Raw genomic sequence first — 576,716 nt, 5'->3', positions numbered from 1 at the left:
TATTTAGATTTTACTTAAGCAGTGCTCCTGATTCCTTCAAAGGTTTACTTTTTGGTGTTATTATTACAGTGTGGCGAGTTGAGTGTTAGGAAACTCTGTGATTGGGTTACCTTCTCACCTGAAATGCGGAATGCAGTCCTGTAAGGTGTCTAGTATGCTTTGAACTGTATGAAATGTGCCATCCAAATAGCGGTCCCTTCCTTTGATAGTAAGATGCAAAGTACGAAATTTGATAGCCCAGTTTCACAAAGATGGACAAATTGGTTAGAATCCAAAGCAGAATCTCAGGATGCTTAACAGGTTAGTTGATTTTGGCTTTCTGAGAAGAAGAACAGAACAGAGCTAAGTATATAAGGTTTGCTAAGTCACGTATATATAGTTTGCTAAGTCATAAGTGAGTGTGGAAAGTGATAGCTGTGTACAAATATTTTGGGAGTGTGATACTAAGAGGAAATGCTGACTGTCATACAAGGGGGCTATAAGTAGAAGGAATCATGACAATATGATAGGAGGAATTTAGTGTGAGCATTTAGAAAAATCTGTAGATAATTCTGAAGAAACTGAGAAAATTGCAACGGGAAAGTTTTGAAAAACATCTGAAGTTTGAAAAACAGAATTGGAGAACTCAGTCAATATTTTGTAAGTAAGAAATGTACAAGTTTACTAGCCTGTTTTTGTTGTTGTTGTTTTTCTGTCTCTGGTTTAAAACAACGTGTGCTGCTAGCCAAGGTATGTGCATTTTGTTCTGTTCTTCCCAATGAGTCAGTCCCTTCAGAGCATCTCTTTGCACCTTGCTTTCTAAAGTTAAAGGGAGCCCATACCGTGGTTGCCCTTGCTCAATGGGAAGCCATTTTGAAGAGCTCTGTCATCAAATTTAGCTGTGCAGTGGGCTGTTGCTGCAGGAGACACGTACTTGACTTCTGATATCTGCCATTGTGGCTACTTAAATCTCGGGGTACTTTGGTTGTATAAACATACAGGAGGTTTCTGCAATAGAAGAATATGGAGAGGGATGGTTCTTACTTGGATGCTAAGTTTCAGAAGTTGCCATTATGCGACGTGCATTGCTATAACTCCCAGTGTTGAAACACTTCCATTGTCTCTTTCACGTTTATTTACAGGTAGCTCGAGTTTTAGCTCCAGATATTCTGCCAAAAGCAAGGCAAAAGAAGAGGAGTTCAGTATTCCTCCAGTACCTGTTGCTGTCTGTCTCATGCCACTTCTTTTGGGTCAGCAGCCAGAAAATAGCTCATCTTTCTTCCGTAGCCAGAATCATCAGCTTTCATTTTCTGATGGAGGCTGTTCATTTGTATTGTTGCATAGTTGATATATTGACCCTTTTTGAAATTAGGCGAGTGGGAGACCAGGAAGTGTTTCAGCTTTAGGGATTTCTTTTTTTGGCAGCCGAAGGTAGTAGTGCCAGCAGTAGTCTCCAGCCTGTTTGATGAGGGAGTTAAATCTGGATGTCTTGTTGGGAGGGCCTTACATCACCATGAGAGAACTCCTCTTCAGCTATTTCTGCAAAAGTTCATCTGTCCTCTTAAGCTTTTCGGGCTGTTATATTTTAGACTGCACTTGCTGGTCAGCAAATGACACTTAAATGAATTCCGGTCCTGCTCCTCTCCTGTACCTAAACCGTCTGTCTTCCCTCTCGTTCACACTCAGAATGTGGAATCCTTTAAAGCCTGGAAAAAAAACATCTGGGTTGTGATCCACAGGGCATAGCTAACAGGTTAGGGCCACGTAGGGAGTAAAAAGGCAAAGCGACATAAGAATGGGCTAGATGGACTTCAGCTCTAATATGCCCAATATCCTGTCTCCAGCAGGGAAAGAGAAGAAACAAAATAAGGGTACCGTGTGCTGCAATATTTTCCTGGGTTTCATAGACTTCTTCAGTTAAAGTTTGCTTGCCAGTTGACTTTTTTTTTGCTTCAAAGGGATTTCCTCTCCTTCTTTCACTCCTCATCTTTTCACCATTTGCTGTTAATGTACAGACTCGTGCCAAATATTTCAAACTAACATTACATGTAGGATAAGCTGTAGGACCATGAGTCTATATTATAGTAACAGTGAGATTTTTGCAGCAAATTGTAAGCAGGTGCACGTTTCACCAAAGTGATTGAGGCTCTTCAAGGTTCTTGAACGTCTTCCATTTTCTTAATCAGATTTAGTTTTATTGCTACATGTGTTGACGGCTTAAGGCATTAAGTCATCAGATTTTTCAGCCATACTTTTCAGCTGAACTGGTTTTGTTCTCTTCTGTGGGCAGGCCAAGGACTGAGCCTGAGCTTTGGACTTTCTGTTCTGTATCATATCTAGATGTAAAACACATAATTAATAGAGGTTCTTTCAAACCATGCTGAACAGTTGTTGCTACTGAGCTTCTTTAGACCTGAGTCTTGCTGTGAGTAATTTCCCGTGACTGAGGTTAACCGATCTCCCTTGCATGTCATGAAAAATTGGCTTTTCTCTTTGTTCATCTCCACAGCTGAAAGAGAGTAGAAACTGGAGGAAGGGATAAATAGGACGGAAAAAATAAAGATCATGTTTTTCAGCTGAACCTGTGGGGCTTGAAAGTTTTTTGAATTCTTAATTTGTGAATCAAATTCCTTTTCCTCAGAGCATGTTTGAGCAAACGAAACACAAACAGCGAATTGGAGCTCATTCAGACATTATCTTTGCCGGGAAAAAAGATCTGCAAAAAAAGAAAGCAACAAGCCCATGTTTCAAATTCTAAGCTGATCGGCTATCAGCACGCCTTTAAACCATTTTGGCTTGACTTTTAAAGGAAGCATCCTCTAGCAGAAAGCTAGATTAAGTCGTTGGTCACAGGTTTGTGCTGGTGACTGTGGAGGAGTTGGAAGTGTCTTTTTATTCTTCTGAAATTTCTTCTTGAGCTGGACCAGAAGTAAATTGTTCAAGCTCTAGAACGGAGAATCAGGTTGTTGGATTTATTTTCCTAGAGCCGTTCTTCCTTCCTCATTCTCTTAGCTGTGCCATCCAACACAAAACATAAAATCTAACCCAAAGCCAAAAGTAGTCTTTATCCTTTTTGGGGTCATCCCATGTCAGCTGTCAGATATGAAAAGGTGAAAATACACATTCTAAACCTTTCTTTTTTCCTGTTATGTTTTTGGTGGTATACTTACCTGTCATAGGAGACAGACAAACCCATCATTACGTGATCAAATTAATTTGTAAATTTAACTAATGGTACCAAGTGTCTGAGAAGATGAATGAATTTATATTCAGAGAAACCTGGATAAGAAATTTAAGTAAACTTTTCTTCAAAGCTCTGCTGCGAGTGATAATCAGAACAGATGCATTAAAACACAAGAGGAAAAAAAATAAAAATATTTATCCTTCAAATTTGGAAAACAGACACATGCCGCTGGTGGATGAGCTAAGTACTGCTGCCATCTGGAACTTTGGAATATTAAAAATGTAGAGGAAGAAGGAAAGTGAGATGAAATATATTTTGATCTAATAATTTTAGGAAAACAGAATGCATGAAACCAACTGCTCCTGACACTTTCTGGTGTAATAAATGCAACAAAACAAAAAGCCTCCCCTGTTGTAATGAAGGAATCTATCAGTTGGTGTTGCACGTACATCTTCTCCTGTATATATGTGTTTAATTTTTGTTTTCACAGGCATAGAATGTCAAGCAAACCAAGCATCAGCTACCTCTGAAGAGTGCACAGTTGCATGGGGCGTCTGCAATGTAAGGGAAACTCTTTGATTGCTGAGCTCGCGTGCAGTGATGTTACCCCCTTTTTTCATGACTTGGGACAAAGCTAGTTCTCTAAAATGTTTCAGATAACCCACTAGAAAAAAAAACACCACACACGCAACTTTTAGCACCATCTGTTTAGTAGTGTGTGTAAAGGAGAGATAAGGGAAAAAAACTAAGTGAGAGTTCGAGAGGTATATGAGGAAGACACAGAAGAGAAGGGAGGAAGGTACACCTTTATATATTCTGGAAGCATAACAGATGTTTAATTTTGTGAAGGATTTTCCTGATCAAGGTCCTGCATAGGGGCTATGCCTTTCAATTTTTTTCTTTCCAGATAATAGGATTACTTGAATGTCACCATGCTTGATTTGTCTTTATGCAGGCTGATTCAAGGAATCCATATGGGGTAATTAGGTGATTTGCTTTCCCTTTTGGAGGCAGACAAAATCGGTCCTAGTGTATAATCTCCAGTTCTTCATTTGTGGCCATATATGCTCCTTTGTACGCGGTCCCACTAGTACGTGAACTCAAACTTGCCTGCCTCTTAGCTAGCCTGGACCCGAGCTCGAAGACATATTTTCCAATAACGGAATAACTGCCTGTTCACCCATCCCATCCTCACTGTGCTGTGGGATCAAGTTACAGTGAGATAATGCTGAAATAGGATTATAAATGTACCAGTTCCATCCGTAAAGGACAAGAACAAATTTTTAATCATATGAGAATATTTTAGTGTCAAAAGGAAGATTTCTGCATGCAAAAGTTACCATGAATGGAACCTTGTTTTTCAGTAGCTACTTGGTGTATGGAAGAGGGTGTCCGTACTAGGCACAGAACAGAGATTTTATTTTTTTCTTTCTAATTTTGCAAGTTCGTTTTTATTCAAGTGTTAGTTTGTCCAGAAGATTGTTGGGAGAGCTTCAGCATGTACACATACATATCGTCCTTGCTACTCGCTGTGAAACCCTCTTTCTTGTCTTTCTGATTGTGCTGCTTATCAGCATCTGCTCTGCCAATTTTAGCAGCTGCTAAACTCTGCGCTCTCTCCTTCATCAGAAGTCAGTTGCTTGCTACTGCACGTACTGTGAAACGGGCTGCCTGCTGCCATTTCACTCATGTTTCATTTCTCTCTGAAAATGCAGACCAGTTCCTTGGTTTTCCCAGTGAGCTGGATGATCTGTCCTCCCCTCCTTTGTCTGCAAACACTTGCTGCTCTTTTCTTACCGCGATGCTTTCTGTGGTAATTTTTACATGGAGGTACGTTAGTGTGTTCTGAAATAATGTGATTTGAATTTTCTCTTCCAGCATGCTTTCCACTTCCACTGCATCTCTCGCTGGCTCAAAACTCGCCAAGTATGTCCGCTGGACAACAGGGAATGGGAGTTCCAAAAGTAGGTATCCTGCAGAGATTTCAAGATGAAAAATCTAATTGCCCTCCTGCTGATAGAAATGAATGATGTCAGATGTGAGGGTAATCTTGCATTTGTGGGTCTGAGGGCATAGTTGCTGTTGGGAAAGGGTTTTTCTCTTTTCCACCTTGATGTATAGTGACCTTCCCTTAGTCCCATGGTGGTGAGGAGCTCTGAAGGAAGCCCAAGTAGCTGTGGGGTACATGGGAGTTGTTAGAAAGTAGTGATTTCTATCGACATTCTTTGTAAAGAATAGAGAGCAGAAGAGAAATGGAATTCACTGACAGTGGAGCCTCGGGTGAATACGATACTGCTGCATGAGCTGTTTGGGTTTAGAAAATGACCTCAATTTAGCTTCTGTTTTGAACCATTTATACCAAAATGCCAGAAGTCTTCTTAAGTCCCTGTGTATTGCGACGATTTGGTTTGTAATTCTAATAGGACCTAAGATTAATACAGCTATTTCCTGGTATCTTGAATGTGGGTGTCCACATAGCCACTGCCACAGCTTTGACCCGTTTATTCATCATTTATACTTTCTTTTTTATTTTGTATTCTTCGTGGGTCTCTTGTTACAGTAAGAATGGGAAACACTGGGTGGTTTTTTGAGGGGTAATTGTGTGTTGGCAGGGGTTAGTAAGTTTGTCACCTGCTTCCTTCTGCGCCGTTTATCTCTTCATCTTTTCTTAACTGTGGATTCACGCTCCTTTTTCTTTCCCCCTTTTTAAAGCATATTAACTCTAACTAGAGTCCAGATTAAAACAAAGCAGAACGTAATATAACTCTTCAGGATTCTCTTTAGGATCTAGTTCACAATTAGCTGTGTCGTTGACAGGACAACTTGAGAACCTGAGTTTTGATATTAAGATGTTTTAACGAAGACTTAGTGAAAACTGAGCCCAAGTTGTCTGGTTAGTGAGTGATGTTGCAGTGCAGCGTTAAGAGGAATGGGGACATGAATAAATATCTTCTTATGGGTGCTCAGTGGTACGTCTGGGGACATTACAGGCTTTGGCCTTGTTTTCACTCGGTATATTTGAAGTGGGATTCAGGGCAAAAGATTAGGGTACAGAAGGTCACTTGCATGTGAAATCCTGGGGAGGCTTGAACAGTCTCTCACCTAACTAGTATCTAGATGGGCTTTTGGGGGAAGTGAAACGTGGAGAGCTTCCTAAGGCTTCTATAGCACAGCGTTTCACCTTCACCTGGTTTACGTGCAAATCATTTTGTGATACAATGAGAATAGTATGTTTAAATCAGTGCTCGTATTAACCTTTTTTTAAAAAACAAACAAACAAAACATTAACATATTGTATATTTGCAGGTACGGACACTAGAGATGGTCGTCACGCTTCTTATATCATCATCCTCAGTTGTTTGTGTCCCTGTGGGTTTGTCTTAGCAACTTGAAAAATCAGTAATGTATGCCATTTAACCTTAATTTCTCCCTGTTGTATACCATTGAATAAAATCTTGCTGGAGCCTCCCGTCTAAGTGTGTCCTCCTTTCATGGGTGGAAAGTCGGTGAATGAGGAAGGAGAATTATCTGTAGACTTCAGCCAGGGAACCCTTAAGCTGGGCAGCTCTTCCTGTCAGCATGCCCAGCTTTTGACTGTGGGTTTGGTCGTACTCCCACGTGATTCAGAACCACGCCTCTGGCCCTCTGAAGTCAGCATCGAGCTCCATCGTGTAGTGCGCTGGGCGCAGGACATGCCTGGCTGAGTAATTTATGCAAATGGCATTTCATGTGGACATGCTTCTTGCGGCTGAGCTGAAATGATGATCTGTGCAGTTAGGGGTTGTGTCGTTACTAGAAATTATTCTCTCTTGCTTCGGCTCTCTAGTTTGACTAAACCAGCTCCCCTACAGAGGAAAAATTCAGTGCCTGTTTGCAGTTCCATCTACTGAGCCTGGGAGATGTTAACTAAACGTTAGATTTTTATTTATTTTTTTATCACTGGTCATAAAGCACTTCTATGTGTCAGGTGCAAGTAAACTTGGGAAATTCACCTGATGGATTGACTGCAGAGCTGCAAATAAGCGGCGTATGAACAAACTCATGCTGGGTTGGCTTTCTACTGGTATTTTCCCAATTCAAGCCAACCCACAGTTCTTACTGGCCAGATGTTGTGACTCTGAAAACTGCATCATGCTTTGTTCGGTATCTGCTGTGCCAACTGGTGTCCTCTTCGCTGCATCAAAATTTGGCTCCTATCTTGACAGCCTCAGCAGATGCCAGGGACTTGAACAAGGTCAAAGGAATCCTTCCTGCTACAAAAGGCTGTGTCCCTTCACGTCCGCAGCGATAGATAATGGTAAATTTCTTGCGTTGGTTATTCACGATGTTACCTTTTCATCAACACATTTTTCTTATTTATTGAGGATGGGAAATCTGATAGCTGATGTTAAACGTTAACGTACTACAGCGATAGGGAATGAAGATCGTCATCGATGGAACCAAAACTTGCAGGTTTTTCAGTAATTGCTGGAGCTTTCTTTAATCTGCAGCAAGCAAATATCGGGATTATTTTACCAGCTGGTGTCAGTGCTCTGAGATGATACGGTTTACTCTTTTTCACCCTGAAGAAGAAAATGGAACAAGAAAAATCAGGAGAGTTTTATCGCTAGACAGCTTATTTACACGGTTCAGTTGGCAGAAAGCTCATTCTGAATTTACAAGGTAGTTTTGGGGGGGGGGGGACAGGAACGGAGCAGAAGAGAGGGGAAAGATGATCTCAATGGTGGTCAAAGCATTCATCCAGGCAGTGGGATAGACGGGTTAAATGCTGTTCCCTGGAATTTGAACTCCCATCTGAATGTCCTGCCCAGACAACTAAAATGTCAGATGTCCCTGTTTATGGCAGTCCGTTTTGTTTACAGCATTGGATTTCTCAGGACCTGGAACCCAGATGCTTGCTGATGGGGGAATTTAATTCCTCAAGAACTTTGTTTTGGGTCCAGCTACGTTGTTCTGGTTTTTTAGTCTCCATATGCCCTGAGCATATTTTTTCGGCTGGGGACAGACACATCAGTGCAGGCGTTTCCCTCTCCTTTCTGGCTTTTCAGCTGCTGAAGGTCAAAGCATCCCCGCCACTGGTTCACCTGTGGTGAAGCTCTGGTCTCTGCGGTGACCAGAGGCAGCTCCAGCACGTGGCCATGTAGTTTTTGGTAGCGTGCGTTAAAGGTTGTGTTTGGGGGGAGATGGAAAAGCTTCAGTGAGCGATCTAAGAGAGCAGCTCTGTGGTACGGGGAGCATAAAGTGAAGGGAAAAGGGATCTATTTTATCCCAAGGCGCAAAGAGCCCTGTTTCTCCAGGGCATGGCTCTTGCTCCGACTCGCATCGCTCTGCGCTGACTTTCCCAGCACAGCCCCATCTCCGCAGGTGGTGGGAGGGGGAAGACCCCCTAGTCCTCGCTGTCCTTTTTCTTTTTTCCCAAAGCAACACTTGCTGCCATTTGCACCTTCCCCTCCTTGAAAGATACAGACAGGCGTCCTGGGGGTGGGAGGAAGAGCCAAGACACGTTTCTGTCTATGCTTGGGGGGAGGAAGGTGTGCAGGGGAAAAGGGTGACCACGTCAGTGCCGTTTGCCCGCTCTGTAAATGGAGAATGTGTCCGAATTGTGAACCCAACATAAAATCAGGAGGGGATGGCGGTTCAAACTGCACAGAGCTGCAGCTGTCCAGCTGATGGAAAAACAAATCGCCCATAGACCTGCAGCAGAACAGACAGCGATTTTGACATTCGGCTGCTTGCCCCAACTTTGCCAGCTGCAGTGCTGAGCAGGCCCTGCGGGGAGGGCTTGGGGCATGCCGCTGTGGCCAGACAGCAGCTTCCTTTCCTGTCCTGTGGGGAGGAGGCAACGAACTTCAGATGCTGCCTGGCATCAGCAGTGCCTGCTGCACCGAATCCCTCGCTGATAATTCATAAAAACGTCAGAATCAGGTGCCGAGACGGTGTATTCCCTGCTAGATACCTGCAGAAGTAGGAGGGGACCAAACGTACGCGAGAGAAGTACATGAGAAGTACGTGAAGACGTGCAGAAGTCCCAGCGGCGTGTACCCCTTATGGAGGAGCTCTGGGAGCTGCTCTGACTGCAGCATGATGGTGGGACCCCAAACACACGTGCGATCGTACGCCATGGGGAGGAGAGGCAGGAGCAGCCCCCTGCATCCGTGTGTGCAGGCAAGCAGGCGCCAGAGTCTGTCTGTCCTCCCCTGTTGGCTCCTTGTGAAGAAGCTAATGGCGTCCTGAAGTATTCTGGGGCCACAAAGTGCTCAGCAAAGCTGGGGCGAAGGTGACCCAAGTAGCACCGGTGTCGTGCAGTGCCCATGTGGGCAGACGGAGCTTCCAGGAGGGGAGCGACCGTGGGGTCTGTGGGGAGATGCGCGCTGCTTTTGAAGAACTCCCACCTCTGGGCACATCAGGGCAGAAAATGGCAATGAAACCACTTCCCTGACTGAGAGCCACTGTGGTTCATTCCCATAGCTAAAAATGAGCAGTCAAGGAGAGTGGGCGAGAAGATAACGTGAAGAGGAGAGAGGCAGAGACCAAGACACTGCTCTCATCAGCGAGTAGATGTCCTGGTGAGCAAAGGCTCTTCCCTGGGAAGGCTGGCACGGCCCCTGCTGCTCTGCGTTGCTCTGGGCACTGGTGCCCCAGGTTTGCTTTCGCCTGGATGAAAGCTGTCTCACCTTGGAGCCCCTCAGGCCATGGCTGGAGAGAAGCAGAGGAGATGGCACTGCTGAGGGTGGTTTCCTACAGCAGGTTCCCAGGGGGGTGGAGGGGATGAGGAGGATGTCTGTGATGAAGCATCCTGTTTCTCCCTGCTTTGCTTACCCCATTATTTCCCTCTCCCCAAAAACAGTGTGGGAAGAGCAGGCTCTTTTCTGCTTTTCCTTTTGCCTTCCCACCACCACACTTTGTGTTACTTCATTTTCTTCCCCTATGCAACGGGTTTTGCAGCGAGCCTCTTTTGCTTTCCATGGCGCATCTTGGGTGCTTCCCCGTGCTGCTCACCACCACGCTGCCCCCATCTTCCACTTTCCCCCTCTCTGATCTGGTTCCCATGTAGGTCCTGAGGAATGCTCGGTGTCCTTCCACCCTCTGCAGCCTGAGGGAGGGTTGGTGGGAAGATTTTTGTCTCGCCTGGGCCAAACTTACAACTGATCCCAGAAGTCAAGCTACAAGTTGCAGGAAGGTCTCTTTGGTGTCTCCACCACTTACCTCCTTCACAAGGGTAGGCTCTCAGCCTGATGTCCCACCTTTTTTAGGCTGTCCTCCAGCTGCTCCATGTTGGATGGGAAAGGAGGTGCTGCCCAAAGCTCAGCCCTGTGACTGCAGACTGCCGGGCCTTCTCGTCCTGCCATTGCCAGCAACGGGCAGAGCTGCAAGAGGTTAAAAAAATGAATAAATATGCATTTGAGGCTTCAATTTAAAAATATGTTGAAAATTAACAACACCTGATCCTGGAAAGGCTCTATGCAGGCAGTGAGAAGCATCACGTCCTGCTTTCTAGCTGTATTTACCCACACCCAGACCCGCAGCAACCTGTGGTTTGCCCATTTGCTGCCTTTTCCACATGGCTTGGTCACCTGCTTTCTCATTCCTCATGTGAAAGGTGAGTCCTGGCCTCAGTACTCCATCATGTAAGCCAGGAGAAGGCACAGCAGTTGCCTTTGAAAAGCCACCAGGGGTACCCATGTTGTAGGTATGTATGTAGGTGCTGGGGAAGGGGATTAAAGGAGGCCTTCTCCAGAGGCACAGCCTGATTAGTCTCCTTTTCATCTTTCCTCCACGTCCTAAAAGACATCAGCTACTACACAAACCCAAACAGGCATTCGTCTCCCATCCGCTTGTTGAGAGGTGGCATTTCCTTGGAGCGTTTTCTTCCTCGCAGTTGTATCGGATGCATGGGAATGAATCATGTTGACATTTTAGACAAGAAACATTACGATTTTTTTAATGCAGAGCATCTCTTTTTTAATGTTTGGATACCTCCCTCTCCCCCCCACCCCCGAATTTCAGTATTGTGGCTTTTTTGATGGGTGTGTGTTTGCCACAATTCAGCTAGCAGCTGCAGCCCTTTCTATAAAAGTTCAGCTTTGTGCAGTTCCGGTGTGTAAGTCACTGCATTGCTCACAAAATCCTTCGCTCGCCTCGGGGTTTGGGGTGAGGGGAGAGAGGTGGTTTTGGGTGCCAGGCTCGGGCATCCCCCTGCTCCATGCCAGGCGAGTAGCAATCACCTCCCTGCCAGCCACCAGCTCAGTGCAAACTGAGGTGGCAGGAGTTAAGGATGCAGGAATGAGACACCACATCCTCCTTCAGGCACTTTAGGAACACAGAGGAGGAGGTTTATGACAGATTTCATTGTAACTACGCAAGATCTTTTCGAAAGGGCTGTGGTAAATGTGGATCCCCACTGGTGTGCTGGACATCACCATCAGGAGGGTGAAATACGGGAGGTCTGTGTTGGCCTTGCCTCAGGAAGTTTTTGAGTATTTCCCAGACCTTGTCCCCATTCCCTCCTGCTGTCTTCTATGAACATGGGCCTCTTCTCCAGTCACCGGCTGTTGATAAGCAGCAGATTCTTCATTTAGTTAGTTTTTGTGGTCCATACGCTACCTGCCTCTAAAACCTGAGACTGACACCCAGAGGTGCTCCTACTGCTGATAAAGAAACTGAACCCATCCCTATTCCGCTCCACTATTGCATACAGCATCTCTCTCAAAATCTGCTTTTACTGCTTCTGCAACCGCTGTGCAATATCTCTGTCCTGGGTTGCTGCCACCTCCAGCACCTCACCTACACGGCCGGTCCTGTTCAGAGCTGGAGGCCTCCGAGGGGGGAAGATGGCGTCCAGGAGAGGGGGACACGGCAAATCCTCAAACTCTCAAGCAGCAGCAGCAGCATTTGTGCTGAAAAACAGTGTTAGAGCTGCAACCATTGCTCGTTTTGTGGCTGTTTCCTCAGCCCAGTGCTGTAGGCTGCACTGGCAGAACAGAGCCACGGGTGATGACAGCGGCCTCTTTATATCCAGGGCTGCTGCCACTGCTGGTGAACCGTCTTCTGAAGCACCAAAAGCAGCTCCTGGAAAATCATGTGGCCTCATTTCTTTTCTCCTTTCCCACTTGCCTCTTCCAGGATCACCACAATTCGGCTTATTCCCTTGTGCTCGCTGGTGACTCAGTCTCTCTGAGTTGTCCACAAATGTTGTAACTTTGTCAACATCCAGTCACCCTGGCGAAGGGTCATCTGTGAGCAGCCAGCCGTCCATGAAGGTGCCACGCTGGGGCTGTGTACGAGCAGCCAGCGCTGGATGGGAGGCACCTGAAGTCGCGGATTGCTGATATTCCTGGGGCGAGGAGGGTGACCTCAGCCCAGCTCCTCTCTGCTGCCCATAAATCACATTAGAGTATATCAAAGCCCTGAGCTGTCAGCGCTACCTAGATGTAAATACTATAATTATCCTGGGTAAAATTAACAGTTTATCAGACTTCCTGTGTTGAATCTTTTTATTACAGGCTGCCTTTTCTTTTTTTTTTTTTTTCCTAACACAGATTTGATTTGCCATGGACTTTATGTGACACTGCATTATAAATCTCTGGGTTTCAAACACTACCTGACATCACGAGCTGTTGCAGCAGCTACTTGGCAACCTCTCAGAAGCTTATTTTGCTGAGGAGAAGGCCTTTTTTTCCTGGCTGCCCTAAAATTTGCAGGTCCCTTTCAGAAAAAGGTTCACCTCTGTGGTGATGCCAGATCCGTACTGAGGTCCTGAGGGACCCAGGTGGAGATGCAACCCCAGAAAGGTGGAGGAACAAGGCTGCGTTGAGGAGCACCTGGTGTGGTGCCCGTGCTGGGTGTGGGCTCCAGCCTTCCTCATCCCTGGCACAGCAGAAGGTGGCAGCTTCATGTGGTGAGCCCAAAGACCTCCCCAGCCCACCATCACCACCAGAAGCTGCCATCACGGTGGCCTCCACGCCAGGTGAGGCTGCTGACAACATTTGTCAAGGTGTGTGCTTAAAGCTGAGCCTGTATAAAGCCGTGCTCATATCAAAAGTTGTAAATAACACAGGCTAAAGCTTCCTGATGATCGTATCAAGCGGCATGGTTCAAGTCATGTGAAATAATCATTTTTTTTTTCTTTTCCTAGCAGAACAAACGCGGCTGAGCGAAATGCGTCTGGCAAGGAGGAAGCTCCCCGTGGCGGGAGTGTGCGGCAAAGGGCAGCGCCGTGTCCTCTGCCGCCCGTCCTCCTGCAGCAAGGGGTGGCAGGCAGCCTGCGCAGGCATCGCCCCGCGGGTTACAGGTGCCAGATAAAAAGAGGAGCCTTTCCACACACACACACACACACACACACACACGTCTTTGTGCCACGGTAGGAAACAAGCAGCGTTATTGCTTTTGTCCCAGCGGAGCCTGGAGCTGCGGGTTGGTCTCAGATGTTTTTCTTCCCTTTGACTCTCAGCCTGCTCGGTGTATTTACAGCAGCTCTTCTCCTGCTGAAGGTGATTCAGAAAATGAAACATGACAAAACAAAACTCATTTTAATAGCCTGTCTTGGCCAAGACAAACTAGGGATATAGCTGTGTTATTATCATGAGCTGGAACGCAAAGCTATTTACTTCATTAGCAGGAACGACAACAAAATAACAACCCATAATCTTGGCAAGGGCAGAGCCAGATCTAAAATATTGCATACAAAATAGAAAAAGATCTGGAATAAATTCCTTGATCCAGATCTATTTTTTTTTTTCTTGGACAAAATAGGCTCAGAAAGCTCCAACTGCTTGTGAAAGGCTCTGTGGAAAGTACATTTTTATTCAGTGTCTGACTGTGCGGAGAGTTGGACCTTCCACATCCCGAGGAGATGCCACCAGTCGAGAGCTGGGGACATTGAACGCTGACTCTTTATGACATGGGAATGCTTGAAAGCTGGAGGCTGAGCAAGGACAGAGTTGAAACTGCCAACCGAGGAGGGTTTACACCGTGAGCAGACTCTGGGCCTGGAACTAGGACTGGTCCTGAGCTCGTGTTTTCGTTCCCAACCACTGTAGAAGCAGAGCTGAGCAGCTGCGTGGGGCAGTAAGTAAGAGTAGGCTGAATTCCTTATCACAGGGCTAACATATTTGGGTTGTTTTTTTGTTTGGGTTTTCATTTCTGATTTTGGATGGGCTCTTGATACAATTTCCAGAAGTCTTTTCACTGATTATGGACAACTTCTTTCAACATTTCATTTCAGGGGTGGATCTGTAGCAGCTCCTCCAGCAATGTGGACATGCAGGGGTTGCCTTCTCTAGAGAGGACGTCTCACCAGGAAGTACAAAACATTAGGACAGAAAGGAGAAAGATCTGCAGTAAATTCTGTTTATCTCTGAAAGAGGAACAGTGTTTATCTGGTCTTAACAGCATAATGTCCTTCAGTTTTGTTCCAAATTTTCCGTCTATCTTGGGCTATCTTTTGCATTTTAAGTAGATCCAGCTGTCCCTAAATCCCCCACGAACATACTTGAAAACAACATTTACTGTACCTCCAACATGTCTTCTTGTTCTTCCTCAGTCCAGTACAGAAGCCTCCTAAAGCAGCCCATCAAACAGTCCTCCACAGGAGGAGCCCGTCCCTCTGTGGGATTTAGATTTTCTTTCCGTTTGCTGGATATTTGGTTCAAATGTCCTGTCCCACACCTCCCCATCTCACCAGCCCTGCCACTGCTTGCTTCCTGCATGCCTGCAGGCATTGACAGAGGAGCCCAATGTGCTCTGGTGAGCAGGCTGTGACTGTTGGAGGTGTCCAAGAACCTCATGGAGCTTCAGTTACCGGCATGGAGAGTATCCAAACGGGCATCACGGCGTGCCAGGCTGTGCATGCCTGGGAGAACGGCTCGCTCACGAAGTGATGGGTGCTCCCACCTCCCCAGCTGCAGAAATACTGCCCCGATCTCATGTAGCTATACGTGCTTCCTCTGAGCCAACCGTGTTCATGCCAAAGCTAGGAGGAGATAGAAAAGCTGGCAGAGCTGTGCTGGCTTCATTCTTTACTTGGATTATTTCCATCATTTATTTTTCCTCACACCTCTGCTTTGGGTCCAGCTGCAGGATGAGCCATTCAGAGGTCATCACTTGAAGAAAACAAGGTAACGGATGTGCACCAGAATGGAGGTGCCTTGAGATATTTAGTCCACACGTGTGTCTGCACATCAAATGGTGGTCAAAGGAGGAGTGGGAATGGAAATAGGTAACAACAAGTCCTTGCTCTGCCTTTTTGAAAACATCGTGTGAAGCAAGGTGAGCTAAAATCTCAGAAACACCCATGCTTTCTCGTTCTGACTCTGTGGTCTCTTCACTTGGTCGGCCTCACCCTCAGCCTCGGCTTTCTCACATGCAGACCTGGGAAGGTAACGTGAACAACCCCAGCAGCACGGGGTTAGGCACGATTACTCAGAGCCTACGGTGCCCAGGAGAGAAGTGCAATGCAAGCACTTCTATTATTTGTGGTAAACACGTATGGTAATTATTTAAGGTTCATGTGTTTGGGTCGCTTTCTAAGGTTGGTTTAAAAAAAAAAAAATCAGTTTTCGGTGACAATTTCTTAAAAACAAGAGCTAAGGCAGGGAAGTTTCTGCAGTGAGTCACGGCGAGATCAGAAGCAATTTATCGGTGACTTCCCGTCGGCAGCTGCCTGTCCCGAGCAGCCTCTTCCCGTCCCGCTGGATGCCTCCGGGCAGCTGCCCGCTGCTGGTGTCAGCATCCAGCATCCCCCATGCACGGCCTGAGCTGCTCACCTGCCACAGTCTCTTTGCACGTGTCTTTTTTCCTCCCCAAAATATACTTTTTTTTTTTTTTGTTTCTTTCATGGATTACCCGGAATGTAAGAGAGATTTATGCTGGGTCTCAAGTGTAAGCTCCTCTTTTAACAAATTGTGCTGTTTGGATGTAAGGAAAACCAAAAATCAATTTGCTTTATGCTCTATACCCATCCCCTCCTTCTCCTCATGCGCTGTCAGAAACACAGACTGAATTAATTGCAGGAACATCAGGCACCAGAGGGGTAGGGAAAAAAAATTCAAAGCCTTGTAGTACAACGGTAGCAGCGTTTTGTGTTCTCTGGGGTTTTCACTCGCAGCACTGCTGCATCCTGGTTTTAGTTGCACAGGATTTAATGCCCATTTTTCTTTTGCTAATTCCATAGCAGGGAAGCGTGTTTGACATTTGCAAAAAAAGCTCAGAGGCCTCAATGCTCCTTGAGTCGTGGGTAGGAGCAGAGGCATGGAACGATTTCTGTCTTTGGTTTGTGAAGAAACCAGGGGCTTTTCCTTGCTTTCTCCCCTCCGGTGCTGGTTGAACAGAGAGGCACTATCCATCCGTACCAAGGTCCCAGCTCCTGGAGTGAGGGGATGAAATCAAAATTTTTTCTCTGTATTTTTGATAAATTGAACTTCCAGTCTTTCATCATACTGAGAGGAAATGTGAAAGCGTCACCAAGAAGATGTCTGCTCGAGTCCGTGGAGTGTTGGAGCCCTAGCTCAAAGAAGATGTGCTGCATCGTGCATCTCAAGTGAGGCTTATCAGAAAGGTTTCTCCTCCTGGTTGGAGAAGACCATGGCTGGAAAGCAGGTCGCCAGCCCATGAATGTGATGGAGGCGTGGGAGCCCCATAGCCTGGTGCCCCTCTTGGTACTGTACCAAGGCCATTGTGAAGGGCATAGGAGCACTGAGATCACTGCACTTCCCAACTGCTCATCAGTTTTTTAGAGTGGGTGACCGAGGCGATGCCGTGGGACATATTTTAGAGCTGTAGAGGCAACCAAAATGCTCCGATAAAGTCTTCCAGGTACCTGTGTGCCAAACGCCTTGGAAAATTAGCGAATCTACCAACATTATAGGCAACCAAACATCTTAAAGCATATGGTGATGAATGTTCTCAGCAGAAGACGATTGGACTTGGTGATCTTGAAGGTCTTTTCCAACCTAGATGATTCTGTGATTCTGAGGTCATCTCCATAGGAATAACCTCAACTTACAGCAGGTCAGAGCCTGGACTTGTCAGTCCTTGGGGCCTCTGGAAAGATCACTAGGAAAAGTCAGCCCAGTGGCAGGCATTTTTCAGCTCTGAGCAAGGAGCCCTTTCTGATAAAAACACAGCAAGCAGTTAGCGAAGTCCAGATCACTCATTTTGCCATCGGTGTATGCTCCCTCTTGCATGGAAGGATTTCCCTGTTCTCCCCAGGGCATTTGCAACCCCCGTACCACGACGGGAGATGATTCAGGAATTTCTGTAATACAGGAACTCTCTCTGGATCCTGCTGCTTTAAATTATTCACTTCCTCTTATCTTTTTTTTTTTTTTTTTTTTTTTTTTCCTTCAGCAAGTGAAAGTACTTTGCCTGTTCTTGCAAGATGGGCTGTGCCTACTCTTTTCCCAGGACGGGTGCTGGGACCGGGAGAAGGCTCATGGTTTTACTACCAGTGCAAACACAAAGTGAGACACTTTGCAAAGGTGCGTGTCCCGGGAAACATTCAAGACAACAAAACAGTTCCAGGGCTCGGTGTCTCAGCAGCCTACACCGGTCTGGGCTGAGTCACTCTGGAGCTGTCACAACCCCAGGCGGCTGCCGCGGCAGTGACCGGGTGCCCTCCCAATACCTTCGCTGCTGCCTCTCCCATCGCCCTGCTGGCATCAGCAGGAAAGGTAATGCAGAGTCACCAGTGCTTTGCTCTTCCCGTGGCTCTGCCACGATGTTCTGAGCCTGGCTGGCACCATGGGATATAGCCAAGGACTTATTAGATGGCAACAGCCCCATAGGATGGACAAACTCTGAATAGGCTGGAAGGTCTCCTGGCTCTCTAGGGGAGCTCCAGGTCACGCAGCCTGTGCAATTTTGTGACAGCAGCATTTGCCACTGTTGAAAACTGCCATTCCTGAGAGACACAGAGGCATTCAAAGACCTTAAAGGAAATAAACGTGAGTAATATGGGATGTGGGGGTAGCCTTACTCAGCAAAGCACAAAAACAAAGACCATGGGGTTGCTGTGAGGGTAGGGTTGAGCTTGAGAGGCACCTCAAAATCCCAGAAAGTTTGGAAAGCTGTTCAAGTGCTGTCCACACTGGGTTTAAAATGTCCACAGAGTGTTTCAGAGGAGCTGAGCCAAGAGATTTACTCAAGGACCAGACTGTAACATCCCAGTTTATCCCTGCTATGTCCTGATCCCAAAAGTGACCCCAGAAACGGCACAGTAAGGGACCAAACATACTCATCACAGAGGTCTCCCACCAGCAGTTATATGCACATGAACTTATTTCCCTGCTTCACACGGGTGTTGCCAAACAGTGTGGATGGGAGAGGTGTCCTCCTCCTGCACAGCACCCACCTGTCCCCAGGACAGCTTCGTGCCACCACTGTGCTGTGACAGCTGGGATTAGTAACAGCCACAGGGTCAGCCCCATCCACAGCTATCACTGTCCTCTTCTGGGTGTCCTGCCAGCTGTGTCTCAGCCCGATGAAATGGTGTTTTGGTGTGGAATGGCAGATGGGATGGTAGCAGTTTAAAACTCGGTCCTTAAGCAAAGGTGGGTGAGCAGAAGCTTGTTGTTTTTATAGTTGGAGATGGGCTATTTGTAAGAAGAAAGGAAAAAAAAATCAGCAATGTGATAATTCATTGTTTTGTCCTGAATTCAACTGCTTTTCTTTCAATTCCTTCAGAAGAAAATAAAGTATAAACAGGGATTTTCAAACTGACTCTTTTTCTCTGTAGTGGAGGACAAGGGCAGTGCTGAGCCAACGTGCTGAGCTCTGCCCCAGGATCGTGGGTGGGTTGGTACTTCCAGTATGGCATCCTGGATTGCAACGCTGCCCAAAAAGCAGTGACTTCAACACTTCTCATATTTACTGCCCTTCAAATATCCCAAATCTCTGGGAACTCACAAAACTCTGTGTCCACTTACAACTTTTGTTTTTTCACAAAGACTTTGCTATAAAGAGGAAAAATGAAAACGATGCTCAGAGCTCTGCTGAACGGGAACAGGGGCTGGCTTCATGCTAAGAGGACATCTAACCCTGCATGGATGTATTTTTATGTGAAATGCTGCATTTTAACCTATGCTTTTTTTCCCAAAGAGCCCTACTGTTAGTCCCTAAACAGCCTTCAGCCCCTTGGCTGAGGAGTAGGATGGTGCTGAGCAGAAGCCAGTGGTGGAGCAATGGCCTGGGAGCTGGTTTTTGGTTGTTTTATTTTTTTGTTTCCTGGATGCTGAATGAAGCAGCCCTTCTGTGAACAGCCGTTGTTTACATTCTTCCAAACAAAAGTTGGGATTTCCTCTGATGCTAGCAGCCTTGTCACTGGTGTGTACAGTCAGCCAGACTCTTGGAAAGGATTTTTAATAATGTCTGAGCCAACGTGAGCATGCTCAGCGCTTGCAGGAACAGCCTCACAAAAGCCAAAGCCGTGCCACTGGGACAGGGAGGAGACTTCTCATCACTGTTGAGCTTTCTTGTTTAGAGAAGCCAAGTATCAGGCCCTGCTCCCTGCAAACCTCAGGCCAAGGGCTGGCCCACATTCACATTTTCAAAGCACCTACAGATATCCCTCGACTCAGAGGAGCCCCTGATGTGTGGGGCGAGATCGGCCCAAGCATTTTAGACCAGGCCTGTTTATCCCAGGCATCTGGCCAGGTTTTCCACACTTGTATTTGTGCTGTATAGTAACTTAAGGAGGTTTCTTTTCATCTGAGAGTTGCTGTGCCATTTCAGGATTTCATTTCTTTTTCACTGTGAGGGTTAGGTGAACACAGAAGTCCTTTACACATGGATTCTAGCAAATGGGTTCCCGATGTTTTGGTTTTGTCCAGAAAATCGAAAGGTTTCTTGAAACCTGCTGTTGCAGTGCCTAGGAAACCCTTTGCCTTTTAAGCACATTTATTTAAGAATTCCACCGTGTTCCAGAAGACCACATCCAAAAGCATTGTGCCCTCCTCTGCCAATGAAAATGTTAGGAAATCCAAAAAGAAAGTTGTTTATTTTGACTGTCCAGAGCAAATGAACTCTAAACACAGCTAAAAATACATATGGCTCCCCCATAAGCCTTATTTTCTATATTTGAAAGCATTCTGAACGGAGTTCAGTTTTCCTCCCAGATAATTTCTCTTGATTTCACATTTGTTCGTTTCCGTTTTTAGTTACCTGGTAGCTCTTATTAAACTACATGTTGATGGACAAGATTTGCTCATTGTAAATCTCAGGCTTACAGGGAAAACCCTGAGTCTTCAGCCCAACAGCTTTTCTCATGTCTGCACCTGGATGCGAAAGCTGGAAATGCAGCAAATGTACACAGAGGTATTTCACTGTCTTTGAAAACAAACACTGTTAAACATACTGTTTAACTGTTAAACGCAGTAAATATACAAGAATTACTAAGATTTGTCAGAGTTCAACAGCTCTTCACCTCCTAATGTGCTGGAAAGAAGGAATATTTGTGGGTGTGTGAAGGGTAGTGCCAGTGCCATGGCTGGGGTCAGTGAGCAGCTGGAGGAACATGCAGAAGGCAGGAGGAAAACCTCTCTGCAAGAGGCAGAAACCCTCGTCAGGGACAGGCGAAGAAGGATTCGAATGCAATTTATGATCCTTTGTTAAAATAGTCATCAGATCGTAAATGCCAAGAGCTGGCAGGTAAGAGCATGAACTTAGCTGTGAGGAGCTACTGTAGGGTTTGAAATGTCGCTTCGTGGTGAATAAGCACCTGCACGGGAACAAAGACGAGTGGAGTTACCATGCGCACGCTCTGAGGCTTCACCCTTTTTGTTTCTTCTCTCCTTTTACCCCCCAGCTCAGCTGGGGAACATCAGGGGAGGATCTCCCCCAGCCACCCCCAGGTCGGCTCCAAACACTGAGGCCAAAATGGCAGAAAGCTGCAGACCCTCGTGGTCTCCTGTCCTGGGGTGCACGGCAGGTGCTGTGTGTCCCTCAGGAATCAGGGAACAGGACTGGTCCTCGTGCTGCCACCTGCCACCAGGTGATGATGAGCAATTTGGTGTTATCTGCATCCATCCCAAGGGGCAAAGAGATTTGTCTGTCTCTCTCTCCCTGATGTTCTGTAAGGGGCACTGTGACAATGACACAAACTTGAGACAAAATTGATGAAAAGTCTCTTGTAATCGTTAAAAAATTAATGAATGCAACCGCAGACCACAAAGGTTTCTGAAAGTTTGTCTCTGCAGTGCATCGCTTCCTTCTTAAATTCAAAACCACCTACTAGCAATTTGAGTTAAAATCGGTAAAAAACATAAAAGCTGCAGGATCGCTTCTGATGGAAATAGATGGACAACAAACCGATGGTAAAGCTGCATACAGTCGCCATAGCGACGGGACTTCCAAAAGGATGCAGAGAGCAGCACCAGCGTCCGCAGCAAACCGAGGAGCACGAGTGGCCCAAAATGGGGGCTGGGGCTGCCCTTTGCAGGGAGCCGTGTAGGGACAGGCAGGAGGTTGTGCAGGCAGGGTCCCCCTGATGGCCCCCTCACCAAAAGAGAATTTGGGCAGATGTGTGGGGACTGCAGATCTCTGCAGGGGACCCTTCAAAGATGTGGCTGTAGCAGAGCCACAAGTCCCCCGGGCTGACCATGAGCGCCGGGGAGGCAACTTCGGTGCCATAACGTGTCTTTGCCATCTCAAATTTCTGTTTGAGTAAGCCCAGAAGAACTTTAGAAAATACATTTAAAAATGGGCAGAGGCCAGAAGGAACCATCTTGGCGCTACACAACCTCCCACGTCACGCAACAATTAAAAAAGGGGAGATGGCTACCCCTGTACCCAGTATAGGGCACAGCTCACAGAGGACTTCATCTCAGTTCATGATAAGAAAATGATTACAGAAAAGTATTGCTCTGCTACTCAATAAAGAGCAAATACTATTGATAAATAATGTCAATAAAGTCAAAGTGCTTAATACTTTTTTATTATCGATCTGCAGTGAAAATATTGCTGCCAAGCAGACAACTAACACAGGGACTGAGACATAAGCCCGGAATAAAGAATTGGCTAAAGAGCACCTGGATGAGCTAAATGTTTTTAGATTTACTCTGCAGGAGGAATTTCATCCAGCAATGATGGACATTATCTCACATTATCTCGTAGTGGTTAATTTGGGGAATTTGTGGGAGACATGTCAGAGCACCCAAAGATTAAAAATGGGCAAAGGAGTTCCTCTCAATGGAATAGGGAAGAAAAGAGGAGCCAAGGGAAATGCAGACCAGTCAGTTTAACTTCAACTCTCAGAAAAAAAAAAAAAAAATCTGGAGCAAATATTTGTTTGTAAACTTATAGGAGATAGCAACAAAAGGTGAGGTAGGCAGGTTGGGTTTGTCAACAGCAGGCCCTGCCAACCTTACTGGATTGTCATCTAAAAGAGAAGAGCAGGCTCTGTGGATAAAGAAGCTCCAGACGTGGCACAGCTCAACTGCAGCAGGACTTTGGCATGGTTTCAAGTGGTGCTCCCCTAAACCAGGCAGGGAAACTCATTGGATGAAACTAGCAGAGGATGGGTGGCAAAACCCTGCACTATTTCAGTCTCTAGCAGTGGTTCGCTGTCAACACGAAAGGCTGTACTGAGTGAGGGGCAGCCGGGATCTGGCCTAGGTACAGGACTGCTCACTGGTTTAATATAAATTAGCTGCCTGACGGAAGAAAGATGAGGTTTGTTAAATCCGCAGATGACCCGAAGCTGTATCAGGCTGCATGTAACACAGATAAGTGTCCGGAAAAATAATATAAAAGAGGCTTTATACAATAAAATAAGACATTCAAATTTGGGGTATGCTTACTAATAACATCTTGGAAAGACTGAATATACATATAGATGAGATCAGTCAAAATCCTTAGCTACATATCACCCTAAATCAAGAAATTGCTTTCTACCAGAGCACTGTGGAGAGCTCGCCTCCTGATTTGTGCTGTCTCTGCAAAAAGGGAACCAAGGCATCTTTTATTTTACATTTTTATTTTTTTTACTTTTTATTTTGAAGGCCCCTATTTTGCCTTAGGTGCACTATAACTCACATTAGTGACAAAGAAATGTGAAAAGCCTTCTCTGCATTACTCGCAAGCCTGGAGCCTCCATCAGCTGGGAATTCAAAGACATTTTGAACTTTGCCTGTACTGGCATTTGCAGCAAGAAAACAGGCCCAGTCTAGGGCTGATCCTGAGAAAACTTTATTGGTCAAACACCAGGGCTTACACCAGCCATATAGCTTGAACCTGAGGCTGACAGTAATAGAAATTACACCTATGCAAAAGATAGTGATGTGGAAAATACTGTTCTCAGTATCATCCATTCCCCAAAACAAAAACACCGGCATTGTGTCTCTGTCTTGCATGGGTAACCCATGCAGAGGAATACAAACTGGACTTGAGCGAAGGCTCTCCTCATGATACATGGGCTGATAAGGGACCACATCAGACTCCAAGCTGAGCACCCAGAGGAAGCCTCCAGTGCTTCACCCAACAAAACGAAGTTCAAAAATAAGCCTAAAGTTTAAGGAAGAGTCATTAAAGGAAAGGCACTGTGGAGATACCTGTCTCGTTACTTCACAAAACAGAGCTAAAGTAAGATTACTGCATGACGTGGGTTGTGCGTCTTGGCAAAGAATCCAAGCAGGAGTGGAGGCCACATCTCCCCAGTGCCTGTACCCTCCCCAGCCTACATTCTTCGATGGCAGGGTCACTGCATCCACTGGAAAGTGACTCAGCCTCCTTCTTGAAGTGTCCCTAGATGAGATTAAATCTGAGTGATGTCTCCAGTGACAACTTCGCAAATCACTTTGATAGGCTGATATATAATTTGGCGATCAGATCATTTGAAACTATTGATTTACTAATTCAATCTTGATCATACTAATTTCAATCATGATCTTGGTGTGATGATTTCATTGGTCCACATCCAACTAGCTTAGTAAAACTAATGAACTATTTTAGCGATATCTTTACTCAGGTGTGCCTTCATCTGCTCATCCTTGTTAATCAAATCTGCAAGGAATATGCAAGGCAGGTCTACCCTATCGAATAGAGGTCACAAACCTGAGAGCAGCAGTTAATTTGGGTGAGGCCCATGCAGGCAGCTCAGCTCTGCAGCTCTCGAGTCTCCACACACTGCGAATGAAGTAATCTCCCAGCAGGTTTGGTCTCCAGCATCCCCCAAAGATCCCCTGTTGCACTGCTGCATGAGGGCTGTGGAGGGCTTTGTCTTGAAAGCGGTCGAACTTTTCGAGGACATCTTTCTCCACAGCGCACTGAGGAGAGGACAGGGTATCCTGGGCCCCATGTTTGGTGATTTATTCTCCCTTAGCCTTCCCTTGCAACCATGCAGAGCTCTGTTTTGAAGTCCTTAGGGACCAATGGGGTAGGTACCGCATGCATGGCAAGTCTTGATGGACTTCATGCAAGACAGCTGGGTGCTGGAAGGAGTGCAGCAGCTGAAGTCCCACCAAAAGGCTCTCCACGGGCTATCTGTAGCCGAGCAGTTGGAAATTTTGAGCAGAAGGGCTGAGGCCCCATGCGTGGCGCAGAATGGGAGCAAACAGAGAGAGAAGGAATCAGGGCTGATGCCTTCAAAGCTGGGTCAGCTGCCCTGGACCCGTCACACCGTGATGGCAGAAGCCATCACGCCGTGACTGTGGGTCGCAGTTTTCCCAACCGTGCAGTTAGTTAATCGCATTTGTTATGGACATTGCTATCTGTCAGCTTTGTGAGGAGGCCAGACGATATAGCCCAAACTTTGTACTGGCTTAAAAAATTATAAACAAGCGACTTATTTATTTATTTATTTTAACTGGGAAAGCTGTTAGAGGCCTGGTTTGAAGCCAATTTAAGTCGTTGGCAGGATTTAACTGCGCTTTGTTTCCAGGCTCACGGAAGCCTCTTTTAAAATCGTCCTTCTGCTCATAACCAGGACTGGTCCCTGTCAGATTTTAATCACTCCTTCCCAGGCCAGGCGCTGGGACGGGGACATGACGGATTGCCGTCGGCGCAGACAGCCGCCGCCTCAGCCACGCACCGCCCGTGAGTTTTTGGCATATGAGCCGCAGCCGCTTCGCCGCTTCCAGCGCGGGCTGTTCACAGGCGCCGCATCAGGAGCCATGCAGCCCCGGGGAGGGAGGGGTTTGGTGGCTGGGCTGGGATCACTGCCGACATCCATTTCCAGATCGGGAGGAAGGACTCAAGCCATTTTAGGCATTTTCTTGGACTTCCTCCCCATCTTTTAATTAAAACACCCAGAAGGGAGCTGCGCGCCCTTCACCCTGAGGCCTCAGCCCTTGGCTCAGCCCCTCTGCACGGGAACGGGCCTGGCGTGGGCCTCATCCCGGCACACCTGCACCTCCCCTCCCGTCAGCTCCTCTGCAAAGAGGCAGGCACCCACCTCAGCCAAAACAATTTTAAAAGGATTTTCCTGCAAGGGACTAAATGTGCCGGGATGGCTCCTGGCACCCACCGCCCCAATGCACAGCGACTAAGACCCGGTTGATTTTATGGCGCCCACATGCTTGTCCAAAGCATTTATTCCCTGCTTACAATGTGTGAGGTGGTGGAAGGCTAAACTGAACTTCCCAGCATTTTGTGATGGTTGTGCATCACACTTCACACTTTATTTCCTTGGAGCTGGTTCTTAAACAGCAGCAAATTGGCAATCATATAAATATTGACAATTGAGTAGTAACATCAACCTTCAAATTACTTTTCTTGATCACCAGGAAAAGCTCTCTACATTCCCCCCAATGTCACCTGCATGTTTCTTCAGTTACAGTGAAAGACAAAATACTTCATCTTTGTATGCTGAAAACCACATCAAGAAGTTTGCTGAGATTTGCTGTGGGACATGATTTAGGGCAATTTTTCTTCTCTCAGAATCACTAAGACTTCCTATCTTCAATGCTTATATTTCTTCACGTCCACTAACATCCCACACACGGGCTGCTGGTGTCCACCACATGGCGCCTACCACATGGTGTCCACTATAGCATAACAACATCAGGGTCTGATCCCTTTTTCTGAGGCTCCCATGTCTCTTGTGTGAGAAGGTCAGAGGATGCTAACAGTTTGGCTTAGTGATAACAGAAAGCCCAAGGCCACCTGACGTCGGCATCGCTGCAAGAAGAGAACAAGAGAAAAAAAATTCAGATGTTGAAACGTGAGGATTCAAGACGGACCTTCTGGGAAGACAAGTGATAAAGCCAAATAAATTAGGAAAGTAAGGAACTGATGACTAACCCTATTGTTTTACACAGAGGTGTTGCATTAGAGTCACCTGGCTTTTGGTGTTTGTGGTTAATTATTGACTTTTAGCTGCGTCTGGAAAGAAAGCATGAAGGCATTGCCTTTTTTGGGAAGCCAAAAAGCCAAGAAAGTACAAGACCACTTTATAAAAAATGAGAAAAGAAAAAAAAGGAAAAAAAAAGAAAAAGAAAAAAGAGAAGGAAAAAAAAGAAAAAAGAAAAAAAGACCTATATTTCCTGTGGATTTTTTTTTTCCCATGGCAACTCTAAAAACAGCTCAGACTGTGTTGATTAGCTCCGTGTATTATCCCATACACGGGCTCAGTGTATTATCCCATGTATGGTCCCGTTAGCTCCGTCTGAAGGCCGATACCCTCTATACTGAAAAACCTTCTATTCAGTACATTTCTCTTTTGAAGAGTAAATGCCTTCCTGACCTCATTGAAAGAATCACTTTATATCTCAAAGCATAAAAACTAATAAATCAGAAAAATGTTCCTTTTCCTTCTTTACATTTTGATTGCAAACATCAAACAATACATCGCAGTTCAGCATATAGAAGAATATTGTCGCACATAAAAAAAAATGAATTAAGGAAAGGACCACTTAAAAAACAAAAAACAGCCAAGAAAGGAAAGGTGTAACAGAAATAATTGTATTTTGTCCTTTATAAGCACATGTGGACAGAGAATTTGTATCTGTGGGACAATTTGGGAGCAAACAAAAAAAAGTTTTGGTTTTAAGCTCAGCAGATTTCAAAACACACTGTTTATACCTTCTGCAGTACAATAAAGCTTATCAAGAACTTTCCCATTGGATACCAGAGTCAAAAGAAGTAAGAGGAATGTAACAGTGTGCTTCCTCTGGGTCATTACTATAACTGTAATTCTTTCAGCGCCGATTTCCCATATTAGCTTGAGCTTCACTGCACAATGATCATTTTCAGTACATCATTGTAAATATAGTCAGAAATTTGCCGCCACTTCACCCTCTACGAGCTCAAAGCACATGGAAAGTTCAAGGGCTCTTAATTAAAAATATTACGTTTTCACTCTAGAACCTCTTGCTTTTGTCCCTGTAATATTCTGGGATTAATCAACTGCTGATGTAAATGCATTAATTTCAGTGTGATTTCATTAGGAAGACAAGAAAGAGCAGTCTCACAGAAACAGTGGCACCTAGATTTTTATTTAATGATCCTGATGTGTTTTATGTAAGAGGGGAAGCATCACCCCCCTGTTGGAGAGAGCTGAGCCTCGGGAGTGAAAGAAGGTGATTTGCCAACGGTGGGACAGCATGCAGGTCTCCTGGTGCTATTTTACGTTTGTCCCTATGACATGGAACAGAATAGGAAAACAATGCATAAAGATAAATACATTTCAGAGTGTGAGATCATCTCTAAATCACCAGCTCTCAAGCTGCAGGGTTTCCTACACAGAGCCTACCTCCGCCCCTCCGCTAAACCCAGTGGTTAGCGCTGTCTGCTTTTTCTTTTCGCTCTTGCGAGGGGGGACGGTATGGCATGTTTGTTAGGACCATAATGTTGCTTTTCCTAATGAAATGAAGTGTTTTGGAGAACTTCTTTTAAGCAAAAACATGTGTTTCGGGGAGGAAACATTCTTCTGGTAAACAGCTGAGCCCTTAATATTTAGCAACATAACTCCGTGTTTGCAGCTATTGAAAGCTGTGTGACTAAGGAAGCCTGCGTTTCTGGGGCTGAGGACTGCAAGCATTTTGCTTGTTGTCAGCTAGCCAGCCCTTTCTTTTATGTATACACTAGCTGCAAGAACCAGCTATTGAATGGTTACTTCTTATGGTTTTAATAAAATTTGTCTCGTATCAAAATGCCGCTGGGTTTCAACGTTGACACTGCACTGAGCAACGCTCTCCACTCAGGCACAGCTGGCTCTTGCTTTCCAGAAATATTGCTGCGCCCTGGCATTATTTGCAAAAATTGCAGCCCTAAATCATTTCCTTGCCCCTCCAACCTGCACCAAGAGGGACCCTCCACATGCAGCTCCTCTCCTTCATTGGAAGCAAGGGTCATTCGCCCTGCCCCCCCCAAGGAGAGGTGTGGCATGAGCAAAGACCTGTAGTGGTAGGAGGCAGCTGAGGGACAGGACAAATTACCTGCCAGACACAGGCATCGGTCATGGGGAGCTCAGGAAAAAACTAAAACACCTCAAAAGTGCAGTAAGGAACAGGGATGAGAAGACAGGAGCACCCCAAGCCCCCACGGGTGGGAAAGATGCTGTGTGCTGGTGATGTTGGGACATGCAGTTCTGCGCACTACGCTGCCTCCCGCAGTGCGAGGGGATGTTATCTTGTTCCCGTAGCCCTCAAAACAGCTGGGCATGCTTACAATTTTCAGCAACTACCAACTAAGGCCAAACAAGATCCCATGATAAAAGTTCAAGGCCTCGCATTCCTCTCCTTATTGCTTTCCTGAGCGGGTTCTTATTTTAATCAGACTTATAGTACTTTCATCCAGTTATCTCGTAGCACATAACAACCACTATAATTACTGGCAATAATGAGCTAATTAATTCTTCTGGGTATTATTTTTCAAGGGATAAATACAACTATCCTTAGTGTAGGGATGGGGAAGCAGAGGTAAGAAGTAGTAGTTGTCCTTGGGTAAATAGCTTTGTTTTCTTTTTCATAGCTTATTTCTTTCCTGGTTTTATTCATGTAGATCTATGTTTGTTTGTTTTTTTAATTATTATTATTATTATTTTAGGAAAGTTTATGTTTTATTATTGTTTTCCAGTAATTTTAAATGTTATCATTTTGGCAGGTGACATTTAACAACAGTTGGTTGTGTGTGTATGTATTGAGGTTTGTTTAAGAAAACTGCCATGTTTTTAGAAAAATGAACAGATGAAGTTTTCCTAAATTTATTTTAATCCTTTTTTTATTGAGTTGTTTTCTTTTCTTTCCTTATCTTAGTGTTTTTATTTTCTTTCAGAAAAAAAAATACAAGTAGTATCTCATGCTGATTCTCTTCTATTTATTTTCCATATACTTTAGTCCCTAATGCAGAAAGCTAACTGAAAATGACTTTATAACAAGTAAAGAATTCTCCTGGTTGTGAAGCTTGTATACCAGAGGTATAGATTTGCTAGCGTATTGGTTAATATAATTCATGTTAAAAGTGTATGTGCTGGTTTGGTAGCATTCACCAAGGGTGTACACTTTTCTGAAGTTGTTCTAAGGTAGAGTAGAGGAGATGTCACACACAAAGGAAAGGACTTTATTTTGGTTTTCTCTCAGCTTCCTCTAGTGCTTAACTAAACTAACTAATCCATACGACACTCTCTGGAGTAGCAAATAACTACCCAGTTTGTTAACTTTTATCTCAGGCTGTGATCCAGCAAGCACACATGTGCTTAGTTTTACTACAGCAAGAAGTACGGTGAGATTTCAGTGGAACTATGTGCGATATAAAACTAAGCACACATGCAGCTATTGGTAGGAGCAAGCGTCTAGATAGGAACTAGTGTCACAAAACTCTTATTTGAAACATTGCTTTGCTCGGAACTTGTTGTCTAGTAATGGCTAGACTTTTAAAAGCATTTAGGTGTTTATGTGCACCTTGGTATCTTTATAAAGCTGGCACTAATTCCTTACTGAAGTATGGATTAAGGGCCTCTAGAGAGTCTGAAAACCTTATATAGACTTATTTCAGTCAACTTTTAATTCTAAGGAGACTTTAAAAAAGTTTAAAATTAGACTCAGCTGTAGTTTAAAAAAAAAAAGCGCTTCACAAGCAAAGGAAATAGTCAATCTGACAAAATAAATTGAGGTAATACAAGACCTCTGTAACTAGAATATTTCTGGGAATTTAGCAGCAATAAGAGGCAAGAAGATGTATGAAGGTGGTAACGTGGTCTCTAAGGCGATGCTGTTAGGTCGCTGTTAACCCCAGCTGCTTTAGTTCTGGGACCAACAAACTTTCTGGCCTCCAGACTCTTTTCCTATCACTTGCTCTTGCAAGGCTTCCTCCACCTCTCCCTTCAAGCGCGTACATTTGGGCGCTGCCCGTGGCTCCGGGACTCTTGGGGAAGGCCAAGACACGCCGAACCTCTACGTGCTGCCGGTGTGGTTTGAGCGTAGCCCTGTCTGCGTTCTCCCTTTTGTTTCGGGGTGGGGAAGCAACACCAGCGTTGCTCGAAATAAAGCCCAAACACGGGAAGCTCCAGTGCGGGAGCGAGTACGTGAGGGAGCTGCTGGGGAACACTTGAAGGGTTGTAAATCTGTACTAATTTTTTTCGCGTCGTGAGGTATTGGTGTGGTGCTTGTGAGGTACTTCATGTGCTGTTTGGGGACGGGTTCTCCCCAGATCCGCTTCCAGGGCTGCAGAGGACCTGGCTCTGAGCGTGGGCGCTGAAGGAAGGCGGGGGCCCTGCCCTAAGGGCTGCCATGGCTCCCAGCGGGCGCAGGTACAGGCACAGTGCAGCCCGTGCCCCCCGCCCACCTCACGGCAGGGCGCCCAGCCCCTCGCCCCCGGCCGCCCCGCGGCCCCCGCCGGCCCCGCGCGGGCGGGAGGAGGACGACGGAGGTGGGATTTTTTTGGGGGAGCGCTTCCCCTTTAAGAGGCGGGGCCCGCGCAGTTTGCGGAAGCGCTCCGCAAACGCCGGGCGCTGATTGGCCGGGGGCGGTCTCGTGACGCCGGCTGGGCGGCTCCCCCCCCTCCCCTCGCTCCCCGCGTTCCATTGTGTGCGCCAGCGCCCGCCGGGCCCCGCCCCCCGCGCCGGGCCCCGCCCCCTCTCCCCCCCCCTCTCTCTTGGCTCATTTCCGGCCGCCGCCGCCGCCGCTCGCTTCCCTCCGAGGGCTCGGGAGAGCGAAGAAACAACAGCCGCCATTTTGTTTGTGTGCGAGCGACGCGCGGAGGAGCCACAGCCGCGGGCCGCGCCGGACGGGGCGAGCCGGGGGGGGCAGCGCACAGAGACAGGGCCCGGCCGGGGGCGGGCGGCGGAGCGCGGAGCCCAGGCGCCCGCTACCCCTCTCTTTATTTTTATTTTTCTTCCTCTCTCTTTTTCTCCCCTTTTTCTGATTTTTTTTTTTGTTTTTTCTTAATTTTTATTTTTCTTTTCTCTTCCCCTCCCTCCTCCCCCGGCTTCTCGCCGTCCCCCCGCTCCGCCACACACGCCCCAGCAGCAGCAGCGGCCGCCGCCGAGCGCCAGGCAGGGGCAGTAGGGAGCCTGCGCTCGGCCCCCGCGCTGCCCGCCCCACCCCCCCCGCCGGCCATTTAACCCACCCCGCGGCCAGGCCCCCGCCCTCCTCCTCCTCCTCCCCCGGCGGAATTTTTTCCCCATTTTTTTTTTATTTTTTTTTTTAATTTTTCATTTTATTATTTTAAATTTTACCCCCCTCCCGGCTCTTCCTTTCCGAGGGGTCGCTGAGCCTTCCCCCCCCTACCCCCAGCCACCAACCTCTTGGCTTTCCTTCCCCGGCCCCGCCGAGGCGAGGTGCGGGTCCCCCGCCGCAGCCGGCAGGCGGCCGAGGCGGGGGAGGCTTCTCCCCGCTGCCCCCGTTGGGGAGCGGAGCCGAGCCGCCGGGGCTCGCCACCGTCCCGGGAGGGGGGAAGGTAGGCAGCGAGGGGGGGAGGGGCCGGCTCCTTCCTCCTCCTCCTCCTCCTCCTGCCGCCGCCGCCGTGGGATCGGCCCCTGTGCCTCCTGCGCCCGAGGGGGGGGCAGCCCGCTACTGAGAGCGAGAGAAAGAGGAAGGGGAAAGGAGAGGAGAAGGGAGGGGAGGGGGGGGCAGAGAGGGGTGTTGGAACCCGCCCCCCACCTTCCCATCCCGCGATCGGTGCTGCCTCCATCAGGACAACAACCCCTCCTCCTTCCCTGCACAACAAGATGTGAAGCGGAGACTCCTGGGACTTATCCTCACCCTCCTCATCCTTACGGCTCCCCTTTCTGCAGCCATTAGCGACTGGCGAGGAAGAAGCGAGTGGAGCTGGGGACCCCGCGCCCGCTCGGCCTCTCACCCCGCCGCCTCCCCCCCGGCCCCGTCGCTGGCGGTGGGTATTTTTTTGCAGGGTGGTGTCGGAGGGGGAAGGAGCTGCTGCTAGAGGACGGTGAGCTTTTTTTCTTTTTTCCTCCTCCTCTCCCCTCCTTCGCCCGCCTCCTTGTGGCGATGAGGAGGAGGAGGACGGCGCCGAGGAGGAAGAGGCTGATGGCGGCGGTGAGGAGGCAGCAGGAGGAGGAGACCCCCCGAAGGATGAAGATGATGATGGTGGCGGCGGCGAGGAAGCACCAGCAGCACAACAGCCGGGATTAATTTCACCGAGGGAAGAAGGGGGAAAAAAAAAATCAAACCACCAGCCTCTCTCTTCTTTTTTTTTAATTTTAATTTTTTTTTTTTGGCGGGGGCTCTTCCCATCTCCGCTCAGCCCTCTCGCCTGGGGGAAGAGGCCTCTGCCCCCGCCGCTCCCACCTTCGCCCCGCTTCTCCGCTGCCGCCCTCCCGGAGCCCGAGGGGCAGAAAAAGGGGAACTTGGCCCCCCCCTCCTCCGCCGGATCCTCCTCGCTCCCTCTCGTCGGTATTGTTGTTCTTCAGCTGACCCGGGGCCCGAGAAGAAGGTGAAGGTTTTGGGGCTCCCCCCCCCCCCGTCTCTCTGCTCGGAGTGATTGTCTAAAAAAGAATTAAAAATGGCCGAGAATGTGGTGGAGCCGGGCCCGCCTTCAGCCAAGCGGCCTAAACTCTCCTCACCGGCGCTCTCCGTGTCCGCCAGCGACGGCACAGGTCAGTCTCGGGGGCCCAGGCCCTCAGCCTCTGGATGCCACAATTGCTGCCCTTCTCTCCCCTCTCCTGCCCAAATCTTCCCCCTCCCTTTGGCAGAAGCCGAACTTGTGCCTGCCTTCGGCCTTTCTCGGGGGTTTTCTCCCCCTCCAGCCCCGTTTGAACCTATTCGCATGGCATGCGAGGGCGTTCGGATGTTTCTGCCTCCTATTTTTTTTTTTTGGAAGTGTTGGAAGGCAAAGCTGGTCAGTTTATTGTGCTTTTGATCAATTGTAGATAACAGTTTGTCATTTTCGTGTCTTTCACAATAGTTATTACAGAGCTCCTTGCGAAGCCTATGCCTTTAGCACTATTTCGTCTTTCTGCACTGGAATTAAAGATGACGGTTTCGTACACTTTATTGTTGAATTTGTGTGTACGCTTGTAAGTACACAGGTACATGTCTCGTTTCTTATTTTGCATATATACAAGTTTTTTTCACAACTTGTTCAGAAACGAGACTTTTCTCTGCTGTTTTTTCCCCCCCTCTCACATTCAGCCTGGTTATTTGATTTATTTTCACAATTCTTATTACTCTTCTTTGCAGAAAAATATCCAAAAATCGTGTTTTTTTTTTTTTTTGATGTTATGTTTCAAATAGATCATCCACTCAAGGAAAAGAGCCAAAAGCAAAATCCAGATTGCAAGTTTGGGGCGTGAGGCTCCTCAAGACTCTTCTTAGAAACAAAATGTTATTTCACGTATTTGCATTAAGAATCAATATGGAGTTAGTTCGTTTTGCATCTCCCATTTCTTTGCTGTGAGACTGAAATGTCTGAAATTCCCCTGTAGACTTATGGGCTGGGAGGATAAAGGGGCTTCTCTGCAGTCCTGCAAAGGTCTTTGGTGATGCTGTGAAGGCAGGCTGGAGGTTGGAAAACGTAGGTGTCCCAACCAGTGGCAAATCTGAGCTGGTTGTACTGGGAGGGGAGACAAGTACCACAGGGCTGTTGAGCTTTTTTGTGCTTCTGGTGAAGCAGAAGCCCATTTCTTATCATTTTGCTATGAGAGTACTTGGTTACCTGTCCCCCAGGAGTTTCTTTAGGCTCACTTTAGATCTTCTTAAGCCTACAGAGTGTGGATGGAGGCGGCCTCCTCCTGCCAGAGTCTGGTGAGTGGTGGTGTCCTGATGCCACCAGCCTTGTTTGCTGCAGCGAGAGCTGCCAAGAAGAAGGAAGAGTTTGAAAAATAAAGTAAAATGGCTGGTCGCTTGACAGTAGACAGCAGGTTTCAGTATCCAGTTTTTGTTTGAGCAGTGGATATGATTCTGCTTGGAATCATCTTCACAAACTTGATTTTTGCCTTCTGTTCTTGGTGAATGACGAATTAGTTTTGAAAAGTTGGTATGTAACTTTTTGAGCATTGTACGTAGAGGCAGTGGAATCAGTATAATGTTGCAAGTGGAGGACACAACTCTCCTTAATAGCAACAGGTCTCCACGAAGAGAGCAGAAAAAGGCTGAAGAGGCTGCTCTTTAGCTGGAGCTAGTTGTTTTTTTTTTTTATACTACACTTGGAAACCAGTACTTAATGGTAGTAACCATTTTTACTTTGCCGTGGCAGTGGTGATCTTGTTCTGTTTAAGGAGGTGAAATAAATGTTTTTGAGGGAAGTTTCGATACCTGAAGGCTTGTTTTAGTTGAGATAAATGGACATATCAAAGTTGAGGCATTTATGATCCGGTAAAGTTTGGATAATGTGAATCTATTTCAGTTGAACAGGTGCAGATTTTCACAGAATATTTAGTTTATTTTAATAGTTAGCTTGCTGAGCAGTTTAATAAATGAACTTTGTATATTTATGGCGAGACGCTAGGGGTTATTGGTCAGTTTCAGAGAGGTTCAGGTGTGACAGCACACAAAATGGAATAAACTTTTTGAAGTCGTTGAGATCGTCATCACCTGGTAGCTATGCAGAGGTGTGTAGTGCTGCAAATGCTTCATATATGCTACAGAAAACTGTTGAAGGATTTTTACTCTTAAGGACTCTTCGTTGACAATTCTTTACCTGCATTTGGGACACTTCCACGTACCTGGTTTTCTAATTAAATAAAATAAAACCTGCCGAACCAATAAACGTATTTTAAGGGTTGCGTTTTTCAGTTGCTGCTTGAATGACTGATTTTTCTCTCGCTTCTACTGTTGTGGGAAACAGCTTTGAAGTTTACATTTTTAACCTATCTGCTCTTTAAATTTGCTTTGAAATAGCGTGAGCAACTTTCACACTAGAGAACTGGTATTGTCCCCCCCTCCTGAGCTAATTATAGGAAATCAGAAATGTGGTGCTGATGTAGTTTCTGCGGTGATCTTTTTAAACTTAGTGTTAGATTCACACTATCAATGTGGAGGGGGAGAGAGGTAAGAAACTTGCAAAGTTAAGGAAACTTTTCCCAGCACATGTATGTAGCGGATTTCTGTGTGTTTCTCTTGCTGTTAACTTTTTGACTAAGTTCTTAGCGTGAAATACTGTTTTAGCTTGTTAGATACCTAAAAGTAATGACTGGCGTTAGTTAACTTATTCCCAAACTTGTAGGTGTTAGGAGTATTTACACTGGACACAAAGTTGAGTCTCTAATTCACCCACGTTTTCACTGTAGACCTGGATGATACGATACTGATGTTCTGGGTTTGGAATATACTAAACTCAATTAGTTGAAAAAAGAATGGTTATACATACATTTTGTTCAGCTATTAAGACCATTACAGCTTTACAGGAGGGTCACCTTTTATTGGTACAGTATCCTTAGTATAGGACGAGAATTTGTGACCCTGTGCTAGCAGCTTTCCTGTACTAGCGTGGTGATATGGATGTAAGTATTGATAGAAATGGAAACACTGTTTTGGTATGTTGCGTCCAGCCTCAGAAGCCTTTTTTTTTTTTTTTTAAACGTTGTATGAGCAAATTCATTGTATATGCTAGTTTGTTTTCTGTCACTATAACAGAATAATTTCAGCGCATCCTGGAAAATTATCTCCTTGAGTAAGTGAGTGGAAGCCTTTCCTAAAGATACGTTTTTAGCTGGATACTTTAAACCAGTGATTTTATTTTGGGCATTTTATTTCCGAGCCCCTCAATTTTTCCTGCAGTGATGCAGGTGGGCTGAAATTGCTGCATACAGATTCCTACGTGGTTCGCGTAGACCCACGTGTGCTGGTAGGGGCGAGTTTAGTCGTCTTTTACGACTTCTTTTATGAATCGTCTTCATCCCCCCCGGCCTTAGAAATAACCTGTATTCTGCAGACTAGGAAAACTTTTTGGGCTGTGGATTCTGAGCTGTTCTTTGATCAAGGAATAAAGCTGGGATATACTCTGTGCTCTAGCATGGCTGTGTGGTATCATGTCTTTTGGTTGCTAGATCCTAAAATAGGATTTTAAGTGCTTAGTGTTTCTGGTTTACCCTAATATTGGAAGTCACTTTTCTACAATTAGTTAGTTGATACGTGTGTTATGTCAGAGATCACTCTGTTTGCGGTATGTGCCTTAAGTTCCTTCAGTTTACCGTGTCCAAAAGTTGTGTTTTTCTGAGTAATAGCACATCTCCAGTCTCTGTTCCAGTACCCATCTTATATAAACCTTGCATGTTCTTTTTTTTTTTTTGGCACTAATTTTGACCTTTAAAACTTTACTCTTTTTTACATCAAAGTTCTAAATCTTGTTTTTTTTTTTTTTTTTAAATCTTATCTGAAGTGGTACAATTTTTGGCTGATTCTCATCTGTCGTTTGTTCCAAGTGTTGTCAGGCTGCTTCTTTGCTTGAAATGAATCTTAATCTTGTCTCACTGCTTTTTCCAGAGGCACTTACAAGGTTTTCAACTCTGTTTTCAGTCTGTTAGGAAGTTTTTTTCTTAAGAGTTTGTATATACGTCGTTCAAATACTTTTTACAAGTCTGTTTTCTGACTAATGTTTGAGACACGTTGTTGGCCACATTCAATTTGCAGCCGTCAGTTAAAGATTTCTATCCCTTCTTGTTGAGAGCTGGGGTTAAACTTTTTTCCAAGTATCGTTATCACGTAAGATGCATTAAAGTAGGGTTTGTAGGATGGCATACTGTAAATCAGGTGTTGCAGTACATTAACTTCTAAGCCAATAGCAGATACTGCATTTGCCAGTGATGGCAAATGGGTATCTCTGCGTTGGTGTTTCCTAGGTTGTCCAAGGAACATCTTATTTGGAATAAGATGTTTCAAATACCTTGCAAACTGATCATTCTCATGGTGCTGAGCAACTTCTAAAAGAAAAGCTTGCAGGCTTTTGAACCTTCTAGACCTCCAAATTGCTACACTTCTGTTTCTTTCACCACTTTGAGCGGGTTGTGCGTGTCGGACATAGGTATGTACTTCCTTTGCGCAGGGTTAGAAAGGTACGTCTACTTGTAAAGAAATACCACTGCAGCTCAGGGACCATGCATACTGTGATGCAAAACTGAATTTTGAGAGCTTACTTACATATAAAAACCTTTGAGACTAGAAAATGAGTTTAGAGTTGCGAGCTAAAAACACAAATTCGCAAGTTTGATATTGCAGGGAAGAGCTTTGTTGCTGAATTTGGGAATACGAATCCTAGATTTGGGAATAGAAATCCTAGATTCAACCAACAAAAAACACAAACAGCACAAAACAAAAAAATACTGATTTTTGCATCACTTCCCAACATTTCCAGAGCAGCATTAGGATTTAGTATAGGTCAGTTCTGTATTTGCAATATTTGTCTGGGGAGGGTGTAGTGGAGTCGAGGGCTTGATGTATGCTTTTTGAGAATGTGAATTTCTTGAGATCCTGGCAGAGCTTTTGCTGTGGAAATAGTTTTCTTGTACCTTTATAACTTCGACACGGTGACTTTGTTACTAAATTTTAATTTGGTGTGATTTACTGGGTATTTTTTCCATCTTCTTCATAGGCTGCTGGATTTTTATTTTTTCTCCAGTGTCACCTCAGTGTGTCACTTAGGCTGTTCCTGCTAAAGCAGCTTCCTATGCTTGTTCTAACACTGTAATGACATTACTTTAACCTTTCTCATCACCCTAACTAGTGCCCCCTCTGAGGGGGTTTGGCCAGGAGTCCCTTAGATTTGACAAATGGAGTAGTTTTGCTGCGCAGTTTTCACTGACAGATAAACAATGCACACCTGCCTCCAAGGGTTTGGATTTTCTTTCTCTACTTAAACTGTAGCAGCAGGCTGAAGTAAGATACATCTGTCCCTGCATGTGGTTGTACCCACTGACAAAACATCTGTAGTTACATTGAATTTGTAGCATTTCAAGTACAACTCGATCTAGGGCAATTCACAGAAATCCTCTCCCTGGCTGGTAAGTGATGTATCTGACAAACTGGTTTTGTTCTCCTCCTAAATATCAACAAGTTTCCTTAAAATGGATTGGCGTGTGAATGGGTTTAAAGTTCTGTGAAAACCTGACGTGTTATTTTCATCTTCATGCATGCTTACTTACAGAACCTTTTTGAAGAATATTAGAAAAAGAAATGTTAAATTCTGTGCTCCAGTCCTAAGTAACTCTTGGCTTAGTTGGCTGTCAGCTGTGCTTACAGGAAAGCGTGGGTATGAAATTGTGGCCTAAACCTGGATTTTCACAGAGAAAAGTAAAAGTTGGGTACAGGATCTTCAGAAGCTGTGCAGGTGATTTTCTGTTATTGGTGATTGTAATATGAGGTGGAGAAACTTGTTGCTCTCTTTCAATTGATGGTGCAAAACAGCTCCGCACTGCGCCTATTCCTGCATCTCCATAAGAAGCAAGTCGAATTTGGAATCGTGTCTGTCTGCTTGCGGAGGCATGAGGGCCAGGAGAGGCATGGTGATTCTTCTACAGAGACATTCCTGAGACAAATGACTTACTGGTTCTTGCTTTGTGGAACTCCCAGAAACAAGTGAATAGATAATCTCTCTTAAAATGTACTCTTACTGTGTTAATGAACAAAAAGAATCTAGTGTTAGAGTTCACATAAGTAAAATTCTGGCAAGATGCTGGCTACGGCTTGCTGAAGCTAAACTGCCTTTTATGTATTCCTGGATGTCATTTTAGGAGCTCTGGTGGGCTACCGGTTCAAGATGAAGTCTGGTCTACTGACTTCTATATAGATAATTTAATATTGCTTTTCTGGTTTTACTCAGGAGTGATGTTGAAGGAACTCAAGTCAGTAGTATTCAGAAAACTCACTTTGCTTTTTGGGATCGTATACGCAGTATGCGTTATTTCGAAGTTGGTGTTAACTTGACAGTGAAGTGAGCTTCATTCTTTTCTTGAAACTGATCTGTAATCGCTTCCGAAATTGATTCGGTCTGTGTGGGCACACAGATGTGTTCCCTTCCTATCTGTGTGCACCCATTTTTTTTGCCCGCTAGTGAAGCAAACCAGCAACTTCTAAAATCTGCAGATCAATAAGCTTTTAGCTTTCTGGACTTCTAGCTTTTAGCTTTTAGACTTTTAGCTTTCTGGACTTCTGTGGTCCATCATTTATCAGTCTCCCAACTGAAATCCCATTCTTACTACTTAGTACTCTCACAGACCAACAGAAGGTAACTTAATGTGGTCTTGGGGGAATTTCAGCGGCGTCCCAAGGCAGGATACTCCTGGGAATAAGAACCCCAATTGAGAGGCTTTAAAGTTAAGGGCAGCACAATGAAATTTATGCAAATAACATGTTCACAAGTAAATGATTAACTGTGTGACTTCAGCATCTTGGAATTACAATGTCAAAACTTCATCTTGTTGGTCATCAGTGGCAGCGAGACTAGGACCGTTGTGTTACATAAAAGTGTGAATAGGCTTTGCAGGAAGAACTTCCCCCTTAAGTAATGTCTCTTCCGTATGATTGTACTCCTTCCATTTTCCTAGAACGAAATCCATATTTTGGTATCATAAATCTTCTCACTTTTTTTCAGCGGTGAACTGCAGTCATCTGTATCTCTCTTTAGTACTTCTTAAAGAACTTTGAATGAAAAAGAAAAGTTTGTTATAAATGCAGTTTGCTTCTGAAGTGGCAAAACCCACTTTATCCAGAGTCAACGCAAATTGGTCTTTCTGTTGATACGAGCTTGGTATGAGTTAAACTTGCAGATTATGTTCCTGAGCAAAAATGGGACTTTCTCCTTAAGAAGGAGTTGATGCGTTTGACGCAGTGTTTGAGTAGAGATTAGGATAGCTTCAAAAAAATGAAGGACGAGTGCGGTCCTCCAATAGCCTTTGTTAGAAGTTGAGCAATAAGTGGCTGCTTCTTTAGAGTGACTTTTTTATGCTTGCAAAATTCTTATGTTTATACTCGGTTGTTAGAACTAATAATGAAATCACGTGCATTTGAGATGAGGAATTAGATCAACAGGCTGTTTTTAAAGATCTATGCCTGAAGTTGTGCGCTAGCATGACTTGCAAACATGTTTTGTGCCTTTGCATCTGCTGTCTTCCAGGGGTTCTGAGCTCCCTCTCAGAATGAGTAGCGTGCCTCCGTTTTCAGCTGTATTTTCTGCTAGTATTGTTTGTGGTCTGTCTTCAAGTTATCAAGTTTCTTGATGTGGTGAGCAAATTCAGGTCTTCTCTGGATTAGCAGGAAGGAAGGAGGAGGCAGTGCTTCCCCACTTTCTTGCAGAGAACAGGATTAAAAATAGTCTGATGCCGAAGACCTTGTTACCGGAGCGCCGTAATGCAGAATAAGAATTCACTCCTGCTTATGCAAGAGCAACTGAGAAGGCCTGCGTCACACCTCCACTTCGGCAGCGTGTGGTGATCAGGGTTATACGGGGGCTGATGTCCTAGGGTTGTGGAAGCAGTGAATCTAGACCTTAAATTTCTGTGGCTGGTGCCTGACTGTTTCCTCTTTTGTCTTGCATCGAGCTAATAGATTAATTAAAACTAACTGTACAGTTTCAGGTAGGGAAAATGGCTTGGCAGAGTTCTTGTTACCGTTGGGTAATTGTGGCTTCACAGAGCATCTATGTGAAAAGCCTACTCTTTAAAGGGCTTTAATCGTAAGAGTAAATCTGTTCTCCAAAATACAGCAAAACTCTCTCACGCCCACTTGGTAGGAATCTTGAGAGATTTTGCCTCTTTCTTAGCATGTTTTTCCCCACTGCAGTTGCCTGAACATGACTAGCTTAATTTTCTGCCATTGCTGATGCCGTGGGAATTGATGATTTTCTTTTAGTAGCACTTTGTTACGGATCTGCGCTTCACCTTTGCTCCCGTGTTTTCATGGATGTCTGAGAGTTGTCTTGTGTGGATGTGGCTCCTTGTCCTGCTCTGCCTTTTTTTTTTTTTAAAGGGTATTTTAGGGCCTGTAATGCCGGTGCTTGACTGCAGACCTGAGTAGCTGGTTACTCTGGGGTATTGGTGGTATCCTCTGGGTACTTTCTCTGTTAACATCTAAATCCTGTTCGATCCTGGATAGCTTTGATGTCACCATGTGGGGAAGATGCTGAGCTCAGCAGCTTGTTGTTGAGCTCTGTCTGAAAGCACAGCGAAGGTATCGCGTTTTCTGTGTAGTCCAGCATCACCTGCAGCTCCTGCTGACCCTGTCACATGCATCCGTTGTATTCAGCGTCCTGTATTAAGCCTCATCCCCTTATTTCATTGCGCACTTAGCGACTGTGGCTTAATTTGACCCACTGATACGTTTCTGGAGCCCAGAAACACTTGTGCAGAAAGGTGGCTGTTCAGCAGCTTTCTAACTTGCCGTGTCTGTGTTCAGAATAGAACGTAAGAGGTGCAGGGACAGGAACTGGAAGTCTCACACCTACCGATAAGCTCAGCACCGAGGTAAGCGCAGGAGTAAGCTCTCGTCTTTCTTACATGACCGACATGAAGGGTTTTCCAGGCACTGCTGTTCACACATGATGCTGTTTCTTCAGATACACCAACTCCTCCAATTCTTCAATTTCCTGGCTGATCACGCAGTGCACATGAGAGTGAAGTCTTCTGGGCTATATTGTAGCACATAAGCAAGCTCTTAGGCTGCAATGAATAATGTTAGCTTTCTGTTTGTTAGAACCAGGTAATCTTCATTTTAATAGCAATGCTTGTTTTGTTCCGAAAGGGAAATAAAAGTCTGTCTTAAGCCAGAAATGAGAAAACTATGAGGCTAGAAAGCATGCAAGAGAAACTAGCGTGTGCAATTTGAAACCCACGTGTGAATTTCTTTGCTAGTTAGTCAGTATTGGATAATATTCTCCCTGCATTGTAAGCATTTTTGTCGGAAATCTCTACCTTGCCTTGCGTGCTTTGACAACGGTTAGCACTGGGGCCACCAGAAGCTCTTGCAGTAAAACTAGCTTGAAATACGCATTTTGTGACTCATCTGAAATCTGATTGCTTGATAGGGCACTGATTTCTTAATCACTTAAGGGTTTTGATTGCCCTCTCTGAATCTGTACTGATTTCAAGGCTTTGCTGGTGTTTCTAACCCAGGCCAGCGGTCTCCTTGCATCTTGCAGATCAGGCACCATCAAAGGCAAGTTACTAAGAAGGCAGATGTTTGTAGGGTCCAAAACTGAGAAAAGAATTCACAGTAGACACAGAAAGCTAACGCACCAGTTTTTGAGGTGGCTTCCTTGCAGTTCAGGGTGAAGTTCCAGTTAGTTGATCCAGTCTGACTGGACTGCCATTGAAAGACCTGCTCCATCCGCTGTCTCCTGACCCACCTTCTTCTCATGACAGATTTGATGCAGTTGTGGCGAGCTGAGCCAGTTTCTGGGCTACAGAATAGACTTGTGTAAAGGTTCACTGGTGGTATGGTTCCTTAGGGGAAGTGTTGCATGCCTTTGCATACTGAGACCACCTCAGGTTAACACTTTCCTATTACCTACTTGCATGTTGTCTTATGGAGATACCTTCGGTCTCTTTCCTTGTGATCTTACCTGGCAGGAGCAGCCTGTTTCATCTTGTCACATGTGGAAAGAAATACACTAAAATACCATTAATAGCATAATGTGGAATCTGTGTCACTATTCTGAGATCAAAATCTAGTTTCAACGCTTACTACTGGATGTTTCTGATGAGCTCTTGGGTCAGTTAATGGCGTTCTGTTTTATCCCAGCTCTTGGTCTGTGGTTATACCCCGTGATCTCTAGGGACTGCGAATCAGGTAGACAAACCTTTGCAATGCTAATCTGTTTCCTTCCACTTCCCACTTAGAAGCTTTGCTTTCTTAGAAATCTTCCTGTGTGTCCTTAATGAAAAAGATGGCAAGTGTGTTTAGTGTACTGGGAAGTCGCTCAGTTCTCTGGATATTTATCACCTCTGTCTTAAGCTATTCCCTTGGCTTTCGTGTGACTGTATTTACCATTGTTTTCACGTACTCTGAGCTGTCTGGCCTAGCTTTGTCAATGTTTGGATTGGCCATAGGTAGGTCTCTCTACAGTGGGCTTTAGGGTGTGCAGAGTATGTAAAGGGCTCTGAAACGGATTGGAGCTCTTGCTGTACGCGCACAAAGTCCGATTGTTCCGCATGGTCTTATGAGACTGTTCGTGTTTCAGTCTCATACCTGAAATCTTCTGCCTCCTGGCAGCCGACTAGGAGTGGGATTTCGTAGTTGACCAGACAACAGAACCTTTTTCTGGTTTTGTTGTTTTTTAATCTGCTGGCTGGAGAAGACTTGGATGTTTGTGTTTTAGAAAAGATTTAAAAAAAAAAAAAAAGGCAGGGGAAGGCAAACTTGCACCAGAGTGATGTTTCACTGGTATTAATGGCTTTTGATTTTGCCTTGTAGGTGCTAGGAATCATTTATGGTGTCTTCTGCTGCGTCTTCTCTTGGATTGACGGTCTTAGCATGTTAGTTTCGTTGCACAGAATGAACTCGCCGAGGAGCTCTGTTTGCTTGTACCAGGATATTCGAGGTGGACTTGAGCAAGTGAGCTTTGCAGCTGGAAGCGTCCCCTTGTTTGACGAGAAGGAATGCTGAAAGAATGAGGTCTTCGTAGAAGCAGATTAATATTTCTTTGGGAAGAAAGATGAGCAAATCTTTCAGTCTTTCAAAACAAGAATTGCACCGCCCTTTTGTAGCGTTATATCTGAAACCATTTAAACAAATCTGAGTAAATGTTCAGTGGTAGTTTGAAAAAACAAGTAGCTCATATATTCAGATGATCGCTGACCATTTTCCAGGTGGTTTTGTGAATGGTTTTATATGCAAAGGTCTGGCCTCAGTGGAGGCAAAGTGGGGATTTTTGTTTTGGGACTGACTCTGTCCTGGAAGCAGGAGCTCTTGTCCATCTGCAGCCAGTCACAATACTGCCTTTTGAGCTCTTTGAGCAGCTTTGCTGGAACAAATGTTTCCCGGTTCAGAGATGGGAGGCTGCTGTGCGCTTCCAGTACGTTTTTTCTGCAGGTATGGGGTATATGTTGGACGCTGAAGTTTTCAGTGTTGTTCATCTAGGAGAAATTTTTCTGGACGGCAGACTAACTTGAGAACTGCTGGTCTTATTTTTCACTTCCTCAGTTGTGAGCTCTTTGTCAGGTTACTTTGCCAGACTGTTTTCCGAATTACATTACTTCAACGCTTGTCTGTTTAAAGGCATCTTAACAGGCACATTAAAATGCTCATTGAAGGCATCTTAGTTTGCCTGTTGAAGCCATTTTAAACTGTCATGTACTATTTTTTTGACGGCTTTCTTCATTATCTTGGTCTTGAGGGTCTCTCCTACTGTGGCTTTTCCCATGTGCATCAATATTTAATTCTTAAGCTAACACTTCGCGTTTTGGGGGGTGTATGTTTTGAGGTAGGTGTACCAGCCCCAAACTCTAAATTCATTATTCTAAATGTAGGAGAACTTGGACAAAACTTTATTCTTCTGCTTCTTCCCTCACTTCTGAATCTTCAACAAGTATCAATCATGTTGAAAAGTACTGGAGATGTAATTGAAAGATGAATCCTTAGTATCTACTGCAAAACTTAACTTTTAGCACAAGGTTTCCCTTAAAATCAGCTAGCCCATTCTATATTAATAGTCTAAAACATAGTTATTTGGAAACTCGTTCTTCTTCTGGTGCTTTACATTAGTGAATAGTATATAAATGATGTCATGAAATCACTTGGTATGCCTGCATTCTTGTCAACCTCGTATCGTATGTTTAGAATTTTTAACAGTCCCAATCCTAAAACAGTTAAGAAATTGTGTCTTATAAAAAAGGAATAACAACGACACTCCTCAATTAGTATTGGAGGTCAGCTGTTTGGTAACTCATGGTATTGCGTAAAACATTTTGAACAGATTTCTGATGCTGATCAGCTTTTCTGACTTGTGTGGTTTAACTGTAGTCTCTTCCATCAATATTTGGAACAAGTCATCTTGCCAACCTCTGTGAAATTCACTGTAATTGACACTTCCTTTTTTGCAATTGCTGAAATGAGTAGTATTTTAAGTCATCGTCTAGATCTGAAGGTTTTGAAAATGCATTGTAATAGATCCTGCAGAGCATCCATGAAATGACCTTTCTGGCAGAAGTGATGCTGCACTATTCTAAAAGTTAAGATAAAAGAAATCATTTACTGTGTATTCTCAAATTCTAAATACTGAGCTCTATACCCTAGCTGTTATGAGTGGCTACATCACACAGTAGCTTGGCTTTTAGCCACAAACTTTCTAGATTATTTTTGTTCTAGCTGCTATAGATGAAATACACAGATCAAGGTGCATGCTACTTCTACAGACATAAAACTTCTTGTTTGCTTGATCAAATTGATGGTACTGTGTAATAGCAATCTTTTGCCATTTAATTACCTTGGAGATTACTCTGAATGCGTTCTTGTTCAAGAGAAAAAATTCTTTTTTTTCCCCCATTGTAAAGTTTTTTCACAACTTCATGGCCAGGAGGGTTACTTAAATTGTTTTCTGACTATGCTTGTTGTGGGGAAAATACTGTCTGTTCCATGAAGTTCAATTTAATTTTGCAGTTCTGTGCTGGGAATGACTGGATGTGGAAAATTAAAACAAAAACAACCACTACCAAACAAGGAGAAAGCTGCTGATTTTATTTTTTTGTAAATAATAGGCATTTTCTGAAAACAGTATTTACTGTATTTGTTGTCTCTTCTGGAAGTGACACTTCAGTGAAAGTCAAAAATCAAAAAACGGTACTTTTAGCATCAACTTTTTAACTCTTCTTAATAGTTGTCTAATTCCACTGGTGAATTCTGAGATTTTAATACATTTTTTTCCTCCTTTCCCTTCAAATTTCACAAGTTGGGAGATGATGTTCTGAGATACCTAGCGATATTTAGCATATACTGTTGTAGAGAAGTGAAGTAGAATGGTTGCCTCCAATTCATACTTTGTAAGGTTTAGAAATTACGCTTATGATGACGAATTGGGATAGTTTTCAGTAATGACCGGTAGAGGAATTCTGCTGGAAAAATGAGATTTTGATAGTCAAATGAAATAAATGGAAATTAATAAGCAAGATTCTTCAAGATATTGCAGATTGCACTGACCTCATGTATCGTTTCTTTTATTTTTCAGATTTTGGATCACTCTTTGATCTGGAACACGACTTGCCAGATGAGCTGATCAGCTCCACCGAACTGGGACTCAGCAATGGCGGTGACATTAATCAGCTGCAGACCAGCCTCGGCCTGGCACAAGATGCTGCCTCTAAACACAAGCAGCTGTCCGAACTCTTACGGGCTGGTAGCTCCCCAAACCTCAACATGGGGGTTGGTGGCCCTGGCCAGGGCATGGCCGGTCAAACGCAACAGAACAGCCCTGGGATGGGGATGTTGAACAGCATGGTGAAAAGCCCCATGGCGCAGGCTGGGCTGACTTCTCCCAGCATGGCGATGGCTACAAGCGGACCAAACCAGGGTCCTTCAGCCCAGTCTGCAGCAGGAATGATGCCAACAGTAAACAGTCCAGTTAACCAGCCTGGCATGGGAATGAACACAGGGATGAATGCTGGCATGAATCCTGGGATGTTGGCAGCAGGCAACGGGCAGGGGATGATGCAGGGGCAAGTCATGAACGGTTCGATTGGAGCAGGCAGAGGGCGACCTAATATGCCCTACCCAAACCCAGGAATGGCAAGTGCTGGCAACTTGTTGGCTGAGACGCTGCAACAAGGCTCTCCGCAGATGGGAGGGCAGACTGCACTGAGGGGGCCGCAGCCTGGAGCCATGAACAAGGTAAGCAAGGCAAGCTGGGCTTGATTTATCTTTGTTCTTGGCCTTTATTTTGTGAGGCAGATCCCTCTGCAGTAGGGATCCTGTAGAACAAGGTTCCCCTGCAGTAGGGATACTATAGAATGGGGTTTTTTGTCCCTTTACCAAAGGATCCAAAACCCTTAATTGTTTATATAATGCTAAAGTTTAAGTGATGGGAGGCAAAAATTGGGTCTTGCTCAGCAAGCAAGAGTATTTCTAGAGTAGCCATCTTTTTTCTTTTAAGTCCTGTGAGAGTATAGGTTATCAACAACACGGAAAACTTAACTTGGTAGCATTTAGTCTTTTATGCCTTTGTCCACAAATGTTTTCCCATCTAACGTGGTGAGTGTGATGGGAATGTATCAGGATCTTTTAGAAGTTTGGCACTTCTCTGTGTGACACTTAATAAGAACATCTTTTGTCTGAGATGTGTTGCGCATTGGTTTGTGCTGGAGCAGATGAGAAGAGCCAAATGCGGGTCTGAATGGGCTGATGTGTAGTGTGTGTTAAAACGTACATTGGCCTTGAGAAATACTTGAGTTATTGGAGAAAGAATGCTTGTATAAATACCTAGAGACAAGCGTAGGGTTGTTTAAGGCTATTGGCACGCAGTTCTAGGTTTAAAATTCAGAAAGATTTTGTCTATTGGAGAGTAAATGGAAAGAAGAAAAAGGTTTTGTTGGTGAGGGAGTTAGATGTGCTTTTATTATTTAGGAGATTGGCATAAAGTTGTGATAAGTTGCTCTGAAAAGATGAGGGAAGTTAACAAGGAGGTATGCATGATAAGAAAAAAATCAGACAAGCAGGTTTCCTAGAGTAGGGAAACAAGTGAGTGTTTCGTCTCAAGTTTTTGGTATTTTGATAAAAAGCCTGGAAAGTATCTAGGTATTTCAGTTCACTTTAGATGGATTTTTTGTTTATTGGTTAATGAGTGGAAAGTTTTTTCTAAGGTGCTTTGTAACACCTGAATAGATTCATCTTGGAGTGACCAAAATCAACCTGCCTGGAGGGCTTGTAATTGTAACTAACACAGTCTATAAATGTATTTGAAACAGGTGAAAATTAGCGCTGTGTTAATGATTTTGCTGTACTTGAATGTATTAAGTAAAATGATGCTAGTGTCTTGTGAACATTATTAATTACAAGCTTTTCTGGTCTTAGCTGGTTGCTTGGGCTCAGGGTGCTGCTAACCACGGTTCTGATACGTATGCCTAGCGATGAGTTGATTTTGTAACCTGTTCATAACAAACATTAAGGTGTTGAAAAGTTTGATTGCTACAGTAGAAAAATCTGTATACAGTTCATATTGGAAAGAAGTAAGTAACTACTTGGAGGTATTTTTGTATTGGAATTAGATAATTCGTTGCTTATTGGCTCTGAAAAAAATTACTTTGGTCTTTAGAAAGAGGTCAAAAATTGATGTAATAAGAATTTGGTGAAATGCCACATCGTCATCCTTATTATCCTTGTCCTCAAAGCTAAAGTAAGGTTTTAAATTATTAAACAAACAAAAACCCTCCTCTTATCTAGGAGAAATAAAGGCCACAAATTGAGTTTTTGGCTTTTGATACAGTTCAAAACTAAATTGTCTTCCTGGCTTTCTCAAACTCCGGGGTGTGCTGTATATCTAAAATAAGCAGCCTATTTTGTGCTTTTTGGGAACCTCCCCACCAAATACAGAACTTCTGCTTTTTAGCTCATAATCCCAGACTGGTTAAAAAATGAAAACAAAAACTTCGAGTTCTTTACTCGTTGAGAAAAAAGCCTCGAGCCAGGTCGCGTAAGCGTAGCGGGCGCAGCCCGCGCGGAGCACTTCAAACTGCCGGATGCGAAGGAACGGTCTGAAATGGAGGCTGAAATTCCAGAACGTCTTCCATTGGTTTGGCTGCTGGCAGGCAGCCTGGCTTTCGCTTCGTGCAGCCGAGTTAGCAGGATCTGACAACAGTCATGTCTGACCGTTTTCTCTCCCTCCACCCATCTGCTTTTGTTTTTTTCCCCCCACCTACAAATCTTCAAAAAGTAGAGGAAAACAGAGGACCCTGAGCAGTTGTTTGCAAAAACCGGCTTTTTTTTTTTAATTGGTAATTTTAGCCCTGTGTTGCTGCTAACGTGGGAGTTTGTGTAATAACTTTCGTGCGCTTCCTTCATCGCTGCAGAAGCGTGCATTATTCAAGAGCTGTCCTTCGGCAGGAGGGGAGAAATAGCAAAGCAGGCGCTTCGGTTCTGTTCAACTGCATCGTGTTAGCTTGCCAAAGTCAGCCTCGTTAGGTGCAGCGAGGGTTGCCTCTGTGAATTGGCTTTCAGTAAAACAGATGTGTTGTCAGCCATGGTTTTTACAGGCGAATAGCTTATGTTTGCTGGGACGTTAACTAATTGGGAAGGAGGATGTTATGCTCTCCTAATGGTAGAGATGAGCTTGAAGTGGGTATTCGATTTGGACAGCAAAACTGGTAATGTTTCTGCTTTGTTCTGTGGTCTTGTGGAGTTGCTGAAGCATTTTCTTCCTCTCCTTCTGAAAGATTGGCTGGTAGCAGTGGAACGCTTGCTTTGCACATTAGACTTAGAGTTCCCCGATTGTCTAGCTGTGAAAGTTACCTTTTTAAGCCTGGAGATCCCAAATGTCTGTGTAACTGACTGGTGTGGGGTCACCAGGTATGTATAAATTCGAATCACGGTATTCTGCCACTTGTCTTGGGGTCTAATGCTGTATGTTATGTATAATGCAAGGTACACTGAGATGGGAAGAAGCAATTGTCTGCAGACCGTCTCTATACCAGATATGTGACATTGTATTGAGGAGCTAACGCAGGCTTGAAACTCACCTGGTCATTTAAAATAATAATTTGAATTAATTTCACGATCCACTTCATACTGGCTGATGGGAGAGCGAGCCCTGATATTAGGGAGGGGATGTGTTAAAGGAGAGGGTGTTGCTGCTCCGAGGAGGGTGTGGGCCCTGTTTAGGTACCAGAGTTAGCTTAAAAATACCTGTGGAGGTTTAGCCTAAAAGGAAATTCTGGAGAGGAAAGGAATTGTAACAAGTTTAGCTTTCTTGAATAGCTTTTTGTTTTGTGTGCTTGTTTGTGTGCATGTGAAGTGTGACAGGAATGTCTGTCCTCTTAAAATAGGTTTTTGGAAAGTGTTTGTAATGCTTTGATTCTTTCAGTGTTTAAGCATTTTTCAGGCTTCTTATTTCACTGGATAGCCTTACAGCTTTGACTAATTTAAGTGTAAACAGCAAATTCAAGCTCCACAGTAAGTTAAGAACAAATTCATGTTTCCTGTCTTGAACCATTCTTCATTTGGAAATACATGTATGTAGTTAAAACCTTCGTGTGGCTCTTCAGCGGTTCTGCTGGGTTCTGCCTGGAGTTCCCAGGCTTATTGTCCAGCCTCTTGTTAGAGGGAGAGAGGATTTTGCGTACGAGTTGGTGGGTGTATTTCTGTGATTTTAAAGCGAATAAATTCACCTGACCTTCAGGTCGTGTAGGTGGAGTATCCTGCTGATCTAAGAAGTGCTCTGTTACTCGATGAAATGGACATGAAGGCAATTCAGATTAGCAGGGAAATTACCACCTTTGCTATGTGATTATTTTACTCTCATGAAATGACTTGAAACATTTAGAGCTCCAGTGTTAATTTTGTCATTTGGCTTATTGTGTAATGTGAATATATATAGATTTCTCTGCTATTGTAATGGAGATACTATTGTGCTTTACCAATGCTTAGCAATTCTGTTAAGAAAAATAAGTTGTAATATTTTACAAATAGGAACATAATTATTGGGACTCTCCATACCTTCCTTTAAATAAAACAGCAAGAAATGTCAAAGTCTTGCTCAAAATTGCAGAACTGGAAAACGATGACATCCTCAAATAGTAAATTTAGGTAAAGAAAATGAAAAAAGCTTATTAGTGTTAGCATGTTCAGTGTAGTGTTCAGTTCATGTTATAAAGAACCAAGAACACTGACCTTCTACGTATCGCTTGCAAGAACCATTTGCTTCAACATCTAGGTATATGCACGGTGTTTAGATTCTGGGCCCCAGGTGTACCCTACGATCAAGTACTAATCCATTGAAAGTGTAGCTGCACGTTGTGGTCCGGAGGTGAGCCAAGGTGTGAAAAATAGATAATTGCTCACTTTATCCCAGCGCATGGGAGGAATGTGTTTGGGGGAGAAAGGGAGCAGTAAGGACTTGTTTCTGGGGTTGGTAGGGGAAGTTTCTTGCAGGGATGGCAGTGCAATAATGCTTGTCTTGCAGTAGGTATCTTAAAATGTAGTTCAGTCAAATGCAAAGAATCTTTAGCAGTCCTTGATAAGAATGCAGCAGGTATCACCGGCACAGTTTTGTTGTTCCTAAATTCCAGAAGAGAACTGCTAAAGGTGACTTCCTGCTTTAGGGAAGTTAATTTCTACCTGTGGACACGTATGTGGAAAGATTGCGTTCATGTAGGCTTAACCTAGTGCTTGTACTGCAGTTACCTCAACAGAGGGGCACAGCTGATGCTGCAAACGTTGGATTATTTGGATCAATCTTATCATATCTTCATTCTATTTCTTCCGTTCTCCATGCTTACAATTACCTTTGCAAATCTTTAAATTGGTCACTGCTCAATACAGTTGCTGATACCTAGCTGTCTTCCAAATACTAAGCTCTAAAAGCAATTGCCTCACTGACAGAGCAACAGTAGAAAATTTGTCATGTCTGCGTGCACAGCTCTAACAGGTATTCCTCCTCTGGCAGGGTTTGTGCTCCGTGGCACCGACAGTAAAATTAGAAGCAAAGTTGTTGGTTACTTGACCCTTGTCCAAGCTGAAGATGCGTCTGTTTTGAGGCATTAGAACAAAGCAGTGGGGAGTTTCCTCTACCTCTGGAGTTGCCCTGGTCTGATTGGTAATGGGGGAGCTGTGAACAGCCTTACCTGATAGAGCTCTTGCTTGGGAACTTGGATGTTTCTTCAACTCCTCTCATCCGTGCCCTTGACATGATGAGAGGTGTACGTCTTCCACCAGCCCCTGCTTCAGCTGGGGGCAGGAAAATGGAGCAGAGTTGTTTTCAACTCTGTGCGGCAGGAATAAGCATTTGAGATTGTCACCTATTAGCCATGTGTCGTCATCTTTTGCTTCATTGGCCTTTATTTCTCTTCTCCTTTACTGTGATGTACCTTTGTCTGCTCTTCTTTATGTGCGAGTCCTTGCGTACGTGATGAAAGCAACTCGAGGCTCTGAGGTGAGGAGGAAAACAACAGATGGGGTGAATGAAGAAGAAAATGGGAAGAGCAGTGGAAGGAGGCGGGCCAGGAAGGAGCGAGCAGAGGTTGCACTTGCTGCCTCTGAGCTGTGATTCAGCCACGGGGGGTTTTGCATGGTATTTCAGATGAAGCTTTGTACTTAAATGGCACTGATACCACCTTTCCTTGGCTGGTGCTTCTGCACTTGATGGTGTATTTACCCCTCAAGCCCAGCAGGTCGCTAATCGGGTGAACATCTGGCGTCAGTCTTACTGGTCATCTCCAGCTGATGAACTTAAGCACCCTTCCGAGGTGACGCTTGCACGTGGATTTTAGGGTCAGTTTGCTGTGCCTGCTCTCCGTCTTGGCCAGCACTTTGCTGGTATTTGCTGCCTCTGTGGGCTGGGACAGGATTCCAGGAGTCAGCTGGGCTGAGTGGGGCACCTGGTCTGCTGCCAGCTCCCAGACGATGGGGTGGGGGGAGCAAGTCCCCTTTGGGGGGCGGATGATGGTTCTCAGCCCTAGGGAGAGTGGGGCCCTGCATTTCTGCCATGGGGGCGGCCTTACTTCAGGGGGGCTGATTATGTACCCCAAACAATGTTAATGGCTCAGCTCATGCTTGAGAAAGCATCAGAGGTCTTCATGCTGTGTCAGCCTGAGCAGCACGTTTGAAAAAGCCAGGTGCTTCACCTAAAGCTTGTGTCCAGCCGTACTGCGGGTAGAAAGGTTGACTGGCATGGTCAAACCTCGTCCCTGTGTTTCATCAGAAAGCTTCACTTGCCAGTGACATAGCAAAGGTGCTCTCGTAAGTCCAGGTTTGTCTTACTCCTGTTGTCAGGACAGAGCTGGCTCCTCAGGCCACGCTTGTTCCGAGTCCTTGGGTATCAATGTAAGTCCAAACTTACTGAAGGTGAGCATACAGATTTTTTTTTTCTCCCCTGTGACATCAGGGTGTGAAAATGTGCCTTCACCCCAATCTGAATTGGCTGGTTAGTTTTCATTAAGGCTGGTGGCAGTGTGTACTCTGGTAACAGCTAACTGTGAAAGTAAATTCAATTAACTAAAAACTTTGCTTAGAAATGTCCATTCTTTGAGATGTTCCCAATTTCACTCGTTCTGGAACCAAAGGGATCAGGCTGTCTTTCCAGGAAACCCCCCCTTGTTTTCCTAAGGAAGTAATTCCCGCTGTCAGTCCTCCACTGACTCTTGAGCCTGTTGGTCAATTTGAGGCAGCAGTGACAGTAGGGAAAGTGTCCCCAAAGTTACCTGTGCGTTTGGCTCTCAACATTTTTCTTCTCCATCCAACTTGCACGGAAGAGAGCCCTTACTGGTCTTCTGGGGGGAGGCAGGAAGGGCTGAAGTCTTCTTACCTGCCTCATTTCTGGCAGCAGCTGCACGACGGATGTCCATGTGTGCATTCATCGTAGTGGAGACATGACAGTGACAGTGCCGAACAAGACAAAGGAAGTGTTTTTAGTTCTTCCTCCTCATTGCGCAATTTGTCTGCCACACGCAGGGGCTTTTTTCACTACTCTCCAGTGAATTACTGCTGTGTAATCGTGGTTATCGCTTGTGGGGCAAGAGGGGGGTTGTTCTCAAGGAAATTCACTTAGATATCTAAAGTGGCTGGGTTTTCAGTGAGGTTTCTGCCCTGTTTCCTGTAGCATAGGTTTGATCCTGCTTTATTCATAAATGCAAGTTGAAGGCCGTTGTAAAGGATTGGCAGAAGTTACAACCTGCGGAAGGAAAACTTCTGGCTAATCGCAAGTAATCTCTGGACTTGTGGATTACTTTTCTGTGTACATTGGAGAGGCTTGGTGAGGAGCAGAACCAGGGTGCTTCCGCTACAGGAGGAGCATTTGAGAGCAAATAGAGGAGTGATAGGAAAGAAACCTGCGTTAGGAGCTTGTATATACTTCTTTGGATCCAGGAAAATGCCCAAACTTGAACCAAAAAGTGTCAAATAGACTGAACATGGAGTCAAATGCTAATCTGAACTGAAATGTACAGCTCTTCCAAGTATTTTGGGGCTTTATTTTTCTGCGTTATGGCTCTTTGAGGATCCTGACTGAGTAATGGCGAGAGCGTGGTAATCTTAACTAAAATCTCAAATATTCCTGGTCCTCTATTGCTAGTTGTTTTGGTCTTAGAAGGCCAAATTTTCCATGAAAAATGGATGGGAATCGAATGGAGAAAGCTAAAGAAGAAATAACTTCATTGGCAAGGTTGATGGATCCTAACTGTTCTTCGGATTCTGGAGTGCTCCAAGGCACCAAACCGTAGATTCTGGTAGGCTAAAACTGTTGAATATGCAAAGAGGGGAGGCACAGTGCAGAAAGCAACATATAGCTCATATGAAACACGAGTCTACTTCCCCTATAGATGAATGGTTCAATAGCTTCATTTGGTTAGCAGCGTTCCTTCCTGACATCTCCTTTGACCTTGAGTACTGCTCACTGCAAACAAGATCCTGTGACTGGGTGATCGTGGGGTTACCTGTGCCTGTATTCTTGAATTGAAACTGTGGTGTGCTGCACATGCAGATGGGCATTATTACAGCCCGATGGAGGGGAGCTGTGGGAGTGCTGACAGTTGGGTAGGAGGTATCTGGGATAAGCCCTGCTGATATGTATGAAGGGGGCATTTGTCCCCATGTGGACTGTACACAGATGCAGGGAGCAGAAGAATTCTTCCAGACTTGAGTTACGTAGTCCGTGGTGCGGATTTGTGATTGAGAAAGCCGGAATGAGAAATCCGTTGAATAAAAAATTTCTAGTAAAGAAAGAATCAGGCCAGTTCTGACCAGACTTGACGTCAAAGTTGATAAATTGATCTTACTCTGTTTATGGGATCCCCGAGGTAGAGGAGTTAATGTGTGGTGGATGTGGATACGTGCACAAGAAGGGAACAAGGGAAGCATGTGGATCAGTATTGCATTGCAGTTGTTTCATGGCTTTGATCGTTCTTGCTTCTCTGAAGTGTTCATTTGCCTTTTGAGTTGTGAACTACATTATCTTACTTGAACATCTTGCCATTTTAATCCCTAGATGGGAATGATGAGCAATCCCAGTCCTTATGGTCAGCCATACAGTCAGAATACTGGGCAGCAGATTGGAGCCAGTAGTCTTGGACCTCAGATGCAGAATAAAGCCGGACTGCAAAATAGCCTACCGCAGTTTCCAATGGACAAGAAGCCAGTTCCTGGGGCAGGAATGCCGAACATGGTAAGTAGAACGAAGACTGTCTCCAGCAAATGTTGTAGCAGACCAAAGTGGAGCAGTGTGCAGTGCTCAGATGCTGCCCTGTTAAAGGTCTTGCAGCTGTCATACCCAGTGTGAATTCATGCTCTGAGTCAACATGCAATGCACTTCAACTCCTGAAAGGCCTGGTGTGGAGAAGAGGGCTGGGCTGTTGCTCCCTCTGTTGATAAGCTGCGCCTCTGCTCTTCACCCTTCAAACCCTGTTAGCAGAGGAAATGAAAAGGAGCTCCTTATCCGAAGTGACCTTTGCTCTCGGGTCCCATCCCTGCTCTTGCGGTTGGTTCCCTGGGTCTCTTCTCAGTGTGAATTCACCGTGAGGGTTGTTTTCCTGCTAGTACTCTCTGATGCTTTTGGGAGAGAGAAGCAGCTCTTAAAACGTATTACGTGTGATAGTGCTTAGAAGCCCCAGTTGTTTGGGTTCTTGTGCTCTTACATGGACATGTGCAATGCTCCTGATGTTGCCGTAGTAGCCCTGTCACTCCCCCTGTCCCTCCAGCACTGTTACAGCAGCAGGGCACAAAGAAGGGGGAGGTGAGTGGTGGGCAGAGTGGATGACCCAAGCTTTTGCAAATTTTACAAGTTTACAAGTTCATAAGTTTACAAGCACTAACATTAGACTCCCTGGCTTGAGTTTAGCACTAGTGCCTAATGTTCTGGGAGAGCAACAGCTGAACGTGTTTGCCTCATTATTCTGAAAGTTTAAATTGATTGGGGGAAGACATAAAACATTGTCTTACTGTTTTTTTCTTGCATATATATTCTTGTTTGTGAAACAAAATCGCTCTTGTGAGTATAGCTTGTGTTTCTCACTGCTTCAAATTTTACATTGTTTTTTCTAATTCCTTGGGGTTCAGTCTCTTGATCTTAGTAACTTGCTAAAAAAAACACTTTAAGGTAACTTTTGTGCCTTAGAACTCTTGAGGTTGAGCTCTCTAATTCAATTTAATGTTTGCTTTTTTTAAAGTTGAGTATGAAACGCTAGAATCCTAACGCAACCCATTGGTGTATGAACCAATAAAGAAGCAGCCAGAACTTGCTGATCAGTATCTCAGCTGTCAAACTGGTGTTCAGTGCAGAGTGTATAACTCTTGAAGTTGAGTTACTTCCCTGCTGGGCCTAGGAATGAAAAGTGCTTGCTATCTTAGTTGTTTGGGCAAAAAAGACTAAAATTTCAAAAAAGGCAGTTAGTTACACTGGAGCATATATACTGAACCATGAGGGGACTGAGTAACTGGTAAAGTCTCCTTGTAAAATGGAAGGTTAATGTAGATATTGAAGAGCTATGGAAGAACTGGAGTTTAGGAATCATCGAATCACAGAATGGTTTGGGTTGGAAGGGGCCTTAAACGCTACCTGGTTCCACCCCCTGCCATGGGCAAGGACACCTCCCACCAGACCAGGTTGCCCGAAGCCCCATCCAGCCTGGCCTTGAGCACCTTGATGGAGGGATGGCGCATCGACAGCTTCTCTGGGCAGTCTGTGCCAGTGCCTCACCACCCTCTGAGTAAATAACTTCTTCCTAATGTCTCAGTTACATGTACCCCTTTTTAATTTAAAACCATTATGCAGGTAGTCGAGCTCTAAAAAAAACAAACAAACAAAAAAGGAAATCTTCAGAAACATTCCCTAAAACCCTCTGTATGTGAAGAGTCCATTAGGAACAGAAGGCTGTTGAACTGAAGTGAGACAAGCAACACAGAGTCCCTGAGCCCCTCTTCTTTGTGAGTGCTTCTCACATTTCACCTGGAAGAAACACAAAAGTCTGAAGACATAAACAGAAGTATGGAAGAAGTACCGGGTGTTGCCATACTTGACATAACTTCTCTGGCCTGCATTATGCTGAAGTTGTGCTGCTTCTCCTGCAGAGACTAGCAGATGCTTTCTCTGAATGCGTATGTGCAAGTTTCCTAATGGCAAAAGGTTCCCAAACTTCCCCTTCGTTATCCTTTTCTAGGAGTCCCACAGGAGGGGAAAAACTATCCATTTTAAAAGGTGTTTTCTTCCACTAATGCAAGAATTGGGGATACAGTTTTCTAGTCTCTAAAATGAGATGATCATCTGAGGTCTAAGTGCTGTTAGTATTTTTCTGGTTAAACTAGCACCACAAATTAACTTGTGAGCCTGTGCAAAGTTAAATTCTTCTGGTCCTTGATAAGGCGAGAGCTAGAAATAGGAGGGCGTGGTGTGGGGAAGACTTTGTGGTTGGCAAGAGAAGTGCTGCCAGCACTGTTGTTGAGGGGTTGTTTAAAATGGGTCATCCAGAGCTGCAGATGGGGTATTCCCTTGGTTACACAGAGTAGTGATTCTTCATAGATTTTTTTTTTTGGGGTGCTCACATGTTAAATAGATGATTCTTAAATAGATTTATTTCTGGGCATTTCTTTTCTGCCTCCTCCAGGGCCAGCAACAAGCACCCCAAGTTCAGCAAGCTGGGATGGGGCCAGCAGCTTCACAAGGAATGGGGTCTGGAGCCCCAACAGCGGATCCGGAAAAACGCAAGCTCATCCAGCAGCAATTAGTTCTCCTTTTACATGCTCACAAGTGTCAGCGGCGAGAGCAGGCCAACGGTGAGGTGCGACAGTGCAACCTCCCTCATTGCCGAACCATGAAGAATGTCCTGAACCACATGACACATTGTCAGGCTGGCAAATCCTGCCAGGGTAAGTGAGGGAATGATTATGTAGACATCAACCTTTGCAAGATCAAAAAGGCTGTTAGTAAGAGAGAACAAGTGAGCAGCTTGGGAAATTGATTTTCTATTTTTTAAGCTGTCTGTCCCCTTAGGAATGCATATGATAAACTTCTGAGCCTTAAAGTTTAGGCAAGTTAAGGTAAGATAACGCAAAGAAATGAATTAAGATGTTTTGCTCAGCTTTGTAACTCACTGGTAGACCTTTTGGATGCCGCCTTCTGATAAGGGCGGACGCAAAGGAGGAATCTGCTAGCAGGAGTCTGTTTCCTCTAAATGGAAGGGAGAAATCTCAAGCAGTAGCTAGCCAGGAGTTAAGCTGCTTCTGGCACTGATGAACTCTTAAGTCTATCCTGGTAGCCAAAGAAAATGTGTGCTATCTTGTTGTTACCCTCCCTCATCTGGGTTGTGCCAGTGGCTGGCATCGTAATTACTTCATTCCATCTGTCCAGTCCCTGATGTGCATGGTGTTATCCTCTGAGCTAGGCTTGGATGCATAACGTGGAGCTTCGAAGCAAGCTTTAATTGAGCTAATAGTATTTGAAGGAGTCTAGCTACATTTTCAGGGCTAGTTAGTACTGAACTATTTAAAGTAATCCTTTACTGAACTGCGATATAGATGTGTGGCCCAAGAGAAGTAGTTGCTCCCTACCCAGATTGTATCGACCATGTGCAGGTGCTGGCAGTAGTTTGTAAAGGTTTTCCTTTCCCTTCCCTTCCTCAGTGGCACACTGCGCGTCTTCCCGACAAATCATCTCGCACTGGAAGAACTGTACGAGACATGACTGTCCTGTATGTTTGCCTCTCAAAAATGCTGGGGACAAAAGAAACCAACAATGTAAGTCTACTACAAATTTCTGCATATTGGATAAACCATAAAATTTATGTTAGGGGTTGAACTTGGTTGCACTCAGGTGGTAATGGTGATGCTCTTGAACCTGGGAATATGTAGTAGGATTTTCTTCTTGCTTTAGAGTGGCAAAATATTCTTCTGTCTCTGATAGCTAGTGTTTGTGGAAGACTTCTAATTTCCAAATCAAAATCTATTGGATTTTCTCCACCACCTCTTTGAGCTGATGAGCTTCAGGAGACAGACATGCATATGCAGAGACGATTGTACCATTTCAGCCCTGATGGTCTTTGTTCTGTCTTCATCCTCTGATTTCATCATGTTTCTTTCCCACCTCCCCTTTCTGTCCCTATGGGTCTTCCTTCCAAAATTTGCAAGATTTCTGTCGTCATGGTATCTGTATGCTTTTTCATGCTTCTTAATGTATACTTTGTGCTCTTCTCATGACCACTGTGAGCTGGGATGTTTCATGTTTTAAGAAAATAATGATAAAATGAAAAAGCATGACAGTGGCTATTGAAAATCTGTACCTTGCTGCCTTTAACCTCTGTGACCTAGGTGCCTCTGTTCTCAGTTTTGAGCAAACAGATGGCCTAAATACTCAGCGTGGGATTTCTCAGCAGCTCAAAGGGAGAACAGCATATTCCTGGAACGACTGGTTGGGTCAAAATTTGTCTCTGTTTCATGACGGCTTTTCCAAACCTGGCCTCTTATCTGCGTGGTCGTAGAAGGTGGTGTTGCTTTTGAATAGCCAGTCATCTTTTTTTCCCTGTTTTTAGGGATCTCTTTGGCTGCCTTCTGTTGTCTTTACTAACTTTTGGCATGTTTCTTCCAGCGCTGCTGGGCGGAGCTGCCGTAGGACTTGCAAATACTGGCTCGGTTGGTGTGGGGCAGCAGACAACGCCCAGCATAAGCACTACCAGTCAGATAGACCCCAGCTCCATCGAGAGAGCCTACGCAGCCCTTGGACTGACCTATCAAGGGAACCAGATGCAGACACAGTCTCAGGCTCAAGTGAAGAATCAGCAACAAGGACAGTCGCCCCAGGGCCTGCGCCCTATGAATCCCATAAGTAAGTAGATCTGTCAGTTAAAACGCAAGCTACAGGCAACTTTCCTGTACTATATCTGATGTATATTTTCTTACCTGATACCTGAATACAGATAATTAACTTGCAAAAGTTATACCTTTACATTATTTTAGACCTGAGATATCAAGTTGCTTGGTGGAACAGGAAACATTAGAGGACCCAAATGCCTTCCCTTGCAAAAGAAGTTTTCTGTGAAAATTGTTTTCTTTGGGGGAAAAAATATTTTGGGGGAGAGTGATTTTCAAAATAACTTCATTTAATAATGTTTTTTAGCTTTATAATTGTACTGTTTTGCCAGTTTCAGGAGGTTTGGGAGTTTTAGTTGGAAATGCACACATCAGAACGCTTCTGTTTAAACATGCTTTCCTTGTCACTCAGACTGTAGCATTTGAGAGTTGCATCTCAGATGTGTAATGCTTGTTTTAAAAATATGTGAAGTAGTACGTACAGACCAGCTCTCTGAATCTTGTCTTGTGGACTCATGTAACTGTAAGCTGTGTGGCTTATTGCAAAATCACAGAAGACAACATGAGAAGTTTAATTGTACCCTGGCTGTCATTGGTGTCCAATCAAGTAACCCTTAATCATCAAATCCGATGCTGATAGTTTGAGATTACATCACAGGAATTTTTTTCACCCTCAACTCTTAGCTTGAGTTGCTTAAGCAGCGCTGGCTTTTAATTGAAAAGTGGAAAGATGGGCTGGTAGGCATTTAACCCATGCTTGTATGGGATTGTAGTGCTCCAGCCTATATGCTCTGTGACAAACTCTTGAATGGAATGAGTGCTGTGTTAGCACAGGATTGCCAGTGGGAAGGACTGAGAGTTTGCCAAGGAAAGTAAGCAGCTGGTTGCAGGCTGCAGTTCTGATGTGCTGTTTCTGCACAAAAGAGCATTGTACTCCTGAGTTACTCAGGAAAAGACTCCTAGGCAAAGGTAATGAAATGACTGATCCTCATAGGTCACACGTAGCTTGTATACTGCTGCAACTTTGCCTTCAGTGTGAAAGGAGAGAGCCTGGTCTTAAAACAGGTAGATAAGATATGATTTTCTGCTGTACATTAGTGCTTTACAAATGAATGAATTTCTAGAAGGTCCAAAATGTTACAGTAAGGGGCTTAGGAGTTTGAAAGAAACGTTATCTCTTTTTTTGAAGTGGAATGGTTCTATGCTTTGTTTCTTTAAAAAAAAAAAAAAGAGACAATTTGGCCTGTGCCTTCTTAATTGGGCATTCCTTGTAGCACTGATTTTTAAAAAAAAAAAAAAAAAAAACTAAGGAGATGGGGTTGAAAAGTTTTTGGAGAGCGAAGAACTGGAGCTTAATGGAGAAAGGACAACCATGGAGAATGCGGACATTGGACTTGTTTCATTATTAGGAGTGGAAATTAGAACAGCTGAGGTAGGAATCATCAGCTTGTGGACTGACTGCATGCCAACTACTTTAGAAGAAAGATCAGGATTTAGTGAGGACTCTGATTTTGAAGAGATGCAGTCCTACAAAGATTAAATAAATTGGTTTGGGCAGTTGAAAAGGGAGAGGTGAGGCAGAGGTTTACAGTTGTCTTCTGTACCAACTTGTTCTCAGATGGCTAAATTTGTGAAGGATAGAAGTGATTAGGCTGGGGGTGGACTGCAGACAGCTGTATGAAAGGGCTGCTAAACAATTGACTGCGATATTAGAGGTGTATATTGGACTTGCTAAAGTTAGTTTCAGTGGATTTCTCTTGTACACGGTGTCTAATTCTGCTTGAAGTACAAATTCTGTAGGATTCAGATGTCTTAAATACATGTAAAGCCTGGTAAAGGGGTTTCGTGCTACTCAGCTTCACAAAGTGATCTATTCAGAAGTTCTGGGCAGATATATGCTGTATTTTTCGTCGTTATTTGAGTCTTAACTGTAGTGTGTAGGCACTTTTTAAGGTGCTTGAGATCTGCTGCGATGCAGAAAATGAGATGTTGGTACATAAATTACTAGCGCTTTTTCCTGCAGAGGTTTGTCAGATTTTCCTCCTTTTTAGCACAAACACTGGAGTTAGCTGTAGGTTCCCTGAGTGTGGAATGAGTGAGAGGGGATCTTGCCAGATGTAGTTGTAGCTGATGCTTTGTTTTCAAAGCCTTTGAATATCTATCCTAAGCCTCTGAATCACAGAAAAAACTTCTAAGCAAACAACAGAATTGGTTTGTAATGCTGGACCTTTAGAGGGTCAGAGGAAAGGACTCGGGTACATAACATTGGCAGCAAATGTAAATGGCTTGTTTGAGAGGTTCAGGAAGGCGTGCAGAAGAGTAATACTGCATGGTGCTTCACTTGGAGGTCACCAGTGTTGTGCCTCAGACTTAAATTTGGTAAAAGGAAGGGATAAGTGGTAAAGAGAGCAGAGAGTATTTAAACTCCTTCCACAAAAATCAAAGTACTTGAAAGTCTAGACCCTTGTTATTGCTGAGCAATTGCTGTTCTTGCTTAGTAACTAAGCTGGTTGTTTAATATTTACGTTTTCTAGGTGCAAATCCAATGGGAGTGAATGGAGGAGTAGGGGTTCAAACCCCCAGCCTGCTGCCTGACTCGATGTTGCATTCAACCATGAATTCCCAGAAGTAAGTTGAGTAATTCTTTGCAACCCAGTGTTTTGTTCAGCTGCAAGTGCTGATGACTGCCTGTAGTAAATGAGATGAAGGTGATGGGAATGTGTGTAAAGGTTTGCACGCCTATGCTGCGAGGGGCTGAGCTGATCCTTGCTGCTAAGGACAATTGGCAAGGAAGCCGTGTAGTTGGGATATCTGTTCTTATCCTTTCTAGAGGTCTTGGTGCCCACTTTAACTGCGGCACTCAATGCTTGTAAAGTGACTTTCTTAGGCCGTAGCGGTTACAGATGTTATCTGGATTAGTATCTGGGCAGATGTGAAGCACTGGTGTGTTTGCTGATTAGGATGGCATACCACGAACTTGCTGTTGCTCCACAGTGGGAGTAAGGGGTGAGTTGTTCGCTGAGGTATAAAAGCGATCCTTGTGCTTAAGTCTCATGGCACTTCTTGAACAAACAGTGGGATAAATTCTGTTGATTGTTATCTCTCCCTTTGGATTTTCTAGCTTTTGTTCCAGTTTTCAAAATCCTTGGGTAGCACAGCATGTACTCTTTCATGGTCCTCTTTAATCCTGAGAGGGATGCGTTGTTTTGGTGTCTGTGCAGCTATTTCTGCACAGTTTGTCCATTGATTAGGGAATGGCTGAACTAGCACTTTGTCCTAACATTATTCAAAAAGAGGCTATGACTGTAAGATGACTAAGCTTGGGCTGGACTTCCACCCTCAAATTCTTACTTTGTTTTGAAGCTCCATGATGAGTGAAAGCGCCAATGTTGCCAGTTTGGGGGCTATGCCAACAGCTCAACCATCCAATACTGGAATTCGAAAGCAGTGGCATGAAGACATTACTCAGGATCTCCGAAATCATCTTGTTCATAAACTGTGAGTAGCTAGCAACAAAACTAAGGGGCCAGAGTGTGAGTTTTGTGAGGGTTGGTGAGAAGGGCCGCTTATGCTGCTCTGGGGCTGTCGTACTGGAATTGTTCCACTCCATACTCGGGCCATCAGCATGGTGTGAATGTTTACCTGGGAGTGGTGGCAGTGCCTCAGTCTGTTGGAAGATTTGCTTGCTGCTTTGTGTTTCCATCGTTTCGGGTTGGTGCTGAGGCCCTGGTTTGGAGACAACCTAATAGCTTGTGTTTTTTCTTCAGAGTCCAAGCCATATTTCCTACTCCTGACCCTGCAGCACTGAAGGATCGGCGGATGGAGAATCTGGTGGCATACGCTCGGAAGGTGGAAGGTGACATGTATGAATCGGCAAATAGCAGGGTGAGATGCTGTCCTCTGTCATCATTTGCACATCTCTGATCCCCCTTGACAGTGACTGTGGAGGAGGAGGAGTGGAAGCACAGACGAGTATCCCAGGCTGAGGAAGAGCATGTGCCAGGGCTGCTGGCTTCTGCCTGGTGTGCTGGGACTTGGGGCAGTACCTGTGCTGTTATGCTGTGCTTGAGACTTGTTGGGGTCTTGCGAGGGCAGCACGAAGCTCCCTGGCAGTACCTGCAAAGGAAGAGCTTCTTTCCCACTTCTCCCCACCACTGCCCCCCCCCCCCCCCCCCCCCGAATTGATTTGATTATTTTGATTACTGTGACCTGCTGCCTTTACTTAATGCGTGTCTCCTCTCCTTTCCTGACTTGTGTTCCTCCCCTGCAGGCAGAGTACTATCACCTGCTAGCTGAGAAGATCTATAAGATTCAGAAGGAGTTGGAGGAAAAGCGAAGAACCAGGCTGCAGAAGCAAAACATGATACCAAATGCACCGGGCATGCCACAGGCTCCCATGAATCAAGGGCCCAACATGGGACAGCCTCAGCCAGGAATGTCTGCAAGTAAGAACAGTTGGGTTACTTCTGCTTGGTGCAGTGTGATTGTGTACTGTCTTTATGGTAGACTGAGCGTTTTGCCCTCATCGTTTCACAGATACCTGGCTTACTCAAAGTTAAACTCAGCTCCCTCATCTTCAGAAACACTTGTCGAGTCTTTGCCTTGCTTATCTATTAATTGATGACCATAGGTTATGTAAAATCTTTTAGTCTTGTGAGCAAATTGAAATACTCTAAACCTTTTTTACACTTGCTTTGAGGCTGGAGGGAATGGAGACCAAGTTGCACTCTTAACACTGGAGAACTTCAGTCTCATCACATTCACCTCTAAAAGTAATTGATTTGAAGATAACCCCATTTACTGCAGAATAAATGTATTTTCATAATACTTAGTTGTGTGGTGTTTAAAATGATCATCGCTATTACTGTTGTTGCTAAGCAGAGTCTGATAATTGAAGTGCTTCTCCTATTTATATTTTTGCCTTTGAAGGTTTAGATAGTGCTTGTTCTATGCCACATTTGTATTTTGGACAAATGACATTTCCAGCATGCAGTGAAAACCGGATTCCAATTTTTTTCCCATGTAGCTGTCTTCCATTACACAGTAGCTCTGTTACTTGAATTGACCCTCCTGATGCTGAACAGATTATTATTAGATTCCTTTCTACCCAGGCATTTGTATAATTAGAAGAAAAATGATTTTTGGAGAGGAGCTAATGATCAAAACTATAATGCTGCTAAACAGTGCAATGTCTCTTTACAGCATTATAAAGTGATGAGGCTTTGCCAGATATCTAGTATTTTTGCTTGGGTAACAGGTAAACACATAACTATTTCTTGCAGGTGATATTTCTCCTTAAAAATGGGTAGGGACATCTGCTGAGGCTATTTCTTCCAGTTAAGTCCTGTAGATCATTAACATACAGGATTTTAATCTGTATATTTCTCTAAATAAAATGGCATTGTATACTGTGATTTAACTATACAGGAGAACTAATATTATAAAATATTTCAATGAAAATCTACTTTAAGGTGACTTGTCTGTGATTCTGGACTGACAGCTCTAGAGACTGAAATAGTCCTTCTTAAAACTAAGTGCAACAGCTCTGCAAAGCTCCGCAAACGTACTTCATAGAGATCTGCCCTTGCCCCCTGCATGACTCTGAGAGTTTTCTTCTCAGAAGGATTTTCTCCTTGATTTTTTCAGTCCTGTTTGTTCTTAATTACTTCACAGTTAAGAAATGAGTTAAGGCATCTAATGGGAACAGATGTATAGCTGTCAATGACACTGATAAGTTATCTGAAGAAGACAGGTTCAAAATTGGAATTAGCAACTGAGGAGGCAAAAAACTTCCCTTTCTTTTTCCTAATGCTACATAATGATCCAGTAGTTTCAGCATTGTGCTACAAGAAGCTTAATCTACGTTCTTTCTTCCTTTTAAATATAAATGTGTCTTGGTAAATCCAGTCCTGGGTCTTTCCAGGCTTGAAGTCAGAACTGGATATGCTGAGATGCATTATCAAGATGCAAGAGAGGCCTTTAAGATTAGTACTGTGAATTTATTTGCTGTAACTTCTGTAGAAGGTTGGCTTTCAGCAGTGGATGTGACATTAGGGCAGTTTATCACGTATGTCAGTAGCTCTCAGAATTCAGAGCTTTGATAAATACTTTGAACCGTATAGTTCTCATAGTGTTTTCAATCTAGAAGTGTAGTAATGGCACAGAATGGTCTGTAGAAGTTCTTGTGGTCTGGAATGCTCATGAGCTGCTGAGTTTCTCATTGTACCTTGACAACATACTTCATATTTGTCCTCAATTTCCAAAAATCTGTCTCTAAGTCAGAACACTTTCCCCAATGGGATATGCTCATATTTTCAAGGAGGCTTCTGTTTTTTTGGTCCACAATTCAGGGACTCTTAAAATAAGAGTGCTTAGAATTACTGGACAGTGGCTGTGCGTTTTTTATATGTGGATTTTGGCGTGTAATTTTCATTAATATGTTTGGTGGATAAAACCTGGTGGTCTCTAAATGTCATAATCTTATTCCAATGTCTTTTTTTCCAGATGGTCCTCTTCCTGACCCAACGCTGATACGTGCCAATGTGCCAAACCAGATGATGAACCGCATGCAGGCACAGCCAGGTAAATACTGGAAGAAAACTTGCTCCTGTGATTGTAGAGGAATCTTGCAGCTGGGCGGCTCTTGCTGCAGCCTTTGTTTCACCTGCTCTTTTTCCATTTGACCAAGAAAAGAGATTTCTATACTTTATAATACATGCGTATACTTTATAATACATGCATAATGGTGTTTCATGATCTTGGGAATTTGAGCTGATTGTTAGCTGCTTGCTTTGTTAAATGAAGAACTTTATGCTTTTGAAAGTTCTGTTTGTGTGAACAGGGGATGGTGGGGTCAGTCAGACATGGTGGGCCTAGTCAGCTTAGATGAAGATGCGTCCGTAGCTGAGGTAGGATGGTGAGAATTACTGCTTAGAAGGAAGGGGTGGAACCTCTGTTACATGTACGAGAAGTAATGTAGCCAACATAAAAGGCACTTAAGGAAGTGAAGATTTTTACAGTCTGAAATTCAAGAAGTAAATTTCTAATAATTAAGGTAATGCAAGCTTTCTGAAGCTATATGTGGAAGCAAGTCTGTCAGGGGAAAAAAAGCCAGTCTGTTCTGAAGGAGTATGGTATCTATGTCACTATCACTTGATATTTAAAATTGTTCAATGTAATTGGTCGATAGGCAGAGATATTTCCATTACTGTATTGCATGCTTGAAAGCTAATTTAAAAAAAAAAATAACTGGGAAGAAACTAACAGCATTTCTTCTGTGAATCTTGAATGGTATCCGAATGAAAATTCAGGCCTTTGCTCATAAGTGTTTTTTTGGCACAAATGCGCAGGAATGAATCAATTTGGCCAGATGAACATGCAGCTGTCACCGATGGGACCCCGGCAAACCCCTCCTCTTCAGCACCCTGGACAGCTAAGCCAGGCTGGGGCCATGAACCAGGTCAGCGGGCGTTTCCTTTGGCCAGGGCACTGAGCTTGCAGGATTGCTGCCATTGGCTGTGCTGCCCTTAAATTAGGGAAAGAAAAATGAATAAAATTCAAACACTTCCTGTGTTCTGTAGACACTTCTTTTGCATTGTCACTAAAAGATTCACTTGCTCTGTGGTCAGCCTTAGATCTTGGTGATTAAAAAAGAAGTGATTCCATTCACTGAAAACTAAGTTTAAGTGGGTTTGGAGGCTGTCAAACTCTTGAAACAAGGAACAAACTTAAGGCATGGTCCCAGACTGAAATCAGTATCCTGTTCCTTAGCGGACAGGGGAAATGATCATAATTTGTTTTTTGAAAGGAGCTATAGCAGGTTTTCCATACTGTATTCTACATGTAAGTGGCAAGCATCCATTTCTGCAACAAGAAAAATGTTTTTTGTAAAATGTTAAAAGTATATGCATGTTGCGTGAAGTGGGTTTTTTCTCTTCCAACAGATGGGATTTCCTTCACGTATGCAACAGCCAGGAGTTGGCCAACCTTCTGGTCAGAATCAGTTTCTGCAACAGAACCCGTTCCCTGCTTCTTCTCCAGGAATGAATGCAGCGAGCATGCCTATGGCTCAGCCTGGCAATCAGACACCAGTTTCTCAAGTAAGCTTGTGATTTTTGGAAGTGGGTGTCAGTGGGCTCTATCATATACTGGTTTCATCATTCAAGTTTGTAGTAACGGAGAAGAACTTGTTCTCTTAAGATGCTGCTGGAGTTACAGTCAACTGAATTCATTTATTGAGACTCAGCATTTTCTTGGCTGTAGTGCTGGTAATGGCGGGGTGAAATGTTACTGGCTTGTTCTCAGGCTTAAGGTTTAAGTGGCAGGATTTTTAAGTTTGTTTTTCTGGAGCAAGGAAGAAATTGTTATTCAGCATATAGTAAAGAATTTCTTGCTTAACAGCAGAACCTGAGAAATTAAGAGATGCTGAAAGAATAAGTCACATAAAGGCGTGTCCATCCAGGACCACCAAATGTGTGTTGTTGGCTTTGGGGAACAGGAGGGTTGTCGCTACTAAAGATCTGAACTTACAGTCTAGCAGTTTCCTTTCTGTCCTTTCCCTCTCCATTTTCAGCAAGAACCTTTCAGGCCAGGAAGAAGTAGGGAACGTCATTTTGCTTCTCGTTGATGGTTCTTCCTAGTTTGCAGGCAAGATTATTGTGGAGTGACAGCTTTTTTTTCTTGACCAATACCATTTTTTCTTGACCAATTTATAATCTCAGTGCAGTTACAGCTGTACTTCTGATGATAAATTCAGTTTCTAGTCTTGGGGGTGGGGGGTGGGGGCACACTAAGTATATTTGAATCCTTTTTTTCCACTGTGGTGCATTGCCCCTTATTGAGGATGTACGTATCTGCATTTTTAGAAAGAAATGTTTTGTGAACTGGAAGTGTGGGTGTTCCGTTCTTAAGATATTTTGAGTATTAGTTGCTCAGTTGAAACTTCTCTTCTAGAGCCGAATAAACTATAAAACAGCTTTATGTTCTATGTTCATGTGGAGCAAAATAAATGGCCCATTTCTCCTCTTGAACTAGTCTAAAAAATGTTTATCACTTAAAAAGTGCGCCAGTAACGGTGGGAAAGCTGCCATTTAACAGTAACTTCTCTCCTTTTCTGTTCCAAGTTGTAACAAATGTGTACTTGTTTTCCCATAGGCACAAATGACCAGCTCTTCCTGTCCTGTGAATTCTCCTGCAATGGCTCCGGGTTCTCAAGGGAGCCATATTCACTGCCCACCTCTTCCACAGCCTCCCATGCACAGAAATTCTCCTTCTCCAGTACCTAGTCGAACCCCAACACCTCACCACACGCCCCCAGGCTTGGGATCACAGCAACAGCAGGCAGCAGCAGCACCAACCACTGCCCCCACCCCTACTCCTCAGGCAATGCCACCTGGGCCGCAGTCGCAAACTATGCACCCTGCTCAAAGGCAGACTCCGACACCTCCGCAGGCACAGCTGCCTCCACAGGTCCAGCCTCCAGTTCCCGTTACCCCCTCTGCAGAGCAACAGCAGCAGCCCTTGTCACAGCAGAGCACGACTGCGTCTGTTCCCACACCAACAGCACCGCTGCAGCCTCAGCACCCCACAACACCTGTAAGGAACTATTTTAATTGTGCATACGGTCAAGTGTAAGGTTTAGTTCTGTAGTGTTTATTTTTTTGTGCAACTCTGGAAGTAGCTCTTGGGAGGCTTAATATAAAAAAATTACTGCGTTTGGGAAGTAACATTTTTGCCTCAAGATGAGTCTATAGGTCACCTGGTGTTTCTGCAGAAGTATTTTTCATGCATATTAAGAAATTTGCTGTGAAGCATGCATGAGACCTTCAGTTATATCTACATACACACAGTGATGGTGTACAGTGAGGAACAATATGATATTATCTATATGCTAGTTCTTCCAGTGCACGTGTCTGTTTTTCTATAGCTGGAGTTGTGTGGCAATATGTACTTCAGGTTAATCAAGCAGAAGTACTAGAGTGCATTTAAACTTGGTGGAAATAAAGTATAGGCAAAAGGTAGATTAGAGCAAGGAAAAATAATAGGTTCACTAGAAGCCTATTTGTAATGTGTATTTTTTCCTCCTCAGCTTTCACAACCAGCCGTAAGCATTGATGGGCAGGTATCCAACCCCCCATCCACCAGCAGCACAGAAGTGAACTCTCAGCAGACTGCTCCAGAGCAGCAGCAGCCACCTTTGCAGGAAGTGAAAATGGATATTAAAACAGATGAGGGGGAACCAGAACAAACAGAGCTGCAAATGGAGGAGAAATCTGAAGTGAGTTTGTTGGTCTGTTGTTGGGTAGAACATCTTCATCTAGTGCTGTTAGATGCTCTGTCTCCATAAAAGCAATTCCTCCCAGAGTTCAGTGAGGGCTGTGGATGCTACCAGCTGCTGCTCTTTTGATTGTCATCTCCCCTCCCTCTTCCTAAAGAAGGGTCTCTGTTTTTGTGGTTGTATATGACAGGCTGCTTTACTAGTCCATGACAACCTGTCAGTGAGGACAGTGAGGAGTGTGGTTGCCAGCAACGTCCTTCTGGCAACTGCAGTGCAGGAGAGACCGTCAGACCTGTGTGAGGAGCAGGATGAATGCCCTGGGTCTGCTTGCAGCTCAGAATTGTTCAACAGTCTATCACTGCTACTACAGTAGTGTTTAAAGATATGTTCTAGCCTATCTGATCAAGTTTTAGGCGGGTTATGACTACAAAGTAGACAGCCTTAATCCTGGGGAAGGCTGGTGGGCAAGATAGAGAAATTTTAAGGACAGAAACATGGCTGGATTACTCTGCAGGCAGCTGTGACAGGCTATAATCTAATTTTCAGGTTAAAGTAGAACCAGTTGTGGAAGAATGTAAACCAGACCCAATGGAACAAGAAGAGAAGAAAACAGAAGTGAAGACTGAAATACCAGAGGGGGAAGAAAGACCTACTACTCCAGCTACTCAGTCTTCTCCAGCAGCAGGACAGTCTAAGAAAAAAAGTAAGCGGGAACGCTGACTGAAATTCACTCATCTGCCTAGAGAAATCTTGAGAAGGGGTTGGGGGAGATGGGGACTGAGTTTTCTTCAGTGGTAATCAGTAGGCTTATGTGAATTGGTTTTGTGGCTCTTGGACAAAAATGCCTAATATGTCAACTTGTAATTGGCTTTGGTCAAGTTCTTAAGGCTTTAGTATTAAACATTAAGTATTAGTAAAATGGTCCGTACAGCAGAGATTGGAGAGACTTTTCTGTTGCAGATTGTCTCGAGAAGTTATTCCTGTGAATTCCTGTAACATCAGAGAGGGGCCATATTTGAAATGAAAATTGGCTCTTAAATTTAAGTGTCTTCCTATTTTGAAACAAGATCCTCTTAAATGTTTTGATAGTTTCCTTATGTCCAGGTGATCGTTTTAATGTCTTACTCAGAACTTAGTGTTGAGAGGATAAACAACCCATGCTAACTATCTTATACACGTTGCTTTGCCTGTAGTCTTTTCACACACCACATTTTCCCAGCAGGTTTCCTCCTTAGACATTTTTATCTTTCTAATGTTGATTGTTTTTCAAAAGTTTTCAAGCCAGAAGAGTTGCGGCAGGCACTTATGCCAACACTGGAGGCACTTTACCGTCAGGATCCAGAGTCTCTTCCATTTCGACAGCCTGTGGATCCCCAACTACTAGGGATTCCTGTGAGTTTCTTAGCAAGATATTTTCCTGGCTTTAACCCAGAACTGCTACATTATGACACATCTACTTGAGAACAGCTTAGTCTGTCTTGTTACCACTTCTGTCTTGATGTGTTTGAAGAGGTTTAACTTAGTGGAACATATGATGTTTGAGTTAGGAGAGTTTTGTTTTTTCAAAGGTTCATTTGGGTCTCTGTTCCTTTTGATAAATAAGCAGGTGTACCATCCATTGAAGTGATTACCACCAGTTCCCACTGCTGTGGGGGGATTCTTTTATATATGTTCCTTCACATTGCGATGCTTCTGTCAATGAGAAGCACCTGTAGAATTCAGAGCTTTGAGTATGTAGGAAACTAAGCGGATTAAGACCACTTGAAAATAAAATTATCAATGATTAAGTTATTAGCAAAGAAGAGACTACTCAACTTGTTTTTCTTTAGGCTGAATTTTCTGCTTGTTTTAGAGTTGTCTCTGGAAGAAATTAGTATTCTTTAAGGGGTCTGTGTTTATACTCTCTGGATTGACCACACAAGTTTATTATTTGCCCATGTGTGTACAAAGAATTCCTATTCAAATCGTTTGGGCAACATTTGTCTGAAAGATTTTTGATTGGATGGCTTTATTCAGTTTTATTTTGCTGCAAAAATGCAAGACCTGTGTTATAGGCAGGCATAAGTGTTTCTAATGTTCTTGAGCAAGCTTTCAGCTGGCTGTCATATTTGGAGGACTTTCTTGAGACAAGCAGCCCTGAAACTGTTGCGGGGGGGATTAGAAAAAGGCATTCGTTAGATGAAAGATTTGTAGGAGGAGACATGACATCTTTTATCATCTTAATAAAACTATTGGGTTTTGTTAATCTATTAGCTGGTCTATTAAAAAAGAAAACAAACAGGTTCTTTATGCTAATGTTATGTATATCCTCAGAGTCACGGTGGCTGCAAAAAACACTGCCATTTCCTTCTTTCTGTAAGCCTTGTTTTGCTGACTAAAATTAGCGGCTTTATTTCATCGAGAGTAGATGAGTGATGGAACCTGAGAAATACAGGAATAATGAAAAGGAAGTGCTAGGGAATGATATGGTATTGCTTAGACTTCACTGTGTGTCACAAGCAGCTTGACAGTCAAGTCAGGGAGGAACCTGTTTTTCTTGCTGTGTTCCAGAAGAATTTATATGCTGAGAATGCCTCTGCTGTCATCTCACAACATAGTTCTGGAGTAGTATTTTGATACGCTACTTGTTCTTTCAGGATTACTTTGACATAGTGAAGAACCCAATGGACCTCTCTACTATAAAGAGGAAGCTAGATACAGGACAGTATCAGGAACCATGGCAATACGTAGATGACATCTGGCTCATGTTCAATAACGCCTGGCTCTATAACCGCAAAACTTCCCGGGTATATAAGTACTGCTCAAAACTGGCAGAGGTGTTTGAGCAAGAAATTGACCCGGTTATGCAGAGCCTTGGTTACTGCTGTGGAAGAAAGGTAAGGAAAAGTCTTTCTTGTTGTTCTTGTTTTTTCTGTTTGCTTTCTGACACCGAGGAGGAAAAATACAGCACTTGCAGCTGTTAGCAACTATGGTGTTTAAAAAATTCTGAAAGCTTACCAGGATTTAGTAATCTTAAGTGATCTGGTTTTAAGTTTTTAATGCATCTTCTAATTCTATCTGTTGCTTAAATCATATATTCATATATAAGCCCTTGGGGGGCAGGGGGGAAGAGTTGGTTACTGAAGGCTTACGTTGATTTCATTTAGTGCTAACCAGTTCATAATTACAAGTGAAACAGATGTTACTGCACAAATGCTCTCAATTTCAGTGTGTATTGAGACTGTTGCACTTCCACTGTCTTGTTTTGATATGCTCTCCATGTTTGGAGAAGAGCTAACTTGAGAATAACAGCCCACTGAATGTTTCTTATGACTCTTTGTAGTCTTGCTGTACTGTGAGATCTGTGCAGAGGATAACGTGGTAATGGTTGGTGTCTGGGTCGTGCTTGCTTGCTGTGGAGAGCAAGTGACATTGTATTAGTACTAAGATGACCCGTTCCTCTTTGCAGTTGGAGTTCTCGCCACAGACTCTGTGTTGCTATGGCAAACAGCTATGCACAATCCCTCGAGATGCCACTTACTACAGTTACCAGAACAGGTAAGGAAAACTCACTGGGTGCAGTTTTGTGCATGCTGCAATCAATCTGTCAAAGGCATGCATGTATATACATATACACCCTCTTTATATGTGTACACCTTTGTGTTACAAAAAAAAAGTTGCTGGAGGTGCCCTTGAATAGTTTACCTTGTGTGCTAGTGATTTCTTTTTGCAAAAGTTGACTGCAGTCTATGCTCTTTTGCTTGCAATAATGTGTGATGTCTTAATAAATTATCCTGCAGTTAACTAAATCTAAATATCGTATATACTAGTCTGTTGTCTTTGCTTGCTATCATGCAGCAGTATTTTTCATGGGGAAAAAGACACATACAGCAAGTATGTTATTCATACATATCACACTTGACAAGTCTTTGTTTTTCTTGCAATTTTAACTGAAGAACAAACATATTTTTGTGGTGCAAATCTTCAATGAAGATTTGTATATTCAGATACTAAGTAGATTGCTTGTTTTTTCTCCCCAAGTTGCTTTAAGGGAGCTGTCTTCAGTGGCTGTCAGCAGTTGTGTAAAGAGCTGTTAGTTCTACAGCTCTCTTAACTAATTTTTTTGACCTCCAGTTTATTGAAGTATTTAAGCCTTATTTCATTTCTTAGGGAGGTTTTCTTGCTAGGCTTCTCTTTGTCAACTGAGGGATTGAGGCAGGAAGAAATAGACTTTGACACTCTCCTATCCTCATGCCTATTGCCAGAATGCACCTGTTAGAAAAGGGATGGTTACCTCCAAATTATGTTTCCTCCATCCGTTTAGTTCCTGCTCTGTTCTAACACCATTCAAAAACAGCAACAAGGAAAACACAAAGATTTTTACCTGAAAGTCAAGATTTTGCAAGAATTATAATTTTCTTAAGCACTTGGTTAGGTAGAAGCAACCAAAGAGCTGTAGCATATATCTGAACCTTCTTAGGCTTCATAAAGTTTTATAGCAGTGAATGGAGGTTTTTAGGAATGAATTAGGAAATTGTTTGTAGAGTCCCATAACTTCTGTATTCTAAAAGTCCAAAATTACAATAAGTTCTGTATTACGTATCAGTATTTTCTACTTATACTTATCTATGATCAAACACTTGATGAACCAAAAGACTAGTATTCCAAAGTCTGGCATGCTTTACATGCTTTCAAACAATAGAATGGAACATTAGCATGTGCACATGGGACTTACTTGTATATAACAATATACACACATGCATGTATATCCGTAGACTGAAGTGCACAATTCCAGAAGCACTATTGTGTGCATCACCTCAAATGAAGACTGGGAGAGAGGGTTGAGACCTGTTCATCTTAGCTTAACAGCTGCTATAGTGTTGGTTTGTGTAGCTTTACAATAAAATGTTGTAACTGTTTTTAGATGCCTTGTGCTCTCAATTAACATGCTTTAGTAATAGAGAGGTCACAGTTTCAGAACACTTCTGAAGGCTGGGGTAGAATCTTGAATTAACCACTGTTTTTTTCCAAATGTAAATGAAACCTTTCTGTGATGCTTACTGTACTGATACTTGCACTGTTCTATGCTCAGGTTGGGCTGTGGAAGAGCTGTGTATGTGTGGATAATTTCAGGTGTTTAGTTAATGTATAGTTTGACAGTTCTATAATTGTCTGAAAGATTTTGAGGAGAGATTGTTTTATTCTTTAAGATTCTGGTGTTTAGCTTCCCCTTTCAACTGGGAGAGAATCCTGTGGCCTTTCAGCATTTATACATTGAAGATGGAAGGTTTATCCTTCTTCCATTGATGTCCTATAGATCCTCCTGCCAACAGAACTGCTATGCTGATTTGTACGTCAGCACAGCAGTTCTTCCTTCTTTCTGCTCTTCCCCTCTTTCATTTTAATTCTTTGCTATGTGTGGCATGGATTATTAAAATGAAGAGGGTATGGGTATGCTAAAATGGAATACTCATTGAATTTGCTTTAATCATTTGCTGCTTGAGAACCCGTTTGAGAGATTTAATGCTAATCTGTGCTTTGCCTTGGCTTTCTGCTTTGTGTTGTCTTGTCCTGCTTCTATGTTCTTGTTTTTGTCCTGCAAACCCCCATTTCTTTGTCTGTTTGTGTATCTTCTCCTTCGTGCTTGTCGTTGTCTGCGTTTGGCTTTGATTGCGCAAAAAAACCCACCCAAACAAACAAAAACAAACCAAAACCAAAACAAAAACAACCAAACACAATGTGGGGCCCATAAATCTGCATCATTGAATATCCTTGCCGCCGTTGATGACCTGCTCTCTGCTCCTGTCCCTTCCTTGGCCTGCTGTGATTGGTGGCTCCATTGCTTGGCTTGGGCTGTGTTGTGTGGACGGAGCAGTTCACCCAAATATGGCCTTCTTGCTGACAGGTATCATTTCTGTGAGAAGTGCTTCAACGAAATCCAAGGGGAGAGCGTTTCTTTGGGAGATGACCCTTCACAACCTCAAACGTAAGTTACTTGTGTTTGCTTGGGTTATGCAATCATGAACTTGTGTCATGGTCTAAAGTGCTTTCTCAAAAGGAAGGAGTTAAGTTTTAGGTGACCTGCTCTATATCTAGGCCAGTACAGGGAGGACCAAATATTCTTAGTAAAAGCCTGGACTTGTGCTGTAAATTTCTTTAAAATCTTGACTGACTCAACTGTTGGTGAGGAGAAGGAAATTGCAACTATACTGTTAGAGAGAAAAGAAGAGAATCACTATTTTTCTGACAAAAATATCAAAGTATTTGAATGCAGAAAAGAACCATGACTGCAGGCAGGTAGGTGACAGACATAGTTTGAAGTAGTTAAATGTAATATTCTGCTTATAGACTGGCTATTCATCCTTCAGCTTGTTTTTCATCTAAATCAGAAGCAGACAACCTCCTTTTGCCATTCAAATGTTTAAGTGTTGGAGTGCCATTTGCTTATGAGAAATGCTGTGCAGTTGTTGAGCAGATAATGGTCAAAGGCTGTGGATGGATTTACTTGCATCTTCCATGGTAGTAGGAAACTGTTTGGACAGTTTTCTATTCCACTGTGCCTTTCTCACGCCTCTCCCAGAAATCTTGAATCAGTTTTGGGAGACTAAGGAAGCCCTTGAGGGACAGCCAAGTGCCAAGCAGTTACTCTGAAGGTCTTGAGCAGTTAAGCTGGTAAAGAAAGCTCTTTTGGGGAAGGACCTTCCAAGAACTCTGCAGATAGAAACAAGTGGGGAACTTGAGGAAAGTCTAAAACTAAGGGGAGAGTTGTGCAAGTCAGTAATTGGGCAGGTTGAGGTGACTTTTGCTGGAAGTAGAAGCTGTCTTTAGCAGCACATTACCAAATTTTGGTCACGCATATGTATCTAGAGCAGTTGTGAAAGAATCTACTAGGGCTTGAGAAGATGTATATCTACTGTTCTGGAAGGAAAAAGAAACTGTTCGTATGCTGGTCGGTGTAATGGGCCAGGCCCATGCGAATAGTATGGATTGCTACTCTGCTAGAAGCAAAGACACAAGACTTAATCATTATTGTTCAATTTTATTAGTATGAGATCTGGGATATGAGGTAATTACACATGAGAAAAGCAAGTATCTATATACATTTAAACCTATGTAAGTAAACATCAAATTTGTGTACAAAGTTTTGTTTAGCTGCTGAGGGAATACAGTCTGTCTCATAGGCATAAGTTGGCACGGCTTGTCACAAACCTTTGAGTCAGGGTAGGAGGCAGCATAGTGTTTTTCAATTTTTATGCTATGTTTGGAAACACAGGTGTTGGCTACAAATTTCATTTTTAGTAATTAAACAAAAGCTCTTGCTTTCAAGCAAGTAACAGTGAGAAGGTACTTCCAGTTCGTAATGTACTTTGTTTTTGTAGCTGGTTTAAATATTTGGCTGTCATGTAATGAAAATGGACACTATAAGCTGCACATAAGGAGCAAGTATACTTTTAAACACTCATTCTCCTACTTACAGGCTTTCTCTCAGGACCTCATTCTGTTGGGGCAGAGAGATCTTGCTCCCTTCCTCTGTTACCGTAATGTGTAGTTAAAATGAAGGAAAGTGAAAAAGCTTAGAAACGTGTCAGGTCTTATTAGTAAAGTATGGTGACTAGAGCTACAGTTTGGAGTGATGGGGAATTCTGCAGAATAAACACTGAAATAAAAGGATAGGAAGGTCAATGCAAGTTGTTGTGACACAGACTCAGTCCTTCTCAGGGAGGCATGTATCAATTGCCTCATGTTATCCAGCACCTCCTTAAGGTAAATTCTCAGAGATCTGGGTATTCTTGTCATGAATATTCTGGACTGCTTTGAACTACACTGGTGTAAAAGATACCTGGGACCATACTGTCAAAAAGACGAAGTTTCTAGTCCTGCAAAGGACTAGTCCTTTTAAAGGAAGGTAAAGCTAAAGTGTACAGTGATGGCTGGGTTCAGGTTGGAGTGTTTGGAAGCTTGAATTTCTCCTTTGAAGTTAATCTAAGAGGAGGGCTAGAGGAATCTCAAAGAAGAGATTCTTCTTCAGTAATGAAAGATAATTGGAATTCTCTGCCTTTGGACGTTCGGAATATCAGAGAGGCATATCAAATGGTCCTTTCATCTATGAGAGACTGATCAAGCTTGTCCAAAACTTAAACTTGAACTATCTATCGTTTATCCTTTGGTAGAACTGAATAAGGGAGCAATGTGGGTCTCCACAAGCTATTGTCCTGCAGATAATTTTCTTTTTCCAATGGGCAGAGTCAAGGGTGGCATATATTTTGATTGTCAATCACTTTGAACAATAAAATACTCTTCTTTGTAGTGCTAGTGAGTGTTTAAAAAAAAAAAATTTGCTTGCAGGTTTTGTCTTGATGTGTGGAGGTGTGTGTGGTATGGCATGAATATATGTTGTCTTGTGTTAAAACTGAGTCTTATTGCCCGTTTCTCCATAGCACGATAAATAAAGAACAGTTTTCGAAAAGGAAGAATGATACACTGGACCCTGAACTGTAAGTAATGCTGTCACATTTCAAATGATCCTCATTTCATCATAGCTCTTTTGTTAAAGACATGTTACTCATTCACTACCAGCTTTGTTTTTCATCATCTTCCAAATTTCATGTAGCTCTGTTCATTAACCGGCAGGGGCTGCTAAAGAAGCAGCATATCTGTCATTCTGTCTTGAGAACCCAAACTACCACAGCTGTACTTAAGAAAAATGTAAAGCTGTATGTATGGCCTGAAATTAGTGCATTTTGTTGTCTTTAATGTAGATCCAGCAAAAGAATGAATGCAGATAACTAAACTTGAAACGCTGCTGCAGCAAGTCCATGTCTCGGAACTGATTTGGATCATTTTGGCAGTAGCTTTTTTGGTGCTGTTGGCTCCTCTAGTTGTCATATTTTATAGGCAGCTGTAGTAGAAGGAAAAGATCTGTTAAATTTGAATCATTTGGTTCTTCTGTACTGCTCTGTAAGAACTGTAAGCATTCAGTAAAGATGGTGGTGACTCAGCTGCTTTTCTTTGTATTCCTGATGATTTTTTGAAGCCACTTTGTGCTCCTTCATTATACACCCGTGCTGCTACTCTGAAAATGCTATCTTCATTCTCGAATGAGCAGAAGATTTATTCTTCCCACCCTATTCTTGTAAAGGGCATAAGGGCCAGCCAATTCTTTCTTCTATTTTACAAGGGCTGTGGGAAGGAGAGAATATGAACTTGATTCATAACTCGTCTTTCTGTTTGTTATATTGGAGATGCAGCCTAACACTAAAATTCAAGCCTAACTTAGCGTGATACCGTGTGCCCTACATAAATGATAGCTATTCATTTTAAGTCTGACTTTAAAGCAGTTGTATTCAAAAGGAGTCAGATTGTCCTGATAACGTGAAACAACCTTAGGTATTTAGGAAAACTATATTCACCAACATCTGTGACCTAAACAGTATAACTTAGCTCTGAGCTGTCCTTAAATCTCCTCTGGAATTCTGAAAAACGTCCTTGATATTGTTAGTGTTTTTCTCTTTCCCACCTTTCTGCAGTAGATTTGCGATGTTCCCCAGGCTTCAAGCATAGTGGGGCAACTAACAGCCAACAGTTTCTCCTGGTTCCTTGCTTCTGATGACTGTGAATCAATTTTCTTCTTTATTGTAGCAGCAACAAGCAGTTCACAGGTTTGAGTCTTCAAAAGGTTTCACTAAAAAAAAAAAGTGAAGTGGATGACAGTAAGGCAAGCAAATGGTGTAATGATGCGTCCCTGCAGATCCTTAATGCATCCTGGAGGCTGTTCTCAGCACGGGTATCCTCTATGATAAATAGAATCAAGAGCCTTAAATGCTAGAACTGTTTTGTTAAAATATTACAGAATACAAAAACAACTAATGGTGCTACTAACCTTGCTTCCCTGCCACCTTTTTTTCTTTCTACAGGTTTGTTGAATGTATAGAGTGTGGAAGAAAAATGCACCAGATCTGTGTTCTTCATAATGAGATAATCTGGCCTTCTGGGTGAGGAATCTCTCCTTAAGTAGAGTATAAGATATGCACTAACTCCAATAAAACTATCAAAAAATGTCTAATAAAACCCTATCCAATGGAAAAAGTTGCATACCCACCTGAAAAACTTACAGAATAAATACAGTAACATCAGATTTGGAAATCATATCTTACTATTGTGTGTGAAGTTTTCTAATATTCCTGTATGTAGAAGGCCTTTCAGCCTTTTATGTTTAAAGATACTTCTGCTTTGTGAAAATATGTTTTTAGTTTGAAACAATTTCGTACCAATTTATTTTCTGCACAGTTCAGATTGCTTTGTCATCTTCAAATTTTGTAACCACTGAAATATTTAAGATGAATTCCCCCTTTTTGACCTCTGATCAGATTAAATCTGAAAAGCAGCGTAGCTGTTTTTGAATACTGAGTAGCTGTTGATCAAAATGTTGTTTCTTACTGCTTTAATATCCTTTTAAAGAAACTTATAAATTCTATGTAGAGAAAGATCTATAAGGGGGAGTTCAGATGATTCCTTCTTGGTGAGAGCTCTTTGACTTTTTACTATTTTGTTATCATTCACCTTTCTGCAGAAAAGGTAGATACACTGTAACTGAGAAATAATTTGCAAATCTTTTTATCAGCTACAGTGTACTTAGGTGTTTTTTTAAAAGGGGTGGAAGAAAAAGAAAAAGATTGGCATCTAGCCAACTTGTATTTTTTCTTAATAGTTTGAGACTGTTTAACTTAAAGTATTCCTGGAAAAATTGGTGTCAGACCTGCCAGTAAAGAAGCTGTTTCCTGGGCTGAAGCTTGCAGGTTGTGGCAGGGCTGTACACAAGTGGTGTACGTCCTGGATCCTCTACTGCAGCTGTTTTTGCTGGCACTATTCTCTGTGCTGTCTGTCAGTTCAATTTCAGTTAAGGTATTTTCCAGACTTTACCTGGTGAAAGATTTTGCTTCCAATAAAATGCTAAGGAACTTGTGGTCAGATTTGGAGTGTTTTTCACTTTACCATATTTCTGCTTCAGCTTTGTCTGTGATGGCTGCCTAAAGAAAACAGGACGAACCAGGAAAGAGAACAAATTCTCTGCTAAAAGTAAGTTTCTGATGACATTTGCACAAACAAATCTTAAATACTTCAAGAGTGGGGAAGAGGTAGCTTTTACGCTCATTTTACATTTCAGTCTTTGAGTTAGGTGGAGGATACTTTGTTGAACATCTGTGGTCAAAACGTCTGCATTCTCAGGTGCTACCTTTGGTTAATAGTCTGTGGTACAGTATTTATGTACTGCTTTAAAGCACTGCTAGTGCAAGATACAGTCTTTTTATCTCTTATTTCAGGATTAATAGCAGCTGATTTGAAGGCACTATAGGAGGAAATTTGTGATTGCTCTCTCTCTGTTCCATAGACAAAACAAGTCTTCAGAAAGCTGCTTAGCTTAGTGTACATAAAATAGTAAATATTTACTATAGCTGCTCAAAAAAAAAAAACCTCCAGTCAACCAGTATGTTTGAATGGAGATTCAAATGTAATTTAACAGTAGTGTTGTACAGGTACTTAAGTTGTTGCTTTGGAAAATGAGGAAGGAGTCTGTACAAGACTGTAAATTGCCTTTAAATTTGGGGTGGGGTTAGGGGGTGGACTGATAGACTTAGCACTCAGTCAAAAATTTCTCTTCAGCATTTCTCATGAAATGGAAAGCAAACCAAAGGTTTCAATGTTTTTACAAAATCAAATCTTGCTAGATTCACAGGTGATACTGGAAGAATGTAAGGGTCCATTTACAGATGTTACTACCTAGGTTTTCTTTCTAGCAACCTTTATCTGTTGCTAGACATATACACTGCATATGTGGTGATGCTAGATGTATACAGTATATACTTTGCTAAGAAGGTCTTAAATTGGAAAATGGAAGAGCCGAGTGACGGATATGTAACCTCTATCAGAAGTAGTGGGCAGCAGTGAGACAGGCCTTGTTACGCCCCAAGTCTTTGAACTCCCTTTCAGCTTTAGGTTTTGTCAGCTAGCTCCATGCTTGTACTTCTGTCTGCATTTTGTTTGAAGAAACTTCTGAACAACCTGTTATTTGCAGACAGTCATTTAGTAGTTCTTTATCAAAATGGATTCTTCGGGAAGCAGAGAGATTAACTTGACTAGTGTGACTTAAAGACTGAAGTATACTTCTAAGTGCAACATCTTGTCTTGTCTCAGCTACATCTGAGAGCAGTGTTTGTAATCCAGTTTAAGTAATTAGAAGCTTCTATTCCAGAGGAGTCTTAATTGTGATTGACTTTAAAGACAGATAGGAACTGGGTTGAGATGCAGATTCTTTCTTCATTTGAATAATGTCTAAACCATAAGCGTGCCTGTAGGTGAAAGGCAGCTCATCTTCAACCAGAAGGGGTCGTGTTCAAAGATAATGCTTTTAATTTATAGTAACGTACTGCATGTGTTGAGTCACTTTTCATTTAACACCTGAAGAGAAATCACATTTGAACACTTCTGTTTTGTATATATTCAGAGCTGGAATATTTTTCCTGCAGGGTTACCAGCTACAAGACTCGGTACCTTCTTGGAGAACAGAGTCAATGATTTCCTAAGGCGACAGAATCACCCGGAGGCAGGAGAGGTTACAGTTAGGGTGGTACATGCATCTGACAAAACTGTCGAAGTGAAGCCAGGAATGAAAGCAAGGTATGTTCTGTCTGCTTCTAGTTTTGATCCCTTTTGAGGGGGGGGTGGGCGGGAAAGCTATTTGAATTTGCTTGTATGCTACTATAAAGAAAAAATACTGTTGGATTCAAAACCTCACTACCAACCAGTTCTTGACAAACAGGTACTACAGGAGCATAGTAGTTGTGATGAGTATTGTCTCTTTCATAACAAAAAGTGGGTATTTGAGTAGTCTGTAAGCATTTAACTGTAGAATTACAGCAACACTTGTACAGCAACACTCGTTGTCTTTACATGCTGATACATATTCTCTAATATGTGAATATATTTGGTATTCCCTTTTTACCTTCTAATGTGCAGATTTGTAGACAGCGGAGAGATGGCGGAGTCTTTCCCTTATCGAACAAAAGCGCTTTTTGCCTTCGAGGAGATTGATGGTGTAGACTTGTGCTTCTTTGGGATGCATGTGCAGGAATACGGCTCAGACTGTCCCCCACCCAATCAAAGGTGAGTAGCTGCATAAAATCTGGTTTTATTTTGGTAATGTTTCAATTAGGTAAAGCTCCTGAGGTTCTGTGTAGAGCTTCAGTCTTGCATATCTGACGAATGTTATTTCTGTTAGCTTCTAGAAACAAAATAGCTTCTGGAGGGGATATTCAGTTAGAATAAATTATTGCTGGGGTTGCTGGCTGGTAGACTGACTTCAGGATAAGCTGTCAGTATCCTAAGGAGAGGAATTGAGTGGCTCTACGGAGAAGAGGCTAGGATATCAAAACTGGTACATTAGGATTAGAGACTTTGAAGATAGTAATATTGGATGCTTCACATACATAAAATGTGAATAAATTTCTAGAACTAACTTAAAATCCTCGCTTCTCATCATGCCCTCTTTTTTTTCTAGGCGAGTGTATATATCTTACCTCGACAGTGTTCATTTCTTCCGCCCTAAATGCTTGAGGACTGCTGTCTATCACGAAATACTAATTGGATATCTAGAATATGTCAAGAAATTAGGGTAAGCCCTTCTAATGTTTTCTTCTATGCAGATTTGTGCTAGATAATTCTTAGTGCAAATTAAGTTACTACATCTTATTGTGCAGAATTTGGTGTCTAAACATCAACCAGTGATAGAATAAACTGGTAACACCTGTTTACAAGTGAGAAGACAAAAAAGGGATTTACAGGTATTTCAGGAGAGGCTTGTTTCACATATTCTAGGTATATAAATAATTTCCAAACTGTTGTTAAACTTAAGTCTAGGTAGAAAAAGTTAACCTAGTCTGGACAATAAAATTTTGCTGGCCTTGTTGATTGTACAGTCCTTGTGAAACACCACTGCTTTAATCAGGTCATTCCTTTGGACTGGCAAGTAAGTTGTTACCCATGTTTGTTTATGAGGAGAGAGGTAAGAGTCTTGTCTGCACTGATTAACGGCTGTGTAAGGCAAAAAAAAATCTCTTACAGAAGGAGTTCAAATTGTGAGTAACTGGAAAGTTAGAGGAGGAGGACAGTATATATGGGACAGCACAAAAGAACAGAATATACATGCAACAGCACAAAAACCACCACAGAACACATGAAGGAAGAAAGAGAAGGGTGGAAATAAAATGACTGAATACTGAAGTAGGAAGGGCAGTGAAGTAAACATCAATCTATTGTCAAGGGTGTCTGGTATAGTTTGGCAGAGTTATTCATGAAATTTTTAGGGACTGTTTAGAGTAATTGAGAAAAATTGAGGGAGTCAGAACGGAGAGGTGGGTGGTACTGTACTGTCCTCAGTACCTCAGAGATGATACATTCACCTATGATGAATAGATACACTTCGAAGGCATACATTAGACCTCTTCCCTGATGTTTTGTTATATATTTTCTGACCTGTGAGCCTGTCAAACTTATGTGTAGAGCTCAAGGCTCAGTTTTACTTAATGCTGTTCTCTGTGCTAATGGGTAACATCAGGTTCTCATTTTGGGAAAACAATATTGGTCACGCAATATCATCTCTCCATTCTCAGACAGAAGGAATGACAACTGGCTGCAGTTCCCAGGGTTTGGGTAGGGTTCTGCAGAATTGTTTCTCAACACACCAAGGATGGTTATTTTTCTCTAACTTGAGATCTGATTATTGCTCCTACTGGAGTTCTTTTTAAAAACTAATAAAGAAGAACTGAGGATGAAGAAATTATCTTCATGCCATTTATAGTCTCTGCAGCTGCTACTATTTGGATGTCATCTGTCTTCATAGTATTTATGATTGTATACCCAACAGCATAGGTTGAGAGCGACTGTGTTTTGTTTATTTCCAGATATAATTGTGAAAGCTTTTAAAACTGATTTTCAAAGTTTAAAAAAAAAAAAAATCTACGGTAGGAAAATGAAGTGTTTAAATTGTTTTTTTAAATGTTGCTAGGTAATGAATTATTAGTGTCTCATAGAAAAAGAATTCTGCATTTTCCTACTATAAAATACCTACCCTCCATCTTTCTTCTTAGTTAATTGGCAGGTGGCAATTGCAGGTTTGCATTAGGCTTTTTTTTACCTTGACTAGAAAATATGCACATCTTATGAGCTCCTCTGTATATAGTGCTGAATTTCTAAAAATAATTAGTGGAAAGGTGCTATTGTTATCTGTGTGAATGGATCTGGAATGAACGTTGGAATTGAAATCTTGGAGAGCTGTAATTATTGTGCTTCTGGTAATACCAGCCAAGTTTGTGGGAGCTCCATCTGGTGGCAGAGAGGAAAGCAAGCTCTATTAATTATCATCAGAGCCCACATGTACTTTGTCTAACAATGCTAGGTATACTACTGGACATATCTGGGCATGCCCACCAAGTGAAGGAGATGACTACATCTTCCATTGCCATCCTCCTGACCAAAAGATACCCAAACCCAAACGACTGCAAGAGTGGTACAAGAAGATGTTGGACAAGTCTGTGTCAGAGCGCATTGTCCATGATTACAAGGTTTGTTAAGTGCATGTTTGTGTTGTGGGAGGGTTTTGAACAGTCTCATCTTCATTTTTTTTCCTTGCCTTATGCATTGTCTGATTCTGAGAGTGTACTACATCAGTTTTAAGGGAATTGAGCACTAAAAGCTTAGAGTTAACCTGTCCTATTCAAAGCATGTAGCTTCCGAAATCAATTCTAACGAGAGATTTAAAATGACTACGTAGAATAAACTAAATTCTTGAGCAATGCTGTAAAAGGATCTCATTTTTTTAATGTAAAGAACTTATGGAATCTCTGCTTTTCCTGTGTTAAATAAGATTTCAGGGTTAGTTCAGGGTTAGGCTGCTGACAAAGTTGGAAATAAGTAAAATGTAAGTAAAATCTTTGGAATTACTAGCTAGTGTAGAGAGGATAGTGATTATAGATCTTAGTGCCTTTTTATCATTTATTGGAAATTGCCTCTACTCACTTGATTTGTAATAGTAGTAACCAGGTGTTTTTTTCTTTTTCAGGATATATTTAAGCAGGCAACAGAAGACCGTTTAACAAGTGCAAAAGAGCTGCCTTACTTTGAAGGGGATTTCTGGCCGAATGTTCTAGAGGAGAGTATTAAGGAACTCGAGCAAGAGGAGGAAGAACGGAAGAGAGAAGAGAACACTAGTAATGAAAGCACGGATGTAAGAATGCTTCCATTATTTCATGATGTAATGTAAAAGTTGTGATTACCTATAGCTATTTGAAGACTTAAAAAAAAAAAAAAAAACAAAAAAAAAACAAAACACAAACAAGCCTAGGCTATTTGCTTGGTTGACTTTTTCACCTTTTGCTGTAATGTAAAATTCAAATTTACATTTTATAAATTAACAGTTTGTTAAAATATCAGCTACATTTCTATTAGCAGTGGCTGTTCATATGGCTATAAACCTAACTAATTACCACAGTCAATTAAAGTGAAAAAACTGCTAGTTGAATATTTTGCTGCTGAAATCCAAGTATCAATGTTCATGCTGCAAGCTCACCCTGGCTTGGAAGCTTCTTTCTTAAGCTTTAGCTTCTGGACGGTGTCTCTCTTCTTTCCAACCTAGATGTTACAACACTGATCTCAGCAGTACACTTGGAGAAAGCAAGACAGCTCTGATTTAGTAGATTACTCAGCTGAGGGCTTTGGTTTTTTAAGTGGGAAGCTTTACAGTATTGAGGGTGTAAAGCACAAAATACTGCTGAATTGTTGTAGGGCTATCTAAACTAGAGATTTTTTTTTGCCAGTATCTTGTGCAGTTTTTTTAGGAGAACATGCAAAAAATATCCTTTCACATTCCACAAAGAACAAAAAAGTTATACCTCTTCAAAAATAAATTTGAAAATGAGCAGATGTGGAATTTATGCATTTGTCCTTGATTTTTTTTGAGCTCTTTGTGGAAGAGGTGGTGAATGTTGGATAAAGTTAGTAATTCTACTCACACAGTAGTACTTACTAGTTAACTCTTGTTTAAATGCTGCTGCTTCCTCATCTCATGAGATAATTGAATTTTGTTCTGGTTTAGAGTTAGCATTCTCCTAAAAAGATTTCTGCATCAAAAAGTTTAATGTTGCAGGAGAACCACATGTTCTAGTTGTGCTGCTCTTTGCAACACCTCCTTTCAAGCAAGGCTTTTGAATAAACTAAGTTTGAGACATCTGGGAATTAGGCAACTTGATATTGAATTTGCAATAACTAACAGTAAGTAGTTACTTGGGAAGGCATCGTTTCAAGTCCTTTTTTCCCCACTTGGCATAGTTGCAGGTTCACATCTCTCTCATATATCAGAAACCAGTCTTGAGGAATCTGACCTAGCTGTGTGTGTGATGCTTCTCAACGCCTATGTTGATCCTTCACAGTTTGACCCAAAAACTCATGATGGGGAAAGCTTGCAGCATTTTGCTGTTTAACCTTTGTTACTAAAAATAATTTGAACTCTTCATTTACCCCAGATTTCAATGAAATCTGAGGCAATAATAATCTGTAGTCTCAAATTAAGTGATAGTCATTCATGTTCACTGGAAATTTCCATCCTGACGAAGTTATTTTAAGCTTTAGCTACAAGCTTATTTGAATAAGAATTGCTTTGATTCTTGACTATCATATGCTCTAGTGCTCTGAGAGGCCCTCTCAGAAGTACAGAGAGTAAACTGTTCATTGCTAATTGATTATGACTGAAGTGAAGTTGACCTGTTTTAACTGTTGCACCTTCCTCCTATCATATCCTCATACTAGAAATCATATTGCTAAGGCCTTTTGGACTTGGAAGAAAACACTTCATATAAAAATCAGTTTAATATTATACAGTTAAAAACTGTTGGACAGAGGGGTGTAACAAGGTAAATCTAGGTGGATTAAGTCTCTTACCTATGGTTAGTGTAATATCAATTCTGCTTTTTTTAATTTTAAAATATATTGAGATCCATTTGCTGAACCCATTTGTGATTATTCAAGTTCTTCAGCATTCAACTATCGTAGACAAATGGTTTTCGATAAATATTGTTTAGTGTTCTTTATCCCTTATACCTCCTAAGCATTTATGCTTTTAGTATTTTTGGAGCTATGCATTGCTGATCTTGTTATCTTATGGAGTGATTCCAGTGGAATTAATGTAATCTTAACTTCATTTCAGGGGACCGTGGTAAGTGTCTTTGGAGTGAATTACTGTGAGTTTGTTTAGTCCTGCAATTATAAAAGGTGTGAAAGTAATAAAATGTTGATGTGGTGTAACTTAGATACATGACATAAAATGCCTTTAAAATTACCAGGTGAGCAAGGGAGACAGCAAAAATGCCAAAAAGAAGAACAATAAGAAGACAAGTAAGAACAAGAGCAGTTTGAGTCGTGGCAATAAGAAGAAGCCTGGCATGCCCAATGTGTCCAATGACCTTTCCCAAAAGCTGTATGCCACTATGGAGAAACACAAGGAGGTGAGAGCTGATAGAAAGAGAAATGTAGTTTGTACTTAAGTACCCAAGTGTACAAAACCTTAATACTTCCGACAGATCAGTGTGCTGTAAATCATACAGGTATGGCTGGGGAATTGGGTGGCCCACCAGACAAAAGTACCAGTACGTCAGGGTGTTCTCTCCTATGAGGACAGTGGGGTTAAATCCAACTGTGCACGTATGGAAGGAACTTCCTAGCAGTAAAACTGTTGTTTTAGTCCAGACTGTTAGTCTGTTCAGTCCAGCAAACGTTACCTAATGTTTCTGAAGGTGAGCCAGAAGGTGCAACCTGAAGGTGCACCCAGAGGTTTGAAGTTTCCCAATTTTTACAAATATACCACCTTAGCAGCACATCATCTGAGTGTTAGCTGGGCCTGGAGTTGTGCGCTCTGTGTAATGTCGTTTGCTGAACAAAACATCTTGATAAGTTCTGGCATTAACTATTTTTATTTTGATTCTCAGGTCTTTTTTGTCATCCGTCTCATTGCTGGCCCTGCAGCCAACTCCCTGCCTGCCATTGTTGAGCCTGACCCGCTCATTCCATGCGACCTGATGGACGGGCGCGATGCTTTCCTAACCCTTGCTAGAGACAAGCACCTGGAGTTCTCCTCACTACGAAGGGCTCAGTGGTCGACCATGTGCATGCTGGTGGAGCTGCATACGCAGAGCCAAGACCGCTTTGTTTACACCTGCAATGAGTGCAAGCATCATGTGGAGACCAGATGGCACTGCACTGTTTGTGAGGTATGCTTGGTGAAGTTTTCCCTACTTGTGTGCCTGCATCTCTGTGCCCAGAGTGCTCTTCAACTAATTCCGCAATATTAACTAATGAAAAAGGTCTGTACAGCTCATCTTCTGGCAGCTCAGAAAAGAGAGGAAATGTTTTCTGTATCAGATAATGCAGCCAGTTGACTACTTGATGTGACTTCTGTCTCCTACTTTAAAGCTGTGAAGAACCAAAATAGCAGAATGGTGTTTCCTGTAGTTCATTTAAGGTACTGCTGCTTAAGCAGCTGGAAACGGTAGCGACTGCTTGAGTTGTAATAGTGGGTTTACTTGATTCTTCTGAAGTGCAATTCATCCTTTCTTCCTCCAGAGTCAGAGTGGTGCTGCGGTATTCCTCTAAATAGGGTCCTTCATCAGCTGACCTTACCAATACAGAGATTTTGTTGTGCTATAAAAACAGATTCCTATACTTGTTTGACTATTCTGCTAAACTGTTGTCACTCTGTAGTAGCAAACAGCATACTTGTCCTCAGAAGTGTTTGCAATACCCAAGGTGTTTGAAGATGAAGCCCAGCGGCCTGTGTCAATGCTGTATCCTCCAGAAGCTGGAATAATTTTGAATCTGGCTTAACTTAATTTTGTAGCCTGCTGGAGTTAAATGACTGCCTTGGATTCAGTTCTGAAAAGCTCTAGTTAAAATCTGATAGTCTCATTTTGCAATGTGTACTGGAAAATAAATTCCAAATATCCTATGGATTAATGACTCCTGAGGACTTGGATCTTCTTAAAATCAGTTACCGAGCCCAGACTCTTTGGCTGTTGTTCTCACAGAATGTGAATGCTGTTCTATTCTTCTGTCAGTACGCTTTGCAGTTTAACTCACTTGGAAATGCAGCTTTCATTCTCTGTTCTTTGACAATTGGTCAAGAGCGACAGAAAAGGTACTCCTTTTGAAGAGGCAGTAGATGGGCAGCTGTTTGTTGCCTCTCTTCTCCTTTTTAAATCAGGAAAGAGAGGGATTTTTCCAGCCCAGCTGAATCACATGTGACTTACTAACTCAGAGCAAACTTGTTTTTCAAGCTATTTGTGTAAATTTCAGACACCCTTACACCCATGTGCTTTCCCTGGCTATAATTTGGGTTTATTCCTCTCTGCTACCTCAACGTAGCCTGAAAGACTGAATTTTTCCCTCAAGCAACAATTTCGCCTGGAACAGTCTGGGAGTAACTTGGGGTAGCACGACACTTATTTTATTGTATGGAGTTATGGGAACACTGATAACGTTGCCTTCATTGTCTTTCCAGGATTATGACCTGTGCATCACCTGCTATAACACTAAGAATCATGACCACAAGATGGAGAAGTTAGGCCTTGGTCTAGATGACGAGAGCAACAACCAGCAGACTGCAACCACCCAGAGCCCCGGTGATTCGCGTCGCCTGAGCATCCAGCGCTGTATCCAGTCTCTGGTCCACGCCTGCCAGTGCCGCAATGCCAACTGCTCGCTGCCGTCCTGTCAGAAGATGAAACGGGTTGTCCAGCACACCAAAGGCTGCAAACGCAAAACCAACGGAGGGTGCCCCATCTGCAAGCAACTCATTGCTCTCTGCTGCTACCACGCAAAGCACTGCCAGGAGAACAAGTGCCCAGTGCCCTTCTGCCTCAACATCAAACACAAGCTGCGTCAGCAGCAGCTTCAGCACCGCTTGCAACAGGCGCAGATGCTCCGAAGGAGGATGGCGAGCATGCAGCGGACCGGTGTGGTAGGTCAGCAGCAGGGATTGCCCTCGCCGACACCAGCCACCCCAACAACTCCGACAGGCCAGCAGCCCCCGACGCCGCAAACCCCGCAACCCCAGCCTCCGCCGCAGCCTGCCTCGCAGCCTCAGCCCGCGCCTCCCAACAGTATGCCGCCCTACACCATGCCAAGAACTCAGCCCCCCAGCGCCGTGTCCCAGGGCAAGGCAGGTGGCCAGGTGACTCCTCCAACTCCACCCCAGCCACCTCAACCGCCAGTTCAGGGGCCGCCTCCAGCGGCGGTGGAAATGGCCATGCAGATCCAGCGGGCGGCGGAGACCCAGCGGCAGATGGCCCAGGTTCAGATTTTCCAAAGGCCGATTCAGCACCAGATGCCCCAGATGCCACCTATGGGAATGAACCCTCCGCAGATAGCCAGAGGTCCCGGTGGTCACATAGATCAAAGCATGGGGCCGGCAGGAATCCAGCAGCAGCCACCGTGGGTGCAGGGGGGCTTACCCCAAGCTCAGCTGCAGCCGGGAATGCAGAGGCCGTCCATGATGTCAGTGGCCCAGCCGGGTCAGCCGATGAATATGGCACCTCAGCCAGGGATGGGTCAGGTACCTGGCGCCGCTCAGCCCAAACAACCACCTCTGCCCCAGGCGGCCTTACAAAACCTCCTGCGGACTCTCAGGTCTCCCAGCTCACCCATGCAGCAGCAGCAGGTGCTTAACATCCTTCACTCCAACCCTCAGCTGCTGGCTGCTTTCATCAAGCAGCGGGCCGCCAAGTACGCGGGCTCCCAGAACCCCCAGGGGATGCCGGGTCAGCCCGGCATGCCCCAGGGTCAGCCGGGGCTCCAGCCGCAGCAGGCCATGCAAGGGCAGCAGGCGGGGGTGCACCCCAACCCGGCCATGCAGAACATGAACCCCATGCAAGCGGGAGTGCAGAGGCCCAGCATGCCGCAGCAGCAGCCGCAGCAGCAGCCGCAGCAGGCCATGGCCGGGATGAATCCTCAGGCGCAGCAGATGAGCATGAATCACTCGGGGATGGCTCCCCAGTTCCGCGACCTCCTGATGAGGCGGCACCAGATGATCGAGCAGCAGCGCCAGCAGCAGCAGCAAGGAGCGGGACCCGCGCTGGGGCCGGGGATGGCCAACCACAACCAGTTCCAGCAGCCCCAGGGCGTCGGGTATCCCCAGCAGCAGCAACAGCAGCAACAACAGCAGCGAATGCAGCACCACATGCAGCAGATGCAGCAAGGAAACATGGGACAGATAAGCCAGCTCCCCCAGGCGATGAGTGCAGAGACAGGAGCCAGTTTGCAGCAGGCTTTCCAGCAGAGGCTGCTTCAGCAGCAGATGGGGTCCCCAGCTCAGCCCAATCCTATGAGCCCCCAACAGCACATGCTCCCCAACCAGGCCCAGTCCCCACACCTCCAGGGCCAGCAGCTCCCTTCATCGCTCACCAACCAAGTGCGTTCTCCGCAGCCTGTACCCTCGCCGCGGCCCCAGTCCCAGCCCCCCCATTCCAGCCCGTCCCCCCGGATGCAACCTCAGCCTTCTCCGCACCACGTCTCCCCGCAGACCAGCTCCCCACATCCAGGACTGGTAGCTGCCCAGGCTAACCCCATGGATCAAGGGCACTTTGCCAGCCCGGACCAGAGTGCAATGCTTTCCCAGCTTGCTAGCAATCCCGGCATGGCAGGCCTCCATGGTACAAGCGCCACGGAACTGGGGCTCAGCTCCGAGAACTCAGACTTGAATTCAAACCTTTCACAGAGTACACTAGACATACACTAGACACGTTGTAGCATTTTGGGAGCAAAAAAAGAAAAAAAAAGAAAAAAGAAAAAAACTTATTTTCTCAAGACTTTTTGTACTGAAGACAAATTTTTTTGAATCTTTCTTAGCTAAAACAACATTTTTCCCTGGACACATCTGAACTCTGCAGCAGTAGTTTGTGGTTTTAAAAACGAACCAACAACGAACCTGAGGGACAGTAGAGTACAAAGAATATATTTTTGTTATGGCTGGAATCATAACCAGTCCTTTTTCTTGTTTTTTTTTCCTCGTGTGCGTTGGGGAGGTCAGGGGGAGAGGGTGATCTTTTGGCTGTTCACCAAAGGACACCCTACTCATGCCTCCAATAGGTTTTATTTTTTTTTAAATTAATGAAAATATGTAATATTGATAGTTATTATTTACTGAGGCAGATGGTAAACATTTTCCCTATTCTGGTTTTTCTTCATGTCACTGCAAAAAAAAAACAACAAAAACATTTTAAAAAAAGACGACAACACAGGAGAAACTTTTCCTAAAACCGGAGGACAAAAGGGGTTAATGTTGCTTTAAAAATACATTACATATATAAATATATATATATTAAAGTAAATACCAATCTTTTCCTCTTTGGTTGGAAATATGTCAATTCTTTGAAAAATGTAAAAATATTAAATAACTCAGTCCCCTCCTGAAGTCTACTTTTGTCCTCCAAGAATTTTCTATACAAGAGTCTGAGCTTAAAAAAACTTCAAGTATTAAAATAATTTGTACATGTAGAGAGAAAACAACATTTTTGCAAATACACAGGGGCAGCTGCCAAATGGATGTAGTATATATATTGTGGTTTCTGTTTTCTTGAAAGAATTTTTTCGTTATTTTTACATCTAACAAAGGAAAAAAATAAAAAAGAGGGTAAGAAACAATTCCAATGGGATGATTTTAACCTGAGAAAGTCCCTGGGGTTTCTTCTTTATGCTTGCTTTCTCTCTCCCATGCCCTTTTCCCACCCTCTTCCACCTTCTGTAAAACTTGAAAATAGAAAGCAAAAAACCCTCAGCTGTTGTAAATCATGCAATTAAAGTTGATTACTTATAAATACAAACTTTCGATCACTGTATAGACTGTTAAAAATTGATTTCTTATTACCTATTGTTAAATAAACTGTGTGAGACAGAAAGCCTGTTTTTAATGTTTCCCTTCGCTCCAACATGTGTTGCTTGTTCATAAAATGGCGGGGTGGCCGACTGTGCTGCTTCCGATGTTTGCTGTTTAGAAGTTGGAGAGCTATTTAATGTATATGACTGTTTTAAAATGCAAATCTATAATAAGGGACGTGGAGTGACGATTAGTCTTATAAATGGACACTTTGGGTACAACTCTGCATTCGCGTTTGTTCGTGGCATGTATTTTACCAAAGAAATGAGGTCTGACCTCAACAGTTGTGCCAGTCAGCTGCGCCGCACCCTGCTCAGCCAGGCTGGGAGCAGCTGATGTTCAAAGGACCTATTTTCCATTTTGAGATGAGAACTATTGTTTGGATATGTGATATTAAAAGATCCTATTTCACTTGGAATACATTGTACAACTTTTGGCACCAAGGTGGGGGTGTGAGGTAAGCTTGTGTGGGTGTCCCCATGGGCACTGCACTGGCACTGCACTGAGATGGCTGGCGGTGATGTGTGCAGGTCAGGCACCTCCATCTATTTTGGGGTTTTCCTGCACAGAAATGCTTCAGCTGGGGCGTGCTTGTAGCAACCCCAGTTGTGTGAAACTGCCTGTGTGTGGTGTTAATCCTGTCACGTCAGAAAGTCATGTGTTGTGTGCTGGCTGGGCACCATAAGTGTGGTGGGTCCATTACGGGCTTTCCAAAATACTCTGCTGGGTGCAGAGGGAGTAACTTGTGCCAGGGTCTTGTGCACCTGGGAGACCTGGGTCCAGGTCTGGAAGTCGTGTGGCGTCAACATTGCTGTGTCTGCCAAGCCCCGGCAAATGGTGTGAGCAAGCTGCTGTCAGGGGAAAAAGGGCTGGCAGAAGATAAGGGAACCTGGATGGATGGGAGCTGCAACCAAGCGTTGTCCAAGAGCATTGGTGTCTTGCAAAGTGGACGGATGTTTGAGGCTGTTAGAAAATGGGAATAAAATGCATGGTATTTGGGTATAAACAGCAGTTAGATTCATTGTCCTGTGAATAGAAAGGTGTAGTTGATAGCAAAAAGCCTTCAGCAAGATCGTGGAAAGTCCCTGGAAGGCTTAGAGAATGAAAGCAGCCCTGTGATTTGGCATTCTCCCATGAGGGCATGGCCAGCTCTGCGTGTGAAGCCCACGAAGCCCATAATTCCTGCATCTGCAGTGGGAGGGACTGAGAGAAGCAAATACAAAGCCCTTTGTTGGCCCTGTGTTGAAGGCCAGGGCAGTGGAGTGGGATGGTTGAGCCTTGGGTTCTCCATTTCAGACAGAAAGCTTTCCTCTTTCCCCACACCTGTGCAAAGCGTTGTTTTACTTTCAGCCTTTCAGCCTTGGGGCTCCTTAAGCTGTAGTACAAATAAAAATTCTTTTGACTGCATACTGACTAGAGAAGTATAAAGCGTACCCAGTTTTCGGGCTTGTGTATGCTTTTTGTACATCCCAACTTACAGGCTTGAATGCAAGCTTTTCCTAGGTTAGCGCAAAAAAATCTTGTTTGAATTTGTCCTGGCCTGCATGGCAGCATCTGGCCATTGCTGAAGTGGGGAAGCCTCAAGACCTTGCAGAGCAGCTTTGATTCAAAGAGCCACAGATTTTCCAACCTTGAATGCCTACACAGTGACTTGCTGAAGCATCACCAAGACATTTTATGTGACAGCACAGCTGCTCTGTCCTTCTTTGTAGATGCCATCTGTGAGCCAAGTTTAAATGTTTTATTGAGGTGGTGTGGATGATCAGGGGCCTTGGATTTGCATGGGGTTCCTTTCCCTTTCACCCCTCTGCTTTCCCAGATACCAGCAGAGAACCAGAACTCACCAGCTGAGCTAACACTGCAGCTGACTGGGGAAAGGGTAGGGCTCATAGCCACTTGGTCCAGCAAAAAGAACTCATACAAAAAGTTAAGAATTAATCACCCATTAACATTGAGAAGTTTCAGCAATCCAAAGATTTATTGTCCAGCTACAATGTTACTAAGGCTTAAAGTAAAATTACATGCAGTTCGGGGATATCTGCGCCAACTTTCTAGTGTGTGCCGCTTTCAGTCCTAAAGCCGATGACTGAAGTTGCAGATGGGGCAAGCTTACACTGGGTTTGTCAAGCTTACACTGAGTTTTGTCAGGGAAGGAGTAGTGTTCATGGTTTCTCCTTCAGTTATGGGATCAACTGTAAAACAACAACAAATACTGTTCTCACCTCGTTCACTTTTCCACATTATATACACATTTGCTGTTTATGGAGTGTTTTCTGCATGTTGCACGCTGCTTGTTACGTCTAAAATTGGTTCAACCCAGCTCCCAGTTGCTTCAGTGATCTGGCTACTGGTGCCTTGCTGTAGCACTGGCCAGCAGCATCCTGCGACTGTATGTGCCTGCACTGCCCCCCTTGTTCTAGCATCGTAGATCATCCATTCAGGACAATGACTTGTTATTGCAGAATCACAGAATGGCTGAGGTGGGCAGGCACCTATGGAGATCGTCCAGTCCACCTTTGTGCTCAAAGCAGGGTCATCAAGACCAGGTTGTACTGAGCCATGTCCAAATGAGCATATCCAGGAGGTGCTACGGCCTTTCCAGGCAACCTGGTCCAGTACTTGACCACCCTCACAGGAACAAAAGTTTCTTATGTTTAAACAGAATTTCCTGTGTTTCAGTTTGTGCCCACTGCCTCTTGTCCTGTCCCTGGGCACCACCGAGAAGAGCCTGGCTCCATCATCTTTCCTTCCCCCATCAGGTAATTATCCACACTGATAAGATCCCCCTGAGCTTTCTCCAGGCTGAAGAGTCCCAACTTTTCCTCATAAGGGGCGTGCTCCAGTCTCATAATCATCTTCACAGCCCTTTCAATGGTTTTCTCCAGTAGCTCCATGTCTCTTTTGTATTGGGGAGCCCAGAAACGGACACGGGAGTGGCCTTACCAGTGCAGAGTTAGAGGGGAAGAATCACCTCCCTTGATCTGCTGGCAATGCTATTTGCCACAAGGGCACTTTGTTTGGCATGTTGTTCAACTTGGTGTCTACCAGGACCCCCAGGTCCTTTTTTGCAAAGCCACTTTGCGCCCAGTCAGTCTCCAGCATGTGCTGATGCCTGGGGTTGTTCCTCCCCAGGGGCAGGGCTTTGCATTTCCCCGTGTTGAACTTCATAGGGTTCTTGTCAGCCCATTTCTCCAGCCTGTCCAGGTCCCTCTGGATGGGAGCACAACCCTCTGGTGTCTCAGCTGCTCCTCCCAGTTTTGTGTCTGCAGGCTTGGTAAGGCTGCACTCTGCCCCATCACTGAGGTCACTAATGAAAATGTCTAACAGTATCGGCCCCAGTACCAACCCCTGGATATGCTGCTAGCGATTTGCTTCCGCTGGGCTTTGTGCTGGTGATCCCAAGCCTTCAATTCACCTCACTATCTATTTATCTAGTCCATACTTCCTCGGTTTGTCAGGATGTTGTCAAGGACAACGTTAACAGCCTTATAAGTCCAAAATAAATAACATTCGCTGCTCTCCTCTCACTCACCAAGTCAATCATCTCGTCACAGAAGGTTGCTTAAGCACGATTACCCTGTCATAAATCCATGCTGACTGGCCCCAGTCACCTTGTCCTTAGTGTGTCTGGAGATGGTTTCTGGGAGAATTTCTGTCACCTTACTAGGGACTGAGGTGAGGCTGACTGGCATGTAGTTCCCCAGATCCTCCTTTGAGGCAGGAGTCTCATTTGCTCTGTTCTACTCCTCAGGAACTTCCCCCATTTGCCATAACCTGTCAAAGACAACAAGGATTGGCCTTGCAATGTCATCAGCCAGCTCCCTCAGCACTCAGGGATGCAATCATCAAGTCTCATGGACTAATGCATGTCTAGTTTGTTTAAATGTTCCCTAGCTGGATCCTACTTCATTGACAGAAGTGAAGATGGTGCTCCAAACATTCCCAGCAGATTCAGGGAGCTGGGATTGCTGATGGCAAAGAATTTAGAGAGACACCCAGATGTGCTGACTTCCCAAAAAAGTTGAGAGCTTTCCCCACAATGCTGTCCTCCCAGAACTTCCTTATTTTCGCTTTTGCTTTCCTTAGTATGCTTGGGCTGGGCCCCCTTCTGCTGTATTTTGTTGTTAAGATCTCTCCTTTCAAAGCCATGCTGCAACATCCACTAGCCAAATTAGTCCATCATGTCCTCACTTGATTATCAGTTGTCCCATCCCTCACCTGTTGTTCCTAGTTTAAAGCTCTGCTCCCCAGGTTGGGCAGCTTAGCAAAGATGCTTTTGCTCCACCACCCCCCCCCCCAGTCATGTGGATCCAATCTCTTCATGGTAGCCTTTGATCCTTGAAGAGTTTCCCAGGGTCATAAAAGCTGAATCCCTGTTGTGCTGCTGTACTGTTGTTCCCCCTCAAGCAGAAGACCCCATAATTACGACTACTGCATCCAGAGCCATGAAGTCATACTTGATATACTGGAGGTCTACTCTGGAGATCTGAAGGTGGAGCAGAAGACATCTTCCCGATGCCAGAAGTCACGAGCTTCCAGCCTTCTTTACCATGGGAGTTTCTGTGTTCCCAACTTGATGGGCACAGACTTCAGCAAAGACAAACTCAGGCTCTCGAAAGTGACGGGTCTCCATGAAGATGCCATCATGAGCCAGGCTCAGTCAGAGTGTAGAAGCCATGAACACTGCTTGCGGCCTGAGCCTTGCAAAGCTGTATCCTCACCCAGGAGAGCTCAGTTTGGGTGGAGGCTTGGATTTACAAGACGAGCTATTCCAGGGGCTGCTGGAGGCTGTGCCCCATGGCCTGTTACCACCTTGATTCCCTCCTGTGCTCACTGCTGTGCAAAGTCCTGTGTTAGCCACGCTCTGGGTGCTGCGCTCTAGGCCCAGCAGTTAAACAGGCCTCTCGCTAGGACTTGCTGTCTGTCACAAAAATAAACAAACAGCAAGTGTCACACCACAGGATTGTCTAGAAGCTAAAACAATGTTGGTAGCAGCCACCTGCTCGTTAGACAATTGCTGTTACAGCCAAATGAGCTACAGCACAGCTCTGGGCAGGCCAAGACGAGTCCAGACAAAGCCTGGCAGGGCCTGAGTTACTCACACAGTGCAGAGCTTGTGGGCTCCTGAAGGCAGTGGCAGCACCATGATGAGGCCGACATGCACAAGGTGACAGTGACAGCCATTCCAGCTCCTGCTGCCTTTTCCCATGCTTATTCCAGTGTTTGATACACATCCAGTTCCTGTGCAAGAAACTCAACCTTCTCTTTCCAAGACGGTCTTTTTACATACACCGTGTCCTTGACTGTGTTGTTCCCAATTCCAGCCAAGCCCAAGGTCTCTGGCCCAGCCTCTCCAGAGAGTGGCCTGTCCTGACATGGGTTAGAAGCATCTGCTCCTAATGACTGGCTCTTCCTAAGTGTGCAAAGAGGCCTCCTACCCTTAAAATGAGCTTTTCTTTGAAGAACAGCCATACATTGTCCTGACCAGGAATATTTGGTTTTAGAAGCCCTCTTAGTGGCTGCCTTTGTACAACACAACCCTTCATAACTGTCAGGTTGCACTAGGATCTGTTTTCTCCCTGTGCTTGTCAAAATAGATCACGTGCTATAGATCCTGACCTGAGACAGAGCCTAGACCGGCCCCTGAAAGTGTGAGAGCACAACAGGCTGCACCTGCAGTGCTTTCAGCAGCATCTATTTCTGAGCCACTGTCGAAAAGCCATGGGGCTGCTCCATCAGCCTTACCAGGCATTTGCCTGCCACTGGCATTTGCCTGAGCTGACTTTGATCTGGCACTTCGCTTAGAAAAACAGGGGCTTGATGATTTCCTTAAGTTGCCTTAGTTGCACTTCCTTAGAATGGGGTCTTTTCTGTAACTCCCCAGGAGGGATCGTGCACACGGGGGATGTTTGAGAAGGAAACCTGTTTCTGTAACCGGTGCTGTGGGTACCTGATGGGCAACGAGCCATGGTTCCCGTCTCTGCTCCACGTTGTAGGGAGTGCGGTGGATTTGGAGGGGGTGGAGGTATTACCATTGGCACCGTAGCTATCTTTGAAGTCCTTCGTAGCTTCTGGTGAAGCTGGCGTGGCTCAGACTTGTTTACCCCAGGTGTTCTGGGTGGTGCCAGGCTCTGGCATACCTTGGGAGCACAGAGCTATGTGGGATGCAACAGCGAGCTCTGTCTGTAGGTGTTGTGCCTCTCCCCGTGGGGCTAGTGCAGACAGGGCCTCAGGTGTAGGGGCATCCCTGGGCTGATATTAGATAGGATCTCCAAGGGCTGGAAGGCAGGACTCTAGTGCCTTGGCTGGGAAATGACAGCTGGTAAGCCAGGGCCCAGCCCTCCACACTACTGCCCAGTGTAGCAGGTCCAGGAGAGGGAGACTGCAACACAGCAGTGCTAGCCCGGGCCCCATTTTCTGCTTGTAGCAATCCTAATTCCCGAAGCTGAAGGTCCTTCAGGCATTTCCTTTTCTTGTGCTTTCTTGCAATTGCAGTAAGAGTGAACAGCAGCAGACAGGGAATCCTGTGTTCTTCCTGTGTGAATGGGTCAGTAACTTCAAGTTTCTCTAAGGAAAGCTTTTGGGGCAGGTATCTTGGAGATACTTTTTTTTTTTTTTTTTTAGTTCACCTACTCTAACCCATGTTGCTCCTGGGCTGTGGACTATGTGCTGTGTCTTTTCTGAAAAGGTATTATAGGGGCATGTGAAGGAGACAAAAAAAGCTCATCCCTACATAACTCGTGCAGCCTGCTTGGTTTATGGAGCAGCACATTTTCTTTTCTGCTGTAGGAAGATCTGAAAGGTTCCTCTGAGGGACGGAAAGCTGGCAACAGGTTGTAGGTGAGGCATCAGCTACCAAGCGTGGTGCTGGATCAGTACTGTGCTGAGACAAGGAATTTCATTTGCTTTGAACACAGTCGCATTACATCTCTGTCCAGTCAAAGATCGGGACTTGCTTTTTAGGTTGGTATCCCAACCGGCTTCCAGCCTGTGGTGTACACTGACTCACACAAACCCACAGGTAAGACAAGTCTTTGTCCTTACTTGGCATTGCTGCTGAAACCTGCAGCACACGCTGCCCAGCCCAGCTGAATTTCTCTGCAGCCTGTGAGGAGAGATGAGCTAATCCACTTGTACTCCTCCTGAGTGTCAGCAGGAGCCACCCTGCAGCTTCAGCTGCCTCGTGCAAGCCCGGAGCCAGCAATTAAGCAGCAGGTGAGACTAGTATGAATGTCCTGCCGGGTCACACATGGACAGAAGGAGTTCAATACTGCCCTTCTTAATAATCTGCAGACGGTGATGTTGGTGCACGCGACAGAGGCACCAAAGCATCCAGCCTACAGATGTCACTTCTTAAAAAAAAGACTCAGATGTGGTGGTGGGGAAATGAGGCTGAATGTAAATGCCTCCCTGCCCCATGACTCTTGAGAGAGGATGTTCCTGTTCAGAAATAAGCATCTGTGCATAGACTTGGAACCTACAGTCACTGCACTGCTTGTTTCTCTGTTGATCAGACTAAAAACAGGTGTCTATGGCACTTTTGTTCTCTGTTTTGAAGAGGAATTCAGGAACTTATTCTCTACATCCAATCTGTGATGATCAACTGTGCAATAAAACAAGTGCCTTGTTTTAAAGTGGATTCTTCCTTGGAATATGCATTGCTGTGCGATGATGGAGGCTTCTTGGCCATTCTCTGGTACTCATGATGCTTACAAAAGCAGTGGCTTCTTTACTTCTTTTATCTCAATCCTCTTCTGGGACTGTCTGTGCATGTCCTGGGTCAATGGAAACATACGTGTTCCTTTAAAGAGAGCTGTATTTTTCTGTGAGACCCAACTTCTTACAAAGGGTTTGTTTATCTTGCCTTTCAATGTTTCATTTCTTCATGATGTTCCTTGTGCTGGAGGTTGCACTGAATTGCAGCTCAGTGTTCCCAAATGTATGTAAATATCTGAGACAAATTTAAAAGATCAAGTACATGCTGGGAAGATCCTGATTCTTTTGCTGCAATGACCATGCTGAGGATGTATGTCATCTGCCTAAGAAAATGGCTCCCTCCTCTTCATGCCATGGCCTCTGCGCAGCTTCGGCCTTCATTTCCAACCACACTGGAGTACACCACACCACACCCTGCACTGTTATACATAGTAAGGCAGGAACCTATATAGCTTAAGGGAGATGATTTTAGTGTGTTGTATGGCTGCAGTGTGTTGCAGGTGGCAAGGGAGTGAGACTAACACATTTCCCTTCCCCGTTAGACTCAGCTAGGTTCTTCTTACAGAAGCACAGAGCTGGTTCTCCTGCAATTCAGTAGGCTCTGACGAATTAAGGGGAGAACGAAATTTATTATTCAAAAGCATATTGTTGTTCAGCATCGGAATAGGGTGGGGAGTTAAAACCAGAAGGCTTATTTCCAGGTTGACTTTGTGGGTTTTTCCCCCTTTCTTCTGGAGCATGGTGCTGATATGAGCTCCCGACTAAGTGTCATTCTGGTGAGCAGAGGTTTGGGAGCCATTCAACAGACACCTCACCAAGCCTGGTGACTGAAAGCCAGGGTGGCATAAGGCCTGAGGCAAGACCTGTGTCTAACAACAAGCACTCATGCTGCCATGGCTTGTAACCACATTCACTGGCTGGATTAGTGCTACCAGAAGTTAGAAGCCCAAAATAATGCGTTAAAAAATAACAGATCTCAAGTGCTCTTCTGTTTGCTCACTGTCTGAGCTTGTACTGGAGGATTTCAAGCCTTTTTTCCATCACCTGGGCCCAATTCACTGAATCACAGAATCACAGAATCACAGAATGTTAAGGATTGGAAGGGACCTTGAAAGATCATCTAGTCCAATCCCCCTTCTGGAGGAGAAACACCTAGATCAGGTCACACAGGAACACGTCCAGGCAGGTTTTGAATGTCTCCAGAGAAGGGTACTCCACAACCTCTCTGGGTAGCCTGTTCCAGTGCTCTGTCACCCTCACGGTTAAGAAGTTTCTTCTCCCATTTAAGTGGAACCTCCAATGTTCCAGCTTGCACCCATTGTCCCTTGTCTTATCATTAGATGTCACTGAGAAGAGCCTCGTTCCATCTTCCTGACACTCACCCTTTACATATTTATAAACATTAATGAGGTCACCCCTCAGTCTCCTCTTCTCCAAGCTAAAGAGACCCAGCTCCCTCAGCCTTTCCTTGTAAGGGAGATGCTTCACTCCCTTAATCATCCTCGTGGCTCTGCGCTGAACTCTCTCAAACGGTTCCCTGCTGTCACCACAAGGAGTGAGAGAGGGCTCTTAACTGCAACTTAAGAAAGCACTTGTAAAAGGGTTTCCACCTTGGTAAACCATATGTAACGCACCAGGCCATATGGATGTTGTGGTGTCTCATCATCTGCTGTTGGCTGGACATACTGGTACTCCAGGCTGCCCCTTCTGCTGGGGAAGGTGACCTGGCAAGATGCGGTGGTGGCACTATCATAGAATGGTTGCAGTTGGAAAAGACCTCCAAGATCATCTTGAAGCCATGGATAGAAGAATGGGGGCTTGCTTAATCACATTAATGGTTTCTAAATAAAACAATCGTAACTATTAAAACCAGGAATGGAAGAATGGGGGCTCGCTTAATCGCATTAAAATAGATATTGCTGAGTGTCTTTGCTTACTACTGTGCAAATTAACCAAAACAAGGAGTCTCGGGGGCCCCTCACAGAGGATGTTTCCTGACAAAATGGGGAACGTGTCTCAAAAACCATCTGAGACCGACCATGTGGTTTGGACAAGAGCCAAGGAGCAGCTGAGTCTGTACAAAGGCAGGGGGTCAGCTAGTGGTGATGAAGAAGAGTTATCAACGTTTGTCCCCACGACCCCCCGACGACCACCACCACAAGGCACAGCACAAGCGCAGACAGGAGGAGTTTAGGGAAATGACTTCTTGGAACTAACTTTAATACAAAGCGGGGATAGGTTATGCGTATGTATAGGTGTATTGGGAAACTTCATGCATATGTAACTCTTTACTTCATATAACCAAAGCAAGTTGCCGTGTTAGGGTGCACATGCCTTTGGGAGCTATCCCGCATGCGCCTGGCACAGAAATAAACCACATACCTACTTTATAACTCATTTGCTTTGAGTTGTAGAGTTCTTCAATGAATCAATCTAGTCCAACCTTTAACCTCGTACTGACAAGTCCACTGCTAAACCATGCTACTAAGTTCTACGCTGTCCTCCCAGGCTTGTGGAGGAATCAAACAGGCAGCGCAGCTCAGCACTGAAAAGCTAAATTTAGTGGTGGAGGTGGGGGGTGTAAATACTTAAACTGAGGTATTTATCTCCCAGACAGTTAAATCTTTGGGGGTTTAAATCTCCTACGTCTGAGAAGGCTGTTACGTGTTCACACATATGGCGGGACGTGCTGTCAATTAAAAAAATGTGACGGCCAAGCAGGCGGCATTGCCCTTGCCAAGGAAGGTTCTGCCAGAGGATCCTGAATCAATAAGGGAGACACCGGCTGTTTCCACACAAGAAGTTTTAAAACAACTGCGTACATTCAGGGCCTGCTGCCAAACACACGAGGCTCCCAGGAACGTAATTGCTTGCAGGCACGCATGATGGCTGCAGGTATGATGACCGCCATTTCCCTCTACTGGCGGCCGAGGCGGGGGCCCCGCGGAGCAGACCCAGCAAGAGCCTGCCGGGCAGAGCCGGGCAGGCCATTCCCTGCCTCCGGGTCGGTAGCACGGAGGGGTCGGGGGGCACCGGGCTCGGCGGGGTGGGCACTGCTGCCCCTGCTTGCCTCAGAGCAGATCAGTGAGGGAGCGGTACTTCTTCCCATCAACCGCCCCGAGCTGGCCGGGCGCCCACGTCCCACCCTACTGGGAATGTCCCCGCCCTTACGATTTCTCTTTTTCACTCGGTTTTATCCCCCGGGAGGTTCAGTCAGTTCTTCCCTCAGTAAGCTGCGGCTGCCTGGGTTGCCATGGTCCTTACCGTCTCCAGCCAGGGGCCAGGAGGCTCTCTCCCATCTGGGGCCAGCTGCAAGCCCTGGCATGAGAAAGTCACTCAGGATTTCCGCCATCAATTTGTTCATAAATTGTGAGTAGCTAATAACAAAATAATCCTCAGTCTGTTGGACGATTTGCTTGCTGCTTTGTGTTCCCATCACTTTGGGTTGGTGCTGAGGCCCTGATGAAGCCATGGATAGAAGAATGGGGGCTTGCTTAATCGCATTAATGGTTTCTAAATAAAACAATCGTAACTATTAAAACTAGGAATGGAAGAATGGGGGCTCGCTTAATCGCATTAAAATAGATATTGCTGAGTGTCTTTGCTTACTACTGTGCAAATTAACCAAAACAAGGAGTCTCGGGGGCCCCTCACAGAGGATGTTTCCTGACAAAATGGGGAACGTGTCTCAAAAACCATCTGAGACCGACCATGTGGTTTGGACAAGAGCCAAGGAGCAGCTGAGTCTGTACAAAGGCAGGGGGTCAGCTAGTGGTGATGAAGAAGAGTTATCAACGTTTGTCCCCACGACCCCCCGACGACCACCACCACAAGGCACAGCACAAGCGCAGACAGGAGGAGTTTAGGGAAATGACTTCTTGGAACTAACTTTAATACAAAGCGGGGATAGGTTATGCGTATGTATAGGTGTATTGGGAAACTTCATGCATATGTAACTTTTTACTGCATATAACCAAAGCAAGTTGCCGCGTTAGGATGCGCATGCCTTTGGGAGCTATCCCGCATGCGCCTGGCACAGAAATAAACCACATACCTACTTTGTAACTCATTTGCTTTGAGTTGTAGAGTTCTTCCATGAATCACTGGTTTGGAGACAACCTAATAGCTTGTGTACTTTTTCTTCAGAATCTAGGCCATGTTTCCTATTCTTGACCCTGCAGCACTGCACGATGGACAGATGGAGAATCTGGTGGCATATGCTCGGAGGTTGGAAGGCGACATGTATGAATCGGCAAATAGCAGGGTGAGATGCTGTCCTCTGTCATCATTTGCACATCTCTGACCACCCTTGGCAGTGACTGTGGAGGAGGAGGAGTGGAAGCACAGATGAGTGTCCCAGGCTGAGGAAGAGCATGTGCCAGGGCTGCTGGCTTCTGCCTGGTGCCTGTGGTGTTGTGCTGTGCCTGAGACTTGTCAGGGTCTCATGAAGGCAGCATGAAGCTCTTTGTTGTGGATCTCTCCAAGAACTGTTAGACGAGAAGAAAAACTTCCCCTGGTGTCCTGATGGTTGCCAAAAGTGCCTTGAGTAGTGTCTTTCCCTCCAACCTCCCTGGCAGCCACTGTAAAGGAAGAGCTTCCCCCCATCCCATACTGGAATGTGCATGTGGGAAGGATGTTTTCTAAGCTTTGATTACTGTGACCTGCTGCCTTTACTTAATGCGTGTCTCCTCTCCTTTCCTGACTTGCGTTCCTCCCCTGCAGGCAGAGTACTATCACCTGCTAGCTGAGAAGATCTATAAGATTCAGAAGGAGTTGGAGGAAAAGCGAAGAACCAGGCTGCAGAAGCAAAACATGATACCAAATGCACCGGGCATGCCACAGGCTCCCATGAATCAAGGGCCCAACATGGGACAGCCTCAGCCAGGAATGTCTGCAAGTAAGAACAGCTGGGTTACTTACTGCTTGGTGCAGCGCGATTGCATACTGTTTTTCCCATATACTCTTGAGCATTTTGCCCACATCGTTTCATAGATACTTGGCTTAGAGAAGAATTTAGGAAAATTATTAGAGAAGGAGATAGGAAAAGTGAAGTCTAATCTAAGTTTTGGGGCTTGGTTTCTTGAGATTGTCTGTACTGTTACATCCCTAAAGACAGCAGCTGGCTTTACAAAGGTGCAGTGTTGTTGAGACAGTGAGAAGCAGTACCACACATGTAAGGGAGGCTTCTACCATCTGACTTCATGGTCATCTGTCCGTTATATGATAACAGATACAGGACCCTGGTTCAAGAAACATGAATGTAGATTTAAGGAGCTAAATTAGAAAGGGTGGTTCTTCAGTGCGTTCTGATTGAGAGATGCATATGAAGCTTCTTGGCCAGAAAGCTGGCCCCATACAAGGAGAGCTGGAGCAACACTATAGCTGTGCACTTAGCTCATCTGCCTCACTCTGGGATGGTGTTGAGGCCAGGAGAAGATGTGCGGAGGCCCGGGAGGAGTGCCTGGAAGGTACTGCTCTGCTGGGGAGGCTCAGAGTGCTGGAGAGTGGTCAGGCTGGAGCACACTCACTCCTCTCCCCAAGGACATGGACATGTGCACATTACTGCTGGACACGTGGCAACTGCGAGCGTGAGACGTTACAAGTAATGTTACATAAAAACCTGTTATTGTTAAAGAAAATAGAAATATTCCTTAATCAATTTGAATTTGATTCAAATTAAAATGAAACTATTTAAATACAATCATTTACCAAAAAGGTTTATTAAGAAGAGCAACAAGATACAAACAGCCATGGGATGGGGACTATCTTTAAGCCTGTCCTGTGTCCATACAGAACTCATTTTTACTTGAGCTTTCAGGAAGCCTTGAGTCAGCCTGTCCATGACCTGAGGGAGCAGTGCTGCTTGTTCAGCTCTGGGAAGCAGGGGCTACACACCAGCAATAGCTCCTAACATGTTGCATGAAAAAAAATACTGCAGTAGAAAGATTTAATGAAGATTTAATTTGGTATTTGTGTCTTATCTGGAACCATCTTTTTTGTCTGTCATGCAGTACACTGTCTTCTAGCAGTATTTGCAGGAGAATAGCAGGCTTTATGATTTGGTTTGTTATCAACTGCGTTGTTTAAATACTGTAAAAGCAATTTTCCATTTCTTAACAGCCCTAGAGGATTGTTTGGGAAACCTGAACCTGCAGGACCCCACACACTACTGAAATTTGCCAATCAAGTTGCATGCAGTAGGCTCTGCAAGCTCACCACCACTGTACCTTTCTAATTAGGATAGCCCTACCCATGATTCTCAACGTGATTCAGTCCAATAATGATTCTCCCTTGCGTTTAGAGTGATAGGCTGTAGCCCCCTGTTAGAGCCTTTGGATTGTCTGAAAGGAGGATTCACATGTAACTGTAATATACATAAGCCTTTGAACTAACCTTTTGCATGCTACTTTATTTCAGACTGCAACTAAGACAATATGACTGTATGCACAAGAGAGGAAGTGTGCATGTGTTTCACATGCTATTTGTTTAGATTCGCACTACAAAATCTGTGCAGTGTAGAAACATTCAGTACAGGGTTTTTCTTTCTTTTTTTTTTTTTTCTTTCTTTTTTTTTTTTTTTACAATGTCAGCAAAATGAAAGTGATAAAATAAAAGGAATAGAATGTGAAATAGAAGAAACTCCAGGGGGCGTAGCTTTTGCATAGAAGAGAATCAGTGCTACAGATACGGAGGGTCACTTGTTTCTTTCCTTTTCTTGACAGTGAGCTGGGATAAGGAATGTTGCTAGCAGTACGACTAAGACCACAGTGCTTTTCCACAGGGAAAAAAAAAAAGCCAAAAGGGGCAGACTTGTACTATGAAAAAGCTATGGTATAAATGCAGATAAATTTTAAAATAAATCACAGCTTTTTACCAACTATCTATTTATGGAAGAAATCTCTGATGTGATCTCTGATCACTTGAGGACATGGGGAGCAGCGTAATCACTTCATGTAGGTAATATACCGTGCAATACTTGAACACAGCAGCTTTGGCATTGTTTTGGATTTTCATTTCCTAGGGAGGAGGTGGACAAGTGCTAATGCCACCGCAGGGCCACTAAATGCTTAGAACCTTCCAAAGGGAAGGAAGGAATATCCACGTGGGCCCACAGAGGAAAAATGCAGAGAACAAGGCAGCGGAGGGACTTGCGGGTGCTTTTGATGCTTTTTATCCCTTTTTAAATGCTTTTTATCCCTTTTAATGCCCCAGGGATGCAGCCAGGCTGCAGTGGGGTGTGAGTGTGCATCAGGATGCAGTGTGTCAGCTGTTCGGGTGCTTGTGTTACCAGCTGTATGATGGGGTTTTCAGAAAGGGGATAACATGTCCCGCTCATCTTCGGGACCTGGTTGAGTGTTAACTGTAACAAAGGGCTGGGTTAAACGTAAACCCCGGCCGCTGTGCCTGAGGGACAGGGAGTGCCACAGAATTGGTCGCTGGAGATTGCTTCTTCACTTCCGACGCTTCAGTATAAAATCCGAGCGCTGCTGCAGACTCAAACTCAGGAAAACCCCTAAGGACGGACGAACCCAACCCCCCAGACGACTTCCCGCTTGTCGCCATTTTCACCACGCCGGCCGTCATGGCGGCGCCCCCCCCGGCGGAAGGCGAACTACAGTGCCCATGGCGCCCCGCGGCGGGAGCAACCCCGGCGCTCACGGGCTCCATTTTCTCCGCCCGCGGCCGGGGGAGGGAGGCGCTCCGCCGGCGTGAGGCGGGCTGGCGGCCATGGAGCAGGAGCGGGCCGGGGAGGTGAGCGGCGGGCCGGGGCCGCGGGGACACCGGGACGGAGCGAGGGGCTCCCGCTCCTACAGGAGAAGCCCTGAAGCGCCGGGGTGGCGGGGGCCGGGCCGCAGCGTTGGGCTCCTGCGGGCCGGAGGGAGGTGAGGCCGCAGGAAGGGCTGGGGAGGAGGCGGGTGAGCTGCTCTGAGGCTGCCGAGCGGTTTTAGGCATCGGGAACACTGGCTGAGGGTGCAGGCTCGGAGGAGAGCGGTTAACAAGCCGGGTGGCTTGGGTTTGTTTCGTGCGCAAGCCGGGGAGCGTGTAGGGGGAGAGCAGGGGGTGAAGGCTTATCTCTCTGTTCGTGTCTCTAATAACGCTCAGGAGCCAAGGAGCTGAGGGGATTCACCGCTGCAAGGTGACGGACCTGCTGCTGATCCTTTGGCGTTGGATGAACGGCTGTCCCCTGGCTCCTCACCTTGCAGTTCTAATCTGCCTTCCCGTGCCGTCTCCCCGTGCTGCTGCTGGCTTCTTGCTGCTCTTTTCAATGGCTAACGCCTTTTCCCGGCTTCTTTTGCTCTTATTTCCAGCCTGGTTCAAGATTTTCCTGGTCTGAGGACCAGTCGCTGGGCTCCTCTTCCTCCCCTTCCGTCCCTGCCTCTCTGCTCTCTTGCTGTAGCAGGGTGGGACCTGGCGCTGGCTGGCTGCAGTAGCGTGAAGAGCTCGTGAAGCTCTCTAGGTGTAGAAACACCTGGTTGTAGGGAAAGACTCTTTACAAAAGTTGTTCTGTGGCCCTGCCGATACAGCTTCTGAACCGAGGTCGGCTCTGGGATTTTGTGGTTTCCAAAGAACGTGAACTTTCTCCAGGGTCGAGTTTGTCCTGCTGACATCCAGGCTGCGCTGGTCTTGTGAGCTGTGGTGGCCAGGGTGTGCGGCTTGGTATGCTGTGCTGGAAGCTTGAGGTGACTTCAGCGCTGATGGCGTCTGTGCTGCTGTGCACTTGTTGGGAGAGACAGAGCCTGGAGGGACGCTGTCTCCTCTCTGTCAGCATGCCTCTGTAGTTCCCCGAGTTCTTTTTTTCCTCTGTAGCTGCAGCTCTGTGGCGGTTTTTTTGCTATTGGAAAGCAAAATGCAGCATGTGAAAGAAATACCTGTGAAGGAGCCCGTTGCAGGGGGAATAGCTTTCCTGCTAGGGATTCAGACTTCTGAATTTGGGGTTGTTATGTGGATTCCTTGCTCAGTCCAAGGCTTCTCCCTGGCCCAGAAGGCTCCCCAGCAGTGAAGGCACATCTGTTGTGGGGTTTGGTGTAAAACGTCTGGTTTTAAAGCAGACTGTTTCTTTTATCAGGTGGTGTCTTCCTTATGCCACAAGACCTCATCTTTGGAGCGGATGGAGGAGGAAGGTGAGGAGGAAGAGGAGGATGACGACTTGGACATCTTTGGGGGTTACGACAGCTTCCGGAGCTACAACAGCAGCGTGGGCAGCGACAGCAGCTCCTGCCTGGACGAGTCCAGCGATGATGAGGTTGTGGACCGGGAGGCTGGAGAGCTCCCGACCTCCCCTGTGCACCAGCCACCTGCGGGGCGGATCACAGAGGACAGCGGCTCTGAGCCAGGTACTGCGCTGCCTGCCTGTTCTCCTGTGCAAGAGGGAAAGAATGAGGGCTGAGGGAGGCTAAAATGCATGTGACTTCATCCTGAACGTGCTCTGGGAGCAGAACCAGACTGAGACAGCGTTTTTCGGGTTACGTGGGGGAGCTGCCATGCGTAACGTGGGTTACCTGGGCTTAGCTCTGTCCTTGTAGTGCGTCAGCCCTGCCAACTGCTCACACCTTTGTGCCTTCCCTCTCAGCTGTGTGCGAGATGTGTGGCATTGTGGGAACCAGGGAGGCTTTCTTCTCCAAGACCAAACGTTTCTGCAGTGTCTCCTGCTCCAGAAGCTACTCCTCAAACTCCAAGAAGGCCAGCATCCTGGCCAGGCTGCAGGTGAGTCAAAATCCTTCCTCCGTCCCTCATGACGGAGCAGGATGTCCCTGTGTGTAGGGGTGGGTGGCTGCTGTCCAGCGAGATCACAGCCTGCTATTACCAGTGGTTTTCTATTTCTGCTCGACGTCCGTAGAGAAAGCATACCAGCTGAGAGGTGCTGCCTCCTAGAAGCTGGGGAAGAAGATAGTTATATTTCACTTGCTGCCACTTCTTGTTCCTGCAAGCATTAATAAAAATGGTAGTCACCTGAAAATCCCTCCTGGGAAGAGGTGCATCCTCTGCTGGCCAGTTGCAGGACCTGGCTTCCTCTCCCCTCCTATACCACTAACGTTCCTTCTTTTGTAGGGGAAACCGCCAACAAAGAAAGCGAAAGTCCTGCACAAGGCAGCCTGGTCGGCCAAGATCGGGGCCTTCCTCCATTCGCAGGGCACGGGGCAGCTGGCAGATGGGACGCTGACGGGCCAGGATGGTGAGTGTAGGCAAGGTGTGAGGAGGTGCAGCTGCAAGAGCCACAGAAATGAGGACATCTGGAGGGCTCTAAGCTCTGTGGCCCTCTCCCACCCCTCTGGTGCCCAGCCATGCACTGAAACAAAGCGTGTGGATTGCTCGCGTGCTGCTGGAAGGACACAGGGACGTCTCTCTCCCCGTCTGCTATCAGAGCCCTAGCGAGTTATTGCCCTTCCACTGTTGCAGCCTCGTCTGTGCTCCTGGAGTGTAAGCCCTGTGGTCCCAGTCCCACAAGGTGCTGGCTTACAGGTGCCCCGCTGCTCCCAGCTGGTTGCTGCCCCGATGCCTGTGGGGGTTGTATTTAACTCGAGTCGTTCACTGGTCGGTTTTAGGGACGGCCAGTCCCTGCAGCGGACGGAGCAGCAAGCTCTGTTAGGCTGTTAGCCAGCTCCCTGCGTGCTGGGGCAGAGTGCTGTGTCCTAGAGGAGGCCCCAGCGCGGCTGTGTGTTGGAGTCCAGGGGTAGCTGAGTGCTCTGTCCTTTAGCTGACCTCCTCGCCTGACTTTCCTCTCTTGTGTCTGCTCGTAGCACTTGTCCTGGGCTTTGACTGGGGAAAGTACCTGCAGGAGCACGGCTTCAAGGCAGCTCCAGTCAGCTGCTTCAAACACGTGAGTCCTTCTTTGCTGTGCCACGCGGTGTGCGTGGGACACGTTGTATGCACGGGGCTCCCCCGTGCTCCTCTGACTGGTGGGGGAGAGACCGGGGAGAGGGGTTTTGAGCTGCGGGGAAGGAAGCTGGGGTTTCCTCACGGCTAAGAAAGGGAGTCCTATGGGGGGGACTGTGAGTTCTGGGGGAGGAAGTAGAGGCAGATTTGGTAAAAACACTGCCAGTGGTGATAGGTACGTGCTGGGGGCAGAACTAGGTCTGACTGCAGTGGACAGGAGACAGATCCCTGTTGCCTGCACAGTTTGTGTGGGTGAGCACAGCCCAGGGTGAGGTGCAGGGAGGAACTTGTCCAGGCCTGGCAGCAGCTGCCCCTCCAACAAGTCTGCTTCCTCTGGCACTGACTGGCGAGCCCTGTGGGCTCAGGAACCAAGGCAGAGAAATGGAAGGAGGGCAGGTTTTAGGTATCACAGTAGCCCTATCCTTTCTGCGTGTTAAACTCACTTGTTCTGTTCTTGTTTTTAGTTGTTTTCAGTTGATTTATTAAAGTGTGATTAATATTAACAAATCTGTGTTTTTCTTAAGCGTAGGTCAGGAAGATATGGCAGTTTTATTGGTAGTTAGGGATTTTGATACTACAGAGGAGTGGTAGCCACAAATTTGGGATTATAGGACAGCCGGAATGAAATAGAGCAACACTGAACTACAGTGTTGATCCTTTTGGGATCCTCTGTGAACACCCCGATGAGATGTTTGGCACCGTTTGGTTGCTGCTGGCAGATACAGGAGGGGCAAAGCATGCCAGCCTGTGTCTAAGGTGAAAGTTTTCTGACTGTCAGCATCTTTCTCCCGTTGTGGCTGCCTCACCCCCTCAGGTGCCGCTCTTCGATCAGTGGGATGACGTGGTGAAAGGTATGAAGGTGGAAGTGCTGAACAGCGACGCCGTGCTCCCCAGCCGAGTGTACTGGATCGCATCCGTCATCCAGACCGTAGGTACGCCTCCGGTGCGGCTCCTGACAGCCAGCCTCTGACGGAACCTTTAGAGAGCAGAGCAGAGCTGGTCAAGCAAAGCGTCAGAGAATCACAGAATAATTAAGGCTGGAAACAACCTCCAAGATCATCTGGTCCAACTGTCCCCCTACCCCCAACGTCACCCACTAAACCGTGTCCCCAAGCACCACGTCCTACCTGTCCTTGAATGTCCCCAGGGACGGTGACTCCGCCACCTCCCTGGGCAACCCGTCCCAGTGCCTGACTGCTCTTTCTGAGCAGAAATGTCTCCTCATTTCCAACCTGAACCTCCCCTGGCGCAACTTGGCCATTCCCTCTAGTCCTATCACTAGTTATCTGTGAGAAGAAGCCAATCCCAGCTCCCCACACCTTCCTTTCAGGTGGTTGTAGAGAACAATGAGGTCTCCCCTGAGCCTCCCCTTCTCCAGACTAAACACCCCCAGTTCCCTCAGCCGCTCCTCACAGGACTTGTGTTCCAGGCCCTTTACCAGCTGTGCAGCCCTTCTCTGGACATGGCAGTTCTGCTGCCAGAATGGTTGGAGAAGCTCTGATAACCTGTGAAGGCCATGCTGTAGGGAATAAGCCTGTGGTGCCCTATAGAAGAGAAATTCTTGGTCTCTAACGCCTTTCTCTGGTTGTCTGCTCTGTCCTGGCAGGGTACAGGGCCCTCCTGCGATACGAGGGCTTTGAGAATGATGCCGGCCATGACTTCTGGTGCAATTTAGGCACGGTGGATATTCATCCCATCGGCTGGTGTGCCATCAACAGCAAAATCCTGGTACCACCACAAAGTGAGTGGGGGGCAAGAGAGGTCAGCACGTTGGCTCAGCGCTGTGGCCATTCCTCCTGCTGACCCACACACAGGTTGGGCTTAGGCTTTGGGGGAACTTCTTGGTCCTACATCCCGGACGGTGCTTCTGAGCAACACGCTGGCTCCAGTCCTTGCTCAGCTAGCAGTTAGGAGGGGGACACTAAATTAGCAGAATTCTGGCAAGCAGATGTGCTTGGCGCGACTCACGTGCTTGCTGTAATACCGTGTCCACTTTGAGATGAGCGGAGCTAGATGTCCGCTTGGCACAGTCCCCTCTGTAGCAGCGATCCCTCCTAGCCTCTTGTGGGGGGCAAGCTTGCGCAATGGTGCCTGCCTGAGAGCAGGTGCGGGACTGGAGTGTGAAGAAGGCCTTTTAATGCAGATGGACTCAGAGAGGGGGCGGGGGAAGGTGTAGCGTGCAGTCCTTTGGTCGTAAAGATGCGCTCTCTCCCTCTGCGTGTCTAGCTATTCATGCCAAGTACACTGACTGGAGAAGCTACCTCATGAAAAAACTGGTGGGAGCCAGGACCATCCCAGTGGATTTCCACATCAAGGTAAATGTGAGAAGCTGTTACTCTGTGGAAATAAAGCCAAGAGGTATGCGGGGAACACTTCTCTTCTGGTTCCGACCTGTGCAATGCCTGTGTACCTCCCTCAGCCCCTGTGCCCCGTCAGCACAACTTCGCCTTTGGGGCTGTGGTGGTTTTACCTTGCTGGGCAGCCGAACTCTACCACCACTGCTCTCTCACTCCCCCTCCTCAGAAGAGGAGGGGAAGAAGAAAAGGAGGAAAAAAAAAAAACACCTCACGGGTTGAGATAAGGATAATTTAATTAAAGGGAAAGTAATTATTAGGGGGAAATTATTATTAAGGGAAAATTAAATAATTTACCTAAAGGGAAAAGAAAAGGGGGAGAGGGAAGGAAAAGGGGAGAGAAAACAAGCAAAGACCATGTGGAAGCACAGAGAGACAGGAAAGAAACTTCTCTGTACTTCCCACCGAGTGATGCTTGACCACGTCATTGAAGCAGGGCCTCAACACGTGTAGCTGTTGTTTGGGAGGACAGATGTTTTCACAATGAGAGCCCACCCCTCCCTTCTCCTTCCTTTTCCTACCTTTTATTGCTGAGTGTGACACCACATGCTACGGAATATCCCTTTGGCTGGGTTAGGCCAGCTGCCCTGGCAATGTTCCCTCCTCACCTCTTGCCCGCCCCCAGCCTGCTGGCTCTGGGGGGGGTTGGAGGGTGTCTGGGTGCTGTGCCCGCACTGCTCAGCTGCAGACACAACACCGGTGTGATACCGGGGCTGCTCTAGCTGCAAGTGCAGAGCACAGCACTGCGTGGGCTGCTGCAGGGGAAGGTAACTCCATCCCAGGCAGACCCAGTACAGGGGCATAGATGGGCTTTAAAAGCTGTTATCGTGTAGCCTGTTACAAAACGCTGGGGATAAAGTTTCGCTGAAGGGAGAGGCCAGTGCAGCTACATATTTTCTTTCCCTACCGTGTCTTTGACTCACAAGCCAAAAAAAACCTTTGCCTTTGGTGTCGATAGCACAGCAGCCTGCTGGGGTGTGAGAGGGGCACCGGTGCCCTCAAGGTGCATGGAAGTAGCTGTGCTGTGGCCTTGATAGCTCTCGTTGTTGTTGAGCGTAGTCTGCACTGAGGTTAGACCTCGTCAAGAGCCTCAGGGCTCTTCCCTGGCTGGTGGCCTTGAGACGTGCACGTAAGGAAGATCGTCCTGTGGCAGGCGGGGAGGTAGGTGATGGGTCTGCCTGTGCGTGAAGTAGCTGGTGACACTGAACTGGAGACCTTGATGTAGCTGGTGCTTCCTTTGTTACTTCTCTGGGAGCTGAAAGAGTGTTTGACTGCTGCTTGTTCCTGGGCCTTGTAGCCGAGAGTTCGTGCCATGGAAGGGAGGTGCTAGAGGGAGACAGGTGTTGTCGGTGTGTTTTTCCTCCCAGCACCCCACTCCCACTTAAAGAACAGAAGCAGTGGGGATGGGGACCTTCCCTTTGAACTTTGGGATTCGGGTGTTGGCTGGTTTGGGTGTCCGAGTCTCTTCTGAGCTGTGGCTTAGTAGTTCCATAGCATTCTGGGACCTCCAGTGCCAACGCGTCAGGTGTTCTTTAAGCACCTTTGACTGTGGATGAGTAGGGCTAGGCTGTTACCAACAAACTGCAGGTCTCTGAAAATCAGTCAGAAGGCAGCCAGTGGCTCGTTCAGTGTGCCTGCATCTTTGGGTCAGTCTGTACAGGAACTCTGGCACCGAAGCTGGCAGATAGATCATCACGTTGCTCAACCTTTGAACACGGTAAAAATGTGAAAGCTGTCATGTGTGGGGCTGGCGGCCCCCCGCCCCCCCGATGAACTCGCTCCCATGTGTCCCCTCCCGGAGGTGTCTCCCAGCCAGTTTTGGGCAGTGCAGGGCTGCGTGGGGGGGAAAAGCTGTTCTCTGAAGGCTCCGGGGAAGGAAGACGCGGGGTGGGATTGATCTCGCCTCCTCTGCTTGTTGTTGCCAGATGGCGGAGAGCATGAAGTACCCGTTCCGGCAGGGCATGCGGGTGGAGGTGGTGGATAAGAACCACGTGTCCCGGACGCGCATGGCGGTGGTGGACACGGTCATCGGGGGCCGGCTGCGACTCCTCTACGAGGACGGGGACAGCGACGATGACTTCTGGTGCCACATGTGGAGCCCCCTCATCCATCCTGTGGGCTGGTCACGGAGAGTGGGCCACAGCATGAAGAAGATAGGTAGGGGTCAGGCCACCACACGCATCTGCTGGCTTGCTGCGTGCTGCCTGGGTCCTGCCGTTAACGCCAGGCTCAACATGCTGGGAGGACCTGACGGATGAGGTCTGTGCAGCCACGTCTGCCACTTTTCCCTCTAGGTGGATAAAAGCTTAGCAATCTGTCGTCACAGGTTGGGACTAGGGCTTCTTACAGGTAGTCTGTCCCCAAGCTGTGAGAACGCAGAACCTGCAATGTTGTGTTTGTCTTTCTGAGAAAATTCATCCTGGTTTCCGTAAGACTAGATGCCACCACGTGGGTTTTTCCTGAGACCGTTTTTCATGTTTTTGTTTTTTTTCCTTCTGGACTTAGACTCGAGCCCCATTGATACTTTGATTTGTGCCTCCCTTGCTGCCTGTCCCTGGTGATAGCAGCTGCATTTTGAGGTGTTACCACTCGTGCTCAGGAAGATTGGGCGTTTGCTTTTGAGCAAGCCCTGTATCACAGCTTATGTTACAGGAAGATGTAGAGGGGCTGGCCTGTCCTTGTTACCCATCTCTGATTTGGCTCTTCTACAGCTGCTGGGTTCTCAACAGATAATTAATAGCCAGGGTGTTTTCTTACTCTGGTTGCTGCAGGTCTCTCAATTCTCTTTTCCCTCTTCCATTCCTCACAGAAGAAAAGCGCAGTGACATGGCAAACCATCCCACCTTCCGGAAGATTTACTGTGACGCCGTCCCTTACCTGTTTAAAAAGGTAAGACAAGTCTCACTTTCTGTGGTGGCCACAGTAAAGGAAGCAATGATACAGCTTCCTTGGGTATGTTCTGCTGCGTGGGTGGTTACGGGCATCATTTGTCCCCCTTCCAGCTACAGGGCAGTAAGGTATTTGGGGTGTCAAGGCTGCAGTTGGCTAGGGGAAAGGCAGAATAAAAAGATAAAAGATCTAGAAGGCAGCACTAGGCTGAAGGGCTCAATGTAAGGGCTCCAGTCCTTGGAGTTTTGAGCAGGAGAGGCAAGGTGATTGCTTGGGAGAGACCAGCTCAGACCTGGAGCTGGATCATACTGGTGGGGACTGAGATCAGGAGGCCTTGCTGCAGCTGTGACTGGCCAGAGCCTTGGCAGGAGCTTGCTGGCACAGAAACAGTGTTGCACTGGCTGCCTCTTTTGTCGTTTTCTTCTTCCCTCTCCCCTCCTGACTTGGGCTGAGCCAAGTAAAGAAGCTCTGATCCTGTCTGCAGCTGGGGCAGCTGATGTCAGGATGGGGCTGTCCCGTACCCCTGACAGCGCTGATGTGCCGGAGTCTCCCTTAGGTACGGGCTGTCTATGCCGAAGGCGGATGGTTTGAGGAAGGCATGAAACTGGAAGCCATCGACCCCCTGAATTTGGGCAACATTTGTGTGGCCACTGTTTGCAAGGTGAGTTTGGGGCAGGGGGAAGGAGGTGCTCTGGCTTTACCTGAGACGTCACAGCCTCTAGGTTTGTTCGCTAATGCGCTCCAGTTCTTGGAATGCATAAAGGGAGGCCTCCGTAGCATCCTCCTTGAGGAGAGAAAGGGCTGTGGGGAGGGTTGTGGGGTGTGTCTTTATGGACAGCACTCACGGGTTTGGGAAGCTGAGGAGGGTTGCCTCTCTGGCTTTCTCTCCTGATGAGGTGGTGGTGAGCTCTACTTCTGTGCCTGAGTTGGAGAGTAAATTGCTCTGCCAGGTTTCCTCAGTGAGGTGCTTTGCATCTCCTGGAGCATAGCATCGACCTGGACTTTTTTGCTCCCTTGAGAAGCTGTCATAGAACTCAAGCAGCGGACTCTGATGCATGGGATTTGGCAAGGGAATGCCAGGAAAGCCTTTTGTCTGGCAAATGTTGCCCTTTGCCATTGCTTGGAACTGCAGAGAGGTTGGGGCAGGCATGCCTGTCACGTTTGGTAGGTCCTAATTGCCAGCGAGTGACAGGAAGGGACAAGTCTTGCCGCCGTAGGAAGTGGCAGGTGTGAAGGCAGTGCCCTTCCCTTCAGCCCCGTAACAAACTCCCGACCTGACTGGTGTAGAGGCTCTGGGCTGCCAAGAGTCTGGCTTTGAGGGAGAAGAGCGCCCCTGCCTGCTTACAGCCCAGCCTTTTTCACAAAGTCATTCGTGGTAGTTGCAGCCCTGCAGTAATTGCTGCTTTGGGGATTAGCTTGTGCTGGCTAACGTACCAGGAGAAGCTACCACGCATCCTGGGGCATTTAACGTTGCGTTTTGCTATCTAGTGGCAACAGTGATGTAGCTGTGGGAGCTCCTGGGGGATCCTTTGAAAGGAGGGACTTTAGAGCAAGTGAAGCTCTTCATTTATGCCCTTCACCCCTCATCTTAGGTCCTCTTGGACGGATATCTCATGATCAGCATTGATGGAGCCACATCTGATGACGGCTCGGACTGGTTCTGCTATCATGCTTCCTCACACGCCATCTTCCCTGTCAACTTCTGTCAGAAGAACAGCATCGATCTGACCCCTCCGAAAGGTGAGATTTGGGCTGTGGTCTGGCATGCAAACCTGCACACGGAAGCCACTGGATGGGCTTCTCTGGGAAGTGTCAGGTTCAGGTGAATCAAAACCGCCAGGTCCCACCCTGCCTGCTTTGGGGGGAGGTAGGGCTGGCTGGGGAGAAAGCCAGTCCATTTGAGCTCTGATGGCATACCAAGTTGTGGCGCTTTGTGGATTGAGGTTGCATCTCCTGAGGGCATTAGCGTTGGTCAGTATCAGTGGAAGAGGTGTACAATCCCCAGACTGAATAAATCCCTTTGTGGAAGGGGAAGGAGGGTGGGAAGGGATGAGTAGAGCTATTGCTACATGACTCAGTCATTACAAGTAGCAGGAGTCACCACTTCTCTTCTTGCATGAATAAATCTGAGACAGAAGGATTGCGTCTCGAGATTTTTTGCAGAAAAATCAGAGTGGGTTTTACTGCGTCATCTGGCCATACCGAAAAAGGCCTGCTCTGAATTTCTTTGTTGCAGCACTTCGTGCAGTGCTGTTCTGTCGTCTTTGATGTTGCTTCTAGTGAGAGAGAGATTGGTTTTAGTGGTTTGCTTTCAACACGCTTCTTCCTGCTAGTTCCTTCTCCTTCCCTTTCTGTGGTCTGGATGTATGACTGACATGGGCATTCAGTGCTGCATCCTGCACAACTTCCCTGTTTGCCCACTGGAGGGGGGTGCTGGACTGCTGTGGAATCTGTGCCTTAGATTTATGTCCAAAACTAGGCTGAACGTGCCAGTTAATGAAACTGCTTTGGAAGCAGTTGCTATGGTTCCTTCTTGCCCATTCTGCCTCTTCCCTCCGCTGGTCTGCCCAGTGACTGCCTTTTTCCCTCTGACCAATTCTTCCTCCTGCAGGGCAAGATGCAAAGACCTTCAACTGGGAAACTTACCTGGAAAAGACTAAATCAAGACCTGTTCCGGCACGGCTCTTCAACACAGTGAGTGCTGCCTGGGAGGAGAGATGTGTAGGGATGTTTGCAGTCAGCTAGGTGGAGCACAAGAGCTCTGGCCCTCAGCGTGGCTGAGGTTGGAAGGGACCTCTGGAGGTCATCTTGTCCAAGCCCTCTGCTCAAGCAGGTTGCACAGGACTGTGTCCAGACAGCTTTCACAAATCCCCAAGAAGGGAAACTCCCCAGCCTTTCTCAACCTGTGCCAGTGCTCAGTTGCCTGCACAGTAAAGTGTTTCCTGCTCAGGTGGAACCTCCTGTGTGTTCCAGTTTGTGCCCGTTGCCTCTTGTCCTGTCACTGGGCACCACTGAAAAGAGCCTGGTCCCACTCTGTTCGCACCTGCCCTTCAGGTATTTAGAGACCTGGATAAGATCCCGCCCCGAGCCTTCTCTTCTCCAGGCTGAGCAGTCCTGACTCTTTCAGCCTTTCCTCACAGGGGAGATGCTCCAGTCCCTTCATCATCTTCGTGACTCTTTGTTGGACTCTCTCCAGTACACCCATGTCCTTCTTGTACTGGGGTGCCCAGAAGTGGACCCAGCGCTCCAGGTGCAGCCTCACCAGTGCTGAGTGGAGGGGAAGAATCACTTCCCTCTACCTGCTGGCAACGTGCTTCCTAACGCAGCTCGGAATACTGTTAGCATACTTTGCCCCAAGGGTGCATTGCTGGCTCTTGTTCAGCTTGGTGTCTACCAGGACCCCTGGGTCCTTTTTTGCAAAGGTTTTGTTGCTTTCCACCCGGTCAGCCTCTGGCGTGTGCTGGTGCCTGGGGTTGTTCCTCCCCAGGGGCAGGACTTTGCGCTTCCCCGTGTTGAACTTCACGGGGTTCTCGTCAGCCCATTTCTCCAGCCTGTCCAGGTCCCTCCGGATGGCAGCACAACCCCCTGGGGTGTCAGCTGCTCCTCCCAGTTTTGTGTCACCTGGGAACTTGCTGAGAGCACACTGCCATGTCATCCAAATCATTAATGAAGACGTCGGACAGGGCTGCTCTTTGCTGCCAGTCAGCACTTCTGAGGAGAACCCAAGGCTTCCTCTCCAAGTAACTCCCCTGTCTGGCTGCTCAGGGCAAGCACCGTCACGCCTTTGTGGATGTCGTGATGTCTTTGAACCTGCAATTCTGCAGCGTTTCCTAGTGCTCCAGGCTCCTGGTGGGTTCTGCACCACCTGTTACCTGTGGACATGCTGTTGGGTGGAAGTGGTCTGGTTGGCATCAGAAAAACTGCTGCAGCAGTGAGCCTGTGCTTGTCTTCATGATTTTTCCGGCGCTGCCTCAGGCTATGGGTTTGATCAGGTGTCTCTTAACCCCTGCGTGCTGCTCCTCCACTTCAGGATCTTTTTTCTAAAGGCTGGGCTGAGATTCTCGGGGGATGCAGCTGGCCTTGGATCCGTTCAGATGTCCCCTCCTGTTGTAAGACTGGCTGGAGGTGCATCAGAGTGTGGCTTGAGTTTGGGCTTTTTCTGTCTGCTTGCTGAACGTAAGCCTGTAGCTGTTGCAGGGTGCCGCTGTCCGGATGCGGGTTTGGACTGGATGCAATTGCCTTGGGTTTTCCTCTTTTATCTTTTATGCACCCAGGACTGCCCAAACCATGGCTTCAAGGCAGGCATGAAGGTGGAGGCAGTGGACCTGATGGAGCCCCGGCTCATCTGCGTGGCCACGGTGAAGCGCGTGGTGCACCGCCTGCTCAGCATCCATTTCGACGGCTGGGACAACGAGTACGACCAGTGGGTGGACTGCGAGTCTCCAGACATTTACCCCGTGGGGTGGTGCGAGCTGACAGGCTACCAGCTTCAACCACCTGTCGTTCCAGGTGAGCCAAGGCTTGGCTGTGGCCTCTAAAGCCAGAGGCAAAGGTGTCCTTCCTCCTTCTCTGTGAGCGGCTCCTCCTTTTGGGGCCTTGTGTGGAGGAGAAGCTTGCCAGCTTGGTCTGTGCTGGCTGCCACGAGTCCTCCTCTGCCGCCACACAACCTAGCAGCTGGTAGAGGGGGGAGTCTGTGGCAGGGAGAAAACAGGCTGAGGTTTGAGGTTGGCTCAGGTTTCCCTCCACTCCCTCACCTGCGCACCAACAGCTCCTGCTGAAGTTGGGTAGAGTTCCAGGCGGTCCTGTCCCCGCACAGCTCCCTCTTCCTAAGCATACCGCAGCCTTGGCCGGGTAGCAGGGGCAGCTTGGCCCCTGCTCCCTTTTCTCATCAGTTCTCTGACTCGGTCTGTAAAAGGTAAGAGCATCCCTCTCTCAAGGGTTTGTTCCTTTCCTTGTCTCTGGGAGGCCATTGCCTCACCTTTGTAGATGTTCTCCTCATCCCGAGCAACGAATCTTGTTTCTCCACTGTCCCTGCCAAATCTGTACCGGGCCTCTCTCCCCTATGCTGGGCCCTCGCGTGGAAGCACAGGACAGCGACCGCGCTCCAGCCTCGTTTTCCCCTCAGCTGGTTGTCTCGGGAAGAGGGCAATGACTCGGGGGGACGGGTGTATCTTGTTTCTCGCTTATGTCACTTCATCCCAGTTACCTACTGGTTATGGGACTTGGCTTTCGTTTCCCTCTCGTCTCTATGACAGAGCCCACAGCTCCAGTGAAGGCCAAGGAGGTGCCCAAGAAGAGGAAGAAACCCTATGGAAAGAAGAGTGAGTGATGTTTGATTAGCGCCCTCCCGCTCGCTCGCAGGCTGGGCCCAGTTAGAGGAACCCTGTCTATGATCTGTCAGAGCAGGAGAGAGAGGCCTTGTCTAGCTGTGGATGCTCTCAGTCAGCTGTGGGTTTGACAGCTCAGCTTCATCCTTCTTAATTGCCCCCGTTGCCCAAGAGCAGAGAGCTGTGTGTGTGGGAAGGATCTGTCTTGCAGTCTTCTCTGTCGGCCGAGGTGTAGATGGCGCTTGCTTCCAGGCGTGAGGTGTGCTGCTTTCCCCACTGTGTCCGTGGCCAGAGGGAGATTCTTTGTCGCGGCTGGAGGGTAGCGAGAGAGCAACCCCAGCTGCTCTGTGCTGAGGGGGAGAGAGCCTTCAGGTGGCTGAAGAGGCGAGTCGTGGGGCTGGACCGTGTTGTTGTTTCATCTTGTCGTTGCTGTCGTCATTGTTGCAGTCGCTGTGGCGAATCATGTAGACAGGCAAGGAATTCCTTCCTGGGGGGTGGAGAGGAAGGGACATCTAAAGAATATAAAAGACATTCAACCTAAATAAAAGCATCAGCTAAAACTGAACATATTAATGCTACAGTGTGCGTGCCTTGGAGCCACCGTGCCCATTTTTTAGGGCTAGACCCAGACAGGTAAGCAAAGCTCTTAACTGACTCCAACAGGACCAGCTCCTTGGAACTTAAGCACATGCTGAAGTGCCTTGACTTTAATGAAGGACAACACAGAGGAGCATATTTTGAGATGACCGATCTAGGTTTTTCTTCAGTAGGTGATTTTCTTGGGGTAACCAGTTGGCAGCTAATGACCACGTAGCTTGCTGGTCAGTTGTGCTGGTCCCTGGTGTATGGCTTCTCAGTGGAGCAGGGGTGCTGGTTTTCCAGGGGAAAGGAACGTACTTTTCCCTATGCTGTTATCTCTTTTTTATTTTTTAAGGAAAAAAGTTACCTGCTAAAACCCGCACAATCAAGCAGACCGTCAAGAAGCCTCCTGTCTCAAGGACAAAACGAGAAGCAAAAGCTGCCATCAAGGTTTTGCCAGAGCCACCACCCGATGAGAGTAAGGGACTGAATTACTCAACCCTATAGCCATGTACAGCTCTTGCATACACCCTATATGTCCCTGACAAACTATGCTTTGTCCTTCCTCGTTCCTGCAGAGACAGAGACTCTGCTGCTTTAGAGTTGAAAGAGCAAAAAAGCCTTGGCCTGCTTTCTCTGGGAAGGTTCTCCTCCTAGGAGGCTCAATGGCATCAGTACAGCGGGATGTCTTGATCCTGCTGCTGCCTGCTGAGGGCCTGGCTGCCCTACTGAGCAGTCTGGGGTTGGGGGAGGTTGGTTAGGAGGGAGATGGACGTGTCAGAGGTGTTTGTCACATCCTGCTCCCTTTAAGGGCTGTCACAGCATGTCAGCACAGCTCATGGTGCTGAGCACCAAGGGATGTGGTGACCAGAAGAGCATCTGGTGGCTGGGTCACCTGCCCATCCTGGCAGGTATTGGGGAAGGGGGTGGGTGAGGTGCTTTGTGCGCATGGGAATGGAGCCTGACGAAGGTCCCAGTTGCTCATAAATGTTTAATTTCCCCTTTGTGTGGACCCAGGCAGGTAGAAAATGAACCGCACTGACTTTTCCTCTATTTATCCCTCCCCCCCTCCTTCCTGTCTCTTGCTAGTCATTGCTGTGCAGGTAAAAGAAGAAACCATCGACCCCTCGCTGCCGGAGTTTGAAGCCACAGAGCTTCCCGTTCCTATCAGCAGCATAAAGCAAGAGGTGACGGACTGATCCTGGAGTATCCCGCAGCAGCCTGTGCTTCATCTCGTGGCTCTTTGGGGAAGCAGAAGACCAAAAGGGCCTTCCCTTTTTGAGGCAGCATCACAACTCTGCTTTCTTGTCGTGCAAGAAGATCGCCCCCAGACTTGGAACTAAGCCCTAGGACGTGGACTCCAGAAGAGCCACGGGCTCGCTGAGGGGCATGACTGGGGGGCTGCTGGGGTTGTGTGTGCCTGGCACCAGAGGCACCTCTCTGAGCAGAAGCCCCTGACGGGAAGGAGGCTGCCAGAGCACGTAGGGGCAGTCTGGGTTCTCAGCCATGGCTGGAGGGGGTGACCTGCAGTCCGAGATGGTGTGTGCAGGTTGCATGCATCAGGGAATGGGCTGCTCTCGTAGGATATCTGTGCCGTGCAACCTCTGAGAAAGTCAGGACAGGAAGAGTGAAAAGAGGTGAGAAGTGGAAAAGGAATGATGATGCCTCTGCAGGAAGCAAGAGAACTTCGTGTGTCATCGGTTCCTGCTTTTGAACCCAGACTGCGGATTATATGGTGCACAGTTTGAAATTTTTATTTTTTAACACTCCTACTGTAAATTTGATCAATGATCTGTGAAATAAACTAAGGAAGAAGTTACATGCTTGTGTATTGTTTTCTCGGTCACCAAAATACCAGGGCTAACTAAAAGGGGCAGGAAAAGAGAACTTGGAAAGGTCAATGTGGCAACAGTGACAAGAGTCTTAAATGTGGAGTGACATTTGTTCCTGTGAGCTTTCTGCAGGTGAATGTCTTGCCTGTCCGTGCCACTGCGGGCCTCATCTGGCCGCAGTGCACCGGCCTTGTCAAATGCTACAGGAAAATGACGGCTGCCCGGAACCGCATCTTGGTCACGAAATGGCTGCATCGGCCCTGCTCTCAGGTTTCCAGCCCAAAACAGTTCATGTTTTTCATAGTGGGTCAGGGGGAGGAAAGAAATTGTTGGCTGGGAGTAATTAAGTCATCCTTTTCCCTTTTAAAGAGGCAAACAGAGACTTTAACTGGAGGGGAAAGAAAAGTTTGGGGATAGCAATGAAACACAAGCGGGAAAGTGGTGGAGGGTCTGTACCAAACCTGGTGAGACCTGGGCTGTTGTGGCTCACCCTTAGGGGGCCCTGGGCTCCTGAGGGAACCTCTGCTCCAAGGAGGGGGGCCAGGGAGTGAGTGGGGTGTTTGAAAGGCAGGTCCTGGGGCTTCCCCGCCTGCCTGCCCCTGCCTGGTTGCCAGCCCTCCGAGCTCAGAGTCTCACCAGCTTGCAGTAGATGGCTTAAGGCAGGAGGATCCTGTTGTAGGGCAAAACCAGAGTTTTCTCTTTCCCCTCCCTCTTGGGTGCCACCTTTCCCCAGCACTGGGAAACAGCTGGGCTTTTAGGGCCACTTATCTTTACAAGAAGACAATTTCCAACTTCGGCTTTCTTCTTCCTCTTTTTTTTTTTTTTCTTGACCACAATAGAGAGTGAGGATCTGGATCCTGGCATTTATGTGTGATAGTTTATATGCAGCCGAAGTAAATACTGTAGTCAGAGGTCATGGGGCTAGATTTTGAAAAGTCCTGCATAAAGTAGAGATCTCAGAAAAGCAAATTTAAATAACATTAATGTCAAGAAAAGTAATTCTGATTGCTATATTCTTTATCTGTCATGACTAGAGAGATGAAAGTCTATGATAGCAATTTTGCCTTTAAGGTCATTTTCTTATTTCTTTTATTTATTTATTTCAATTAATTAATTAATTTATTTTTTAACTGGCTCTGTACTAATTTTCCTCACAGAATGACTAACAGGAATATGACCCTTGTGCACCTTTTGTAGTTAATTAATTAGGTCAACTCTAACCACTAAGCCCCTTGTCAGGCTATTTCTATTAGTGACAGGGAGCAATTGACCTTAAAACATTGAAGCCAGGTAGGTGAGCCTATTCCACAAGGTCTCTTGGCTTCACGCTTGTTAAGTGAAATCTGCCAGGTGTGGATCCTTTGACCTTTGCTATATAGGAAGCTTGAGGAGTTGAGGGGGGGGAATTGGCTCTCCAGGAGAGTTTGAGGTTCAGGTTATCTTGGGTGCTTTTCTATCATGGTGAAATGGACTCTGTTCCCCAGGAGGCTGCTTTTTCTTCATGTTTTCTACCATCTCTGTGGGACGGTTTTAGAGACTCTGTGAGCTACTTACATTGGTGGTGCCTTCTCAGTACAGTAAAACCCCGGTGGTACTACTTCACTGTATAAGCTGTGAGCTTGTTGGGAGTGACTCAAGTTCGGAAGCTGGCAGTTCTACGGTTGTTTAATGTTGAGGAGTTGGAGTAATTCCTTCACCGTGTCTGTTTTCAGTGAAATTACTTACATTGATTCTAAGCTCCCTTCCCAGCCCTAAAAACAAACAAACAAACAAAACACACACAAAAAAAACAACCTCAGAAGCTCAAGTGCACACAGGTAAGCCTGACTTTGAAGAATGTCCTTAAGTATTTGTGAGGATTGAACAACAGACTGTGTGAGAAAGGTGCCTTAATGTGAATTCAAATTTTGCCTTGTGGTAAGTAGAAACAGATTTGGATAGATACTGGTGGCATTATCATTACTTTCACTAAGTGGAAATTGTGAGAATGTGCTGTTCATAAAACAAATGCTGTTTTCACAGTACGCAAGTCAAAAGCCCTTAAATTACCAGAAGTTACAGTTTCAAAGAGAGAACTTTTAAAAAGAAATTATTGTTGGACATCTCCCTCTGACCCCTCCATAGATTGGCTTTCTGAAGAAAAAGTATGAAAGGTGTAATTGTTAATAGTTTCTGAGGTAGGGTCAGGGAAGATGTTTTTTCCCACTTGTTCATTCTCCCTTTCTTCTCCTCCAGGTGAATTATGGTAGCTTTCCAAAACTTCAAATATCCTTGGGATGTTCAGACCAGCATATTCTTATCATTATGTCTCCTGAATGCATTTCAGGTTTTGTCTAAGATTAAACAAATACTTAAGAGCGGCATCCTGAGATCTGTCCTGAGGCAGGATAGTTATGAGTGGCAGGGAGAGTGGGAGGACATGGACAGGCATCTAGAGCAGTGGGCACCTCCGGTGCTTTGGAAACTCACCTCTGAACAACTGAAAAATCCGAAAAAACTGGTGGAGCACTTGAAAAAGGTGTGTTGTCGCCCTGGAAGTACCAGACATACACAAATAACTGCAATGTGCTGGGGCTTGCTTGGCCTATGCTTACTGAGCTGCATTCAATACCAATACAAGCCCGGTGGCTGCAGGCACTTCAACCCCTGAGACAGGCCCAGTGGCCACCCCAAGCCCTAAAATGGGCCCCAAGACTGAGCCAGAGAAACAAACTGTACAGGTGTCAGTTGCACCCGTAACCAAGATGAAAAAATGGTTTAGAGAGTCGGATCATTTAGAACGCAGAAAAACTGCTAAGACTAGGTATGGAGAAGAAGAGGCCAGGCCCTCAGAGGAACAGGAGGATGAAGATGTCACAAAAACAGTAGTCACTACCCGAAATGCATAGCAGCGTGAGCTACGAGATGTGCGAAAAGATTTCAGTCGCTGTCCAGGTGGTCACCCTGTCACCTGGCTGCTCCGGTGCTGGGACACCAGCTCTGTCCTGGAATTCTTCTTTTTGGAAAAAATAAAAATAGAAATCCTTGTACAGCCAACTATCTCACTGATTTGTCATCAAACCTTTAAATGATTAGATTATGGTTTATTCAGGAATAGGCTTCTGGAGTCTATAAGACCCTCAGAAACCATGGTAATTTTTCTGAACTGTGAAAGAGGCACCCCTACCTGTTTTTATCATTAATAGGCGTTTGCATGTCTAATTTGTCTTGTACTGTATTGAGATTTCAGTACTGGAGTGTCAAAGCATAAAAACAACTGTATTTTGGGAAAAAAAAAAAAAAAGATTCTAAGTCTGGTCTGGTAACTCAACAAAATTCTAAATTCGCAGCTTCTGAGTAATAGGCTCAGCCTGATCCCAAGGGCTACATTTCACTCTCTTGATTAGCAGAGCTTGAGAGCACTTCTTGGCTGGCAAGCTAAGTCACCGTGGAGCAAACTTTGCATTCTGACTCATAAATGCTCTTTGCAAATATCATTAACAGGCATTGGAATAAATCCTGCCTTTGGCTTTTCATTGCATTTTTTAACCCCCAAAAAGGATTGAACATACCAAGATATTTTGTACATGTTACTCGTTGTTTGATGTGAATAATTTCCTGTGGGACACAACTATCGTGCTATATCTGATCACCTCTTCTGAATAAATTTAGAAAACCCGTATAGTCTAGAAAGGTTAGCTTTCAATACTTTTTTTTTCCTTTTTGTGATACAAGATAACTGCAAATCTGCTGATTTGGAATAGTAGGAGACCTGTTCCATGAGCAACACCATTTACAGCATATACTAAGTTTAGAAGCCTAACGATGTCAAACATAATCAAGCTATATAATGAAAGCAATTAAAGGTGAATGCTGTAGGACTCTCAGATTGGTAGACTTAATTAAATAGATTTGTGTTACTGCCTGTTTTGGTACCTTCTTTATGCTAATGGTTAAGTCATATGGAAGAAAATAGAATTCTGTTTAAAACACTCCTCTTCATACAAATCCAAGGATAACTTTGCAATTTCTGTGTAATACAGAATGAGGTACTTGTATAAATAAATACCATAATTAATATTTATTTAATGGAGAAAATGTCAAGTAGTAATTGAAGGAAAAAGAGATAATTTTGAAAATAAAAAGCCAGTTTTGTCCTGGGAGCTATGAATTTCATTAATTTCCTGTCAGGATTTTATTTTTGTAGTACTCATTTTTACTTATGAGTGGGTGGCCCTGAAGATGAACAGCTGAAACAATTTAACTGAGAGCCTTGAGCTGGAAATTACAAATGTAAACTATGAAAGAGGTTCATAGGGAGCCAGAGTTCAGCAGAAGTGCTGCTTTGACACACAATCCCTTTGAATTCCGGATAATCAAGTTTTCTATCTGTGGTGAGTGTTTCCTTTCCTTTCTAAAGGAAAGATTAAGAAAAAAAAATCACATGGAGATGGTAGCTACCTGCAGGTCAGGTCTCTCACTTGTCTCTGATAGTGTAATTATTCATATGAATTGTCTTTGTTATCCTGTGCAGTAAGGAAGATAGGGTTAGCATCAATCATGGGTAGTACCATGAACCATTATGTCGTGTGCTCAAGTTGCATGAGTGTAATGTGAAAATCTCAGTACTAATCAGTAACCAAAAATCAAAACGCACGCGTAAAGTGGTACTGTTAGATAAACAGATGCTGATCATAAGACTGTAGACCACCCTGGTGATACTGGCCTGGTGCCAAACTAAATGAAGAAGAGTAGGAAAGAGGAAGAGGAGGGAGTTGCCAGAACATGTTCAGATGGTATGCTGTTGTCATTTCCCATCTTGCATGTATTCAACTTCTCTTTTGATGGGTTTCTACTTCCAAATCACAATTAGTTTTAAAATCTGTCTGATAATTTAAAAACTCTCATCATGGAAGAAACCCCAGATGAAATTATTATTATTATTATTATCATCAACATCCGCCTCAAAGTTCAGCATCTGAAATGTCTTTCTTGTCTCATTTTATCACTCACTCATGCTTTTGTTTTACATTGTCTGAAACCTATTTATGGTTCACTGCAATAGTAATCAAGGTTTGACTACATTTGTATTGACATGGAAAAGGTAAGAAAGAGAGAATTTAGTATATTATCTGCTCATTGCACTAAATGGTGTTACCTTGGCTATCAATAGAAAATGTAGTTTCCTTCCAGCCTGTGTGTCATTTTCCTTTCCCTTAACGTCTCTGCTCTGCTCTCTGAATGTGAGACCAGAGGCATTTATTTCTCTACTAGAAATTCATTCCAGGGATGCTCAGACATAGCAAGGGCCTTTTTGTCCAGTCAATCCCCATGTTATTTTATATGTTATTCAAGTTATAATGCTGTGCTCTCCTTTACATGTTTATCCTCTATGAATACAGAGGTTACTTCTGTAATGTATGTAACGTATGCGATCACTAATATAATATTGGCTATATCACCTGGAACAGCTAAAGACGTGTCTCACACAAGATTTTAGGTTTATGAGACAGAACAGCACTCAAACTAATATGGAAGTGCCTGAAAATAAAAGGCAAAAAAGTTAGAGGTTTCTAAGAGGTGATAAAGAATGGATGTGATTTTTTTTTTTTTTTTTTTTTGCATAAGGCAAACAGAGGCACAAAATTCTTATGAAAATACAAACTAGGATCTCAAAACAGGGGGAAGAAATGCATTATTTGAAAAGTCTCTGCACTCAAGGAATATGGCAAATCTTTGCTTAGTGGACACTTTTGAATGCTTGAAATTTTTTGAAAGTGTGATAGGTTGTCATGCAGGAATCTTTGCACTGATACAAATCTTTAAATGTTTTCTATATTGGCAGTCATATGAATAAAGTGAAATTCACCACATGTGATTCTCAGAAGTGAAAAGTAAGATAGAGAGCATTTTCTGATAGCATTGTGGGCATTTTTGACCTAGCAGCACTAGTATTAATAATTGACTTAAAAACAAAGTTGTAATTTCTGTCCTTGAAAATGGCCCCAAACAATCAGATGTTTCATGCACAAGAGAAGTATATATGGTCACTACCTGAGGCAAATGTTGGCATATAATGCACCTTTATCCCTTTCACTTTTATGATTGTATTTCTTTTTTTTTTTTTTTAATTAGAAAGGAAGTCATGAAAGTTATTGTAGTGAAAAAAAATAGAAATCTTAAATTTCCTGCATTTATGCATTTTTAATGGCCACAGGAAAGTTTTTCAGACTGTATCACAGTAGATTTGTCTAGACAAATGGATGAATAAGCGTGTGCTGTGAAGTACTGAATTATCTAGCGCTTGTCAGCAGCAGTGAGACTTCTCCTGTGAGTACATTAACAAGGGGTATGACTTCTTGCTCATCATGAATATACTTCCTGTCTAGGCTGACAAACCTTGTAACCATAGCCAAGACTGAAAGTGTTCCCTGAACAGTTGGAGAAAGGTAAACTTTGCTGCTCTGAATTGTTTAAAATGTTCCTCTTCCACATGCAGGCTGAAGGAACAGGCACAATTGAGCTTGATGAGAGTCTTTCCGAGAGTATGCTCTGCAAGCTGAAAAAAGAGTATGTAATGGAAATTTTAGGAACTGGTATACACTCTTCCCAGTATCTTTTCATCACCTACATACTTCCATTTTCCTTTCTTGGTTCAATGATAAAACAGCAGGGTCTTGATTGTGTTATAAAACCTTGTGGCTTTAGATCTGTGTGGCAGGGTTTGAGTGATTTAAAAGAAGATTTAATGTTAGTTCTAGGTTCTCGAAGTGGAAACACCAATCCTTAGGGAGAAATGGTTTCATTTTCTTTTAATTTCAAAACAAATGAATGTCATTTAGTCAAGTCCCCTTTCAACACTCCTTATATCATTACCACAGCATATTGCTTTCTGTGACTGAGACTCTTTTGGCTGGATATTGTGATGTCTGAAATTCTTTCAGTGAGTGAATGAAAATTCAGTGGTTTTTTTTTTCTTTTTTTTGTGTGTGTTTGGTTGGTTTGCATGAACTTGTTGTCCTGGTAGCCTTCTAATATCATCTGAATGCCAGAAATTATACAAGGGTTATCTTAGTACTGTAAAAATATTTAGGAGATTCAAAGGTTTGTGTATTAGTAAGATGATCTGACCAAATAGAAATAGCAGAAGAATGTAACTCAACTGGCTGTGCTTTTCATTTGAAAAACTATTTTATTTTTAAAAGTAGACAGTCCGTATGAATCTGTCTGTCTCATAAATTCCACGTAATATTAACAACAGCGAATACATTAGCCTCCCATTTCAGCCTACATCTCATGTTAGGCACCAAAATCCTTTTGTGTGTTTGTGTTACTGCTACTGTCTAAATGTTTTCTTTCACTCTCTGGTTTTGATTCTTACATGCTCAAACAGAGCTAAAACTGTTCATGGAAATCCCCCACAATGAAACATGTATTGCTGTGTTTTGAGGAGAGAAAATCTGTGTTACGATTTCACTTTCTCTTTTTCCAGCTGAGAATATCTATTAGCAATACTTGTGCTGTTGCTTACCACCAACAGATATCTAGGTTCAAAACAACCTATCTTGCTTGTTCTGTTTTTCTTCTTTGTTACAAAGTGTTTTCTACTATAAAATCTGATTTCAAATAATGATTTTGTGACTTGTTAGTTTTCAGATTGTAACTTCCTATTTCTGGTTTCTGACCAAAGAAGAATCTTGTCAGTCCGCATTGAGGCAGCTCAATTACTTTTGAGTCAAGACCATGCAGGGAAAAATGCTGTCCCCAAATATAAAAATCCTTCTACCATTCAACAGCTGCTACCTGGGGAAACCAATGTGCTATCACATTGTGAAGATGTTAACTGTACGACACTGTTGAAAAATACAGAAAAGAGCTTTCTTTGGGGGTTACCTTTTTGCAGTTCTTTAACAAAACTGGAGATGCCCACCTAAAGAGTGTTATGGCTGAAAGGTATGTGAAGCAGGGTGAACAGTGAAATGCCCAGTCCTCAGGCCAGTTGTAATCTGATCATGCTGCTCAACAGAACTGGATGAAAGGGTTCCTTGTGCTGTTTCCATAGCCCTTTTACTGCTAAGTCTCTCATTGTAGTCATGGAGCTAATGGCAACGTATAGGTGTGTGGATGGGCACAGCAGAGACCAGGCATCAAGGCACTGGCTTTGCAAGAGTATCTGAGAAATAGATGCATCATAGGAGTTTTTCTGTCCTGGAAAGACAGTTCTTGTGAAAGGGGTGAGAATAAAATGAATCCTTAACAAGATAGGTGTTTTCTTTCATTTTCAACACCTATTACTTACACTTTTAGTGTGAAAGCATGTATAGGATTATCTAAGTAACCTATTTACACTATCCATTCTCTTTTATACTTGTAACATTTTTTTCCTCTTTGACTAATACAATTCTCATCTATTTATAGCACACTGCATCCATTTCTAGTGTCCTTTGATGCTGCTGATATTGCAGGTAAAAGTATATATTTTAATTTATATAATGCAATTTCTTTCTTTCTATCTTATATGATTCTTAGTATTTTTTATCTATTTTTATACACGCTTATACATTGCCTTAGTTATTTTCTTTTAACTTGAAAATTGCAATGCATAAATGTTTTTTCATTTTATATTGTGTGGGTATTATGATGGATTTGCTGAAATCAAATTTTGCCTATCGTTTTTCTTATACACTAGAGTTAATATTTGTTGGAAATTCTGTCATTTTCTTATTACTTATTTGTTTTTCCTAAGAAATTAAGAAACTCGGGTATTCTTGTTTCTGTTCTCAAGGAAGACAAGGACTCATCTGTCAAGACAGAAGTGAGACAGCATGTGCGAATTCCAGACAGATAATACCATAGTTATCCAAATAGTTAGCCTATTAATTGGCGAGTCCCAGTATTTGTGTCTGTGCCACTAAATAATAGGGTCAGGGAATGAATTTTATCTCTGAGCAGTCCTCACTGCTAAATTGTTGGCAAAGTTCCCCATATACTTCTTCCCTCTTCCAACTAACAATCTTCAAGATAATGCCCAGGCATGGATGGTGCAGCGTATAATCCTTGCAGGTAGAAAGTACAAGGTGCCTCCCTGCATCCACCCCCCTCTCCCACAGTATCTGTTTTTCATCCTCCAATGTGCCCTTTTGCCCATATCCTAAGACCTGCCACACACTCTCCAAGGTTCACGCTATGAATTTATCACTCTGATAGGCTGTAACACAGCCCCCACAATATTTAACATACATTGAGCCAAGAAGGCCCATACAGAAAATGAGTTGTTATTAAAGCAAAAGAAATATCGTATGGATCCCAGAACTAAGAGCTTAGCGTGGACTCGGCCAGATTGTGCCACTTAGCCTTAAGGTCAAGGTATTGTACCGGCCCCCTTTATTTATAAGTATGTATATGACACAGGTATGGCCTCTCTGCCCTAGGATGGTGAGAATTACGAGGTTCCTTTCTTTGAGGTGTTTCCTTACTACAGCTCATTCTTAGTCTCTTACTTGATGCATAATTTAATGAGCTGATCCCCTTTCTCCACCAGGAATTTGTATTTTTTTTTAAATTTACATTTTTTTTCTCCACCAGCAAAAATAAAACTTCTCTGTAAAAATAACATTGAGTGCAACATGGAAATTTATAATTGGGTCAAATACGTCACCAGTGAAACATAATACACAAGACTTAGAAAAAACATTGGAAGAAAACAAATACAAAATTGTCCAATACCACTAAATAGAAATTAAGTACAGTATTATGAAATCAGTTTACTTTGACTTTTCTTTCTGTAAGATTTGAGAAAATAGATACATTTCTATATTAATTCTTGTTGTATGTCTTGCTGGATAATACAATATATTTTAGAAATAAGCAAGTCTAATATTTTATTTTTATTTATTTTCTCCTTTATTGATTTACTATATTAAAAGATTTTCTGCTGCATTAAATTAAAATCAGAATATTAAAAAAAATATACTTTAGAAAAAAAATACGTTTTTAAGGCTTGAGTTCTTTGCTCAAGATAATTCTCTGAAAAAGTAATAGCATTATCAAAGTGGCAGACCAGTCCATCCTTAGAAACACTTCATGAATTTCAAATGAGAAAAATAGTATCTCAAAAGTTTTTATTCTTTTTAAATGCAAATACATGAACAATCTAATTAAAGATGTATGGTTTGTTGACACTACTTTTTTCAAAGTTAGTTTTTATGCCATTTTTAAATGGAAGTCTTAAATAATGCCTGGTCTTTATGATAATTTAATTTTTTTCATAAGGAGAATGTTGATTATTTTTCTATTGATTTAGTATAAACAACACTAATATAAAGTACACGACAGTATTCTATTTAAAATAGGAAAGGGTAAGTGCATTTTTTTTCTATCATTCCAAATGTAAATTATTTTTGATAGAAATTTGTATATTACTTTTTCTTTTTTTCTTCTTCTTTTTTTTTTTTATAGGAACTACAGATGTACAGCTTCTACTTTTAAAAGTACAACTTCTACTTTTAAAAGTAGAAGTTCCATTCCTATATCCTGACTACCCTTATTCTTGTGCCAAACCCAATCTGATACAGCTCACTGATTTGAAAACAGACCCTATGGAACATCATTGGTTTGGGGTGGTCCTGTGTTTCTTCTGCAGGCAAGATACTCATTGAATTAAATGAGCAACACAAAAATCACAGATGACCCTTCTGTGTGTCTTGTGTATGTGTCTTGTGTATGTCTACAAATAGATCAAACGCAGCTCTAGTAACTGCCAGTGGCACTGTGGTAAATGGGAAGCTGCTGAACCCTGTGAACCCCCAGCTGTAGGACGAAGTGAACCAGCTGAGCATCCAACATCTGACACTGGTTGCCCTAAGGCACTACTGCTCAGCTCTGACCTAACCTTCAGTGGAGTGATGATCCTCACCCGCTCATGGATAACTCATGAATTTTCTTACCTCAGCCCTTTTGCATAGGATGTATGCATTTTATGATTATTTGGGCATGTTATTTTTTTTTTTTCCTTTGGCTTGTTGTTCAGAAAGGTTCATCACATTCTTTTGAAGTTCTCATATCACAATTGGGATATCAATATCATGTGAATCAGTAATTTGTAACTGAAACAATGCAATGTATTCCTGTGAAATGATGCAAAGTGCTCAGTGAAGAATTGATAGGAGACCTCATTTGGTGAGAAAAGCATAGTAACATCTCATTTTCACACTGGCTGAACTCCACAAAGCAGTATCCTATATCTTGGTAGTGTCTTGGCCATAAAAGAGTTAGCTGGAATGCATAAACAGTTGTGACCAGTATTAATGGGTGTTAGAAAGCTGAGCTCTCTTGGCTAGTGCAGTGCACCCTAGGTCTTGCTGGGGAAGTGAGCTAATGCCTTGGAAAGTGCCCAACTTTCAAGTCAGGCCTGAAGTACGAGAGGAAAGATGATGACATCTGATTCCTTATGTTGTGTAGAAACATACTTTTTGCAGCTTTTGGCTCCACAGAAGTCCTGTGTTTACTCACTGCAAGGATTTGCCTTACAATCGAATGTCATGTCTAAAGTAAAAAGAAAAAAAAAAAGAGAGTGAGAGATTACTTTTTGTAGATGTACAGGCTTCACATTACTTACATTTGGATTAAGTAAAATCTTGCAGATATTAGCCAAAGGAAGCCTGATTAGATAAAAATTCTCCTGGTCACATCACTTCATCAGGACTTTTTTTTAGGAATAATAAATGCCTCAAAGATAGCCTACAAAAATCTCAGGGACAAAAAAACAGCAGCAGATGATTTAATGTGAGTGAAATAATTGCCATGATTGGCTATAAAGCTATCTTAATATAACATTCAATTTTGCAGTTAAGCATCTCCTTCACAAATGGGAATCAAATTGCATCAGTTTAGATGCTAAAGTCATTGATTGCAACAAAAAAAAGTCATTTCTACAAAAAGCTTTTTGAAGTTTATCTTTCTATTTGAAAATGCGTTTCAGGAAAAAAAAGTCTTTCCGATTGTGCTCATTTTCATTATGGTTGGACAGATTATTATGGTACTTGCTGAAGGGTGACTAAATGAGTATTTCATTTCTTTTTTTTTTGCTCTTTGGAAGGGTAGTTAGATGCACTCTTGTCTGCGACCACACAAGATTCACTAAGTTTTTCTTCTGTATCAGTGCAAATAAATACCTTCAATTATCCATTCTCTTAATGAATGACTTCTCAAGCTTTAGCTGCCTGCATTGTCAGAAAAAGTTCTGGTTCTTGCTGCTTTGTCGTTTTCTTTTGCTATTCCATCAGAACTAGTAGGGACCAATGTATTTCTTGTTTCTTGCACTGTTTAAAAGAGAATGTATCAAAACTAGGGCAGCTATCAAATAAATGCTCTGTTACTGCATATGGCTGCTGGTTTATATAAAGCCAGCTCAGTATTAGCAAAAAAAAAAAAAAAATCAAACTAGCAAATCTTATTCATGGTCTTAAAGGCAGTGGCCCCTGGTAAATTTTAGCTAGGGGAACCAGGAAAGAGAAGAAACTCAGGATCGTGGCTTGAAACCTGTAGATGGAGGGCACAATGATCATCATGCAGCTGTATAGAACTGATGGTTAATAACTCAGATTTTACCAATTGCTATGAAAAAAACACAAACAAAATGAAAACCACCACCAACAAAAAACTTTCAAGGGAAATTACTGTCAAGACAGCATTTTATAGAGGAAGCAGCAAAAGCATAGAGTTTAAATGACTTGCAAGCAGCAACATGGTAAACATTGGTCCCCTGAGTCCTATCAATTGTCTGTTTGTTATATTATTGACACTGCTGTGTCTTGTCTGGAGCTCTCCAAAGGCTTACCCCAGTGCAGGAAGCCATGACAGTTATTAGACTTAGGCCTGGTAATGAAAAGCCCTTTTCAGAAGTGCATCTCACACAGCTCTTTCCATAACCACTTCCAACAATGGTAAAGAGCCCTGGGGCTTTCTGCATGCTCTGCATGCAATGCAGGCACTCCTTCAGCCTGTAAATTACAAAAACTTGACAAGGTCTCCAGGAAATGGGGTGGTGCAAAAGACCCTCCATGTTGTGCTTTTTTGTTTCTAAGGCTATGGTGCCTCTGCTCTCCTTTTGTCTACATAGACAGATGAGCTGTTCCAGATCTACATAAAATGGGAGGTGACGTTATGTGACACGTATGTCATTATCTCAATTGTTCTTTCTGTTCACTTATGTTAGCTGTTTTTGCTGGATCAGTGTGTGGATGCTGTGGAACAAAGGCCTTTCTCTCCTGCCTCTAAATGCATAAATATGCAAACCCTTGTTATTGATCTGAAAGGATGTGGTGAAATTTGCACACTAGATCTTACATCCGACTTGAGTAATATCCAAAGCTTCCATTTGTCCTTCATAACATTGTTTATTCAGATGCACAATACCTGCCTTCGCTGTGCAAAGGAGAAAGAGGTATTCCGTAACCCAGGACAAGGGGCAGAATAGCTTCAGCTTTACACTGGTTTACTGAAGGATTAGAGAATGAGAGAAAGACCCTTCAGCAATAAGAAGAGGTAGACAATGAAAGGAGTAGGTGACAGAATATTGTAGAGCTAATTTCATTCCATTCATTTTCAAAATTGTGTGTCAAAAGGAAACAGGGGAAGCTGCAATAAATTTAAGAAAAGCTAAAGATACAGCATGAACAATGAAACTTTTTGTCTAGTTGTCAGTGGAGATAAACTTTAAATCTCAAAGGCGGCAGGATGGGAGGCCAGATGGCCAAATTAACAGTGGAGGAAGTGATTTTTTTTTTAAAGCCTTCAGAAATGCAGGATCAGAGGAATTTGCTTTGATAAAATATTTAACCTACTTTAGAAGCCAATTGTAGGATGTTTTATAGCACTACCCAGGTCAGAGAAGACTTCAGGAATCCTAGAGGAGAGTAGAAATAGAGAAAACTCTAAGACATTGTCTCAAAATCTGTTTAGGTTAGTGAGAGAAGGACTTAAATATATAGTCTGAACAACTGGTATGAAGATGTAGATTTTAATTTTGTGGCAGACTGGACATACTCATTTTGCATTTTTTAGTCAAAAAAAGTTATTGAGCTCTGTGAAAACACAGTTAGATGAAATGTTGTGAAGAAATTAGAAAAGAATTACACATTTAGCACTGGGAGAAATGATCAACATATTTTACCAAAAGAAATAAGTAGTTAAGAGAAACCTGTGTTTTCCTGAATAAAAACAATTGAAGGAAATTCATTCAATTCAAATTATGATATGCATCCAATTCAAAAATGAATATGGCAATATTGGGTTTCATTATGTCAGTTGTCCACAGGAGTTACTGTGACAAATCAGCTGAATTTTCTGAAAGTCAAAAACCTGCCAATATGTGGAGCTGTTACACATATAAGATGCAGGGTAGGGGCAACCATTTCAGTTTGGGGGTTTGTATTATTGAAATGTTTAACTACAACGTGGTTCATTTGGAGACATTAGATAAGGAGATTGTGTAGAATTAGGAAAAAAAGTATCTCAAAAATGAGGCGCATCATGGCAGGACTATCCATTATCATATGCTTGGAAAACAGGTTTTAGCAAGTGGCTTACATTAGTATGCAGGCACTTGTTTTATATTTTTCCTGATTTTACAGTGCTATCCCCTTGAAACTCATTAAACCTTTTTCTGCAGCAGGCTAGCCACTGAGGCATGAATAATATACGGGGTAAACAGGATATTGTTATAAATACACAAGTGTCCATGATGAGATATAAAAAGATGATTATATAAATATAATATAAAGTTGATTAAAAAGCAACAACGAAGCACAAATGCACTCAGGCACATACATCTATCACATAAGCAGTATGTTTTTTTTGTTGTAAAGGATTTATTAGAACGTAAGTCTTAGAATTGAGTAAAATGAAGAACATCCTGATCAGTGGGTGAACATTAATCATCTCTATATCACACCCTCAGAAACAACAACAAAAAAAAGAGGATTGATTTGTTATTGCTTTGTGCTTTATTTAACCAAAAGAGACCCATGCAAAGTAGGTATACAAATGCTGTACTGTTTATAAATGAGGACACATTCTTACCTGATAGTGTTGTGTGCCTTCTTACAGGTCTGCTGAGAGCTCCAGTTCAACAGACAACCTCAATAGTCACCTCTCTATTTAGAAGTCCTGAAGTTGAACTGGCTTAAGTGCAACTACATATGGGCTATACAGGTTTAAAAAATAATACTAAAAAAAGGTTGAGGTGTCTGAATCAGATGTCTGAATCTAGGCAGATGAGATAATTAATTCCAAACCTGCAGTCTTAACTTCTTCCACTTCAAAGCTGGGGAAACACTGGAAGTGTTGTGAAGTAAACCAATGCATCTCCAGCACTGTGTCTCAAAAGCATGAGTGTGATTTCTGTGGGCAAGGGAGTAGGTGGGGAATGGCTTTGTCCCTCCTGCCTGTATTGGCTTTTATACAAAGATCACATTTGTTGTCCAATCCTTGGACAGCAAAACAGGGTTCTTTTTTCTCCTGTCCTGACTCCCCCCTGCAATGCACACGTCAGCATTAGCAACCAGGGTGCTCTCGTAGGAGAGAGGGGGTGTGGGCTGGAGCTGCTTCAGAGTGCCAAGGGACTGATTTAGTTAATTTTGATTTACAGAAAATCAGGCTTCTTTAATTGAAAGTATTCAATTTCCTTTGTCCTAATGTCTTTCCTTTCTTCAGACAACCACCAAAACAAAATAGGTTCCAACAGAAAGCCAAAAGGAAATAATGAGTAGCAAAGTATGCCTGAATTCCCTTTCCCTCCCTGTTCCTGAAATTTAGACACCCAGGTCAAGGTTGTAGGCTGATGCTGACATTGTTTTTTGACCCTCAAATCCTGTCTTCAAAATCAACATGTGCAGAAGTTATTTCAAGTAACTGAACAGGTTACCTTTGAGAAGGGTGTAGCTCTCCTGTATATATGGTGTCATCAGTGACCATACTGGGCAATGTGACAGCACAGTTTATGGACCTTCAGGGTTTTCTTTGATTGATCTCTTCAGCTGAGATGCAGAGATTCCACTTAAATATTTATTTGGATACATATGTAAATGCTTTCTTAGACATAATCGTTCCTGTTTGATTTCAGCTAAGGAGAAGTGCCTGATTTGTTTTAGTTTGTGATGGTTGTAAATTGGGAAAAAATCATGATGCCCAGTGAAGCTATATTCATATAACACTACAGTATTTCATATTTTACTTTACCCTAGTGTAAATGTGGTTCTAATGCTTATTTCCTAACTCATAGGGCTACTGAGAAAATAAATTCATTATTGTTTATAGGTTGGTTATGGTCCTCAAATGGGAGGCATTCAGAATGGAATGTTACTATTTAAGATAACCTTGACATTTAAAATTCAGCTGACAATATTTTGGCGTGTCAAATAGGCAGTTAATTTTGAATATATGGAAAGTGTTCAGAGGCATATTCAAGTTTTTGCTTGAATAACTTCTCTGACATCTTTTCTCTGCACTGCAATGGTGACCATTTTCGATACATCAAAAAACTAAACAGTTTAGAGAAATAATCTAAAGAATAACGTATACACTAGTTCAATGAAAATGTGTTGGTCTTTAGACCCTCAGAGGACAAGAAAATAATGCCAAAACTGAACTCTTTCAGAAGACAAGAGCCAAAATGTACCTGGAAGGAAAAAAAAAATAAGATTAAGAGACAAGTTCTGTATAACTGAAGGGGTGAAATTTGATCATGAACAGTTCTGTCATATTGAGCTTTCTGTTTGTAGCTTCAGATGTGTAAGGATTATGGGAAGTGGAACTGACATCTCTTTGCTTTAATGGTAAGTGTGTGACAGAGAACGAAATTTCATGTTTGTATAGCTTGTTAGATTGAAGTTATACTGGAGTCTGTTTTTTATTCTTCCTTTGTTGCATGACACTAGCTAATCCTTATGATACAGAAGTACCCTGAAAGAAACCATAATCTGATGGCCGATATCTGTGAAGACATGTAACAGTGGAGTAATTTTTCTGTTGGCTGAGATGAAAACAAGGTATTAAGAAAGCTATTCCTTGTGATTTTTCATCTTCTTTTTATGCTACATATTAGAAAGCCTTTTTTTCCTCATTAGAATGTGCTTTTGCAAAATGTTCATAGATCTGGAGGTAGCCTTGCAAAAATTCTAAAGGCCTTGAAAATGCATGCAAAAATATTCAGCATATAAAGAGGAAGGATTTTTTTTTTCCCAAACTATCATCATTGAAATTACAGTACAATTATCATGAGCCTTTATACTGGGGAGTAGGGCTGAGGATATTGACTGTTTTTCAGCTATTTAGTGTAGGCCAGCCTGTTGCTTGAATTGGCTTTACAGGTATTGTGACATAAATCAGAGGTGATCGATCCTTACCCTATCAAACCCTTGGTCTGACAACTGGAAATAAATCTGTTGGTTGACACTGAGACTGTGAGTTTGTTCTTATGTTTGGAGCTGCTATGAGTATAAGACTGTTACCAACACAAATCATTAGGCAAAGTTTATGAAGTATTTGTTTCTCTCTCTCTCTCTCTTTTTTAAATATATATATGGATTCAGTTTTTTAATTCATTCATGTATTTTACTATCCTTTTGTTCAGTCAGACTGATTAATAAAATGTAAAGAAACATGTATAATTGGAATTATTTCCCATACCTGGGGATTCTTGGATCTGAGGACATTTAATACTGGTAAAACCCGTAACCAAGTAGGTAGTGATCGTCCAGAAAACCGCCCTCTATTTGTCCTATAAAAGATAACTTTTACATGCATGCTGTTAGCTCTGGGAGGGAAGATGATTTGGTAGTCACCATTTTTTTCTAGTTTTCAAATGGAAATGATGGAATGATCAAATTAGACTCAGAAAATATCCATCATAATTTCATCTTCTTAATAACAGGTTTTTTCTTACAATTTAAAAGGTAGTTCAGCTTGGTCAGGGATTGTGTAGTTCATGGGGTCTTGATTGTTTGTATAGGTATTAATACTGAAACTTTTGATATTTGATTGTGGTCAGTTAGCAAGCAGAAATTAGCAAACTTTTCTATTTATTTTTTTCATGATGTTTTATCTACTGTCACTTCTATGTTAGTGCCAGCATGAGACAGGTTTTTATCTCATTTTCCAGATTTACCTACGCTTAAAAAAAATGGAAAGATGACATTTGGTAGCAGACCACAAATGGTGTAAAAAATTACTAATTACCGTTATTGGGAAAACAAAATCCCATGATTTCATTTTTCATTAAATATGTTATTTGTCCAGAAAATCAGTCGACTTTGGGGGAAATTAATTTTCTAGAAGATGCTATCTGGCTTCTCCAGTTGTTACAAGGCAGGATGCTTTGTTGTTTTTCTGTTTTTTGTATTAGATCATAGTGTTCTCTAGTGGGAGAGCCATACTCCAGAGTGGCTCTTTAAAAGAAAAGAGACATTTTAAAATATCAAAAAAAGTATTAACTGCATCTGAAAATATTTTTCTGATGTTAGTGAGACCATGTAGAGTTTTTATGTGAGATGAAAAACTAATTCATATCAAAAGAAAGAAGAAAGCTTTTACTCAAATATTTATTTTTATTTTCACCTGGCACAAGTGTAAAGAAATGGACATTGGTTTTGCTTGCCTAATATTCCCCCAGTCCAAGAAGTCAATCTTTGGACTCAGGTTTCTAGAGATCATTATACATGGGCACCACAATTCAAATGTGCTGTTTGGGTTTAACAGCTGATAAAGCAATTTGTTTTGATGTAGCCTATAAGACTTGGCTCTAAAATTCTAATAAATTCCCCACCTCACATTAGATCCTGAAGCTGCTCTCTGTAATGGGTATCTGAATATTTCATATAAATATTCATGAATTTGGTCTTCACAAAGGCTGAGGTAACAAATATAGGGCTTAAGAGAAGTCCACTAGAGTTTTAGACATTCAAAATAAATGGGAAACGTACTCTCTGTTATTAAATTACACAATTATAATATAAATTGTATATATAATTCCAAGTACATACATGGGATAATTGAGCAAGAACCAGCTGAAGGCTCTTAAGATTTATAAATAAACCATCTATTCCAGTAAACAGAAATAAGTATATAAAGTATATAAGTATATATATAAAGTACATATATATATATTTATATATATAAAGTATATAAGTATAAACCTCCCAAAGTTTTTACTGAAAATTAAATACTGAAGATCCACTATTGTGCACAATTTAAAACACATACCTAGAAGTCATTCACCGCTTTCCCTTAACAAGAGTAAGCAAATATTTGAACATGCAGGGTGCATGTTGAAATTCTTTCCTTTGACCCTGAAAAAGCAGAACTGTATAGATACTTTGAGTAAACTTCAGCGTGCTTGGAAAAAAAAAAAACAATAGGACATCAAGGATAAGGCAAATGACCAGGTTTTAATTTGGGGTGTCTGCCTCATAGATTTCCACTCATTTGATACTTATTTGACAGAGAATTTTTTTTGCCTTTTTTTTTTTTCCAGATCCAGAGAGCTTACTTAAGTTGATTATCTGATGTCCTTCTTCATTGCCTTTTGCCTTGTGTTTCTCCTTAAAGTGTGGAAAGTAGGTATAAGCATTCATGAAACTGCTTTATTCATTATAGACTAGTATAAAGGGCTATAGAGGCTGAAATTAATAAAAAACAGTATCTTGAAGGTGGGCATGCAGCCTCATCTCTATTATAATCAATGACTTTTGGCCTCTAGCTTTAGTGAGTCTAAATTTTTACTCTGCAGTCTAAAATGTACTGAGCTTTTCTGGAATTGTATTTCCATGGGTGAAAACGTAAGTGTCTGGCAGCACCATAAGAGAGTGAGGTGGACCTGAATGCATAATGGAATATATTTGGACATATGGTTTTATTACTTGCTTACCAGTAAGAGTTTTTCTGCTCCTCATAATGATTCTTGGGCCTGAATCCATACCTATATTTCATATTTAGATTCTCACAGAATCCTGTGACATGTTAATTTGCAGTATGAGCTATAGAAAAAGCTATTTCTGGAGTTTATTACTGATGTTATCTGGGGCAATCTGAGTGACAAGCTACTATTTCCCAAAGCTGCTGTGAAATTTCATCCATTTTCTGCCAGTCTGAGCTGCTCAAGAGTGGGATCATTCAAGACATCCGCAGAATTGTTTGTCATACAGCTACAGGTGAACTCGCATTCTTAAAAATATAGCACACATTAATAAATGACAGTTGTAATGAAGTACATTATTGACTTTGCACTTAGTCAACTTAGGTGATCGCTTCTGTTTTGCTTGCAAGATAATTCTGCAGTTGAACTTAAACAGCACATTGTCATAATGTTTGAACATTAGCTTTCCTTGCCATGTAGTGAATATAGTTATGTAGTGGAATAAGGATCATGAAATACGTCACAACTGTTAAGAATGGGATTGCAAGAATGAAACTTTGGAAGATAACTAGAAATGGAACAGACTTAAGCAAATGTCAGTTATATAAAAATAGGCCTTTTGGTATACATTAAGATGCTGAGCCATAATTTGCCATGGATCAGGTAGGTATGCAAGTTTGCTACTCTTGCAATACGACTGATAATTTCTTGTAGAGGGATGTGACAGGAGCCTAGATAAATACAAAGGCTGTGCCAGCTCCTTGCTCCTATGTCTGCTTCACAGGAGTCCTTAGCCCAGCCAATACCAATAGCACAGCTCTGCATTCCTCATGTGCTCAGAGCTCTTGGGAGAAACAGCACAGCGAGTGCTCAAGCAGTTCAGGATGAGGTATTGTTTTCAAAATATCAAGCATATGTCTTTTTTTTTTTTTCCTTTTTTTTTTCCTTTTTCTTCCCATCTTTAGCTACATAAAACTCATTCCCACCTCTGCCCCCAAAAACCCGTCAAGAGAGGATACAGAATCCCTGTACCTTAGGCCCAGATAAATCTGGATATTCTGGGAAAAAAAAAAAAATAAGTATAGTGTTTCTCCAGTTGCAGCTAACTGCCATATGCTTCCTGATCTGTATTCTCAGTTTGAGAAAGTATAATGAATGTGCTGATAACAGAGATCAATATTATAGATTATTTAAAAATGACTTTATTTGCATGCCAATAGTGATATTAACACTTAGATTGAGTGCTAGTGTACCCTTTCTTAGTTCTGTGAAAATGAAAATATTTTGAGTAAAAATATGGTTGCAAAATCCATGGTTATTTCTGTTACCAAGTTCAAAAGTAACATATACAAGGATGCCAGTCCTTATGTCCTCTTCAAAGACCATATATACTGAATGCTGACCATTTTTTAACAATAGTGCTTGTCTTGTGGTTGTTCTGATGCAGTGATCTGGAAAACAGTGGTAGAGGCATATAAAAGAAACAGGAATAGGTTTGGAAAAAACAGCAAATTTTACTCATGTAGAGATGATCAATAACCTGCTATTTCAGGAGTCTGGGGAGCTCGGGGACATGGATTACATCAAAATCAAAGTTCAATGCCAATCTTTATAAAATTACATCATCTACTTTGTAAGTTAAATCCACAACAGCAGAAACTCAAAGCAGTAGCTAAAATGCTACCCGTCCCCCATAAAGTTTACCACAGATTCTGTTTTTTTTGTTTTTGTTGCTGTTAGGTTGTTTTGTTGTTGTTGTTGCTGTTTTAAGAAGATCCCCATAATCTCTCTGGTTTTGTTTCTCTCATTTTCAAAGTCTTCTTAGAACTTACAAGTATAAAAGTTTATTGCCCAGAAGAATTTTATCAAAGCTGTCTGAGCATTTGACTCAGATTTAGCAGGGTTTTGTGTGAGTACAACTACTCAAATGAATAAAGCTAAGCACATGACCAAGAAGCTGTCTGAAACTGCACTTAAATCTGGAAAAATATGGATGAAATACAGGTCGTCCTGAACTGTAAGATCTCCTCGGGGAGGAATCAAATGATAACATCAGTAATAATTGATACTAAAATTGCATTTTCATCCCATAGGATCTCTAAGTCATGTTATGCCTCATTCTCACCTGGATTGAGTCACAGTCTTTCATTTCAGCACTTTCCTCAAGTATGTGAAAAGTGGCTTCTCCCTGAGGAGACAAATGTTTTAGCATTTTTATAAGTTCTCATCCTCTGTCTCCCAGCGCACTGCATACTATCATTTCTGGAAGACAGAAATAAACAGAAGGTTGTGAATTCATTGGACAGACAGGTGACCCACCACGGACACATTGATGTAGATGTTGATTTCAGCACTGATCTGAGTGCTGCAAAAAACTAAGCATACGTAAGACCTATGACACAAAGGCAGCTTTAGGCTAGAAGACAGCAATCAAGCAAAGAAGAGTGGTAAGTACAGGTATTTCTATGGGCTGTTGTGTTTTTTTTTTACTCCTCTATGGCCAGATCTTATTATTGTAGAATAATATTGTAGAACAGTAGCCTCTTTTATATTCACTAAAAATAGCCAAAATATCTACTTGAAGAGTTCTGTCCAAATATGTATTTTTTCAAGCCATATCTTAATTATTTTCTGTGCAATCATTCTGTGCAAGATTTTTGGTGCATTTCAAGTAAAGCTGTGATATGTTTTAGATTCTAAGATGGCTAGAAAACTGGAAGAATAATTGTATGCATTTATGTACATAAGAAGGTGCCTACTTCCATCACCTTGCAGGAAAAAGTTTATTTATTTATTTATTTATTTATTTTTTTATTTAAAGTTAATTCTGTGGACTACTGCATGTTGTAGAAAATCAGCTGCCTCTATTTGTCAGACATTAATGGCATGTAGGACTTTGAAACTTATTCACAGTCTTGTTCTTTGGGAGAGACGCTGCCTAAGAGTTGGACAAAAGGTGATATAGAACCTTAGCAAAGTGATTTAATTTATGTCCTAATTCTTTTAATTCTTTTACAGTTCTGATATGTGCTTCTGAAAGGACTCTCAAACTGCAATCTGAATTAACAAGGGTTGAAGGTCTTGTACACTAGGATGGTCAGAACATTTCAGATACAAGAAATGATATTTATAATACTTTTTCTGCTAATCTTTTTTTCAACATATATATAATCTTCAAGCATGCACGCCTTGATTGAAAGGATACAGTTGTGGAGAATGTTATTTTTCAAGCAAAAGAAAGGCTTCAGATAAATTATGTTATAATGGCAGAATTACCTAGGCCAAGATTCATAGTTTGTTAGTTACATCTATGCCTAGAAACAAGCATGTGTTTTACAATGAAGTCTGCAGCTACAACGGCAATTGCTACACACATGACTAGACATAATTTCAAAATTCTGTGTTGAAAGTGAGTTTCAGGAGCATCAACATTTGCAAAAAAAGAAAAAAAAATCCTTAGAGGGAAAATTCAACAGCTCAGAAATCTGCTATAATGGCATTTGTAAGTGAATCTTAAATTACTAGCATACAATTGGGAGAGTTTGCAATCCCTTCTTTGCCCTTCAAATATCAGTATGGGCTGCGAGTAGTTTAATTAATGAAGTATATTCCACAGATACTCATTGGAAACATTCCTTTAGGAAACAGACATTAGTATGTTACCTAAAATAGGAATTTAATGCACTTCATGTTCAGATTAAATACATTTGTCTCTGGTGTATTATTTCTAGTAGGCCATATAATAAAAATGAATAACAGAGCGCTTACTGTTGCAATACTAATTCCTTTGCCAAGTGCTTATACCTTGATATTAAACATATATAATGGGCAGAGTGGAAACATGGTTTGCATTGCTTTTCAACACTGTAAGAAATATTAGGCATCACCAGACACTGCCCATGAGGTGTTTAAATCTAGGGATACTTCTTTCAGTGTCAGCGCCTACAACTAACACATTACAGAACACACATAATTAATATTTCAGATAGTCTTGGTAATAAACTTGGTAGTTTTATTTGCAGTAAAAAAAAGGGAGATATTGTTCTGGCTTACAAACAGTTTTCTATCACCACTCAGAGGCTGGCTACATCCAATTGCTATAGTTTTTTGTAAACCATATGAGCATCAAAGTGTCGATGATCTGAAGAATGTTGCTTGCAAGGTAATTAATAAGAAAGGTTACTCCTTGGGAGTTGATATAATGTACAGCTCTAACAATCTGATTTGGGGAGAATGGGCTTCCCAAATTGTGCAGAGGCAATTGCAAGTCCACTGGCAGTGCGCCACAGGTAGGGAGGTCATTGTACAGCACTCAGCCATGTGGTGGGCTTATGGACACCCGCAGGTCTAAGACCTGTTCATTAGGTCTGAACAGGTGTCCCCAAAGGGGAAAAAAAACATATTTCCATGTTTCTATAACTGCTTTCAGTCAGAATTTTCAGTCACAAGGAGGCTAGTCATCTTACAAGTAGGAAATACAAGATAAAACTGGGAATATTTTTAGAATGCTAACAGCAACTATGTGTTATCCATGAAGCAGTGTTCTACAGGCACACTTGTACAACATGTGCCATACTACCAGGCACTCAGCAGCAGTGCCTCATTTCAGGGCTGTCAGGGGGTCACAGTGTTTACAACCTCCATAAGCTCCTCTGTTCATACTTTTTTTCTTTCTCTCTTTCTTTTCCTCCCTCCCTTCCTCCCTCCCTTCCTCCCTCCCTTCCTTCCTTCCTTCCTTCCTTCCTTCCTCCCTCCCTCCCTCCCTCCCTCCCCGCCAAATGTATTTTTGATTTTCCAGCTTTGTAGGCAAGCTATAGGGAAATTTTCATAATTTCTCCACTTAGTCCTTTAGGTGTTTCAGGCTCTGGAGAGGATGAACTTGCTATAAATGAGTCTCTGATGCCAACGTGCTACATCAGTGCTGTGTGTTACTACAGCCCTGATGGGAAGGAGAACAAGCTGAACTGTGGTGCAGTGTGGGGCAGGTAGTTCACACAGCGCTGGTCAGTGCCAATAGCTCCTGCAAGCCATGGGAAACTGTCAGAGTTTACTTTACCAGTAATGTGATACGCCGTTATGTTCTCATTGTACTAATTGCACAGTACTCAGGTAACAGATGCCTAAATTGACTGTGAGTACAAAATGTATCTTCTTTGAATTACAGAGTTCCTCTTAACCGTATAACATCTTTTATAATGTGATTGCAGGAAGAATTTCCTGAGAGACTTATAGTGGATAGACCTATTAAAGCACTAAAATAATTTCATAAGGCGCAAGACATGTCTTTGAAGCTGGTGTATGTCTTAGCTGACTTGTGCATTACAATATTCTGAAACATTACCACTGAAACTTAGGAAGGGTTTCTAAATATATGCCAAGATGTGCAAAACAAAAGATCCACTACAAATGATGGAGGTCTTCTGGAATATGGAACAGACTTTTCTCGTGGTACTAATAATATCCCTTATTCATAGGCATATTATTCATAGCCAGTTTTCATAGGCAGTTTTTCTCAAAGCAAGAGTGTATTTCAAAATAAATACTTGAAGAGTATTGTGGCTATATATCATGCAAGTCATTAAGCCAAACATGATTTCAGTTTCTCCCTCTCTCCTTTTTCTGTCTTCAGTTTCTCTCTCTGATGACATTTGATTACAGTAAATTCCTCTCCATTCATGTCACTACATTCTGCTACCTCAGGCTTAGACAGTCAATGTACGGACGTATGTATGTAATAGCTTAATGAACAGTTGTAGGGTCTTGAGTGCAGTATTCAAGAGGACAGAGCTTAGTGGTGGTCTTCATTTATTATTATTAATTTATTTATTATTTGTGGATAGGGCTTAGGAGCTGGTGTTTGATTTATGACGTGGTATTTAATGTAATGATGATGATCTGCAACCATGACTTACTTTCCTCAGGGAAAGAAAAAAGTGTAAAGCAGGAAAATCTGCAAATTGCAACTGCTTTCTGGAGAATAATTTTACCAGGAGAAAAACCATCTGGACGTGGAAAAAAACGGGCAACACCTGCGCCAACCGCTCAGGAACCCGGACTGCCTGTGGTTTTGAGGGAAAAGTGTAACACCTCCGGGGTTCGCCTCCTCTCCTGCCGCCCCTGCAAGCCCGCAGCAGGGCTGTGGAACCTGCCCTCGCCTGTGCCCTTCCCTCACCTAGCGGCCACCGCACGCCTACGGGGCTCCGGGCCCGGCCCTCGGTGGCCGCTGGGGCACGGCGGAGGGCGGCGGTGCCAGACCCCGACCCCGAGATGGCGGCGGCGCCGGACCCCCGACATGGCGGCCGGCCCGGCCCGGCCCCAGGGGGCGCAGCCCGGGCCGCCCGCCCCCGGTCGGCGGGGCTCCAAGCGTCCTGCTCCGCGCCGCTTGCCGGGGGCAGCCGGCGGCCGGGGCTGGTCTCGGTGGAGCCGCCGCCTTCCGAGGGGTTTTCCGAGGGCTGTCGGAGCCCCGCGGGGGCCGCGCAAGATGGGGCTCGTGGGCAGGCTGGCGGCGCTGCCCCGCCACGGCGGCGCTGCCCGGCGGTGGCTGCGGCCGCCCTGCACGGAGAGCCGGCTGCCGGGCCGCGCTGCCTGCTGCCGGGCGCCGGGCGACTACGAGGCGGTGTTCAGGGCCTCGGTGGCCGATCCCGAGAAGGTGTGGGGAGCGGCCGCCGCGCTGATCCGCTGGGACAAGCCCTGGGACAGGGCTCTGCAGAGCCACGGCCCCGGGAGCGCCTCCTGGTGAGTGCCAGCCGGGGGCAGCGGCTGCGGGGCGCCGGGGGTCGTGCGGGTGCTTGGGGCAGCGAGCCTGCCGCCCTGCTGTAGCGGTGGCAGAGCCCCGGGGAGTTTAATGGTTACACTCGGTTATGGTTAATGACTGAAATCGGGACGGGTGAGGGCCTTGGGGTGAGAGGGGACTTGGCGTGGGCTGTGGTGGTGTGCGTGTGTCGTCCGGGTGGGATGTGTGTGGATCTGAGTGCCCTGCGTGAGAGCCTGATGCTCCCCGTGGTTTAGGTTGCTGTCTGTGCTGGGAATCTGGCATGAGGGGATGGAAGATTGCCTGTGGGAATGCAGAGATGGTGGCTTTCAGTTTTTTAACCTTAGAAATTAGCTGAGTAGGTCATTGCTTCGAGGGCACGATAAGGTAATGTTTAGCAAAAGCATTAGTAGCCTGGTATGTACATACACGTGGTGAGCAGTGACTGCTCAGACAGAACGGACATCCTTCTTACAAACTTCGGGAAAAGATTTTCAGTGCTTCTTAGAAAGCAGTTTGCCTGTTAAAGTTTTGTCATGACCGCCGTCATCTCTTTTTCAGCAAATTTACATCATTCTCTTTGAACTTTTCTCAAAGAGAAACTAATCCAGGATAAAAACGGCAAGGCAGGATGGGGGGCGTCTTTGGCACATTGATGTTCTTTGCCTTTTTAATGTTTTTCTGGCTTGATTTTAATTTAAAAATACTAAGCATTCTCAAAATATAATTAAAAATACTCATCACTCAAATCTGTCAGAGCGAGACGCAGAACCAGCAGTGTGGAAACTTACTTTCTTATCGGTGTCTGTGATTGCTGCGTGGCAGCTCTCACAGTGACAATTGTTTTTATCTCTTAAGCTGAATGTTAAGCAGCACCCAGCCAGCATAAATCCCTTTAAGTTATCGTGGCTGTATAACGGTCAGGAGTCTTAAAGTGGATTGATAAGGAGACCTGTGGTCCACTGACCTTGGGTTTTAAGGTCATGGCACTGGTCAGAAAGGACAAGTAGGATTGCCTGCACAATTAAGGACCACTGAAGCTCCTTGGCATTCCTGAACAAAATAACGAAAAAGTAACGATAGTTACTTTTTAAAAGTTAAGGGATAAGAATCTGATACACACTAGTGAGCATGGTTTTTCTATCAGATCCTGTCAAACAAATGTAAGTTGATTTGATGAGTGCGATAAGCTTGCTGGCTACAAGTGATGTGGTTTTGTCTTTTTAAAGCATTTTGGCTTGTTAGATAAAGTTAGTAGAAACGTTTTTTTTCCTAACTAATGCAGGTAGACGGCAATTTTGAAAGCTGTGTTCTTCATGTCTCTTCATGACATAAACATTATGTGAAATCACCTTTGAGCTTCAGGAATGTTACCCTGTCTGCTATTTAAGTGTTACTGACACTTTAAAAAAATGTGGCTGGATCAGTTAACATACCTTTATCTTAAAATATCTAATACTGTAGTGGTTTTGTTTAATGCTTCATTCAACTTTTGTTTAGACTTCATCTAAACAAATAAAAAAAAAAATCCCGTTGATTCCTGGGAACTCAGGCTGGAGAAGCGTTTGTGCATGGCATTACAGGAATTAGCGATACACTTTTTTTTTTTTTTTTTACATTTAAAGTGCAAAATAATTGTACTGTAGTTTTTTTCTTTTGCATACATGCTGAGTTTATTCAGAACATTTATCATCCTTCATTTTTCTTCTTAATTATCTTTGCTTCTGAGTGAAACAAAACACAGCTAGTTGATTTTGAAGATAGCAGATATTGTCGGAAATTACAACATAATTTTTGAATATTTGAATTTAGGCTTAATTATGCGTTGCCTTCATCATGATTATACTTATTTTGTTACTAGCAAGTAGGCTGTTGACAGATCTGAAAAAATTCTGAATGCAGTAAAAACCATTTCCGTGCCACAGACAGTAGATGTTAAGCTGTATGTAACCGGAGTCCTGCTATGGAAGACCTAACTACCTGACTTGTCACGAGTAGGAGAACGTGAACAGTGCTTCCTTGCCCCCTTCTCCTTCCCCTTAAAGATTCAGTCGTTTTAAAGAACGGTTAAAGAAAAGTCAGTGCCTGTACTTGAGATCCCTGGTTGTGCAACAAGGGCAGCTCTGCCAGACCTGCAGGAGATGGGAGGCGCCGGCCCCAGACCAGGGAGGCAGGAATTCCTGCTGAGGCTGGAGGTGGCTTTAAAGGGGCTCAGGGGGTCCTAGTGCGGTAACCACACTGAAATTGTTACAGGGATGCGTTATTGGATGAAAGTTACGCGTCCTGTGGATTACCAAAGGCTACTGCTGTCAGGGATGTACAGGAAAAAAGACTTGCCAAAAAGATAGGTAGATATTGGCAGAACGCGAGCTTAAGAAGTTGCTGTGAAGCAAGCTGTTTTGGTATTATAACCACATTTAAATTCTGCTGTGATTTTGGCAGGAGCAACCCTGCCATTTTTCTTCCACAGTAGCATCAGTGGATAGAAGAGGAGCTCTTCCAAGAGGCTGGTGGTGAACTGAATCCAGTTTCTTTTATGTATTGGAGTTGTAACTGTTCACTCTTTTTGTTTCTCTTTTTCTTCTCCTCTGCTCCATTTGTTTAATGTTATTCCTTTCCCAGCTTTAGGAACTGAGCCTAAAGAAAAGATCTTCAGGCTGGAATTTGCTCCATAAGCTGTATTGAGGTAAATGTCTGGTTAGCAACAGATTAGCATTTTACAGCCCTGCTTATGGCAAGATTCACTTGCAACTCTTACAAACATCCTGCAGATCCATCCCATATCTTTCTGCAGTTTAGTGGAATATTTTATTTTCAGTTCTAGATCTCTTTTTTAAATTAATGTCCTTATTCCAGGACTGGGGCCTGTTTTAATGCTGCTGTTGCTTTCCAGCTAAAGCTTATTCAAGCAAATTGGTGTTCTTCGGAGATGTTCATCTCTTTGGCAAGAAGATGAATATGCAAAAACTTGTAGCGGCACCGGGCAGCTTTTCAAAGCCAGGCGTTTTTTAATTTGTCAGCCAAAATGGGGTATTCCAGCATGTTTGTGAGTGACAAGTAGAGAAGCAAGAGACTTGCACTTGTGTCCACAGTAGGTGCCTTGCTGCTTTCTCCACTCCGTGGCAGTCTGCGTTCCCTCCCTCCCTCTGACCTGGGCACCGGAGCTCTCGGCGCAGAGCCTTGGGTTTTGCTTCAGCCTGCAGTCACGTTTTTTTTTTTTTTTTTTTTGGCTTGTTCACAAGCAGTAGTTAAAAAATGTCTTCAATAACGTTGGTCTTGCTGCATAGCTTAATGGGAATCCAAGCTCTGCTACTCGCTCGTGTTTCCACCGTTCTTAAGTAGCAATGCATGGTAACCCAGATACTGTGCTCTGCTCTTGCATTGTTCACATCGTCACACAGAGATACAATATAAAAATCAGTGGATGACCTGAGCCTACACAGCTTTTATGACAGTAATACAGAGTTTATCTGTATTACTTGAAGCAACTGACAAGCCTTTATTGTTCATATAGCTCTTTTATGGGAAGAGGTTTATAGCACAGAATGTTTTTTTTTTTGCTTTCTTGGTCTCCCACCTTCTCCTTATTAATGGCATTGTAAAGGAGTCACAGGAAAAGTTTGCTACATCCAAACATCCTAATTGGTTTTGCTTTAATAACTGCAATTCTTTGACAATAGGGACTATTCAATGGCCTGTGTTCATATGGATATATGAATAATACATCAAATATCCTAATTTAGAGTAGTCCTGTACAAAACAGGAAGGAAGGAAGAAAATGCTCTCTTTTAACTGGTAGTGGGTTACTTCAGGGCATTTATTTTTATTTTTTTACATTACAACAAGACATTATGACAGTGAGCATCCCCGCAGAATTTTTGGAGACTCTCAACTCTATTTTTTCTGTGTGTTGCTCTTTTGCTGTACATAGATCTGTGCAGATAGAAAAACACAAAGGAGAGCATTATTTTGAGAAAGCTTATTCTTAGGTTCTGTGTCATCTTTGAGCTAATTGTCATTGTAGCACGTGGTGCCTTCTTTTTCTTACTTGAGGATTATGCTACACTTGAGTTTTCTTTTTCTGTGTTTCTGTATAATAAAAATGAAACCCGTGTTTGTGCAGATTTTTGTTTTTAATTAAAAGATAAGATTCTTCTGTAAACGTCTGGCTGTTGAAGAGACTATGACTCACTACTTTACAGGGGCTTTTGAGTCACTGATGTAGAACATGGTAATGTGAAATGCGTTATGAGTATCAGACAAATTTACAAGGTTTTATGACCGTTTGGGTCAGTTTCATTTAGATACAGATGCGTGTATGCGTAGCTGTTACTGCCAAGATGTGAATAAGAACATTTGGAGTCCTGAACCCGTTCTTCTTAAAAGATAAGTTTACATGCCAGTACAAAGCGTAACAAGATATTTTCATAATGTCAAAATTATTTTACGTGAATGTATGTCTTGTTCCCTGAAATCGTAGCTATAAAAACCAGAATGATTGAGGCAAAGTAAGTTAAATCAAGACCCAGTTTAGCATATTCTTAGTTAAGTCAATTAAGGTATAAGTACTTTACTTCTTTTACCTACCTTGGTTTATGTAGCTTTTTAAGTAAATTGTGGGGTTATAGAATAAAAAACGACTCTCTGAATGGAGTGTAAAATTTTATGGACGATACTTCAATTGCACGCTCTCATTCCTTAAAAGAAAAAACAACAATAACAATCAACCCTGTCTTAGTCGTTTGAAAGGTTGGCTGTAATGTACTTTCAATTTCTTTTTTAGGTTTGTAGGTGGAGAGCTGAATATTTGTTACAATGCTGTAGATCGTCATGTTGAGAATGGACGAGGAGACCACGTTGCCATTATTTATGACAGTCCTGTAACAAATACCAAAGAGAAAATAACATATAAGGAACTTCTTGAACAGGTACGTTTGAGAATAACCTTGTTACTGGAAATAGATTGGAAATACTGCACAGCAGGTAGATATTAGGGAGGCAGAAGTGGTCTGCCTTGCTAGTTTATTCCTTTTGCTGTGCTCACTATTGATCTATAAGCTTCACTGCTTTTACCTGATAATAGAGCATCTAAGAAGTTTTGATCTTCCTTTAAATATCATTTTTTTTCCTGCAGTTTTTTTTTTTTTTTGTCCTGGTCAGTTAAATTCTGAACTTTTCTTTCTTGAATTTCTTTTCTTTTTTTTTTTTTCCATCTCCTAACAGTTCTTATTTCCTATATAAAAGGTAAAGCAAAATATTAGTCAAGCCACTTGGCACTGAGTTGCTACAAAGAACAACAATGCTGTTCTAGTGAAAATGAAGGTGCACACCTTGGCTATTGCTGCAGATAATGGAGTGTGAAACCAAATGCCAAGTGAACAGGAAGCAGGTCCAGGCAGAGCTGTGTCACATGCCTGGTGGAGGCTATAGCGAGGGTGCTGATGGCCTGCACTAGCACTGTGTTTGGAAGGCCTTTGGATTTCAACTGTCGACTGGCATGGCCAATGCAGCTAGCCTCTGTCTGGGGTGGTGAATGCCTAATTCAGCATCAGCCCCAAGTGCCAGGCTCTCCGCGTGCCTCTGTCACCGCCATCAGCTGCTTGTGGGCCTCACACTGCTCCTCTGTGCTGATAATTTGGCAGCCTCATTACCTGATGTTGTCATTTACCAAAGGTCACCTACTGATGCCACCCTCAACCAGGCCCAACCCATGCCGGTTGCTATAATTGGTAGTTAAATTGAATTTCCTGTTCAAATGCTGTATTTTAACTTTGTTTGCTCTGCTTTTCTGTTCTAGTTATATATAGCAGTTGCACTTAACACTGAACACAAAGAAATTTTGGAGTCAAACTTCTCTTCTTGCTTAATGAATTTCAGAGTGCAAGATGCATTACAGTGGATGGAACATACTCACTGTACTGCAGATACACGTAATGCAAACCTACTTTTAAAATGTTAGATGAAGTTCACAATACACTAGTTTGGTGTGTGAGGTTTGTATTCCACTGTTGGAAGAAAAGAATAATCATACAGACACAAAAACTGATACATCTCTGCTGTACCATACCGTGTAAGAGAAATATAGAAAATATTTACTCCTCACCATTTTTTTGTTGATTTACCAAGTCCAAAACTGAACTTTAAAGTTACCATGCAGTATGCTGGAGCTAAAACCACTATTTCAGTGTTTTAAGAAATCAGGCAGCTTTAAGAGGGTACAGCTTCTCGTCTAATTTTTTTTTTATGTCTATCTATAAATAAATTGTAATTATTTGCAATTTCGTCATGTGCCATATATAAATGTATATGTATAAGTGAAAAAAGTATATGTATGCAAATACCTATTCATTTATTTTAATGAATACATCATTTTGATGTAAAATATCTTCTGTGGGCTTCCCTCTGCAGAAATTGCCTCTAAACAGCACTTGAAAAGTAGCATTGGTTCACTTTTTAGGGTGGATGTTGGCGTCTCCTAAGTTTGTGCATCCGTGTTTTCTGTAAGCACATTAAACACGTTACGGCATGGAACATTTTATGCAAAATGACAAAGTTTTGCTAATATACATATACATACTTTCTTCCATCTGTGCTCTTACTGAGCATAATAAACCAAATGGGATAACTGATTGAAGTTTTCTGGGGGTATGTAGTAGAACTTACTCAGAAGTTCATTGTAATCTTGCTGGTAGCTGAGTCCTATCTTAATATTGTTTCTGAATTCTGTACAGTTTGTTATTTTCCTTAATCAAAAGGGCATATGATCGTGAAAGGCAGGGTTTGGGATTAATAACTTCTCATTTGCATCTTTCTAGTCCACTCTTGTGGAATAAATTTAACTTGGTTCATCTGGTAACTGTTGAACACCAGGTAACAAACATACCCACAGAGACATTGGCTGAAAATTGCAGACACATGGGCTGGTGTGTTTTGTGTCATAGATCTTGTAAAGACTAGGAAAGATTTTGGGAAAAGACCTACTAAGCCACTATGAAGCATGCCTTACAGTGTTTGGCTCACATCCCGCTGCCATTGCTTGTTGCTGTGTTCTCGGTCTGCTCAATGTAAGCCAAAAGTACTATATGCTGTAGTTTTGAAATAGACTGTCACTGCTTTGCATGCTTCATTATAGACTGGTATGAGTGTAGACCAGATGTATGAACAAAGTTGACAAATAGGCTTAGTAATACCCCAGAGGTGAAAGAAACCTTTCACTTCCTTTCTAGAGTTCCTTTCCCAGTTTAAAATACCCCTCAATGTGAATCTGTGTGCGGACTGTAGTTTGAACTATATCCATCCAATGAATGTTTAGTAGCCTGCCAGGCCAATAAGCTGTTATTTCACTGAGAGTATCTTTTCAGAGAGGCTGCCTGTTCAAAATGTCTCTACAAGAGATCAGGGTTTGAGGTGATGGATTTCTTTCTGGCTTTTGGTAATAAAAGAGGACTTTATAGGTGGATTAACTAAAAGTTACGTAGAATAACTGTGGGTCGCAGGATGGGAAGATGCAGAATTATGTAGCAGGTTGGATTATTTGTCCAAGGATCAAACGCATGGTAAGGATGAAAAAAATGACATAGGTGCTTGGTTGGAGATAATACAACTCCTTAGGGAGGGTGGGATAGCTTGAGCTATGTCCTCAGGAAGCCTGTTGCTTTCAGATTACCTTTATCCTTTTTACTCGTTGAACTGTTGTTCAGATCTAAGAGCTACAGTGATGCTGCAATTTTAAGGTTAAGCACCACTGAATTGTAAATAATTGAGAGAAATGTTGGCAGCTTGTGGATGTTTAGTGTCCAACCTTTGAGGAACAATTTTTTTTTTTTTTTCAGAATTGGAGTAGAAGGATTGCAGGACAATTTCAGCAGTTTAATGATACAAATAATGACAAGATCTTCTGTGCTGATACTCTGTGCAACTATATTTGGAAAGTCTTGGGCCTTTTAAAGTGAAATTTTACATAGTGCATATGATTGCATTGTATTAATTATATGCTGTTATAGATGGAATGCTGCAAATGTGGAGAGTAGGGCTCTGATGAAACTTAAGGACATGACAGTCTTCCAGAATGTACCTATTGGATTTATTTTATTTACTGATGCCTCTTACAGGTTTTTAAATGTGGATTACATAATCGAACTGATTACAGTGAAATGGGGATGTAGCTGTAAGCTTTGGGTATACCTTGAGATAGTCTCTGATTCCAGTAGTGAGATGCCAGGAAAAGATAAGGGAGACATGAATTCTTTTAGAAATGTTACTGAATCTCTGTAGTGTTAGGGAAAAATAGATATACCCAGAAAAAAAAATAGGGAGCAATGTCTTCTGTTCATTTAAAAACAAATTTTCTGATTGGAAAGTGTTGGAAAGTACTACCGTTTTCAGGTTAAGACAAAGGTTGTTAGGTGGGTGAAAATACCTCTCTGTTTACATTACTGGGTTATTTTCTGTAGGCTGCCTTCCTTGCTAAAAAATAATAATAAAAAAAAATCTCAAGAATTTGAATGCCATATTATTTGCAGTTGTTGACACTTGACAGATATTGTACATGAAAACAATATGATTTCTCTTGGTCATTATTTCAGAAACAATGCACAATTAATGTGCTGAATTCAGTGCTGTAATAAATAATTTCTGAGTGCAAAAACCTGACAGGATTACTAAAATCCAGACCTCCTTCCCCCCAAGCTGAGTCTCTGACAGCACTGAATGTTACAAAAATATGAATGAGAGAGAAGGGCTTCAGGGTTATCAGCACTGGGTTGTGATGTAATTTCTTATATATGACTGAAGAATCACCCAGGTTGTTTTGCTTCTAGTAGTCTTTCTCATTCAACATGCTTTACTCCATCTTCTTTCTTTGCCTTCTGCCTTGAAAAAATGGACAATTGCTTCTTAGCTAGAAATAATGACTTTCATTTCAAGATATTTGTTCTTAGAATGAAGTGCTATAAAATCAAAACTAGAATACAGACAGAAAATCCTACGGAGACTGACAATCAAACTTTTTATTCTGTTTGTCTGGTAAAGCAAAATTACCTTGCTAGAACCATGTATTAGACTTTTTGTTTAATGCTGTTTTTCATTATCCTATTTAAATTTCAAAATTCATTCTTCAATGAACGTCCTAGAAAGATTTAACTATGATGTACAAGAGTAGCTCTTCAAAAATATCAATACTAGTATTTCTGGAAAGGATGAGACTAATCAGGAGTTTACAAAGAGTGGTGCCGTGGGTTTTTCACATTCCACAGAAAAGACTTCCAAATCACCTTAGAGATCTGAAGTAGCAGGAACTTGATCTACCTTAAGCGTTATACTACTCCCTTGACTTATGTGTTACACTGCAGCATGTCAACATCAGGGATACCTGCAGTAATGTAGAATTTGGTGCAGTATTGGCAGAGTGAAGCAAAACCGTGCTGAATTAATTGCTGAGTGGATGCTGTGGCATTGCTTCTGATCAAACGTGAAATCCATGCCAAGCTGGTGACTGTTAGAGAATCCCTGTCCCATCCCAGGCCCTTCTAGCAGGCGCACGCTCCACAGCCGGTCTCCCAAACCAGGGAGGAAGATGGGCCTGTATCTGTGCCCTACCCACAGTCCCCAGCTTTTCCTCAATCTAAAGAGCATGTTGGCATGTGAAAGAAGGAAGGAGAAATTACTGCAACTAACCACAATCCCAGTAGCTGTCTGCCTGCATTAGAAAGCAATAAAAATCATCCCAACTTACATTTTTTTCTTGTTTGTGGAGCAGTGTATGTGCACCACTACAACCACTAGGTAGGTCCCTCATATACTTCATTTGAGGAGAGGAAGAGACAGTGCAGGGGAATTTTGTGCAGAAACCTGTGGGGGCTGTGCTATGTGGGGGCTGAGCTTGTTGCCCCACAGAACTTCCTTCACAGCCCCTGGGGAATCATCTCAAGACATTACAGCTCTGACAGGCAAACTTGCATTGCCTTTCTGCAGCTCTGGGACCAGTGCCCTGACTGGACAAAAAAGCTCCTAAACACAATCCCACACTGCATACACGTCTAGGAAAGGAGTGCACGCACTTAGGCAGGCAGGCAGGCATCTGGACCATTGAATTTACGGTTCCCAGTGCCTGGTGTGGCAGAGAGTGGGCCAAGGGGACGTTCCTGCATGTCATCTCCTGGGGGTCCTCAGGTGCTTGTGCGATGCAGACGTGTGCAACACTTGGCAGGTGTGTGTGGCACGCTTTTCCCTGGACTGTTGATCCTGGGACGAAGGATATAGGTAGCCTAATGAGCAGTGGACTTGGTGGAGTGCTCTCCCCTCCCCTGAAGATCTGTTGAAGATCTCTGTGGTAGGGGCATGTGCACCAAGCCACTTTTGAAGCATGATTGTGCCACGTGTTTAAGAATGTCATCTTCATCTGCGTGAAATGAATGCAGCACCACCTGTCCATCCTCTCCTGGTTGGCAGCAGGCTTGACATTAGCAACAGGATGGTGCATCTGCTGGAGAAACTCTTGCAGCAGTAGGAAAAGGAGGAAGTGATAATTCAAAGGAGTAATGGAAGAGTGAAGAGGTTGATCAGCATGTGGGGGCTAGCAGCAAAGGACTACTTTCTTTAGTAGCCTTCCAAGAATGGCATGTTGGAGAACTTGAAGAGAACGCTGCCCTTGGTTTAGAGGAATGCTTAATGTGACATGACTATTTTTACAGCATGAGATGCACTTCAGGGTCTTTCAGGAGCTCTCAGTATTTGAAAAATCGTTTTGTGTTTAGCTTGTGTTGAGGGACTTGACACTGGTGAGACCCACGCAGTTCAACACAGTCAGGTTTGGAGTTTAATTTTTGAGCATTTGGAGTGGAATTTCTGCTTTAGTATTTTCTAAACAGAATTCTTCTGGCATGGACCAAAACTGAACTGCATTTTAAACCACTGGGGACGGCTGGGTGATTTACTTCAGAACAGCGCTACTTCTCCAAACCTGAACTGCTAATACAGCTATAGTATTTGTTTGGTGGCAGGGTGAAAACAAAACTGTGCTCACTAAGGCTTGCATTTGACATAAGTGTAATTTAAGTCCAGATCTTCAAATCTGAAAACCTACTTCAGCCTCCTGTTATAACACTTTGTCTCAAGTCATTTTATTACTGAAGTGTCAAATATATTAAGATGGATGGATAGAGCAGTCTTAAACTTTGAAGAAGAGCAGAGAAATAGCATACTGGTAGGAAAATAGCAACTGTAAAATCTTGAGTGATAAAGTATGCTGTCTTAATGTAAACCATAAATGACAACACACTGTACCAAACTGGAAGGTTTCATGGCTTTTAACAGTTTAATGAAATGTCACTACTCACACTGTTTTTTTTTCCCTTTTAGGAAGAATGATTGCTTGAACGTTTCAGGGTTTCCACATCAGTCTTAAGGGCAATGCAAACCTTCTTTATGATGTTCCACAATCTTCCAAATACTTGCAGATGAAGACAGTGTTTTATTCTGTAGGGCAAATGCTCACTAGCTGTCAGAAGGATGAAGGAAAAGACAAAAGGAAAATCAAAGCTACCCACATATTGTATTGGGTTAATGCCTCTGGTGACATTGAGCTCTTCAGAGTGGGGAGGTTAAGTACAAACAAGTAACTAGTGAGCTTGCCTGGAAGATGTGATTTCTGCCTGCAACATGCTACGTATATTCTGCTTTAAATAAAATTTATGCATGGTACATTTCAAGAAAACTTACTTCAGTATATGCAGTTCTCTTCACCGTTTCCCTCATACAGCCAAGTATCAAAGTTATGTAGCTCATATACAGGCACAGGGAGTCTTCTATTACAAAATTACTAATTATGATCTTTAAACCATGCCTTTTCCATCCACAGGCAAACATTGCCTTTTTTCAGCATCAGTAATAATTATCAAAATAATAATGAATGTGTTGTCCATTGTCTTTAATTATTTATTGCTTACTATTCTTAGTATTACTTATATGGGATATAGAATTACTCATTAAATATTATTTTTGTTTCCTCTGGCCTTTTTGTCTACATGCTGCTTGAGAGTCTCACAAACAGCAAAGATGAGGATTAGGATTCTTTGAGATCAGTTGACATTTTCTCTCTGTTAAAATGAGCTTTCAGATTTTAATATTTTCACAATGGGAAGTATACAAAAGGAATTTACCTTTGGAAACAAAGTTGTTATCCATACCTACAGTTATTTTCATTGATCTTATCTAGAAATGACTAAATGCCAGTGGTATGGCTATAAATGGTAGTTGTATAGATGTCCAAGCCATGTTGATTTGTGTTTGTACTTGATAGCATATTGATAGATAATAATAGGTCTAGAATTAAAATATATTTTCTTCTGGTAATCATTAATGTTTAATGTGAGAGGTCTGTTATGAATGAGTTGCATACATTAGTTTATGTGTGTTTGCAGCTTGGTATGCTGATGACTTTGCCTTATAAACATAGTCTTTGTCTTGTGGCTGAAAATAACAGCAGGGATTTATGCAGTGTTTATGAAAAGGGGAAGCTGTTCTTACCTTCTAATGCAAGCCATGCCTGGGGCTCCTGTGTTTCCATTTTCTTAAATCCTCAGGCGGAGGTGTAGAAATATGCATGGTTTGATTGTGGATAAGCTGTGTAGTTAATGCAAACATAGCTCAGGTGTGTCTGGAGCTCTTGGGTGTTACTGTCTTACGTTGCAGAAAGTCCCACTGAAGAGAGAAGCAGTAAAGTAATGCCATGCCACATGCATGGGCTGCGTTCCAGGACTGGATGCTATTGCCCCATGTTTTCTTGAGTGCGATCATAGAAGAAAGCACCTAAATGCCTGTAAATTACTGAAAGTAACATTGCCATTAGGATTTGAAATATTAAACTGGGATAAAGTAATTCTTTAAATAGAGAAAATACAAATTTGATAAATAATATAAATGAAAGCAAAACATTTCATAGCTAATCTACCCTGCTGACTGGTGCATCCTTGAAAAAGAAGGTCCTTCCCTCCTGTCCTATTTACACAAGAGTGGCATAGGCTGTTCCCATCACATGCATTATTTGCTGGGTCACTGCAAACATCTCTTTTTGCTTTGGAGGCTTGGAAGTGGTTAGTTTCCATTCTACGGGCAACATCCCCCTGCTGCTCTGAGGAGTTTGTCTCCCCTTTCCTTTCTCCTCAGGCTGATAGGAACCAAAGGGAAGAGTCTTTCACAAGTCTCAACTTTACTTAAAACCTAACCTATGTGAAGTTGACATTTAACATGTAACAATGAATAAATAAAGAATAACACAGTGTAGGTAAGGTGTGACATACTCATATATGAGTAGATTCACATAGCATTGATAGTGAAAGAAATCAGAATCTCAAAATTTCTATTACTTACTGTGGTATTTTCTAGTGAATGGCGACCTATCAAAGAAATGTGTTTTACTGGTGTGGATAAGAAGAATTCCCCTGCAAAACAGTGCAACTCCTTTGCTATGAACTTAGATTTATATGTGTGTTTAGCTATCCCAAGAACGTCTCAGAGAATTTAATATTTTAGTCTTATCATTAGTGTAGGACCATGCAAGCAAAACACCAGCTCTTGTTACTTCTGATTGGACTGTAACCATGCTTGTGGAAATCTCCAGCTTGTGACGTCCTGGGATGTTTCTACTTCTGTCCTGTTTTGTAATAGCTTTTTAGTCTACCCTGTGTCTTCCTAGTCTACAGTTTTTCCCGTTAACCTATTGGCCAGTGTTATGTACGCAATTAAGTTGTACCTCTTCTACTTACACTCACAGAATCAGAGACTGCCTGAGGTTGGAAGGGACCTCTGGAGGTCATCTCGTCCAACTTCCCTGCTTGAGCAGGTTGCCTCTCTAAACTCTGATGTTTATTAACAAAATTAAATGAGGTTGGCAGGTTTAGATACTATCTGAGTGTCACACAACTGTCAGCCTCTTGAACTCCAGAAACCTCTGACAGTTAAGTTGTTTGCTCTTGGGGAATTAGTAATTTGATTTTCCTTCAGAAGATGCCATATTCCATGCTGCTACAAGTGCACAGTGCGTGTTACAGGCTTCCCAGTTCACTTTCTAAAAGGACTTACTAGGCACTGTCCTGGTGTACTAATGAAATAGTACATTATCACAAAAGTAGCATTGACTATACACTCTTGAGGTAATGAATATTTTCCTCACAGTGATATGGATGACTGACATTGCTTCTGAGCGTCCAGATTTGTTTACCAGTTCTTTGCTCCCATACACAGTCTATCTTTAGGCTTTTACGTACTAGAAATTCGAAAATGAGAGGAAAAATGTTTTCTTAAATCTAATTATGTTTCTTTGAATTTGTACCTGCATTTGGCTCAGGGTATAAGATTTCTTGTCGTAAGTTCTGAGAAGTTTAGATAGAAAATTGGAAAGCTTACTTCACATTGATTTGGGTTTCAAATGTAGGTAGAACAGAAGTTGTGTTATGAAATGCCCTGCTTATATATATTAAAAAAAAATAAAATTGAGAAATGTAAGTGAGCTGGATAAAAGAATGTATGGTTAGAGTGGCATTTAAAATTTGCAAAACCTTGCTATTGATTTTTGCTATAACATAGTAATAATTTGTGTCAATCCACTTTCATTTTATATAAAAAGGTGTATTACAGTGTTTTAAAAAAATATAAATTGTCCTAAATTTATTGAACCTTGATTGCATTGTTCATCAACTTTATTTATCTTACTGGCTTGCTTCCTTGATGTTCTGCGTCTACGGATTGTGTGACGGTTGTTTTTCATGGGGCAACATCAGATCTGGATAAGTTTTTAATATGTTGTAAATGTTTTGCCAGTACAGGTGTCCAAGTTAGCTGATGTCATGGTCAGACATGGTGTGAAGAAAGGAGATCGTGTTGTCATCTACATGCCCATGATTCCACAGACAGTATACTGTATGCTGGCTTGTGCAAGAATAGGAGCCATCCATAGCCTGATTTTTGGTGGATTTGCCTCTAAAGAGCTTGCTGTTCGCATTGATCACGCAAAGGTAATACATATTTAGAACAACAAATGCCATTGCATTAGTTATTTATGTAAACCAATGTCAAAATATATATATATGTATTTTTTTTTTTCCCTGAAAGGATAACAGTATTTCCGTTTGTGTGGCACATGGTCTCAATTTGCTTGTAACACCTAACATTGAAATGTGAACAAAGTACTTACTACTTGCATGCTAAGAGTTGTATTTGTATAGCAGACATTGAAGTACAGTTTTTTATTTCTAAAAAAAAATCATGATTATTTAACATACTGCTGTCCGTTTAGACTTTCTTCTCCTCTTTGTCAGTTAGTCTCCACTAAGCATCACCTTAAAAATTTTGGCTTCTCACCCAGCATTTTTCTCAAGTGTCAACAGCCTACATCATGCCAACCCTCAGTGACTTCATTGGTTTACTTGATGTTTGTACATGTTAAGTAGTAAGTTTTTCAGCTCTATCTCCTGCATCTAATTTGTACAAGAATCAAGGCAGCCAGTGAGCTAATTGTCTTAAGTTAATGGTTCTGTAGAGAACACAGGTAATAGAGGTGAATGCTTTAAAGGCTTCCGAGTTAGGCGCAAGTTAAACATGTTTATGAAGCATTATGTAAGTCTTTTTAAGTGAAAATGCATATAATACTTTAATAACCTGCTCAGTAGCTTTTATTGGCATATTAATAGCTTGTGTATGTATATGTATACAGTGTTTATACTGGAAGTTTCTGTTCTTGTTTTCTATCAATGAACAAAACTCTTTGACATCTTGATCAGTTGCTTGGATCATTCAGACTCTCTGCAGTAGCCATAATCACTGAATCATGTTGGCTAGACTTAGAAGCCTTAGCTTAGAAGAAATGTTATACAGGGTAAAGTCTGCAGGATTTGTGGAACTTTTACTGAGATTTTTGTGTGCCGAAGTGCTCTTCAGATCCCTAAAGTTTGAATTTTATGAATATCTGCAAATTGAAAGCACTTATTTTAAAAAGTTGAATGCATTTCCCCTTTCCTGCCACCCCCGTTTGGTGTTCTAACAAAGCAGAAGTTAGTAGAATAGCTGAAGTGCTTTTCTGGATTTATGAAAAATAGCTGGAAGGAGACTAAAGACAGGTCCAGTTTTTCCATGTCTTTTTTCCTGTTCCCTGACTTTTTCAAAAGCTGTAAAAATTAATTTTTACTCATAGAAGTTTTTGATTAGGGGAAAATAATAGATTAGGTTTTGATTAGAAAAAAATAAACTTGAAGGTTGAAAATGAAAGTTGTTACAATATGAATCATCTAGCATGTTTACTTTTAGACTATTTTGCAATTGTTAACTACTTAATCCCAGTAGACTTTCTCTGAGGGACAAAAAGAGAGAGCACTGTAATCATCAGTAAATCCGTCTTTACTTCATGCATTAAAAGGAAAACAGAGAAAGTTTAAATTATTTACTCAAGGTCACGTAGCACATCTTTTTAATGGTTATCTATAGAATTACTACCTGCAGGCCATGGATTAAATCTTAATTTATGTTGCCTTTTTTTCCTTTAAAAGGCAGAGCTAAATATTTTCTTTTATTTTTTGATCCATCTGATATATAATGAAACTGTAAGAAAAGAGGAGAGGCACACTAAATTTCAAGCCTTTCCCCTGTTATGCAATACTGTAAAACTTCCTTGATAAGTGAATTGCACGCTACTAGATTATCTTCAAGATATGAATATAAGTAGCTGTGATAGAAAGTGTTTTCCTGAACTCAGATATTAATTGAAGCAGTCTCAACCCCCCCCAGTATTTGTATTAGGCTTTTGTATGAATTAGGTACCGCAGTACAGGGCCTAATTTTGGAAAAATTAACTAGAAAGAGTTAAAGACATGGAATAGAAAGCTAGCTTTGAGGTGCTTTTTCAGAAGAAAGGTCAAACTTCAAGTTTTGTCAGAAGACCTAAATAACAGACACTTTCTAGTGACTATGAAAACCTACATATACTTTAACAGCTTGCCTTAATTTAACTTGAATTTTAAATAGGTCTGGGAATCCTGCAAAATCCTGCAGCTGATAATTTCTACTCTTGTCAGGTATTGGCAGTGTTTTAGACTTTCTATGGTGAATTGTGATGAAGTGATTCAGTGTATGAGAAAAGGCATTTCTTCTAATATTTTATTTCATCTGAATTTGAGAATATGTAGTTTTCAATAGCAAAACAGTAGATGCTTTTGAAGAAAGTTAATTATTAATTATCTTTTGAGAAATTAACATGACATTTGTTTAAGCACTTTATCTTAATAAACTAGGAAAGCTGAGAAGGATGTTTTAAGAACAGTGCTTCTATGTTTATTTAATAAGGTAGTTGCTATGCCTTTGACAAACAGATTTTTTTTTTTTGAATCACAATAATTATATAGCAATTTTAGAGGGCTTTTTAGACATTAAGTCCAAACCCTGCAAAATAAATATGAATAATGGATTTTTTCAGACATGATTTTTGAAAGCTCTTCAGGCTAAAGCAGAATTACAATTTGCACATGAACAACAGTTCTTTGAAATGCAAAATATAAGAGACACCCAAGTTATTCAAAACTATCTTTTATCATCTTCCATTGAGGTCAGAAATACTGTATTCCTCACTTATTTACAGTTGACGCAGTCAGGGATTTTAATAAGGCATCCTTGAAAAAATAAGTTGTTATTTTGTAATAGTTTATTCTGAATAAGACATAGGTCCTGTGCGCAGATGTGGCTATAAATGGTTACACCTACTTCTCATCATAATGCAGCACCTACGGGACCATGGAGTGATGAGAAGCAGCCAGCATGGGTTTATGAAGGGCAGGTCCTGCCTGACTAACTTGGTCTTCTTCTAAGACAAGATGACCTGCTTAGTAGATGAGGGAAAGGCGGGAAAGGCAGTGGGTGTTGTTTACCTTGATTTTAGCAAGGCATTTGATGCCATTTTTCACAGTATTCTCCCGGAGAAATGCAGCTCAGGTGTACAGTTTGCTGGGTGAAGAATTGTCTGGAGAGTCATAGCGAATGGAGTTCTGTCCAGATGGTGGCTGGTCACCAGTAGCGTTCCCAGGGCTCAGTATTGGGGCCAGTTTTGTTAAACTTTTTTATCAATGTGGGTGAGGGAATTGAGTGCACCCTCAGTAAGTTTGTAGATGACACCAAGTTCGGCAGGAGTGTTCATCAGCTTGAGGGTAGGAAGGCTCTGCAGAGGAATCTGGATAGGCTGGACCGATGGGCTGAGTCCAGTCACAAGATACTCAACAAGGCTAAGTGCTGGGTCCCGCACTTGGGTCATAACAACCCCATGCAGTAGTATAGGCTGTGGGAAGAGTGGCTGGGAAGTTGCTTGGCAGAAAAGGACCTGGGAGTGCTGGTTGACAGCTGGCTGAACGTGAGCCATCATTTGGCCCAGGTGGCCATGAAGGTCAATGGCATCCTGGTCTGCATCAAAAATAGTGTGGCCAGCGGGACTGGGGAAGAGATTTTTCCTTTGCACTTGGCACTGGTGGCACTGCGCCTTAAGTACCGTGTTAAGTTCTGAGCCCCTCACTACAAGAAGGACATTGAGGTGCTGGAGTGTGTGTAGAGAAGAGCAATGAAGCTGGTGAAGGGACTAGAAAACCAGGCTTATGAGGAGTGACTGAGGGAACTGGGGTTGTTTAGTTTGGAGAAGAGGAGACTGAGGGGAGACCTTATTGCTCTCTACAACTGCCTGAAAGGAGGTTGCAGTGATGAGGATGTCCATCTCTTTTCACAGATGACAAGTGGTAGGATGTGAGGAAACGGCCTCAAGTGGCGTTAGGGGAGGTTTAGATTGGATATTAGGAAGAATTTTTTCATGGAGAGGGTGGTTTTGTGTTGCAACGGGCTTCCCAGGGAAGTGGTGGAGTCCCAGTCCCTGAAGGTATTTAAGAGACATGTGGACGTGGCATTAAGGGACATGGTTTAGTGATGGGACTCAGTAGGTCAGGTTGATGGTTTGTTGGACTTGGTGGTCTTGAAGGTCTTTTCCAGCCTAGATGATTCTATGATTAAGACTGCAGGCTCAGCTGCTAAGACTTAATTGCCTTATAATATTTGCAGTCCTGTCTTGTCTTGAAGCACTATTTTTTTAAAATATGTTTTTAGAAATGTATTATAGATTAGAAGGCAGTATCTTGCTCTTTATTTTTTACTTGTATGGTATGATTCAGGTCTTTGTGTACAGCAATGTATAATACCTGACGGAAATAAATGTGCATAGCTTGCATGGCTCATGTAACTACATAGAGCAATACCAATGCAATGAGAGCGCAAGAAATTTGAGGACAGGCTTGTGATCAGATGTGTGGCTGGGGCAAGAAATGGAAAGAGCTTTGTGTGTTGAATGGCTGGTTGGGCACTTGAGTGCAGAATCTCTCTGTAAACGTCTTCATGGTGGTACTGACATTTTGTACCTAAAGCTTGCCTGTTTTCAGTTTGGGCTTTTTGCAGCTTTCTGAGTTGGCCTGCTAAAAGCATTAATTGCTTCTTCTAAACCTTGCCTTGTGTGCTGCTAGACACTATGGAAGAATTTGTAGAAGGAGCCTTTACAGTAGAATAAAATTGTTGGTCTAGTATTATTGGACCTTGCTTTCTCTCACTTCTACTTCTGCATATTTTTTTTCTACAGCTCACTATCTCTGGCATTCCTTCTCCAGCAAACCTCAGAACTTCTCTGCTTTTCCATCATACTAGTTGTGTTTCTATATAATCTATCATGCAGGACTACATGGAGCCATGGAAGAGGTGGGAAATGGGTGTATAAAAGCAATATGGGAGTGGAGGTACAGGGGAAATAGTATCAGTAGACAGAGAGGTAAAACACTAGAAAACAACTAGTTATGAACCTTTGATTTGCGCAGAGTGATCCATGATGCTTGCAAGCAATAACCCTCACTGGGGAAATACATCACCTTAGCCAATGTAGTACTGACTATATTTAGACTTCCTTGCTGCTTACAAAGTAGTTGATGAGCAGAGGGGGCACAATTTACAAATGACTGTAAACCTGGCATTGACAACAGTCGTTCATTGTAACAATTGAATAGAAACATGTTAATAACATACTAATTATATCTAATTCCAGGGTAGCCTCCGGATGAATTTTCAGTTTAACTGCATTGTATTGTATCATCTTTTACCAAAATCACTGCATCCCAAAAGGGAAAGATGACAAATGCTGAAATTTTAAAGCTCATCAGAAACCTTTATTTTGAGTACAAGCTAATTAGCAAACTTCCCTGAATGGCAGATTTAGATAGGAAACATTTTGTTATTATTTGAAATAATTTTAAGAATAAATTGTAAAAAAACAATCTGTGCCTTCTGTGCAAAGCTTAATGAAACCTTAACTGTGGCATTGTGGTTTGTGCCTACCTAATGAGATTTATGCTAATGCATACGTTTACTAAACTAGTTGGATCAGACTGAGGTACACAAGATAAATATACTTCTAAAACTCTGAAAGCAAAGAGATTGAAGGCTCATTCTTCTATAATTAAAATGTGTTCTAACATATAGTTTCTTTGGTGCTACCCTTTCCTGAAATACAAGAAATAAAAATACTGATCTTGGGACTTAAATCAAAATTGTTCGTATGCAGTGAAGTGACATTTTTTGCCTTAGGAAATCTTGCATCAGCATCTTACTAAGGTTGATTTAATAAAAAATGTAATGGAAAAGCTGGTAATTTTCTAAATCCACATCTGGAAATAGAAATTATTCTAAAAAAAAAAAAAAAAAAAAAAAAAAACAAACCAACAAAGCAGAACTACAGAAATTTGATTTTAATGGGATTTGCATCCTGAATCCTGCAGCCATCACTTGAAAGACTCTAGCTTAAATTCCCTCATGTGCTTTATGACTTTAGCTTTCTTTTCTGGTATTTCTATTTTTTTGTCATCTCTTGTTTGTTTTCTTTTTTCCTCTTTCCCCCTCTTACCCTCCTGTGTCATTTAATTGCAGGCTGAGAAAGCCACCGAAGTGCTATAGTTAGTTGTGTTCAGACAGATAATTAGGAAGCAGGCTAACTAGGACAGGTGATTGTTGACATCGCTGTAGAACTTTTCCTTAGTGGAGGGCTACATGGAGATGGGGTTTTCTGTCTGATCTGATTTTGTGCAATTTACAAGAACTTAATGTTGTTGCTCAAATTTGGTTGAAAATGGTGAAGAGTGTCAGAGTTATTGGAGTGCTGCAGAACAAAAAACAGATGCATGGACAGCAAGATCACACAAGCTTTGTTTCCTTAGAAAACTGATCTAACCCCTGGTTCTAATTATATGAAGATAGATTTTCTATATTGAGTTTCGTTAACCAACTAATTGCATGGAAAACATGTTATTAGGTTACATATACTTTATAAAAATATATTGCAAATGTATATATCAACAGTCTAACTTCTTCATTTTAGCCCAAACTTATTGTAACAGCAAGTTTTGGAGTTGAACCGAAAAGGAAAGTGGAATATATGTCACTGCTAGAAGGTGCACTTGCGAGGGTACAAAACAAACCTGAGAAAGTTCTCATTTACAGGCGACCTAACTTGGTGAGTGTACAGTTGAAGTGCCTTACCGTTAACTTTCAGATATATTTTTAGTCCATGTGTCTTCTCTCTTCTACAAGTAAATTTTTTTAATGTATGTGTTCTAGTTTGGTTTTGTATTTTATGGGGAAAACTTAAATGCATAATATTTACATAGTAAATAGAACTATTGCTATTGTACAGAAAATTTAATAGTATGGTTTTTTGGACCCATTTACATTTTATTCCATCTGTTTTTCTTTTAACTTTTTTCTGTTTTTCAATGGGCAGGGACATGTTCCTCTTGCCCCAGGCCGCGATCTTGACTGGGAAGAAGAGCTTTCAAAAGCACAATGTTATAAGTGTGTCTCTGTTCCTTCAGACCATCCGCTTTATATTCTGTATACTTCTGGAACAACAGGCTTGCCCAAGGTAAAGGACTACCTGTAGTCTAACTGTTTGTAACCTATTTGCAGTTCCACTTGAGGAGAATATTTAATTAAAAAGGTTGAAAATGTTTACCGGAGCTCACTGCTATAAATGATTAGCACTGCTAGAAATGCTTTAATCTCATTTATTCATATTTTTCTACTTCAAAGTCCAGGAGTAAATTGTGTTTGTTTATTTAAATAGTAGTAATATAAAAATATACTTCATTTAGCCCAAAATATTCATACAATAAAAGCTTGTGAGGATAGCAGAATGTCTTCCATCCATGAATATCTTCTGTACTTTAACTGAGATAAGCATAGGATGGTCCTTTAATGGCAAGATTAGTTAATATATCACTTCTACGATAGCATTTATTGCTGAATAGTCTTTGCTTATTTGTTATTTACATATTAGCTAATCTTCTCATAGATGAGATGTAATGGATGGCATTACACATTAAATGGAATTAGGCATCTTCTAGAGGCTTGTGTTGCTGAACAGTTCTGAGACTATAAATCCCATGAAGATGGAAGTTAAGATTGAGTAAGGTTGAAAATGAGCATAGGGCATTGTTTGGAAATGTTTGCTTTCAAGTGTCAATTAGTCTTAATGATCTGTTTTTAAAAGATCTTATTTTAAAAGCAAACTCTGTGTTTGCTTGGTTCTTATAATTCTTTTATGAAAAGTAGTTCAATCTGAATGTGGTTTACCAGCAGTGATCTCACTACCACAAATTCGGAGCCAGTATCACACTGGTATGACTTAAATCTAAGTGATCATGCAAGTAAAATTGTTCGGTTGTGATACCTTCATAGCAAAACTTCTGTTAATCTCAGAGTGGAGACTGAGTTAGAGACTGAGGCTAATAAAGGCAAACAGCTTTCTGAAATTCACAAAGCATTAGTTAATCATTCTCTGTTGTGGCAATCTCCATTTTAATGAGTTAATGTGTTTCAGTGGTGCCCAGGTTCTTGGACAAGGTCTGAAATAATGCATGCATGCAGAGAGAGTAATTCACCCCAATTGTTTTAGGCGTTGGCTGTTCCACAGGTGCCCCTTTTTCTCTGTTGATACTGGGATCCAGGGAGACTAGACAATAAGTGTAAAGTATGACTAACATTTAGATGGATAAAATGAGGTAAAGATTTGATCTCTTATATTTTTGGCAGCATATGTTGACTAAATATTTGTATCTGATTTGAATGAGACAGCTTCAGTCTTTGTTAGTTGTCTTCTGAAAAGTCTTGTCATAGGACTTGTTTTTTTTATTTCTTCCCAAAATTACTTCTTCAGTTGAAACATTAGCACAAGCATATACTTGTAAGAAAGGATCTTTTTATTAAGTGAGGAGTATTGGAATTGGATAACTTTAAGTCTGTTACTGCTAAAAATTCAAATTTCATTGAAGACGGGCATATTATTGCATCCTTTAAATGGTCTTAAACATTTAAATTTTCTTATTTAGGGTGTAATCAGACCAACAGGTGGCTATGCAGTAATGCTGAACTGGACAATGTCAGCTGTATATGGACTCAAACCTGGTGAGGTAATTCTGTTTAAATGTCATATACGGTTTTTGGAACTTGTCTTAAAAAAAAAAGCGCACACATCAATATTCTTATTTTTTTTTATTTCATTTTAGGTGTGGTGGGCAGCTTCTGATTTAGGCTGGGTAGTTGGCCATTCCTACATTTGCTATGGGCCTCTCCTTCATGGGAATCCTACAGTTTTGTATGAGGTAAATGTGTACTACGAACTCTGACATTTTTGCAATAAGTGCAATGTGGAATTAGGGTACTGCTTTTTGTTTCAAATTTTTCTTCCCAGGTTGTTTCAGTATTAAAGTATTTTAATTGATTTCATCAAACCTGGCCTCTTCCATTACTGGCTTATAGTACAAATGTAGTTTGTGAGCCACTTCCAGTGACTTCATGGGCAGCCTGAGTAGCACACAGAGAAGTTTGCCCTCCTGTCTGATGACTGCAGTGGAGAGTAAAAGCTGAGTACTACAGATTCTAGGGCTGATTCTTGGATCAGCATCAAGGCAGAAGATGGTGCCTGAGCTGGAGCTACAGCAGAGAGTCTGGGCTGTTAATTAGCATTTTCTGACGTGGTCTTAACTACTGTTATTTTTGTAAGAGAGGAGACTGTGCCTTCATAGCTGTGTGAAAGAGTATAGTAAAGGCATGTCCTGCTCTCCGTTGACATGTTCCTGAAAGTGCAGTGGTTAATGGTACAAAGGGAGGGCAAAAGATAAATATAATAGGACTATAATAAGGAATTAATATAATAGGATGCATGCAGGGACTTGCACACAATTTAAATACACAGGGCCATCGGGGTCTTTAGCTGTAGCACTTCTTTTTCAGCAGCTGAAGTCCTTCCCAAAAGATGTTTTCTGTGAAACTGAATGTCTGACACAACACTTGTAGCGAGAGTGTTTTGTCTCTTTCTTAAAAGTTACATTTTCATAGTTGTCATCTTCTTCCTTAGGTAACTCAAGGTCAGTCGAGTCTGAAGGGTGGAAATGAGGGGTAATGATCAGTTGTTTGGCTTCATAGATGACACTGCTGAAATCTGTCAGAATGATGGTCCATTTTAAAGGTCAGCTGTTGAAAAGGCAGTATCTCCTCCAGTTGATGATCCTGATGATGCTGTTTATGCCTGTCCGTTCTTCATGCCATATATATACACACTATTGCCATATATTTAAATAGTGTGTATCTCTTCAGAGTTTATAATTCCCCTTCTATTACATTATTTCCTAAAGAAAGCTTACTTCATTATCCTTCATATTCATCTGCTTCATCTGTGTGACTGGTGATGGTCACTGGAGCAAGGAACTCCAAAACAATAAAGAAACAGCAGGCTGTGGTAGTGTTCCTGTGACCTGGGGCTTCAGCCACAGGCCGTTAGAATACCTTTGGTAGGAATCTAGCAGTCAATGTTGTGTGTTGCATGGCTGGGAATGACAGATTCTTACTGGATCTGAGCTGGAGGCAACTGGGAACTCTGGAGCCAGAACTCTCACTTTCCTCCCCTTACCTGAAACCTTGAACATTTCAAGGCACCTGAAGCCAAGACTCAGTGACATTCAAGGCTTGGTCCTTAGGCAATGGAACTCAGTGGGGTGGAGGACAGACTAGTCCAGTTAGAGTAGCCTGCTGCATCCTAACTTGGGTGCTCAAAAAAGCAATCATGTTACCTTACATTCTCTTTTTTTTTTTTTTTTTTTAGAAGTTATTGCTGATTTTGTTATTGCCAGGCAAGAAGGTAACAGTGTTGCTTGGACCATCTTTTTTATTCTTCAGGTAGTGAGTCCAGCATCCATCAGTGATAGTGAAAGAGATTTTATTTAAAAGTACCTGTATTGCTAACTCTTAAACATGCTGAGACTTGGTTGCCTGCATTTTCCTGACATTAGGAATTCTGGTTATATCCCAGCTTCTTTGACACCATGCAGAGTAAAGCCCACCTAGTAATTGTCTGTTTCAGTGGTCTTACAGGCAGTAAGTTGTATTAGCTTGTCCTGGTTTTGGCTGGGATAGAGTTAATTTTCTTCCTAGTAGCTTGTATGGAGGTGTGTTTTGGATTTAGTATGAGAATAATGCCGATAACACTGTGATGTTCTGTTGCAGAGCAATGCTTACGCTCATTCAAGGACTTTTCAACTTCTTGTGCTGCCCTGCCAGTGAAAAGGCTGGGGGTACACAAGAAGCAGCTATGTGAACCATGTCTGTGACACTGTATGAGCTCACATTCATGTTTCATGTTACTGTTTCCCATGATATTAAGTTTATTTTTGTCAGTGTGTGTAGGAAGAAGAAGATTGGTAATCTCTCACAGAACAGCAGAGTGTGCCCAGCTGACACCTGTGTATGTTGCTTTGTGCTTTTTTTTTGTCATTTTTGTAATGGAAAAACGTGAAATAAGAAACAAAATGCAATGTTTAAAAGCATAGAAAACTTTGAGGTCTTAAAAATGCGGTATGGAATTTAGTCTCGTCTCTGTGGTTTTACTGATTTCTTCTCTTCACTGAAAGACTCCCGGTAAAGTGTTAAGCTGTTGTATGGAACAGAAAATGATATTTTGTTAGGGTATTTTTCTTCCACGTGTTGTGATCTGTAAGGTCTGAGGCAAATAACTGTTTTTTAGCATCTAGGCCGTGAATGATTTTTCAGTAATCTCTCAGGAAAGCAGGCCTGCAAAACAAGTATTTTTTATTAAATATTAAAGTACACAGATTGATAACAGTAATTTTTTTTCTTTTTTTTCCTAAACAGCTAAGTCATAGAGAATCTCACATACTTTAATATTTCCAGTCAACTGTAGCAACTGGAGGAAACTTAAACAAATTGTTATTCTTAATTTCAAACCCAATTTCCCTTCGGGAAAGATGAAGTTTAATGACTTGCTTAATGCATCAGCATTCAGCATGAAAGCTTGAAGTGAATTTATTATTTTCCTGTGAAGATGACAAACAGTCTGGACACTCCTTTTAGCATTATGGGGTGACAGAAGAGACAACTGTGAGCAAGCTTTGGCTCTGAAAAGTTAACTAAAGTTAAAATTTTGCATACAGAAGTATTCAGTATCCAGTTTTCACCTGTATTTTTCTGAGGTGGAGAGGTGAAGAAGAGCAGTCTGTGTTTTGCACACAATGTCCCACAAGATTCCATTTGTCCTTTCACTTTTAGGTGGTAATGATCTTTGCTATTACACCTATAAGCTGTGTAAAAACTCTGTAAAATCTTTGGAAATTCAGTATCCTTAAGCAAAAAGCTGTTACTTATTTTGATTTTGTCCTGTTTTTTGGAAATGAAGGCTTAAAAGGATGTGTGGCCATCACTGCAGGCTATATTTAAATACTAACATGCCATCCCTCAATCTTGAACCTACTTTTCCAGCAACTTAAATGATTTGTATAGGTGATCAGAGTTAATGTTAGGTATCTTCAAAACTCAAGAAGCTGAAATATACTCTAGGAAAATGATATATATTATTTTTTGAACTTCCAATTGATGACCTTTTTTTTTTTTTTGGTATTGGAAAGAATAGATTAATAAGTGAGGTTAAATTTCTGGTATATAGTCTCCACACAAGCTAGAAATCTTTGTTTTCTTACTTCACTTGGATTTACTCAGATAGGGTAGATCTTCTGGGCAAAGTTAAGAGATAGACATGCAAACAAATTGTGGGGAATGCTAACAGCACTGGTGCTAGCATTTAATATTACTCCCTGTAAGTAAGGCATATGTTATTGATTAAAATACCATTTACTCAGGCTAACACTTGGAGGAAAGGGGACAGATAATCTGACGTCCCTTCTGATGCTGCTCATTGTGCAGCATTGTAAAATACAATCTCTTCATTATTGCTGCTGCTAAACAAAAATATGTTCACATGAGAACGTGCTGCTTCACTGTAAAATAAAGACAAGGCCACTCTTGTAGCCAGGCCCAAGAGGGAGCTGTCTACAGACAGGCTTCTCCGTTAGGATTAGCTGGTGAAGTTTGTTCTGCAGCCAAGGGTTATGTGCAACACAACACAGCCTTTAGGGCCAAATTTTATGTGCAGCACAGCACAGGCCTGCACCTCCTCAGGTCAACTGTTAAATGGATTGCTTTGTGATGTGCAATAGTCTTCCAGTTCAGATCACTTTTGGGTTTGGAGTACATGAAGGACTGAACCGTTGACTGCTTTGACTAAAGGTTTTGTAGACTGAATTCTTATTTATGTGTGTATTCATTTGAGAATTCTCAGCATGTGTTGCTAGGAGCTGGTGCTTGCAGTGTCAGTGTGTGTCGTGCGTGTGCATTCTCATATGCAGGTGTATGCCATCAAGGTAAACATAAATGCCATGTTCCTATATAAATACTAATCTCTTTTCTCACCCTTGTGTTTGTGTTCTTTAGATTTCTAAGTGTATTTAATTATCCAGAGTTTTCAGCTGATTTGTTCATCTGTTCCATCCACTAGTCAAAATGATTTTTTTAATTTTCTTTTTAGAAATCTAGTTTATGAATAACATCTTCTTTTAAGCTCCTTTGCTGTTTAATTAAGAAATTTTGGAGGCAGTGAACACATAACATGTTTGGAGTGTATTGCCACTAAGTATGTGAGCTCAGCTGAAGTTTGGAAAAGAAAGAAATTAAGCACTTTTCTATGTTGATTTTGTGATTTGGACAATTTACCTAATGTTGCGTACCTTCCAAACCCCATCTCTATCTTTACTTCATTTCCAGGTATACAATTTTGGGGGCTTCAGTGGCTTAGGGAGCTCTACAAATAATAAAACAGAGAATTCCAGTAATAAATGTCTTTCATTAGAAAAACAAAGAAAATGGAGTAAAGAAAAAAGAAATAGTTGTTACTCCTTTTCGAGTTTAATTCTTTTATAAAGGAGTTCCATTTTCTAGTATGGAAAAAAAGCACCATACAATGGTTTCCCAGTGGACCGATAGAATTTTAAGGCTGGGGACCACCATGATTGACTTTTCTGATATTCTGAATAACACAGAGCAAAAACTTCAGCCCCGCTCTGTTAAGCAACAACTTCAGCACCACTCTAGTTAAGTAGAAGAGGAAAGTGGTGTGGGTAAATGACATTTTCCCAGACATAAGGAAAAGACTTGGATAGTTTTATAGTATCTATTCCTGACCACTGAGAACATTAAAATTACTGCATGCATTTGCCAGAAGAGAATCATGAAAGTAAATACTGCAATGAAGATGTTTTCATTCTAGAAGGTATGGAGTAACACAAGAAGAAATGATGAGGAAAGCAGTGTGTTCCTTCAGTAGTCTCTTACATGATTGTCTTACAGTGGGGTTTTATCTCTGTGTGAATGCGTGAGGATCAGGATGGTTATTGTAATTATAAAAGTACCTCTGAATTTAAAATGTTTTTGGAAAACAAAAAGTATAAAAATAATATTTTTTCAACAATAAATAATAAAGAAGAATCAGCGTTAGTGGCTGGTTGACCTATGTGCCTGGTTTGTGATTTTGCTCTTAGTGAGATCATTATTAAACAGTAATAGTACATTTCCCATCTTTCTGTCTCTAAGATGCCACCAGTGGAGCCTTCAGACAGTGTTCATGACATCAGTGACTTCTTTCTGAGGATTAAAAATGGGAAGAAAAGAATTCTGTACACATAGGGAGAAAAATGATGTTTATGAAATGGAATAGCATATAACTTTTCCTCTGTTCAGAAGATTCCCTTAACAGTGAATATTTATAAATTTGTAGTGAAAATTTTTTTCTGAAGATAGCCTAATGCCAGATTTTGGGTTAGGGAGTATCAGCAATGTTCTTCAGGTAAGAGGAAAGAAGACCTCATCACATTTGACCAAGGACAACCATGGTTAAATGTAGACAGGACTGACTTACTAGCCACACTTCTTAGAGTGATTTGTTTATTTTTAAATGACATCATTTGACAACTCGTCATTTTAATAATTGCTATAGAAACTACACGCTTTCAGTTTTTACTTGCTACAAAACCATTGTCAGGAATGTGAGAACAGTAATGAATTCCTTTGAATACACCAAGTATGTTTTTTATCTGTCCTGGATTGTTTTTCTCTAAAGAATGACAGACTTCAGATATAAATAAGCTACCTGAAGTCTCACAGCCCACTCTGGGTTGTTTGTGAGGGTTGGATCCCAAGCGAAAGGGTAGCAGGAAGAGGAAGTCTAGTTTCTTCTTGTGATCTGCAATGCCAGGAAGAAGGCAGCGTTGTCATTACTGCAATGCTCAGGACGTGGAATTACAGCTAGGGGAAGGAAGAGGACGATGCCCATGCCTGCCAAGGAGCTGTGCCTTGAGGACTTCATTTGAGTGGTCTAGGACAGAGAAGGAGCTGTAGTCCCACACAGAGCTGTAGTGAGACATTTCTGTGCGTGGGGAGCCTTCCCCACAGCTCTCACAGGGGTCCTTCCAGCCACTGCTCTTGCAACAAGCCTACAGCCTACACAGCAGCAGCAGCAGCAACTGAAGGGTCCAGGTTTACACTTACTCTGCTTTGGCACATTTCTTAGCTGCTTGGGACATCCAGCCTTGCTGTGGTTCTTGTAAGCCATTATCGGCTTACAAAGAAAGCACTGTCCCTGGAGTTTGCCAGTTCTGCCATTGCACGTATTGGTCGTATTTGCGGAGTGAGCTCAGTAGGATGTGTCATCTCAAGTCCGTAGCGAGGGGTTGGCAGCAGGGCTGGCAGCAGGAGGAGGAACACCTCTATGAAGATGTTCTTTTGAATCCTGATACCTCCTTGGTGTCAGCAGATTTTAGTGGCATTGAGCTCCATGTATAATATTCGCTATGCAGAGAGAATTTCCTCATCATGAGTTGAAGTTTATCTTTAATTGAATAGCCTCATTTGTTAGGAGTCAGTCAGAAAAGGAATTGCTGAGCTGTTATTGATGTGTAGTTGGTTATTTTATTATAGCTTTTTTAACATGTCTTTTTTCTTAAGTAATCCATCCCAATAGCTTCTGACTTTCTCCACAGGAGGACTTTTCTATCCCCTTGATCATCCTTGCTGCCTATGAATTTTCTTTCATAATCATGCATTATCCGTCAACACATTCTGCCTCAGGATGTCTGCTCAGTTGGTAGACATTTGATAAACTACATGCTCAGTCTAGGTACTTCCAGAAGGAAAGACATCCCTATCTGTCTGTCATTCTGAGTTTCTTGGTAGGTTATTAAAAGAAAGACTTTTCTACCTGAATCCCCCCATCTGATTCAAGAAATGTCTGCTCCTACATCTCTTTTTTAAAATTGGGTGAGGCAGATCACTCTTTTCTTGACTGCCTTGTTCTTGATCATCACCATCTCAGTTCCTGCCAACCATGGATACTATTGACAGTGATTTTTTTAATAAGTTTTCATCTGCAGCATTGATGCAAATATCAGGTCTTGAGCAGATCTCCCTGCAGAAATGCAGTGGAGTCATCTCATTTGCTAACGTTCCCCAATTGACTCAGCAGCTTGTCAGCATATTTTGAATGCAGTTACCTTGTGCTGTACTTTTTATAGCAGTGACTTTTTAAAAATCAAAACTGCATGTTATAATAAGCCTCTCATGGCATCTTGCAGTAATCTTTACAATTTTTTGTATGATAAATGAGAACATACTGTGGCAATTTTATTTGTATTTTTTTTTTTGTGATCTAAAATTAATTTGCACTGTCTCAGGTTTGTTTTGCCTATGTCAGTTTTTGTTTATGCATTTGCTAAACTGTGAACATCTGCCAAGGCACTGGAGAGCATTTTCTGCGGAATCAGTAAGAATATTTTGCAGCCAGGCCAGATTTTTTTTTTCCCCTAAATGAAAATTTTAAGTGTTGCCTTATTGGGAACTATTTCCAATTGACTGTCAGGTGAATTTTCTATTTCTTTACTTCCATGGTTCTTGTTGTTTTGTTTTTCTCCTAGATCTGAGAATTGCACTTCTCCAAACTGAAGCTGAGGTTGGGGTTTGGGCCAGCTGGAGCTCGCTGGAGGTGCAAGGCACAGGCAGGGCTGCAGCGTGGCTTGGCCAAGCACCAAGGGCAGGGGCCTTGAGTGTACATCGCCTCTCAGCCAAGGGAGACTCCTCACAGCTCTTCGCAGCTGTCTCGCCCCAGGTTACACAGCCACACCATAGCAATCCTGGCCTTGAGCACTTGCAGCCAAGCCCAGAGAGAGTTGGGTGTACTTGAGGCCAGACACAGCACTTTTAGGGGCTCTGGAAATTTTCATTTGCTTAAAAATTATTATAGGCTACATTATTATAGGCAGAGTAACCAATTTGAGATTGCCTCACAGTTAGGTTTTTGTTTGTTCTTTTCTGTCCAAGATGACTACAAGTGGTACTAGTTCAATTACATAATTAGTTAATGAGAAGTTTATGGAAATTTGGAATTTTTTGCTCGAAGTCCATTTTAGTGTTAGTGATGCAAGGTTTAACTCCTGCGCAGATTATTGCAGATCTGCAGGTATAGTGGATATTATATGGAGATAACACGAACTTGAATAAAGAGGTTCATCAACAAATACCGGTGAACACTTGGATGGGTACATGAAAGTTACAATGAAGATGTGTGTGAGAAGGCTTAAGGACAGAAAATCTGATGAAAGGTTTTTCTTTAGGAGCTGTGTGTTATATGAAACAAACAAACAAAAAACCAAACATTTTTTTCAGTACAGAAATCTCCTTTTGCATGCCTCTTTGGGAGTCTAGGACAGGCTACTAGTAAAAAGAAAGTTTTTGGCATTAGTGATACTCCTCCCTACTTCTTTGGCTGGGAACTCTTTCTTTTGTTTATTCTCTCTTCATTTGCTTCTCATCACGTCCTCTATACTTTAAAAAACAAACAAACAACAAAAAAAAACACTCTTCAGTTGTGCCATCAGATTTGCCCTGCTTTTTTTTCCTTTTGCGGCCATCCTCCGCTGTGGCACTGCTCTCAGCAGCAGTAGCTCACCGTAGGGCTGCAAAGCCATCAGTAGGTGGCCAGCCTCGGTCGGGCATCCTGCACTCTGGAAATTGCCAGCTGGTCACTGTTGGTCTTGCAGCTGGTGCCCTGCAAGCGTGGGGAGATTTGCAGTGGGGAAGGCAGGGAGAGGGAAGAGGAATACCTGGGAGCCTTCGTCACAGCCAGCGGGCAGTTTGCTCTGTTGGGATGGGGCAACAAACCTGATTTGTGTGCCTTTCTGTAAAGGCGTTTACTATGTTACTAGTGCCTTCTTACTGCAATAAAAGTAGGGGATTTAGTAAACTCTTCAAGGTATTCAAATGCCTGTGTTCCATTTGCCTCTTGGCAAACTGAAAAGTATTAATTAGAGTTTTGCATGTTACTTTTTTATCACTGGATCTATTAATCTATCTGTTGTATTGTGTTTGTCTTCTTGCAAATGTGCTGCTTCAGAGGAAAAAAAGTAAAAGAAACAAAAGTTTCTTGAACGTTACTGGCACATGTCCAGACCGTACTGCCTGTGGCTGGTTGGGAATTCAAAGCTGTGCTTGTAACTCTTGAAAGTAATAAAATACATGAATGTGGGTGACGCATGTTAGGAAGGACACATTGCAAATTTGCATTTACACAAGGCTGGTGGAGGTATAAATTTGTTTTGTGGCTGGTAAACTGCTGTAAAATTGGTGACATTTTCAGTGGTGAAACTTTCTCTTTATTCATGGCTTCCTGCACAGTGCATTGACAAAGCTGTGTTTTGCATTATGAAAAGCATTTGTCTCTCCTGTCTTGTTTGTATGCTTTGTCAAAGTTCATCTTCCAAGTTTGGCCCTTCTAGTGAAAAGGTTATGTAGCAATACCTGCAGAGCTAAAGATCATTCCACTTGAACAACTTCTTTTCATTATTTTGATATACGTATGGAGCAATTCGTTCATTCCAATAATGCATTCAGAAAGATTGTTGTTAGGTGATCCTGTGCTGACTGCCTTTCATATTTGCAGCAGCACGGAAAAATATTTTTGATTGTTTTTTGTTACTATTTACCAGTGGACAATTCGTCATGTCTAGTTATTTCTGTTTACAGTTTTCCTGACTATGCCCTGTAGCTCAAGACAATGTTTAGTTTTCTAAAAACAAGCAAACAAACAAACCCAGCAGATACCAGTTAAAGGGGTCTTTGGCTTCTCTCCAGTTTTCGCATGCGGTAGGAGCACAAAAATGTCAGTAAGCCAGCTGTAGGCAGCCGAGTGGAAATTTTTCCAGAAGTGAGACAAATTCTAAGTGACAAAAAGCTGGCGTTACGACCTGCAGCCCTGTGCATAGGGTATATGGCTGAAGTGCCACTGTATCCGGAGACTCCTAGTTCAGTGGGACTCTGAACGTTTTACAGCCTGTTTCACAGTAAGGACAGATGTAGGCATGACTGCCTCTGCTGGCAGTGTAATAACAGCTGTTTGGGGCTGTCTTTTCATTTGCTTGTCCATTTGTCCTACTTTTCTCAGTAGCAGCTAGTATGTCCTTTGGTCATTTAAGAGATTGTGCCCAAAGATGGTGAAATTTATTTCTGCAAGGGAGTACGCTTACTGTATTATTATTTTTAACAAATCCTTCTTTAAAGGCTTATTTGAAATTACTTCAGTTGCTGTGCTGCCGCTACTATTACATGTTCAAGCCTTGAACTGTCAAGGAATTACGAAATATTTTTATCCTGTGACATTTTAAATTATTCTCTCCATAGGGGAAGCCTGTGGGAACGCCAGATGCTGGTGCCTATTTCCGCGTGCTAGGAGAGCATGAAGTAGCTGCCCTCTTTACTTCACCAACTGCAATTAGAGCAATCCGTCAGCAGGACCCTGAGGCAGCCCTGGGAAAGCAGTACTCTCTGAAAAGGTGAACTAAGGATACACTGGAAGCTGTTTCTTACAGAAGCAGACTGGATGAGCTAAGAATAGCAATGTCTGGGGCTTTGCCCACCTCTGTATAGCAGAATTCAAATATAGTCTAGGTGTACGTGTATTTGCTTGTGAATTTATGTTGACAGTTTGGAGAAAAGGCAAGCTATTAAAAAGATGACTCTTTAATTCTCATTTAAAAGATGACTCGAAGGTTAAGAATTCTCAGTGAGTTAAGATTGCTTACTCAACCTGTATTTTACTCCACTGTGCTCATACCCTGTAATACAGACTTGGATTACACGATACCATACTGTTTTCCCACGTGACCTCCCACTTCTCTGAGTTCACAGGATCTTCAGTGTTCATTTAATCAGCAGCTAGTCATTATCTATCTCCCCATAATTTAGTTACTGCTTATGGTTATATGTTGCTATTCCATGATGTTTTTGAAGTGTTTATCACTGTGCTACCTCATGCTTCAAAATCATGACTGAGTTCATCCTCACAAATCCTTTGTGAGATGAGAGAGTGGTATTATCCGTGTTTTGCAGATGAGAAGCTAAGGTCAAAGTCTTCTATTAACTTTGCATACCCAGACCGGGCCATTGAACTACCACTGTTTCCCAGTTTTTAGCATTATATGGTTAAAATACATTATTAGCATTTTGTGGTTAAAATGCCTCTCGCACTGACTTGATGCATCTGTGAGCGTTTAGTACTTCTACGAATCACGTTTCAGCATTGTATGCCAAATATTCTAAAAAGGAAAAATATGTGGTTTTAGACCAGATACAATCTTGGAGCTGAATAATTTGCTCAGCATCAAACAAGGGCCATGTCAGATTGTAGGCAGTATTCAGTCATGAACGTCTTTTATCACACTTCTCCAAAGAGAAATGGAAGATGTAAAGCCATGTAGCTTAATTAGACCTCCATTTTCATAATTGCTCTGGGAAGTTTTGTTTATCAGTAAGCTGGATTTATTCCTCAGGTATTCATTACAAGTTCATCATTGCTTTCTTCCGTCTATTTTGAGCGTTGTCATCAATCGTTTCCTTTCCATGAAATGGGGAACAAGCTCATTTGAGACCCTCATGGCCCTGTTCTTCTGTGATGTTTAGTGACAAGAAAATGATACAGATGCTAGAAAATTTAATTGCTATTCCTCAGCATTTTTTTAGGCAGTGACTAAAATGAGTCAGTGTGTAATTAGAATAATAATTGATTAGAAAATCTGCTAACCTGCGCTGTAAGTTGTTGCATTTTCTGACCAAAGAATTCCAGCCAAGTTAAAGTCCCTTTGCTGATACCAGTTGCCCCAGATGTAAAGAGGTATTTCATCATTCCTACTCAGTGCGTAGTTCACGAGCTTCTCCATTTGTGCACAGATTTAGTCATCTCATAATTCATTCAGCTTTGAGCTATGCAATCCCTTGGTATGCAACTTCTCCTCTAGTGAAGCATTTAGTATCTAGTGTTCTTGTGGATTGTCTTTAGTCACTTATATGCAAAATCTAAAGCCTTTTGCACCTGTGGGTAAAAAAGGCATGTCCAGTGACTGTTCTCTGAATCCCAGTGTAGTGCTGTAAGTCTTCTTAGTGTAGTGCTGACAGTCTTCTACATGCCTTTCTTTCCATGTTAGATAAGGATTATCGTACTGTAACGTCTAGTCATGGCTCTAACTTCCTGGCTGTGTGTGATACCATGGTGTATATTATTGAATTGGTAAAGGTGCTTAAATTAGACTGGCTATCCTATAGTGATTTCAATATTAATGTCCAGCTAGTTACAGTCAGTGTTATTTTATAGGTTAAGCTGCAGTTCTTAAGAAATCATATCCAGCAGATGATTAAAATTTTCTTTCTAGGAAAATTCTTGCTTTTGGGTGTTATTTAGATGGACTTTTCCATCCAAGGTCAAGATAATTTTCTGTTTTGGATTGGATTAAGACTTACTTTTACTTGACACTCTCAATCTATGATACTTTCTTCTCCATTATTTGGTGTGGAATCTGTGAAGTGGGATGTCTGTCTCCCACCTGGGGTAAAACGTATTCCTACTTACTCCAGAGACTCTAAGTCAAATGACTAGGAATGCGTCCCTGAAGGAGGGTTCCACCATGTTACATTTAATTCCTGAAAACTTCTATTAAAAACTGATATAGGTTAAGGCGATTTATTTTTAAATCCGATTTAAAAAAAAGACTATTGCTGATAAGGTACAGGCGTGGTAGACAATGCCAGCTTCCAGTATACAAGGGAGTACTTGATTTACAGGAGTAAATTGAATGATAAACAGGTTTTTGTTCTTTGGAAATAAGTTAAATAAGTCCCTGTTAAAAACTGATGTTGGCAGCATCACTGACAACTGCACAAAATTATGTGTGATGTTTCCAAAGGTTATAGTGTGCCTGCTTCAAAATCCTTGTTGGCTTTTGGAGTCAAATCTTGAAATTTGTTTGCTTTCAAAACATCACCTGTGTCTTAAACATGACATGCTAAACAGCAGAAGAGATTTTTAATTTGTATTACTGCAGGATAAAAGCCCTGTTCAACCACATATTGCTACAGGATCTGTAGCAGACCTGTTTTTTTGATAACTCACAGTGCTGCTAAGCAGGCCATCTAATCATATTGCTGCCTGTTGTGTTTGAAAAGCAGCGAACACCCAAATTCCATGACCTGGGTGTATTTTGGTTGGCTTGTGGAATCTGTTCTCATCTTCACAAGGTAACTCTGTAATGTAGACCCATTGACTCTTCCCCTGTTTGGAATCACACTTCATCTTTTAATTGACTTAATTCTAATGAACTGTTTAGGTCTGATTTCCAAATGACTGACAACTGACAGTTGTGCATGAAATGGGGCAATAACACTGCAGATTAGATTAACATACGAGTAGAAATTCATAGCTTGTGTTCTATAGCATAATTGGCTTTCTTTGCCTTAAGTCAGTTGTGAATGTTCTGCCATTTTATACCAAGAGAGTCTGGAGACTGAAGCATGTTCATCTGATACCGGATATTAATGTGCTTGCTTTAGAAAGAAATACAAGGCTGCCTAAAATCTGTTCAGAAATAATGGGTATAAAGTCAATTAGTAACTGCTAGTTTCTGTCTCACACAGAAACATAACACAGGAACAAGGGGATGTGAAATTAAAGTAGCAAATTCAAAGCTGTTAGAAAGAAATGCTTTCTCACATAATTCATGTCTCGCATGTGCTGCTAGAGGAGATGTGATTAAGACTCAGAATCTAGGACGATTGAAGTACAGTATGCAGTGCTCTCTGCTACCCCCTACTCTGTGCTACTGTAGTTTTTTGTATGGCTATTCCTATTGGAGTCTTGAGCTGAATTCATGAAGAGTCTTTGTGGAGCTCCCCTTCACCTGCATTGAGAGAAGAAGTTGAGCTGCTCTTTATGTTCTGCATTTCCGACTCTGTCACCGAAACCTCAAGTGCTTGGATTGTCATGAACAAGGTGAAATCTGTTCAGGGGAGAAGAACGAACGAAGACAGCAAGGGAGAAAAAATAAAAGATCTCAAAATATTTATTTATTTATTTGTTTGTTTGTTTATTAATTTATTACATATTTAAGTGTCTACAGTCTCCAGGTGCATTAAGAATTACTGAGTTCTTTAATTTCAGTTTCTGTGAAGAAGTGCAAATTAACCTCCTCACTGTTTTCTCAGGAAAAAAAAATGAAAAAAAAAAGCTTACTTAATGTGATGCAGAGAGGATCTGCATTTTTCTTTGCCAGGAAAAACTGGTATATGCATTTGAGAGTTAAAAACACTTTTATTATCTTTTAATCCAGAATAATGTAACTGCGATTATTACCCATGTGAACGCTCCTGCTCGGGGCAATGGTTTGCCTTTGTGGTTTCTTCTATGCTTGGAGTATGAAAATGTACACGCTGTGCTGAACAACTTAAATTGTGCTAGGGACACTAGGGACCTTGATCTATCCTCTGCATTAGAGGTGTACTTCACATCCAGTCCACTGGACTCTTGAACAGGGCCTAAGATCTGGACTGAACTGAACTTTATGTTAGGAGTGTAGGTTTTCAGAATGACAGCTTAGGACATATTTACTTAGAGAGGTTTTAACATTTTTCTTCCCCATTAAATGTGATGCAGTGATAGATGATTGCAATAATAGGTGCATTGACATGCTGTGGAGTATTAAGTGGATTGTTAAAAAAATTTTCACAGCAGGACATTTTATAACTGTTGCTATCTGTCTTAGACTGTTTGATAGGAGAAAATAATTTCATATTCTTACACTTTGTTAGGCTTTGTTAGGCACTTCACTCTTGTATTCTTTTTGATGGATTTGAACCGTAAGTTGTCCAAAGAGCTGGTCCCTGTCCTTCCCACAACATAGGATTGCTCTAGAGCCTGCAGATCCAGGCCTGATGATTAAAGAGGGGAATTCAAAAGGAGGAATTCTGGTTTTGGCTCAGGGGTTAACACACTGACTTAACTTTTTGGCAAGTCTTTTAAGATCTTGGGGTATTGCTGGCCCTGTTTTTAAAACAAGGACACTTAACAGAGTTTTTCAACGGTTTATAAAGTTAATAAATTCATAAATTTAATTTTTAAATCAATGGATGATACACTCAGACACATAGTCTGATTTTATTTTACTTTACTTTACTTTACTTTATTTTACTTTATTTTACTTTATTTTTGGTGGGGGTGGTCCTTTGGGGGAGTGTGTTGCAAAGATAGCTAGGGGCTATTTTGGAGTAGTTTTAATGCCGGTGTCTGTTGTTGGGCTACTTGAAGCTCCAAAAATAAATTACTTTCTAAAGTTGCCTCTTACTCTTTTTGTGGACTATATAAGCCTAGAGAACTAGTTCAACTTAGACATTTTATTTGATTCTTATCATCAAAAAAAAAAATACTATGCATTGCTATCACAAAATAGATTATAAAACCAGGCATATGCTAATGATACAGTACTGAATATAAATGAGTGGTTCATCTCAGCATAGCTGGCCATTTGTTTTCATCTGTACTTCATGAACCTGAATTCAAAGTTCAGTGTTTCTACCTGAAGATGACTGCTTATTTTTTTGTTGGAGGTGTGGGGGCAAGATCGTAAATCATTCTTCAGTTTAGTACCTTCTTATCAGATGATGATGTTTGGTCAGTGTCATGAGCATCCACGAGTTTAAATGCAATTTTAAGTTGCTTGTTAGGAAATTGGAAGTGCAAAAAATCTGCTATGACAAGAATAAAGTTACTGTACAAGTGTTACAAAGATCGAAACCTTGGCAGCATGCAGTAATACACTGTAATGTCTCACTTCTAAGTGTGAGTAGTCATGTTTAAGAAAGCTACAGTTGACATAGAGGACCTTGCCATACTAAACAGGGCGTGAAGTGAATTTGTAATTTTTAAGGAAGGACAACGAAGTGTGACAGAACATCCAATAAAAGGTGATGAAGATTAAGACTGTGGGGGAGGGTTTATTGCCCAGGTGTATATCACTGCATAATTTAGTGGTACAAAAATGGAGATTGTATCTGTTGTGACTGCCAGGTGTTGCATTTCTTTTCTGCCAAAATCGGTTGCAGAGTATCCAGCCAAATAAGCTGAATGCCAGTACTATTGTTATGAGATAGGCATTATCTGGTAGAATTGCATTATTTATTTATTTATTTATAAGTAAATATCTTCTGTCTATGCGGGAAAAGGGCTTTAGCTGCCATTCTCCACAAAACTCATTTCCAGAGGCTTATAAAAAGATGACTGAACAACTCAAAAAGCATTAGAATCTGTTTAAATAGAACATTATTAACAACTTAAAGCTACGAGTTATGCTACAGGTATTTCCTATTTGTTCTGTTTATTTCTTTACTAATTTTTCTGATATCTTTTTTGATATTTCGTACTTATGTTTTGCCTGAGAGGTATCCATCTAGATTCTGTGTACAAAGTATTTATTCTTTACTTCCATTGACAATTGTTTGCCACTGGCCTCCCGAGATCTTTGAATTCTGAAAATAAATCTTCTTTTACGTGATGTATCAGGTAGCATAAATAAGTATAGCTAAGATTCTAATTGTTACTCAGTAGGATGGAGCATACAACGACTAACAGTCTTCCCTCCCCTTTTGTCTTTATCCCATCTGGGACACAGGCCACAGATGTTTATTGAATTTGTTTTCTAATTTTCCTTTCCTGTCCAGATCAAGGTAAATACTTCTTTTTTTTTTTTAATTTTTATTTAAAGGTTCAGAATGTTGTTTGTAGCTGGTGAGCACTGTGATGTGGACACACTAGAATGGTCAAAAAAAGTCTTCAAGGTACCTGTCTTAGACCACTGGTGGCAAACTGGTGAGTGTTTTGAACTATCGTTTGTAAAATATGGTGATGAAATATTTTCAGACTTGGTTCCTGAGTCTGCAGGTAGGTCAGCTATGTGTTTCCATGAACATTGAAATAGGCAAGGCTAACAGTGAAAATAAAAATTCAGCAGAAAGAACGTGTTTGTTTTGGAAGTGGTCTGAAAAATAACTTCAGAATATATTTAAAACACGGCATTTTTGAAAGCTATATAGAAAAATAAAAGCATTGTCTGATACCCGTCTTTAAAAAAAGTTAGCATTATTTCTGTATTTTTCCAGGTGTAATTGTATACATTTGTATGTTTGACTTCTTCATACCAGAAAATTTTGTGTTTGGAGAGGCTTTTGTGTTTAAGTTATGTTTTTTGCACATATATTTTGTGTAATTAAAAACAAATGATGGAGTGCTGGAATGGAGGGCTATTGAATGTTCATGAAAGATAGGCATGGCAGGTAAGATGGAGGTGTTGCATTGTACGTAAGGGAGAGATAAGACTGTATGGCCATTAGGGATGATGCAGTAGAGAGCCTCTGGGTGAGGATTAAGAGGATGGAAACCCAAGCAGATGTTGTCGTGGGTGTCTACCATTGATTGGCCACCCAGGACAATAGCATAGATGAGCTATTCTGTAGGCAATTAGGAGTTGCCTACAGTTGCCTTATCAGTTGCTTTTGTCCTTATGGGAGACTTCAAATTCCCAGACATAAGCTGGGAATATCATACTGCCACAACAAGTAAGGCTGGGAATCATAAAGCATGTTGTAAATTAACTTCTTGTCACAAATACTAAGTGTATCAACTAGGAAGGGAGCCCTCCCAGATCTGTTGTTTGAGAATAGGGAAGGCCTTGTGGGAGATGCGGTAGTAAGGGGCTGTCTTGGCCACAGTGATCATGACTTACTTCAGTTCAAAATTTTTGAAGTAAGCAGATAAAAGGTCAGCGGAGTTGCCACCCTGGGTTTTAAAAAAGTGGGCTTTAAGCTTCTTGGGGAGCTAGTTAGCAGTGTCCCCTGGGAGTCTACTCTAGAGAATTCTGGGGGGTCCATGAAAGCTGATCAGTTTTCGAGAACCGCCTTTTAAAACTCCCAAGATTGAAAGCTATTGGCTTATTTCTACATACGAAAATGCTTTTTACATCTAATAATTTAGCAAATTATTACATATTCCCAAATTTGATATATGTCTGTATTCTTCAAAGCAAGAACATTGCAAAACTGTGAGAAATATTGGCATCGTAATTTTACCTGAATACTGTAGTCTTATTCATGCAATTTTGTCTTAGTTGTTGACTCTTTCAAATGAGGCTAAAGCAGAAGATGGTGGAGGAGAGGAGTCTAGTATCTGTGTTATCAGTATTTCTTGTAAGATGGAGTAATTTTTATTACCTTGCTTATGACTGAGATAAGTAGGGAAGAGATCAGCTTTGCAGAATAGAGGTGACCGAGTCACTATTTGGAGGCAGAAATGAGTGAAGGGAAGTAAAAGTTTGACATGCTCAAGTATTTTTTAAAAAAAAGAGAGAGAGAAAAAGAAATGTAAAACAGCTATTTAGAAATGTAAGTAAAGTCTTTCATTTTGTCTTTGGAAGATTTATAGAGTATATGAAATCATTGTGAATTGAAACAGTTGAATGAAAGGAAGCTTTCATTAGATGCCTTCAAGGTGTTTATACCAGAAAAGCCCAATTGATTACAGCTTTGATTTTTGTCAATGTCTTCATCAATAATGTTTTTTTATTTGAATATTTGTGTTGCACATATAGTAAGCACACCTTAAAAGAAGTGCAATGCATGTCACAGGATCAATAAGAGGCACGTAGGATTTTATGAAATAAGGACTGCTAAGCACTTGCTGTTTTCTTTGGAGACATGGCAGTGAATGAAAGAACAGCCCTTTCAGATCCTGTACTCATCTGTACATAGGGAGAGGATAATCTTGTTTTTAGATTTGTGCAGGTGTTTTGTTTTCGCTTATATATACAAAATGGCACTTAGTATTTAAATAGCAATTTTCATCTTCAAAGTAATTGTGCAAACACAAGTAAATTAATTCTTTTAACACCCTGGTGAAGTAACTGAAGTTATTCCAGTCTGGCAGACATTAAATTGAGAAAGACAAGTATCTTGCCTTCCACAAGCTATTCAGGAAGCCACTGCAAATTCAGTGTTAGAAGACAGTTTTCTGTTCTCAGAGAGAGATTTTTATGTCGTATTTACATATGTTTTGTGGTATTTTTGAGTTTTTTGTGAAGGAAAACAGAAAAGTGTCTTTCAGACCTTGTTCTAAGTCCCTGCGTATGATGATGTTTATAGAGAATGATGCTGCGTTTCAGTATTCCTGCTAGGAGCTTCACAAGGAACTTTGCCAAATCTATTTGAAATAACCTAAACAATATTTAAGTTGTACTCACTGTGTCAAATTCTTTGGAGTGGTCTCAGTACACAAAGAAATGTGGATTACCTTGGTTTTGGATCTAGCTTTCAAATCAAGAATTAAAAACAACAACAACAACAACAAAAACAGTAATGAAGGTGTGAAGAGTTGCGGAAGCACAGATGCTCTGAAAGCTTGTGTTAAACATTCCTAGCTGCTTCCATGGTGGCTGTTCAGTATTTGTAGCAGAATGAAATAAAATGAGTCTTCTATACCTTTTTTGACGTTTTTAGAAGTTAGCAAGTAAGATTTCCATTTCTTCTTAATAAATATAGGATGCAAAGAAAAAATTCAGGGATAAATTTGAAGTGTATAAAATGCCAGTCAAGAGACATGTTTTGGGGGGGCGGGAGCTTTTTTATTTATTTTTGGTTGTGTACTTCTTATACTACGGGAATCTAAGGTACAGAGCATGCAAGCGTAGGAGGTTCAAGTTGGAGAATCAGCTGTTTCATGTTGTGTTATTGCCTTAAGCGTTCTGACTGTCAGCTCACTAACAGGCAGAACTATGAGAAGACTGTGCACATTTTCAGTTTTCATGGAATCACTGAATGGCTTGGGTTGGAAGGGACCTTAAAGATCATCTAGTTCCAACCTCCCTGCCATGGGCAGGGACACCTCCCACTTGACCAGGTTGGCCAAGGCCCCATCCAGCCTGGTCTTGAACACTTCCAGGGATGGGGCGTCCACAGCTTCTCTGGGCAACCTGATCCAGTACCAGTTCCTCAGGACTACTGGTCATACTGATATTTTATTAGGACTATACAAACAGAACAATTGTACCATTGAATTCAGTATAAAAATATACACAGTGTAATATATTTCAATTAATTATTTCCTACTGCTGTTTAAGCGGAAGAGTTTATTAATGTGGTCTCCAAGCAGCATGGTCTTGTCCTCTGTCTTCAGTTTCCATTGTGTTGTCTTGGCAACACAATGTTCTTCAGTCATCTCTGCTTTGCCTGGGACAAAACTGTGTAGATGTGCATTTCAGTCCATTGAATATGTTGAAATTTTCAGAGAAAGAGGGAACAGGAAAGGCAAATTAAACAAAAGGTAACTGTTTCATTTACAGCAAAAGAGTCAGTTCTTGGATTTTTTAATTTTTTAATTTTTTTAATTCGCCAGAGTTGCAGTTGTGGAGTTACGTAACCAAAGCATCTAGAGCTCAGATGGAAGATGATGCTCAGATCTAGGTGCTCAGATGGATGGCAGAGATTTCTTTCAGAGTTCAGACTGTTGTTTTAGGTTATCAGATAGTTCCTCAGTGCACATTCTGTTCTTTCTTTTAAAGACATTTGTATCCTGTAGACTAGGATCATATTTTGCTTTTGATGGAAACTAATTTACAAAACAGTTCTTTAAAACTGGGAATTACTCTGTGGAAAATTCTGCAGCTACGTAGCCCTGAATTGCAGAGGCCTCAGAGCATAATGTTATGGGTAACTGAACTTGTAACAGGTATTCATGTAGAGGGAGAGGAGAACCGAAGTCATTCATTCCAAGTGAACTGTTCTGTTCTGTTCTGTTCTGTTCTATTCTATTCTATTCTATTCTGTTCTAAATTTAATGTAACTTCAAGGAGCCAATGTAATTTAATGTAACTTCAATTTTCTAATGAGCCAAGTAATTTGGGCTAAATTGCTTTGGGCAAGCCAACCAATCTCTTAAACTTGTGAAGAGCAGTCAGTGCCTCTCCTTCCCAGTATTTTAGTAATGTTATCATTCAGACGTGAAGGGAGAGAGAGGGGAAACAGCTCCTCTTCAGCATGGGACATGGGAGACCTGAATCCACATGTACATCCCAGGTTGCAAAGATGGTACTGGTTCAGTGAGAGGAGGACTGTTGTGGCTTGGAATAAAAAAAAAAAAAATTAAAAAAAGAGGGGGGGGGAATCTCTTGTTTTTATTTATGGAATTGATTGTACTCTGAGCATGTTAGCCAGTAAGCACACCATGTCCTTCTACTAAAAAAAAACAAACAACAAAAAACAAAACAACAAAAATGTGCACCTGTTGTCTTTAAATTCCTGGGAATTCTCTTTTCTCTCCTTTCCACCTGTGTGTTCTTTCTTTTTTCCTCCCACTGGTGAGCACCTCTTCTGCATTGATAAAAATTTAGTATCAAACGTGCTGTCACATGTACAATTTCATTTTTCTGTCTTACGTACACTTGACATTTTCTGATTTAAAATAATTAGAAAGTACCTTAAGCTTTTCTGTTCCCATTTGACTTCAGTTCCTCAGTGCTTATTAATCTTAATCACTTCTGATTGCCTTTCCACGTGCAGCCAGGGGCATCCGTTAATATGAATGAAGCATTATTCATGTTTTTCTGCTTTTAAAAAAATTATTTGTATGGTTGAGATGACTGAGAATAAAAGAACTGTAAAGCAAACTTAAGTTAGGGAGCTCATCCATGAACAACGTTTAGAGTGTCCTGGATAGGCAAATGAAGAAGAGGGGACACCTTCAGGAGCTAGTGTGTTAAGTGAGAATAGAGCAGCCTCAAGTGCCCAGAGGAGACAAGCTGTGGCAGCACCTCCAGTTTGTGTGTGTGAAGATGTTACAGGTTGCTGATCTCATTCTTGTTGCATGGCTTTTTTGTAGCTCAGAGAATAAAGCCCTCATTAGTGTAAAGTAGATGATTTTTTTTTTTTTTTTTGATGATTTGAGAACAGAAACACTAGTAATAAGCTGCATGAGTCTACTGCTTGTAAGGAATAATCCTTTACAAGATTTAGAGCTGCCCAGTGAAAGTAGAGAGCAAACAGGAGTTTCTAAGATGTTAAACCCAGATACAGAAAAAAAATACTGTGAATGGCACAGTAGTAATTTTATCTGTCTTTTCTATCTTGGTAGTATTACGATGCATACAATATATTAAGATTTCCCCAAACAATTAAACAGTAAACTGTTAGCACTGAGATGTGTAATTACTTTTTATAATCTCCATTTATCTCTTAGTACTTCATCATGTATCAGTTATTATATTACAGTAGGAAGGAAATAAAAATCTGAAATTCATTTATAGTCTGAAAGCATATTATAATTCAGTGCATTTCCTGACATCTTTAAACATGCTATCTGACTTCTTCAAAATATGACCACAAACCCACATTTCACTATACGCAAGTTATAAGACGTACATTACAAATTACCGTTTGATAGCAAAGGAGCCGGGTATGTTTATTACAAAATTAATGCATAAACTTCAGGTGCTTTGTGACTAGCTTGCCAGTTCATGATGACTGAAGTTACTTCCTTTTTTGGAGAACTTTATTTTGATAATTGCCACAGTCCACCAACATTTAACTAAGCTAATTGATATATATAGCTAACTAAGCTGTATTTTGTACGTTTATACTGTCGATTTTGATTGGATGTGCTTTGAAATCTTCAGAGGCCTTGTATGCATGTATGATACTGCTCCACACAGCACAGTTTGTAAATATGTTCTGTATTTGGATTAAATCATTAAAGGGAGCCTTGAGGGAATTCTGACGTTTTGGGGGTTTGATTTTATTTTTGAATGAATGGATCAAATACAACAATAGAATTGTTATACAAGAAGTATTTGGCCGTCACAAGTGTAATATGTATTCATGGTAATTGATGCATTATGCCTACAAGTGCTTCAAAACATTTAGAAAATACTTCAAAAATGACTTGTTTCTTATCTGACTTTCAATTCTAAAAATAAGCATGGAAACTCAGGCACTTCAGAAAATATTTTACTTTACAAACAAATGGATTTTTTGAGAAACAGGCTTCAGATTTTCAAATAGCTTTAGCTTATTTTGTGGTTTTCCTAAGCTTCTGTACATCTGCAAGAAATGAGGCAAATACTATGCTTCTGGCTAGCTGTGCACAGCTGTTGTTGTACAGATATTAATATGGCTCCACAGTCAAGTTGATATTAATATGATAATTCCTAGATTGTGCAAACAAGCTTGAAGCAGTCATACTCAGCACTGTATGTGTGCCTAATAATATGGGAATGCCTGCCCATTTGTTTAAAAAATTAAAATATATTTAATTCATGCAACTTGCAACATAATGCAGTATTCACTTTTAAGGTGGGGAATTGTGTCCCAGCTGAGGTGGGAGGCATTCATCAACACAGCTGAAGGTTAGAATCTGAAATAAAGTGAAACCAATGGAATAACTACCTAGATGAGCTTTGAGTAAGCTAGTTGTTGCTAAAGCTTTGTTCCAGAAAAATGGCCCGTTTTATCGAAGCACTTAAATGTGTACCTTTGGTTCATTTGTCGTTTAAAATGTAAAGTGATACTCTGAATCAGGGATTAGACTAAATAGACAAATTGACTGTGGGGGAGACAATACTTATGATCCTATTCCTGTTTTGATGAAACATACTGAAATAAATAGCTTGGCACCGTGGGTGTATGATATTGTGAATGGGAAGTGCAAACCAACCCTGAAAGAGGGAGATCATCTCTGGTGATGTGTTTGTACCCCTTCTTTTAGGCCAGTCCTAGCATGCATGTGGCTGTGTGGTGAGCAATATCAGCCAAAAACTAACCTAGCTAAAAGAAAGAACATTTTTTAAAACCTTTGTCATTTCATCCAGTTCCATATAAAAGCATGGGAGTATTCACGCTTGAAAAAAAAGAAAGATGGGAATGTACAGCCAAGGTGCACAATGATAATGAGAACCTGTTTTGTTTTTCTGTGATCTGTGCTGATGTGTATTTAAATCAACTCAAGTCCGATGTGCAACTGATTGTCCGGTTGTGCATTTTAATTGCAAAATTAGCCTTCTTCATATGTTGGATAATTAAAATGAATATGGCTGTCACATCATTGTCCCTTTACACTTTTGTTTATGCTGACTGTAAACACTTTTTCTGTGGTATCTGTAGTGCATGGCCCTGTTGTTGTTTAAGCATTCTTGATGCGACTGTACATTAAAGAATATGGAGAATAAGGAAAACTTGAAATAGAAGTGAATAAGGAACAGTAGGTGGCCATAACCAGAAAGAATGCAAATTTTTGTGCCAGGCACTGGTTGTGTTGTGCAAATGCACAAGTACTGGACAGTCTGCTTAATTAACAGGTCTTTCTGACTTCCTTAGTCACCCTTTTAGAAATGGGTTAATTTCCTATTTATGTCACTCTTCTGTACTTTTTTTTTTTTTCTGGGAGTTAATATATCACAGTTTCTGAGTAGAGAAAATTAAGCAATTCAGCAATTTTTAAAGGTTCTGTATAGAAATTAACACAGTGAGAAAGGCTGAATTTATTTTCACTTGGATTTGAAGAATAAGGTGAACAATACAGTTGTTTTTCCATGAGGCTTACAGTTAACTTGTTACACTGCTTTGTAGAGTAACAGTGAGAGTAATAAGCGTGTTTTACAGCTGTCCCACCACAAGGTAACAAATAGTCTGTTCTGATCTGCCAAATGAGTGTAATCTAAATGGTGGGCAGCCCAAGGGAAAAATCATGCTTTAGGTATGATAGTGTCTCTAAGGCTGGAGCAAGAAAGTCTTAGCTGACTTTTTCTTTCCAGTTGGTTTACTGCACATGCTTCACACTAGCTTTACATATTTTTGTAAGGCGTTTAAAAACTCTCTTTAAAATGTATGAAAAAAGGTACCTACGGAAGTATTGATTACAAATCACTCTGCTTGTGTACCTCACCTAAAATTATGTATTTCTTTTGGGTTTTGCTATTAGGATAGACCCCTACTACTCACTGCATTTTGACATTCTGTATGTACCTTGTATGTATTGTGTTGATTCTGTATGAGTTTAATTCACAATAGGAGTCAGTTAAGAATAAAGTCAGATGGAGGAAAAATAAATGGTAATTGCTATCACTGTTCAAGAATTTATCTGCTGCATCCATCATAGTCCTCAAAAATAAGGGTTGAAGTGAAATACAAAATGATGTGTGACAGTTTTTGAAGTTTCACTATTATTCAGCAAAGCCTTTCACAGTTCAGGATGACAGATTGTCTTTACTCTAACCTAATTGTGCATAATGTGTGAATTGGATTTAATTTCACACTTTCTTTTTGACAGCATTAGTAAAACTGAATCAGGGAATCCTTAAGAATTTACAGGTCTCCAGATTCTTCAGTCATTGTTATCCTCTTGTGGCTTTTCTCATTTCTCTCTTATAATTTGCTGTAGTACCCTCCTAAATATGTTAGGAAGAAGATTAAAATTTCAGTAAATATAAGCTCTGTCATAAAATTTCACTTCATTCGATGACAGGCTTAAGTATATTGGAGAGGGAGTAGGTAAAAGGAATGGAGAATTTCTTGATATGATTATCATATATCTAAAAAAGCAATTTTCACTAGCCTTTGTCCTTAAGAAGGCTGAAAAAATCACTGCATATCAATGTACACTGACAATATGGGTTCATCTGTACTGTACTTTTTTGGCAGTCTTCCAGCTGACAGCCCAGCATCACATCCCACTCCCTTGGGATCAGCCAACCTGTGTACCTCTTTGCCGTGTGTGGTGCTGGGGTAAGAGTGGCCAGATGTCATCTCCTTGCTTTAATTTTGATGGATGATTAGGGTCAGACTATTTGTAGTGAAATGCCCAGCACTAGCCAAGTGTACTTGGTATATCTACACATTAATACTTCATTAGGTGTCAACCTGGAGCTCTGTAGAGAATATAGATATCTTCTAGGGAAAAGATGCAGAAAACTTTATGGCAAAATTATGCAGTTGATGTTTTTGAGTGTCTGCTGAAGGCATGGCTGAGCTATACTGTAAAAAGTTTATCTGAAATTATCTTCAAGACCAGTGAGCATAAGACTAAAGTGGTGCTTGGGCTACCAGCCCAGCAACATGCCTATCTATAATTTATCATGGCTTAACAGTGCTAAATCCGAAGTTGTGAGTGAGGCCACCTACTGCTAGTGCAGTCAGAGACTTGGAAGCTTGCTTGGGTTTTAATGATGGAGAAACTGACAAATGTGCGGGGTTGTATGCTGAAGGATGAAGAACATGAGGTCTGTATGAACACTCAATGAGCTGGTCCCTGAATGTCAGAGTCCTCCCCAGTACATATTTCTGTGATGTGTTAGGTTTAGTTTTATTACAAGGAAGCAGCATGGCATGCTGTGATGTGGATTTTGAGTGCTAGAACTCATCTGGTACTGTGGTTTTCTGTTTCTGGGTGCCCATTAGTTGTTGCCATGCTGAGAATACATGTTCCTGATACATTACTGATTTCTTCATTCCGTCCTTCCTAGCATAACTAAAATGACTGCTGTGTGGAGGGAGCAAGTGCAGGGAGTTTTCAGAGCTGTCTTCTTGCTGTGTGGATGGATACTGCACGTTAATGGGTACTGCCTAAGCTTCCTCCCTTCTGTAGACCCTTGTCTCCATTTCATCTGTGCTGTCTTCTGCTGTAGTGATCCCTTTAATTCCACTCGACCAAAATGACAACTTTGCTAGGAAAATGGCTGAAAACAGTACTGCCACAGTAAGAATTTAGTTTATTACATTTATCATGTACGTTAATGTGTTAATGTATGACAGTTGCTCCTTTTTCTTTTCTTTGTCTCCTGCTACATAAGAACTCACTGCCTCTTCTGCATGCATCTATATGTGGCATCCTGACAAATTCAGCTTTATGTCAGTCACTTAGTGCAGCCCAAGCCCAAATATTAATGTCGGAGTGCAGTGTACTTTCCCTAAGTATATCCTACCAGAAAATATAATATTTTAGCAGTCTAACAGTTTATGATATTGAAGAACATGAGACAGTTTAGGAATTGTAAGTGGTACAGGGCATTTTTCATCTTGAGTTCTGAGTAAATTCAAAACTGTTTATTTTGATTGAACTTGAATATGTACTGTGAATGAGCAAGACAATTTGGGGCACAGAACTACTAGCTGTTGCCCTGCATCATTTGGCAAATCCCAGCTTCTTCAAGTCAGGCATGTGGGCAGCTGGAGGAATTGTGATGAATAAAGTCAGGCATACAGACTTCCCATAGTACTCATAAGCAAATGCACTCTGTGCTTCTGCATCAGCAGCACTTTCTGCAAGAATTGCTTTCAGAGACACAAATGCAACAAAAATGCCTGTATCAGACTATCCATTAAGTGTCCAATATAGCACAATAATATTGAAATCTCTTTGAAATAATAGTTTTCTCCTACATGTAGAGAGAGTCACATCTTTGAAATTCGAGGGTGATTTTCTTTAGGTCAGCCCCGAGCCTGAAAGTAGAGATGTAAAGAGGGACTTGGGAGATTTTAACAGCTATGATTTTAAGACAATCTCTCAGTAATTCTGTCTTGCACGTCTCAGTAAAGTGCTTTTCATTATTCTCAGAGGTATATATATATTCCCTCCATTGTAACTCGAAGCAGATGTTGAATGTACTTCAACATCTGAACTGTAGTTCAGACTAGTTGTGAAACATTGCTCTTCTAAATAGCTGTTTCATTGTCACATTATAAGGTGTTAGGCAGGAAGTAAATTGGGTTTATGATCCAGTTGTCCCTGAAAAGCCTTCCACAGCCGGAGGGCTGCTGACTTGCTTGCATAGGGAGTGGAAGGCTAGCACCTTACATGTGTGCAGAAGGGATTGATCGAAGACAGATCAACTGTTCTATTTGTTACATTAAAAATATGCAAGTTCCTAAAGATTGCAGTATTGGGAATCTGTTTAGACACTGCACGTTAATTTCAGAGAATCTCCAACTATAAACAAATGAGTCAAGTAAGGGATATCTGTGTGCACATTTAGACACCTGGTATAAGGGGTGGGTGGAATACAACGTCCATTTGACAAATGTTATCCTACTTCAAATTGCTGCTGTTTTTACTTTCTGACCTATGTCTTGTAACCTGCATATAAATCCTGACTTCAATTGTAAATAAACCAAACTTAATTCAAACAAAGATTCTTAAGTAGCTTTGGTTATTGGAAATATAAAAAATGGCCACACAGAACTTGTAGTACACGTAATTGGTAAGGAAAATTTCTCATCAGTAGTTGTTTTTCTGTATTCTTCTGAACAGTGTTGATTTCTTTTCAGCAGGATTTTCTATTCAATTCTCCTTTCAAGTCAGGCTGTTTTTTCCTTGATGAAAAATGCTGTCCTGGAAAGCGGTTGGTGTTTTCTGATTGGTTTGGGAAACTGATATTTCAATCCAGCATCCTGTTTGAAAGATACACATTGATTTCCTAAGAAATGTACAGCGTCTTCTGACAGTACTCCTTGGTGCTTCTATTTTGTAAGAGAGTCTTTAGCATTCAGGAACTCTTAACCTAACATAAAGAGTGGATGCTTCTGGGATTCTCTCTCTTAATTAGTATCTGGTCTGAATACCAACAAGCCATATTTTTTTCATGTATATAAAAAGTCTTATTGACCCATGGGAATTGAATGCACAGCCTAGAGATTAGAACACTGGGTAAATATGAAAGTGATATATTTCTACTGGTAATTGAGAAGACAATAGAAGAAACAGCAGCAATCTTTTAAAGACTTGTTCAGAAAGTTTTAGAACTTGTGATTCTTGTTTAGAATAAATGGACTTACATTCAGTCTTATTCACTGTTTTCCAAAAAGCAGAAACACAAACTAGTATGACCACGTTTCCTTTCTAGTTTGTGTTCTTTTAATTAGCAGTGTATCAAAGAGCCAAACAAATCCAAACAAATTTTCGGAAATTTCACAGATCCCCCTTCTTCCTCAAGGGTTTTTTGATTGAGAGCTCTGCAATTAGAAATCTCTGTCAGTTCCTAAATCTTACAGGTGCATCTGGTTACAGTGGTGCTGTGTTCCTTCTCTCTCAGTAGCGAATCTAATGACTGCGTTTAGTTGATGAATACTTTTCTCATCTGATCTGTTACGGTATGGTTTTTAGCTCTTGCCTTGCAATATGTAAGGCAAGATGTAATCTGTGCCATCACTTCTCCTCCTGCCAATGCAGTCAAAAAGAAATTGTCCCTTCCACTGGCTTTTCCAACTCACTTTTCTCTAAGGAATGTACCTTTTTTCATTCTGCTCTAAGGAAAAAAAAAAGGGAAAAAGTTGAGGTCAGTAACTTCAGTACTGTGCAAAATATGGAGCTCTGAAACTGCTGAATAAATTGTGGGTTTCACTTCCTGCAGCTTTCAGTATGATCATTTGCTGGCTACATTAGGTCATGTTGATGTTGTGTCATCTCTATAATTGCTTGGCTGTTCTGCTTTTTTGGAAGGAAAAAAAAAAAACAAGATCAATGTTTGTGTGGGAATGTGCGTTATGTAGAAAAAATAGAACAATGGAAAATGGGAAGCAACCAAGCAAACTTTTTAGCATTGAGGGTTGATAATTCTTTGTCTGTGCTCTGCAGCTGGAGTTAGGCCCTAGCATAAGTATGCGATGTTAATGCTAATTTTCAGCTACTTATTAACACCTAACTTAATATTACACAAACTCGTGGTGGTTTTGTTCTTGTTCTTGCTTCTTTAAGCAATTGAATAATCATTTAACTACTTCTGAAGTGGCAAAGAAATGCTGTGGAAGCTGAGAAAATTCACAGCAAAAACAACTCTAGTGAGCTAATGCAAGAGAACTGAAGATAAATCTGGGCATACTGATCAGAGCCCAAATACAGAGCTGAACACAAACCTGCTTAGCTGTGCTGAAACTTGAGCATGATGTGGACTATGAATTCCAAGTGACCTGAGCCCTGGGACATCTCCAGAATGATAAAACCATATTTTTATAGTTCTAGCTCCATATTGTGTCCCTGCTAATATCTACAGCTACCTACACCTGCTTATTTATTTATTTATTTTTTTTCCCCCTACAGCTCAGAGTTATAGCAGCATTGAAACAAATTTCTCTATTTTTCTTACAGGGTAAGGAAGGAGAACTGGTCTTTTTTCAAACTTAGACTCTGCTATATGACAATATATTTTTTTTATTCCTCTTTCTTAGTAATAACTCTTGTAGAATAAAAGCATTATGTGAAATTGAGCTTTCTTAAGGGGGAAAAAAGGGTGTGGGTGAGAAGGGAGGACTTTGTAGCTGCTCAACTGTGGGGATAATTAGGAAGGTGTAGGCACTACAGGGGATATTCATGCTGTCTGAAGAAGGTATTTTATGTTACCAGTGCAGCAGGGATTCCAGACTTAGTTGCCTTCAGTGAGCTCCACACAGGGAGCAAAGGCATGCAGTGCAAGTGTTCATTTGTCTGCAGTTAGATGAATGAATTTCTTCCTAAGATTCAAAAACCAGGAGTTATTTAAGCCAGTTATTTGTCTTCTGGCAAAATAAATAAATAAAAAACACAACAAAACTCTAATATGCTGTCATTAGTAAAACTTGAATGTTTGTAGATGTGTTTGTAGATGGAGGAGAACACAGCTGGATTATGATCACAAAATCTTGGAGCTGTTTGATTCCCATTCCTTACAGCATTCCTTTCAAGTTTATTTTGGCAACATGAAATTTAGTTCTGACTTTTCTACCTTATTTCTTGTTGAATCTTTTTATTGTCTGAAATAGTTCTCGCCAAGAAATACTAGTGAGACCTCCAGGATTATAAAAGAGGTATTCCTGAATTTTCTGCATTATTTACAATAAAGTTTGGGAAGTTTTTCCTTTTTTGTGATTTTCCTGACCAATATTGTTGTGGAGATTTTGTGTTTATTTACCTTCCAAACCTCAGAATGTGTAGAATTTTTCAGCTCCACAATAGAACTACAGATACTTTGATATCACTGCCCTACAGTGGTAAGATAATCAACCAAGAGTGGATTGTTTTTTCTTGAATTCATTCTTTCCAAAGATATTGATTTGTAAAACAACCTCTGAAATACATCTGCCATACACAGTATTTCTGTCATGGCTTTGCTATAGGCAGTTTCCTACTGATGTGGTATAACGTCATACCCATAGCAGAATAAGCTAAAGGTGTAATGCAGAGTGTTTGTGTTTTTGATTGTCTCCTATGGAATGCAAAAGCTCCCCTGTGAAGAATGCAGATTTCTGTGATGAATTGGCATTTATTGGATAACAAATACGAATCTTCTGAATTCTAAATCTTCCATTGCTTGTCCGTCATTTTTATTTATTTATTTTTTAATTGTGATACGCTGAACTAGAAGCAAAACTTAGAAACAGTAAATGCTCAATGACACAAGAAGCAATCTTGGTTGATGTATTTGTGTTCTTTTACCAGAATCTGGTTCTGCAATTACCGCTTCCTGCATTGGTTTGGGAAACTCTACAACGCCTCCACCTGGACAAGCAGGAAAACCAGTACCAGGGTACAATGGTAAGACTGCGCTAAGTATGCTGCTAGAAAAGGATATTGCTTATATTCCTGAGTAAGTGCACTTTAATCTAAGACCTCATAGGGAAAGCAAATTACAGTCTTGCTAACACGTTTTCCTCCTTGTAACAGGAAGCTGCCTTTTTGTGTGTTGTGGAATGTGATTGTGCTTAAGAAATTCAGAGTAATTCTCCAAAACATTGAGAAACTACTCCTACTTTTGTTATATAAAGGGGCTACCACATACTTCTAAACTGGATATGACAAAGATATGAAAAAAATACTGTGCTTTAAGGCTTTATCTACAATTGCACAGAATTAAATGAGAAGCAGCAGTAAAACTGTATTGGCACAGCAGGAAGAACCTGCTAGTCATAACCATCAACCGAAGAGGAAATGATAACTAGACAAATAATTGCTGTAACTTGCACTTTGAATGTTTTGTCATACCTGTATTTTCAATTTTCAGAGCCTAAATAGTTTTGTTTTGGAAGATGTACATCAAATAACTATGTCTCAGAGACTTATTCATTAGATTTTCTTTTGGTGCTACAGTTTTATATGAGAAGTATCCTGAAGTGCACAAAGAGAATTCTTAGCGTGAGGTCTGTGTCTTCCACAAACGTGTCACTAGTGAACTAACAAGCAACCTGGCAAGGATATGAATCTTCCTTCCGTCCCTCCCTCCCTCCCTCAAAAGCAGTTTACTGACTATGTACAGGTGTATGGACTCATATTTGAGAGAGGTGTTAAGCATATTATCTTTGAGTACTTGTAGAGTGTTTTTATTTCCAGCTGGGAAAATGGTAGGTTATGAACCAGCAGCAAAAGGGAGAGCACTCATTGTCTGGAAGTTATTTGTTTGTAGAGGGTACAGCTACAGGATTAAGAATGCAAAAATATTTTCATACCTGGGAAGCCTGATCTTAACACAGTTCTCAAGAGTTACTTGAAGTCCAAATAATAATTACATTTCTTAAAATCAAACTGTCTTCGGGAAAGGTTCTCACATTCTTGGGCAGAAAAAGCTTAGCTATTTTTTCTCCTAATAGATGGAAGAAATGGAAATGAACATTAAAGAAAATACTTGCAGTGGTTCTGGGTTCTAGCACTTAGAGCATGAAGACAAACATTAGGTTAAAAACAGCATTAAAACCAAGCTGTGAAGTTTGTCTACAGTTTTAATAAATAGGGAGGAGTGGAAGAAGGTATGACATGCTAGAAAATGTCCTGCCCCGAAATGTATGAGTAGCAAGAATATAAAAATTTTCACATGAATTTTTTTGAAACATGTCATTGAGTGTAAGTAAGGAATTCCTTCAAGTAGAGCAGAGGAAATACCTCAAACATGCAATAAAAAGAAAAATAAAATGAACACTGAAATTCAGTAAAGATTTAGAAAGAACTGTACCTTTTTTACTTATTGGTTTGAGGCCAATTATGTCCTGTAATGCAGCCATTCATTAAGTAGTGGATCTTTTGAAATTGCTCTGTGCAGACAGCTGTCTCACTGTCACCCACATCTGTTTTGATGTTGTTTTGGCTGCTGTTACTGTATTAATTAGAAGAGTTCCTTATGCATTAGAAGATAGATTTTGTATCAACTGGTAATGATTTTTGGACATTGCTAAAGTTTTGTTTTATTTATGCTACGATGTAAACAGAAAGTTAAAAAGTCTACTTAAGTAGACTTCTTTCCTGTCATACTGCTGAAATAAATTGATTTCTTTGAATCTTTTCAGATAATTTCATTGCATTGTTCACAAACTGTCACTTTTCTAGTAATTCAAGATTAAGCAGTGTAGTACCCACCTTCCCCAGATTTTTGTACATTGAAATACATTGCTTGCAAGGAGGAGAATAAATACTGGAATTCCTACCCTAATAAAATAAACTGTTTAGATTTTACTTTAATATAATAAAAACAGGAAAAATAAGCTGGGGGTTTGGGAAGCATTTAAAGATACAGGTGCGTGGGTTTTTGTCTTTCTGTGTTCTAAGTCTAAATTCTCCAAATGTAACATTACCATGTTCTCACAACATCTAAAAAGGTAAAAGATTCCAAGTCACTGAATTGTAAAACTGGTGTGGTTGACTTGCCTGTGTGTGTGTGCTGAGCTGTTGCTTTCAGCAGGCTCTTCAATCACTTAAAAAATACCATTCTCTGTGAAGGAGTGGCTTCATCCAGAAATAGTAAATTACAGACTTTTCTTGTTCTTTGGACAGATAAGATGTGATATTACTCATAAGACTCTTAGCGGGGCTTTAGTCAGAAGTTTGTCATCCTCTTTTCCCCATTTCCTCTGTAACTTTTTAATACAGAATGTAAGATTATTTGTATTAGTTTAATTCCAGCTGAACATAGCTTTCTTTGCTTGGGCAGACTTCAAAAAGCATGTTTTTAAATCCATGTCAGCTTAGTCTGTCAGACCATTCATCCCTGTTTTTCCATGGTTTAGTCATTTCATTTTGTTTAATTCCATTTACCATTGGCCAAGTTGATACTCTAGTTAAGAAGTGCTGTGACCTATCTACCCTATGCCTTCAGATGCAAAAGGTGGTTGTAGTAGATTTCCCAGCTGACTGACCTGAGGAGGTTATTTCAGGTGGTTTTCCTCAGAAGCCTACATACTTAATACCAAGATGCGATCTGAAAGTGATGGGTCATTGTCATCTGGGGAAAAGTCTTCTGTTCAAAGGTCTGGATTTTTCGGTGTTCTCTAGCATTACGCTGCTGCACAGCTTTGGGTAATTCACAAGTTAAATTACATCTTTGCGTTAGACTAGAATAACCGTGTCAGTTGGGGACCATCTTTCTGAGTCTCCTGAGAGCCTTTGAAAACCAGGAACGTTTATTTACTGCTAATAGCACTTCTCACATCAGCTAGATGAGCCTCCAGTAATCTTAGTTATTATTTCTTACTCACGTTATCTGAACACTTTTTCTCATAATATATCTGAAAAATCCTTCATTATTTGCAAGCTTAGAGTTTCCAATATGAAGGTGTCTTTTAATTTTCGGTTCTATATTTTTCTTTTTGACTTTGTGCTGTCTACTCCCAGAGCACAAGTATTACTCAAGACTTTTTGGACTTAAGGCTGAATGTTAATAAGGTCATAGGATTATCCAGTTTTGTACTCTCAAATTACTTAATACCTTTTGTTGCTTGGTGTATTGCCATTCTCAGCTGTGACATAAATTGATATCCTTGAACGAAGACACTGTCCTCCACCTAAAAATACTCTACTTAACAGGAGTTCTCTTCCTATATTACTTGTTTTTACAGTGATGATTCTGGATGAAAAGAAGGAACCAGTGAAGACGAAGACTTTAGGAAATATTGTGGTAAAGTAAGCAAACTAAGTATTCTCTGAAACTTCTGCATCTTTAGTGCTTAACTGTTGCCATAATAAAACTCAGGTTTGTAATCAGTGGATAGAGAAACGTATTTTGAAAGAAAATTGCCCCTAGTTGTCATAAACATTCAGCTAGGATGGAAGAAATTACCTTCCAGATGTGCTTATGTCTCTTCACCAGCTGTAGGGGTGACACAGACACCTTAGAATAGGTGCTTAACACTAGCTACCTAAACCTAAGTGAAATTAATTTCATCCTTAGTAACTCTCTGCCAAATGATCTGAATTATATCTACAAACAGATAGATAACATTTCTGAGTCATAACTATCTTGGTATTTACATGCCTGTCAGAAGTGGATATTGTCACATTAGGAGATCTGTTGGGGCTATTGTCAAAGTTTTAAAGCCAAGATTTATCTTCCCTAACACTGCCCCATATTTAAGCCTTTTTCTTAAGGGATTACAAGTGTGTTTATGTATTGATTTGTTGTTTTATCTTTCCCAGCATGATTTTTGCTGCAGCCAAGTAAACTGATAGGGAAATAGCGCAGAGATTTTCCTCCTTATTTTTCTCTGTATTCTCCTCCCTTCCCTCTTACCCTTTTCCCCTTCCCCTTCCTTCTTTTTTTTTTTTAATTGGATCACTCAATGAATAGTCTCCCTGTACCATTACTATTATTTTTTATTGTCCTTATTTATTATAATATCCATTCTGAAATAGGGGAAAGAGTAGTAGGGGCGAAATTACACTGTTTCAAAAACAGTCATTATGAAACCAATTTTGTGTAGGTTAATTGTTAACGCGTCTTTCTGTTCCAGTGTTTTTTCTGACAATCTCTCAACACATTATAAACTCTTAAAATTCATCCTACAGCTTAACTGTAAAATACAAACAAAACAAAACAAAACAAAAAAACAAGGCAAAGGTTTTGATGAACTTTAGGAGACCAATTCTGTATGTTTTAAACATGTCCAATGTTTGAATCTATAGACTGTTAACAGAAGTTGGTTTTAGGATATTATGGTTTGGAGTGTCTTAATAATTTTGTTCCAGGTTTCATTCTAATAAGTGACAATTTCCTGACAGCGTTTAGTTGGTTATTTTGTTCATAAAAATCGGTGGCTGTTAGGTTAAGACATCACATTTTCTATCTTCTCCTGCATTCAGCTCAATTATTGTTTAGCTGTAAAACTTCTTTTTCTTTTTTTTTTCCTTAATTTTTAGATTAGGACTAGTTTTCGTAAAGCCTTCCTGCAAAGGAAGCCTTTCCCCTCTTCATTCCTTTAGCAGACCTCTACTCATACAGACCCCTTAAAAATAGTGGTGATGATCCTTGTTACTAGCAGGGTTTGTTTATCACCCCAGGATCCTGAGGCATCTTGTAGAAAGTGGGGGAATCAGGGTAGTTTTGACTCTTCCTCTGTCATGCAGTCAGCAGCAAAATATGGTCTATGGCTTTAGAAAAACAAAACAAAACACAACAAAACACAGGTATTTGCTTTATCTGCAGCATACATGAATTGAGAAATATTCTTCAGTATTTCTGGGAAAGGAGTATGACCACACACTGCCTACAATACAAGCTGTGCAAAAGTGGTACGATGCAGCTCTTGGTTATTTTTAGCCTAGTCTAACCGCTGGTAAGGACTGTTGGGGCTGCTTGAGGCCTGCAGTGCTCATAAGTATAGTATTTAAAATACCTGTTCTTGCAATAGAGTTTTAAAATTTAATTTTATCCTGCAGGAGTCAAATAGTTTAGAAAGGTCATTCTTCCACCTCATTGCTCCATCTCCCTACACCAAGTATGTTATTTTCTTTACTCATACCTACCAGATGTTTTTTCATATAATCATCATCTTTGTGCCCTTTGGAAAGATTTTTTACTGATGAGAACTCTCACAAAGGATAATTTACCTGGACATGCAATAATATTTTTGACTTCACAAGTCTTTCGGGATAGAGTAATCAAATGCAGTGTCACAACATTGATGATGAAAGGGAAAAGGAAAACGAAGATTACTGCAGCTCATGAGAGTGGGCTTATATGAATTGTTTCCACATTTACGTTTTTTTGAGCTAGAATCTTTGGATGTGAAGGATAATTAACCAAGAATTCATTCTGAAGTGAAAATTGTGGCAGCAATGACCGTCACTTCCTTTAGCAAGACCAGTCTGATTTAGTGACACACTTGTGCTTTGTTCTGACCTGCCTGTAATTAATACAAAACAGAGAAGCTGTGTGTGTGTATATGTGTAATCGTGATTAGCAATGAGAAATTTCAAAGGAATGTTAGCAAAGAGAAATACTATTTAAATTCCAATGCAGTGGGAAACTCAATTTTGCTCTTTTTCATTATGAACATCGCAAACCTATTATTTTTATTTAATGAGACAGTTGTCAGCATTGTCTCATTATTTACGTTCGTTCACAAAAGAAAGAGGACTACGTTTGCCATATATTCATTCTATCCAGAGAGTAATGTCTACCAGTGAATTTCCCTCTATATCCTTTTAGGAATGTCCTTAACCATGTTACACTTCCTCTAGTGTTCTGTGTAGTCAATTCTGTGCCACTGTAATGGGGCTTCATGTGATAAGTATTTAGAAATTAGTTTTACCATTCTCCACTGCATAGAACCACGTAAGTATTTCTGTTCCCTATTCAGAAAGAGGAGAGACAATGCGTTACATGTACAGTGATTCTGAAATGTTTTTGTAAGTTGGAGTGGACAACTGATAAGTGTTAGTTTTTTAACTAAGTGATTAGTTAAATTGCATTTAAGAATAGAATATCCGAGTTGGAAGGGACACACAAGGATCATCAAATCCAACTCCTGGGTCCCCAAAGGATCTCCCCCCCCCAAAAAAAAAATCAGATCGGTGTCTGAGAACATTCTCCAAACACTTCTTGAAGACTGCTGTAGAGAGGAAATTGTTGCTTGTAGAACCGTTTAAAGAAAGTGTGTCATCCTGCATAGACTACTCGCAATACATTTTTGTAATTAACAGCCATACACCTAAGAACAATTTACTAGATTTATAAAATGAAGGACTAGAAGACAGTGTCTGTACCCTAGAAAGCAATGTCTTACGAATAAGCTATTGGAACAACTTTCTTAGGAATATGGTGTTTTTCCTTGACACCACGAAGTCATATGTGGATATCTATTGTAAAGATACTCTCATTTTACCAAACATTACAGGCTTGAGGTAGAATTTAGTAGATGACATCCTTTAGCCCATGTTGTATGGAAGGTCATTTTAGATGATTGTGGTTTTTTTATCAGCTTTGTCTTTTCCCTTTACAAGTGAAACAATGAGTAGGACTTTCAGTGTGTGAGCAATTTGCCAAAAATGAGCTGAATACATGTGGGTAGCATTTGAACTTTTTTAACTCTTTCCAGGCATTTTAACATTTTTTTGTGATGCTTTTCCTCTTCCCCATCAAACTGTAGATTTTTTTCCTGCAAAATCCACACTGAAACCAACTGCTTCTGTGACCTTTTTCAATTAACTAAAGGCGTATTTCATGCAGAATCATAAATTCTCGAGATCCTCTCTTCTCTTACCCCTTCTCCACCCTTTTTCCAGTCCTGTTGTTCTTTGTGTCTGAAAAAGCTTGAAGATTGGAGATGGTTTTCTAACTTGCAATCAAAAAAATTTTTTTGAAGAGTGCTGTTTACACACAGCACTACACAAATGCTGAGTAATAATATACCTGCCAATCAGGATGACTTCGTTCCACTCACAGGCCTACCTCGTGTACCATGGCTGATGTTTGCTTTGACTGGCTGTAATGAACAGCCTGTGACTGCCATTGTCTACATAAAATGAAGAAATGAAGGGATGACTTTTCTCTTTTCTGAAACTCAGCAAGGTAGCACCTGTAATAGTTTTGATTTTCAGCTGTACTTTCAGAAAGCTGTTCTTTTATATTTTTCCCTATAAATAATCTTCTGAGTGCTCTGTCAGTAATTTGTTCCAGCAGCAAGAAATCTTGCATCATTTTGCCAAGTGGCATCCTGAAAGGATGTGACGCAGTCACCTTTTGCCAGGCAATGTTAGAGGTGGGTCGGCCACTGTTGCATGAAAAACAAATGAACTGTGAAACAATGCTCAAAAAACAGGTAATGATTGTAGTTTCAAATTGGCTACTAGAAAACAGTTATTGTGAGAGTACTTCAGAGGTTTTTGTGATGCTGCCAAGCTCACTTAATCTTAATATCTCACTTTGTAATAAAATTACCTTATTTTTATAAAGTGTGACCAGAGTGTTACATTTCAGTCTTTTGTCTCCTCTCACATCATTATGATCCAGCGCTGCTCCCTTTAGAATTCATGGCAGCATTCCCATGGACAGCAGTAGGATAGAGATACTTTTGGCTTGGGGTATTTTAATCCTGATGTCTTGGCAAAATTCCAGTACGCTGAATTATTTTCTGGCAAGCTGAATTCCACCGTTATTAATTTTATTAGTGATTTGTGTTTTCCCAGCACCTACAAATTCTAGTCAGTTGTGATCCTAAGCACTTTGCTATCACTGAAGAATTGCATGTGCCCATCACTGTGCAATTATTTTGCCTGAAAGACTGACACATAGGAGATGGCATTTGTTTTTTGCTTAGGAAGATGGAATGGAGTCCCAACTACAAATAGTGTTTTATAGAAAACAATGGAGGAGTATTTTCAGATTGTGTCTATATTGTCTATATGCGTTGTGCTGTGGAAATACCTGTGGTAGCCAGTAGTTCAGCAGCCTGGTTTCCATAGACTGAGGAAGATTATTTCTCTTGCTTCTCAGCAATATGCACCGTGGATGTACTAATCATTGCAGTTTTCCTTAAAACAAAACAAACTAACCAACCAAGCGAACAAAAACATTGGGAGCAGGGATTATATTTTTGATGATATGTTACACAGTTCTTAGTTTAGATTTCTAAACAATTGTAATTACAGAAAGCAAAATGTTTTCCTGGTTTCTGCAATAAAATTGGCTCTTCTGTTTAATGGCTAAGTGGAAACCACTGAATAGAGCCTTGGGGAATTTATTAAGGATTTTGTCAATGCGAATTGTCCTTTCTCTCCCATCACAAGAATGTTTCAGACTGTTAAATAAACTGAAAGTTCAAAATTTGCAATGATTCAGGCAGTTATGAACTGCTATGCTATTAGCAACCAAGCAACAAACCATTCTCAACTACCATTCTCAGGTGATTTTTCTTGAATCTGAACAAGAGGTTTTTCATTTAAACTTACACATACACAAACACGGGGATTGATAAATTGCTTTTCTAATTTATTTCTTTCAAGGCAAATACTCTGTCGTGTTTGTGTATCACAAGGGTGCTTACTAAGCTGGTAGGTCTTATGGTAGGCCAGTGAATTCCTGCCATAGGGGCAGAAGCCAGCCCGCTCTCCTGAAACCTGGGTGCCTAACCGGGAAGTGTCTGGCATTTGTGGCCTTGCCTTAACCATACTTTCAGGGAATGTGATTTATAGGATGTGTTGAGCCAAAACCCTTAGAAATAACGGTAGTATTTATAGTAGTATATTCTACTGTTTTCTTATTCCTACTCAATGACTGTTATCCGAATATAAAGTATGAATGGAGAGCATGAGCTGTACTTGTTATATCTGTGTTTCTAACTACTTCACTCTTTTTAATTTAAGGTTGCCTTTGCCTCCTGGAGCGTTCTCAGGACTTTGGGAAAATCAGGAAGCATTCCAGAAGTTGTATTTCCAAAAATTTCCAGTAAGAATTACAAAATGTCTTGTATAAACTTTTGGTAATCTCGCAGCCCTGAATGACATGAGTTTTCAATTGGGTAATATAAAAAAATATTGTATCTTATTTTAATGGGAGATCTTTGATACATTTCTTACAGGCTGAAAAGCATTTCAAGTTAAACATTTCTTCATACATGCTTCCAGCTTTTGGTCACACTGATTTTTTTCAGATCTGAAACAAAAGAAGTAAACCTTAAGATTCTGAACCTAAAAGTTGTTTTATGTCATTTGGTCTAATAAAGATAAAAGCATTGATGCATTTCAAACTTAGACTGGAATAACTTCAAATTTATTACTACCACTGACATGCAGTCATTCTAGTTTAGCGTCAGTCCAAAATACACACTTGTCTACCACGTGTGTGAATACTTAGGAGGCTCCTTACTGAATTGTCCTTGTCAGATGGACTATCTAGGGACTCGTGTCCTCCTTTCCACATAGAAATAGATAGACTGGTCTGGATAGACTGTCCAGAATGGAAGATTTGGTCCAATAAAAGTAAATGAGTGAACTGAGCAGGCAGATTATTTTCTTTGTGCACTGGCATGATGATGGTGATGGTGGTGTATGAATGGATCCAGCAAACGGGTATCGTAAGGGTCAATTTGACAACTGTCATTGTATTGCAACAATTCTACTCTTCTTGTGTAGATTCAGGCAACATCCTTCTCCAAGCTGTCAGGGATCAAAGTAGGCAGAGTGGAAAAAATCCAGGCTTATTTATTGTCTTCTGCTCTGTCTTAATAAAGACTGAAAAAAACTTCTGGAAAAGGAGCTCCAAGGTATATGATGACATAAGAATGGTGAAAAAAATAGAATTAAATCTTTTAGGCACCAAAATTTACTTCATTTGACACAATCAGTTTTGTGTGTTGGCTTCATGGGAAATGGATGGATCTTCCTAGTACTCTTTCCTGAGTTTATTTTTATTTTTGCTTATTTTGTATTTAGGGATATTATGATACTATGGATGCAGGTTATATGGATGAAGATGGCTATTTATATGTCCTGTCTCGAGCTGATGATGTGATCAATATCGCGGGACACAGAATTTCAGCAGGCGCAATTGAAGAGGTGAGCTCTGCCTGACAGTAAAATAGAAGAGTGAAATATGAATAAAGCAAGCTGAGTTCATGAAGAGTAAAAATCTCACAAAAATCTATTTTCATTCTGCTTATCTTGATTGCATTTGCATTGGTACTTTTAGGAAAAACAATAATTGTTTCACGTCCTTCCTATTAAGGTGTGTTCTAGGACAATAATAAGCAATTTGTATCACAGTCTTGAGAAAACAGCCATGATTTGACATATGAAGATGGAGGTAAGGGGCATTGTGGTAGCATGGAAAGCATTCCTGAAGCTCTAACATACTTACTTGGGAATACTTTAAGGTAATGTAGTCTCAACGTGTCAAGTCATTGCATTAGCTACTGAAATCACTTAGGAGTAGAAACTTTTTTTCTTAAAATAGAGTTTTTAGTCGTTTGGGTTTTGTTTGTTCGGCTTTTTTGTTTGTTTGTTTTTATTATTTATTTATTTTTTATTTTTTAGTGTTTGATGTTATCTGAATTCTTTTTGCATAGATTCACATCTGGTGCTTTTTCTTGTTTTGAAGAATTTCCTTCTCAGTTCCTTGAGACCTGTTTTTTGTCTCTCTCTTACTGTAAGAGCAGTGCTAAATGAACAATAAGATTTTCTTTAAAAAAAATCCTACTGCTAAATTGAAAATCATTAATGTAATTCCCATGAAACTCAAAAAGTTGCAAATACTGCAGTTCATAATAGTATCTTAATTTCATATCTTTGTTCAGTTACCCCTTCACAACTGCTGTGATTGCCAGTTATAAATTTCCCTGATGACATATCAGTTGCTTATTCAGGGAGGCTAGGAAAGGGTGTGCTAGGTAAGTACAAGGGAAAAATACACTTAAAATTCTGAAGTTAACTGTTCACTGAATCACAAACTAAATTGTCATTTTTTTCCTTTCTAATATTTATATTAGCAATATGTTAATTAGTATGTTTTAGTGACTGTATTTTTTTAAAGACTGGGTAACTTAAAAAAGAATAGAAGAAACTGCTGTCACACAAGTGAACAAATCCTGATAAATGTAGGCAGTCCTTCAAGGAACAGTCAACCAGGAAGTTGGATCCGCTGCTGTGCTGACAGGTCTGTGAAGACATAAAGGTGTCTTTCAGTCTGCTTAAATCTATTTCCCCTTTGAAGTGAGTGTTTTGTGTTGCTCTACAACAACAGGGAACCTCATCCCCACCCATTACTGCTCTGCTGCTACAAGAGCATTGTTTCCTGGCATCAAGCTAGATCTGAAGCTAGCACAGCAAATGAGGAACTGAATTACCTCAAAGATGACATTCGTGTCATCTTTGTATCCATCTGAAACTGGTCAGGAGCTCAGTGTTGCTGTTTTTCTCCCTGTTAGTTAGAGCTTTCCCCAGAAATGGTGTTTCATCACTACAGACAGATGCTTCTCTATTCACCTTCTGAACAAAGCTAAAAAATAGTGTTCTTAATACATGCACAGAAAATTGCTAGTTAAATGGGAAAGCATTTACAAGAACACAGCTTTTCAGTAAGATCAGTAAATACAGAATTAGAGGTTCATTGAATAGCCTTCTGATTAAGTGACAGTCACCTCGTTGAGCAAGTATATTAACTGCATTTACATTATAGTTGCATTACAAGCTTAACAAGTTTTTCCTTAGTGCTTTGGCGTTTCAGCTTCATTATGTTCCAAACAATTAGTTTCTTTGTCTATTAGTATCATCAGGGCTTCATCTTTACTGAGATGCAGTAGGAGTTACTGTTTACCTTGCCAATCACTGAATGTTAGCCATTTTGGTAACCTCAGCTTGTGTTGATCCATCTCTGTACATCAGTGGTTCAGTGCTTGGCTTGACTCTTTCTAAAATTGCTCTGATGTTAAGGAATTTAACATGAAAAATTCCCTTACTGACAGTGGGGTTTCTGTCTGCTGCTACATTAGAAGTCCATCCTTGTGTCCACTGAGTCAAGGAATTCCCGTTCACTTTCTCTGTTTCTTACTTGTAAGCAGTTTCTACATGGCTAGTGTTGATTCTGTTCTCTGATCATCTTTTCAGCCTGTCTTACAAAGTTTGATAACCTTTAACTTAGTATTTACATTTTCAGTCATATGAAATGAGCTGTTCCAATGTCAAAGGCATGCTTATGGGATTTTTTGGGATAGATTAGTGAAGGAAAATATTGCAGTGATTGGAATATTCCAGCTCAAAATAAGACTTTTCTGAACAGGTGACAGACTGGAACAATGCAAACAAGCTCCTACAAAATGAAGCTGGGTACACTTTACATCTTCACCTTAGGGGTCCTGTTGGATCCTGATGGATAATTATCAAATTGATGGTAATGTCACATTACTGAAGATATCATTCCTATGATTTTGTGGAAAGGCCTCAGCACCTCTGGTCATAGACCTTACTAGTCTACTTCTGTATAAGTCATTGAAAAGTAGATGAAAAATAGTTTCATCTCTTTCTTTCTTTCTTAATTCTATAACAGTTGCTGTGGTTAGGATCAAGAAGGCAGAGCAGAAAAGAGTGGGTTTTTAAAGCATGAAATAGAATGCATTACTGAGGCTCTGGACTGGAGGTGACCCAAGCTCATAGGTGTATGTGATGTAGACAAATATCACCAGGATTTGGAGTTGCATGAAAAGAGCTAGATGCTTTGGAAGAGGATTCACAGCTGCTGGTGTCTTAAGTCCAACTTTTTCCGAGACTTAGTGATGCATATCTCAGTATGTATTGAGACATCTTGGTGATTTTTCTTCCAGGAAGTAAGAACCTCAGCTGGCTAATTAGAAACAAGAGGGTCTCTCACATTCTGTTTTCCTGAAAGAGATTTTGAGGTAGTGCGCATCACTTGTGTAATTGTGTACATGTGCAGTAGGAAAGAAGGGATTGATTTAATTCCCTTTTTTGTCTAAGAATGTTGAGGCCTCACATTTCCAAGAGGATCAGCTGAACGCTAGGTTGGCTGCAAGCTGAGACAGGGCTTGTATTTGGCAAAGAATTAAAAAGATACAAGGCATCAGAGAGAATAAGAATGAGTAAATACGACTTTATAGCCCTGTAATAGAAGTGCTTCTGTGGTTTTGGTCCTTACTCACTTAACTGCACAATATTCGTAGTGTTAGACTAACATTGTTTGTCTCAGCAAAAAATCAAACTAACAAAAATATAGATATGACACTCTTGTTTTCCCAAAACTATAAGGAAATCACCTTTGCTTTGTTCAAACCGAGATGATTCCATGATCCTTTGATTCTGTATTTGTACCTTGTGCTGCCACAGTTTTTATTTCTTCCACTTATTTGATAACTACACATAGGTGTGCATATAAATATTCACAGGTACATTTGCAACATGTGTAATTGGAATCCTGAGTTGTACTGACTAAACAATTTTAGATGTCAAAGTTTAAGAAGTCTATTTTTTATGTCCTTGCCTATGATTTTTTTTTTAAACTGAGATATTCAAATTATTATTAATCTGGTTTAGTTTTTTTTTTTTTGTCCCTCAGTGTGTTCTCTTCCATCATGCTGTGGCAGACTGTGCTGTTGTAGGCCAGGAGGATGCATTAAAAGGGCACGTTCCCTTTGCCCTGTGCGTACTCAGAGAAGGTGAGAGCTCATTGCTACTGGTGGTGCTAAAACTTGCAAAAGTCATGGAAAGGTTAAAGGATATGAACTTCTTTACTAGATATAAAGACAGAAGAGGGGAAGATTTTGGAAGAGATTATTGAGAGCGTTCGAAATAACATTGGTCCAGTGGCAGCTTTTCAGAAGGGGGTGTTTGTGAAGCAGCTACCAAAAACGCGTTCTGGCAAGATCCCACGTTCAGCTCTTTCTGCACTTGTCAGTGGAAAGCCGTATAAGGTAAGCTGGAGATGTATGCTTTAATGAACTAGACACATAAGTGCATCCAAAGACCCAACATCATGGTTTTGATTCTTGAGACCATTCTGCAACTGGTCCATGACTTCAAGTATTACACAGTATTTTATTTCTACTATTTATTACCCAAAAGATTTTCATGTTCCAGAGCTTACCAGATACATTTTTTTTTCTTGTCTGTTTTCAAAGGCTAGATTTAGAAGATTCTCTGGATGAAATTCTGTTTTACTGTTGAAGGACTGCAATCTACTGTCACGTGCTTATGTATATTCTTCCTTTTCAGATAACACCAACCATTGAAGATGCTAGCGTGTTTAAACACATAGAAGAAGTGTTGAAGAAAAAATCAATGGGGTAATAGGTTAATAAAAGTGTCAGTTACTGAAACATACAGGGACTTTCTGTTAGGAAATACATATTTTAAAAAATAGTCATGATTGGGGCTATTTTTTTTCTTTATTACGTAAATGGTACTGTGTTCTTTACCATATTGCCATAGCCAATGAAGCATACTGAAGACTGCATGTTGTCATTATATGCTGTATGTTAAGATCACTAAAAATTTTAAATAGTATTCATACACTGATATAGCTTTGGAGGGAGTCACTGTATTATCTCATTATAATAGAATCATGGAATCAGAGAACAGCCCAGGTTGGAAAGGACCTTGAAAGATCATCAGGTCCAACCTTTCATGGGGAAAGGGAGCCTAGATGAAATTACCTGGTACCCTGTCCAATTACATCTTGAAAATCTCTAGTGATGGAGATTCTACAATATCCATTATTGTATAATGAAACCAATAACTTGAGTTTGGCTAAAACAGCTTTCAGAAGGTAAGTCACAAACTGAAGACAGCAATAAGTAGGAATTCTGTTGTGAAAATCATTGCAGACATAACTTGTCTTCACTTATAAATTATGAGCCTTATGCCAGTTAAATTTTTATGAATTTAAAAATTTTTAAATTAGTTTTCTCTATTCCACTGATTTTTCCTAAATCTTTGTGCTATAAATTCTTCTAATTGCTTTAGTCAATGACTTTTGGAAGTGCCTTTTTTTTTTTTTTGTAAAATAATAGCTGATTTCTGTCTTTCAAGTCTGTTAAAATCTTAATTTATCTATAGTAATGTTGAATAGAAAATACATATTTTAAATAAATGCAAGCATTTACCCCTTGCATTTTCTGATAATTTTGCTGTTGTGTTTTTCATCACTGTTATGAAAAGGATAAACCAGGATGTTCTTTCACTGACATAATTAGATGTTTCAGGCTTGCTGAGATACATATCGCTAAGAAATGTAGCAAATACACATACTGGGCAACCACTCCTTGACAGTATTGGCATTTTCAAAATACTTCCAGGATTCTTAACGTATCAGGAAGTGAAGGATACACACTCTAAATGCATTACTTCTTAAGCTGCAGTTTTTAACTGAACAAGAAATGTAAAAATTCTTGTATTTCAATGTATTTTATATATATTTTACATGTAAAAATAAATGAAAAGTTTAAAAGCAGAAGAGTTACTCAAATGCAGCATTGCTATTCCGAGGAATAAACAATAAGCAATTGGCAGATTCAGAAGTTGTGAGCGTATTTTAAGACCTTTTTAAGACCTTTTTTTTTTTTTTTTCCTGTTTTGCTGGAAAATATTCAAGATCAAAACTGAGATGAGAGGGGCATAGTGGTCAGGAGCACTCACTGCTACTGCCATGATAATGTGGAGGATTCCAGAAATGCCAAAGCTCATTCATCAGCATTCAGAAAACCCAGATAAAGGGAGCCACATCATAGCAGTGATGCAGTATGGAAAAACATTTTTTTTTTCATGAGCATTGCTTTTGTTTCCCAAAGGAGCCTTTTTCTGAGGATCTGTGATTGCAGAATTTTTTGCTTACAGCTTTAGGTTTGTGCCAAGCTGTGGAAGGGGAAAGAGGTAATTATTCTTGTATTCAGGTCCATTGCTGCACTGCAGCCTAGTTGTACAATCAAGAAAGAACAAGCCCATTTAACAAGTGGTAGAAGAGCACTTCTTTTTTGTTAATTTATTTATTTTTATCTTATTTTATTTATAGAGAAGAAGCATGTGGGTAGATTTGAATGGCCAGGGAGATACTGAAATTTGGCTGGAAGAAGTTGATACAATAATTATTCACCGACTGTGGATCAGAGCCCAGCATAGCCACAATTTCTAGCTGGTAAGAGTAGAGCTGTGGCTGTGCTTTGGATATACTAGGAGTTTTGATATGTTAGGCTGAGATCAAAAAAGAAGTCATAATAGCACATTTATTTTATTTATTGTATTTTTTTAAATATATGTTTAATTCTTCTGGCCTGTTTTTTCTACTGTGGAAATAAGTAGGGGGTACTCCCAAGGCAGTATTCCTAGAGCTTCATTTGGAGATCTTGCTCGCTCTTTTCCCTAACACAGCTCATTTCCTTCTGCCCCCACGCCACCGAATTTGAGTGTGGGCTGTGACTGGAAATGTACACTGGAAAAGAAATTCTGGAAAATTGGAACTGGAGTTTATGAGAAGTGTATACAAATGATACCACAAACAGTGCAAAGGGTGTTTGCATTGCTTTACTTGGTGACATTCTGGATTAAACTAATCCAAAATACGGCTGAGGGTGGAGAAGGAGCATCAGCAGCAAGGTCAGGTAAGCCCCACAAGCTGTATGTAGAAGAGCTGTCTGTGTCTGCTGTCTCTTTACAGCTCTGTTCTACCCAAAGCCATCCAATCGGATGCATCAGCAAGTTCCGTGCTCCCTCTCGTGGCAGATTCTGACCAGAAAATTCATCGTAACTCATACCTGTTAGTGGCAAAATGTGCTTCTGCTTAGCCATGACAAGTACATGACATCCAAACTATTTTAATGCTACTATGTACCAAGCTTAATAGACTTATAAACACAAATAGCACTGAATTCTTTTTTATTGACATTGGGGGAGAAAAATCTTTCACCATCTGATTGACTGAAGTTTGCCAAATGAAAATAGACAAAACAAATGTTTATGTACGTGCAAACATGGCAGATCAAACTGCTAAAAGAAATAACTAAAAGACAGGTCTTGAGCTAAGATCAAGCAGCAGAAAAATAGCAAATAGGTAAATGACTATTAAGTAGGTCTTACTTTGAAACTTCCCATTTAAACAAAGAATAAACAACAATAACACCACCAAATAAAGCCACAGCAGGTAATATTTGCTCTTCTAAACTTTTATACACTATATATTAATCACTCTGTCTTTCAGTTATTTCCTCTGATAAAACAGACTTGTGTGAAGTCTCAGCAAGGCCATCTTGGCTAAAAGCAGAACATTAGACAGGAGCCTGTCTAATGCCCTGTTATGATGAAGAAATGGTGGGGTTTGGCTTCTCTTTTCTTTCATTTTCTTTGTGGAATATATTTGGAAACGTGAGAATCGCACTCTATTCATTCTATGCAATTATTAGATTTAATTTTCCAATGCTGGCTGGTGTCTGAATATCCTGGAACAAAAAGGTGGCTCTTGGTAAAGCAAGATTCTTCTTGGTCCGCAGGTAACATACAAGAAAGTTTTTGTTTTGTTTTGTTTTTTTGTATAAATCCTGTTTTATTAAATTGCATTTTTTTTGCCCTTTTTTTTTTTTTTTTTTTTTTTGTAAACAGTTCTGGGTTTATTTGTGTGATTTTAAGAGGTGAGCCATCATGGTGCTTCTCTATATATATCTAACACTTCCATTTTGTCTTTAAAGGTCCATTTTTGGCTCCAGTTCCAGGTTATGTCATTCTATTATACATCATCAGAGGCAGGTGTTCAGCTTTAAATACTGACAGATTTTACAGTAGGAACATGTTGAAGCTTCTAACTCTGCTAAACATATTCATTTGACTGTTACAATCCAAAAACTGTAAAAATGGTGGAATGGAAAGTTACAAACAGTATTATTGACACTGCATTGTCAAATGTTTGCACTGAGACCCCATGTACCATAGATTTTATTTTTAAAAAATCATATTTATATCCATTTACATAAGACTTACACATTTTTAAAAGAAATACATACACAGTAAATACGTAAATGTCTAGTATTTTACAATAAAACAGATGAAACAATGTAAAAATGAGTGGCTTCATTTGATAAAAGCTTTGGATGTGCACTACTGCCAAATTTCTGATGACGGAGATGCTGGGAGGAAAGGGGGAAGTTGTTTTGTCTTTTTTTTTTTAAGCAATTTAGTTTTAAAAATTTTTATTCTTATTTTGAATTAACCAATACATGAAAGGAACATCAGATCTGTTTGTCTGATAAACCTTTTGTGTTCTCTTCCCTATCACCCTGTTCTTGCAGAGAGTTTTAATGCTCTTTTTCATAAGTAGTGGTAGTGCACTTCAGGTAAAGTAGAAGAAAGAGATGACATCTAAAGGAAAAAATAAACATTAATTAGTAAGGCTTTTTTCATTGTAATTGGATCCAGGATGCAAGGACACTAGAAATATTATAGCACTAAATAAGCTGTTGCACGTTTTCCTGAAAACTGAGCATCTGAGGGAGACATGTATTTGTTCTTTTATTTTAGATCTATAATATAAATCAATTATGCATTTTGATCTTTTAGTAATGTATACTAATTCTTGGTCAAAAACTCTAGTATATGTTCATTTTACAGCTGTTTTCTTTATGTTTTGATTCTGTATTGGTGGTTAGAGTTTCCTGCATCTTTAGACCTTTGCCTCTTCGACACAAGGTCGAACACACATTTTAAGTGTATAGACTATTGATGTACGCTGTGATTGTCCTTGTTCACTACAGCTTGACAGCATTTACCTTTTTTACCCTGATGATTTCTTTGCCGTGGACCAGCTGTTTCCAGATTACCATTCACATCTTTCTGAAGCACTTCTTCCCCATGTCTTTACAAATCCTCTTTGGAATCCTTCATTGATGAAGTACACAGTTGATTTACCAAATCCCCCTTGATGTTTCATTAGAAGAAATATGAAACTGTGGCATGTGCTATTGCACCAGCCTGTGGCAATGAAACTGTCGTGGCTGAGCCTTCTGATGTGGTGGTGACAAGTATTTCACAAGACAGAAGTTCAGGGAAAACATACAGCCACCACAGCAGAAAGCTGTACCATCCCATGTGCACTATCTTAAACTTCTTTGCAAGATTAAATGGCTAGGCAACAGTGATATTGAATGTTCTTATATTTATGATCTTGAGAGTATACTCAAACTGGGCCGTGTGGACTATGTTCACATAACTGTTCTGAAAATGTCAGTTCATGTTTTATGTAAACTCATCAGGGTGGTTTCAACAGATGTTTAAAAAATACCTGAAATATGACCTGAAAGCATGTGGATTGAATCCAGTTGTTGTGAAGAAACATCCAGAGACACTGTAAGATTGTACCTGGTTGGTATTGTTGGAATAAGCTATTTTGAAATATGAGGCTTTGACATTTTCTGTAAGAAATGTGAGTAGCAAAGTACAAGAATTCTGCAGCCTGTCATCACAGACCATCTCATTGTTTCACATGCAACCCATTTGCAGCTCTCTTTTTAGTCTGCTCTACACACGCATAATGTTTTTTTTACTATTCTAAGAATTCTCTTATATTGCTATCGTGCAACAACAGCTCACCAAACTAGCCTTCTCCTCTGCTGCCTGCTTAGAATCAGTCCCACATGCAAATACTTTAATCACAGTAGTAACAGGACTACTTATGTATTTTAGGCAAGGTGTTGCAAACCTGTGTCTCAGTCTGACCTGGATCTGAAAAATTTCAGGAGATGTTATAATGAATAATCTCTTTTCTACAAGTATCAATCAGTTCTTTCCCTGAAGAAACTGTTGCTCAGGAAATGTGATTGCAAATTCTGAAAAGACTTCTGTGGTCCTTCAACAACTTCAAATAAATTCAGGTCATTGGTTTAAGTTTTAATGTCTGATATAATAATGAAGGAAATATTTTCCCTGTATAATTTTTATATAATTTACTGAAATTCCAAACTATTTTAACTTGGTATCCAACCTGGGTGATATCTTGGAAATTGCACTGATAAACAGTGAATGTACTAAAGTTCTAGTTGACACCATCTTGTCGCTTCTCTAAAAGGACTTTAAGGTAGTTTAAAAGAAATAGCAGTACATTCCTTTCAGTCATCCTCATATATCAATCTTTATAATTTATATCTAAATTAGCTCTAAATTCTGATAGAACTCTCAAGTGTTTAAGATCAGTATGTAATCAGCACAGTGGCCAAGCTACAAGCTCCGATGTGATACATATATCACTGATACTTGGAACACTTGAAATACTTGATCTGCTCCTATAGAATTTGAAGATAATTTGTGTAGCTTGTATAACTTTGTAAACATCTTTTTGCTCAAAATACCTAACTCCAATATGCATACAGTGCCAACAAAGTTTCACCACTTTACTTTGGTTTTTAGATTACTATTTTAGACAATTACTGAAGAATAAACACCTTAGAAAACTGTAAGTTAATTTTTAGTAATACATACATTTTCAATATCTGCCCTTGTTGCACTATTCAGACCTGTTGGAAAATATTGTCTTACGTGCCTGGCCTATATTTGGCCTATTAGATTGCTCAGCATTCGAACTTACTTTCTTCGTCGTTGCTTTCAACATTCCAAGTCTGAAGCATATAGGAGAAAAGATGCACATCTCTGCTATCAGTTTCTGCCTCCACCAAACTCATTGGGAGTATTGTCATTGACTTTATTGACATAACATAAAGTAAGCCCTAATCTATACACACATATATTTAAAAAAGATTGATATAGTTTGTGCTCCATCATCAGCTTTGTAGGACCAGCTTGCCTATTTTAGAAAAAAAAAAAAATCTATGCATATTTTTTAGTGGTGGCTTGAAGTTTCTTTTTGTAACTACATGACAATTTTATACACCTGCAGTCTTCTGAGATCTATGAAGTAAGGCTGATGCCATCAGCAGAATTCCTGAGCAATCTACATTTCGCAATGGTAACGTTTGCTGTTCATTAATGGTCTTTGAATATGCCCAGAATTAGTAAAATCATGATGGTCCCAAGCCTCTCCAGACTGAAGATCTAAAAATGGACTTTGTTGGGTAAAAACTAGGAACAGCAATTCCTTTCTTGCAGATCCTGGCATGTCTTGTCTATAACATGCAACAGCTATCAAAGCATGTTCAATGTGGGGCTTTGGTGCTGTCCAAAAGCACTTTCCAACTCCTCTGAGTAACTAAATGGAAAAAAAAAAAAGCCTCTGTTACTGAGAAAATATTAGCATGAAATGGTGCCATATTGATGAAAGCGCTCATCATGTTAGTCTTTCCTGCAAAACTTGTGATGCAGCAGCAAACAGTATTTTTCTGCAGAACTCTGGAAGGATAACATTCATAGCCATATTTAAAAGAGAAGTGGTGAGAAATGAAACATGAACTCTGGTACTAGATTTGATCTAAAGCTGCATCCAGCTCAGAATATCTTTTCTTTACCACTGGTCATTTCTGAGTGATTTGGGAAGCATGAGATTTTCTGTAATAGATAACTTTGGAAGATTTTCTGTATAGGGGACGTTCTGTCCTAGTTTTATTCAGTTATCTGATGTTCTAAATGAATCCATATCTCTCATTAAAAGAAAATAAATAAATAAATAAATAAATAAATCTCTTATGCTTTACTAGATTTTTTCCCTCTCTTGAGCTCCTGGTAGAACTATTTCAAGTTCTCATAAAGTAAATTCAGTGCCCTGTGCTCTCTCTCTCCCCCCTGTTCTAGCTCTAAGTTTGAGAGCACACAAGTGTGTTATGCTTGGTGAGCTATCATCTGAAGAGAAGTTGCCTGTAAACTGTCTCATCTGCTAAGGTGGCACCAGCAGAGAGAACCTGCTACTTGAGATATGGAAGGAATGGCGTAGTGTCTCCTGGACTGAGCTTGAGGCTGTTGTCTTGATCAAGTGGCCACCTTAGTGAGTCTAAGTTAGGTCCTCTGCTCCAAGCTGACTCTTGCTTGAATAATGCCAAAGAATACTGGGTGTAGTGTACATAAAGAGGTTTCATGATGGCCCCTTATGAATACTCACAACAATTCAGTGCTGGCTTCTTTGCTAGGCCTTGTCAGCATGAGTATGTGCGAACTGTTGAGCTGTCTAACCTCTGCAGTCGTGATGAAGCAACTGCAAATTGCAAGAAAAAAAGAAACAAACCAGAACTTCTTTAGAATCATGAAGAAAATAAACCAGTCTGTTTCCCACTGGAAGGATGGCTGTTAAACTGCTCTGTGACTTTCTCTGACATGATCTGGGCATGGTGCAGTGCAGAACTCATTCAAAGTCTCTTCATGTCTGGTGTACTGTTGAATCTGCCTTCCTTAAGTAAGAAAATGTTATTTTATCGGAAGCCCTAACAATGTACTTGTCATGATGTTTAAATACCACAGTGTTCTCATCACTGGAAGATAGGAAGCCAAATTCTGGATGAAGATGTAGGTCCTCAGAGCTACCTACTTTTAAGTCTACTGAGTTCTGGACCCAGCTCAATAATAAACCGTCTGGAAGATCTGCACTAAATCACTAAATCTCCTCTGTGCCCTAGTTCCCCATCTGTAAAATGGGAATAGTATCTTCTACTTTATAGTAAGGCTAAAAGATGAAGTCTATGAATGTTTGTAATGTTCTTAGCTACTACAGTAATGTGGGCCATGGAAATGCCAAGGAAGCTTGCACCTTTATTTGTGCATGGATTTTGCCTTGGAATGGATTCTTGTCTTATGACTTCAAAACTGCCAAAAAGTGCAGGATTAAAAGCAAAGCGTGCACATGAGCAGTGGAGTCAATGGAATATAGTGATGCAATCAGTAAATTATTCAATCTGTATCTGCAATTATAAAGTAGTATTTTTAAAAGGTGAGTTACTTTGATGGAATTTAGATGGTTGTATTTTCCTGCCAACTTTGTTAAAGAATTACAAAATGTAATCACTACTGTGTGTTACGTTACTGTAATATAAAGCTATTCTTAGACCTAAACTCTCTCATGAGGCAATAAAGAGCAGTATTTGAAATGGGGCAGCCTGTGCACTGGTACTTCTCAGAACTTCTGACGGGTGTACTCACATGTTTTCTGTTGTCCATATACCTGAAGAAATAGCAGCAGTGGGATTTTCCCCTTCTCCCTGCCTTCTTAAAACAATTTAAAAATTCACTTATTTGTTATTTATGATCTGCTTGATACTTTTCAAGTCATTGCTGAATCAGTGCATCTTTTAGAAGTAGAAAGATTTCCAGAGAAAATTAAGATTAGTCTACAGTAACGGAATTAGTATCTGAATTTCAGTATTTGTTAACTGCTGGTTGTAATTAGTTCTTAGCAACTTCAGTTATTTGATGGTTTGAAAGTCAAGTAGGAAAATAAAGATGATAGTCCCTTGTAAGTTCATCCTCCAAAATAAACTCCACCTAGTAGAGAGGTTTATGAGCTGAGAAAGGTACTTAGATACTATATGTAATCCTAGATGCATGTCAGTAAATTAATTCCTCTCTTTCTGAGTGTTTCCTTTGCACCCTGACAGCCTGAAGCAAACACAAAAAAAATCAATAGTATGCCAAGTCAGTGAGTGCTTTTCCATTCCCTAATTTCACTTTCCCAGCCTCCTTATGCTAGGTAGGTGAATTCAGCCGTTCCATTGCAGGGCAAACATGCACTAAAAGTCAATTTAGCATACTAGAATAAACCTCTTGCTTTTCAACCGTAAATGCAGAAATGACTTCATACCGTCAGTTGCCATTTTCCGAGACTGCCCCGATGTCGTGGTTAGTCTGAACCCGGCTGGCAGCGTTTCGGAGGAGCCGGGCATCATGCTGATGCCGTGGACCTCACGTGGAGGGAACTGTCGTCGCCAGGAGGGACCACGTCTGAAGTTCTTGTCGTCGCTCTGTCAAGACACAGAGTTGTATTGGATAAAGCAAAATGAAGTTTGTGATAATCTGGCTGCCTGCTGCCTCTCCCACTGTCAAATTTGTTTCACAGCAAATGCCCTGCTTTCTTGCACTGCATCCAGTAACTACAATTCATTTGAGACACTTGTATAAAAGCAAATGCTTCAGAAATATTAAATGCTAGAGTGGAAAGCTTTCTTTAAGTCGGTGGTTTGATATACTGGAGGATTCTGCTAAAGCAGAACTTAGAAGTTAGTTCTCTTCCAAATACAGTGATTTGTTACTGTATTCGATGCAGTGGTTTGTTGCTGCATTAGGAGGCTTATGTAAAGTGCTAATGAAGAAACACTCATGTATACACAGAATCGTAGGCATATTCATCACATTCTTAAAAGTTTCATTCCTCCTTGAACTTGAACATTTGTTGACAGACTCTTACTTAAGATGAATATTTTACATAGGTGGATTTTAGATTTCCCCAGCTGAGGTAACTGCCTCAAATCCCACTCTAAGATACATTGATTATCTTTAAAGAAATAAGAATAACCCCCCTCAAAAAAAAAAAAAAAAAGAAAGCACTTTTTTCTTTGTTGTTGTCATTATTATTATTATTATTTTTTTAAAAAGGTGTAAGTATCCCAAGTAGTAAGTTGCATAGGCACCCCACACACACCTCCCCACATTCTGATCATTGAATCTTCCACTCCTTTCTGCATTTTAACCCTATGTGAAGTGTTCATCTTAAGGTAAGAGTGCAGAACAAAATTTAGCTCCCCAAATGATACGGATATGTAGCCATACAGAGGTCACTTTAAAAATACCTTGTTTGGTATTTTTTTTAATACCTATAACTGATTCTTTTGAACAGTATGTGAATTAACATGTCTTCATGCATTGCATTCAATGTATATATTTTACTATGATAGTTAATAAATACTTAAAATAAAATTAATTACTTCCTCAAGTCGTCTTTCAGTTCCTAGTGCTAAAAGGTTGTTGTATTCTCTCTCAAGGATCTGACGTGCCTAGAGATACCAAAGTAAAAAATTAAAATGGTAGAAGAGGGATAAATGACAATCGTGGGTACAGATTAACCGGAAGTAGCATAAGCAAACTTGCCTGCGTGTTTTGTGTTGGAATCTGTAATAGTAAAGCTAAACTGCTGTAATCAAAGTTTTCATCCAGTGCTATAAGTGAACCATGTACACCACTTTCTAGAATATTATTTGCATATTCTCGCAGGCCAATAGCTTGTATCCAGCGTATGACTCGATCATTGCTCCACACCAGCACATCTGAAAGGACACAACACTGCTTCAGTCTCCTAGTCACTGATAGCGTCCAAAGTATACAGCTGCATGCATTCATACTGCTTTAATTTAATACGAGGAACAACAGGAAACTATTAATATAGCTTTAATGGCTTCAACATCTCCCAAAACCCCAAAGCGTGGGAATAACTGTGTGGTTTTAGCTACCTTCATGTTAAATGTTTATTCTGAATTGGTTCCGAGGTGCCACCAGAGGGCATCTCCAGAACACAATTCCTCCCACCTCTTCTAGATACCTCGTCTCCGTTTGCTTATCAGGTGTAAGATAGCCTCTGTGACTTGCTGAGAAAAGCACCTCACTTTCAGACAGATGAACTTAAGGCAAGAGAGGAACAGAGAGTAAGAAGCCCAAGAAAGGACAGTGGTGGAATTAACACCCCCAAACTCTTTTCAATTCTTAGGTAAGATTTTACAGTTTAACGGTGCAAGGGCACAGGAGAAATAACAGTTCCTCAAGGCTTCACTTGAGAGTTTTGTATTAAACATTTTGAGAGTTAGGCCAGCACCAACCATTTATAACTTGCCAGAAAGCAAACGAGGAGTTCACAGTTTTAGAGACTAGAATAATTTTTAGTTTTGAAAGCTGGTAGAACTGTTCAGGTCTGTGCCAATTATAAAGCTAAGGCAACAAAATGAGCTTGGAAATCATTTCTGAGGACTTTTCTCTAAAAAAAAAAAGACCCTGTTTGTTAGATTACAAGAAAATCACTCACACTGATCTCTGTACTTGTGAGTGGGAAATGCATTGCTGTGTTTTGTGTTGCTAAGTGATGGGGATTGTTCCTGAACCATTTGCAGAAGTACAGCTAAGGTAGTATTTCCTGGTAGCGGCACTCTCCATCGCCTGGCCAAGAGCATCCCAGACTTTGGGGTCAGGATGTGCTGAAACACAGCATGGCAGCCAGGGATCAGCGAGACCAAATCCTGCTCGGGACCATGTCTAGCTGACTGATGCCCGGCAGGGTGGACTAGATGGGGGTTATTACCCTTCTCCTGAAGCAACTGAAGCAATGCCAGGACCTGAGACCAATAACCAAATCCCCGTGGGAGCCTCCAGCCCTGCCTGCTCAAGCAGCCTGGCACTGGTGCCTCTGTGCCCAACTTCCAGGTCTCTGAGCAAAAGAGCACGTTCCCTGCAGCCATTCACCCTTCTATTTCCTCCCTTTAAGCTCTTCTAACCAGTGTTGTGCTTGAAAGGTGTTAACTTTCAGTCTCAAGAGCTGGAAATGCTTAAAGGAATCAAAGAATTCGCTTCTGACAATGGGAGAAAACAACAACCCTAATTGCTACGTAAAAAAATGAACTGTGCAGTGAGGCAGCAACTGCTCTAGGGAGCTTTGCACAGAACATACTTTTAAACCAGCTGCTAGATTTTCCAATAAGGTCAGTTCTGTTAGGAGCTATTCCTATATTTATCAAGCAGCTGCCTCAGTGGCCACCCCTCCAAGCAACCTTTTCTGTGGTGCACGTTGTGAAGTAAGAAATCAAGGGCAAATTCAAAAAGCTTCAAAAAGCAGGAGCATAGTGTTAGGACCCTGAGTGCTCCAATGTCCCAGTGTTGCTCCCGCGGGTCCCAGTGAGCTGCAGGCTGTTTGGCCTTCTTCTGAGACTGAAAGAGGCTAGGATAAAGTCTGTCACCAAAATCCATTTTAGCAAAAGGAAGATACTAAACCACATTTCAGAACTGCAGACCCGATTTAGCAAAGTACTTAACTGTGCCTAATTTAGGGAGATGTTCTGTGTTCTGAAGGCAGCTGGATTTATGCAAGTTTTATTTAAAGCACATGCTTAAATGCTTTGCTAAGATGGCATGCCAAGGGGTTAATAGTGTGAAGCTTCAAAAGAACAAACATTCTCAGTATTCATTCCCAGGAGCTATCACCTTTTATTTCATGCTGACTCATTTCTCTTCGCTTTTCCAGTTCTTTTCTATCATAATTCAACCTCTTTAAACACATGATTCCATATTGCAAGCTTGTTCTGTTATTTGAAGAGAAACATTTACAGAGTTAATAAAGAAAATTTTGAAGATGGGAACATATTTAGGATGTATTTCCTGCATGTCACATGAGGTGTTTTATGATGCTAATGTAGTAAATCTTGAGGCAAGAGAGAAAAGTGAAATCATTAAAAAAAATCCACAGACTTTAAAAATGAAATGGACAAAAACAAAATGAAAATGTTTGAATATATGTTCTAGTGTAAGAAACCCCAAACATTAAAAATTGTATTCAGAAAAGGTAAGCCCTAGGGAGCTCACTGAAATGATTTGTCAAATCAGTCCTCAAAAGGTGTCAAATCAGACAGTAAATTTAACAAAATCCACTTCTTGTCACATAAACATCATTTCCCCTAAAGTCTAAATGCCTTTATTTCTATATTTCCAGTTTAGCTTCCTGGCTATATTCCTAGCTAACCTGAGCAACTGTCAATTTGCTGGTACTGTTAACAGCCTTTAAGTGCTACACAAAATAATTTTTCATTACTGCGAGATCTCAGGGCTTCAGATGTTAGTCTGCCATTTTCTGATACTTTAGACTGCTTAATAAATTATTAGTGGTTCTGTATTGTCAAGGCTTTATTTATACATTAATGGTTCCCTGCTCATTATGAAATGATCCATACAAGTATCTTAGTTATGAGAGAGAATTGTGATGCTGTAGCTATTACTAAAGGATTACCTCTGTTCACTTTTCTGAGACTTAACACACACTTTTAGCTGTAGTTTTCCAAGCCAGAACAACAAATAGCCAGTGCTGTTATTCTGTGCAGCACTGAGCACTGCATCACACACGAGAGGCTTTATACATGCAGTCTTTATGCAAACATACCGATGAAAGCTGTCCACCATTTTTAAGTGCACACGCAGATCTTTCTTCGTCAGATGGTCTAACATCCTTGCATCGACCAGGCACTCCATAAAATAACTGCGGTACTGAGGTAAACCAAGACTGGGGAGCCATTCGTTACCTATCCATTCGTGGTTCATATCACCATACGCCAGTGTCTACACAAAAATTAAAAGTAAAGAAAAAAAAGGAGAGATCATTTCTTAAGTTTGTTCATGGTTGCACCACAGACTGAAGAGTATATATCAGTATACTCTGGTTCTAGTTAGACTTCCTAGTTCAGAAAATCTGTCTAAAGGAAAAAAAAATCAATTTTTTCATTGTATCGATGTTTGAGTTGTTAGCCACTGTGAGATATTTGTTACTAAAAGCAATGCTTTGCATTTTTCATCTTTTTTTCTATCTTTGCAAAATTTGAATAATATTTAAATTAATTAAATTAAATATTTTAATTAATCATTGTAACACAAAATCATAGTTTCAATTTTGAATTTTAAATGCTTGCAAACATATTACTCAACCAAAATATGTTTGTTTAATGGTCTTACCAGCTTTCAATTAAACTTCTGGATTATTCTGTTAATCAGATATTTTCAGCTGTGCCCAGCTTAAACCAAAGTGCATCATATACAGAGCTCAATAAATGAATTCTTTAAAACAGGAGCAAGCCAAATTCCTTATAGAAGCTAGGCCTGAAGCTACTATACTACATAGCTGAGATTTCAAGAGGGCGATGAAAAATAAATGTGAAACAAACATATGAATGTTGAGATTTTTTTATATGGTTTGCATAATGAAGTTAAAAAATAGACACATTTTATATCATACTAATGTCAATTATTTCAGCACTATTGCAATTTAACAGAAAAAAAAGAACACATAAATTGCAAGATTAACACCTCCCTAAGAGGGTGGTTTTCAAAACTGATTTTCAAGTCTAACAATATATATATATATTTTTTTTTGGTATGTCTCCTGTCATAGACAAAAGGATAACACAATGCAAGCTAGGTATACTTTCTGTGGGGAAAAATACAGTCCTCTCATCTCTCATTCTTGTTGAGGTTTTGAAGAGAAGAGGAATGCCATAAGTAAAGACAATAAGATTGTGTGTTATCTATTATACAGAGACAGAAGGAAATTTAAGAATTTAAATATTTGATAGTCCAACTAAGAAGAAAAATATTATTCCTTATTATACAAGACAATCTGTAGACTGATACTTGAGTATGATTTATACAATTGTGCCTCTGATTTTTTCTAAAAACATCTGGTGTAATTTTAGAAATGTTGACTCTCTAACTCGGCATATTTTATTAGCCTATTCTCAAAACTGAGGATAATCTTTTCTTGGTTTAGCTGGGAGGTAGAATCTATCTCTAAAATATCTCTAAAATGTATCCAGCTGGGAATACTTAGACTTTCTGTGTCTCTGTGGATTTACCAAGCAAAAATCATGGGCATAATAGGATGTGGGAATATAAGGAAAAGACCTAACATGTTTACCTCTATGACCGTGCTGGTGCCACTAAAGGACATGGCCTAGTGACAAGACTTGGTAGGTCAGGTTGCTGGTTGGATGATCTTGAAAGTCTTTTCCAAACTACATGATTCTCTGATTCCACTGTATATGCCCTGATGCAGGGACACTGCCAAGCATCCCTATCTGCCATGATGCAAAAACCTTTTCCCATCCTGTGATTCCCCACATGGCAGCGGGTCACCACACAGGGCCTGACTCAGAGCTGGGTTTTTGGTCTCCATTCAAACCATGGCTGCTGCTCCTTCATTTTGTACCACATGCTACTCCAGGATAAAAACGAACAGAAAAAAAACACAATCAAACAACAAACCCAGGACAGGTAGAGTTAGGTCTGCAGAAGGGAGTTTTAGAATGTGTGGACTAGAAACAACCCCCTCATCTATAATTCCTTTGAGACTTTGAGGCTTTGCTGTAAGTAGAGAGAGTGAGACTGCACACGTCTGTTCATATTCAGAGGACAACAATCCTCCAAGTGGAATGCATGGGCAGAGTCTCCTCTATTAATGTGACTGGCAAATGCTTTATGCTGGCATTTGGGCCAAATGCCCTCATTCTTTCGGAATATTTTGGGCCATCAAACTACTTGCCTTCTGGATATCAAGATACTTGCAGCTATTTATTTTGGATACTTTAATCCTTGATGCTTTAATCCTGGGAGTTTAACAAAGTAGCTGGGCATGTAAAATAAAAGACTGTGTTGAGGACCCTGAAAACACTGTGTTTGATATGCTAACTGCAATTTCTTTTAAGAAAAATATTTATAGCATGTACAGAGGTGTTTTTGTCTTTGTATTGAAGAATACCAAATGTACACATTACAATTCACTCATGAGATACTACCACAATACCAAAATGTACAAATTATAGTTCACTCATGAGATACTACCACTATACCATACTCCTTTTTGCCTACTGATACTGGGTTAATTATGTTATTGTTAACTTTTCATTCAAAAAAATAATAATGTGAAAGAGTCATACCTGAGCCCAGCTGCCTTCTTCAGACTCTTTCTGTGTTATCAGCAGGAAGCAATTAGTAAAGCAGGTAAAAAGACAATAAAAATGAGTTATAAAGAAGATGTGTTTTTCATGCATATGATAAACTTACTACAAATGAAAACATACATGTAGAATGTGCTCATAAATATTGGAATTCAAGTCACCAGCAATGCCCTGGGATGAGCTATCTGAAGAATTACAAGACTAAAACTATAAAATTTTAGTAGGGCAAATCTAACTCTTTTCAAGATAGAAAATCTTTACAGCTTGGTGAAACTTTACAGCATTATCTCAAACACTTTGTATGGTTTCACAACCAAAACACAATCATTTACTTCTCAAAATTGGATATTATAAATGTCATTTTCCATTGCCAGTTAGATCTCACAACGTTCACAATACAAAGCTGTGTTCTTGTGAATGGATTGAAAAGTACTTTCCACACTGTAATTTTATGGCAAAAAATAAATTGCTCTGGCAGACCAGTTAAACAGGATCAACTCTACTTCTGGCTGATTGAGTGTTGTTATATTTGTTTTTTACCATCAACAATAAAACTGAAAAGTACCTTGGTTGTAAAAAAAAAAAAAAAATTATTGATGAAAATCTACTTCATGAACGTTCATGAGAAAATACAGAAGCAAAAAGAAAATACAGCAAGCATACATTTCTATGAAGTAAGTACTTTACTGCATTAAAATTTAGCTTTAGTTTTTACTGCATTAAAATTTAGCCTCTCTCACCATTTATGGGTTAGGCTGACTGTAAAGTTTTCCAAATTAAAGATTTTTCAGACATCTCATTTTAGGATTACATTGCATTGTGTTTTATAAACACTATTATGGAATTGTTATGGACTTAATGGACTGCTAAAAAACAAGACCTAAAATAACGTATGTTTCAAGGAAAAGAAAAAAGTCAGAACAATCAAATAAAATGTATTAATATTTGTGTGTCCCCTGAAGCAGGGAGAGGTTTAATAAAGCTAAATAGAAAATGACACACTCCATGCACCCTAAATCAAAGAGCATAACTATGCTAGTATGGACATGAAAGACTCGGCATTCGTGAAAACTCCGAGTTGTGTTATGCACCTTTCTCAATACTTTTCTTATTTGTTCTGGTTCATCAGATACAAAATTATGTTTAGAAGGGGTACCAGGGAAATGTTGCATCTGAAGCTGCAATGATTTCATTTCACTAAATGAGGTTTCACATTGGCAGGAAAAAACAATGTAAAACTCCAAAGCTGTTTTTACTTTCGTACATTTGTGATTGCAACACAGTTTGTAATTTATTTTTCTGAGAAATGGTGGAATTGTTCTTTCTAATGTCATGCTTGGGAAGCAGCCCACAGAGGCTATGGCATCTGTGTTAAAACAGATGCATCCTATTTCTCTTCTGAGCACTGAAATAATGCATAAATGTGAATGGAAAGACTAACCGTTTTAGCTGGAGCAGCAAGATTTTCCATTTCTTCATGGGTCACCCAAACATTGCCTGAGGGCTATGAACAAGGCCCACAGGGAGGCAGGAGGGATCCACATTAGGTAAGCAGTGGTAAAGAAGAAAGGCAGCACCACTGTAAGTTAACAGCGTATAGCATCACCATCAGCACAACCACGATCTTGCCTCTACTGAGCTGCAACTAGAGACAACTTTAGACAACTTGGTTTGCATCTTTGTTAGAGAACAGACCTGAGCCTGAACAGATGTGATGGAATATTTCAGCTAGGACTGATGGATGAACACAGTCACAAGGGAAAGAAGAATTAAAGCTGCATTTCACGTGCAAGGGGCAAATACAACCTTTAGGTCACAGCTCTGTCTGGAGGTAAGCTTCATTTCTCAAAGATTTTCCAGCCTAAATATTCTGCACATATCACATGCTCATATTGTAATCTAAATAATGATTGCTTCCCCCACATTTCTGTGAATCAAAAATGTCAAGAGAATACACTTCTAAGACTATTTTTCCTCATTGTATTTTTTTCAGTCAGATCATTACTAGGGCAATGAGATGATGCAGGGAGGGGTTGTGGAAGCCTGCTGTGCATAGGGTGAAATGTGCTGTGCTTTCTTGAGAGCTGCAGTAAATTAACTCCTTTCCTGAGAAAGAAGGGAGGCAGAAAGACTTGGGATTCAGAAATGCACGGTCCAGGGCAGTGCAGCATTGTGCTGCCAATTACTTAATGAGAAGTCAAGAGCAAAGCAAAATTATTCCCAGTGCTTCTAGCTCAAATGTGCTCTTTTCTTATTTCATAAGTGACAATTCTCTTGTGCTTTGAAATAACATAAAGTCAAAATGGAAATCGGTAAATAATTTTTTAGTAATTCAACACTGTGTTGAGTCTATTATATACACCTGCATTACAATTCATGATATTAGCATGGTTAGGACATATATATCAGTTCTGTGCAGAGAAAGAATTGGATGGGGAACTATATTCTTAAAGGATCTTAGCAGCATTAGGATGAAAGGCCAGTCAATGAGAACATTCGTGTCCTTTTGCCCAGTTTCTCAACTGCTTATATAGCTCAGTGGTTCTGGATCAATTGCTAAACCCCTCAAATGTATCTCAATTCTCATTTCCTCCAAAAGATTCTTGATGAATTCCATGAAGATTACAGATTACAAAATATAAATATCATTATCATTAGTATTATTAACATTGTTTTATCATCATGACTTATCACATTATTATTATTTAGAAGTCTGGGCTGCACTAAAGTAGTAGGCTTTGTCTTTCACTTCTACACCATGTTTTCCAATAATCAAACCTCATTTTTTAACTTTTTGTTGCTGTTGTTTTGTTTTGTTTCAGTCTCTGTTGCTTCTTTCATAGTCATCACCATCAGCCTCTCAGCATCAAACCCCCTTTTTTCTTTTTCCCCTCATCAGTTTGTCCTGTTTTTCTTCGCTTTCCATTAGGAGGTGCTTTTATCTGCAACACATATATTCTTGCTCTGCCCCAGTGTACTTTCATGCCTTTTTTTTTTTTTATACACTCCTCTCTTTCCTTTCAAAACTGTTTCTTCTCTACTTGCTTCTTTCCCATCTGCTCCACTCTGTCCCCTTTCCCCACCAAATGCACACGCTCCACTTCTCCCTTCCATGCTCTGCCCTAACACTTCCAATCACTGCTTCTCTTAAAAGCATGAAGAACCTAAAAGCAGCCAACTCAGACTGGAAAACATTTGAAAGGATATAAAAAGGGGGAAAGTGAACAAGATTCAGAATAGTTGTATTCCTAAATAACTAACCTCTTCCCTCTCCTGCCTTACCCCACCCCACAAACAAAAATACGATAAATAACAAAAGAAGAGAAACACAATCTGATTTGGTTGGGAGATTTGACCTGAAGGAAGAGAAAGGCAGTTAAAACTACAAATAAGGTTAGTCAAAAGCGCATCTTAAAAAAGGTATCAGCTAAAGGACAAATATCAGCGACCAACAATCGAGTGATTGATGAACAAGTACTTCCAACTCTTTAGAGGACAGTTCACACTGATTGTGAATTGTGTGTTACCAGAGTCACTCTCTAACTACAAAAGCCTTTCTGCAGACTCCTGCAGAGTGAAGTGGGAAAGAAGAAGCTATCTGAACAGGACTCACTGTTCTGGATGTTGGAGGTGCTGATGGACTTGTGAGTGATACCATCTCCTGGATTGCTAATCGGAGTTTTAAGCGATGAAGAGGATTGCTGATTCCAATTTCTCTTTGAATCTCGGTATCGGACAAAGCAGACATAATAGCTCCACTCTTCACATTGGCACGGCAGGCAGCAACATACCAAGCTGGCATTCCTAGCCAGAGCTGTTGAGATAAAGTACACATTTGTTCAAGGCATTGCTTAATTTCTGTCATGAAATTTATCATCGAGGCAACTATCAGCCTGAATAAGCATGGTAATACACAAAAATTAGTATAACAATCATACTATTTATTAAAATGAAATTGTTTTAGAACCATTGCCATGGCTTCACATGAACTCTTTTTGTTGCTTTTATTATAAGCCAGAATGCAAGGGATGCTTTGGATTATTTTTACAGTTGTTTCTCTGTCACCTAGGCTCCTCCATTCCTGTGCCTTTAACAAACAAATCTTGGCACAAGTCAGTATTATTGGCAGTTTGATAGTCTTATCATATACAGAAAACAATCTAATAAGAATTGATTAAGTCATTTTCCCCTTTTCTACTAAAAATGGCTTTATCTCTCTTTCCATGTGAGTCCCTATGGTGTACTTGTGGGCACAATCTTACCCTTCTCAGCTCATTTTTTCCAAGAACAGTGCAGATAACCTAGTGAGGACTAGGCTTACTGCAAATCTGGGAACAGTCTAGTATGGTGTCACACTACTGCTGGAAATACTGGTTAGAAGTCACAGCAAAATGTGAACACAGCTACAGAAGATATGTACTTGCCACTTGAGGTTTTTCTTCTTATGTTAGACTTAGTAGCCTAGGTCAGCAGCAGCGCTGTGTTTAATTTCTAACTGCACTGAAGTACTGTGTGGCTGATAACAAATCTACAACCTACCCGGGAACCATTTACCTAAAAGACAGCTGTTAGATCACTTTTATGACAGAGAAAACAGAGTAGAATGTCAGATTTCAAAAGAGCTCAGACAGGCTTTTCCGTACGGCCTGTTCTGATGTATCAGTAAGCTTGACGAATGACTGCATCATCTCAAAAAGCTCTTTCCGCTGATGGATGAGCAACTACACCCCATCCAATGCTAGTCTGAACCTGAAAAATATGATCTAGTCCCAACTAACTGCAATGAAATACAAAGTCTCTAGAAAGTCAAAAAATGAAAACAAAAATTACATAGACTACATCCAGCTGTGCTTAAACAAAGCCCTATGTGGAAACTAAGCATAGATTTAAAATGTATTTAATATTTGCATTAAATTTGACATTTTTTTCATACGTGCACTCAAAAAGCAGGAAAGCATAAACATTGTGAGTTATTCACCTTGCAGAAATAGATTGATATGTTTGCTGTTTGTTAGGTAAATGAGTTCTTTAAATAATTAGGTAAATTTGTTCTTTAAATTTGTTCAACAAACGGCTGTCTCTATCAGAAGATGAAGGTAGATGAAAACAGTTCCTAAAAGCAGGACACATTCATCGTGCTAGGCAGCAAATTGACAGATCAAGTTTGATATACTTTTCGACCATTAGTTAAGAAAAGTCACAATTCTTAAAATACATCTCAGCTGTGCCTGTGCTACATACAAATGACGAGAATAAAGGCTAATGCTGAGAAGCTGAGCGCTGAAAAGTTTGGAAATGTCACAATTGCTATAATATGTAGTACTTTAATTTGGTTCTTTGGCTCCTTTAATATTAATTTCAGTTTTTATTCCAAGGGTCACACATTACATTTTCCCCAGGAGAGTATGAAATGTATACAGAGTCCATCTGCTGACTGAATGCACTGATGTCCTCTGAATAAATTCAGTACTTCTGCCCTAATATCTTTTTTGTCATCAGTATGCTATTTGGATTGAATACCACTACATAAACTTCCACTTGGGCTACTCTCACTATGTTTCCCAAGAAGTTCATAGATACCAATTTCTCTTTATAATCTGTCTTTGAGACAGCAGGAAGCATATCCTATTTTGCAGCTAAGATTCAAGGCTAAAAAACATAAAAGAAAAAATGATTAGGGCTTAAATTGTCAGAAATTGTCACATTTTACATCACCATGAAGAACATTAAGGGACAGATTGTTTTCAGTACTTAGATTTGTCTAGACCTTTGCATGTTCACCCTTCCAGCATTTCAGTTTTGATTATAATAGTGAATATTTCTGACTGATACAAATCTGACTACAGAACTGTCAAACTGTTATGAAAAAGTCCGTTAGCAGCCAAATTAACAAATGCTCTATATTAACAGTTTGTTTGTTTTGGAAGGAAGATATAATCTAATTTTCCAAGGTCATATTTGAACACTTAAATTGCCTTTCTGCAGTTTTCACTTCATCTTTTTCATTAGGAACCTTCAATTACAACACGAAGCAGAAGTTTTGTAGATGCCAGCTTCTTTCATTCCTCATCCTTTACTTATTCTCTGAACATACTTCTGTTAAGGTTTTTGAGGAGGACTATTTTTTCTAGTTGAAGGGAAAAAACTGCAAATTTTGTCTAATGATCAATGGGTGATACCCATGACAGACATGAGAATAGGTGGGAATATATTCAGATGCTTGGTACAGACAAGGAAGAGATGTTGCTCTTTTAGTCAACAAAGAGCTTGTATCTGCATAGAGCTGGTACAGCTTTGCCGTATAGGAGTGATTATCCATGTGCATAAGAATGTCCTTACTTTCTGCCTTCTTGTCCCCTCAAGGTCTGGGTAAGTGTTTTTTGAAACGTTCCTTCACATAAAATAGTCATTGATTTTTGTCAAAATTGGTGGACAGCTCTGCTGAATAAATTTTTCTTGATGTATTCCAAAATCCAATCATGTACACTCTCCAAATAAAGGAGAGCCCTCTGCAGCTAGATCGGTTTTCAGAGACAAAGGAACTGCCTGTCTAAATCAGAGGGATTTCAATCTGGATCTCCCACATCCCAGGTGAAAGTGCCTAAGAAACACTTCTGCCTATTTTGAATGATATCTAGGTAGATTAGCCCTTTCCAATATTATATTTGAAAACAGACCAAAGTCACAAATTCATTAAATTCATTAAGAATTCTGCAGATGTAGTTATTGTGTTAAATAAAATTTAATAACTACTTTTTCTCCTTAGCACACCATCCTGTCTTAGGATTTTTTAGATATTTAGGGACTGAGAAATTATGAGATTTCATGAATTTGGGGATCAATTCCAAGTGCAGTAGTAGGGTATGCTCGAGTGATGATAGTTCTTTTTGCCCCATCCCCACTCCCCGGTGCAATCCCACTTTGCTTTTTTCATCTCCAGACTCTGTTTCACACCACCCAGTGTCAAAATCTGCTTAGTGCTGATGGCACAGTGAGCCAGGGAAAGAGGGGCAGACTTCAATAATCTCTTCTGAAATCTGTAAGGACGAGGGTGCAGAAGCAGCCTGCCAACATGACTCATTTCGAAGCTGTGACTAGCACTTACCTCCAGCCAGGCAACCACTGTTGGCCCGTCCCATTGGGCGAAAGGCAAGCCCTTTCTCCGAGCTTCTTCCAGAAGTTCGTGTCTAAAAATGGATCAAAAAGCGTTACATAAACAGAATGGTGCATGTGGACAATATAGTTACAACCATGCCTTGTTGTTAAGGGTAACAATAGTTAAGTACAATGACAGTCATAGGAATGGCATAGAAAATGCAATGAACAATACATCTTCCCATTTTGGAATGTATTCCTTATTCTATTCCCAACTCTTTTTTTTTTTTTTTTTTTTTAAATTCTTCTTGATGCATTTTGACATCCTACCATACAAAAGGTATATACAACCACCTACCATACAAAAGGAGAGGTTTCTACCTGTTCTCATCTGAAACAATAGAGAAATGGGGTAATCTGTATAAAAGGAGCACCCAGATAATAGAAGACATTGGGGAACAGAGAAAACTGTGGGAATCCTCCTGAGACTAGCTTAGCTATGGTCTGGTAATGACCCAGAATGGCCCTAAATAGCCATTTTCTAGACCTGAGCTAAGCTTGGATATAACGCAGCAGGGTCTATGCGGTGTTTGTGTTCGAAGCCCTAAGCCTTGCCAGAACAGCTATGCACAATTCTGAGGTCTCTGGAGTACAGCTGTTCTGCATCTTAAATAAGCCATTCATGATTAATAATGAATTGGTTGTAGCTTCAATAGTTCAATAGTTCCTTTTTTTTTTATTATTATTGTTTATATCCAAAAGGAGATCCATGTGGTTTACTGATGTATATATTTCTATGCTTATAGAATTTATGTGGTTTCTCAGTTGTATGCATATATATATGGATATATTTTTACAGAGTTGATGGGATACCAATCTGACTCCTGCCTCTGCAGCTTCTCTGGACTTCAATGAGTGTCTATGAAAAACTGTGGCAAAAAAATAATATAAAAATAAATTCTCAAGGCTTAAAATTCACTTCTAATACAGCAGTATTAAATAGTTGGTAAAGTATAAGTATGTCAGCTAGAATTTCAAGAAAATGCTTTATATTAAACACATTCAACCATTTGACCAGACGTTTAACTGACTACTGTTGCATTTTGTAACATGACTAAAGGCAACGGAAGTGGTGGCATAGAAAAAGCAGTCCTTCAAGAGTCTTTTTTTTTTTTCTTTTTCTGATATTTAACAACGTACATTCTGCAGCCTCCTACTGAGTGAAACACAAAAGAATGCTCTCAGCAACAAGCGGTATTGAAAATGAAATTACACAGGGACTATGCTAATGGAGTGTTAAAATTTGCTTACATTCCCACACAACAAGGAAATCTTGGAATTACAGCTTCAATTTTGCTCCTTCCTCCTTTATTACTACAGTCTTTGTGGTTCAGTTATCCCTTGGCAATTCTTCACTGCCTTAGCAGCCCTTCAAGTATATGTACTGCAAAATCACAGCAAATAAAAGCAATGGAGCGATCTTACTCATAAGGAGTACTGCTCTGGGAAGTTTTGCACTGCCAAGGGACCAGACAGAATTTAGCTCAAGTAAAAAACGGAACTCATATAGCATTTTTGCATACACGTTTAAATCCCTCATTCTGTGTATTAATAGAAAGACAGCTGCTTTAGTTTCTATGTTGCTGCTGTAGTAATATGTAATACTACAAATACTTGACAGCTTTACTAAAGTTTATCTAGCTTTTCCTCCCACACATCTTTTGCAGCATAGCTTATCCATTGCCACTCGGCTGTCCAAAGACATTGAAGAGTTACCCTTGCTTTCTATGACAGCACAATCCTCAGTAAAATGAGAAATACTTGCTATCTGGGTACACAAATGTCATGTTACCTTCTGTAGCTGGAGGTGGGGGAATCCCATATCCCCAGGGAGATCTGTAGTGAAGGCCAATAGAGACATACACACTCGGTTGCTTAGGAAAGCAGAACTGAGGCATGGCCAAACTCAGCAGATGGCCACATCCCCACATCTCAGCTATCTGCAGATGAGGAATTTGGGTTCAGCCTTCCCTCAGAGATGGTTCTGCAGGGTGCCTGTGAAGCTGCAGCAGTGCAGCACTTCCCTCCATTACCCCAAGGAGGTGGCGTGACTCCTGGGGGCACCAGGGCTGCCAGCTAGCACATATGTCTTCAGGGAGAGACAAGCCTGTGGGGCTGCCCCTTCCTTACTTGCCTAGACTCAGTTTCCCCCGACAGGGCACAGACCCTGCAAAATCCCATGGGACTTTCTCCTTACCCAAAGCCAGCCCAAGCTCAGGGAGCAGCTCCTTCTCCAGTCTGGAGTCCCATGGAGACACCATCCTCAGAGGAACCTGATCCCAGATTTTTCCTTATCTGGGGTATTATCTTCCCCCGTCACAGCTGAAAGAGCTGGGCTGGCTCTCACAATAAATAAAAAAAATGGAAATTATCCCTTTTTTTTTTTTTTTTATTTTTTAACTGGCCACTTGCTTGTGGTAATCTCTGCTCAGAGAAGGAGATCAGTGGCATGTGGTCTACACAGAGAAGGGGTTCAGGAGGAACTTTTGTCCTCTTTCTTCAATTTGGTGTTGAATCCCTGTGTGGCCTCAGGAACCAAGGTGCTGTGGAAGATGCCTTTCACTTTAAGTTCTTACTTCCATAAAAAAGTTACTTTCTTTATATTGGAATTATGAAGTGAGTATTTCTATGGAGTTCCCTGTAACCTTGCAGCATTTGAGTTGGCCTGAGGCTTGTTTTGGAGGTTTAGCATTACTCAAGTACACGCTTCAAGAGTAGGAAAGCACTTTTAATTCAGAGGCAGTCTGGCTCACACAGTTAAAGGAAAATATGGTTGTAGTTACTGATTTTGGCTAAAGAAACTGAGACCAGGCCAGAAATGGGATGCTCTCTCCATATGCTATAGCTAAAGACTACAGTATGATAAACACATAATCCAAAGGGTCTTGGCTTGTAGAAGTGTTTTGGTTTGAAAATATATTTAGTGCAAAGTTAAAATTCTTTGCTCAGACGTGCACCAGGAATACAGGCACCATAAGGCCTGTGCCTCACTTACTGATTGGAATACTAAAAGGATTTTTGTAATATTTATTTTCCTTGAAAATAATTGTATACTTCAGAACTTATATTTCCCTCCCTAGGACATTTCATTTAAACACCTCTCCAACATTAAAGTTATTTAAATTATATTTTACTTTAAAAAAAAGCACATTATTATGTAATTACTTTTTAATTTAAGTTAGGAGATCTGTATAAACCGAACCTTCAATTTCTAAACCAGAACTGAAAGCAGAATTTCTATTTCTTGACTGAGAGAGATATCATTTAATTGTCAGTCATAGCAAGTTGTCTTTTAATATGTAGTAACACTATAGAAAGAACTCCACTCTATCAAAATAAGTTTCAAATATTATGTAGGAAAAAACATGTATTGTTTTGATCAATAGTGCAAATCATCAGAAAAATGAATCTGGTAATCTGCCTATTCTAGAATAGAATCTGAATATTTTAGAACAGCCAGAATGAACTGATGTGTTTATGGGATAGCCAGTGGCTTCCTGAGCTGAAAAACAGAAGACACCCAAGTCTGACTGTGGCAACTGCATTTCCATTTTCCTTACGAAACCATATAACTGACCAGAGGAAGACGAGAGGAATAACCTACATAAGCTTTTCACTACCCCTTCCTTTCACTCTAAAGACAAGGTTTAGGGACAATGAATAGCGTGGTACTGTTTCTCTAATTTTGAAGGTGCTTTACAGGGGAGTTTAGGGATATTCTCCTAAGACTGTCAGAAAAGTACTACATGTTATTATGTGTCCACTTTGCATTGGTAAGGAGATAGGGAATTAAAATGTAATCATTTTCATACTCATTTAGTTTCTTGGCAACATATGAAAACAGACTGATAAGGGAGAATTGACATTAATTAAGCATTACTCAAAATGGTATTATTTTGCAGATAAGGCTTTAAACCACTTACTGCTGTTGGAATAAATTCCAAATTAAAGCTGTATTTTTAAGTTGACATTATTACTGTTCAAGAATAAAATCCTCTTCCATTGTGGGAGAAACTGTAATATGCTACTTATAATATATTGTTACCCTGAGCCTGGCTTTGCAAAATAAGGACATTTCATGAACATCGACTATTCAGCATTCATCCAAAATTTCAGAGATGTTTGTACTCATTTGTCTTCAAGAGAGTACCTGATAAAGTGGGCTGTCTTCTCTCTCTCTCTTTTTTTTTTTTCCAAGACAGAAAAGAAAAATGACATATCATATCATGTTGAGGAGTTGTGTGGCAGAGAAGTGGGCTTGCCTCCCCTGCACTGTCTTCTGATTAGGGCCCCAAAATTACTTAAGGGTACTTTTATGATAACCCATTTTCTTTAGCATCACTCTTCTGAGCACCACGTACAACTACATACCACAGCTGAGTGTGTAACTGTCTAATATCATGAGGACTATGAATGCTTCATATCCCTCTGGACATCAGAGGTACATGGAAGCAGAGGAAAGGGGGAAAAGGTAAGACCAAAATTATGTTGTTATCCTTGAAATTTTCTCCTTATATATTACTCCCTTACACAGGGCAAATTTTAGCACTGTATCAGCAGCACTCATCAACTCATTGCGTAAAATGCAAGAAAATTTATTAAAAATAAGAAGGTTCTTTAAATAGACTTTGTGTGGGAAGTTAACAAAATCTTAATTTAGGTAGTTCCATAGCATTCAGTTTTCTGTATGAAGATGGGGCTTCCGCCCATGAAGCAAACAAGAAATAACAGTTTAGGATTTCTGATATACACAATTCAAATACTTTGCATAGTACACAAAATAAGTCCTAACACTGTCACGATGAAACTTGAATTTGAACAGTATTTCAACATAGATCTTCATATTTCTGCAAATAATAACACTTACTGTGAGGATTCACAGGAAAAGTCCTCAAGGATATTACGTTATGTATATTATAATGTCTCTTAGTAAAAACGTGACCATGAATGTGAGATAAACTCAAAATGAGGCACAGTGAAACTGAGACCAAATCATGCTAGTAAAATACAAGCAAAATGTATTTAGAAGTTTTGGCCAATGGGTGATTTAGATCCTAGGAAATGGCCTTTACTCATAAGACATTTTCTCAAAAAGGTAACAGATGAAAGAGTTTGCCAACGGACCCTCTGATTATTGCTATTGTTGCTGTTATCACTATTATCATTGTCAAAAATACTAAAATATTTAGTTTACAACCAAATATTGCACAATTGTTTTCTAGAAGAGAAACTGAAACAAAATATGCTGTGTTTGTCTGAGTAATCCTATGATTTCAACGTAAGATTAAACACATCTGTCTCATCTGTACAGTGTTTCCAAAACTAATGTACTCACCTTCAAAGATTCCAAAATTCAGGAGAGAGGATTTCTAATGAATTGAGCTGGATTTGAATTTTATCTTTTCTATTGCCATTTACTAACTATTTAAAAAAGGCTAGAATTGTGTAGCTAAAGTCATCATATGACAAAATAAACTAGCTGAATTTGTATAAATTAATATTAATGTTAAATGTCTATGGCAAATAAGTTACCTCCTATCTATTTGTTTTCTGCAGGACTGTAAATATTTTTTATGAAGTAGGGAGAAATGAGACTCAGGTTTGATATTTTCATATTATATGGATTGAATTTAATCTGAAAGGATCCATCTGATTACTAAAGACTGCACTAATTAAAAACCGAGTAAGATTTTGTTGCAACTTTTGCTGTCAGGCAACCTGACTTTTAAATCATTTGAATTCCTCATTTTTTCTCCTTTTTGATGCTTGCTCTAATAGGCAGACTGAGAACAATGGGGAAAATTCAATTTCCATATTTACAAAAGGTATTGTGTCCTGCTTTAAAGAATTTTCAGCAAAGAATGACTGAAATATGAAAACAGGCTTAAATCAAGAAACAAAGTTTTTAAATCTATAAAACAAGGAAATGGAATTTTAAGTTTAGCAGCACCCCACATAACACAGCTTAGGAAAATAGATTTAATAACTAATTATCTTATATAGGTGTACGCTGTCAGTGTATGCAAGCTGAAGGGCAATATTCTTTCTGAAGATGTGCATTAAGCTAAGTGAAGCATGTTCAGGAATGCTTAATATAGACCCTAACAAATTAGATCTACAGACAGCTACTATGAAAAAAATAATAAAACACCTGTGAAATAAACATACTTGCATAATACATAACCTTGCAATCTTGTAATGTACTGTGCTAAATTAGAGATACCCGGAGTTCCCAGGTTGATTAAATGTTATTAAATCTAATTATAGACAAAAAGCCATTCCATAATCACACATTCTAAATTAATGTAGTAAAGCCTGTTCTCTTCAAGTTTTTGTGTCCCTTCAGCCATCAGAAAGTTATAGCTCATACACCCTTTGGATGCATGAAATTTGCTACCTAAGCTCCAAGAGATAGAAATTTTAAATTTTATATAAAAAAAAAACAAGCTTAAAAATATACTGGTGAAAAATTATATACACAAATGAAATATTTCTGTACAGCTATATAGCATGAGGCTTCAAACAGAGAAAAAGAAACTGTGTACTCTGGATTGCTGTGATGTTTAGAAATTTGAGTCCTTTGAGATTTAAATAAACAGAATTTATGCTTAAATGCATTTGTTAATCTAGGCATTCACTGTTGTAATTTTTTCCACTGACATAAAACTTTAAATGTCTAAGCAATTCTAGGCTTTAGACTCCCCAAAATATGTTTGTTTAAAAACATTTACGGCAGTTATCTCCAAGTACTTCCTCCATTGTGTTAAGCCTTGCAGGAGCAACTCCTGAATTTGTGTATGCTTTCAATACTTTGAAAGTTTTCATTTGGGTCAGTTTTCTAAATGGGATTGTTCTATAAGGTTCACAGGAAAAAAAATAACAAAAAATAGAATATAAACATGGTGCTGAAAATGAGTATGTTCAGCAGCCATGGTGTTTTAACTTACCCAGATATGCTTTTCATGAGATGAAGAGAGATGAATGGAAAAAAAAGCACATAAATGTTAATGAACATATAGTAGTTCATAAAGAAATCATATGATAGATAAAATAATAGCACCATTATATCTACTGAAATCTTTCTAACTGGTCTTTGAATGCTTTAAAGAAGTTATATGTCCTTATGAAGAACAGAGACATTTCTCAAAATGAGATTTTCTTTAAACTGATGTTGGTTATTTATTAGGTACCAGTGCAGCACATTTATAACACATACTCATACTAAAGATCTGGAAATGCAGTGAATGTGGAATAGATTTTCAACTCAAAGCATGCTGCCCAGATTTGAATAATTTCATAACGATTTTTGTGTAACACAAAAAATCCTGAAAATCCTGAACCTGTGGATTTAAGCAAATTACCACAGAGACACATTAAAATTAAGAGTTGACTATGAACCAAGGTTTACTTTCCTACATCTACTTCACTATTATTTTAGCAAAATTTCTTGTAGTAATGACTACGTAGACTTGGGATTATTTTATTGAAATAGGCAGGAAATTTCCTACACAGAGATGACTAACGTCTGTAATTATGCAGTATGTCAATTTGAGCAGTCCTAGTAATGCTAGATTAGTCGTGATTGTGGTGTGAATGTTTTGCCCTCTAGGTAACCTATTTTTTACCAATAAAAAGAATTAATAAAAGTATCTGTAGGAGAAACCAGGATGCCATCACCGATAATAAACTTTCTTCAGCATCCTTTAATTGCCATCATAAAAAGAAAATTATATGCCTGAATGAACCCCAGATATCTCAGAATATTATGTTTCAATTAACCAATGATTTACAGAGATATAAAAATGCTTGGTACGTACAGCTTTAGAAAACTTTGGAGTAAAAAGCATGTGCTCTTATTAATTAAAAAGATGTTGCTTTCATTTCAGTGATTTTAAGAGGGGGCTGGTTCCAAGATCTTAAATTTTGTTTCTGTGTTTGTGTGTGATAAGCAGAACAGCTGGAAGAGAGGAGGAGGAAAAGTGCAAATAGAAAAGCAGATGAAAACAAATGGCGAAGTCATACACAGAAAGTTTAAGAAAGGAAAATTAAGAATTGGAAGGACAGTGAAGGCATGCAATATGAATAGAAGACTAGAAAACTACTCAAACAATTACCAAATATGATGGAGGTACCATCAGGATTGAATATACATTCATGATTTTTGTGTCAAATCTCCATCACGCTCATTTTCCACCAAAGAAACAGTAAAGACTGATTTGAAATCCTTTGCCTTTTATTTTGGACCTTACAGAATCTATTGAACCATCTATTTCTTACATATCCTTCTGAATACTCCTTTGGATATGGGTAGACAGAAATAAACAGGGGGATTAATTGGAATGTGAGCAATTTTCTGGCAGCTTTAGTCAGTTGGCAAGTTGCAGCTGCCTTGGCATAATTTAAGGGACCTGAAGACTGTTCCAGTCTCCCCCATTACAGCAGCAGAGGATCAATGATCATCTCTTTGCTTCCTGAGCATCTTGTCTGGAGAAAAAAAATAAAATACTGCAGAAAAAAAGGCTCTTTAAATTCTAGCTTTTGCTTTTTCATATGATAACCATTTCATCACTATTTTATTGAATGTAGATAATGATTTCCCTTAGACATACACTAAAGACATAGGTGCTTTTTCTGCAGCTGTGTTTTATTGATTCTTCCTTTAAGTCTTAATTCAACAGAATCTGAAAGGGTATTTGCATCTGCAGGAGATCAGAGTTTAGGAATCAACTGCATGTATGAGGATAGATGCTTATATTTATCAATAAATCTCAAATTGCAATAGGTAGACCTGTGTAGATAAGGCAGGGATTGGGACCTTGTCATATTTTGTTTGATTAAAAATTTTAAAAGCTGATACAAATTGTATGGAGAAAAGAATAAAAAAAATACTTGAAAAAGGATAAAAATATTATTTAAAAATACAGGATTTTAAAAATTAGTTCAATATAGGTATTATTGTTTATGTTCTTACAAATACAATATATTGTATCTTTTTTTTACCCTCAGAATACTCTGAGTAAGGTTTAATAATCCTTTGCAAGATAAATACCCATATATCCTTGCACTGATAATGCTACAAAAGGAAAGAATTCCCCTAATATCTAATTTAATAGCAAGATACCTTTTTAACATTGTAAAAGCTTTTATTGAATAACTATTTCAAACAGTCTTTTATTCAGTAAGGGTTAAAAATGTGTTTGGCAAAGTAATTAAAAAAAGACATCTTTATGTATGTCTCAAGGACCAGAACCCAATTCAGCTAAGGGAAAACCACAGTGGCCACAGTGTACAATCCTTGACTTCATCAGAACACTGAATACCTCTCCCTCCTCCATTGGAATGAGAAAATAGAAAATAATAGGTAATGAATCGAGGATTGTTTGCTAGAAAGGGAGGAAGAACTAAAGAGAAGTCTAAAAGCTACCTACTGCATCAGATAATTTCTCATAGATGAGAAAAGAAGGAAGAAATTAAATGCAAAATTTGAATTTTCCTAAAGTTTCAGGAAAGATTGAAAAAAACAAAAAAAAATTGTATTAAAAATATTCTTAAGAGCTACTGTAAGAAAATAAATCATGTACATTTAGGATATAATGGTGTTTAATAAGCATTAAGTATTTGGGAACATCAGATTGATGGCACAGAAAAAGACCTTAATTAATCCAATTGGATTCATTTTTTGAAATGTGTGCAATTAAGAAAGTCATTAGAAACAGCTATTTGTATACCGCAGAGGACAGATTATTTGTAGTCACAAATATACTATGTCAAGTTCTAACTGGAGTTGCACACATAAAACCTAATTAAAGAGGCATTGTGAGGATTCAAAAGGAACTAAATGATGACTACAGTGTTTCAAACTCTTATTCCACCAAAAGGTCTACCTTGACGTATTTTCTGTTGATAGGGATCAAAAAGTTTGATTTTCTAGAGGCAAATCTAAGTCCAAGTATTCTGTTTTATGTTATCAATTTGATTTAAATGTAGATTACCAGAACAAGAGGCGTATTTTTTGCAACTTTTTTCTCAATCTCCCAATTTTTGAAAAAGATATACAAATGAAAAACATAGAGATGGTTTGAAAAACACACACCTGGTTTTAGGTTGGAAGGGACTAAACTCAATTCGTATATGTTCTTCTGTTAATATGGAAGTTACTGGTGCTTGATGTGCATGTGACTGTGGTCAGCTGAAACTTAGCTGCACTGTGATTCTCTCCGGTTAGTTATAAGGTCATGCATACTATAGATTTCTTTTTACACAGTAACTTTACATGCAAGAATTGCTTAGGCCTATTTTACAGGACTTTATTTGTGTATGTAAGCGTATGCACATGTCCTGACATATCAACGCTTTTCTGCAATCTGATTAAAGTCAGGAGTTTGTACCTTGCAAACAAAACATGGAATACTGTGGAGTAAACCTTCCCAAAACAGGTTCATGGGAAATAATATATTTATTTTGATTTTCCTTGGAAGATATAAACCTTACATCTTAAGCTCGTCTTGGAGATGTGGGATTAAAGGATTTATGTTATTACACTGAAAAAGGAAATAAAAAGAAAATTAAGAGATTCTTATCCAGAGTCAAATCAAACAAGCATTGTAGGAAGTATCAGGATTTTATCTGCTTTTGAACAAGAATCCTGTCAGTATGATCCAGTTAATGGCTAGCTGACTTGCATGTAAAGTTTTTTCATGGACATAATTTATGTATAGGATTTAGGACCACCGAGAAAGTGATGGCATAGACCAATTTCAAATTGTACTAGCAGCATGCATAAGGTCAAATCCTCCTCTGTGTGGCAATCTAGGACTATGTAGCATTTGAGTGTCTCTCAGACCTTGCCTTATGTTAGCACTTTGCATAGGATGAAATATGCATACCCTTCCTTCACTGTCAAATGCCAGGTTAGCTAGAAGGACAAGATTACAAGCAAAACTTTAAAAAATGTAATCATAATTTTTGATTACATGATTTCCAGGTAGAGCTGTATCTCAGTATGAATGCTATTGTCAGTTAAATGTTTTTTTTTTGTTTTGTTTTGTTTGTTTGTTTGTTTTAAGTTTTAAAATGCTCATTGCCAAGCTTCCTTGTTTCCCATTTCTAAGAAACATTTTACTGTAGAGCGCATGTGAAATACTAATTGTAATGACCAATCAGACACACTGTTGTGTAATATAAAAGGCATACATCTTTCTTCAGTATGCTTCTTTCTTCAGGAAGATACTTATGTTCTGATACATTGCATACTGTTGCAGATCAAATCAAACATTTGAAAAGGGTATGTATCACTGGCACTTTGCAATTTGAAAGGCAAAGCATAACTCATTCAACCTTCTGTGCTACCTAAATATGTATTTGCCATTAGCGAGGCCTTTCAGCAAGCATGATTTAGCATCATTCCTGAGCAAAACTCCTGTGGAATAGTAGAATTCAGCTGACATTTCAGCTAGAACAGTTATAGCAAAAAGGGAAGTATATCTGGATTCATTTGTTGACAATATTCGAAGTTCGCTGAGTTAATTGTTAATGTAGATTTGTTATAAAGGGTTAAAGTTAGTGTCATTTGATACTTTAGCAACAAGGACAGTAAAGCATAGTTTCTCTTAACTGCCTCAAAAGTTTACTAGCTGAGGTAAAGTCAGTGGGGATATGCGTTTTTTACAGGGGATACAGATTATTTGATTTTAGGCACCATATTATGTACTCTTCTTCTAAGCTATGTGTGGGGGACACACTTCAGCTATCCCAGAGGGCACTACACACATGCATCCGAACCCTCCATGACTAATGATAGGAACTGGACTAGCCCAAAACTTTGTATGCTAGCTACCAGCTTGGGCTTTGAAGAAAACCCTGAGCATAAGGCAAGACCAAGTTACAAGCACAATCCTATCACTTGGTACAAAAACACCCACCAAGGACGATGCTATGAACAGCTGGGAAAGTGTGTGTATACACAGCCACTGAGAAATGGTAGCTGGAGTTGCTAGCTACAAAATTCAGAATGAGAAACTAGTATCCGTTTATTTAACAGGGAGACTGATTAATCACTAGAAAAAAAAAAGCTAAGAGAGAGTACCCATCAATAGAATAACACCCTAAATGCTCTAATACCCCTAACATTTGTTTTTGTTTTCTTGGACTGCATGTTCAATTTACAAATAGTAAGGCTTAAAAAAAAATAAATAACTAGATCTATCATGTATTTCACCTCTGCGAGTAAACATTTATAGATGATTCAGGTCTAATTTACAAAAATTATACACAGCTTCCTTAATTTCTCTTTGATGCCTTAGGAGAAACACTTGTTACAGATATATTTACTGTAATAACCAAATGTTGGATGAAAAGAGATTCTTGTTTGAGGTTTATAAATCTGACATATCATTGAGACAAAATGATAATTACATTTTAATGATGTCTAAGTAGTCAATTGAAACTGAAAGAAATTTAACATCTAAATAGCATTTTCTAAGCAACAAGCAGGAAAACTTTGAAATTTAGGTTAATGACACTATTATCACTGGAGAGGGATTTGGTCTCCAGAAATATCATGTTCTCTCAAGAAACTCTTCAGAGTGAAATGTATTATTCAGGAATCTAGTCTACGCATATAAATTGTGCTAAAATAGTATAACACAGTGCAGTGTGTTTATAACTCCAGGAGGACAGAGCAGGGTCAATACACGTGCTTGCTATTCGGGGAACAGGTAGCCAGGACATCTGGGGACCATTAGTACCTACTGGCTGCAACAGCTCACAGTTTGGAACATTGTGCTTCTCCATCCCTAAGTTAGTGGGCATACTTGCTAAATTACTGATAGAGTTCAATACATTCGAAAATGCAAAATTTGAAGTGTTTTTTTTTTTTTTTAAAGTGTTTTTTTTTTACCTATGAGGTTAATTTAACCAGAAGAAATACATTTTAATGGGAACAACTACCTTTTTTTTTTTTTTTTTTTTTAAACTAACTAGCTAATTTCAAATTCTGGTGAATTTTGCCTGAAGCTAATGAAAACTGTGAGAATGTTCTGGTCAGAGTGATGAGTCCCACCTTTGGTTTCACATCAAGGGGAGATCCCTGGCTTTCCTACATCAGAAGTATGGTTTTTACCACTGAACTGAAAGAGAAGTTCACTGAACTCTTAACACCAGTTCAATATGTAGTATTATTCCCGTTTTATAAAAAAACGGAATTGGCTCTGGGAACACTGATTTTTTTTCTCTAAGTGACAAAGCCAGCATAAGTAAAGCTCTCCCAGACCTGAAATTTAATACAAAGGAATGCTTCCTGCTTTATCCTGTCTTTTTACTATTCTTCTGGTAAGCCTAGTTCTCTTGGGATTTTGTGTCCTAATCAAAATTAGCCAAAGAAATCCTTAGAAGGTGAGGTGCTCTGCTCACTCTGTTCCAGTGAGACTGGAATCATTGCCTCTGTGGGGTTTGTAGGGCCTATTTAGCAATATGAACAAGTTAAACACCTGAAATTAAATCTTACTGCTACATCATGAGATAGCAAATTATTCTCAAACTCCTCACATTATCCTTTACAAAGACATCATATACATTACCATCATCCTTAATGTTACTTTCTCATTTGCATTACACAAATCAGTAATTTTATAGTTACTGTATGTTTCTGAAAGATACTTCTAGGGATAGTTATGCATAACCAAGTGTTGGCAAAAGTGAACCTGACCTACTGAGACAAACTTGTCATTAAAATGACTTTCTGGACTGTTTCAACTGAATACTTTGCAAGGTAAGACATGCAAATACATGACTGCATTTTTTTACATGGAAATGTTAATTATCGTCTACCCTATTGATAACTCACATCCTAATGGCAATCATAATTCAGTTGAATCCCATGTATCTCTCTAAAAAAATGTTAATTTTTTCCTGTACTACAGTTCCTCTACAACTATATATTCTACACATAAATTACCACCACATGGTAGTTATGATAGAAATGTCTTAGCATTTATCTGATAGTAAATTAAGAATAATCTTAAAATCAGTCATAAGGATACTGAAGTGAGAAGCTATGAACATATCTGAAGTAATGGGAAAAAAAATCTTTGTAACATAGGTATATAATTTATACCTATTAGGGTCAATAATAGTACAGTTCAGGCTGGATGAATAGTGACAAAGGAAAAATTCCTTTCCTTCTAGCAGAGAGTATTTTGATTACACCTAATCCATAAAGAACCAAGGACAGACAGACACAGGAGAAAAAAGGAAAGACTTGAAAAGAAGACAGCATGGAAAAGTCTCATTATGTGAGATTAGACAAAAGTCTAATAACTGATTACCTATATACCTATTATTTCTAGACTGAAAACTTGGTAGGCACTGTCATATATGAAGTAGTATGCGTCAAGTCTTATGGTATTTTATCCAGTTTAAATAACTATTAATATATGAAAAAGTGAACACATTTGTCCATTCGTCCCTTCCAAAATGGTGCTGTAGTACCTTCAGTCCTCATAGCTGGAATATAAACAGGAATTACCAAAAAATAAAAAATAAAAATCACTGAAAAGTGAATAGTATTCCTTATGCTTACTAGAATTCAATAAAAAGGTGTAGTAATATACTCCATACTTACATATATTTCTAAATGAATAGTGAGTGATAACAGATGTATGGATAAGGAATCCAAAGACAAGACTCATCAACTGCAAAATCCCTGTGAATGTTATTCTGAGTCTCTTAATTGAATATAAAACATTTCTCTGTCAGCTAGCATAATGACTGCTATCTCTATCTTTAATTGCTAAATTGAGGTTAATTTAAACTGAACACTTACATATGTACATTACACAAATATGCACACTTAAAGACATATTTCATCAGTAGCTTGACATGAAAGTAGTGGTTAAAAATATTCTACATAAATTCAAAGAAAAGCTGAAACATATCCCTCGCTTTTTTTGGATTAGAATTGCTAATTCTCTTGAAACTTTGCAAAGGAATATTAAAAGACAGAAAGACCTGAAAACACCAAACATTTTAAAAATTAGGCTTTCAAAATCAAATAATAGCGCTAAAGTTAGTGATTATGGATGAAACATAAACCTGTTTGTTTACTAAATGAATTTTTGATGTCATTTTAAAATACTATCTTTTTTTTTTTTTTCCTCAGACACCCTCTAATTACACTGGAACTGTGATGCTGCCAAGAGGCTTCTTTTGTGTTTGTAGCTTTATTTTGACAGTTCTCCTTAGCTCCTGGCAGCTGTTATGAGTCAGTGTACTGGTTTTACAAGTAGGTGCACCAGAGTCAGCACTAAGTTATTATATGATTTAGGTGAACAACAAGCTAGGTTGCCGTTTGCTGACAAGCAAAAGAAAGTGAAGCTGCTAGGGTTTATGGGGAGCCTTTAACTTCTATAGACAGAAATAATAATTTGTTCAATGTATAACGCAAACGATCTTTTCTCTGTTCTGAAAAATTCATGTAGTCAGTCACTAAAAGGGTTCTTTCACTGCTTGCCTATTTTTTAAGAACTGTAGTTACCAAATGATAAAGAATTAATAACAATGTGAAACAGAAAATGCCTCTCTCTTACTGTTTTGCAAATGAAACAATATTATACAATTGACAAAATTACAATATTTTTCCTATATTTTATATGCAGCTTTAAAAACATTTACACTGGGAAAAAAAAAACAAAAAAAACACCACACATAGTAAGTGATAAACAGTCATAGTAGATGGTCCTGCCTCTTATTATACATCTGCATAAAAACAACGCAAAAACTGACATTAGATTCAAGTATGAGCCAATACAAGAAACTTAAAGGTGGTACTCACTTTTTCTTTAGTCTTCGGTCTTTTTCTGCTTGGGTTCCAAGTTTGCCCAATCCCAGAGATTCTTGTGCTGCTGCTTCTGTTTCCATATAGCCTCCTGTGTTGAAAATGGAAAAAGAAAAAAACAAAACAACAAAAACCAACATATTTTCCTACATCTCTCTCCCAGTTGTTCTCTCAATCCTTCAATACCCATTCTGACCTTCCCCTTGTCATCTATGTTTGCTTACTTAATTCATGGCATCTAGTGTTTGTGGAGAACATCTAATGTTTGCAAGTGTTTGCTACATGGAAAAAAGTAGAAAGAAAATTTGCTCATGTTCAGCAGAAATGTATGAAAAGGGCACCCTGGTCTTCTCCTTTGCCTGTTTGACTCCTAAGTATCAGTCTCATGGTCCTGAGTGAGCAATGCCTTCACCATTTTTTAATCTCAGTTGGGAAACATGCAGATGAAAGTACCTTCTCAAGAACTGTATGATTATTACTGACATAATACAGCATCAGTTAATGTCATCATGCTAAGGTCTTTGTTTTGCCCTCACAGAGAGTCTTACAGTCGTTGATGTCATTATCCTTCCAAACTCCTAAACCAGAGACAACACAAGGAATTTGTCAGAGGAGTAGAAAGCCTCATGGTTCTCCTTGGAGAAGCCCCCTAGACACCTAATTGCTGTCATGCCAGGGGAACTTGAAGAACTTGATTCAAGTCACAAGGAAAGCCTGCAATAAGCAAGGACACCTGGACCAAACTATAATCGTATTATAAACTGTGGACAAAATTGGTATTGTTAATCCATACTGATCAAAATTATGTCTGTTAATGTGACTTTCCTGGTGCAGAAGCTGAAAGGTACTCTGATTATTTTATTTTATTTTATTTTTTTACTGCTGCTTGGATTCAAGGTAGAAGTGAGCTGCTCATGGAGTTGCCAGCACAGTCTCCCAACTCTGGCTCTAAGCAGCCCTCACACCTGCACATGTATCTGCACAGACACAGTGGCTGCAGCACTTCTTTGAAAGCTGCTTTCTGCTGTGCTCCTGTTCATGAGGTGTATAAGTGGCACAGAAAGACAACATTACAGGAAATCCTGATGCTTTTCTCCATTTGTCAGTGGCAAATTCTTATTTTTCAACTAATGGAGAGTAAACAATTGTGGAGTGGACACCGGGATAATTAGGACAGCACAATATAAAATAAAAGATTTCTATTCTGATTCAGGGATTTTAACCATAAAATGAAGTGTAAATGGTATCTAGCAAAATATCATCACAGGCTTTTGCAAATCACATCTACATGCAATTCAACCAAGTGGGAACAAAACCAACTGCAGTATCATTTTATGACGTTAAATTATAAAAACCCATTTTCAAGCAGCACTTTCAAAGCAGGTGTAGTTCTACCTCTACCACTGGCTAGACGGAATTTTTCTTCAATAAAGAGGGCACTAATTTTCCACATCTCATGTTGAGAATGATGCCTCCAATCACAAACACAAAAAACATAACTGTATACTTTGCTTATTCTCATCTGCTTTTCAAAGTCTTAAAAAATCTCATCAAATGTTTCTTGCTGACTCTGGAGTAAACTTATAATTTTTACAAACTGCTGTACATATATAACACCCGTTATATATAAACTGCTGTAATATATCACACCTTCCTGAGAGAGCAGCTCACCAGATGTTAGGTGTAGATGGTATGATGGCAGTGCAATGAGGGATTAGAATCATAGAATCATTCAGGTTTGGAAAAGACCTCTAAGATCATCTAGTCCAAACCTTTAAGCTAGTACTGAAGTCCACCACTAAACCATGCTACTAAGTTCTACATCTAAACATTTCTTGAAGACCCAGGGATGGTGACTCAACCACTGCCCTGGGCAGCCTGTTCCAATGCCGCACAACCCTTTCAGTGAAGAAATTTCTCCTAATGTTCAACCTAAACCTCCCCTGGCACAACTTGAGGCCATTTCCCCTCATCTCATCACTTGGAATCAAAATAAAGAGCAGCACCTCTACATCAACAAGATTAAACAGACAACCAGCACTTCAGAAACACTTCAGTAACTGTAACCAGATTTCTGGTTTTGATTCCAACAGTTTTCTTTTTCAACCTTATCACAGTGAAATGATATAAATGTAACTTGTGTCTCTTCAGCATGACAGAAGGAAAAAAAAAAACCACCAACAAAAAAAACTCGTAAAGTGAACTGCAATAGCTTGTAACTATCAATCAAATAGCTAACACAGGCTTTCTATTGATTGCTTGATTGATTGAAGGTCCCCATCTGGTCTCAGTTTACTGTTTGAGTTATAAATCTAGTTCTTCCTCTATGGCTGTAGCATCTTGATGAAAGGCAAGATACGTAACATTCAATAGCTATCCATCTAGAATGCCATTCATCCTTGACAACACCATTAGATCATCTTCTCATAAGGACTAAAGGATATGGGACAATATTACTCAACAATAGACAGATTTGCTTACTTTCCGTTTTAGAAAGTTAATCCGGGCTTTTGACAGAGCTAACAAAAATACCAAGGCAGTGATGCTGCAAATACTCTTTGTTCAAGGCTGATGTCCTATCAGCATCAGTGCTGCTATTACCACTTCACTTAAGGAACAAAGCCTGTAAAGTTTTAATGCTCAAGTATTTTCTTCAGAGAATTTTAGTGCTACAGCTCCTACCTTCCTTTGGCAAAATAGCTAATGCAGGAGAATGGTCAATGACTTGATAGAGCTCTCTGTTCACATACTGATCAAGCTCAATGAGCCACTCTGAGGATGACTGTGACATTAAATGATCACTCTCACAGACTGGAAAGTATTCTCAGCATACTAGACTTTACCACGTAACAAACACATCTGGGCCTTTGAATGACCAAGGGCACATTGTATTGAATATGGTCATTGTGCCTGTTTGTATCTCAGGCATGCAGATGACCATGGTTCTGAACAAACTGATCTTGATGATACACCATACAGATGAACTAGACCAGGAGAGACCAAAAATCCTTGTGATAGATTGTTTTAGGGACTAGAATATTTTAATTGTAAGATGAGGAGAATATACAAATGTGTATTGTGGTATTCCCCAAGAGAGAGGAGTGGATAAATTTAAAATCAAACTGTCCTGGTTTCAGTTAGGACAGAGTTAATTTTCCTCCTAGTAGCTGGTAGGGTGCTATGTTTTGGATTAGGATGAGAAGAGTGCTGATAACATGCTGATGTTTTAATTGTTGCAGAGCAGTGCTTACACCAAGCCAAGGACTTTTCAGCTTCTCGCTCTGTCCTGCCAGCGGGCAGGCTAGGGGTGCAGCAAGAGCTGGGAGGGGATAGACCCAGGACAGCTGACCCAAACTGGCCAAAGGGGTATTCCATACCATCTGACATCACGCTAAACAATATATAGGGGTGGCTAGCCGGGGTGGGAGAGCCGGCTGCTCGGGGATAGGCTGGGCATCGGTCAGCGGGTGGTGAGCAATTGCATCGTTCATCGCTTGTTTCGTACACATTATTGTTAGTAGTACTATTATTATTATTATTATTTTCCTGTCTTAATAAACTGTCTTTATCTCAACTCACAGGCTTCACTTTCCCGTTTCTTTCCCCCATCCCAGAGAGGGAGGGGGGAGGGTGAGCGAACGGCTGTGTGGTGTTTGGCTGCCAACGGGGTTAAACCACAAGACAAACAAATTCAGAAAATTAAATAAGAGACACTCCTTCCCCCCGTACATTCCTTTCCCCTTCCCCAATTATTAACAGAAAGCTTGAAGAATGTAGAAAACTGGAATCCTGATTCTAAGAAAGATATCCTAAGGCCTATACTTGCCTTTGAACAATGATACAATGATAAAAATAGCAAATTATGAAAATAATTATGAAAAAAATGGCAAGTTTAGCAGTGGAAAACTAAATTTTGAAGGTAATGTGGATCAAGGAAATCTTTTGGGTGACAGCCTGGCTCTTCTGAAGTTAATGAAACTTTGGAGGTTCCAATATTGCTTCTTAGATGAGAGTATATATTACACGTTATTTAAGAGACATTATGGAACCAGCTACAGAAATATTATTTGTACATGCAGTGTATAATAATATCACTGGGATCCTTAATATCCCATGCATTGCCATGAACTTTTAAATTGTTCCTTTAAACATAATTGTGTGCATGTGCAAATATGCACATAAGAAAACAAATTAATGTTTCTGAGGCTCAAAATCAGGTTTTTTGCCTCTGTACTACTTGGTGTTCTATTGAATAAAAGGTATTTTTCATATTCAAAAATATAAGAAGTCTGTATCTATATCAAATCAGAATAAGTTTAATTTAAGAAAAGAGTCAAATCATATTCATTTATTGATTTTGAATTAAAGAATTAGGTAATGAAAAACATATAAATATACTAACTGCAATGCAATGATGATATGCCTTACTATTTAGGTTTCTGTGACATTATTTTACTATGAATAGAGCTATTAATAGAGCTATTAATCTGTGCAGCTATTAATAGAGCTGCACAGATATTGAACCTATCATGGAATTGATTCAACTACTACCACTATTTTAATTTTTGTTTATTGTCTTTAAACAGTTACTGAATGGATACTGCCACACAATATTTTTTGTCTTTTGTTATCTTAAAAATTAAGATGAGGAAAACTATTCTGTAATTCAGCTGCTCAACAATGTCTCTTAATTTCTTAAAATATTTTGTTCTTACTTTTTAGTTACTGTATTTTTTTTGTATATGCTTGTAAATCTAATTTGCTTAATTAAAACGTGCATTGTACTGAAATTTTTGCTATTGAGCTAAAGGATGGTTGTCACAAAAAAATTCATTTAATTGCAAATCTTCACTAATAGCTAATAGTGTAATTTCACGAACTGGTGTTGGGAATTACAAACAGGCTTTATCCAATTATGCATACGGCTTATTAATCATGTTGGCTATTATAAGAAATTAATCTATTGCCAGATTATATTGCTCCTGAGGCAATCTTTAAAGGTGTTATTTTATTTTTGTTCATATCGCAAGGAATTGCAGGGAAGACCAGCATATTTATTACATCTTTGTCCTCTGTGTTCCTGAGTTACTGTGAAATCACAGATTATTATACATAATCCATCAGTATTAATAAAATTGGTTTTATGGAATGTAGGTTTGAATTAATACCACAGACTAAAGTTATAAAATTCTCCATTAGTGCAGATGGCGACATGCAGGTGTATTTGAGAGATCCATTTAATGGGATCCTGAAATACATTAAACTATGAAGATGATTGAATAAATCAGTTTTATTCTTACTGTAGTGAGGAAAAGAAGGAATTTAAATCAAGATTAGAAATTATTATTATTTTTTAAAGAAAATATAAATAGGAAAAAGGTTGGGGTGTAAATGGAGAATGCTCAGTCCTTTGATTTTACTCTAATATTTTGATCCTAATATTGCATAATTTTATGTTGTAGGATTTTAGTAATGGGTTTGTTAGTTGTTTAAGTTGGGATTAGCATTCGTTAATATCATATGTCAATATGAATTTAGGTGGTATTGTTATTTTTATATTTCAATTTATTATTATTTCAGGCCTACGTATCACTTAAGCATTTACACTTACTGCAAACCTTTAAAAGTTTTTGTAGGTGTTATGTTGTCACCATGCCAGTAAAAATTTAGTGCCTCACAAAGCTGTACTCTGACGTCGTTGTGACTAGGAAAGAGGTATCATTTCTATTTTATTTTACTAAATTTATGCCTGTGTAGCATGCACCTGTATGCTAATCTTAATCTAGCTAAATCAGATAGCCTAGCAATAGAGACTGCAGCTAAAGATGTACCAGTCAGGGTACATAAACTATGAGCCTGTGCCTTAACTGTGACTTAACTTTCCATTGCTTTTGCTACCTAAATGAAGTTAAATACTTGTTAAATAAAGTTGAGGCATGACTGTTTTTTGCATTTGCTGTGGACATACCTCATGGAGCATCACAGAAGAAAAATTTTGCCAGGCATGAATTAGACAAAGATCTTGGCTAGGGAAAAAGGCAAAAGAAATAGGAGGAAAACAAAGTGTTGCCATAGGCAGCATAGCTAATTGCAAAAGTACAGTGAGGACAGCGGTGAAAGGCACTAGCAGACATCTATTGACACACTGCAGTGAGAAAGGCAACTACACCTGCAAGGATCTTCCATATCACATACTTATACCCCTTAGAGTGGAGTGTATGCTTAATTCTCTCTTATCTCCTCTTTATTTTGATTATTTGAGAAGACTCAGTTAGCATTTTTAACCTAATTCAAGAAAGTAGTGAAGCAGCAGGCGCAGTGAAGAGGGTAGCAGTTTGTGATTTGAGCTAGTAATTTGTGTCAGAAGTCTGCTTTCATTTGTGTTATAGTCATAGCAAACTCCTGACGTATAATTAATGATAACAATGGAGTCTAATGGGAAGGTTTTGCCAGAGTAAAGAGAACAAAAAGCAAATTAGAAAACTGAAAAGAAGCAAAAAATAGAAATGGAAAAATGACTGTGAAGTGGTGACCTTGACTTGGTACCACAAATTTCTTACTCAGCTGTCCAAGTCGAGCCTTCTCTTTTTTACCAAACAAGCGTCCTATTGAGGACTTGATTCCTTTCTTCTTGGGAGCTTTGTGCAGGGAGTCCTGACTGCTATTGACACTGCCAAGACCAATGCTTTCCGGCTCCAATGAAGCAGACAAACTACTATGAATGATAATAAAGAAATAGAACAGATAACAAATTATTATTATTATTATTTAATTTTATTTTCTTCTGAGCAGCTCTGCAAACAAATGAATTGGTTATAATTTAGTAATAATCTTCCCACAAATGAAACAATTAATCACATCTTGCTCCTTAAGTAATCTAGCAATATGCAGAGCAATACGAGACTGGAAATAAATATTTTTAATTTGCTAAGAACCATTGATGACAATTACAGGATATTCCTGCTATTTGTCTTTCTAGGATTTGCAGGATCACTACTTCTAGTAGTGATCAAAACTACACCTTAAAACAGAAATATACAGCATGTGTTTTAGCACTGACATATTATCAAGATCACATAAGAGACAAAGGTAAAGGTTTCTTTCATGGTACAGGAAGCAACTACCAAGAAGAAACGTGAAGAAATAAGGGCATTTTAGAGTAAACAACATGATCTGAAGAGACTAATATGTGGTAAAAGTGAAGTACTGATTCATGGTATGGACATCTTACCTTCTGGCATCATTGTGGTACGAAGAAGGAAGGGTATGTGTCATTCTAATAGCTCTGGGTGTTGGAGGAGGAGAAGTTTCACATTTGATTGTGGCTTTATCTTCACGCCCATCTTCTTCAACTACTGCAATCTGGGGGATAGATACTACATTGAGAGCCAAATGCCTTTTCATGAATTTTTCAACATACATTTCACAAATTTGTCAATTGAACTGAAGCATGTTTGGATTCAAGGGCAGGTTTTTTTTGAGCAAATTGTAAGGATTCTTATTGTTTAAAAAGACCACTGGGAAATAACAAAATTGCCTAAACATGGCAGCTTGAAATACATATTTGAAAGGACAGAGAGTACATTTGGAGACAAAATTAATTTCTTTTATCCCAAATGGGTTGATCCAGTAAAGGTCTAAACATGAAAATAACCTTATGCATGAGCAGGCCTCTTTCATTAAGCAGGATTATTCATGTAAACAAAATTCTCAGGGAAGTAAGGGAGAAGGTAAATACATAAACAAGACTACTCCCTCTGCAGTTTGTTAAGTGAATGGTCAAAGCACTTGAAAATAAGCATGAAAAAAGGAGTTTTGTCACAACAAATAATAATTTAATTTGAATACTGTCTCCTCTCATGTAAAGATAATTACCATATTCAGCTCCAAGTCTGCAAATACCTTTATATTGCTCCACAAGATTTCAAGCAATCTGACTTTGGTTCCGCCAGCATTAAAAATGGCCAAAATACATTTGAAGGTAATTCTTTTGTGCCCACACTTTGCTTTTAACTGTATCTCCTCTAAGTGTGTGCTGTAGAGGCTCCTGCAAAGTATCGCTAGTGGGCCTTGATTCTTGCAGTAGCAGTGACCCCTGCAAGCCTTTCGAGGTAGTCTTAAAATGACTACGTTCAGGTATTGGATGAAAAGTAGTGAAAGGGGTGCAGCACATGGGAAGGACCCGCTTATTTAAATGGCAGAGGAATATGGCAAAAGCACTCTCCCAAGCTTTTAAAAAGCCAGTATCATACCTTTCTCCGATGTTTCCTTAGATCGCTTGGCTTAAATTGGTAACAAAAGCAGCAACAACAAAAAAGAATGATTAATAAATCTTATTTGAGCATAACAATACAACACACTTTTTCTTCTGACATTCAGAATCATGAAATAGGTATTTCATTAATTTAAGACTACCCATACCATATACTTATTATAAATGTGGTGTCATAACATAAGATAACCCTTTACAAATACACTATCTGTGAAAGCAGTTATTTTTTCCAAAGTTACAATCCCATTTCTTTTAATAAATTTAGCAAAGAATAGGATACTCCAAATTTATGATAGCAGTTTTTAATTTTGGATTTTTCATATAAAACCTTACACTAACCCCATCCCCCCAAACATACATATATATATATATAAAACATATTTGCAGTTTCTTATAATATTACAAACTAATCAATGATTCACCGAGGATACACACAAAATATCAACAAATACCACATCAGAAAAGTGGTATTTCTCTCCAGTTACCCTGTCTTAATGAGCTTGGCACCTTTAGTCAATGAATACAAATTCATCTGTCTTCTGTACTGCAGCATTGTTTGGCGGTAGAAATCTGATAGAATGTGCTTTGTTCAACCCCTTTTCATTTTTATTTTTTGGTAGATGTTTCATTCATACAAACAGAGCTGAAGAAATTGCAGAATGTTTCGTTGCATAGACCTGAGATGTGGAAAATCCTGTGATACTGCTCCTCCAGCCAACCCCTATGGGAGCATTTGGTAACTTGGGCTCTAGAGACCAGACAATTACTTAACTCTTCCCCAGCTCAAGTATTCCCACTTGGAGGATGTCTGATAGTGTGCTGTGTCTGTCCCCAGCCAGGAAGGTAATGAGATACTCAAGATTCAACTCGTGCTAAAACAGTGCAGGGGCAGCGTCCTGAAATGATCAATGTATGTGCTTTGTATGGCGTTACTTTTATGGGTTATGATATGCCAAGAGTCTGGCTGCAATTCATACTGACATATCTGAGTTTTAGTCCAGCTACAGCTGGATGCCAGTGAGGCCATAGCAACATGAAATGTAGAGTCTATACTGCCATTTTGTATTTGAATCTGATGAACACACTGACTGTCTAAATCAAGGCAACTAGGCAGCACAGGTGCCAGCTGGGAGGTCAATTTAACCATTGCCATTAATCTGTAGCCAAATTATTTAGCTTAAATGGTGGATGGAGTCAAACTGCACATTGAGGAAGGTGCTGCTTTGGTTAAGTGGGTGGCACCATGGCAGCCTGTACATCCACCTTCTCAACAATGGTTTTCACCACCACCATCTTAATTTCTGCTCTTCAGCAGTGGGGACCAGGGGGAGAAAAAAGAAACAGTGCCTCGGTCTGTCACACCTGCCAGCCATGACCTCCTCTCACAATAAGAAGCTGCTGTCTTTAGTTCCCAAGAAGGCAGCAAATGGGTTCAGGTGAGTACAAGTAGCTGTCAGTTTCCAGAAAGAGGGCAGGGAAGGAATATTCAACTAGATGAAGATAGACAAAAATTCTACTCCCACCTGAGTAGGAGCCACATGGAGGTTGAATAGCTGGGCTTCACTCCCAGCTGTTCTTAGCTAGGGAACCTTTTCAGCTAGGAGAGTTAATTTCTGCTTTCTGACTGAGATCAAAGCTCATTTCCCCTCTGCTGAGAGGCCCCATGAGTGGACACTTGTCTCCACATGGAACCATTGCTGCTGCTTCCCAGGAGCGGACTGTAGAAGGACACTGATCATGTTCAGATTACCAGAGAAACAGCAAGAAATAAATGGGGTTACACGTATCCTATTCTCCTCACTGTATATCAGACATCATAATAATGGGCTGCTTTGATTTTATTCTTTCTTAGTGCTTAAGTAGATGAATTCACTCAGGCTCTAAATTTCAGTTTGTAGCCCACACTGAACACCACACTCTGTGTCTGCTTTCTTATCAATATTAGAGTTGAACATCAGAATATGTTGACACATGCTACATTGACTTACATGACTATATGCAGTTCCTTTTCGTCTAGAACCAAAATCATTATTATTATTATTTTTTGCAAATCCCCTTTCAAATCAAAATAGACATATCTCAGAATATGTGCGTAAAGGTACAGTAATGTTAGAATTTCTTTGCAGAATAATTTGGTGTCTAGGTATTGCAAACTATTGGTAATGTTGAAATATACCAGTTAAATGAATTATTGGAAAAAAAAGAAGCACCTATTTCGTGTGCTTGACATACTGTCATGAAGAATACATACAAACTGGTGCAAGTATAATGAGGTTTTAATGTCTGCTACACATTTCCTGGAGGTTTAAACTTGCCAATAGCCCCACTGTGTGATAGATACTTCACTTCAGAGCTTTTCATTAGAAAGCATTTTCCACATATATATTAATTACAGTATTTCTAATGATCAGTTCTGTTTCTTATTATTTCCACTGCCTTTGTGCTGAATGCCCTTGATCCTCAGATCAAGATGTCCCTGGTGAATCACGTAATGCTCAGAAAACACAATAACAAAAAAAAAATCACAGATGTCCATATTCTAAGGAATTTACTGTCTGTTTGTATGACAGAGAGGTGAATATAGAATTAGAGAGATGAGCCATCCATACAATGAAAATATGATGCTAGAAATATCACACCTAAAATGGGCATCACAGAGGTTCTTACCAGTGTCATTACCCCCATTCTATCCATCTCCCTGGCTGGACTGCGAGGTGTGAGTTTAGGAGTTGAGTGTCCACTGGGAGGAGATGAGCTTGCAAGTGATGATGCCGTCACTGAGCCAGTAATGGATGTACCTTGGTGGACTCTGGCTAGGTTTAAGCCTTCCAGACTCACGCTGGCCACTCTATTCTCTATCTCTTCAGCACGCAGTTCTGTTGACTCTTTTTCTTCTTGGATTAACCTTATGAAATAAAAGAACACGGTTCAACTTAGGCCAGAATTAGTACTCTAAAAGCATTCTCTGATTCTGAAAGCAAATTTTTCTTCCTTGGTACTTCCATTGTCTCACATATGCACAGAGACTCACATTGGCATACAATATATACGTACAACAGAGGTTATATATGCCCACTACTGACTGTGTTTTTAATTTCTCATTATAATTTCTTCCTTCATTTCTGAATACCCCAAAACTAAACTTAAAAAATACTTCCTTTCAAATGAGATCCAAAAGAAAAAAAAAAATCAAACATGAATTTCATAGATCAACCCCAAAATATTGAAAAGCATGTTTTTAATCACCAGAATTACAAAATCCTTTTTCTTAATTCCTCTGTCCTCAAAAACAATTGGAAGAATCTGCCCAACAACAAGACTTGATGTATGACATGTCAGAAAGATTAGTTTCTTTGTAAATGAGAAAGTGCAGGAGAGGGGGAGTTAACAATCTGATTTACCATAGAAAACTAATTCCACTCTTAAAGTTGGTTTCGTCTGATTTTCTGTTGCTAAAGCATAAACACAAATTTAAAGTCAAATGAAATTGGGCCTTTGAGAAGGGAATTGCTAGGATAATCCACATTAAAAAAACAAACAAACAAAACAAAAAAGAGAACATGCAAAACAATTTGTGTTTCATCCCTACAAACTGATGAAAAAATGAAAGTTTCTAAAGTATTAATTTTTTAAGTGATTTTTGTTATAATAGCTCTTATTGGCGACAAATACTAGTTTCTTAGACGTACAAAGCTTCAACAGGATCTTTCCACTGGATTCTTTAGTTTTGCTTAGATGTTCTTTGCTCATAAACCCACATTAGAAGGAATCTATTTTTGCAAATAGGAGGGAAAAGGATGAGAGATCTAAGTAAAATTACAAAAATACGAAGCCTGGAGATACCGAATCTGTGAATCAGGCTTGCTTTTTTAGTGACGGTAATAAAAGCCTATATACCAGTATAAGCTTATCAGTAGGGGAAACAAACTTCTCTCACACGACCTCCAGCAAAAAAGGCTATATAAGACTTCTCCCTTTTTCTTCCTTTCATGACATAAAACTGTACCTACCATCTAAGTCAAGATCCTCTGTTTAATAAAACAATGATCTGACTCAAGATGGCACAAATAATATCTATGTTACCTTCATGTGCAATTCTTTGTCAAAATATTTTATAGTATTATATAATTAGAATCACAGAATGGTTTGGGCTGGAAGAGACCTCAAAGATGTCTAGTTCCAACCCTCCTGCCATAGGCAGGGACACCACACAATAGACCAGGTTGCTAATTACCTGTTAAATTTTTAAAATGTTAATACTTTTAAAACTTATATATTTGTTGAATCTACAGCTTCCTGAATTGGTCACAGTGCTGACTTTGTAATAATAGAAACTATGGATAAAGTCCTCTTCTACACATGCTCTAAATACACTGTTTTAATGAGACTTAGTCTCCCAACAACAAAATTTCTCTCTACATTTCTTTCTTGATAGGTGTAATAAAGGATGGGGTAAAATCCCATCTAAATGAAGAAATTCTGGGAGTAGTGAAAACTGAAAGCTGTAGATCTATAACAAAAGGTCTCCCCTGGAATGCAAAAGTTATTCAAATTCCATAAATTTCAATAGAGTTCTGTCTTTAAAGATACCTTGCTCAAAGAAAGTTTGAGATCTGGCAGAAGGTAATCTGATTTTGATTATACTTCTAAGCATACTTTTTCTGTCTATAAAATTACCAGAAAATGACTAATACGTTTAGTAACTTCATCATCTCCTTCTACAGAAACGAGAGGATGTTTTTGACATACCAACTTTTTAAAAGTTATCTTACATGAAAAACATGTAAGAATGTTTTCAGCTTAAAACATGGTTTTGTTTATAAAAACTACTTTATTAAAATATGTTATTGGATTTTCTATCAGTCCATTACCTTTGCACAGAATTTAGCGAGACACATTCATTTCACTGCCTATTTCCAAGCATTAGAAGTCAACCTTGGAGCATGAAAAAAATAAATCACATTCTGTGGTTCCATAGAAAATCAAAACCATGTCTTGGAAACATGGCTTCTATTAGATGTAGCATAGGAATAATCACCAGAAGAAACCATGAACAGCACTGAAGTATTTCAGATAAGAGGTCATTAGTGAGCAGGTAGAATTATGCAGAATAGGGAAAAAAAAAAAAAAAAAACATGAAAAGAGGACTATGGAGGGAGATTTGTCAAATATGCCAAGTGTTATTATTATATTTCTTTTCAATTGCCAAGCAGTTCTTTATATGAAACATTTTTTGAAAGTAAACATTTATTTTTTTCTGCGGTTGGGAATTGAAGAAAACGATGTTACTTTCACTCAATAAATACTCTCATATGAAAAGCAGACACATTATTAATCCTTTAAATGTACAAGTGGTCCCCTAGTCATTATGAATGGTATCTGAACTCATGCACTGAAGAGACCTTAAAGCTGTAAACAAGAACACCACCACAGCTGGTTCAAGGTTACATACCTGATTTCTTTATTGATTGCATCTAGCTGTTCCTGAAGCATCATGGCCAGAGTCTGGGCATCAGAATGGCCACTTGGTGACAGGAGGTCCATGGAGCTGAAAAGTGTTTCTCTATCATCATCATCAATGTCAGACATTTCAGTGTCACTTTCAAATGGATGGCTGCTCAAAACGCCAATCTGCTGTGTCCTATTCCACTCATGATCTCCAAGTGATTTTACCTAACCAGGAATTAGAATATATATGGTTTATTCCATGGAAAACAACTGCAAAGCTGAACTATAAAATGGGAAAGGAAAGCAACTAACATTTAAGAATACTTATTCAATGATTAATTCTCCGTTAATACTTGTGGTATTAACTTGCAGCAAGAAGGCATTTGGCATTGCAGGGGATGTAAAGTATTTTCACACAATTTCTAATGCTGTGTAAAGTTAATTCTTAGGAAAATTTATGAAGATGTTGAGAAAAGACAGATAATCAAGCATGTTTGAACTCTGATGTCTGAATTTCAATATTTTCTGCCTTCATTTTAGTACAATACTCATATCCGAGTATATATACATATTAAAAAAACAAAACAAAACAAAAAAACGCCAAAAAACTTGGTGTATACATGTAAGTATTCATTTACTTATTCTGGAAATACACAAACCAAAAGCTTATTAGCCTGAAAAACATGCTCTTACTAGGAAATATATGAAAAGAAATTGGGGATTAACCTTTGGTTCATCTCTGCGTACTCCCATCCGTCCCCTCCTAGGTCGCCTTATCACTTTAGTTGACCGATAGTCAGACTGGCTATCAACCAGTGAGCCCACAGAATACCTCAACTCTGTTGATGAGTCAAGGTGAGGCCTGAAAAAAGAGTCAAAGAAATAGACTGGGTGACTAAATACAGTAGTAATAGTAGTAGTAGTAATAACAAAAAACAACAATCCAATGACCACTTGAGGAACACAGATTTTTTAATAAACAAATTATGTGAGTTATATTACTATGTGGATTATATTATTATTGTCTGACAAATTTGGTGGCCTAAAAAATTTCATGGCCTTCTACAATGGGATTACAGCATTGATGGATAAGTGAAGAGCAACTGACATCAACTACCTGGACTTGTGCAAAGCCTTTGATACTGTTCTGCATGACATCCTTGTCTCTAAATTGGAGAGACATGGATTTGACGGATGGACCACTCCGTGGGTAAGGAATTGGCTGGATGGTCACTCTCAAAGAGCTGTGGTCAACAGCTCAATATCCAAGTGGAAACCAGTGACAAGTAGCGTTCTTCAGGGGTTGGTACTGGGACCAGTGCTGGTTAACATCTTTGTTGGTGACGTGGACAATGGGATTGAGTTCACCCTCAGCAAGTTTACTGACAACATCAAACTGTGTGGTGTGGCCAACATGCTGGAAGGGAGGGATGCAGAGGGTCCTGGAAAGGCTTGAGAAGTGGGTCCATGCAAACCTCATGAAGTTCAATAAGGCAAAGTGCAAGGTCCTGCATCTGGGTTGGGATAATCCCAAGCACAGATAGAGGTTGGGTGGAGAATGGATTGAGAGCAGCCTTGAGGAGAATGACCCGGGGGTGCTGGTGAATGAAAAACTCAACTTGAGTCAGCAACATGCACTTGCAGCCCAGAAAGCCAACCGTATCTCGGGCTTCATCAAAAAGAGTGTGGTCAAAGGAGGTGACTGTCCCCCTCTAGCCTGCTCTTGTGAGATCCCCATCTGCAGTACTGCATTCAGTTCTGGGGTCCCCAATGTAAGAAGGACCTGTTAGAGTGGGCCCAGAAGAGGTCACAAAGATGATCAAAGGGCTGGAGCAGCTCTCCTGTGAAGAAAGGCTGAGAGAGTTGGGGTTATTCAGTCTGGAGAAGAGAAGGCTCCAGGGAGACCTCATAGCTGCCTTCCAGTACCTAAAGGGGGCCTAAGGAAAGCTGGGGAGGGACTCTTTGTCAGGAAGTGTAGTGACAAGGGGTAGTGGTTTTAAACTAAAAGAGGCTATATTCAGATTAGATATAAGGAAGAAATTCTTCACTATGAGGGTGGTGAGGCTCTGGAATAGGTTGCCCAGAGAAGTTGTGGATGCCCCATCCATGGAAGTGTTCAAGGACAGGTTGGATGGGGCTTTGAGCAACCTGGTCTAGTGGAAAGTGTCCCTGCCCATGGCAGGAATTAGATGATCTTTAACGTCCCTTCCAACCTAAACCAATCTATGATTCTATGTATCAGAGAATAAATGACAAAAACATATCACAAAAATCAAAACAAAAACGTGAGAAGTTGAAATCATATTATAAGAACATTATAAGATATTACTAGAAAACTAAGGTAGAAAACAACAACTTGCAGTAGGAACTTGCAGTCCAAAACTTCAACATGAAAAACAAGCAGAGATCAGGACAAGACAATTAGCAGAACTGGCTGCTAAATATACTGTGCTGTATATTTTTCTTCTACTTCCCTGAATAAAAATGCTTGAGGTCACTGTAAGAATGATACATGTTCAAGAGTGAGGTTATCTATAACACATTCTTACAGTTCAGCATTATAAAAATATTAGTGAACTGCCCTGTGATACATAGCATAGTTTATGAATGATTCATGTTTATTTGATAATACTTTTGAGAAATTTAACTGCTATGAGGGATGCAACCTAAGAACAAGTACCTAGACATTTTCCATAAAAATATATTCAAGACATGACTATGGTTTTGAAAACAGCAGCTCTCTCCCCAACAAGAAGAATGGCCCATACTTCAGAAATATTCTGGAATAATGATGGTTGACCCCAAATTTTTCCTGTAGTCCTGTTAAGTCTTGGGATGTTGTGGTGAGGCATATACTCGATGACGTCAGCATATCTTTTCTTGGCTGCAGACAGTGGTCACTGGCCTTTCTGTCCTTGATAAAATAGCAGCAGTAAAAATTCCCTACTTGGTGCTATTAGAAACAACGTGACTCTGGGCTGCATAGAAGATGCGGAAGAGCCAAGGATGTGTACACCATTTAAGCATTCAACCACAGCAGTGGAGACCTGTCAAATTTCTAGCTCTTAACACATAACCAATCTCCACATAAAAATATATGAATAGTATAATTATAGTAGAAAAATGAAGTGTAACAAATACTATACTAAATCAACCACTTTTGTTTATAGTGACTCCTTAAATAAGCTTGCCATTTCACTATAAGAGCATAAAATGAGAGTTTCATGTTCTACTTAGTTTTTTTTTTTTTTAAACTTGGGAAAATACTTACAATTAGCTACAGACAACTTACAAGGTTCACAGCAATGTTAATAATCAGTTTTGGGAAACAAAATAGGAATAAGTTTTGTTCTTAAAACAATTTTCTCACTTGGGAAAAATGTTGAAGAAAATGATGGCTTTAATCTTGAACATAAGAAAAGCTAAATGAAGGAAATCATTCAGAAAAGCACATATATCTCTGCTGAAAAGTGCAGACTGTTTCCCTGGGCTCTAGTTATGTATCTGTTTCTAAAAAGAGAGATTTACTTTTCCTTAAGAACAACTTATTTTGAATTAAAAAATATTGGCACTTTGAAGACTGTAGCATTGGTCTCAAATTTCAAACACCATTTTAATTAAAAAAATAATCCAATATTACAACGGTGGTATCTATTAATTGATAAATGGGAAATGTGAAGATTGGTATTATAAGTACTGGTATTATAAGTACTTTGACAAAGCCAAAATAATAATGGATGGATTTCAAGGGCTAACACCGTCTGTTTGTTTTTTATAAATACTGCAAGAAAACAAATGAATAAAATATCTGGCACTGGAATTCCTGAAACGTGAGCACGTGTCACAGAAATCAAACCAGAGATGTTAAAATTTCATGGACAGTGAATGTGTTTTAGAAATTAGGTTTTGGGTAGAGCACGCACCACAGTTCCTACTGTTGTCATAAATGTTCTTTCTGTGCAGCCATCAGTCTACCTTCCCTTAGGCTTCCCATCATGGGGCTTCCATAATATCGGGGGTGGAGGGGGAGGAGGAAATTACCTTTTTAAGAATTCCTTACAACTTGCTTTTGTTGTTATACTAATAAGAAATCTTGATAACAATTGGGCTTGGGCTACAAATGTCTTAAACTCTTTATCTACATTGCCAGGCAATAATTTTTTGATTCATTTTGTTTTAAATCTATCTGTATGTCTCTCCCCTCTGATATTGTAAACCTATTAGGGCCATGACTCTTTTCTAAGTCTGTACAATATTTGCCGTAATAGAACTTTGCTTTGATAACATACTTAGTATGTATATAAGTATATAAATACTTAGTACTTGTGCAGCAAGTTGGTAGATAATAAGAAACAACCCAGGTTCGTCTCTGGCAGCAGATATTTATCTGCTGCCCAGCTTAATTATTATTCTTCTGAAAGAACAAACTCCTGCAAATATAGAACTAAATATGGACTGAGAAGAATAAGTATTTAATGCTGAAACTTCCCTGTTCCAGACAGGGGGAAGTCTATTAGAAATGAAATAGTACTCCAGCTGTGTGGAGCCAGGAGCTGGACTTGATGATCCTTGTGGTCCTTTCCAACTCAGGATATTCTATGATTTTATGAAAAATATTATTCCAAATGATAACACAAAGTTGAGGTTTAGGGTTGATACATTTGAGGTTTAGTTGATACATTTAGGCAAGAAGGGCTGCCTTTCTAGAATAATAAATTCATTTCAGCTGTTAGTACAGTTTCTACAGTACATATCTCACTATTGTTCCCATATTGCTTTTCCACCACAAAGAGACAATGTTCAGTGCCCTGTCAGAACACTCTTACTGTCAGAACACTCTGAATATTGCCTTAATCTTTAGTTCAAGTTTTGTGATCTTTTCCTATACATTAGGCAAAGCTGTGCTACTTCTTGCTAATAATAATAATAATAAAATGTTAGGTGTAATTGATAGAATAAATATATATGGCCTTAAATATACTGAGCAGCTTTAGTATTAACAATGATGGTTACAACTTTGTTATTACAGAATACTGAGAGAAAATGGGTATTTGGCTATGCTTTTAAAAACATCCCATAATTTCAAAGACTTTCCTTAATCACAGTAATATTTCAGTGTATTCTCATTGCTATAAAGCCCCAGTTACCTACAAAAAAAGTGAAAAGCGACAGTAATAATCATTCCACAGATCTTATATTTTTAAAGAAATACATAATTATATGTGGTCTGAATGCATTCTTGTTGTAAAGGCTTGACACTTATGCTTATGTTCTCTTTCAATTCAAAGGGAGGAAACTTTTGTTGTTAAATATTACCTTGACAATGTGGGTTCAATTAAAGAACCAGCCCTCAATTTCATTTGATCCAGTTCGGATCTCAGTTTCTCAATTTCTTCTGCAAGTCTTTCCTGGAAATCAGAAAAGTAAGATATACTTGTGATCCAAAGTACTTTTAACCCAAAGTACTTTTAACTTTCTGAGATATTAACCTTACAAAGCTAAACAAGTAAGATAAATTACACTGAATGTAACACTGAGTATAATAAGAAATAGCACTGAACTCATTCAAGTCTCTTTATTGCTAATATGACATATGCATCAAGAGGAGATTGTACAGGTCTCCCTACCATTTTTCCATTAGCTAGAAGTGATGACAGGACAGGTTCATACTGTCCTACTAAGCTGTCTTTATGTCAACCCACGAGCTTTACTTTTTTCCCCAGTTCTCTCCCCTGTCCCACTGTGGGGGAGTGAGTGAATGGCTGTGTGGTGCTTAGCTGCATGCCAGGTTAAAAGAAAACAAGAGAAAAAAAAGGTATTCATAATTCAAGTTTAGATTCTGTGGTAGAAACTTTTGTTTCATTTGACAGAGCTTTAGAAATGTCTTTTTTGTCATGTAACTTGATGGTGAAGCATGATCCTGATTTTGCTACAGTTGAATCACATTTGAGCCATCTGTAATAAGACAGGAAATACGTGGCAATAGTGAAGAACGTAAGGGCAATGTTGTGAATGTCATGATAACACCTACAAGTCTTATTTTGCAGAAGTCTTTTGCATTTCCTTCCCCTCTCCTGCAGAAAGTTTTTCATCAAAATCACTCTTATAATTCACAAAGACAAAACAAATGGCAGTGGAAAGACTACATCAATGCAGGCAAGTAGAGCAGTTGCTGGGGCATAATTACAAATGAGCAATCCAAATGGCAGTGAACAAACTACACCATGCTATAGCACCATTATTGTACAGTAGTAGCCATACTAGAGGAGTTACTGTAGCTTAGATTCCATTAAAATAAGTCCCAAATTTCTTGCTTAGATTCACAAAAAAGTCTGCAGCAGCCAAGAACCCAACCAATTTCACAAGATCCTTTTTGGGACTTTAATTTGAATATTTCTCTGCCCTTCTACAAAGTTATCTGAATGTAGATGAAAATGACAAATGATTTGAATAGATATTTCTTTTGATATTTTTCTCAAAGTAGTTTTTTTTAGATACTGAATTTTGTATTTATTTTAGTATTAAATGAAGCTATGCTTTAAAAATTCTTTTAAGTAGATTTAATATGCTATAAAAACACTCTTGTGAATGTGAAGACATACTGTATTTGTGTATCCTACTGCCTTCAAGGCAAGTATTACTTCAAAACAAAATCTTAACATTTGGAATTGGAATAATATTTATAATTAATTTGACTGGTTCACTAAACAGTATTAGGTGTTAATTTGCAATGAACTAAGAAAGCCCATTTTCAGTTATATTTAGCATAATGCCAATGCATCTGTTAAGAAGAATTACATCAAAACAAGAAATTACATTCTTAACTATGAAAGTGTTACCAGTTATACAATTCCTGTTAAACAAGGCTTTTTTTTCCTTTCAGAATTAAAACTGGTAGAACAAAAATTACAGAGCCAGTAAAATCAGTATGAATTTTAGTGTTGACTTCCCGAGGCTAGGATTTCAGCTATAAACTTAGCTCAGAAGACTTGTTAGGGACCTTCATTGGCTAGTAAAGACATCTTGGTGATTAAAGGAATTATCCTTAATACCAGGAAAATTTAACATGATATTTGTATAAGTAAATATACCGTAGGTCAAAAGAAAAAAAATTAAATTTTGATAAAAATGGATAAAATCACATTATTTATAGTACCTTGTCATGTAAAGATTCTTCCAGATTTTTCCGGAAACTTTCAGATTCCTGAATCAAAACATTCTATAAACAAAATGAATAAAGACAAAAGAGAAGAAAAATCGGAGAAATGTTAAATATCAGATATTGCCATATACATGTAACCTCTATACACAAGATAGCAAATTTAAGTAAGAAATGAGCTTCACTGGACTGTAAAATTAAAATCATTTACAGCTTCAATTTGAGTATATATTAAATTTAAGACACCTTAAATTACCCAAACATGTATGAACATGTTTTTTCAAGAACAGCAAAAAGGTTGTCGTTTTCTTGAACTGAGCAACTGTCACATGCTTACACAGCTATTTTGCCCACTTTTTCTTTTGGCAGGCCTATTTCTTGCTTTGTTATGACATTTTGTTTCCATGATATAAACCAGAAGTATATCGTGTGAAAGACTCTGAAGTGAAGATACTGAAAGGTTCCCTTGGATCAAACTAAAGGTGAATCAGTAGAAGAGGGAGGGATTAAGGAGACTAAATAAAAAGATCTCACAATTTAAATTTTACAGGCTAGTTAGGTCTCACAGAGAGCTAGCACATCACAAAATATCTGTAAATAACATTCCCTCTTTCTTCTGTGGTGACAGCATGTTATTCTTTACAGAGGAAGTGAGGTAAAATCAGTAAGCTAAAATTCAGGAATGACAGCACATCTGAGACCTGGCCACTCCTCGGTTGTGATCTCCTTTCTTTCACTGCCTTGTAATGCATTGTGGCCCGTCATTTACCAGCTCTTCATCAGGCTCCCTGTTGACAAAACAGGGACTCATAATACCCAGAATGTCCAGTTTAGAGTAGTCATGGAAAGACTCTTGAGCTCATACACAAACTAGGAGTTGAATGTATAAATTAGACTTTATTTGCAGTCGTATTTATTGTATACAAAATTAGTATGATACCTCCATCCGGATAAAAGTAGAATATGTTTCGTACAGGAGAATCTTTACTGAGCTGAGCTTTATTCTGCCGTTTGTACAGTACCTTTTCTTCAAGTGCTGCCATTCTCTCTTTTAAGTGTAGCTGCAGACGCTCATTGGATTCTGTCAAAAGTCTGTCTACAGTATCCGATAATCTTTTGTTATGCTCCTCATTCATTTTTTCTCTTTGCCTTGCCTTTAACATCGAATAGAAAAGACAGATTTGTAGGGTCCAAAATTAACCAGCACAGTCTTGTATCATTAAAAAGTAAAGATTTTATGGTAGCTGAACACATTTAAAGAAATTCCACATGAAATTGATTACAGTTATTAACTAATGCACATTAATTTTTGTTTCAACAGAATACTTTGAAAGCTGTGAGTGGGTGTAAACTAGTTTATTAAGGCAGTGGAATAAAATGGGAAGATGCTACCATCACCGCTATAAATAAAACATTTACCAGTAGATCGATTTGTATGCTGGAGTGCATAAGTAGTAATGTATTGACAAATTAAAAGAGGAAAAGCACACAGAAGTTGTCTGCAATACACGTACCCTTTGAAGTTCCTGATTCTTCTCTTCAAGCTGAGCTTCTAAGTGTCTCATACGTTCTTCAATGTTTCCATGTCTTTCTTCTGCCTGTAAAAAATAGAAAGACTCATTCTGTAATTTAAATGTCTTTGTATGTCTTTATCTCAGTAAAGTTTAAACAAAACATAAAGCAAGCTACTACTAACTGCAAACTTAGTTTTCAGAAAAGAAACTATTTAAACAGGCAGCTGAACAGCATTGCTTGAAATGTGTCAGCTACAAATGCCTGTTACATCCAAGCATCAGCAAAACATTGGAGTTATTTATGAGCAATGAAATCAGCCAAATGTAACATGCAGACTGTGCATGGTTTGAACACAAACCTGCCATCGTAAAATTGTAAGCTCCTGAAGCACTGAACTGCACGATGGTTGATTATCAATAAAAAAAATAATAAAATAAGTTAAAAAAATGAAAACAAATCAAATGGATTCTATTTAGCAATAGAAAGTAAAGTCCAGTAGGACTACCTTCCTACGTATGGAGATCATTTCTTGTAGTTTAGCTTCCATAATATATTGATAATCATCAGATGAGGTAGAAGAGGTTGGATCAGACTAACAAGTCAAGGAAAAGGAGAGGGACAAAATTGAAAAATCAGAACTAAAGACACTGACACTGAACAGAACACAGCACAGAATGCTTAAAAGAAAAGTGTGACTGAAAATTTAATAGTTTTAACTGACAGATTTTTAGGTGGAATAAACTACACTGATACTTGGTGAATATGATGCAATTGATATGGAGAAACTGAAAAATAATGGAGTGCTAAAAAGCTATCAATCTATACATGAAAGTCCAAGGTTAGTGATGGCTGGCTGATGACATATTACTATAGAGTGAATTCAAAGCAATACTGTCTAATCTAATGTTTTTTGGAATTATGGCAAACCAAACACCAGAATAGGACTCTGAGAGGCCAATGTCAGAAAGTCCTTTATAATTCTTCTATCATTTTCTAGGAATGAAAACAATGCATAAATACTAATTAATGGATTGGTTAATTACAGAACTGTGCAATGTTATGTGGTACATTCCCTATTTTCTAGGAAACAGAAAGAACGTCAGAAGAGAAAAAGCCAAGACTCAGTATTCCGTTTTAGAATACGCTATGTAAGCCCTTCTATCCAAATAAACGATATGGTTTTCATCCCTTTGAAAGGATCCACCCTGGTGGATCCCTTTGCAAGATCAAGGTCATCAGATAAAAGAAGAACCTATAAATAAAAATTCATTAATAGGAATGAAAAGTCATTACTGAATATAGAAATGGTAATCCATCCAAAGATTCATTACTACTTCTGACAGAGTCGACCTTAATTAGGCCAACAGAACATGTTGCAGAACATGAATATTCATGTTATTGTCATATCAAACAAGCCTGTGTTATCATTCAAAATGAGAAAAGAAAAGAAAGAAATGCTATACTAGATTTGTTGCTATGGAAATAGGAATACGCACAAGGCGTATAGACAGTGCTACTGATGAAATTGAATTGTGAGCTTGTGACCGTCAAATGCTGAGTATTTCACTCTCTCAAGTTTACCCTCTCAGAAACAGATTCTGAACTCCATCTTTAGATAAGCAAACTTTAATATGAGCAATAAATAATTCTACAACTATATGTTTTAGTGAGACTATTTTTTCAGAGACTTCAGTCTACTTATGATTTGTCAGAATAATTAGGAATAGATACCAACGTAATTCCAGCTGTACATTGTAACTTGAAATTATACATAACTTAAACTTAGTAGTATTATCAGGACCAAAAGATCAGATAGAAAATGATGATCTTGAGTTATACAAACTGCAGTTTTTGATACAAAGACATTCTTTTAAAAAATCCTGCTTTTTATAAATACAATAATAAATCATAACTTTGAAGATCACTAACATTCCTTTGAAATTGCACATATTCACAAAACTCAGATACTTGCAAAATTTAAGTGGAAGTCAGTATACTTTGTAACTAAGCTCATTTATTAAGTGCCATTATTGTTTCTGATCATGAAGCAGGCCTACTGTTTATCTGGACTTGCTCATTATCTGAAACTACTCTGCCAATTTGTTATGACTTGGACCTGTGACAATCCCTTTATGATTTTCTTCATCTTATCTTTGAGTTTAAAATATTAGTTTGTTTCAGCACAGAAGTACTAATGTGCTACTTCCTTTCCCAAACTGGATAAACAGGAAGATAGGACTAAAAATCTTCAGTCCCTGAGGATACAAAAAAAACAGGTCATGTTATCCCTTCCATGAAGCGACCAAACTTCATCTCCACAGGAGACAGACTTTTCCCCTTTTTGAGTCCTGACTGCACTACTGGTTCAATGCCTTCCCTTACGGAAGATTTAAGGCCAGGAGAAGATTTGAAATCAAAGCTCTGAGTTGATGATGGAGAAGGCATAAGGAATTCTACTTCTTTTGAAACTACTTTCATTGAGGAAGATATAGAATGCATTTGAGGGTATTAGCCTACAAAATTAAACAACCTAGAAGACTCATTAGCTGACTGAAAACTTTAAACATGTTACCTAATCTTGACTGCTTTTATATATTTAATTTCAGGTTTATGCAAAATATGAAGATAATCGAATTAAAACCTCTAGGTTCAAATTAGATTTAAGACTCCTGATATGTGGGGCTATCTGTCATAAACAGTCCTTTAGAAGCCAGTCTAGATAGATATGTTATTCACATTTTTCAAATTAAAAAAAAAAGATTTTGAGTCTAAACAATGCCATAGCTTATTTCTTAGGTGTAAATTGTCTTCTCAATATATAAGACAATTGTGGTATTAGCCCTAACTATTACTTGGAAAAGGATAAGTACAATTATTTCCAGAACTACAATATCTGAATGTACGATTCTTATAGTACATACAAAATGTTCTTGAAAGAAAAACACGTTCTCTTAAGATTCTTGTATCTATCTAATTCTGCTTATTTCATCACTTCCTGGTGCATTAACAATTCAGTAAGATATACCTTTTATTCAGTAACATATACCTTTTTTCATGATACTTACAGTTACTTTACTTCATATTAAAATTCCCACTGGAATAAGAGCTTTTGAAGACTTAAAAGTTTACTTTAAAAATATTGACTGGTTCTAGGTATGAGGCAGAGGCTCAGACACTTGCGTTAGTCATGTTCCTATAGCAAGAACCAAGACAGAAGAGACAACTGTGGTCTCCAAATTTCTTAAACGGAAGCTGCATGTCTTCTGACTTGCCTTGCTAAAGGTAAATTAAGTTTAAAACTTTCTAAAATGTACTTATCTGGTTACTTGCTTAGCAAATCTCACCCTACATTCTCCCCCCCCCCCCTTTTTTTTTTTTGTTTTTAAGTATGACATAAATGCCTTTTTTCTAGTACTTTGTATGGGAGGTATATATGATGTGGTATTCAGCAATTAGCATTTAAAGCATTTACCCAGCACATTTAGTTATAAATAGGTTTCTGAAATTGTGTATCTTTGGATTAAAAATATATGGACAAGAACTAACAATGTCTGAGCCCTATGAAATACCAGCATGAGTCTTAATGCTCACTTTGCACTTTATATGCTATGACATAGCAAAGAAATAGCCAGTATAAGCCAGTAATAGACAGGAAAATTTTGCTTTGAGGGAATACCGAAGCAGCTTGTATTATTGCTCTCTAACCCTGTTAAAACTCTGCTGATGCTCCTGCTGCTAATGCGCCCACAAAAAAAATGTTGCTTTCACATCATCTGTTACTGTTGGCACTGCACATTTTCTAGGTCTTTGCACTGTAGTTGAAAAAAATCCAATTTCAATCATACTGATGCAGAAAACACCTGTATAATACAGGTGCTATAATTTTTTCTTCCTCATGCTGAGCTGCAGGAACAAATCTCAACTTTTCTAGTGGTACAAGCCAATTTCCACAGTTTTGAGACCTTGATGTTTGAACACCTGTTGTCTCCATATTTTCTACTGGCTTCTTATGGCACATATTCCTTTGTCTCTCTCTTGAATTAGTGAGTTATTCAATGATGAAATAATGTATTACTGAAGTGAGCTATGCTATTATGCAATTGGTGGTGAAAACAGGTGATCGTGGTGACTGAGCCACAACAGCTCAAAAAGTTATCAACTACTGATTATATGCTCACTTTTAGCCCATTACAAATAATGACATAAAATGTGTTGGCTTAAGTCACCCCTTTTCCTGATACCCAATCTTTTGGTTATTAGATATCCACACATTCTTGCCCCTCCTTTGCCTCCTCACTACATTCTACACCTGGTATGTTTAGTAAGGAACTCCTTCCTTATAGCTCTGTCAAGATTGCTTCTTTCACTTCTTCCTCTTACCAAAAAGGACAAAATCTTCTGTGGAAGCAGAGACACAAGAAGAGGGGTGGTTTGAGAAGACAGTGAGTTGTTGTAAATGTGGAGTAGTTTCTTGGGCTTCCCTCCCAATTCAAGATTTTCTCTACTTCCAAAAGATCAGTCAACTTCCTTCTCCAGCCAATATATCATCTTATCTTTCTCCCTTTTTCTCAGTTTTTTTTTTTTTTATTAACCATATCCACTGCTTGCAGGAGACCTTCTCTGTCCACTTTTCATCCTTACCTCTACAGCCCTTCTCATTTCAATTTATTACAGCTCTTTCCCTACTTAATACAAACCAGATCCCTGCATCATCACAAAACAAGCATCATGACCCACTTGCCTCCAACTTTCATGTCATTTTTCTTCACCTTTAAAATAAACTGAATGTGTTACTATGCTAAATATGTTTTACTATGATTATGATACTATGTTACATAATAGTTGTATACTATGATACAACTGGCGCTTCAATTTCCTCTCCTCCATCTCAGTGCTTCCCTAATGCAGCTATGAAGTACTACAGATATTTCTGGTAACCCACACACAGGAAGGATGGAGTTAAATACTGACTGCTGTTTTGTGATCAGAGAAGTGACATGGTACCTCTGCAGCACAAGCGCCCAAGGGGAAAGTGACTGCTGGTGGAAGTGACCAAATGGAAGTAGGTGGATGCTGATTGTCTCTACTACACCCCTCCTTAAATACATGCAAGCAGAAACCATGTTTGACAAACTAACCATCTGAAGATGCTGGATGCTCCAATGTCTGTCCCTTCTAAGGAAAATAAACATCTTCCAGGATAAAGAAAGGATTAGTTAATAATCGAGGGTGGTTGTTTCTACTACCAACTGCCTCTTCTCCAGGTCAGGCAATCAGATCAATACTGTGGGAGTGAGTACAAGGTGGTTCAATGAGTCATGGCAGTTTCTACCTCGGGATTCATGCCGAGAGCTGCGCTACTTCTCATGACCAGACAGAATGCCAGTGCGACGGCCAGGCAGGACAGCACAGTACATGGGATCATGCTGTTCCAGGTTAGTTTGCCACAGGCTGACTAACCCTCCAGTTGCTCACCCAACGGGCAGAACACAGTGAAAACAAAGCCAAAGAAAGGTTTGAATAATTTAGGTAAATTTATGAGTACTTATCTGAGTTCACTGTACAGTCCAAACTTTTGGAAGTTCACTCCTTATGAACTAGTTTGGGCATGGAAAAGTAGCAAAAGACATTCACTAGCCCATATTAAAAAAAACCAAAAACAAACAAAAAAAACACTCATGTTTTAAAACTGACACAATAGAAGGATCTCATTCCACATCCTTCTTTTGCTGAATCCCAACCCAGGTTTATTATGAGGAAAAGGATAATAAATTGAATACAGAATTGTAACATGCATATTTTAAGCTTGAGAAAAAAATATCACACCCAAATCCAGAATGTGTTTGTTCTGTTTTATGTCCATATGTAAATAACCGGCCTTATATTTTTAACCACAGTGAAGCAGTCAAGGTTTCCAGTTATCCCGTAGCATTTTCCTTTAATAAACATGTAAAATATATTAGGCTTAACTCACCTCTTTCACATGATTGTAACCCCATTAATCTCAGTGAAGCCACTTTCATTGAGGTAGTACAAAAGAAAGGAGAATCAGATTTTTTTTTTTCCCCCCCAGTGTAAATAAGCTAGTTGATTCAGGGGACTCCTCTACTTAGTATACATTGATATTGCAGTGACCATAGCTCAGGTAGACAGACTTAAGGTAGTCTGAAGCCAGTTAATTTGAGCACTACTAACAATGTTTATTCTGGAACAAACCTCAACACAGACAAAATTACCTAGCATTATTCATCCCCTCAGGTAGGTTTTGCAACTTTCTTTGAGTAGCTAGGTCATAACAGTATCCCAGTTAGCCAATATAAAACTACTTAATTAAGGTGCAGTGGCAGGTTCCAAGCTGCATTTATGTGATTCATGAAAATTACTGGACCTCAAGCTTCAAAGCTGCCAAACCAGCACTTTAGTAAGCTCTACAGTAGGCAAAGATGTCATACACAACATATAAACTATAGACTTATATGGCCTGTTGGACAAATTCTGACATCCTTCTTCATGGCATGTATCCCAAAAAGATATAATTTTTATTTTTTTATTTTATTTTAATTTTTTTGGGTGTAATCAGAGAGAGATGGAATGAACTTGCATTATAGCTGAATAGACTCATTAGAGTTTCTCTCTTGGCAAAAACTTTGGTAACGTACATCAATGTGCAATGGGGTGGAGCATCATCTCTGTTCACAGTTCTTTAACTGCATCCCATGAAATAATGCAAGAAGACAAACAGGGATGTATACTGCAGCTTTATGGTCACGATAACAACTGGAAGTCCCTGACTATTCTGCATGACAAATGGAATTTCTTCTTACAATATTTGTCATTAATATACGTTCAAGTATATGTTCAAGGAAAAATGCAGTTGAAAGAAAAGACATGCTTGAGACTGCAAAATACTTACTGGTGCCTAATTGCTGGAGAAATTATTCAGGAAAAATCATCTTAAAATAAAAAAAACAATATTTTTAAACTACTAATGGCATTAGAATATCTGAATATTTGTTGAACCAGAAACAACTGAAAAAAAATGTTAAGTTGCCAAGGGATTGCTCTTTTGTGCACCTGAGTTTTTGTTAAAATGCAGTCATATTTGTTTAGTACTTCACAAGGCTCTCTTTTTGCTGTTTCTTCTTTTTTTTTCCCCCACCATTTTCGGTCTGCCTTTCAGATTCCCACCCATTCACATAAACCTAAAGTGGACAGCACAAAATCTTGATTACTGAATAATGATCTTGCCTTCATAAAATTTTAAAAAAAAAAGAAAAAAGAAAAAAAAGCTTTTCTATGCTTCTATGTTTTAACTAAATTACTTATAATCGAGTTTATTAATGAGGTGCTCAGCTCTTAAGGCTTTACTATAAATGAAATTTGAAAAAGAAATCCATTACATATAAAAATGACTAGGCATATAAATAGATAGAAACATTCCTTGGCAATAGAGAAAGGACAGCTTAGATAAATCAGAATGATATGTAATAGTCTCTTAAATGCATTTTACTTTCTTTGTCTGATTCTAAGATAGTAAGAATGTATACATTATCATTGTATGTCCTTATGACAGGTAACATTCGAACTCCAGTATTAAGCACATGCACACCTTAAAATATTAGTGGCCAATATGAAAGCCATGTTACCAAAAATTTATTTTTAACTTCTTATTTTTCTGAAAGAAAGCTACCTTTTTTGTTATCACAAAAAAAACAAACGAACAAACAAAAAAACACATTTTGAAGTCTTCAGAGTTTCACATTTGTCTTTGCAAATACAAAGAATCATTCAAAACAAGCCTTGTAAGTATGTACTGCAAGTCATCTTCATTTATGATGTACAAATCATCCCATCTGCCATTAACATTTGTTTTATAGCACTTACTGGAACAAAAATAATTGTTGTTGCATATACCTGGAATATATTGAAAATATATGACTCCTTTGTACAGTGTAGGCTACCTAACAGATAGCTACTTTACCTGTTATCAAAATGGTAAGAATTAGAAATATGGCATTGAAACTACTCCTGGTTAATATTGAACTTGTGGCACATACTTATCAGGAAACATCTGCTTTCAAATCAGCTCAACACAATTTTTGTTTTGTCCCTGAGGTGAGGAATCGCAATGCAAATCAATATTAAACAATGGGGCTTCTGAAGCGAACCTACTTCTCAGAGCAGTACCTTAGTCAGAGCTGCAATTCTCTGAGCCAGTTCAGCCTCCACTTCAGGTAAGGTTTCTGCCTTCCTCATTGTCTGCTGCAGCTTCTGCTCAGCCAGCTCTAGACGCTCTTGCAGCTGTCTGTTTTTGTCTTCCAGCTGAAGATAGATTAAAAAAACAAACAAACTGAAATCAGAATTAAGATTTCCTTCAGTTACTTAAGTATGAGGGAAGCAATTTAAACTCACAATATAGGTTTAGGTATTCCACAACCTTTAGAGAGAGAACTTACTGGAAAGGTATTACCTCAAGCATGGAACCATGTAGGCTGTGACTTTTACCAATGATGAGTGATTTGAGGCTTCAGGATAATATGATGGTGAAAAAAAAGTATAAAAAGACATTTATGAAGTTGAATAAAAAATAGATCCAGTTGATGTGTTGTTTACCTAAGCAAAATAAAAGTATTGGTGCCAGTAAGATGATAATTTTCTAAATGGAAGCATTGTATCTATCTTACAGAAAAGTTTATGCATAAGCTAAAATGGGAAATAAATATGATTCCAGAATGATAGAATTCCTAGTGAATTTTCTGAGCAAATGCCAATATAATTGGAAATGTTAAGACTGACACTTGTTACTCAGCTAATTCATTCATTATAGTATCATGGTTGCTAGTTCCTCCAGGTTGCAGTGATATTGTTCATTGTGAAGTTATAATTGTCTCATTTTACAAAGTGATTTTGTTTAATCTGTGATAACCATTAAAGAGAAACAGTAGGGCTTTTGATAACTGCAGTATTTTCTGGCCTACTGAGATCTACCATGATTAAGAATTTTTTAAGTATCTGCTTTCTTCTTTGTTTCACGTTCCAAGTAATAGAAGTCACAATGAAAAAGGACTGTGATTTGAGATTGTTTTTAATCCTTCAAAAGCATGAAGTAGGCTTTTCACATTGCATTGTTGCAAATGAACTTTAAGTCTGCTTGCATATATTCAAAGCTTAGTTCTATTGATCACTACTTTGAGTAGGTAGACTTCTACAGCACAGCATGACTTACATTAGCATTAAGAAAGACTCTAAGGACAGATGTGTTTTGCTCTTCCACTGTGTTCCCCACCCCTGAACAGTTGAAGATATATCTTAAAATAGTCAGTTGAAGATACATCTTAAGTTAGTCACACCAAACTGGTAGAAGCTAGAGAGTTAGAGTTTTGATACTTTAATTTCCCTGAATATGTAGTCATGTACACATATATGCACACACAGTGGTGTGTGTGTGTGTGTGTAAATATATCTGTATACAATCATAGAAAGAGATTGTCAGGTCATGCTGCCTTACTTTCCATACAGCATTTGACATTGTTTGAAGATACGATAGGTGAGAAAAAAAAAACACGCCTGGGATACTGAGGCTGAGGAGCATTTTCATCTTTTATAGTTTAAATGATATTAACTTCACATTATTTCAGTTCAACTTGTATTCTTCAAAACATATGTTCACTTCACTCTTCAGTTTTTAGATTCACCGTAGAAAGAAAGCACCGTAAGAACCATAAGAGACAACTGCATAATCACATTTGCTCTTTCCCAGTATTCATAGATAGTTAATCTTAATAAAAATGTACCTATCCACTGTTAACATATGAAACGATTAAAATCTATTTTATGCATTTTTTTCCTGCAGAAGTGAATTTCTTGTGCTTATACCATTTTTATTTTTATATATTTTAAAATAAATTCAGAGAATCATTACATAACAAAGATTATCCTTCACAATGATAATGCACATTTATGCAAGACAATATTAGAAAACACAGTTATTTCACAATCTTGAATGCACACATTGGTGTGGTATTCGTGGTTGTAGCAGCTGACATGAAGCTTAGAGGTGCTAAGTTAAAAACAAAACTTTTTTTCAGATTAACTTAATTAAAAGTTAGTGGATTAACCCAGTGAAAACCTCCTACAGATCTGCTCCTTTTTTTTGTGTGTGTTAATTTTGATTGTTTATGAAGAAAGCAACTAACTAATGCAGACACTGCACCTGACGTAGGATGGCTTCCTTGTTTGCCAGTTCATTTTCCAGCTTGTCATTCATGTCGTGTATTGAGGTGGATTCTCTCTGTGCACTGAGGTAGCGCTTCTCCAGCGTAGTGATTCTTTCTTCCATATCTTCCTTTTGTGCCATTGCCTAACATGAAAAAAAAAATTGGCAAGAACCATGCAATTAAAATTCTTCATCATTTTATACCAGTTTAATACTCACGCTAACAGTAGACAGTAATGTAAGGTGTGCCCAGCAATTTCTCTGTTTAAAGAAGAAATAATTGCAAGAAATCTCAAAAGGAATAAAGATATTTAAAATGGTAGCTGTTGAGTAGAGCAAACAAGCAAACCTCATATTTAGTATATTTTTCTATTTTTCAATTGTGTTATATTACAATATGAAAGCAGTGGTAGTGAAGTGAGAGATTGTTTTTCCAGTACGACAAAATGAAAATATACATTAGTCCAAATAGCTCATCCTAAAATGGACTATATCCAGGTTATTGTTTTGCATATTTGCATATTGCTGAAATAACGTATAAAAATAGTAATTACATACATAGTTCATTTTTTCCCTCTAACCTAAAGGAAAAAACAAAGAAAAAAGTATTGAGCAATGTATCCAAGTTACAATATTAACAATTACAATACAATATTAAATGAGCTTCCTTGATGCATGCCCTTCATCTTTTGTGTCAGAATGAAATAATAAAGACAGGTACCTTACAAACCACCTTTACAAACATCTTGCATGGCAGATTTTGCACTGATATGTGGCAATTATTCTACATGCAATGTATTAGTGCCACTTTGCTTAGTAAAAAAAGGGTTGAAAGCAAGTAAACGTGTAGTGAATGTAACATGGTATACAAGAGCAAAATGGCAACAACAGCAAGTGGCAATCAAGGTGTCCAGGAAACAACAATATTTGTCAGAAAGTAAATGAGACTGGAGAGATTTGAGACCCTTGTAGAGAGTGGCTGTGGAAAAGGAGAAACATATTGGTGCAAAATATTTTTTGTAATCTTATAAAAAAAGATGTAGTATTTTAAAAGGGACACCACATAGATGTTAAGATGTTTTTAGGCTGTGTCAGGTATCAGAAGTTCAGAAGGAACATTTCTGCCAGAAGACTAGAAATATCAGGTCAAATATATACACATACATATGCGTTTACACACGCACATACATACACACTTACATACACATGAATGAAATACCAATATTGTAGAAAGGAGTGTAACATACAAATAGTCTAACTTCAAAATATTAAAACTGATTCTAGAAACCAACTATCCACACATACTGAGACTATGTGAAAAGATATTCTGGAGAATACTGGGGAGCACCACAAATTTAAGAGTAGACAAGAAAAGGAAACCCAAAATATATTTCCATGACAAACATTGATATTCCCTGATGTTTACATACAGCAGGGAGAAATTTCTTAGACTGTTTCACTGGGAAAAGGGAGTAGCATATTGGAACTTGGCTAACGAAGTTGCCCCATAAGAATATACATTATAATTGATTATATGAATAATAGCATTTTATAAAAATGGCCCAAGATTTTTAAAAATGTATTTTAGATTATTTACATGGCCAACATCTCTGTTAAATAGATTTCATCATAAAAATGTGGCAATAACTGATATACTTGCCAGAATATGCTCTAGTAATGCTAAAACACAGAAGAGTTGGCCTTCTTCCTACACGAGTTGCACGTACACATATCCACTTTCAGGAATACAGTTTTATAAGAAATAGTATTAAAAACCTCTTTAATGTAAATTTCGTGGTTCCTATGCACATGAGGTTTTGTTAATGCTCAACTTTGCTTCTCCTATTCATTGACCCCTATCAGCTTGAATCGGTACCTGAAGAACAACTGTCAAGACATACGAGGTGAGTGTGGTGATCTCCTTACCTCTCTAATGTCTCTCTGATATTTAGTGTTCATTTCTTCTGTTTTAATGAGCTCCTTCCTGGCAGTCTCTGCTTCTTGCTCTACCTCTCCCACCCGGGAAGACAGTGCAGCCAAACGCTCCTTCATTTGTGCCATTTCATAGTTCTGCTTTTCAAGTAGCTCCTGGAGTTCAACAACTTGACTGGCTTCATCATTTGAGTCTATGGAGCCATTTGATAAGCGCTGTTAATAGAGAAGTGACGTTATTTAACTTTTAATATAGACTCTATCTAAAGAATTCCTAAAATCAAGATTACATTAAAAATTACAGAAGCAATTAGGGAAAAATACCACAATAAGTTGCACTGGAGATGAGAGAGATACTCATGAAAAATTTCAAACGATTGATATTAATTAATCGAGGGATTCCAGAATGTAACACAAGGAGGTGTAAATATTTGCATTAAGAGCAGAATGGTATACAAAAATGGCTTTAGTTTGACATTATGGCTATTCAAATCCAAATTGCAGCAATACTACTCCTAAAATGCACCAAAATGCATGTATGCATTTCAGCCAAACTTGCACACCATTTAAACTTATTCATAATCTATTTCATTTGTAAAATAGCCCACAATGCAGACAGGAGGTAACACTAAAAATTCACAAATTCACTTTACCAGAAAGTTCTGAGACTTTGGTCAACATACTGGTTAAGTCTATATCAGAAATTAGTTCTGCTGAAGTAAGTTGTGCATTACTGAAAGGCCTGAATGAATAAAGTTATAAAGGAAAAAAAGAAAAGGTCCAGAACATCTTACTGCCTTTGGAGTCTGATCCCAGGAGTACGGTTTATCTAACACATAAGTGATTCCAGGAAAGAAGTGTGTTCAATAGCAGGACTTGCTGGCATTTCTTCATTATAAAAAGATAGTCATGTTAACCTTTACCACCATAGGCTAAGCCATGGTTTCCCATGAATTTAATTCTCATTTCCAAAAAAAAAAAAAAAAAAAAAAAAAGTAAGAAGACCAACCAAAATTATCTGGTTTTAAAATATAACATGGAAAAATATATCAAAGTATTACAAATTGTTATAATTTGTCAGGTAGGTGCAATTTTACCAGTTAAAATAATACCATCCAATATGGGAACAAAGTATATCACTAACTGTCATTTAACCTAAGCTATTGATCTCAAAGAGCATCATGCAAGAACATTGGTCCTAAAGGGTTCTTGTTGCCCTTGAGATGGTACGGTATATAACAATGCATATATGAAATATGACTAGAAGGATTCTAGAGGAAAACAAGTTTGTGCTCATTAGCTTTTGTGTGTTATTATTGTCCAAATATATTTATGCAGAAAACTAACAAATTCAAACATTGTTACTCTGTTTAATAGCTTTATTATTCTTCCCCCAATCAGCTAGAAAATGAACCCAGATCAAGACCACCTGCCCCTCTGTGGATCACTGAATAAGATTATTTTACTATAAGCATTCATTACATCAAATAATTCAGCTCCAAAATTGCTTTCTGTATCCTAGTCAATTATATTATCTGGGCATTTTATGTTGGTTACTGAACCATCGTTGATCTACTTTCGGGATACCTAGGGAAAATGAAAATGGCAATTGGAAAAAATATATTTACGTTCAGTTTGTTGCTTGAAAGCGTTCAGTTACTCTACTTGAACCAAATTCCAATTAATATGAAGCAGTCATGTAAACAAATTAATACTCAAGATAAAACATTCTAACCATCATATTGTATTAGATTGTGTAAACTTGAGATAGCTTTTTATATATGATTATTATAATCTGTTTTATAACTTTAGTCTCATATATTAATTTTAGGAGTTGTCACAGAAGAACAAATTTTAGTGTATTTTATTTTCCCTACAGTGGTCCATGAATTGCAGCAAGGTTTTAGTACTTGAGTTAGCAAATATGAAAAATACATGAATGGCATATAATCATGTAGCCTATGTGATATGAACCCTAATTGTTTTGAAAGGGCAAGCTTCAATATCTAGGAGAATATTAACTGACATAAAAATATATATATGTATTTTTTTCCATTAAAAAAGCATTTATTTCTAAAGAAATTAATAACGAACCCTCATATAAATTAAAAAGTGAAAGATCAAATTTATTCTACTCACTCAATATCTGAGATTCATGGATACAAATAAAATGTAATGAAAATTAATCCCTCACCAACAGACAAATTACATGATTGCCAGTTATGCATGTATGTATTTTGATTTATGCACATAAACTTCCCTCATATTTCTTTGATGAACTCTTTGCATAAGATGCTTTAATTATAAACATTGTTCACTTTTGCTTTATATTATTCCTGTATAAATATACACAACTGGTTGATATTTAAAGTTTCCCAAAATTTTTTATAAAATGTTTCAACATTTTGATTTTTCTCAGGATGATTGGGATTAAAAAAAAAAAAAAAAAACACTTTTTTATTATAAATCCTAGTAAAAATAAAAAAGCTCAGGTTAAAAATAGTGTTTTTAGATTTCTGAAGCATACTTTCAAAACTTTGCCTTAGGATTTTAACTGACATTTTGTCACACTTTTATCTTCATATTATATATGAAGATATATATGTCTGCTATATAGATATATCACATGGAATAATCACTCAAAAAAGGTCACTGGCAGAAAGTTATTAAACATTCATTCAAGATGTAACTGAGATATTATTCCTCTACTTCTCAGGAGGGTTTTAATCAACAGTTTATATGGTCATACTCTGCCTCCCTCCATCTCTCTCTTTAGTTTATATCTGGCTGATTTTTTTGTGCTGAAATATTTCTTAGTACTCAGAGAGTTTTCTGACAATGATACTGTGTATTAATCAAAATACATTTGTAAACAAACACGTAACTGAATGCTTATAATGCTGAAGTCTGAGTTTTAAATAGATCTCTGTTAACTATTACCTGAAACACTATGGGAAATCTTGTCAAAAGAGAATGTACAAAAAATGTTTCCAAGCAGACATTCTTACCTGTCTCATCTTTACACTATCCAAAATCCCTAATATATGCAAGAAATAACATCAAATCAGTGCAAAGAGGAAAGAAAGAAATTGCTGAAAGTAATCTGAAAGACTTGGGAAGTCTGTAGGGAAGGGTGGTAACATTAAAAAAAAATCTGTAAGTGATCAAAACATTCCTGCAGAGAAAAAAAAAACTGTAAATGGTGCCCATATCTGTTTTACAAGTTATTCATCCTGATAAAGTTTTCAACAAATTTCATGATTCTGTCCATCAAATGCTGGCATTAAAAGCTATAGATGAATAGACTCTTTAACTAAAAAAAAAAGTCATGAAATAAAATTATCTAACAATGGCTAGTTTTCTGCATAAAAGAAACATGACAAATAGCTCATATGATCCACTGCTTTGCATTTTCTCTTTTTACTAGCTAGTTTCTAATAAAAGATACTCCATTTGTTTCTATCACATTTACTTCTTTAGACCGCAGTGTCACAGAAACAATATCATCGTATATTCTATATTTCACTTTTATGCTTTCTATAGACACAGCTACAGGTCTGCACAGCTGCACGTGTGGGCACTTGCTACACATGCTATAAGGGTCTCTACTTCCTTTTCCCGACTCCATGGATTCCTCAATCAGATGAAAAATCTGGTTGGCATCAGCCTTAATGACCTACTACAAGGTTGGATTACTTTGCTTGGGCTGGTTCAGAGAAAACAATGGTATGTTTCTAACCAGAAATGTGGCACTTGCTTTTCTCATCACAGAAAAGAATGAGGGAGAGAGTAACAGCAAGAGGAAGGACTGCTATGGGTTTTATTTATTTTCAATCCTTCCAGTCAGGTCTACCTAGATTAGGAGCAGACCCGAATCTATTTTAGTTATGTGATAAGATCTAGCTTAGAGAGGGTATAAGGAAACAGAGAAAGCTGTTTCTCTGATCTTTCATTTCATTGCTCAAAATTACTACATTATACAATATTACTTCAGTGTCAATTCAGTATATTAAAATATTTCAACTATTCAAATAGCTCAACTACTAATAGCTTCAGCAAAAGCATTTTTCAGCCAGGAGTGGTTACGTCGTAAAAAACAGTTTTGACTGGAAGCCGAAGTTGAAGCACACATGATGAAATCCTTTCTTAAGGATGTCACATACAGTAGAGAACGAATAATGACTTTACAAGAGAGCCTACAGACTACATTAGCTTACCTTATGAATAAACTCAGTCAGCAGGCCTAAAAAAAGAAAATGAAGCTATTTCTTAAATCTCACACGTGTCAACATACATTCACACATTGCTGCCTGATAGGCAACTTATCTCCATGACAGTTTCACTAATGTAATTTCATTAACTTTTCCATATTGTTTGAAGTAGTACACTGGGCTGTACTGAGGAAGGACACATTTAACTAAAAGAGCATAAGCCAAAAATTCCCAGGTAAAGATCAGAAAGTAATCGTAAGCATCTCCCAGTAAAACAGGAGAAAGGATTGTGATTCTGGTGCACAGAGGTGTTCTGGGTCTGTCTGGGATGGAGTTAATTTCCCTGCAGCGGCCCATACAGTGCTGTGCTCTGCACTCGTAGCTAGAACAGCACTAGTATCACACCAGTGTTTTGTCTATTGCTGGATACTACAAGCCACTAATTAATTATATATTTTGAACGAGAACTTAAGCCAGGAGTGTGGTAAGAAGGAAACGAAGAACATCTCACAGGGTTACCTCTGAGCAGTCAGCAGTGAAAGTAGGATTTATTTGCTTGATAAAACTCCTCCTCAGTGTATCTAACTTTATGGTGGTCCAGGTGCACGATGCCCTCCCCCCGTGCATAATCATTTTCAGTCCTGAGGACTAAATAAAGCTGTCTAACCACAAGGTACTGTTCAATAATTAAAAGCAAAAAAATTCTTCAAATTCCTATTAGAAACTGGGTGGTGTAAGCAACTCCATTTTTTTTTCTCTTTTTTTTTTTTTAATCCCTAAAAGCATGTGCCTTATGTGTACTTCCTACTTTTTCCTAAGACATTCCCTAAGTTTTTTTTTTTTCTTTTTTTTTCTTTTTTTTTAAATGGAGTACTGGCAAGTTGGTTGCACTGTAAATCTACAGTGTCAAAGTTGAAGTCCTCACCATGTTCTCAAGTCAGTATAATGTGGTTCTTTGAGAGTTCATGCTGAACAAATTTCTATCAGGCTCTCAACCTAATGTTCAAAGCGAGTGTCTGGTTTAGATAGACAGTCTACCTTTGGCAAACAGCAAAATCCCTGAAGACTTCTGACACAACATTGCAATAGAACTATGTCTGAATTGAAGTATCTTAAAAAAAAAAAAAACAAAACACACACACACACACAACCACAAAAAAAAAATGTTGATTTTACGTATTTTTCTTGCTATGAAGTATAAAATCTAACATTAAAAGGGCTTTTCAAACATTTGCAGACAGTGAGTTCTATTTGCTTACTATGTGAAGGCTTATTTGCCAATATACATACTGCAAATATACATAAGCAAAGAGCACAAGCCTAGGCATTTTTTTTTCTGAACCCTATAAAATACCAAATCAGAGCATTTTTATTTTATTTTTGTCAGCATGAAGTTGGACAGGAAAGCAATAATCTAAAACAGGTAAAAAATAAAAGGATGGATACAAGCTAGGGTTCAGCAAAGCAACATGATATTTAGAAAAGGCTAAAATGGTTTCTAAGTACCAGAATCTCATTGCTGCAGAAGCTTTTGGAGAATGGAATATGCTCCATTCACCTGCCTCCAGATATGACATAACCTCATATCTGCCATGAGCCTGTGACCATAATGCTCATGGTTACTGGCCTCCAAGATACACCTCTTTCACATGCTGGTGGCATCTCAACCTAAAGAAAGAATGCTGAATCACTTTATTTTGTGAGATTTCTCACTCCGTCTTCTACAAAGGTGGGTGCTAGCAGCTCTTCTATAAAATATGGCTGAATTTTGGTCAGTTGCTGAAGTGCTGATGTGGCATCTGAGGTATAAAAGCTTTCCTATACTTCTTACGGAATATACAGAATTTCCTTAGTATAAATCACTTTCCAAATATTTTGGAACTGAAATATGATTAGTAGTAGTTCTAATTTTAAAACCTAAATTATGTTTAAACTCTCTTTGGAATAAGATAACCCCTATGAATAACAAACAGAAAATTCAACATGAGAATGAATAGGAAAGAAATGCCATATGGAGCTTAAAAGCTTTAAAATAGTTTAAGCAGACATATTTGAAAACACTGTCCCAAATCCCAAGAGGAAAAGATTATTTTAGGCAGTGGTAAGTGAAGATGTTCCTCATGACTTAGAAAAGTTGTCCACGAAAGCCAGAGCTTCACAGGAGAGAGAGAAAAACTATATGTTTTCCACGTCAAATAAAATTGTAGAAACTCTGTAGTATAGAAATAATAAAAAGGAATTAAAATAAACACCAAAGGAAGCTGAATTATACACATCACTTGACTTTATGAAAGCAAGAGTAAAATTTAACGCTGCAAAAAGCAACATTTACTGATGCTATTTGAGATGTAAGTAAAAATGAATACCAATAGTTGCCAGATGATGCTCTTCACTATAGTGTAGAGAGCTTTTATCCCTATTCTGTTTGAATGCCTCGTGCTCAAAAAGGTTTAGAAGAAAGTAAATGATATTAACACAGGTACATAGCTATATAGTAGTCCAATCACAAGTGACAGTTAAACTACGAGCAAAAGTAAACTAATCATCATCCATAAAATCAGCACACAAAACAAAATTGTAAAAGCTATACCAAAACAAATAGCATGACACTGAAGATGTCACAGTGATTTCTAAGTGGTTGTTTGTCTCTTTATCTTTCAAGGCTATGCTACTTCCCTAGGTTTTTCCACATCTTTTGGTCTGTGTCAGGCAATAATCTCATAATCACTAGAGGCCTCCTCTTGAATTACTCTGAATTTTCCCCAGTCTCTAATCAACTACCCAAGCCAACATTCTCTCAAATTTCTTCTCCCCCACTACCCTGCCATACTCATGTAAAAACAGCTATCTTCTCCAGCACTTTTCTCTCCCAATCTCCTCATTGTCTTGCTCTTTCTTTCAAGCCATCAAAAGACTCCAGCTTTTATTACCACTTTAAAGGTCTGGAACAACTCTGCTTCCTGATCAGCTTTCAGCTCTTACTCTTCTTTCTGATGCCTGTAATCATCTGTCACGCTCTACTCATTTTGCAAAATGGGGCAGGGGGATTAAAAAAAAAAAGAAAGTCTACTTGATGGGTGGGCATTTTTCTTCTTGGTGATAGTCCCTTCCAGAATGTCTACGTATTTCTGTTTTGTACTGTTGGAAAGAATTTCTGAGATTTCATGCAGGACAGAGAAATAATTTCCAGGTGCTTTATTGGAGGCCTAGTTAGCTACCCAAACCAAGCCATATGCAGGCCTGCAGGCACGGAGACTCCTTGCAGTAAGCCACCCAGCAAAGGTCAGCTAGCACAATGCTTAGAGTAAAATTCCCATAGATAGCAAGACTTCTAAAGCAGTGTTTTAACAGGCCTAATATAGGGATTTCTGTTAGGTGAAAGGGAAAATAAGTTTCCATGACTGAAAGACAAGTTAATTTATATTGAACAGACAAAAAAGAGCTGACTGAAAGTCTATTGATTTATCATGTAAATAATGCAAAAGTAATGTAGCTTTTCAGTATCATAAAATGTCTATGCCATAGCATTGAGCACTAAATATTCATAATCATACAAACATACTCAGCTACTGAACAGAACAGTACTCACAGAATATTTGCCTAAAGCCTCTTTCAGAGAGAATATCGCATATTATTCCACTAGAGATACTCCCAGCACAGGCCTGACTCCTTAGATTTATAAAGACTTTTAGTCCCAGCTGCAGCATTTTTCCCGTTTTTCTTTTCATTCTGAAAACTCCTTACCTTTCCAGTTGTGTCAAGCCATCAATCTTCATTAAGACTCCCTCAGCACACACTTTTAAAATTAGGATATCAATATTAATCCATAAAGGGTCTATTAGAAAGCCCAAAAGATATATGTACTGCTTGGAAACTAACCCATCATCAATATATATATATATTTTTTTGTCTGAAGTGTATTACTTTTTAAATTTAGAATGCTTTGGGATAAGGATTGTGTCTCCCACTATTTTATTTTTATACATCATGCATCATGATTACATTTAAACAGCAAAACAAGAAGTCTTTACAACAAACTTTCTCCCAGTTACAAACATCCCTTTGATAAGAAGTGTTAAATCCTTACAGTCTTCTTTAAAATGCTACTTCTAATGAGGGCTGCCTGTGCCTGCCTTCACTCCATTCTTTGCTGCTCCACTATGCTGCCAATTAAAATGAAAGAGTAAAGGAGCACACATGAAATAAATTAGTAAGTAGGAGCTGAAAGTTTTCTTCTTCAGCTTGCTGCAGACCAAAGTGATCAGAAGATCCAAAAATAGTCTGGTACAAAAAATGGAACAGATTCCAATAACTGCTCTGAAAGAGACCTGCTATGTTTTAGATACTATTTCCTCTTAATATTATTTGATTTGCAAACTAATTTGATTAGCCTACTCTGAGTTTGCTTTGGCAAAATACTTTTTATTCCTACAGGATGCAATGTCTATAACTGTCGTCAATTTTTAACAGATTTTAGTATTTATAAACTGCAGGCGTATCACTTAATTATTGGAATACGTTAGTGTCATGACGAAGAAGAAAAAAATGTGATTCTTAAATGAGGTGAATGTGAGTGCCTGAGGCATATTATAAGGCAATACACCTGTTTAATACAGGTAAAAAGTAATTACACACAGGTCTGAGTTCCTTGTAAAGGAACACAGGTTATATATATACAGGTTATATATACAGGTTATAAGTATTGAAGTGACATGTGGGATGTATATATATAAAGGCAATAAATAGAGACAAATTGACTTTGTTTTGTGCCAGTGTTTATAGGCTGTGGTTACAGATGTCAGCAATTAAGTTTAAAAATAGAAACAGTGCATTTTCAAGGAGAAACATCCTGGTCTACGCTGCATGTATACACTTAGCTTTCATGCCTTCAGCGTAATGAAATCTGCATAAAAAAGCTTTGTCAGGTAGGAGCCATCCTGAGCATACAAGGTGTCTATGAGAATAAAAATGGAGCCATTCCCCACGTAAATTAATCTCTCATAAAACTCCATTAACTTCGGAAGAATTATAGCAGTGATTTGTTATATGTTTGAATTAAAAGTTGTAGCATGGAACTTACTCTGGAATATTCTCCAATATGGGCCAGAAATTGGCAATGAATTTTGAAACACACCGTTATAAGTGAAGGACATGCTATAATGGTTGATATGTAAGGTATACAAACATCAGAAAATGACACTTTTTCCAAAGTAACTTCAATCCTTCCCAATTTGCATATGAAAATTTCTGATAACATTCCATTTTAATGAATAACTCAATTTCCATGACTTGCATGGATGCTAAAATAAATATCAGCAAGGAATAATGACTTTATTTGAAAACAAGCTACTTATTCTCAGCATCTTATTTTTAGAGGTCCAGAAAGCACCACATAATGGTACCATAGTTTATAGCAAGAAATGAGAACACATTGTGCCTGCTATAAACATCTGAGACTCATTCTTATTTCTTGCTCCAGTTATGTATGGTAAATGGTGCCTGAAATTCAACCACAAGCTCATGTACACCAATTTGTCTTTAAATGTATTAATGAATATTTTAGGAAGGAAAATCTTACATTTAGGGTATCTTGACAAATTTTCCATCAAACTGAAAGCAATTTGGGGCAAATATATTTCCTTCCTCAAACTTGAACATGATTGTTGACTGAAGATAGAGTAGAGACTTTGTATTTCTCAAATAACTCATTATTTCATACACTTACAAGGGCTTTCATATTGCATTTTGGCAAAAAATAAAAATAAAAAAAGAGTGAACCATACTGACTTAAAATTACATGGGAATGGGTAAATGGATGCATAATGGGTTATGGGTTAAGTGGGGAAATAATATAATACACCTGGTGCTGTTTCTGGTATGTATAATTTTAATGTGAAATTATGAAAATTCATGTCCTTCTAACCTAAGGGTTGTAATCGAAAGCATCAGTGGGCTTTCTTTTTTAATGTTCTTTCTCTTTATTTAACCTTATGTTTACTTTCTCAAACACTTTCTCAAAAAATTAAAACTCTACTGGTCAAAAATGTTCTCCTGCTTTTACGTGATAGTCTAGTTTTCCACTGGCTCCTGAAACATCCTCCCAGAGCTGAGAAAACCAAATCTCCTGTACCATAGCTTGAGGTGGCCAATGAACTTTGGTAATGCTTTATCAACACCTTGCACGCAAGTTCCCCCAGAGGTACTTCAGGTGCAGTCCGTAGACCCCCACTGTTACCTTCAAGAGGGGCTCATCAGTTGTCACTCACTGCTGGTTGTTTCGGGCAGGAAACCATGAGAAGAGGTGCACACGGTCTGTCCCCCCTGCAGGGTGGCGAGCTCCTTCTTCAATATTTGTACCACTGCAGAGCTTCCCATCTGCCCACCTTCTTTCCTTTAACATCCCTGCATACATCCTCCAGTAGAATCCTCAGGATCATGAATGCTGCTGAATCCCAGCTTTGCAGCTTCCCTAGCTGCTTCCCAGTAGACTTACCATTTATTCACGGTGAATCCTGCCTTCCCTGGCCTTTACTTATGGGGAAATCAGGCCATCATCCTCACAGATCAAGTGAAGGATCTGGATGGCAGTAAATCACATCCAATGGTCACAGATCTAGCTAGGAGATTATTTGATAATAGAAATGTTTGCATCTTAATTCCCATGGTAGGTAATCTTTGAAAGTCTTTTTTTTTTCTAAAAGAATTTTTCAAAATCCGTTAAAGCTCTTCTTTTTGTGTAATTTGCCTCCTTGCAGGTTTCTGTACTTGCCAGATTTTAAATTTAATTTAAATGATATAGCATAGAAGCTTTGCAGTTGTAGAGCAGAAATTTTAATGTATCTAGCTGAGGTCCCCACTAGAGAACATGGGTGACCTCACCCGTTCAGTGAGCTGGCATCCATCTTCCAGTGAAAGCAACTTGCAGTGGAATCTGCGGACTGTTCTAGGTACAAAATTTAGACCCAAGAAACTGTTCGGTTTGGTTTTAAATTGGGATAATCCCATGTTGAAATCCCTAATATTTTCCTAGAGCAGCTATTTTAAGAAGTTTGGAATTTTTTAAGATCGTAACTGGAAGCCATTTACTCTTTCTCTTCTTTTTCCTCTGTTTTCTAAAGCAATAAATATACCTAGTTAGTAATTCTCATTGCTTCTATTTTACTATTATTTTCTTTTGAAATGTTTCAGTTATACCTGATAATGAGCCTCCGTTTATGATTGCACTCCATCACCACTAATATGATTTCTATTTCTTAAAGATTAACTATCTTGATTTACCTTTCTGCTCAATTTAAAAAATATAATTATGTACACAGCCACTGCTTTACAGAAATCAATTTATGGTATATTAGAATGATTTCTTTTTGAGCCAAATTTGTTGTCTTATAAAAATGTATAAAAATGTAAAAAAAAGAAAATTAATGTCCCAGAAAAGTTCTTAGACTGTTCTTTAAATCCTATTTCTAGGAAGTGCTTTAAAAATATTTAGTAACTTCCTTCAGCACCTTTTCTAAGCACTGAAGTAATATAAAATATAAAATATTTCCATGTTGCCGTAAAATGCAGTCATATTGTCTTTTTTTTTTTTGTCCTCATTTTTCTTTCTTTTCATGGGAATATACTAATCATTCAGCATTGCTGCTGCAAATGAGCTGGAACCAATGATGACATCTTTTTCATAAATACACAAAAAGTTATTCCAGCTTCAGAATGGCTGTTAAATTTGGGACACACTTAAATCTCCCAAGAGTCTAGTCTGCATGTTTTCCAGGGCTGACTAACTCTTTCTGCAGATAATTTTTACCTGAGAGATCCTCTAATGACGTATATCTGTTTGGTACTAACTGTTGTCAGAATCTGAGCAAGCTCTACTTCAGTGTACATTTTACCATGTATGTACTTCCTGAGAAGTCCAAAAACTCCTGAAGGTATTACTTAAGTTTTACTTATATATCAACTGTGAAAAGTGGAAACCTGAAATGTAGGAACTACTCCATCTGACTGAAACTGAACCCTGGTCTCCTGAATTAAAAGAGGGTAGAAACCATGGCATCATAGCTTATTGGCCTTCATCCCTACAGCTGAAGTTGAAGGACATTTTAAAAGTAATGTTTAGTGTACAGGCTTAAGCTGAAGTATTTTACAAAGTGAGGGCTTCTATTTACAAACTAAGAAGGAATTAATGGTGGGCACAAAGGTAATGTTAGAAAGTTAGAAAGTAGCTAGTGCAGAGGATGTGAATTGGAACTGAAAGGAATGGAACAGAAAGGAACTGAAAGGAATGGAATAGAGTAGAGCAGAGTAGAGCAGAGTAGAGTAGAATAGAATAGAATAGAATAGAATAGAGTAGAATAGAATAGAATAGAATAGAATAGTTCAGTTGAAAGGGACCTACAGAGGTCACCGAGTTCAACTGCCTGACCACTTCAGGGCTACGCACAAGTTAAAGCATGTTATTGAGGGCATTGTCTAAAGGTCTTTTGAACACTGACAGGCTTGCGGCATCAACCACCTCTCTAGGAAGCCTGTTCCAGTGTTTGATCACCCTCACAGTAAAGAATTTTTTCCTAATATCTGGTCTGAACCCCCCTGCTGCAGCTTTTTGACATTCCCACGCCTCCTAACTAGAGGTCACTGGTAGATCCAGTGTCAACATAGTGTCTTGTGGTCTCCCTATTCATAATGCTTTCATTAATATAAGGAGCAAAAGAACAAGCCTTTAATTCATCTCAACAATAAAAACTTAGGTAGTTTTAGGAAGTGTAGAATTTTTCTGGACATAATGGTCTAAAAAAAATCATTCTTAATGATATGTTACTCTGGCTTTTCATTCTTGTTTCATGAATATGCAGGACATAATATCTAAATGACAGATATTCTGATTTCATCTTAGTTCTGCTTATAGGGAAAGAAGTAAGTTGAAGATTTAGTTGCATTTAAAAGCACAAGTGAGGTGGATTTTTTTTTTTTTTTTTTTAATCGTGGATGTGTCGAACGGTAAGATTCTTCAAGGAAAAAGAAAAAAGGTGAACAGTATTTATTTAGTATATGTTTCTCAACCACACAGATAACTTGAAAAATACACATACATAGTAAACTGCAAAACATATAAACTAATGCTTGCAGTGCAAGTACACTCTAGTAAATTGGATTACCTATAAACTAAATAAGTAATAATAAGTATTATTTTTGTAAGTGTGATTTATGCCACTGTTCATCACATGTCATTATAAAAAATACACAATTAGAGAACCAAGCGGCAACTTTACTCAGTTCAGCTGTCTGCAAAATGTTATATTATGCTTGCATATTAATTTAATAACTGTGAATCAAGAGAAGATATGCAACTTGGTTTTATCCATCTGGAAAACTAAGATTCAGAGGAAATCCTTATTTCTAAATCAGATATTCTATAACTTGTCTTTGTTGTTCAGCCTTAAATGGGCAAATAGCCTAACTACTATACAGCTATTTTGTATTGAAAGAATGTTAATTAATATGCTCTTCACTTTTCTTTATATGAGTAAGGATATAAACCTGCAACATGTCAATGTGTAACACAGAGGAAAATGTGTTTTTCTAGTTTTTAGGTCTCTTTGTCATTCCCTGATGGACTACATTGGCAGCAGTTTTTGCATATATGCCCTTTATGTGTATATGCCCTTTATGCATATATGCCCTTTATGCATATATGCCCTAGTATGTATATACAATTACACCTTGCTCTTCTGCCTATGACATAGGGAGGACCACTCAGAAGGAGAACTGCAGCATTTTGAAAAACAAAACAAAAAACAAACAAACAAACAATAAAAGTTTACTATAATCTGTAGGCCTAACTCAATATCTGATCAGAGAGCTAAGACCTGCCCATTTGCACTTGCTTTTCATGTGAACAAATTCATTGTTTGACATTGGTTTCAGTGGGCAGACAATATTGTAAATGGAAGTCCCATAAAATATTCACATTATACTTACAATAGATTAACATTACACTTATACTATATTCACATTACAGTGTTACACTGAATCAGTTCTTATATAGATTGTGTGCTCCAATGAAAACTAATATTTTATACCTTTTCATGAACCTTTTGCCCTGGCTCCATTCCTTCAATATGCTCTGATTCAGCAGGCCCTTCACCAGCTGCAATTTTCCTTTGAATGTGTGCATTTTGTTCACGCAAAGCTACAATCTGCAAAAGATAGAAAGGAAATGGTCATAGGTATAAGAAAACCAAAAATTACTTAGCAGGCGGTTTGTGAAATCTAGTGACATTTTGATACCAAATTGGCCATTTGTAACATCTGCAATATTAGGTCTATACATGCAGAGAGGTTTAACAAAAAACAAACACAACAAACAAGCAAATAAACTTATATTGCTAATGATTAAGGAGCATTAAGGATACAAAAGAATGACAGAATGTCAGGATATTCAACATTATGTCTTGCTTTATCTTCTATCTTTATTATTCTTTCACATTGAACACAATGGGTTACCAAAGTAGCATTACAGGAGAACAGAGCCAAAAGACTATGAAAGAAAAACAAGTGATGTAAAATGAAATTCTAGTTTTATCAACTTTCCAGCACTTAGTAACTGTAACATGAATTTTAAGGGCTTTTTCTTAAGAAAAACATGTACATAAAAGTCCTAAGTGTGGTATTCAATGACTATTTTAATGCAGATACAAGTAGGATTTTTTTTTTCCTTTTTCATATTAAAGATACTGCTTCATTTATTTTTAGTGGTATAAAAAGTCCCACACAGTTACTGGAAAATAAGCTGCTTTCTCTTTGCAATATTCTGCTTTCATGAGCATATATAATAAGTGGTTTACCGAATGGATAGCATCGTGTATTACAGTGGAATACTAGTATGATGGGTAGATGCTGGTTTTTGGAAAGCTAGGGTAAATTTAAAGGTTTCTATCACTCTATTATATATGCATAAATCCCGAGTCAAAAACACCCTAAAATACTGCCCTGTCCTGAAAGAAAAAAGCATGTTGTAGTAGGGAAGACCTAAGTCAGTACTACTTGGTAAGCATGTTCAGCAGTTAGGAATCTGTGGGACTTGAAGTAACTAGTAGATGGAAATCTACATTAAAAAATATATGTACTTTGGTCTGAATAATTTATTTTGAAAGTGTTTTTTTGTTTGTTTGTTTGTTTGTTTTGGGGGGAGGGGTTCAAATTTTACTTTTAATTTATGTTTAAGTTCTGATTGTAATAACTATTTGAATCAGCTCTGGCCAGCATTTGAGATCTGAGGGACACATCGCTTTACATAATTCTTCCTTAATATAAATGTGGAAAAGTGTTTTGAGTCAGGCAGTTTCACTCCTCACTGATTTTCAAGTTACAGCCCTTGATGCATTTGTGTGATTTCCACTGGTTTCAGTGTCAAGACCAAGACTGGAGGGCATAATTTCACCCACAACAATTATATGAAAATATAAAAGAGTGGGAATTAAAATTGTGTGAGACAATATGTGTCTTCTGGGAATGTACAAACACACTGTGCTTTAAAAGGCTTTTTGCCTAAGGAAATCTTTATAATCTCATTAGCAGTGATTCCTTTTGTATAGTCATTGGTAATTTAAAAATTTAAAAACTTTTTCTCTGAATAGCTCCACTATTTTTATTTATTTATTTATTTATTTATTTATTTTTTGGTATGATGCAAATAGTTCTTAAACCTAAACTAAAGAAATAATGGTTTACAGCAAGAAAAATTAGCTAATAAAATTAGCTAATAAGGCTATAAGTGACTTTCAGGTAGCTTAAAGGAGATACTTCAAAGTATATATTATAAAATAATGATTTACAGAGAGTAACTGTAAATTATGTGAAATAAATGTAAAATCATGGAATATGTTAACTGTCAGCTGACAATAGATCTGGAGTTTCATACAATAATCATTGATCCATTAAAATGCAGACTTCACTATGACATCATCTTGATTTATCACCTATTTCTAATACAAATCCTTAATCATCCTTCACATCAGTAAGAACATGGTGTAAACATGATTACAAAATTTTATCATTTCTTCACACATTTCACAACAGTTTTTTTTTTTTTTCCTCTTTTGGTATTTAGATACCTTTGGACCACCACTTTTAAAATAACTAACTAAATAAAATTATACCCTCAAAGTGAAATGCAAATAAAAGCATCTAACATTGTATACTATTATTTGGGGGGATTCACTTAATTTTGAATACTTAGGAACAATGTCTTTGCCAAAAATCCCTCATTTTTAAGGCTAATTGTTACAATGTTTTTGTTACTGAAAAGGATACAGAGTAACAACATGCAGGAGCAGAATGAAGTTTCAAGTCTGGCCCATCTTAAAAGTATCAGCTCTAGCGGTCACGTAGCAGTTCTAAGTTGTGAAGAACTACACCGCTAATTTGCTTTCATACTTCTCTTTTCCTGATTTAATGAATAAATTAATTGAGAATTAATGATCCTAAGACAGCAAGGAAACTCTCCTCCTGTTGCCTTACAAATAAAAATGAATTTTTACTTTTCACTTTGTTAAAGGAGAGGGTTTTTTATTATTATCACACTTGCATTTATTGCTTATTTCTTATTTAACTTGAACTTTTTAAAGTGTGCAAAATATTTACAAATGTGCTAATTTAGTCACTGAAAAAAATTATCTAACTTTCTACACAGGTAGTCACACCAAAACATGGCTGTACGGGTTATGAGGATGTATGACTTAGGTGCAGATGAAGATGCAGATGACTCTTAAGTTTTTACCTAGGAAGCCTCTAAATCTTTCTTCTCAAAATTCTGATGATCATTACAACAACAGATAATAATATTACAAATCTAGGTAAGTGAGTGATTGTTCAGTATTGATAAAAGTCAGTAGTACTGCTTCTGAGAAATAAGAACATACATATTCCTTATATTTATGTTTTTATGTTTATGCAATCCAGCTTAACGTACCTCTTACAAAGTATGTCTTGTCTACAGTAAGCTTTTCAACCATCTACATATTATTTAACCCTATAAGGCAATAATATTTGATATAATTCTTAATGGTTTTCATGCTAAATTCTCTTTTGAAAAAGAAAAGGGTAATATTATTGAGGATGAAGTCATATGTGCTTAAATTAAATTAACAGAAGACATTAATGAAAATAAATGTGCATGAATACCATCGTAATTATTGAAAACTGGACAGTCAACCTTGGGTTCAAGTCCAAGTACTACCTCCTAAAATATGATCAAACATATCACAAAGTTTTTTCCTCATTAGTTTCTGAATGCGGTCCTCAAATCTTTAGATTACTTTTCTAAATCACTATTACAGACATTATTTTCCCATTTAGCACACTTGCAAAGCTTTTGACCTGGACCACAGTAACACGTTTCAACGTCACTTAAATCTGGAGTGTAAAATTGCAGAGATGCTGGTACTCCCATACTTAAGTCCTAAGATATCTTTCTATCTTAAGTCTAAATTTGGATCCCTACTAACTTTGCCAAACTCAATCAAGTAAATTGAAAATTCACAATAATATATATATATATATATTTGATTTAGAAGAATGAAAAAGAATTGTGGATTTAAATTTAAATCTAGAGTACTAGTTCTCTAGCTGGAGCTTTCTAAATGTTGTGGCTTAATCTGATGAAGATACCCCAAAACCTAAAAAATGTTCCTTAACCTTGCGTTCTTCTCACAGGCATGTTGATCTCTGTAGACCTTTGTACAGTTCTCTACTTCCTGAGAGGCTATTCATTACCTCATTATAATTCCAGGCTTTAGATAACTAATTTACTGTGAACACAATATAAGAGTGATTTTGTAGTTGACAGCTCAGGGTGCCTCACAGCTTGGAAGCTGGAGAACATTGCTGGGTGTTTTAGACAGTAAGATTTGGAGTGAATCAGAGAATAATGACCGGTAAGGGACCAGATAAAACAGAGACCTTGCCATTAGGCTTATAAATGTTCTGACATCCTTAGGGAGAAGCCATTGTTACTATTAATGTGTATCTTAAATTATAAATCACAAGAAGAATATTCTGGGTACCTTTCCTACCCGTAAAAATTTTTTCTTGAAATCCTGGCCTGTGACCCCACAACAGAGCATGCTCTACTTAAGGCAAAAATGCCCTTAGCTATCCTGTATCATCCATTGGCTCAAGACACAAATACAATAGCTGAGCTGAAAATCTTGAATATATCTGGCTGGCACAGAGCAGGATAACTGAAAAGCTAAAGTGCTGAATGCTGAGATTAAAGTGGTTATCTGATTCCTTCTGTAAAAGCTGGAGAGAGAAACACTGTCAGCATATCTTCTGTGTCTGAAAGAGGTGGGATGAACAACATGCATATCTTTTCTCCTGGCTGAAAACACGTGATTATATTAAATTTAGGTGCTTCCATTATGATGGCTAAATAGAAGCAAAATTAATTCCATCAAGGAAGTGAAGAAATTCGAGGAAAAAAATCATGTTATGAACCAAAAAGCATGCTGCTAGTATAGTATTATACTATAGTGTAACATTACTATACTATATATATAATATATTGCTATACTACACCATTGTTATACTATATATCCACTATATACCATGTATTATTATACTATATATACCTAGGGGTGCTGTTTGACAAGAAGCATGTCATGAGCTTTCGATGTGTGCTTGCTGCACAGAAAGCCAACTGTATCCTGGGCTGCATCAAAAGAAGCATGGCCAGCAGGTCAAGGGATGTGATTCTCCCCCTCGACTCTGCTCCTGTGAGATTCCAATCTTGCATTCAGCTCTGGGACCAGAGCACAAGAAGGAAATAGACATATTGGAACAAGTCCAGAGGAGGCCCACAAAGATGACCAGAGGGCTGGAGCAGCTCTCCTACGAAGAGAGGCTGAGAGAGTTGGGGTTGTTCAGCCTGGAGTACAGAAGACTCCAGGGAGACCTTAAAGCTGCCTTCCAGTACCTAAAGAGGGCCTACAGGAAAGCTGGAGAGGGACTCTTTGTCAGGGAGTGCAGTGATAGGATGATGAATAATGGCTTTAAACTAGAAAAGGGTATGTTTAGATTAGAGATTAGAAGGAAATTCTTCACTGTGAGGGTGGTGAGACACGGGAACAGGTTGCCCAGAGCAGCTGTGGATGCCGAATCCATAGAAGTGTTCAAGGCCAAGTTGGATGGGAGCAACCTGGTCTAGCTTGAGGTGTCCCTGTCATGGCAGGGGGTTGGAATTAGATGATCTTTAGGGTCCCTTCCAACCCAAACCATTCTATGATTCTATATCATAGTATAATACAGTATAGTTGGTCCTGCCCACTCCTTAGATGTGGTGGGGAAAATTTCTCCAGTTACCTCATGGATGCTTTTTTTCCTCTCAGTGTGTATAACAGTACAGACAAATAAATACTCACAGTGTGTATAACAGTACAGACAAATAAATATAGTTATATGCTTTCAAAAGTATAAGGCCTCTATGGAGGCTAAATAAAATACTGTTCTAATTTTTAAATAGTTGCATAATCAATTTCTCTATTGACTTTATCTTCAATGTTTTTGCTATTTAAATTGTATTTAAAACCATCTGCCAGTGAAGGATTTAAATGTAATTACTGTAATCACCTTGTTTTAATTTGTTTTCCATGGAATATACGCTTGTATGTAGAGATATAAAGATATTTAAATTAATTAATAAGCACATAAAGCTAAAATATTACAGGTGTTTATTTTGTAGGATTCTTTCTGATGTTTAAAACAGTGATAAATATTTTTGACTTGATTATTTCATTTTTATACTTTGAAGTTTTTAATTTATTAACTTTACCAATTTTAGAACTAGTTAAATATAATTTTTGTGGATAACAAAAGCTCTGAACAACATATATAGTGTTTGACAGACCCTTAAAAACAGTAAGAAGCTGGATCAATTAAAGAATCTTTTTTGGTGTCAAAATGTCAAAGATTTTAGGCCTTTGAAAAGCTAATTTTTATATACTTTTCCTACCTTAAACTATTGAACTGGTTTCTTTGATCTTTCAACATTCAAACAAATCTGTTCTAGCCAATTAAACTCTGATTCCCATTTTTCACTTTGCTACAGCTGACAGACCTACAAGGTTTTTATTTTTATTATTTTTATATTTTTCTTAAATTGAAGTAGTCCAGTCAAAAATATGTTTCTTTCTACATGGATGATATGATAAGCCAAACTTGTTGTGAATATATTATGTCAGTTTTCCATCCAGCTCTTATCTAAGTCTTTCAGAGAACAGTGAAACTGACTACTTGGATGTCCTCCTACATTATTTTATCATAACAGTCTATATTTAAACAGTGTTAAATATCAGATTTCAGTCTACTGAGAACATAATTTAGACTCCCAGTCCATCTTTTGACTTTGCTTTAATTTTGAGAGGGATAGCTCATGTGAAAGTTTAATCAATGTCTATCATTTTATATGGTAATAATTAGGTGTAGTGCATGGAAAAAAAGGATGCTTAGAGATTGGGGTGGTTTCCTATGCCTTCTGCCTGAATGGAATTTAAATCCTAATTCATAAACATAAATGCACTTTTTTTCAAATTATATTTCTAATTTGTATTAATGTCAACGCAGCATTTCAGAAGCCACTGGTTAGACCTTTAAGAGACATTTAAATAAGATGATTGATTGAAATTATTTCACAGAATCACAGAATCATCTAGATTGGAAGAGACCTCCAAAATAACCTAGTCCAACCTCTGACCTAACACTAACAAGTCCTCCACTAAACCATAGCACTAAGCTCTACATCTAAACGTCTTTTAAAGACCTCCAGGGATGGTGACTCAGCCACTTCCCTGGGCAGCCCATTCCAATGCCTAACAACCCTTTCAGTAAAGAAGTTCCTCCTAATATCCAACCTAAACCTCCCCTGGCGCAACTTGAGCCCATTCCCCCTCGTCCTGTCACCAGGCACGTGGGAGAATAGACCAATCCCCACCTCGCTACAGCCTCCTTTAAGGTACCTATAGAGAGCGATAAGGTCACCCCTGAGCCTCCTCTTCTCCAGGCTGAACAATCCCAGCTCCCTCAGCCACTCCTCATAAGCCTTGTTCTCCAGACCCCTCACCAGCTTTGTTGCCCTTCTCTGGACTCTCTCGAGCACCTCCATGTCCTTCTTGTAGTGAGGGGCCCAAAACTGAACACAGTACTCGAGGTGCAGCCTCACCAGAGCCGAGTACCGGGGGACAATCACTTCCCTAGCCCTGCTGGCCACACTGCTTCTTATACAAGCCAGGATGCTGTTGGCCTTCTTGGCCACCTGAGCACACTGCTGGCTCATGTTCAGCTGACTATCAACCAGTACTCCCAGGTCCTTCTCTGCCAGGCAGCTTTCCAACCACTCATCTCCCAGCCTGTAGATCTGCTTGGGGTTGTTGCGCCCCAGGTGCAGGACCCGGCACTTGGCCTTGTTGAACTTCATACAGTTGACCTCAGCCCATCGGTCCAGCCTATCCAGATCCTCCTGCAGAGCCTTCCTACCCTCGAGCAGATTGACACACGCACCTAACTTGGTGTCATCTGCAAACTTACTGAGGGTGCACTCAATCCCCTCATCCAGGTCATCGATAAAGATATTAAAGAGGACTGGCCCCAGCACTGAGCCCTGAGGGACTCCACTAGTGACCGGCCTCCAACTGGATTTGACTCCACTCACCACAACTCTTTGGGCCCGGCTATCCAGCCAGTTTTTAACCCAATGAAGCGTACGCCAGTCCAAACCAAGAGCAGCCAGTTTCTTGAGGAGAATGTTGTGGGAAACGGTGTCAAAAGCCTTACTGAAATCAAGGTAGACCACATCAACAGCCTTTCCCTCATCCACTAAGTGCGTCACTTTGTCATAGAAGGAGATCAGGTTCGTCAAGCAGGATCTGCCTTTCATAAACCCATGCTGACTGGGCCTGATCACCTGGTTGCCCTGTAAGTGCCGCTTGATGACACTCAAGATAATCTGCTCCATGAGGTTCCCTGGCACTGAGGTCAAACTAACAGGCCTATAGTTCCCCGGGTCTACCCTCCGGCCCTTCTTGTAGATGGGCGTCACGTTTGCTAGCCGATTTTAAGTGTACTATGTACAATTGTACTATGTACAATTTTAATTTTGCTATGATGGAATAATGACAGGATTTGTCATTATTAATATTTTATTTTAGTTATAGGGATAGAAATGCATGTGAATTTTCTTGACATTTTACACATAACTTCTGAAATGAATTATAATGGTAATCAGTCTTGTGTATCATCAGGATCTTGTATTAACAATACACTGTATTTCTTTCACTCTTTGATGGAGGAAAGACACAGCATGGAATGTACACCTGCAAAATCTTTTCATTAAAAAACAAATTGAACCTTTTGTGAATCTGAGTAAAAGCTAGGTATTATGAAAAGAGAATTTGTCATGGGACATTTAAAACCAAACAAAGGCAATTATGTCATATTTTATGTGCTTCTCAGGGCAGGTTTAGAAAGGATGCCCCTCATTCAGTGGGGGTCACCTGAATGCCTGCTGTAAATTGTAAGAACAGGACTTGCATAAAAACCTCAGATATGTCAAAATATTAATTTTAATTGTATTTCTCCTTGAGTAAAAATAAATCTTTTAATAATTCTGTTCAAAAGAGACTTTCAATATTTAATTAGAAAGCCACTGGATAGTTTCAAATTTTACTGCAATTTTAATGACTCTGTCAGCTGAGGTGTGACAGATTTAGGTGCAGTACTTTAAGACATTTGTGCCTACATCCTCGCAGTCTGAGTTTATCAGCAGGATATCAGAAGCAGCATAAGTGCATGCCCAGGAGATGCCATTCACAACTTCGCACTTGAACACAGTTTTGTGTGATGCAAGACCAGGAATGCTGATATCCAAGGCACAGAAATGCATTCTCCATTATAAGGGCAGGGAATGTTATAATTTTGGATTGGTAGCTAAAAATGACTACTTCCACTGCTCTAAGAGATCATATTTGGTTCTAAGCCTCTACAGATCTACTACCTACAAAAGTATCTCTATCACTTTCTTTGTCGTGATGCTTAACTCCTTGTAATCATTAATTCACTTGTCTTCACAACTGCCCTCACAATGGAAGATTAAAATACTAGTGGTCCATATACCTCAAGAATGGTATGTATGTTAGGAACACATTTTCTGTTGAAGATGGAGGCTAAATACTCTTCAAAGTACATAGGAAATCTATTCACAGGTAAAGGGACAAATATTTGAAATTTCTTAGCAGATTGCTCCAGTTTACAAAGTTAGTGTAACTTACAAACCAAAAGCAAAACAAATTATCAGTGGTATCTTTCCATCCACTGCTTTCCTGCTTATACTCCTTTTTATCCCTCTCCTATGTAATCACTTGCAGCCTCATGATTGCTGAATTGTAGCAATTATAGTACTGCATAGTGCACACTTACCTGCATTTTTTTTCCATATATTCACAACACTGGATAAATTATTGTTAGGTTGCAAGACAGACAGCTCATGAAATCACAGGCAAAAACTCTGTATAGGTATATAAGTACTCAAACTGGTAAGAAAAGATTTCAATGGAAATCTCCCTTTATAATACAGTTGCAAGTGATCTGAATGAGCAGTTACATTTTTCCTATAAATAAAAACTTTATTGAGATTTTTAATCTTTTTCTGGCAAGAAGATTAGCTATTTCTAGTCTATAAACATATTCCAACTGAAAACTTCAATTTTTAATGATGCCTAAGATGTACATAACTGAAGACCTGGGGGAAACCTAACATTCATTCATATGAGTATTGCTCGAGTCTCTGTGCATTTGTTTATGGTGAGTTACCCGCCCTGGCATGAGAGAAGAAACCAGGCAGGAAAGGCAAAATCATGACCCAGTCAAAGAGTATTCCCTTAGACACAGCAGTGGTTCTTGTTGCTGGGGGAGAGGCCATCACAGCCTTAGCACTGCTAGCTCAGTGGAGAGACTAGAGATCAAAATGGACTAATCTGCTAAAAGAGTTACAAGAGGCACTGGCAGCAATTGCCAGCTGAGGCAGCTGCTGGGCACTGAGATCACCTGAGGAATGGCTCTGCCATAAGAAAAGGATGGCTGAATGCCCAGGGCAAGCAGTGGGAGTCTGAGGCCATGGCAGGTCTACCTCGAGGCCTGCCAGGCAATGCCAGGTCTGCGTTAGGTCTCTGGTATTTCACATCCACTTTCTCTGTGTAAATTCTGGCACTATAAAACATATTTTGCATGGAAGAAACCAATTCGAAGTTACATCACGTTGTCACTGTTCGCAAGCTCCTGGAGGAAACCTTGCATGTGCCAAGCCACAGAGTCCTCCAGCTAAGAGCACAACAGCAGTTGCAACCACAGGCCTGTAGGAAGGCAGCTGGATCACAGGCTCTCACCGTGAGAAGCAGAGGTATCAACCCAGCACCTGCTGTGGTGAAAACTCATACTTGGAGCACTGCAAAATGTTCTCTGAATTAGCAGCTTGATCCATGTTTCAACAAGACCTGTTTGATTTCAGTACCTACAACTGTGACACAATGCACCAGCTTAGGTTATTTTGGCAGATATTCAGATCCCTGCCATCTAAACCTTCACAAGGAATCTTTTTCTTAATACAAACTTGCAAATAATTAACATTACTCAACCAACTCTATTTAGTTGTCCAATAATGATGAGTTTCTTAGCTTGTCATAAAGATCAACACTTTTTAGATTATTTCCAACAATGCAGGTGATTGAGGCAAGAGCAATGTGAAGTTTCTTCTGGCCAGTAGCTCCTGTTGCACTGCAAGTGCTCTCTCTGGCATCATGGTTAGCAATAGACCACAAAATGAGAGGTATCATGGTGTGGACTGACTTACAGTCTAACAGTTTAAATTCCACACAGAAAATGACAGAATGTTGATTTAGCTACACGATTTACCACAAATTCTGATTTGCTCCATTTTTTATGTTGATCAAAGGAAGAGTCCAAACAGGAAGTTTGCCTCATCCTCGAGTAAGAGTATTCTAGTGAGATAGTCCAGTAATGAGACCACCAAAGTCCTCCTGAAAAACACAGGGAGGATGTCTGTGTGACTTAACCACCTTCTCACCATTCACTAGACAACAGCAGCTCAAAGTCTAAGATTCGTCAGCTTTTGTCAAATAACGAAAACTTCACCTACCAAAGTGTGTGACTTTGGTAGGTGGGATAAAGAAATCCCTGAAGGCAGATAACAATTAATTTTTATCAACAGAAAAGGAAAATATTTCCAGTGAATAACATGAAATGAAAAAAAAAATAAAAATCATTTGTTCATTCCATTTAACCAAACCTGAAACTCCATTTTGGTTGCAGATTGTGTTTTTGGAATTTCTGTTGTGACTTCACACATTCTAAAATCTCAGTAGTTGTGAACTTTCTTTTAACACTGGAATTTAAATTTTTCATCAAATTTTGGTCTCATAGATCAATACTATTTTACTCAGTAAAGACTATTTGAAACCACAGTTCAAAAATTTCTGATTAGTTAATAGTAGATGCAATTGAATAACAGGTTCAAGAATTAAAAGTGAAATAAATAAAATAAACCAATGGATTTTAGTGTCCATTGTGACATGGCTCTTTATGAAGACTCACAGGATCTGCAATACGTATCCACACATTAATATATATAGCTCTAAAATCTTAAGCATGACAGCAATTTTGTACTGCTTTTGAAAAGCTATTTTTAAAAAAATCACAAATACTAGTTAAAGCAGCAACTTTAACTATTTAGTTAACTGAATAGTTTAACTTTAAAACAGCACCAACTGTTTAATCTATTCTTCTCCCCGCTTCCTGGCCATATAATTCTAATGGATTCCAGTCCATCCTTTTATTTCAGAAAATCTGTTCCGCTGCAATCACCAGTAAGGGGACAAGTAGGATTTCTCTTCCACCAATGTGGTCTCTTACTATGGAGCTCCAGGCCATTTTCCAAGGAACAGAATCATTAAAGCTTCTGAGTACCTTGCTTTTTGTGTAAGGCTGATGAGAGGTTTTAGAAGGGTTGATCTTAAGAAAAGGCCCATTGTCTGACGCATCTGCTTTGTAAATAACTGAGACAAAGACTTTATATCAATGTACCTCTGTGTAGCTTTCTTTCCCCATAACTTGCCTAATAAAAGCATTTTTTTTTTCTTTTCTTTTCTTTTCTTTTCTTTTCTTTTCCGTTCTTTTCTTTTCTTTTCTTTTCTTTTCTTTTCTTTTCTTTTCTTTTCTTTTCTTTTCCTTTCTTTTCTTTTCCTTTCTTTTCTTTTCCTTTCTTTTCTTTTCTTTTCCTTTCTTTTCTTTTCCTTTCTTTTCCTTTCTTTTCTTTTCCTTTCTTGCCTTGCTTTCACCCCTCCCCCCCCCCCCCCCCCCCCCCCTTTTTTTTTTTTTTCCAGTGCGGTAAAACAAAGTATTAAGGCAAAGAAACAGATTTTATTTTATTTACTTTTTTTTTTTTTTATCTGACAAGCAAATGCAGAATTTTGGAGCTATCCCTGTATAAGATGAAATTAATTAAAACCTTCCAGAATTTTACAGACATTAACAAATGCACATTCTGACTTAATAAACCAAACTCATCATAAATCCATAAAGAACCTTTAAAAACAACAGATAAAAATTAATCTTCTTGCAGATTTCTTTAATGCCAAAATTCTTTAGTTTTTCCACTCAGCAGTGTAGGTTCTGAGCTTTCCAAACAGCTATATTTAAAAGTACAATTATGAACTCAGAGCTTTTTTTCACAACAGTTAGGAGTTGAAATAACTACAGACTGTGCAGCATTGTAAGCAACATCAGCCACACTTTGAGAAAACAAAAGAAAAAGAAAAAAAAAAAAAACAAACAACTTTCCAGATTGCAGAAATAACTTTTCAAGGTGGGGATTGAAACCTTCAGCAATAACAGCCCCCCTTGGATCTCACTATGGAGAAGGAAAAATACACTTTTTTTTTAAACTTGGTAGTCTGTCCTCTTCCATTCAACTACTTAAATGAATCAGACAAATTTATAAGTTGGGCTTTTGTAGCATTTTGAAAATTCACTTTAAAAATAAGTGTTCATGTCTGACTGACAACCTCAGCTAGGTTTATGTTATGTTTGTCTGGATTCCAGTACATTTTCTTGCTAGTCAGGTAGTGAGCTTTCCAGAAACTTTACACAATTGAGCCAAAACATATCCTGACATGTCAAGAAAAATACTGCTTTATTCAAAGACAAAAAATGGTAGGAGTTATGAATAATACATATTTTCAATATTTTTCACTGTACATTCTTCTTTTCCTTCATTTTTGAGTTTACTGACCTTCTAAGGTTTTCTTCTGAGGAAGAAATCCTCATTAAGGTGAGAGCAACCTCACGAGGAAGTTTTTATAACCTTGTTGGTTATACAGTGGTAGACCTAATGAAAACAGACCTTGTATGTTTGTGCATTATGGAGCTTAAAAAAGCAGAAAATTAATTAAATAAATAAATCTATATGCTTATACTCAGTGGCCAAGAAGCATCACCCTATCATTACTAGAAAGCCAGCACATGCTGGCTAATTCTGCATGAGAATTTATGTTCAGATTTATAGCAGTGTTATTCAGCCTGATCAGAGGGACATTGTAAAAGATAGTTGGCTTAAAAAGTCAGTCAGGTCTTTACCTTGTGGCAAAAGGGTGAGGTCATACACTGAGATCCGGCCCTAGGTGAGACTACTAACCATAGTTGTGATCTTTCACTGTTGGTGGTTGGTGCTCATGATACCTATTGACAGGTTCTAGGTGTCAAAGTTTTATCAACGTGTCTATGAGGGCACTTCTGTTTGTGACCAGGGTACTGTGGTCCAGGGGCGGCCCATGGCTGGGGCACTCAGCTGGCTGCAGGGCCTCCTTCCATCTTCTGAGGCCATCAGTGAGCACTGTCTCTTTCTGAACCAAGTGCCTGGATTGGCAGCCATTTTTATGCTTTAAATGTAATAATACACCAATGTTTTGTGCTGGTAATAAGGCAATAGGCTTTATTAGTCTCCTTCACTTCATTATGAGTTCTGAACCAAATTAAGTTTTATTGTGCAAATAACTGCTTTGTGCTATTGCGCATGGTCTACAGCATGCACCATTTATTTCTATGATGTACTGGTAATGCTTTGTAAACAGAACGGAAGCCATTTAAAGCAATTGTGCAGTTACTATTATGAAAAAAATATCTGTCAGGATTTTTCACAGAAGATTACTGGGTACATTTCAGTACATTTTCTTCAGAAACTCTTATGAAAGTAAACAAAAAGGTGCTACTTTTAATTTGTCACAAAAATTGTGCAGTGAAACATGATACAGTGAATGAACTGTTTTTTACATAGACTAGCACAATGGAAATATAATAACAAATTTCAATTACATGGTTGTATCACAGTATGTATTTGACAGCTACTGACTAATTTCTCTCACTTTTTTTAAACCAAGCTCAACAAAATAGTAGCAAAATTATTATGCTTTCATTATTACTCTTACAAAGACACTTGTAATGTACCCAAACCAGGATACAAAATCCCAAGAGTCCTTTGGTAGCAGAGGGAATTATTTCCAGCTGGCCAGAACTGAGAACATATTTGGCAGAAATATTATGATCTTCATTGTTTACCACAACATATGACTTACTGAAATATATATATAGATATTACATATATATGTTATATGTAACATATATTGTATTTATACACACCCTGCATATGTATATATGCACATATATTTATATATGCACACTCTGTATATACGCACACACATATATTTATGCACGGTGTGCATACATATATATATTTGTACATTCAAACATATTTTTGATATCCAAGACATTGAAAAAAACATAATTAAAATAATGTGCATCTAGGGTTTTACGTATTTGCTCTTAGTATATAAGCATTTAATTGATAACTACCAATGCTTAAGGTAAAAACAATTTAGCTATTTACACTGCAAATCTATTTTCCTCCTCTGATTACATTAATATATTTCTGAGTCAAAACAGTCTTCCCAAAATAACATTTTATATGCTTTCTCTGTATAGTGTAATCTAGAGAGTTTAAGAGTTTAGATTTAAGTGGACACGTCTGCTATGAAAAACCCACTATTCTGCATGTGTAGTCAGTTTTATTAGATTTTCCATATACTGTATCTGTATTAAAATCACCGTCTGTGTTACTGATTGTACAAAACATGAAAATACAACAGATAGGGTATGAATAAGAATCCAGAAAGGAAATGAACCTTACCCCAGAATTACAGTTTAGAGTATCAAACCCTGATCTGCATTCACAAAGAGAGGAAATCCCAACTTAAATCTTCTCAGTCTGTTGAAATTAAAGCACTGTAGAGTGAATTAAAGTCTAAATTTCAGAAACTAAACCCAAACATCCATTTAATTTTAGTAAAAATGTTAATATTTTTTTCAGTGACATTCTTACTGATAGCCATTTTCTAATGCAAAGAAATTACATATATAGTTTTTTTTTTTTTTTTCCGTAACTATGGATCCATGCATTACGCAGCTAAAAGTATATAATCTACACCATCCAGCTGCAGTGTCAAGTGAGCTGGATCATTTCTCACAGATTGAACCAAATAAAATAAGCTCTGTACAATGCCTGAGTAATTCCACCTACACATTGATAATACCTATCAATATGAATAAAGATTATTAAATATTTTCTAATGCTGACATTCAAGACATCATTCAATATCCAAAAGAATTGTATCTAATTTTCTCAATCAAAACTGAAATATTTTTTACATTTTTGATCCTAAGTAAAATTATTTCTATATTCACTTCTGTTTCAGACATACGATGGGAACTTGTTTGTACTCAGATAAAAAAAAATAAGTTTTTAAAAATCTCATATGTGTACTTATTGAGATAAGCATTTACCAAGATACATCTATTCCTACCAGCATACTGTCTCTTCCTATTTCTCTCACAAATATTTTAACGCTAAGCAATTTTATCAGTTAGCAGACCAGCATAAAAATTTAAATAATTTTCTCAGTCTTGTCCATCAAATATAGATTCTGTTTGTCAGACTTGTGGACCTTGCTCTGTCTAATGACAAATGAGAGCCAATATAGACCTTTGAGTGGAAAATTACCCTTAATTCATGTTATTGCTGACACAGCTCACAGACATTAGCTTTTACCAACTTGCTAGTTAACTGTGTTATGAATCTGGAGAATACTCAAGTGCACTGTTGGGCTGAGGTGATCTAATATGAAAATGAAAATGATATATATTCTGGTTCATGTTAATCAGAATATTGTTTAATAAATATAAATGTATTGAAGCTTAAAGTTGATTTTATTTATTGACTTGAGTCATTAACTAAAATCTTTTATTCAAATGTAGCATGTAAGGCCAATTTATGCATTAAAATTTTGATTATGGAGAGTAATAGGCATAAAACATAATACTGTGATCTCGTTACACTATTTAATACCTGTTTTGAGAATTAGTGGATGTAGATGTTCTTAACAAATCAAGTAATGTTTAACAAATAAACACAAAATTGCTTAATCGTTACAAAAAAGCACATTAACTAAATAACAAAATAATATATTGTTCCAGCAGATCAAAGCAAAATGGGTACGTTTTGTATTTTCATCAAGATGAATGCACAAGAAGATTGTTAAGGATAAAGAATCAACAAGACTGATTCTTGCAGTGATATTATCTTGATCCCCTTGAACATCTCATATGACAATGTCAAATGACCCTGAAGCTGATGCAGATGAAAAGATAATCAGCTGTGTTCTTAAATCTGAATTTATACATCTAGTGCATGGTAAAATGGCATATATTTCAAAGCCTATGAATCCCCAAATAACAGATCAAACAGAAGTGATGTATTCTTTTTGATGTTTTATGAAAAGGCAGTGTGCATACTCTGAGCAAATTAAACATTAGGCACTAAAATTTTCAATGATATTCTTTGTAAAAGCAATAGCAAGCCCTATAATGCAAATCAGCTAAGCGTAACTTTAAATATATGCTATGTTCTTTACTTTAACAAGTTAGTGTGTTTAAAGTAAGGCATTTGCTAACATAACCTTATGATACTAAGGTCTGTAAGAGTTGTATGCCATTGATTTGTAAGCTACCTAAACAGGCTACCAAATACATGATTTTGAATTCAATCTGAAATTATCCCAGTGTCAAATCTCATGCTGACTGTGAACAATCTCTAAGCAAAACATATACAAATAACCTTCCTGTTTAATAATCTCCTGGAGTTTCAGGTGTACAAGCAAACTATCGTGAAACATGGTCAGCCGCACCTCTGGTTCCTGCCATCCCTGCTTTCTTCCCTTAACTGTTTCTTTGGTTGTCTTGCCATGTCCACTCTCTCCTTTTATTCTACTCTGGGTGAGGAATAGGTGGTAAATAAAAATCCATGGAACCTCTGCTAGAAACTTAGACTTCTCCTATTCTGTAATTATCTGGAATAAAATAGAGAAGATATAAGATCCATTTATAATTCTGAGACAAGTTCTTTAACTTTGTCATATATTGATCTATCTGCTGTTTTGCAGAAATGTCAGGCATACTCCACGATCCCTATTTACTGTTGAGTGTCATGCATTGTAGAGACCCTCAAAATAATGCCAATAACTGAATTTCACATGAAAATGGAAACTTTTCATACATGCTGATTAACTGCAGAATGGTTGTATTTTGTATTGAGCCCTGAACAGTATGTCCTATTGTCATTTAGACTTGGACTGTCATGGAGAGCACTGTCATTCCCTCCCTGCCTGCAGTCCCAGTCCATTAAAAACAAACCAAACCAAACCAAAACAAACAAACAAAAAAAACAGGCATGTAGCTGGGTAAGGGCTTGTACTCACAAATTTAACTCCCCAGCATGGAGTTATGAGATGGTGAGCCTGCTAGGATTCATGCAGCATACCAGGATTTATGCAGTGTACCAGGACAACAATTGCCTGGCATATGGTGCAACTGACTAGACACTGCAACAGCCATCAGCTGCCAAAAATCAAGTTATGAAATTTAGTTGTGTTTATCTACCAATGCTTATGAAATGGATAACCATGCCCATGAAATCTATTGGATCGCACCATACTTTTTCTTCCGTAGGAACAGTAAAACCCAATTAAAATAACCTCAGTGCTTTCGGGAGCAAGAATATTCAGAAAGCACCAGATCAGCCTGACTCTTGAGATACTCTCAGAGCTCCTACGATGCTAAAAAGGAGTACGTGATGATTGCCATGTGTATTGCACAGGTCACTGTGCTACCTTTGCTTTATAGGAATGCCCTCCATTCCACAGCAGTACAAGCAACTGGTGCTGCAAGACATAGTTAAACTACACATGCTGTGGAGCAGGAAGCATGTTTTATTATTGTTTGTACAATGAAATGGAATACTGGTCCTTTATTGGAGCTCTGTCGAGAATGTAGTAATGCAATAAAAATGAATAGTAAAAATGTGCAGTAAAAGCACTCAAATATAAATGTGAAGATGGAATATATCGCTCCTAAATTTACAAATAAATAAATAAATAAATAAATCTGTAGCCCTCTTGTTTGAATTAAGTTTGAATAAAGTTTAGAACAAATTTTGTTATGCAAACAGGAAGAGTTTCACCCCAAATGCAAAAGTCTGAAAACTTAGGCAACAGGTATCATAAAAATGAGAATGTAACTTCTAAAAATAAATGTAGAACGAATACTTCTCACAGATTTCCTAGTTCCTTTTCTCAAATTATTTAGACCAAAGTGTTGAAAGAAAAAAAAAAAAGGATGTAAAAGAATCAAATTTCATCATGACTTGCTTTACAGTAATCAGTATTGAAGGTGATAGGAAAGATTGAAAGATTTTTAAGGACTTATATAATGAACTGTTATTTAAAAGTTTTTGATGCTCTTCTAATGTGAAGTAACAGGTAGGAAAACACTTCAAGGTCTAGAGGGGGAACTGCCTGATGAGTGAGGGCATATGGAAGAGTTCATGTAAGGACTGAAACAGTCCTTATCATGGAAAACTTTTTGGTCAGTGTGAGGTAGTAAAAGCAAAGCTGAGCCTCCCTCTGCTCCAGAGAAAGTGAGTAAGGAGAAACGGGAGATCCAGCAGGTGGACGTTGTAGCCAGAGCAACAAGGTAGGAAGAGGATCTCCACAAATTCTTGCAGGAAAAAATCCTGTTATTGTTCTACAATAATGAATTTAGTGCATGCATTTGTTTCCCAGAATATGCACAGTATCCAGACAATGGACCAAAAAGAAGATTACATTTTTCATTACAGTAGGGGTAGCTAACTTGTTTTCAGAATGAATTAGAACACCCTAGAAACACTTCTTAAAATACACAGATAAGGAACTATATATATATATATATATATATATATAAATGAGCATAAACCTAATCCTATATATATATATATATATATATATATATATATATATAGGATTAGGTTTATGCTCATTTTGATGAAAAAGCTAACTTTCAAGGAGTTTGGAGAAAAGATTTGGAGGAAAATGGGATTTTTTGCTCTCCAGTCATCATTTATTCAGAGATAAAACCAAAGCACTAAACCATCAGTGTCTCTAATCAGGGGGGACCAAGGTTTCATTAAGTCAAATATTTCTGTCAGGTTAAAAAAGAAGATATGAAGAGATTTGCAAAATAGATTTCAAACATCTAGCTTTCAGCTCTTTTAATGTATATTTTAACAATTGCTTCACAGCTGCACAGCAGGTTTGAGGGAACAGCAAAGAAAGAGGAATTAGCAAATCACAGTTTTCCATAGCTTTTTGCCTTTTGTCATGTTCCGTTAAGCATTATCTTACAAAAAATTTATTATTTTCTTCAGAAAGTACAATTTACAGCTTATAACAATTTAAAAATAAAGTGTACATGCTTATTGATACTGACAGGAATCTCATAGCAGTAAAACGAGAGGTGCAACAGATCTCAAGCTGTTTTGTGGGTGATAGGAGTGAAACTGAACTCTATTTGGTGATTAACCTCTGACACTGGGATTCAGTCTAGTCACAGTTCTTTATATAACAAAACCTATTACAAAGTTTCATAGGTACATAAAATGAAGTATTAGCTGTGAACCAAGGTCTTTAAAACATCAACATTGCAGTGGAGATGCTTATAATTTCGGTTGAAGAATCTGACGCCTTCATTAACAGCAATAACATCCTGAAGCAGATTAATCCATTCATATGTAAAGAGAACACTTCATGCTCTCTTTTCTGCTAATCAGTCTTTCCTACAAAGTTGTTTCTTCTGAAGAATACATAGAAGGCAGTCAAATTAGATGAAAAATCCATGCATAATTTGAACACTGACATCAGTATTTTAGAATTTGCTACAGGTCGTTACACACTAAACAGAGGTGTAAGAGAATACAGCATTTCATGATCTTTGTTGAAAATGCCCTAAGACACTTGGACAGCTACACAATCCTGCTCTTCAAAATCATTCCAGCAAAGACTGCAGTTACTGAAGTTATATTTAACATATTTTGCTGGGTTGTCAACAGTAGGCAGTGGCCTACTCATAAATAGGTCTAAAATATGCACAAAATCATTATCTGCTGTCACTGTAGAAAATCTTTCCATTTTGTACTCAGAATTGTTTAGAAAACTTTTCTCAATAGAAAGTATTATTTATGTAATACTAAGAAGCAACTTTTGCAAGTGCAATAGTGATGTTTGTCTCAAACATGTCCATAGAAATTAATGCTCTTAAGTGACTGTCTGGAAAATGCATTGGAGTTTAGACCTATGCTGCTCAGACTTTAGTGAAAAATGCTTATGATGATGGAAATGCAAAGATCAGACTTGCTGCCCTCAATATCCACAAAGAATTTGGAGTTTTTTTCCTCTGATACCTTAGATTAGAATTAATTGAGGACATAAAGTAGAATACCTATAGCAACTTAACTGATTATTTCTTGCGCTTTTTTTTTTTTCACCTCGTAAAAAAATAAGGCAGTGAAGGATATAATTTTCAGCCTCTTCAGCTGCCATGCCACACATCCTAATTGTATAGAAATCTAAATTAATACTGTGGGACATGGAATATAAGAAGCAGCCAAAAATGCATTGTTTTGCTTAATCACTTTAAATTACATTTAAAACAAGGGCAACAATAACTTTTTGCAGTTAACATTTAACTAGGCAGTTAAGGTTAAAGGTAAAATGAAAAGCAATTACATGTAGGACATAAAGATCACATTTCAAAACAAAATATTTTTATTATGTGCAACTTTGCAGGAAAGGTATAATTTGGTGCAGTAACACAGACATTTAAAAATAAGATTCAGACTAAATAGGTTTATTGAGAGTTAGACCTGTGTAAAGTTATAGCTTAAAAAAAAAAAAAAAGAATAATATTAGCACGTAGGAGAGGGTTTACAAAGTAATAATTTTCACTTTTACTATTCTAAGAAAATGTGGTGAAATCTATATGAAGATTATTTCAGATTTTTCACCAGAAAACATACTTTAAGTCACCAAAAATAGACATAAACCATCTAGCCTAGTGTTTTTTTTTTTTTTTTCTCCCAGAAAAAAAACTCACCGAATTTCACCCTATTTCATCCAGAGATTTTAAATCCATCAATTTCTGAATTTTGGATTGAGGAAATGTTGGGTATATTAGATAGTCAAGAAATGCAAATCTTATTTTTCTCAGCAAAGTATTGTTTTAATAACATTTCTACTCCAAAAATCTCTTTGTATTCCCATACAAAGGCTAAGGCCACCAAGAAACTCCTGTACCACAAATTGCCTCAGGCTAATAGGAGCTGAAACTCTCTAAGAGCTAGGGATTTAAAAACATGCTTTCACATGTAGCTTTTGGTAAAAAGAACACACCATAGTTAGCTGAATTTATATATATATATATATATAACAAATACTAAAGAATATTTCAGTAGCATTAATGACAGAACAATAACATCTGCAGCATTCCTCAATGTCAGAGTCAAAACCATCCATAACTCTTGAATGCATCTGCATTTTGTACCTGTTTCTTGACTTGTACTACATAGCAAAAGCTAGGCAATTAACATGGTATTTGAAAGTTCTTTCATGAATAAGTGACTGTATTTTCTGGTGCTTCTGGTATAGAATATAAAGATTCATAAATCACAAATCACCCTTTCTCTTCAGTGATATAAATAATTTATGGATGCTTTCATGTATGCTATAGGAAAAAAACAAAACACAACAACATTAGGGTACCATGATGAATAAACTAATGCACTGTCAGTTGGGAAGAAACACACTGCATAAATAAGAGAATGTATGCAGTTATAGTATCATGGGCCAAATCTCCTGCAGTCTCTCTGATAGCTCCCAGAGTTAAATTTATCCTCAAATTGTTGAGCAAAATTCTGTAGAAGCAAGAGGAAATTGTAACAATGAGGTTTTAAAAGGCAGCCTGAGTGTTTTAAATATAATCTATGTGTCAATTGACAGAAGCAGTATCATCTTTGGCATTTTCAACCAGCACTGGCTTTTTCAACAAATGCTGAAGAAAAGTGTATGGTGGAACAGTGATACAGAACCTCAAACCAGTAATTTCTCTAATTTCATATTCTACACAGTCCCAGTGTTTTCTCAGTTCCAAAAGTATATTCTTGAGATAATAAATGTAATTAATGCTGTATTTTCCATGGTACATTTTCTACTAATGAGGAAAAATGAAAAAAAAAACAAAAACCAAACCACCAGTATATTTAACAGAAACAAACAAGGGTTTTGGAAAGCCACTTATCACACAAGTCTTAATAGCACAGAAAGATTATACAAGGGCTGTATAAATGTTTGAGAAGGGCAGGAGAAAATTTGTATGCAAAGTGCTGTACTTTAAAAACATGACTTAGTCCCACTATACTATAAACCATGTATAAAACTTAATTTTACATACAAGCTTTGGGAAAAAAGCTTTAAAGTTTATTTTTGGGGGAAACTGTTGAGAGTTCTGGGAAACAGTGAAATCTCTTAGTGGAAATCAAAACTGTTGTCATTTACAACTTTACATTGAAGCAGAAATGGATTTAAAACATCAGTGTGGGCCATGCTATCACCTGTCTATATTCCATCTACATTCTGTGCCCTTCAGAAGCCACTAGAGCTTGAGTTCCTGATGATATATAGGGCTAATAAAATATCTCAGAGTGTATGCACATGCTGTAGTTTAGCATACTTTTAAAAAAGACTCATGCTCATAACACTAATTAGAGGATCTCAAAAACTTCAGAACAAAAGTGGTTATCTTGTCAGTAATTTAAATACTGAAGTTAATTTCCATGAAGATCATAAATGACAAAACCATGAAGGAAAAATCACATCCCACATCCCTTGCAAATGAGATTCATTCTTCTCAAATTAGTGTGTAAAGAGGAACATGGTTCACAGAACCTTGCTGGAATTTGCAAATGTTTGTACGCTCACTAAGAAACATCGCATCTGCCTTCAAAATGTTCATAAACAGACACTATTGTTCTATTGAGCTTTGGTATTGGCTGTACCACTTGCAGCTTGTATAATTGCTAGCTGAAAATTATAACCTTCAGCCACAACTATTTGGAGAGACCATGGGTTATGGGGAACCGGATAAAATACTGCATCATTTTAAAAGCATCTGAGGGGTAAGCAAATGTAACTCTGTTTTACAGTAATTTTAACTAAAAGTGGTTGGTAAATCCTTCTGAAAATTGTTAACAATATCTGGTATTCATGTTAGCTACAACAGACACAATGAATAGGACAACATCTTCCAGTTGTGAACAGACAATGGCTTCTAATGTAAGGATAAAAGAAATAAAAATGATAATTTATTATATATCACATGATAATTGCTGAAAAAAAAAGCAAATATTGTAAGTACAATGGAATCAATTACTGTAGAGTTATCTTACCACAGTCTGCCTGAAAACTCTCCAACAACGACCCAGATTGCCTTTATATTTAAGGGCCCTTCTACACTCACAAATTAATTGCAGCAAGATAAAATATAAAATATATAGTCAAATAACTTTTTTTTTTCCTCCCAGTAAAACATATATTTAAATTATTTTAAATCTAGTGTTTAAGGATAATAGAGGTCCGTTTTATATCTCTCCCATATTTAAACTCCACTGCCTGATTTCAGTGAGCTTCCACTGTTTGTCTAAGACACATAAATTTAGCTGCCTATGCCTTAAGTGTCTGCATCTGAGCTTGTTATGAGTTAGTTGCCTAACACAGACACTCAGTTTCATCGTAGTGGAGAGGGATTTTCCTTCCCCACCTCTGGGTCCAAACAGATGCAGCTCTCCTGCCCATTTTGTGTCGCATCTGGCAGCCCTGGCAGATAGTTTATCTGGCAGACCAGATTTCCTAGAGCAACACAGACTACGGTCAAATTTTTGACATCCAGTTCATGTATAGATACCCAAGTTAAAGAGTCCTAATTCTGAGCTGATTCCTGTGCTCTGTAACATACTGAATAGTTTACTTGTAAATACATTTTAAAGAGATTACGATGTACAGCTTAAGTATCCTGTACACCATCTTGATACAATTTAAAACCAAGATTTCATATACAGTAAGATAGTTAAAGTAACTGAATTGTGTAACTCTTCCTCTGCAACAAACATAAGGGTTCCCTTGATGACTTGATGAAATCCTTATACTTTAATTTGTAGAGAGAATTTACTATTTACAATATCACAAATTGCTAACATTTTAAAAATATTACATGCAATCAAAATAATTTCTGTATAGCATTTATTTGAAAAGAAGATAAACTTATATGCACTTTTTAATAGAAACTATTGCCTTCACAGAATCAAACCAGCAATGAACTGTTTGGTGTACATTCTTGCTTTTGAAAAGTTCAACCAAACCAACAACAGTGACTTATGCCATATCAATAGTAAGTATTGGAACTGTAGACCAAGGTCCTTCTCTATTACCATTACGTGATTACATATAAAGGTTACCTTCACAGGCTAAGTTCACCCAATGGGTCCAACTGTCCATCTCAATTGCCCCTGCAATTTCAAGTCACTGAGTTTAACAATTCCCTTTCAATATGAAGTGCTTTTTAAGATGGTGTTGGGAACTACAGCTGAAATCAGCTTTGCCAGGGTTCCAGATGTTTTCACACCCTTTGGTATGCATATAATAAGCTAAAAAGACTGTTAAATGAGAGATTACTATCTGCAGATGAAAAGCTACAGTCTCTCCCTCTGTCCCCCTCCTGCCACTTTTTATATAAGGCTATTTCCAATACAAGTACTCATCTTATATTGACATGTATATGAAACGTCTGCTGCTTCTCATCGTTGCCATGCATCAGAGCCACAGTCACAAGCTAGGCATTTCTACTATTTTTTATCCCTGAATCTGATTTTCATTGTATACTTAATCATATCCTCATCTAATCAGGGGGAAAATTTACTGTCATCATTTTATGTTTGGATATAGTTCTGAATATGTAGTACACTCTTAGTATGAGAAAATGGATGTGAAAGTAAATACATATTCTCATGGGAGAACAGACACTGAATGACAGGAATATGGAAATTACTGAAAACCATATGTTCAATTCCCTTGGAAACTTGGCCCATTTATTTTCATATATAGTATGATAAATTTTTAAAGCCCTTTATTGTCTGTGCATTCACTGTGGAAGCTAGTATAAAACAGACTTACATATTGTGATTGTCTAATTAATTTTGGCTCATTTAAATAACTAATTTTTTGAAGTGGAAACGGGGATACCAGTATTCTGATTGTGGCATGTCATGCTTTGCTGATTAAATGTCCATCTAAATGCTTTTAGTATCATGCAGACACAAAGACTATATTATTTCTATGGATTTGGGGAAAGAAAGGCCATGAAAATACTATTTCAAATTCATTTCATTGTACACGTTTAACTAATTTTCTTTCAATCTCCAAATAATAAGGCAATGCTCTAAAGACCTGGTCCCATGCCCAGTGAAGTGAACTTGGATTTACTTGGGTCATGAATGGAAGGGATCCGAGGAATGGGATGCATCTCAATTGGCTTGACTGTCCAAAAGGACTGTTTCCTATTTAACAAGCGCTAGTACAAATAACACATTAGTTGAGTACATGTAAGTCATATGAACCCAAGTATTCTGAACTTTCTGAAATGGAACAGCAAAAGAGGGATTTTATTTTACAGATAAAGTAACTGCACTTCATCTGTTCAAAGAAAAGGGGTGATTCATAATATCTGGTTCACAGCTTATAAAAAAGAAACTAATAAATTGCAGATCCTGTTTTTTAGAAGTTACTTTAAGAAAGTAACTTTTCCTAGCTTAATATAGGGGAGGAAAAAAAAAAAAAAAAAAAAACTATTTGAGTACTATCTATTTTATGTTATCATACATTATTCTGAACTGAATGGTATTCCATTTTCCTTGAATAATTTGGTAGTAGTTTAACTTTGCCTGCAGTTGTTCTCAGTTTCTGTCTTAAGGCTGAGTAGCTTTCATCCAATTCTCTTGCTTGTCTAACTTACATTAAACAGTGTGAAAGGCACCTGTCAGGTGGAGATTCAGAATGTGATGGGGATAGCAAAGTGACTAGCCAACTCCATTATTTATATTGTCAGGCCTCAGCATTGTCTCCTCAGGTTTTAAAATTCCTTTCTATGTATGTGTGCTCTTGCATGTATAACACAATTAGGTGTTGTTGTTCACCCTTCCGAACAAAAGATTATGGTAACAGTCTGCAAGTTAATTTACAGGTGAAAAATCTCATCCAAATTCACAGAAGTAATACGGCACCACAGTTCACCATGAAATACTGCACTTAAAAGGGTAGACAAACCTAAATTTTGACATCAACCATAACGTTTTTTCCCCCACTTAGTTTTAAAATGTCAATGTTAATATACATATCATGTATATATATGTTTTACTTAATTTTATAGTATAATAGAAATTCAAGTTATTACATTTCTTATAGTATCTGACAGATTAGTTGTTTCACTCTTTTTTCATGTCCAATAAAAAATTTCAGGGCCTGTCACTAGTTCCTGAGTTGCGGTTTGCTCACAACAGAACAGAATAAATTAGGGAACAAAAGGTTGTATTAATCTGAAAAGCACCTTAAACAAGCCTTGCTGAGCAGTTTATTCAGAATGTAATTTATCTTTTTTTTTTTTTTTAATTTTATTTTTATTTTTTTTTTCCCTGAGAGGCTTAAGAAAAGTGACTGGGAACACACAGGACAGAATATTACAGAAATTGAACCTCAAAAGGGGAGAAAGTGTTTTATGTTACCTCCTGGTTAGCAGCAGCTAGTTCTTCTTCCAGTGCAGAGACTCTTTCTAAAGAAACCCTCAGTCGCTCCCTTACCTAGAAGAAAAATCAAAATATGTGCAGTAACGTAATCTCTATCAGTCTTTAAAGTTAATATAACCTGCCATATGCACTACAGTATGCCCTGCCAGTCTGTAGGTATGTGTGTTGCATCCTTTCATGAGACATACTCTGTAGTAAATGTTGAAACCTAACTATAGAAAGACTAACCCACAAAACTAGGTGTCAAACTTTAAATACTGTACTGCTGTTCCACAGTTTGCCTATAATCTGATGGAATATACATCAATTGCAAATATTCTAAGACCACATTACGCATAAAAATAAAGTTATTCACAAGCATCTTTTACAAAGGGTAAGGAAAAAAACATTGGCAAATGTGTTAAGTCCACTCCACGGTAGCTAATCTACTCATATTAATTGAATGCAATGAATTCATTGAAAAAATAACTTGCAGCTTTGCCTTCAGGTACACACATTAAAGATTTTTCATATCATCTTGCAGTTTGTTTGGGTTTTACAAAAAATCGTAAACAAGTTATGCTCTCAAAAGCAGAAGTGTGTGCTGTGCTTCTACAAGCTTCAGAGATGTTCCTGTTATAAGTATGTCTATGATTTACACCATTAATAATAACTAACAGCAGCAACAACAATAATAATTCAATACCTCTGAAGACATTACTGTTGTTTGAGCACCCTGGTTCAGCATCAGCTCATGTAACTACAGGTAACGTAAGCTAGCAGTGTGGGCACCAGGCTCCCAATATGATCAAAAGGCAGAGCTGACCTAAAGTGAGCTTCAGTGCTGTGTGTTGGTGACTTTCCCTCTTCTGACTGGGATCTTATGGCAACTCTTCTCCTAACTTACACGACTTCATTAAGCACCTCACCTTAAATGACTTGCCAAAATTCAGCATGTATTCAGCACATATTTCAACTCCCATTCCCACTGCACTGTGTTAATTCCAGCTTATGATCTAAGGACATTTAAGGCTGTTAGTGGTGTTTGTAGAGAAAGCTAATATATTCTATTAGATCAGTAGATTCGGCTGCAAAACAAAGCAAAGCAAAAATTAATCATTCAGGTATAATGAAACATTGTACATTTTCACGTATGTACAATTGTTTCCAGACTCTTGACAAATATGGGAGACCCCCGAAAAGGATGTTTATCCCCCAAAGCTTTCATAATTTTTCCAGTGATAACTCCTAGTCTAAGAAATGCCATTTCTTTTCTTTGCATACTTTATTTTCCTTTACTACTGATAGTGAAAGCCAAATATTGCTAGAAGACTCACTAAATCGCAAGAATGGTTTACATTTCAGTAGATGAAAATTACTTGTTAGCAAACCTACAACATAGAATGTACAGTATTTTTGTTCTACCTCAATTTTAAAACTGTTAAAATCTCAAGATCAAAGACATATTCAGGAAACAAACACTAAAAAATAAAACTATTTAGCCTTTCTGACAAATACAAAAATAATTGCTTATGCAGTACTTTGAGGTTTTGGTCCTCCTTACATACTTCAACTTTATTTATGTAAAATTATGTAGTCAAATAAATTATTTGAATACTCTCAGTTAACTATAGTTTTACTTTATACTAAACTATGTTGTTAGCTTTAAGACAGCAGAAAGCATGAGTGACAGGTGCTCAAAGAAACAAAAGAAAAGTGAGCTGAAGAGGCTTAAGATATAAGAAATATTAAGATGCCCCCAATATTAAAAAGAACTCTTTTCCTTTAGCCAATAACTCTTTTCCTATAAGCCAAAAAAAAAAAAAAGTCTGTTAATGATCCCAGAGATACATGTTGTAGCTTAAACGGGCATTTCATGTAGGGTTTGAATGTATAATCAACAGCTGAGCTGCAGTAACTGACTGTGCCTGTTCAACTAACCAAATGAAGTTTAAGTCATCCTGAAGTGGCAGTTCAGGATGCCTTTCATCTGTGAGGCAGAAGAATTTCTTCATAATTTCCATGCAATTATGTCTTTCATAAAAATACTTCACACTAAAAACATAATGCATTCTGACTATAGTTGAAAATCTGTTATTGTTTAAATAGCTGAAAAAGTTCTTCATTTGACTTTCCTGTTTTTTTTTTTTTTTTTTTTTTTTAATTTTTAAATCATATCTCTGCTCAAAACCCAGCATTATTTCTACAGTTCTCACACCTTCCAAGGGCAGCTTGATGACCTGTTTCCCTATCCAGATGGACAAAAGTCCAAGGCAACATGAGTCCACCACCTGGAACTAACATAGAATCAGAGAATGGCTTGGGTTGGAAGGGACCTTTAAAAACCACCTAGTTCCAACCCCCCTGCCAAGGGCAAGGATACCTCCCACTGGACCAGGTTGCTCAAAGACTCATCTAACCTGGTCTTGAACACTTCCAGGGATGGGGCATCCACAGCTTCTCTGGGCAAACTGTTCCAGTGCCTCACCACCGACACAGTAAAGAATTTCTTTTGTATATCTAATGTTAAGCCCTTTTAAGCTCTTTTAGCTTAAAACCATTACCCCTTGTCCTATCAGTACACTCAATGACAAAGAGTCCTTCCCCATCTTTTCTTTACTGGAAGGCTGCTATAAGGTCTTCCTGGAGCCTTCTCTTTTGTTGCACCATGGGAGGTTTGTTGCACCAGGGGAGGTTTAGGTTGGATATTAGGAAACATTTTTTCACTGGAAGGGTTGTGAGGCATTAGACCAGGCTGCCAGGAAAGCAGTTGAGTCACTATCCCTGGAGGTATTCAAAAGACCTGTAGATGTGGCACTTAGGGATATGGTTTAGTGATAGACTTGGCAGTGCTAGGTTAATGGTTGGACTTGATGATCTTAGAGGTCTTTTCCAACCTAAGTGATTCTACGATGCTATGATTCTCTAGGCTCCGCAACCCCATCTCTCTCAGCTTGTCTTCACAGAAGAGGTGCTCCAGCCCTCTGATGATCTTCGTGGACCTCTTTCCTCTCTCTCTTTTCCTCCTGTGCTCTCTATCTTCCCAGAGTTTCCTCCGATTCCTCTGCAGATCCTAAAATCTCTTTCTGTATCCTTCTTCACTTCCCAGCACCATTTCTGTCTTTCACTAGCTCTACACAAATAAAGTCCATGTCCTACCAGTGAGGGGTGTAGTCCTGTCTCACAAAGTCTGATTTGAACCTCTTTGAAAACAGTGGGAGCTGCAGAATATAATTTCTTAATGGAAATCTCAGCCCACATGTAAAAAATGCATAGAGAAATGAGTCTTCTTTCTGGCTTCAGTCCTCTTGGCTGTAAGTTCTGCCGAGGGACAAGATGATTGAGGAAAATTTCACAAGATGGTAATTGCTACTAGCTGAAATTAAATGCAATGAGTTGGCAATTTTACTTTAATTTTTCTTAGTTTCCTGAAACCTGCATATATTCAAGCCCAAGTGAGTTGATTTATAAATTCTCATTTATAAATGAGAATGCATGCTTTTAAAAGTCTAACACTTGCATTCTTTTAGAGTATTGTTAGAATTTGCAAACCAACAAGGCCACATCACTGAGGAGGTCAGAATGCCATAGCGAGCTGGAATCACAAAAAAAACTTTTAATACTGTGGCTCTGTACAACTGAATCATAGTGGGTTTTATAGACATTTTACAGCCTGAAAAACAACTCTACGTGGAAATAATAGGCAGCTGTTTTAAAGACAAAATAGGAGACACATTTTTTACATAACAATTCAGAAAAAATATGTAGAGAATTAATGTCATTATTTTGAGTATCAAGCTATTATATTCAAATCCAAGCTTTGCTTTCTTGTCCTTTTGTCAGTAACAACATGGAACAGTATCAGCGTGAAACAAAGCCACAGATGGAAATTGCCTTGTCTTGTACTGCCTTGCCTTCCTTTCCCTTCGTATTCCTCCTTTGCATGTACACAGTTAATGTGCTGTCTTTTTTATAATGACCTAACCAAAATTGTAGTCTGATGGATCTTATTTTTTCTCTGAATATAAGATTTTATAAAGGATCTGAAAGCAAATCTGTCTTGGCACAGAAGTCTTCTTTTTTCTTTTCATCTGAGCAATGAACAACTAATTTAGACTCACATTTGCCATGGTGACATTGGAAATGTTGCAACTAATTCTTTGTGTTCAACCACATACTTAGCAGTTATTAAAGCTGAGGAAATCTTCCATTATGCCAGTGAAAAAGAAAAAAAAAAAGAAAGAAAGAAAGGAAAAAAAAAGCTGTATCAGTGTTCTGATTTGAAGGAGAAATCTGCTCTACTTTACTGCCCAGAAATTGTTACTTTATTTCTTAATTCAAATTTACTTCTCAGTCTTCAACTGATTTCAAAACACAATTGGGGAAGAACACAAAAGCTGAATAAAGATTTCAGGTTTGGTCATTCACATTCCAGAAAAGAGCACAGGTTACAAAGGCCATACTAATGTATTCAATACACCTATATTGTGAAAAAAACTTTGAGAAATATTTACCAGTTTGTAATTGTGTTAAAGTTTTCTTGAACTTTTAAAGTTCATATTTAATAAACTTTGAACCTAAATAAGGGACAACAGCAAAAGTCTCTGAAAGCCATATAAGTATGTATTGCACTGATTTTTGTATTGGATTCTCTCTTCAAATTTATGTTAAAGCAAACAAACAGAACCATCTCAATTTGTCATAGATGCAATAAAATCTGTTTTTCTGGGTCACTTGCTTCTGAGAGACAAAGGAGTGGGAACAACTGCAAAGTATGTTTATCTGATACACTTTTTTTAGATGAATTAATAGAATTTGAAATTGTTTTCTCTGTTCTGTAGCTTAAAGACAGTAATCGAGTAAATGTCGTTCATATAAGTAAGCATTATCTTACTGTGATTGAGTTTATCACTTCAAAAATAATGTACTACATAAATTTCATACAAAATGTATTCCTATTTTCTTAGGCACTAGTTAAGGTTTTTACTAAACAAGACTTCACAAAGTAAGACTAACCAGATGTCATCTGATCTATTGGAACACAGTACAATATGCACTCTTAAAGGCCAGATTCCCATTATGGTGCCACAGATACAGAAGAAAAGGCTTGCTCTCTCTTTGTTACTGGGTGAATCCAATGTGGGCTCAGATGACTGGGTACTCCACTGGCTTTTAAATGCAGCCATGTTATCTTGAAATGTAAGATAGTCAAGGTTATGTTAGCATTGCTGTCGGTGCAAAATATCACCCATCTTTCTGTCTCCTAGCAACTGCTTCCCACTTTTTTCCTAGCTGTCAAATTCTTTCTTCTTTCTCTCCAGATCTGCAGCCCACAAAGAGCTTTTAAAAACACTTGCACATGCTAGAATTGAATCACTTTTGTTCATGAACACTCTAGTGAATAAAAGCTCTCTTAGCTACTTGCTAATGAATAAAAAGATAGTGGTAATGTTGACGTGAATAGGTTGTTTTTGTTTTCAACAATAGACAGGTATACTTTTCTGCCATGAATTAATCTTAAGAGAACTAGTGTTTTTTGAATCTTAGCTAAGACAGTAAGACCTGGTAGTTTCTTTTCTCTGTGAAGATCAATTGGACATTTTGTCTTAACAAATCAAATAAAAATGAACTTGGAGAAGAAGTTGCTTATGTTTCTTCTCTCCAAATGTACATTTTAAAAGTTGAACCAAAACTCTAAATCAAAATAGAAAAAAAAATATGCAGAAAAAAAAAGTTCAGACAGATATTAGGAGGGAACTAAGCTACATAACAGTATGAATAAATAACATTTTTTTTCTAGTTTTTGTTCTTCCTGAACTACATATAAGGAATATGTACTTCCTGATCTACTCAAGTACAACGACTAGTCTAATCATGAAGTTAATCTAAGCTTGTATTTTCTATTCCATACTAACGATGTCTAGCAAACCTCTTCTTCATTTGCTGCGTTATAAACTGTTTCATATATGCATCTATACCCCATGATATTCCATAGTTTTGTTTTACATTATTTATATATTTTTTGTTGCATGAAACAAAGAAAGTTATCAGCTACTTAACAGCAGTAAGAGAAGCCTTTGAGACCTGAAGCATTTAAGCAGGTCAAGGGTGATTAACTGAATTGGTATATCTGTACAGATCATCTTCCCTATGAATACAGCTGTAAATTTCAAGTGACTTATGCAGTGGCAAAGCCTATTAAAAATGTGATGTTAGAATTTCACACTGATCCCTGTCCTAACCAGTCCTAACCTCTGTTTAAAACTCATCCTTTTTATTTTTTTTTTTATCAATACCCATTGTTTGCAACATATAAACTAACTTTATACTTTGGAAAAAAAAATTAAAAAATCACTGAACGTAATGTTACTGAAAAAAAAAAAAAGTCTAGATTCCTTTGGAATGAAAAATTATTAATCATTAAATAGACCAGCTACGCTGTGACCCTTTCCATGTCTTTTTGCTTATTGAGGATGTGTGACAACTCTAAATATGAAGAAAATCTAGAATTGGTAGCAAAACTGCCTGTGTTAATTTTCAGTTTTCTAAGAAATTTAGTATAATTAGACATATAAAGATGCTTGAAAATATGTATAGTTTCTGTCAAATTAAATTCCCATAGAGAAATACATTTAGCGCAGTATCAATTTCATTTGCTGTGACAATTCACTTGGCCAAGAAGAGACAATGAATTTTTTGAGATGCATATAACACAGTAAATAGACTGTAAAAAGTATAAAACAGTAAATAGACAAAACTAAAGGAACGCTATCATTACCTCCGTGCCCTAAAATGAAAATTTGCACAAAGTAAACTACGACTTTGGCATTGGGTAATAGGGTAAGAATAACAGCATACTCTTACTACCTTCTGCTCTCCAGGATTTATCTATCGGGTTTAACCAAACAGGACTGGCTCTCTGCTATCGGGAAGTTCATGAAAAGCCTTCATTCTATAGGGAATGAAAAGATGCTGAAGGAGCTGACAGACAGTGAAGTAACTGTTAAAGATACTCATGCTCTCTCTGAATAATACTATCATGGCCATGGTTTCTCTTTGCTGGTCTGTCTTTTGGATGAAAGCTAAAGGTAAAGCCCAGACTTCCTGTAATATCTAGAGAACAAATAAGCATTCTGAGATAAGTTCAATTCCTGGTTCTCCTTATACTTAAACAGGCCTCCCTGGAAAGATGAATCCTAAATTGATATGTTTTATTTTCCATCTTAGAGTCTGTTTTATATTTTTCATTGCATTTTATTATAGTAATGATCGTGTTTTTATAGTTGTACTGTGTGCATAGCAATCCTTGCACCATTAGTCAAGTTTTGTGACAAAGCTTGTTACAGCACGTCAAGGTGTTTTTGTGTAGGAAGTGAAGATACGACAGCAAATTTGCGTTTAGGAAGAATGTAAACACCTTCTGAGTTTTTTTGTAAGGATTTAATGAAAATATCTTACTATGCTTTTTCAAGGTTGTAATGGCTAAGTTATTAGTTTTCAATGCAATTCTGTCAGTTTTCTTTACCCTTTATCCTTAACCTACTTCCTTTTTGGGTGCATTTTCTGATGAGGCAGTTTTTGTTTCTCGTGACATCAATATATTCTGTATCTTTTTTTTTTCCCTCACTATTTATTAGTAAGGTCTGCCAACTGACCTCCCTAAGCACAGCAGCAAATCTGTGGGAGCAAAGCATAACCCACAATGCAAGAAGACAGGACACTTTAGTAAATTGGACATACATGAGTCAAAGGGGCTAGACTCGCTACATGCAAAGGTGCTGACAGACTTGATTAATTCGTTGTCATAGTGAGGCTTTTAACATCTTTGAAAGGTCATGGCAGTTAGGGAAGGTTCCCAGTGGGTGGAAAAAGAACGAATTGTGTCCATCATCACAAAAGGAAATAACTATCCTGGGAAGATCCTGGAAAACACAAACTGATCAGTGTTGTGATGTTTATGGAACAAATACTCCTAGAAGCCATATCCAGGCAAATAAAGGATGAGACAGTGGTTGGAAAGAGCCAGCATGACTTTGTAAAAGGCAAATGTCACCTGGCCAGCCTTACTACCTTGTGTGATGAGATGCCTGGCTCCATGGATAAGGGGAGAACAGTGAATGTTTTAAGACTTTTTGCAAGATCTTCCATTTACCCCTGTAGAGAAAAAGCTGAGATATGAATTGTATAAGTGAGTTATACAGTAGACGGAAAATTGGCTGGACTGAGAGGCTCAGAAACTGGTGATCAATGAAAAAATCCAACTGTCATCCAATTACTATGGATGGAAGAACCTCAAGCAACATAACAGGTTTGGGGTGGAGAAAGCAGTTTTGAAGAAAAGATTTATGTATTGTGGTGAACAGCAAGATGAACGATTATGCCCTTGTGAATAAGGCCAGAGGCACCTGGGGTTACTTCAGCAAAAGTGAAGTCAGCAGGTCGAGGGATTTGCTTATATCCCTCTACTCAGGACTCTAGAAACTGCAGCTGGAATACTGTGTCTGGTTTGGGGCTTTACAGTACAAGAAAGACACTGATGGACTGGAGTGAGTTTAGTGGAAGCCCACCAAGCTGGTCAGGGGCTGGAGTACATGGCATATGAAGAGAGGCTGGGTCATTTCAAACCTAAGAAAGGAAGGTTCATGGGAGACTTTATTGCTGTCTACAGATAGCTAACAGGAAGCTGTGAAGAAAAAGACAGCTTCTTGGAGATGCACAGTGATAGAGCAAGAGGCAAAAGGTGAAAGACTCAGCAATGGAAATTTCAACTAGATGTAGAAAAAGAAATTACAGTTAGGGTAATGAAACACTGGCACTATAATCATAAAGGTTTACTAGTCAATTTGGGTGTCTGCAGTCTTTTTCACTTCCATTATTTTTGAATAAAAATCCCACTAATTGCAACGATAAATGGTGTAATGTGGTAGCATTCTAACATCGCGTATCTGTATGATATATAAAACATCTGTGATCTATTCCTTTTAGTGAGAATTACTATAACATGAACACGTAAGTTTATACAGGATTTGTAACTGAAAATAATGTGTACTAGGTTTATAACAGGTTATTCTAATAGCATTTACTAAACTGCTTCCTTGAATAATCTTGGAATGTTTTATAATAAAATAGGATTCATTATTTCACAAGAAAAATGGTTCAAAGCACAGGTGAATAACATATAGAAAGAAGTCATTTTGGCCAATCAATTTAACAACTTCTTTTCTATTGTAACAAACCTCATGTTAATATCACTGCAGATAGCTGATTTTTCTACAATGATCATTATCGTTACCACTGGGAAGAGACCCAGTAAACACATAAAATATGTACCTGTGTCAGTCCAAAAATTTTAAATGAATACAGATTCAGACCTGTTACATTATCACAAAAAAAAAAAAAAAAAGATAGAAAGAAAAGAATTTTTAGGAATACATGCCAAAATATTACAGTTAGCTTCAGCCTAAGTCTGTATCTAATCTAATTGATACATAAAATAAACTGCATAGTAAAATAAAACCTAAACATTCACAAAAAAATATATATAAGAAGTAAATAATTGCTGAATAATCAGAATATATTTAAAATTTATTTCTTATTATTTCTCATATTTTTCCAACACGATGTCAGAAAGTACAAAGCAGGAGAACTCTTTATAGTTTTATGAATGTCTAACGTGTTGGATAAAAATCAAGGCTCAGACCATAAACCCTTTAAATCCTCAAAAGATTTTTTCTTAATAATACAGAATTTTGTAAGTCTTGATGACGGCCCAAAGCTTATTAAAACTAATTGCTAACAGCAGCTAGAAGTTTTCTTAAAAAATATAAATATAAATATATAAAAATATTCCGTTTTCTAAATTTCCTTTAAATATGCTTTCATGATACATAACTGAATAGAACATATACCTAAAGAGATATACATAAAAACAAAATAATTTTGGAGTCGGCATAAGATACTTAAATTAATTTAACTCTGAACCTGACACTTAAACCCTGAATGACTCATAACCCACAATGTTTCACTCTTTAGCTAGCAGTGAAGAATAAATGCTACTATATGACTACAGCTACTCTTTTCATAAAGCTGTTTTTTAAATAATAGTTCCTTAAATATTGCCAACTTTCTTCATATATTTCTAAATAAAAAGTTAATTTTATTACTATGAAGCCAATGAACTGGTTCTATACAACAGAACTCAACCATGCAGTCAACAGTTTCAGATGCTGTGCTGCACAAGAGGACTCTACTGCTTACTCAGCCTCCTCAGAGAAGCAACTCAGACACAGTTCTGAGCCCAGAGAAGTGAGCTAAGACAGACTCTACAAGGAACTAGGTTCCTTGCTTGTGAACAATGTTTTTCACATGCTCCCTGCATGTGCAGTTTTGAAGCATTTACTAATTCAGATGCATCATTTTCTGAGTATATTTTTTCTAGACTTGAATTAGATTTTTGTAATTCATGTAAAGAAATACGCAAGGTGATACCTCAGAATTACATGAAGTTTCATTCACACAAAAGTCTTTCCAATACAAAACACATACAGAATCCAGTGGAAAGACTGCCTTTAATAATATGAGTAGACAGTTAACATCATGAATGATTTTTAATCTTGATTCTGCAAGCCCTCCATTAGCTTTGATAATGAAGGATCTACTACTCATTTTATACTACCCTAATCTTAGAGAAAATGCTGTGCTTATGTAGTAAATGCCATAAACATCTCTGAAACTTAGGCTTTCCTTCTAAAAAGTTTTAAGAGGAAAGCTCTTTTACATACTTAGAAATGTCTCTTTCTGCCTCAGTTTGTGTTTTTAAAGTTTGAAAAGTCTACATTTTCTTATCAATTACTTACTTGAAAACATATTAGAGACAAATTCCATCATGGCATGTATATTTTATTCCTAAATAGGAAAAGTCTTTCTGGTAAGGGACAGATTTGCTTGTTTTGAAAAGTCAGTATTACTGACTACAAAAGACAGCTAAAGTGACCCAAATTGCAGTGTAGCTATTGGTCATACTTTCTTAAGGACTTCTTTGAACATGTATAAATGTTTTAAGTATAAGACATATACCAAGAAGGAAACACACAATAAGCATTATAAAGCACAGTATAGTAAGTCAAAGGGAGTATCTGACAATATTCTTTCCACACTGTACCTTTTCATCCAAAGCCTTATGGTGCTCAAACAGCGATTTCAGAGCTTTGAGGACCTCAACTTCACTGGAAACTCCTGAAGGAGACTGTGCTTGCCGTTTCACCACTGTCATCCTCAGTGACCTTTCGTGTCTTGAGACAAGGCACTCCAAATGCTCCAGTAACAGCTATTGGATTTGATATAAAAGGTTATTAATTCTTGTGCACTTAAATGCTATGGAAATTCTAACTACAAAGTGCATGGTACCAAATGGCAATTTTCTTGGCCACCTCATTATGGGAGAGACTGTTGGAATTATTGACCAACACTTTATGATTCAAAATCAGATGAAATCAGATCAGTAGAAAAATAGAAAATCAACTCATAATTTCATTTAATAATTTCATTTAAAACTCTTTGAAAAGAAAACACAACAAATCACTCAAATCACTATTTAACTAAGTACACATTTACATTATTTGTCATTGTAACTGATAAGCATTAGCTATCAAATAACAATCAAAACCAGTCTAAAACATCATGCAAAAATATAAAAGCAGTTTATAATTATTTCACCTTAACTGTAATATCTTTAAATTTTATTGGAAGTTACTTAACCAAGTATGTAAAAGCAAAATGTATATTTCATTAAATTTTTCAGATTATTTACTCTAACATGTCTTTATCGTCGCTAACGTGTTTTAAAATGTTCATTGTGTCTGTTGTATTACAAACATGAGGGAAGACAAAAAGGTTCGTGAACAGGGTATTTCAGGCTATTGTAAATAACCTGCAGAATAACCTGTAAATGACATATTGTAAAAACATATGATAATCGTTTTTCATTATTACTCTAAGTATCTTAAAAGAAATACTAAAATGACATCTTGGTGTACAGAAAATTCACCATTTACCTAGGCTTTCGTATCTCTAACACTACTGTTCTTACTATCTGAACATAGAAGATAATTGCTTAGCTGTAAGGCTGTAACAGGGTAGCTAAATTCATGAATCACAACACTTGATAAATGTATTGCAGTTACAACATACAATTATACCTAAACCATTGAACTGGAATTTTTAAAGTTACGTAGATAATTGTTTATTATTGCTCCTTTGATGCTATTCTTAATATAGCTACTATTAGAAAAGAGTTATATTTATCTGTCATCTATAGCTATTCTCAGACACATAATGACCTTTATTGTTACATGAACTAATAGACACAAAAGAGTATAAACAGAGTATAATCACATTAGAATAGTTATATACAGCTATCAAACCGGGAACAATTCAGGTTTGATGTTATCTTTACTTCAAGCATGATTCCTGTATGTGGATTTGCACCTGCTTATAATTTTACAATAATTGCATTATCCACAAAAAATAGTGAATACATATATGAATAATATTAATACACAAAGAATTGTAATGGCTCCATGAAATTCAAGAAAGATGGGTATTTTTCACCATTACTGAATTCAAGTGGTGGCCCATGTTTATCAAAAGCAAATGAGTAAAAAGATGGATGAGCATTGTCATTTGACGTCTACAGGCCCAACAACGATTTAGTCAGATTTTTAATAACTTGAAGCAGTCCAAAGTAACAGGCAGATCTGAAGAGGCCCCTTCATCACAGAGGCTTCTTGAACTTGATATGGAGATGTAGTATGGTTGTAACTTAGGTTAGATCAGGACTGTTTCCAAACACGGAGTCTTTCTGTTCATAACAGAAATTAAATGCACAGTTAACTGCTATCATAACAGAATTTTTGAATACGGTCTAAATTCCTTATCTTTTTTTTTTTTTTTTTCCCAGGCCACTTAGTTATCTAGGAGATAACTGAAGAAAAGAAAGTCAATAGTTATCTTGGAGATAACAAAGGGAAAGAAAGTCAGTAGTTGATTACTAATTCTACAGCCTACTTTCTGTCCCACATCTCCAAAGAAAGATTTCTGGGGAAACTGGAAAAAAAGAAAAAGAAAAATACTGGACCACAGTTAACCTTTCAGCACAGCCATACCTTCAGTAAGTCTGCAGTTGTCCGCAGCTTAAACTGACACCCATTAAAACAATGCAGAATTCCATACTCTTGCTAACTAATTTTTGACCTATCACTGAGCAAATTTATCATATTTGATGCCCTACTAACCTAAACAAGTCATCCTGGACAGATGATCAGAAGGGAGAATTCTTAAAGCCTGTATTCAAGTCTTCTTTAGAAGGAAAAATGAGAAAATCTGGTATAAGAGGGAAGAAAATTGATGGCAACCCAGAATTCTTGACATGGAAAAAAAAATAATTACAGAAGGAATTATGCATAAACTATAGAACAGAGAAAAATAAGGAACATGGGAAAAAGGAGTGATAAGGAAAAAGTAGTGTACATCCAGCATCCCATTTTGAGCTGGGATAAACAGACGATCTTGACAGGGAACCTGAAGTCAGCATGGACAGAAGAAAGGTGGGAACCTTCTTAAGAGAAGGAAGAATGGAGACTGATGAAAGTGATGGTGACTAAGAAAATTAAGGTAAATAAGATTTCCACGTATTAAGAAGAGAGTGGAATGGTCTGGGGGTACAGGGACCTCAGAATTTCTTATGGGGTGAATGTGGAGGATTTTACTGTGTGGGATGAACAGCACAGCACCATAGCCCTTTGTACAGCAGCAGATAAAATATTTAACTTTAGGCTAAGTTACTATCATGTTAAAAACTTGTAATACATAAAATTAAATCAAACCAAAGCCATCCATTTAATATACACAAAACTTATTTTTGTCCTTAACTGAGAATTATCATTTTAGAGGTGACAAATCCAAATATAAATGTCTACACATATTTCATAGTTGTTAAATAAAACTTCAAGTGCAAAATATTGTGTTGCCTTTTTTACCTTAATATAGAAAGATGAGATGATGTCACAGGTAAGTGTCAAAGCACTCATGCCGGATTACTAAACTACTTGTGAACATTTCATGCTTTTTCTTACTGTTCTTATTCACTCTGGCCACTCAGCTAGTAGTGGTTCATTTTTCTGGAAACCACCTCTGCAGTATTTTCCTTGCTGTCAGCCCTCAGAGTGCTCAAGAAGACATGCTGACACAGCTTTCTGGCTGATAGCAATTTATTATTTTTGCTTTTCACCAAAAGTCAAGTCTATTTCTCCACAAAATCTGTGAGCACTGCTTACAGCAAATCCACTTTAGTTGACCAGAGAGTATGACTAACCTCCCTGTGCTGCATTACTCCAAGCCATGCTGAAAAGGAAGAAAAACTAACCCAAGAGTTAGAACATCCGACTGAGCATCTGACAGCAAATCCTTGCTTCCTCCTCTGCTGAAATAATACTGCTATTTTATCCATTTTTTGCTTCAACTACATGTACATAAAATGTGTATATATATATATTTAAAAAAGATCTTCCCTACTTTCCTGGGGATGGCACATGTAACTACAGTTACAGAACTACGAAATGTAACTACGTTGATGGGGAAAGGGACATATAGAAACACAAAACTGACATTGAAGAAAATAGTGTGTCCGAGCAATATTTAAGTTAAGTGACTGAAGGAAATCAAAGTATCTGGCTGGAGGGGAGATGGGTAGGGATGGGAGGGCAGGGGGTGTGTTGAAGACTTTCTCTGTTATATACCTCAATAATTACCTTCCCATATATTTGTGAAGAGCAAAACAAGATTTCACATCAAAATACTAATGTAAAAATATTGGTAATTAATTTAAATTACAAATAAATTGTTAGATACAGCTTTAGGTATTGTTGTATTTTGTATGTTGCAATTACACACTGGCATTAACAAAGATCATGAGCTGCTGAGCATTTTCTGCTCCCTCACACTGTGTCAAGCTGCTACAATTGTCAGGCACTCACAGGGAGAGGCAGTTTGAAGAGAGAAGATGAAGATCAACAGCAGCAAGCGGGACAGAATCACCCATGCATAATATCCAGTCAATGCTATGCTTTTCTTGCTGGAAAGCATAAGCTTGACAGTAAATTATGAAACAATCTGACAACTGCTTTTCTTATGCTGGGCAAATTTTAGGATCCTCAAGATGACGTTCTGATACTTTTACCTTAGCTAAATGTAGTGGAGGTTTCTAGAGCTCTGGACTCTTCCTGAGCACAAAGAATGTTTAAAAATCATCATATAAAGACTGAAGAATGCTCTAGTGCATACTTTCTGAAGGAATGAAGCATATTTAAAATGATAATTAGAACTAAATAAGAATAGAGATAACTACTAGAATAAAGTTTGCTGTATTTCTCAGATGACTTATAAAGCATTGTAAAATGGAAATGCATAATTAAATTTAAATACAAGCTACATATGCATAGGTTTTCACCTGCCTATATTATTTATTTTTTTGCAAAAAATAAAGTTAAATATAAAATAAAATAAAATAAAATAGGAGAAGGTGATGGAGAGAAAAGAAGAGGCATAAGTAATGGAAGATAGGCAAAATAATAATATAGAAGAAAAGAGATTTACTACACTGAGACACACTTGGTTTAAGGGATTCCTTACAGGAATGGGGCAATGCGCTATGAGCCCAATGCTCTTTCGAGGTCTAGTTTCTCATCAGTACAGGCAAAACTGAATTTCCTTTCAGTCTGTATTTAGAGTGCTCATTGTTTGGTGACACTCCAACTCTTGTGCAAGCAAAGAAAAGTAAAAAAAGCAGATATGGGGTTGCAGATTACCTTTAAAACCAGCTGTTAAAGCCAGTCATTTTCCTCAGCATTGTTTAATAGTGCTTGAAACCAATTTGCTCCCATGGTTAGCTGGGGCAATATCAAAGAGCTTTACTGGTAAATTGCTGGTGAAAAATTTTTCTTTGAAAAAACAAAGTTGCAGCCTAGCTGCAGTTTATGGCCTACGTTTGTATTTCTGTAAATAAGATACTGGAAACCTGAAACCTAATGGAAATGCACATGTGTGAAATAAAAGAATGAAAGAAAATGTAATAATCAGGATAATGATACAAAATATCGAAATGAAGAAAGGTACTTTCATGAGAATAAGGAATGGCAATATAATGACTATTTGTTTGAATAGTTGCTACTACTTGTTATTATGCAGTGTCTGGAAATACAGGTGTTGAATTACTATCTATTAAGTAACGATTGTCACCCTGTTTTCTGTGACACAAGCTCTTATTTTGGAAGAAGAAATGTAGGGGCACAGAAGAGAGATCATAATATTGACGAAAAAATAATTACTTTTACCATCATTTACATTAGGGAAATAATGATTTTGCCTTTACAGAATCTTAGGAAACAATTATACTTATTTTCATGCTTTCAGACTGTAGGAACTTGCATTATCTTGTTTAAAAAAGACAGCGCCTGTTTTAGTATCGGCAATTATTAAACTAATGTAAGTAAAAGGATCTCTAAGAAAATTGATTAAATAAAGGATTTAAACCCTTCATTTAAAGTATATTCTTAGAGTTTTACAACACAACACAAGGACAATTTAATCATATAATGGAGGGCAAAATTCTGATCTATGGCTATAATGAGATGGCAATGCCTAACTGAAGATGTTCCAGAAATCATTAATTAAGGAACTGAGACAATAAAGTTGAATCTAAACCAGTGATGTTTACTTCAAGTGCTTCATCTCCTGAGGTATTGAGTAAAAGAAAGATAACAACAATACCTTTGTTAGTATTTCATTCATGAGCATAGGTTTCTTTTTTCTTGTTTCTAAAAAGACTTGAAATACAATATTTCTGAATAGTTTGAGTAACATTTTATACTATATACAAAAATTATACATTTGTGTTTTTTTAAGATAAAAATCAGATTAATCCATACCAGTATGTTAATAGATTTTTGTTTCAGGTGCACAACCAAAACCGAATTTTCCTCATAACCATGTTCTGATTTAAAAAGTTAATCCTACAAACATTTTCTACCTTTGAAGAATACAGACTGATACAAAAATAAATTTCAACTTTAATTTAAATTTAGCATAGCCAAATTAGTCTTATTTTATAAGCCTGTGCCAAAGCACAAAGACATCAGTCTTATGTGGTTGCTAGCTAGACAATATCAATAGAAATAACTGTAACAGTTTCTATTAAGATATTTTTGTATATGTTTTCAAAATTACATGCAATGCTTTTAGAGAGAAACTGTTTGTCTTCCTGTCAGCAATATGACACCAATCAATACATACACATATGCTCTTGCATTTTTTATTTTGCCTTATGTACTGACAGATTAAGTTGTCAGCTAAGTTGTTGACAAGAAAATATTTCTACCGTAATATGTGAGAAGTTAATTATTTTAGGCAGTAAAAATACATATTTAAAAGCAAAAGATCACTAGGGAGCTTTGTTTAAGAATATTGTTCAAAGGATTGAGTAGGAACTCAACTAAAGACTGGGGTAAGATTTAAACTATGGTCTTTTGGCTGAGACCTAGAATTTATGGGTCCCAAAGAATGTTATGCCAGCGTGTTCTCTCTCTAATGCATTTCACTGTCAAGGTCTGACACTGCAGCTTGTCATAAAATGGCAAATCAGGTCTTGAAGCTTTTTTTTGTGGAGACTGGCAAAAACTGTATGAGGCTGCTACCATGAAATAAAGAAACACATGGATGTGGGTCTAGAATAAAGTAAAAAAAAAAAAACAAAAACAAAACCAAAAAAAGCTATTAGCAAAGCTTAAATGGAAGTGTAAAAGGGAACTAGAAGGCAAGAAGTGGCTGGGACTGTGTACTCAGAACCTGACAGACTTGCCACTTTAATTTCTTCTTGCTGATCTCCCATAGGTGCTTCAAACAGTGTCTTTACACTGATACTACAGGGAGGTAAAAGGTTGGATTAAAAAGTTTCAAAAAAAAAGAACGTGAGCATCTAGAACTGAGCTTCTTTATTTAAGAATAAAGAAAGTGATACCTGGGAAAAAAGTGGTTGTACTGGGTAGTGCTGCTATGTGTCCTTGGGGGCAGGTAAACCTTACTAGCATAGCTGTGCTAAAGCTGGGTTAGATGTGAACAGTAGTGGGGTGGATAGAAAGAAGCATTAGCTGGACTCACTTTAGCTATTAGAAAAGACATTTTTTCATTCCAAAAGTCTTCTAAATATTATTACTTTAATAAGAATCTTTATTTTAAGAACAGGAAAAAATGGAACAGCTTTTTCTGACAGACTATTATTGCTGTTTTGCATTAATAACAGCATAAATCTCAGCTTATAAAAGTGCTTCATTATGGACAATGATTTGTCAATGAATGTTGGAAATCTCATCACTAGTATGTCATTGAGATGATTGTATTCTGAAGACTTTAGGCTTTCTGCCTAAAATGCTGGTCTTTTCCTATAAACAAAGTGTATGGGAGCCTATAGAAAACAGCATGACTATTACAGCAGACTCTGGCGACTAACTTAGTATATGGCAGCTGAGAGCCTGGCAAGAATATATACACATGACACAATAGGGTCATATTTTGTTAATGAAAATGTTGGAGGACAGGCTAAGGCATCATCTCTGACTTTTTTCTCTTTCCTTCTGCATTAATACTTTATCTTCCCCTCTTGTTTACAAAATGCATTTAAATGCATTTTCTGCATTTCCTATATATTTTTGTATACTAAATCTTTTCACCTCCAATGCCTAGATTTGTCCTCATTCTCAAGAAAAAACAGTAGAGTTTATTAATTTAAACTGTAAGGACTTCTGGCAAGATCATCACACTGTGTAACTCTCATTAATTAGTATTAAGTTCTCACAGAAAATCTCTTACCTTGTACTTTACATAGAATAAGAAGCGTAAGATAGGACAATGTATAAGTTTCTTGGTTTGCAAAGGGAGTGCTATGACAGAGCACAGTCTGACTTGTAGCTGACTCGGTTTCGTTTTCTCTCACAGTTGTTTGGTATGTGACTCTTTGACCACTGGGCTTTCTTTTTTTTTTTTTTTTTTTTTTTTTTTTTTTTTCTCTACTCTGAGCTGCTTATTATATCTGACACACAATAGGTATTGGTACACTGCATTTTTAATATACCATACTTGGAGTTCAATTGGCTTTGTAGAGAAATGGAAAAGGCTTTGTGCTAGGCAGTTTTGTTTACATTCTTATGAAGAACATATGGCATCTGAGAAGATGACATTGCAAATTTGGTTATTTTTCTAGTTAGTGCTAGAAATTAACACAAATTATTGTTTATTCTATATAAATGGTTTTATAAATTGACTTTCCTAGTTTTCTTCCAAACACTAAAAACAGGTGATACATGTAGCAGTTAATGATAATTTAAGCAGCTTTAGAAATACTTCAGATTTGTAGTTGAGATGGCTTGCTAAACCTAAAGAATGCACTACAATTCCTATGTTTTTCTCTATTCATTGATTCTGTTTTTTGTGGGAGCTATTTTGGACTGTTAGATTGTATAAAAACCATGGGAGAAAAAGTAGGCTTTATCTATGTTTCCCATCACATTATCCAATCACACCACATCTAAGACTTTTGCACTTAAAAGTGATCATCTCCTCTTGCTCCTCTGAGCTGGTAGATGAAGCAGCTTTGCCTCTTTGTAGAAATCTGTATCACCTGTCCACCTTTGGATTTCTGAAGTCTATAGCACTATGGTGCTACATCTGGGCAGTAAAAAGCAGTGAGAAAGACCCCCTCTCAGTTCTTTTGTCAAGCACTGTGTTAGTTATCCTTCAGAATGCAAATCAGCTAACCAAGGAAATATGTTATCTGCAATGCCAAAGTGCTATTAGTTTAGTGAGAGGATAAAAGCAGGAACAGTTACCCAGATCAATGAAGAATGGAATATGCATGTGAGAAAACATCTTTGGTGTTCAACCTCTGAGATCTATTCCATATGCCTATTTCCAACATGACTCCTGCCTGATCTGGCCATCTCTTTTCTCAAGCCATTTTACACACTTTTACATTTGTACCATCTTGTAGACACCAGGAGGCATTATCATGGATTCTTGATTACAGACAGAATAACAGCTTTTGATTGAAGTAGAATATAGCAAATTTAAGGGTGAAATCTTGTCCTCTCTCAGCTGTATGGAAAATGACATTTACTTCAAGGATCACAATGGCTGCATGTAGGCTAAACAGCATTTCTCACTGTGATACACATGGCAGCCTTCACCTCATCCTTATTCAGATCAAATCCAAGGCACAAGGGAAAGCTGGGTCTGCCATACCTCTGTATTTTGCCTTGATAAGAGATGAGGGTGCATGCAGGCTACTTTTGCAGGGCCAGTGGCTTGGAAAGCTTTGTGAGTCCCTTGTTCCAGAAAACATTAAAACTGAATGTACTTACCTCATTATACACAAAATCTGTTTGTTGTTTAGTCTGTTATTAGTATATCTTCCTAAAACACAGTCATTTCCTGCAGAACTGTAGTATTGTAGACATATACTAGATTCTGATAAATCTCGTACTAATTGAAAGACATTTGAAAGGCAGGCAAGGAATTTTATCTTCTTTTTTACACAAATGATGATCTAAGTTTATATATAAGTATATTCCTCCTGCTTTACGCATACATGATATCAAGAAAAAGTCTGCTGTATACTTACTCTTGTGTTGTTTCTTTCAGCTTTCAGTTCTGAAATCTCCTCCTCCTTTTCAAGCAGCTGTTCCCTACATGTGTTTAATTCTTTTGTCAGTGCAGCAAATTCCTATGAAATAAAATCAAATATGAAGTTAAGTTTAAACACCGAAATCATTAAATATATACGCTTTCTAGAGTTTTAGGAGTTATATAATATTTACAAATCATCAATACAAACTAAAATAGCATATATAAACATCAACACATCAAAAGCTTTTAAAATTATGCATTTTTCATTGCAAGACTAATAAATCTAATAAAAAGCACCTATGCAAAATAGTAGTATAAGTTTAGAAATAAAAGAAGGTCTGAGATGATGACAACATCCCCCATACATAACATACCAGAACTACAGCACAAGGAAAACAAAATTGGCCTATTTCATAACAAGAGAGACACCACATAATGAGGTTCAACTCTATGTATCCACATATGTATCTGTGAAATATTCCTGTTTAAAGGTCTTGATTTTACTATTGCTGTTACTCTTCAAATATATACTTAAATTTTACCTATACAAATGGCAGTCAGAGATTTGCCATTAATTTCAATTAGGAAAAGGTTTCAATCTGTCTACTTTTGACAAGCCCAATATACTAGATGGTAGTGGCTGATTTACCCATTACACCAAAAACATTCTACATCTCATGGAAGCAGTGAAACAAAGAATGAAAAGCCTTTGTAATATGGCCAGAAAAAATCATGTACCAGAAAAAAATAGGTCTCTTGATGAACAGCACTGCTGCTTAACAAAAGTATAAACATATTTTTAAATATTAAGTTAATTAATTGATTTTGACAAAAATACTTAGTAGCCCTTAAAAGCAGCCATAAACAGCCAGGATTAAACTGCAGTCATTCCTAACTTCCTGAAAAGAAAGCAGTTTAAGAAAAAAAACATGTCCAGGGGGTTTATCTCATCAACCAGTAGGATAAAGCTGAGACTAAATCTATTTAAGACAAAAACTGGCAATGATCTCTAAAGAACTTGGTCTGCTCTCTCCCTTCAAGTTGTGGAAAGCAGCTTTTATCCAAACTAAAGGGTTTTTCAACAGTTTGGTAGGTTTTCTTAGGCTTATTCTGTTTTAAACTAATTTATAAATAGTTAATGATATATACTATTATTGATAATATAAGATTGATATTGTGAATAATATATTGATATATTATCAATATATAACTATTTTTTCCTTTTTTCAGCAGCTGAACTTTAATTTACTTTAGGCCTCCAGGCAGATTGCATGGCAGTAAGGAAAGTGTTGTTCTGATATTTTCAATAGATTTTGTCTAACAGATCAGCTATTGATCACATGAACCATGTAATGATGTCTTGTGCCATACCTCCTAATCCGTATTTTGATCTTACTTCCTAGTGGTCAAAAACTTTATAAGCTAGGCAGTATACAATATGTGATGTAAGAGTCCTTAAGTTAGCTTTGTAAATTGGATTTAAAACTGTTTTCAGTTTTCAAAAGCATTGTTTAAACTTTTGCCTTTAGATCTTACTTTAGCAGTGTCCCACTGTCTAGTTTTGCTTAAACTCTTGTATTTAAGGTTGTTAATTAATGTCACATACCAAATGAAATATCATATTTAATAGTCACTCAACAATTTAAGGTCAGATTTAATTGGAATTTTGAAGCAGGAAAGCACATATTCTTTCTTTATATTCTTTTAACATAAACTTTATAGTGTTTATGGTAGGTAAATCTATGTTGCTAGTACTGCTAATATAAGCAGTATGACAACATTTTTATCTACTATTTTTCATTTCTTTGTTTTGTTTTAGTTGAAATTTAGATAGACGCTTGATATATATTTAGATATACGCTTGAGTATCTGGATGGGTAAGAGGTGCTGAAAAGGATAGAAAGTATCATTTGGTGACTTATGATTCCAGTTACTAACTGCCATAAGGCAAAGCAGTCTGCTAATGTTCTTTTGTTGTTTTGCTTCAAAAGAGAGAAAGATATGAGTTTATAAAATTGCACATTCTTTGCTCTGCCAGGCCAAGCCTGCTACCGTCAGTATGATCTCTCATGCTTTGGTAAATATAATCTGAAATAATTAGACATTTGAATTTCTACTACTTTGTTGAACATCATAGATAGTATTTGTGAATTTTTCTTTTGACATCAGCATAAGCTTTCCCTTGTTTAAAAAAAAAACATTAGTCAAAATTCTGCTCCCAGAGTCCCATACTTAACAGTGTCCTCTCAGTCTCCAAATATTTTCAGCTTATAACCCTAGTGGTTATTAAGTGCCAGTTTGGCTGGGCTACATGTATCTAGTATCTTAGACCTCTTTACTTAGTCACAGACACAGCTCCTTCAAACATTTTAATTATTCAGTTGCTGTCATCCTCTGAAATTCCTCTGTTGATGTAGTTGCAGTACCAGTATTTACAAGAACGAGTCACTTCGTCATACCTCTGGAGCTCAAGTGGCCATATCTCTTCATCTGAGATACAAGTGACTGTTAACAAGTCAAGAGCTTTGACTTCTCTGAATTGAATGATGATAGAAAGAGCATTATTCTTCTTGTTTGTATTGTAAGTCTTTTGCAGGGAAAGTCTCAAAGTAAAATTGAGTTTGCCCTAGAGCTTCTTTTTCTGTCACGTCTGCTTTGACAAATTAACAGCTATGATAAGAGCTCATAAAAACTTGCTTTTCAATTCATGCTTCCAATATTACAAGTGAAACTCATTTTAAGTATGTCCTTTCACTCCAAGGTATCCCTGAGATATGACACTGTAATGTTCCAGAGAAGATGTTTCTCCCACAGGTTAGATGGAAAGCAAAACATATTTTTGTTTTATCTTGTTATGTAATAAATAACATGCAATGATAAAAACCTCTGCTCTTGCAATTCCCCCTGTATATACAGAGATCAGGGGAATACTGTCATCTGGAATTATTGTTTGCAGCAGAAATCTTGCATGGTCAGTCATACTTTGTGAGCCCTGAAGGTAGTATCTGTTGCATAACTAATAGGACTTGACAGGCACAACCGCACTCTTAAAGCTTATGTACAAGTTGTTTGGATATAAAGCTAATTAAGAAATAAAAGAGAATCAAAACCATGAAAATTACTCAGTTGATTTCATTGTTCTTATACTACAAAATGATATCAGGACACTTTTTTTTTCAGGATAAACAACAGTAAAAATGTATTTGCCATCTGAATAAATATAATCTTGGGACCTATTTGGCCTGTTGTTTCCCTTTTTGTCTCTCTACTTGGGCTGTAACACTCAGTCTGTCTGAGAAATAGCTGACTCAAAATGACAGTTCTTCACTTATCCCATGTGTATCTTTGAAGAGACAGCAGAAGCCTTGAAAACAAATGCAACAGGAATTTGTGACCACTGAAAGGACCATTTGGCATTACAATCCAAGAGTCAAGGACTTCCCCTGGTGAAGCAGCTGAGACACACCCAGAGCTCAAGGGTGCCCAGGAGAGTGGGAGGCCATTGGGACAGCCAGGCTGTCAGCGCTGCCAGATGTGCTGGCAGCAGGACTGTGCAGAGGAGGCATACCACAGCTTCCTTATCATCAAATCTCTACCACTAGGGACTAGCTTAACAAATGCTGCTTTCTTCGCTTATTGTTCCCAGGAAAGCTCTGCAAGGTTCATTTTGCATGACCTATACAACTAGCCTCCAAGGTAAGGGCATGTCATAGAAACGAGACCCTAGAGCTGCAACACTTGACTGGTCAGCCTGTAAGTATAGTATAGTATGGAGTGAGTTGAACCCAAATGAAGAATGCAAACAGCCTCTCATCATACACACACCCACATCCTTAATGAAAGAATGGAGAAATTTAGACAAAATTTGTAAGACAAAGAAAAAAAAAAATCAATTTCGGAGTCATTGGGGAGATTCAGCTTAAAAACTCCTCCTCTGGAACTTCCATTTTTGAAGCATGGTTCATTTCAGGAATGAAAGAATAAACTAATCTCTGCATGGATAAATAATGGTTAGGGTTTACCATTTTTATTTTATATTTAACACTATCTACATAGACAGATTTGCCTTCCCACAAATTTAGATGTAAGTCATTTAACATGAGAAATGACTATCTACTACAATTCCCTGGGAGCTTTAACCTTTCATTTGTTACATTTTCATCCAATTCAATTTTCTAAAATTGTACCTTCTTTCTTTTCTTATTCTTTCATTGGAAATATTGCTAAAAATACTTCATGCTTTTTAACCAAGGATTTATTTTAGCAATTTTGCCACTACCAACACAGAAATTTTGACCTTGTTGACAGCTATTAGCAAGACAAAACACTTTGAAGTTCTGGATGAAAGTCTCCTTTTTTCTTACTACAGAAAAGCCATAATAATAGTCCTTCATTCCAGATTAGGTTGAATACAAGATTTCAGTATTTAGGTTTAGTGTCACAAGTTTAGTGTCAATCTTCTGAAACGTTTAACATTACATTTACAGTCAAAATAAGGGGTTTAGATTAGAAAACTCAAACTCTAAACCCTGAAATACTGTGCCTTGAAACGCTGTATTATTACAATATCCAGGTAAAAACATGAAATATATTTTGGATCTCAGGATGAAAATTTTGGTCTCTTCATGCATAAAAACAAAATAATGCTTTCAAAGTTTTAGAGTAGTCTGAATTAGTCTTGCAAATATTATCCAGTTGGCTTGTACTATGATGCTGTTTGCACAGAGATTTTTCTGTACTTCTCCAAAAATAAATATAAGGAGGTTGATTCAGTTTCCCTTTTCCGCATTTTATGTGGTGCATATTTCTTTCTTTCTTTTTTTTTTTTTTTGATTTGTTTGATTTTTGTTTTTACCCCTTTAAGAAAATTGGCCACTAGTACTAAATTAAATACTAAATAATATGATGTAGATGTGGCCACATCATATTGAATGAGTGAATCTCTAATTCGAACTGAGAGTTACTTTGTTTAACTTGTGCCAAGGTTTCAGATAGGGAAGGTGTGATCTTATTGGCTCTTACTTATCCACTAAATATGTTTCAAACTATCCAGGCATTACCGATGCTCTTTTGGCTTATTTAGTGGACTGCATGATATCGAGCTTGTGGAAACTATGATTAAATGTGACAATGTGAGAGTTCATTAATTCACAGAGAAAAATGAAGAGGAGGAGATTTCTCTTACATAAGAGAGAAAACCAACTCAGTAACACAGTGGACTTGTGACCCCACACATTTTCTTTTCTTTTTTCTTTTTTTTTTTCCTTTTTTTTTTTCCCTTTTCAGAACTCTGGGCAGTGATTGAAATTATGAAGTATGCTGACACTTACACACACATAAGTACACAGTCAATGCTCCTTGGAAGAAAGAAAAAAAAACACAAAAACCACTTTTTAGAGGCTTGGAGCCAATGTCATCTACAAGAATAAATAATATCAACTCCTTTATTGAACAGAAAATGGGACAAGTGAAGAGCTGCTATATAGCTCTCCATCATGACAAAATTCATCCTTTAAATGCTCTATTGAAGTTATATTGTATTTTGAACTAAGGCTTGCTAATAGTTTTTTTTTTTATTCAACTGTTCCTTTCTGCATAGAAGAACTCAGACTAGTGCAGACTGTCTGTGGATGGCCTACTACCGTGAACGGAGTAGTTACTTTTAAGACTCTGGTCCCAAATTAAAACAGAAGTAATTGGATTTTCTGAACAACAACAAAAAATCCTCCAAATTCTCTTTTGATGCCTAAAAAAATAAATACATATTTTGCTTCTAGAAAACACCAGAAAGAATAATAAGGGAGAACTAAGGATTTTACCAAATTAAATATATATCTCATTAAGGCCCTTTAACATATTAAATGATTTCAGTTATTTATATATACAACATGTTATATATATATATATTCAGTTAGTTATATTTAGGTTTAGCTTTGTAGCTAACCTGACATAACCTGACTTTTTTTTTTATAAATATCTAATTTCAACAGCTGTATCATATTACTTGCATGACTTTTAGAAGCACAAGTGGCCCCATAATATTCAAAATTATATTTTAAAAGTCATCCAAAAAGAAATGTTAATTGTTACCTGTAAAAATATTAGTCAAAATGCCAGTATTTCTAGATATAGTTATAGATAAAAGGAAGAATATACCACTGTCAGGACTTGTGGTGTATTCTGCCTAATTTTCCTGTTGTAGAAAGGTGCATTTCTACAGATTTACGAAACGAAAGTGAATCTCCCCAGCAGCATGAGCATTATGGCTATGCCTCAATTTATTGCAATGATTTTCTTACTCAGGATTACTTCAGGAATAAATATGACATTGTACATAGGAGACACGAGCACAAATCTGCCATTACAGAATACACTTGAAACTAGGTCAATAATAATATGAAGGTAATTCATGTTTTTAGAATCACTTTTAAAATTAGTACAGCCACAAGTAATGACCCAAGTCTAACGTTCTCATCAGGACCAAAAAGCTGAACACAAGCCTGTGTTCCATTATTTCCCAATTAGAATTAGCCTGCAAATTTCTAATTTAGAAACCTGATTTTCATTCAATGCCAGGTAAAAAGTGTTCTGTTGATACTCTTATTTTTTTGTCAGTCAATTGCTCTTTATTGGAAACCTGCTGAGTGAGGTATGCAATCTGTTGTTTTAATAATTTTTCCCACTCCCTCTATTTTTAAATAATTTAGAATTGGTGTTCTGCATTATCTGTATATATCGATCACTAAAATATATATTGATGCTTCCTGAAGAATACCAATAGGTAGTGCTCTATTAAAACAAAGCTAGGTTACACAGTTACAGTAATAGTAGAACAGAGGACTAGGAAAAAAGGGCATGATATAATCAACAACAGATTTTTAATTTGTTACAACAAGTTTTCTTTGTTCTGCAAGAATTGTTAATTATGACAGTAGATATGAGTTCACAAGTCATATCAAACACAAGGCAGTAGATGATGATAATTCAACATTTCTTATTTATTATTCTTAGTATCAAGCTATAAAGCTTGAGGCTTCAAAGAACTTGACAGTCTCCATCCATAAGAATTAAATGTTAAAATTTATAAAAATATAATGTGCTTTTAAATACTTTTTTAGTTGTTATGATGTAGCAAATCTAATTATACCAAACTAGAGTCGTTCTTTCCTATTTATGAACAATAACAAAATTAAAGTCTTCTTTCTTTTCCTCTAAAGCAACCAAATGGAAAATTTAAAAGTCTCTTATTTTGTAGTTTATGTTAACCCAATTGGTTCAATTTAGAATAGGTACCACAGCGAAGAACAGCATACTCTGTTCCTCTGAAAACAGCAACAACTGTGTTTTAAGATCTTTGCTTCTTACAAATACTGAGGAATTTTTTTTTTTTTGGTCTACAACCAAAATAAACAGTTCTTGGATTATTACTGAAATGCGGTGAGATGGGGAAAACATCATTCATTTGTGAATGTAATAAAGCGTAATTTATAATTTAGGTGGGTGACTTTTAAACAGCTTGCAATATTATAGATAGTATAGCATGAAAATACAGACTGGATTACAATGTGCTTTAATTACTGTATTTCAGAATCTTTGTCTCACAGGTATTTATATCCGCCTCTTCTAAAAGTACACAATTTGTGGATATAGTAATGCTGCAGACTAAATTAGAGAAAATTATTATTTTCAAATGATATCTTTTAATATCAAAGATATTCACAAGAGTATGTCTTGATTGATTAAATATTGTACTGCAACAAAACTGATGACAATTTACTATTCCACGGTTAAAAAATTATTACCTATATAATTACCTATATAATAAAGAAAAAGAGCAAAATATGGTCTAAAATGACAGACTATAATTTATAAAACAATTTCATAAAGGACTGAAGACAAAGGAAAATGGGATTGACTTTATTCCATTTGGTGAGCATATTTTTTCAGGTATTTAAATATTAAATATAAAATATGTGAAATGGTTACAGAGAAGCAGAATAAGCAAAGAATAAATTTCTGTACTGAATTACATGACTACCACCTCCCATTGCTGGCACAGTTTTATTTTATGCTTATAATCCAACAATTGGGATCTCCTGACATAATATGCAAATTATTGAAGTGCTTTACAGACTGTACAATGGCTGCAGCATATAAACACATACATACAACTCTCATTATAAGGGAGATTGAGGTCACTACATGGCCCTAAGAAATAACCTAAAATAAATCCTGACAGAGAATATATGGAGGGTGACTGTAAGATGAAACACATACTTACCAGTAAACAGAATAGTCCATGTCTTACAATATTGGTAAGGAATCTACAGCTTATTTTGTTGCCAATTCCAGTTTACAAGTCTGGTTGATTTTTAGTATGCCTTATTTACATTTCAAACTCTCAACTTTCTTAGCTTCGACTTCTTCCTCTGCACAGCATCTTGCTTTCTTCCAGGCAAACTTGACATGGAGTGACCTTTACTTCTCCCTCATTTGGGGGAACACGCACTGTTCTGACACTTTTCTCCTTCCCTTCCTCCTCAGCTTTGTCTCTGGGTAAATCTTATACTGATCACTAATTCAGCTATTAATAATAGGTCAACAAATCTGCTATTCTGATTTAGAACACATCCTTCCTTCCACAGCAAAATTGTATTTTACCCTTTCATAGTACATTAAATAATTGACATTCAATCTTTTACTATTTTACATATGCTTAATAAAATAATAAAACTTTAACTTTATAAAATCAAGTAAAAGGTATTTGATCTTGTGGGTGTTTTCCACTGTTTCCCATTTTTTCCACAACTTTGCTCAGAATGAAAAAATAAAATATAAAAAAGGTAAAAAAGGAGGAGAGAGAAAAAGTAAACTTGCTTAATTCCAGTATTTTGAATAACACCCCATAAAAAGCTGAATATTAGACATACTCTAACAAAACTTTAAGTTAAAAAAGTTGTTTTTTTTCTCTTTTATAGGAAAAAGAATTGTCAAAGAAAAATCAGAATGAAGTACAGTAACTGACCTCATGCACAAACTGACCTTTTAACATAAATTGTATTTGATTGTATATCTATTCTTTTTCCTGGCAAGAATAGATACAGACATCCTCCCGCAGGTCTACCTGAGTCTTGAGCATGGAAAAATTAGATTTTCTGTGTGGTATTTATCACCTCATTTGAGAGGTATGTTGTATAAAAATCTACACCCAAGACGAGTAAAGGAAGAAGATACTTTTAGGATGTGATTGGGTCAACATTCTATAAATATCTCTTTAGGGCTGAAAAAGGCCCTACAATGTAGAATTCCTTGTTTTTCTAAGTAGAGATTCTATAAAGGGAATTGAGAGAATGGCCTCATTTGCCCTAGAGAAGCCTGCTTTTGGTCAGATTGGTCCCAGTCTAAGCTTATTTGAGAGAAGTGAAGAAAATTCCCAGTTTTAGATATCATGATAGATATCGCTTTACAGTTGGTATCACTGGTGGCAATCACCTCCAAAAACAACTGTGGAAATCGCAAATATAAGGTCATAGTAATCATCTCACTGTTCTATGTGCTAGTATTTAACTGGAGCAGTATGGGGTGGTTTGGCGCTTGGGGACCAAGGGTCTTGGGTACCAATTGACCAGTCAGGATGAATATCAAGAATTCAAAATGAGAATATAATAGAGAAGAGTGCATAATTGGACAGATTGGAAAGCCTGTTTTCTGTAGGGAAGAGAAGTTTAACTGGGGACATTGCTCCAATAAGCAAAAGGCTGTTTCGTGTAAAGACGTGAGTGATTATTCTCTGTGTGCATTGAGAGTGGAGCATAATCAGGTTATATATTGCAGCTAAGGCCTTTGAAGGGAGTACTAGGAAAGCTCTTTATAACAACAATTAAGCAACCAAGCTGACTATACCATAAGAGTGTAGTGACTCTCTTTCAGTGACAATTCAAACAAACATCTGTGAGGGTTTATGGTCTCATCTCAAAGAAAGAGATAAGGAATAAATGAATGAGGAATAAATGATGTTTGAAAGACATTTCCATTTTTGAGTCGATGACAATTAATCCATACATATCGTTTCACTACTGTGAATTCTACTTTATCTTCTTCTGGTAGCTCCCTTAACTGAGATGACTACAGTACATATTGTCTTCTATGTTGAAACTGCATTTATGGATAGCTCTTGTTTCTATCGCAAGATCACTTCAGGAAGGATGGCATCCTGTGGGAGGAATGCAACATGGAGCAGGGGCAGAGAGTGACTGCAAAGGAGTGGCAGAGACAACGTGTCTGGGACTGACCACAGCCCCCATTGCCTGTTCCCCTGTGCCACTCAGGGGGAGGACATAGAAGAGGGTGGATGCAGGGAAGGTGTTTTTCATTTGCTTTTAGTTTCTCACTGCTCTAGTCTGTTAGTAATAGGCAATAAATTATTTTAATCTCCCTATGCTGGGTCTGTTTTGCCCATGATGACAATTGGTGAGTGATCTCCCTGTCCTCATCTCAACCCTTGAACCCATTTCATTGTATTTTCTCCCCCTTTCCCTTTGAGGTGGGGGAGTGAGAGAGTGGTTGTGGTGGAGCTCAGCTGCCCAGCTGGGTAAAACCACCACATCATGCCAGAAATACTCAAATATACATATGGTCACCTCATATAAATTAATATATATGAAACATACATAAAACAATATATGAACCAGACTAAAGTTTTGCTAATTTAGTTACGTAACTTAGGTTACTCCACCTAATACTATTCACGTTTCTCTGTAAAATTGAAAATTCAAAATTGGGCAAACCCATATCTTATTTTGTTTTTAATTAGGCTTAATTAAAAATATTTACAAGTGTATGTCAAAGGCCTAAAATCTGAAAATTGCTGGAATCTGAAAACTCTTCTCCTCCTGCAGCTCCTATTGCTACCTAATCTTCACCTCTGTTCAACCTTCCATCCCCCCCCTGCACCCCCCCTTTTCCCCTCACACGTCAGGAACATTTGGGCTTGTTTGAAGTGTAACTGTCACTTTGAAAAGTCTGGAGATTTGCTGATCCAGATCTAACCCTCTAAATGAAAGCTACACTTCAAACAAGCCCAGTTGCCTTTGAGGTGCTGTAGAGCTACTGTTCCTGTTTGAAGTTCATTATCTTACTACATCACTACCGATTCAGTACTACATCTGTCTTTTCTTACTACATTGTGTCTCCAGATAACTAAATAAACATAGATGATATCTTTCAGAACAGGGTATACATAACAACTTTGAGCTCTTCTGTTCAGAAAGCCTAAGTTTAGGATTACATCTATCACCACAAGATCTGAAAGAGTCATATGAAGGGGAGAGGAAATAAAAATTTACCTTTCTAAGGTTGTGTTTTAGTAAAATACATGCACTCTCACAAACACAAATATACAAACGGCCTCCTGAGTACTTTTTCCAGATACATTTAAATATCATGGCCCTCTATACTAGACTACGGTTTAGTCCTTGCTTATCACCCTTCCTCTGAAATCACAGTGGCTCAAGTGAGGAGAAGAGAAAACATGATTTTAATGATACTGATCTTCACAAATCCCAGTGTATGTGCAACATAAACAAACCATATTTATGTTATGCCTCCCCTGTGAAACAGAATGCATACAGACATATTTTCTATCTGACCATAGATACATGTCTATCATTCACTGTATAGAAACACTTCACAAGCTCTCTTTTTGTATTTTACTGTATAATCAGTTGATTTGTATTTTTCCAAGATGTGTTAATCCCTGAGGTTCAGAAACTAAAACAAACAAACAATCAAACAAGCTAACATGTAAAAAAAATGTATTTTAAAAACATATTTTTTCCACTAAGTATTTACAGGATATTTCCATAAAAAAAAAAAAAGCTATAAAAATGACAAGTAAACATCCCAACAAAGGCAAACACCACAAATTTAACAGAAATGAAACCCCTGTTTCAGATCATGCTTATAACTGCCAGCTAGGGTGAAACGCATTACTACTATAACCTCACAAATCTTCTCAAAGGTGTTTCTATAGCTATTCATAATGCAATACTGCTAAGTGAGACAAGATCCTATCTTTGCTAAGCTGGATGTTTGTATTTTTCATGACAGCCAAAATATATAACTACACAATGCAACTTTTGCCCTGGTACCCCTCTTTTTGGAGCCTATGGGTGCAGAAATCAATCTGAATTAGAGCTATTAGAAAAAAAAAAATATATTTTTAAAAAGTTAGTCACTAGCTGCAACCCATCAATTTCTTGAGGCTTATTTATAATTGTGCAGCACATTGATTTAAAAGGCAATTTTTTACTGTATCTGGTTAAAGAGCCACAGTTCAAGGCCAAGGGCAGGTCTCACCTGGCGTTCTTTCCTCCATTTATAGCCAGGATGATTTATTCTGGTACCTTCACCAGCCTCATAGCAGTGGATGAGATAATACTGTCACAACATGACTAAATACCAGCGCTCACAAATGTGATCAGGATTGTACCTCTGAAGTATCCATGTTATAGGAGCCTTATATTAATCTCTGTGCTTGCTCTAATAAACCGATAAGTAATTAATAGCTGATAGCAATTAACAAGCTCAAACAGCTTATTCTGTCAGGTCTTCAAATGTGGCTAATGCTTTCTTTGATGAGCAACTGGGCAAAAGGAGGAGATAAATTTATAAAGAATAAGCTGGAAATGCCTATTCAGCAAAGCAGAAAGCAAATAAAAGTAAATAAATAAGTAAAGGAACCTCCCTTCACTCATCAACTACTTGGTATATCTGATAAAAAAAATTTAGTCATCTCAGAAAGCTGCAAAAAATGTGACAAACTTTCACCAAACAAAATTAGAAGCAAACAAACAAGGAAATGAGGGCATAGCATAATTTAACACAAAATATGAATAATATATAAATACGACAAGTAGCATTAGCTGGAGAGATATTTGCAATCAAGATGACACTAAAAAACAGTCAAAAGTTGAAAGCAAAATTTAATGGATGACAATCTTTCCAGATGAGAATTTCTTGTACTAGATAAAGGTGAGTAAAATCGAAGAGTTTCTTGTTTGCATAAATTACCACCAAAACTTTACAGTAAACCTTTTACGTTAAATGTAAACATTCCCTTTAGTTCCTCAGTAGAAGGGAAAAATCTCTTATAGCTGTAGAGAAATATTCCAATCAAGAGAAATGAGATTTAGTACTTTTAACATGAAAAAAAAAAAAAGTAGACAATAAACTAAGACTATGGCATTTTATCATGCCATTGATACACGAAAATAAATTTCTCAGTAATAAAAGCAAGATTTTTCTGAACAGGAAAACCAAAAATCTTCAGAAAATAGTAACTCACTAGGTCCCCATTATTTAGAGAATGTATGTGCTTTGCAGCTTAAAACAAAGCAATGGGACCTAGTCGAGTGTAGTAAAGATTATTAATAATTACAGCAGTCATGCTATACTATATTTTGTAAATTTTTATTTAGTCCTCCCAATCTGAAGCCCTGAAATCTCTGTCATCACAAAAAGGTAATTGCCTGGCTATATACTATATTTAGTATATAAACATCACACATTAATTTACCAAAATATCTTGAATATATCCCTGCTCTTGCAGGCAGACATCCAATTTAGCACTTCTGTTTATGTTGTTTAACAGAGTCTGTGGTGAGAAGGAAGTAAAAGATGCAAGAATCCTAGCCATATGAAATGAAGAAAAAGATAACTCTAAAGATTCTTGTTCCATGCCAAGGCCTACATCGTAGCTGCCACTAAATCCCAGATGTGGCCATGCACCTCCCACCTTCAGCTCTCTCACAAGTACTATCTTATAGACTGTCTGCAAGCCATCTACAGGTAACCTGTCAGGCAAAATCCCTAAGCCACTTAACAGTTTGGAAAGCTGATGGCTCAGTGTAGTATGACACTACTCTGGGCAATGGACTCTGTCCGATCTGGACCCGACTGATGAACTTTATTATCTGAATGTGTAGAAACTCTGTAAACAGAGATGCAAATATACTCTCTCAACAGGAAAGAACTGATTATGAGAACTGATTTTGAAACCTAAATAAATGTATTTTCCTTTTATTAGATAGGTTATGTAAAACTGTATGATAACCTGAGTACAAGGTCTTTGCTAGATCTGCAATTAACAGTTTGCTTAAGAACGTACTCCTAACTTAATTTTTAAATATAGATGAAAAGTTTTACTTCTTTTAGCTTATTCTCCAAAGGCCTTCTCTGTAATAACTGGATATTTTTTCACAGGCTTTTTTTTTTATTTTTTTTCTTTTTATTTTAACATTTAAAAGCAATTCTTTGTATTGGTATCAAAGAACTAATTATTTAATAAAAACAATTATTCATATGGTTGATTTATTCTTTACCTTTCTATATACCATATTTCTGTACCGTATTTCTGTTTATATCTCTATTTCTGTTTTTTCTTTTCTATATACCATATTTCAGTACTACATTTCTGTTTGTTTATTGATTTTTCTGTTTTATGACATCTTTTATGTATTCCAGGAGATTTGACTAAAAAGGTGTATTTTACAAATTAAATGTTTTTATTAGCTGAATTTGGGTGGCTTTATTATCTGAACATGGTCAAAGCTCTCTCCTTCGAACTTAAGAAAAGAGGTAAATGCATGTATGATCCACTTTCTTTTTTCTTCATATTTTGTTCTTCCAAGAATATTTGCTGTAATTTGCAACATGACTGATTCTGTGTGACTGATCAATGAGCTTCTACAATGAAAGAGGCTCAGTAAAGGCAGGCAAGAATGGTGTGCTTACAAATCTCAGAAAAGAACGTAGGAAGTGGCCACAGCTGTCATAAAGGGAGCTAAACTTATCTCAGTACCAAGGGTTGGCCTTTACTGTAGATGAATGGCTTTATCAGTTGAGTAGGCCAACTGGCTATGTAAATGGCCTTCCCTTAAATAATTAGAGAAAGCATTGTCCTCCTGTGCCAACCAGCCCAGCATGAGGGAAGAGGCTCAGCCCAACATAAGAATATAAAAATCAAACAACCAGCAAAATGAACTTGGAAGAGAGCAAAGGGCTTGAGCTGGCTTCAAGTCACGTATGTATTCTTCCCCAGAGACAGGGGACATCCAGTGTCATGGTGGTGAGCATAAAGAGATTGTCAATGGTTATCACATTTCAACTGTATATTGCAATTGCTTATGTTCTGATTTCAGTATATTGCTGTATTTTCTAAATCAAAATCCCATGTACTGACAAATACCTTCAAATAAGTAAATTTGGCATTAACCATTAAACCCTCCTTCTGTGGAATACATAAATGAACCTGGTCAGAGAGTATTGGGCTCTGAAATTCTGAGAACTCAGCAGCAGCAGAAATTCAATAGCTCTTACAGACTTCTTCAGTTCTTTAGAAACTGATGATATCATGCAGGCACAGGTGCAAAATGTTAATTTATGTTAAGGCTCTACCAAAATGACAAAACACATGACTACATTATGGATAGAGTCAGAGTTTCAAACCATATGAATAAAAGTACTGTTCTGAGGGACTGTAAAATGTTTCCAGAAATCTCGACTGCATTGTCAAACCACTTAGGAGTAACAACATATGAATGATTCAGCCTCAAAAGCTTTTTCCATGAATTGAGTTTTTGTTGAGTTGAAATAGGTTTCTATGGCAGCAGTAATGTCATAAATGATTCCCCATGGCTTAAAAGTACCAGGCAGCAATGCCTCTAGCACCTACTGCACTATTTTCAATCAAGAAAAGAATTCATGCTGGGACCCAGATGACAGATGTGCATCATCAGCCATGTCCTCCATCAGATCGGTTAAAGTGGCAAGGCTATCCAGGTCTGAAAGTTAGTCTCTCATAGTAAATCTGGCCAAACTAGATCCCAAGAATACCTTAATATTTTGGGAATTTTAAAAAAGTCATCTGCATTGTGATAACCTAAATCCAACAGCTAGATTCCTTCTCAAGGATGGAGTTGTCTATTTATCTAGTTGGGATTCCTCTGTCCTGACTTATAAATCTGACATCAGATGTCTCTCTCAAAAGTCAGTCAGACTTGGAAGTCTAAACCAGTAAACTTTGTTTGAAGGGACAAGAACTAGACTTTCACAATGTGATAAAGAGAATTGGTGCTTTCATGCCCTTTGAAAATATTAAGAAAACTAAATATATCCTCCCATAGTATAATACTTTGAAGCACTATCTCATTAAGGTCAAATACATTGAGCATTTCTGTCTGACCCAGGTGAAAGCAACCTAACTTTCCCCTCAGTCCTTATGTTCTAACATTCCATACACAGAACAGATTTGTTTCATATTAAATGATTTATATTAATTTGTTCTATCAATATGCCTAAAAACAATACCCCGAGGCCTATTATTTCATCACAACATGTAGTTTGAAACCAGAGAAAAACATGGTTTCTCTCTGAAGGAACTTACAATCTAGGTATAAAACAGAAAACAGTAAATTGCCATGGCTGAGTCAGAGACAATGTGACAACATGACAGATAATTGGCTTCAGCTACCTACTGTGTAATCAATTTTCCTGATAAATCAACACAAATGATAAAAGATAGACATCACAGTCACCTGGGATGACAAAACAGAAAATCCAGTGGAGAGCTGAATTAAACACTTTCATATGGTAGAATTTACAGCTTGATGGGTCTGTATTGAGTGTGCTCTCCTTCAATGTTTTTATTGCTACCTCTTCCTTTATAGACTCTTGGGTCAACCGCTTGGACCATGCTACCTGTTGACATCAGCTAACTTTTCAGTTGGTGCTCTCATTTCTATTATTTTTCTCATTTTTAGGTAGAAGCAACACCATGAGTGTAATATTCCTCTTTTTCCTGACTAATAGTAAACTCTTCTTTTTTAGAAAAATGAACCAACTTTGAAAAGTGTATTAAATTGTAAGCAGGAAAATAAACAAAATAATACTAGAAATCTGAACAATAATCAAAACTGATGGGAGTTAAAAGAAAAATATGTAAACAATAGCTAACTCTCATAAGTAAAAAAACAAAACAAAATAAAACACAAGCAAACAAACACAAAACAAATTAATCTCAAGATAAGAATTTCAACAACACAGAAGTAACCTCTAGATTTCAGTAATCTTCTACAGTGGAATGACATAATTAAAAATGTGTGTAATATTCAAGTAAAAGAATAGTATATGAAAATAGCAATGAAGAATGTAGCAACAAATATATTATTGCAAAGCATATGGGCCTTCTGATAGGCTTGAGAACTAACAATGCATGTTTGTGTGGTGGTTTCAGCTTGCTGGGCAGTTAAACTACACCACAACGGTTCTCTCACTCCCCCTCCTCAAAAGAAGAGGGAGGGAAGAAGACAGTATGCTGGAAAGAAAATAAGGTTCACAGGTTGAGATAAGGATAATTTAATTAAAGGGATAAGGAAGAAGAAGGAAAAAGGAAACAAACAAAACGAAACAAAAACAAAAACAACCAACCAAACAACAAACAAACAAACAAACAAAAACAAACAAACAAAAACAAAAAAAACAACAACAAAAAAAAAACAAGCCAAGGCTGCATGGAAGCACAGAGAGAGAGAAAAAATTATTCTCTACTTCCCATCAATGAGTGATGTTTGGCCACATCCTGGGAAGCAGGGCCGCCTCAATACGCGTAGCGGTTGTTGGGGAGGACAGATGTCTTCATAATGAGAGCCCTCCCTCTTCTTCCCCATTCCCCCCTTTTATTGCTGAGTGTGACACCATACGGTATGGAATATCCCTTTGGTTGGTTTAGGTCAGCTGCCCTGGTGATGTCCCCTCTGCACTTCTTGCCCACCCCCAGCCTCCTGCGGGCTTGGAGGGAGTCTTGGTGCTGTGCCAGCAAAACATTGGTGTGATACCAGTGCTGTTCTAGCTACAAGTGCAGATCACAGCACTGTATGGGCTGGTGGAGGGAAAGTTAACTCTGTCCCAGCCAGACTCAGTACAGTTTGTGTAGATGAAGACTGAGGGAACAGCAGTACATTCTTCTATATCCCACCAGAAGCTGCAAGTGAAAACTTGAAACACTTCAAGAGTAGAGGCAAAATGGCATAGTCTGGTCAAAACTATGCTAATTACGCTTTCTCAGCTTTCAGAATGTGGTAGCCATTGCCAAATCGCTCAGTGTCTTACTGTCTCTGGTTCATATCAACTCCCAAACCAAATCTGCTTTGGGTGAGAGCTAGTGGTCCGGGAGGTAAATTGTGCTGGGTCTGCTGTAACAGCTTACTGCTATGGATGATTGCTTCCAGCCATGGGAAATTTCCACAGTGTAGCTGTAGCTTAGAGTGCTTCCCCTCCCTTTGGGTGCCTTCTGGAATAAGCAGCAGCGTACATTTATGCCAGATACAGAGGTGTCTGCTGCCACAGCTTGTGAATCCCAAATTGCAGTGCGAATTGTCTATGTGGCTGGCATAATAATAATAATAATAAAATCTACAGATGGCTGGTGTGCCATCTGGCTGAGTCTTCGGACTGAAGTTGTCTTGCAGGGGGTTCCTGTCCCAGACACCCTGACTGTGCTAAGAATTCCTGAGTGTTTACCAGTGTTGCCCCTTTCTTCACTCTTCTCCTGGTCTTGAACTTGGGCAAATGCTCTTGTTGAGGCCAAATAAAGTTCATTTATATTATCAGAGAAACCTCATTTAATTGGCTGACAGCTGCAAAGTGCGTGATTTAATGGGCTGAGGAAGAGATGTGGTCAGCAGATGATCTCATTCTCATGTGCAATGGAAGAATAAAAGCATGCTATTTACTAGGTGTCATATTTTAATAAATAGGTAATTTTTCATGGGAAAAAAACAAGGCCTTTTGTTTCCAGGTACACTAATAAATGAATAACTGCAAATGTGTCGTAATTTTTGTCATATGAGAATTGGATATTTTAAAGGGGTGATGAGGAAGTGGATGGGATGAGATACCTTTGGAGGATTTTGGACAAGCTAAAATACATGCAAGTCATACATTCATAGCTCCCCAAAAGGGAATTTAAACACAAAATAGTCCCCGAAACCTCTCTTCATACTCTGTAACGCATGTTTCTTTGCAGGAGAAGCTACAGCTACTGCACACTAAAACTGCCCCCAGGTGTATGCTGCCTGAACAGATGGTCCTGGAGTTGCAGCTTAAATGAGATCTTTAAACCAAACCACTGTAAGAGCACAGATTTGTTCTCAAAGGGATATACAAACTGAACATTAATGGAAATGTTATGTTGTTTGTGAGCAGGAGGTCATAAGACTGGACTGTCCTATGGAAGAAAACAGCACAAAGGTATCTAGAAGGTATGTGGTATGTTCCTACACTTGCCCCTAGGAACAATTGTTTTCCTATCTGTGAATAGTATACTTGTTTCTGGTGACTGAGTAATTCACAGGATTGAAATGGACTATCATTTCCAGTCTTTTCATGTCTCCTGGAGAAAAAAAATGGACCTAACATGGACGAATTGTGTCTGCAAAATATAGTTCAATACAGGCTATGTCATAGGTCTCACTATATAACTCATTTTATAAATACTAAACATATTATGACTTCTTAATCCTTTTTCTGCCCTTCATCTGCTTTTATCAACTTCATTTGGCTTTGGGTCTGAGTTAGAAGAGGTGTAAATGCATTAGAAAATAAAAATAATGCAAGACAATCAGTGTGACAGCATAACCTGGAGTTAGAGGCACACTTCCAGCTCCAGTCCATGTCATTTATGACGAATTATATTATTTTAAATAGCCACCCAGGTAAATCACATATTGATTAACTTTACCTAATAGTAAATAATATATCTTGAGAAACTACATCTTTTCAAAGTCTGTATTTAAGAGTATAGCTATCAATCAAAATTGATTCATTCTCAAGATAAATATTGATTCTTACCCAATATTTTAAAATTGATTGAGCTGAAAAAGTGGTTAGTACTGTATCTATTTTCTTCTGCTTAAAGTGAAACATCAGAGAGACTGTTTATGGAGCAAATAAAAATGTATTATGAAATTTGAGTCTAATATTTAAGAAAACTAATTTAAACACAGTAATGATTCCTAACAAAGACTCATTAATGATACTTGCCTAAAACAAACAAACAAAAGAACAAAAAAACTTTCTCAAACTAAATGGAGATATAAAACTCCTTTTGCCTGACAGTGAGAAAAAGCAGACTTTCTAATGTGAGCTAGGATTAATAATATTTAATTTAATTATAATAAAAAGTAAACTAAAATAAGTTTATTTCTTCAAACATATTTTTAAAATTAGCATTTTTAAAACAGGAAGTTATTCATTTTATGTCAAATTTATTTTGATTTCTTGCTATCCATTTTTCAGAATTACATTCACACTACTCTAGAAACTTAGAATCACACGAGTCTTGAAAATTCTGCTGCTTAATCTCCTAAAAACTAAGATCTGAAAATTATTCTTTTTCCATCTGTATAAAACTTATCCCAAACTTAAACAGTTTGCTGGTCCAAGTGCAAGAATAATAAAACAAGGAGTACATCAATATGCATCAAAATCCAGAAATTATGGCAGCAAAATTTGTTCATTGTCTTTGGAATAAAAAGTGTATGTTTAAGAGAGAATTTTAATGTGTCTGGCAGACTACAGGAGGACTTTCTAGAATTATTTTCATAAGGCTCTTTTCTGCTCACTTTTCTCTAAATAAATGTTTCCTTTTGTCCTTTCTGTTTAATTTTTAAATATTTCCCTTATTTCAAATCATCCACCTCTTCACACTTTTCCCTACCCTATAATTATCCTTTACTGTATAATTATGTTTTTTACAATGTAAAATACAAGATAGGAAATAAGAGAGTAAAAACCTAGTTGATGGTAATAATTTAATATCATTGGGTCTGTAAGATGTATAATACAAAAGTGCACATGCATAGATAAAAAGCACATATTTTACATACAAATAATAATCGTATGTAGTAAACATCAGAAAAATAAATGATGGATGACAAGTTCTTCTAAAATAATTTTGTTCTTGTGTTCTTTACCTAGATTAAATGTAACAACAATTTAAATGGAAAAAAAAAAAGAAAACTTTCAAAATTTGCTGTACTACTACCCAGATAACCTTTAATAGGTCTACTACATATGAATGGAAAAGCAATGGTCCAATTCAAAGGTCAGGTGAAACCAAAACTCTACAGATTATATTCCCACTTCTATTTTATTGTAAACATAAACTACTTTGCACTATAGCAGCATTAGAAAGTAACTGTAACACTGGCAGGAGAATTTCTCTTAAGGAATTTCATTAAATGATGTGTCATCATGGCCCCTCAGATAAGGAAAATAAATATGCTATATTTGAGATATACAGTTTAGAGTTCTCACAGTATAGATTTTTTTTTCTTCTTGGCATCTCCTCTGGGAAACTGAAATCAAGTTTAATCTTTGCCTTAGTATTATATTTAATCATTATTGCATAAAGCATTTATGCATTTCCAAGTCAATGACTTCCTTGAGGCACTGAAAAAATTCAAAACATAGTCTTTTGTGTAAGCTTTTTCCTCTGATCTGTCACATGCAATATTAGTATGCTTTCCAATTATTTCTAACTCAAATCTGCTGAAAGCATGAAACAAGTGCTTAAGTAATACTGACCTTTAAAATAATTCCTTTTATTTCTTGGGGCATGTTTGTTTCTTCTTAGCAGACAACTATTAGCGATTTAATAAACCAGAACTATTGGCTGAGGAAACAATTACAACACAATTTCTTTCTAGCCACTTGAAATGTAATATATTTGTATGTAAATAGAATTACAGTAAAATTCTCTTAGAAGAGTGCAAGAGTGTCTTTTTGGTGCCAATACCAGGATTATGGTTGTCTATAGAAGTGCTTTGTGCACATAAGCCACCATTATACCATCATTTATGGTTTCTTCTATTGGAACTCAAGGTACTTCCTGAGGGGGCACATCTGTCGTGCTTCCACCCTCCCTCAAGATGTAGACATGAGATATCTTTCTTGTGAAAACTGACACAGTTCCACAAAAAGTTTTCATTTCAATAATCTGCTTTTTTTTTTTTTTTTTTTTTTTTTTTCATCTGGGACAGCTACGTCGTTGAAACCTTCCTTCTCTACTTTATGTCTTGTCAGCCCGTCTCACTGTCTCACAGCCACCAGATCCTGTTCACACTGGTGTCTCTGGTCCTTCTCCTGCATCCAGACTCCAAGCTTAATGTTTCATCATTGTTTTCCTTCCCCTTCCAGTCCTAGGCTGCCTTTTTCAATCTCATCTGTATTTCTTTCTAGCATGGGATTTTTCCCCTCAAGAGAGCTTTCTTCTCTGCCTGCCCTGGGTTCCAGCAAAGCACAACAGCAGCGAGAGAAAGACTCCCAGATTTATTAAGCAGTAGCTGTGCACCAAAAGCAAGAGAGGCCAGAAGACCTCAACAACAATATTATGTTTCAGCATTGATCATCATTAATTATTAGCAGTACTGATGTCCTAGCTCTAACCTCATTATATCATCAGGCAAATATATTTGTTTTAGACACTACAATGATTTTAATTTGAATTCTATGCATAGCTCTAACAGTAAGCATGTAAGCAAATCTTAAGATTGGGCTTTCTGAACATCTGTGGGAGTCATGTTGTCCTCAATTTTATTCTCAAACTCTAAACTACTGTTATTACTAGAACTAGAAACCACAATACTAGCAGCTACTGTCCATTAAAATGAGAGAAGTTTTGTATTATGGGATTTAGATCAAAGGAACACTGTTTTAACTCATTAAAACAGCTGATTTCTCTGGTTACCTGTCAGACATACAATGCTTTCTATCATCTTCTGAGGAATTTAGATGCATTTACATGGATTATAGCTACATTTTTAGAAACCATTTCCAAATGGCTTTAGAAACCAATTCTATTTTAAATCAAATATCCCTGCCATCATATTCATCTCAGCTACATCTATGCTGGGGAAAAGCTACTTTTTCCATTTGCTGGGTTAAATTGTCCCAGGCACATCCCCACTCAAATCAGCATGGTTTGTATCTCTGGTCATTGTTTCCAGGGAGAGGAACACCCAGGCACACAAGGCAGGTGGGAACAGCAATGTGCTTTGATCACAGCTGTGAGCAGCAAACAAGAGTCACAGGGTAACATGAAGACCCATTGAACACCTGAAGCACAATTGTGAGATAACCCTTGTGTTTATATACTTCACCACATAAAGATACAATTTGACATTCTGAAAGTTTCGTACCAGGACAACACTGCTAAACTGTTGAACATCAATATTAAACAGAAGAAGCAAGGACTGATGCTCTATGAACTTACTGTTTATTGTCATTATAGCCTGTAATTTGGGAACATTTCATCTTATTGGGGTTTGAGAAGTATTGTAGATGGTGAGTAACATTCCTTTCACAACTGACTATTTAAACTTCCAGGAATCAGTCAACATCTTTAGCAGTTATAAAAATGTACATGTAATTAAAGCAAAAAATAATGGTGGTATTGTTTGTGGAAAAATAAGCCTGCGATTTGATGCACTGATCAGGTTACAAGCAACCAGCGTTAATTCTTTTTTATAAAAATTAGAGCTGAAGATGTTTAATCAGATGTTTACATTTAATTGAAACATCAGCACATTAACACTATTTAAAACAAACAAATACACACAAAAGATTATGACTAAGAAGCTGCTAGATATCTCAAATAGTTCAAATCCTAGTCTCAAATGACAGTCTGAGCTTTTTACCACAGACTTTCACTGATCACAGTGAGTGGCAATTATCCATGCCTTGAATAGATTAAATGTAACTTCACATTGTAATGCTAACAAAATCACAGTACATAACAGCCATGTGGCAAAGGCAGATAAATAAACATTTAAAAGGATTTTCTAAATCCATTTAGGCTTATATTTGCCAAGAAGCACACTAGTCATTTTTTGAGGATAATTTCTTCCACTGTCTGATTGGTCAAAGGGACAGTTTTGACCTTTGCTGGTTTTGTGTTTGGTGGCTTTTTCATTAGGACCAGTAAGAATGCTAGGAATGTGAGAACGTTAGAATGTAAACTTCATTTCGATTCTAGATGGCGTGAAAGTGAATACAGGGCCTTGAAACTAAATAAAGCTGAGTTGATATTAATAGAAGTGGATGATGACTGAGACTGCTAGCAGCTGCAGAAAAGAGTCAAACTCTCTTTCCAGCCCTCTTAACTCAGTATAAAAAGTGGTCAGGAAAGTCTCAGCGGTAACATTTGGGCAAATGGCAGAGTAACAGAGCAAAGGGATAAGTGACATTCTTATATCCTTGCAAAATAATTTGCCAATTATTCTTTGCCAAATGAGGTAGTTCTCAGTCATTACCAATTAGTGGCTCTAATGTACCTGTTCTCCAAGACAAATGCCTATTCCTTAAGAGCTGAAAGCATCAAGGAGCATCACTGTTAACTAGAAAAACGCACTACATCTCTGCCTTGGGACAATATATTCCCATCTGTATTCTGGTGATTACACTAAGATTTGTCTCATTATTAATACAGAGGCAAAACATTATCAAACAACCAAAATAATGTCTAAAAGCTAGACATTTTCACATTGGTTATAAGGTGGACATGGGCAGCGCTCATACCTGTTTGTAGATTTGAGTACATGAGGGATGCTTAGCATATGGCTACACAGGTGAACTGTGTGCAGGTGCCCTGGCAGTGTCAGGGGGCTGCAGGGGCCTCTGTGAGGAGAGGCCGGGGCTGCCCCGTGCCGGACATGGCTGGTTCCAGCCAGCTCCAGTGGCCTCACCACAGGGCTCATCTGGGCCCAGCAGCCACCCTGGGGGCACCTTGGGGAAACTATTTAATAAAGAGGGAAAAAGAAAGGAGGAGAAAACAAAAAGAGCAAGAAACAGCAGAGGGAATGGTATGGTCAGAAGAGGAGGAGGTGCTCCAGATGCTGGAGCAGACAGCCAGCCCGTGTGGCCCCCATGCACAGCGGGGAGGTCAAGGTCAGCCCACAACAACGTGAAGCCTCCCAGGGCACCACAGACAGGGTCCTGGGTACGTCATACCTGCGGACCTGCTCAGTAAAGCTATCTAGTAGCATCCAGTTTCTGTGAACCTAGGCAACGCTTTTTTAATACACTGTTGTTCATCGTTATATTGATTTTTAAGTGGTTTCCTCTCCCAGGGTACAACAGGTAAGCTATAAATTGGTATGCTGTAGTTGGTAACAGATCTGACCATATGGCATCGAGTCCGTTCCTAGTGCATATTAAAAATCAAAATTAAAAAAGTGTGGAACAACTCAGACATCATCCAAGCATTGTTCCTTGTGAATTGCTTGTGAACAGTGCTACAGCTCTTAATTCCTGATTTCCGTTTTGCAATGTTTAATCTCTCATATCACTGGAATCAATGCATTGGGACTGTGTCAGTCCAAACGGCACAGAAACATGTTGGAGTGCTATGCTGGGACACAGTCACTGTCCATGTCAACATTACCATGGGTGTGTGTGGTCACACACTTGAGGAACAGGACAGCATGCTGTTTCTAAGACATATATTTGCTAGTGACACATTTCCCCATTTGTAGTGCGCTGCTGCTTTCTCTTCTACCTTTGGATTTAACACACTTGGCACAGCTGGGCAAATGGCAGATCTGACAGCTAATTGCCTGACAAGAGGTCTACACCGTGCAATTTGCTGGCCCTGTGGCATGGAAATAGGAGATGACAGCTAAAAAATTAGTGTCATGTTAAAAATATTGTCATCGGCAGTGAGAACTAACTGAATTTGCTTTTCTGCTTAGAAGTTTATTTGTTAATGAAGTAACTCCTAAAATCAGAAGTACAGAGTTTGGATAAAAGCTTGAGAACAGAAATCCACTTTTTTTTTTTTTTCTTTTTTCCCTTTTTTTTACCCATGGATAAAGTAACACATCTGAATGCTAACGGGGTCTGACACCTGAAGGTGTGCCAATCACATAAAATCTGTTTGTACCTTCAAGAGGTAGGCCACTCTTTGGTAAATCCCTGAATCCTGTGAAGGCTGAAAGAGCTGAAGGTGTTCAGCTAAAAGGTCAAGGAGCTTTCATAGCTCCCTGATAAAGGTTGGAGATTTCAATTATGTTTAGGCTTCTGACTTTTTGTTCCTATGTCCAGTAGTTCTGGATTATTATTTTTTTTCCCCTCTCAATCTCAGAAACATTCCCAGGACAGGAAAAAAAAAAAAAAAAAGATTTCAGCTTTTCTGGAAATAAAGGCATTTGGCTTAAATGCTCAGCCTATTCACATGAACATCTTTATTTATATCAAAAAACCACGGGAAATGCAGTTTCATTCTCATTTAAAATATTTTAAGGTATCTGTATTTTATCAAAGCTTTCTCTCATCTCTCTTCCTCACTGTAACCATCCCCTCAAAAACTTTAGAAATAGTGTAAAGAATTAAGATTGCTGATGAATGAAAAAAACATTTTAAAAGACATTGCATAGAAGTAGAATTTGATAAAGCATACGCAAACTGCTGTTTTCATACAGAACTTCTGTATAAAATATCTCTATACATGCCATATATCTTGCCTAAAGCCATAAGACACTCAAAAACATTTATGTTAAAAATTTACTCTCATTAAGCTACACAACTAATAAAAACATCTGCCCAAACAAAGCAGCCCAAATCACATACGCTGGCATTTTAAATGCCCTGAATTTCCAAAGTATTTACTTTCAAACTTGTGAAATCTCTGTCAAGAATTCTTAAGGTGTGCATCCCTTTAGACAGAACAAATGTGTCTTTTCCATGGAAACAGTAGCAGAATGGTGCATTGTTTTGTACTTGTTCAAAATGAAATAATTAGTTTTGTTTTCAAATATATACAGTGAAAGATGTTTTATTTTATTATACAGAGCACATTAACAGCTCTCACCCCTCCTCCCCCCCCTTTAAGTTCTGCTGTCTTGAATGAAGAAAACACAATGTTTAATACCTGCCTTTTATATTTTGTTGTTTACATTTTTACTGTTTACATTAAGGAGCTCTAAAGAAGTATTAATACCCCTATTTTGCAGAATCTCAAAGTCACACAACTACAGCAATTGGATCTGCATACAAAGTGTCTTGGATTTGTTCTGACCATTAGCTTGCATTGTTTCCAGACATCGAGTAATGGCATAGAAATATCAGAGTATGCTAGACTGTTCCATCTAAATGACTCTATATCCATCACTGATGTCCATCCAGGCATATTAGAACTCATGTGAACTCTAAGAGTATATCTACAGAAATTACTTCTTATCAATAAAAAGTTTCTTGTTTTCAAAGTGTACAGCAAATGTATTAATTGTTCAACAGCTAATATATAAAAATAATACACATGCACAGATATGATCAAGGTTTATGATATCTTTCTTTCATAAAAGAGAGTAAGTGCTTCTTACTTTCCTACTAAACAATATGCAAGAGAAGGGAATAAACTGTAATAGCATATTACTATTGTCTATAATATAAATTTCTTCACTCAGCTTTTCTCATGTAAACAATTTATAATAATGAGAAATAGAATACAGAAAGTTTATGTGGTAATAAAGGTAAATTGAGGCCTATAATGAAGACTGTAAAGGTGTAAACTTCACAGAATAACAGCATGGAAATTATACTTTTTCATTTGTGGAAAACTGCCCACAAAATTTCACCTTAATTCCTCATAATTTCTGAGTTCTCAAATTTGAATATATAGCAGTTTCTTTTTGTTGTTAAGTTTTATTGCAAGCTCTGCAGTGTATTTCTACGAAGTAAAATAATGTACTACAGTCTTTATATTTAAATAGCTTCTTAGTTTAATTATTAATATCATTAATAGATGTTACTTAGGTGTAATAAAGTGTTTTTCTCATGTTTTAGCATACATGACTCATGAACAATACATTCTATATTAATATGTTAATATAAAAGTGTGCTTGCAAAAAAGTCTAAGAAACTGTGCTTTATTCAGTAATGAGGGACTTCATAAATGGTTCTCAAACATCAAGAGACTACAGGATTTAGGAATGAATAAAAAAAAGTCAATTATTCATGATTTTTTTGGATGACTCTTTTCAGTTACACTATTTTTTAAAAACTGAAGCTGGATCTGCTTTTGTATTTGTTACAGTGTCCCAGGAGGATCTTGTGCCAAGAGAAGAACATGTAAAGTATGTTCTTCCTTCCCTTTCTACCCTGCAAGATGCTGGGTGAAGGGGTAAGTGCATATTTCCACTCTTTACCCTTGCTGCAGGCTATGTGTTTTTAGATGACATGTAGATGTTGGTAAGGAACATATTCCGTCTCTGAACCAGAAGCTTTGTTATAAATTCAGAAATATGATAAAATAGGAAATAAATTTGCAGAGTTCAAGTATAAAGATCATCTGCACAAGATAAACTTTCATTGAGAATTATTTCAAAATTTGAAATAGAAAAAATACAATATGTCCTCATTAGAAGTCTTCAGAGTTAAGAATTTGGTTGCTTCCACGCATTCATACAGTAAGAATGTAATATTAGATCTCGTGGCCAATTAAAAATGGCTTTGGGTGAAAGTAAATAACAATGGAAAGAGATTGTTTCACACCATTTGTGAATGATTTTCTCAGCAGGAGAAAAATAGTAGTTTTAAGCGTGAAAAGTTTTATTTTCAGTGTTCACACTAAAAGTGAAATCTAGAATGTGAACTCACTTTTTTATTAAAGAGCATTTAAGACTTTTTAGTTTGTGGAGAGAATTCAGAGGGAAATACTGAAGCCCAGTCTTCCAATTGCATTGCAAGATTTTTCACTGTTATCCAGACAGGAATTACATTTTTTTCCAAGTTTCAGCTTTGAGACTTAATGTCTAGTTTAAGCTATTCACCTAACCTACTGATTAAGTTAAGAAAAAAAGACCATTCAGTCACAATTCCTCCATCATTTTAAGGGGATGATTCTTGAAATGGTGTACCTTGTTTTCTTCATTGGAAGAAGCTGTATCATAGCTTAATTCACACCAGTCTTTTAGAGGGCTACAGCTTAGTGAAGTAAATTTTGCTATAAGTAACAAGTTAAACTGGGAAAGCAGAGATTGTATTACATAATTTTAATAACCTATAAGCAAGATGTCTAAGCCAACATGACCTTTTAGATCCCCTTTTTAGTACATGGACAAAGACTGATATTTTCAGAGAGCTGACAGGTGATAATGACTCTAGCCTCCACTGTCTCTGGAGCAGAGACAACTACATTAAATTTGACATTAAATTTTAGGCAGGAAAATCAGAAGATGCAGTTAGAAGAGCATGTAACAAATTCTAAATTTTATTCCCATTCTTGTGGATTTTGATATATTTCTTTTTGGAGGAAAAAAATAAAAATAAAAATTACAGGAGTCCAAAGAGAATAAACTACATTTTTTTTTTTTTTTTTAAAGGGGAGAGGTATCATTAGGAACTGTAGTTTACAATGATGGTTCTTGTGATTTCTAAAGGCAGGAATAAGGACATTCTTGTTCAACAGCAGTTAATGAATCCCATACTGATTTTGGTGGTATAGAATATAATCCAAAGAATGAAAAGGTAATCTATGTGATGTTGATTTATGTCATTCTTTTAAGAAGCATCTATTTAGAGCCTGTCTTAATGTAATTTAAAATAATAAAATAATAAAATGCCCCAAACAACTCTGGAGTAATGGTACATACCAAAATACCTAAATCTGAAATCCTGCAGTTTTTCATACTTGTGAATTATTGTCTTTCATTAAAAATGGTACTATTTGCAGACTGAAATGCTAAGATTGCCCTGCCAAAGTTAAAATCATGCTGAAAATCTGGAAGAGATTGGGGATTAATCATATATTGTATATTGAGGGTCTTTTTTCCTCAGCAGATAAGCAAGCCTGAAATGAATCTAGCAGTACAAATCATAGTCAAGAAGTTATTGTATTGGTCCATTCAAGGGACGTATCCAGAAATCCATAATGATTCAGGCAGTCAGATGCATTATTTTCTCATATTGTGGCATAAAGAATTTCTCAAACATAAACTTTCCAGAAAAAAAAAGAGTAAAGTTTAGTATTTTGTTTGTTTGTGTTTGTTTTACTTTTCCAGGTAGTGTGGATGAACTAAGTTCTTGCCAATATTAAATCACAGTATTTTTTCTCTTAACTGTATAGTACTTGTACTTTGGTTATATGTTATATCTTAAAAGAACTTAAGGTGATGGAAATATTTATCCAGATCTCCTTCTGACAGTTCCCCTATAAATAAGATATTTTTTAGCTGTAAAGTAAATTACTAAACACATTACATGATAAAAATGGTTTCTATATAACAAAGAGCCAAAATATTTTCTCAGCAGTACATCCCAAATTCCCATTCATGTTACCCCATTAATGTATACAAGCTCAATTTTGGCTCAATGACTTTCCATTTTCTGAACAGATTTAGTAAAAAATGATACATTACCTATTATACTACAAGTGAATAAATTGCTTTTTCTGTTAAGAAAAATTGATTTCTTATTCTGTTTTTATCAGCAGTAGTAACTCTTCCTTTCTTCTATTTTTAATCATAGGATATATTTGTTTAAGCAAGAAAAATGAAACTACCTTTCTTCCAAAATTAGTATTACACATCTTCATATTAAAATCCAATTTAGAACAATGTTAAGTAGAATAAATATAGCTTCTCATTGCTTTCCTCATTTTGTCTACTGCTGTTCTAGTCTTTTCAACTGACAAGAGCATTGAGCTGGGAGAGAAGCAAGGTAAATTCAGAAGGAACTGTGAATATATTATCATTGTCTTTATTTAGTAGTGCCATCAAATCATATAGAAAAATGACACTAGTTCAGTATTTTTATAGGCTGAGACCTCACTTGTAGTACAATATTCAGTGACCCTGAAATATATATTATGAAGTAACTTCAAGATGCACAAGCTCCCGTGGGCAACAAAATATCAAATTCACATAAGGATGTTTTGCATTTAAATTACACAAAAATCCAAGATATGTAAAACATACATTAGGGCAGGATATGGTCCTTTGAATGTTATTCTCAATGCTCGTACCAGCAGCAACGGTCATCTGAAAAAGGGATTCAAAGATTCTGCTGAATGGAACAGAATTTTGTAAAGTGCTACAGTATATTTAAATTACACCATGTTAATAAGATGAATGTTATTAATTGTCATTCAAGCAAGCTGATCAGAGAGAAAAAAAATGTGGCTCAACTGACATTCACAAATTAAAAATTAAAAGTATCATTACATCTCTTGGCTAATATAGTACTGAGAACAACCAAATATTAAATCATTTGTGTGTTCTGTACCGTGCTCTGCAGAAGTGAACTCTGACACATTGTCAAACAGTCAGATAACTGTGAATAAATAATTGTACCTTGATGGCTAGCTTTAAACTGAGTTCCCTACCTAAAGCAAGATAGACCCCTTCACAAGGAAGAAGGAAAGTAGGATTTTCTCCCCCAAATTACTCAAATTTAACCAGTTTATGGACAGACACACAAGAAAGTAGTAAATTGTAAGGAAGAATTTACCTATTAAACAGATAATTTTTACAAGCTGACTCAGACTTCTCTATTGTACCAAACAATCATAATAGTGGAAAATAGTATGCAAAAAGTTATGTGTTGTTAAAAATCTGAAAGTCCCTTTTAAAGAATCTTTTTTAACATTAAATGCCATTTTCCTTCATTTTTCATTACCTTTTCATGTATTTTTGCAGAGCCCAACATAAAAAATTATTCTGTAGGCAATCTAACTAGGTTACGTTCCTTGAGATCTCAATATTTACTTTAGAGGAAATTAACAGCAGAATTTTTTCAAAAAGTTTTAGAAATACATTTTAGACATCTGGTTCAATCTACCCTGACTGCCATCTTAGAAGAAACGGTTGTAGACTGTTTTGACCAAAACTTTATTTCTGTGACTATTTACCACCTCACTTTGGTAAACCTGGTATTGATAGAGTATATATATATATAACTGATAGAGTTCTGAATAGACAGTATTTTTAGAGTTTTGAATAGGCAGTATTTTAATATTCAAGCATTTGTAATAGCACCATATAACATCTGAATATACAACATAATGCAATGTGGGTTTTATATGACTTTACTGTTATAACTTAAGATGAATTTAAACGTGACTATGTTGTGCAGGAAATTAAAATGTGCATGTTTTCAGTATTTTTAATATTAGCCACAGGCGTGTATGCATCTTTCTCTGTCTATGAAAAATATTGCCAATGCACTTCACGTTATGATTTTTAACAATTTTTAAATATTTGAAAGCACTTTAGACTTTCAATGCTTTAAAGTATAATTATGCTATTAGTGGGAAGAAAAAGAGTAAATCTGGAATTTTAAGCAAAACTCCCAATTCTGCCATTACCGACAAATTCTTACATTGCTTGTCTCAAATTTCCGTTCTTCAAATTCACACCCTTAAATATTTGAAAGCATTTTCATAATGCTTTTTTATTGTTTTTAAAGGAAATTTCACTTCATACAAAGTAGCTACTTTTGAAAAGAACATTTCCATGCAAAGCAACTTTGTGGCCAACTCATGGATAATGTTTAGATGGATTTTCAAAACACTGTTAATCCAGAATTTTGTAAGGAAGACACAGCCCACATTATGTCAGCATGACAATGTTTTAAATGAACGATATCTCAGCACAACAAAACACACACATTATGAACTTTAAGTATTCAGTATTTGTCCTGTACGTCTTTCTTTATTACTAGCCTAACACTCATTAAATTTAATTTCAATGTTTTTACATATGCAACTATTAAAAAAAGTTGGAAACACATGCACGTGGATTAATGTGTAAATTATTTACACACTTATTGCACATTGATTTATATACATACAATATGTACACTATATATGATGTTTTCTGATAATTTTGTCCTTTCATGTGAAAAGGAGGACTACTGTATACTTTTGACTGCTGCATCTGCGCTGTTATCTAATTCATCTTTTCTGTACCTAATTGTTTTAACAGCACTAATCTCCAAGTAATCTTAGCAATTTATTTCAAATTATGTTTTAAACATTTCCCCCTTTTTCTCTCTTGGAAAACTATGATGAAAGGTTTATTAATGAAAGGTGTAAAATTAACAGTGCTTAATTCTAGTAACTAATAGGTTTAAGGTCCAATATTTTGACTATTCAGGCCAGGAAACTTTACATAACTAGAAATGAGTGATCTCTGATCTTTCAATGATGTAAGGCTGTTTTCTTACAGCTATAGTAATTTCCTATGCAACCATATTCATGTCAAGTTCAAGAGAAGAGAACTGAAATAAAAATGTTCAATAAAAAGTGTGAAACCTGTGCATTATTTCTAAAATTGTCTTCAAACTATGTACGTTAAGGCAAGTATATTTTGTCATATTCAAATTTTGAGATACAAAATTAATGAATGAATTATGCAGTATAAGTAATGCGGCAATTCCCATCTCATGCATGTTGATAAAATATTTATTCTATTCAAGAAAGCATTTAATATTATAACACCTACTTAGTTCTTTGTAGTCTAGTGACTATAACCTATTAAAATTAATATTAATGAAACTTTCTATTACAGCTTGTTTTTCCTCTTGGAGAAAAATAATAAGCATTAAAATTTATCAGAGGAGATAGCTGGGTCGACAGGGAGAGAATCCAAAACCAAAGCTCTAGAACATGTATATGTTCTGGCTTGGGATGAGTGCTTCAACTACTGTTTGCTGTGAACCACATACACAGGGACAGATTTTCAAGCTATATCCTAAATGGTGGACCCTTTCCTCTCTCTGCTGGGTTTCCATATAAAAAAGCCCTTTGTGAGGCTGTGGCACATCTGAAAAAAAAATAAAAATTATGGAGTGCAAAAAGAAAAAGCATCACCTGCGAAAAACCCTCTAGGTACACACACAACCAACCTACACCTCCTGGAGTGTCCATGACTGCATCAGATGATAATCATGAATAATGACCCGCATGTGCACCAAACTGGCCTACATTTCACAGATAGATGTGAACAGTGAGAAGGATATCTGAGACTACAATTTCAATCTTCTGTGGAAGCACTAAAATAAAATGCAGTTTCAGCTAATTCTGTAGACTTACCTGCTAGAAATAGCTGAAAGTTCAGGAAGTCTAAAACAGTCAGAGTATCTAATACTATTATTCCTGAGCTTACAACTTGTAGCAACTTTATTTTTTGATCTGGTTAGTTACATTGGGCTTTTAAGTGATCTTCCTGTTTAGATCACATGAAACAAGACATTTTCCTAAATACCCACATCATTAGAATCCAAACCTTCTTAACGAGTCTCCAGTCAAAGCTTTAGTAAAGTAGGAAATTCTGCATTCAGTTCTGATGTGACCAGTACAGCATTTAATTTCAAGGTGAATTCCAAAATAAGAACATGTATTCAGATTTGCTAGCATAAAAAAAGAAAGTCAGGTTTCATAAACAGTGGTATCCAAAGCTGTTGCCAAGTTCAGAGGTATTAACTGAATAAATCTAATTTGTTGGTAGACTGAAGAAATCAGCGAATTTCTTCAGCAAATTTTCGAAGAATTGGTAAGAAATCAGTGCCCTATTCTTTAACCTCTGTAGCAGGTATCTGACCATTCAGATCTGCTTACTGGAAAATTAATGATAATTCTGCTCTCAGAGATAAAAATTCTCCTTCAGAACAATATTTGGTGCTTCTTGATGAGAACTTTTGTGTGACCTTTCTTACATCATTCAACAAAGCCTAAAATGCTATTCAAGTATTTTAGTCTATTGAAAATTTCATTCACTCATATTAATGAGTGAAAATAGGCAAAATCAGAAAAGAACTGTTTATTTCTTCATGTTTACGTCATCTCTTTGTGGGGGAGCTGAGGTTAGAAAGCCATCTGAACAGTCTTCAAGATAAAAAGCCCAAAAGGAACAAACTAGTTACCTACTTTCTAGAGCCATTCCCGTGAATAATCCCCACTTTCACAGTACATAAGATATAATATTTCAAGAAGTTTATACTTCATAGTGAAATTTGCTACCTATTCTCTACAACAACCATCCCAGGACACTCAGACTATAAAATTAACCTCAGCTAAGCCTATCCTGAAGAAATGAAGCCTATTACACATACAATCCCATTCAACTAACATGATTACTTCAATAAGCAGTACCTTCAACTCATGCTGAAATCAGTTTATCTAGATTCAAATGATACACCCATTTGGACAAATGCATACTAATGCAGAATCTATAGTTTTTCTTTTGTTTACTTGCTTTTTAAGCATAAGATGAACTATAGGTCATATTAAAAAATAGACAACTGTCATTGCAGTTGAAGACCATATGGTCGTCACTGAACATCATGGTGCATTACACCATAGATAGATCAGACTTCTCTGATATCTGTGACAGTACAAGCCTATTCTAATAACTTTAAAAAGTTATGTGGCCATGTGAATTCACAGTAACTAAGTAGATGTCATTCATATTGCCTGATCTAAAGAGAAAGGTAAGTGTCATATCCATATGCTGGCAAAGTGTAATTTAATAATCACAAAGGTATATTTTAAAATTCACAGCCTGAATACTGGATAACTTTCTGTGACAGTTATCCCACCAATATGTTCTCTTTTACTGAAGACCGTTTCAGACCTTGACTGGACAGAACCCTGGGACACCTCATCTAGTTAGTAACGCATGAACTGATAATCTTCAGAGATCACTTCCAACCTAAGTCGTGCTATGATTCTATTACTTTTCAGTATTAAACTGTTATTTTCAATATTTATTTTTATAGAACACTTAGTTTTCATGATGCTAGATTTGGTACCTATAAACTGAGAAAGATAGAGAGAGCTCCTTCTTTGGATAGAATGGAAACAAATCTTACCCAGCCTATGTATCTAGACAACCTGGACACAATTTTAATCCTGAGAACAGTTCTACTGATACCTCTGCACTTGCCTGAAGTTTTACATTTTAAATTCCACCGCTAAACCATGACTCTTAGTGCCACATCCACAAGTCTCTTAAATACATCTATGGATAGGGACCCCACTACTTCCCTAGGCAGCCTGTTCCAATGCTTGACCACCTTCTTCATAAAGCAGTTCTTCCTTACATCCAATCTAAACTTCCTCTGGTGCACCTTGAGACCATTTCCTCAAATCCTGAAAAAAGCAGACTGATGCCCACCTCACTGCAACCTTCTTTCAGGCAGTTCTAGGAAGTGCTGAGGTCTCTCCCCAGACTCCTCCAGACTAAATGAGCCCACTTCCCTCAGCTGCTCCTCATAAGACTTGTTTTCTAGTCCCTTCACCAACTTAATTGCTGTTCTCTATACATGCTCAAGCACCTCAATGTCCTTCTAGTGAGGGGCCCAAAACTGAACAAAGTACCTGAGGTGCAGTGTCACCAGTGCCAAGTGCAAATGAACAATCACTTTTCCAGTCCTGCTGACCACACTATTTCTGATGCAGGCCAGGATGCCATTGGCACTTGTAGACATATTATAAGAACATTTGATGTTTATTGTGCATATACACATATGCAGACCTGTATCTATTCACATATATTTGTACGTACACTATGCATAAATTAATATTTACTATATGCTTGATGATGATTTGCAGAAAAAAAAAAGGTAAAAGAATAACAAAAACCATACTCTACAACCATCTACATCTATATTAGTTCTCTGGTATGTGCAATGACCTGTACATACTTGACTTTGTACTTGGGAACGTTCCCACTGAGCCACAGGAAACTTGCTCTCTCTGTAGTGTTAAATCTACATGTTAAAAAAATTGCAAGATCTGGTCCTTAAAACCTAATATGTAGGAAGACAAGCCTTGCAGTATAGAAATCTTCCCATAGTACTGTTACATGATGATACAAGATGACATAATGCAGAAGTAAGTAAGCATTTTAAAAGATAGGATTCATATTTATTTTTTTACCAGTATCAGAGTGACAGAACTGTCTAATTATTCCTTTATTAATCATTTTGAAAATCTTTTGGGATGTGAATGCTGAAAAATACTGTAGTTAAAACACCATCTTATATTTAAAGTGTTGATTTAAATGTATTGAATTTAGGACTTTTTTTTTTTTTTTTTTAATCAAGATTTGGAACAGTGATCACAGAAGCAGTGTTTGAATTTGTGTAGCCATTAAGATTTTTTGAGGTCATGTCTCTGTGTTGTACCAAGGCACAGAAGTAATTCAGCCATATCCTCTATTGTTAAAAATTTATTGTTAAAATTTATTGTTAAAAATTTACATCCAGGTTAGATAAAGCTCAAGTGTACCTGAGAAGCCTATACAGGTTTCAAAAACCTCATGGATCTTATGAGAGAGAGAAATCTCAAGAATGAGGCATGGTTCACAATGACATTCAAAGCTCTCTCAAAGGCAAAATGAAGCCAAAATTTTGAAAATCTGTTTAAAATATAATGAATCATACTTGTTTTATTTTGAAAATTTTGCTTACTGTAGTCCTATTCTAACTGTATGACTATGGCAGACAGCAAAGCTGAAAGCATGCCTAAATCTATTTCATGAGCAGTACACAATCTTGCTTGCCCAAAAAAGTAAGGTGAAGCCTATTCAAACTATTCCTATTCTAATCCTCAGCTTTCTATATAGGGAAAAAATAGTAGGACTGTAAATGCCAGTTTGGTAGAGCAAAACAAAACAAAACAAAATGTCTTGTTTTATTTTATTTTATAGTAGATATTTCCCTGATTTTCCTGAATGCATATGACTGTACATGAAGTTTCTTGCAAACCAAGGGCTAATTTGCTGCCTGATATCTTGGAAGCAGGACGACGAAGAAGAAAAGGTACCCACGGTGAGTGCAGAATGTGGTGTTTTCTTGTAGTCCTGAGACAGATTCTGCTCTCAGGGGGCTGTGGAGGACCCCTCAGATATGTCTATTCTACATGAGTGTGGCCACATAAAAAACAGCAACCAGTACAACCCCCATGTGCACTAGGGAGGACCAGAATAGTTTTCCTGAGTACAATTAACATGTGTAAGGAGAAGTAAAGATGATAAGTCGTAAAGAAGCCTTTACTGAGGACTGTGATCATGTTGATCTTTGAATTTTGCATATCCTTTTCAGAGGTTCTTTAGACTGCAGACAGGTAGAGTTCAGGTTCACAACAATGTTTTTACAGAATTTATTATGTATATATTTTCAGGGAAAATGCTTTACAAAGTCTAAAGCTTTTTCTTTCTTTTTTTTTTTTTGTTTGTTGTATTTAATTCCAGTAAGAGATCTGACTTCTTAAATGTATGTAATAATGACAAAAAGGTTAAAAAATAGTCATGAGGAATTTTGTGACTAAGCATTCTCTCTACACAAGAGGCAAATGTCATTTTGCCTGGAGAAGCCAATTGGAGATTTTACTTCTGACTTAGGTATCCTGCTATCTGGTTTCATGATTACGTAAGTGTTGTTATGATGGGAAAAAAAAAATTAAAATCCACGCTTATAAATTCTCAAACGTCAAGATTCAGAGCAAGTTACTTGCATCATAAAAAATATATATTTGTGTTTTGCTATTTATGGCTTGTGTATTTACTTAGCTAGGCTACTCTTTAAAGGCAGTTAGTACACCTTTATCATTTAATTGTACATGTACACCTTTATCATTTAGCTGTACATACATATACATAAACGAATTTAAACTTTGACTCACCAAGGCAACTCATCAAACTTTAAACTGAACTTAAGTGCTCTGAGCAACAACAAACTGTTCCTTTAAGGAAAGTCTTCAGAATAGTCTATATGGAAATTGTAGTCATAGATAGATGAGCTTCAGTAATGGTTTATCCTTCATATCCAGAGAAGAGCCATTAAATATAACAAAACAACTTGTATTAATTTAAAGTTTCCTACATCAGTCTGGGAACATCCTATTGTACCCCCTGTACAAATCATTGCAAGTCATTTGTTATGTGTGAGCTTTATACCATTTATGTTATGTTGGTACACGAATCCCTAATATTCCAAACTTTAAATGTAAACCAATGATGACTCCTAAGAAAAGTAGCAGAAAACATCTGAGGTAATGAGGAGCTCTCTCTTCAGATGGTAAAGTGGAAAACTCCAGTTTATCTTCCAAAGGAAAAGGGACATAGTGTCTTGCCTGAACTCAGTCCCCTGTTGCAGGGTGAAAAAGAAATGACCTGACACAGTCCATCCCCTGTGGTCAGAGAAGCCAGTTGTGAAGGACTGACCATACCCTGCCACACTGCTGTGTTCAGCACAGCTGTGTCAAGAGACCTAGGGAGAGTGGAGAAAACTGCTTCAGTGCCCTACAGGGACAAACTGAGAGAGGCTGCCTGTGACTCTGATTCCCCTACCCCAGATTCAACACTGTGGAGGGCTGGGGAATATTGGATAGACCATATTTAATACTTTTTGAGTGGTTCATTAAATTGTAAATCTGAAGGATGTGGATGCAGAACAAAAAATAATTATCTCGCACAAATAGAGTGTAAAACGGAAGGTTGCTGTGGTATAACTTTCATATACACAGTTACGAGCATCTCAAAGCACAAGCTTCAATCTTCAGTATCTATCATCATGACATTGATAAATGTTATTGAACATGATAGAGAGTTTTGAATATTATCTGGGAAAATACATATGAAAAGGATTTTAAATAATATACATTGCCTCCCCTCTTCCACCCCCCCTCTCACCCCATCTTTCTTTTATATGCATTTTGGAAAGGTATCCACTACACAGTGCTTCTCTTCATTTATAATGATTTTCCATTTTTTTTTTTAAATACTGTATAGTGATTAAGTGAATCTACTCCTGATCTATCTTTCTTTGGCTATAGGAGGAAGAGGGAACACTATTTTAAAAGTTGTAGAGCTGGGTGAAGTTAAAGAGGAAAATAAAAACTATCTAAGAGCACTCTGTTGCCTGATGATGCAAGAGGAATGATTTTTTTCATTAAAGTTCTGCCCATTCTAATTCCAACAACAACAGGTCTGCTGAGATTATTAGTCTAAATCCTAGACCTCATGAAAGGAGTTTCATATTCTATTTTTTACAGGTTAAGTACCACTTTTAAAACTAAAACCTCATTCTACAAGCTCAAAAAATTCAGGTAACATTGTTACACAGTTTTTTTTCATAGTCTGTCCGCTAAGAGAAAAATGTTCACAGAAATGTAGATATCTGGTGGCCTGCAGAGTGTTTTACTATAACAGTTATTAATTTGATGTTTTGTTTTAAGTGTTTATCCTTCCAGAGAAAAATACAGCTTGATCTTGAAGATACGAGTGGAATAGGCATATGATACTGCTAATTCCTGGGGGATTTAATGCTACTCTGTTCAGCCAGCTTCCAAGAGATCTGTCTCTCTCCCTCCCTGATTGTACAACATTTTGCAGGTCCTGAATAGATCAGGGTCATCACATGCATTCTTGCTGTCTTACAACAATTATTATTTAAAATAAATTTTATTACAATTGGCCACCAGATTTGCTAGGCACTGTGCAAGTACAGGTCTGAGAATTTTTCTTTTCTGAAAAATGGCAAAAGAGAACATTTCATGTGTGTATAAATAATTCACAGTTCTTGCTTTATTTACTTTTCCTAGAAAGTATTGAAGCCCAAGCCACAGACTTCAGCAGCAGTAGTTTTATTTTCCCTTAAAGACCCCCAAATCCATTGAGTTCTCAAAAGACATTGAAATGCCAAACAAATATACAGCAATGCAGTGCTACTTTCATGATTTACACACAGTTTCAGGAACTGAAGCTGCTTAGGATGCTGTGAAGTAGCAGCAAACGCAAATTAACAAGTCTTTTTTTTTTTTTTTTTCCTCAGCTGTTCACAACCCTTTGGGCATCAGCCAGATGTCAGAAATCAGTTCAGCTTCACATTAGTGTCATTTGAGAAAGTCATAAGGAGAGGCAGATGCAAGCAGAAAAACTACACCTTGGAAAGACAGCTCAAAGATGGAGGATATAGATGGAGAGGAGTTGGAGGCACTTTCATGGAAAACAACTACGAAGCTATGAGAGAGGAAGAGGCAAAACAGAAGACTGTTTTTAAGTATCCTCTTGAAAAAATATGAAAAGTATTATATCTCTGACAGAAAATGAGTGATTATTTGCATTAGCCCTCAGATGTAGTGTCTTCTCTCTTGTATCGCACTAGGGAGTGGAAATAATGTGATCATCCATGGAGTCTGACTCAGAAGTCGTGACTGTAGAAACAATAAACTCCCAGTTATCCCTGAATTTGTGAAGGATTTGCTGCTCCACCTGGATACATACAAGTCCATGATCTGATGGGATTCATCTCAGAGTACTCAGAGAGCTGGTTGAAGTCACCATGGGACCTCTCTCAAATATCTTTCAACGGTCTTGAGAATTGGAAAAGGTCCCAGCTGACTGGAAGCTGGCAAATGGAGTCCCAATTTTCGAGAAGGGCAAGAAAGAAGATCCGGGCAATTACAGGCCTGTCAGTCTCACTGAAGTGCCTGGTAAAATTATGGAGAAGATTATTCTGGGAGTTATTGAAAAACACCTAAATGACAGCACAGTCATTGGTCAGAGCCAACATGGGTTCACTAGGGGAAGGTCATGTCTAGCTAACTTAATTTCCTTCTACGACAAGATCACCCAGCTAGTTGACCAAAGGAAGCCAGTCGATGTAATCTTTCTGGACTTCAGTAAAGCTTTCAATACTGTTTCTCACAGTATCCTTCTGGACAAAATGATCAGAATACAGTTAGATAAAAGCATAATAAATGGTGAACAATTGGTGATGTGTCAGGCCCAGAGGGTTCTTGTAAATGGAGTTACATTACGCTGGTGACCTGTCACTAGTGGGGTTCCCAAGGACTCCTTTTAGGGCCAGTCCTCTTCAATGCTTTCATAAAGGATTTGGATGAAGGACTTGAAGGTTTTTTGAGCAAATTCATGGATAATACCAAATTGGGTGGAGCTGTTGACTCCGTCGAGGGTGGTGAGGCCTTGCAGAGAGATCTGGACAAATTAGAGAACTGAGCAATTACCAACAATATGAAGTTTAACCATAGCAAGTGCCGGATTCTGCACCTGGGGGGGGGGCAACCCTGCTTATATGTACGAGCTGAAGGACTAGATACTGGAGAAAGGGATCTGATCACTTGGTTTGTTCAGCCTGGAGAAGAGGAGACTGAAGGGACACCTTGTCACAGTCTACAGCTTCCTCAGAAGGGGGAACAGAAGGGCAGGTGCTGATTTCTTCTTTCTGGTGGCCAGTGATAGGACCCAAGGGAATGGCTTGAAGGTGCCACAGGGGAGGTTCAGGCTAGACATCAGGAAAAGGTTTTTCTCCAGGAGTATGATCAGGCACTGAAACAGGCTCCCCAGGGAAGTGGTCACAGAACCAAGCCTGTCAGAGTTCAAGTGTTTGGACAATACTCACAGACACATGGTCTGATTTATTTTTATTTTTATTTTTATTTTTATTTTTATTTTTATTTTTATTTTTATTTTTATTTTTATTTTTATTTATTTTTTTGGGTGGTCCTTTGGGGACCCAGGATTTGGACTCGATGATCCTTTTGGGTACCTTCCAACTCAGATATTCTAGGGAGTCCCAAGAGTTAAAAAAATCCCAACCCCCCCAAATCCAATACCATCAAAATAAAAAACAACCCTCTTCGATTTTTTTTTTAAACTAAATGTTGAAAATTCCATTCACAGCAATGTATGCACTTAACCTGTTTAAAAATAACACTGAGTGTCTCTTTTGTAAGCAAATCTCTCCACTTGCATTGAACTAAAGAAATAAAATAGATGACAAACAAAAATGCAGACTGGATTCCTTCAAAACATGCTAGATCTCATGAACCAAGATTTAGAGCCTTACTATCTTACATTAGTATCCATAAAATATTTTGATGCACTTGTCTGGCACGTCAATTTTATTCACACATAAATGTATTTAGAAAAATACTACTGCAGAATTTTTTAATTGTATAAATTTATCTAAAGTCTTCCAAATGAATAATATGAATTTATGTAACTTATGAGAAGATTCTGCATATTTTCACTTAAACATATACAGAGATTAAATTCATAAACATCATATAAGTTTGAGCAGCCAATTTGTTTAGAATGGTTTCCAAGTTATCCTTAACCTAAAACAGAATTTCTTATTTCTAGATATGTTTTATTTGATTTATTTTTACAAAGATACTTTTGAATTGGTTTATGTATGACAGAATGCCACTTGTTCCACTCGGCAAACAGTCTTTTTTTTTTTGTCTATTAAAACAAACAAAAAAACAAACAAATCAAAGACCTAACAAAAACAAAATGGCAGCTAAAAGATTCAAATCAGAAACATACATCAAAATTCCATTTTTAAGTTCATTCTTTCATTTTTACACTACGCAAATTTTCATGACCAGGATTACTCAGAGCATGGGAAGGCCTCCAGCTCTGTGAAAATCTGTCTTTCTCATCAAACGCAAGAAGAAAGAATATAGAACATAGTATAGTCAGCACAAAATGAAAAGAAAAAGAGGGAAAATACAGTTATAGATGTTTACAGGGAGGAAAAGTTATTTTGCAGAAAGTGATAGCAGACTTCCATCATCCTGTCAGATCCACCTTAGTCAAAGTCTTCTTGGACTTTGGCTAAAGTGCAGGATTTATCTAATCTTAGTTATTCACCATCAATAGTTAGTGTAAACACATTTACAATGTAACTCATCTGGCCTACGTCATGATCTGTTTTAGGATGAATATCACATAGAACTGGTTATTTTTCTTTATTAAATATAACTCAAATATAGATTTCTACATTTGATAACTAGTAGGTAGGAGAGGGACTTTATCCAGTCTTTGCACAGGAGCTTTTATAAAAAGTATTAATAAAAAGCACATGTTCAAAAATGAAACAAAATTCTAGTTGTAAAGGAAAGAACTGAAACAATTTTGATTTAAAATAAATATGAAACTTTTCAGGATGAGCAGATTAAGAATTTTGTGTCCTTATGTATTAAAACAATGTTTATTAGCAAAAGCTTTTTAAAGCTCTTTCTCAACTGTCATTTTTGACACAGGCTTACCACTCAAGCATGTCTCCATGTGTAATATTCCCTTGTCTCTTGGAGCTTTATCATTTCCAAATCAGATGGATTTTCCTAACAGAATACATTGGAAGAGCTATATCTTTTTAATGAAAATGAACAGAAATGGGTGTTGAAATTCCTTGTATTTCTCTAATGGCAAGGGTCGTTAAAGTGTGTGTGCATCAGGACGCTTGGTGAAAATTACCAAGACAGCAGTAACTAAGGAAAGAAAGGTGTCCTGGAAAGAAAGGATATCCTGATACCTCAAATCTTGCAGCACTTCTCTGCATACAGCTATTCTACCTAAATAAGCATCTAGATTTTTGACTATGACAACCATTATCATGCACATATAAAAAACGGGACTATAGCACAACTTAAAATGTTGACTTTAACAGCACATGCTTCACTGACTGTCATGAAAAGAATATAACAAAACAGTAAAACATTACCCTGGCAACACTTGCTCAAACAACCAAAGAATTAGCATCAAAGCATCACTGGATAAATATTGGCTATATTTTTTTCTCAGATTCACTCACACAGCAACATAAAAGACTGCAGATCCAGACAAAACAATCTTTTGAATACATGACAACTGCAGATTTAGAGAAATGTATATCACTAAAGAAAGAATCTAGTTTGCAGAACAGGTATTCTGGTCTAAAAATCCAAGTTTGAGCCCTGACTGTCTGACAACAACACTAACTTTTTCTAGTGAGAAAGGTGAGGAAAAAGAAATGTAGCTTTCTGACATTTAAAAAAATACATTGAAATTTTGTCCTATTATCACTGCTAAGTTGGCAACTGTAACAAAACTATAGTATGATTTTATCTGCATATTATACATGCTTCAAGAATTAGTTTTTTAAGCTATAAGGTGCTCATAAAACACAGAAGATGAAAAGAAAGATGTGGACTAATAGTCTCCAGACAAAGTATCTCCTTAGGAGAAACAGCAAGCTGTCAAGATTTTATAAATGTCTGAGCATTGTGAATTGTGCAAGTTCTCTAACAGCTGGAAAAGGAGAGATCAGAATACTCTGATGAATTGAAAGAAAATTCCTACAGAGAAGAAATTGAGACAGCAAAGATCAGTAAAGAGCAGCTGTGATCCAGAATCTGCACCAAGGAAGCTGAAATTGAATTATTCACACAGCTCATCCAAATTAAATGTAATTCAGAGTACTTGAAGTTAAAAGATTCCTGACGTATTGATGAATAAGGAAGTACTTTGAAGGGTGATTATTAATATGAGTGTGAATTTCCTTAAAGTTAGATGGTTTGAATATAGCACAATCCTCTCTCCAAAAAGACTTCAGTTATTTCTCCCTAAAGAATGCCAAGCATAGATGAGGAGTTTTGTTATTTAATTCAAATTTTCTTGGAAAAAACACAATATTGTGCTTTGAAAAGCTGTTTTCTTGCCATTGCATCATTGCTGCCCACAGGCAAACATAGAAAAGGAAAGCTATAGAAGGTGCCCAACACACTGGATTTTCTGGCTGGCAGAGAAGATAACTACATCTCTATCAGAGGGAACCTGAGCTGAGTTCCCATTTCAAGCAAAATACTAACTATTGCTAACTATTTGTAAAGAATGCATTCAGAAACAGAGAATCTCTAGACAATCAGACTACTGACATAAGCCATATTTTCAATAAAAAATATAACCCACTGCATTCCTAATGGTGTTACGAGTTTTGAATGCAGCAAACTTTTTCCAGCTTGGAAACACTCAGAAAGAACTTCATTTCATCCAATATCAAATCCTTTATCCAAGATTTTCTGAGCTTCAGTTGCAAATGGATTTTAAATGCTAAATATAAATCTAATCTATAATATCTTAATTGCATATAAAATGAGAAAAAAAAGAAAAGGAAAAATGTATGTCTCATAGTTATTAAGATACTGCAGAAAGCATTATAATTGCAAATATATAGTTGATAGTAAAATTTACCAAAAGAGATACTGTAGATTGACTGTCTGCTCTTGGCCTGCAGAAAATGCAAAATAATTCAACCTAGTAGGACTTGAAATGACTCAAGTAGTAACTTTTTTTTTTTTTTTTTCCATTGCAGTCTAAAGTAAATTGCATTAGCTTTGATATGCCCCAGGAAGTACTGTGCAGCATAATCCTGGCTAGACTAACTCATGTGAAAGTCTTAAAAGGAATATCTTTGAAAGCATTGAAAACATCTCATGCTTGGTAGGGAGAAGGAGGAAGGGAGATAGATAATTCTCTTCTCAGTCAGTAACAGCAGCACAGCTGCCAAGTCTGGGGAGACTCACAGCACTGTGTTCCCAAAGGTGGGAAGCCAGAAGCACAGACTAGGCATGGTATAGACACACTCCTAAACTTGACTATGCAGTTGTTTGCCAAGCAACTTGCTACTGACTACTGGAAAATATCGCAAAGTTTGACAGTTCTGTAAAGGCCTGAATTCTACAAAGAGCTCACTCCTGATGTTAGTCTTATTGATATCAACATGAAGGGCTCAGTGCAATGAGGTATCTTATGTAACTAAGAAATATCTTTGGTTATTAATATGGTAACTGATTATGAGGTGCATTACTCTAATCATTATAATTTTGGTGTATATGGAAAAGACATCTTATTGTGATGTCCTTGTGAATTTCCTTCCTTCCTTCCTTCCTCCCTCCCTTCCTTCCTTCCTCCCTCCCTCCCTCCCTCCCTCCCTTCCTTCCTTCCTTCCTTCCTTCCTTCCTTCCTTCCTTCCTTCCTTCCTTCCTTCCTTCCTTCCTTCCCTCCACCCATCCACCCATCCACCCATCCACCCATCTTCAAAGTATGATAAGTAACAAACATTACATTTTCCTTTTTTTTTTTTTCTTGCACTTTGGTGCATGACATTAATTAAAAAAAAAAAAAAGGTAATTTCTGTAGTTAGAAATGTTACTTAAAATTGTAGCAGTAGTCACAGGAAATAAGCTCAGAAAAAAAAAAAAGTTTTAAAAAATGACAGTCAAGATTTTATATTGCAATTTAAAATTATAATTGACTAAATAATGTTTTAAATACAGATATTATCATTCAAAAATATAAAAAAGCAAACCTATGAAAAATTCTACCATGTGTATATTATCTATTATTGTCTCCACACACTGGCTGTGATGTGCACTTTTGTGTACCAAAGTAACACATGATTAACACTGACAAGACATGATTAAAAATACATGAGTCTGGAGTGTGGCTGTTATTTTCACATTTGTTGTGGAACCGAGACACATACATTAGATAAATAAATGGATTGATTTGGTAGCCTTAGCTATGAGTGTCACACAAACTTACAAGTACCACCTTTTTCATCTGAGAATCTAGCTGAGAACAGCCCTGCTTCTTTTGATGCAATTTTAACAGCTTTATGGTTTTACACATCCAGATGTTTCAAATAAAATGATGGGACTAGTGATAAATGTCTGTAAGAAAAAAAATTATTTTCTAGATATTTTGCATCCCTGTGTGATACTGAATAACTAAATAGTGTATAGTGAGATAAATACCCAAATGTTCCTCCAAAAAAAGACAGCAATGTTAAAGAAATCACACCTACAATTTCAGGTCAATCTGTTTTGAAAACATTCTCTGTTCCATTCATCTTTTAAACACCTTTGAAGCTATTGCCTTTGCAGAACCTGTCCTTCTTGCAGCATAAGGTCTGAAACAACTCCGCATGTACAGTAAAACAAAGATACTTTACATGACTGTTTAAGAAAGTTTACTTGGTTATGCATCTTCTTCAGTTCCCTACATCTGTGCATGTGTTTTGGGTTTGCTGTTATTTTTTAAAAGCTTTGGTACACTTGAAACCCTATGTTAAGCACTACCATATTGTTATTTATTAAATAAAAAAAAAAGGAAAAAAAAAGCTGACATTCCAGTGGGAGACTGTGGTTGTCACTCAGGCACTACAGCTGCATGTCTCCTGTCCTCTGCTGTCACCCTGCAAGACTCTCTCTTTGCTTCTGTCTTAATAACCAAGAACATTTCCTCTATGAGACAGAGACCCTCTGGTCAACACAGGGTATACCTGAAAGCTACATGGTAGCAAGGTAACTCACCTCAAATTTAGTCTCTACTATTTCAGAACACAGATAGGAACTAAATTCTGCCACCTTTCAGGTGAATGTCTGAAGGATTAAGTTCACAAAATATTTGGAGTTCTCCGTTTTATCTCTTCTATTAAGCATATAGATTGACTAGTCAGGAAGAGAGAATGAAATTCAGGCCAGTTGGGGTACTTCTCACGGTAATGGCAAACTTAGATTTTTGTCTCTGCCCTACTCAGTTGTTAATGTTTTATACAGATCTCAAAAGCAGATCGGCACAGGGAAGCGAACAACCTGGCTGCTGGTGCCATATTCCAGAAGATGGCACGAAAAGAGTCAAATTTTCCCAAGCACAGAAGAAATCTAAAGTCTGCTTGGATTTAAAGTCTGATCCTGGATCAATGTCACAGACACTAAAATAATAGATAAAAGATGGAAATACATCACACATTCCTTAGTTTACTTGAATTACCTAAGTAAACTAACAGCTTTGTAACAAAACATCTTTTTTTTTTTTTTTTTTTGACAAAGTTTTTATTAATAGAAAAAAAAATGCACTAATAGCTCAGAGTGGAAAGGTTTATATTCTTCCATTTTCCGGTTGTGCAGCCAAACAAAAGGATCTATTATTCACTGTCACTGTCATTGATTCTGAGGTGATCAGATATTGTGTTGATGGTCTGGTACAAGAGCCAGAATAAATTAAACCTTCTACCCTTCACCATTTGTTGAGTTTAAACTAACCCTTTCCACTTTTCCATGTTGTGTATGCCAGAGCATTTTATCTTCAAATTTGAACTTCACAACAGTATTTTCCTAACAGGACTAGATACACAAACAGTGCAAATGGAGCTTCTACTGAAGATGTGGCTTTTATATATATGCCTGGTTGGGACTGTTACTCCAGTGATTTTGTGGTTGTAAGTCTCAAAGACTGAGTGTCAATGAAGAGATGTGGGCTCTTCTGTAGTTACCTATTTTTAATTCCATCAGAGAGGCTTAGTGTTAAACATGTGATGGAAGAAATGTTAGAGGAAAGCAGATGGGATAGCTAATTTTTCTTTCACAGTGTTTACACATTGCCGAAATTTTGTTAACTCTCACAGCAGAAAAACAAGAATACCCTGCTCACATATAACAGTATTCATCAGCAGTCTTTAAAGTGGAAATTGCTAAGCTTTGATCTTATTTATTTATTTGTTCATTTCTTGTCAGTAGCTAGCCTGATAATAGTATGAGCTGGTATAGGCTTGTATCTGTATCCAGTGCCAGCAGTTTGTGCATTCAGCCCCCAAGCTTCAGGTGCCACTCGGTTCTCCAGGATTTTTTCAGCACGGAAAAAAGCTGGAGCTTTTTTCTGATGGAGCCTTCTTCTCTCTGGGTGCATGTGCAAGTTTTACACAAAAATACAAAGTACATTTTATGTCTTAATCCTCATAAGCACAGGCAAAGAGTAAGAGTCAAAGAGAAACCCAGCCCAAACTGTCCTAACCAGACATGGAAAGTAAATAAAATATGCCAAAAAGAGAACAAACAAACAAACAAAAACATAGAAGGATTTTCGCAACTGGAACCATTTCAAAATCTACAGTGCAAAGAACACAGTCTGTGGGTGGGGTTACACTGTACAATAGCAACCCCTGAATTAGTCCTGAACAACCTAATTCCAGAATGGGAAACAGCATAGCTGGACCAGTAGGGCATGATGTCTAGGAAGAAGATGTGCTCAGTAACCCTGGAACAACAAAATGACACATCCTTGCTACTCTTGTATATGAGGCAGGTGTTTCTACACTGCTCTGCACTGAGCTGTGCTGAGCTGATAGCTCCCTAGGTACTGCAGTGAGCTGTATGAACTCGTGGGGCTCCAAAGGAGAAGATGAAAAGGTTCACACTTCATATTAGCTGTTTCTAAGATCCCTGATGACTTTAATGCCTCTTCTATCCTTCAAAACTAAAAATGCCAGGCACTTTCATTTGAAAAAAATTTCGTCAGATTCCTAAGTAAAGCTTCTCAAAAATGCTTTTCAACACTGTGAAGTCCTGTGAAAGACATAAAGTCCTTAGATTTTAAGTATTTATCAGGTTTTTCAGCATTGCCTCTTGGAGTGATATATCATTTACTATATTAAAAATATACCTCAATTCACATAATTATTGAGATTTTTAGCATAAATACTACCGACTAATCCCATGAGAAATCAAATTCAATGCAGTTTTCACTTATCTATGTAGGCCTATATATAATAAATGTATATTTATTGTTAAGTAGAGGGTTTCAGTTTTAACCATTTCATTTCAATAAGGATATCATTAGCTGTGGCAAATTAATGTTCTGTTTACGCACATATGCTCTACAAAAATAATTCCTGTAGCTGTCAGAAGGACATTTTAATTAAAGAATCTGTTGCTCTGAACCAGTTCTGCTGAACTTTGAAGTCACGTGGAATATGAACACTAAATCCTTGCATGCTGTGTGGGATAAAACCATGTCACCTTCTCAAGAAAGCTTCTCAAAATGTGCTCAATTCAAAATGCAGGTAAGACAATCAAGCAAACTACTTCAAAGTATGTGAATTGGGTACTTGAACTTCAGTAACGTGGAACAAAACTATGTTGCTTACTTATGAAGATCTCCATGTAGCTCTTTGACCACACATTAAAAAAGAAAACAAAAAAAAACCTTTTAATATTACTGGGTGCATGTCTTATGTAGTAGTGTATTGTCTTCTGCTTTTACACATCTTTTCTAGCCTCGTAATTTGGCATGCCAAATTGTTTCAATGTGTGGTCTTTGTAGCCACAAATACATCTCTATCCTTCCTGGAACAATGGGCCCTGATCCTTAATTAGACTTTCTAAGTAGTATCACTAATACTGAAAAGTGCATATACGACGTGGAAGATATAATAACCCTGGTGTTAAAAACAGATGCAATGTTGAAGACTGAAAATATTATTTGTCACAACAATGGATATATAAAACTGCCCTTTGCAAATATTATAGTTAGTTCAAGGACTTTATATGAGGTATAACCTTATAATAAAACCTTAAAAATCAAATCCAGTAGGGATGGATTAAGAAGGATCCTGTGGATTAGTGATCTGTAAAATGATGAGGCAGAAGCAGAGCAGCAGACAGCATTTCTGAACATGGCTGATTACTGCTGGCCAATTGCCCATTTTAGAAAGCTTCACTTCTGTATTTCTGCAGCAGTTAAAAAACTGCAAAGCTCAAGAATGTGTTTGGACAGGTGCTAAAAGAGGAAGAATCCTTTGTATAAGAATCCAGCTTGGAGGGAGGAGTTTTTGCTACCGAAAATCAAAATGTATTGAACTGTAGCCTTTGGACAGCTAGTTTAAACCTGAAAATACCTACTAAATGGTGTCATTTTATTTCTCAGCTCAAAACCCAATACTTTTAATGAAAAATACCATCTAAGAAGCATGGTTCTAAGGTTCTAAGATTATTTCCCTATTTCTCAAGCATATTAATAAAAAAATCCACTATGTTATATATATTATGCCCACACTATCCATCACATCTGGTACTTTCTCTGGGCTCACATTTAAAGCTAACAATAACTCATAACCAACCTAAACTAAAAACTCTTACACAATGTAAACTAAAAAGCTAGTATTCTGCTTCATTTTTCCAATTAAACCCAAATTATTATGTCCAGAATTCTACTGCACCAGGTTTATCTGTATGAACAGAAAGATCTATAATCAAAATTGTAATTTTATTCTGCTAAGATAGAGGGGGTTGGGTAGCTGTGTCTTAGTTTCATTGCGCACACAATTTTTGTTAAAATACCACTAACCTTTTTTCTCATTTCTAATCTGCCAGCAGCTGCTGTTCTGCCAAATGTCAGTCCATCTTTTCCTCAAATACTGTAAATCTTTCTGCCCGTAAACAACTTAACCAACTGAGAAGTCTCCCATGGCTCCCAGGCTCATGACTCTTACATATTGGTAATCCTTACACATCATATTCTCTTGAAATGTCTGAAAGTCATTTACCAAACCTGTGAAAGCTGGTTTACACTGCCCACTTCCCATTATGCAGTCCATATTGCCTGTTAACTTTCTTAGGGATTTTGTGTTATCTTACCCCACATAAAAGTGCCTAATCTAACCTCCATATGCTTTTGTGTTGTACAACCTTTGTGTAGAATACTTAGAAGAGCAAACCAAATGTTTGACTGGGGCCCACAGGAACACCTAAAGTTCAGGTCGATGGGAGTCAACATGTAAATGTCATGTGTCCTCTGACCACTTCTGCATATCTTTTTCTCAGAAGTTTCAAGAATGGTACCTTTTTTGACAACTTTATGCTATAAGACTTCTAGGCACATCAGTCACTTTTAAAAATCACATCATTTGCTCTTTAGATTCATTTAGAGCAGTACTGGGAAACATACTTCAGACTAAAGGTTTTTTCACAGCTGGCGAAGTGCTGAATTAGTCAGAATGCATTCATATTATTTGTTCACAGCCTGTGTTTAATTTCAGAATATATATATATGTACACACACATATATATATAAATCAAAAGAAAATGGTGTTTCTGACATAATCTTCATTGTGGTGATTTGAGGTTTTCTTACTTGAGTACACCCACAGAAGAAAAAATTGCATGTGCAGCAAGATGGTGGTCACTAATACCTCACTGAATAAACCCTCATGCAAATCCCAGCTGTGAATATAGGTTAAGTCTTTTTATTGTTAAAAGAGTATCTCCTTAAGTGCATATTAGAATTCTGTGTGCATCTGCATGACTAACATAAAACCCTGCCCATATGTTGTTACAAGTATTTTTAAGCGAACAATTTTATTGTGGAATTAACTCAAACAGACACAGTTTAATAGCAAACTATGGGATATAAGCCATTTTTAATTGAACAGCACTACTGGCAGCCTACTTAACCCTCTTAAGTTTAGAACAAAATGACATAGATTTAGATTTTACATTTAATAACAATCTACTTCCCAGCCATCCTCTTTCTGTAACCATTTAAGTCTTTCAATTCCATCAGATTTTGAAGGGATAAGCTACTAATGAATACAGTTTTATATCTCTATTTCATTTAAGCATAGAAATAAGTAAGTAAATAGGAATATAGTTACAGGACTTCCCAAGGAAAATCTTCCTGAGGTTTAAATTCTTTAATCCACTTTTATTTTGGTATTAATGCAGAGAGCATCAAGCATCAAAATAAGAAACAAAGTATATATGCATTTTTCCTTCAAGTTTTCTATAAAATGACTCTGCAGTTCAAAAAGTAAATGTAAATCATTTTCAGGTTGGTGATTGCTTTTGAATTTTTTCATTTAACCATGAAACTTCTCCAATATTGGTCTTCCCAAAGATTTCTGTAGATTTTCTGAATTCCAAAAACATAGAACAGTATCAGCACTACAAACATTATTTAATTCTTGTATAAACTTCATAAGTAGTGAAAATGACACTTATCAATCAAGGTAAGCACAATATATACATCTGTATGACTACAAGCCCTTTCAGTTTTATATACTTAATTCACATTTCATACAAAAACTCCTTAAAGAACAAATCCTCAAGTATGATTTTGACCATAAAGTCAAGGATGATGAAAACTCCTTAAAATTCTGCTTTTTCAAAATAAATGCTGGATTGGGACCTTTCCTCTGCACTGATTTCTGAAAAGCGCACACACACACACACACACACACAAAAAAGTAACCTCTCCACTAAAAATACAACAGTTTACATCATGATTAGCATTAAAATTGCTGAAAAATAATTCTGGTGTGACAAATGCTTCAGTAAAAAAGGCATGGAAGGATCCACTATATACAGGTTGATGTTAGAATCTCAAAGTCAGAAATGGTTATTTCTGTCTTGGTCACCACAAGTAATTAACATTTTGAAATCAGGATGGAGTTAGTGATAATGGTGATGGTATACCAGGTGGAATAAATTGCACCTCACTTCCCTAGAGTACTGTTGATATTAGAATTCTACAGAGGAGTGAAAAATGGAGAAAAAATAGCTGTCCCTGAAGTGTATGTGCATGACTCAGAATGCGTGCAAGAGACAGATCATTGGAGTGAAAAGGGGCTGTTTATACAGATCTCCTTTACAGAGCAGATATGCTTCAAGATTATTTTAAATTATAACTATAAAAAACAAAATTAAAAAAAAACCTCTCCAATACTGTGAATGTAAAAGGACAAAGCTAGTGATATTGGTCCTCATTGTCTCTTTTACTTCTTGAAGTTTTAAATGAAGAATTTCTCTTTATCTCTCTGCTTAAATAGGTGTGTATTCATGCGAATACCCTATTTCCTCCCTCAGAAACATTCCTCCCTAATTATAAAGCTGAAAGTATTCAGTGTGATTTGTATGTTGAAAGGAGCCTTTTGTCTCATTTCTGGATCTCTCTGTAGCAGGTACCTGACAATATAGTCAGAGAGTTATGATGGTAACTGTACATTATAAGGCTGAGTCTTTTTTTAGGACTCCCTTATTCTCTTTGCATTATTTTTCCTTTTATATTCTCCCATAAGGAAGCTGTGTTGTACTTCTCTTGCTTCCATCTCCAGATGGAGGATCCTTGATACCAATGATTTCGAGAACTGGAAGAAGTCATGTAAAAGTAGCTAATCCCAGTTTTGTGTTGTGGGCAGGACTTCTCAGTCTGAACATTTTCCCTTGTTTCAACAAAAAGCATGTTATCTTTAAATCAACAATTGATTTTAGATGTAATCCACTCTAATAACTTTTTTTTTTTAATTCTGTCCATTACTTGCTCCATACCACTTCTCTCTTGTCTTTAGACAAGACCAGGCTAAAGTCAATTTCAGACTCATGTTCCAGTAACCTTATCAAATAAATACACTAACTGAAATTACAATGAGCTATTGACAATGATGAGTATTGGCATAATTTAGGACTTAGCTAAAGTAATGGAATTGTTCCTGCCCTCTTATTTATTACCTCTCACTTTCTGCAAATACTGTTATACTACAAATCACTCTGTAATCATTAAAACTAACCCAACTTTTTCCTTAAAAAAGAAGTTAGCATCTGTATTCATTCAGAGACAGAGTCCTAAACACATTCCTACATTGTGTCTAGCAAAGCAAACTTTCAGGAGATGAATGATTCCTCCCCTAATGCTGACAAACAAATTCACAATAGCAAAGCTGATAGTTACACCAAGCACCAGTTTCCTGAGCTTAGCCTTAATCACATGCTGTGCATGAAAGAGAATGTGTTTGAGTAGGAAATTCTGAGATGCCTCATTTAAGAAACGTTAAAGAAGAAATTTAATCACTATTACAGCATTTCATAAAACTAATGATACTAGTACTCGGAAGGTTTTCTTGCAGTAAAACAAATACTGTAAGTGAAACAGGATGGACCATTGATTTAATACATGCACTGTTAGTCTCTCTATGGCCCTCTTCCCTAAGTATTGCTTGCTTGTTTGCTGAGAAAGCATTGGAAGATATGTAACACATTACAATGGTGGATTTAACAGCACATTTTGCAAGCTAGCTGGTCAGGCAGACAGATGTATAGTTTGAAGAGACAGTACTTACTTAAAACATACTTATGCTGTTATTAGTAATTGCATTTTGGTAGACTATCACTCTTTGGCGCTATTTCCACCTCCTCCACTGAGAACAAAGAAAATAATTTTTTACTGAAATCATTACCATAGTCTCTTTGTGCTATTCCAGTAACACTGTCTTACTGATAATGCAGAATATCTTTATATATGAAAATATAAAGATATTAGCTACAGTATCTAAACATAAGTAGAAGAACTAACACTTCATGTTTGTTATAGATAGTATTAACTAAATGTTATATAATGCTCTAAAATCGCTCTTTAGCTTGTGTACAAAGCTACAGCAGGAATTACTGAATCCTGTATTGAGCCTTTAACCTCCTTTAGTATATGATTCTTAATATCCATTTACACCTACTACTCTATGTGAACAATGGTCTTCATTTGTCTATGAAAATTGCTTAACAATGAAAGTGTAAAAGTGACTTTTTGAGAAACAACTATATGCCACAGCTAGCGATTGTAAATATGTGGTTAAGAAATGCAACATTTTATAAGAGGAGGCAAGATGTGCAAATAACAGTGGAGCCAAGTTCTGTCTGCTAATGCCTGTCTCCTTACAGCTGGTACAGAGTGCCCACTCTCCCATATGTCTCAAGTCAGATATAACCATTTGGGAGATGTAATCTATAAATATACACAACACTCCTCTAACACAAGAAGAAGTATCATAACAGATCTATTAATGTTCTCATGGATACACTGATCTAGTCCAGACTTGATATCCAAGAGTTCCCTCTTTATATACAGAGTCATTCCTGCAATTAAAATATATTATAACTCTGTTAAATCTGAACAAGGTGGTAGCAAAGGAGAGAACATGATGACCAAACCATGCTTACTAAGGTTAACAATGACTACAATCTTTCTTCAGCCTTCAACGAAGAAGTAGTACTTGCATCTAGTTTGTTCACACTATTTGCAGAAATAAAATACAAGAATAGTGAGGTAACTATTAATAAAATAACTTTTTTTTATTTTTTTTGCTTTCATATGCTATTTTAATAAACTCATTTCACACATACTTTTTCCTACTCATTGTTTTCATTTTATAACATCTGGAAGTAATAGGAAGGCCAATAGTGTATACGAATACATTATAGACACTGAAACGGGAAATGTTAGAATTATTACCCTAATCTTTACCTACATAATAGTATCAAAATGGAAGAGATTATATTAATTCATGTCTGTTCTCTCATTGTGTTGATAGTTAAACTGCACATACTTCCTACCAGTTAATTTTAGCAGCACATCAAAAAATACAACTTCAGAATGTGAAGAGCTTAGTTGTTAGGAGTGGGGGATACTACTGGGAAAAGGGGTTACGTCTAATGATGAAGTACTAAAAATTCTCTAAATATTAGGAGAAAATGGAATAACTGTAAATAAAGCTGAACGCTAGTAGTTTAGCATGCAAGCACCACTGTAGAGCAGGATTTACAGAAGTGACACTTAATTGAGTGAGGTTAGTTTAGTATAGAGACAATCACCTTTACTTTTATTGCACATGAACTGTTACGCAAAGTCAGATTTCTCAAAGATGAACAAATTCAAAATACTATGACTCTGAGTAATAGTAGTTGAGTGCGATTTTGTCTATCTGCTATCCAGGTACAGTCAGCAGACTCCCTCTCTGACAAAAACACCCATTACATAGTCAGAAAATAAGCAACAAAATCATAATCATTTCTTACATAGGCAGAGAAAGATGTGGTCCTCAGATTTCTATTGACGTATAAACTGGCCAAAAATTTAACTGTACAAATCTCTTAGAACAACAACCTTATTTCAAAATACAATAAAAACAATTTTGGGAAGAATATTATTTAACTGCATAAATGCTAATATGCTAAAATGCTAATAAAATGTTAATACTTTATGCCAGAAATTTATTTAGCAAAAGAAAATAAAGTCTGATTTTGTGTTCACAAATTACAAGTTTCCCCTAAAGCCACTGCAGTGGAGTCAATTACTCCAAAAACAATTTAAGAAAAATGTAGAGAATGAACACATAGAATTAATTTTACCATAGGAATTTTCAGATTAAAAATTGTTATTTTGGAAATTAAAAACTTTGCTTGGATCAATGGAAAGTTTGCCTGTGTCCCTAGAGCACCAATATAAACAACATTTATAAAGCCTGAGGTTCATAAAAATATAAAATTTGCTCATAATTCTGATTAATTAGATTCTACACATAGGTGTAACTGACTCTTAGCAGTCTAAGAAAGCATAAGAATAATATTCTATTATTTAAAAATTCAAAATGAATAAACAGGTTCTCCAGGCATTACACTGTGAAATATGTATATTTGGGTTGTTATGGCGTATCTGTATTTGGGAAGAGAGGATACTGGTTTGCTGTGGTCTCATTACGCAGTGCCGACAGAAGAAGATAGTATGCAATTATAGAAAGCTTTTCTTTATTCTTTTATTTTTAATATGACTGCAATTTTTCAATATTTTTAATACGTGAGGCAAAATTCATGATTTGGCTTGATATTAAAATAAAACTATTCAAGTTAACTTGCAAACTAGAAAAGTCTTAGCAGCTTATCTTCCACTAGTAAACACGGTTAGACATATAGGAACAATTGTTAGCTTGTATAAGAGGAAGACCAACAGAATGGTGTCAATTAATTGCAGGCCTGTAGGTCTGCGTTAGACAGAGAGATTATTTCATAGTTTTAAAGAGAGGTGCCTCAGAGATCCTTTTCTTTTTAACCTCTATCCTCAAGGGAGACTTGACATTAAAAATAAATAAATAAAGAAACAAAACAAAAAACACACCCCAAAATTCACTGATCTAAAAATTAATATAGGGTATAAAAGCTATTAAAAGCTATCCATATCAGTGTACCAACACTGAAGAAGCTCCAGGTCAAGTAAATGTATTATTCATTCACTGTTATGAGCTATATGCTCTTTTGAAATGTAAATTATGCTCTGTAATTATTTTTAAGTTTCAAAGATTATCATTCATAAAGCCAATTACAATGATGGTGTGATTAAAATAATCAAAATTTCTGTACAACATCCCAGAGGATAGCTACAACAACGTGATAAACTGCACAAGTTTAGGAGTTCAAGAATCTGTGTAGACTGGAAAGAGGTCATGAACTTCAGAGAGTGGCAGAGTGCAGGACCCCAAAGACAAAATCAAAACAACATGTTCACTGATTTTTTGATTATCTACCTACCTACCTTCTTCCTGTCCTCCCTACCCATTTGCAACTGTTCAGTCATATTATCCTCATACACAGAAAACTTTGAGAGAAATACACAGACAACTGAGAGAATTATTGACAGTTCACAATACTGAGTTTAGGGAGTTTGCAATTTTTGCTCTCCTAATGACTACACGGTTTATAATCTCACAGAAGCTGCATGGGAAAGGCAAGAAAATCCCATGCAGGATTATTTACAGAAAAATTCTCGTGAACCTACAAAATTATAGGGTTTCTCCATGAGAGGGTCTGCACTTCTGAGCTGTTCTTTTTAACTTTTTACTGCTTCTGCATCGAGCATAAGCATAAACACAGCTCTTAGCACCCCATTATTGTGTGCTCTTTGTTCCTCTGGAAGACTGAAGAACTGAATTAACTAAATTCTAGTGCAGTTTTTCATTAGAAATACTGCTGATTCCCTGAGGGAGCATCAGGAACTTTACATCTGCTCCTGAATTTCAGCTTTGGCTCAATCTGGCATGCCTCCTCCAGACCAACAGGCAGGTTGGGAAATACACTTTAAACATTTTTTTAGATAATGCTAAAAAGTTGGTGTTATAAGCCAGCATCAGTGTGATTATTTTTTTTTAAAGCCTTTATTAACCAAAGGAATGCACTCTGCAAAGACATAGTCACTTAATATCATAGAAACATGTTTATTTATATTCTAATATAAGAAATTACATCTCAAAGTTAACCAATATTAAAAAATAAGGATGTATAAAAGGCATTATTTAAGTATTCAAAAAAATGGAAATACTTTGTGAATGCACCCTTCCCTTTTATTTATTTATTTTTTTTGAATGACAACATAAGAGTATTTTGCTTATTTTGAAACAGTGCAGAGACATTTCTCATCCAAAGGAGATTTTCCTCTCATATAGCTCAAAAAAAACCCCCACACCCCCAAACAGACAAACAAATTAAAAACACCACCTAAATTACAGTGAATTAGGTTTTCTTCTGCTTTCTGGACCCTTTTTAAGCTTCACACACAGGTGCAGCAGTTGGCAGTAGCCTGTCTGGAGTCCTGCCAGAACATGTTCTTTCCCTAATTTAGGGATGATATCCAGCTGATAGAAGTTAGCAGCTCTAACATGCATAAAGATATAGAAAAAAACACAGCTATAAACCTTCTCCTGATATTCTCTAATTGCAGTGACAAAAAGAAATTCATTTTAGGAAAGAGCAGAGGGGTGTGATTTTTTTTTTTTTAAATAGAAGTAAATTGTGAAGGGTGAAAATTATTCTCTCATCCAAGACCTCCGTAATACTAAAATTGCCATAGACCTGGTTAGCTGTTTCTTCATTTGATGAAAAAGTACATTTTCTTACAGGTGTTCTGCAGAAATACAAAAGAACTATAATTACTAGAAATGGCTTATGGAACTTATAGTACAGCAATTACCAGGTAGTGTTTATCCGTGCATTCACTGCGTAATAGGAGAAAGTGCCATTAGAGGGCAGCCTTGGGTTTCCCCTGCCTATCGAAGTCTACACACCAAAATGAGTGTCTCAGAAGTTCTGGAGACTGAAGAGGATTTTGGATGGTATATAGCAAAACTTATTTCGACTCCTTAAGACACAGTAAAAAATTCCCAATATGTATTTTTCCATTCTGTGAGGAGGGGAGGGGGAAGAAGTGCCTTCCAAATTGAGAAATATAGCTGTTTCTGAAGAAGTTAAAACCGTTCAAGTAGATATTTATATTAATTTGAACCTTCAGTCTTGCAGTTTTTATCTAGAGAAAACAACTGAACTTTGGTGAAGAAAAGCATTTTTATTAATAACTTGAATGTAACCCTATCAAAATGTAAGAACCCCTTCCCAACCTACTGAGTTGTATTTTATTTGGTAAATAATACATTAAAGAGAAAGGTACATGGGGGTTAAAATGCTAAGTATACATATAATGATGTATGCACACATTTGCCTACAACACATGGAGAATATCATGGAGTATGAATAGGCATTTCACCAAGTGAAGCTTATGTCCCTCACCTCCACTCCTCTCCAGTGTCCCATGTTCCAGTTCAATGAGGAAGCACAGTATGGTCTGAGCAACTTTGCAAGGTGTTTGCAGGAGTAGATTACACTTTGTAAACACCCTAAGTACTTGCAATAATGTACAAGTAATCTTTCTGATTATTAGGTGTTTCCTTTGGTCATTCCACCTTGAAGCCTGAACAAAATACCACTGGCAGTTAAGTATGTCCTGTACATGAAATTGAATAACAATAAATACATGTGAATACTCTACAAAAAGAAAGGTAAATTAGGATTTTGGAACAACACTCTTCCTAAAATCTACTTGAGACTGGTTCTGTTATATGAACACATAGTATTATCTTGATATTCATTTTAGTTACCTAGATAATTTAGCAGTTTTTTTTTTTTTTCAATCCAATTATCCAATGGATAAAAACTTTATATTATTTATAATTAAACAGTGTTACTCCAAAGATACAAGGAAAAATATTGTTTATCATGCATAACAGCTGTGCTATATTTAGCACATTCAATTTCAGCTAAAATGTTGTGAAAAAATCTATGCAATTTTTTTGTAATAATTTTCTTATGGCATTTTGCAGTTCTTATACTCTGCATTGCTTTCCAATTACTCAATTGAAGTACATTTGTCTGAAGCATATGTCTACCCTTTTCAGCTATTGGAGAGTTGTTCAGTACGGTAATCTCCATCAGTTTAGTCAACTTGAAAACCCCCACTGATCCCTTCACATAAAAGGTTTAAAGACTTGAAGCTTAGGATCCTCCTCACTGTTAGCAGCAGAAGCTCATTCAAAGCATTCTTTTACTCTAGATGATGCTAATCCCTTGTCAGAAAGTAAACAAGGAGTTTTGTATTCATAAAACAAAACAAACATGCACATAACAATAACGGAACACAGCAAAACAAAGCCAAAAATAACATCCCCAAAAGATTTCACTCAGATTTTAGTTTAATACGTAAGGACTCCGAAAATGCTGAGCTGGCCCATATGCATGAAGCAGCATGACACAGGACAAGGCTTAAATGACAGGCCATAATTTTCTTGAATACACATGTGAACCAGGTGTAAGGAGTGCAAATCCAAAGCTTGGCAAGAAAAGCACATTTTTTTTTTGCATTAGAACATGAGAAAAATTCCTTTCATTCTTTCAGGGATCACACCGGAGGTGAGATAGCAGATCTGCTCGATTTGAAAGCCCTTAATTTTGTTCCCTAAACTCATGGTCTACCAGCTAAATTTTACCTTTGTGTGTTGATATTCATTCATGTAACTGAAAAATAGCTTGGAAGCTCTGGAGACTTCAAATAGCCTGCTCAGGAGGCCTCAACATGCCTGGAGTATTACAACACTCTTTAATTTTCAAATAATAATAAGAATGAAACAAGCACCTCCCCCACACACATGAAAAAAAAAATCAAAACACTACAACAAAAATTTCCTAGATGCTGAGTCAGCTTTTACAATAATATTTTTTTTTCACTTCTGTTATCACAGGAACAATTTATTCTGTCCCATGACTGCAGCTTTCTGCTTGGACTATAAAGGATAGTTAAAAGATAATTACTAATACACCTGTAGAACTGCAACCAACCAGAAACTTAAGTATCACTCCTCTTTCTTATATACAAAAAGGAGCTGGGGCAACATTTACTTAACCTTAAACCAATCAAATTTCATAGTTAGTTAAATGTAAGTGGGAGCACTTACATTTTCAGAATGGTGATTTTTAACTGTTGAGAGGCATCTAAAAACCCTGGTACTTTCTGGAACTGGACAAACACACTTTTGATGAAAGAAAGCAGCATGATTGATTGATTTGTACTTAAACGCATAGAAGGAAAAAAAAATTAAAAAAAAGACACCTACTAGGCCATTGCACAGCTGTCTGAAAAACTGTATCATCTGTATCAATCCAGAAAGTAGAAGTGCTTGTCCTCCCCCCAAAAGACAAACATAGCACCATGCTCCCTCCCAGAGAGCAAGTACAGAGGATTTGCTCTTTTCTTCAAGCAGCCAAATACTCTGGCAAAGGGATTAGCCAGTTCCAAATCAAAATCTCTTCCCAACCATGTGGAGACTGTTTACTTGTTTTCTCGTGTTCACGTGAGGAAAGAAAAAGTATCTGGGCTTGTTCTTTAAGGCACTTTTCTCCATTTGAGTCAGACCTAGTCTTCAATGATGGATATCCCTGCAATCTATAACATTGCGGTATGAGCAATGTAGGTGTTATTCAATAAGGAATGACATATGGAAGATAATGAGTAACTTATTTTCTTGAGAAGTATGAGAGAAAAAATCTTGCAAATATAGGATACGTAGGAATTATCTCAATATGCAATGATAAATTTAATAATATTAAATGAATTTTAAACGGTATTTTTTCTTTTATATTTCAAATTGTTTTGCTTTAATTTTTCTTATAGAAAACATTTTATTTGCCTTTGTTTTGGTATATTATTAAAGCAAAAAAAAAAAAAAAATTCAGTGATACTTAATCATGTGTATTTTTTTCTTGTTTATCTAATGTTTATTCTTTTGAAAAGACCATTTTCATTTTCTACCGGGTCCTTTTTTTAGTATTTGTTCAAGATGTTTCATGTTTAGCTCTGCCTTAATTTTTATTTTTTTTCAAGTGTTTTTGTTTGTTTGTTTGTTTTTGTACTGATAATGATTTTAACTTGGATAGGCTTTCTGTAAATTATGTGAAGTCAATTAGTTACATATCTTAGGTACTTTTAAGGTATTCTGTCCTTATCAAAAAATATTATTGTGAAAAATTGAATACTTTTAACAGCTTCTTGATATACTAGACAGTCCTTTTCAATTCTTTTTTATGCATGCCAACCTTCAGGGTCTCTGACCTTGCAAATTACTAGACAATGTGTTTAATTGTAAGCAGAAGGAATCTCATCAGCTTCAGAAGGGCATCACATTCAAGTGAGCTAAGGATGTCTAATGCACTTCAACAAAGCTAAAGCTTCAGTCTTTATAATTCACTAAGAAAAGAGTGGCTTCATTTGTCCAAGTAAATGTGGACTTCCCTGTTATTAATTAGTGTTCAAAACACTTCTACATTCTTTACACAGCTGTTTCAGAAGGTTTAAAACCACTAATACAAGCATCATGAAATATAGGTAACATAATTATCTTCTCCTACTACTACTGTCTTCTTTTTTTACACAGCAGTCTTCCTTATTAACATATTCAGATCAAATAAAACACTACATGATGAACCTAGATTACTAAAGCCATAAGGAATGTTCAAATTAAATTAAGCAGCCATGGGTTAGTAAATTGCTTTACAGCTATATTTCTCTTAATCACATCTGCAGCTGCTTGAAGAGGTGTTTGGGTTGTAACAGGCACTTCCAGTACGAGAGAGATCTCAGAGTAAGTGACTCTTACTGACTCTGTGGACTACAAGAGGCTTGAATAGGCTAAACAATTTTTTCTAATCTGGCTACATATAGAAAGTTAGTCAATTCTCTTCCATTGTATGTATTCTCATACCTGTACGATAGCATACAATTTTAGCTCTGGCTATCAGTACAGATGAATTTTACCCACAAAAATGAATGCTACCTCCATAATCTTTGATTGTGAAGCTGAGTTCAAGGAAGCTTTCCAGGCCTCACTGCCAGTGCCCTGTCAGTTGACAGAGTGCATTAATCACATTTCAGAGATCTCCCTGTATTTAAGCCTTTGAGTAGTAGTTATCACTACTGCTTCCTTTTAAATGGCACAAAAAAATCACCATGTTATATTTGAAAATAAATCAGTGTAGACACTTTGATCTGAAGTAGGAATGATATAATTTCAAAGAAAGAAAAAAGAAAAAAAAAAGAGAAGCAAAACAAAATACCAAAACGTGGCACTAACTCAAGGAAGCATCCCTATCACTAGATGCACGGGGTGGTGCCCTTCTCTGCCTAAAGGTCTACGAGCTCTCAGACACAGCTGATAGCTGTTTTACCAATAGGATAAAATAAAAAGCATCATTGAGGTTGTGGTATGTATATATAAAAGGCATGAAATAGATGCAGGATGGACAGATGAGCCGGGTAGCTTGCAGGGTGAAAGTTTCTGACACATTTGCTTTCCTGAGAAAGCACTGGTATGGCCAAAAGGTTGACATGCGCTATCAGTGAGCAGCTAAAAGCAGGGGCTTCAGCAAAGAATGCAGAATCCTTGATTCACTGGCAATATGAAAAAAACATCTTTGGTCAGGTATGACAAGTATTTATGTACATGCTACAGTGGGTCCCCTGGAGCAGAGTCAGAGATAGGATGAGAAAAAGATGGGCAAAAATTAAAGTGCTTTATATGGATGTTTAAGAATTATCTTGCATGATACAAAATACAGAAATACATGTTTTGTAATAGAAATATGTAACTATACACGTACACAACAATATTTCATATGATATTTAAATATTTCAGTGAAGTAAATTTTTATCAGAAGTAAAGTATGTGTTTGTTTGAACAAAGTATTTAAAGATTGCAAGCTATGGGAACAGTGCAAATTTTTATGACTGTAGGCCTTCAAAGAGGTTGGCTCATGGCAACCTCCTATAAAAATAATTTTACCAGCATGTCAGGGGAAAGATAATGGATGGAACTGGATTCATTTTCCATTCTAACAGTTTCACCAAAAAGTCTGAGATTGAGGGCAATAAAATGACTTAAAAATTTAGTTTCATTAGATGACAGATTTTAAAGATATTTTTGCTAAAAGTACCTGTCTAATGAAATATCCAGTTCAACTTAAAACATTGTATATTTCCTCTCCAACTTGTTTCTGGCAAGAAAAAAAGATAAATACAGTTATTGAGACTTGCCCTAAGTTGAAAAGTTATCTGTATGGTTCAGTAAGCCACTAGGATAACCAAAACCTGCCGGGTTTCACATTGCATTCTGTATCAAGAATATACCTGGCAGCAGTGCTCTAATATGCCTCCCTCCTCTTTCCAAATTAGCTGTTCCCCTGACAGCCAGTTAGTTCCATGAGTTGGGACTTCTGTGCATTTCATTTGATGGTGAAATTTGATTTGACATCAAAGTTACAAGTAGGGACCCATGTGATATATTAAATGTTCTTCTCTTCTTTCTGTCCTCTTCTCATCCTGGGCATTTTTTTTTTCTTTATCTTCATGATATTTTTGCCCATTGCAGTAGATACCCCTGATTATTTCAAATTTTAAAAGTGCCTGAATAGAGGTTTGGAAATTGCAGGGAGGGTGTTCATGTGCAAGACCATCTAACTCAATAATGTTTGTATATCATGTTGCTTATAAAGAGCCAAACTGAAGGGAGAAAAATTGACCTTCAAGGAAAAACTTACCTTCAAAGGCTGTGTTTATATAAATCCTGAATTCCTAAAGCAAGCCATTTTTCTGATTTCCTCAGTTATGTGATAGTTTGGGAAGCATGTCAAGGCGCAGTTAAATAATTCTAAATGATTTAGGGGGGCACTATCACAGGCAGCAAGCATCATTGAACATGTAGCCTTACTCATTTCATTTTTAGCTTCTGTACAAAACAATGACGATACAACAGTAAGATAATGAAACTATAATCCTATATAATTATATAATCCTCTGAGTTTAAATATTTATTTATTTTTATGTAAGCAGATGGATTCATTGCATCACTGAAGCCCCATTTGCTGTGTGGTTAATATCAACAGTTATCAAAATGACAGAACTATTAAAAATGTAGAGGTCAAAAAGGGTAGCCCAAATAAGAAAGAGAAGGTACTAACTTACTTACAAATATTTCATATATTCTGGAAAATCAAAAGAAAGAATGAATCAAAATAAAACTAAGTGTGTGGTGAACTTCAGTAGTAATTTATCCTTGAGAGGGTGAAATAAGAGATTTGCTCTGTGAAAGTTCTTTGATGTTCTGATTTTGTAACCTTGAGGTTTCCTTAATACAATAAATTCTGATCTATGTCTATGCAGACCATCACAGGACTAAGATTTAATTATTCCTGAATATTAAGTGAATTTTTTTAAAGAACTTGCCTCTGGACACATTAATAACTATTTATGCCTTTGATATAAGATCCTTCTGAATAAGGAGACAAATATTTGGGTCTAAAAAGAGTTAAATTTAATCCAGTAGAACCTTTAGGTATATTACAGATATATGACTACCTATTTTTCTTGCCAATACTACATTTCAGTAACTAAACCATGTTGTAAGGATTAAGATTTTACTGTTTTAATTGGATAAGCTAAGATAAATAGAAACTTTTTGAGATTAAATTATACAGTGTTTTGTATAATTATTATAATGGATTACATAAGTAATGTAACATGGAAAGTTAAGCAATCTAGGAGAAAAAGACTAGATGAATTTAAACATATATTCAGGAATAGTAGACTATTTTTCAGAACTACTTGAAGGAAGGCAGGAAGGCAGGAAGGCAAGAAGGAAGGCAGGAAGGTAAGAAGGAAAGCAGGAAGGCAGGAAGGAAGGCAGGAAGGAAAAAGTATTACAATCAAGAACTGTATTATGGGATCAAGACAGACATGGAAGACAATACAATTTCATTACAAGGTGTTTTGAAAGCCATTGCTAATTAGCATATGTTGTATAAAAGCATAGCAAAATATAAGCTATAAGTAGTTTGATATCTCACATAGATTTTGATCAATAAACCCGCAATCAAATTGACTGGTTAAAGCAGTCACTGGCCAGGGACTGCTCTCTGTGGTGGGAGAGAAAGGATCTTAATATCATGTTCTTATCTCTCTTGTCTTAAAAGGGCATTTAAACATGTTTCATCCTGTTAGTACTACACTACCTACATGTTCCTCATTAGCTTCTTCATGCACTTGGACAGCACGATAGGCTTTATAAACATATGTATTTTTGCTGACACAATGAAGTCATCCTAGGTTTAGTTTGACCTGTCCTGGTTTTCTATCAAAAGCAGTTTCATTTCAATAGGCTGATAATGTCTCCCCCAAATCCTGTGTAGTAATGAAAAGATTCCTCACAGCCGCAGCCATCAGGAAGAACAAGCATTTAGGTTTAGTTTCACAAGTCTGTGAGTTAGACTGTACTAAAATGTGGGTCTGTGTTGGTCTAAGCATGCTGAAAGCAAGACTTTGGCAGAGTTACAGCTACTTGCAGTGGTGTTTTAGCTGAGGTATCAGAAGAAAGTTGAATGTGTATGTACAAGCTAGTTGCATACTTTCCTGCTTCCTCAAAAGAAAATAATAAAAATTGATTATTTCTTCTTTATGTACCAATCCTGAGATTTGCTATGCATGAGTTTACTACTGAATTCATGCACAGTAAATTCAGGATTAGAATTATAGAGGGTAATTTTTCATTTCTAATCCTGTTATTTCTAGTTATCCATGGTAATTATGTTTCTGTTAGCCATTTAGAATTAGACATGCTTTTCATTTAATTGGATACTGTCAAGTCCCTTAGGCCTACAGGACTTTGAATTCGATTGCTGTGGTTACAAGGCAATTGGATTTTTCATGTAATTCTACCCTTTAAAACAATCACCCACCTTAATTTTAATGAAGTTGCAAGGCATGATCTGCATACAGGAGATATCAAGCAAGGCTGACATCCCTCAATCTATTCTGTTGACTAATTATAGGTATGCACATGAATGTGATGCTCAAACACATCATTATTTATGCTGAAAAGTACGAATGAGAATGAACATAGTTCATTGTATCTCAAAATCTGATGAATACTCTTCTTACAGAATTTTATTTTACAAAGTTTTTTTTTTCATAAGATATAGATATAAAATTTTATCTAAATACAATCACATAAAGGAAAAAAAAAAGGAAAAGAAAAGAAAACCTTCCATTCAAATTGCTCTCTCATACATTTCTTAAAAACTAATTATGGGCTAAAACACAACAGTGAAAGTTTGGAAAGTTTGCCAAACAGTAAATGTATACACAATCTGCTCCTATAGCTATTGCTGGAAACAGCAACGTTCACTGCTGATATGCACAGCATTCAATCTTGTGTTATCTATTTAAGACGAATTTACAGTTTGTTACTGTATTTTTAAATAAATAGTAAGTACTATGTACTAAGTATTACTTCACAATCCCAAATCATCCTATATCATTGTGCCCCGTAGTTCTCCAAAATACAGATACATTCTTTCTAATGTACCCTAGAATTGACTGTTCAATAGGTATTTGTCTCTTTTATTATATTTCTAAAGGTCAGAGTACAAAGGAAGGTGTATTTTTCCCCAGCATCTACTGATACTGAGGGCAATATGACACATCTTCATGTCCATCCAGAGAATGAAAACATGTTCTTTGGTAAGTCTTTGTGTGCTTCATCCATTTTGGAAAAAAAAAAAATCATTTTGGAAAGAAAAGACATTTTTGTTAAAGTTGGAAAGTGTCTTTAAGAATAGAACCACTGTAGTTCTTTTTCTGTGCTGGGTTTTGCTATTCTGTCTCGTCCCCAGAAGACCCTCTGTAGAAGAACATATTTCAGACCTCTTCCTCTGTGTTTTTCTATGAGGAAAATACCTTGTCTATGACTAAAATAGGAGTCACAAATGAAATTAAGGTTTCTGGGTAGCATTTCCTAAGGAGTCTGTCACAAGCAGTTATTTACACTGTGTTGGCAAAGGCAGTCTCTCCAAGTGGGTTTAGCTTCACCAAAAACTTGGAAAACAAAAACAAGGTCATCAGTTTTGAATGTAACACAAAATGAAGATCATATCTCATAAAATGGTTTTATAGACTTAAAGGATTGAAAATGTTCTTTTAAAAGTCGTAATTACATGGGCTTATTAATAGAATCATAATAATTTAGGTTGGAAAAGACCCTTAAGACTATCAAGTCTAACCATCAACTTAACCCTACCAAGTCTACCAAGTTATATCCCCAACTTTACAAGCAGTCTGGTAATAATAAATGGCACTAGTGTTGTCACTGACTGTGATATACTTCAGTTTCAGAACATACATTGCTGTTATTCTGCTTATAAAATAATTGACCTATAATATAAAATGCCTTTTATATATGCCTATAATATAAAATGCACTTTAAAAAATAAAAATAAAAAAAAAGCTTCAGGCTCAAAGGGTTATAATAAATGGGGTTATATCAGGCTGGCATCCAGTCACTAGTGGCTGCAGGGCTTCATTTTAGGGCCAGCTCTCTTCAATGTTTCCATAATTGCTTTGGATGCTGGACTTAATGGCGTACTAAATAAGATTGCAGATGACACTAAATTGGGTGGAGCTGTTGACTTCCTTGAGAGTAGAAAGGCCTTGCATGGATATCTTGACAAATTAGAGGACTGGGCAATCACCAACTGTATGAAATGTAACAAGAGCAAGTGCTAGATTCCACACCTGGGACAGGGCAACCCTGGATGTATGTACAGACTTGGGGATAAGAGGCTGGAGAGCAGCCCGACTGAAAGAGATCTGGGGGTTCTGTTTGACAGCAAATTGAATATATGAGTCAAGAATAGATAAATAAAAAATCTCCCTGTACGTTTTATTGGTAAAACATGATAACATGCTGTATGATGTGTGATGCTCCCAATAAAATATATCAGATGAAATGTGCTCAGAGTTATAGGATGAACTGAGCATTATGATAAAAGATGATAAATGTCACATAACAATGAACAATAACATGATCTCCACTCTCAGCCTTACTTGAATTTCTTTTATTGTTTTGTATGAAGCTTATCTTTAAAAATAAATAAATACATTTGAGATCAAAATTTGAAAGTATCCTTACGCAGTAGCTATTCCATATGATTTGATCTAACCTTGGGATGTGATATTTCCTTCTCTACACCACACCTCCTCTATGGGTTACCTGTGAAGTAGCTTTGATCAGAGTCTTAGGCAGGTGACAAGCTTTGCCTTTCCTGAGGAAATTTGCCAAATACCTCCACTTCTTTATCCTTAAAGCTGTTAAGCATCCTTACTGTGAGTCTTAGCATGCTGGTCCTACTCACTTTTTCTCAACTTGGGACATATGAAGAAATACAACTTCATATGTGAAATCACTTCTGGTTAAATGCTATACTAAAACTTTACTATTTATTTTATTACTTATGTTCCAAAAGAAAGGCAAAATGTTACAAGAAAAGCAAAAAATAATATTGCTAATGCATTCCCCCCCCCCCCCCCCCCCGTATATACAATATAGTGTATTATTAGAGAATGATGTCAAAAGAAAAGAGGAGAATATCTTAAAATTCAAACAAGTAACATTTCAAAAGCCAAGAACGGCTTTTTAGGCTGACTTTATTTTGCATGCAAGATTACTTTTCTCAAAAATAGAACACAGGACAAGTCCACAGGTTCTTTTAAACATATATTTAGTCCTTATTTGGGCAAATTGCTACTATCATTACTTATGTGGTGCCTAAAGTCCAAATGTGAGGTTAAGGACTCAGTTTTCTTGGTACCATTGAAACAGATTGTTTGATTTGAAAGAGAGAAAGCATTTTTATTTTTATTTTTTGCAAACTGCAAGCAGCCTACAGGTATTTAAAAATAAAACCACATTCTGTATGAAGAACAAAACTTGCTCAACAGCCAACCTGCCTATTTTTCCTCTTGACTCCGGGAGAACAGAGTGCCCCCAAAATCACCCAAACCAGAGTATTTGAAATAATAATTTGGGGCCATCAGGTCTTTCTCAAGCAGTTTGGCCCTGTCATCAGTCTCTCCCTCCCTCTCTGTCTCTTCCTGATAGTTGCAGCAGCTCTGCTAATTGCATCTTTGGTGCTAGCACATAGGGGAAAAAACGTATCAGGAGAATCACGATTTGTCTTTAAGTCAAAAGTGGGACATTTAAAGCAACAGAGGAAGCCATGTGTTCAAGAGCCTTACTCATATCTTCAATCTAAATACATGAGATGAACAAGGGATGGAAAAAAGGGCATTTATGCTTATTTTACACATTAAGTATGAAGGAAAAGGAAGGTCAAGTAAGTTGTCTGAGTCTGTATGAGAAGTTCGTAACAGATTTTTCAGGATCGAAGTTCAGTTGTTCAATTTAAACTGACTCATGAAGACAGCCTAAGAAAACTGTGAAGTTTGACCCTTATTAAGATACATCTTACGCTTTCTCAAAAAATATAGAATGCTCTGATGTCTCTTAGTTGAGTTTGGCAGCTCCAAAATCTTCGTGCTCTGTATTGTGCTAGAGCTGAGGCACACAGCTCCAGATCTCAGCAAGCTGTAAGTAATCACCTGAAATAACAACAGCAGTGCATGATACTTGTCCCAGTGAAATCCAATGCTCTTTGACCTTGAAACTAACTTAAAATATATATGTGAAAATATTTTTCTTTTAGTCTGCAGAAATGTATGTGGACATTAAAAACTGAGGTTCAGTATTGTTGAAATGACCTCCCCTTGAAACCTGTTCTCAAAAAGAGGAAAAAATTAATTTTGCTAAACCTTGCCATAATCATAGTAAGCAGAACTTCTGTAGGTGAAGAGGGAGACTGAAAGAGGTGCAAATGAGACAAAATTCAGAAGAATATGCTCTTGTGTATCAGACAGAAAGATATGCTCTTGTGTATCAACTTAATTTTGTTCCAGTCAGGCTGTGGGAAATGTGGTCAAAAATTCAGAGTGGCAAATGGTGATTTTCCCATAAACGTAACAATTTTATTTTGAGACAAAGGTGTTGTTTCAGAAAATGTTGATAAAAGCTCTTAAAAGTGGTGGAAGTTCTGGGAAGATTATCCATTGACAGCTGGGTGTTTCCGAAGTAACACAGCTATCTGGTTTTGAATGGCATTCTTCAGGTCTAGCAATGCAAACTAACATGAACTGAAATCACTGCTGGCAGAGGTCAGTGGGACTCCATGCATTGCTCTATACTTAGCTTGTCTCATATACATAGGCTCTATATTTCTCACACCATGCAAGTCTTGCACTCCAGTCATAGCACATTTAACAGAGGTCTACACCACATACTGGACTATCTGGAAAGCATCACCAGTTTTTTGCAGGTCCCTTATTCAAATGTTGAACATTTCAGAAGAGGGTCAGGGAAGCAGGAGAGCTTTCTCCCGTCCTCAGCCTGCTGGCAACACAGGTCAGTCAGCTACTGCATGTGAGCAAAGCATAAAACTACAATCATTTGCCTGTAGCAAATTTCTGTTTTTAAAGGGGAGGAGGAAAAGATGGGAAGGAGAGGAACAGCTGTGCATCTGTAGTATATTACTTTCCTCCAAAAAAAGATTGGATAGTTAAAATTTAGAACAAAAACAAGAAAGGCAAAATTGCATCATGTAATCTAAAATTAGGAAAAGGGAAAAGTGATGAAAAAGTAGGAAGAGTAGGAAGTGGTTTTAAAAATTTCCTCATTTTTTCTAATCTAATACAAGAAAAAGCTTCCTACCTAGAGCCAGGATTTCAAATATGGAATAATCTCAGCTCCTTTACAACACCAGCTTTCTCTCATCAGACTCGTGCCAGCTTAATTTTAATTTAGCTATAACATCACTGTCTGTCAATAAAACTTTCTGCTAAGCATATGGTGCCAAAATATTCTATGAGTTTAAAACCTTTGCCATTAGCTTCTTTTATGTTGGGACCCTACTGGAAGTGTTTTGTTAGAAATAATGAAAGATATTCTTATGAGTAGGAAAATACAAATATCTGTTCTCTGGAGAACATATAAAGAGGGTAGTGGGAAAAATTGGTAACATGAACAAAGAAAGTTAGAGGAGATCAGAAATAATTTTTAACATTCCCTTATTAAAAAAGCATATTGAAATCTACATTGTGAAAAGATTTAGATTAAGAGAAACTGGTGGATCTTTTTCCTTCCACATAAGATTCAAAGCACTGTTATAGATCAAAGTATTGATTTTTTTTTTTTATTTTAAATTTTTGAATAACTAGTCTGAAAACATGCAGTGATTTATAATTTTCAAGCCCAAATTAAAGTAGAAGAGATGATTGATCAAAACTAGATGAAATTTTTCACTGATTATTCTGGGTAGCTTTGTTGCATGTTGCTGCATTTTGTGAAAAAAAGTGCTTGGTGGTGTGCTTCATGTACATGTTTGAGAGGTTTTTACTGTTTAAAATCAAAGTAACAGTCCATACTATCTAGAATACAAAAAGAATATGAGGGAAAAAAAAGGAAATTTGTATTTAAAATATTATTAATCTTGTATTTAAAAACAAACAAACAAAATGATTATTTTTAGAATCAGGGATATTAGGGTATGAGAAAAACATATTTTATGTATGTAATTATTAATGTGTATTTTAATTTATTTAAAGAAAACAATGTTCCTTAACTCTAAAGTTAAAGACTGTAAATTCTTGTGACCAGAATAAAGAAAATATAGTATACATAGATAAAGTACACACAAATCAACTGCATACAGAGAGGTAAAAAGGAAAAATGATCATCTTTCTAGATCATTCATCTAAAATGATCTAAAATGCATAATACATGCAAAATGCTGAAGGAAACTGGACATTAATTCTGAGCAAGAGAGTAAGCAAAAAAAAAATAATCATGGAGTTTTTCTGTAGTACTATATTCTTCTTAATTGCATTATAAAAATAAATTGTGACTTTGGACTCTGCTTTTTGGGTTAGGGGAGATTGAAGAAACAAAACAAAACATAGTTAATAGTTTGTTTTATATTATGGCATGCATATGGTTTGTTGTTACAAACCCCTCTCATTGATCCTGGATCACAAAGCACCCCTAAGGAGAAGTAACTTAGTCTGTTTTTAAGACATGCTTCAGAGAGGGGAAATAATGACAGCTGAAATCACTGCAAGACATTTTAAATTCCTAATAAAAGATGACAGAAGTATGAAAATTCTTCACCTTGTTTTGTGTACCATCCTTTCTGCAATACCAGCTGCAGTAGTCATTATTTCATATATATGAACATAACTTTATTTGTTGTTTATTGTTCTATTCAGAGGATGCCACCCCTTTCACAGAATGGGAGTTAAAATTGGAAGAGGTAGCTAGAAAGGTCAGTGAGCCATGGATCCATACAGACTAATTCTTTTTTTTTTTTTTTTTTTTTTTTTTTTTTTTTCCTGACACAGGCCTGCATTTATTTTCCCTCTCCTGGAAAAGGAAAACTCTAGCTATTTTGCTCAATAGTTCTAGTACTCTTCATCTACCAGTAGGTTCCCAACAATACTGAAAATTACAAACATATCCTAGCTGCTTGTTTATTGTATTGACATGGCTCTCTCACGATAAATGGTAAGTTTATTACCCTTACTATCTATATTCCTGTTGCAGTGAAATATGCCTCTAGGTTGAATTACTGACACAATTCTATCAAATATCAAGAAGGACCTGAAACAACAATATATTTATATCAAATATAGCCTTTTCTCAAAACTTTTAGAAGAAATATTTAATATTTATGTGATTATGATCTGGTAACAGTTGCAGTGGCAATCAATGGCTACATCTGTGCTTGCCAGCAAAGCTTGGCTTAGGGATAGAAGGAAAAATTACTCTTTTCTCCTGGCTAGGTAAGGGAGCCTCGGAGGCTCCAGTTTTATCCTGATTTGTTTTTGTCTTTGGATGAAATGTTAAACTGCTAATGTCTCAACTTATCTTCTAATAATGACAGCATGATTCTTCAAAACTAATTTTGACTATTTTATATTTACATGTCATTATATTGATTCATTCTTGATTTTTTAATTATTTGATGGTTCAAATAAAGGCTTCTGAAAAGTGTCTGACAGCAGAAGTATTCCCCAACCTATTGACCAGTGTCAGGCATTTTTGTGTTCTTCACAAAGAACCACACAACACAGAGCAACATCTTGCTTCCATTTCTCTAGCAGAAATATTTATAGAAGCTTAGTACTATTAACTGATATATTATGTATATATTCTCAAAGAGACTCTATTGGTCTCCTGCTGTACATGAATATCTGCAAAACATTTTGATACATTAACATTTTTTGAAAATAATAATTTGAAATACAATTTTTATAAAACTTTCTAATATTGATCTTAAGACAAATAACCTGAATGCTTTTCATAAAAGACAGTATGCAAATTATATACATATATAGATGTATAACATTATATTAAAATTATATAATATATAGCATTAAATAGTTAAATATGATATTTAATATGAATGGAATTTGTGAGAATTACATTCCTTAAAATTTTAACTTCCTATGAATCATTAACAGACAAAACTACATCAAATATAGCATTGTTGGCTTAATGTATTATTTTCTTAAAATACCATGATTTAAGTTATTAGAGAACACTTAAGTTTACTTTTCATCTAGACAGACTACAGATAAGTTACCATAACTGATACTGAAATAGATGTACCGTGGCAAGCGCAAAGAAGGAAATTTTCTTGTACCTTCAACCAAGTATATGCTTAGTGTTTCAGGAATATTGAAAAATAAAGTTTTTGCATACTTATTGGGACAAACTGCAGAGTTAGTTAGCCATTATTTGCTTTAGTATCTCAAATTTGTTATTGCTCATTTTCAACAACTGTAAATAACAGGACAGTGGAAATTTTTTAATGAAGTAAATCATTGAAAGTAATTAGCAGAATGATATATATTTGAGGACCTTGCAGTTGTGTTTCAAGTCATTCAAGGTAACTCATATATTTTAAAATTTAGCTCAATCCTGCCATCAATATCTAGCATTTCTAAGAGGGACAGAGTTAACCCTTACAGCTTTATAACTTGAAGATAAAAAGATAATGACACCAGAATATAATATTTATTTTCATTACAAAGCATAAATACATATTATGCTTTAATGTTTATCTGATGAAAATGCAGTAAAAATAAATCAAAGGACACTGAATCATGAGATATTGATATGGTTTCATATAAAATTTTATATTAAAACTAGGAAACTGTATTAAATAAACTATATAGATATAAAAAAGGAAGTCATTTATCTTACATATTACCACCAGCTTTCCCATAAAGAAGTATGTTTTAGTGTAATTCACTTCACAGTGATTAAGCTCCATGAAAGTGGTGGAGCTTTGGGGACTCTCAGCTCTTTTGAAAATATTGACAATCTGAGCAAGACATGCCAGCCTTTATCATTAATCCTTCCTCTGAGAGATGGAAAAGGTCATCACAGGTTGATCACTCTGAATACTTGCAACAGAGCTACCCTTCCTTTGTAGGTGGTAAAACTCTCATATTATTACCACATTAGGACTTTGAATGGATTTTTTTTTTCTACCCCACAAAGCACAAGAATGTCAAAAAATGTTAGCCTGTGAATAAACCGTAATTTCTGAAAGTATTTTACCTCTCTGTCTCAAAAAATAAATAAATAAAAATTGTAACTTCTCTGAACAAATTAAAAGACAAGCAATAGCTAATATGAAACATTTTCATTGTGTTTCATTAGCAAGCTGACAACACAGAGTTCCATCTGTTCTCTAGAGGCTACAATAATGCTTTTGTTGAATCTGAGGTTCTACAGTCAAATCCTGTCTACTTGACTACCTGTTTCACCAGTACAGATGATTATATTGTTTTGGTGCTTCCATTCTCCAGTGTTATTGGAATCATTACAAAATCACTTTCTTAAATGTTTGCATTACACTAAAGAAAGTGATTTACTCTGCTAGGTTAGTGAAAAAATCTAGATAATGACACTGATCAATTTGTATTTTACCTAATGGCATGTTCAGAAGAAACGTTTCACAGCTCTAATGCACAAAGCAGTTAATAAAGTAGCAGATCCTGTTCATTTTTTAAGCCAGTTTCAAGACACTTGATTTTCACATGGGAGTAAGCTGTATTTGTGAAGTTAAGAATGTCACCACTATAGATCTTACTACATATCTGATTAACCCTTCAAGGGAGCCTCAAAGTCCTGCCAGTCCATGCTAAAGACAAAGATTATACTTTTATCTAGAAATAAGCCCCACAATTCTTTCTGTCTTATATTGGTTTCAGACAGTGTTGACTTTAAGCAAAAGAGTTTTGGAGCTAACTGATATTTGAAAAGATAAATTACACACCCCCTTTCACTATAAGTTGTACTTTCTGTCCCTGGAAGTCCTCCTTGGGTAATGGACTGTGACGCTTTCTGCATCAGATACTTAACTAACAGATCCTAAAAATTCCATTCAGAGAAGCTTACCTGAAATACAGAACTGTCAAAAAATATGAGATATTGATAAAAGGCTCAACATTAATGGAAAAAACAAAAAACAAATAAAAATAGTAAGGATGGATTTTCTTACCTAAAGGATTACTAGTCCTTGAATATCTCAGACTTTGAAAATCTGGCATCAGTGTAGCATTTTACTCTGTGGCAGTCACTGAGCAGTTCTCCTTCTCCTTCTAATGAGTAACTCCTCAATTTCCAAACTAAAGTGTAGTTCCTAGATTCAGCAGAAGTATATGGGCTCTACAGTTGCACCATTGCTTTCTTTAGAGAACAGTCATTATTTCCTAGTCCTCGTAAATTTTCCAGACAGCTTCTTATCCTTCTGCTATTGCATTTGTTTGCTACAAACTGCCTAACTATACTACTCTTGAACCAAGTAATTAAACATTTCAAGAAGCTGATAGATCTATACAAATCCAGGTCATCATGTTCATAAGTTGACAGATCGGTGCTATGACCATCACAGATGGCTTGAAATAGTGGGAAAAAAAAGGCTGCAGTTCTTTTGTCTTTATACTTCTTCTTAAGGCAAAGTTCACTTCTTGGATCCAGAGGACAAAGAAAGTTGCTTCCCAATCTATAATGCCTGATATATGCTTTTATTTATTGGATAGATGCCTATATTTATGGATGCACTTGTCAAATTTAGGAAGAAGATAGTACCGTAGATACTATAAATACCATATTTCAGTATAGAAATGGGAATGCAGAAAAAAAAAAACAAACAAATTGGGATAGATTTTTAACTTGCTGTTATACTCCATGGTGATATCTAAGAATTATTTTTACAATTACATTTTACCAAGAGAGATAATGGTCATTTTCCATAATCAACCATCTCCTTATATAACGTTTGTTCAATAGATTGTCACTTGAATTCTGCGGAAAGAGCTATCTTTATAACTTAGAAAACTGAAAATGTCTATTGAGTATCAGCAGTAATACGCCTATTTATTGTTCTTAGATATACGTGTATTTCTTTTACCTATGTACAAAAATTGAACACGTTTCCCATAAAATCTAACTTCTTAAAATTGGCCTCTATAATTCCAGGAGGTAACAAGTAACATTTAAAAGGACTGACAATTTTAATATATGATTCTTATGAAGCATACTATACTATTATTTATCATGTCAAGACTGATCTCTTGATATGTAAGCTTTGACTACAATTCATTTTGTTTTGCTTTGTCTCTCAATTCTTGACACACAGGAATACATCAAAACCATTTTCAATATTAAACAGACAGAAATTTCCTTTAGCAATGAAGGAAACAGAATTATAACAAAGTAAACATACCAGAGGCAGTAGTCAAATTTGAAAGCTTAGCCAAGTCTACTACAAATATAAGTAAACAGTATTTTTAGATGCAATCTTTAAAGAAAGATTGTTCTAAAAATCCAAAGTGCATCTGTTCTTTACTGGCAATCCCAGTCTTACAGTTATATATAAAACATTTGGTATCAAAATTAGGGAAATTTATTTATCTCAGTAGCACAAAGTCATTTTTTCATGTCACAGCCTGTATCATGCTCTCTAAGATGATGTTAGACAAGAAAGGATCTGACTGCTACATTGAACCTTGCTATCTGCTTATTTTTACCCACTTTTTCAGCAGATGCTTGGAGTATGTTTTTCATATTCAGATTTGCTTTCCTCCAATTAAGTATACAGTGAATATAAATACATTAAGTTTTTATCAAGAATAATGTACTCTCCTTTAAATTTTTAAAATGTAAAAATATGAGGTAAGTTTAAAAATAATATAACAATTAAAAAAATAATGAATAAAATCCTCTTAAGCCTCTGGACACTGCAGATAAATTTGATTTGACCAAAAATCATAATGTACAAAATCTAAGTTAACCATCCTCAGCTGCCCTCAAAATCTCATAAACAGGTGCTTTTTGAGTAGTTTTTATCTTTACATAGTACACAGAAAAGAAGTCAGTGGAATTGCAAGTAAGGTTAGAAGTCTGGGTAGAGCTTTACAGTATAGATATTGAATATCAAGTAGAACCTTTCCCTGAAAGTGAAGATCCAATAATTATACTGGAAAGAAGAATCTTTAAAGGACCTCAAACACAGACAAATTGAGGGAGTCTGTATTTCCTCTTCACTTCAAATTTGTTTATGGAAAGAAAAAAAAGTGGAATTGTTCCTTCACTTAGTAAATTTTTTTTTTCTGTGCTCACCAGGATAATTTTACATATAATCAAAATTATTTTAGCTTTCACACACATCATGCACAAAGACATCCATACCCTGTAAATAAAATAATTATGACAACAGTTCTGCTAGTTTTCTTCTGGTCAGATGAATTCACAGTTAAGTCTCTTGAAGAATCTCAAACCTTCATTTAGGAAAAATTCCAGAGCCTTTAATTAAACACTGTCTGGAAGTAATGTAACACTGTTATTTGGAACAGATTAAATGGAAGAAAATAATGGGTTTGACTTTCCACTTTTATACTGGTTTCATGCAAATGTGAGATGAAACATCAGAGCTAGCATGCCTGGTTTTCCCAATATGCAGAAAGTATGGAATGAACCTTTTTTTATTATTCCTTTAGTAGATTACAGTAGTATCCAGTCATACCATACTGTATAATCAGCCACTATCTGCATGTTATTTTGTTATGTTCAATGAGATGTTAAAAGAACTGTAACTATATCAGAACTGTTAGTGGAATAAAAGGAGACTAAATGGTGATAAAGCAGCTGGTACACTAAATGAGTGGGACTTAAATTTGAAAATATCCATATCCTTTTTCATGTGTGACGGAAATGTAATCCAATTTGTGATTTGGATCTCATACACTGCAGCTGCCATAGGAAAGCTTCCAGCATATTCTCCAACCACACTATGAGGCTTTCTCACTTAAGCTTCTCAAGATCAAAATGAATGCTCATTGTCTCCCTGGTAAAATCCTCTCTTTAATAAAAATAATTCATGTTTCTGAATCCTTTCTCTTACAATAACTAGTGATCTTCAAATGATCTAATTCTAGCCCATTGCTCATTTGCAGAGAGCTGGGAGGATTGTTAAATTTTTGTCTGCTGGACAGGGAATTACCAGTGATGATTTCATAAATGCTGACTTGCCAAAACAAAATCATTTTGTCTTGGCATATTTATAGAGGAAACTGTACACAGAGGGAATACCTTTATTCCCTTGTTCAGGCTACCTGTGGGGGGAACGGTTTTTTCAAATCCTACTTGTGTCTAATTTTATATTTTATTCAAACTTTCTCTTTGTCATTTAACTGTGAATTTAGATTTAGACACAATGTATTCCTAGTTTTTCAGAGAAAAGTTGGAGCCCATATGAGGATCATGCCAGTAAGTCCTTGTGCATCTGGCTCTCAGCTCTCACCTCAGAGCTCTGAAATCATTCGTCATTGAGTAGTGATCAAGTAACAGCTTTTTTCCTTGAAACTGAGATCAACTATTCAAAAGTAGTTTTCTGAAACTCTGCATCTTTTGAATGAAACTCAGAGAGGAAACAAGCAAACATGTTTGGACTATAAGTTCCTACTACACAATGACATTCCCCAGCTTCTTTAAGTCTACAAGTCTCCAAGAGGTCTTAAGGTGAAATTTTCTTCATCCAAAGAGAAGTAATTGTCTATTGAGTCCATTCTTCTCTGGAGAAACAGAGGGTAAACGAAGTGCCTCTCAGTTCACTAGGTTTCTATACAGTCATACCCAGTGATGTTCTGAAAGTTGTCAAAGAGCTAAGGAGTGAGAACAGATCCATTTACAGAGTTCCCAATTAGTCACAAAGGGTGAGAAGCAAATCCTGAACTGTTCAAGCATGCCACCTATCTCATATCCCTACCCACAGATACAAGCCTAAGCCCCTGTCCTAGACTCTACTCCAGTGACATACCAGATGCCTGATTTGAACTTCTATCAGGACATTAGAATTTATTAGTTGATTATTTTACTCAGAGACAACACAAAACGCCTCTAGATGTCTGCATCTAAGCAAGACTGGATTGCCATACCCTCATGTTTGTCTGGGAAGCACAAAACTTTTTATGAATATTGTTGGTAATTAATAAATAATACTCAATACCATGTTTAAGCAGTCTGTGAATGTCTTAATGACAGCCAGATAGCTGTAAGAGTTCATGCTTTCTCAAAGATATTTTAAAATTCTGACTGCTATAATCCTCGTAACTACAAAAATAACAAAAAAAAAACCACCTTTCCTTCATTCAACCAAAGAAGTTTTCCTCATTCCTGACATTTATATCAGATTCCAATATGCTATTTTTCCATAGTGCAATATGTATAATCAATATGTGCACAAACACACAATCATTTTCATGTATTTAGCTTATGCAAAATTACTGGGATAAGAAAGTTTATTTCTCCAATTTTGCAGGATAAATCTTTATCAAGAAATTTTAGAAAAAATGTCAGGAAAAAATCCACTATTGCATCAATTTTCAACATGCTGGAAGTACTGACCTACTTTAAAATACAAAACATATTATTTCTAAAAAGTCAGAGCTCTTTAAAGCATAAATGGTTTAATTTTTTATTGACCTGGAAGCTGCTCTGACACCTGTGTTGAAATTTCACATCATTGTAATATTTCAAGAAAAAAAACAACTAATGTAGCAGCCAAGATAATGTTTCAAGGAAGTATTTGATAGTGGCAAATTTTCACTACTAGGCACAGCTACTATGCAAACTGGGCTACAATTATGCCTATAAACATCACTTCCCTAAAAAGTATCTAAGAACTGATGAAATTGCAGTCTTTCAGAGTTCACTTGACCTATCATGTTTTAGCTTAAGCTAGCTAGATAGCAAATTTGCAAGACAGGCTTTAGACCAATGAAGATAATCATAAATTCATATAGTTATGGACTAGAAATAATGCCATTGAAATAGTAGCTATGTTGTACAAAGCGGGGATATTTATATTTCATATGTTTAGAGAATTAGGATCTTTATTGCATTAGTATAACAATTGATTTTCCAACAGAAATAGATAGCTAACTCCCATGTGAAACTTCATTTTAAAAAACATATATATAGAGCATGGACTTTTTTTTTATAAGCATTTACTTTCAACTTCTGAATTTTCCATTGCTCCTTAAATTCTTATGTACACCAGATACACTATTGCACTAGTAACACTCACCACTGTTACTCTAGAGATAGCCACAACCCATGCTGGAGTAATTTAATCTGGGGATACCAACTGATTAGAAGGGTGCAAGGGTGCTTTTCTTTCTCTGGAAAGTAATAGTTTAAAGATTTAAAATCACTGTCTTTTCAGTTTAAAGATACGAATTAACCCAAAGGTGTAACAATTAGATATAATACTACCTGTCTTCAGGGTCATGTTATCACATTTCCTTAAAATATATTTTTTTAAATTAAAGATTTCCATGTCCACAAATCAGGAAACTATGATTTGTTTAAAGAAGTTCTTACTCTATTCCAGGCAACATCAATGAGATTTAAACTGGACCAGGATCTGGTGTTAGAAGACATCAGTGTACACTGTATTTCCCTCTTTATATCAGAAAGCAAAGAGTTGATGTAAATTGTGGCATAATATAAGAAGAAATGGAAGAGATATTTGTTTCCTTTATCTACCAGTTCTAGCAATCATGTTTAAAATTCTTACAGATAAGCATTACACTTAAGTAGAAGATACCTACATACAGAGAGAGGGACATTTAAATAATAATCTAATTAAATACTCATCATATTAAATAGAATGATAGGTTAATCTTGCATTTTATTTCTTTTCAAAGATTATAGATTAAATTTGAAATTAATACAATATTGATACTTACATGCTTCCAGAGGACTTTCTCTATAAATAGCCTATCAATATTAAATAAAAAATAATAAAATAATAATAAATACATACATATATATATGGAGATAGTTCATTCCAGAGACCTGTTATGAATGTCCTCACAAACCAAAAGTGATAGGATGAAACTTGCTCCAATAGTGTTGAGCTGTTCAGAATAGGGAAATAAGATACAGCCTGTAAAGTGTTACCCTATATTGTTGTTCCTGGAACAGCAAGAAAAGTATGTGGCACAAAAAGTATGTACAAAACTGTAACTTCTAATTGTTAAAAGTCTGTCACACGAAAATGCCCTACAAGGGAGCAGGCTAAAAGTTATTGTAATTTGTGAACCCCAGCACAAAACTTGGTGCTTTTAGAAAATCACATAACCAAAGTGTTGAAGATGAATAAGAATGACCTAAAGAATCAAATCAATGGTATCTTTACCATTTATTTACCATCTTTACCATCTAGCAAAAATAGACTAGGAGTTTTTCCTAGTCTATTGACTAAGAGTGTGGACAACACATTGAAGTGTAACTATTAAATATGTAAACAGCCAAAATATGTTACAGTTCCAGTCCACCTTGGACATCACCATCAGGAGTTCTAATTCCATAAATGCCAAACACGCTGTGCACTACATAATTTCCTGCTGGGTCTTAGATGTTGATTGTGAGTGAGTAAAAGCAAATGCAGCCAAAAATATGTACTTTGTGCTGTCAAGGGAAAACAAATATTCATTTAATTTAAATAATGCTGGACTCATTTGCTACAGAAAAAACAAACAAACAAAAAAACTGAATGAATGCTACTACTGGATCAAGACTTTCGTGTCAGTTTGTATACTTCAAAAGCCGCTGGATGGTAAGATCACTTTAGTAAAGTGCCTTTGTTTCTGGAAGTGTAGTGAGCTCCAGTGAACAGTGAATAGTGACAAAGCTGAGTCTCCTGATGGACTTCAGATCTGACTTCTTTAGTGGCAGAGCTCCACAAAAATGAGAGTTCCTTCAGGGTGCTTCCAAACTGTGACAGGCTTTCATATTAGCTGTGCTAAGTGCTATCTGCCTGCCAGTCACCAGTGATGTGTGTGTTGTGGTGGAGCACAGTATGGAAGCAAAGATACTTGTATCTAGTGCATTTGATATCAGATGTATTCTGCGTGTTATTCATTGAGTCATCCTTAGAGAGAAAGGATCAAAGAAAATATATCAATGTGTCTTTTTACATTTCATTTTCTTTCTATACAAAAGGATGCAACTACAGACAGTGACTTCTGGTAGAGAAAAAAAAAAGAAGCTGTATTGAGTAGTAAAAATATTTATACTTTGTTACAATATTACTTTGCTGTAATATAACATTCAACTTTAATGAAAAATCATGACTGATGCTTCCAAGATTACTTTGATTAAAAGAGGATAGCTATTCAACTACTTGAAAGCAATCCAGGTCCAAGAAGCAATTCAAAGCATTGCAGCTTCAGAATGAAACCATTACAGCTTCTAACCATACCTTTAGGAATTCTTATAAATCTTTTACACATTATAACTGTAGAGAAACTTTGTGTGTGCTTGGAAAGATATTATATTTAAAACAGAAGTAAAAAATAATGTTTCCTAAGCAACAATCTACGTAGAATTGACAGATTCTTTTGTTTAATGGGTAACTTGTAGTTTTCGGGTCATGCTCCCTACCAAACTGAATCCCTCCTCCCTCCCTCCTTTTTTTTTTTTTAATAGTTTGATTAAATGCATGGAGTTTTATGTCATGACCCAAAGTTAAGCAAACAAACAATTTTTTGATCATCTTTCTAAGATTGTTCTAAAACTGCTCATTCTTTCTTCATTCGCTTATATTTATATAAGCTGTGTCAATTTGTGTACATGTGGGATGTCCTGTATGTTAAGCAGGATATTACTCATATGGCCAAGTATATAGACCAAGAATGGGTCAGCAGAGTTTAGGACTTCCAGCTAGGTCTGCAGATACCTCAGATGCAACAGTACTGAAAGTTGCAGCTGGTAAATTTCATGAAGCTTGCTCTTGATCTTATTCACAGCTTTTTGCAGAGCACAAAGGACTGACTGTGTAGGAATCTCCAGTGTTCTTCCTGGGGACCCAGGAGTTGGACTTGATGATCCTTGTGGGTCCCTTTCAACTTGGATATTCTATGATTCTGTGATAAACATGCTAGTGAGTGTTGTATCTGCTGGAAAAAGAGAGGAGTTTTTCTTCTGGTATTAAAGTGGAAGCTGATAAAGACTGCCAAATTCAGTTTAGTATCACCCTTTTGCTTATTCCAACTAAAAAATCTTTGAGCTATCACTAACCAGCTCAAAATTCACAGACCATCTCAAACAAGCTATATTCCCAGCCTGAGGAAATGAATATAAGCACTACTGTCATCAGATTTTTTATCCAAAGCATAAAGTTGATTTTGACAGCATCACTTCAAGCAATAGATGTGTGTATGCATGTGTTTAGGGCAAATTATGAATTTCATTCTTTTGCTGAACACAGTTTAACAGATAGTTAGATTTTTTGCCCCATTGGTCATTACGGTGCTAGCCAAGCTATCCAAGGCTTTAGGCCAACAGAGCCAGTATATGTTTTCAAATATTATGAAATAAATCAAAACTGTCCACTGAACCAGTTTATGATTTAGATCTCCAATTATGCGAAACAGAGACTCAGTTACTAAGATTTCATCCTTATTACCTCCTCTTTTTCCCTAGACGTTAACTTTTATTCTACAACAGTATTTATTATTGTGGACATAAGCAGATGAATCCAGATCAATTATTTTCCCCTACACCTCAGACTTTGGGAATATGTCCCGACATCTTGACTTAATATGCTAACAGCACAACTGTTTCTCTATGTGTAACCACACACAATGCACTCTCAGTGTCATTGGCATCTCCTCACCACTCTGACGTTGCTCAGCACCAATGTTATGGCTGAAGCTGTAGACAGTCATTCTTCACATTGTACTACAACCATGCACACAGTCATACAATATTTTATTACAAAAATAAAAAATAAAAATCAACTATCTCATAGTTTGTTAGACCAATCACTAGAAGTAACACATTTCAAAGGAACAGGCACTTAGTCATATGAAGCTGTATAATTCCTCCTCATGAAAAAATATAAACATATCACTTAGATTTCCATGAATCAGTAATCCTAATTATTTCAAGTGAAAATACTGAATCCACATTTTTCTCATTTGTTTACATATTTGAATGAATCACAATATCAACTGAAAGCCAGCTGTCACTTTGAAACAATCCTAGTCCTCCATAAATGTTATGTTAAGCATAAATGCCAACCAAATATTGAACGATACAGGAACAGATGAGGAGAAATAAGATTTATTTACTAAAATAACTACTAAGAAATTTAGTATGATAGATCTTATGATGTATATTAAAACTATCTAATTCAAAGAGAAAATACAGCCTATGAATAAACATAAAATTAGAATATTTACTTCAATAAATCTGTCACAGTAATTTTCAAAGAACAAAAAGAAAACACATTTATAGGCTAACAAACTCTTCGACAAAAGAGTTTATTCACATCTCAACTTACTTAACACCATTAAAATCATGTATTATATGACGTGCCATTGATCATAGGACAGTTGAACATATCATTGCCTATCTTTCTTCCTTGCCTTATGACAGATGAAGAAAAAGATAAAATTTGCAGGTAGATCACTCACTTCTCAACATCTGTTCATGCTATTGATGATGGAGACTGGATGAGTAAATGCTGCATGAATAACAGGCAAGCAACAGCTCCCCTAGACTTACAATTTTATAAACCATGTACAAAAAGACTGTGAGAACAAAATGCTATATATAAAATAATGTGAATACAGTGTTCATTATTAAATATACTGATTCAATTTAATTATATTTTCTGAGTCTAAAAAGACCTCTCTCTCTTTTTTTTTTTTATTTAATGCAGACTGTATCTTTGGTACTTTGTAGCTAAAAGCACTTTTAAAAAGTACTGATATATACCATTTCCAGCTCTTGAAGGATATCTAATTAGCATAGGGTTGTTAATTGGTATGTAGGACTATGTTCATCTTCATATAGTTGATTAATTCAGACTTCCAGACAATAAAAGCTATACTGAGAAAAATAATTGAAGATGAAGAGAAATAGACATAGATGAAGAGAAATAGACATAGCATTAAGATGTAGTCAAGACAGAACTAAAAGCTCCCAGACCGAACACCCTCCTTTACTACATACCAGGAAGTAATACTGTCCTGTACATGGTCCATTGCATAACAGGCAGTATGATCTAGATCTGAGACAACTCCTATGAATATATTTGAAATGTACAATAAAGTCAGCAAATTCCTTACACTCTCTTCCTTTACAGGGATGGAAAAGCTTCAGCAGTACTGCATAGCAAGTCTGGTAATAACCAAGAGGGGAAAAACTCTGCTATTTCCAATAGGTGATCATCATAGTATGTACAGGTTGTTCAGTACACATTGATTTACAGAGATGTGCCTATAGTGTTCTGTTTTTCCCTATAAGGATAGTTATTAGCCATGTGTTCTGCTCTGAAGCCCCTCACCCTATACAGAGGGCATACAATTAAGAGAATGCATCAACCAGTATCAAACCAACAGACATTATGTAAAATATCTGGTATTCTTACTATTCTGGAAAATACTAATACATTTCTTCCTCTAGTTTAATTTTCTATACAAAATCTGGTAAAAAGAAGCCCAGGTTCAGAATCTGACAGTGAAGGAACTCCTGAAATGAAGCCAGGGTTTCTAGCTATGATTCAGAAACCCTATCATGATCCTATTTATGGACTAGGAGGAAAGCACTCTTATTGCTATTCCTCCTACTGGTCCGCTGCTTTTATTGGTCACATATAGCCCACTGCAAATGAAATGGTAGCTTTGCTTCAGACCTAGTGCTTCTGGCATAAAGAGGAAAGGTACTTGCTGACTTTTTACTCCATTATATTGCAGTCTGGGATTGGCCACACTCTGAATGACAGTAACTCTACATGGAAAACGTGCACTGACTGCACTGCTTGGTTACTGTTCAGCTTCAACACAAGAAAAAATGCTATTATGTGAACAAAATATTTTTGTAAGATAGGCAAAAGAAAATGGAAAATTTTACGTTAACTTTGACTTAAGACACAAAGCCTGTAAACTCTTTGCATTTCATTATATGTATATATTTTAGTTTTGTATTCTTTGCTTATTCTAATACATTAGCAAATTCTTGGAGTAAATACCATGGTTTACTAAGTCTCTACAACTGAAAAATACCATAGACAGAGTCCTATGCTTGATTATTTCCTTTTGTTGTTGTTGTTGTTTTGGTTTCTTGTTGTTGTTGTAAAGGATGTGTCTTTGTATGTGCATAGATGTTTTATTTCACGTTGTGGCTTTTGGGGAGAAGGATTATTTTCCCCAATTCCCACTACCAAATTCATGGTAATTAGGCCTATTGTAGAACCATAATGTTTCTCATTTCTTCCATAACCAATGTATGTTTTCTGCCCAGAGGAGGATGCAGATGTATCTATAGATCAAAACAGTCAGCTAATATCCAGTCAACTTTCTCAGTTCACTGCATGCAGAGCAGCAGTTTCATAAAAGGTATCAGACCATTTTATTGACTGGCTGAAAAGAATAACATTGAAAATGTGTGGCCATACAATGCTACTGATTTTTAAGCAGAAAGAAGGTACATGACGTCAGTAGAGGCAGCTCTCGGCACCATTCCAGCTAAAGATCAGCAGCTATGTGGCAACGGAAGAGCTTGTCAAAGACACTCCCTGTGTCACCAGGGTTTCTGGTGGTGAGAACATGGTCTTTGATGAGCTCTGATGGCAACAAATCATAACTTTCTGGTGCAACAGAATTATGCAAAAAAATCAAATCAAAAAACAAAAAACAACAACAACAACAAAACACCAACAACCTTATGCAAACTAAAATATCTCTCTAGATACGTAAGGCACACTCAGCCTATTGCAGCAACACTGGTCTAGGGCTTTTTATCGGAACACTTGGATGACATTCTTATTTTTCAGTCAGCCTGAACACTTGTGTTTCACTGTTGGAGTCCAAGTGTCACATTGTCACCAACTGGGAAAAAACTGGAATCCGCCTGTTGTCAGCACATCTGGACTGATTAATAAATGCCCATAGTCTTCTCCATTCTACTAAGGCAAATTAACAGCACTACCAGATGAAAATTATTGAAAGTTTATTTGGTACAACATGTTTTCATGTATAAAATTTTAAATATTTGTCCTTCAAAACTGATCATTGTTTGAATACAGAGAATGTTAATACTTTGGAGTACATTCATATTAACATGTCTTTATTTCAGCAGAAAAGCTTTGACTTTGTTCTTCACAAAACAGGCAAGGAAAATACATATCACAGAATAGTAATAATAAATCAGAATAAATACCATGCACTTGTAAGGACAATCTCTATTGCCGTTTGTCATTTTCTTCTGAGTAAAAAAGCATGCAAGCAAATTCCTTACACTATTCCTCTGGAATTCCTAAATTCCAAAATTACATAAAACCCACTTATATAGCTATAAATATTTCCAAGTCATTTGCAATGCAAATCACTTTAGTATTGTATCTTGACTTTAACACTGCTCAGACTTGTTATTTTTCTTATGGTTACAGGGCAAACCACTGGTCCAAAAGCACTATTCTGTCACTGTTAACATGACAGAGGTCTTTAAAAACACCTCTCTGTCAGCCTTGCTACTACTGTTATAATTTGTATTCAGTAACAGAGCTTTCAAACCTTCGGAAGTCTACAACAACCTTGATGATCTGCACCCCACCTTTTTGCACATAAAAGCAATTATTCACTTGACTCCTTTTACAGTTGGCCTTTTAATGATGTTTACTATCATTAACAATATAAGTTACTGATTTCTTACGGACTTGCAGCTTTCAAAAAACATGCCTCTAGCACTTTTACATGATATTTGTAAAAGAAATGTACTGTGCCAGTGGGTTAACTAATGAGAGAAAAGGTTTATTTAGGTAAACTAGGGAAGAAATTTGGTGCCTGGCAGGGGATTGCTAGAAGGAGCTGCCCACGTGCTCTGCCAGCTGAAGAGGAAAAGATGCAAGCTATGGTGTAAGATCAGACACCACAGCTCTTCTGTGGACCAGGCAACGCAGCTCTGAAAGCATACACAAATTTTTGACCATATTCTATATGCTAGAGAAATCACAGTACATTTTCTATGCATGAAATCAAGTTTGCACAGAGTAGGAATAAAACTAAGTCATCGAACACACATTTTACAAGAATTCTGTGGTGGCACAAGTGACTGTGTCAGATGTAAGGCAGTCACCAATAACCCATCTTCATCAATGAAAATATATTTTTTTCAGAGAACTGGAGATTTCTGCAAAGTTATTGTTAAAACAAACTCACAAGCTGTTGTCTTTGATGTCAGATTACATCACATAGAAACATGTGAGGCAACAAAATAAAAATTATGGCCTACTAAACAGGGTAGCATGGCTTACCTACCCAAAGCATGATCTAATGATAAATCTATTCTAATAAGTACAATTATAAATTTTAACAAGATACATTTTTGTTATAGGAGAAGCCTTTTGTTTTATTTACTATTTTATGTATAAGGAGATAAGTGAAAGAACAATAGGACTACTGTAGCACTGAAACCGCAGGATGGTATAAAGCAGCAGCTCTGGAGAAGTACACAGTTCATTTGAACTACATAATATAGGAAAATTAATAAGTACATCTAGTATTTTGAATAGAGTATTTTTTTTCATAGAGCTCAAAGCATATTCTGTACTGGAAAGTAACGTATTTTTGCATTCTGTTATTAATTCATTATCATAATAGTATTGTTGTTAACAGATAAGAAGTAGTGGTAATTATGATCACGGTGATAGATATGTTTTATGTATAGAAACATTTCCCAGTTTCCCAGTAACCCAGATTCAAAACTTTGATCAGCAATGCACTTTTACAGTAGTTTGTAGCATATTTACATTTTCATATCATATGAAGCTTTTAAGATTTCTCTACAGCTTTTGTAGGAAAGTAATTTTATTTCCTTGTGGGTCTTCTGATCATCAGACCACTTTAAAAAACTGCTTTAACCTCCCAAGGTTTTGGAAAATACTAGGCATCTTTTCAATACTTCTTGAAGTACAAAAAGAGTATAGTCTAGTTGTACTAAGAGTTCAATTTATAAACCCCAGATCTTATCTGACTATAAAATGGGGTAGTATTACTTCCAAACATTTAAAAAGTTGTATTTATCATTTATGGAAACTTACTGCGTACTGCTGATTTGAAAGCTAAAGATCTAGCAGGATCAATAGATCCTGTGTACTGCAGAAATCTGAATGTTTGTCTCTCTTCTGTGCATGTCTGCTTCTTAAGTTCTGCCTATTTGCAACCCCTTGTTAGCCCTCATTTAGGTCTGTGCTTAGATCTGTGCATTAGATGTGTGCATACCTTAATAATGGAAAATTACAGGAGTTAAAGATACTGTTCACAAACATTTTATTTTTTTCTAAACTAAAAAATATTTCCTCTTTTAAGAAGAAGCTTAAACAGATTTTTTTTTTTTTAAATTTCAAATTCTGTTGGAATAAATTTTATGTAGAATGTGAAGATAATTTCAATGTTTAGAAGTAGTGCAAATTAGTATTCACATATATTACTGTAGACAACAAATATAATTAAACCAAAAAATTTTACCACATATGACAAACACCAGCATAAAGTTGCATTTAAATGATCAAAGCAGTATTATCCAACTTCCAAAACAGAAATATGAAATTTTAAAATTAATTTCTTTTGTGCTATGCATTTATAAAAATGCAACAACCCTCAATGATCTAAAAAAAAGCTTGATTAAAGAATATTTTTTCAGTACATCAATGTTTCCCATTTCATAACCAACAACATAGTTGAAAATCTTACTTTTCTAATCCAGACTGTTCCACCTGCATCATTATTTTATGGAAATAATCACTGAATACGTGACATACAAGACCAACCAAAGAGCAAGTCAATGTTACTACTTGGACTTTGATGTTTACAACTTTGATCAAAGATATATGCTCACTGCTAGCAAACTAATTTTCCACATACAATAGCAGAAATACTATCTTTTATCAAGCCTGAAGACAAAAAGAAAGAAAAGTACTGTTTTCTTTTATATAACTGCAGAAGTCTGCCAAGGTTGGCACAAGCATACTGAGATGAAATAAAGAGATATTGAAATACAAAGCACTAAATTTTTGCATTGCCTTGGTTCTTATAAAATTAAATCATTTTCATAACAGTGTTACAACTCTTTCTTTTCATACAGCATATAATTTCTTTATATGACCTCCTCTCATACAGTTTTCTATTTTAATTGCTTTAATCAAGCATAGTCTAAAGATCAAAGCTTGAGTTTGTTTTAATTATAACAGGTGGTTCAGTAAATAAACTAACCCAAATCAGGCTTTTAACATTTGCAGAATTTCATGGCAGATTCCATAAGCAGAACAAAGGTGCTAGTAATTTCATAATATTACACAGATAGTCACAGATATCTATGCAATTTTCAAATTCAATACCTTTTCTGAACACTAGGTGTCCAGGAGAAAACAGAAGCTAGTAATACAAAATGGGAGAGAAGGGGAAAGCAAAACACTTATTAATTCATCCTCTAACACTGCAGATGAAAATGTAATTTTAAATGTTGCAATTAGCTGTTGAGAAATTCCTTGTTAATTTAATCTAATAAAAAAAGGTCTGTCTCAGGCAAGAAAATGTCTGAATTTGCAAATTTATGGCAGACTTCTAATCTCAATTAATTCTCACCTATAAACTCACTTTATAAAGATGATCATAAGGCATACTATTCAAAGCATTTGAATAAGAGCTAAATAAGTACTCAAAAGCTTGCACAGATAACCACTGTTATGATCCTCCCCAGTCCAAGAGTTCTGCTAGATGCATTGGCCTGCAGAGGCCAATTTGGTTTTATTTCCTAAGAACATCAGTGAAATGACAGTAATAAATATACAACTTGTGCACATGCTTTAGGTTTCTTTCAACACCATTTTTGCTGTTGAGGGAATTAATATGCTGTGCTTTTGAATCAATGTATGATTAATTCAGCAGTTTAAGCATTTGTTATCCTCCATCAGTCAGAGTTCAGGTCCTTATCTCACTTATTTTGTATAGGTTCAGTTTTGAACACGTCATACATTGGCTTCACTAGATTTTCATGTATTTAGAATAAATACCAGCACATACATTTCAAATTAAGAACCATTAAACTGGCCAATAACTTTGCAAACTATTTCAATGAAAGAATCTCTGTCTCAAAAGAGATTATAATTTAGCATATAGACACCATAGAGTAAGTAGGCAAGAAAGCAAAAGGTGAAAGTAGTTTAAAACAGACCAAAGCAATTGAGTCACATGAAGTCCTTCTCAGTAAAAGGACCTACTCAGCAAAGACTGAAGTAACTTAAGAGAGGAAGAGAAGATACCAGAGGAATGATGGTTGAAAGCATGGAAGGACATAGGAGGCTAAGGCAAGAACTGGGAAGTTGGTTCATATATCTTTCTTTTTACTGCACAGATGAAAACAAATATATATATAAAATAAAAAATATACAACATATATATATAAAATACATATTTTAAAAGGCCATCACAGGAAAATATAATCTTTTTTTTTTTTTTTTTAAATTGTCAGAGATTCTTTTAGCACTAATGACACCGAGTTGTTCTAGTGCACAGACTGTACTAAAATATTGGCTTTACATTCCAAATGTAAATTTAACTCTACATTGCTTGTTAAGGTGTCCAAAATGCAAGAGAAAATTAGGCTATATTTCCTTTTATTTATTGTCCTCTCCACCTAAAAATCAGTGCAACAAATTATTTTTAAATGAAATATTTTTATGTGGGATAATGTCTACAGAAATTATAGAGATTACTAGTAACAACAATACATACTATAAAAAAAATATATTTCAAATTGTTACTGTTTAGTTTCATAAAGTACCACATAATAAAACAGTCAATTTGGTATCACAACCAAGCATCCTAATTTTAGTGACTCTTTCAACTTGACACACTCAGAAAGAATACCTGATGTCAAGAACTGTTTTTAAGAGCATAGCTACAGGAGGCTGTACACAATATTTAGATGTCAGTGTGTGAAAAAAGTAGTCATGCTGTAGTGGAACAGGCCTGGGGCATTCATGTCTCTGAATCACTGCCAGGATCAGCAGATCGTCACTGTTAGGAGGATGCCACTCTTTCTGCACAGCCCTCAACTATCATTTGACATCACTGTAAGAAGGGCAAGACAGCACAATTAAAAACAATAGATTAAAAGAAGACAAGAATGAAATGCAGTTATTTGATCCAAAGAATGGGATGCCTGTATTTTATGAAAGAAGTTTGCTATGTATTTTATGATCAACTTTTAATTGCCTCATATTGTTAGCATACACAGCATGTGCTGAATATTAAAGATATTGCTCTACAATAGCATAAAATAAGCAAAAAGACAGAACTTATACACATGACCAGGAATGGGAAGATTATTTAAATCCTAACTGTATCACAGGCTGAGCTGGAAAAGCTATTGCCACTTTAACTAATGGAGTATTTGAATTGCCATGCAGGGCCAGAATGCTATAACGGGCAGCTGTGGGGGGCAGGGTGGCAGAGGCTTTTTTATTGCAAAATCTTCATGTAGGTTTATATATTTTTTCCAGAGCTGACACACTGAAGATTTATTTTAATTAAAAGCAATGGAAAGGTGAGTGTGATTAGAATGGTTTGCACACTAAATTTAGAGCATATAATACATTTTTACCTTTGGCTAAACACACAAGATTATTTACTTGAATGAGGTGAAACTTGACGTAAAACTAGGAACCTTAATAATCCTAACAATAGATTCTGCTATTCTATCTCTTGCACATGTACGATGGCTACCCAAGTGAATCAAACTAAGCATCAGCTAACATGAAACTACATTCAGGGTTAATATAAAAAATCCAGACAGGTACAACATCCAAAGGTTTTAAAATATTTTTTATATAAATTTGGAATTTCTGATAATGCCAAGGCAGTGTTCATCAGAACTAACAGCAAGACTGAGTGTAGGTCTGTCTAAGGAACTATAAATCTAATAAATCTTGAGACAATAATATTATTGGGAAATAGAATCAATAGCAAAATCATTTTGAATGTGATATAGTATTCATTTATGAACAATTTACATGCTGATTATGTGAAGGCAGCAAATTTACTGTGATAATATTGATATCTTACATATTGTCTTCTGCCAAGAAAAAACAATTAACACATAAGCTTCTTAACCTATTAGCTACTCTTACTCAAAGTTTACCCATCACTAAGTACCACAAAAGATCTGTTCAGTTTTATTAAAGTTCACTTACCTGAAAAGTATAAAACCGGGTCCCATTAGGAGGATGCACTTTAGGAGAGGCAGAGACAGTGTTCATATCCGAGAATATCATTTCTGGTCACACACACAATACAATCCACAGACAGCTACAGATGCAGAGTAGAGTGCTAAGCTCAGAGATAAATCCTTTCACACATTTAGGGAGGCAATTGTACAAAATGTAGTCTGCCCCATCCGTTCAGATGTACAACGACAGCATTTCGAATTCCCCACTCCTACATCTGTGAGCTAAACTGTAAGGTCATCGCTCCCTGACCTTTAGCTCAGCCAGCTCTTCAAAATATGCACAATGCATAAAAATTAGAAATGCCGAAGAAAAGAGAGCTAGAACCTACAGTACGTGGAGCTTGTGCAGGATCTGGCAATGCTCTGGACCTGCCCATCTGTTCTCAGTGATAATCACCTCCCTCCACCACAGCCTTGCAAAGTGATTATGCTAAGCATCCCAGTTAACCAATAAGACACAGTTTCATTTCAAGCAAGCATGCACAGTGAAAAACAGAGGACCTCTTCTGACTAACCTGAAGCATGCCTCATGTTCAGTTTATAGCTGTATTTGATAAGAATGATAATTTTAATGTTTCAGTTGTCGACAGTTATGTTAACACATACTAACTTGCTTTAAATAACACAAAAGGTTTTTGTTTCAACTGTCTTGCTTAGATAAAAGAAAGAGCATATTGCTCTCTAAAATGATGGGTTTTATATTTTTTATTTTTTTTGATACTACGTGGAAAATAAGATTTTTTTTTGAGAAATAAGAGTTACAATCAGTTCAGATGTAATATACATTGCAAATCCCTCTTTTTTCATTCTTTTGTAATTCTTTTTTCCCATCTCCAACTCACTCTCTCTTTAGGAAAGGTTTACCTAACATTACTAAATATAAAGTTGAAATTTTATTCTGAGACTTAATGTTCTTCATGAAGTTACAGACCTACAGCTTAGCTTATTAACTTTACACAGTATGTTTTTACACCTGCACTGAACATCCAAAAAGCATTTACTGCATTTTATTTTTTTTTCAAACACACATCATTTGAACCACATGAAGACATTAAAAAAGAAATATTCAAAGAATATGACACTTTTTAGCAAACAAACAAACAAACAAAAAAACAAAGTAATCCATTTGCTAAAATGGCACACTAGTAGAGTTTTAGTAAAGGATAAAAAATCTAAAGAGGTTAGAAAATTAATTTTACAGGTTTTATCAAGCAGCTTGCATTTTATTCATAAGTTTTAAAAGGGAGACAGAAACCACTTAAGAAATTGTTTTCAAAATGAAACTTGTCAAAAAACTGATGAATTGCCAGGCTGCCTGTTTTTTATTCTGTATTATCTTAATGCTTTTACCAACTGAAGATAATGCAGTTTCTAAAGTAAAATGACTGTGAAAGAGGTTAGGATAGCTTCAGAGATGTCTGTCTCTTTAAATGTGTATGCCTGTGTGGTGCATGGAACAATTATTTTATTTTGCAGGCCAAAGAGAAAAAAAATCCTCTTAGATCCTAGTAATGTCTAACATTTTCTTATAATTACCATGATATTACTTCCAAAACATTTGCAGGATCAAAGGAAAACTACTGTCTGTAACATTTTCTTGAGAACTTGATTTCACATTGCAGACTGTACTCCCCTTTTTGGTTTCTCTTCCAGAAGATCTAGATGCTGGTATTAGCAAAGGGGTCCCTCAACTGGTCAAAGCAAAGATACCAGATTTTTGGTAATCTGAGCATAGGACCTTTTATTCTGAGTGGACTCTTTCTTCTTTATAATCTACCCACCAAACATGCAGTGCAATGAATAGAGTTTACTTCAAGGACACTTAAGATCATTTGTTCTGAATGACCAGAGAAATTTACCTATTTGTTTCCTCACCAAGTCCATAGTTTGAGGAAAGATGAGCAAAAATCCATGTATAGTTCTCCAATAGACAAATAACTAAATTACTAAATTAATTAAATACTATCATTACTAAATGACTTTACCTGTTAATTTGAACTTCTCTTGCTTCACCTTTCACAACTTTTTATTCTCCTTTCTACCAGTGATATTGGAAACTCCCATCTTGGCTTTTGCTAAACTTTAATCTAGCTCATTTTTTAATAAAAAGGTTTTGTCAACATCTTTAAGAAATGATCAATACTGAAGTCAAAGATGAGCACTCTAGTGACAGCTTCAATATTGCCTTCAACAATCATAATGTTATTGCTCTTGTTGGACTTGCTCGCTCCCTATTTACTTGTCAAGGACTGCCTAGCTTCTAACAGCAGCTTTCCACTGGGAGCTCTTGTCTTGTTTGGATCTCTGTCCACTATGACTTATCTGCCCATTATTTTCAAGAAATTACTGCTTTTCAAAATACTGTCCCCTATCTTTTATCTGTTGTTTTGGCTTTCCTAATTAAACAATGGAATTTTCACTCAAAATAAAGTAAACTACCTTTAAGTTCAAATAAATACATCTTCTTAGCTAATCAGTATAGATCTGGAGAGGAGGCAACCATCATTTCTGTTCTCTGTCTGCACTAACTTTTACCTCTCATGAAAAAGTGAACAGTAATGACTATATGTTTTTATTTGGCTCATACCAAAACAGGCTGACACCATGGTTTTGCAGGACCCTCATGGAATCAGAGCACAGTTTCAATGTAACACCCAAACAGCTTGGAAAATTTTATGCAAAACTATTTGTTTTGTTGTTGCTGTTGTTGTTTTTGTTTTTGTTTGGAAGACATGAAAACAGCCTCTTCACAGGAATGTGTTAGATGTTAGGTAAATTTGGTAAGAAAAGATGACCTGATGCATGGCAGAATGCATCATAGTTACCAACTATGCTCATAGTTACCAACAGAGACAGCTACATTTTAGAAAAGCCATCAGCCTCAAAGCTGGAATTCAGCAATGTCCTTGGAAGAAAAAGGTGAAAGCAGGTCTCCCTTGTCTAACTGAATGCCACAAATACTGAGCTAAGTATCAAGCAACCCAGCCTGAAAGTGAGCAGAAAGTGGAACAGAATAAAGGAAACTGAATGGATCCAACAGGACAAACAGAGAGAGACCTGTGGACCACGACTCCAGTTCAGTGGTAGAAGTGCTCACAAAGGAACTCAAATAATTGCTCCAATGAGTCTTCCAATGAATGGTTTAACTATTCCATGAGGTGAAGGAGTTTTAGTAGAGGGAAAAAAAAACACATCTCCGATATGAAAAGAAAATAAACCCAACATCCATAATAGGTATGAGAAATAGCAATGAATTCTCCAAAATGTCTCCAGTTCCAATTATTTTTGAATGTAAGTGTTATGAAACTCTTAGTCTATATTATATGTGCTATATTGACTGCACATTTTAATTAGATACCCCTCTCAAAAACCTTCATATTGGTATATATATATTTTTAACTAGCATTCTTTTTTGATGTGTAATCTACTGGTTTATGTATATATATATGTGCAAATACATATTTACATGTACCAGCATACATCTGCTATAAAAATAGTATATAAAAATAGATTACACTTTAAAATAGGAAGAACATATCTAGCTATTATATGAAGTACTTTGAAAATTCAGGCACACTGATACAAAAACTTACATCTAATATTGTAGAGACAAAATAAACATTTTTAATTGGCAAACAAATGTTTTTTAATATGCTAGAGCTTGTGAGGTATAGTTTGTTTTCAGAATATGTAGTACTGAAAACCAGATGTTTTGAGTTAAGATTTAAATCACCAGTTTTTATTAAATTAGATGAGTAATTATCCAGAAACATGGACTTTATATCACATACTGTTCTCATTTCTGTCTTTATCAGGGAAAACCATGTTAAAGAAACATGCCTTCCTCCAAGAGCAGTGACAGTGTGTGATTCTCAGAACATTAGAGAGCTTTCAAATCAAACTTAATCCTCACCACTTTTGTGTCACAGAGTGGAAGAAACCCAACTAAGTTTCCAAAATCTACAATACTGTACTTGATTTGATGTTCCTTTAAGATCTGCTTATTGTTGTAGACATCAATGTAGAGGGAGTATCATATGACATATCACTCAACTGGCTAAGATTCCCTGAATTTGCTTTAAACAGAGAACTGATAATATTTAAAGGGTTCTGATCTCCAGCTATTAACAACAGAAAAGATGTTAATTCTTTACCACAGATCAGAGAAAAGATATTCCAACTGCATATTGAATTAAAATAACTATGTTCATAAAGCCAGACATCACATCTAATTGCTCTCCATATCCAAATTAATTTATGTTTCCTTTTAGCTCATTTAATGAAGTTGCACACCAAACGTATTTATAGTTTTCCACAAAACAAAACATAACACAACACAAAATATATTATCCAACAACTAAGAATGTATAAAACCACACATACCTAGTTTCAGAAAACTAACTTCTCCCAGCTGGTAAAGCTCCCAGAAGATGAAGTGGGAGAGAGAGTTCAGAAAAATGAAACACAGTACAAGGAGGTTTTTGGTCCCTTTCATCTTTCTGCTACAAACAGAAAATCCATTTGGATTTAAAGATTTTTAGAAATAGATCAGCTTACACTGATAGGCAAAGCCTGCTACTCATCCTGTTTCTGCAATTGAGAATTGATTATCAACATTTTCCGTTACGGTCCTGCATTGCTTTGTATTTTGAATATACAAATAGCCATGATTGTACAGGCGAGTGTGTCTTACAAGTGCTGGTACCAAATCAGTATGAACTTATGAGCCCTATTGTAACCTCAAACATCAGGATTTATGTAACTTATGAAGACAAGTACACTGCAGAACAAAATCTCTTTTATTAGTTGTATAAACTATATGCCAGCAACAGTTAAAGATAAAACGTGTAGTCCTAACAAGTTTATTCCATACAATGGTTACCCTTTCAAGCACAAGAACAATAATGAAGCTTTCAGAGGAAATGCAAATATGAATGCAATTTCTTTGTTGCATACACTGGGACATTTTACTAAGTACTGCAATTATTTTGAAAAAAAAAAAACACCACATAGCACTTTCTTCAACCAACGTCAAACTTTCATAACTATTTATCTTATAAATAGCAAACTGTAGAATTCATTTTTGAACACTATCCCTATAAAAAGTCAAATTAAAATCACTAATTCAAATATCTAAGTGAGTTTATGAATAAAGGAGCTAACCTGCAGTACATTTGCTAGTGGTGCAAACTGTATTTGGAGATCAGTAATGAGCGGAGTACCCCAGGGGTCAATACTGGGTCCAGCTCTGTTTAACGTCTTCATTAATGATCTCAACAATTGGACAGAATGTACCCTTAGTTTTTTGTTGATGGCATGAAACTACAGGGAGTGGGTGATTAACTGAAGGGTCATGATGACATCCGGAGGGACCTGGAGAGACTGGAGAAATGGGCAAATAAGAACCTTATGAAGTTCAGAAAGGAGAAATGCAGAGTTCTGGACCTGGGAAGGAACAAACTCGGGCACTGGTACATGCTAGGGGTCAGCCAGCTGGAAATCAGCTCTGCAGAAAAGTACCTTGGGGTCCTGGTGGGCACCAAGTTGAACAAGAGACAGCAATGTGCCCTTGTTGTTAAGAAGTTTAACAGTATCCTGGGCTTCTTTAGTCGAAGTATTGCCAGCAAGTCAAGGGAGGTGATCCATCCCCTCTACTCAGCACTGGTGAAGCTGCTCCTGAAATACTATGTCCAGCTCTGAGCTCCTCAGTGCATGACAGCCATGGGCATACTGGAGAGAGCCCAATATAGGGCCACAAAGATGACGAAGGGACTTTCCTCTCCTATGAGGAAAGTCCTAGAGAGCCATGACTCTTGAGCCTAGAGAAGAGAAGGCTCAGGGACTTATCAATGTATACAAATACCTAAAGGAAGGATACCAAGAGGACTGAGCCAGGCCTTTTTCAGTGGTGCCCAGCAATAGGCAATACAAACTGAAACACAGAAGGTTCTTCCTGAACATCAGGAAGCACTTTACTGTATGAGTGACTGAGGACTGACTGGCACAGGCTGCTAAGAGAGATTGTGGAGTCTGCCTCCTTGGAGATCTTCAAAAGCTTCCTGGACGTGGTCCTTGGCAACCTGGGAGGTTGGACCAGATGACCTCCAGAGATCCATCCAACCTCAATCATTCTGTGATTCTGTGAACCTACCAAGTAGGCAGTCCATAATCAACAATCATCAAATATAGCTACAATGCAGATGAATCCCAAAGACAAAATGCCTGATTTTTCAATCTGTTTGCTTGGACATAAGCAAGACTTCCTTTCCTTTTGAACATTGTGGGCTGGTAATTGTTGACCACATGGTAGTGGCCTACAATATCCTGGTCATCACAGGTGTGAGAAGTTATTTCTCACACTCTCAAGAATTATTGATACATAGTTGTATATCTGACTTCCTTTCCACATGGTTCAGCAAAACTGGGATGAAATATCCAAACTACCATTCTGTATTCCTTGACACAATTCAACTCGTCACAATTCAACTCAACACAATTCAAAACTGGATCTGTTTCCTCAAAACAACTTGACCATCAGTAAATCAAAATTATACAAAGAAAGTTTGCTAGGTAACTGAAATGAGCCTGATATAAACACAGTTTTTTATCTATTTTTAAGTTATGTGTTGACGACAGTGACTCAGTGAGTGAATCAAAAAGAGAAACTGAATGAAAACATAATGCTTGAATATTGAGGAAAGCATTCCGTTCATCCAGCATAACATGAAGGTGGAAGGAAGAAATGAAAGAAAACAACAAAAAATGAGGGAAGATTTATCTCTGTTCCTCTAAGTTCTATCCTACTTCTCCATGACTCTGGCTTCAACTGCCAAAATCACAGATACTCAGGTATACTTAGTACACAATCTGTGGTCTCTGCCATTTACTTTTGATGCCAAGAATGACTTTGTTTCTGTGTTGTGGCATTATTTCATATTTCATGAAAAAGTCTAGAGGCTCTTTAGAATTAGACAACTTTTTTTGGAAAATCATAGCAGTGATTGCGTTTATGGGTATTTTAAATAAAATTCTAGTCAAATCTAAAATTAACACTTGATGAATCAAGACAAAAACCTCCAAAATAATGTGATTCCAGATGGTAGCAAAGAAATAATGAAAACAGTCAGCTTGTTATTTCACCCTGCATCATATCACTTAGGTATCACTTTCACTATTTACATCCTTTAAGTTGTTTATATTATAACGTTATACAGAGTGGTATCAGTGTGCTTGGCAAAATAAGAGTCGTTTCTTACAAGTAAATGCAGAATCTAAATCACATAGATACTGCAAGGCATCACAGTACATTAAGGATGAGTGAAATTATGAGAGAACATAAGAGATGATAATCATTGCCTATGTATCATCCTCAGCAGAGAGGCTTTTTCTTTTTAAGTGAACATCTTATACTAGGTGCCTCATCATGAGTTTAAAAATAGGACGAGGGCCTATGATGGAAAAATAAAAGAAGTTATAAATTTCAGATAAGGCATTAAATCACTGTGACTTAGCACAGCTCACTACAAATAGATACCCTTTCTAACCTGCCTCTCATCCCTTCAAAAATACTCTTAAATTCTTTTTCCTAAAAGTAGTATCTTATTCATTTTCATTGTATTTATTTGTATTGATTCTGCAATCTTTACATACACTGAGATGTATCCTGTTCCACAAGTAAAAAAAAACTGTCCAGAGAGTAAATTACTAATGAAAATGAGTAGCAGAATTATATCTAGAAGACAAAAGCTGTCAGGCAAGCTTGTGCAAAGGCAATTGTCTTAGTCATTTATTTCTATTTCTGCTCCATCTGGAAGATATCTGTTGTCTTAACAAGTGAGGCATGCAAGTTGTTAAACTGGTCCTTTGAGTAAGAACTTAGGGAACTGAATCAAAAACTAAAACTGACAACTGATAGTTACATTTAAAGAATATGAACTATGGATATCAGTAGCCCTTTGCAAAAGAAGGTCTGTTTTGGGGGTGTTTTTTTTTTTTTTTCTTACTCAATTAAAAATTTCATAGTTTTTTCATTGTGCCAGTGAACACATTTCTATGGATGTGAACATAAGCTGGAGAAACTTGAATATCCAGAATAAAACCATTAAACTGCATACTTCTTTCACATAGAGCAATAACTGAAATATTGCTGATATTCTAGTAAAGTTCCAAAGAGTAGATTTACCTTAGTAGTTTTTTCATCTGAAACTAACTGGGTAGCTAAGTAGACTATCAATTCTGAATTTGAGTACAACTACTGGAATTTGAATCTGCTGAGGGACTGTTAAGGGGAGTAACAATACATACAGTCATACTTCCAAAAGCAGTTACTAGTTTGGGTGTTTAATTAAGACTCTTTTCATCTAATTTGCAGGGATGCTCAGCCTTTGAATAGCCCCTCTATGTCGCTTCAGCCCTGTTGATGCTGGTATATGCCATTTTGAACATCAGATCTCACTGTTAAGACCACAGCAGACTGAGCAAGTTTGAAAATGTCAGACCTGTCGCTCCAAATATATTTACAAAATTCAGTCTTCTACAGACGATGCAAAATTCCCACTTACAGCCAAAGTAAAGACAATCAATCAAATCTTCCAACGCATTTTTTCTTCAAGTACATACCACAAATCAGTAATAAAATATTAGCTTGAAAAGACTTCAAGACTTTGCTATAGTGCACATTGCTTTATTGTCATACAGCCTTATAAAGATAAGTGGCCATGGCTGAAAGCATAAACAGTGTATCTCCTGAAAATGTATTTTATTTCTTCTGTGCTTGTCCTTAACCTCTTGATACCATTTTCACTTTCAAAAGTGCAGTGGGAGTGTTTGTGTACTAATACTTTCTAAAATCATCTTTCCTTCAATACAGAAAAGATATAGGATTATAAAACAATCAGGCAACACTGTCCTGAGGCCAAATGGCTGTTCCAGCCATTGACTCACCAGACTTTCATTTCTTCTTACACACTATTACAAAAATATAGGACTATCCAGCAACTGCAAACCTAGTAAGTACAAGCAAACATAGCATTTTATGGAAAGAAAACTATGATATACAAATACAATTGAAAGACACTTTTTCAGTGCTAGGAATTGTGAATTCAAATACAAGTAAATACTTTGAATGTTTTATTTCCTTTATAATTCAGACTTGTGCAATCACAGTATATGTTATGCTGATTAGTGGTGATTTAATTAATCGGATTTTCGATTATTATCTTTCAGAAAATCCTGAAAGAAGATCGGTAAGCCAACAATACAAAAACACCACTTCCCTAACCTTTGGATTGAATTGCTTCACAACATGCTAAGTGTGCAAATATAGTCCCAAAAAGTACTTGTTAGACCTTCTGTGACATAATCTTCACAATAGCCATCTTTACTCTTTATTAAACCTGTTTAAAAAGAAAAACAACAACAAACAAGATAAGACATTTATTTATAGGACATAGGAGAAATAAAAGGATTTTTAATTTCCTTTCTGCGTTCAACAGGATGACATGAAAAGGGAAGATTTTTTTTTCCTTCAATATTCATCATGCAAGTGACTAAGCAGCATTATTCAGGATTTATCTTGCCATGCATCTAAAAAGTGCCATACACTTACAAGTGTAATATATATGTCCTTAAGCATTCTTATTGCTTAATCTATGTTTTTAGTTAGAAAATCAAGATGAACAGCAATCAATAACTGACAAATGTGTATACCAATATTAAGTGAAGTAAGAACTGTTGTTAAAGATCATAGTCTAAAAACACTTACTTGGGCTGGATGGTCAGGAAAAATAGCTACTTTAAAGAAAAAGTAGTCAAACCTAAATTAAATAGTGTGATACTGACACAATATTACTTTCATCCTTATTCAAAATCTTGTCCCTTCTGCACTGGATGTTGTCCCTTCTGCATCAGATGATGACTTCCTGTTATTCTGAACTCAAAGCTCATTTAGAAAATGCTGAAAGGCTAGTGGCAAGACTATAAAGATGCTAGATCCAAAGAAGAACATTATTCATTGATGGAGAACGTCAGGGATGGGAACCTCAGGGCGGGAACCTGAGGATTTTGTGGCTGCTCCTGAGTAAGGCCTACATCCCCACAGTGAATGCTCCATTGCCAATGTACATAAGGTAGATTTTCCAATTCTCTCATTCAAGGAAGCAAAGGTAGCAATGAACACCAGCATCTTCTGGTGGGCTGTATCTGCAGTGTAAGTGTCAGTGTCTCTCCGCATTACCACAGGCTCCCTTTAAAGCCAATATGATAGGCACATTCAAGGGGCACTGCTTCTGACCTATTTTAGATGTCTATTTTAGTTTGAGATGAATCACACCACAGAGGTGGGAGGCAGTAAAACAGAAATGCCTACACTGTAGATGTCTGAAGTTAGGTGCAGTGAATCCTACCCTGGGAACCTGAACTGAATGTCATCAAAATATGACAAGAAAATATTATAACCAAAAAAAAAATGCATTGCTCCTTGAGTATACCTGAGAGAAATTTACTATTATAAATAACTATTCATATAACATTATGTAACAAAAACATGCACTACATTTTTTTTTCTATAAGGAAAACAAAATCACACAGAACTGAAAATGGCTTTTTCTACTTTCCTAAAACAAGTGACATGACAAGCAACATCCAGAGCAACAAATTCACAATCACATCCAGATTCAGTCTGCTGTTATAATCACGTGCAAGATTAGCATCCCAGACTACAACCAAACTACCAAATATTATGCAACATGGCAAAATTAACTGAAAAATTACATTCTATAAAAGGAGATAATGTGAGAAAAACAAGTTAAATCACATCTACAGGGTTAAATAACATAGCAACCACAGGCCAATCATTTCCTAATTTAAAGTATTATATCTGTGCTTATTCCATATTTTCTGCAGCATGAGCATGGCTCTTATGTACATTAAATTGATATAATACACATTTATTAACTTTTAAAGTTCAGAATTTTGTTTAGAATTTCATAACGTATCAAGCAGCTTTACATTTGATAAGTGACAAGTAGTTAAAATGTTAATTAATATGTGCATAAAATGGCATAGGAAATCCCTGAAGAACTGTAGAGCACCACATATATAATGAACTTAGGATGTAGATGAGATATATACATCCATGGCTTAAAGAACAATAAGACCACAGTATTTGTCATGCATAGAAAGGTTTCCAAATTGAATTGCATTAGGAAGAATTTTAATCTGGAAAAAAAATGGCAAAAGCCAACTACCAACTTAAGGTCCATATAAAACTTTAGTCCTTTCCAGCATCTGACATAGTACTTATGCTCAGCAATACCTTACAGAAAGGAGACCCATAGAAAAAATATAAATAGAATATGCTTGACTTCATCGGGTTTAATTGTTTTCATTATTCAACTTTACTATTCTGTTCTGTTAAGAAAATAGATATATTTAGTGTAGCTCCTTGAAGGCAGCTATATTTTTCGTAAATAAGTCATTGGTTATTTCTCTTTTAACCAACAGTGCTAATCCTGACAGCCCTTCTTCACTTAAAAATTCCTTCTTCCATCTAATCATTTTCCCTCTCCCTCTCTAAATCTCCTGATAGCATCTTACCATGACAGAACGTCTTGCTCCTTTTCAGCACATCCAGATGGAAATCAAAAGGAAACATTTTATCTTACTCCTACTCCCATCCATTTACCAAGACTCCAAACCTTCTAGTTGGTACATGGAAAATGGTGCTGAAATTGCAGTTAGCTGTGGTTTGCTAAGATTGAACATTATACCTCCAATAAAACAGGTGGCATACAAACCAATTTAGATGAACACAAACACAAATTGCAACTCCAAGCTTTCAGGCACTGACCAAGACAGAAATTTCATTAAAAGGCAGACCATATTTCTATATTTGCACTCTGTTTAACTGAAAAAAATGAGATGACCATGGAAGCGGTTTGACAGACAAGAAAGACAGAACAGTTGGGAAAATAAATCACAGATGAGTCAACAATTTAAATAAAACTTGTGATTTTATATTTTTTTAAATTTCAAATGACTCATTCATGATTATCTCCCCATAATTTTCCATTAAATATACTCTGCCTCATAATATCTGAACAGATGAACTTAGTTTCTTTTCAAGCTAAACAAGATATTTCATCACTTTGTATGTCTTTGAACTGTTCACATATTAAATTAACCAGTGAACTCTTCAATTGCATTACAAGAATCAAGAAAAAATCTTCCAAATTTCTGTGATTTTGTTTTTGCAGCTAATGCATCTAAAATGCAAAATGGTAAACAGTTATCAGAGAAAAATAATGTCAGTTGTGAAATGCTGAATGGTATAGTTAGATTAAAAATGACCTGTTAGAACAAGCTTCATGGTTGAAAACCACCCCTTTTTATGAGAACTTGAAATAAACTTTTACCCTTATTAATAAATTTCAACAAGCACAAATCTGTTTCATGAATCCCCTTTCACGGATCCTTTTTTGGCTCAGTACCTTCACGTTTCAGTTAGACAAAGATCCCTCTCTTATGCAATCCCATCCCAAAGATTTCAGTGTTTCACCACTCAGCAGTAGCTGAGTCACTGAAGCATCTGAGCTTGAAGCCGTATCTGAGGCACTGAAGACATTCATGGGGTAGGGCAGAGACCGGCATAACCTGTCAAGGCTAAGGAAGTTTAACATGAAAGGTTGCAGAGTTGGCATGGAGGCTGTGACACCATTAGAGGGGAAAGGGAAGCTATATTTATAGGAGTAAATGTGCTTGGGAAAGTTCCCAGTCATTGTGTCCAGCTGGCACAGGGAAGTACACAGATATGCTAGTCAGCTATGAAGTGTCCAAAGAGGCTGCATACAAACTGGTTATTGGGAATGGTCCCTGTAGGTCCTATTCCTACACCATACTTAGGAATTGCCTGGTAAAGGTGCACGTTAGAGTGAATAAAAGTGTGCCAGGGTCTGGGTCAACAGATTACTACCACATACGGATTGTGTTTGACAGTCCAGGAATGTTTCCCAGTGCTGTTTGATCGGCTAGGATACTGACATCCCAAGTATCTCCAGAAGGTTTAGAGCTATGGCATACAATAAAAGGCTTCATCCAATGCCAATCTTGCTGATGAAACTCATTTGGTGTTTAGGGTAATGTCTAAAGACAGGATACCAATGATCAAAATTAATCCACTATTTCGAAAACTTCAATCAAGGTAAAGCACACTGGATGCAGTGTAGCAGTTGCATTTTTGACTGAGGAATACAACATTGTAATTGGAGAGAGAATGCAGATAGGTATAACAGAGACAATGGATACCCCTAATTATTTCACCCAGTTATCCCTAGCTTTTGGTGCAAAACAGCATGTGCTCTCTCTGTATTTTCTATAGAAAGATTATTGAATCCCTGAAGCTGTGTTGCCGAGTCTTCAAGGCTCATTATATGCAAGCCATCTAAAATAAAATTGGCAAAGGTTACATTACTAGACATAGTGCAATCAAATCTCCGGTATACAGGGTGTATGTAGTCTGAAATAAAGTCTGAGAGAAGGGGAGACCCAACTTGTCAAGATTTTACAATTTTTGACATGGTTATTCATGGTAGACTATGTGATGGACTCTCCGCAGTTAGCAATGAAACAGCACATGGAAGGTAACTCAAGATTCAGGCACAAGTTTATCACAGCTGGGAAACAAGGAGAAACACACACAGAGCTCTCAAACTTAAGCACAAAGCACATAATGTGTATAGTACAGTTTTAAAATGAGAAACAGCAACAATAAAAGCCACAAAGGAACAAAATCCAACAGACAGGCAGGAGGAAAAACAAACAAACAAAAACAAATAAAAAAACAACAAAGCAAGCAAAACAAAATGAAGCCAACTATATGGGAGTTGGCAAAAGCACAGAAAATACCTTGTGTTCAAGCAAATATTTAGAAACTTATATATCCTACAAATCTTTAAAGATGAGAAGACAAAGCAGTAAAGGAAGCAAATTAAAAAGATCATAGAAGATTGTTTCCTGTTAAAGGGAAGACCTCTTTGTAAGGATCACATATGAAAATCCAAACACAAAAGGATACAAATGCACAAGGTTTCCATGTGTCCTGTAGTCAGACACCAGATCTCAGGGCAATAGTTAAGGATACAGAAATAGGATTGGTCGAAGGAATTATATATCTTTAAAGTATCTCTAAATTAGATGAAAGTTTCAGTCCTAGACTGGAAGAACAGTAGTTCAATGTGGAAGATAGCTGATCTTGGACAACCTTCAAATTTTGTAATGTGAATTACATGTATTTTATATAACAATGTGCCTAGCCAAGAGGGATCATGTCATAAGCAGAAATTCCCAGAAAAGCATATATCTTAGCTGTATTAAAAGAGGATGACATAAATCTGTTGAAAAAAAATAATAAGACCATGCTAAAAATTAAAAGAAATACTGAAAGCTACTCCACAGAAGTTGCATAAGGTATTAAAGAAATGGCTCAAGAACGTGTCAGTGGAAGACAACATTTGGACGAAGTAAGAGCCAAGTCGAGCAATGTGGCAGATTTATTGGGCTGGTGGTGGTGGTGTTTTGTTTTATTTTTAAAGTGTTGGGCTCAGTTTTAAAACATTTGACCCTAAAGAATGAGGGTTTTCTTGAAATAGAGGAGCCAAATTACTAGATGTGATCAACATGTTTCATAACTCTTCTAACTTTTAGCAGGCTAAGGAGGTGAAAGATGTTCATATTAAAGACATCCTTTGACAACTTCTAGTTCTCTCAGAATATATTTGGGTCAAGAAATATCACTTTATGCAGCATCCTAGACAGCAGAAATACCCTAGCAGAAGAAAAAGACTATCTCAACTCTTAAGAGACACTTGCCAAACATACATATAAACCATAATATAGCAGTTGAATCTCAAGTTTTGCCACCCTTTTCCAGAAAAACTTTCAGTATGTTTTCCTTCTGATTTTTTTATCATGCTATGTCTTCTGCTCTAAGTATTAAATCCATGTGATATGGAGATGTTTTTTTATCTCATGGAGATAAGAAAGCAGTTGCATAGCAGTTTGGGGTTGGCTTGTTTTCTTAATTCAATAGGAGAGATCTTCATGAGAAGTTTCCAAATTTAATATATTTCCACACTTTTACGTTTTCTAAAATTCAAAACTACACTGAACAATGACACTGTGTGGTCTGATGGTCTGATATCCTTTTTTTTTTTTCTTTCAACATTATGTTGTTGCTTTCTTGATAAGAATGTATTCCATTGTTTGAGACTTGGCCTTACAATTAACTTAATCTTGCTAACACCCACCCAGAAAAATCTACATTTCTCTATGTTGCCATTGCATCTCTGTGACTCAAAGTCTTTTTTTTTTTTTTTTTGTATAACCTGAGATGAGGATGTTTCCTACTTTTTAGTATATATCAGTAATTCATATGGAATGACATAGCCAAATTATGGCTACAAGAGTCCATTTTACATCCAAAAGATTTTCCAGATAACTCAGTATCATGTAACTCAATATCTTTTTTGTCATTCTGACTGGGAGTGCTTGAGACCTGCAAACCTTAGATGGTCTCAGAAGTTAAGAATGAAGACCATCTGTCAAGACCAGCTCTTGACTGTCTGTCAAGATTTATGTTTATGTGATAACCAAAATCACACAACTAGTCTTCAGTAGAGTCAGGGGTAGCATGGCATGCTTCTGAGAAGTACTCAACTGCTTTAGCCAGAAAGCAGGATTTTTCTTTCTCAGCTCTTGACATACTCCAGCACCCTAGTAGTTGTAATCAGTGTCACTGCAGAGTCCCAAAGACAACATCCTCCTTCACTAAGTGTTCTGGATTTAATCATCAGAGTATAGATCATATTGAATCTTGCAGGTGGAAGTCCTACATAAAACTGAGGTAGGCACCTCTGCTTGTAGACTGTGTTTTCTTTGTTTTTCAAACTTCTTTTTAATTCTGCTTATTTTACAAATGACTTCACCCTTCACAATATGCTACACGTAGCTGACTCTGGAGAAGCAACTTTTAATTAAAATGCTTTTTTTTTTTTTTCACTTCTGTTTCAGTTCATGATTGCTGGGAGGTGTTGCTAACCACAGGCTTTTTCTAATACATGCCGAGCATCCTCACCGCCTATCACCTTCCACAGCAAAGACGGGTGCTCAGCATCTATGATAAATGAGAGCACAGATATTTCCCTGGTAGCTGGGCTGTGCAAAATGAAAAGTATTCACTGTTAAGTTCTTATTTTGTAATCAGTTCTTCATTAAAAGAAATTACTTCCAGTAGCAAATAATATTGCCCTAACAATCTAGAAGTACAGAACAAAGAGATCTGTACCAGTTATAATGGTAAAAAAAAAATTGACAGGATGTTAGTGAATTATAGTTTTCAGTGTTTCCTAAAGCTGTAATATATATAAAAAATGCTACTGTTGTAACTGCATTGGATATCTCCCATCAGAAGAGCTCTTTTCAACATTAATGTTTTTGTTCTATGGATTTGGAAGATTACCCAATTAAACTCTTATGGTTTAAACATTGATAAAAATGGTTATTTCCTTCTTGTTTAGTGTCTTCTTCAAGATTTTGGTGAGGTAGATTTTATAGGAACAATTGAAAAAATACTGTTTTAACTAAACGCTAGTTGGCTTAGATGTCATTGATGTTTTGTTCTGAAGATGGCAGAGCACGGGAGTTGTGTCTGCAGCTATTCAGACAAGCTACTATCCACAGAAAAGACCCAGATTGTACAGCTCTGTTCAGCTCCTTCTGCTCTGTAGATTATGATGTATCAGTCCTGGAAGCATACACAGTGAAAAGCAAGTACTTTTTTTCACTTCCTCCAGCTGATAACAGAAATACCAGTGTCCTAAACCTTGCAGGAAATGCAGACTATGAACACTCCAACTACCAAATGCATCTCCTAATGACTTATAATAAACTACAAAGTAGTTAAAACAAATGCTATACTACATGAGTAGGTTTCAAAACTGTTAAAAAGCAAAGGTTGCCTCACAGAAGCATTTCTGCTGACGCATATTACTGTATAGGTATTGCTTTATCTGCAAAAACTGTGTAGATGATAGATGTAGATAGATGTAGATAGATAGATGTAGATAGATGTAGATAGATGTAGATGATTGTGTAGATAAATGTTTTAGAATCGAAGATGAGCTTTTTCCATGAAACTAGGCTACATAAGCAAGATAAGAATATAATGGCAGAACAATTACAAAATTAGTGCCAAAAAGAATTAAAAAAAGATTGCATATGCCTTCAAAGTGAAGATTGATCACTCTTGCATTGGGTTTCCCCTGCAATTCAGTGCACGAACATGTTAATACACATGTAAGTATTCAAAGGAATTGTGTAGCACAATGACTGCTAATAAACTCTATCTTTTTCTACTTCAGCTAGTAAAAAGAAGTGGTCACAGAGCCAGTCTGTGAGCAGCACATGGGTATAGTAATGCTGGGTGCTCTGAAGAAATCAGAATCTAGAACACTTTGGGTTTTTTGTTACTGAAAAATGGCTTCATTGGAAGAGAAAGCTTCAGATTTCCTCTTCTGTGCCGATGTAAATTTTGTATCACAATCTTAAAAATATTTAGATATTACTGTTTCCCCTCTGTCTTCCACAGTGCTTCAATCACTTGAGGCATTTTAAGACTCACTGTTCTCTAATGAATATGCTGTGTTGAAAACGCCTTCAGAAAGATGAGGATGTTTTTCAGAAAAAAAAATAAAATAAAAAAGGAATACAGAACCAAAAACAACTAAAAATGAAGATACTTGAAAGGAATCCACCTTGTGTGAAAGACACAGAATTCCCACTGCATTGTGGTTGCTTTTAAAACAAAACTAATTATCCCCATAGGACTTGCAATTGCAGATACAAAGAGAACAAATGTGGGTATCAAACTATTCAAGCAAAAATAATCCGTGAATCATCCTACCAAAGGTCACATCAAAGTTGCATACTGTCTTTTAAATGAAGATTTCAGAATATTGCTTAGGGAAGCTACTGATATGCCTAAAAAAGATGAAAAAACACTCTGTGGTTCAAGAGATGATTGTAAAATATTTATCATCATATAGGTAATTTATTGCAGAATGCCCAGATTTAATGGCACACTAATCTCTGTGCAGCATCATGGTTCTCCATATAGAGCACAGAGGCAGAGTGTGCTATGTATCTGAGATTAGAAAGTGGCCCCTCAGTTACTAAGTAGGCTTTTCTTTAAGTATATGCATATCCTATTTAAAACATAAGGGACCACTTTCTAATCTCAGGCAAGCAGGATGCAGTTAAGGGACATCGGCAAACATCCAGCATGACAGCACATGTGAGTCAGGTCATTTGTCAGCTATGCACTGATACGTGTCACACGTTTAACACGGTTTTAGGCGCTAAATCTCTGGAGTAAGAATAGCCAAGTTGACACTGATGCTCTAGAGGCCTATTTTCATTGCAATGGGCATGGAAGAGAGGATTTATGGGCACAAATCACTTTATTCCTAGCAAGATATCTTCCTATCAAAATGCAACATACCATACAGGATTTAAACGGGAGGCCTCCACCAATGAATTCTAAGATGGAAAGCAATAATTTTCTAGTCACAGACACTGCTCTGAGTCACGTAGCTAGTCACATGCCGGCCGTCCCCTCTTCGGCCTCCTCACGCTGGTGCTTTGCCTAACGCCACCGGGAGACGCATGCAAAATGGCGACGGCGCAGCCTGGCCCTGCCCCTGGCCACCAGCTCGCCCCACGCCCGCTGCTGGCGGCACGGTGGGTTTTGCCCACAGGAGTCCTTAGCAGCAGGTGAAGGTGCATCAAGGAAGCTCTCTGAGGTTACCAGCAAATGGATAGGTGCAGACAGACAGTAACTGTGGGGAGGTGTAAGGTCTGTCATCAGAACAAGGATAATGTTGGCGAGATGGGGGCGCGCTCGGCCTTCTTTGCCCTGTCTCGTTCCCTTGAAAAGTGCTTGCTTCTTGGAAAAGAAACCGATAAACAGCTCAGATAGAGATGGGCTGTTATGTAGTGCAAACCAGAATTGGTGGTGGAGAAAAAATTAAAACGGGAAAGTTATGAAAGTGTGTCCCAGACTCGCTGGCGTCAGCATGGTAGTTTTATATTATATTATGCTAACTATTAAAGTTGTAACTCACTCACCGGTCTGTTACTGTCCAGTAATTACCTTGTACAGATAAGTAATAAGTACAAACTACAGACAAAATGTAAGCTGTATTTTTTTTTTTTAAGGCCTGCCAACACTTGGAGTAATTAAGATTTATAATCTTTCCATAGCTACTGTTAAAAAATTGTAGAAATCCTTTGTATTACATACTGTTTAACACTAGGGATAAACAATTTAAATGGAAGCTGGAGGGAATTACAAAGGAAGTAAATCAGGGGTACTGTGAAGAATTAAACTATGTTATCATAATTAAATAGGTTCGTTACCTCATTCAAGAGAAAACACAGTAAGGTGAATAGTAAGCTATTTTTAATACATACATAAAATGTTTCATGTGGAAAAATAGGCAACATAATTTTGTATTATTGTTTCTTAATTTGTGGATATTTTACAGTTGAGAAAAAAAGCCAGATATTAACTCATGATAATTCTCTAGAGTTGTGGTCTTGCAAACATATATGCACATAAGCCACTTTGCTCACCGGTAGTCTATGACGTATTCTAGGTGATGGTTTAAGGTGAACCTTCAAAATCACATAGTAAAAGAGTATCAAGTATGTCTCATGACATTTTTCTCAGTTGTTAGAGTACTGAACACATTTAAACAGCAAATATAAATTACAGTCTTCCTGGAATGGGTTTTAAATCTCACGATTGGGATGAGAATTCGTTTCCCTTGTGGAAGATTGGTGCAGAACTATACATACTTCTGTTTCATGCAAGATAAACAGTACAAAAGAAAATTATCTCTCTTTCTCTAGAGGTAGTACTGTGTTACTTATAAATGACATTTGTAACAACAATACAATAAAGTGCAATGAGGCTGAAATTTTCTCAGAATTGTCCCTGCATTAGCAGTATGTTTCAAAATTACTACTCTTTGCAGAAAAAAGTCAGTGCTAACATTTCTTGTTGAGTCTATTATTGTGGCATTGTTCCATCACGGAGTATCAAACTGTGCAGACTCCACCATTTGTTGTCATCAGTCTTGATTCATGATATGATCCTGCAGTTGTCCTTAGACCTTATGCAAAAAGAGGGGATGGTGATCTGGGAGAATAAGTTTTCTCCTCTTCTGAGTGTGGGTGGAAACACTCAAAGAAAGCGCGTGACAAGGAAAACAAATGCTGGTGGGAGTCACCTATTATCTCAGTCATGGAATCACAAGGAAGCAGGGGGAGGATCTGCATTCTGTCTGATCCACAGCATCTGACCAGCACAAACAGATCAGAGCAAGCCTTCAGAAACAAAACAAAACAAACAAACAAAAAAACCCAACCAACCAAACAAAAAACCAAACCAAACCCAAACAAAAAAACACCCAGATCCCCACTTGAGGATGGTGAAAAAACTGAAGCAATCAGTATCCCTGAAACGGAGAAATGTGTGTTAGGTACAGAGCTGATGTTGAAATAAGAAATAACGAGGCAAGGGAGAAAAAGATCTAAGCCAAAATAAAGATAAAATTACAGCACCTTCCTTCTATCTCCAGTAGAGCCGTGACTGTTGGATTCCAGGCAGATGTTATTTAGATGTGTCATTTCAGAAGGAGGTACCCATCACATACACAACCAAAAGAGGAAAAGCTGTTCCTAACACTAAGAAACTTTTCACACATCTTAAACATGAACAGACGTGAGTATATGCAAGGATTTTCTTAAATTATAGAAAGTGGTATGTATATCCATTTATAGTATTCTGCCTTTTTGACAAATGGATTCTCACTCACACACATTGCACTTTGTAGGCTGCAAACTACTAATAAAAATGGTTTGCACTACTGCACAGGAATGTAATTTGCAGTGGCTGAGATGCAAGCACATCATCATTCCTGCCTCATTGTGAGGTGACCCTGACCAAGAGCAGGCATAGCTCTCCAAGCAGAGAGGTGACGACACCTGGATCTGCTGCAGGCATTTGTTTCAGAACATGTTCTTGATAGTTTTTTCAGGTAAAGTGAAAGATACCACATTCTCTTCAAACTGCAAAACAATAGCAGTTTAAGAGGGAAAGGCAACAAATGTCAAACCTTTTAGAACAGTCATTCACAGAGTAGTTAGAATATCTAGGCCTTAGTTCTGTTAGTTTTCACCTACAACACTTAATGGGTTTTAAGTTAAAGAATGATCATTTACCTGCATGTACAGAATATTTAGTATTGAAAGATGAAAAAAAATTTGAAAAGAACACAGCTTACACAACTGCAAGATGCTAGTTTCTACCTTTAATTCAGAAATTAAAAAACAAAACAAAACAACAACAAAAAACACAGCAACAAAACACCAAAAAGAAAAAAGGCAATTGTAAATGGATAGTCAGAATACCCTTCAAAATTTCTTGCATTTTTCTCTGCAAGTGTGTATCCCTAAGCAAGGTTAAAGGGCTTACTGAACTGTTAGATCTCGTCTCCTCTACCAGGCAGCACTTCTGTTTTTCTACTATATTTGCTCAAAAAGTCTCAGTGATCTCTCAGATGAGACTGTAATATGTAGCTATATATAATAATATATAGATCATTTTGATTTATGTTCACTAGAGATAGACACATAAAGCTTTAAGGCTTTAATGCATGCTTTTAGCCTGAACATGCACAAATGCCCATTACCAGAATGCAGGCAGGTAAAATACAATTACCAATACAGGAGCAAAGGTATCACCCTGATCAGTTGTGTTGGCCTGTCCTGCAACAAAAGTACGAATGAGCTGCTTTCTAAAAACAAAAGTAGAAGATTTTCAGGAGGCCATCACAAATAATCTGGCTCCTTCAAAATCGTAAAGGGAAATTTTCAGGAAATGTTGTGCCTACAAAGAGATCCACGTATCAAAGCAAATATTGCAGTCTGATTTAGCACATCCTTTAAACACACATCATTTGATAGGATATGACAGTGCAACAATCAATGACTACATAGAATGGCTAGGAGATTTAATGGGAGTACAAAAATTATTTTCACGGTATTGAAGTCCACTCTGGAAATACAAAAGGGACTTGCAAGTGCTGTAAATTATACAGTCATTAAGTTATGCCAACTTTGAACTGCATTTCCACCAGGAAAACAGTTATTGCAAGGCAGTTGTATGTTGGAAATAGAGACATAAAAACATGTCTTTTCATTTATTCATTTAATCAACTCTGGGGAATTATTCTGCAGAAACACATACATATACGTACCTGCAAATATACATCTGAATTCTAAATATATACTTATGTACTATATGTATTATATAGTTCAAATAATATCAGTGCAACAGAATAGGAGAATTCATTCTGTTAAATGAAAGCAAAAGAAATTCTGTATCTAGTTTTGAAGCAGCATACTTTGATGTTCCTGTAGAAAGGCTTTACTTCTGATACACCAAATGATCAGCGACACTGTGATGCAGTGGCCTGGCAGGTGATGGTATACTTACTGGGACAATTGTGCAGATCTGATCATGGGCATGCAATACCAGGCTTGACTGCAACAGCTACTCTGTATTAACATCTATGTTTAGAGATTGCAACTACACTGGAAGACCAGAGACTGACGCATACACATGAAAATAAAGTGCTGTAAAAAGGTAAATTTTGAGTGCTGATTTATTTTAATTTTAAATAAATGTGATATCTTGAGTAACTTGATAAACTGATATAAATAGAGTCAATTTATCATCTCATTTCCATTTAATAAAGCAGTTGTATTTGTCATGCTTACAGTTAATGTCTCTGGAAAGCAAAGCATGAAGCCAGACAGACAGTACAGAGCAGTACAGAGAAATATCAAACATAACAGAAGGTCTAAGAAAACTGCACTTCATCGCCAGCATAATGACATCTATTACAAAAGTGACTATGCTTTTTAAATGATACACTATAGACTTAAATCAGTCTTTAGAAGCTGGCTCTACTGCAAAGGACAGAACTATGGCTTCCCTTTTAAGACCACTGCCTCACTGTAGCAAACAATGATATGAAAGTGTGTAGCCTAAATTTACGGTATAAAATAATTTCCATACAGGAATCCTAAACCTCAAGTGAAAAGTTCATAATCTCAGGAATCAGCCTCAAATTCAGTTCGGTCACTTTGTCATCATAGAGTATGTATAGAAGTAGCTCCTTATTTATTTAATCTTTAAATTTGTCTATTCAAGTAAGCTCTGAAATTATTTCTATGGTTCGAAATTACAGTCTTCATTGAATCCTTATAATAATACAAAAGTAACATAACTCATCTTTTGTGTTTTCTTATTCCTTAATTCTCAGCATTTAAAACTGTAATTATGAAGGCTACTGATGTTGAAATTTGCTGTGTTGAAGTTTATCTGCACTCTGGCTGTTCAGCACAAGCAGGACACGTATGTCCACAAGATGGTGCTCTTTCTTAAAAAATCCTACCTTAGCATGGCTAACAAATGAGAGAGACAAGAAACTAGAAGTTCAACACCATTTTAACTAGCCTGTATAATACAACCTCTTGATTAGTAAACAGTGGAGACGAAATTCCTTGTGAAAAGGGGCCTTCAGCACTGCTGTCTGCGGGAAGCCAGCTGAGGCCACAGGCGACTCCTCCAGGGCCCACTCCCCATCGTGAGCCCATCGCACCCCATAGCTGGGCCCACCCAGCCCCACGCCATTGGTGTTCCTCAGCTGCAGTGGGTCGCCTGCAGTCCTGTGACAATAGCAGTTTGCTTGGTTTAACTCAGTTGGGTGCCAGAAGCCCCCAGCTCCTGCCCTACTCCTGAACGCATTGCGAAGGAAAGCCCAGAAAGGCTCAGATCACACCCCTCAGGCCTATGTCCACTGTCGTGGATTACCCCATGAAAAGCTTTTCTGACTGCAACAGGATTATTGCCTAAGTCAGGTACTCTACAGGGTAAGCAGGATTGTCAAAACTGGATTTTTGATCTTCCTTCATTTTGTTTCCTCACCGGGGAGATGTAAGATGATTACACATTTGCATGTTGTGGGAATGAGGTTAACCCAAGTCCAATAAAGTTGTGAGTTACTCACAGGGACATATAAATTACAAAAAATACACATAGTAAAGTAAATTATTAATAGACAGGTAAAGTTCTGCTTTTGATGAAAAAGATCAGCTTCACTGAGAATTGTGCAAATGTCTGTGAAGCCTGAAATCCTGGTCCAAGGAGGGATATATCATATTATATTTATTGATTCTAGCCCATTTTCATTAACTTAACAACATTTGTGGGTGTTTACATGTTTTCCTCGAATAAAAAAAATCTTCCACTGGTGGCCTGATCTGCCTTCAGCTACATGAAAAAGTCTTTTACCAACAAATAAACTTTTACTGTAACTGGTAACAAACAGGGATACCGTAGCGATCAAACCTTCACAGCAGAAAATCTACCTGCTTGTTAAAGTGTTGTGGAAAAGAAAGTTAAGCAGGAAATAACATGCCAGGTCAGTGGACCAAGATACTGGGAAGAAATCAAACCTCTCAGCCACATAGGTAACTTACTGCTATAAGGGTGGCAAGCAGAAGTATTCCAGATAGGCAGTCGGGAGACTTAAGGAGATTGTGAGAGAAGCGAGCTCTCTTTCCCTGCACAAACCACTCTCCTCCCTTCTCCACCTCCCCCCATGCTATCCTCTCCCCCTACTGACACAGGGCACCCAACTTTGGGCTCACAGGAAGGGTTCATCAAGATTCAAAAATAAAGCAGAGGAAAAGCAGAGGAAAGCCACTTTCTGCTTGATTTTTATTGTGATGGCTGTAACTTGTGTCAGCTCACACAAAAGGCTCAGTCTGATCCTTCTGTCAGCGGACCAACCCTAGGGAGAAGCATAGATTAAGTCAATTTTGCAGGAAACTGCTCCAGGATGCCCCACCCACCCTGCAAATTATTTTTCTCTCCCTTTCCCCTCTCCATCCAAAGAAGTATCCAAAAGATGCCAGCATGCAAAACGATTATCACCGTCTCCAGACTAACAAATTCCCACCTTAACATAGCAAGCACCCATTACCTCCCTGTCCACAAGAGAGCAGTTTTGTCTCCAGGCATCTGCCAGTCCCTAAGTGCTGTCAGCTGTCTCTGTTGCCACAGGGTGCTATTGACAGTTTTGCTCTCCTTCCTCCTAGTGAGGGAGGGATCGTGCTTAGGTGTTTCAGCCCTTCTTTTTGGAAGAAATCAGATGTCAGGAAGGCTTACTACAACATCCTTTCCTGATCAATACTGTTCAGGATGACTAATGAGCTGCAGCATCTCAAATTTCAGCTAACTTACAGTCTTCGTGAGTTCCAAGCTGGCTGGTTCAGTGAATAGAATGACCCAATAATTATTTGAAATTACAGCATTGATGTGGGCTGGGAAGTCAGGGAAGTTTTCGGAGTAGCTGTAAATGTCTCAATAATTAATGCTGCAGGTGGCTGGTTTCCTGTAGCCCTCTCAGTTCTAGTACCAAGAGCTCAACTGGTGGGAGAGTTCCCAACACTGTAGCTACAGTGTGCAGAAATACTGGGGAAAGAAATGGGACTTTACGTCCCTGCTACCCCAGCACAGCAAGGGGAAGATATAGGAGCTAGGAGAGGAACTAAAGTCAAGCTGAGGTCTGGTACTGAAGGGCCATCCCCACCACAACAACTACGCTCATTTCCTCCACTCACATCAGAGCTGTGTCCAACTCTATCTACAGACAATCAGCATCAAAATGCTTTCTGAGGTTGTAATTTCAATTAATTTTGACTCAACACAGGTGCTAGCAATACAGTGAAAATCAATCAACTGATAAATTATCAAATCTTCATGAAAAAAAAAATATTCAAAGTTCCAGTCTGAGGTGGAGAGATCTTAGATCTATCTCAGGTTTAGTCCCATGTCTTCACATTACGCACGTATACAGCAGCGAGCACATTGGAGCTGAGATGCTTTGCACAACTGCACTGCAAAGATTAATCTCAGAAATAATAATTAGCTGTCACTTCCTACCCTAATCTATGACAGTTTATATATTTAAATTTTCCTTGTATGCTGGTAACTAGATTTTCCTCTAAGTTTATTATTCTGTCCAAAATGAGTATTGCTCATGTCTAAAATATATATTTATTGACAATGAAAACCTTGAAGCAGGAATATCATTTTTTGGACAGGTTTGGGTGTTTTTTCATTTTAAATTAAATATATTAGAAATACAGAAGCTTTATACAAGCACATGGGGCCATATTTCTTCTCAGAGTATCTAAGCAAACATTCTACAGATTAAATTAAATTAATTTATCTTGAAATATACTATCAATAAAAATATCAATAGTGGAAATAGCTTTTCTAACATAAATGCTACATTTTAAATGGAATTTCTTTTTAGCATGGATCACAGAATATAACTTCAGCTTTCTTCTATGAACGTGGTGTGGCTCAGCCAGAAAACCCCTCTGATAATGTGTTATGAAAGCCTATTTGCAACTTTGCTGCAGAAGTTATTTTTATGAAGCAAATAGGGATTTATGGCAATCTTTTAAAGGAAATCACCAACGAGGGTTTGAGAGAAGCTCTTGTCTCACTTATTTAGTTTGAATACATTGCTACTGTCTGTATCCTGATTGTGCTATGCTTTAGGCACATATAAGCACAATATTTATCATCATTTAGACAGGATAGAAGGGGAAGTAGAATAAATATCAACATGATGTGTTCCCCCATCCTTGTTTTCTTGCTTTTCCATGTGGAGGTACAGCAAGGGTCAAAACCAAAAATTCCAGCTCCTAATGTTCCCTGAGAGTTTTCAGTGACTCTTTGCTGTGGCTCACATACCAAGCGGAGTGGGAGAGGAGACAACTGCAGAGAGCAAATCAGGAGTGCGAAGCCACAGAGAGCTAAGTGACAGGGACAGAGCAATCTCTGAGCAGCTGGGGAAGAGAGGAGGAAACCAATTATCTGGGGATCAAGGAGAGTCGGAAGCTACAAGAAGGTAGCACAGAAAAAAAGGAACCACAAAGAGGAGTGAAACCTAAATGAAAACCAGTAAACCCTGGGAGAAAAAAAATAGAAGAAATATTAAAAATAATTAATACTCCAGATTTTCATTTTATTAAGATTAGTACATTCAATATCGATGCTGCACACTAGCAGAGTCATTATCATGGTAGAAAGGGTATTCATATCTAATGGAAAGGAAAAAGGGAACTGAACAGAACCTTCTATTCTACATGATGTACCTCTCTATTAAATTATAATTGAATATCAGGTTTCACTAAAACAATAAATGTAGCAATCTGGGTTGTACACAGACTTATTTATAAGCTGATTTTCATTTGTATTTCTTCGGAGAACAGAAAGGAGTTTCTGAAGGCAAATTCTATGCTTTTTATTTATTATCGGTCATACCACAGTGTTTTAATACTACTGGAGAACTACATGAAAAGTGGCCCTTAAAATTGTGGCGCAACTGGCTGTCACTCTTGGGTGACAAGGAGGTGTCCATAAGGGTCAATAGGAAAGAGGGCCATCTCTGCAAATGTGGACTACCATGCAAAAACAGTAGGATCTGCTAAAGTTATTTGAGTAGCTTTACTTGGAAAGATTAGATCTTTCTCTTAAAGAAAAGTCCAGGCAAATGACAATATTTTTTCCATGTTCCTGAGGAGCAACAAAAAATGAAAATGTTATAATTTTTTAATTACAAAAATATGAAATGGTCTGTACCACAATATACAAACTTTTTTTTTTTTTAAATTAGAAAAATATACTCTTCAAATCAAATTTAGGCCCATCCTTAAAGTTAAGGTTCTTATTGTATACATGGTTTTCTGGAGGCTTGTAAAATGATAAAAAGAAAAATATTTTTCCACAGCCAAAATGAACCCCCTGCCATGTACTATTCTCCCTCATGCATGCATCTTCTCTCTCTGCTTTCTCCTCAAACTGCAAGTGCCTCTTTCAAAGAGAAAGCAATTGGATTCCACCAGTGCTGGTGAGGGGTGTATGGCCTGATTTTAAACGTTAAACATCATTTGGGATGCTGTTTTGAATGTGATGTAATGAGAGGTTACACTGCTTCTAATCATGATGTTTGGTTAGAAGATACCCCAAGACAGCATGATACAGATTTGGATCTTTTCAAGTCCTGTACTACTAGTATCCATTTTACCCTGTGAAATATTGTGAATGGCTGTTTGGGACAAAAGCCAGAGAAGATCCTAAAAGAAATTTTCCAAAGAAAATCCAACAACTACCATACAGTGAAAATGACAATACACCTCCAGTGACCTTGGGGTGGCCCTCCCTCTGGAAGAGATAGAAAAAAGATATGCTTCATGTCTTCACCAAGGCCTAGCTATGATTAGTCAAAGGTTCTTCATGATTCTTCCCAAGTCTTTGCCTAATTAAGAACTTTTATTTGATGAGCAGATGGAAAAGTTAATCCAAATTCAGGGTCTAAACCTTCTGAAAGAGCTATTATTAGTAATAATAACAACTGCAGCAGGGTGACTAATACACAATGAACAATTATTCACCCTGTTTATTGCTGTTTTTTAATAGAACAAACAGAACTTTGTCAGTATTGATTTAATATTGGGTGGGTTTCTAATTATTTTTATGAACAACTCTTGGTTGTTTCTTTTTCTGAAAATGGATGAGTATTCTCATCTGACATTCTCATTGTTTTAGATGAGATTTAGATCTTCTTGGAAAGGTGAACATAGTGTAAATCAATTTCTGATGCCATCATTTAGTTATCATTACAAAATTCACTTCGAATAACTCATAAACTTCGTTGTATCACTGAACATTCCTGCAAAAAAATATTTATTAAAATGTCTGTGAAAAGCAAACACAGATCAGAAAATTTGTATATATTCTGAAAAAAAAAAAGTCAGGGAAAATAATTTCAGTACTACTTCCAGATGTTAAAAGTAGCATATTAGGAATGGAAATATTTTGCAAAGACTCGAGTCTGTTTGTTATGAGTTGCTGGCAGCATGTCGCAGTTTCCCTTATTTTTGGGTATCTGCCAGTAGCATTCATAACTGATGCCCTTAAAAAGTTATGTGTTTTCATTTTGTTCCTATTATACTGTAGAGAGTATAACAACTTTATATAAAACTGACTTTATATGGTAGATCCTTCACTTAATAAATGAAACATTACAAGAATGTTATCTAAAATGAGATACTGGGCAAGGAGTACTTTATGCATCTCTCAAAATGGGATGACTAGAAATGGTGGTGTTCTCACAAGGTGCTTAATGTATCATGTCCATGAGCAAAATGGAACAGATTAGAGGATTCCCAAAAGCACCACTCAGAGCCAACGATGGACTTCAAAAGCATAGCTTTAAATTTAGCCAGGGAGGCAGGCAAAGACATCTCAGATTCCCTTTTGTATCACAGGCAAGATCATCACATCTGAAGTGCCTCAGAGCTCTGCCCTGCTTCTGTCCTTTCTGTCATTTTCTCCTGTTCATCATCCCCTCCCTAACACTGTTTTGTTTAGTTTTAGTTTTTCCACAGAAGCAGCTTTGTGCCAAAAGCTTGTGAAATAAAATTTCTTTGTGAATTCAAGCTTGGACAACATTAAAAAATATATGAAATTTAGCTAAGCATTCTGTTAATTTGGGTTGGGGAAATAAAAGGGAAAAGCGTAAAGATTTTAGATATAAGATATACATTGATTTGGTTCTGTCTCTGGCACTGTAGCTTGTCACATCAGATTAGAATTGAGATGCAAGAGCACTTCTCTGTTTACAGAAATTAACAACCAAAATAACTTACCACAAAATTTGATATATTCACTCTGAGTCTCTAAAATGAGATTTCAGCCACTTCAGTCAAATATACAGAAGAATTCTACACGAAAATCTGCATACCTGATCTTAGTGGTCCCTTTCTAGCCTTACTTTTTAACAATGTCCTGAATTTGTTACTTTAGAGGGTAATACATCTTCTTTTCCTCCCTTCCTCCAAATGATTTATGTGCTAAATCTGAGAATTAATCAGAAAAGGGATTAATGGTTTAGCTTTGTCTTTTCACATGATATGAGGAGGAAAGATCTGATTTATGTAAAAAGGCCCTTGGTGAACCCAGTGAACAGTGCTCTTACTTTACAGTCCCCTAATTGGTGCAAAATCACGTCACGTATCTTTTCAGGCAGCCAGCTCATTCAATGGAACACCAGCCTGCAGACAGCTTTCCAAATTTAGCTGTGAGATAAACAGCAAGGTAAAAATATCCTGAAAATGTGATGCATACAATAAAACAGAGATCAAAAAATGCAATGCACTGGGATTCACCTTGTAGTTTTTATCATTTCCAGCAGAGAAAAGGAAAGGCAACAGAAGAAGCAGTGATGGTAGCAGAAGGCCAACAGCCTATCTCTGAGTTTTGATTTAATCTTAATTTTATAAGATGCTTTTTTTTTGTGTGTTTTTTGTTCTTGTTAACCACTACGTGATTACTGTTTGTTTGTTTGTTTCCATTTTATACTAGTATTGAATAGCAACAACAAGAGTTGTTTCACTTGTAGGACAATTTTCAGAACGACTGATACTTGACCTTTACTGTAAAATCTCTGTTTGCCACAGAAGGCTACAGCTGGAGTCCTTTTGATTTTCAGTATCAACAACCTGTTTTGAATGAACTTCATGCTACTAAATCACATTTTATCAGATTGATCACATACCCAGTGAATCCGGGAATGATTAGGCTTGACAGTGAGCATGTCAGGAGCTTGACTGATTTTCTTGTGGTATGAACAACAGTTCCTTTGTTAGTTATCTACAAGAATCTATTATTGATAGTGATTAATTTCAGACATTTCATGGGGTGCTAACCAAAACCTGTACTGCACATCTTCAGACCAGATTTCTGTACAAAATTTCAGCATTCTCTGAGATACTTTTAATTCAATGGCAGTTGCTCGTGAATCCAAGCTTTCAGTATCTGTTACATCTATTAAATCTCTTTAACAATATATTGAAGTTAGGGTTAACATACACATTTGCCTGAGTTTGACCTATACTAGTCTGATTTTTCTTTTTTTTTTTTTTTTAAAGTAAAATATATCCACTTATAGCTCTTTCACTTTGTCATGTAAAAATTGCCATTTGTCTTTGATAAGGGACTTCTTCACTGTATTGCCTCTTAACATCCAGCTACCCCTCACTTCACCGGATATAACAACATGAAGTTCAGTGGTGATTAACTCTGTTTTAATGGCTAGACATAAAAAAAAAAAAAAAAAAAAAAGCATCAGGTGCTTATACAAGTAACTTGGAGGCACCTGGTAACTGGGGTGGCATCCAAAACCTTGTTTTAGGCACCAAGGCTTCACAGAGTGCACAGGAAATTAGGTATCTCAGAATAGCATCCATAAATATGGACCTGCTGACTGGGAAGTTGCAAGATCTGTAAAAGGACTAAAGGACTGTCTCTTTCTTGCTATTAGTAACAGGAATGCAAGGTAAACCATAAGTACTCCTTATTATAATGCAGCCACTGAAAGGATGGAATTTAGGAAGAGAAGAATAGAAGATAATTCACAGTTCCTAAATTTAACAATTAAACACCTAGTTTCACCTCAGGCTTTCTCTGTAGACTTTCCTCTGCAAATCTACCTCCAGACTATGTAATTTAAATAAATCATATACTTAAAGGAAGGTAATCTGAAACTGTATAAAGATAAGCTTATAGCAAATTCTGATGAAACTGGGAAATCTCTTATAGCCCATCACTTATTAGGGCAATGCAGACAGAAAATAGGTCTCCCTTAGTTCTTCAGAGTAGGTTATGTTTCATTTCCTATTGTCTAGTGTAATAATTGTCTAGGTTGCAAAAGACTATCATTATTGACCACATACTGCTACTCTGACACAGCTGTAGTACACACCCCTGAGTATTATTTAGAAAGATTTGGTCTAATGTTTTGAGCATAACTGTTTGGGCGTCTCTGTAGGCTGCCCATTATTTCTGGGACATGGCAAGAGAAAGCAGACAAAAGGGTACTTTTGTAAGTCCTTGTAAATCTCCCTGAAGAATATCCAAAACAACCAAAATGATATATATCCAAAATGATATCCATATATATATGCATATATCTTCAAGCTTGCCAACTGTTTTTTTGATATAACTGACAAACCATCGGGGAAATTGTTTATATCACCCTGAATGGTTTTGATCTTCTGACAGCTTGCTGTTTCATGAAGGTATATTGTGATACCTTCCAAAGGTCTCTACCCAGCACTTCTCAGTCTTTCTTAATTATTGGTTGGCCAAATTACATCTGTAGGCCCCTGAAGAACTTGATTTTGGAGTCAGCAAGGCTCTGTTTGCAAAGCTGCAGTGCGTGTATCTAAACCAATGCAGACAAGTTTAGGTCCATCTGAGGAGCTGCATAAATGAGATACTACCATCATGTGACTATACTGAATCAGGGTCATGTCCTAGTGGTAAGAACACATGCACAGCCTAGGAGGTTGTGAACCAGAGCTTCCAATTCAAGGAGAAATCCTTAGCATCCAGGCAAATGCCTGCTCTATGTGAGAGCTCCTACTATGCCTCTTGCCCATGCTGGAACTGCCCAACAATAACACGGTCCAGAAACAAGGCTGGCAAATGGAACTTTGGTCCAAACCGGAATTCAGGAAACTTGAATGACAGAGTGAGTTTCAGCAGCCAAGGACCAGGTGCTGGAGCTGCTGGGTTGCTTCTTCCCAGTGGGTCTAACCTGACTTGTGGCATACTCTGGCTCACCTGTGTCCCACCTGAGCAGTTCTTGCACTTGCACTTCTGGCTGCCTAGTAGCACAGCTCCCATGGGCAGGACACTGAGGAGCACCACTGACAGCTGCTGACAGTCCAGTGGCTAGGTCATTTATTCAGGGTGACAGAGCTACGGATCCAAGCTGAGAACAACTAAGACCCCAAATCTCCTACTCAAACCTTTTAAATGCTAAATAATACTCTGTCACCTGTGAAGATAGCTCATTCTTCTGAATCCTGAATAGTTCTGGGAAGCACCGGGAAGCACATGCTTGCACAGAAATATCTGGCATTTAAAGTTTTTTTACTAGCTGTTTTACAAGTTCCAGCCCAGCATGCTGATATATCAAATTGCAGACATACCAAGATTGCTTGTGAAAATAATTCTGATACTCAGGCTGCTGCCTTAAGCACTCTGGATTACATCTTTAGATTTATAGAAATGTATATCCGTATGAAGAACTTGAACAATTTAAATAAAAGATTGCACTGGATCACAGTTAAGAAGGAACAGCTGACCAATTATAAGCTACATGTTAGAAACTTAGTTACACACCTCAGTGATGTTAACTCTTCCCACATTTGTTCAGTCTGTTCTAAACAGGTAATGGCACCAGGAGCTCCCTCTCCAGCATTATGGCATGGAGCAAGTGGGAAAGAGGGGAAGAAACAACAGACTGGCAGAAGCCACTTAGACTCACATTGTTCAAAGGAAGTCCAGCAGTATATAATGGAAACTGAGGATTCTTTAGGACAGCATATGTTTAACACTGTTCTTGAGATGTTCACCCTTGTGTTGTCTGATTTTTCCTGGTGGCAGGCCTGAATTTGCTTTATAATCAATAAGTCAGACTAATATGCTAGTGAAAAATCAGTTATGAGCTACCAGCTAAATTAAATAAGTTCATCTCTATCCATGCCCATATTAGATCAAAAATAGAGTGGAAGATTTTTTATGTTCTACATGGTCTACAAACAGGCACTGCTAAACTTTTTACACTAGAGGGCACTTTGATAATTACCTTATATTTCTTGGAACAAGTGCACTATAAATTGTATGGAGTTTTCTGCAATGTCTGAATTCCAGAAGCTTTTGGTACTTTTGTGCTTTATTTCTGCTTTTGTTTGTTTGTTTGTTTAAATTTAGATTTTACAATAAGTACATTAACACGAGTATCAATTTATAGCAGTATATATCTAACTGAGATAATTTTACTGATGTTAAATTATAGGAAAAAAAATAGGGTAGATCTCCAATCTGAATTATTTTGTTGACTTTCAAGGTACTGAAACTGTTGAAACTGAACAATAATTTTAACTATTTTTGTGCTTATATTGCTATACTAGTATAAACTGTTCTGAAATTAAATAAACATGACAGTATCACAAATATTTTGTAATTGAAAGTTGAAAATAAATCTAATCTAATATAATAAAGACAGATTAACTTATATTTTGCAAACACAGTAGCCATTGAGCTCAGAAGATTGATTCCTGTCTATTCTATTGAGAGAAGACCATGACTGTCAAACACATACGAGATATTTTACTCACCCTATTGTCTCCCACAAAGAGACATGTATGTTGCTATCTATAGTATAACTATTCATGCTGTCAGCAAGTCATATGATATAGCAATTCCGTTATTACCATTTTGTATGCTGCCTTTTTACATACCAGATATATTAAAAAAAAAAAAAAAAGAGTTTAATAACAAAGCTCAGACTCCTTTTTTGGGTAAGAATTATTTTAACTTTCTACTCTCCATATGATATCTCTTATATTTTTGAGAAAACAAAGATCTAAGCATTGACCAACCTCCCTCTATTTTTCAGACTCAGGGCATCTTCTCTTGACGATGTAGAGTAGAAGTAGACAGAGAAACCTAAACCCACGGACACCATGCCAGATTCTCCCTTTAACCTGGCAGTTCCATAGTTTAAAACATGAAAACTATACTGTTCTTCTCAGAGTCCACAGAAGACAAAACTGAAGAAAGATTCTTGCCTAGTTTCCATCATATTAAGTCATTCTCTCCTTATTCTCCCTCTTGTTCTGATACTGCCTTGTCATATCTGAGGATATGTGTATAAACCTGAGGAGCTAACGATTCAATCCTATACCAAAGGAAGGACTTCCTGCAGAAGTGGAGACACTTTCAGGGTTATGCAGTCTTCCATCTAAAGTCATTGTTGCCTGGCATACATGCCCTACGGCAAGGTTTTGACCTACTTGAGAACAGGCATTGTGCCATGCAAACAGATGGGCAAAAGCGTAGACAGTCAGGAGACCATGTTTGTACATCAAGCATGGATGACGAGGGCATGATTCTCAGCTGAGAACATTTAAATAATTGTTCATTCAGAGCTTATGCTTCTGTCACAGAAAGTAATGTGTCACTGTTAATCAAGCTTGGAGTTCAATGCCCTTTAGGAAAGGCATTGTAACGTAAGGTGGATATAATCACCTAGACAGGATTCTGGGAATGATTGGTCTGCAGGCTAATTACAAAAATGGTTGAATTATAGTCCCACCCCGGCTACTAACTTCATAAAAGTAATCTTGAGCAATTCAGCCATACTGCTTCATTCTCTCTCCTCGACTTACCAATACGAAATTACATACTATACAAGCAACATTATGGACATAAGTAAATGTTTGCTTCAGTAATGATGGGGATTTTATTTTTCAAAGATTAAAACAGTTAATCTGTGAGCAGGAGTGGATAGAGCTACAAATGTTTCCACTTTGTCTTTTAAAATTTCACATGCTTCATTGATTTTCAACATGATCAGCATACAAAATATAGATGAGTGGGTATAACAAATGATTCCAGACTAATGCCAGCATTAATAATAGTCACTATTTATGTACTAATTTGTGCTAAAACTGTTTTGGACAAGAAGCAAATAGAAAAGACATATGTTGTGTACATATTTTTGCAAACCAGACACATACTAAGCAGCATATAAAAAAAATACGTACTATACAGAAACAATTGGATGTATTAAACTTGGGCCTAAATGCTAAAGGCAATTGTCAAGTTCTAGAAATAATGTGTGGGGTGTTATTAGAAAATAAAGCCCAAATTTCTTTCCAGTGCTTGTAGACATGCAACTCATAAATCAAGACTATGCCATATGCAAAGTAAGATCTAAGACTGAAATCAAAAAAAGTACTAGTGATTTTGTACATGCAGCCTGTGAACTGTTTCCGATGTCATTTTCATATGGTAGTTTGTTAGCAATGCCTGAAAGTTAAATCTACTTGGTTCACTAGTCTCAGTAGCTTGAATGGGACTATTTACAGAGTAGACATTGTGTAATATGCTGCAAAGTTATTCAGGTATTTTAGCACACTTACAAGCAATCAACTTTTAGAAGAACTTCACACGTACTATTTATTTTGTTTGATGCCAGTGAGATGCTGATGGAAGGGATATAATTAGCATAATAATATGATAATGTTCATTAGCAGTTAAGTTTCAAGAAAATATACAGTACTGATTTTAAAGTAAGTGCTGTATGGTATATTTTAATATACCATATATATACATATATATAAATATTATAATGTATATTAATACACTACATATATTATTATATATTGATAATATATAATATATATTATATATATTTAATACAACATGTCACACAGTCTCAGAACTGTTCTGAGAAACCAAGGTATCAACCAAGAGATCAGTAGCGCTGTCAATGTTTAGCTGAGTTTACCTAATTTCAGGGAAAGGAGTCATCCTTCAAATATATGACATGTATTTATTATCCAATTTACAGAGGTTTCAGTGCAACAAAGCAGCAATGAATTTTTATGATGATTAAAATGTCAAAGGAAAATCTAATCAGTCATACCGACATTTTTCCCCAGATTGTAACAGCCACTGCCGTACTCTTACACTTCACCACTGATGACAGAGGAGGTCCAATACAGAGGGCATGCCATGATCTTTAATGTGTAGTTGATATAGTTAGGAGTCACTCTTAGAGCATCATTAAAAGTAAGAAACACAGGGAGCAGCACAGCTGCTGGAGTTCTTGGAAGATCACAGTTTTGGCACAAATAGGAATGTGGCCTTGCAAACTCTGCAGGCCATTAGAGGCAGCAAACTATTCCTCTCCCCCATCACCTTCAGCAGTGATGACATCTTTCTAAGGGCATTGCCCTGAGCACATTTCCTGCTGAATTAGTTGTTCTTTTGTCTCTCCCTCCCTGAAGCACACAAAGCCCCTCTACATTTACCTTCATATAATGTGGCTCTACTTCTCACAGTCTGCATCTGTCTCTTACAGGCACGGCCTTGTTTTCTTTTTGTATCTATATGCAATTAAGAGGTAAGAATGCAAATCTAACTGCATTTTACTGTTTTAAATTCTGCATTCACCTGAGATGATCGGTTATAAAAATATTTTGGTTTAGAAAGCAATAAAGTGATAATGCAAGTCCTTTACAATAAGAAAAGAAAAAGCCAGAAGTGTGTAAAGGATCATCAAAAATTTCCTCAGCTGGGTAAATATATATTTTTTTAACATTGTCTTATTCTGCAATTATGTATGGCAATTACTTCAATAATGACAGGAGTCTGCAAGATCTTTCTTAATTTTTGGTTTAGAAATATGAATGTAATTGAAAAAAATATTTAATAAATAATCTTAACTTGTTTATAATAAATTATGTTCCTCCATGACTACTGTATGAATATATAAGAAAGTATCTATTTATAAACCAAAGATCATACATTAAGAAGGAATATTTTTTCATTTCTTTTAAAAAAAAAATACACATACACAGGCTTCCACTGGGAAGTGGATAACTGGAAAAGTAGTGATTATCAAAACTGATCTTGATACATAACATGTAAAGCATTCATATTCCTTTCAAAATGTACTTTGAAATAAATTTATTTTATTTTTAATAGAAATGTCAGTCAAGTCACTAGCTTGAATCACTATTATTACATCACTTTTATCACACATCATTAGCAGCTTCATAGGGAGCATGGCTTTGGTTCACGTGTGAGAACAAATCCCTCTCAAAGAAATTAAAAACTTCAAAATAGGTAACATATAATTATTTTTAACAATTAAGAATTATAGCTGAAGCACACAAACCCAGCCTGTCATGTTGATTAAAAAATACCTTAAGTTCCAGTACACCCAAAAAAACTTGGAAAGCATCTGTGAAGAACCTCCTTCCCTTTTCCAGGACGAATACGATGACTTACAGTTTTTCTAAAACTGCTGTCATGTGGCTGTTGCTGATGAGCTAACATCCCAAACTCATTGCACGAATTATTATATTGTATGTCCTTAGAGGATCTCCTGCACTGAGTATATCACACCAGCTTCTTAACTAAGAACGGTACTATTTGCTGAAAGAAAGGAGAGTGCCCCTATTCTGCAGAATATTTTAGTCTGGACAGTTTAATAACTTAAGTATTCTCAAAGTATTTCCAATATTGAGCCTGATGTAGCTGACAGATGCAACTGTGTGTGCAGCTGGCATAGAGTGATTACAAAAAAAAAAAAAAAAAAAAAAAAAAAGTATTGTATGTTATAAAAACATCCCAAAGTTTGGGATCTCTAGACCTTCTTAACTGTAAATGTTTTATTACATGTTCATACAAATACACTCTAACTCCTTATCTACTGTATATAGCGAGTAAAGAGAATCCTATCACTCTTAGGTGTTGCTGTTTATTCATTTTAATTAATTATTGGCAGATCATAGAATCACAGAATATCCTGTGGGAGAAGGGACACACAAGGATCATTGAGTCCAACTCTAAGTACACACAGGACCACCCAAAATTCAGACCCTGTGTCTGAGAACATTGTCCAAATGCTTCTTGAACTCCGGCAGCTCGGTGTCATAAGCACTGCCCTGGGGAGCCTGTCCCAGTGCCCAACCACCCTCTCGGTGTAGACCCTTTTCCTCCCACCCAGCCTGACCCTCCCCTGTCCCAGCTCTATACCGTTCCCTTGGGTCCTGTCGCTGTCCTCTGAGAGCAGAGCTCAGTGCCTGCCCCTCTGCTCCCCTCGTGAGGGAGCTGCAGGCCGCCATGAGGCCTCCTCTTAGTCTACTCTTTGCTGGGCTGAACAAACCAAGGGGCTACAATCACTCCTCATATGACTTTCCTTCTAGACTCTTCACCATCTTCGTAGCCTGCCTTTGGATGTTAATAGTTTTATGTCCTTTTTATATTGTGGTACCTATAACAGTACTCAAGGTGAGGCCGCACCAGGGCAGAGCAGAGAAGGACAGTCAATTCCCTCACCCAGCTAGCAGTGCCATGCCTGATGCACCCCAGGGTATAGTTGGCCTTTTGGGCTGCCATGGCCATCATGAAAGCTCTAGAGCAAGGTGTCTGTAAAAACAGATTTTAATGGAATGATATCTTTAAAACATTAAATGGTTAAATAAAATGTGCAGCTTTGTCCTTTTGATAAGATATACAAAATTTTGTCTTCACCAAAGACTCAGTAAAATGAGCATTAGTTGCTACAGTAGTATGTTTTAAAAATATTTCTCAAGGAATAATGATTTATAAAAGCTCTCATTCAGGAAACAGGAAAAGGTTTAAGGTTCAAAAGATGAGCTATGGATTTTTTATTTTTTTTTTCCATCTGGACTGTATGGGACTAATACTTGCTAATCCTTAAAACTATTCTCCAGTATCTATACTCAAATTCCTCTACTGAGTTAAAAAGGTTGTTACACACAGTGAGGATTTTATACAATGAAGTTTTAACAAGGTGATCAGGAGACAAAACTTACTAACAGTTCTGATACCTTCCTAGTTGTATTCCACTAACACAAAAGATAAACAACAACAACGAACAGTTAATTCCCGTGTATAGGTAATGCCTTCAATGGGCATCTCATCTTTCAATGAATTCCTACGATGCCTGAATTTCTGAAAGATGGCTGCTCCACTTTGCCTGCACATTTCAATGCTATACACCACTGTATTTAGCTGTAACAATACAGCTAAATTCTTCTGATGTGTTTGGCACCAATAATATTCCATAGTTCAGTTCTCTTCAGTTACTCAGGCCCTCTCCAGTTCTTATACAAATCATGTCTCTTTCTTTTTGAGCTTTTTGAATACTACTGCGGAGAGGCATGCACAAAAATGAAATGTAAATATCCATGCTTCAGCTTCTTTGTTGTGCTTTACTCTCCTCAATGATTAGAACCAGTAAACTACTGTTTCTTTTAGGCATCTTATTGCCTACAGGCATTTAAAAACTAGGTTCATATTTAATATTAAAAAGTCACGTTCTTCCTGACTACAGTTTTCAAAAACAATTTTGTTTAAGATCGGTCATCAAACTACTTCAGAGAGCAACCCCTGATCTGCAGATGATCTGAGTGCTGACAAGAACCTGCTTACACAGCAAGCACAGCTTACATAATACATGTGCCTCAACTAAGGAAACAAAAACAATTCTGAGCATAAGATTTCCTGAATATACACTCAAATAAAAAAAAAAAAGATTTTCACCTAACATGAATGTTTTTGTTGAACACTCATGCCATTTGATTTATTTAAGAAAACGTTTATGAAAAGCATGAGACAGAAGATACATATTGAAAATGAAATTAATATTTTCAGAATATTTTTGCTACATTTACCCAAACTGCAGAAGTGCATTGCTTTGTTGATTTCCCTGACAGCAGAGGCAGCTTCTGAAGTAGAGGAGCTCCTTTCTGAAGGCAGAGAAAGTTGTTACCATACACATTCAAATATTTATAATGTTTTCATTAAGGCTTTCATGTTTTCATAACTACATTTTAATCTCTTTTAGATTTTAGAGGAATTTCCCTTTAGTTTCTAGCCAGTAGTATATGTAAAATAATTCAATTTACCTACAAATATTTAAAAGGGTCTACCACACACTGTGACTTATAAAATGAAAAGTCTCATGGCTTTTAAATGCAAAAGAGATGAATAATCCACAAGGGACATACTAATTAACCCAAATCCAGTGAATTTCCTTTAAAAATCATGTAACTTTATAGCAAGCAGAAGGTAGCTTGATTATTTAACTCATATCACTCACCTTTGACTGGAAATGAGAAAATATACATAAAATACGTAACCCTGTCAAATGCTCAGTGTTTATGTGTGTTCCTTTTCCAGTGACAGAATACTCACAAGGAGCCACAGTTTTGCTGTGTGCCAGTAGTGTAACCCTTCCACAGAGTCCCCTGGAAGTGACACAACCAAAACAACGTACTACATCCCTATCTTCTTGCCATTGTATGCCAAACACAGTTTCTCCACCATATCCTCTCTTCCAAATTTTCTCCTTTCATTTGCCTACCTCTTACCTCCCTTTTTCCTTCTACTGATATAAGAGCATCTGGCCATAAAAGAACCTCCTTAAAATGATAAGCTTGTATATTTTCAATATTTCTATATTGGATCCATACCCTGCCTCCAATAAAATAAATAGATAGATAAATAAAAAAGCCATGAGTGGGAATTAATCTGCAACAATGTCAGATGATTGAATCAGTGGTGCAAGGATAATCACGAAGAAGGGGAGAATTTGACAAGGCAGAAATTACCATTATCCCTTTGGACAGGGGTTCACGTTAAGGGAATAGACTGATGAGCAGAGTGGAGCTTATCAGCTTCTTGTGTCAGTATCACAGTGAAAAATCCATTCTTTCTCTTTGGCTGCAGGCTGTTTTCTCTGCATAACCTTCTCTAGTTGGTCAGTCAGAGATATTTCCTAATCCTTTTTCAAATTCCTTTTAGACTGAACTTCAACCAGCAGCTAAACTCCTTGTACACCTCTGAAAAAAAATACAGGTTACAGTAGCAGCAGAAATGCCAGTAAAATTTAAAATAACCTTACCAGTTCCTGTAACATGAAGCACAGCTAGCAACTCATGAACTTTAAGCACATTCAGAGTGCAGTGATTTATTTAAGGGAGATTATTCTCTTCACACTCTTTCATTTGTCCCCTTCTTTCATACTGGGAGCTTGGAAGAGAGAACCAGGAACACACAGTATTTCTCCAAAAGTAGTCTTCAAGAGAGAACACTGCTCTCTTATAGCTGTTGCCTGGCTCTGCAGCAACATAAACAATTCAAATCCCAAAAGACAGTCCTTAATATATATGCTTATTTATAACATTTCTGTGGAGGACTATGTGTACAGAGTCATTGATAGATCTCGTTTCTTCTTATAAACTTGAAAAAAAATAAGCCTTTTATTTGCAAAGTATGTGTAAGTCAGCAAATGCCCAAGGTAATTTTTATTTGTATTTCAAAATATCATCATGAGTCCCAGGAGATTTATTTGATAGGTAACTGTCTTTTACGATGAACAGAATGGGCACAGATTAAGAGAGATGGTTGCAAAAAGAGATGCTTATTTAAGCTATAATGAGAACTTGTCTGTACCATCACAATGCACATTTGTACAGTGGAATAATTAAAGTTGAAGAGAGAGGAAACAGAGAGCAGTGTTTACAGATGAAGTTCACAAAGTGTACTTCACGCTTTATAGTTGCAAGAAGTGTGCACTACGTGTATAGAGAATAGTGTTAATAGCCTGCTGCGTAGGCAAAAACCTGATTTACAAGTGAGGTTACTGTGAAGTTTTCAAACCCAGCTTTTGAACGCTTACTTGCAACTAAATAATCTCAATGGATAAAAATAAAAAGACTTTGTTCAAGTGAGGAAAGTAAAATAAATTGTGAATGTATACCATATGCCATTGTGCGGATATAAGAAAAAAGGCAGTAGTGCTCCAAAAAAAATGTTTGTTTTTTTTCTTTATCCACTCAAGTAGTTGTGGTTTTTTTATGTCTCTGAGTGATATTCTATCCAAAGATGTTGGTTTGCAAAACCAAAACTGTTTTATATGAACGTAAATTTTCAAATTTACTTTACTTGAACTTTGAGAGGAAGTGTCATTAAGTGCTTACCTGCTGAAATACTCCATTAACATTTTCCCAAACTAAATACTTTTTTATTTTGAAAAAAAAAAATCAAAATATATTTTAAATAACATTTCAAGTGTGATAAATTCAAATATTTTAATTTTAAAATTGAGCGTTTTAATTGACCAAGGCTGAACTGAGGAATCTGAAAGAACATTTCTTTCCTATATAATTTTACTTCTTTAAACCAATCTCACAGATCTTTTTGGAGGCAGCAGGGTGTTAAAAAAAAAAAAAGTTCAAAAACTAGATTTCCAATTTCATTCTAAAAAATTGTTTTCAGAATTAGGGTTGCCTCGCTGAGGACGAGGAACACACTATCACCATAAAGTCACCTTACAGAGGATTATTTTTTGGTAACATTTGCAAAGAAGTATATTTATTTACCATAAAGCAATGTTTCCAATTATTTTAAATCAGTATAATGAATAAATACCAGATAGTTCGGGTGTAAGTTCATGTGTGTGTGTGTGTAGAACGTGCGTGCTCTTTTCACAGTCTCTACTACTTTTCTTTTTAAAAGAAGTAAGCACTACATTTAGAAAAAAAAAGTAGAAATCTGTATTTTAAGAATTTCAACTGCAGTGTATAATTCAGAGTATTTACTGGGGAAAAAAAGTATGAGAAAAATATTGCTCCTCATTATCCTTTTCAAAATTGGAGGAAGATTGTTATAAACTGGAAAAGTATCACTTGCAGGTTAAAGCAGAAAAGTATTACCTGTTTATCCACACTAACTGTGATTTCAGAAAAAAAGTGCATTAGAACATTATAAGGAATTTCAACAGAGTTTATAACTGAAGAGATTCATGTTTAGGTGCAAAGACCATTGATTATGATAAAGTAAACATAAGACAGTAAAACAGATCTATTATCAATATAAAAGGAGAAGTTAAATGCTGTACTAGGTTTGTACGATTAGTCCCAAATATGATGGTAAAATTGTTGGAAATATTTTTTCTGGTTCCTTTCAGAAACAAGACACGGACCTGAAAAATGAAGTTAATATGAAATAGCTAAATTAATGCATTTTAGATCAGCTCCAAAACCATTAATACATCGTATTTAATTGCTATCTGAATATTTAGAAAGTATATATATATTTTTAAAATGTCAATAGAAAAAGAAGTCCTCACAGAGCAAAGTGCAGTTTCAGAAGGGGTAAGCTTATGTCCTATTTATTAAATAATTGTGTGTTTAAGTGGACACTCAGTTTTTCCTTTGATTATTACAATCACAACGTTAAGAAGAAGAATTTCTCATGTGGCAATAATTTTAACACATCTATAAAAGAAAGAAATGCATGCATATAAGTAGCAGATGATACTTTAAACATCAATCACCTTTGTGTCACTGTAAAAATGTAAACATCACCTGCTGTAACAAGCCACAAATTTATTTTCTTTAAAATGCTTTGTATGTGTGCATAACTCATGTAATTCTTATATCTGATTTAAAATCACCAAATTTAAAACATTTAAAAACCCTAAATTACTACTTATGAGTTTGCAAAATAGAATTTACTGAGGGAGGGAATATTTCAGACCCTAGTGAATACTCAGAGATTTACAGAGATCACAGATGAGAGTGAAAATGGATATGTTATCATGGAAACATTAATTTGTTAAATACCAGCCTATTTCTTTGATTTGGCCAAACAAAACAACAAGAACAATGTGCCAAGTGCATTAAAATATGTGGGGCAAAATACCTCATTTTGCAAGAAATAGTCTGTGTAGGAACACATAGCTCCCACTCTCCTCTTTCCCCATAAAATTTACAAAGAAATAAGTTTTTCCATTTCCCACCAAACACTGTAAAGAGTATAAATGTTCCAAAATAAAAAGCTTAAATATTATTATATTAATAGTTGCTTTACATGGAAAATTCTTAAACAATGGTTAAACTACCCTAATGCAGATTTCTATATGAAAGCCTACTTTGGCCACTTTCTGGGTATAAGTGCTACTACCAGACCTAATAAAACACCATCTCCTTGTCTCACACCTTTTATAAAATCAAGAGTCTAGAATAAAATGATAGTAGCAATTTCATTGAAGGCTTAGCACAGTAACAAGAATGATTGCTTTTTAGTAATTTCTATAATCACAGTCCCTTCTTTTCTTCCTTAGATGCAATATTTTTATTCTCCTTTGTCTATTCCCTTTTTTGATACATTTTTCAAGGAATAAAGAGGTAGTATAACGAGACAAAAGATTTTATTCTGTGTTATGATTGCTTTTTAATGCTGTTTCAACAGTGCGACATGTTCACTGCAACATCCACAGAATTGAATATTCTGCCTTTTACCCAAATTGTCTCCTTAATTATCTGGAATTTCATGCTTCTAATGGCTAAAAATGCTGAAGTTCTGTTGTTTACCTTTGTGGAGGTGATAATACAAAACAGGCTGCACTTCAGACATAGGAGGAATTAATGGTTAAAACCATGTAGTCAAGTATTTAATCTCATATAAAACTCTTCAACAATTTGTATTTATCCTCATTTTTCAAACTACAATGGCCCTACGTAGACATAATCACATTAAAATGCCTTCTCAGTTCAAACAGTAACAAACAATATCCATTTTAGCATATTTTTTTATCTGCAACTTCCAGACTTACGTTTTTTCCAGTGGCAGTTATTATTGTAAGTATTGCTCTGGTCTCCTTTGCCTTCTTTTTTTTTTTTTTTGATAGAAAAAAAAGAAAAAAACAAACTAAAATGGAACAAAAGAAAAGCAAACAAGAAAATAATTCCTAGCCCCCAAAAAGTTGACAAAAATTCAGCTATATTACTACAAAGTGTGGAACTGCATAAGATCAGCTTGTGCCAGAGAAGTCTGTCTACTAGTGCCAATGAAGATGAACACTTTGTATAATCCTTGTCATAAACTGACCAAGCTCTGTAAAGTGCAGCTACTTTTTTTATTACTATTTTTTTTTTCCACCTTGTTACATTCTTTAACATTGCCAGAATTACTAGGAAGTAGAAGAGTCCTTATTTGTCTTCACCCATTTCTTTGCAGTTACTGACCATGTTAATAACCATAGTTACTTCAATTCATATTTTGCAAAGTCAGGCTTTCCACAACCTAGAAAAATAAGACTCATTCTTGCCAGAAGAGGAGAAGCACCAATTCAGGGATCTCTCAAATAATGGTCACCCATTCCAACTGGATAGGAATTCTTTGAAGGCTTCAAAAGCATAAAATGAAAAGATGCAGTACATTTCTCTGTAGCAACATTACTGCTTGATGTCCAGTCTTATTCTCTCTTCCAATATACCATCACATTTTGCCCCAACACATTTAGATCATGTTCTATGTTACTATGATATATTAATAACTTATCATTCACATCTCTAATTCAAATTGAAGCATGCAAGGATTTTCCTCACATTAGCAAAAGGTATAATGTTCAGAGACTTTATTTAGTAATTGCCCTATTTAAACTCCCATGGGTCTGGCCATATCTAGTGCTTTTCCTACAACAACTGGACCATATTCAGACAGAGGATGGCAAGGAAGTGATATCTAGACTGTAGCATTTTTATCCTTGCCTGACTGTGAGTTTGTTGATAACTTGAGTAATTCAAGATGTGGCATTTAATTCACCATTTTAGCTGACAAGGTTACAGGGAATTCCTTTGCAATCTCTTCACTCAGTGAACAAGCACAAAATAGAGATTAGATTATGTTTCTGGTTTCTGTTGTCAGGACAGATAAAGTTGAATGGAATTCTATTTTTGAAGCATTTCTCTACTAAATTGCATATTCCAGAGGCAGGCTAGTGTTGCATTATTTCCCGATTGCCTTTTCCTCTTGTTTACTTCAGCCAAAAAGTGGCAGCTCTCTCTGTGGATGCTGTTACATGTAATGCGATGCTACACGTAATGTAAGGTAAAGGATGAAAACAAGGAATCCTTGTGCAGTTGACAGTTGGCAATAGATAACAATACAAGGTATTTCACTATCAAGGAAATTACTGCTCTCAAAGACGTTTCCAGACTAAGGAGCAGCGTGAGGAACTATTTTCTCAAGTTCTTGGAGGTCACCTGAGGTGAGAGTGAACTGCATAAACAGGAAGATAATGTATGGGAGGAAAGGGTGATTGGCAGGAATAAACCAGTATCTTCATACATAGTTCTCCATTTCAAATGGGGATGTGACAGAAAAGCAGTTTAAGTGGAGGAAGCAGTAGGTTATCAATGAAAATTTGGCAGCTTTTTGGTAGACTTAGCAAACATCACATACCAAAAGAAATGGAAAGAGATTCCCTTGAATATGTAATGGGAAAACTGACAAGCTGGGTCTTACTACCATGTGCTTTGATGATGCCATAGGTCAATATAACATAGAAGTCTAATGAAGGACCATTTTCACTTATTGCCTGTTTTTATTGTGGTTGATACAACTTCACATAATTGAGAAACTATTTTTGGTAGATACTGATGAATGCATGTAGTAACCCCACATTCTTTTTGTAAGAAATCATAATAAAAAATTATTAAGGAATACTTTTCTAATTACCACCAGTGAAATGGTGGATGGGAAGATATTTGGTTCATACTATACTGAAACTAATCTGCTAGATTTTTTCATCTAAAAATGAGAATCCAGATATTTCACTTTTAATGATTTAAAAATATTTACTTTGACTCAATCAAAGAAAAACTTTTTTTTGTTTTGTTTTGTATTTTTTTCTCTTAATTTAAATCAATTTTGGGCCAATGCTGATTAGGAATGGTCAGGCAAATTTTTAAGAATTAAGAATTTACAGAATTTTAAGAGTTAAGAATTCTGTCCTTTTATTTATTTATATGAGTGTAATCACAAAATAAATGGTTTCTGTGATTTCCACTTTATTTAAGCTTTGTTACGTGGCCATTTTGAATTTCAGAGAAAAACATTAAATGTATTCACCATACCTCATATTGCAAACACATGATAAGACTAATTAATATTTCTGGAATGAAGATATTTAACTGGACAGCTAATTGCAGTGGACATTTTATATAGAACTCTTCATTCTAAACATCCTTGTGTGATCTTAATTAAACCAAACAGACTGGCTGTTCCACTCTGATGATGGAGGCTTGTTAGTCTGGACACATACACCTGGACCTACCCTTCACACCACTATGAGATAAGGTGTTTCAGTGTGAGACTGGTGAGGACTGTTGTAGCAGCAAAGAAAGCACAATATGAGGCCTAAGCTGCTAATAAACCTTAATTAGAAACAATTTGTTTATAATCAGGGATTTTATAGCCTATTCTAAGTACTTAGTCCTCTCTGTGGTGGCTCTTTTCAGGAATTTCACCAGGTAAGCACTGTAAAATCCTTTGAATGCATGTTATATCTGAATGTGTACACTGAAGAAAAACTAATTCTTTGTAGTAGTGACTTCTGCTACACCACATTTTTTATTGTGTTCTCTGCTGGAAAGATCACACAGCAGTGTACAGACATTTGATGGGCAGAGCTAGACTTGGTGCACGGTGGTGGTTTTCAGTAAAAACTAATTTTAGGTACTTTTCAAATGGCATGTCAAAGTCCATCTCAAAACATTTTGAGTAAGAACTCCTGATGGTTTACAAGGTCTGAGGTCTAGGCTGTGACTCCAACTGTGTTTTTCATCTTTTTACACCTGCTACCTGTGAGATCTGTAGTTGTGTCTTCCAGGAGGTATCAGAAACCTTTTGAAAGCACAGTAGCTAACAGAGGAACAGTAGATAATAGAGATTCAAAGAGGGATTTTGGAGCTAGCTGTAATGAAACATATTTAATATCTGGATATAGCACTTTTCCTCTCCTAAAAAAAATAAAAAATCCTTAACGGATTCAGAATACTAAGCTTGTAGAATAGGTGCAGGTATACCTGCACTCAAAGCTGCAAATATAGAGAAAATATTTTAAGTATCAAATAAGGGGCACAAAAGGCATAGAAAAAGTGAAGGGGCATGTAAATTGTAGAAAATACCTTGCAAGTAGAAAAGAAGTACAATACATTGCACAACATGAGAAACATGATACTTGAAGAAACTGTTGTGCTTGAAGGATCGTTCTTTCTAGTTCGGATCATTGACCTATTGCATTTATTACCCAGTTAACCCAGATATAGAGGAATATCACAATTATATTGATTCCTGAAACCAGCAAATGCAACCCAAGAAACAATTTAGACTTAACCTGAATTAAACTGGAAGAAAAACCAGTAAGAGCTTTAAAGCACTTAAACTATGGTTTGAAATTCAAAAACTACTTGAGAAAATGAGACTAGTAAACTTTCCATGGTGAAAGCAAGCACCTTCTTAAGAACATGTACAAATATTTCTTCTTATTTTAGAAAAGTATTGTTTGAGATGGTAGACTGTAGTAGTCAATGTATAGAGAAAAAACAAAACAAAACAAACAAACAAAAAAACCGAAATGTCTGACCAAAGGAAATTTTAAGTTGAGGTTGAAGACTGGAAAAAAATGTAAGCCTTTTGAGGGTTAGTACTGACGTTTATAGCTATTTTCATTTAAATTTTTCCTACTTATGATACTGTAAGAGTATAGGCTTTCATTAGAGTATGTTTTTCTGGGTGGAGATGGAGGAAAAGGAGTTGAGGCATCCAAAGCTGAGACTTTCTGGCAGCAGATTTGAGCTTGCTCACCCTATGTAAACTGGAACAATCCCAGCTGGGAGAGCGTTCATGTACCCCAATTTCAGACAAGGAAAATGAACTGTAAGCCTGAACTGGGTCCCAAGCTTCTGTCCTTGATGACACTGTCCTCTGGAGAAACGGTTATTGGAGTAGGAGTCATTGCATTGTCCAGACCAATCACCAAATCACAGCAGTCAGTGAGCAATACTGGGTGGGGAAGAGGCACAACATCGCCCAGAGGGCGGCTCTGAAATTCCATATCTACAGCCACATCGCTAGAGATGGAGGAGTCCTTTAGCCATTCTTGAATCATAGATGGAGGAGCCCTGGGGAAGGAACCGCTTCAAGCAGATAACACTGTTTATGTGACAGTACCCTTACAGCCAACTTCTGGCCCTGCATCTCCTCAAAGTGACGGATGCCATCTCACCCTCCAAACCGACAGACCCTCACGTAGGCTTATTATGTGGATGTTGACAGGTGGTTTAAAATGACATCAAGGAGCAGCAGAAGGAACTGGTACAAGTAAAGGGGAAAAGTAATAGTGGAGCTGGGAGCCAGCAAGTTTATATTAATGACTCAATCTCCTTGTTTGGAGGTTAATTGTCCAGTACAGGCTTGCAGACACTCATTTAAAATAAGATGGTTTATGGCATTCCCCATCCTCTCAGGCTCTCAAGCCCTGCAAGTGGCCTTCATGTTACTGAGAATACAGTTTATTTCACAGCATGTTTTAGGCTCATCTGTTTCTTTTAAAGATGATAGGGTATTATATTGACATTGGAAAGTGAATTGTTAAGCTTCAGATACAGTAGGGATGCATAACTGGGAACAGTAACACTGATGCTACAAATTTTTGTAGCGGAAAAAGGAAAAAAAAATTTCTCTAAGTGTAAAGCAAATAAAAGTTTATATGAATGCTTACATGAACAGCAAAATGATTTAAATATATTTTTTATGCCAACCAAACAAGGAATGTTGCTAAACCAAAATACAACAGAAAGCCATTTGTACTATCGATTTGATATGACATATACATAAGTGTATGAACAGAAAAAAAAAAAAAAAGGGTTATTATTTTAATTACTAGAAGTTCAGCCATTTATAGTATCATGCTGGTAAAAGAAGAGGACAAAAGCATGGCTATAGATATAGCTTATCTAAATATGCATTACAAATGTCTCAAATATTCATTTAAAAAAATAGAGAAATAAAGTCCAGACACTGATTTTTTTCAGCACAATCAAAAAGACAGTAAAAAGAAATGTCACTTTTTGTTTTTCAGAACACACTGTACTACATTTATAGTATGCATACATACTGGATCATAATTATTTAAAAATATTTCCATACATGATCAGGGTACACATATTTTAAAATGCTGTAAATAATAGTGTCACACACAGACATAGAACCCTACAAAAGCTATCCGAACTTCACAGTTTGTGCATGAATATCTACTTAGATTTTCTGTAACATATCTTTGGCTCTGCAATAAGAGAGTTTTGTAATGAACAGAAACTTTTCTCTTAAAATTCCATTTTCCCATAATTTTAAAATAAGCATCTATTACTTTGATGTTACAGAAAATGTATAAATTTTTTCTCTTGCCCATCCAATTCCTAACCAAATAACATCAACTTATGGTATGATGCAGCACTGACAGTACATTTCACAGGCTCCCTGCAGAACTAAGACACGTAGCAACAGCCACCTCCTATTAACAGGCAGGTAGCTCACATTCATATGCACTTTCTGAGACCTTCTTAAGGCCTTCTACATAAGTACTGAGGTAAATACTACACTTGTATGTCAATATGGACCTCAGAGGTATCTTGCATATATACATGTAAACCATAAAAGGTGCTACTCTCATACACTCCCTTCTGATCTCTATAAAGCAGATGTTGGGAGACTGCTAAAAACCTGACATAATATTGAAAAGAAGAAAACAAGAAAATATCTAAAAGCAAAAAATATTTTTGTTGTTGTTGTTTGTTTGTTTGTTTTTTAAAGGATATAAATACCACTGTGTGTATAAAGTAAGGTGGATTACAGTTGAAGTTGTGGTAGTGGATTGATTGCTGGGACAAACCTGTTGAAGACAACTATTCAAACCAATAATAAATTTGCTTATCTAATTTAAAAGGAAAATGAATGTAGGAAGGCTACCAAAATAAACACATGCGTCTTTTCATTAAAATATAATGATGCAATGGATCAATCCATATAATACAATCTAGTAAAATAGCAAATAAAATTACTGAATGTCTCATGCTGAAACACAGGACATACCAAATACAGTGAAAATATTGCTGTGTTTCAGTCATAATGGTATTTCAACATCACTCACAACTACATAATTGCAGGTACATTTTCCTGAACTCTAGTAGTATAAATGCATAGAGCAATCACATCCTGAAGTAACTTGCTTAATGAAGCACCAATTTCCAAGAAAAAAATGCAGCACTAAAAAATCCCTAATCATGTGCAATTCTTAGTAATGTCTCACAATAGCTTAGCTGTGTATTTATTAGTTATGATGAACAGGAAAATAATGTTTATTTTGAAGAAAATAGCATGGCTTTCACAGAGGTAGCCTAAACATTATATGTTATTAAAAAAAAAAAAAGCAAAAAAGCACAGGAAACATAACTTTAAATATAAGCTCATCTCAAACTGAAAATAAAAACAAAACATTAGCTACAGAAAAACCTTGCCCTTAAGCATCCTGTCTTTGACACATCTTTGATGAAAGAAAGACATGTCTTTGAAGAAAGCAGCGCACTCTTGGTAGAGCCACATATCTTACCTATCCTATTAGAAAGAGAAGTTGATCTTTACAAGGAACCTCTCCACCTACATGGTAAAAATAACACTCTACTTCATTTTGGTAAACCTGAGGGAGAGGTTCAACTTGCTGCCAGCAGTTCCTGCCTCATCACCTGTGATGGAAACCCAGAAGATCCTCTTCTGGGTACCACTAGACAGTGGCTCATCACATCCCAGGAACATCTGCTGACAACAGAAGTTTGTGAAATAGATGTATTTTAGCCACTGTAAACCGGTAACCCACAGCTGGCTTGTGCTGTAACAGCACAGCCACACATTCCAGATTTTTCACACAGTCCTCTGAAATCTCTGACCTGGACTTCACAGACTCATGGCAAGCTCTCAAAGCCCAGTTTTAGGAGCTGTCAATTCCCCCAACAGATCCGAGCTGTTTAAGAATAATATATTCTTCTTCCCGCGAAGGAAATGCCAAGCCAGGACCATCCCTGTTTTGAGAATGAAAAAGAAGAAAATTTCCTGGCAACTTCCTGTAACTGCCAGGGAAGGAAGGCAACCACCCAGTACCTCTCTCACAGGACCCGTCTGAGTACTTACGAAGCAAGGCAGCCGCAGGGCTCCTGGCACTGCTTAACTCCACATCACCAAGAGACCAGTTTGGTGAAGAGCTGTCCAGGAAATGAGGTAGTCTGCTTTTTCCATTAAAGGGCTGTCTGATCACCCAAGAGGAATTTCCTTCAAATGCCAAAAAGTCACTTTCCTCAAGAGGAAAAAAAAATCATCCAACACATGACAAAACACTCTGCAAAGAAGTAGACCGGTGGGGTCACTGTTATAAGGCAACTTGAACAGGCACAGATAAAGAAGCTCGGAAGACTTGGCAAAATCTTCACTTCCAGGAACAATAATTTTAAATGATTCATATGCATCCAATTAGAGTCTATTTACTTTTCATTCATATTATATGAAAGTAGTTGTGAGTAATCTGGTACTTGTTTACATTGTACAACATTGGAAATCAGAGGCATTAATACAGTGCTTACCTTAGCCAAAAAGTGACAGAACTTGGAAGTAAACGTTTGAAACAACTCCTCCTTTCATTTGGACCTCTTTTTATGGCAACAATTAGTGTATGTATGCAGGTCTAGGTCTAATTTCAGTTATGTTCTATGCCTTTGGCAAGATCATTTAATCTATCCGTTTATTCTGCTTTAAACATCAGAATAACTAAATGTTTTACACTGCAAAGAAAGTCTCTGTTAGTCTTAGCTCATCAAGATAGTTTGGAGATATAAAGCATTTTTGGTTTTATATATTTTAAATGAGCCCTAGTAGCTCCTGAAATACAAGGATGCAAAGCATTTTCTTAAAATGAAACAGATGAAATAGTGGGGGGAAAAAATCAAAGTATTAAATTTACATAATTCTTATTCAATATATAATTCCCTACAATGATGAGCTATAAAAATAGTTAAATGTGAGTTTCAAATTATCCAATAATCAATAATTCGGTGAATAATATATGTGACAAACAATATCCAACCATCTCTAATTATACAGCTCTTTACCCCCTCCCTAATTCTTGTCATTTTCATCACTTTGGGAGAAATTAACATTTGTGGTTACATGACTTTTCACCAAAATGTTTTGTTTTTAAAATGTGTGGTGAAAATCCTTTTAGCAGTTTTAGAGTTAATAATTCCAAAGGAGAACAAGGTAGAAGAATCTTGCTTCCCACTGATACAAACAAACAAACAAACAAAAACACACTTGTCCCCCCTTCCCCCAAGTGATTTACATGGGAATACATCCATCTGAACACCAGAAGCCTTAGGAAGAGCTGTTAGATATCTGCTAAGTATCGTCCTCACTTTCTCATATCACCAGTAAGAAGAAATGGCATTTGAAATTCTGCAAAACCATCTACCAAGATACATCCAATTATCTTGAAGGACTTCATCTATTTGCTTTTATAGTGAAATGGTAGAAAAATATCATTAATCCCCTTTGTGAAAAAGCTATGGCCTAGGTTCCCTCAAAGACAGCTTGGGTAGGACATTTAACCCAGTCTTCAGGTAGTATTTCACTCCCAGTTGTCTCTCAGCCAATACTTCTTGCTTCACTTGTCTCATTAAAATATCTCAAATACGATTGAATGCTGACATTTGGTACCCGGAAGAAAAAATATGACCATATCCCAAATTAAAGAAGAAAATATTAACCCTTGCAAAAACAAATCCTGAAGAAGGAATAAGAAAGAATTAAAACCTGTTTTGCTTCTGTTTGAAACAAACCCGTCCACTTAAGTGTGGTTTTATATCCTCTGAATTCACATACCGTGGAGTTTTATATGCTCTCCTTCACAGGTGCGTGAGCTGTATGACAGGTGGAGAAGAGAGGAGGTCATGATCCTAACTGTGCTTTGAGTAAGATCACAACAGGTTCTGATTATTTGTCAGATATGGCACTTTCTAAAACTGATCATTTCTCCCCCTAAAAATATAAATAAAACAGGTAGGATTAAGAATCTTAAGTGTTCAGGATCAGATTGTTTCCTTCCTGAAGAATAAGCTCAAGACTTACATACCTACTCCACATCTACCTTCTTCTTGTAAAGACCTTCCATTCACAACAAAAATACTACATTTACCAGTGGAAAGAGTAACATTACACGTGATGGAAAGTAAACATATATATAGAAGTAGAATAGAAGTAGATCTATAGAAGTAGACAGCTTTTTAAGAAATACTACCCTTGCTTTTAAACTTTTAACATAAATTCCTGACATACCTTAAATTTCTTCTTCCAATAAGTAATGCTGGAACCAATTAACTTTTATGAGCTTTATATGACTTTTGCTTCACATTATTCTACTGCTTCAGTGAAACACTTCTCAGAAATTAAGAGTCACAAATGTTCAAAGGATCTTAAACTTACTACACTCCCAGGACTTGATTTCTCTCCTTTGGGAATTTTAAGCTGCATTTTCTAAAAGTCACTGTCTTTACACAAGGAGAATATAACTGGGGGCTGAGGACGGTGCAGGAAGCAATCCACTTCGGTCATGTACCTTAGATCCTCAGATTTTTATTTTTTTTATTATTTTGTTTTTCTAAAAGAATAGTCTTTATAACAAAGTTCTCTTCTAGACAGGAACATGTTTTATACTGACTAGGCATAACAACAACAACAAGTATTTCAGAGGTACTTGGGTTTAAAAAAAAAAAAAAGCTAGATTTTGCCCAAATCCATGCACTCCAATATCATAGTGTATTGAATTTATATGGCAAGGTTTTGGTACCGGGGAGGCTGCAAGTGTGGCCTCTGTGAGGAGAGCCCAGCAGCTGCCCCATGTCAGATCAGAACCAGCTCCAACCAGCCCCAAAAGGGACCTGTTGCTGGCCAGAGCTAAGCTGATGAGTGATGCTGGCTGAATCTCTGTGACAGCATGTTTAAGAAAGGATAAGTCTGCTGCAACATCTGTGAGCGAGGAGTGAGAAAACAGAGAGAAAAGCAACCCTGCAGACACTAAGGTCAGTGCAGAAACAGATCAGGAGTTGCTCCAGGTGCTGGAGCTGAAGTTCCCCTGCAGACCAGGGAGAGCCCCCGCAGGAGCAGGCTCCAGGTCTTTCCCTCTAGAAAATGTGCTAATCATTGTACTTCTACCTCGGTATCATTTCAACCTCTATTTCATGAAAAAGTAGGATCGGGCCTCAGAAAAAGTCAGTATCTGCAGAATTATACTTTTTATAATAAAGGTAGTCATGATCAGTTAGAACATGTCTAACTGCCAACATCAGTGTTAACATTAGTGAAGTACAATTCCCTTCTTCAATCCAAAAGCTATCAGTTAGGCTAATCTCTTATTCAGGCGTCCCTTGCATACTTGGTCTAAGCCATTTGCATTTTTGATGACTGTATTTATGTCATTACTTCCAAATGTATCACCCTCTTGTACTAGTGCTTGCTAAGTGGTACCACACAGATACATCCAGTCTGTACACGTTTGCTGTGTATAGTGATACTTTGCATTCTCTTTTGTCAAGCAGGACTACATGGAAAATATTTTATGCCAAAATTGCCTTTTTTGACCACCAGTCCAGTAACTTGCACACTAGAGATCGTAAGTTCTTGACAGACACTTCACTCAAACAAGTATGCTTTTCTACTTTGGGGAAACATGACAGAAGTTACAGAGAGTAAGTTTTTCATTTTAGTAGCACTTTTAATTATAGTCTATGTATCTGATGAAAGATAACGAGGGATCTATCTTCTTATGTTTATATGGATAAACATGTTACAGCCTTCAGACACTACAGAAGAGCTTTTATTAGTTATCCTTCAACTCCAGTGCAGTGATCAATATAGAAATTCTATTTCATAACTATTTACAAAAATAAGGTCACAGATCTTTAGAAATAAAACAAAACCACAGTCTACACTTGTGTCAAGGAAGGGCTATAACTAAAGTAAATAATTAAGGAAACTATGCCTAGGGTTAAATCACTAAGCTGTGAGAAAATAATTTTTTCTTCCTACAGCATCTTGCTTCAGACATGGATAGAAGTATGTTTATTCCAGATTTCCATTTTAAAAGTATCTATAGGATTCGTTATATAACTGTCACCGTGTGGCTTTTAGTATATAACAGTTTTTATTAATAGATATTACTGCCCTGAAGAACAGTAAAGAATTGACTATCTTTCTGTACATACATCAAATGAAGTCAAGCTATATGAACTGCTTTTATTACAAATGACAGTATCAATTTATATGTCGCAATAAGAGAAGATAGCTGTGTATTTCTTGACAGACATAAATAAATACACATTTCTGCCAGCTGGTCTTGCTAATAATTCTTTTTTTTCTCTCTCATTCTGCATAAATCCCAAAATACATGAAGAATTTTGTTTGATTATTCATTGCTGTTTGCCTGTCTTCTATAATGTACTTTCTTTTTTGGTGGGTATGAACATCAGTGCTAAGATATTTCAGTGCATTATGTCTATTTAATTTTTATTACTCACATTTTTGGACAAGTAAAACTGGAGGCAATCTATTCTGATTCTATGTAAATAGACAAATAAATCTGATAAAAAATTAAAAAATGCAGATCAGTAATAACTCACATACTCTAATTAATTACACTCAGTAATCAGGAAGTTACTTGGAGATTTTTCCCTTGCTCTTTTGAGAATTCTTTTTTTGTTGTTTTTTAAGCAAAACAGATCTGGTTACTGCCTGTTTTAAAACACTATTTAATATCTGGTCCATATAATGTATCTGAACTTTCTTTCCTCTCCACCATGGAAGGCTGATGACAATGTTCTCATAACTTTCATTTGCATTTGGCCTGTCTTCTGCTACTCAAATGAGTGTTGCTTAAAGATACCTCAACAGAATTAAGGATGGTGAATAAATCCATGTTTATATTTGTCAGCATTTGAATAGATTAAGGTATGAAGTGATGAGGATGGAGAATTAAAAAAAGTCTAGAGTCTCTACTTCCCAACCTCAGATTAGCAATGTGAGCACCACCAGCTTTCACTGAGGTCATCTGGTGCCTTCAGTGGCTCCAGAAACAGAAGTCAGTCTCACTGTATGGCATTACCACTGCTTCTGGGAAGCCTGAGGGATGCGAGAGTCAGTATCATTGCATGTTCCTAGGTTTGTGCTGCCTCAGTGCTCATAATGGTTTTTGGCACATCTAAGTTATAGCAGCAAACACTGGGCTCCCTTAGGTAGCATGGTTGTCCATGACCGAAGTACAACAGTTCACAACGCCCATCTTTCCCACTCCTGTTGCTTTTCTCTATGTTACTGCCAAAATTACTAAGGCAAAGGAATATTATGCTGGGCCCACTCTGTAGATAAGTTTTTTATAACTCCAAAAGATAAGTGACAGATAAGTGTGTTACTGAAAATAAAACAATAACAGGAAGCATGAGCTTAATTCAAACCTATGGCCAAACTGATGAAATGCTAATTATGTGTTCTCCAATAGACTGGATTCTGTGCTCATTCAGTCTGGCTGTTCTTGTGAGCACTTCACAGAAATGTGACAGGTTGTTCAAAAGAGGTGTTGGATCAGGTTCTAATGCAGAACACTACACACACAATTCAACTGAACTTTGTATCAAATCTGGCATCTAAATCTCATGAAGTTTCATCACTACCTGGCACAGCTGATAGAACAGTTCAGCTTTGAAAAGTTGCATGCTGTTTAATTCAGAATACAGAAGTGTTTACAGAAACAGAACACCCAGCAGTTTTAATGTTTAATTCTCTTTGTTGCTCTGCTTAATCATTTCTCTCTCGCAACCACGCAATAGCATAAGAAACTGATTTGTGAATACAATTTTTACTTCCTTTTATAAAAATGAACATTGACATCTACAAGCATATAAGCAGCCCAGTAAAAAACAAACAAACAAAAAAAAAACAAAAAAACCCACACTTATGGACTGTCATTAGGCTACTTCTTCACTTTGAGCTGTAATTAAGGGATATATCAGATATAACGACCCATTTCCATCAGTGTGAAGAACTAGGAATTTAGTTCTAGTTTTGCTTCTGAGCTCCATATAAGGATAGAATTTGGTACATGCAAATATTCCCCTTCATCTTCCTAGTATCCATGAGAAAAACACAGACCAGAAGGGAAGTCTGCACCATTTGACCAGAAATGATTCAGATATCTAAATAAAAACAATAATAATAAAAATAATAATTAAAAAAAAAGTGATCGAGAGAAAGGTTAAATGCCCTAGAGTCAGGAGAAACTTCTTCCTGAAACCCTAAGCATTCCCTGTATGCACAGCAAGCATATTCAGATAAACACAATTGTCAGTTAAGACTTCCCACACATGCAATTTTTAGATGTTTATTGGTGAGAAGTGTCTTAAAGCATTGTGAAATTACCCATTGTTAAAGAAGATATCAGGTCCCTAATATCAGGTATCGCATTGAAGATTGAATGCAACTGAAACTAATCCCATTAAATTGAGCTAGAGTAACATAACAGAGACTACATATACTATGGGGTTGGAGGGATGGACATGACCCAAACCATCATTTCATTTATTTTGTACAGCTAAGCTTGAAAAGTAGTTGCTTGATTTATTACACATTTATCTTCTGAAAGGAATGACATTTCTTGATCTCTCTCTCAAACTACAGTACCAGTAAAACTGCAACCTGAATTCCTAACTGGGATTCTACTGGGGATTCAATGGGGGTTTCACCATTAAGCATACCATGATAGAAAACTCTGCTTACTTGTAGCATTCTGTACTTCACATCTTTGAGTTTCATCTGAAACTGCTTCTCACTTGTGAAAGGAATCCCTCACTAGTTCCTGTTATTTTACTACTTCATTTCAAATCTACTCATAAAATCCTGTTTTGTTGCAGCAAGCATAAAAACTTGTGCAAGGGGTGATGTGGGCACACCTGCATTATCTTTGCAATCGATATTGTCTTCTCCTAATCAATACTGTCAATTTAAATTCCTCTTGCTTCCTCAGTCCATTGCCCCATCTTAGCATCAGGTCTTTGGTATAGATATCATCTCCCTGTTCACTGTAAAGCATCGAGAAGACATTAGCATTATCTCTAAATTTCACAGCAAATATAAATGTGTTTTTTTCAAAAACACTTCACAGAAGACAATGAACTAGCGTTATTAAGGATGGGTTTTAAAATGTTTTTAAAAGATTCTCTTTTCTTAGGTTGAAAATTTGAAGATTTTATAAGGATAATGTCTTATATATCTATCATTATGAGCTAGATTCCCTGGTGCAAGTCCCTTTGTGAACAATTCATAATAGCTGTGCAAGTATCAGCTATCTCAATACAGGCATAGAAAACAGAAAGTTACCAAACAGAAAATTACCAAATAGTTGAAAGTATCATCTCTTCTCTGACATTGTTACTTTCCAACAAATTCTAAGGTACATACATGAACATTATCATCTCGGTTACATTTCCAAGTGAATCTTTAGTTTCAAGAAGAGAAAGCTGAGGGGGAACATAGTGATGTATCTGACTATCAAACAGGAGTGTATAAAGAAGATGGAACCAGACTCAGAAATGTGCACTGAATGGACAAGAGGCAATGGGCACAAAGTGGAATACAAGAATTTCTGTTTAAAAATAAGGAAAACAAAAAGCAAACAAACAAACAAAAAAACCCTCACACTTTAACGTATTGGTGATTGAATGCTGGAACAATTTGCCAACAGACCTTGAGGAGCCTTCAACTCTGAAGACATCAAAACCCAACTGGACATGTTCCTGAGCAACCTGCTAGCTTAGTCCAAAGCTAACTCTGCTTTGAACTGGGGGATCAGACTAGGTAGTCTCTGTAGGGCCATTCTGTTCTCAGCTATTCCATAATTTTGTATACAAAGATCAAAGCAAATTTTTTTTTTTAACCATACCAGACCTTAATTTTATGAAAAAATAATGGCAGGAATAGAATAAACTAAAAAAAAAAAAATAAAATAAGCAAACAAAACAACAACAACAACAACAAAAGCAACAAAAATGTGATCACTGAAAGTTGACTTCTTGAAGACTAAAAATTCTCATCCTACAATCGTGTTCTACAGCAAAGTGAAAACTACCAATTTTATAAATGCTTTTATTTTCTATAAAACTTTTTAATAGCAAAAACACATAGGGCAAGGAAATAAAGACAGACTTTTATGCTGAAGTAAATAAAATTCACCTTCAAATGTTATGATCTACTTTAAGTATGAAAGAATTACTGCAGCAAATCAATTTCAGGGGAGGAATACACCACTGCACACAAAGTACTCAAGTCACAGTGGAGCCAAACACTACCAGAGTTTCCATTTTATTCTCTTCCTGTTACTGGTGAACAGAAGAGTCACAGGTATAGAGGAAAGCTTAGACGCACTTCAGTGTTGCAGCTGTGACTGAGGATCAGACTAACATCTGCAGTATCATAAAGACTGAGTTCTTCCTGAACAGACTCTCACTAATGGGCTGCTTTTTAAATTTATTTATTTATTTAGGTGGTCACACATTAAAGAAAAACAGAATGATGTTTCCTCAAAGTAATTGCTTACACAAACTGAAGCCACGTGACTTCAACAACCCTTTTGTGTTTAAGATGGCTTTAAAATCCTTCAGAGCTTTCCCTGCCTAACTTGCAGTCTATTCCACATTAAGACTATTATATTTAACACAGTAAGAAGGCAGAAATTACATCAGTCTGTTCAAGTCCAAGCATATGGTCAAGCAAAACTGACATTAACATCAACATGTTCTTACAATGTGATAAGTATTATGCAGTCATTGCATTTTCCTGACAAAGTATAAGAGGCAGATCTATCTGCAGAACATGTACCACAAAGTGCCAATTAAAGACTGAGAAATACAGTAAACATTCAGCTCACATAAATACATTTTTAAAAAGTGACATTCTTTCCATGGAAGAAACTCAGTCATGTTTACAAATAACACAAATGAACAAGGCCAGTTATATTCTGAACCTCCCTCTTTCTCTTCCCCTCGATAGATCTTTTTCTACAGAAAATAAAACAATTTTCTATATTCCAGCATTCACCAGTGATGAACACTGTCACATAAACCCCCTCATACCATAAAAATGAACTGACAGTACTAACATTATCTACTGATACACTTCCATTTTGTATGCCATTTGACAGGGCTTGCCCTTGCTTTAGTGCCTTCCTGTTCCTGGTGAGAAGAGACAGGCCTAAGGCAAAATTTTTAAATCACATAATAAGTAGAAGCAGAGAAGAAAAGAAAGGTATAAGTAGCCTTAAGTAGTTCAGAAGAGTGCTCTTAAAATTCTGTGTTCTAATTGAAACAATTCCCAAATTTATATGTTTACTCTTTATGTGAGGTTCACAGAAGAAACTCTGTATCGAACAATTTTATATGGATTATTAATTGTATATAAATAAAAATAATGTTTTAACATTATTTTCAGAAGACTACAGCTGAAGAAGTTAGGCAGGTAAGAAGCATCATGATAATTAATTAAGAAAAAGAAATCTTAATAAAGATAATTTCTCATGAAAAATAGATTCTTAATGGGAATTCTTAAACAGGGAACAAAAGGATAGCAGGACATATACTCTTCCCAATTCCCAACTTACAACGTGGTCCCCAACCACTATGATCAGGACATAAAATCCAGATCAACTGGAAAGGAACCATCTTAGAGAATACAAACATCTACTCAAAGCTTTTAGTCTAACAAACTTCATTCACCCACTGGTGATGATGAGAAGAAAGAGTAAGAGCTGAGACTCTGAAGAAGTTAAGGCTGATGCTAACTGATCAAGTAAATTTTAATTGATAAGTATTATTCACAATTACAAAGGAAAAACATGAGGTGGGAGTGTGTAACCATTTCTGTAAAAACAAAACCCAAACCTCGAACTTTCATAGCTAGTCTGTTATTACTTACCAATTCCCTACTGTATACACAGAAGTTCAGGGTAATTTACCACTGCTTTAAGAAATTCTGTGTTATGTTATAAACAGTATCTCTGTCTATTGTGCTTGATGATCTTAGGTTCTTTTTCAACCTAAATGATTCTATGAGCAAATGTAAGATACAGAACAATTCAATTGAAGGGGTGGGAAGAGTCGCATCTGACAAAATTACAAATCTGCCAAGCATTGATAGGGATAAAAGAGACTGATGTGGTTTCCAATTCATAATTAAACACACTTTTTTCAAGAATATGACAAAGATCAAGAATTTCTGTAAAACAGTAATTTGCAACCTCAGAGGGACAGCTAGTTCTTAAAAATATCCACACTTAAAGCATCAAAATCAGTGCAAGCAGTGGAGCTGCTCATATTGTTCTCATATGAATATGATCACCCCTCACATCCCACCTAGAAGGCAGAACACAGGATCAAACTGAATTCCTACCTGTGAGACAGCAAGCATATAGGCGACTTGGATGCTGGCTTCTGGGTTTGTCAGTGCAATTTATAGCCAAGGAGGGGTAGGGAGGAAGAATGCAAAGCCAGCATATGACTTAGCTGCATTAATTACTTCATCTGCAGTGCAGTTTACACTGTTTATATTTTACAGCAACCATGGAGCTTCATTGCTCACTCTTCACCTTCACTGTTCAGTCTCCACCCTTAGACTAAAAGGAATCACACATTAGAGTTAGTGTGCCTGGGCTGGAATGGGCTATTGGGTCAGAGCTTCTCTCAATACCATTATGAACATCGAGCAGACCTGTCACCTTTCCAATCTATTACATTCACCAGGAGCTAAATACTATAATGAAGGATGAAAAGGTTCTTGATTAAATGAAATCAAGCCTCAACAATAAAGACTGAGAAGAATTATGCTAAATGACCTCTTCAGACCCCTCCATGTAAGAACTGAATTTCAAAGATGCATCTGGTAATCCTACTGGCTCCGTACTGATACTGTTCCTCTGGTTAAAAAACGTTGTCTTCTTTCAACCCTAAGAAACATGATCACAGTAAGTTATCCTTACTATTTATCCTAGTCTTCAGTAGCTCTCAGTTTAAATGGTTCTACATCATCCTTCCCAGTTGTAGGTAACCCTGTTTTGACTTACACACACAAAATCCAGTTGTAACTTCCCCTACTGAGACACAAAGCTGGACATGGTGGACATGTAAGTTGTGGTGTGAGGTACATGTGAGATACATTGGCAGTTACCATTTGTATCCTTACGGGATAAGTAGGATGACAACAGGTATCCCGTGTCTCCTAGGCATTTATCATCTTCTATCCTAAACATCAGCATAGATCTTCAACATTTTTACACAGAAAATTACTTTTAAACAGTCAGTATAAATTTACAAGAAGTGTTAGGGATAGGAAGAAATGATAAACAGAGCAAAAGCATGAAGAATAACTTGTGTTATTGAGTTAAAGCATTAAGGAACAGGAAAAAAAAAAAAAAAAAGAGTAGAAAGTGAGGGAACTCTGGCACCCATCAGGAAGTACTCATCATTGTGTATTTTGATTTACATCTTGCATATCCTATGTAAATTTTTGCTTCCAGCCAGCATAAAACAACTTGTATATGATTAAATATTTAATGTTTATGCTCTATCGGAATTTAGAATCTATGCAAACATTATGTCCAAATGTATTAATTTCAGGACATAACAGAAGAACTATGTTGTAATTGTGTCATTTCAGTGTTGCAAGGAAGACAGGATTTTTCTCATTTCAAAAACAAACAAAATTGCACTTGTCTGTCATCTGTTTAGAAAAGCTGTGGCCAAGATAATCTATGTTTCATCGCTGACAGATAGACTTGGTGCATCTAAATCACAATGAAAATGAAACTATAGTATAGCTTTGCAGGAAGAATGGAAATGGGGTACTTTATGCTGCATGTCAAACAGAATGATCATCAGAACTACTTCACTCTTGGAGAAATATATTTAAGCTGCATTCCGATGGTTAAAAACTTCCCAGCATTCCTTAGGGAGTCAAAACCATTAGGCAGACTTAAGAACACACAGAGCCACCCTTTCCATCTTTAATATGGTAACCAAAATAAACATCTTCTATCTTTACTCAATTGGTTTATTTACCTAAGTCACTATCTTTAGCTAAGGACCCATTATCGATTTTGAATAACACCACATTTTTATCTCTCTCTCAGTTCAGACCAAAAGTGTCAGACTAAGAAGGGACCATCTGATTTGCTTTTATTAAACTGAGGTTTTGCCTTAATGTTGACAGCCATGGATTACACAGTACAGTCTGCTGACCTTTTTTCTCCTCTGGAGCCAAAGACTCTCCTACGGAAGTAAGTCTGTTGTGCTGGCAGGAACAAGCAGATGACTAAAATACTATGAGATTTGAGGAAGAACACAGTGTACATTTCCTGATCCAAGTGAAAAAGAGACAAAAATCACTCTGTAATTAAATATGTTCATATTTAATGTTCATGGATTTATTCACAGTAATTCTGATCAGGGCCAGGATTTACAGAATCGCTATGCATACTTATACAAGTGTACATGGACGTTTTAAAAATCCCTCCCACAGCTGAAGAAGAAACAGAACAGAAATAACTGGATTCAAACCTAGTAAAATGCCTCTGGTAAAATGTTACTGTTTTGGGTATTGAGTATCCTCAGTTCACTGATACCTAAAATACTTGATATGATAGAAAAAAAACAGAACTTCATCTAGCTGACAAGTCTAATACATGCTACTCCCTTGTCTTCTTCCCACTGTCCCCCATGCCTGCAAAGGGCAGAAATTTCTTGGAGATGGTACTTCTCACCAAAAAGCTATCTGCTGTAATAGGAGTTGGACATGTTGTACTTCCTATTCATTCACTGCAATCAGAAGGATACTGTTTGATTGTTTAATTTTTAATATATTAATGTAGGTTTGGAGGCTATAAGCACAGGCCAATTTCATGTAAGAAAACACCTAACATCTCTGAGATTTCTAGGCGTAGAACTAACACAAAAAGCAAGTCTGTTTGAAACTGCCAGATGTAACAATAGAAAGCTAAAAAAAAAACAAAAAGGAAGGCATACACACACAAAGGCATTTTTAACTTGTTTTCTGACCTGCTGCTAACACACCTGCAGCATGCTGCCTAGCACTAATGATCCTTGAAGTGGTATGTTTTAAGAAGATAGTAAACATGCTACCTTCTGAGAGGAAGCTTCTTTACCAGAAATCTAGACTCTAATGCATGTCAATAGAAACATCCTCAAATGCCTAGGTTCACACAGTTTGAACAAACAAACAAACAAACAGACAGACAAACTTTGAGAAAAATAATCTTTGTGTCCTAAACGGAGAACTCCTGGAATTTATTAACCCATTACTTATCAGAATGAGGAAGCACAAGAAAAAAAGCTGTCAAGTCCAAGAGCTCTCTTTGCCATTTCTTTAGGTTATTTTCACTGGACTCTTGTATACTAGGTAGCATTACTACAAACCTGCAATCCAGTTTAAGTATTTCTCTTTAGTATTTTTGAAGGTCAGCTTCCATAACAAGATATTAGGCGTAGATCAAACCATAACTTTCAGTGGAAGCATGCATGGTATTGTCAAAATAGAAATAATAGAAAAAGTTCAACATAAAAATCAGAATCTGCATCCTCTAACACATCCATCATGAACTAGAGGAAGATTAACAGTGTAGTACTTTTTAAATTAGAAATAACATCCTAAGTCCTTAACTAAGTGTTTAAAGCTTTGTAAAGCCAAAGCCTGAAAAGAAAGAAAAACTACTTTCACGAAATCACTACAAAAAGTTGTCCTGTCGGTATATTCAACTGAATACAATTTTCTACAACACAGATAAAATGTAAGAAAATGACCAGAATTTAAGTTTAGAGTTGTTTGTCTGCATATCAGATTAATCAAACTTCTTACATTATTCAGTTTGTTAACATTACGTTCTTGTAAGAAGTTCATATAAGAATGTATATTGATATTAAACATAAAACATAAACAGAAGCTTAAAATGTAAACTTCCTCTCACTTCCACTTGCCGTCTACATTCACTACATCCAAAGAACTTTACCTCATGTAAAGATCTTATTGTAATACAGCTAATTAATGCGTTTGTATAGCAATGGTGATGCAGAATATAATCAAAACTTTAGAAGGCATGTCATATTATCATAAGATAATTCAGCACAAAGTTGTAGAATCTGCATAAACTCCACAAGGACATTTGAGCCTTAATTGGATTATTTCCAGGAAACTAGATACTGAATATTGATCAAATATTTTTCTAGAAAAGCATTTGAAGCAATACATCAGTAAACAAACCCCCAAATACTTAATTCTTTTCAGAAATTCAGTGGTAGCATAAACACTTGACTACAAAGCTTTAAATCTTTCCTTAATAATAAATGTTAATACTAATTTGGAACAATAAATGAGTTGGTATTAGAAAATATTTATTTATTTATTTCTACAGACCAATGGTAGCAGACAGCTGTGATTGCCTGACTAAAATAGACACAAAACAAACATATTACATCCAAAGTATGAGGTAAAAATTAAAGGTAGCTGGACATGTTCTTTCTGAAGAAAAAAAAAAAAAAGAAAAAAAAAGAGACTAACAGTTTGAAAGGAATGACAAATTTAAGAGTGTGCAAGTATGCATATTATTATCTCTGAGAGGCAATGCTAACGAAGTTTTACAACAGAACAGGAAAAGAAACAAACAGACTCATTCTGTTTTCTAATTAAATTCTTTTGTCTGTAGAAGAAAGCAACTATTTCTCAATTCATTACCACCAGTACATGGCCTGCTGTCAGAAGTGGATGTGTTTTAGACCAACGCAATGGAGTGAGACCTATTGAAGCTATTTTGTCTGGCAATTCTGAACAGAAACAACACTTCATCGAGATTTTGAATAACAAGTTTAACATAATGAATGAAAGTTACAGGTAGGATCAATAAATCATGCGAAAAGGAAGCTGAAATTTAGTTATAGGTAATTTTTTTTCCCCAGGGAAGGAGATAAGAAGCTGTCTCCACAAGTTAGAAGGTCACTTATAAGATTGACAGAACACAGACACAGATTCTTTCTGACTTCACATTGAAGAAGATCAGAATAAAAATAAAAGGTTTTAAACATATTGTTGTGACTTTATACATGAAAAATAATACCTAATAATTTTCATTATAAAATTAGAGTAAGTACAGTTAAATCAGCATGGAGCACTGTTAAATTAATCTAAGCTAATGAAATCATTAGCATTGCCACAATGAAGTAAATGAGAGATGAAGCAGAGACCATTAACATTTACACAAGGACAAGCAAGAATGGAAAAAAAAAAGAAAAAAAAGTCTAAGATATTAACTCTTGAGGCAGAAATCTGACAATAGTACAACAGCACCCCACCTCCCCACTTCACCATCCAGTAGTTTAGTTTGCAAGGAACCTAAAGATCTCTACCATTTCCGTGCTTTCATAACACCGCACCTGACACATGGCTCAGAATTCAGTAACCAGTCCCATAGGAGCCAGCATGGAAGTATGTTTGCTCCACTACGCAGACAAAAGCAGCTACAACCATTTTTCTATCACCTTCCCATCTACTCTATTCCCCCTCCTACTTTTATATAACTTCTTCAAGAATAATTAGTTTCAGACGCTGCAAAATCCCACTTAGAAGCTACTTAATCTGCAGGTAGACTGAAGGCAGTAGCATCCTGCTGATGGTGGAAACCATCTGAAAACAGGCTCTTACCAAAGCAGTAACTCACATCAGGCCTACTTCCTCACAAAAACAAGGCAGCAGTCTACATCCAGTTAGCCCACCATGTCTTCTACTGCACACAGCTTCATGCCTTGTTTCTAATCAGATGTTTTCTGCTGGCCAGTTGGTTACCACTGCCCTCCCTGACGCCAGGCCCACTCAGGTGTAATTAGCCAGCCTTAGGCTGCATCACGTTTCAAGAACATGCACACACTAAGTGTTTGCTGGATGTAAGAACACTGGTTTCTGTAAATAAAGGAAAAAAAAAAAAAAGAACCTGTGATTTCATTTTAAATAAGTTTCTAATGTTGGTTCTTTAGTCTATCACTAGCCATTTTTTAATGAACATTGGTTAATTAATACTTCATGATCTTTGCATACATTGGTTTTGTCATGCAGTGAACTTTCTCTCAAACCAAAACATATCAACATTTTTAGCTGGGATCATGTCTATATACTACGTGACAGAAACACCTTTTTTTTTTTTTTTTTTAACGAACATTTAGATATGTATAATTTAAAGGGAGCTGGAGGTAGCTGTGTCACACAGCTGTTAATGTAGTTTCAAAGCAATAAATCAACAATCTGAGGAAGAAAAGCACACAATAAGGTTGAGATACAAATCAGGTAATGTTATATATCCCCCTGTTAATTTCTTGATTGTAAACTGCACTCAGTTTTAAAATGAGTAAAAAGTATCAAATGAGAAACTTTTCTACTTCCCCCAAAAGCCAAGATAATTGCGTAAAATGAATAAAATGACTATCACCAATTACTTAAATGGTAAAATCCTTTATTCTAAACTAGACAATTTAGTGCCTCAGGATTAGGTCACGTTCTCATTCCACAAACAAACAACAGGAGGCTGAGAACTTCATGAAGCTACCATTCCTATTTATACATAGACCCACAGGATTTGCTTTAAGCATACCTGAAGCACAGTGGGATGGCAGGAGAAGATTTGTGCATGAGGCAGGCTCTACCACTTCCCTGTCCCCACACTGTTGTAAAAATATGCTCTAAGGAGAAAAGCTTATTTTCTTAATACTGATACAAAATTTATAACAGGAAAACAAAAAGAGCAGAATAGGGAACCATTTGCATGCAGAGTACCGTTGTAATGCATTAATAAATTCAGGGCCCTGAAAACAAACTGGTGACAAAACAACAGCAGAAAGAACTACTGATCCACAAAGGAACCATTTTGCTTAATAAATTTTTTTCTTTTTACTATTTTTGTTTTGCAGTGTTTTAAGGGATGTCTTTATGTATCAGTGTGACTTCCTTACAGTTTGCTTGCTACCTTCACAGTCCACCCCTGTGGGCTTTCTCATACCCATTCCGCTTCATAGCACAACAACTGAATGCTTGACTTTGTGCCAAGTATGATTACTGATAGACCTTACTTTTCTAAAATTTCTCTTTTTACAGAAGCCTTACATAGCCTTTTAGAACAACCTACTTTTTTTTTTTTTTTAAATGCAAAACTTCAGAGTTCAATTTTTTATGATTTTAAGCAGATGAAGAAACATCACAAAACATTTAGGAAAGAAGTTCAGATTCATTTTCCTACCCACAATGTATCACCATAAACAATCAAAGGAACGGTTGCATGGCTATCCTGATTTTCACTCATGTAGTTGCTAAGATACTAGCTGCATTTTATTATTACATATAGTTTTACATGAAATTCTTTTCAATGGAATATTTGTATTATAAGAGGTTTTTTTCCATTACTTTCAAGATTGACAATATTTCTTTTATTCACATGCAGCTTAATGCTCCCATTCAAATTAGACACAAAACCCCCAAATCATTAATATTTTTCATGAATATGCAATGTTAATGTGCAGTCTAAACGTTATGGTTATCTGACTTCTCTACTTTTTATCTTTTTCAATGTTATCAAGGTCTACCATACCACAGGATCCCCTCTACATTCAGAGTTTCTAATGAAAAAGAAAATGTATTTCATATTGCATATTTCACCATCAGTTGCAAACTTAATTTGTTGCTTCAAAACAGATGTCCTTCTTCAGTTGTAGGCTTTACATTTTTTATTTCAGTACTTGAGAATGCACGATGTCGTATTCCTTCCTGTCGTTTTTAAGTAAACTGTGTTGCAATAAGTGTTCTTTACCAGCATGGCCAATTTACAACATTTGACATAACCTTATATTATTACATCCTACTACCACTTTTCCAATATTTTGGAGCAATAAGCTTCTAATTCTTATTGCAAGAAGCTTTAGAAGAGCTAAAGTCTTCCCTTCCAACAGGAAGTCCCTTAAATTCAAAAAATTAGGAATCTACCAAATTTCCTGATTATTTTTCTTTTTACTATCTCACCAATGATGAATTATTATTAAGGACAGGCACAGAATCTTATTTAATGTCCAACTTAGTCTTATCCCAGCTTGTACATCTTGTAGGAAACTAGTAAGTCTAGTACTAGAGCAAAAATGTTATCCCTGTATCAATTTTTACATATTTAAGTGAATTTCTATTTATCCAATAAATTATTTTTTGCTGTCAAAAACATCCTTTCAGAATCCAAAATACAGATAACTTCAATGGGTTTGAAAATGGAAGGTAGGTTATAAATGGACTACCAATTTTGAAAGAGAAAAATCAAAAAAGCAAAATTCTCGAAAGATTTTTGGATACCAATTTTACATCAGCATGATACACCATCTGACCTAGTGAATTCAGTTTCTCTTCTTAGTCAAGAAGACAAAAATCTACTACAGATGCCATTTCAAGTATTTATTCTCCTGTCTTCTGGTTGTCTTTGGTGACAACATCCAGCCTTCAGAAACCTCATAATGTGTTTTGTAAGTTAGATGATCACTTCACATTCTACACCCCTCAACTCACAGTAGTCCTAAGCCTCCGTCTATACTTCAAAAACTTCTTAGAAAAACACTGCCTCACCACAACTCTATACTGTAACTGGATTGCTGCCACTGTTTCTCTGCCAACTGTAAATGTCTACGTTATGAGAAGCACCTATATACTTCTGATACAGAGTTCTCCCTTTAAGCAGAGGGAGGACTTACTGAAGACTTGGTCATCAGTGATGTCAGCGATGATCTAGATTAAGCTTTTTTTTTTTCTTTCTTTCTTTTTTTTCCCTTCTTTCTTTTTTTTCCCTTCTTTTTAGCTTATTTCATGTTAATATTAGTACAAACCCAGAAAATCAGGAAAGCAAATTTAGACAAGGCTACTCCCAAAAGTTAGTTTTCTTTTACATTCAACTGCATTCCTTTCCTGAGGCTGGTCACAGAATAAGTGATTTACATTATAAACCAGGTCATGATTACACATTACAAAAGACCAACTTTCTTTTGAAATAAATCCACTCAGAAGAAAGATAACAGAGTGCAAAATTATATGTATTTGCATGACTCCGCCTAGAGGAGATGAACAACAAGCATAATGTACTGTGCACTTTCCATGACCTCTCTTATACACAGTTCAGCATCAGTTTTGAGCAGTCCAACAATGCAAAAAAAAACATACATTCTTAACAAATTATATTCTGTTGGCCAGTCTGTAGACAATAAAAAAAAACATATGGTTCTCTAGAGACCTACATTTTATACCAGATTTGTATTTTTTAGCATTAAAGCAATGAAACAAGATTACAGGTTTTTAATTTCCCCCAAATTAGGCAACGAATAGATGAGAATCAAGGTTACTTTTGCAAGAACTTGCAGTGGTGTGCGGTTTAGGCTGTTGGCTGCAGGGGCTGCAGCTCCTAGCTACTCTGAGCTAATTACTGGCACAGCAAGGAGCAGCAAGGAACTGAAGCCAGTGGATATGAAAGCTGAGGTACAGGGCTCACAGAGGAAGGCTGGAAGTTTAGCAGTATACCTCTTCGAGGAATCAAAGGCAGTTGGGCAAAAGACACCTTTAAGGATCTGGGCCATTTTTTCAAGTCAGTGAAACTAATAGGGATGCTGCAGATGCCCCCAAAGAATGAGGGCAATCTGTCCCACCAGGACACAAAGTCACCCTACTGATGCACACCCACCCATCTGACTGCTGTTATGTGGAGCAGTGATGACTATATCAGCCTACTAACTAGGTTAATCACCCAGCCTCTCAAGTGATTTAACCTATACCTGTTTTCCAATTTATATTTGGAAGCTGACAATGAACGGAGTATGAACTACCTACTGTGTTAAAAGTATCTTTAACAGCATCACAGAATTTATTTAACACTCTCCTTGAAATTATTCGGAATTGCATAGCTATTAAAATGCATGAGATTACCACATAATAGCATTCTGTACCTTTGCAACTTAAATTAGCCAGACAATCTTTATAAATATAATCATTGAGCTCTTAATGATTTTTTTAATTAATTTCCAGAAGTGACACTTTTATAATTAGGGCTGTCACATTAAGGTTGTACCCCACCAAACTAAAATATTTTGGAAGGAAGGGCACTCACGACGATTTTCTTCTTTCTTACTAAATGAAGTGTCCTTTTTTTCTGCATGTTAGACAACCACTAAAATCGTAATGTAACAAAGACTGCAAAATTATATGTGGTTTATCAACCTAAGCACATTATATCCCTTCAGTCAAATCATTACATGAAGTCTCTCTGTAATAATTAGAGGAACACCTTCAGATCATTAAGCTCTAAACCACTAGCTAAGATTACCAGTGACCAAATTCACTATTCCACATGAAAGAATTTCAAGACTCATTTTAGTTGAAAAGTATTTTTGTTTTGAAAGCTCAATGAGAATTGTCATCTCTAACAAACTGCAACTATAACCTAATTGGGTATTGATAACAAAACCCACTAATTTATACTGTTTTGTCACTCAGGCGCATATAATTGGACTCATCAGCTTCCTATTAGCACTGTGAAAAAAGGCAGTCGAACGATTTTTAAATCTCTGGATGACAGAATTTAAGATCTGTTAAATTTTTTAGCATGTTTTCTAACTGTGATCCCCAACAGCCCCGATTCTTCTTCACACTACTGCTTTAACAGCTGTTTGAAGACTGCTGAAGACAAATTGGCTGAACAGAGCTTACCATGGGGCTACAACCCACAAAATCACAGCTTTTGAATATAATTGTCAATGCAGAAGTTGGATTGAAAAATTCCTTCTGAATTATGTATTTTAAATTTAGGGGTAAATGCACAAAATAGAAATTTATCACAGAGCATAAGCCATTAGTATCTGCAAAACACAGAGTTCTTCATATTTCACTAGATATTTGCAATCTTCCATTGCATAGTGCCAGTAGCAGAATCTTATTTTTTCATAAAATCACCAGATCGCAATACTGTCAAACCCACCCTGGAAAAATACCCTGTCCTTTCTGTGAATTACAGACTATCAGTTAAAGATTCAAGAAGAGTAGTGTGTGCAGTTTTGGGTGCTACAATAGCAGAAGGACATAAAACTATTAGAGAGCATCCAATGAAGATGGTGACGGGTCTAGAGGGGAAGATGTATGAGGTCACTTGGTTTATTCAGCCTAGAGAAGACGAAGGAGACTGAGGGGAGGCCTCGTGGCGGCCTGCAGCGTCCTCACAAGGGGAGCAGAGGGGCAGACGCTGAACTCTGCTCTCTGGGGACAGCGACAGGACCTGAGGGAACGGCTTGGAGCTGGGACAGGGGAGGGTCAGGCTGGGTGTTAGGGAAAGGGCCTGCACCGAGAGGGTGGTCAGGCACTGGGACAGGCTCCCCAAGGCAGTGGTCTCAGCACCAAGCCTACTGGAGTTCAAGCAGTGTTTGAACAATGCTCTTAGACACATGGTCTGATTTTTGGGTGGTGGTCCTGTGTGAAGCCAGGAGTTGGACTCAATGATCCTTGTGAGTCCATTCCCCCTCGGGATATTCTACAATTCCATGATTATTTTTTTTTTTATTATTATTATTAAAGATACTGTTTGTAGATTTTTTTCCGTTCCTTGGGAGCTCAATAATCAGGAACCCCAGCCCTGTCCCTGCCCACCCCCAGAGCTCCCCCACCTGCCCCAGGCCCGGGGGGACCATCACCCCTGGGGCCAGCAGGTCCTGCCCCAGCCAGACTGCAGCAGGGCCAGGCTCAGGTCCCCACAGCCCAGCTACGGGCTTTGCTCAGCCCATAATGTAGAATAAAAAATATTATATTAATGCCACAGGGGGGGAAATATGAAAAATTGAAAGCTCATCTTATATTTTATGCATTGCTTTTGAGTATTCGGTGAAATACCATAGAAATTTGGCAAGATTGTGTATCAGTAAAATGAATTTGCATGTTAAATACACCCATTTAAAGCAAATTGTTTTCCTGTACAGCTTTGCATTAATCAATTCTTCTAAATTTTTGTGATTTAGGTGTTATTCAACTGTATCTTCATATCATATCATTGTGACTTTTTTACTGATTTAAAGCAGCTAGAAAGTATACACACCTCAACTGAAAACTACATGAAGTTCAGAAAAGACTTTCAACTGTTCTATAGCCCAAACATAGTCCAAAACTAGCAGAAAATTAACAAACACCTAAATAGAACAGATAAAAGATGTAAAAAGAAAATACTTTTGTAAGACATCTTCAGCACAAGAGGTACTTATCTGAGAAAGCTTGAAAAGAAGAAAACCTGAAACATACCCACACATATAGAGGGGACACTACAAAGATGTATTTGGCTCTACCATACACAATTACATAACCTGGAATGGTAGCAGTGACTGAACCTGTATTTACAAGAAATAGGAATTACATGCTGTACAGATTTTCCTGTGGTTATAAAGAGGGATTTAACACGTGTATTAACATATAAACTGAAATTGTTTCATTAACATATATTAATAAAAGATACATAGCTTCATTCCTTGAGAATCACTCACATGTATTAATATTTACCACAAAACTTCATGTTCCAAAATGTTTTGTACATCTTTCAAAATATTTAGCTTTGCCAAAGAATCAATTAAATACAAATCTTGCTTTGGGAGCAGTCTCATGAATAGTATCCACAACCTAAAACATTCAGTGTTCATTTGCCTATGGCATAAATAGGAAGTTTCAGCTTTGTTTAAAGCCAACCAAAATTGGCATTAAACATTGCCAGTATTACATAGGTTATTTTTGTGAATTCATTAACACTAGTTTGTGCCCTGTCCCTTCTTTTCAAAAGTAATTTAAAAGCTTTACCATAACAGGTTTGTTGGTAACACTTTGCTCCTAGGTTTGAACATAAAAAGGTATTTAAATCTGATATGGGAATCTATTTAATTCAGATATGGGAATCTATTCAAAAAGTCGGTTCAGTTTTTATTTGTTAGTATAGTCACAAGCCTATTTTAACAGTTTTCCTTTAGCACTTGTCCTGGTTTCATCTGGGATTGAGTTAATTTTCTTCACAGTAGCTGATATGGTGATGTGTTTTGGATTTAGGATGAGAACAATGCTGATAACACACCAATGCTTTAGTTGTTGCAGAGCAGCACTTCCACTAAATCAAGGATTTTTTAGCTTCTCATGCTGTCCTGCAAGTGAGGAGGCTGGGGGTGCACCAGGAGCTGGGAGGGGACACAGCCAGGACAGCTGGTCCAGACTGGCCAGAGGGATGTCCCATACTGTATAGCATCATGTTAAACAATTAATATGGGGTGGCTGGCCCCATATTGCTCCAATTGCTTCTCAGTCCTTCTGCAGAAATGCAAATTAACACTCTCAAAATGTTTTTAATTTTTTTCCTGAAAGTAAGCAGAGAAGTGAGATCTGTTTGTTCAAGACAGGAAAGAGCCATTTTCTGTAGAAGACAGCTAGTCAAATGAAGAATGTGGTCGTTTCAGGGGCAGTACTACCATGAAACAGACTGTAATCTTTAAAAAATATTTAAGTAAACTGCTCTGTAGAAATATCACGTTTTCATTTCCTTAACATTTTACATTTTATCCCAGCACAGAATACTGAAAAAGTATGAAACATTGTTAAATTAAACTTCATGTTAGACTTTGAGATGTAAATTGGCAACCTGCTTCAATTAGTTAGAAACTGAACTCTACAAAAATGCCATACGGCAAGAATTTAAAGTAGAGAACATCTTATGTGTTATTCCCAATGTACTCCAACTGCTTTGCTGAAGTTGCAAACCTTTCAGCTCTAGTCTGTTCTCCTTCCTTCCTCTCCACGTGCTCAGCAATGATGAGTACCTCATACACTTTCTACATGAGAAATAAGGCAGTCAGTTCCTGCTATGCCCAAAATATGGAAGGAACTGCAAGGTATTACTTTAGTTCACTGAACTACAGGTTTATAGAATGCAGGAAAATGAGCTTCAGAAGATCTTTAACCACAGCTTAATAATACATGCTCCTATGCAGCTGCAGAAAGCCCACTTGCTTTTGAAGTCCTGAACAGAATGTTAATTAGATTTCCAAGCCAAAAGGTTTACATATGTCACGCTAGTCGTAGAAAAGACTTTCTGATAAAATTTGACTCAAAAAGTAAGACACTAACGTCAAATGCTGTGCATTAATTATTTTTGGAGACAGAGGGTTAGGAGATTAGACTGTTTACATGGGATGGTAGAGGGCAGAAAGCTCCTTAAATAATACACCAACAGTTTCTTAAATAAACCAGGTGCAAAATAGTTAACTACTGAAAATTTATATGGGCATGGAGGCTGAGTTCAATGAAAAATCAGGGAGGAAACACCTGATTTCAAACCCAAACTCCATTTTTTCTTTATGTGGGACTAATTAAATTGAAGCATGCCTTACTGATTTCCAAGTACATTTGGAAATTACCAAGATCAAACCACACCATATTATTTCCTTTTTGTTGTTGTTTTTGTTTTTCCTTTAAGCTATGAACAGAGGCAATGCACTCCACCCCTGAATAATGGTAAGTAAAGTTGGCAGCAACATGTTTGACCAGGAAGTATTTTTCAGGAAGAACGGTAACAAGAGACAGAATCGTAGCTGAAGGCAAAATAACCATGATTTGGTCCTTTATCAGCACAGAAGACAAATGTACAGATTGCTGTTTTATGAAGGTGTAAAAACTCTTATCTATTTTATGTGACATAAAAAAACACAAAGATGCACATATGTGGCATATCCTTCTTAAGTAACCATTACCAAAAGTGGCATGTGAATGGCTAGGCACGGTCCTGGCTACTCTTCTTCCTGAGATCAATTTATTTACATAAGTAAGAATAATGCAGTGAAATAGTAAGTAATAGAACATATTCACACTGATTTCACTGCTTTAAAATTGAAGTTTAGCAGTGCCATTTTTAAATGTCACTTCTAATAAACTGTTTATACCTTCTATGAGGTTGGTTTGTTGGGTTTTCTTTGTGTGATTTCTTTGATAACAAAACAGAATCAAAACCTTTCTTTTCAGCTGCAATGTTTACTTACAGCTGAAAGTATTATTTTTCTTTTCATATAGGCAAATTCAAAACAGAAGATTATTTCTGAATGAAAATATAACCATTTAATTAGCTGTTCAAAGATTTTTCAACACCTGTTAAAAAAAAATAAAAAAATTCTTCAACTTCTTCAGTGTTAGATTTTTTTCTTAACATAAACAATACTGCAGACATGACATTCTCTGAAAAATAACTTTGGCTGTCAAAAAAAGATTTTTAGTGAGTAATTTCTTCCTTTGTAAAATCCAAGTAACCCCTGCTCCTAATACAGAATTGTTTTTTGCTTTTTGTTTCCCTATAAACTAGTTTTTCAAAGATGAATTTATATTAAATGGTTCTAAAATATTATTCTAAAACTGTGGACATAAAGACTGAAAATATTGGAAATTGTTTCTCTTTCATGGAAAATCCAAACTATAATGATTTTCAAAATAATATTTTAGATAATAAATGACATTACAATGAATGATTATGTGATTAGATTCATTTTGAAAACTAAAACTATTTTTTGAACAAAATTCAGTGGAAAATTGTGTGCAGTAGCAATTGCATTACTGAAATTTTCAGAAATTCTCAGTTAATTGAATGTGTATTATTACTACAAGAATGTAGTGGCAATGGCAGCAATGCCAGCTGCTAGCAATGCCACTTTATCTAGGACTGGGTTTGTGCAGCCATCAACATTTTCTCCATGAAAATCAGCAGATGAACTGGTATCAAAAACAACAAGGTGTAGAACATTTCTGGGAAAAAAAGGCCAGCGTAGATGTAGGAGAAAGTAATCTCAGTCTCCAAAAATAGTGTAAATAAATACCAATACTGATTTGCACTGCTATAAATTAGAGGAATATCAAGGATACACCATGATAAAATTATATAACTTCTACTACTACATTACAGAGTAGCCTGTCAGAAAAACAAATATATTACTAATCTGTGGCATGTTGAGACTATTCCCTTTCAAACAAGATATGTGACAAGCCTTTTAAAATTCTGTTAGTGTACAACTCTCTGTGTGAATATTCTAACAATTTCTCCTGTGACTTTGACTTGTGTCACAGTCTGTCATACATAGCACACTATATACTCATAAAATAACTCACTTTTGGAGGACAATGTACAATAAACATGAGTCACTACTGACTCATGGGAAAAGTGGAGGTAGGTAGGTTATGTTCTAAGCAAAAATGACAACAGACAATTTTGCAAGGACACCGTATAATGTGCTTTTGCACTTCTCAAAAGTTAAGTCATTAAGAGAACTCAACTCTTATCTTGTATTCAGTTGCATCTATACCTGAGTATTTTTCCTTCTCACTTGGAGAAAGCACTTGAGCTGATGAGTCCACTAAATTTAACTTGCTACTGGACTTGGTCACACCGGTTCTCAAATTTTTGTGTTCATCTGGATCAGTAGCTTGTAGTTAATTAATATTATGTATACATTCTTTGATTTATTTAATTGCTTGCATGTGCATAAGCACATTCAAGTACAAGACTGGTATGTTTACAAATACCAAAATACATTTTTTCTTGTTGAAAAAGAGCTATCAAGGCTGCTTTTATATATCATTTAGGCTTTTGTGGAAGTGAGACACCAGTTACCGGGTAGAAAAATATGAGTTCAAAAGTTAACATTATTAAGAATTCAATCAATATCAGCACAAGTAATAGCAGGAAGTTAAAAAAGAATAGCAAAATGCAGTTCTGTTAAATTTAAACCAAAGCATATAAATTTGAGATTTTTTCATCCTCAAAGCATAATTTCTATGCTGTAGCAAAAGAAAATGCAGTGACTGAAAACTTCATAGTTTTAGTCAACAATATAATTGGTATTATGCTGTGATATACATCTTATTCAAAACAAGAACAGGGGACATAAGCAATAGCTTGAAATGGGCAAGTGGTATTTTTTAAAAAATAGAGCACGATGCTATGATTTTTTTTTTTTTTTAATTTTACATGAGCTAAGAAGTGACTGGTGCTGTTTTGGAACGCAAACACATTACTTCTATTTTAGGAGAAGAATACAAGCTGAAATTGAAGTTGAAAACCTCCCCTCAACTGCAACTGATAGAAGTCTGGGAAAGTGTTCTGTAGATCTCAGAGGCCTTCTCACGAGGCCTTTGCTGCTGATCATTGCTGGAGAAAGGACACTGGGTGAAACACAACTTCGATCTCCCTGGTTCTTACATTCTAGAAATAGCACAGGATTTTTACTCAGCTGAGAAAGTAATAAATGCTTACTCTGGATCAGAGAAATGTTTACAAGCTTGAAAGCTTTGCAGCTGCAGCACAGAAAGAAAGAAAGAAGTATGTGTTATCTTGCAGCAATTTATGCTCACGTTAAATCATTAGTGCAATGCTACATTTCTTTGGGAGCAGCTGGTGTATGTACACTGTAGAAACAAACACTATGGGGTTATAAGCTTGGCAACACTTGCCTATATGTTATGCCTGAGGTCATTCTCCCACCTCTGGAAAAACAAAACAAAGTATTGTAAAGGTAAACCATTTCTTAATGTATCAGCCTAGAAAACTTCTGCTCTACATTCAGTTCAGTGCCATATGACTTCACATAAAGTATGTCTCGATTTGTTTAAATAAAGATTGAAAAATGAGATTTTTTTTCTCATCTAGTTGGCATCTTCAAAACACATCTAAAAAACATCTATGTTTCTTTCTTAAACTATGAGTAAAAGAAACACTGTTCCGTGGCTTAAGAGGATTATTATCATTGTCATTATCACCATGCAAATTAGGTCAGAAAGAAAACTCTAGAAAACAAAGATCATGCTGAAGGACTCAAAACTGTCCTTGGTTAGAACAAGTAGCATTTCAGATGCTTCATGTGTATCTGCTACTGTTCTTCTAAGAAATAATGTCTATTTTATTTTATTCTGTCCAGAACAAAAATGATTCTTCTCACTTCTCTTACTGTAATGTCTGACAACACAAATAATAATCAGCAACAAAAGCATCTTTTTCTGTATCTTCTATCATAGATCAAAACATTGATTTTTTGTTACCTTAAATTGTTACTGATCTTTTTGCATTCTTACCTATCATAGCTCTGTAACATGAAAGTAAAGTACAAAATTATCAAGGATGTATTCAAACAGAAAATACTGTTTGTACATGATTCTGATTCAAGCATGTCTAAGTTATAAAGAATTCTAACCAGAGGAAACAGTGATATTAGAAAAATATAGTCCTATTTTTAGTGGCAAATGTACACATGTTAGCAAGTCTGATTCAGGTTGAGATCTTATGTAACCATTTGTTATGGAAGTCAGATTACCAACTTTCAGACTTAAATGTAGGTTCGCAAATAAACTTCACTGATCCTTACAAAGTATGCAGAAGTTTCTATTTGCATGGAAATAAAACTAACATCTGCCTATCTCTTGAAGACTTAATCAGAGAATTTATAAATGCATAAACATATTCAATTTTGTGAAAAAATGTTTCTTCTGGAAAACATTTTTTGAACAATTTACTAATTTCAGAAAACAATACCACCTCAAATCCCTCCATGCCATCCAAATGTTGAGTCTTTGTATTGAATCTATAAAATATACATGATATTATTAGATTATTCACTGTATGCTAATAATGGCATGACACAGCTGTGGACAGAAGTTGTAAGAGCTGACACTGAAGATTGATCACCTGGGCTACACAAAATAAACACATTTCTTTCTTAATGTAGGAGTCAGTTAAATTCAAATTATAACTGAGACCCTAAGTAGAGGTAGATGGAAAGGAAATCAACCCACAGAACCTAGTTAAATATTGAAGAAAACAGGAGAAAGAAAAAATGGAACAGGTCAATTGATTTATTCTCCACATATACAGTGTCAGAATTTTTAATATTTATTGGCTAACAAAGTTTGTGTTAACTTATGTCAGACACAAACCACAACTCAAATAATAGTAAGATATCTGGATTTGATATGAATGTCTATAAATTAGTGAACAATAAGAAATACTCTGTCTTAAAGTATCCAGTTGTTGTTGTTGCTGGAATGCTTCTCATATCAAGATTTTACTGCTAATGACAAATGAATGGAATAGGCACAACGAAATCTATGTAGTATTCATTCTTTAAAAAGTACTGTTCTCTAGACTTTTTTTTTTGACCAAAGATGTATAACAATGTACTTATTCTCCATTTACATGAGGTAGTATTCATTTTTCACCTTTCAGAAAAGAAAACAACGCAAATTTGTTCAGCATTTTCTTGGGTGCTCATTCTTTCAGTTGTTAATTCAGGATTTCATATCAATAAGCAAAGGAAGTACAATATGCAAAGGAAGTACAACACACAAAGGAAGGACAAACTTAGTGTAAAAATATAATCTCCAAATTCCATCTCCAAATCACATTTTTCCACATTGCACTTTTATTCATTAGAACCAAAGAAAGAATAATGACTTTTTTGGGGGGAGATCAGAAAATGTATTTTCTGAATGTAAAATTTGTCTTGGAGTGTTCAATGTCTATACATTATTTGTCATTGTAACAGCAAAAAATACAAAAATCAGAATTTTGCACTTCAGAGTCAAGTACTCTCGTGAGCTTTTTTTTGACAGTATGAATGGCAAGGAAGACTTTTGATGTGGGTACAGTGCAAATAATCATATTTGCTCAAATAGGAAAGCTAAAAATTAATGATCACAAATTGTTTTTCCCAACCAAAATGTCTTCTAGACATAATCTACCATCATATTCCTTCCCCAACTCTATAGTGTATTTGTTTAAAACACTGTCCAAAGAACTCCAGAAGTAACTGGAAGCATTTCAAGCAGCACTGCATTCTCATGCATGTGCCCTGCCTTCTGGATAACCCATGAAAATACAGGAGTGTGTGGGCTATTCAGGCAGAAGATCAGGTTCCATAAGAATCACAGGCACAAAGGTTATTCCAAGAGGAGGGATGAATTTCTGTTTATAAAACCGCTGGGTTGTTTATCGTGTATTTCACTTGTTTAAATATGTAATGCAATTATTTGTTAATCGATGTAATTTCAGTGCCAATCAGGTAGTGCAAAAATTATGAGAAGAGATTTGTAGCCTCTCTGCCCCTTTGCTCAGCTTGCTCATTAACTACTTGCTCTTTAAGGACTAGTTCTGTCTAGCACATAGAAATACTAGATCATTACTAGTAGAACTAGTAAGTGGGAAAACTGTCATACTGACTTCCATGAACTCTGGCCTAGGGCTTTATATCCTGTGTAGATTGTCTTTCACTCTACCCTTCTCATTGAGTTCTACCACTTTGATATAGAAATATAGTTTATCTATTTCTTTATTACCTTTTCATTATTACCTCTTCCCTTTATCATCAGTCATTAGCAATTGTAAAGCCCAGTTGTTTCATGGCTTCTTATTATTTTCACTTATTTATTTATTTATTTATTGCTTTCATAGGTTTTCACTAACTTACTTTCAGCTTAGTTCCTAACTGAAAGTACTACGTAATGATCATCACTTAAATTCCTTTTCAATGTTCCCTTCTGTGTAGAATCTCACAAAAAATAGCCTATATGGAAAAAAAAAAAAATCTGTAATTTTGGTTACTTCATAATTTCAAATAAACCAACCCCCAACAGAGGACCTTACTGTAGGTCTCCAAGTTGTATTTAATGTCATCTACCTGTTCTGAAAGATTATTAACTGTCATAACAAATTGCCTGTCACAGTATTGCTATTTTTTTTACAACTCATGCCTGCTAAAATATGCAGAAAAACACCAGAAATTCAAAAAGAAACCAACATAATCTGATTCCAACTCTATGAAAAGAATACTAAAAGGATAAGATATACTCATCAAATGATGATTTGGAACAGATTCTTAAGTAGACTGTAGAAATGTTATATTAAGTAAAACAAGGTTACTGCAGTATATGTACGGCACATAACTTCTATACATAGAAATTCAGACACCTGGGGACCACATGAAACATGCACATTCAACAACATAATTTATTTTCTTCAGAGACACCAGGAAAACTCCACAGACTTCAGTGAGAGCTAAATTATGTGAACTTTGGAAAAAAATCAAGTCTCTAACATCCTCTTATGTTTTTAAGCAAATATGTGTTAGTATGGGAAGACAGACTGAATGAGATGCTTCCAAAAGCTGATTATTAAATACTATGCATTTTCTTTGTTTTTAACAGAGAAATTATTAATGAAGGAATATGTATTTTCAAGAAGCTACATTTTTGTCCTGCATTTCTATTCTTCGTGGATGATGTTCTACATCATCTGCTTTCAAGGACACAAGCAAAGAGCATCCCATCAGAGCTAAGCTTTATTAAATTGACTTATTTTTTCCTGTTTTTCCTTGCTGTGACTATAGCTGTTCATAAAACTACAGTCTATGATTTTTCATGGCAACAGCCATTTATAACTTGCATGTATTTATAACTTGGATAACCATCTCTGCTCTATTTTGTTGACTAGAGTCATTTTATTTTTATCTCACATTCAGTCATGTCTTTATAAGCACTGAGATAATGAAGCATCAATAGTTAATGTAGCAGTTGATGTACATAGTTCAAGCTAAAATAATTGGTACAGCCATGTTTATGAAGCAGATTTAGAGTGAAATGAGAGTACATAGTCTTGTTGCTACCTTCAGGCATTTACCACATGCTCCTCCTCCTCTATTTGTGTTTCTGTCTTTTTTCTTTTATCAACAGCTTTTCCTTCTGCTGGACTGTCACATCAGTCCTCCTCGGTCATCAAGTATTTATTATAAAGTCCACAGTTTTTTTTTGCTACTGAATATACAGAACTTCACGAGTACAAGAAAATAAAATCATACTTGAAAAGAATTCAAGTAATTACTCATATGTATGCTTGTATGTATGATTGTGCTCTGTTGGGAATATGCTGGCAGTTTCAATAAAATACAATCTAAAACGGGAGCCAACTAAAGTGTTGACCTACCCATGCCAGTGCTAGAGCCAGACTCTGTTTTGACAGATAATATTACTTAGGTATCATCAACCTAATAAAATTGGTATTTAATACCGTGCAAACAAGTTTTATTCACTTTTATGTAGGAAAGAAACAGCCATGGATACATGTTCTGTAAGTAACTGAGGAAGGTAAGAGTTGAATCTTTATTAAGTGTTCCTAAGGTTGGCCACAACTAACAGTTCAGCACTGTGTCTCATTTAAACCAGTGTAACAATAATGAATCATAGAATCATAGAATATCCCGAGTTGGAAGGGATCCATAAGGATCATCGAGTCAAACTCCTGGCACCACATAGGTCTACCCAAAAATTCAGACCAAGTTTCCTTTGAATTCCAGAGGCTCTGTCTCTCCTTTGTAGACTTAAATCCTGTAACAAAAGGTATTTACCTCAACATTTACTCTACTAGAATTAACTTAATATTTATGTTTAATAGTGCCTCACTGAACTTCTGACAGAGAAAGCTCAGAACTTCTACCTCAGATACATGGGATATGGTCTCCATTTCACTTTTTGGAATTTTCAAATTATTCTGTAGAAATGTGAGGAAAAAAAATCTTGCAATATAAAGAAAATTAATGGAAATCTTACAAAAGCTCTTCTTACATGACAAGGTTTTTAGCACTTAAAAAAAAGTTCTGATTATTCATTCAAATATACAGGATAGCATTGTTAGTCTACTGTATGTTTTTCAGCATAACCAGAAATAAATGAAACTGGGAGAAAACCCATCATTCCATCTTCATCACAAGAACATAAGCTATTTTAAGAACAATACTGTGGGTCAATCATCTATTTCTACTCAAACAGCAACACCTGAAATTATTTAACAAGTATACAGACTTAAATGAACAAAACCAATTTTCAGTTATTTAAGAATTTGTATACTTTTTCTGGTTGCTATTTTATAACTACGTCACTATGTCACTATACATGTACACACATTGACACATTAAAACACACACACACACAGAAAAGTGAAGGAGGGGCTCGGAATAAGGCCTTATTGACTGTTACCTTCCTATACCTTTCCTGTCTCTGGCAGTAAAACATTCATTGTTTGTCAGTATTGGAGGAAACTGCAAGGCTATCAACAAACTTCTCTAAACAGAATCATATTAAAGCTTAATATTGATCAAATTACATAAACTGGTTCAATAAAACAAAGTCATTACATTTCTCTTTTAGGATTTTCCCTTCTATCTTGCCTCCAGTAAGCATTTCCAAATAAGTGGTATCTTACTAGATGAAATAAAACCTTAATGACTATCAGTATATTTCTATTGTGGATTTTGTTGTTGAATTATTGTAACTAACAATTAGTGTTTAGCTGAAATGTGAGGGGTACTAGGAGTGATCAAAGAATTCTACTAGTTATAACCAGAAAGAACATATTTTCAAATAATGCTAATAATAGTATTCATTAGAGAAAAAAGAAAAAAATATATATTTCGGTCACTTCTAGCAACATCTTGAGCAATTAATGCTTAATTAGAACCAGGTATTTAGATATCCACTAGAGAGATTCATTGTAATCACAATACACAGAAACTTGTTGGGAAAAAATAATAAATTAAAAAAAAAAAAGTAGAGTAAGAAACTAGAACCTTTTCCTTTACATGTTTTTTATGAAGACAAAAAAAGTCCAACTTTAATTCTTTAGTACTGTATGTTTCCCCATGTGTTGTAGAGATTCTTGTTAAAGATATTTTAAATAACATTTAAAGAGGCTAATATAGAGAGAGGCAATTCAGTTGTTCTCCTATACATTTAATATTAGGTCTTTCATAAAGTTATTTTATTATGTATTTTATGAAATTAAAAAGTATATCTTTGGTGGTTCTTTACCATTAATATAGTTCATTGTTAGTGCTGTACAATTTCTCAGAAGAGGATATTGCCTCAGAAATAGATTAATATTTGTCAGTAACACACTCTTTATAGGCCTGGATAGCAAGCCCTGCTTTGCAGCGGGTTTGGACACCCTGAGTTCTAGTAGTCCCTCCATAGAATTTATCATCTCTAGCAAAGAATAGCATGTTTAGACTACTGTAGTTTCAAGATGTCCACTTTTTCCATACATGTGCTCAGAAGAATTCACTTCATGTATATTTAGCTATCTAAAAGTTAAACACCCAAGATAGTCATTAATGAATTTACAAAATGAACTGCCCTTTCTGATGGGCCTATTCTTCCTCATTTTTTTATAGAGAAATTCTGTAAGATTAAGACTGAAAGCTTAACTTTTAGACAGCTTTATTAGTTGGGGTGAATTGTACTATAAAAGTTTAGGTTTAGATAGAGTCTGATCACCAGAACATGAAACAAGTTACACCCATGCAAAGACAATTCTGCTAAAATAAATTCTCAGTGAAATCAGAACTTAGGCTTTCTGTACAAAAGCAACTGCCCAGTAAAGGACATCAAAACACAAGTAACATCCTAGAAATAAATCATTCAATTAGAACTATATATCCTATGTATTCCTTAAATCAAAAAAAACACACCTATGCTCCAACATATATAACCCATTTGAAAATGTCAGCATAACTTCAGCAATGTATGACATTTACGTGATCTATGAATTTTCTCTTAAAAAAATGTTTTTTTTATATGAAGATTGAAGAAAATCAATGTGATACCATAAATACCAAAGCCCTGGTCAATGAATGTAGGTCATGATCTACCACTTTCAACTGGAAAAATGCTTCACTTACAGTTTGCTCTCAGATTATTATTCAGCCTTGTAATAGCATTTCTCTAAGCTTGGACTCTGAAGTGTGAATTCCTTAGCAATGTTTAAAATAAAAACTGATTATTTTATGAAATATGCAAAAATCTTTCACAAAATTACATTCACTTAATAAAAAATCAAAGTTAAAATTTCAATATTTTTAGTCAAAGGACTTTAAAATAATTTAGCATTTTCATTTAAATTATACAAATATTTGACAAAATCAAACCATTGCATTTAAAAACTTAATTTAGAATTATTTTTTTCAAAATCATTCACAATATAATTCTGCTATTAGTTCAGATTCAAATTGAAAGTTATTCATTACAATGAAAAGTTGTTACACATTTACACTGATCCCTTAAAAAAGAGTCCAGTGATGTCTAGCTAAATTTCCAGTGCTGGGCAGGAGAAAGAGAATGACTTTGACAATTAACAGAGAAATTGTCCTGACTTTGACAATTATTGGGATCCATTTCAGCACTATAAGGTCTTTAAAGTGCTCTAAAAACTGTTCTATGTCATCATCTCACACAGCCATAGGCCTGTGCCACAGTGTTATCCCTTTTTTCTAGTAATAAAATATTAAAGAGGTAATAGGTACAAACTGAAACACAGGATGTTCCACTTGAACATTAGGAACCTTTCTTTCCTGGGAGAATAACCAAACACTGGCACAAGTTGCCTAGAGAAGTTGTGGAGTCTCTATCCTTGGAGATAACCAAAAGCTGCTTGGACATGGTTCTGCTCTATCTGACCCTGCTGGAGCAGATGGGTCAGAAATGGTCACCTTCCAACTTCAACCACTCTGTGATTCTGTCAATATTAGATAATTTCTAAATAAATCACTGACCAATTGCATTATTAATGAATAAAATATACATATTTGACTAATGACCTATGAACATCTTCATAAAGACAATACTCCAGCATCTTCCATACCTTAAAACTTGTTTTTGAAAGATTTAAAGAAATAATAAAGCAATCATGAAATAAGCCTAATTCAGCATTTTTTATCAGAACACAACATTTATAATTACCACAACTCTTGGGACCCTTATTTATGTTATAAGATAATGAGATCAATTGTATTTTTTTCAGTGTTTGTTTATAGGCCAAATAATACTGGTGATATTTTCCAGACAATTTAGCTTAGATGAAATTGTGGTGAAATTTGCTTGAGAAAGTTGCAAGTAACAAAACATTTTCATCTTTCCACCTCTCAGAACAGAAGTCAGTTTCTAACAACAGAAAATTTACTTTGGCATAGCAGTTTTTATGCTACAGAAAAAGAACTTTGTAATTTTACTACAAGAAATTAAAAACATAGTGTTAATTATTTAAATCATATGCTTCCCCATTACAGTAGAGTTATATATATATATATATATTTATTTATTTTTTTTTTACTGGACTCTAGAGTCACGACCTAGATACAATAAATTCCTGATGTAAGGGAACATGCAGTGCAGACCCATGTGCACTTTCTTTGGAGGTTTCCACTGTCAACACGCAGCCTTGCAAGGAATAAACAAGACCACTTGTGAACTAGATTTTGAATATGCACAGAACACTTCTCAGCTTAACTGTACAACCGTGTAATTCTAATAGTTTTAGTAGTTTAGTTTCAGACTCATGTTTCATTTTACCATTGTGACTGATTCCACAAAGTGGACTGATTGCACAAAGTGGAATCTCTCCACAGTTTGAAATAAAAAACATGAAGGGGTGTTCTGAGTCAAGTTCAAAGTTAACCAAATGTACTATGCTCTATAATGTCTTTCACACCAGCTTCATCTCAAAAACAGTTTGCATTGACCCTGTATTTTTCTGAGAAAGATGGATTCTAAATGTCATTTCTTGATAATTCAAGACCTTTCTCTGATGAGTGATATATCTTTATTCATGGCACCTTATATTAATTTGTTCATCCATCAACATTATTTTTAGCTTAAAACTTTTCACTCATCTTTACCTAGCCTCTCCATCTTACTGCCTCTCCAAGAAAATCTACAAAATCACTCATATTCATTCTCAACATAGCTTCCCCAGAAGCAAGAAAATTTCAGTTAGTTTTTTCATGCAGAAGTTATCGCCTCTTTGCTCTAGCAGTCTTTTTCTGAATCTCTTCCAACATGCAATTGGCTCTCAATCACTACTGAGCCAAAACACAGACAATAAGGTTCAAACCACCCCTTGGTTCAATTATACTTGCCTATTTCTAATACAAATCTTTTATGTAAAGCATCACCAAATTATATTTGCCTTATTTACACTCACCTCTCAATAGTTGCCTACAATCATTCTATAACATGTATTTTCCCTCTCCACTATTGATAAATAAAAGGCCAGAACATACTTTGTCTTTATTAACTGCTAGAGATAGGGTCCTCATCTTTGCACTGTGCTATTTCATCCCACCTTATTACTCTTGTTCTGCTGTAATAGCATGTTCATTCCCTTAGTTGAATATTTGACATAATTTTGTCATCTAGAATTTGTCATGCTCCTATTTCCTGTGTTCAAATTAATAACAAAAATTGATCCCCAAACATATTCTTAATGAACTGCTTCTACTAACTTCCTTTCATCCTGTCAATGTCTACTATAAGTGACATTTTTTCCTATCTGTCGTTTATCATTTACCTTACTAACTTAAATGTAGTCATTTAAGTGACTACTTCAAAAGAAGTAGTGGCCACTTAAGAAGATAGCTAGTTTAGGGATGTCATAGTTCCCTAGTCTAACACTTGGGGTATCAAAAAGCGATATTCAGTTACTCCATATAAAGATAATTTGGGTAAATCCTTGTCACAATTTTACATTAACTTTTTGACTTATTATTACTTTTTCCTCCAAAATAAATTTTAAAGTCTTCTCTGTAATTACATTTAGTCCAATTGATCTGTAATTGCCTGCTCATTTTTTCCTCCTTCCTTAAACATCTGTTCTGTTAAACATAGATGATCATAAAGTTATGACTGCTAATCTAATAGAACTAAACAATATTTCAATTATAGCAATATAACAGGACAACTAAATATCTGCAACTCAAAATTGAAAGAAATAGAAAACTATACATTGCCCTGTTGCAGTATAGAATACTATAGAAACTTAGAGCCATCTAAACACATATTTTGCATTTTAGTTATAGTATTTGGCTCCAGCTGTAGCTGTAACAGCATTAACTAATACCCCAACCTCCATATTTAATATTATTAATTATTTCCAATCAGACAAGATTTTTCAATGGTTCATTTATTCCCCCAGATATTATGTGGGTTCCTTTTGTTCAGATTCTACTTATGAAAAATGCAATGAATTTTCCAGATCCTATTCACAAGCCCTGGTCCTCATAGAGGGACTTCAACCACCCTGATATCTGTTGGGGGGACAGCACAGCAGAGCATAAGCAATCCAGGAAGTTCCTTCAATGCATTGATGATAAATTCCTTCTCCAAGTGATAGAGGAGCCAATGAGGAGACGTGCTATGCTGGACATCCTTCTGACCAACTAGGAAGGACTGGTGGGGAATGTGAAGCTTAAGGGCAGCCTTGGCTGCTGTGACCACGAAAAGGTCCTATGGGCAGCAAAGTGGGCGCACGGAAGCTCACTAACCTGAACTTCAGGAGAGCTGACTTTGGCTTCTTCAGGTAGTTGGTTGGTAGAGTACTATTGGATAAAGCCCTGGAGAGAAGAAGGATCCAGGAAAGTTGGCTAATATTCAAGGATCACTTCCTCCAAGCTCAGGAGCAATGCATCCCAACAAAAAGGAAGTCAAGCAAAAATGCCAGGAGACCTGCATGGATGAACAAGGAGCTCCTGGCCAAACTCTAACAGAAGAAGGAAGCCTACAGAGGGTGGAAACAAAGACAGATAGCCTGGGAGGAATACAGAGACATTGTCCAAGTAGCCAGGGATCAGGCTAGGAAAGCTAGAAGTTCCCACTGACTGGAAGAGGAAAACATAACCCCCATTTTTAAAACAGGAAAAAAGGAAAACTAGCTGAACAACAGGCCAGTCAGTTTCACCCCTGTGCCCAGCAAGATCATGAGCAAATCCTCCTGGAAACTACGCTAAATCACATGGAAAACAAAGAAGTGATTGGTGACAGCCAACATGGCTTCACTAAGGCTTGAGAAGTGGGCCCATGTTAACCTCATGAAGTTGAACAAAGCCAAATGCAAGGTCCTGCACCTAGATCAGGGCAATCCTAAGCACAAACACAGGCTGGGCAAGGAACGGTTTGAGAGCAGCCCTGGAGAGAAAGACTTGGAGGTGTTGGCTGATGAGAAACTCAACGTGACCCAGCAATATGTGCTTGCAGTTCAAAACGCCAACCATATGTTGGGTTCCATCAACAGAAGTGTGGCCAGCAGGTCAAGTGAGGTGATTTTCCCCCTCTACTCCACTCTTGTGAGATGCCACTTCCAGTACTGCATTCAGCTCTGGGGCCTCCAACATAAGAAGGGCATGGTCTTCCTGGATCACGTCCAGAGAAGGGCCACAAAGATTATCAGAGAGCTGGTGCACCTCTCCTATGAAGAAAGGCTGAGAGAGTTGGGGTTATTCAGCCTGGGGAGACTTTATAGCTGCCTTCCTAGCTAAAGGAGGTCTACAAGAAACCTGGAGAGGGCCTTTTTACAAGGGCATGTAGTAATACAAGGGGTGATGGCTTTAAAGTAAAAAGGTAGATTTAGATTACGTATAAGGAAGAAATTCTTCATTATGAGGGTGGTGAGGCACTGGGACAGGTTGCCCAGAGAAGTTGTGAATACCTTATCCCTAGAAGTGTTTAAGGCCAGGCTGGATGGAGCTTTGCGCACCCTGGTCTAGTGGAAGGTGTCCCTGCCAATGGCAGGGGTGTCGGAACTAGATGATCTTTAGGGTCCCTTCCAACTTAAACCTTCCTATGATTCCATGATTCATTCTATATTTTCAACTGTTTCTTAAGACAATAAACAAAATCAGTGTCCTAACAAAAATGTGTCGGAACATAATTGTGTCACTATGTACTTTCTAGATGAAAAGCACTATGTAAATGCTAAGAAATAATTGTTCTGAAAACCTTTCAAGAAATCAAGAGATAAATATATTCAGATAAAGCAAGACTCATTAGATGTTACTTTATAACTAAATAATAGTCATCATTGATGGTAGGGGTATGGTTGGACCAGATGATCTTGAAGGTCTGTTCCAACCTTAATGATTCTATGATTCTATCATATAGAGTACTTATGTATTCTTCTAAATTGAGTGAACACAGAATTCTTCCTCTCAATAATAAAAGTACTTGGTAGCATTTTGTCATAGATCTAAGTCAAGCAGCTAGCACTGCAAACTTGCCATTCATAACACCTTAAACAAAAAAGAAAATGATAAAAGTACTATGTAGGATTTCCCAGGTCCAGAAAGGAAGCTAAATAGCATGGCAGTCATGCAAGTTATTTTCTTGGAAGACTATATTATGAGAATGCTATGTTACTAAGCCAGTGTTCTGTATTTATAAAAACAGATTTTTACAGAATTGAATTACTTACATGAAGATCTAGACTATCTAACTGATGGGAAAAAAAAAAATCTGCTTCTTTTTTGAACTGTAAGCAGTATGTCATACAGTTTCCTCTATGTTAACCTTGCATCTCTACTTTTATATGTGTGGATGAATACTACCTGAAGTGTGCATGGTGTACATGCTAAGTGTGCGTCTGACAAATAAATTACTTGTAGGGGCTGCAGGGCCCTACAGTTCAAAGCCACACACCACCAACATTTACTATTAAAATTTAAATTTGCTATTAAAATTTAAAATCACATCATGTTCTAGTTCCCTAAAATTTCTGTTTGTTTTAGGTACTGTATCACATTGCTGCTGAACATTTTTTTCCTTAGCTAATCTCCTAGATTTTAGCAAGAGTTTGGCTTTTGTGAGGCACATAAACATGAAAGCTTAGACACCTGCTAGCACTCAATAGGAACACCTCATTATGGGCTCAGTAGTGAGTGCCTCTGTACTAAGCAGCACACTGAATAGGGAGGTTCACAAATGCAGAACCTTCTCTCTTCTTCATATTTCTTGCAAGAAATCTTAGAATAAATAATATATGCTGTTTTTTGCTAATTCTATTACATTATTCTATGAAGAATAGGAATAGGAATAGGAATAGGAATAGGAATAGGAATAGGAATAGGAATAGGAATAGGAATAGAAATAGGAATAGGAATAGGAATAGAAATAGAAATAGAAATAGAAATAGAAATAGAAATAGAAATAGAAATAGAAATAGAAATAGAAATAGAAATAGAAATAGAAATAGAAATAGAAATAGAAATAGAAAGGGTCAATTGCCTACAAATTTGAGAAAAACAAACAAGCAAAACCCATTGATTTTACTGTATATCAGGATCATTGCTGCTCCTTTTTGTTTGACCCAAGCCAAGTGCAGCCATTCTTATTGCCTGAAGATAGTCCTTGAGGTGCAAAACCAATATTTTCAAATGATTACAGTCTCTCCTTTTCAGTCGTATCCCATGGTATTCCAATATCCTTCTGTGGCCAGTCCTTAAGCAACTGTTTCCCTTTCCAGCTCCAGTGGGTGCATTTTTCCTTTTCTGTCTTCAAGAACTTACTTACTAATTCGATTTATCTTTCCACCTTCTTCTTACAGTCATACAGCTTCCTCTCTCTGTCTGTGTCTCTAGTCACTGTCTAACAGGTATACGACTATGCCCAGGCTCTCAGGGTTACAGTTAAACCCTCTAGCAAGAGACAGTTGGGAAATGCAAAGAAAATAACAAGGAGAAAAACTGCTTTTTGACACATGGTGTATTTCAAACCTCCGAGCAGACATGCAGGCTGAACTCTTATATTTCTTTGCTTTTAATACTAATGAAAAATAATTTTATACTGAAATATAAGGCTGAAATATAGCATCAAATTATTATTTAACTGAAGTAATGTATTTTAAGTTCCTAAAAGAGACAAAAGTAATTTTATATAATGATACTTATATAATTATTTTAAAATTGAACAAAAATATGAAGATGCCAGTTGGTTTTCCTTTTGTGATAAATACATTATTTGACCTACATAAACTAGCTTTATTTGTTGTAATGCTAGTTAAAAACTCTTATCTGGAACAGAGTCTGTAGGAAATTTCCTTATTCTTTTTTCTCCATTCCCACAATTAGATCTTTAATTTAAATGATCCCTAATCTGTTTTAAGTGCTAGAGCAACAGCCAAAAGAACCAGTAGCTATAGGCCTTCATCTTGCTCTCCTTGGAGTCAACAACATTACTCCTGCTCACAACATTGAAGAGAAGACAGGTCCCAAGGAGGGAAAGACAGATACTATGAAATCCATAGGAGTTCTGCAGCTGACCTCAATGGGAGCAGAATTTGGCCCTCAAGGAATACATACGGATTAGGGTTAAAGTCAATGATTAACTAGAAAACTGGTGAACCTAAAAAAAATGTATAAGCTACATACCTGAGGCAGTGCTGAGTTAAGCTGTCGCTGGAGGGAGTCTCTGTCATAGATGACATCCTGTAGGCGTTGCTGTGCAAGTGACAAGCTTTCCTGTGTCTCCCGAAGAGTGTCAAGGAGACGGTCCCTTTCATCCAGCATGTTCACCATCAGCTGCTCAAAGTGAGAATCTGAGTCCGAGCCGCTGCTTTGGGACCCCCGTTGACTCATCGGGGTGTCCTCGTTTATCGTGGGCATCACCTCGCACATCATCTCTTTAAAAATACAAACCAAGAAAAAGCTCCTCAGTAGAAAAATATTTGAGGGGATTTCATAAGAGGAATTAACTCTGTCACATGGATACAGTTAGTAGATTTGTTTTTGAGCATTGTTCCCTCATCATTTTGAGCATTGTTTCCTCATCTAAACTTTGTGCTTTCAATGTTAATCAGATGATCGATAGACAGCAATTAAATACAGTGACTAACTCCACACAGCAAACATTTTGAATGTGTATCCTAAACTGAAGGAAGAAGGACTGGATGGAGATGGAGGGTAACCGAATATTTTAAATTATTAGTAGCTTTGTAAATAGCACTCTTTTAAAGTGACAAAAAAGACCTCCTCTGCAATTTCAGCCTCCCTCTCTTACTTTATATCATTGCTGAATTGTTGGCATTGATGCCAGTAGTTCCTATTAATTGCTGGATTTTGTCCTGCTCTAGGCATTTCTACAGTACATCTCAGGCTAACCATTGATCCAGTATCATGCTGCCTTAACAATACCAGGTTAATCTATTTTTCTATCTAGTTATTCCCACCCTCAGGGGAAATTATTCTCCAGTGAGCTTGTTCAGCAAGAGGTCAAGAACTAGAAACCCTCTGCTAATTACCATCCCTGTGATATCTTATGCAGATTGAATTACTAGGGAGAGAATCACTGTTGTTTATTTTGTAAGAACAGGCCAAAGCAGAACAAGTAGTATTACCTAGTCCCATTCATCATTTATAATGTAAATCTCAAAACCTTAGAATGTATATGGAGAGATGCTTATGCTAAGAGATAATGCATTCAGCAGATGGAAAAAAACAAACAAACAAAAAATCAAAAATATGACAGGTCTCAAAGCTTAGATTAAAAAAAAAAATCAGATAAAAGATTGTGTTAGTAATAGATGGCATCTACTATAGAAATAGAAAGTCACCCAAAGAATCAGAAGTTGTTTTTCTAGTATGAGTAAGTACAGCAGACAACTTTTTACATAGTTGAGTCTTAATTGCTGAAAATTCTCATATTGTAGCAACTCCTGGAAACCCTTTATCTCAGCAATTGGGACCCAGGTGCTTTTCATTCCTCTTGTGGAAGTTAAAATCCTTATGTACATGTTTTCTGTGGTTCTTATAGATGTAAACTTTGTCTACAATACATGTTGTTGATGTACTTCTATTGTTAAGTGTGCCATCATATGAGATTCTCACAATTTCACAGTCTCATATGACCATTAGCTCTATGTATTCTTAAATCTGGTCTGCTTTCCCAAAGTAGGAAAACTGAATTTGTGACAGTGAAAATTATGAGAAATTGAAGTTCTGGCTGGAAGTTCTGTTACAGAACATAACCTTGTTGGTCTGTGAGTTGGTCTTGTATTCAAGAACACGTTGAACAAGGCTGTGGACAACCTGAACTAGTGGGTGGCATCCCTGCCCATGACAGGGGGGTTGGAACTAGACAATCTTTAAGGTCTCTTTCAACCCAAGACATCCTATGATGATAACCTAAAGACATCCCATACAACAGGGAAAAAAAAGAGCTAAGACAATATACTTAATTCATTAAAAGTAACTCTTCTTATCATCATTAAATCATAAACAATCCTTATGCTAACATTGCTCGCTGCTAAGATTTTCTGGAAAATCAACATAGCTTCACTAAGATTAGCTGGTCTCAGTCATATTCAGAATGTTCATGCAGAATTTAGTATTAATTTTCAGTTCTTCAGCAAATGTGATAACGAGGGAATCTGGCACCAAACACTGGTATTTTGGCATGAATTATCAGCTACTACTGCACAGCTTTCATAGGCAATAGCTTCACTACTGAAGTTTCAGGTTGGTCTCAATTCTGTTTTTAAAATGTCTGTTATGAAGGCAAGGTAAATGTTGTTTGTGGCCATTTTACAGCTTAGCAATTAATTAGGTGCAAGAGAAGCAGATAATAGCTTAAAGTGATACATGCTGAAGTTCCTTGTATCTCCAATATAAAGGTCAGGTAAATTTACTCAGGATTATCTGATCCAATGCTGTGTATCTCCATTACTCATGAGCTTCAAAATTTTCTACCCCAGAAACCTTTTCCTCTCTGAAACTATAGGCTCCACTACTAGGAAGCACCACAATGTCCTTTCATATTGAGATGACATTAATACATCAGTGCCTCCATCACCATAAAAACCTTCACGTTTAAAAGCATTTGCACCATTAGAAACTGATTTTCATGGTTCCTGCCACTCTGTCTTCTGAGTATGGACAGTGTGTACTGTGAGGCACCACAGACAGGGAGTGACTAAATTCTGCAGCTGCACCAGCAGAATGAACTAGTACCCATCCTCCTACACTTCAATTTGCCTGCACAGGAAAATTCCCAGCTTTTGGGAATTTGTGCTGATGTAACTCTTTGTCCACTGTCCACACATATCTTGAGATGTGGGACTACCAGCACTGTCTCGCCTCCATGATCCTCATGTCACGGGAGGACATTTCACTCGGAGTGGCCACCACTCTCTGGAGTGCCTCCACCCAGGTGCCACCTGTGGCTAACCAGTTTGGGACGGTCAAGTTGACAGTGAGCAAAGGGAGGGATAAAACATCCAAGGCCATCTGCCACTTTCTCAGTTTAATCACACCTTTCCAGGATGTATTGGGTGGCCAGAGACCAAAGTCTCTGCATGCCCATTCTTCAAGAAAAGATCAAAGGCAATAATTCAGACAGTCACTGAACCTTTCCCGCCTCATGATGGCACATCAACATCTCATGGGGCACATTTCTTGCCTCAGGGGATTCTCACAGGTGTACTCTGAATGATGACTCAAGGAACTACCTCCAATGTCCTGCACATGCAGGTTTATCATTTGAATGGCAGGGTATGCACTACCACTGCTCATATACAGTGGCAGAGTGAGCATGGTAGTGCAATTTTTCACACTTTTTCAACATTGCTGTGTTGAGGATAACAGGTAGGGAAACCTCTATGCAGACAACTGTTGCCACCTTAGCACCTTTCTCAAAATAGAAGTAATATCTCCTCCTATAGTCATTAAGGGGATGTGAGAAGTCACATGTATACAGGGTTGTGGGACAGCCATGGAAATCACAAGTTGACTGTTCCTGACACGCCTTCTCCCTGCAAGCTGCTGCATTCAGGGAGGGGAGTAGATAAAGCACTGTGTTTATGTTGAAAGCCTGGGCTGCATTATCCTGACATGGCACAAGTAACTAACTTGGGTTGTGAGTAAGACCGCAGAGGAGGCAGGGAGCAGGTGAGCAGATCCTGATGTAGGCAGTTGCTATTTGGAAGTTTTCTCCCACAGCTCACAGCCCCAGGAGAATCTTTAAAAGGTACAGCAGTTCCTGCATTCAGACTGGTGATGTACATTGCTTTCTCACTGTTTGGAGATCAATGCCACTGTTCCGTTGGAACCACATACATCCTTTCCCCATGCTCAGCTTAGAGACAAATATAGAAAAGCTGGAAGCTAAGCTGGGCCAGATCAGGAGTGCTGGCAGGGCGCGACAGAAAGGATGTGTTGATGCTTGCAGTGGTGAGGAGCGGGAAAAAGGGAAATCCTGCACCATGTCCTCACATGGATCTTTTCTGGGAGGCAACAGTGGGGACACTGGAACAACTCTGAAGGAAATTCAATTCATCAGGGTTCTTCTGGGTCATCAACCCAGAAAACAGTAGCAAAATTTCAGATAATTGCAGGTCTATTATGGGTCTCCCAAACAAAGATTTCTTGCAGCTTTTCATGAAAGAAATATATGCAATGCTGCCCAAATTACAATGATTTGTATCTTCTTGCCTTTAGAAAAGCATTTTCTTCTTCTTCTTTTTTTTTTTTTTTTTTTTTAAACGTTATCTGGCATTTATCACTCTCATACCTGCCAGCAGATGGGATGCTTTCAATGTCCTGAGGCTGCCACCATTTAACACTATTCCCATGAAATTCTGGCCTTCTTCCAGCACATGTTTAAGAACAGAGCCATTTCCCCAGGGCCTTATTGCACCCTTTATAAATTTTCTGCTTGATAGAAGAAAGGAATCAAAATACTGTGAATATTTGAAGAATTTTAAAGGCGTGAAAAAAAAAAGAGTAAAAAAGAAAAGCAAGGTTCAGTGAGGGCAGTTGCAACAAAAGATAGGGCAGGTAAAGCAGAGAAGGGACATTAAACTGACAAAAGTAAATAGAGGAGGAAGTGTCAGCAAACAGACTGATCACAATTTACTAGTAGAAGATTGGCAGCTGAGGACAAATAGCTGAGGCTCATATGCATTTGGTTCTTTATATAGCAAGTGAATCATGTCAGGGAGTTGTATGAATTCTTGAAGTTTCCAGAGCCTTCTGATGGTGCACAAGTATTAGCCAACCCCTGGTTAACCACATGATGATGTGGTTCACACATGGGGTCAGGGCATTACATTTAAGAGCAAGCTTCCAGGTTAATTATAGCTGAAAGGAATTTAGTTTGCACACACCGAAAGCACAGAAAGATACAAGCCAACACAATGCAGATGGAAACAACTGTGGAATTTACATTAAAACATAAAATAAAAATAATATTGCTCTGAACAGTTAGGTCTGATTGTTCATGTAGTCACACCCTGAGTAGTTGTAATTACATTTTTAAATTTCCAATTGGGAAAGTGGGCAACTTCTGATTTCCCTTCTAAGTAATTTTAAATTTTAAACCTGAAGCTGGTGATTAGAAAACCCTAAACCCCAACAATTTTCTATTCTGGTTTCGTAACATAATCAACTGAAATATTTCATAGACTGAAATCAGAAGGCATCTCTATAACTACTTACTCTTGACCCACTAATCACAGACTATAAATCTGTGTTAGGCTGAAGTGTATCTTACACAAGAAAGATTTCGAACATCAAACCCTTAAAGTGATTTCTCTAGTAAAATAACCAACAATAATCATTCTTTCTGTGAAAAATATATGTCTTTTTCAACTGTATTTCTGGGGAAGACACAACTACACTCAAAGCTGAAGTTCTTAAAGGCTCAGAAAAATTGGCAGGCCCACTTCTATTATGTTTTAGACCTAAGGTGCCACATGCATTTTTGTGCCTGATCCGTGAGTTTACAGAAGTTTTGATACATCTCATACATTTCACTACATATGCAGGCATCTTTTTTTTTTTCATAGACAGGTCAGATGCATGCCAGACTTACTGGATCTAGATACAGTTCAGGAGGAACAGATCCATGCATGTTCAGTAGATACTTGTCTTAAGTATATAGTTTATGTTAACCCATGTAGATTATTAATTCCACTCAGAACAGAATTCAGGAGTTTAAAATGGGGACCATGGGTAAACTCCCTTTTCAGCCACCACTCTTAACTGCTTCAAAGACTGGTTAGGCTGATAGGTCTTGATTTTCTAAACCAGGACTTTTGAATAGACTAAATACAGTCATAAACTGACACCTGGCTATTTCTTGTTTTCTTTTTATGCTTATCAGCCAAAGCTTTGAATTCATGCTCCCTTGCCGTACTACTGGCTGAATATAACTGTACAGCCAGAGATAGCTCCAAAAGATTCAGAATTTAGTTTTCCAGCTCTCTACATTTCTGATTTTTTTTTTTTTGGATAATGTAATAGGTTGTTAGTTTCTCATTCAAGTTCATGTTCTCACTGAAATTCAGACACAAAAATAAGTTCATCTAGTCTTTGTACGTATTTTAATGCCTCCATTTGGTCTGTATGTGCCAGCTGCTGTATTAAGATTTTTCTTATTACCCAGGGTAATATTCCTTTTAATAATCAATACATTCCTATCAACTACTACAAGGCAATTACCATTACATATCTCTGATGACTCCTGTTAGGGAAAAAGAATTCAGAGCTGACAGTTACAGTAAACGAGGGATGAGCAAACACAAACAGCAATGTGCATGGAGCATCAGAATCCCTTCTCTGAAGCTTGCAACAGAACACATGAATTGCATTGCCACAATTTTAAGTTGCAAAGTAACTTCTGTTACAATTTTCAGATACTTGGATGAAATAGAAGCAAAACTGGTGTGTATAAATCTCTGCCTTAAACTTCAGAAATGTAAAATAATTGCTGACTTTTCTTTTATTGTCCAAACTTACTCTGAGCAACTTGATCTTATTCTGACATTGTCCCTGCATTGAGCAAGCAGTTGGCACAAATGACCTCCACAGGCCCCTTCCACACTGAATAATTCCATGTTTCTGGAGCTAGCTTTAAGTTCAAAGAATTTACTTATTTACCACAGATATTCTGAAATTTAATATACACTTACATGAGGCTGAAGGGAAATTTGAAATAAATCTAAACAAACAACAACAACAAAAAACACAACAACCCACCAACCCCATGCTGTGGCTCACCTCATTGTATTCATGAGTATGGTCACATTTTCAAAAAAAAAAAAAAAAAAAAAGAAAAGAAAAGGAAATACAGGTAATTGCTCTTTGTCAGAAAGCATACACAAGAAGAATAAACAATTATCAAAAGTCTTATAGCTCAATTTTTAATGGCCCTACTTGCTTTCTGGCTTTACTTGTCATTCAAATGCCTCAAACAAAATAAAAGTTTGAAAAAAGAGTTTAATGCTTTATATTTTTCAGCTACCCAGCGAATCACAGTAAAGCGAACACCTATGTAAGGAATGATAGTAGTTAATTGGTATATGCTCTTTCTAGAATCACAAAAGAAGAAACAGTACATAAATATTTTTTCCCCGAAATTCAAACACCAAAGTTATTCTTATTTGAGGTCAGAATATCAAGTCAATATTTATAATATAAATAAGGTCATGAGGTACTCAGTACATTTAGGAACTTTTCTGAATACTCCATTAAAGAGAAATAAAAATATGGACACGTATTCTCATCAGGGAAAAAACAAACAAACAAACAAACAAACAAAAGCTTCCTAACACCATTCTTTCTTAAAAAAAAAAAATAATAAAAATAAAAATATCCTGGTGTTAAATAGAATAAACTCAGAAATTTGTAACCAGCTATCAGGAGTCAGCTTAGCAGAGTCTGAGTAAATTCCCACTGAAATAATTTACTAAGGACTTCTGTACCAAGACTCCAGTCATATTAAAGGAAGATAAAAAGATTAAGAAAGACTACTTTAGGCATCCAGGTTGGTTTCCTAGTTTGATACATCAAATCATAATTAAAACAGTGGTGCCCAACCATCTATTTAGGAAGTCCATACAGCTTTGTGACGCTCAAGGAGAACCCTTGGTTGCTGCCCCCTGAAAACTAAGCCAGAAAACGATTTAGGGGAGGAAGGGAAAGGGATGAGGAAAACCTTCATTAAACATCCTGTTCCTCAAGAGTAGGTGAGGAACAGGCCAGACTGCTCTGTCAGGGTATGAGTGATGGCACACTGAGTTACACCTGGGGGAACATGACCATCCCACAAAGAACACTGAGGGAGTTGGAATTTGTTTCAGTGGATGTGCAGGAACTGCAAGTGGTGGATTAAACACCTCTGTCCCATATTTCCAAGACCACACATGTTGATGGAAACCAAATAAGTCTCTGTGTACATTATTCTCTGCAACACTTCCCATACAGCCAGGACTGCAAAGAAGAGGAAGGAGTGGAGGGAAAGGGTGACAGATGCCTCATTAATACCTAAATATGCATTACATACCTCTTTATTCAATGGAAAGAAAAAACTTCCCCAGAAAAAGGCTGACTTGCCCTGTAGTAATATAGCTTAAACTATGCTTGAATGATCCAAGTCAACCATAAGAAGACTTTTCAAATGTGTTTTTCTTTAAAAAGAAAAACAAAAACTCCACTGATACTGAAGTTGATATCTCTTCAGTAAAACGTTTACCTTTTTACCAGGTATTCTAAATGCAAGTAAAACAATCCCTCAATGCAATATATTTATTTTAAGTCACCAGCACTTTACTGTTAATACACAAACACTCTCTTAGGTTCATCTGAAGGCACAGAGCTGACATGACAACTCCCTTGCTCAGGAAGCACACGAAGTGTCCACAACTCTCACAAACTTCAACATATACTGAACCTGTGTAGGACCTTACAACCATCTCACCCCCCTCTGAGGGCTTTTGAGGAAGAAGCAGGATACAGACAAATTACTGCTTCCCTTAAAAGCTTCCTAGAAAGAGACTGACAGTTAGGCAATGTAATAACCATGGAATTCTACTTAGAAATAATTAAGCCAATTCAAGCTTACGTACTTATTTTAATAGTATTTCTAGACCTGAAGTGCTCAGGTATCACAGCCATGCATACACAATGGCAGCCTGTGAAGCAGCATGTTAAAGTTCTCTAAATACACACTCTTCTCTAAATACACACTCTTCCTCATCCACTGTGTATCTACTACAAAATTTATGGAAAAATCTATTCTTTCCAGGCTGATTGGTTCCTTTTTCAGTGTTTTCTCCAATCATTTGCACGAAGCCCAGCTGCTTAAGTTCATGACAATTCTATCATGGACTTCAGTGGGTCTGGATATGTTTATACAGATGGTTGGAAGTCACTAATATAGGCAAGACATCAACCTCCTGTCATTTTACTGCCTCCAAAGAGGAGCATAAAGAACACAAATGTATGTTACACTTGATAACTGAGCATGCTGAATGTTGTTGGACTAGAGCCTACAATATTATGAGAAATCATGACCAAGATTTCTCTCTAATCGCAAAGCATTCAACTCACAAAAAACAACCACTGTTTAAAATGAGTGAGGGGAAAGAATGTGGTTTACTGTCATTGCATTAAAGATTTTTCAGCTTGTATGAAAAAATGTCAAAGCCAATCTATAGTGTTAGCTGCATGATGTCTCCATTAAGAGTGAACTGAATATTAGTTCAATTAGGAATTCGAAGCTCAGTTTAGACCTTCAGATGAGTAAACGGGCAAAAATTGCAACAAACAGCATAGTGTATGCCCACCCTTAGTTAGAGTTGTTATATAAGGCATTGCTAACTAAATTGATAGCAATCCTCATATATCTTCTGTCTACAGATGCTGATAATCATATATGGACCAGGTTTGAAAGTGCATCCCCAATACTGACTTTTGCTAAAACTACTTGAATTGTCTGTGGTATATAAGCTGTAAAGGTGGAAAATGACAAAGTTGTCATCTTTCTTCTCATTGGACCCCACCCTATTTGACATCTTCTCTTCTCTCGTTTGTCCAAGAGTCTGGGAATTACTTATTTTTTTTTTTTTAAATGTGAATGCTATAACAAACATCTCTACATTTGCATGTAGCCTTGTGCAAGGTCTGAGAATAAGAACACAGAATAATACTTGGCTACTGCCTGACAAAGGCTCTTAGGCTAGCATTCATTTTGCTCACCTTGAAGGCTACCACCTTAGATGTAAATTTAATTTTATTCCTTCACCTTTTTGTCCGTAATTGGTTTTAAAAGCTTGTTGTTTTTTTTTTCTATATTCAGCTGCTTGATTTGCACACCAAGGTTGAGGAGTCATTTCAAGTTACTTATAATTTTGCTGCAGGAAAGAGAAGTAGAAATCTAACTACCATATATTCTAGCCAGTCCATAGTGACATCAGCTTGAAAACTCATTTCATTGGATCATTCTGGATATTTTGCATTTACAAGCTATTTTTTTTTCCAAATAGTTAAACAGACACAGCGACTAATAAAACCATTTCTTTCCGTGATTATGTCTTTTCAAATGTTCTCAGCAAGATCGCTCTAAAGCAGCATAGTGTAATTCCATAAGGAAAATCCTTCCTATTGTCTGAGTTGCATTACACGCATATTCCTCCTCCTAGTTAACTCCTTACCTGCCAGTCATCACTAAACTATGATATCACCTTTAACAGAAGCATCCTGCACTTCTACACAGGAGGGGCGATCAACAACAGTACCTTAAATAAAGGACTCATTCCAACTATTTGTTCTTTGTGTCGTATCTCGCTTAATCACACCAACAGAAAAGAAGTTGGCTTCATGATTTTTCCTCTGAAATTCCCCAACTCCCAACTCCCATTACAGAAACACATTTAAATAATACAACGCACGCTACAGCAAGAGGCAAATTGCAAGATTTTGCATTTGCACCTCACCTCCCAGAGGATGTCGGGGCTAAGGAGGGAAGGTCTAACTCAGAAATAGAGGGTTCAGTACCTAGTGGCTTTTATTTCGGCGTCTGCTATTTCACTTGATCAATAACAACCGCAGTCTCCACCGGCTTCGAGCGGGGACTCACACAGCCGAGCACTCCTGGAGCATCTTCCTAGCAATGGTGACACAGGCGTTGCTCCGAGAAACCCCAAGCCCTCGCACTCGTCCTCCGGCAAGACTGGCTGCTTGGCACCTCGGCATTTTCTTCGGTCACTTCGTCAGCAGCCAAGAGGAGAAGCATCCATAGGAAAAATGGCATATTACAAATTTTGCTTTGAGAAGCAGAGCTCGGCTCAGACCATTGTCAGGAGCAGGAGGGGGGGGAGCGGCTCTTAAAGCTCCAGCAGCCCCTTTCAAGCAACAGCATCTTTGCAGCTGGAGGCAAGATATTACAGGGGGGAGGGGCCAGGGCGAAAGCATCTTTCTTTCATTTCTCATCTTTTGTTAAACTTAACCGAGTGCTCTCCGGCTCCCCTGGTTCTTCAGTACCTCCCAGGCTAATTCTTCCTCCGCGCGTGAATGAGGTCCACACGCACGCACGACTGCGTGATGAAAAGCAACCGCGGCTTTCTGCTTTACAGCGAGAAACCCTCTGCCGCTGCCCACCGCCGCCTGGCAGGCACCGTGTCGGGGCTGAGCTGGGCGCTACGAGGCGGCAGCCACAGCAACGCGGGCCGGCAGAGCCACCCACGGCGGGCAAGCCCCCACGGCAAGCAAGCCCCCACGTAAAGCAAGCCCCCACGGCGTGTCCCCACGGCATGTCCCCACGGCGGGCGCCCCCATCGCTGCCGCCCACCGGCTGCCCGGCGCCGTCCTGCCCCAGTGCCGGGCGACGCGTTTGTAAAGCCGGGCGGCAAACGGGGCTCCTCCACAGCGAGCGCTTGGCGAGCGGCACAACATCTCGTCTACTCCGGTGTGTGGTGTTTAAACCGTGCCATCTGCTGCGCTCCCACCGCGACAAAGCAGCGGGAATGAGTATCTGCTACAGCCCAGCAGCCGAGGCACGGAATTAACGTTGCGCACTTAGAAATGCCAGGCGTGGGCAAACTGCCCCCGAGCCCGCAGCACGGGCGTGAGGCACCGCCGCGGCCGGGAGCGCGCGATGGCCGGGGGCGGCGGAGGGAGGGAGGGAAGGAGGGCGTCTGCGGGCGCCGCTGGGCTGGGCGCGCTCCTTGTCGGCGGGGACTTCCCCTGGAAGCCGCCGCAGTGGTTTCCACCAGTCCTTAAATAAATTCTGAAGTAATCGCGTCTGCTGCCCCTGCCTCACGCACGCGGCTCCCCGGAGGCAGCTGCCGCTGCTTCGCGGCTCGAGCGGCGCTAGTTCCCTCACGCCCAGTCCTTCTTAGAGAAAAAAAAAAAAAATATATATATATATATATATAAAGAATAGGACACGAGGGCGCGATCCTAGCCAGAGAGCGACGCCTCTTCGCCTCCCCACAGCGCGACCGCTCCCCGCGGCCGTCAGGAAGGGCGGGGGGCGGGCGTGTGCCGGCCGTTGGCGCCCCCGGCCCTCTCCAGCCGCCCGGCTCTGTGAGGGAGCCCCTTGGCGCCCCTTGACGCCCTTTGGTGCCCGTTGCCGCTCGTTGGTGCCTGTCATCGCTACCGCCCTACACCATCCGTTCCCCTCCGCTGCTGCTCCGAGTGGGAGGGAGAGGGATGGGCTGAGGGGATGCTGGCGGCAGGCCTCGGTAGAACGGGGAGCATAATAAATGAGTACCAGAAAATGATTTAAAATCGAGGTTTTCAAGTTGTCAGTTTGAAATTGGGTTCCTCATGGTTTGAGGGTGTTGTAACCACTACTCAAACTTTGTTCTTGCCCAAAATATTTCAGAAAAAAAAAAAAAAAAAAAGTATTGCCCACACAGGATTGATTGCATTGCTTCAGAAATCCAACTTCACCTCACCCACCTTAGAAAGGTGGAGCCGAGGGCAGAGAGCCACACAGCCTGTCCAGGCTGTGGTCACTCAACGGCTGGTCTGGCCTGCGCTCTTGCTGGTTCCTGACACTGGATTGTATAAAACAGAAGTATGCAGAGGATACAAATGTACCACAGAAAGCAAATAGCTGGGAATAGTTGCCAACATGCACATGAAGAACAAGTGCAAAGGAAGTAGTGGTGCCATACTAGAGTTTGTTTCAAGAACATGGCCTTTCAAGCACAATGCATGGGTTCAAAGGGCCAGAGTAAAATGTCTCTCCCAGCTGTGCCACTGTTCCGGGTAGCTTTTTGCCACTGTCCTTGTCCATTCCAATCCTTTATACTGATTTAATTCATCTGCAGCATACATACCATTAGACCTAACATTAGCCTTAACACACTGTACCTGCAAGCAGGATCTGTCGTCCATCAGAGAATTACAAATATGGGTCTCACAACTCTGAGGTTTGCTTTAGTTGAGGAAGGAAAAACTAAGCAGCTCCGAAGGCTCTCAAGAGAGCAGGCATGTTCAGGAGAGATCCACCTAACCTGGCTGAACTTCAAAGAAGGGCATATCTGATCGCCCCTCCACCCCCTCCACCTTTCTCCAGGGTTGAAACACATTACCTTGTGTTTAGTAAGGTAATGCATGGATGCCAGATCAGGATTCTCAGTTTTAAACTCTCTAGAACTCAGCACAGTTATTTTTTATTTATTTTTTATTTTTTATTTTTTTTGTTAGAACATGATCTGTATGCTGGACATATCACTCTTTTCTTTAAAGTATTGATTAAAGTGAGTGACATTGATGACATTCTTCCTTCTTTCCCTCTTCCAAACAGCAACTTATTGATTAAACCATTTGCCAGCCATATGGGAGAGTTGAGCTCAATGTCCTTGCTCACCCATGCTGGTTGTTTTCAGCATTTAGCTTAGAAAAGATTCCAGTCTGTGTTCCACAGAGGCAGCTATTTGCAGAGCTGTATAACAGGCAGACTTCTTTCATTGTCATTAGATTTATAAACATTTGTGGTATACTTTGGGAAGCCTGTTGGTCCCTTAGCTCCTCATGGTCATCCTCTCTACTGCCTTTCAATTGTTAAAGCAAAAACCCAGCACAGAAAGTCTATTACTGCTACTCAGAGTGTTGTCCTAATTGACCTCCTGCCCTTAGCTTCTCTGTTGCCAGATTTACAGATGACTAAGTGGCTTAAGTATCATGTTTCACAGCGCTGAGGTTGCTGCATACTGCAGAAGCAACCAATTATTACCTGTGCTTTGTGGTACCAATTTGAAAAGGAGCCTCCTTCTATTCAAGCCTGTAGGCTTTTCATATCAATGAGATAGAAGAAGGAAAAACTCTATAAATGGAAAGTGATGGGAAGGGAAGAACACCGGCACAGATCAAGGCCTTTGGGCTTTGTCATAATAAGGGAATGCTCCCTATAGTAGAGGGCATCTTTTGGTAAAGCTTACTGCATGGATAATTTTGATCAAGACCTTAAGAGCATAAGAGCATAATGATATATCTTGAGGAAACTCTATTAGGGAAAAGGACTGAATGTACTATTAAATTATGAGATTTGTCTTCCCTTAAGGGGAATTTGACCATCAGCTCTCCAAAACATAGCTTTGCTTAAGCAAATTTTGAGTATACCAACTAAATCTATTAATTGCCCCAAAAGTATGAATTGCTTAGTCTGTCAGCTAGCACTATTTTATCTAGTATTGAGCACGTGAACTTATATGAGACAAATTACGTTGGTAAAGACAGGTAGGAAGAGTACAGTGAGACTACACTCTTTATTACCAAAGGAAGTCCTCCTTACCATCCACCAGGTTATATACATATATATCTTATCATAGAAAGAATATTTTAAAGACCTGTCTGAAAGCTGGCTTCCTGCCCTGTTTTGTAAGTCTAGCCATGGGTCTTTCTCACACGCTGTCTCCCACAATGAGAAAGTAGAGGCTGATGAAATCTTTTTTCTTTGAACAGGCTGAAAAGGGAACTGACACCATTGTACTGTTAAGGAATAACTGATTGTATAGGGCAATGAGCAAGCAACTTGGGAAAGATTTGCCTTTACTTTCAAAACATACGGTGTGAAGTGAGGGGTAATAATGGCTGCAAAGATATGTGATGTGATCAAAACAACAGGGTGAGAAAGTGATTCCTGGAGCCTTGTTTTGAATAATACTGATAATGCAACACTTCATTTGCTAAAGCCTGGCAACAACTACTACAACATGATGAAGTCCTGCATAAGATTTTTAGATTAAGACAGAGAAAAGAGAATCTGTCTTAGAAATGTTATGTTGGAAGAAAAAAAGCAGCAAGGTTTAGAGAGAGTCTTCACTTGATCAAGAAGCCATTAGAGACTAAGAGAAGAGTGCAAAAATAAAGTTCAGTGGATCTTGACTGAGACTGGAAAAAAGAAATGTAATATTGTGTGAATAAATTTCATTCCAATGTAATTGGAGTTATAATTCCAATTGTACATTACAATTGCATTCATGCTTATTTCCCAAAGGTTCTCTGCATATTATCATAGCTTTAAGAGTTTCTCTGTATTTCCTCAGTTTCAATTTCTTACCTATTTCAGCTGTGGGTTTTACCTGACATAACTTGATTACTGTGTTTTGCCAGAAGACTCTCATAAATCTGTTTTTCTTACACAAAAAACATCCCACATGTGGCCTCAAAATTCATCATGGTAACTTTAAAAAAGTCCCACTGCAGCTATGTGGTGGGTGAGGGGAAAGTTTAGAACAGAGACATAATTTTGGCTTAGATGTAAATTGCTCAAAGCCAACTAAAGATCAATAAAAGAGAAGCTTGAGAATTTGATAGCATAGTTAGCACCTTTCAGTACAGCCTAAAGTCCTCACCTGGGAAAAGACAGCTTTTATCTCTCTCAGTTAGTCTGTTCTGCAGAGCACGCTCTAGTTCTAGTCTAAGGAGAGGTTGATTGGACCAGACTCTTCTGGTCATACTACACTCCTTCAGGATGTTTTTTGTGGAGATATGATTTAAGGGCTGATGAAGACCCACTCGAAAATCCCAGTTACTCACATATCAGACCCAAAAGGTGAAGGTGAAGTTTATGTGATCTGACAGGAAATGATTGAGAACGTTGTCTAAGAGCTGGCATTCCACTTGTTTTTCACTGTGTCATGTTACTTGGTTGAAGTGTTGCTGGCAACTATCGTCGCATACAAGGTGAGTAAACAATTTAATTGTCTCCTACTGAGATACTTAAGGTGTAATAAAAATTTTCACTTTACCATGGATACCATGACAAAAAATAAATAAATAAAAGTGGCATTTGGCTGCAATGAGAGGAGTTAGCTATTCTATCAGATTGTCAGACTACAATTTAATTATTTGTTTAATTATCTTTAACATATACATACAAGCAATGAGCTGCATGAAGCCAAGAAAAATATTCTCCCATTTGTGATGTAAGCTTTCCTTTTGCCTAGTTTGGAGTTTCTTTACATCTTTCTTTTAATTGGTCTTTGTCAATGGCATAGAGTAGATATGAATATGTAGCAGTGATGTCTTAAAAAGTCACTGAAATCCATGTATGTTTGAGAGAAAATTACATCCTATGCACATTACTCAGCTAAGGAGCCTCCTTTTCATACACTGGGGATGCAAATCATACCGACTCTCAAAATAGCAACCATGATCAGGAAACAATGTGTCATGATTTTAGAAATACTCCAAACATTTTAAAGTTTGTGGTCACAATGCATTTGTTAAAGGTCATTCAATTTATCATCCACTTCATCACATAGTGTGTTAGAGAAGGAGGAACTAATTCCGAAGCGAAGCATGAGGATCACAAAGTAGATGTTGACGAGAGGAATCAGTGAAGAATAATATGAGCTGTAACTGATGCTGATCAAAGACCTTATCATTATGAAGCAATCCAATCTTTACCATCATTGGCAATCTCCCATCACAGCCTGTGTTATGACAAACTAACTAACTGACATTGTAAGTCTACTCTCCACCCCAGGATTCTTGCTCCATCACAAACTTGGAAAAGATAAAAAGGGAAGGGCCAGCCTCTCCATCTGAAAATGCCAATTGATGAGGTATCTCACAGGTGTTTCAGGGGCTGTCTGCATATTTTACACATAAATAAATCAAACCTCTTTACACTAAATCCATAAAAAGCAGAATACAAATTAAAATTTCCATCCACTAGATTGCTGGTAAACTCCATCTCTGTGTAACATCAGTGAGATAGGTTCAGCTACCTAGACTTTCATAAATCTTTCAGTTTTGCTAGAGAAGTGACATTTGTCAGGATTAAAATCCTTCTGAGATCAGGTAACTGCGAGTACTGCAGTATATATCAGGTAACTGTAAGTACTACAGGGCAGTATGGCTCCCCAGCCAGACAAGTTACTCTGAGAAAGTCAAAATATATATACTGCTCCTCATTCCAGATTTTAAGCACTGAAATATGGAATTTTAAGAGAAGTTCTTAATCTCAGTATTTTCAAATATGTAATGGTTTAGTTTTGTTCAATTTTGGGGGTGTTTTTGTTGTTGTTTTTGTTTTGTTTTGTTTTGTTTGGTGTCTGTAATATGGATTAGTTAAAGTTTGGGGTTTGACAGTTATGCTCCTTGAAGATAACAACGCTTTATAACAGATAGGACAAGGAGTAATGGCATTAAACTAAAAGAGGGGAGATTTAGATTAGATATAAGAAATTCCTTACTGTGAGTGTAGCAAGGCACTGGAAGAGGTTGCCCAGAGAAGCTGCGGATTCCCCATCCCTGGAAGTGTTCAAGGCCAGGCTGGATGGGGCTGTAAACAACCTGGTCTACTGGGTGGCCTCCCTGCCCATGGTGGAGGGGTTGGAACTAGGTGATCTTTATGGTCCCTTACAACCCAAGACATTCTGTGATTCTATCATTCTATCGTATGTTTTATTACTGGGAAAAATCTCATCTGCTCAGCAAAAATAATAAGATGAAGGACCTTCGTAGAATCTTACTACCTCCTGGTTGACAGTAGCTGTGTGTAAACATACCAAACTGAAGACATACAGGAAAACATGCTTAGATAGACCCTTCAATGTACACCTTCTGCCTGTGACAAGATAAAAGCAAACAAGCAAACAAACAAACAAACGAAAAAAAAAAAAAAACCACAAGAGATGGTAGTTAAAATACATCAGTAAAATTGCTTTGTGAATTGTTTTGAAAGTATATTTATATTTGCTAGAGCGTCGGATGTAAGGAACCACATGGGTGAAATACCTACTCGGGGGTGTTAAACAGATTTTCACAAAAACTGATCAGTTTATTGTTACTCCAGCTTTAAAAACATTTCCCCACTTTTCAACCATTCACTTTCATTTGTAGCCAAAGCATGTCCACTTCCGCTTTGGTGCAGTTAAGACAACAGAAGCTTCTGGTGCTAGGAAAAAACTTAATAAGGTTATCAGTTTCTGACAGAACAATGACTTTTTCTGTCAATAGACAAAGTCAATATTTTAGGAGATTCCTGCACTGCTTCCCAGTGTCTGCTCTTGTTCATTGCTGTGTGCAAGAAATTACAAAGAATGCTGAGCTTTTTATGGAGCTGCATTAAGGCTGGCAAATCTCCATCACAGATACGGAAAATAATGTTTTTAATCACTTTTTTGAAATCAATAACTCATGTGCGTACACTCCAAAAATTAGCAATCTGATTTTAAATCTTCCTCTACCAAAATATTTTTTTAGCTTTACCATACATATGTACTGTCTGTTTCTCACTGCTGCATTATGGGTCTTTTTTCTTTTCTTTTCTTTTCTTTTCTTTTCTTTTCTTTTCTTTTCTTTTCTTTTCTTTTCTGTTATATTGTATTTTCTTTTCTTTTCTTTTCTTTTATTTTCTTTTCTTTTCTTTTCTTTTCTTTTATTTTCTAATCTTTTCTTTTCCTTTTCTTTTCTTTTCTTTTCTTGTCTTTTCCTTTCCTTTCCTTTCCTTTCCTTTCCTTTCCCTTTCCTTTCTTTTCCTTTCTTTTCTTTTCTTTTTTCCTTCCCTTCCCTTCCCTTCCCTTCCCTTCCCTTCCCTTCCCTTCCCTTCCCTTCCCTCCCTTCCCTTCCCTTCCCTTCCCTTCCCCCCTTCCCTTCCCTTCCCTTCCCTTCCCTTCCCCTCCCCTTCCCTTCCCTTCCCTTCCCTTCCCTTCCCTTCCCTTCCCTTCCCTTCCCTTCCCTTCTTTTGTCTTCCCTTCTTTTGTCTTCCCTTCTTTTGTCTTTTCTTTTCTTTTCTTTTCTTTTCTTTTCTTTTCTTTTCTTTTCTTTTCTTTTCTTTTCTTTTCCCTTCTTTTCTGCAAAGAACCTAAATTAATAAAACAAATTAAAAAGAACAAGAAAAAAACTCTGAGAGAAAAAGAGAAAAATAAAGTGGCTTGCACACCACTTTTCTTTCAACCAAAAAAAGAATATTTCATAAGGTGGCCCAAACAGCATTAACTACACAGAAACAGGACTGGTAGTTTTCAGCCTCAGTCCTTGTTGGACTGCAGCACCAGCACAGGGGTCCTTGGTTTGATCTTTTCTGAACTTCACTTATGCAGTTATTTGAATAAGGAGCCATTCACAAATATTCACAAACTGTGAATGCTTATTGTGTCATTAAACATGAAACAGTACAAGTTAAAATTTACATTAAAACTCAGTCATGTTGAGCCTACTCTTTGTTTTGCTGTCTATATGTTAGATTGTTATGGATTATTTAAGACAAAAGGTAAGCTAGTAAAGAGCATACTTGGTATAATACGTTATTGTCAAATATGTTACTTTTGCTTATAATTTTTAGTGCTGCTCAATGGTCATTACATTTAATGAAAAATATAAAAATATTTTTTTCTAAAAAATCATCTATTTCAATTATCTGAATAAAAATTCACAGTAGAAAGTCAGTAGTAGGGAGAAATTCATATATTTGCAATATTTCTAAGTTTTACCCTTTAGACGAGTCATATTTTCTTCTATTTAGGTGCATTACTCCTAGCAATTTATTTTGTTACTTTCAAACCGTTTCTGTCATGGCAAGGATTTCTTAACATCTGTATGCATGACAAACTTCACACTTCTCCTACCATTAGTTAACAGAAGAAGGAAAGGAATGGAAAGCTGAAGAGCAGAGATGAATAAAAAGTCATTGTTTGTAGAACTCAAGATCCCACAGTTTGAGACTTGACACATTTCATGCACACACACATACTCTCATACACACCTCCAAACAGATCTGCTCCAAAAATTAAAATAAATAAATAAATAAATAAAAATCCTGCAATATCTCAGTGCAGTAAGAATTCTCTAGAAAAGTACCAGATTAAAACCCCTAATATTATTTAAGTATTCTTTTCAATATTAACCACAGTGTCTGAAAATAAGGAAATGTTACTGTAAAATGTAGCCAATAGAAGATCCATTTTAGAATTAATTTTCTACACACCTTAGAAATCATCTCTTCACATCCTATTTCTAAACCACTTCTTTATGTACTGAAGGTTTTGTGTTGTTTTTTTTTTTCCGTAATTTTTCAATATTTATGTCATTTTGGTAAGAATTTTTATGGTTTATTACTGATAACTGAAGATGACTTTTAACAACTATTAGTAATTCTTAATCATTTTTTAAAAATGCAACTCTACCTTTTACTTCCACCTAATCCATTTCTGATTATCTTCGTTTGCTGAGATAAAAGCAAAGCAAATGTAATTGAGATCGATAGCTAATATAAAAGATAAAGATAAACATTTTTCAAATGTTAGGAAAAAGAGTATATGAAACTTGCAAAGGAGAAAACCCTCTTCATGAATAGGAAAGATTTCAAACACCAGACAGCAAAGTAAGAGTTACGTAGTTAACCAATGAGAACATCTTACCCAGATTCTCATAAAGAAAAAACAACTGTTATAATTCATAGCATGATTAAAAAATGAGTTATTTTCCACTTAAATAGAAATTGTGTTTAAAAGATGATTCTAGGGAGAGAGAGAAGATGAAAGAGTATGACTACTGCTAACCTCAGTGTTCGGTGGTTAAAGCACTGACGAAGTGCAGGATACTATGGGTATTTATTGACAAACCTCACCCCAGGATGCTGCATGGGCCCATTTTTAGAATACTGGACCAAATCCTGCTTTATTTTAGAGCATCTTCTACTGCTGGGTGTAGACAAACTGTCCTTTGCTCATTTTCCTGTATCAGTGTCAGAAGCAACAGGACACCTCATCACCTAACACCTAGCTCAGTGCTAAGGGGTCTTTTGTATGGCGCGGCGAATCAGGCCTTACAAAAGTTGAGAACTTCCCAGACATAGATCTTCATTGATATGGGTGCACATGAAATAGACAAGCAAACAAAATAATGCATTTGAGTGTCGTCTTGCCAGGAAATTAAAATTAAAGAAAACACCAAATTTGGCATGGAAAATATTTTTCTGAAAAGAGAAACCTATACATGGGGAACACAAAAATAACGGAGTCTAATGCTAACTAATAGTAATTCATATACTTATACGTGGAGACATTTTGTGCAGACCTTGAAATATGTCAACCATTTTGCCAAATAATTTCTGGGTAGTAAAATATTCCCTGTAAGGCTCTTCCCCTTGCATTTATTATTTAAGAACTAACTAATAAACTTCTTAACAAAAGAAGCCCACTTACCTTCCTTAAAAATTAAATGTATGGAGTTTAAAGTTAGACTACTGTGTGATCTAATTTTCTTGAGATATTTTTTAATACGGAATCACAACAATGCAAACACAATACATTGTGTAGTGTAAAGAACTGGGATGAAATTCTGGATCTACATAGTAAAGGGTTTTAGCTTTAGCTTTAACTTTGGATTTTATAATGCTTAGATGTTCAGGCAAATCATTTATGTCTGTTAATTTTTTTAATGACAAAAACTATTGGTAATTCACTTTTCTTCCATGAGTTTGAACAACTCAGTAAGTTGCCTTCCACAATAGTTTCTGAGTGTGGCAAATTATTGTTTTCCCAGTCTCCCCCACCTGCCCCTGGCCCAGGACCCCAGCTCACAGTCGGGCAGGGCTGCAGCCCCCCACTGCCTGGCCTTGCTCAGGCATCGGCCCAGCTCTGCTGGGCCTACCTGCAGGCCCATGGCCTGGCCCAGCCTAAACCAATCCTGGTCCCTGGGAGCAGATGGCTGTGGAGCTGGGGCTGCCCTGCTCTTGGTTGAGGGTGGGATGGGCCCTGGTGCCAGGCCCTGCCCAGCTGCCCTGCAGGATCCCCCATGCCTCTGGCCCCAGGGGGTCCCAGGCCCTGGTGTGCCCTAGCAGCTGCTCTGTGCCGTGTTCCTTACAAGGCATTTTGAAAGAATCTTTACTGTTTAATTTGACCACTTTTCTTGAAGTACTATGTTGCATAAAATGTTAAACATATTATAATGTAAGAAATGAAATCTTATGGCAGCTCTCCTAAAGCACTCAACAGATTGTCTATATTTTAAACTGTACTTGTCTGCCAATTTACCACACATTATTTTTACAAATAAGTTCATACTGAGTGTACACAAAGATTGAACGCTTTAAATAGTGAACCACATAAATGAGGAACAAACTAAAGAATAAGAGCCTGAAGTATATGCAGCTTTCATGCTTTTTTATTTTGTTTTGTTTTTTTTTCAAGTGAGAGTGCATTTAAGGTGAATGAGCTTTGTCTGAGCAAAGCACACATTCATATGCTGTAGAGACTGAGGTATTACTGATCATACATGTCAGCCCATGATCCTGTTACTGGCCCATTGCCTCCAGTGCTTCATAATGGATGGCCTCCATGGCAGAGACATGTGGTGTAACTCCATGGCTTTTGAAGGACCCTTTTAGGGCAAGCCAGGCTTTAGGTTGGGGACATTTCTCTTCAGAGAGGCATCTCCTCCTGTCATTGTTGCTTGGTCCCCATGGAGCGTATAGAATTAGCAACATACTGAGCTGAGTAATGTACATCCGTGGTATGTCCAGGAGGGAGGAGAGATTTGGAAGCCTCTCACCTCCCACTCTCACTAACACTGTCGAAGTGTGACATGGCGGAAGGCATGGGGCTGCGATGTCCACGGTCGCCTTTCTGTCTCTGTCTGACTGTGACAGGTCTCAGAATTCCCCTTTCAGGTTTTCTGCACATATTGCTGTATTTTTTACATTTTCAAGTCTTCTTTTGTAATGTAATGGAACCTGAGAGTTTCAGATTTGGCTTAAAAGTAAATTTACTCTCATGCAATCTTTAACTATGGGATTTGAAGTGATAGGCATGTCAAACCTGTAGTTTAACTTAACTTCCGGAGAGGAGGAAAGAGACAGAATAAGGACAACTGGAAAGATGCTTGTGGGAAAAAAGAAAAAAAAAAAAGGATTGTTGTAGTATATAAGTGCCTTCTTTCATATTGCTTTGTTTTCCTTTTAAAGATCAGTCAGTGCTTTTGAACCTGAATGAAGCAGTTCCAAGAAGATTGAAACTGCAATCTCAGCTTGGGAGAATTAGGGAGTAAAAATGGTAGCAAGAGGAATAGTTAAGCTTTTTGCCTAACTTCTCTGTACCAACAGTAAACTCCACAGCAGATAGACCAGCCTAAAGATGAATCATCTCAGTGTTGTCAAACATCAGCTCTATAAGGCAGATATTAAAATCAGGAGAGACCCCACTGGCAGTTGGTCAGTGGTTCTGAGGGTCATGTAAGCCATTTCTCTCCGCAGCCCAAATCTCTGCAGATGGTAAACAGAAACAGCTATGGCAGAATCTGTAAACATGCATTAATTTGTTAGAATCTGTCATGACTTTCCTTGGTGTCCATATAAAGGGATAAATCTTTTTTACTTAATACCCTAACCTATTTGAATACTGGGATTTTACAGTGTCAACTCTTCTGTTCTTATTTATGTATTTATTTATTTAATTTATTTATTTATTCATTCATTTTTTCTTTATAGATAACATACTTTAATGCAAGTCCTCATAAAAGCACATTTTAAAAATCTAATATGGTGCATACAATATATCTATACTAATAGTCATTGTATTTTTGTATTTATGCTTGGAATTTCTCACCATCTAAATGCTTGATTTTTTGTCCTTCTTATTATATTATTTTTCATTATTTTATAGTCAGTATTTCTAGGAAATAGAGATGCCTTCATGTGTGGTTATTTTTCTTCTGACTATTTCCCACACTATTAATTCTTTATATCTAAAGCAGATATCAACTGTGGAGATTAAAGATGTAGTTTTCCAAGTTGTAGATGTATTAATATGACTTGCTAGAAAATGGGTATTTGGAAATGAATGTACTTTAAATTCATTGAATTCATCGAAAACTGCTTGTTAGATCAAGTGACTGAAAGAAAATGTTTGATAAACACATGCAATACTGACGATTGTACTAAAAAATATCTAGGTATGTTGTGCTATTTTAGCTTTTCACTGTGTGATGCAGTCTTCATAATTTCAGAGTGTTCTGCAAAGTATTACGAAATCAGTTAAGGCACACAGTGTTTTCAAGCATGTGATTCATTTATTTTTTTCAGTAATTCAGGAATGTCCTGGAAATAATGAGTTATAGTATACTCCCCTAAGTCTTGTGTATCCCTTATGTAAGACATTCTGTCATGTTGGATTCAAATCTATCTTGCTATCATAAAGACCTGCTGTTTTCCTCTTTGCCTTTAAATTAGTGTACTAACAATAGAAGTACTCACAGATGAAACCATGGTTACAGAGCAAATAAGTTGTATCTGCATCACTGTGAATTTCTTTTCATTTTTGTTGCGTCCTTCATTGTAGGCATGTATTCAGCATCTAAAGTGCTAGCAGTTGCTCTGGTATTTACAGAGAAAGAGAAGGAGAGAGGGAAAGAGGGAGAAAGATAGTTCAGATATCCAACTATGCTCTTCTTTTGAGAAAAATAGTTCAAAAAGGAGTTTTAAAGTCTAAATATGTCCTTGTGGCTCTTCAGGAAGTAGGAAATGAGCAGAAAGAAGCATGTTGATTTGACATCACTTCTTTTTAAATGACATATCAGTTTCCTTCTTTCTGCATCACTAATGTAAAGCAAAACCAAATCAGAACATGCACTAGACACTTTTCTTCCTGGACTTGGGTCCAGAACAAAATCAATGAAACTGTTCTCAAAGTAAAATACTAATCAGCAGGAGTTTAAATGTGTCAGAATATGATTGTAGATGGTCAGCAAATAAAGCATCGGATGTATCACTTTTCAAAACAAATTAATCATCTTTTTTGAGTGTATTTATATTTCATGCACCAAGACAGCAAATAGAGCAGAAAACAAAATCTTTCATATTCAAATTTTACTGAACACAAGATGACACAGCTACAGGGCCTGAATTTCGTTTGCACATACTTTTATATCCCACTTGCCTCTTTCTTGGATGGTACTTGGACATCCTTATTGAATAAATACTGTGACAAAGATTAACTATCTCTCTTGAAGATGAGGAGTCTAATTGTGGGGTAAAAGTGAACATGTAATGGTACCAGTATTTGCTCCTTTAGAAACAACTTGTTATAATAGTGTGAAACTTGGCACTGAATTGGTCTAGTTAGCATTTTTTAGAGGAAAACAAAGCATTCTTGCCACTTCTAACTTCTGGATAATACCATATATTTATCCAATGAAGTAGTGAAACAGTATCCCAATAGTCTTATGATTAATTGGGATTGCACTTTAAGCAGCAGAGCCACAGTTTAATCACGCAGTACACTAAAACAACAACAGCAACAAAAAACAGTTTCTCACACAAAAACAGAGAACATGCTGTACAAGAAGCAAATTCCTGATCACCAAAATCTGAATTATTGAGCCCTCAGATGAGTGAATTGAGACCTTTCCAAGGAGATTTGGGGCAACTGAAGAGTGCTGCTGTACCTGTGGAAAATATGTATTTGTCTGTTCCTCTTCATTTTTCTAAAGTCGCATTACAATTTTAGTTACACATATTTATTCAGAATGCCCTAATCAGTGCTATTGTGCACTCTACTACAGCATAGCACTGGAGATTTTTTGATCACCTGAAAAACATGAAGGAAAGTTAGTAATGCGTACTTGTACAGATCATATCCTCTTTGTGATGTTTTTAACTGTCTCACTTTTTATAATGATAATTAACCATTTGAATATGATGACATCTCTTTTAGGATAGAAGGGCAAATAATGAGCAGAAAAAAAATCGTATGGCTTGAGAAAACTGATTTCAAATGAACACAAAAGATCCAAATCCATCTTAATCATGTCTGGGGGAAAATGAAAAAAGAAAAAAGACAACGTTTTCTGTCTGGTGTGAATATTCCTACCTTTTCTTGTAGTTCCTGTTTTGCACTCATGTGAGTTGCATGAGTACTGATTCGGGTTGTAGAGACAACAGGATCACCTTTCTTCTTGTCATTTGCAGAACTCAGATGATGCCAATTATGTGAAGCTTTCTGGTGACTACTGGGATGGACTGAACTATAGGATAAACAGAACTATAGGATAAATGCAAGCTGAAAAAACAGGCTAATCCCCAGACTATGGCAAATATTGAAATTAATTACATAGTCAAGCAGGATCTGAAGTAAGAAGGAACAAGAAAGAAAAATGGAAGCAGCTCTTAACAAAGGAAAGAGGAAAGATGGAAGTATGACAGCATGGGAAAACCTGTTT

General features: G+C 38.1%; 5 protein-coding genes and 2 long non-coding RNA genes across 26 annotated transcripts in view; 5 read left to right on the top strand and 2 right to left on the bottom strand.

Annotated features, from left to right (window-relative positions):
• The window catches only part of RBX1 (ring-box 1), an 11,058-nt gene extending 4,429 nt beyond the window's left edge, over window positions 1–6,629 (top strand). Inside the window, exons 3-5 of the mRNA XM_040558596.1 lie at window positions 3,654–3,724; window positions 5,042–5,127; window positions 6,470–6,629. Of these exons, the coding sequence (XP_040414530.1) occupies window positions 3,654–3,724; window positions 5,042–5,127; window positions 6,470–6,482 (170 nt within the window). The 3' untranslated portion in view covers window positions 6,483–6,629. The remainder of the gene's footprint in view (window positions 1–3,653; window positions 3,725–5,041; window positions 5,128–6,469) is intronic.
• A 25,087-nt stretch (window positions 6,630–31,716) lies between these two features.
• Window positions 31,717–94,885, top strand: EP300 (E1A binding protein p300). The gene is made up of 31 exons (XM_040558536.1): window positions 31,717–33,149; window positions 46,643–47,301; window positions 55,601–55,777; window positions 58,212–58,473; window positions 59,227–59,340; window positions 60,188–60,424; window positions 62,943–63,036; window positions 63,772–63,906; window positions 64,176–64,293; window positions 64,679–64,853; window positions 66,913–66,990; window positions 67,758–67,867; window positions 68,352–68,507; window positions 69,562–70,002; window positions 70,496–70,684; window positions 71,231–71,387; window positions 71,958–72,076; window positions 73,321–73,560; window positions 74,133–74,221; window positions 76,569–76,649; window positions 79,102–79,158; window positions 80,578–80,655; window positions 81,672–81,739; window positions 83,188–83,338; window positions 83,678–83,824; window positions 84,219–84,332; window positions 86,115–86,280; window positions 86,778–86,942; window positions 89,053–89,214; window positions 89,695–89,976; window positions 91,263–94,885. Exons 1-31 carry the CDS (start codon window positions 33,056–33,058, stop codon window positions 93,495–93,497), a joined length of 7,350 nt encoding a protein of 2,449 aa, XP_040414470.1. The 5' UTR covers window positions 31,717–33,055; the 3' UTR covers window positions 93,498–94,885.
• A 10,698-nt stretch (window positions 94,886–105,583) lies between these two features.
• On the top strand, window positions 105,584–126,191 carry L3MBTL2 (L3MBTL histone methyl-lysine binding protein 2). Of its 5 annotated transcripts, XM_040558575.1 has the most exons (19): window positions 105,584–105,719; window positions 106,497–106,614; window positions 107,073–107,247; window positions 108,471–110,102; window positions 111,418–111,685; window positions 111,922–112,055; window positions 112,401–112,524; window positions 113,090–113,169; window positions 114,040–114,157; window positions 114,832–114,966; window positions 115,452–115,540; window positions 117,505–117,736; window positions 118,389–118,468; window positions 119,025–119,129; window positions 120,061–120,208; window positions 121,080–121,162; window positions 122,743–122,977; window positions 124,730–124,852; window positions 125,464–126,191. In XM_040558575.1, the coding sequence occupies exons 4-19, from the start codon at window positions 110,079–110,081 to the stop codon at window positions 125,571–125,573; spliced, it is 2,088 nt and encodes a 695-aa protein (XP_040414509.1). In that variant the 5' UTR covers window positions 105,584–105,719; window positions 106,497–106,614; window positions 107,073–107,247; window positions 108,471–110,078; the 3' UTR covers window positions 125,574–126,191. The 5 variants fall into 5 exon arrangements, with proteins under 5 accessions (XP_040414509.1, XP_040414483.1, XP_040414490.1 ...); XM_040558549.1 differs by lacking the exons at window positions 105,584–105,719; window positions 106,497–106,614; window positions 107,073–107,247 and adding exons at window positions 110,454–110,487; window positions 123,724–123,789 and having other exon boundaries at window positions 109,918–110,102; XM_040558556.1 differs by lacking the exons at window positions 105,584–105,719; window positions 106,497–106,614; window positions 107,073–107,247 and adding an exon at window positions 110,454–110,487 and having other exon boundaries at window positions 109,918–110,102.
• Window positions 126,192–136,677: 10,486 nt separating this feature from the next.
• Window positions 136,678–141,398, bottom strand: LOC121070828. Its single transcript, XR_005820249.1, has 3 exons — window positions 141,267–141,398; window positions 140,030–140,091; window positions 136,678–137,729 (listed from the first exon to the last, which is right to left on the bottom strand). It is a non-coding gene; the product is annotated as an uncharacterized LOC121070828 (long non-coding RNA).
• Window positions 138,149–149,938, top strand: LOC121070818. 4 transcript variants are annotated; one of them, XR_005820238.1, is made up of 6 exons: window positions 138,149–139,629; window positions 141,294–143,020; window positions 143,123–143,233; window positions 143,555–143,647; window positions 145,717–145,798; window positions 149,116–149,938. It is a non-coding gene; the product is annotated as an uncharacterized LOC121070818 (long non-coding RNA). The 4 variants fall into 4 exon arrangements; XR_005820241.1 differs by having other exon boundaries at window positions 138,149–139,341; window positions 141,294–143,233; XR_005820237.1 differs by having other exon boundaries at window positions 141,294–143,233.
• A 2,501-nt stretch (window positions 149,939–152,439) lies between these two features.
• LOC121070810 (acyl-CoA synthetase short-chain family member 3, mitochondrial-like) lies at window positions 152,440–223,930 on the top strand. The gene is made up of 16 exons (XM_040558501.1): window positions 152,440–152,832; window positions 157,632–157,776; window positions 167,671–167,859; window positions 174,276–174,410; window positions 174,678–174,818; window positions 176,284–176,364; window positions 176,461–176,556; window positions 187,022–187,173; window positions 193,423–193,526; window positions 208,158–208,253; window positions 211,538–211,601; window positions 217,281–217,362; window positions 218,349–218,471; window positions 221,980–222,079; window positions 222,159–222,334; window positions 222,636–223,930. Exons 1-16 carry the CDS (start codon window positions 152,579–152,581, stop codon window positions 222,708–222,710), a joined length of 2,013 nt encoding a protein of 670 aa, XP_040414435.1. The 5' UTR covers window positions 152,440–152,578; the 3' UTR covers window positions 222,711–223,930.
• A 1,984-nt stretch (window positions 223,931–225,914) lies between these two features.
• Window positions 225,915–561,411, bottom strand: PPFIA2 (PTPRF interacting protein alpha 2). Of its 13 annotated transcripts, none has more exons than XM_040558390.1 (33): window positions 561,093–561,411; window positions 550,692–550,942; window positions 389,888–389,950; window positions 358,852–358,953; window positions 349,288–349,452; window positions 338,127–338,201; window positions 310,840–310,956; window positions 296,544–296,765; window positions 294,615–294,761; window positions 292,589–292,723; window positions 284,907–284,993; window positions 284,401–284,484; window positions 283,909–284,040; window positions 282,884–282,946; window positions 281,044–281,135; window positions 276,454–276,589; window positions 275,732–275,952; window positions 272,947–273,184; window positions 270,260–270,289; window positions 269,239–269,369; window positions 268,568–268,722; window positions 262,005–262,098; window positions 246,126–246,207; window positions 242,634–242,834; window positions 240,462–240,524; window positions 239,000–239,029; window positions 236,458–236,633; window positions 235,509–235,606; window positions 233,415–233,590; window positions 233,252–233,320; window positions 232,132–232,291; window positions 230,443–230,535; window positions 225,915–229,599 (listed from the first exon to the last, which is right to left on the bottom strand). In XM_040558390.1, the coding sequence occupies exons 2-32, from the start codon at window positions 550,938–550,940 to the stop codon at window positions 230,477–230,479; spliced, it is 3,852 nt and encodes a 1,283-aa protein (XP_040414324.1). In that variant the 5' UTR covers window positions 550,941–550,942; window positions 561,093–561,411; the 3' UTR covers window positions 225,915–229,599; window positions 230,443–230,476. The 13 variants fall into 13 exon arrangements, with proteins under 13 accessions (XP_040414324.1, XP_040414322.1, XP_040414329.1 ...); XM_040558388.1 differs by having other exon boundaries at window positions 225,915–226,763; XM_040558395.1 differs by having other exon boundaries at window positions 225,915–226,763; window positions 268,568–268,719.
• Window positions 561,412–576,716: the final 15,305 nt, after the last annotated feature.

The sequence above is a fragment of the Cygnus olor genome, chromosome 1 (assembly GCF_009769625.2).
Source record: "Cygnus olor isolate bCygOlo1 chromosome 1, bCygOlo1.pri.v2, whole genome shotgun sequence".
Classification (NCBI taxonomy): Eukaryota; Metazoa; Chordata; class Aves; order Anseriformes; family Anatidae; genus Cygnus; species Cygnus olor.
Note: the sequence above shows the minus strand (reverse complement) of the source record. Positions and strands in the feature narration are given on the sequence as shown.

Bases quoted from the DNA above. Each gene is read 5' to 3' on its own strand.
- EP300 (XM_040558536.1), top strand. From the start codon at position 33,056: ATGGCCGAGAATGTGGTGGAGCCGGGCCCGCCTTCAGCCAAGCGGCCT. The intron at 63,907-64,175 runs GTGAGTAGCTAG...TTTTTTCTTCAG, and splicing joins AATCATCTTGTTCATAAACT to AGTCCAAGCCATATTTCCTA. The intron at 89,977-91,262 runs GTATGCTTGGTG...TTGTCTTTCCAG, and splicing joins GGCACTGCACTGTTTGTGAG to GATTATGACCTGTGCATCAC.
- PPFIA2 (XM_040558390.1), bottom strand. From the start codon at position 550,940: ATGATGTGCGAGGTGATGCCCACGATAAACGAGGACACCCCGATGAGT. The intron at 273,185-275,731 runs GTATGTAACCTT...TTATTTCATAAG, and splicing joins GCAATCAATAAAGAAATCAG to GTTAATCCAAGAAGAAAAAG. The intron at 242,835-246,125 runs GTAAGTGCTAGT...TTATCTCAACAG, and splicing joins CAGTGGTTGCCTGGCTGGAG to CTCTGGCTAGGAATGCCAGC.
- L3MBTL2 (XM_040558549.1), top strand. From the start codon at position 109,933: ATGGCGGCGCCCCCCCCGGCGGAAGGCGAACTACAGTGCCCATGGCGC. The intron at 112,056-112,400 runs GTGAGTCAAAAT...CTTCTTTTGTAG, and splicing joins GCATCCTGGCCAGGCTGCAG to GGGAAACCGCCAACAAAGAA. The intron at 119,130-120,060 runs GTGAGTTTGGGG...CCCTCATCTTAG, and splicing joins GTGTGGCCACTGTTTGCAAG to GTCCTCTTGGACGGATATCT.
- LOC121070810 (XM_040558501.1), top strand. From the start codon at position 152,579: ATGGGGCTCGTGGGCAGGCTGGCGGCGCTGCCCCGCCACGGCGGCGCT. The intron at 167,860-174,275 runs GTAATACATATT...TCTTCATTTTAG, and splicing joins TTCGCATTGATCACGCAAAG to CCCAAACTTATTGTAACAGC. The intron at 174,411-174,677 runs GTGAGTGTACAG...TTCAATGGGCAG, and splicing joins TTTACAGGCGACCTAACTTG to GGACATGTTCCTCTTGCCCC.